Source organism: Peromyscus californicus, unplaced genomic scaffold (assembly GCF_007827085.1).
Source record: "Peromyscus californicus insignis strain IS unplaced genomic scaffold, ASM782708v3 Scaffold_8__1_contigs__length_139910024, whole genome shotgun sequence".
In the NCBI taxonomy this organism is placed as follows: domain Eukaryota; kingdom Metazoa; phylum Chordata; class Mammalia; order Rodentia; family Cricetidae; genus Peromyscus; species Peromyscus californicus.
In genome coordinates this window covers 8,860,375-9,382,470 of record NW_026294606.1, presented here as the reverse complement: position 1 = coordinate 9,382,470, position 522,096 = coordinate 8,860,375, and the positions used below count along the sequence as shown (strand labels likewise).

The 522,096-nt window shown below is 46.7% G+C and overlaps 18 protein-coding genes and 1 long non-coding RNA gene across 51 annotated transcripts; 8 read left to right on the top strand and 11 right to left on the bottom strand.

Annotated features, from left to right (window-relative positions):
• Positions 1-2,626: 2,626 nt before the first annotated feature.
• On the bottom strand, positions 2,627-88,078 carry Uimc1 (ubiquitin interaction motif containing 1). Of its 7 annotated transcripts, XM_052727455.1 has the most exons (16): positions 87,948-88,027; positions 84,132-84,237; positions 77,850-78,004; positions 69,371-69,455; positions 63,843-63,967; positions 62,708-62,813; positions 61,667-62,403; positions 56,235-56,320; positions 48,661-48,737; positions 42,780-42,883; positions 36,166-36,325; positions 18,050-18,125; positions 14,410-14,587; positions 10,134-10,197; positions 9,133-9,175; positions 2,627-8,090 (listed from the first exon to the last, which is right to left on the bottom strand). In XM_052727455.1, exons 2-16 carry the CDS (start codon positions 84,220-84,222, stop codon positions 7,892-7,894), a joined length of 2,286 nt encoding a protein of 761 aa, XP_052583415.1. In that variant the 5' UTR covers positions 84,223-84,237; positions 87,948-88,027; the 3' UTR covers positions 2,627-7,891. The 7 variants fall into 7 exon arrangements, with proteins under 7 accessions (XP_052583415.1, XP_052583417.1, XP_052583416.1 ...); XM_052727457.1 differs by lacking the exon at positions 84,132-84,237 and having other exon boundaries at positions 87,948-88,078; XM_052727456.1 differs by lacking the exons at positions 84,132-84,237; positions 87,948-88,027 and adding an exon at positions 81,122-81,233.
• A 95-nt stretch (positions 88,079-88,173) lies between these two features.
• Positions 88,174-118,001, top strand: Znf346 (zinc finger protein 346). Of its 3 annotated transcripts, none has more exons than XM_052727767.1 (7): positions 88,174-88,391; positions 96,266-96,369; positions 97,104-97,196; positions 98,872-99,013; positions 105,836-106,069; positions 112,852-112,945; positions 115,304-118,001. In XM_052727767.1, the coding sequence occupies exons 1-7, from the start codon at positions 88,181-88,183 to the stop codon at positions 115,389-115,391; spliced, it is 966 nt and encodes a 321-aa protein (XP_052583727.1). In that variant the 5' UTR covers positions 88,174-88,180; the 3' UTR covers positions 115,392-118,001. The 3 variants fall into 3 exon arrangements, with proteins under 3 accessions (XP_052583727.1, XP_052583726.1, XP_052583728.1); XM_052727766.1 differs by having other exon boundaries at positions 88,176-88,391; positions 98,869-99,013; XM_052727768.1 differs by having other exon boundaries at positions 88,177-88,391; positions 98,869-99,013; positions 105,884-106,069.
• A 2,647-nt stretch (positions 118,002-120,648) lies between these two features.
• Fgfr4 (fibroblast growth factor receptor 4) lies at positions 120,649-149,909 on the top strand. Of its 4 annotated transcripts, XM_052727763.1 has the most exons (20): positions 120,649-120,964; positions 133,284-133,348; positions 133,442-135,511; positions 138,308-138,441; positions 139,066-139,329; positions 139,419-139,499; positions 139,611-139,777; positions 141,390-141,513; positions 141,997-142,187; positions 142,306-142,444; positions 142,805-142,998; positions 143,087-143,232; positions 143,316-143,437; positions 147,244-147,354; positions 147,449-147,639; positions 148,062-148,184; positions 148,291-148,361; positions 148,613-148,750; positions 148,986-149,091; positions 149,214-149,909. In XM_052727763.1, the coding sequence occupies exons 4-20, from the start codon at positions 138,360-138,362 to the stop codon at positions 149,358-149,360; spliced, it is 2,397 nt and encodes a 798-aa protein (XP_052583723.1). In that variant the 5' UTR covers positions 120,649-120,964; positions 133,284-133,348; positions 133,442-135,511; positions 138,308-138,359; the 3' UTR covers positions 149,361-149,909. The 4 variants fall into 4 exon arrangements, with proteins under 4 accessions (XP_052583723.1, XP_052583722.1, XP_052583725.1 ...); XM_052727762.1 differs by having other exon boundaries at positions 133,284-138,441; XM_052727765.1 differs by lacking the exons at positions 120,649-120,964; positions 133,284-133,348 and having other exon boundaries at positions 135,416-138,441; positions 142,805-142,841; positions 143,084-143,182.
• A 12,898-nt stretch (positions 149,910-162,807) lies between these two features.
• LOC128102894 (uncharacterized) lies at positions 162,808-163,880 on the bottom strand. The gene is made up of 2 exons (XR_008215589.1): positions 163,802-163,880; positions 162,808-163,198 (listed from the first exon to the last, which is right to left on the bottom strand). It is a non-coding gene; the product is annotated as an uncharacterized LOC128102894 (long non-coding RNA).
• A 23,658-nt stretch (positions 163,881-187,538) lies between these two features.
• On the top strand, positions 187,539-299,729 carry Nsd1 (nuclear receptor binding SET domain protein 1). 13 transcript variants are annotated; one of them, XM_052729473.1, is made up of 24 exons: positions 187,540-187,665; positions 190,195-190,308; positions 191,049-191,138; positions 208,428-208,563; positions 215,115-215,287; positions 218,536-221,095; positions 236,998-237,122; positions 238,494-238,764; positions 241,148-241,257; positions 246,205-246,280; positions 254,434-254,561; positions 255,460-255,603; positions 260,527-260,650; positions 270,854-271,054; positions 272,426-272,605; positions 274,838-274,994; positions 276,379-276,584; positions 279,742-279,854; positions 280,564-280,833; positions 282,747-282,863; positions 284,395-284,536; positions 289,915-290,021; positions 291,740-291,944; positions 293,571-299,729. In XM_052729473.1, exons 2-24 carry the CDS (start codon positions 190,279-190,281, stop codon positions 295,178-295,180), a joined length of 7,275 nt encoding a protein of 2,424 aa, XP_052585433.1. In that variant the 5' UTR covers positions 187,540-187,665; positions 190,195-190,278; the 3' UTR covers positions 295,181-299,729. The 13 variants fall into 13 exon arrangements, with proteins under 13 accessions (XP_052585427.1, XP_052585433.1, XP_052585425.1 ...); XM_052729471.1 differs by lacking the exon at positions 187,540-187,665 and adding an exon at positions 188,092-188,211; XM_052729468.1 differs by lacking the exon at positions 187,540-187,665 and adding an exon at positions 188,924-189,065.
• Positions 299,730-301,362: 1,633 nt separating this feature from the next.
• Rab24 (RAB24, member RAS oncogene family) lies at positions 301,363-303,452 on the bottom strand. Of its 2 annotated transcripts, none has more exons than XM_052729480.1 (8): positions 303,052-303,452; positions 302,946-302,972; positions 302,621-302,699; positions 302,444-302,511; positions 302,263-302,362; positions 302,022-302,072; positions 301,832-301,894; positions 301,363-301,715 (listed from the first exon to the last, which is right to left on the bottom strand). In XM_052729480.1, exons 1-8 carry the CDS (start codon positions 303,166-303,168, stop codon positions 301,651-301,653), a joined length of 570 nt encoding a protein of 189 aa, XP_052585440.1. In that variant the 5' UTR covers positions 303,169-303,452; the 3' UTR covers positions 301,363-301,650. The 2 variants fall into 2 exon arrangements, with proteins under 2 accessions (XP_052585440.1, XP_052585439.1); XM_052729479.1 differs by having other exon boundaries at positions 302,904-302,972; positions 303,052-303,447.
• A 126-nt stretch (positions 303,453-303,578) lies between these two features.
• Prelid1 (PRELI domain containing 1) lies at positions 303,579-306,504 on the top strand. Its single transcript, XM_052729476.1, has 5 exons — positions 303,579-303,796; positions 304,350-304,575; positions 305,513-305,626; positions 305,705-305,783; positions 306,062-306,504. Exons 1-5 carry the CDS (start codon positions 303,705-303,707, stop codon positions 306,202-306,204), a joined length of 654 nt encoding a protein of 217 aa, XP_052585436.1. The 5' UTR covers positions 303,579-303,704; the 3' UTR covers positions 306,205-306,504.
• Mxd3 (MAX dimerization protein 3) lies at positions 306,425-310,578 on the bottom strand. Its single transcript, XM_052729478.1, has 6 exons — positions 310,409-310,578; positions 310,086-310,191; positions 309,438-309,467; positions 309,195-309,309; positions 307,225-307,408; positions 306,425-307,152 (listed from the first exon to the last, which is right to left on the bottom strand). The coding sequence occupies exons 1-6, from the start codon at positions 310,476-310,478 to the stop codon at positions 307,037-307,039; spliced, it is 621 nt and encodes a 206-aa protein (XP_052585438.1). The 5' UTR covers positions 310,479-310,578; the 3' UTR covers positions 306,425-307,036.
• Positions 310,579-323,594: 13,016 nt separating this feature from the next.
• Positions 323,595-343,317, bottom strand: Lman2 (lectin, mannose binding 2). Its single transcript, XM_052728467.1, has 8 exons — positions 342,996-343,317; positions 342,728-342,846; positions 330,294-330,411; positions 329,181-329,260; positions 328,928-329,089; positions 328,695-328,809; positions 325,756-325,875; positions 323,595-324,266 (listed from the first exon to the last, which is right to left on the bottom strand). Exons 1-8 carry the CDS (start codon positions 343,201-343,203, stop codon positions 324,106-324,108), a joined length of 1,083 nt encoding a protein of 360 aa, XP_052584427.1. The 5' UTR covers positions 343,204-343,317; the 3' UTR covers positions 323,595-324,105.
• Positions 343,318-353,745: 10,428 nt separating this feature from the next.
• Rgs14 (regulator of G protein signaling 14) lies at positions 353,746-368,134 on the top strand. The gene is made up of 15 exons (XM_052728826.1): positions 353,746-353,957; positions 361,103-361,124; positions 361,309-361,487; positions 361,863-361,955; positions 362,037-362,180; positions 362,566-362,709; positions 362,806-362,917; positions 363,239-363,351; positions 363,941-364,144; positions 366,222-366,298; positions 366,512-366,638; positions 366,729-366,810; positions 366,931-366,977; positions 367,056-367,170; positions 367,412-368,134. The coding sequence occupies exons 1-15, from the start codon at positions 353,913-353,915 to the stop codon at positions 367,549-367,551; spliced, it is 1,644 nt and encodes a 547-aa protein (XP_052584786.1). The 5' UTR covers positions 353,746-353,912; the 3' UTR covers positions 367,552-368,134.
• A 12,478-nt stretch (positions 368,135-380,612) lies between these two features.
• On the top strand, positions 380,613-400,519 carry Slc34a1 (solute carrier family 34 member 1). Its single transcript, XM_052729267.1, has 12 exons — positions 380,613-385,777; positions 385,909-386,058; positions 386,154-386,282; positions 386,356-386,499; positions 388,080-388,191; positions 388,312-388,507; positions 388,593-388,688; positions 394,839-394,902; positions 395,128-395,295; positions 398,512-398,628; positions 398,745-398,869; positions 399,616-400,519. Exons 1-12 carry the CDS (start codon positions 385,669-385,671, stop codon positions 400,117-400,119), a joined length of 1,914 nt encoding a protein of 637 aa, XP_052585227.1. The 5' UTR covers positions 380,613-385,668; the 3' UTR covers positions 400,120-400,519.
• Positions 400,520-402,151: 1,632 nt separating this feature from the next.
• On the bottom strand, positions 402,152-402,565 carry Pfn3 (profilin 3). Its single transcript, XM_052727789.1, has one exon. It carries the CDS (start codon positions 402,563-402,565, stop codon positions 402,152-402,154), a length of 414 nt encoding a protein of 137 aa, XP_052583749.1.
• Positions 402,566-405,007: 2,442 nt separating this feature from the next.
• On the bottom strand, positions 405,008-412,937 carry F12 (coagulation factor XII). Its single transcript, XM_052728373.1, is given in 14 exon segments — positions 405,008-405,292; positions 405,377-405,525; positions 407,281-407,424; positions 407,511-407,647; positions 407,807-408,029; positions 408,133-408,350; positions 408,445-408,610; positions 408,729-408,833; positions 408,942-408,990; positions 408,993-409,075; positions 409,157-409,267; positions 409,560-409,630; positions 409,800-409,936; positions 412,872-412,937. Coding segments are annotated over 14 exon segments (1,827 nt in total). The 3' UTR covers positions 405,008-405,124.
• Positions 412,938-433,733: 20,796 nt separating this feature from the next.
• Grk6 (G protein-coupled receptor kinase 6) lies at positions 433,734-448,852 on the top strand. Of its 3 annotated transcripts, none has more exons than XM_052729681.1 (16): positions 433,734-433,884; positions 437,916-438,011; positions 438,853-438,965; positions 439,085-439,162; positions 439,487-439,587; positions 439,882-439,974; positions 440,073-440,136; positions 440,269-440,409; positions 440,849-441,039; positions 441,828-441,865; positions 441,949-442,038; positions 443,080-443,291; positions 443,385-443,522; positions 446,728-446,865; positions 446,946-447,080; positions 447,697-448,852. In XM_052729681.1, the coding sequence occupies exons 1-16, from the start codon at positions 433,833-433,835 to the stop codon at positions 447,748-447,750; spliced, it is 1,734 nt and encodes a 577-aa protein (XP_052585641.1). In that variant the 5' UTR covers positions 433,734-433,832; the 3' UTR covers positions 447,751-448,852. The 3 variants fall into 3 exon arrangements, with proteins under 3 accessions (XP_052585641.1, XP_052585642.1, XP_052585643.1); XM_052729682.1 differs by having other exon boundaries at positions 447,252-448,852; XM_052729683.1 differs by lacking the exons at positions 433,734-433,884; positions 437,916-438,011; positions 438,853-438,965; ... (2 more) ...; positions 439,882-439,974; positions 440,073-440,136 and having other exon boundaries at positions 440,290-440,402; positions 447,695-448,852.
• A 3,533-nt stretch (positions 448,853-452,385) lies between these two features.
• Prr7 (proline rich 7, synaptic) lies at positions 452,386-462,288 on the top strand. Of its 2 annotated transcripts, none has more exons than XM_052729684.1 (3): positions 452,386-452,557; positions 459,825-460,473; positions 460,613-462,288. In XM_052729684.1, the coding sequence occupies exons 2-3, from the start codon at positions 460,062-460,064 to the stop codon at positions 461,008-461,010; spliced, it is 810 nt and encodes a 269-aa protein (XP_052585644.1). In that variant the 5' UTR covers positions 452,386-452,557; positions 459,825-460,061; the 3' UTR covers positions 461,011-462,288. The 2 variants fall into 2 exon arrangements, with proteins under 2 accessions (XP_052585644.1, XP_052585645.1); XM_052729685.1 differs by lacking the exon at positions 452,386-452,557 and adding an exon at positions 452,571-458,058.
• On the bottom strand, positions 461,787-475,837 carry Dbn1 (drebrin 1). Of its 4 annotated transcripts, none has more exons than XM_052729677.1 (15): positions 475,602-475,835; positions 471,197-471,252; positions 470,503-470,615; positions 470,257-470,331; positions 469,991-470,137; positions 469,781-469,858; positions 469,394-469,545; positions 469,245-469,308; positions 465,555-465,614; positions 465,340-465,463; positions 464,438-464,575; positions 463,958-464,128; positions 462,865-463,547; positions 462,511-462,613; positions 461,787-462,351 (listed from the first exon to the last, which is right to left on the bottom strand). In XM_052729677.1, the coding sequence occupies exons 1-15, from the start codon at positions 475,685-475,687 to the stop codon at positions 462,281-462,283; spliced, it is 2,121 nt and encodes a 706-aa protein (XP_052585637.1). In that variant the 5' UTR covers positions 475,688-475,835; the 3' UTR covers positions 461,787-462,280. The 4 variants fall into 4 exon arrangements, with proteins under 4 accessions (XP_052585637.1, XP_052585640.1, XP_052585638.1 ...); XM_052729680.1 differs by lacking the exon at positions 475,602-475,835 and adding an exon at positions 474,950-474,988; XM_052729678.1 differs by lacking the exon at positions 475,602-475,835 and adding an exon at positions 474,726-474,896.
• Positions 475,838-485,259: 9,422 nt separating this feature from the next.
• Pdlim7 (PDZ and LIM domain 7) lies at positions 485,260-499,813 on the bottom strand. Of its 3 annotated transcripts, XM_052728619.1 has the most exons (13): positions 499,527-499,813; positions 498,484-498,590; positions 494,727-494,878; positions 494,614-494,644; positions 494,043-494,161; positions 493,287-493,423; positions 493,129-493,165; positions 492,117-492,172; positions 491,737-491,971; positions 490,530-490,710; positions 486,000-486,120; positions 485,800-485,915; positions 485,260-485,604 (listed from the first exon to the last, which is right to left on the bottom strand). In XM_052728619.1, the coding sequence occupies exons 2-13, from the start codon at positions 498,577-498,579 to the stop codon at positions 485,518-485,520; spliced, it is 1,368 nt and encodes a 455-aa protein (XP_052584579.1). In that variant the 5' UTR covers positions 498,580-498,590; positions 499,527-499,813; the 3' UTR covers positions 485,260-485,517. The 3 variants fall into 3 exon arrangements, with proteins under 3 accessions (XP_052584579.1, XP_052584577.1, XP_052584578.1); XM_052728617.1 differs by lacking the exons at positions 485,260-485,604; positions 485,800-485,915; positions 486,000-486,120; ... (1 more) ...; positions 491,737-491,971; positions 492,117-492,172 and adding an exon at positions 492,583-492,933 and having other exon boundaries at positions 499,527-499,791; XM_052728618.1 differs by lacking the exons at positions 485,260-485,604; positions 485,800-485,915; positions 486,000-486,120; ... (2 more) ...; positions 492,117-492,172; positions 494,043-494,161 and adding exons at positions 492,583-492,933; positions 493,672-493,688 and having other exon boundaries at positions 499,527-499,788.
• An 8,180-nt stretch (positions 499,814-507,993) lies between these two features.
• Dok3 (docking protein 3) lies at positions 507,994-514,566 on the bottom strand. Its single transcript, XM_052728632.1, has 6 exons — positions 514,173-514,566; positions 512,686-512,759; positions 511,330-511,635; positions 509,247-509,343; positions 508,984-509,156; positions 507,994-508,879 (listed from the first exon to the last, which is right to left on the bottom strand). Exons 2-6 carry the CDS (start codon positions 512,749-512,751, stop codon positions 508,190-508,192), a joined length of 1,332 nt encoding a protein of 443 aa, XP_052584592.1. The 5' UTR covers positions 512,752-512,759; positions 514,173-514,566; the 3' UTR covers positions 507,994-508,189.
• Positions 514,567-514,680: 114 nt separating this feature from the next.
• Ddx41 (DEAD-box helicase 41) lies at positions 514,681-520,272 on the bottom strand. Its single transcript, XM_052728631.1, has 17 exons — positions 520,140-520,272; positions 519,954-520,064; positions 519,523-519,682; positions 519,367-519,441; positions 519,178-519,238; positions 518,933-519,069; positions 518,319-518,391; positions 518,049-518,202; positions 517,835-517,971; positions 516,865-517,027; positions 516,338-516,469; positions 516,024-516,095; positions 515,838-515,934; positions 515,560-515,709; positions 515,403-515,474; positions 515,179-515,289; positions 514,681-515,001 (listed from the first exon to the last, which is right to left on the bottom strand). Exons 1-17 carry the CDS (start codon positions 520,215-520,217, stop codon positions 514,865-514,867), a joined length of 1,920 nt encoding a protein of 639 aa, XP_052584591.1. The 5' UTR covers positions 520,218-520,272; the 3' UTR covers positions 514,681-514,864.
• Between the last annotated feature and the right edge of the window lie 1,824 nt (positions 520,273-522,096).

Genomic DNA, 522,096 nt, shown 5'->3' with positions numbered 1-522,096 from the left:
GAGAACCATTAGGTTAGAGAGATATATACTTGCTGTGGATATCGCTCTGTATAAATAAACACTGATTGGCCAGTAGCCAGACAGGAAGTATAGGCAGGACTAACAGAGAGGAGAATTGAGGGAACAGGAAGGCAGAGCAAGGGACGGGCTGGAGCCGCCGCCAGGACAAGCAAGATGTAAGGTACCAGTAAGCTTCAAGCCACATGGCAAAGTATAGATTAATAGAAATGGGCTAAATATAAGAGTAAGAGCTAGACAATGATAGGCCTAAGCTAATGGCCAAGCAGTTTAAATAATGTAAGAGTCTGTGTATTTATTTTATAAGTGGGCTCTGGGACTGGCGGGACTTGGTGGGAGCTGGAGAGAAATTCTCCAGCTACATATACTCCTTGAGTAATTAGCATGCCCATGCAGAGAAAGTGGGAGTTAGACACAATGCCTAACAAAAGCAGCTTCTAAGTGCCTGTTACAACTCAGGTAAACTGGTGGGCACACTAAAACTTAAGGCTACTACATTAGCAGTCACACTATTACCCAGTTAGTGAAGGCCTCCACAAAACATAGATGAGCAGAGGTGGCTTCTGTAGCAGCTTTGCTGGGATCAGACCTATAAACGTGGCAAGGCATAGCCCTGTAGTTTATAGAAGCTATGAAAGATAGTCAAGAATGGTGTTGGGGAAAGCAAACTGACCATCATCTACTACATAGCACCTTGCTGAGTCTGAGGCTCTGGTCCCTTAACTTTGTTTAGTTGAGGGAGAGTTTGGAACTGAATGTGAAAGGCCTAGCTGTGACTCATGACAGCTGCAGTCTCTTGAGTCGACATGGGGATATGCTCCTGGAGGTTATTTTCATGACATCTTGTCCATGATTCTTAAAGTCCCATTTTCATTTCACCAGGAAGTGGGTGTGCCATAGACCTCCTAAATCAAGGCCAGTGGAGAAGGCCGAAGGTCTTGAGATTTGAACATTTGGGCCAGTCTTGTCTGTAGCAGAGGCACAGCACTTGCCAGCAACACTCAAGCAGACACCAGATGGCCACTGACCAACAAGGGAAAGTCAAGTCCTGACAAGGTTCCCTCAACACCCCTTAGTGCAGTCTTCAGCCATCAGAAACAACTGTAGAATGGGGAGAGCCAAACACAGCATAACTAGAATATCACTACTGGGCTGGAAGGCCAGGCTCTCCCTGCTTTGAGCTTGCTCTTCTGAGCCTACAGTGCCCACAGCCAGGCAGGCAGGCCCCTAGACAATCATCCTCCACACCCCTTATGCTTTGGATATGCCCTGCAGCTCTCTCACAGGCACTACTTCTGTTGTGTCTCTGTTCATTGTCTACAGTGACCTACTGATAACCGCTGGCCTCTCTAACCTTTTCATCTATTTCCCCTTCAATTACAGTTATCAACAGTGGTGGGACTCCCTCTCATAACAAGTTAGGCCCAGCTCTGACCCCAGCTTGGGGCCAGACTACTGTATTTATTAAAATCATCTGTGTTTATCTTACCTGCTCAACTGTGGGCTCTCACGTTTCTTATACACCCTTAGAGCCTCAGGATCAGGTTCTAGATTTGATACGGAATAAGTACCCATTATTTTTTGCTAAACTGAAGAGCCCTCCCACAACAGTCCAGCGCTTTTGAAACGGCAAGCAACTTCTTCCCCACTTCTGGTGCATGTCTTCAGTACTCTTCCTGAGTGTCCACAATGTTCCATCTTCCCACTGGTAACCACCAACTTTCCATTCATTGACTACTTGCCCTTTCCTCTCCCCAGTTCACATAGGCTAAAATCAACCTAAGGCTAAAGTCGCCTTGACTTACAGGCAAGAAGACCATCCCAAGCTCAAATTTCCAGTTTTGTGACTCAATGGAAGATCAGAGACAATACAGACAGCATGAACTTGGATATCAGACAGACCTAGGTTCAAACTCAACCCGTTTTCCCAACTGATTCATGAAACTCTTTCACTTTTCTGAGTCTAAGGTTTGGGTGGGTTTTTTGTTGTTGTTTTTATTATTGGATGCTGTGGGATGTTCTGTATGGCAAATGTGTTGCTCTGATTGGTCAATAAATAAATCACTGATTGGCCAGTGGCTAGGCAGGAAGTGTAGGCGGGACATGGAGGAGAATAAAGCTGGGAAGTGGAAGGCTAAATCAGAGAGACACTGCCAGCCGCCAGGATGACAAACAGCATGTGAAGATGCCGGTAAGCCACGAGCCATGTGACAAGGTATAGATTAATGGAAATGGATTAATTTAAGCTGTAAGAACAGTTAGCAAGAAGCCTGCCATGGCCATACAGTTTGTAACCAATATAAGTCTCTGTGTTTACTTGGTTGGGTCTGAGCGACTGTGGGACTGGCGGGTGAGATTTATCCTGACTGTGAGCAAAGCAGGAAAACTCTAGCTACAATTGGATATATGATATGAGTGTGCAGGAGGAAGTACAAGCCACGGTGAACATACATGTGGAGGTCAGAGGACTTTGTGTTGAACCCAGGTCATTAGGCTTATGTAGTAAGCACTTCACCTGCTGAACCATCTTGCTGGCCCTGAGTTTGAATATTCCATGTATAAAACACGTAATTTCTCCACAGGATTTGCTTTAGACTTGTAAACATGGTAGATATCAGCCTTGTTATACATTTATTGGACACCAACCAGCCATACAGGCAGTAAAAGGGAGGTAAAAAGTGAAGCTGGGGAGGGCAAAATGGTAAATGGCCATCACCTGCAACACAGCGTCCTGTCTAGCCAGGGATTAGTCTCTCAACTTTGTTTCACTGAAGCAGAACATGGAACAGAATATGAAAGGCCCATCTATAAGTCATGCTTACAGTAAGTGCTGCCAGAACTCCTTGAGTCTACCTACTTCTGCGTGACAGGGTTTTTCTACATAGCCCTGGCTGTCTTTGAATTATGGAGATCTGCTGTGGAATAATCCTCTTGTACACCGTAAAGATTTGTCACTCAAACTGGTTTAATAAAAGCTTGGCCAGTAGCCAGGCAGAAAGTATAGGTGGGGTGACCAAACTAAGAATGATAGGAAGGAGAAGGGCAGAGTCAGGAGTCGCCAGCCAGACACAGGGAGCAGGAAATGAACATGCCAAAGGTACTGCCACATGGCAGAGCATAAATAAGGAATATGGGTTAACTTAAAATCTAACAGCTAGTTAGTAATAAGCCTGAGCTATTGGCTAAGCATTTATAATTCATATAAGCCTCTGTGTGTTTATTTGGGACTGGGCAATTGAGACAGGAAACATTTGTTTACAGAGACCAGACCAGCCTTGAACTTATGAGATCCACTTGCCTCTGCCTCCCCAGTGCAGGGATTAAAGGCATGTGCCACTACGACCAGATTTTTTTCTTTTTAAGTAGAGTCAAGAGGTCTACTTCCAGGTTTGGTTCCCGAGAATTAGACCTAATCATATATTGTATTTCAGAAGATTCCAAAATAGAGCTGAAATTAGGGTGATGAAAGTAAGCAAGATAGAATGCTGCATGTTCATGCAAGTGCTAACCCTGTACTTACATGAACCCAAAAGTAAGGGCCTCATACCTAGTTATGAGGGAATTTTAAAGTGAGATAGCAAGAAAAAGAAGCCAAGACACATTTAAGTTGTTATGGGTGCTATGATGGTCCAACTCTACAAGAGGATCCATGAGAAAACGGTAAATGTATCTCAGTTGTTCCACCTGAGACATGAAGAAAATGGGTTACTTATATACTCCAACTTCTATTTTTATTGGCCAAGAGCTGCACCAGAGCACTAGTTCTTGGCACTTACAGCTTGTGCCAACAGAAACTAAGGGACACCTGTGGATGTAACTGTCTTATTAAATAAGAAACACAGAGCCAAATGCAGAGTTAAAAGCCCAAGAGGTCAGAGCAGTAGCTAAGAGCTGATACTAAAAACCCTTTCTTACCCTTCACTGCCACTGCCATCCTTCCCCTTTGGAAAGATATGATAAGATAAAAAGGTCAATTATTGAATCTACTTTTAAAAAGGGACTACTTGTTTTAAATAGGATAAGTAATGAAAATTTTTTGTCTGAGTTTATCAAATGTTAATGGACTAGACATTGTTAATATAATTCTTGACTGTATATATTGTATATACTTACTGGATATATTTTTCTTGTATTAGTTATAAGCTTTTTTTTTTAATTTTAGACAAAAAAAGGGGGAAATGTGGTGATATTGTGTTCCCCAAAATATTGTGCACCCTAATAAACTTTTTTGGGGTCAGAGAACAGAACAGCCACTAGATAGAGGCTAGAAAATGGTGGCACGCACACCTTTAATCCTAGCCTTCTGGAGGCAGAGATCTGCCTGGATCTCTGTGAGTTCAAGGCCACACTGGAAACAGCCAGGCGTGGTGACTCACACCTTTAATCCCAGGAAGTGATGACAAAAAGCAGAAAGGTATAAAGGCATGAAAACCAGAAACTAGAGCTAGTTAAGCTTTTAGGCTTTTAGCAGTAGTTCAGCTGAGATTCATTCTGGATGAGGACTCAGACAGAGGCTTCCAGTGTGAGGAAACAGGATCAGCGAGGAATTGGCAAGGTGATGTGGCTGTGGCTTGTTCTGCTTCTCTGATCTTCCAGCATTCACCTCAATACCTGGCTTTGGGTTTGTTTTTATTAAAAAGACCATTTAAGATTCGTGCTATAGACACCTTCTTGTAACACACAGTTGTAAGTATTTTCAATAAAGCCCTGTGAGTATAGAGTCTATAGAAGGGTAAGTACCTGGGTAAAGTGGGTCAGGTACAGCCTCTGATAAGGACAAAATGATCACAACTATGATGTTGTTAGATACAAGTCTCCCCCAGTTTATAGCATTAGTTTGTTTAGTTCATGGAGCTTTGAAATTCCCCATGAGCTGGCAATCTTTCAGAAGAACTACCCAGAGGCCCCAGGAAAGTTAAGTGTCTAAGATCCAGGCTTCCTGTGGCTCACGGGTCTTGGGGAGTTGCCCAGTGTGCTCATTCCTCAGATAAATGTCTCCTCTTGCAGCTGCAGACCACCTCTCTGGCCCTCCACCTCTCACTGCAATACTATTGATGATATACAAAAGTAGAGTAACGTTAGCGACAGTTGCTGCCACTATACATTTGTAGCAAATGTGTTTAGCATCTTTACAAACATTTTGTTAATACTGAGAACACTTTAAGTATTTTTTCCCCTCATTTTACGGACAAGTAAACTAAGTCCAAGAAGGACTGAGTAACTTGTTTCAGAAGCAGGGTGCAGACTTGGGTTGATCTGACATAATTGTCACTTTTTGATTAAGGCACCTACCGTCAAAACTACAGTAAGGGACGACAGATTGGACAAATGAGCAGTCCCCACTGAAGGCAGTTGTGGGGGTTGGGGGGGTCTTCTCTTTCCTTGAGTCCCATTTAGGCTGAGAATTCCTGGTCTTGCTAATCTATACCCTTAGCCAATGGCCCACATTCTCTAGAGCCTGCTCAAATTTTAGCTAATCTCTTTCTAGAAGCAGCACTTTCCCTTGACTTCATATACAGAAATACAAACTACAGCATTTATAGAGATCTACCTCCTAAATGGCCAATTAATGAGAGATATAAAATGAGGGTTATACTAATGGGACATGTCTGGTACACTTTTCCTCAGGAGGAAAAACAAGAAAACCATCAGTACTGATGTCAAAAGCCAAGGTTTTCTTTAGAAATGAAGAGAGTCCATGACTAGTCTCACAGCCGTGGGTATACAGTCCTTTTACTTGTTCCTCTTCCAACTGTTTCCTCATCTCAGAGTTGGTTATATGAGGAGATATATATATATATATATATATATATATATATATATATATATATATATATATAAACATGTTGCTTTTTTTTTTTTTTTTTGGTTTTTCGAGACAGGGTTTCTCTGTGTAGCTTTGCGCCTTTCCTGGAATTCACTTTGGAGACCAGGCTGGCCTTGAACTCACAGAGATCCGCCTGCCTCTGCCCCCTGAGTGCTGGGATTAAAGGCGTGCGCCACCACCGCCCGGCTTAAAAACATGTTTCTATGAGGATAAAATGACAGTACATATATTGGCTGGACTGTGGTGATTGATCAAAAAATAAGAAATTGTATGTGTGATGCTGGTCGCAGTGTTGGCTCCAACCCAGAGCAAGACATTGCCTGTGGTGGGAACAGGTATTTTCCATCTTGACTACAACTCAAGGAGTTTGTGTGCAAAGGGCATGACTGTGGTGGTATTTTACTTGTACTGAAATGTGATTTTAATTGTATGTTAATAAATAAAGTTGCCTGGGGGTCAGAGCTATTAGAGCCATAGCAAGTGTGTGGCGGCAGTGGTGCACGCCTTTAAGGACCTGGAGGGCGGTACATACAGGCAGTGACGAGGCAGGCAATGAGAAGGCAGAACAGCTAGACTATATAAAGACATACACACAGGAAGTAGGTCCCTTTCGGAGAGCTCTCTTGGCTGAAGAGAATCGCTGAAGCAGGAAGGGTGAGGCTCTTAGCTCTGACCTCTTGGCTTTCTTCTCTGAATCGGCTCTGTGTTTCTTATTTAATAAGACGGTTGGTTACATCTACACATGACATAGTCCTTAATGTCTGTACTGGGTCTTCCAGTCCAGCTAAGAATTCCCCAGTGTGGCACACATCTCATTTTCATTTTAAAATAAAAAACAGCTTTAGATATGATGAATCACAAGTTAGGCATCTGAGCTGTATATTAGCTTACCCTGGTCTAAGATCCTGTACTGCTGATATCTACCTCTTACAGTCTCTTTCATTCAGCTGTCCACCAGCTGGCTCTTCTGCACCCTTGTCTGACTACCTCCTTTGGTTAGCTCCTTCTGCTATTGGAATCTCTCACTTTGGGTCCCCTGGGCACTAAGGATAAACCACACCTCTCTTCTGCACTGGAAGGGCTCAGGCAACACTGTGGAGAATATGTACTGCTCTAGTACTGCCACTGAAACAGAATTTGCTGCTGCCACATGATCTGTAGCAGCAAACGAAAAAAATCTGGTTTAAACAGATAACTGTGCCTGGTACTCCCACTGGTAAATCTACTTTGAAAAAAACTACATAGGAACTAATACAACAGTGTTCACTTAAAAATTCCAGGGGAAGCTGGGCGGTGGTAGCACACACCTTTAATCCCAACACTCAAAGGCAGAGGCAGGTGGATCTCAGTGAGTTCGAGGCCAGTCTGGTCTATAGAGTGAGTTCCAGAACAGCTAGGGCTACACAGAGAAACCCTGACTTGAAAAACAAAAACAAAACAAACAAAATTCCAGGGGAAGGATGGCAGGTCACATTTCTATTTTCCTGGCTTACAATTCTTAACTGGGTGAGTAGAGCAAGATGAACTTATAGGTGGTCACTGAATGAAAGAGATAACAGTAAGTAGTGGGATTCAACATCTTTGGTACATCCAAAATGATGCCAGGTTCAGTCAATGTTCAGAATTGTGCAGTGCAGTTGAAATGAATGTGGTTAGTATATCAAAGATTAACTATGAAATTCATTCAGGAACACACAGTTTATGAGTGAAAAACTACCTCTTCAATTAAAATATCCTCATCCAAAGCTCACAACAGAAATACAAAGAAAGAAAATCTCCATATATTGAAACAAGATTTCATATAAACATAGATAAATATATTTAAAATTTAACTATAAGCAAATTTAAATAGACTGTTGTAAAACAGAATGCTGTTCACAATTGTCTGAAAAGATCTTATAAAACATAAAAATCAGGATGCTGAGTGGGTGCTGGTGGTGAAAACGATAGGGTCGAAACTCTCACAACAAACTAGAGACCACTATAATTAATGAACATGACCAACCCAACAACAATGGTTCTGGTCAACTTCCAGTCCCAAGACAGTCAAGATTTTCTCCTCCTTCCTCTGCCTGATTTGGTTCGTGACCGGAAAGTAAATTGGTCTTTAAAGTCCACTAAGCAATTTGTGGCTTCTGAAACAGGAACAAAAGACTTGATGGGAGACTCATTTAAGTTGAGCTGTGGTAGGGAACTCTGCATCTCTCTGCTGCAGCTAGCCTCTTCCACCTCTGGTGAAGATATCCTAGACAGAGAGAAAAAACTCAAGTGAGACATATTACGTGTGTATGTGTGTCCAGCTCTTTAAAATTTTTTTCTTTATGTGTAAAGATGTCTGCGTGTATAGTTGTATACCACATACATGTATGCCTGGTGCCCCTCAAGGACAGAGGAGAGTGCTAGAGCTCCTGTGACTAGAGTTACAGATGGTTGTGAGCCACCACGAAGATGCTAGGAATTGAGCCTGGGTCCTCTGGAAGAGCAGCTAGTGCTCCTAAACCCTGAGCATCTCTCTAGTCTTTATTGGAAAAAAAAAGGGGGGGGGGGGTTCTCACTATGTAGACCCAGCTAGCCATGAACTCTATCAGTCTGCCTCTGTCTCCCATGTTGGGATTAAAGGCGTGTCCCACCATGCCTGGTTTCAAGTTCAACATGTAGCTGGTAAGCACCAATTATGAGCTATGCACTATAGTGGAGGCTTTAAATTATATTAGCACACATAATTTCTATAGTACTCTAGCCATGTAAGTTGTAAGCATTCTGCTTTTACAGATGAGAATACTGTGTAAATCACATAATCTAAAGCCATAGAGACATTGAAAGACTGTGGAGTTAGATCCAAATTCCCAAATCTGCTAGAATTTGGATGGGAACTGAAAAGAAGAAAAGAGTAACGCATAACCCTACTTACTTTACCGTCAATACAGCTATCCATCTAGTTCTTTTTTTTTTTTTTTTTTTTTTTTTGGTTTTTCGAGACAGGGTTTCTCTGTAGTTTTGCGCCTTTCCTGGAACTCACTTTGTAGACCAGGCTGGCCTTGAACTCACAGAGATCCACCTGCCTCTGCCTCCCAAGTGCTGGGATTAAAGGCGTGCGCCACCACCGCCCAGCTTCCATCCAGTTCTTAATCCAGATATAACAGGATCATCAGGTTAAAGAATTGTGTTAGTTCTACAGTGATTTTTATTTTAGCATTTTTAATTATCATTCCTACACAAAGAATCCAGCATTAGGCTCACACTTGCCAGAGCTGCTGACAATACACTTCGTGCATAACCCAACTTACCTGAAGGCTCTTGCTTCTGAAGACTTGGTTTTTTCCTCTACACCTGGAGAGATAAAAGTACTAACATTAGCAGTCATAGCTTCTCATTGTCTGGTGCTTTTCATCAGGCCTATTCAAGTAGCTCAGCTCTCCAATCCTTAGACCAATGGAATGTGAGCATTAGCATCCAACAGGCTCAGCTGCAGGTAAACACTTCTGAATGAATCATTTCTGAATAAATCTACTTCAGATCTAGACTCAGGCAATAAGGGCTGCCAGGGGAAACCTGCCACCTGAGAGATTCACAACCTGGTGATCTAGAAGCAAGATGTGAGACAGGCTCTTTTTACAGTCATCACAAAACAAAACAGATTTGCTTGGTGGTAATAAACTATTATAACTAGACAGTAAGCAAAAAGTTATTGTTCAATTTGTATTTGGCAAATTTTAACAATAGCAACTAACAGGAACAATAGCATCTAACATCCAGCAAAAGCCTACTAATGCCAGGGAATATATTTAGTGCTTTACTAGATACAATCCTTGCAATCGCTAAAGTTAGTATTACTATTGCTCCTGATGAATCTACTCTAATGCTCCCTAAATACTAGAGACACAAAGTTACTTCCTACAATTTCGTAGGAGTGTAAGTGACACTAAGCTAAAGGTAATGATTTACAAACATTGAGAAGAGGCAGTAATATCTGCATGTGTGGTTTTCTATGACTGTTCCTTTAGAAGATCTATTTTCTGGCATTTTGCAATTTGGAACCACTCCCCAGTTTAACAGGCAGTTCAGACTCTAGCTTTATAAAGCATTACATTAAAGCCATGATGGGTTAAGACAGGGTATCTCCTTATCCTTCCTTGGGAAGAGATGGCCTAGATTAAATTTCAAAGGCTAGCTGATTGGCTCCAAAACAATTTACTTATAATCCCAACAATCATCTGAAGGGTGAGATTTGCTATCTTCACTAGAAGGCCTAGACAGAAATCCAGATAAATGGTCTTGGGGTCTTCACCTGTGGTCTTGTGTTCAGACTGTTCCAAGAGGCTGAGCAGTCGGCCTTGACTGTGACCTTTTTCCTGTGATGGAGGAAAATAAGGCAGTAAGATTACTTCATGGCTAGACTTAAAACACAGTTGACTTAGTGTTGTGAAATAATCTTTTTGTACACTGTAAAGATGTGTCACTCTGACTGGTATAATAAAAAGCTGAATGGCCAATAGCTAGCCAGGATTTCTGGGCAGAGAGGACACTGGGAAGAAGGCAGAGATGCCAGGAGACACAGAGCAAGCAGTATGGGCAGTATAGAGATGAGGTAATAAAGCCATGAAGCAAAAAGTAAATTATTAAAAATGGATTAATTTAAGTTATAATAGTTAGAAACAAGCATAAGCTAAGGCTAAGCTTTCATAATTAATACAAGTCTCTGTGTATCTCTTATGAGCTGGTGGCTCAAAGAAAAGCCCAACTACAATTTAGCCCAGATCAAATCTTTCCCAGAAGAGAAATTTGGTGGCACAGCTGGCACTAGGTTAGTCTCTCACTTGATAACACATGAGAGTAAATGAGAAGAACAGAACACTGTAATGAAGGGGTTAATGCACCACATCAGGAACACAGCTGTGTTTCCAGGAGTGATGCACACCTTTAACCCCAGGACTCAGCTGCAGAAGTAGGTAGATCTCTGAGTTCAAGAGCAGCCTGGCCTACATAGCAAGTTCCAGACCAGTCAAGCTTACACAGGGAGACCCTATAAGAAAGAAGGAAAGAAAGAAGAGAAAGAGATAGAGAGAGAGAGGGAGGGAGGGAGGGAGGGAGGGAGGGAGGGAGGGAGGGAGGGAGGGAGAGAGAAAGAGAGAGAGACTCAAGGATGGCTTTAGCATCAAATCAAATCAGTTCACAAACTACATCAAAGAAGAGCCTTTGGGCTGGAGGGTTGGTTCAGTGGTTAAGAACATGCTGTTCTTTCACAGGACCAGAGGTCAATTCCCAGCGCTCACATAGTAGCTCATAACTGCCTGTAATTTCAGTTCCAAGGAATCCTAGGCCTCTGGCCTCTAGAGTCCTAGGGCACTGGACTCATGTGCACATATCCTCACACAGATACACACATATATACAACTAAAATGAATAAAAGTAAATCTTAAAAAAAAAAAAGAACAGCTTCTGCCCTATGTTAAATTTGAGATTTTTAAAAACTAAAACAACAAAAAAACAGTTTCAAGGCAACTTCTACAGGCAGTAATAACAAGATAAACTGGTGGCTTAATGATGAAGAGCACTGGCCACTCTTCCACAGGACCTAGGTTCAATTCCTAGCACCCACATTACAGCTCACAATTATAACTCCAGTTTCAAGGGACCTGATGTCCTCTTCTGAACTTCTCAGGCACCAGGTACACATGTGGTACACAGAGAGACATGTAAGTGTATATAATACTCATACACATAAAATAAAAAGTTTAAAATATAAAAAGAAACTTTTAAAAAAGAAAAATAAATTGGCTCTTTGGTATAAATAAGCACTCACCTATAAAACTCAACTCCCAAATCACCTGATTCAGGGGCCAGAGAGGTGGCTCAATGATTAAGAGCACTTGCTACTCCTCTAGAGGACCCAGGTTTGATTCCCTGCACTCACATGGCAGCTCACAACCTTCTGTAACCTAGTTCTAGGGATCCAACACTCTTTTCTGGCCTCTGTGATACTAGGCACACATATGGTACACAGACATACATGCAATCAAAACACCCATGTACATGAAATAAATATTTTAAAATCATCTGATTCATCGAGATGTCACTTACTTCTGACATGATGGAGATGGGTTTGGTCTCCCTGCCCAACTGTGTAAGTAGTTAGTATGCTAACAGTTCTTGAACACATGTTGCTGCTTTATCTCGGACCCTAAATTAAGACTTGCCCTTCCTGATCTCTCATCACAAGGCCCAGAAAGCCCTTAGATCCATTTTCCCACAGACCAGGACCATACCCTATAGTTTCTGAAGCCTAGACACAGAAGGGATTCAGAAGTTATTTCACATGTGTTCCTAGCAGTGTGGACATGAATTCCCTACATTTTCTGAAAAGCAATTTGATATAATATTTCAAAAGACATTGAAATGTTGACTTACACTTCAAGAAATAACTGGTAGTTCAAGGATGGGTTAATGGTATTTTTCCCCATTTTTAAATTGTCGTTATTCTATTTTGTTTTTATTGTTTTATTGGAGTTTTGCTGTAGTTTTTTTTTTTTTTAGATTAGGGTCTCACTACCTACCTCAAGTTGGTCTAAAACTTACTATGTATCCAGGACTGGCCTTAAACTCTCACACCTCCTGAGTGCTGGGATTACAGGAGCTTGCCTATGCCAGCCTTTAGACTGTTTTAAACAGTTATAAATACAGAAGGATTAGGGGAAAAAAAAAAACCTAAACTTCAGTAATAAGTTGATGGTTAAGTGACCATCTATATGATACAAACATTAATAATAATGGTTTTTGTGGGTTGGGAAGCAGGTGTTAGAGGTGGAGGTGGGGCTTAGAATTGCTATGTAGACCAGGAAGTCCTCAGACTTATCATGATCCTCCTCCTCCTCTGCTTCATTAGTGGTGAGATTATAGATATGCTCTGCCATACCCAGCTAACAGTAATGTTTTAGAAGTCTAAAACTAAACCCAGAGAAATGTTTACACTGTACAGTAGAGCTTCTTATCCCACTTGGGTCCCCTTCTCACCTGAGAAACTTATACATGATCTTGGGTATACAGGTAAATAAAATCAATAAAACAAATCAAACATTTATTGATAATAAATCATAATGAAAATTATCTAAGGATAATTCTTTGGACTATATATAATTTTACCATTTACTAAAGATAAAAGCAAATGTGCATACTAACAAATTGGATGTGCTTGTGGTATGGTTTTAGTTTTGATGTTTTAGCTTTTGAGACAAGGTCTCATGTTACCCAAGTTGGCCTTGAACTTGTTATACAGCTGATAATGACTTTGAACTTCTGATCCTCCTGTTTCTACCTCCCAAGTGCTAGAATTTTAAGTGTGCTTTTGTCATCATGCTCAGTATTATAGGGTACAGAGCTTCATTCATGCTAGGTGCAAACATTCTACCTCTAAGTCAAAACTCCAGCCCACACTTGTATATTTTTACATAAAAATTAAATCCTGGCCCAGCAGTGGTGGCGCACACCTTTAATCCCAGCACTCAGGAGACAGAGGCAAGTTGATCTCTGTGAGTTCAAGGCCAGTCTGGTCTATAGAGCAAGTTCCAGGATAGGCTCCAAATTTACACAGAGAAACCCTGTATCAGAAAAAAATTAAATCCTGCTGAATATCTAACACTGCAAAATGTAGAGCATGTTCAATGCATCTCAGAGTTGATTGATATTTTGATTTTATTATCATCAGTGCTGAGAACACTGCTTTACATAAACACATACTACAAATTGACAGGTATATGCTTAGGGCCATTTCAGAAACTGTTGGAAATTTCTGCCTTAATCCCAAGCCAAAATTCATTATGAATTTTTTAGGCAACCCACATTAGTAACTCAAATAGCAATTTTTAAAATCAAACCTTCTTACAAAATACAACCAAAAGATATACTAATTTGGGAATGGGGTGCCATAGAAATGACTGCTGTGAAAAATGAGGACCTGAGTTTGGGTCCCAACACAAATTTAAAAAACTGGCATGGTCCCAGGCAGCTATGGCCCTAGCATGAGGGTTGGAGTAGATAAAGGCAGATTCCCAGAGCTAACTGGCTAGACAGTCTAACCAATCAGTGAACACCAGGCTCAATGAGAGACCTGTCTCAAACGATAAGTTGGGCATCTGACATAAACATAGGTACCTGCATGGTAAAATTAAAATAAATAAATAAATAAGAGTTATGCTTTCCATAATTAAACCATTATGTTTTTATAAAAGTAGAAACTTTGTATGTACTGTAATTGCATAGCAATTAAAACTGCCATAGTCTTGGATCTGAGTGGAGGGGTTTCAGGCAGCACCCTTAATCTGTAAGCCCCAGGTCCAGTGAGAGATCCTGTCTCAAAATTGGTGGATGACTCCTGGGGAATAACACGCAAATCTCACCTCTGGCCTCCATACATAAATGCACATATATGCATGCACACATACACACAAACCCCCACCTATACAAGCATAAATCTTATATCAAGATAACTAGGAAAGAGAGGAGGAGGGACGGAGGGAAGAGAGGAAAGATAGGGAGAACAGAACTGTAGCTCTTCTTAAGGCACATACCTTTGATTTCCTCGGCTGCTGCTGCTGTTTGCCCTCCACAGCTGCATACACTCTTGTTCTCTTACTCCCTTTGGTTCCATCTCCACCGTCACTCTTTGCAAGCTGGAGACAGGCCTCTACATGACACTGATACTCTCCAAGCGGGACCAGGGACTTACATAGATAACACTTCTCCTTCCTGGGTAATCAGAAGAGGGGTGGGAGATGAGAGGGAAGGCAGTTTTAAGATCTGCTTTTGCCTCTGGGCTCTTGGAATGTTTCAAATTGTCTTTTTACATCTCAAAAATGTCTGCAAAGGAGACTTGTCAACCAATGCAGATTCACTCAGTGGGATCACCAATAAAATTAACCCTATGCCAATCATAAGGACTAAGTGATTAGCAGTTTTCCCTGGCTGTTTCTCTGTACCCTGCTGTTGCAGCAGTGGGATGGTAATGAAATCAGCTCTTCTAAATATCTCAAACAATGCTGATTGCTCCTAAGACATAAAACAGTCTGTCAAACGCTTCTGAAATTGAGTGTAATCATTTATTCAAAGAGAAGTTAAAATTTCGACAGAAAAGGGAGCACCAAAAAGCATTAAGTCAATAATGAGAGTTTTACCATAGTTGATGAATCTGTTTGGTTAGTAAATCAAGTCTGTCTATATGATAACTTCCTTGATTCTATAACCTGACACATCAACTAGGAAGTTACTAAAACATGCGGCTCTGCCACAAGTTTTTGCACATAACATAGTTACTGTCATCTTTTTATAACAAAATCGTTCAGAGAAAGGTGTGTTCTTGAGGTATCAATGAAGACAGAACTGTGGGAGTTAGTGAAGAATACTTGTTAACTACTTTCTCTGTGGTCAGTAGCTTTCAACATATTTCTCAATTAATTCTTCAGCCCCATTAGGAAATAACTATTCTCCCCAAGGTAGTTACAGTTAATAAATATCAGAACTCATAGCTGATTCATAAATTCATCTTAAACTTCCTTTTCTGACCATTACTGCTCAGTAACTATGGCAAGAAATTAGATCTATGGAAGATTTTCTCTAAAGAACAATAAAATAATAGAAATAACATCTCAAACTACTCAATTACTTGGAAGAATGCAAGTAAAACTCTACCTTGTGAGAAAAGTTAGATTAGTATCTTCAAAGTTTATCAATTAATGCAAAAAGCACTATTAATTCTTACTATTAAATTAGTACAAAAGTAATTTTGTTTTCTGCACTGTTGAATTTGTCATTTGATAATGAAATACTCATAAATAAATATAGTTATGATACACATCATTTTAATGCACATTTTTTACTTTATGGGTTTTTGGTAATGACATAATACTTGCTGTTTATATTTATTTTAAAATATGGAAATGGTGTGAAACAAAAATTTGAGCAGTTTTCTTATTTGGCTAAAATTAGGTGGTAAAACAGCTGAGGCAATTTGCAACATCAATAGGTCTTTGGCCCAGGAACTGATAGAGTATAGTTTTGGTGGTTCAAGAGCCTGGAAGGGAAGGAGCTTAGTGGTTGGCCACAGGAAGTTGATAATGAGCAACGAAGAGCACTCACTAAAGCTGATTCTTTTATTTGACTCAAGAAGTTGCCAAAGAGCTCAATGTGAACCATGCGAGTTGTTCAAGTATTTGAGGCAAATTGGAAAGGTGAAAAGGTTTGATAAGTGGGTGTCTCATGACTGAACCGAAAAAAAGAAAAGAAAATTTAAGTTGTTTTCAATTGTCATCCCTCTTATTCTACAGAATAACAAACCATTTCTTATTAAGATCATGACATGCAACAAAAAGTGAATTGTGCTTGACAACTAGTGATGATCAGTTCAGTGGCTGGACCAAGAAGCTCCAAAGCACTTCCCAAAGCCAAACTTATACCAAAACAAGGTCAGGGATAACTGTCTGGCAGTCTGCTGTTGGTCTGATACACTGAAGCTTCTGAATTCAGGGACACCATTATGTCTGTGATTTGTGACCAGCAAATTAATGAGATGCAGCACTGAGAACTGTGATGCCTGAAGCCAGCACTGGCCAACAGGAAGACCCCGAAATAAACAAACACTTTTCATTGGCAAAAATACACTGACTATAATGGTTCCTATTTTGATTAATAAAGTGTGGTTGAACCCAGTCATGATTTAAAATTTATGGTCTTAAAACCCCAGTTCCATTGGATTAACCTAATCTATGAGAGACAACAGCACTACAGAAAGACCTGGACATTTAAAATCAGGCAGACTTTGACTTTGTTACTGCTGGCCACATGACTTAGTTACATATTATTTATCTTTATTTGAAAAAATAAGAAAGAAAATGAAAAGGGGCTGAGGGCATAGTTCGGTGATTGACTGCTTGCTTAGCACATACAAGGTCCTGGATTCAATCCCTAGTACTTGAAGGGGTGGGAGGAAATACAGAGAATGACTGATTGTGGGAAGCACAGCCCTAAAGGATTTATCTACAATACAATTCCTGAACCTAAGGCTCAGGGAACATCGTGGAAGACAGAACAGAAAGATTTTAAGAGCCAGAGAAGGGCTGGAGAGATGACTAAGCAGTTAAGAGCACTGGCTGCTCTTCCAGAGGTACTAAGTTCAAGTTCCAGCAACCATATGGTGGCTCAAAACCATCTATAGTAGAATTTGATGCCCTCTTCTGGCATAAAGGCATACATGCAAATAGAGCTCTCATATACATAAAATAAATCTTTAAAAAAAAAAAAAAAAAGAGCCAGAGGAAAGAAGTCTGCTGTGCGACTGTTTCCTAAAAGCTATACCTATGATATCTCAACAATGACACCACCAACAGACATGTGAAAGTGGAAGGAGGGAACCTCACAAAGAACTACAGTCAATTAATGACTACTGAGAGATGGAGAATTAAGTCTCTCCCAGGGATGAGCCCCCTAACTGGTTATATAATACCAGTGGTCATATACATACAAGCAACACTAAACATACTCAACAGGTTGTATTTATGTGTCAACATATGTATGTATGTGTCTGTGTGCATGCATAACAATAATTGAAAAGAGGACATGAATTTGAGAGGGAGTGAGAGGGGGGAACATGGGGGAGGGGTTGGAAGATGGAAAAGAAGAGGGGAAATTATGTAACTATATCTTAATGGAAACAAAGTTTTAATGAAGAAAAAACCCTGGAAATGAAAGTTTCTGCCTAATAACTCACCATTCTAACATACTGTTGGAAATGGCTTTGCTTTCAAGAGGCAGCATCTATACCTGACCCCTTCCTCAGAATGTGCTCTCTTAGTCAAGCTACAACCCACATCCCAAGGAAGTCTTCTATATTGCTCAACCTCTTGTAACTCAACTTCTATACCACATTGCAAAATGTTCACCGCTTCCCCAAAACACTAAACACCAATATATAAATTCACAGAAAACAGAAACCTAAGAGCAATGCAGAAACAGAATCATCTTTAATATACTGAAAAGGAATAGAGGGGAGATGTACACTGAAATAAACTATTAATAAGAAAAAGAAATTTAGGCTTTCAAACAATAAAGGAAGGACAGGCAACCAAAGGAATACATGGTGACAGGAACTAGTCTCTTCCCTCAGTCCAAGTGACGGTGTGCTAGACAAGCATTCGATGAAAGCACTGCACTACTTACTTGGTGTCTAGGGCAGTCTGGGCAGCTGTTCTACTGTCACTTTTCTTCTTGGCCTCTCTCTGTCTCCGAGTCAACACTTTCCCATTTAAAAAAAAAAAAAAGTTAGCAGGCAGTAGATTCAAGGTATAAAAGAAAACGTAACATTTATAAGAAGCAGTTTAAAACTGTTCTGTGGGGAAGACTGGGAAACCACAACCTTTCTATATTGAAAATAATACTTGTGACCAAAACTGCCAGCCACAAGACATTCCTTGTTTGCCAAACCATGAGATCTAAAAATCTAGTTCAATCCAAGGAAGGTTTCTGTGTACTATCTGTACTTGCAGCAATCAAGGAAGGGAACATATACATTCCCCCACCAAAATTCTGTCTGATATGAAACATATTCCAATAAGGTACTCTATGAAATGCAGTAATGATAGCTATAGGTAAATATCAATTGACATAAGCTCCAATCTTTATAAATTCTTTCCTGTTCCATTTTCCAAGTGAGGAAGGTTAGAACAGTAAACACAACTGGTCTCTCCCACTACACTAGGACCACCTCAAACTTCTACTGGGTATAAATGAGTTGAGTACAGGCAATGTAAATATTTGTTTCACATCAAAAGATATCTGCTCATAAAATCATAGTCCTTCTTAATGATCTTGTAGGTTATTTAATCAAGTGTTTTCTAGTCTTTGCCATAATAAAAACTAAACATTTCTCTTCAAAACATGCCTTCCTTACACTTAACACATCATAGAGAATTTAGAAAACTTACTAGTTCATGAAATAACCTAGGCTGTGAATTACTTGAATCTTCAGCTTGTATAATCTAGGCTTTACCAGGTATTGGATAAATATCAATTAGGTTGCAGTTAAGTACTTGCCACACAAGCATAAGGACCTGAGTTTGATCCCTAGCACCCATGTAAAAAACAGAATGTGGTCATGAGTGATAGTGCACACCTTTAGTCCCAGCATTTGGGAAACAGAGGCAGGCAGATTTCTGTGAGTTCGAGGCCAGTTTCATCTATAGAGCAAGTTCCAGGACAGCCAGGGCTACACAGAGAAACCCTGATACCTGAGTTGGAGGCCCAAAATCTATCACAGGATCCGCACTGTGGAAGAAGAGAACTGATTTCCACTAGCTGTTCTCTGATCTCCACATGTGTGGTAGGATGCTCAAGCTTCCCCCAACCCCATTCAAACATGTGCGCATACTACTTATATATAAAATTAAATTGATTAAGTCCCAAAGTATATATTAACATGGTAAAACACATATAAAGGTCTTCTGAATTACTCAGGGGGGACCTCTAAGCTCATTAATCATGCAACTAATTCAACCAGAGATTTGTGTCAAGGCTGTCTTCTCTCACCTTGAGCTTCAGTCACAAAGTGATTTTTCTCATCAGAAGATTTTCACTTAATAAACTCTTGTTCTCTCAGGTGCCCCCTTCCCTCCCCCCAAAAGAAAAACCCAGACATCATTGGATCCATTTTTTTTTTTTTTAAGATTTATTTATTTTATTTTATGTGTATGGATATTTCACCTGCATGCAGATACGGGCACCACATGCATGCCTGGCGCGATGGATCCCTGGAACTGGATCCATGTGGACAGGTGTGGGCTGCCATGTGGGTGCTGGGAATTGAACCTGGGTCCCCTAGAGGAGCAGCCAGTGCTTTCAACCGCTGAGCCATCTCTCCAGCCCTGGATCCATTTTTTAAATGAGCACATTTTAAAAGCTTAGAGATCTCAAGCTTGTAAATTATTCCTCTGGAACATGATTTAAAGTCTGATAAACTCCAAAGCCAGGACTGCAATGCTAAAGACCCCCTGTCCCTGCTCAGGCTGCAGTAATTTCAAATTTAGAAATGAGTGGAACACTCTGCCCGAGGCCAACCCGGGGCCCAGCTGCCCATCCTGCAAAGCCCAACAACTTGGAGGTGTTGGTGAGATTGCTCTACTGATCAACCTGTTCAACTGAGATCCATTTGGGAGAGGTTTCAGAAGCCTACAGCCTGCAGTCTGAGGAAACAAGATCAGCTGAGGAGTTGGCAAGCAAGCAAAACGCAACCTGAGAATGCAAGAGAAGGCTGTCCAGCCACCAAACTAGATCACCAGAGTCATAAGCCTATCCTACACCAACTGGGAACAGGTAAGGCCCCATCTCCGGACCGGCAGACCAGGTCTCTAGCCCCTAGGCCCCAGCCATTTGAGCCCCAGGGACCAGGCAGCTAACTTACCCTGCTCTCTCACCAAAAAAACCCAGCCCCTGCGAACCCAACAACCACCGGACTCATAAGCCACCCTACACCAACGGGGAACAGCCACTGGAGCCTCAGGGACTGAACAGCGGCCTCTTTCCTTGCCCCAACACCAATAAAACCATCCCATGCAATACCAACAACCACCCTGAACCAATTAGGAACAACTGCTCCCTGAGACAGAACCCACTAACACTGATTGGATGAAGCTGTTACCAGAGAAACAGAGCCCAACAGCACCGATTCGACCAAGAACTCCTAGTGGACCAAGACTATTAATTAGAACGAGAGGCACCTTCAGACACAGACACAGCCTACACCAAGTGGAGGAAGAGATGAGTAGATGCCAGTGAAAAATACAGGCAACAACATAAAGACCTATATGACAACATCAGAACCTAGTGATTCTACACCTGCAAGACCTGAACATACCAACACAGAAGAAGCAGAAGAAATCAATCCTAAAAATGACTTTAAAGAGGAAATGAAAAACTTTCTTAAAGAGAAAATAAAAAAATCCCCTTAAAGAAATGGAAGAAAAAAAACAAAAAAAAAAATTGGAAGAAATCAAAGAAAGCCAAGAAAAAGTAATTAAACAGATGAAGGAAACAGTTCAAAATTTGAAAATTAAAATCGAGACAATAAAGAAGACATAAACTGAGGGAATGCTTGAAATAGAAAATCTGACTAAACGATCAGGAACTACAGTTGCAAGCATAACCAACCGAATGCAAGAGATGGAACAGAGAATCTCTGACACTGAAGACACAATAGAGAAAAACCTATGAAGATACAAGAAGCTTACAGAACACCAAATAGGCTGGATCTAAAAAAAAAAAAAGTTCCCTTGCCACATAATAATCAAAACACTAAACATACAGAACAAAGAAAAAATATTAAGAGCCGCAAAGGAAAAAGGCCAAGTAACATATAAAGGCAGACCCATCAGAATAACACTAGACTTCTCAATAGAGACTATGAAAGCTAGAAGGTCCTGGACAAACGTTATACAGACACTAAGAGACCACGGATACCAACCCAGACTACTTTACCCAGCAAAACTCTCAATCACCATAGATGGAGTAAACAAAATATTCCATGACAAAACCAGATTTAAACAATACCTATCCACAAATCCAGCCCTACAGAAAGCACTAGAAGGAAAAATCCAACCTAAGGAAATTAAACACACCCATGAAAAAACTCAGGCAACAGATAATCCCACACCAACAAATACCAAAGAAGGGAAACACAACACTACCACCAAAAAATATCAGGAATTAACAATCACTGGTCATTAATCTCCATCAATATCAATGGTCTCAACTCACCTATGACAAGACACAGGCTAACAGAAGGGATACGAAAACAGGATCCATTCTTCGGCTGCATACAAGAAACACACCTCAACTTCAAAGAAAGACACTACCTCAGAGTAAAGGGCTGGGAAAAGGCTTTCCAATCAAATGGACTTAAGAAGCAAGCTGGTGTAGCTATCCTAATATCTAATAAAATAGACTTCAAACTAAAATCAATCGAAAGAGGTTGGGAAGGACATTACATATTTATTACGGAGAAAATCCACCAAGATGAAGTCTCAATTCTGAACATTTATGCCCCAAATACAAAGGCACCCACATTTATAAAAGAAACAGTACTAAAGCTTAAATCGCACATCAAACCCCACACACTAGTGGGAGATTTCAACACACCACTCTCACCAAAGGACAGATCTACCAGACTGAAACTTAACACAGAAATAAAGGACCTAACAGATGTTATAACTCAAATGGACTTAATAGATATCTACACAACATTCCACCCTAACACAAAAGAATATACCTTCTTCTCAGCACCCCATAGAACCTTCTCAAAAATTGACCATATACTCGGCCACAAAGCAAATCTCAAGAGATACAAAAACATTGGAATAACCTCTTATATCTTATCAGACCACCATGCCTTAAAGTTAGATTTCAACAACAACAAAAACTATAGAAAGCCTACAATCTCATGGAAACTGAATAATGCCCAACTGAATCACTAATGGGTCAAGGAAGAAATAAAGAAATTGAAGATTTCCTAGAATTCAATGAAAATGAAAGTACAACATACCGAAACTTATGGGACACTATGAAAGCAGTACTAAGAGGAAAATTCATAGCACTAAATGCACACATAAAGAAGTTGGAGAAATCTCATACCAATGACTTAACAGCACACCTGAAAGCTCTAGAACAAAAAGAAACAAACTCACCCAGGAGGAATAGATGCCAGGAAATAATCAAATTGAGGGCTGAAATCAATGAAATAGAAACAAAGAAAACAATACAAAGAATCAATGAAACAAAGAGTTGGTTCTTTAAAAAAAAAAAAAAAATCAACAAGATAGACAAACCCCTATCTAAATTAACCAAAAGACAAAGAGAGAGCACCCAAATTAACAAAATCAGAAATAAAGGGAGACATAACAACAAACAACGAGGAAATCCAGAGAATCATCAGATCATACTTTAAAAACCTGTACTCCACAAAATTGGAAAATATGAAAGAAATGGACAATTTTCTGGATAGATACCATATACCAAAGTTAAATCAAGACCAGATAAACTATTTAAATAGATCAATAACCCCTAAGGAAATAAAAAGTCATTAAAAGTCTCCCAACCAAAAAAAAGCCCAGGACCAGATGGTTTCAGTGCAGAATTCTACCAGATTTTCAAGGAAGAGCTAATTCCAAAACTCTTCAAATTGTTCTACACAATAGAAACAGAAGGAACATTACCAAACTCTTTTTTATGAGGCTACAGTTACCCTGATACCCAAACCACACAAAGATGCAACAAAGAAAGAGACTTACAAACCAATCTCCCTCATGAACATTGATGCAAAAATACTCAACAAAATATTGGCAAACCGAATCCAAGAGCACATCAAAAAGATTACCCACCATGACCAAGTAGATTTCATCCCAGGGATACAAGGATGGTTCAACATATGAAAATCTGTCAATGTAATGCACCATCTAAACAAACTGAAAGAAAAAAAAAAACACATGATCATCTCATTAGATGCTGAAAAAGCCTTTGACGAAATCCAACACCCCTTCATGATAAAGGTCTTAGAGAGATCGGGAATACAAGGAACATTCCTAAACATAATAAAGGCAATTTACAGCAAGCCAACAGCCACCATCAAATTAAACAGAGAGAAACTCAAAGCGATTCCACTAAAATCAGGAGCAAGACATGGCTGTCCACTCTCCCCATATTTATTCAATACAGTACTTGAAGTTCTAGCTAGAGCAATAAGACAACAAAAGGAGATCAAGGGGATACAAATTGGAAAGGAAGAAGTCAAACTTTCACTATTTGCAGATGATATGATAGTATACACAAGTGACCCCAAAAATTCTACCAGGGAAGTCCTACAGCTAATAAACTCCTTCAGTAAAGTGGCAGGATACAAGATCAACTCAAAAAAGTCAGTAGCCCTCCTATACACAAATGATAAAAGGGCTGAGAAAGCTGGGCGGTGGTGGCACACACCTTTAATCCCAGCAATTGGGAGGCAGAGCCAGGCGGATCTCTGTGAGTTCGAGGCCAGTCTGGTCTACAGAGCGAGATCCAGGACAGGCACCAAAACTACACAGAGAAACCCTGTCTCGAAAAACCAAAAAAAAAAAAAAAAAAAAAAAAAAGGGGGTGAGAAAGAAATCAGAGAAACATCACCCTTTACAATAGCCACAAATAATACAAAATACCTTGGGATAACACTAACTAAACAAGTGAAGGACCTATATGATAAGAGCTTTAAGTCTCTAAAGAAAGAAATTGAAGAAGATATCAGAAAATGGAAAGATCTTCCAAGCTCATGGATAGGTAGGATTAACATAGTAAAAATGGCAATCTTACCAAAAGCAATCTACAGATTCAATGCAATCCCCATCAAAATCCCAACACAATTCTTCACAGACTTGGAAAGAACAATACCCAACTTCATATGGAAAAATAAAAAGCCCAGGATGGCTAAAAGAATCCTGTATAATAAAGCAACCTCTGGAGGCATCACCATCCCTGACCTCAAGCTCTACTATAGAGCTATAGTAATAAAAACAGCTTGGTACTGGCATAAAAACCAACATAGGGACCAATGGAATCGAATTGAAGACACTGACATTAATCCACACACATATGAACAGCTGATTTTTGACAAAGAAGCCAAAACTATACAATGGAAAAAAAGAAAGTATCTTCAACAAATGGTGCTGGCATAACTGGATGTTAATATGTAAGATTGCAAACAGATCCATATCTGTCACCGTGCACAAAACTCAAGTCCAAGTGGGTCAAAGACCTTAACATAAATCCAGTTACACTGAACTTGATAGAAGAGAAAGTAGGAAGTACTCTTGAACGCACTGGCGCAGGAGATCACTTCCTAAATATAACACCAGTAGCACAGACACTGAGAGCAACAATTAATAAATGGAACCTTTTGAAACTGAGAAGCTATTGAAGGGCAAAAGACATGGTCAGTAAGACAAAAAGAGAGCCTACAGAATGGGAAAAGATCGTCACTAACCCCACATCTGACAGAGGACTGATCTCCAAAGTATATAAAGAACTCAAGAAACTAGACATCAAAATACTGAACAATCCAATTAAAAAATGGGCTATAGAGCTAAAGAGAGGAGGATTCTTAAAAGAATCTCAAATGACTGAAAGACATTTAAGGAAATGCTCAACATCCTTATTCTTCAGAGAAATGCAAATCAAAATGACTCTGAGATACCACCTTACACCTGTCAGAATGGCTATGATCAAAAACACTAATGAGTCTATGTTGGAGAGGACACGGAGCAAGGGAACACTCCTCCACTGTTGCTGGGAGTGCAAACATGTACAACCACTGTGGAAATCAGTATGGTGGTTTCTCAGAAAATTGGGAATCGATCTACCTCAAGACCCAGCCATACCACGCTTGGGCATATACCCAAGGAATGCTCAATCATATCACAAAGATACATGCTCAACTATGTTCACAGCAGCATTATTTGTAATAGAACCTGGAAACAACCTAGATGCCCATCAACTGAAGAATGGAATAAGAAAATGTGTACATATACACAATGGAGTACTACTCAGCAAGGAAAAACAATGACAACATAAAATTTGCAGGCAAATGGATGGAACTAGAAAACATCATCCTGAGTGAGGTAACCCAGTTCAGAAGGACAAACATGGTATGTACTCACTCATAAGTGGATACTAGATATAAAGCAAAGGACAATCAGACTGCAACCCACAGATCCAGGGAGGCTACCTAGCAGGGGGAACACTAGGATGACTGAGGCTTAAAATAAGTCTATGGGGACCACACCTACTCAAACCATCACGTGCTAAAAGTAAAACTTTAAAATAACTTATTTGTTTTTGCAATAGTGGAAATTGAACTCAAGGTTTTATGCATGGTAAGTAAGTGCTCCTCCACTGAACTGTACTCCCAGATAGATTTTCCTTTTAACTTCCAGACAAGCTCTCACTAAGTTGTCGAGGGAGGCTGACTTTGAACTTAACTCTGTAGACCAGGCAGGCCTTGAACTTGTGATCTTGATCCCTCGGCCTCAAGTAGCTGAGGTTACATGCTAAGACCACCATTCCTGGCCAGAATTTTAAAGTAATATTTATCTTCTGATGAGTGAATTATAGCTTAGGAATCTACTCTAAGACAATCTCAACTTAGATCAGATTGTATGGACCAAGATGTTTTCTCAAAGCACTATTTATAACAATGAAACCTAAACAAGCCATTGTTCAAAAACAGGATTAAATCATGCAAGAATACAAAAGAAATAACAGAAGAAAATATGCCAAAATATTAAACATATATTGGAGCAGTGAAGTGGAGTTTGGAAAATTTTCCCCCCATTATACCATTCTATATTGTCAAAGAGTATATGCCACTTTCATAATTTAAAGAATTATGTACATTTAAAGTACCTTAATAAAGTACACAATGTAGTTGGAAGTTTCTCGGGTATCCCAGCTGGCTGGCGGTTGGGACAAATTTCTCCCACTTGTGTCCCCCAAGTAAACACACAGAGGCTTATATTAATTATAACTGCTTGGCCATTAGCTGAGGCTTATTACTGACTAGCTCTTACACTTAAATTAACCCATAGTTCTTATGTTGTTTAGCCACATGGCTTGGTACCTTTTCTCAGTTCTGCCTTGTTATCTTGCTTCCTCTGTGTCTGGCTGGTGACTCCTGACTCTGCTCTTCCTCTTCCCAGCATTCCTTTAGTCTGCTTGTCCCGCCTATACTTCCTGTCTGGCTACTGGACAATCAGCATTTTATTTATCAACCAATCAGCAACACACATTCACAGCATACAGAATGACATTCCACAGCAACACCAAGTCCATACTAATGGACAATGAATACAGCTGGAGTGGAGCTTTCTAAGAGATTGATTTTACTGGTTAATCCCAACCCCAATCCCCACCTCTGTGTAGCCCTGGCTGTCCTGGAACTCCCTCGGTAGATCAGGTTAGCCTCAAACTCATAGATATCTGCCTGCCTCTGCCTCCCAAGTGCTGGGATTAAAGGAGTGTGCTAACATCACTCAGCACTAGTTAATCTTAAAATCAGAAAAAGACAACTACACAGTGTGTGCCTCATAGCTTAATATGACATGAGATTTACAATATCTTCTAAGAAACACACTTGAAGGAAAACAAAAACACCTGAGGTGAATCTGACCAAGCCTCAAATCCAATTAGCAGTTTCCAGAAATTAAACTCTAGAATAGAGAAACATACTAAAATGCAATCAATAAAATACAGTAAGAAAAAAAATTGTGGTTTTTGTTTTTCTTGTTTTGTTTTGAATCAGGGTCTCATTTTTCCCAGGCTGGTCTCAAGTACACTGTATATGAGACTGACCTTACACTTCTGATTCCAGGGAGGAAATTCTTTACTTAACAAATGAAGTACAATTGGGGGGGGGGGGCGTTAATGAGACTTCAAAAAATCATTAAAAGAGGTATCAACCAAATCTAACATATGACCTCTGTTTGGGTCCTGGATGACTGGTATGATGATAATAACAATGATGTTGGTATCATAACAGCAAATTACAAATGTAGCTGGGTTTGTTTTTTTTTTTTTTTTTTTTTTTTTTTTTTTTTGAGATAAGCTTTTATTATGTTACCCTGGCTGGCCTGGAACTCTCTATCTACACCAGTCTGGATTTCTGCCCACTTCTGCATCTCAATTGCTGGATTAGAAGCGGGCACTTCCACACTGTGTCTGGAACTGTATTTTTATAAATACTCCTTATCTTTTAAACATGAACACCAAATTATTTGTATATGGAAAATATGCTGGAAAACTGCTTCAAAATGCTTTAGTGGAGAAGGGGGTGAGAGACCAGAGTACATATAAAAATAGATTGATTTTATGTTGATAATTACTGAAGTTGGGAGATGTGTTTATAAGAATTCATTATCACCCAGCACTCAAGAGGCAGAGGCAGGTATATCTCTGTGAGTTCGAGGCCAGGCTGGTCTACAAAGCAAATTGAAGGACAGCTAGAGCTGTTATACAGAGAAACCCTGTGTCAAAAAAAAAAACAAAAGAAAAAAGAAAAAGAAAAAGGCACACATCAAACCAGCACACATTAAACTGGATCACAGATAGGATTTTTTTCTGTTTCCTCAAATATTCTATAATAAAGATATACTAATTTAAAAAATGAAACATTAAGTCAAGAAAAAAATCCATAAGTCCATACTATATTAAAAATAAACAGTAAAGAGGGAGGAAAAAGTCTTCTTTACAGAAGAATGTCAGCTAATCAATGTAGAAGTGGCAGGATTACAAAAACCACCATTACCACAGTGATAAACAATCTAAGTAACATTATCAGTGGGTACTAAATCCTCTGCACTCACATTGGGAAAAAGGAACCAACTCCATAAGCTATTCTCTCACCTCCACACTTACACTTTGGAAGTTAGTGGCCCTTTCTCTCCCTAGTAAATAAATGTAACATAAAAAAATTTTAAACCATGAGTGAACAATATTTTGGAATAGGATATTTATACAGCCTCAACTGTTGTATGATATTTTGTTTGTGTTCTGACAAATAAAGCTTGCCTAGAGATCAGAGGGAGCCAGCCACTAGTCAACCATAGACGCCTTTAATGCCAGCATTCAGGAGGTGGAGACAGGAATATAAGGCGGGGAGAGACAGGATCTTCGGTAGAGGACTCATAGAGGTAAGAAGTCTCTCTAGTCGCTGCTGCTCTGCTTCTCTGATTTTTCAGGTTATTATCCCGATATCTGACTCCTGGTTTTAACTGATAAGACTAATTAGGATCATGATTCACTCAACAGCATGAAAAGTGTGACTAGATTCTAAAGTAAAACAGTTTTACCTGCTGATATTCCTTCTGTACACAATACTTCTGAGTATTAACTGTTAAAAGGGTGTTAAAAGGGATATTTTATTTTTTTTTTGGGGGGGGGGATAAGCACATCTGGCAGAAGAAAATTGCTAAAAGAAATCCAGAGACCTGGATGCTGTGCTGCTATTCTCACTTGGAGGGAGGAGGGAAGCTCATGAAGCTGAGGCACAGGATGTTCAAAACTATACAGGACTTACAAGGCTCTCCCAGGTTAGATAATCTGTAAACAAGGTGAAACTGCCAACAAGTTGAGTAGGGAGCTCCAGGGATGAGGGTTCTGTGAGTGGTCATCCATTTTTGTGTGGAATGTTCCATAATACAACTGCCTGAGAGTCACTCATGTTTCTATTTAAGTAACTCTCAAAACTCACTGGCTCACCAACTAGACTTGAGTGGGATCATTTCTTTGGTCTGTTGTTGGCGTCCTATCTGGGGTAAAAAGATGTCTGTTTACATCTCTCCAAGAAAAGTCACACAACACTGGCTCTTCAACATCCAAACCCAATGAGTAGGAATAACTACAACAAAAGTTAGCGTTAAAAACAAGATGAGAAGAACAAAGATGCTTGAGATCCTAAGTGGACATGCTGTAGTCAGACAACTACATATTTTCTAAGCAGGGTCTCATGAAGCCCAGCTTCAATCTCTCTATGTAGTCAAGGATGACTCTGAACTCTTGATCCTCTTGCTTCCACCTCCCAAGTACCAGTATTACAGGTGTGTACTAGCACACCAGGCCAGACAATCATTCCACATACCACATCAAACACCAACTTTAAACTAGGTAGTGGCACAAGCCTATAATCCTAGCACTCAGAAAGATGAGGCAGGAAGACTGCCGTAGGTTCAAGGCCAGCCAGGCTTCAAACTTGCAGTCTTCCTGCCTCGGGCTACACACTTGACTAAAATGTATCTTAACACTTGCACCTAGAAAGTACAATATAGCTAACAGAAATAAACATACAAATTTCAAAGCTGAAAAAGACCTTCTCCCATTCTGAGGTCATTAGCTCGAGTTACATGTGTCATTCTCCTACTGCCTTCCACAATGCACAAACTATCATCCTATTTAACTGCTGCTCTTTTCTGTACATGTTATATGTGTTTGTATTAAATGACAGATGTTATCTTATATTAGTGCCCTTTTAAGTCTTCAATCACATTTTCTTCTGAAACAACACAGGATCTTCTTTGCAATGACTCTGTGAGTAGGTTTAGCATTGCATTATAGCTATTCATGTGCACTTCTTACTTATGCAACTAAACCATGAGACCAGAGCCTATGTATGATCTGTGTATCTCCCCACATCACCTGGTCTCCTAAATTCACAGTTTTTCCTATTAAACCTATCCCATTTCACAACTGTTAATCCCTTAGAATAGGTAATAGCAATGTAAGTAATCTAATCATCCTGAGTACTACAAACACCATACTAATACAAGAAAGAAGATTGGAGAGCTTTACAAATTACATTCAGATCAGTAACTAACAGGTATCTAGGACAGAAAAGGTCCAACTTTGTCTAACTTGAGAAGTGAATCTTAGAGATGCTGAGGCCTTACTGATTTATGCTGACATTACCCAAGTCAAGCCTCTTCTAAGCCTCAGTCCTTTATTATCTCCAAAGCATATCACAGAAAAGATCTCCAACTCCTTCAATCCACCCCCATCTATTCATCATTGTTTTTCTGGAGACAGCCCTGAAAAGAAAATAACTCTAAGCAGTATCATGACTCTATGCTATAACCCTCTACCTAGGCAACAAGTAGATATTGTTAATGCCTATAGCTTCCTAAACCTTACTATTAAGTCCCTCTTACTAACTTACTCTTTTTTGTTAGTTTGTTTCATGAGATAGGGTCTCTCTATGTAGCTCTGGTTATCCTGGAACTCTCTACATAAACCAGGCTGGCCTTGAACTCATGAGATCTACCTGCCTTTGTCTCCCGAGTGCTGGGATTAAAGGCGTGTACCACTACTCCTAATTTAACTTATTCTTACCACTTTGACTCTTAGGCCTTGATGTCCATATTCCTCTTACTTATACCCAACTACAGCTTATCTACTTATTAGAAACACAGGCCCTAGAAATACTACATAGACTTAAAGAAGTAATTCATAATTGCAGCTAGCATTTATTAAATATCTAGGCATAATGCTTTATATATCTACCCAAATATATTATAAAGTGTCTCAGATTCTCATCACCCCACTGTTGGGCTAACTGTATAAATGAGGAGCCTGGTTCTAAAAAAGGTAAATATAGTCAACTGGCAAATATTACTGATAAAATTTAAATCCAGATCTGCCTACTTCCAAAGCCCACATTTTGTCCACGCTATCATACTGCCCCAAACAAAATGTTAACTCTGTTCTCCCAGCTCTACCCTTGTCCCCAATTCTAATAATCTATTCTCCTACAGCAACCTGAGTGACCCTTAAAATTGCCATCCTCTGCTTAAACATTCATTCTTTGCTCAAGCCTTTCCAATGATTACTCACAAGAGGAAAAGTTGAAGTCCTTTTTATAGCTAAGAGCTCTGGAATCTATCCACCTGCCCCTTCCAGTTATTCCTCTAGTCTCTTGTTTATCTCTCTCTCATTTGCTCCACTCCAGCTATACTCCAGCCTGTTCATATGCAAAGGTCTTTGAAGTACTGTTTTTTCCTCTGTCTTTAACCATCTAAGTTAGGGCTTCTATTGCTGTGATAAGACACCATGACCAAGAGCAACTTGGGGAAGAAAGGGTTCATTTCAGCTTCAGTTCCACATCACAGCCTATCACTAAAGAAAGTCAGGGCAGGAACTCATGCAAAGGTCATAGAGGAGTGCTGCTTACTGGCTTACTCTTCATGGCTTGCTCAGCCTGCTTTTTTATAGCATCCAGAACCACCAGCCAAAGGGTGGTACTGCCCACAGTAAGCTGGGCCCTCCCACATCAATCATCAATCAAGAAAATGTACCACAAACTTGCCCACAGGCCAGTCTGGTGGTGACATTTTCTCAAATGAGGTTCCTCCTTCTCAAATAACTCTAGCTTTTGTCAAGCTGACATAAAACTAGCTAGCACAGTAACATATTCTCTTCCTGTGATAGCTATTATCAGTTGTCAACTTGAATACATATGAAATGAACAACAATCCAGAAATGGAGGGCACATCTGTAAGAGATTTTTTTTTTGCTTGGTTTGAAGTGACCTTTGATCTGGATCTGAGGTGGGAAGATACACCTTTAACCGTGGGTCATACCTTCTGCTGGAAGCCTATATAGGACATAGAAGAAGGAAGCTTTTGCTGTTTGCTTGCTTGCCCTTGCCTTGCTAGTACATCCATTTCTTCACTGGCATTAGAGCCTACTTCTTTGGGATTCCAGCATATACTGAAGACCAGCTGAGTCATCCAGTTTTGTGGGATGAGTAAGTACTGGATCTTGGACTTTCCATTCACAGCCAGCCATTGTTGGATTAGCTGGACTTCAACCTGTAAGTCATCCCAATAAATCCCCTTTATATATAGAGAGAGATTCATTCTATAATTCTGTTACTCCAGAGAATTCTAATACACTTTCTCACCTTAAAACTCCCTCACTTCCTGTAGGTCTCTACTCAAATGCCACCTTCTTTTTTATATTATTTAGTTTATGTAAATGAATTATTGCCTGAATGTATGTTTGCATGTGACTTCAAAGGTCAGAAGACAGTGTTAGATACCCTAGAACTGGAATTATAGATTGTTAAAAGCCACCATGCGGGTGCTGGGAAATAAACACGGGTTCTCTGCAAGAGCAACAAGTGCTCTTAACTGCTGAGCTACCTCTCCAGCCCCAAATGCTACTATCTTAACTGGGACCTTTCTGACAACTATTTTAAATTGTTAGAGCCGGGCGGTGGTGGCGCATGCCTTTAATCCCAGCACTCAGGAGGCAGAGCCAGGCGGATCTCTGTGAGTTCGAGGCCAGCCTGGGCTACCAAGTGAGTTCCAGGAAAGGTGCAAAGCTACACAGAGAAACCCTGTCTCGGAAAAAAAAAAAAAAACAAAACTTAAATTGTTAGATCGGTATTTAAATTGTTAGATCTCTATTCCCTTCTTGTGCTTTGTACTTTTTTTTCCCCTAAAATATTTATCACCAGGCTAGAGAGACCATTTAGGCAGTTAAATGCCACACAAGGATAAGAACATGAGTTTAGTCCCCAGAACCCACAGAAAAAGTTGAGCATGATGGTGTATGCTTGTAATCCTAGCACTAGAGAGGTGGAGACAGGAGGATTCCTGGAGCTCACTGGCTAGCCAGCCTAGCCTGAACTGTCAAGCCCCAGGTCCCAGTGAGAACCTTGTCTCAAAAAACAAAGTGGATGGCTCCCAAGGAATAACACTGAGGTTGACCTATGGCTCCATACATATGCACACACATGTGCACATGCACACCCACACAAAATAAATTTTAAAATTTATCACCACTTGACATGTTGCTTCTTTACTTTTTTCTGGTTTATCTTCCATCACTAGAATGTACATGCCATGAAAGTAGTGACTTTTTATATTAATTCAATGTATGTGATATACAGTTGGTATTAATACATACTTGTTGATAAGTAAGTAGGGAGCTTTATTTTTCCTAAGTGTTTACATAAAAATGATCTCCAATGTATTTTCCAGATAATAAATACAAAAGCAGTTTGCTTTTGTTCTAGTCTGGATCAATATAGTGAATCTTATCTCCTGCAAACAATCCTTTTAAAGAACATTCTATTTTTTTATAGTTCTGATCAGATAGCTTTGTCACTAAAATAAACTGAGCACACAAGCCAGCTTAACCACAGTGTAGTAATCAAATAAAACTTACAGCAAAGTTAATCAGACACATCTTTAATGATATGCATAATTGTTATTGTGCTGCACGGTAACTAGGCATAAATGGTAGACATTCCATGTAAATGATGCTAATTGCTATTCCTGTTACACAGTCAAACCAAGCATGTCTAGGATCAGCTTCAGAGAGAAACAGAAAGGAGGGAGAAATCTTGGTACTTAACTCCGAGAGGTAAGAACTTTCTTACTCTACTCCCCAGGAATTAGGCAAATGGTCTCCTGGTTCTATTATGTGGCTTCTTCCCGTTCTCAAGACGGGGAAACTTTCCCACTACAGTATGAGAAGCCTGCTATCCAAGATTTAGAAATTATGTTGAGAGGAACAAGAAACAATCACTAATTTCTGTCTCTAATAAGGAAGATGTGGGCACAAGCAAGCTGATGGAAACTAAGAGATCAGATTTACTGAGGGTCAAGCAAAGGCCACACACACTAGTAAGTGTCTCACATAATTCCTCACTTCCCCAGCCTACCCAGATCCCCAAATTGTTCCCAAGAAAACACATGACTGAGCATACTATGGGATGGTTCCAATGAGGATTCCTGCTCCAAAATCTCCCTAAAAGGTCTATCTAAAATGCCAGTTTTCACAGTCCAGGCTAAAACCCAGCCTATCTAGGACATGATCCCAATTCACTGTTCTTTTCTCCCCCAATGTATTCATTTACAGGGATATTCACTTAGGCATAAACCATGCACTCTAAACAACTGTAATTACTTTCCTAAGTAAAAATTTACTTTCCCAATAATATCACAAACCTCTTGGTAGCAGAAACCTTGTTTTAAAACTTCTCTAGTAACCCACATAAAGGCTTACCACCATTTTTTAAAAAACATGTTCCACGAACTGGAGATGGCTTGGTGATTTTTAAAAGTGTTTGCTGAACAATCATGAAGGAAGAATTTAGATCCTAGTACCCATGGAACAAATTGGGCATCCCACACATGCCTGTAACTCTACCTCTGAGCAGAGCAAAGACAGGAGGATCACTGGAGCTTGCTGAAGTCTAGTCTAACTGGGAAAACATGAGCCCCTTGTTTAGAGACACCCTGCCCCAAAGGAACAGGTGGAGAGCACTAGAGAAGGACACTCAATGCCCTCTTCTAGCCTCTACCCATGTAGGATCCAGGGGTCAGAATTGGTCATCAGGTTTGGTGGCAGATGACCTTACCCACTGAGCCATTTCACCTGCTTGAGATCTCTGATAGATATGACATGGGTGGTAAGCAGAGAAATCCAGCGGAATACTAAGTCTACTCCAGTAATCTTTAGGGATGGGCACTCATGAACCTTTAGGGTCATGGATGGTTGGGCTGCCAACTCATGTACCACTGTTGTGGATGATCCAAGTGGTCCTTTCTGCAATTTTAACTTATAAAATACTTCACAAATATACAATTTTAGATTTAAATACATCTAAGTTATAAAAATCAACTGGCACCAAGAAGATTACAACACTTTCAATTACCTAAGACTTACATTTCATTTGTATGTTGGATCACGGAGAGCTAGCTATGCTGACACTAATTTACTTAAAGGTTAAAAATCATAGACAGAAAGGCAGAATCCAGATGGTAAATCAAGGGATATGATTTACAAGAATATTTTCTTGGTCAACATCTGACACTATATCAAAACTATGGCTTTGGTATACTCTTAGAAAGGTAACAAATAGTTTCAGCGTAACCCAGCAAAGATATACAGGACAGAAATATAAATTAGGAATAGTTTTAACAGCTGTCTCTAAGTGGAATGTCTATCGAAATAAACCATAAGACATTTCTTTTAAATAAAAAATGGACCATGCTAGAACTTAAGTTTCCTAAGTTCCTTAGGAGTCTCAATATTTAAATATATAAGCTGAAATGCAAGGTCTACTTACTTTTCAGATATTAGCTTTTCAGCTATTCACAGTAAAAAACAAATGGAACATTAAGAGGGAAGGCTTTTTCCCCTTTACCTTTTCCTGAGGAACTTAGTACAACATAATATGCCTATTAAGGACAAGGAGCACAATTGTACTCGAAACTAATTACATAGAAACAATGGCAACTTTGAAATTAAGAGCTATTTCTCCTGCACTGTATTCTACAGGATTACAAAAGTATCATGCAAAAAAATTAAGAGTTACACTGTCAGCTGGGTATGGTGGTGCACGCCTTTTTTAAAAAAAATTTTATTAAATTTTCTATTCATTTTACATACCAACCACAGATCCCCCTCTCCTCCCTCCTTCTGCCCCCCACAACCCACCTCCCCTTCCCACCTCCTCCAAGGCAAGGTCTCCCATGGGGAGTCAGCAGAGCCTAGTACACTCAGCTGAGGCAGGTCTAAGCCCCTCCTCCCTGGTGGACGCCTTTAACCCTAGCATCAGGAGGCAGAGGCAGAAGGGTTTCTATGAGTTTAAGACCATCCTGGTCTACATAATGAGTTCCAGACCAACCAAGATTATACATGGTGAAACCCTATCTCAAAAAAAAAACCCAATAAGTTAGGCCATCCTGTTGAGTTTTTACCTGTTTCCTGCTCCATCAGACCATTGCAGTACATGGCATGTTGTTCAATCTTTGCAGGAGGAAAGTCTTGGTCACACAGTGGGCAGGACACCCGGGTACTAGAGGAGAATGCAGGAGTGGGATTTGCTTTCTCACTATCTTCTCTCTCACCATTATCAACCTAAAGAGCATAGCAAAGAGCAATTTTAAAGTAACAGCTTTAACTTATATCTTTTCCCCCAAAGAACAAAATACATCCACATTTCATTTACTTGAAAAGAAAAAATACCTATCAGTTTATACCAGATTCAAAATCAAGGATTGAAGGCAAAGACTTAAGTATTTAAAGGCCTAAAGAAGTCATTAGTTAAGACAATCAATTTTACTAAAGCCTCTTAGGTCTTCTCTCTTGCTCCTATAGTTGCCAGTATCTTGCACTGGTAGTTTTTAAATTTTGCTTATTTGGTATTTATGTGGTTTGGTTGGTTTGTTTGTCTCGTGTGTGTGTGTGTGTGTGTGTGTGTGTGTGTGTGTGTGTGTGTGTGTGTGTGTGTGTCCGTCTGTCCATGCTACATAGTATATATGTGGAAGTTAGGGAGTTGGTTCTCTCCTTCTACCTAGTTAAGGTAAGGTCTCTTTTGTTTCTACCATACTTTGTATTCCAGGCAAGCTGGCTGTCTTAGGGTTTCTCTTGCTGTGATGAAACACCATAACCAAAAGCAACATGGGGCATGGTGGCAGTGGCACACACCTTTAATCCCAGCACTCAGGAAGGAGAACCAAGTGGATCTCTGTGAGTTCGAGGCCAGCCTGGTCTACAAGGCAACAACACAAGATCCAGGACAGACACCAAAACTACAAGGAGAAACCCTGTCTCAAAAAACCAAAAAAAAAAAAAAAAAAAGGAAGGAAAGAGTTTATTTTACTTATAAGTCCATATCACATTTTACCATCAAAGACAGGGCAGGAACTCTAACAGGTCAAGAACCTGGAGGCAGGAGCCAATGCAGAGGCCAGGGAGGAGAGCTGCTTACTGGCTTTCTCATCATGACTTGCTCAGTCTTCTTTCTTACAGAATCTAGGACCACCAGCCTAGGGCTGGAACCACCCATCATGGACTAGGCCCTCCCATATCAATTACTAATTAAGAAAATGCCCTACAGGCTTGCCTATAGCCCAGTCTTCTGGAGGCATTTTCTTAATTGAAGTTTCCTCCTTTTAGGTGACTGTAGCTGTGTCAGTTGACACGAAACTAGTCAGCTCTCAAGCTTCCAAGCAGTTCTCCTGTCTCTACCCCCAATCTTGATTTAGGAGTACTAGGATTGTGGATGTGCATCATCCAGTCTTTAATATGGATTTCAGGAATCAAACTCAGGTCATCAAGCCTGAACAGCAAGCACTTGTACCTGCTGAGCCATTTTGCTGGCCCAAACTGATTATTGTGTAGGAAGTCAAGAAATTAAAGTGGGTCTGAAAGTTTTAGATGATACTATTCCAAGGTTAGTCACTGAGCTTCTTACAAATCTAAGTTCTACTGTTCACAGATGTTCTAAGAAATTCCTATGTTGTACAAATCAAGCTATTTGAGCAAAAAGAGGAAGCAAATACACCCTCATTTGCAAGCAGTCTTGAGTTACTGAAGGTTAGTGATTACTGAGAAGCTGCTTGGCATTCTAAAGTTCACTAAGCACAAAGATGTGATACAAAAAGAGTATCACCAGTGCTCACAAAAAAACACTGTATTGACCCAGCAGTGGTACATGACTTTAATCCCAGCACTTGGGAGGCAGAAACAGGTGAACTTTTGTGAGTTCCAGGACAGCCAAGGCTACACAAAGAAACTGTGTGGAAAAAACAAAACAAAACACTACATTGCTTTGTACTCATCCACTGTTTTACAAAATATAATGAATATAACTACTAATGTATTTAAGAGAAAGGAGTCTATTATTGTCTCACTGTGATTGAAATGACTTCTAACTACATTCTACAAAACTCAGAATATTTCTGAAAATTCTTAAAAATAAGACATTTCCCCCCAATACCACTAAAAAAAGTCTATTTAAATATTAACTATTAGAAAGGAATTACAAGGCGTAAAACAACTTTTATTAGGACTATGTAGATGATCAGATTTGGTGTCTACAGAGCTGTTTCTTGTTTTAAAATATCATAGAGGCAAGATGGTTCAGTGAGTAAAGGTGTTTGACACCAACTCTGATGACTTGAGTTCAACCCCTAGAACCTACATGGATGGAGAGAACTACCTCCTGCAAGTTGTTGTCTGACCTTCACACACACACACACACACACACACACACACACACACACACACACACACACACACACACACACAGTGTAAAATAAATAAATAAGTAAAAATACTACCCAATGAGATATCAAAAGTAGTACTCAGACACAGAATTGTAATCCCTTGTAGGTATATCCAATCTGTAGCTCTAGGGTGTTGTGGAGTATTACTTTAACTAGGCAAAGATGTGTTATATTTGTTTATGTTGCAGAATATTACTTTAACTATGTAAAGGTATGTTACATTTGTTTATGCTGCATTTGTTTAATGATGTAAAGATGTGTTACTTTGTCTGCCTAAGGCACCTGATTGGTCTAATAAAAAGCTGAACAGGCAATAGCTAGGCAGAAGAGGGATAGGTGGGGCTGGTGGGCAGGGAGAATAAGCAGGAGGAGGAATCTAAGCTTGAGAAAACAAGAGAGAACAAAAGAGAAAGAGAGGGAGACACCCGGGATGAGCCAGTTAGGCAGCCGCCAGCCAGTCAGACATGGAGTAGGACATACAGAAAGAAAGGTAAAAAAAGCCCCAAGGCAAAAATGTAGATGAAGAGAAACAGGTTAATATAAATTATAAGAGCTAGTGAGACAAGTATAAGGTAAGGCTGAGCATTCATAAGTTGTCTCTGTGTCATGATTTGGGAGCTGGTTGGCAGCCCAAAAGAAAGCCTGATCCCAGGAGAGCTGTGAATGCCACTTAATACATTTATAGATGACAATATCATGTCACTATGTAAAAAAATTGGAAAACTCTTGTAGCCTAAACTTCTGACTTCAAAAGAAATGTCACCCAACAAATAAGCCCAGTGAAAATAAAGACATACCCTACAAATCACCAAGTCCTTCACCCTCTCCTACCTGGCTTATAAGCAGCTTAGAAAGCTGTTCATTTCGACCCTTCTTACCATATGACTTTTTTTGGGGGGTGGGTTGGTTTGGTTTGGTTTGGTTTGGTTTTTTGAAACAGGGCCTCCCTACATAGCACTGGCTATCTGGACCTCACTATGTAGATCACCTTGAACTCAAGAGATCTGCCTGCCTCCCAAAGGTGTGTGCCACCACACTGGGCTCTATATGACTCTTTATTCACATAAAAACTTACTAAACTATTTGTTTGGCTTGGAACAACTTCTCATATCTCACCTGAGAACAGAGTGACATATGATATACATATGACAATGCACCTCAAGAAAATTCTCAAGCACAATGAAGAACCAAAGCACCCCCATTTCAAGCAAGCCCCTCACACAGCTTGAAACAGGCCTGAGTTTCAAAATTCTCAGAGCTGCTGACATAGGTCCCAGGACAAAGTCAGGATGTTTGAAGAGCCATCTGGTAACAACTGATTAACCACAGAATGCCCCAATGCCGGAGATGGTCAAAGGTACAAAGTCACAATGTTTGAAGGACTATATAGTAGCAATTGATTAACCATAGAATGCCCCAATGCCGGAGGTAGTCTATAAAGTTTGACAAACAACAGGTTAAAACTACAAAGTAAGATAACACAGAAATTCTGAAAAGCCCCTGAAACTTGAGCCAATCAGAATTGTACCCATACTAGCGCCGCTAAATGATGTAACCTCATGGTTTTTGCCTTTGAAACCTGAGCTTGCAGAAGTGTGGGCACCTCCTCCAGCTTCTACTGTGTTGGATGGCTTGACAAGGTCCCTGCCGTAGCTTGAACTGCTTCAATAAACCTTGCTTTTGCAATTCAGTGAGTTCATGTCTCTGGTGGTCTCTTCGGGGGTCTCTCGCCCAGGGCACAACACACAATATTGAGAAAACATTATTCCACCATTTCCAGAGAAAAACTAACTAGTGTAAGAAATGATCAAGAGAGACTGCAGTTATAACAAGGTTGCTCTGCATAAATCAGTGCTACCAAACAATTACCCCCGTTAACAAGCTAATATCACTGAACAGTCATAAAACTTTCAAAGCAGAAAAACTATTTCTATATACATACTTCTACTTGTGCCAGATCAGCTATATGTTTTATAGTCTGTCTAATTTAATATTCTAAGAAACTCAGTTTTGAAAAATGTATTTGGGGAGCCAGACGGTGGTAGTACATACCCTTAATCCTAGCACTCAAGAGGCAGAGGCAGGCAGGATCTCTGAGTTCAAGGCGAGCCTGGTCTACACAGAGAGTTCCAGGACAGCTAGGATTCCCCAGAGAAACCCTGCCTCAAAAAATCAAAAGAATCCCTTGATCCCCAGCACCCAAGTAAAAAGCTGGGCATAGTGGCACATGCTTGTAATCTCAGCACTGGGGAGGCAGAGACAAGCAAATACTAAGGCTCAGTAACCAGCCAGCCAGCCTATCAAAATTGAAAAGCTCCACTGAACCTGTCTCAAAAAACAAGGTATGGTACATGGCTTTAATCCCAACACTCAGGAGGCAGAGACAGAGAGATCCCAGGAAACCTCTAAGATTACTTACAGGCATACACAGACATAATCAAACAGCAACAGTGAAAAGCACTCATTTGATATGCAGCAGTGCAGAATGCACATTATAAATTCTAAATCGGGTTTATGTTCTTTGGCCCCAAGAACAGTATCCTTTGTAGTGATGGATGATAAGAAAGCAGCCTTGATAACTAAAGGCTTGTAGGGCTTCTTCTGCATGTTAGGATAACTATATTACTAACATTGTTCCCTGATTCCCATTTAGAAGGTTCTGATCTTCTCTGAGGGAAAACAAAAAACAGAAAACAGAGGCCATTTTGATATTATCTATTAGGATCTATCCTCAGTAGATCTGCTACAGAGGCTAATTCTTCCTGCACTGGCACGAGGAAATCCCAGTCTTTCATTTGTGACACACCAGGTTCCAAGAAACCTGTGTATGATTCATGAAAGCAGAGTTTCTAGCCAATTACCTGCAGTGCAGAGACTAGGAAAGGATCTAACATCTACTGTGAAAATTGTTCCCAAAAAACCCTTCACAGTATAAAAAGGAATGAAAAAATTAAGTCTCTGTTAAAGTGTTCAGGACCATAAACATAAATATAAGCAAAATTTTTATTTCTATAAGAATTTATTCAATCCTCAAACTGCTTTTTACAGCAACAGAATTCCGAGAAATTACTTGGTTAAATCCAAAATGAAAAATACATACAGTAAAGGGGCTGGAGAGATGGCTCAGTGGTAAAGTTCCTTCTACTCAAGTCTGAGGACCTGAGTTTAGACACTGAGCAATCAAAGAAAAGCCAGTTGTGCACACCTGTAACTCCTTCAATAGAGGGACAGGGAGGGAAAAGAAACAGAGGTGCAGGAAGCAGGGATTTGAAGAACCCAGGGGCTTGCTGGCTAGCCAGATTAGCCAAAATGGGTGAGCTCCAGATTCAGTGAAAGACCTTATCTCAGAAAGTAAGGTAGAGATTGACTGAGGAAGATATCAACCTCTGGTCTCCATATGAGTACACACAGGTGTATGCATTCAAAAGAAAAAATATACTCTAAGAATTTTTTTTTTTTTTGAGTCACGATTTCTGTATAGCCCTGACTGTCCTGAAACTCACTGTGTAGACCAGGCTGCCTCAAATTCAGAGATAAACCTGCCTCTGTCTCTCTAGTGCTAGGATTAAAGGGCTGTGCCACCATGCCTGGGTTACTCTAAGAATTTCAACTTTATGGCTATGGCCATGTGTGGTCAGGGACAGTTAACGATGCAATTAAAGATTCACGTATTGTCTTCCCTTTGTATTTCCTATAACATTTATAAATTAAGGTTGAATAATAAGTTTGTTACACAGTGATTCCTGCCCCCCCCATTGTTCATTTCTTCTACTTATCTGTATGTAATGGAAAATGTCCCTATAGATTTAGAGACAAATCTATGTTCAGGTTCTAGTTCTATAATTAAAAGTAACATCAACTAGTGCAAATCATGTAAGCATTCTAAATCTTTCTTTCCCCATCTCTAACAGAGATAGTAAAAGTACTAAAGAAATGGTTAAGTGGCCAGGTGTGGTGATGCACACCTTTAATCCCAGCACTCAGGAGGCAGAGGCAAGTGGATGTCTATGAGTTTGAGGCCAGCCTAGTCTACAGAGTGAGTTCCAGAACAACCAGAGCTATGTAGAGAGACCCTGTCTCAAATATCAAAATTAAAATAAACAAACAAAAAATAGTGATATTTTTACAAACAGTGCTGAAATGATAATTTTAATTATAAAAATTTCTCTCTGAGATTAAGTGTCCCCAAAGCTAAAACTCTATACCACCAAAATCTTTCAGGCTGAGGTGAACATTGTATCACACAGAAGAGCAACAACATAAACAAATGAATGACAAAAATCATAGAGAAGAGTATTCACCTGCTTATCATTCACTGTCATTTTAACTTCAATGGGGATCTCGCTGCTATCTGGAGAGTCTTCTCTATTGAGGTCAAGGGGCTCAGGGGAACTTAACTGTGACTCTGTAATTTTTTAAAAAAAAGTAAATACCATTAATTTCCATTTCTCTAAAGTTTAGGGTATGATAATGCTAAACTGACAATATAGACCTAGTTTGTTTCTTCTTGAAGCTTTACTGTAACATAATTTACACACAACAGAATTCACCAATTTTTCAGTTTGTAATTTGATGGGTTTTGACTAATACATATCATGTAACTACCACAATAAAGAAAATATGTTTCCAGCATCCTATTAAAATCCTCCTATACCCTTCTGAAGTCAATTGTACAAATCTACTATATACTCCTACCATTTTGTCTTTCCTAGAATCACCTAAATGGAATCAGCCAGATGTCACAGCGGCACACACCTGTAATCCTAGCTATTCAGGAGGCTAAGAGAATTCAAGTTCAAACCTGGGACAACATAATGAGACCTGTCTTTAAAAAAGGTTTAAAAAAAAAAATCACACAGTGATTTGGTGTCATCTTTTACTTAGTATCATGTAACTGAGAGGCAGCCATGTTGTCAGACATATCAATGGTACATCCCTTTTTTCTGGTAAGTAGTACTCTACTAAATGAATACATCACAGTTTGCTTATCTACTTACCAGTTAATCCATTTGGCTCATTTCACTGTAGTCCTAGTCTCAAAATCTACTGATTTCAACAGAAACCAAAAACTGCCTATATTAGCTCTAAGGTTAAAAGGATGAATAGGGAAAACAGAAAGTAGGACAAAAAATAAGACTATGCATTCTACACAAAGATATGCCATTCTTTAATATGTTCTTTAAGCAATATCTATTAGGTGAACGTACTGATGGAATAACAAGTCCCAGGCATTGTACTACCACTATCTATTACTAACACAGAGATATAGTGTAAATCAGGAGCAGAAAACTATAGATACCTTCTGGGCCCAATCTGGCCAGCTGCCTGGTTTTGTAAATAAGGCCCTATTAGAACACAGCCATATTCATTCAGCTACATATTGTCTATGGCTGCTTTTGCAGTGAAACAGAGATGAATAATAGCTTTAACAAAATATCTAACCTAAAGAGCCTAAAATATTTACTAATCTTAAAAAAAAAGAAGTTTGGGAAAAGTTTGGTGGGGGGTCAGGGGGTGAACTAATAAAAAGATTTATTTGAAGTTGGCTAACTAGGAATTCTAGACACCTATCAATATAACAAGAGAACGACAACTGTATTTAAAATGACAACAAATCTGGTAAAGAAATGCTGTAAACTCAATGCCTATGTTCCATTCCAACTTTATGATGAAATTGTACTCCCAATGATGGTAAGAGGAAGTGGGAGGTCTTTGGGAAGTAGCCAGGTCATAAGAGTGGAGAAATAAAAAGGATGGGCTTAGTACCCTGTATCAGAACTCCAGAGAGGGCTCTCATTCTGTCTCCCATGTAAGGACATAGTAAGAGGGTACGTCCATGAACCAGAAAGTGGGTTCTCACTAGACACTGAGTCTGTCTGTGCTTTGATCTTGGACTCCCCAGCCTCCAGAAATAAATGTCTCAGAAATAAAACTTTGAGAAATAAATGTCTGTTGTTTAAAAGAAACAGTCTATGGCGTTTACTTTTCCTTTTTTTTTTTTTAATGTTTTAAATTTTATTTCCTTCTTTTATATTTGTCTGCATATATATCTGGGCACCACATGCATGTCTGCTGGCCATGGAGGCTGGAAGAGAGAAATGGACCCCCTAGAACTGTTGTTAGACATGATTGTAAGCCATGTGGGTACTTATGGTGAAGCCATGTGGGTACTTGTGGAGTACTTAAGAGGAACACTCAGTGCTCTTAACCTCTGAGCCATCTCTCTAGCCCCAATGTTTGCTTATTATAACCATAACTAAAATAAAAAATATATCTCAGAAGGTAAACCTTGTTAAGTTCTCGGTTGTTTTACTCTATACCTCTGACACTTTCATGCTTCACACATACAATGAATAGTCAACATTGGGCAAATAAACAATCTATAAGATTCTAAACTATCTTCAGAATGATTAAGGATTAAACACATTTATATTATAAACTATAGTGCAAAATTGGACAGACACACACACTTTATCCACTCTGGTAGTAAGAGGCTCACAATTCTTAAACTGCAAAATCTTCTGTGTTAAATTTCCCTGAAAGAGCTTATCACCAAATATATTGTTCAAAGATAAGAATCACTCCCCAAACAATGCTAGTACCATCCTGTGACAGACTTGATTGTCAATTTGATTGATTTAAGAAACCTAGATTAGTAAAGTACAGATGGGCATGTATGTGACTGCAGTTCCTAAGACAGTTAGATCCTGAGGGCTCTGACCCAGTTAATGGAGTCATCTCTTGGGGATTCACAATGATGGCTTTATTGAGAGACAGTAAAAGGGAAGAGGTGAGGCCTAGTTGAAAAGTATCGGCCACTGATAATTACATCCTTAGGACAATATCTTAAGTCTTTCTGTTTTTCTCTTTTCACAGGTTCTTATATAACAGCACAAGGTAAAGATGCTTCTCTGCCACACATTCCCACCATGTTTATGTTCTGCTCAAGTGCATGGAGATAAGCAATACTGACTACCCTGAAACCATGAGTCAAATTAATCTTGAGGCTCAGTGGTTAAGAGTACTGGTGCTCTTCTAGAGAACATGGACTTAACTCCCATATGGTGGCTCACAACTATCTGTAACAACAGTTCCTGGGAATCCAGTCCCCTCTTCTGGTCTCCATGGGAACTGCATGCATATGGTGCACACACTCCATACACATACAAACAGTGCTAGCTAATAAGAGAGGGGAACAGTAAGCTCTTCCTAAGTGAAGTTAGGTAGCTTTTATGATCATGACTCCCTACCATTAGCTTAGAGGTTAAATCCAATTGTTTGCTGACCTAAACCACTTCCATGTCGGTGCTAAGATTCAAACCTGGGTTCTCTGGAAGAGTAGACAGTACTGCTAACTGCCAAACCATGTCTTCAGCCCCTAGGACTTTCTGTTTATTTTTTTAATTAGTATACAAAACAATGGTTTTTACTATCACATTTTATATAAACTTTTTTTTTTTTTTTTTTTTTTTTTGGTTTTTCAAGACAGGGTTTCTCTGTATAGCTTTGTGCCTTTCCTGGAACTCAATACTTATTTTTATGACCCTCCTCCCTCACTCCTTCCCCATGCCCCCTCCACTACTCATACCCTTCCTATTTGCATTTTCATGTATATTCTATTACCTTAATTTTCCTTAAGAAATCTTTTTGCTCTCCCATGGTCCCCGTTTTAGTTTTATGACCTATCTCACACCCCTTTACATACATGTAAAAATTAAAATCTATTAGCTAAGACTTTGACAATCATTATATTTGCAGGTTTTTTCTGAAAGATGCCACAATGACATCATATGCCAGCATCTCAAACAGGTAGATTGAGTGACTTCCCAGAAGGATGGCAAAATTCAACAGTTCCAGACAGAAAAGGGGATAGTTTTCTTTTCACAAAGACAGCACCACATTCTTAAGTGCCCTTGCCAAAATCAGAGCACTTTGTTAATGGAGTCTCTTAGTAGGTATCATTAGGCAGTAATCCAAATACATTTCAAATGTATTAAGAAAACACTTTCATTAAAAACCAACACTACTTACATTCTTAAAACAATAAAAAACCTTTTTGATAGGCTGCCAAGTGTTTTAAAGTATTTATAGGATTTTTCCTAGAGTACATGTTAACTAAGTTTTAGTCTTTGTAGGGAAAAAAAATTGAAGAAATTAAAAGAAGAAAACTATGAATACTCTGACAGGCTACGTGTGTTCTAAAGGAACCCAAATATGACTCTGAGTAACATTTGTACACTACTTGTTTTCCAGTGAGTTTCAATATTAGTAGGTAGTTCCTTAATATCACATGAATGAGAGTCCTGAGTAATACAATGGGCTCCACTTTTAAGAAAAAGGAAGGAAGGAAGGAAGGAAGGAAGACCAGCAAAACAAATTCTTCAGAAAGTAAAAATGGTTCATTTAGCAAAATAATTATTCATATCATACAATGACTCATCAAAGAGTTCCCTTAGACAGTGGCTATTTTAGTTCATTTTATATCGTTTTACATATCTAAATCCATCCACATAAAACTCTGAATTAGTATGTCTTATGCCTAAGCAAAGTATATATCTCCATTTTTATAATTATAAACTAAAGCATTTAACCAGATCTTGTCTATAATTAAAACTATGCCAGCCACAAAACTGCACAAAAAAATTCAGTTCCTGAATTCATAAAACCTCAAACGGCAGTATCAAACTAACTACTAAAGGGCTTTGCTTAATAATGAAGGTGACTTGAGAACAGCCTAACTTGGCTCTGAATTCGCTAAGTAAGGATTATTCTTGATACTTGTTGCTTCTTCAGATCACATGGTAGGCAAGTGAGCAGACAAAAAAGCCAATTAATCTCAAAACCAAATTACCCCCAAGCAGAAAATAAGGGTGATAATCAGAACCTGTGTAACAAAGCTATTAGGGTCTTGCCCTAAAAGCTTTCTCTCAGGGTTGGAGAAACGCTCTACAAACCAACAAAGGAATCTAGCAGGGTATCGGAATAAATCTCACACCATGATTCCTCTGTCCATGTCTCTTTATTTTCTCCATCTTCTCTTCTCTCTCGTTCTACCCTGAGTCTCCAAAGTTTTTAGTTTTATACATATACAAAACAAGGGCAAGTCTCTGGAAATTGCAGTTAAAGAGATTGGATGTTTCTTTATCTCTGCAGGTTCCAAATGTGATCTATTTGAAAGACTCCTTTCCTAACTATGTGTCCTGCCAAATGGGAGATAATCGTAGGGAGCTAGCTTTTAACATCTGTCTCAGAGAAGGGGGTGGAGATTAGGCTGTGGGAACCAAGGTTATTGACTACATGACTGCCCTACGGAGTGTGTGTGGCGCGGGGGGTGTGGAGGCGGGTACTACCCAGCACATGGGAGAAATTATGCCCAGTAAATAATCAAAGAACTGCTATGCCATGGGAATAGATCCCAAAATTGTAATGATGGAAGAAAGCTTATGGCTTCACATGGGAGATCTATAGCAGGAAACAGTCAAATCATCCAAAAAGCAGTTAACGCTAAGAAGTCTTACGTTCCTTGGTTTAGACCTCCATCAGAGTCCTTGGTGCTGTGGGATATCTTTCTGTACACTGTGAATATGTGTGGCTACCACTGGATAATAAATAAAGCTGTTTTGGCCTATGACAAGAAAGCTTACAGCCAGGTGGGAAATCCAAGCAGATACAGAAAGAAGAGTGTAGTCAAGAGAGACTCAAGCCTGCTACTGAAGGAGCAACAAGATGTGTCAGCAGATCAGTAACACCACAGCCATGTGGCAACACATAGATTTATAGAAATGGGTTAATTTAAGATGAAAGAGCTAACTAGCAAGAAGCTGAAGCCATAGGCCATACAGTTTGCAGTTAATATAAGCCTCTGAGTGATTATTTTATAAGCAGCTGTGGGACCATGGGGCCGGGTGGAACTGGAGAAATTTCCAGCTACACCTTGTCTCTGGTGGGTTGGCACTTTTGTGAAGGCTGAGTTTCTCACTGCATATCCTGTGGCCCTCAGCACCTGTGTCCACTAGAAACATGTATGTGAGCATATATGTGTATATATACTAGCAATAAACACACACGCACATAAATCACACATAATCCTCCTGAGAATGGTTTGAATAGTCAAAAAATTTAGTAGGAATGAAAAGGTAGGTAAGTAATATCAGAAATTCAGTGAAGTCATGGTTTGCTTACCAGGACAAACAGTGATTTCCTCTGCAGAACCTTCTGGCATAAGGACTAAACTTCTCTTACTGGTCAAAGCTGCAATGCTGAAACAGAACCAAATGTAAGTGAACTCCTTCCTCATAGAAGAAAGTGGAGCACAGGTCCACAAGCAATAGTGGGGTCGTTTACAAAGCCACAAGTGAACTGACACATCCTGTACAACATCACAATCAGAAAGCAAGGAGTCTACAGTCCAAGTAGGCCAGAAATAGGGAAAATAAGCACGCTTACAACTTTGGTTCCAGTGAAACCACTGAATGAAAAGAAGCACCCTTTTGTAGTCTCCACAGAAGGTTTAAAGGGTAAGAACTACCAGTGACTATCAGAGAAGACAAAAATTATACTACAGTATAAAAATGTCAAAGGTATTTTGCAGTCTGGCTACCAGTTAAAGCTTCTGGAGGCAAGAGACATAAAAACTCAGAAAACATGGAGATTCTCCTGACAGCACAGCAGTTTTTCCTCACCTTACGTTAAAGTTCTCTTTATCTCAAGATATAGCTTTCCAAGCTACAAAAATAAAATAAAATCCCAAAGTGTCCTACAGCAAAAATCTGCCCACACAAGTTGACTACCTCTTCTGGGAAAAACTTAATTATGAATAGCTTCTCTTATCTAGCCTTCTGTTTTTTCCTGCCTGTTTTTTCATGGAGTGTGATCTCTTTCTGACATCAGAACACATGGCTGAGAGATCTGAGCATCTGAAACAGTCCCCTCATGCTTCACAGAGTTTTATGATTAGTTTGATCAAGTATGCAAGAAGACACTTAAAAACACAAATCCTCTCATCAACCAAGAGCCACAGAGAAGAGACAATAGCCACCACTGAGACTCATGATAAATAACTAAATCATGACAGGAAACCACAAGTGATTTCTCTCCCTAAATAAAACATTTTAGAGCATTTGTTATAAACCCAAGCCAGACACAGTTTTACTCTGCATGTAACATTAGGGCTCTATTCAAAAAGTCCATCACAAGACAATTTGCTGACATTTATAAAATGGGCTAATCAATTTGAAGTCAAACCACATTGTATGTGATTTCAACTCCCTCCTGGTGACAAAGCATACAATCATTTATTAAAACCTACATCTGCTCTACACAGGCTTACCACAATAAAACAGAGAGGCCTACAGAGAGCAGAACACCAACTCCAGTTTAAAACATTTCCAAAAGTGTCTTAACAGCAGAAGAATCAAACCAACTCCATATTCTTCAGCTTAGGGATAAACACCTAGTACTAGCCACCAAATGCTTAACAAAGACCACTACCTAAATTCTAGTAATGGCAACTGGGCCATATGAGAGATAACAGCCATTCAATACAAAGATCAACTCTTGAGAAATCCCCAAACAAACTGTCAGACAAAGGGGGAAAGTGGTTGGAAACCTGACCCAGTTAATAACCAATTAACCATTATCTATTATTAAAGAAAAAAAGATTGGGAAAGTAACCCCATCAACTAATCATCAAGAATAGAGGAAGCAGGGTAACAGCGATGGCTCAATGGTTAAAAGCACTCACTGACTGCTCTTCCAGAAGACTTGCGTTCAATTCCCAACACCCACAGGGCAGCTCACAATTCTCTGTAACTCCAAAATCTGACACTCTGACATAGATATATATTCAGGCAAAGTGCCAATGCACATAAAAATAAAAATAAATAAAATTTTTAAAAATGGAAGAGGTAATGCAAATACATAGATAGCTATAGTATCAAATAAGACACTAACTAGAGCTGGGCGGCGGTGATGCACACCTTTAATCCCCAGCACTTGGGAGACAGAGGCAGGCGGATCTCTGTGAGTTCAAGGCCAGCCTGATCTACATATTCTGTATTTATGTGTGTGATTTTTTTCTCCCTCCATGCTTAGGAGGATTTAAAATTGTTTAGTGTGTGTGTGTGTGTGTGTGTGTGTGTGTGTGTGTGTGTGTGTGTGTGTATACATGCACAGGCATGGGGATCAGAGGACAGTTTTTCTGAGTCTGTACTCTCCTTTGTAGCTGGAGTTTTCCTGCCTGGCCCACAGTCAGGACAAATCTCTCTCACCTGCCAGTCCCACAGCCACTCAAACCCGACCAAGTAAACACAGAGACTTATTTTGGTTACAAACTGTATGGCCGTGGCAGGCTTCTTGCTAACTGTTCTTACAGCTTAAATTAATCCATTTCTATTAATGTATACCTTGCCACGTGGCTTGTGGCTTACCGGTACTTTACATCTTCCTTGTCCTGACGGCAGCTGGCAGTGTCTCCCTGACTCAGCCTTCCACTTCCCAGCTCTATTCTCCTCCTTGTCCCACCTATACTTCCTGCCTGGCCACGGGCCAATCAGTGATTTATTTATTGACCAATCAGCAACACATTTGACATACAGACCATCCCACAGCACTCCTTCTACTACAATGTCTGGAAATCAAACTCAGGTTATCAGGCTAGTGCAGTAAGCACCCACTGAGCCACTGAGCCCTATTATCCAGGATTTTTTTTGTTTTGTTTTGCTTTTTGAGATAGGGTTTCTTCATGTAGGCCTACATGTCTAAAAATCTATGTAGACCAGGCTGGACTCAAACTCACAAAGATCCTCCAATTTCTGCCTCCCTAGTAAAGGTTCTTGTTTTGTTTTTGTATTGTATTAAATTTTTTTAATGTCTTTACTTGCTATTTCTCTTCAAATATATATCTAATTTTGTTTATCCATTCTTTTCCATTTAGGAAAAAACTTTTCCCTAGTTTCTTAAGATAGGATCTCAATGTGTAGCCTTAACTGGCCTAGAACTTATTATGCAGACTGGCCTGCCTCTGCCTGGGAAGAGCTAGATTAAAGGCATGCACCACCAGTGCCTAGCTTTCTTCTTCACTTTTTCTGTTGTTTTGTTTTGTTTTTTGCCCAGTGATTCCTTCTTTTCCTCCGGCTCTCTACATTTAATCTCTTGAGTTTACCTTATTGACTTTCTAATATTCTTATATTTTTATTTTTTTACTCCTCATTCTACATTTATTAAAATTTGCTTTTGAACTCTTCTATTCAGTGATGCTTTCTTTCTTACTCTCATGCTCTTGTCTCTCCCCACCCCCCAAAAACTACTGAGCTAAATCCCCAACCCTCTACTCCATTTCTTATTTTTCCTTCCATCTATTTAATTTTGTTCTCCCATTTTCTCCCCTTCTCCAGTCTCCTTATTCTCTTGCTATTTCCACACTTACTTTAAAGAATAATTAACTTTATACCACATTCTACAATATGGCATTTTCAGCTATATTGTCATTGGTGATTATACATTAGTGAACTGTAATTGATTTATCTGCATTTCTATGTCTCATATAGTTTGATGGTATTGCTGCTATAGCAGTGTGTTTCCTCCTGAGTATATACCTTCAAGAGCCTTGAGGCAGGGGGAGGGGCTTGGACTTGCCTCTACTGGATGTGCCTCCTCATGGGAGGCCTTGCCTTCTTATGGAGGGGAGTAGGGGGTGGATTGGGAGATGGAGGCTGTGGGGGCAGGAAGAGGAAAGAGGGGGATCTTTGATTGGTGTGTAAAACAAATGGAAAAATTTTCTTAATAAAAAAAAAAGATACAAAAAAAAAAAGAGTAGGCTGTTCAATAAGATCTACCTCTAAAATCCAGAAGAGCTAACCAATCCAACAGACACATAAATTGTAACAATGAAATGCAAAAAACATAGAAAGTCAGGACAACACAACTCCTCCAAAAGACTATAATCCTCAACTATGGAAATGTACAATGAAGCGCTCAAGTGTTTTCTGGTAAAAATGACCTATGATCTAACATAGCACACAAACAAAGCAGATTTAATCCAGGAATGGAAAGTCAGCAGCATGGAGGGGAAAAAACAGCAAAATCAATGAAAAAAATCATCAATATGGATACAAAAGCCACAAAGAGGAGAAATTCAGAGATTTTTGAAAGGAAGGGAGAGAGGAAGTAAAGGAAAGAGAAGGAGAGGAGGGAAGGAGAGAAACAAAAGAAAGAAGAGGAAGGGAGGGAGGAAGAAAGAGAGGGAGGAAGGAAGGAATTGAAAAGCTTATGAATAAAAAATGAAGTAGAGGTGCTGGAAAGATGGCTCAGTAGATAAGAGCACTTACTGCTCCTACAGAGGACCTGGGTTGGGTTCCCAGCACCCACAGGGCTTGCAACCATCATTTGAAACTCCAGTTCAGGGGATTCAATGTCTCTTCCTACCTCTGTAGGCTCCTGCACATATGCAGTGCACATACATATACCCAGGCACACACACATACAATAAAATAAGCATTTTTTTTAAGTAAAGTGGAAGGCATCACCAGTAGATTTGACTAGGCAGAAGAAAGAATATCAAGGGTAGAGGACAAAGTGAAACTAATTCTAGATTCAATTATTACTGAGGAAAAAAATAAATGAGCATTACCACAACATCTAAGAATTCTAGGATAGCAGGTATGGTGGCACAAATCTTTAGTCCCAACACTAGAGAGAGAGAGGCAGGTGGATCTCTGTGAGTAGAAGTCCAGCCTGATCTACATAGTGAGCTTCAGGACAGCCAGGCTACATAATGAAATGAGACCCTGTCTCGAAAAAACAATCAAAAAAGGATCCATATGATGGGCATATGATAGAAGACAGAGCTACTATGAACACTAAAAGCATAAACTATTCAATGACACTACAGCAGAACATTTCCCAAACCTACAGAAAGAAACGGACTCTCAAACACAAGAGGCATTTAGAACACCCACAGACATGACCAGAGAAGAACCCCTGTACAAGTTATAGTCAAGAGGTCAAACATATAATGTAGGGGCTAAGGAAATGACTCAAACATTTAAAGTGCTTGACACACCAGTCTAAGAACCAGAGTTCGGATCCACAGAAACCCACTTAAAGGTTTGGTGGGTATGGCAGTGACCTGCAATTCCAGTCTCAAAAGGCTAAGATGGGGATTCCCAGAGCTAGCTGGCTAGCAAGACAAGTTATACTGGCAGGCTATGGGTTGAACTGAGACAGTCTGCCTCAATGAATAAGGTAGAAGTGTGATCCAAGAGGGATACTATATGAGCTTCCACATGTGCATACCCACCCATATGCAAAAACATGAATACATACACATGAAAATAAAAAAAGAAAAAAATACAAAGCAAAGAAACAATATTAAAAGCTGTAAAGGAAAACCATCAACTCACCTACAAAGGCAAAAACATCACAATAGTATCAGGCTCTCATCAGCACTGCTCAAAGCCAGGGGAACATGGGAAGATGTGATTTTAAGCACTGAAAGTAAATCCCTGCCACCCAAGAATGTTAAATTTAGCAAAGCTATCTTTTAAAACTGACAGAAAAATAATAGCATTTCAAGACAAGCACAAACTAAGGCAGTTCATGACCACCAAGCTCGCACAGCAGAAGATATGTAGATGAATACTATACATAAAGAAAGAAGAAAAGTCAGTCTTAATTATAAGAGCACATGAAAGATTATATTTTAGGAGAGGGATGACCAAACAAATGAGATCTAGGAAGGAAACCATCATGTCCAACACTGTAAACCAGCAAACCCATGATACTAATAGGGAAGAAAGAACAAACAGTAATTCAACCAACCACAAGACAACCAACAAAACTACAGGAATTAATAAGTATCTCACTATAATAACTTTAAACATAAATGGCATTAATTCACCAATAAAGAGACACAACACAGACTGACTTATTCCAACCTCCTGTTGTCTCCAGGAAAAAGCCAAGAGATAGAAAATTCAAGCAGACACCCAAAGCAAGCTGGTAGAGTTATTCTGGTATTTGATAAAGTAGACTTCAAACCAGAATTAGTCAGGAGACATAAACGTCACTACATATTAAAAGGGAACAATTCACCAGGCATGGTGATGCATGCCTTTAATCCCAGCACTTAGAATACAAAGGCAGGTGGATCTCTTTGAGTTCAAGGCTAGCCTGGTCTACATAGTAAGTACCAGGACGGCCAGAGCTATGCAAAGAGACCCTGCCCCCCAAAAAAAGAAAGAAAAAAGGTCGGGAGGCAGAGCCAGGCGGATCTCTGTGAGTTCGAGGCCAGCCTGGACTATCAAGTGAGTTCCAGGAAAGGCGCAAATCTACACAGAGAAACCCTGTCTCGAAAAACCAAAAAAAAAGAAAAAACAAAATAAAACAAAAAAACAGAAAAAAGCCTTTCAATTCTATCTCACTTGAGCCAGAATCAATAAAGCAAATAACAACAAATGTTGGTAAGGATGCAGGGAGATTTAAATTTTATAGCCAATACTATCAATATGGAGACTCCAAGAAAGACAAACAGAAAGAAGGATGAAAGGAAAGACAGGAGGGAGGGAAAGAAAGAGAGAGAGGTGGGGTGAGGGAAAGAGAGACAGCAAGAGCAAAAAAGAGAGAGAAAAAGAGATAGAGAACAGAATTACCATATGATCCAGCACATTATACCTATGCATCCGAAGAACTCTAAGTCAACATACCATAGAGATACTTGCATATCCATGTTTAAAGCCACACTATTCACAATAACCAAGAAATGGAATCAGCCTAGATTTCAACCAATGAATGACAAACAAGATACATATACACAATGGAAAAAAATGAAATCATGACATTTGCAGGAAAAAAATGGATGCAAAGTCACCATTAACCAAAATAAGCAGATTCAGAAAAACAAAGACCATATATCATGCTCTCTCATATGTAAAACCTAGATTATACACATAGTATAAATCTAATATGTAATAAATACATGATAATGTACATTTGTAGAGCATGAAACTAATAAGGGGATCATGAGAGAGGAGGAAGAGACTTTAAGAAAGGGGAGAAACAGAGAAAGTAATGGGCTAACCAGAAGAAAGGGTGTAACTAGCCAGGGGAGAGGACACAGAGAGGACAGAGAGAGAGGAAAGTGAATGAGAACAACTGTACAAATACATGAAGATGACATGAAACCTATTATCTGTATGCTAATCTAAAAGGAAAAAGTAACATAAGCAGAGAGAACCAAAGGAGAAAGAAGACAGGAAGATAAGCCATAAAGAAACAGTATAGGAAGCTAGAATTAGAGAACAGCAAGAAATAAACCAGGTAAAATATATACCAAGATGGCTAGAGTGGTTAAGAAAACCTTTATGATCTCTTTCAGGCTTAATATTTTAGGCTTCTAAGAGATGCAGATTTGTTCCAGGCAGTGGTGATGCTTACCTTTAATCTCAGCACTTGGAGGTAGAGGTAGACAGATCTTTGAGTTTGAGGCCAGCCTAGTCTACATAGAGAGTTCCAGGAGAGTCGGGGCTGTTATACAGAGAGATTCTGTCTTGAAAAACAAAAAACAAAAACAAAAACAAAAAAGGGAGAGAGAGATGCCTATTTGCATACTTAGAGCTAAAAAATGATTTCCAGTCTTGACGCATAAAGGAGATAAAAGTTCCCTGTCAAGTTTTCCATGTAGTCTCTTTCAAGCAGTTCATCTTCCTTATGCTATACCATAGGAAGAGACCTGAAACCCACAGAAAATACAAGCTCACCTTTGTGAGGGAGGCACAAAATTTCCTTCTTCAGAACTCTTCAGAACTTCTTCAGAAGTTTCTTCAACAAATAGACCTTGGGAAGACTGTAAAGAAACAGGAAACACCCTAAATACACAGACGAACCTATTCTTCCCTTGTTATTATTTATTTTGTGCATGTTTATATGTGCACGTGGAAGCCAGAGGTCAACCTTGGGTGTCATTCCTCAGAGGCTAGCCACCTTGGGTTAGTGTGTTCAATTTTGTTGTGGTTTGTTTGCAACAGAGTCTCACTATGTGTAGACTAGGCTGGCCTCCAGCTCAGAGAGATTCTCTTCTGGTATTAAAGGCACAAGCTACCACACCAGGCCATATCCACCTTGTTCTTTGCTATTTTTGTTTTGTTTTACATTTATCTTTGGGAGAAGGAGTGCACATGAGGAGTTCAAAGGGCAAGTTGCAAGAGTCAGTTTCCACTTTCCGCCATCTGGATTCTGAGAATCAAATTCAGGTCATCAGGTCCCTCTTTCCTGGTGATGACAAGCACCTTGTTTCTTAAGACAGCCTCTCTCATTGCCTGAAGCATCCCAAGTGAACTAGGTTAACTTGTTAGCCCCAGGTCTCCATCCATCTCCAACTCTCCAGTACTAGACATAAAAGTGAGTGCCAGCCACTACACCCAGCCATTTTTCATGGGTTCTGGAATGGAACTCAGATTCTCAAGTTTATATGGTAATCAGTTCCAAATGAGCATTCTCCTCAGTCCTAGTTTCTTCCTTTAAAAAAAAAAAAATCTAGACTGGGCGGTGGTGGCGCACGCCTTTAATCTCAGCACTAGGGACATAGAAGTAGGAATATCTCTGTGAGTTCAAGGCTAGGCTGGTCTATAGAGTGAGTTCCAGGACAGCTAAGGCTACACAGTGAAACCCTGTCTCAGAAACCAAAACAAAACAGAATAAAACAAAGGCCAGGCATGGGCTAGCACTTGGGAAGCAGAGGCAGGCAGATCACTGTGAGTTCAAGGCTAGCCTGGTATATTCAGTGAGTTCCATGAAGAAAGCAACTAATGCTACTTTAAGTTGGCTTTCTGAGAAAGTACCTTGGCTATGAAACTTCTTCCAGGAAAAGCTTCTTTAGCTACTCAATAAAGTTTTCAGGGTTTCTTACATCTTATCAATACCCCAAATAAGTAAGGGATCCCTCTATGATTCTTTTTTTTTTTTTTTTTTTTGGTTTTTCGAGACAGGGTTTCTCTGTGTGGCTTTGCGCCTTTCCTGGAATTCACTTGGTAGCCCAGGCTGGCCTCGAACTCACAGAGATCTGCCGGCCTCTGCCTCCCGAGTGCTGGGATTAAAGGCGTGCGCCACCACCGCCCGGCCCCTCTATGATTCTAATAAATGATGAAATTTAAAAGGAGAGGAGGAAGTGAGTGGGGGAAAGGGAAGGAAAGTTGTACACTGACTGGAAATGTGGTTACGCCATCAAACAATACTGTCTGAACTACAATGCAGCATCAATGGCCCAGCAAGAAAAGGGCACTTGCTACCAAGTCTGACAACCCGAGTCTGATCCATGGGACTCATACAGCAAAAGGAGAGTACTGGCTCCCCACAAGTTATCCTCTGACCTACAAACACACTCACATGCACACACACAAATAAAATGTAACTTTCTAAAAACTTTTTCATTAAAATATAGCAACAATAAATAATGCACCCAACTCTTTGAATTAAGCAATGAATTTTTTTTTTTTGGAGAAACAAAAGGATGCACTGACACCTAGTGTTCACATAACAGAATTTTGTTGATTTAGAGAACTAGAGAGATGGCTCAAAATTAAAAGCATGTACTGCTAGAGAAGCAGAAGTCGAGCAACTGAAAAAAGAACTGATTCCACAAGTTGTCCTCTGACCTTCACTGTTGATAAATACATAAATGTCTTTAAAGTGTGTTTCTTTAAGTAAAGTGAAAAATAATAAAGACAATGTCAATCTCTGACCTCCAACCTCTAACACATACAAACACACACACACACACACACACACACACACACACACACACACACACACACACACACAAAATCCCAAAAACCAGATAGGATTGTTAAAGAAGAATGTTCTCTATGGGCAGCCCCTAAGTGTTGCACAAGGCAATTTAATAAAATTCATTTTAATTACTGTAATTCCATAAAGATGCAGCTGAAGAGATGGCTCAACAATTAAGAACACTTGCTGCTCTTGCAGAGAACCCAGGTTCGGTTCTCAGCACCAACATGACAGCTCAAAACCATCCCTAAATTCCTTCTGAATACTATAAAAGCATCATATAACTGCAAACTCATTATCAACTATAATTTTCAGAGTATTCTGTTTTATAATTCAAGTGTTTTCTATTGCTATTTCTGTTATCAGAATTTTTGAGTTTCTCTTGTTTGGTTTTCCTTATAATAAAGATTTATGAAGTGCTAGCTTCATACTCCTAACAGTATAATTTTGATGTTTGTATTTTAGTAATTTTGTGTCTTTTAGCAAGTCATTTAATCTCAATTTTTACATCTAGAAAATGGGAATAACAATTCCTATCTTTAAGCAGTTTTAAAGGAAGAGAAACAAGATACAAGTTTTCATATATAACACTATCTAGCCATATTAGAAACAGACTAAGGCAAAAACCTAAATGTCCCAAAATGGAGATTGGTATCATTAGAGAAAGTCACCAGAAGCAAAATCTAAATATATCATGGTGAGAGGGAGAATAAACTGGGAAATTGTCTCAACTCATGTCAAAGACTATCTCCCCTAGGATTAACATGGTGGAAGAAGGAAACTGACCCCTGCAAGTTGTCTTCTGACCTTGTACATGCTATGGCATTTGTGCACCCAGGAAAGCGCACGCACACACAATAAACAAACAAACCATTTGTTTTGTCTTTCAAGACAGGGTTTCTTTGTGCAACAGCCCTGGCCTGGATTTTGTACACCAGGCTAGTCTCCAATTCAGAGATCCATCTGCCTCTGCCTCCCAAGTGCTGGGATTAAGCAATAAACTGTGTAGATGAAATTTTCTCTGTTCAGGGTAATAACACAGTACTACTTGTGATAGGAAAATGTTAGAGACAACCTACATGAATAAGCTACAGTTTATCTAATACAGTACATCCCCTATATCAAATAAACGGGTAAATTGAGTATAGTTAGGGAATGAACTCAGAATTGCAAAACAAAAAGGGCAGAGTAATGTGTATAGTAAACTACCATTTGTAGAAATACAAGGCAAGGAGCTAAGGATGTATCTCAGTTGGTAGTGCTTGTCTAGTATGCATGAAATCCTGGATGCCATCCCCTGCACTATATAAAGCATGACAATACTTGCCTATAACCCAACCCCAGTACTCTGGAGATGGAAGGAGGACCCCAAGTTCAAGGTCATCCTTCTACTTAACAAGTCTAAGGCCAGGCTGGGCTACATGAGAACCTATGTGAACTGAAGCTCCCAGAAAAAGAGCGACATCTACAGTGAACATTCTACAAGGCTGTTTAACTGATTATAACATCAATGACTGTGGAAAGACTGTAATGTTGCATGTCCAGGGCCAAATTATCTTAGCCCCAAAGTAGCTATTTATTGCTCACCTGTGTGTGTGACTTAGCATCCTCGTGACGATTAGGAAATGGAATGTATGAAGAGATTCCTAGCTTCCACCAACCCAAAAGCTAAAAATCAGAAAGTATCTAAGGCCTACATAGAGGTTTCTCCATTTTACTACAATCCACCTACCTGATGTTCCCACCAATGATTTGAAAAATAGGCTTTTTTCTTTAAAGACTTATTATTTTTTTTATTTATTTATTTATTTTTTTTTTTTGGTTTTTGGTTTTTGGTTTTTGGAGACAGGGTTTCTCTGTGTAGCTTTGCGCCTTTCCTGGAACTCGCTTTGGAGACCAGGCTGGCCTCGAACTCACAGAGATCCACCTGCCTCTGCCTCCTGAGTGCTGGGATTAAAGGCATGCGCCACCACCCGCCCGGCTTATTTTATTATTTTTATTGTGTAAAGGTATGTGTCTGCATGTGAGTATGTGTGCATTGAGTGCAGGTATCCTCAGAAGACAGAGGTGTCCAATCACCTGGATGAAGCTATGCTGGGAATTACATCCTGGTCCTCTGGAAGAGGAGAAAGTGCTCTTTTAACTGCTGAGCCATCTCTCCAGGCCCCTTGAAGGTGTTCTGATCTATAACTTTCTTTGTTCAATTACTATAAAATCTTCATAAAACTGATACCTTACTGGAATATGAAATATGGGATAACCTAATCTGTGTTCTGAAGCCATAGCAACTCATATTTGGCTGCAGAATAAACTAATTCTTATGCCTTCTGAAATAAGAGCTGTGTTTTTTGCATTGACACTTGTCTAAAAATATATGTATTTTTTTTTAATTCAAGAAAAAGTATTTTTTTTGTTTTGTTTTTCGAAACAGGGTTTCTCTGTGTAGCTTTGCACCTTTCCTGGAACTCGCTTTGGAGACCAGGCTGGCCTCGAACTCACAGAGATCCACCTGCCTCTGCCTCCCGAGTGCTGGGATTAAAGGTGTGCGCCACCAACGCCCGGCGTATTTTTTTTATATTACATAAAGTATCATGGAAGGTACACTAAAATTAGCAGCATGGATCGAGTCCAGTATGGGAAATGTCTGGCTATAAATTGTAGATGAAAGACAAATATATTTTTAATTTACATTTCCTAGAATTTTTTAAAATACTGCCTGTAGAAAAACATTTTAAAAATAGCAACTTTAAGCAAGGTGGTGGTGGTGGCAGCGGTGACAGTGGCAGTGGCGGTGGCGGTGCTCGCCTTTAGTCCCAGCACTCGAGAGGTAGAGGCAAGTGGATCTCAGTGAGTTCAAGGCCAGCCTGGTCTACAGCATGAGTTTCAGAAAAGCTAGGACTATACAGAGAAATCCTACCGTGAAAGAATAAAAAGTTTGAAAAGAAAATATGGTATATCCTAACAAGATGGAATAATGTTTTGATGTATATCTGATAAGTAAAGATTTTTGATAAATTATAAAATAAATGAACAAAGTTTATACATCTTGCTCAAAAATTTAAAAGAAAAATGAGTTTTATATGTTTAGAAATGATGATGATTGTCTTTTGGTGGGTGAACTGCAGGTAAGTATTATAATTTTTCCTTTTTTGAGACAAGGTCTCACAATGTAGCCTAGGCTGGCCAGGATGCCTCAGCCTTCTTAGTGATGAGATTATAGGTATGTTACCACCACACCTAAGCTCTTTTCTTCTTTTTTGCACTTTTCTCATTTTATATAGTAAGCATGGTAAGCATATATTGTTTTAATAAGCAGATAGCGGAAAGACCACAAAAAAATAGTTAAAATAACCCATATTTTATCTGTAAATAAATGATCCTTAGTTATAGCATCACTGACCCTTACCTGACCATGACTGGTTGTTGGTTCTTCCTCCAACAAAAGTTTCTGTTTCAAGCTTTTAATTGGACTTTTTTGTAAATCCTTGGTTTTTGAGTGCCAGACAGATGCCCTAGATTCCTGCCTTTCCTCTTTGGCTTCATCTCCCATATCTTCTGAGATGCCTTCATTGTTTTCACTAGTCTCATCTTCTTGGCCACATTCATTCTGGATCAGAAAAGGAGGTCTAGGTAACACTGGTTCCCCAAACCCTCTTTTTTTAATAAGCTGCCTCTGAGCCATTTTTAGGCTCTTCTGATAAACCTCCAACTGGCAGAGAATGACATTGGTATATTGGTTAGGATCTACTCCAGCAGGGCAGAATGGAATACCCCAGTAGTAGTGCACAGTGCCCCCAATGTCCTGGAGTCCTTTGGTGTCTGCTGGGGTAGAAAGACATTGCCTAGATGTGTCCCCCCTACCCTGGACAGCTTTGGAAAAAGCATAACCACTCCCAGTACTTTCCTGTGGCTTCCCACACTGTGTGTGCTCAGTCAAGTGGCCAGTACATCTGTCAAAACATTTAACGTTCTCATTCTCAAACACTGGCTGGCTTGACTGGTCCCAGCTTCCTGAGCTGCCCGAGACAGGCTCCTCTTCAGTGTTTTCATTGTGGTCCCAGGGCTCCTTTCTTTCCTCAGCCTCGTTTCCCTGACTGATATGTGAGCCTTTAAACAGTGATGGAGGTACCAGCTGCCATATGCCTGTAGGTATTTGAGAAAAAGTAAGGCTAAGGACAAATTTTTTTTTCAGTTAAGACAACTTGGTAAGCTATAACTTACCAAGAATTACAAAATGTGGTTACAAAAAGCCCTTCTTTGACTTTAGCCAAAGGGTGGTTTTTCCTTGAAAATAAAAGTATGTTGGATATTAATGAAATTTCAACTATTTATGTTTGAACCTCTTTAATATTATAATAAGGATTTGGGGCATCTCTACTCTCAGCAGACGATCCCAGTGATATAGTTATACTTGATGAGTGGAAGGAGTCAGAACAGGAAGACATGCCTTCAGTGGTTCCAGAATCTTTGGTGTTCTCTTGATGGGAATGTGAAGATGGTCCAGTAGCCAGAGGTCGAGATCTGGTAGCAGAAGCATCAGAAGACCAGCAACTCTGAAACAAGTGATCCCGTACCAGACCAGGTTTATTATTAAAATAGCTGTATATGAAGAGTCACAGGAAGAACAAAAACGGTAGGCACTGTCCCTAGGAGTTTCTCCTCTTCAAAATACAGCTGCTCAATTCAAACGAATTCCCCAATGTGAAGTGAATGCCTATATATATTTACTATACCGTTTCTAATATGAAGGGTATATAGTATAAAGAATGAATATATATGTCAAACTGGACATATATATTCACATGGTGATACACGCCTGTAGTCCTAAGCTTTTCAGAAGGCTGAAGTGGGGAACAGCTCGAACTTACAAGTTCAATGCCAGTCTTTCAACTCTAGGAGATTCCAGCTCAAACAAACAAGCTAACAAGTAAACAGAAATCAAGGATGGCTCAGAATCTGCCACTGGCAAGTATCCTTAACATTTAAAATCATTTCTATTGCATATATTCAAATCATAATTTAATATTATTTGTTGTTGTTGTTTTTAATGTGCATTAGTGTTTTGCCATGGGGAGTTTCAGGTCCCCTGGAACTGGAGTTACAAACAATTGTGAGCTGTCACGAGGGTGCTGAGAGTTGAACCCAGGTCCTTTGGAAGAGCAGCCAGTGCCCCTAACTGCTGAGCCATCTCTCCAGTTCCTTATTTGGTTATTTTTAAAACTGCCCATTCTTTCTCTCCTTTTCTTTGCTGTCCCCACAAATGAGGGAGGTAAACACCTGGCCTTTAGTATTCTTGGTATTCTGCAACTCTTCAGAAGCTGGCCACTTACTATGATCCTTTAAAGCCATTGACTGAAATAATCTGTGGAGTGGAAGCAAACTCATACAGCAACAAAACACTTCAAATTGGATTAACCAGCAATTCAACAATGCAGACTTAAAAAAAAAAAAGTTCTGAGATATAGTTAGTTGAAAATTCTATAAACTACCATATCTCGTTTCTAATACAACTATACCAAACACTAAGTAACTAAGAACATTATTAATAAATCCCATAAACTTTCAACACAGCATATATTTACATTCAGGCTTTCAGCAATGGCTTTCCTCAAGAGCTCCTCTTCTTTCTCCTCCTGGCTGTTCACCTCCCTAGCTTCCTGCTCACTCATTTTGAGAGCCAAAGCAAATTGTTCCTCTTCTGACATCTCTGTAAGAGTGTAAGGAAGAGAAGAATACCACAACAACAAATTAGCATGATGGCAAAAAAAAAAAACCAAAAAACCACCAGAATCATTAAACTGTCAACTGACAATACTGTAAACCATTTAGGATGATTTGTAATCTAATAAGGAAACTCATCTAAGGTGAGGTGTGGTCAAGATTATTAATAGCATTACAAGAACACTGTGTTAACTAGAGCATAAGCCCTCATGAAGGCAGTATCTGGTGAATGAACAAACAGGAACCACTATAGAGCTTTTTGCTAAATACTGCACTGCTTTATGCTCAACATTTAACCAGAACAATTTTACTCTTCAGAATCTTTGTTTATTTCAGATGGGGTCTGATGTAGCCCAGGACAGCATTGAGGTTGACCCTGAACTTCTGCCTCTAGTTACACTAGGATTACAGACACACCACCTACTTTATATAGTGATGGGGATTCAACCAGGACTTCATACACACTAATCAAACATTATTATCAACCAAACCACATGCATTCCCAGCTCTCAGAATCTTCTAATTTATTCACTTTAACAAATCCTTAGTTATCAAATTTTGATCATCAAATATTATTTTCCACTAACAGCAACTGTAGGACAGTAGAGAAATGGCTGATTCCAAGTTTAGATCACAAAATGTGCAAGATAAGTTAGAACACTTCTTATAACAGTTAGTAAAGAATCTATCATACGCTCGTAGGGCTGCATCAAAAGAAATTAGTAGCAAATTGGGGGGGGACTACTGGCTTAAAATTGAACTAGAATCCACTGAATTACCTTTATTGATGACTGCATTATCCTTATGGATTCAAACACAGCACATACATTCCATCACTGAATGCCTTCAACATAAGGAAACATGACCCATTCGGGATGAGTTGTTTTCAGTAGTGTAACCACCCCATGCTCCAGTGACTAGCTCTACACCCATCTTCATGAGGACACCCTAGTTAAACTCAGTAGGTCGCTGATGGCTGTTTTTGGTTGTCAACTTGACCACATCTGGAATTAATTAAAAATCAAGCAGCTAGGCATATCTGCGAGAGGTTTTAGTTAACGGGAATCATTTGAAGTAGGAAAACCCGCCTTAAATCCAGATCATTTGAGATCAGAAGCCCCTCCTTAAGTCTGGGCCACACCCTCTCATAGCAGCCCATATTAAGGACATGGAAGAAAGTAGCTTTTGCTTTCTGCCTCATTCTCCCTGGCAAGTTCATATACCCTGCTGCTGAGGCATTCCTTCACTGGCATTAGAGCCTCCTTCTTTGGGATTCTGATGTATACTGAAGACCAGCTGAGACATCCAGCCTCATGAACTGAACACCTACTAACTCTTGGACTTTCCATGGGAGACAGCCGTTGTTGGACTAGCTGGACCACAGCCTGTAAGCCACTCTAATAAATCCCATATACAAACATACACACATACTCACTCACTCACACTCATTCTTTAGTTCTGTTCCCCTAGAGAACCTTGACTAATATAGTCACAAAAAAAAAAATAAAAACAGACATGAAATGGCAGAGGGACTTGTAGAGAGGAAGCAGGACTGATGAGAGTCAGACAGGGTTAAAAGAAATAGGAATGGATATGATCCAAATGCATTATATACGTGTGTGAAACTGTCCAAAAAATTAATTTAATTTTAAAATGCTACAAAAAATTTGAATCTTCAAAGATGATCTTGACATGTTAAGTTGATGGTCTATACATCCCTACATAGGTGCACAAGGGTAGACAGTCAAAAATATACACATAGGTGCCTCCACAGATACGTTTCAAATCAGTCTTTAGATTTCCTTCTCTTCAATCTAAACAATCAAAAGACAATCTATCAGATATCAAAGGAAAATCTTTTATATGAAAGTCTAAATTCTGAAGTAAAATATGAAAAAGTAATAACAAAAAATATTAATAATTATTAATATCCTCGGAAAATAAGACATTGGACACTGGATCGCTGAACACACTCAGGATGCCATAAATAAACAAATGAACATTAGAGAACAATTAAGAAACTCTGAGATGAATGAAAATGAAGATACCTATTTTCAAAACTTACAAGGTAAAGCTAAAGGAATTTTTACAGCAAAATGTGTGGGTGTATAATGCTTGTATGAAAAATGATAAAAGATGTAGCTCAGTTGGTAGAGTGTTATTTAGCATGAAGCCTTGAGTTCAATTCCAAGCAATAATGAGATTGTTGTACCTAGATTCTAAAGAAACATCTGTCTTTAGTTTTCTTGTGGTATCTCCCCATGGATGTGGTATCAGACTTAGGAGTAAGTTGGGCAGTAGTCTCCAATCATCTAATATCTATAGGAGCTTATGAAGAACTGCTAATATTTCTTTATCCTTGACAAAGTTCACCTATGAAGCCATCAAATGCATCTTTTTGTTTATAGTTAGTTTTTTGTTAATTCATTTTTTATTATATTAGTTCTATTTAATTTTCTACTTCTTGAGTAAGTTTTGGTTTGTGTCTTCCTAAGAATTTATCCACAAAGTTCAAGTTCTCTATTTTCTTGGCATATACTTTTTTCATACTACTTTCTTATATACAACTTAGTTCTCTTTTCTAGTCTTGATTTTACTGTCAAGTATATTCAATTTTATATGGTTGTGCTGGCTGGTTCTTTTGTCAATTTGATACAAGCAAGAGTCATCTGGAAGAGAGACCCTCAACTGAGAAAATGTCTCCATCAGACTGGCCTATAAACAAGTCTATGGGCATTTTCTTGATTAATGATGGATGTGAGAGGGCCCAGCCTACTGTCAGTGGTACCACTCCTAGGCAGGCAGTCCAGAAACAGCAAGCTGAGCAAGCCATGGGGAGAAAGACAGTAAGCAGCACTCCTGCATGGTCTACTTCCAGTGCCTGCTTCCAGGTTCCTGCTTGAGTCCCTGCCCTGATTTCCCTCAATAATGGACTGTGATATGGAAGTATAAGCCAAATAAACCCTTTTTCTCCCCAAGTTATTTTTGGTCATGGTATTTTGCACAAAAATAGAAACCTAAGTAGAACAATGGTATAAGATATAACAAACATATACAATGGCAGAGATTATGCTCCAAATACAATACTGAAAAACTGTAACTTGAAAATAGAAATAGCTTCAGTTTCATCATGCATCACTCCTTAAGAGTTAAAATCTGACATTTCTTTCTTATGTCCAGAGGTATAAGAGATTTTAAGTCTTGTATAGCAATACACAGCAAAGAATTCTTCTTTGAACCCTTTAATCAGGACCACTAATAATTTACTTAGTTTCATAACAAAAACTAGCTGCTCACAAACATAAGTACTTCTAAACATGGGCAGAATCACACACAACAGTTTTATACTTCAGATAATCATTCCCAGGATATTTGTAGAATTCTGGGTTTCCAGTGCTGTCTTACTTGGTTCTCAGTGTAGTGTTCCCTTGAAGTTCCCTAACTTGCAACTGCAACTTTTACTCACACAATTAATATTTATTGAGAAAGGTGAACAATATTAGCTCATTTTCATCAAGTTTGAATCAGAAAACAATTACTGGAAGTCAATCTTCAGCTCTTTAACTGGGAGAATATAGTTTTTGTCATCATTTTTATTTTCAGAAAAAAATTTCAGCACAGAAAAATGGCCCAGACTTTTCCTTTTCAAATGAGTTTCCCAAAGATACAATTTTACTAGGATTAGTAATCTGAATCATACATTTGTGCAGCTATTTAAGGATGCCCTTGCCAAAAACTATCCAATATGTTTAGATGGGTCAACCAAAAGTCTAAACCTCTGGCCCCATTTCTGTTCATGAGTTGAAGCATAGAGTTCCCTGCAGAAGGCATGAACAAATCATTTTCTCCCAAAAGTTCAAAAAACTACTTAGCATCAATACCACATCTCGGCCACCCTACTGTATGCACACCTGTAGTGGGTAGCCATTCCAGCTTTGATCTGGAAGTTCCAACCCCCATTGAGGCTTCGGTAACTGTCACGAAGCGGGGTTCAGAGAGAACCCTGAAGACCCGAGATCAGGATGCGCTGGCTCTCTTGGTTCCTGGACCCTTCACACTTGAGGTAGACCGAGCAGAGTTCTCCAGAGAACACCCCGGACTGCACTACACCTTTCCCAGACCTTGTTATCTATCCCTTCACTTGTAAGTTACCCCACAAAATAAACCTCCCTTTTAACTACGTGGAGTGGCCTTAATAATTTCCCCAATGCACACCTAACCTTCTAATCAAAGCACAGAACTTTCTGTGGTCCAAGGTGGAGAAATATATGTGGATCATGTAGTGAAGCTGGGGGATGATTCTGAACTCTGATTCTTCTGCCTCCACTTCCATGACATGCTCCATTTGTATTGTTCCAACAAAGTCATTCCTAAGCAGTGACACCAGGCAGATTTAAGCTCTGAATCTTGACAATGCCCTGCCACTATGGATTTCAGCTTTGTAATTAAATTGCTCAACACCACCCATGGCAGAATTACCTATCTAAGCTAAGACTAATTTTTTTTTTTTTTTTTCGAGACAGGGTTTCTCTGTGTAGCTTTGCGCCTTTCCTGGAACTCACTCTGTAATCCAGGCTGGCCTCGAACTCACAGAGATCTGCCTGCCTCTGCCTCCCGAGTGCTGGGATTAAAGGTGTGCGCCACCACCGCCCGGCTGCTAAAACTAATTTTAAATAGTCCATATTAAAAAATTTTTTCTCAATACAAAAAAGTTAGTCATCTCCCAATGATGCCTTTTACTGATGAACAGAGGTCAACTGAAAGCTGCAATTTGTCTGAGATGTACATAGTAAAGAAAGAGAAAAGGGAGCTGAATTGCTTTCTCTTGGTGGTTCAATGGTTAAGAGCACACTTGCTGCTCTTGCAGAGCACCTGGATTCACTTCCCAACACTCATACAGTAGCTCAAATCATCTGTATCTCCAGTTCCAAGAGATCCAACCCCCTCTTCTAGTATCAGGCACATACAAGCATGCACTCAGACATATAAAATAAAATATTTAAGGGGTGGGTAGAGAATCAAGGGCCCTAGTAAGAGTACCTAGCCATGAAGATCACATTTACAGTTTCAACAGTCTTCCTCTAGCAAGTCAAATATGTAAGCAGAAATTAACTCTCTAAAAAACTTGCAAAAGTTAAAAAAAAAAAATTCAGAACAGGAAACATAGACACCTCTAGAGAATTCTCTTTTCCCAATGAAAAGAGACTTTTCATTGGGAAAATTATTTGAATTATCAGTGATTACTACGATGGTACACATAAGAAAGTCCCTTTTTCAACTTTAAAAAAGAGAACATGCAAGATCTAGAACCAATTAAACCACAAAAATGAAATTGTATAATATACTGACATGATTACTACATCAATTCAACTAAAAAATGAAAACATACGTGCAATTTTTCTTTTAGCCAAACACTTTGATCTGTTTGACTGTTTTGTCTTCATTTTCTGCAATCCATTCTCCTCTTTTGCTTCCTGTTGTAAACAAGAGATATGATCAAAGTAAATGACATTAAAAGTAGTAATTTCTCCATTTCTTCTGTATTTCCTTTTGGTTAGTAGAAGTCTTTGAATTATCAGTGATTACTAAGATGGTACACATAAGAAAGTCCTTTTTTCAATTTAAAAAAAGAGAACATGCAAGATCTAGAACCAATTAAACCACAAAAATGAAATTGTATAATATACTGACATGATTACTTATCACATATACAGAATTACACAAAAACTGGCCAATCTCCAAAATACTAGTAGACATCTACCCAAGATCAGAGACATTTCATTCAATAAGTGTTTGAATTCAGTATGTATCCATTTATTGTAAATCATTCTTTGGCCACTGGTTGGTGAAATAAAAAGAAAGTAAAGGAATTCTACAAAATCAAAAGAAAACCAAATATACCAATCCCACTCCACATCAAAACTTAGAAAGTAGCACTTGAGAGAGAGCAGGCACTATGAGTTTGAGGTCAGCCTGGTCTATATAGTGAGTTCCAGGACAGCCAGAGCCATGTAGAGACCCAGTCTTAAAATAGCAACAACAAAAAACAAAACAAAAACTTAGTAAGAAGCACTGAAAAACACCAATAATAATCAAGATAACCAAAAAAGAAATAGAGAAAGCAATAAAAAAAAAAATAGTTAGGAGAAAGCAGATGAAAAAGAATAGAGGCAAAGATAATATAATATATGATTAATTAGAGATCCTGAAGAAGAAAACAAAATATTAAATTGTAGCCCAAGAAAATTTTCAGGTGGGGAGAGGGATGAGGAATCATAAAAGTGTCCACCATTCTCTAAGAAAATGGCCTGAACAATTAATTTCCCAGACATATCCTACAGTAAATGCTAAGCAAATAAAAGAAAAATTCCTAAAACATTCAGATTGACAAACAGACATAATAACTGACCCTTAAAAAGGAAAGTTAGTAGATATCCTAAAATCAGCTTACAAAAGCAAAAATAAGTAAATAAACAACAACAACAAGAAAAACCCCTAAAGGCAGTAAACTAAAGAATTATAAGGCAAAAATGTTTAAACAAAGGATTTTGTATCTCATCAAGCAAACATGATAAAATATTTAAGAACTCAGGAAATGTTATACTTGTAACGGCTTTTTAACAAATCTAGTAAACAAGCATCATTCAACCAAAAGTGGTTAGAGAAACACTGGGAAAAGAACTGACAGTAAATATTTAATATACTTCATTTTACATCTAAGAATAAAACAAAATTAGGGGCAAATACAAAAGGGGTCAGTGAGGTGGCTCAGCATGTAAAGCACCTGCTATGCGAGCCTGATGACCTGTGTAAGATCTCTGCTGGAGAGATGGCTCAGAGGTTAAGAGCACTGGCAGTTCTTCCCAAGGCAAGTTCAGTTCCCAGCAACCACATGGTGACTCACAACCATCTATAATGAGATCTGGTGCCCTCTTCTGGCGTGCAGGCATACATGCAGGCAGAACACTATACCTAATAAGTAAATCTTTTTTAAAAATTTTTTTAAAAAATTAAAATTAAAAATAAATAAAAGCGGAAGGAAAGAACTGACTCCACAAAGCTGTCCTCAAACACACATAAACATTCTATGACATAAACACTAATATATGACATAAACACACTAATAAATAATATAAAAGTGTGAATGAGAATTCCTGGAAAGAAGTTGTCTGTAAAGGCTGATATACTGATTAAAATTTGCAATGTTTTGGGTTCTAATTACAATTTATCTTGGGTTATCTTTACTCCTTAAAGACCCATTCTTTGCCTACGTCTGTGTTGGACCTAACATCCTATGGCTAACAGATAAAAACCTTTGGAATGTATTAACAAAAACCCTAGTTTTCACCAACCAAAAGGCTAAGAGCCATCAGATAGCATTTAAGACCTACAATTGAGATTTTGATACTTTGTTATAACCACCTACTTATTGTGTTTATCAATATTTTTTAAAGTACCTTGATTTATGACTTTCTTTGTTCTCTTACCATAGAAATATTATGAAACTGCTACCACACTGGAACCTGGAATTTGGAGTAACCTCAATCTGTGTTCCCAGGCCATGGTCACACATAAATGGCTCCAGAATAAACTATCTCTTATCCTTTTTCAGGTGAGAGTTGTGTTTTTACATTGAAAAAAGAAAAATACATTAATGGTCTACTTTCTAATAATGTAGAAATTATGCTACTATTAAATAAAAAGCATAAAGTAAAATAAGTCCATCAACTACTACATAGATTGAAAGTAAAAGTCAAATAACACCAATCAAAACTGAAAAACCAGATAATAGCCAAAATAAGAAAAGATAAAAGGAATTATGAAAAGCACACTATAAAAGTAATCATTAGAACAATATATCAAACAAATTCTATCAGTATTCCCACTGCTACTACAAGCCGTGAGAACAAAAACAGTTGGAAAATGAGATGAAAAGACTTCAGGAAAAATCATTAAAACAATGAAGACAGCAGTTGGAAGGCATAGGCAGGCAGATTTCTGTGAGTTCAGGGCCAGCCTGATCTATACTGAAGTTCCAGGCCAGCCAAGTCTGCAAAGTAATAGACCCTGTCTCAAAAACACAAGCAACATATTAAAGAATATATATCATAGGCAAATCATCCTTAGAAAGCACAACATTAAGGCCAAACACTGAGCACAGGTGCAAGATTTAGTACTTCATATCATCAGGTACAGAAAAGTATCATAAGAGTGAAAGAAACCAGGCCGGGCGGTGGTGGCGCACGCCTTTAATCCCAGCACTCGGGAGGCAGAGCCAGGCGGATCTCTGTGAGTTCGAGGCCAGCCTGGGCTACCAAGTGAGTTCCAAGACAGGCGCAAAGCTACACAGAGAAACCCTGTCTCGAAAAACCAAAAAAAAAAAAAAAAAGAGTGAAAGAAACCAGAAGTAGAGATGTGGTTTGAACGTGAAATGTGTTCCCATAGGGTCATATGTTTGAATACTTGGTTCCCAGATGTGGCCTTGTTTGGGAGGATGGTAGAACCTTTAGGAGCTAGAGTATCACTGCAAGAAGTGGATCACTGGGGGAACGTCTTGAAGCTTTACAGCCTGCCCTACTTTCTTGTTCACATTCTGTTTCCTGAGTATAGATGTAATGTAAACAATAGCTTCCTGCTCCTGCTACCAAGCAACCTTTCTTGCCTGCTGTCATGTCTTCTGCCATGATGGGCTATATGACTTTGGAACTGCAAGACAAAATAAACTCTTTCTCCCTTAAGCTGCTTTTGTCTAGGACATTTTATCACAACAGTAAAGCAACTAAGACAGAACCTGGTACTAAGAAGTGAGGCCGTTGCTATAAGCCTGTCCATGTGGTTCTCATTCCTTTGGAACTAGTTTGGGGGTATAAATATGGAAGTGTTTGGAACTTTGGGTTAGAAAAGCCCTTGAGTGCTATAAAGAGAGCTTAATGGACCATTCTGATGGGAGCCTGTAAGATAAAAGTGCTGAGAAGGGCTGGAGAGATGGCGCAGAGGTCAAGAGCACTGGCTGTTCTTCCAGAGGTCCTGAGTTCAATTCCCAGCAACCACATGGTGGCTCACAACCATCTCTAATGAGATCTGATGCCATCTTCTGGTGTGGAGGCATACCTGCAGGCAGAATACTATTTACATAATAAATAAATAAATCTTAAAAAAATTTTAAAAAAATGCTGAGAAAAGCATGAACAGTGGGGCTCAGCTCATGAGTTTTCAAAGAAAAACAATGACTATCAGGAACTGGGGCACAGGTCATTTATGTCACATTTTGACCAGGAATCTTGCTTCATTCTGCCTGCGTCCTGAGAACCTGAGTAAAGCTGAATTTAAATAAATAAAGAAATAATAAACTAATTTGTTTGGCAGTAGGAACTTCAAGACAGGATTGTATCTATTACTGAAAATTGTGTTACAGTGGGACACTAGGAAACATGTCTTCAGGACAAAATCCATTGGAGGCTGTCTTGTGAAAATCAAATGCATTTAAAGGAAGAAAACCTAAACTGAAGAGATTCCCTGCTCCTCAAAGCAACTACTTAGGAAAGTTTCTTCCAGGTCAGCACTCAAAAGCTGACATAGCTATACTCCAATGGAGTCAAGCTACATCTTGAGTGGACAGCAGGACTTGGCAATGCCTTCCATTGGTACTCATTTTGCAAGCATGGAAGAAACAAGATTAAAGAGGTCACAAAGCCATGTATTCCATGTTTTCTGAGAGCAGCTGAAGCCAGACAATGTGTGACAGGGTCAGAGTCCATATAAGGAGACCCTGAGCCATGTATGAAGCTAAAAAAGTGAGGCCTAGGTTGAAGTGGAAACCCCAGGATACTGGAGGTGCCAGAACCATAGGATGAAGAGAGCTGAAAGAATGGATTGGAGCCGACCCAAGAGAGAATGTGTGCTGAAGGCAGGAGAACTGTAACCCAAATTACATCATGACTATGTTATCACCTTTACATGTTAAAAATGAGGGCATTCCCTGGCCTCTTTTACACCAGAGAACAGAACATTTTCTTGGTTTCTTGGGTACTTTTTGTTTTGAGTACATTAGTTCTTAGGTACTTGAGTTTTATGGAGGTTATTTGTTTTTTGTGTTTAGTTTTGTTTTGTTTTGTTTTGAGACAGGGTCTCTCTGTAGCCCTGGCTACATTCATTATGTATGTACTGGAACTCATTCATTATGTAGACCAGACTGGCACTGAACTCACAGATATATCTGCCTCTGCCTCCCAGTGCTAGGATTAAAGGCATGCATCACTACATCTGGTGGTTTTGTGTTTTAAAATGCTAGCAATCAAACCTGGGAGGCCATTACTCATGCTAGGCAAATGTTTGACCACTGAGCTATACCCCAGGCAAGACATTTTCTTCAAGAAATATTTAAATAAAGCTAAGTATAGTGGCTCATACCTTCAATCTCTGCACTTGGGAGGCATAACCAGGAAGATCTCTGTTAATTCAAGGCCAGCCTGGTCTACAAAGCAAGTTCTGGGCTGGTCAGGTCTACAGTGAGACTCTGTCTCAAAACACTGAGGAAAAAAAGAGGAGGAAAAACCATTAAAAATAAAAATAAAACCTGGAGGCTGAGTAACTCAGAAGTTAAGAACACTTATTGCTCTTACAAAGGACCAAAGATTGGTTCCCAGCGCCCATATCAGTAGATCCAGTTCCAGGGGATCTGACACCCTCTGCACTCCACAGGCACTTATATGCATGTGGTACACATACACTCATGCAAGAACACATACATACATAAAATAAATAATAAATTTTTTTAAAAAAGAGAAGAAAAATCTAATGCAGGTGTTTTCTAAGAATGCTAAAAGCTAAGCAACATTGACAGGTTTTGAGCATATAAAATTACTGCCCTTCGCCGGGCGCGGTGGTGGCGCACGCCTTTAATCCCAGCACTCGGGAGGCAGAGCCAGGCGGATCTCTGTGAGTTCGAGGCCAGCCTGGGCTACCAAGTGAGTTCCAGGAAAAGGCGCAAAGCTACACAGAGAAACCCTGTCTCGAAAAAAACCAAAAAAAAAAAAAAGAAAAAGAAAAAAAAATTACTGCCCTTCAAAAAAGCATAGTTCAATAACAGAGGTTAAAAAATATCATGGCAGGGGTCAGCAAGATGGCTCAGAGGTAAACATGCCTTCCACCAAGCCAGATGATCTGAGTTCAATCCCCATATCCACATGGTAGGAGAGAGGCAACTCCAAAAAATTGCTCTTTAGCCTCCACAAGCATGCACCCACACACACAAAATAATTAAAATGTAATTTTTTTAAATTTTAATATAATAGCAATTTCAAAGACTGACAAATAATACCATAGAAATAAGCACAAGTTCTATGGGATCGTGAGAGATCAGAAAACTGACCTAGCCTTAGGAGATCCACTATGGAAACCGAAAGAACTGACACCTAAGCGGAAAAACAGCTGAAAAGCACAGTAAGGAATACAAAGGTCAGAAGAAATATGGAATAATTCATACTGATTTTCAACTGACAAAGCCAAAAAGTTGTTTTTCCTAATACCAACTGCTTCTTAATATTCTAAAACAGTCGTTTAAAGTATTTTTTTGTAATGCAAAAAAAGCTAAATGGGGGTGGGGGGAGATGGCTCAGTGGCTGAAAGCACTTCCTGTTCTTCTCCAGTTCAGTTCTCAGCACCCACGGTGGCTCACAACAGCCAGCTCCAGGGATCTAACGCTCTCTTCTCTCCTGGCTTCCTCGGGTACCTTAACTCGCACGGTACACATTTACAGAAATACAAGGAAAAGGGCCACAGGAGCATGGAAATCAGATCAGTGTCTTGCTCAGCCATCAGAGAAGCTTCCTTCTACAGTAGATGGGAATGAAAACAGAGACTCACAACGGGACACTGAGCAAAAGACCTTGGAACACCTAGTCCTAAAGGGGTATTTCATCAAATCCCTCCCCTCAGAGTTCAAGGAACCCTGCCAAAGAAGAGGAGGAAAAATTGTAAGAGCCAGAGGGGGTGGAGGACACCAAGAAGACAAAACCTTTCAAACACAGCAGGACTGATGCACATATGAACTTACAAACTGTGACAGCACGCACAGGGCCTGCACAGGTCTAAGCCAGTTGGGGTCCCAGTGCCGAGAGGAGAAGTAGAAACAAGTGTTCATCCCTAATCCAGATGCCATCTCCAATTGATGACCACTCACAAAGGAAAGTTACTTTTCTCAGCCAAGTCTCATTGGGTGTACAAACCACTCTTAAGCACAGACTCCATGCCCAGCAGTAGAAAACTAACACAAAACAAACTCAAAGGCATTTTTGGAGGTTCTCTGTCTCATAATGCTTTGTCAGGAACTATTTTTCTTTTTTCCTTACAGGTCTTTTGGGTACATATTACGGTTTTCATGTTGTATTTTTATGGATTTCTATGTGTGAACTTGTGTGTCTCAGCATCTATACGAGTTTCTTGGGATTTTTCTTTGGTTCTTTTTCTTCTGTTTGTTTCGCCCTATTCCAGTTTGTTTGTTTTTATTTTATCTTATTATTTTTTAGATGCCAGCTTGTATTCTAATGAGAGACAGAAAGAGTATGGATTTGAGTGAGTGGGGAATTGAGGAGGATCCAGGAGGAGCTGGGAGAGGGAAAACCACAACAAATATATTGTATGAAAAAGATCTATTTTCAATAAAAAAATTAAAATTTAAGCCGGGCGGTGGTGGCGCACGCCTTTAATCCCAGCACTCGGGAGGCAGAGCCAGGTGAATCTCTGTGAGTTCGAGGCCAGCCTGGTCTCCAAAGCAAGTTCCAGGAAAGGCGCAAAGCTACACAGAGAAACCCTGTCTCGAAAAACAAAACAAAACAAAACAAAAAAAAAATTTTAAAAGAAAACTAAGGAAAAGCAAAGAAAAGTAAAACAAACACAGCAGTGAGTAAGAAGGGAAAACAACAGGAGAGGAACACACTAAAATAGGAAAGTTTCTGCAGTGATGAGTCTAAGATGTGCATGTTATGCCTCCCATGCGTGTGAATGGGCATACACACACATTCCATATTCCTCCCCATCCCACCCCCCCACCCCCGCACACAGACACAGACACACACCCAAATAAATAGTGGCAATAAGTAAAGAGAAATGTAGTGAGGGACAACAAGGCAGAAGAGATATTTTAGTCTATTACAAAAATCTCCGTAACAGGTGAACAGGCAAAAAAATGGAAATGGAAACAGATCTGAGTATCACTTAAGAGGTAAAACCTAAAGCATGTGGTGAACAATTAGGGGTAAAAGATGGAAAAATGACTCAAAGGTGAATGTGAAACCTATAGTCAGAGAAAAATGAAAGATGTAAGACACAATGACTTGGTTCCTCATGCACTGGATCTGACCTAACAGGCAGGTGAAAAAGAGAGAGAGAGAGAGAGAGAGAGAGAGAGAGAGAGAGAGAGAGAGAGAGAGAAATGGTAAACAAAGGAGAAGGTTTAAAATCCAAGAAAATCTCTCTCCTAGAAGCCTTTCCACAAGACTGTAAATTTCTTGGCTCAGTTGGTAGTGTGCTTCCCTAGCATGTAACAAAGCCTGAGTTCCATCCCAAGCAGCATTCACATTTTCTTTTACTTTCCAAACACACAAAAATTACACTTTATATTTCATTTAATTTACTCTAACAAGTCTAAAATATCATATTGGGTTAATATATTACAAAAAGGAAAACTATAATCCATCCCCAGCATGGCTACTTTCTTTTAAATAACCTATAATTCCACTTAGAAATCAAAAGAAAATCAAGTGAAAACTGCACGAAGTCAGTCAGCTAGTGTGAGGGTAGAGTCAAAACAAACCCTTGTGGGTAAAGAGGTCTAGCCTAAGACCTACATCCCCATGTCAAACACCAACCTCTCCATCACTATCAGAGATCACTATGAGTAGGTCCTCCAGTCTACGCTTCTTCTTTATACTGACACAACTGCTGGCTTCTGGATCCTTCTTCTCCAAGTTCTGGCTTTCAGAGGCTTCTTTAATTTTTTTCTTTCTTCGTGGCATCTTTTTGTCTGAAACACAAGTTCAATAATTTACTCAAAGTATATGTTTCTAATCTAGAGGCTATTCAATTTGGTCAAATAAAAGCAAATGACAGCCATTTTAGGGAAATAAATCTAGACTTTAGAACTTTTCTACTATTCATTAAATTTTTTTCTATAAAGGAATATATACATGTGTGCATATACATATGTAGCATGAATTCTAATTGGTCTTAATAATAACAACCCGGAGTCAGATATCAAGGGTGAAAGCTGAAAGATCTGAGTGAGAAGTAAAGCAGCCAGCCACTAGAAAGACTTCTTACCTCTAGGAATAATCAGACTGAAAAGGGGGTGAGCTCCTGTCTCCTCCTACCTTATATTCCTCTCCCCACCCAGCCATATCACTTCCTGTCTCCACCTCCCTAGTGCTGGGATTAAAGGCATGTGATCCCAAGTGCTGGGATTAAAGGCACTGAGCCTCCACTGCCTGGCTCTGTTTCTCTTTTAGACTGGGTCAATGCCAGGGTGGCCTTGAACTCATCTTCCTGCTTCTTCCTCCCAAGTGCTGGGGTTAAAGGCGTGCCACCACTGCCTGGCCTCTATGGTTAACTAATAGCTAGCTCCACACTCTGATCTCCAGGCAAGCTTTATTTGTTAGAGCACAAACAGAATATCACCACATAGCTATACAGGTGATGAGCATATGTATGTGTCCATATAAACACATACAAATAAATCTAATCTCTCTAGTGAAATGTTCATAGCATAAAAACAATTTATCTTGGTTCCTTACATATTAATTTACACAACTGATTTCCTCAAGTATACAGTAACAATTTACCCAAAAGATCTTTTTAAAAAATACTAATACTCTTAACCAGGTGCAGTGGCTCCCAGAACATCAGGAAGCAGAGACAGGAAGATCACAAGGAAGAAGCTAACCCAGACAATATTAGTACAGTCTCAAAAATTTAACAATAAAAACCTCAATACTGCAATCTGATAAGGGAATCCCCAAAAATCCCATAGCTAATATTTATATATTTATGTAATAATTTAGGTAGAAATATACTTAAAGGTAAAATATTGAATTATTTCTCAAGACAAAGAACAGGGCAAACATGACTGCTTTGGCTGTGTCATGTGCCTATAATACCAGCTTATTTGCAGGCTAAAGCAGGATTGTAAGGTGGAAATAATACAGAACAAAATAGTGAGATCATGCCTCAGAAAAAGAAGAAAAAAAAACTGTTTGCTTTCGTCACCAAAGATTATACTGGAGGTTCTAGGTAGGTTAATTAAAGTGCCTGGAAGACCAGAAGATGGCAGCCCTTGGAACTAGAGTTACAGGCAGTTCTAAGTCACCAGGTGGGTGCAGGGAATTTAACCAGTGTCCTCTGGAAGAGCAATCAATGCTCTTAACCACTGACAAATCTTTCCATCCCCAATTCTAATTTTTTTTAAAGATTTATTTAAGTTTATGTATTAGAGTGTTTTGCCTACATGTACTATGTGTACCACTTGTGTACCTGATGCCTTCAGAGGACAGAAGAGGGTGCTAGGTCCTCTGGAACTGGAGTTATGCACAGGTGTTGAAAACCAAACCTAAGTCCTCTATAAGAGCAGTAAGTGCTTTTAATTGCTGAGCCATCTCTCTATACCAGTGGTTCTCGACCTTCCTAATGCTGTGACCATTAGGTTCCTCATGTCGTAGTGGCCCCCAACCACAAAATTATTTTTGTTGCTACTTCGTACCTGTAATTTTGCTACTGTTGTGAATCACAATGTAAATAAATGCAGGATATAATATGTAACCCTGTGAAATGGTCAGTTGACCTCAAAGGGGTCAAGATCCACAGGTTGAAAACCAACACTGTACACCCTAAATTCTACTTCTAACAGCATAAAAAGTAATAAAATCCTAGCCAGTAGCGGTGGCACATGCCTTTACCAGTACTTGGGAGACAGAGACAGGTGGATCTCTGAGTTCAAGACCAACCTGGCCCAGCCTGGTCTACAGAGCAAGTTCCAGGACAGCCAGGACTACAAAGAAAAACCCTGTCTCGAAAAATCAAAATAATAATAACATCCTTATGAATAAAGTATATAAAGAAACAAAGAGGTACATAAAATTTAGAACTAAAAATTTTACAGTATTCCTTAAAAGGAGGTAGAGATTAAACCCAGTGTGTGGTGTGTGTGTGTTCATACCCACGTGTGTCCACACACAGGCAAAAATAAAAGATTTCAAACACACCTTGAACAATCATAGTTATCATTGACAGAATCAATAGACAAACTTCTAGGTATCTCATACCTATTACAGAGGTTATTCCTCCCAAGAACACTTACTGGTAGACATCACTGTCTAACACGTTAGGAAACAGTTTAAAAAAAAAAAGTAGCGGGCAAGTGGCTGTGCTGGGAAATGACAGACGATGCATCTGATTCCAAAACTAGACTTTCTCTGACTCAACTACAAAGCACTGTCTCTCATAACAAAACAAACAAAAACTCTAAACGTTGCGCTCACTTTTCCCTCGGCGTTGCCCGTGTTTGATACAGACTAAAGTGCCATTAGACAGGAGTCAAGCGGACCAGATTCACACCCAGCTCCATCACTGAGGCGGCGGCAATGCTCGGGTCTCACGGTTCTGATGCACAGCCTGTCATAGTCCACGGGAAACGCTCCAGCTGTACTGGCGACGTTAAGTGATAGATGACAGACTTCCTGGGAGACTACGGCAGGAGGATCGCGAGTTAGAGGCCATCTTGAACCTAGAGTTCAAAGCCAGGCAGGGCTACTACCCAGAGAGACCGGTGGGGACGGTGTCTCAGGCGAAGAACTAGTGAAGTCAACTGTCACTCGACAACCAAAGTAACGTGGGGGAGGCTGTGGCCCTAGACGCCTGTCCTCGGAGAGTCCGTTAGCCGGAAGGCAGAGAGGGCGCCCGGGAGGCCGTAGGCCGCCCTCAGGGGAGGGGGACACCAGGGGCTCGAGGCCGCGAGCGCGACCCCACGTCGGCTCCCGCCCGGCCGAGCGGCCTACTCGTTACGAGGCGCGCCTCAGACCGAGCGGCCGCCGCCGGGCAGAGTGAAAAGCAGGCGCGAGCCTGACGGCCGCAGCGTGCAATACATACTCACCGCAGCGCTGGAAGCTCCGCCGAGCGCCTCCTGAACGCTGGGGGTCGCGAGCGGCCGCGACTCCTCAAAGTGAAGAACGCGCCAGGCCGCGCGAACCGGCGGGGGCGGGGCGGGGGCGGGGCCGGGCCGGCGCGCGCAGGCGCAGGCGCGGGGCAGTGTGGGCCGCGCTAACCAGAGCTAACCATCGGGAACGGCCGGCCGCGGCCCTTCAAAGTGCTTTGGCTAGAACTTAGCCATGGTTTGAGGAAAACCACCAAAGTTAGTCCCCAAATACTTATAGTAAACCCTTCGAAATCAGCTTTTCTACATCGAGCCACTTCTGGTACTTTATTTTCATGAATTCTGACTTACATTGACATTAAATGTTCACATGACTACTTAGAAACTTTCAGATGGTAAATTAATGTCTGATCATCTCAGTGATCAACTCAGCTATGGCACGTAGCAATTAGATCGAGCCATTTCTGAGGATGATTTGATGTGATGAAATTTAAAATATGCACTTTGATGACAATATCATTTGTAGAAAAACACAGAGATGAGGCTGGAAAGATGGCATAGTGGTTAAGAGAATGAACTGCTCTTGCTGAGAACCTAAGTTTGGTTCCTAGAGCGCACATAGAGTGGCTCACAACTGCATATAACTCCAGCTCCCAGGGATCCAATGCCTTCTAACCTCTGTAAATCTGGCATACGTACATATACACAGATATAAAAATGAATCTTAAAACTACTGAAAGTTCTACAAGTAAGCATAAGGTATATTCCAGGTAACCCATTTCCTTGAAATAAAAATGGCAACAGCAGAAACATCTAATACAACAAAGATGAATAAAACATGAAATATTTATACAATAAAATTCTACAGTTAAAACTCAATGGGCCACGTGGTGGCACACGCCTTTAATCCCAGCACTCAGGAGGCAGAGGCAGGCGGATCTCTGTGAATTCGAGGCCAGCCTGGGATACAGAGCGAGATCCAGGACAGGCACCAAAACTACACAGAGAAACCCTGTCTCAAAAAAAAAAAAAAAAAAAAAAAAAACCTCAACTGGGTCCTATGTAACATTTGATAGCTCCTAACAAATCTTACTGAAGCCAGGCCTTTAATCTCAGAACTCAGAAGGCCTTGGCAGGTGAGTACCAGGCTAGCCAGGACCATATTTCTCCCCTAAAAAAGGGGTGAGGGGATGAGTAGTAGTCTTACTGAAATAACAGCGAGCCAATAAATAGGAACAAATCTTGAATGATCTGCATAAACTTACAGAAAACAGTATATACAGTATCTATGTATATGTGTGTGAATATATATATATATATATATATATATAAAACTGTATAAATAGCTCATAGTTTGTGGGAAACTATATTAAAATCATATTTTAATGGGTAGATGGGTACACATCGTGGTAATAATATGGAAACGAGGAAGAAATAAAGAGGAAGTGGTAATAAACAGGACCTCAGAGAGATGTCAAGACCAGGACTGATAACACACACCTACCATCCAAGCACTCAAGAAGCTGAGACAGGAGGACTGCCACAGGTTTGAAACTGGCCTGAGCTACACAGAAAGTAATAAGCCAACCAGGGCTGTATTCCAAGACCCTGTCTCAAAAACAGTAATGATAATAATAAACAAGTAACAAGTTGTCAACAGTTGGGTAGCAGAACACAGGTACATTATTCTTGGTACTTTTCTGTACCATTTAAATTCAAGAATATCTTTGCTCTATCCCCTAGATCACTGACTTCTAAACCATTCTTCAAAAGCCAGCTCAAGTGTTTATAACCTGTTCATTTCTCCTATTGCTTCCTCAGCTGCTGAGATACTGTGTCCATGACATGCTATAATTATTTACCACATGTGTCTATATCTTCCATAAGACTGTGAGCTATCAACAGCTTAGATGCAAGATTGTAAAACATCGGTAGCGAACTTCTGCCCTCTGGGGTTCTCCCATTGTGCTGTAAGCCTGTATTTAAGACCTCATTCCTCCTTCAATAAACAGCATTCGGCATTAAAAAAAATAAAAAATAAAAATAAACAAAAAAAAAAAAAGAATACGAATGGGGCTCAAAAAAAAAAAAAAAACACCACATTTCAGCACAAATAAAATATCCCCACAAGTAAAAAAAAAAGACTGTGAGCTATCTTACAACATTGCCCACAGAGGCAGCAAGATGGTTCATCAGATAAAGGCACTTGCCACCAAATCTGACGACCTGCAAGTAGTCCTCTCACCTCTGGATACATGGCATGGCATATATATATATATACACAAATACACAAAATAAATAAAGATACAAAAAGTTAAAAATATTGCCCATGTAACCTCAGCAAGCAGCAAAGGGGCCTGGCCAAAAGCAAACACTCAATAGCTGTGAACTGAATTCAGATGAATTAAACTGGGAGCAGGTATCACAGAAGGCCTCAAAACAGCGATTCATGGACAGTATAAACAGCAAGAGACCCTGCCTAAACAAGGTGGAAGATGAGGTCAGTTGTCATCTGACCTCCACCATGGCACAAACATGCCCCTACTCACACATCACACGTGAGCATCCAGTTTAAAGACTATGGTTTTCATGAGAGCACCAAGACTGCATTTCTCGGATAGGATGTCCCTGTGTAGCCCAGGATGGTCTGAATATACTTTGCAGCACCTAATTGCCAGAGGAAGTAAGGAAATGCAGTCCAGCCTCACTATCAGCAGCATGAGGATTTCCCACTCTCCCCTAGGGGCCTCCAGTCAGGAAATGTCAAGTCCTTGACCATGCATTGCAGAAAAGGATTTCAGGATGAAGCCCGGCATAAAGGCACACACGGAAGATAGAGGAAACAGGAGCTTAAGGCCATCCTCAGCTACAGCAAATTCAAAGGCAGCCTTCAGACTTTGAGACTGTCTCATAAATAAATAAGTAAACAAACAAACAATGAACTTCAGGAGCCAGAGAAAAGCAAGGTTTGTGAGCTTATAAAACAGTGACCAGGCACAGTGGCACACACCTTTAATGTCAGCACTCAGTGGGCAGAGGCAAGCGGATCTCTTTGAGTTTAAGGCCAGTTCAGTATGCATAGTGAGTTCCAGGACAGCCATGGCTCTAGAGAGACCCTGTCCAATGAAAACAAAAAAAGAGAAAGAAAGTATCATGGATAGAATTCTAGGGTCAACCCCAAGTCAGCCCTGCAAAACTCCAGACCTATGTTCACTTGCTTATCGAATGTTGCACTTAAAGTCTAATAAGCCTCTCCAGCATTAACTGTCAAGATCGATATAAAGTAAAACAAATACATCCAGAAATTTTTTTTTTTTTTTTTGGTTTTTCGAGACAGGGTTTCTCTGTGTAGCTTGGCGCCTTTCCTGGGACTCACTTGGTAGCCCAGGCTGGCCTCGAACTCATAGAGATCTGCCTGGCTCTGCCTCCGGAGTGCTGGGATTAAAGGTGTGCGCCACCACCGCCCGGACAGAAATATTTTTTAAAAATAAAATTTAAGTAAAGTGCATTTACTTAGATTTAGGTATGAGAAAGAGTTAAACTCAATGTCACAAATATTTTGGCCATAAGAAAACATAGACTGGTTTTTATTTTAATTACATATATTTAATTAAACATGTACGTGTGTGTGTGTGTGTGTGTGTGTGTGTGTGTGTGTGTGTGTACATGTTTGGGCCTGCATGTGAGATGATGGGCTTGGGGAGGTCAGAGGACAATTTGCAGGAATCAGTTCCATCTGTCTGAAGCAGGCATGGATAGGAGATGATTTAGCTTAGGACCCTATTTGAGTTTGGATTATAAATATAAATATAATACATCCTCTTGTAACAATACACTTGACACCCAGCTCCTTCACCTGTGTGTTCTATGCACACATGTCCCTCTCCAAACAATAGACCTAGCAAGCTAAAAACCTCAGCCCCAGCCTGCATCAGGCTACACATACTCCCATCTCTGAACAGGGGTTTCTCCACTCCTAGTAACAATCAAATTTAGACAGTTTCTATTTGTGTGCCCAATGTATTCAGATATGAAGAACAGAAGGGCCGACCTGGTCTGAACTGGTTTTGGATGATGTGCAGCAAAGCAAAATATCTAGAAAAGTTTTAAGGAGAATCCCCTATTTACCATCTTATGCCTATGCATAGCTGTGTGTGCATATTTCTAAAATCAAATACATTACAGGAAGAGACATGTGCACTAGGAAATGTCAATATATGACCTAATCTGTCAATCACAGTAGAGAAGCACCTGAACTACACCCCTTAGTAACCAGCCCCACCTTCCTAATTTAGACCCAATAAAAACAGACCTCAAGGTGCAACCTGAGCCTGTGAGTTCCCCTCATGTGACCTGCTGTCAATTGTAACCATTTTATAGAGAGACACTCCATAAAATGTATTGCTTTGCTCTAAATACAGTTATCTTGCTTCTTTTGCAAATCTTTCTGAGCCCTTACCTACTGGATTGAGTGAGAAATGTCTTCTAGGCTCATAATTGGTCCCGAGTTGGTGGTGCTCTTCGGGGAGGTAGTGGGTGGAGCCTTGCTGGAGGAAGTACACCACTCAGGGTGGGCTTTGAGAGTTACAGCCTTGCTGCACTTCCAGTTCCCACTCTCAGCTTCTGCATGTGGCTGTGATCTCTAAGTTTCCTGGTCTGGCTGGTCACTTGCGCCATGCCTCCTTCCCATTGTGCACTCTCCCTCCAGAACTGTAAGCCAAAATACACTCTTCCTTTTATAAGTCAATTTTAGTCTAATCTTGGTATTTTATCACAGCCATGGAAAAGTCCCATCTTATTCAATTATTTGAATAAGAGGTCATGAACATAGAAACACTCAACACTGACCCTGCCCACTCAACTCCAACTACTAGTAACACTTATACCACATGAGAGTCCCAGGGGTCGTCAGACTTGGTGGCAAGCACCTTTAACAGGCTAAGTCAGCCAGCCCTTTTCTGGTTTTATGAGTCAGAGACTCATGTATCTCAAATTGGCCTTGAACTCTATCTCCCAAACTGTGGGATTACAGGCCTGCCCCACCACAAACAGCTTAGTTTGTTCTTTCTTTCTTTCTTTCTTTTTTAAAGATTGATTTATTTATTTTGTATACAGTATTCTGCCTACATGCTTGCATGCCAGAAGAGGGCACCAGATCTCATTACGGATGGTCACCATGTGGTTGCTGGGAATTGAACTCAGGACCTCTGGAAGAACAGCCAGAGCTCTTATTAACCTCTAAGCCATCTCTCCAGCCCAGTTTGTTGTTTCTAACATCTTCCTTTGAGAGGTCTTTAGGAAGGAAGCACTATCTCTGTAAGCGACTTTGGCTCCTTTGGTTATGTTGAAATTTCAACTCTCAGCAGGAAAAGCAAACTAGATCCCTGATCAGGGGCAACTGTCACTTCAAGGTCTCCTTAATTCTCTGCCTTTTTATCATGCCTCAAAATGATACCTAAATAGAGGCACAGTAGTGCATACCTTTAGTCTCAGCACTCAGGAGGCAGAAGCAGATGGATCTTTGTGAGTTCAAGGCCACTCTGGTCTACAGAGCTCCAGGATAGTCAGGGCTACATAGAGGGACTTTGCCTCAAATAATAAGATACTAAATATTACAATAATATAATTCCAGTCTGTGCCCTACTTTACTCCATCATCATGTAAATCAGTGGTTTTTCAGATTTGGACTGTTTTCTTGCCTTGAGAAATTGCTTTACAAGCAGCTTTTGACTCTATTTTGAGGGTATATGATTGTACTCCTCAGTGGACCCAAAGCATTATCTATTCAGCATCACTCATCAGCACAGACTGATAAATGACTTAGTCCAGGGAATACAAAGAATGCTACCCTATAAATTTATTGGGGGTGAATTGAGACGAAGGATAGATGGTTGTATTAAAATATTTTTTTCTTTCTTTTTCTTTTTGGTTTTTTGAGACAGGGTTTCTCTGTGTATCCCTGGCCATGCTGGAACTCACTTTGTAGACTAGGCTGGCCTCAAACTCAGAGATTGCCCTGCCTCTGACTCCCGAGTGCTGGGACTAAAGGCGTGTGCCACCACTGCCCGGGAAAGGTGTATTAAAATCTTATCAGGAAAAACGAGCCCAAGAAATTTGATCAGACACGGCAGACCAAGGAAGAAGGTCTAACTCCCTCATCTGGACCCTATAAAGTGACTAACACTAAGATGGCAATGGCCTCCACACTGCCCTCAAATACGTCATGGCAATCCTCCTGCCTCAGCCTCCAGAATGATGGGATCACAGGTATGCACCACCCTACTTGTTTACTGTCTGGGTTTTTGTTTGTTTTGTTGAGGGACGATCCGTTGTAGGAGAGGCTGGCCTTGAACTCCTGACTTAACCACCTTTCCTCGAACAGTCTCTTTATGCAGCCCAGGATAGGCTCAATGCATTTCTCTAGCTTTAATCTCGAAATTTTAAGGATTACAAACATGAGCCATCTTGCTCAGCTACTGACAAGCTTTTTTTAGAAAGGGCCTCAGATTGCCCGGGCTGGCCTCAAACTCCCACGCGCTGAGATCAAGGGCCTGTACCATCATGTTGGCTTTTTTTGTTTGTTTTTTGAGACAGGGTTTCTCTGTGTAGCCCTGGCTGTTTTGGAACTCACAAACATCCGCCAGCCTCTGCTTCCCAAGTGCTGGCATGAAAGGCGTGCCCACCTCGCCGGGCTATCACGTCTGCTTTAACGAACTTCTAAGTAAAACACTTTTAGAATCTGGGCCTTAGGTTCCCTACCAAAGAAACGGGAGAAAATTTTCCACATATAACAAAAAGAAATGAGAAGTGTCAGTCAGTAGCTCACCGTGAGCAAAGACGAGAGCCCTGAGCTTAGAACTGCCTGGGTCGAAGAGGCCTTGACGTAGTAATCACCGCCCACCGTGTTTCCTACACACGGAACTCAACCAACGTTCCAGAGGTACCCAAACAAAATGAGCCTCGGGACTCCGCCCCAACGTGGCCTGCAGAGGCCGAACCTCGCGAGATTTGCTGGCCGGGTCAAGTCCCCGCCCACCCGCCGCTCGCGACCGCGGGCGCATGCGCAGCTCTTCAACGGCGAGGCTTGCGGGAAAGATGGAGTGTCCTACGCCTAGTGCTACGGAGGCTGCGGACCCTGGAGGGGCCGGACCGTACAACAGCTCCGAGGAGCAGGAGGGTCGGGAACCGGACGGAGTGCGCTTCGACCGCGAGAGGGCGCGCCGCCTGTTGGAAGCTGTGTCCGGGGCGCAGCCGGCGGGGAGGGAGGAAGGTGAGTCGGGGGCTCCGGGCATCGCGGCTGGACGGAGGCGGGACGGCCTGCCGCCTGTCACTGCCCTGGCGCGGGCCGGCCTCTGAACGACGTCCCGGAACTCCAAACTCGCTCTCGGGAAGAGTGCAGAACCTCGAAACTCGCCACCCTGCGGAATATTTCCGTCCTTTCCCATCCACCCGAGGGCAGGTTCCCCCAAATTCCAGGTCTTGTCCTCTTGGAGATCCACAGGACTTTCCCAGCCTGACCCGTAGCCGAGCCAACTACCATTCCTATCTGCCCTTAATTCCACATCTCCACATTGCTTCCCTTCCCTCTGAAAGTCCTACAGTTCTGACTGCTATGAATAGCTTTATTCAATTTACTTTATTTTTATTTATTTATTTTGCGACGCCTCTCAAACTCGTGGCGGGCCTCCTGCCCTATGGCAGATCTGAGCTTTGGAAGGTTTACCTGAATCCCAGCTTCCTCCTGAGCTTGATGACTATGTCCTGGATTGCCATATTGCTTTCTTGGTAGACCTGGCTAGCCTTGAACTTGTCTCAGCCTCCTTAGTGCTGGCATTACTGGCTTGCAATACTATACCCTGCAATACCGCATTCCATGCCTTCCAATACCATATTTCTATGTGCCTGTTGCCAAAGAGGATATCCAGCTGCTTGATCTCACACTTGATGCAAAGTTGTGGAGAACAGTGCAGCGGGGGTTCACTTCTGAGCTGAAGTTAACAGATGGCTTTGTTTGACCCAAACTGGGTGGGTAAGAAGGGAGACAGGAGAACAGGAAGAGTCCGCCTCTTTCACAGACCTTTCCAGAGCTAGCTACTTAATGCTAACCCAAATGTACAAGAACTGTATCTGGGTTTCTGTGCTAATCAGGTCTCTGTAGAGAAACTGGATTTCTGTGCAGTTGGTTTGCTTGCTGAGCTAAAAGATTTCTTTCTAATTTTATGTGATGAGCTTTTGCCTGATCGCTCGTGCGTGCGTGCGTGCGTGCGTGCGTGCGTGCGTGCGTGCGTGCGTGCGTGTGTGTGTGTGTGTGTGTGCGTGCGTGCCAGGTACCCAAGGAAGCCAGAAAAGGGCATCACATCCCTGAAACTGGAGTTGCAGACCATTATGAACTACCATTTGGGTGTTGGGAACTGAACCCTGGTTTTCTACAAAAGCAGTAACTGCTCCTAACTGCTGAGGTACGTTTCAGACTTGAGGATACACAAAAATGAAGTGGCCTTGGAGATGGGAAGAGCATGCCCTGGACTTTGATGCAGAGAACACAGCAGCTGCTTAATGAACTATTCGCTTACATATGCATGAGCTATATAATACATATAACCCAGTTCATTTCCCTGTCGTCACCTTTCTAGTCTCACTTACATACCTGCAGCATTTACATTCCACCCACTTTATTATAATTTATATATCATAAATTCAACCATTATAGCTGTACCACTCAATGATTTAAATATCTATTTTATTTTAATTATGTATAGGTGTGTATCCATGTCAGAGTACATACAGATGTATTGAATTCCTTGGAACTGGGGCTACAGACAGTTGTGAGCCAACATGGGTGCTATGAACCAAACTCAGGTCCTCTAGATAAGCAAAACATGCTCTTAATGGCTAGCCGTCTCTGCAGCCCCCAACTCAATGATTTATTTTTTTTTCTTACATTTATTTAGAGAGTGTGTGGTATGCATGCCCACACATGTACCATGGTGTGTGTGTGGAGGTCAAAGAACAACTTACAGGAGTTGGTTTTCTCCTTCCACCGTGTGGGTCCTGAGGATCAAACTCTGGCTCTTAGGCTTAGTGGCAAGTTCACTTACCCAGCAAACCTTCTCACCAGCCCCTAGTCAGAGATTCTCAGTAAAAGTAGAGACTTGTGTAGTCATAACCACAATCCAGTTTTAGAACATTTCCATCGTCACAGGTGGTGTCCGTCTCTGGTCTTTCCATTGAATCTCCTCTCACACCTGCCCCGGGTAACCACCAGTGTTCACTGTCACCACAGATTGACCTTCCTCAACCTCTCATACAAACAGAATCATTTAGTCTTTTGTGTTTAGCGTCTCTCTGCATGTTTTTGGGGCTCAGCCAAGTCACAGTGTGTGTTCCTTTTTGTTGCTAAATAGAACTCTGCTGGGACTGGAGAAACGGCTCAAAGATTAAGGTTAAGAGCACTAGCTGCTCTTCCAGAGGCCCTGGGTTCAATTCCCAGCACCCATATGGCAGCTCATAACTGTCGGTAACTCCAGTGCCAGGGCTTCTGATACCCTCACACATACATACATGCAGTCAGAACACCAATGAACATAAAATTTAAAAAATTAAATAAATTTTAAAAAAACTCTACTGTATGGGATATATTTGCTTGTACATTTGCTATTTGGAATATAAGTGTCTGGTTTGGACCTCTTCTGAAAAATTCTTTTGGAGGGGGCTCTCATTATCTAGCCTTGGCTGGCGTAGAGCTCACTGTGTAGATAGGATGACCTCAAAACTACAGTAATCCTCTGTGTAGTGGGTAGCCATTCCAGCTTTGATCTGGAAGTTCCAACCCCCATTGAGGCTTCGGTAACTGTCACGCCTACAAGGCGGGGCTGAGAGAGAGAGAGGACCCTGAAGACCCGAGATCAGGATGTGCTGCCTCTCTTGGTTCCTGGACCCTGGACACTGGAGGTAGAGCGAGCAGAGTTCTCCAGAGAACACCACCAGACTGCCCTGCATCTTTCCCAGACCCTGCAGCCTACCTATCCCTTCATTTGTAAGTTACGCCACTAAATAAACCTCCCTTTTAACTACGTGGAGTCGCCTTAATAATTTCACCAATACCTCTGACCTTGGCCTCCTGAATGCCAGGACTAATGGTGTACACTATCATGCCCAATGAGAAAAATCTTTACAATGTATGTGTGTGTGTGTACAGGCTCATGCATGCCATGGTGTTTGCTGGAGGTCTCTTCCTCCATGGTGGGAGCAGGGGATTGAACCAGGTGGGTTGTAAGGCATGTGAAGCAAGTACCTCTACCTGACTGTCCCTCTTATCAGTGATTCTGCTGAGGGATTATGCAGAGGTTTTGTTTGGACATCCATTTTCTTTCTCAGGGGTCTCTTCCAGAGTGGATTTGCTAAGCTAAATGGTAACTGTATCTTTAACATTTTGAGGAACTGTCAAATCTTTACAAAATGGCTTCTTCAATTTCCATTTCTTTCTTTGGCTTGAGCTTTAGTTCTTTCTGTTCTCCCCCTTGTTTATTGTTTTACCTTTTGTTTGGTTTTGTTTTTGAAACAGAGTCTCTATATTATGTAGCCCTGACTGTCCTGGAGCTCTCTGTGTAGTCCAGGTTGGCCTCAAACTCACAGAGATCCACCTGCCTCTACCTCTCCAGTGCTGGGATTCAAAGCATGTGCCACCACACCAGCTGTTTTCTGAGTGTGTAGTGATTTCTTGTTTTCTAAATACTGGTGACAGTGAGCACCATTTCACTTATTACTCATTTGTACATTGTAGTGAACTATCTAGTCACATTGTTGCTCACGTTGTAACTTGGTTATTTCTTTCATTACTGAATTATAAGCCATTTTATATTCTGGGTGCAAATCCTATAGTTCAGATATATCCACATATGTTTTCTTTGAGACTTGTCTTCATTTCTTGTTTCATTTTGTTTTGTTAAGATTGTCATTAATCCCAGGACTTGGGAGGTAGAGGTAGGCGGATCTCTGTGAGTTTGAGGTCAACCTGGTCTACAGAGTGAGATCCAGGACAGCCAAGGCTACACAGAGAAACTCTATCTCAAAAAAACCAAAAAAAAAAAAAAAAAAAAAAAAAAAAAAGATTGTCGTCTTTGGGGTATTTCACGATGTTGCACTGGCTGACCTGGAACTCTGTAGACCAGGCTCTGGCCTCAGACTCATAGAAATGCTAGGATTAAAGGCATGTACCACCCTGCCTGCCTATCTTCTTTATTTATTTATTTTTTTTTATCAGATTTATCTGTATGTGTGGGCTCTCTGGTGCCATAGCACTCATGTGGAGGTAGAGGACAATTTGTAGTAGTCAGCTCGTCCCTTCTACCGTGTGGAACCTGGGGATTGAACCCACGTTCAGATCAGCCTTGGCAACAAGCGTCTTAACCCACTGAACCATCTCCCTGTCTCCTGTGTTTGTCATATGAACAGTGCCTTTTGAAGCATAATTAGCTTCTGCCGTGTGAGCAAACACGTGGTGCTTGTTGTTCTTTGCCTGTCTTTTCTCACTTAGAATAATGCCCTGCTGCAGTGACAGACTTCATTGTACTTTGTGGCTGTATAATGTCCTGATGGGTCAATGTGCCATGTCTTCTATATTCCCTTTACTTTGTTTGTTTGTGAATGCACACAGGGTGTGGCAGTTAGAGGACACCTTGCAGGAGTTCTCTCCTTTTGTCAAGTGGATTCTAGGAATCAAAGTCAGGTAGTCATGTTCGGCAGTAAGTGCCTTTATTTCCTGAGCCATTTCATCAGTCCCACATTTTCTTTCTTTTTTTTTAAGTTTTATTTATGTCTTTTATGTATTTGGGTACTTTGTGTGCATGTACATCTGCACACCAGAAGAAGGCATCAGACAGTTGTGAGCTGCCATGTGGGTTCTGGGAATTGAACTCAGGACCTTCGGAAGAGCAGTGAGTGCCTTTAACCACTGAGCCATCTCTTAAGCCCCAGTCCCACATTTTCTATATTCATTCATTTAGCTAACTTCATAGCTTAGCTATGGCAAATTATGCCACCTTACATATGGCCGTGCAGGTATCTCGATAAGCTAGTCTATTTAATTTTTTAAGGAACTAAATCGTTGTTTCAAAAGATTTTTGTCAATATTTTGTATTAAAATAGTTGCACTTGGAGCTGGAGAGATGGCTCAGTAGTTAAGAGCTGTCTTGCTCTTCCAGAGGATGGGAATTTGGTTACCAACACCCACATCAAGTGGTTCTCGGCTGCTAAGGGTACCTGTACGCACATGAACATTCTCACAGACACACAATTAGAAATAGTAAAAATAAAGCTTAAAAAAATACCCAGAAAACAGCTGCACTTTCTCCTCCTCCCGCCTGGCCCCAAAGAGACCAGAAGAGAGAAAAATACAGAGAAGGCCAAAGGTCAGGATGTACACCTCACAGACTTAGAGAACCTCACCTGACAGTGGCAGTTGGGAGTAACTCTGAAAGAGCACCACACTGCCAGCCAACAGACTAAAGAATTCACACGGCCATATGAGGGTAGCCAGAGTAAAATCCCCCCAGAACAAAGTTTCGGAATACTGTAAAAATGTTGAAGTTTTACATAGAAGTCATGAATGATTTCTCAGCAGTGACTGATACAAAGTGCAGTGAGATGCCGCTTGCAGAGAGAGCAGCTACACGAAGAGTGGTGACTTTCCTGCAGCTAAATCAGCAACCAAAGCTCTTTCCTCCCCTCCCCCACTCTGTGTGTGTCTCTGTCTGTCTGTCTGTCTGACTCTCTCTGTCTCAGAAGGAGAGCACCGAGTGATGGCCTCAGCAGTAAGAGGCACACATCCTTTTTGTGAGCAGAGGGAAAGGGAGTAGAGATAAGACAAGTTCTGTCTCAGAGCTGGGACTGAATGGTAGAAAGCTTACCTAACATTCACAGGGCCCTAGGTGTTGAGAGGTAGGGATGTCAGCAGGTCCAACCATCTTGATTTGGTCACATCTGATTTAAAAACTTAAAAATAAAGATGAAGTTATTCAAAGATAGCTAAAACTGAAAACCTCCACATCCAAGTACTGGGTTTTGGCTGGGCCAGCTTCCTAGAAACCCTTTCTGTTCAGCTAGGACTTTGTACAGAGATCAAGGTTTCCTATATCAGGGTCTTTTCCTGGGCTCTGCTGGCTCTCAGTAATGCAGACCCATGCTTGTGTTCTTCCTCTGTGGAGACCAATTTACACTAGGCTGAAAAGTTACCTTCCAACAGTGAGAAGGAATTGGATTGCTGCTTTCACACTGAAATTACTTGGAATGGTTGCTAGAGCTAGGTGTGGTGCCTCATGCCTTTAATACCGCACTCAGGGGCATAAGCAGACTGATCTCTGTGAGTTCAAGGCCAACCTGATGTATATAGCAAGTTCCATGGCTGCTACATAATGGGCTGGAAAGTTGGCCCTGAAGTTTTTTTTGTTTTTTGTTTTTTAAGAAATTAATTTTGCATGTGTCTTTGCAGGCCAGAAGAGGGCACCAGATCTCATTACAGGTGGTTATGAGCCACCATGTGGTTGCTGGGAATTGAACTCAGGACCTCTGAAAGAACGGTCAGTGCTCTTAACCACTAAGCCATCTCTCCAGCCCCGGCCCTGAAGTTTAAAGCACTGACTTCTCTCGCAAAGTATCTAGGTTCAATTTCCAGAACCCACTTGGCAATTCACAACTATCTGTAACTCCCCATTTCCCTGGGTCCAGTGCCCTCTTCTGGCCTCCATGGTGTGCAAACATGCATGCAAGCAAAATACCCATACACATGAAATCATTTTTTAAACTCAATTTTAGAACTATCTAATAAGGAATGCACATCCATGTCTTGGGTGTGTGTCTTAGTTAGGGTTTCTATTGCTATGAAGAGATACCATGACAACTCTTACAAAGGAAAAATATTTAATTGGGGTGGCTTACATTTTCAGAGGTTTAGTCCATTATCATCGTGGTGCAACATGGCAGTGTCCAGATAGACATGGTGCTGGCTCCATTTTGATCAGAAGGCAACAGGAAGAGGACTGCCTCACTGGGCGTGGCTTGAGCATATATGAGACTTGTAGCATGAATCCTAATTGGTCTTAATAATAAAAACCCAGAGCCAGATATCAGGGTAAATGCTGAAAGATTAGTAAAGGAGCCAGCACTAGGGAGACTTCTTACCTCTACCAACTCCTCAGCCTGAAAGAGCTGAGGTCCTTTCTCCTCCCACCTTATATTCCTGTCTCAACTTCCCTAATGCTGGGATTAAATGTGTGTGTGCCTCCCAAGTACTGGGAGCAAAGGCATGAGACCCAAGTACGGTGATTAAAGGTGTGTGCCACCACTGCCTGGCCTCTATGGTTAACCTAGTGGCTGGCTCTGCCCTTTGATCTTCAGGCAAGCTTTATTTGTTAGAGCATACACAAAATATCACCACAGAGAATTCAAAGCCCGCCTCCACAGTGACACACTTCCTCTAACAATACCACACCTACTCCAACAAGGCCACACTTCCTAATAGTGCTATTTCTTCCGGGGGCCATTTTCTTTTAAACCACCACAGTGTGCATTGTCCTTTTCCTAAATAGCTGTCTCTCCTCTAATGCTTAAGTCTATGTTAGAACTGTTGTTTATGTTGCTGTTTGAGACAGGATCTTACGCTATAGCCCTGCACAGCCTGGACCTTACTATGTAGACTAGACTGGCCTTGTACTCAGAGATCCACCTGCCTCTACCACTTGAGTGCTGTCATTAAAGGTGTACGACTCTTCATCCTGCTTTTAACACTGCTTCATAAGAAGTCCTCAGCTGCACTTTTTAAAAGATTACAGTGCATGGTGGTAAGGGCCTATAGTCACATCTACTGAGGCTGAAGGGTCCCTTGAGGCAGGAATTCATGGGCAGTATGGGACAGCCTCACCTAACAGCAGTGTGTGACTAGGTAAAGAAGATTGGCCTATGTAAGATAAGTAGTAATGCAGTTGGTTTGCAAGCATGGCATGAGTTATGGCACAGTGGCAAGGAGGAGCAGAGGTCTGTGTATGTGTTGGTGTGGATTCCGTTACTCGGTGCCTAGGTTTGGGAGAGATCAGACAGTGCTGGTAAGGTCACATCTGTCAATTTGCCTGATTTCTCTTCCCTCTGTAGTGGAGCACATGATCCAGAAGAACCAGTGTCTCTTCACCAGCACCCAGTGTAAAGTCTGCTGCGCCATGCTGATTTCTGAGTCCCAGAAGCTGGCACATTACCAGGTAGGCCATTTCTGTTGGAGCCGTGTATTTAACTTCCAGGCCGAGTGCCAAGCCCTCTCCTCTCCTGTCTTGCACAGTGAAGGCTGCTTCTTCATGTATGTTTGCTTGGGACTTGAAGGTTGACTTAATTTCTGTGAATCTCATCTCTCCCATCCAAATCAGGATCATTGTATGTAGATTGTTCTGTACAGCTTGGTATAGCAGGAAGTAGGAGCTTTGGCTTTATGCATACCTGAGTTTGAATCCAACTCTGTTACATCATCTTTTTTTTCTTTTTTTTTTTTTCTTTTTTTTCTTTTTTTTTTTGGTTTTTCGAGACAGGGTTTCTCTGTGTAGCTTTGCGCCTTTCCTGGAACTCGCTTTGGAGACCAGGCTGGCCTCGAACTCACAGAGATCCGCCTGGCTCTGCCTCCCGAGTGCTGGGATTAAAGGCGTGCGCCACCACCGCCCGGCTGTTACATCATCTTATAGGCAAGAAATTCCACCATGCTTGGCCTCAGCTTCTACATGTGTAAGCTCACAGTATTCTCATAGCTTGTTGAAGGTTAAAGTAATAGCATGTAAAGGGCCTAGCACGTAATAGCAACTCAGGAAATGAGTCTTCTTCCCTCATCTTCTCGTCCTTGTAAGTTTCGTCAGGAGGAGTCAGGTGTGAGAGAATCTAGTGTGTCATGGCTGCATTCTCTGTGGAATAGCATTTGGCTATCTTTGATCTTTCTCCTGGGTTCTTGCAGAGCAAAAAACATGCCAACAAAGTGAAGAGATACCTAGCAATCCATGGAGTGGAGACACTAAAGGGGGACGTCAAGAGGCTAGACTCAGATCAGGTAATACTGCTGCCTTGCTGAGACTGCTCGCTTCCCAAGCAGGTTGGTGTGGTGTGAGCGCAGGCTTTGATTCAAACTGACTTGGCTGCAAATCTCAGCCCTGTTGTCTAACTTGGGCAAGTCTTACAATTCAGAGCCTTGATTTCTTCCTCTGTTAAAAACAAGAATACTTCCGAGCATGGTGGTGTGTACATGTGACCAAGCACTTGGATATGGAGGCAGGAAGATCAGTAGTTCAAGGTTATCTTCCACTACATAGCAAGTTTGAGGCCAGCCTAGGCTGCAAAGAGAGACTGTCTCAAAACAAACAAAAAAAGACTGTTATAGCTACCTTTCAGGATTTTTCCTAAGTTGAGAACAGACTTACAAAATAGCACCGAACCCCAAATCTGTCACACAGTAGTGGTTCGGCAAATGGAACCGTTCATTGTTGTACTCTACCACCCAGGTTACTGAAGAAGAACAAGAGAAGAAGTAGGGGGACGCCCAGGCTCTCATTTCCTGAGCTGTGGGGAAAACAAACAGACTGTCAGCATTTGGCCTCAACAATCAAAGAATATAAATACCTCCTCTCATGATGAAGCAATTAAATTTATTTTTTATCTCAGAATTACTATAAGAATTACACTGAAATGAGCCCTGATTCCTTGAGTGTACTGTGACGTTCAAAGTATGGAAGTTACACACGTCATGGGATAGAAGTTAGTGGGCAGGGCTCTTTCTCTTACTAGGTGGGTGACCTTGAGCAAGTCACTTAACCTCTCTGGAATTCACTTATAAAGTGGGCATGATCTCGCCTCTTTAGTGTTATGAGGTAAAGTTTCAGTCCCCAGTAAATGCTCAATAAATAAGAGGTTACTCTCCAGACCGCCTTCCTGTTCCAGTGGCCCCTCCAGTGGCCAGTGCTTTAGAGGGACCTTGCTTCCTTTCCAGAAATCATCTCCTCGTTGCCCCTATGGCTTAGACCCAGAGAGGAATGATCAGTTCATCTCTTTGCACTTCAGTTCTTCAGATGACTGAGTGGCTCAGATGAGATCACAGCACCTACCACCAGCTAGGAATTACTAACCCCAAAATGTCTGCAGTGAGAAGGTTAAGAAGTGCTGAAGAAACAGCTTATTTGGGAAGATTAGAATACACTTTCTAGTTGGAACCTGGTGATGTACTGTGTGCTCAACACAGCAGGGTACAAGGATAGGTAACAAAGATAAATCAAGCTGTTCACATCCAGCATTGCACTTGAAAGTCTCCTAAGCTGTCAGTTTAGAGTGACGAAGACTAGAAATCTGATAGACTCTAGGAATACAGATGAGGAGCAAGGCTAATTCTTTCTGCATATACGTAGGAGGGGGCTTGGTGATTGTTCAGTCTTTTTTTTTTTTTTAAGTAAAAGTCGTTGAATGGCTGATAGTAGACCTAAAGCCAGGCAGGAAGGAGGAGGAACATTCTAGACAGTAGGAATAACAAAGCAAAGCAAGGAAGTAACAGAATAAAATGGGAAGTTATGCACAGAACCTGATATGAAGCATCTGGAAAGGGCTCTGCTAAAGGTATGTTGGGGTTAACGTGTGCAGGGGTCTTAAATGTCCACCAGCCCACGGGCAGGGGAACCATTGGAGGTTTTCTGGATGCGCAATGGCATGATCAGACCTGTGTTCTCTCTCCCACCCAGAAGAGCAGCAGAAGCAAAGACAAGAACCACTGCTGCCCCGTCTGTAACATGACCTTTTCCTCCCCTGTTGTGGCACAGTCGCACTACCTGGGGAAGACCCACGCAAAGAACTTAAAGCTGAAGCAGCAGCCCACTAAGGGGGCAGGTACTGGTTTCCTGAGTAGTGCTTTTGAGACCCCTCCCGTCCTCGGGGACCAATGGCAGGTGCTTCCAGAATGCTCACTGGGGCCTCAGACATGGAGAGGTTGCTTTTAAGAGCACTGAAAACCCCACTTAAGAGTTGGGGATATAACTCAGTTGGTAGAATACTTCCCTAGTGTTCACAAAGGTTTGGCTTTCATCGTCAGCCTTGCATAAGCCAGATGTGGTACACACCTGTAATCTCAGCACTCAGGAGGTGGAGGTAGGAGAATTAGAAGTTCAAGGTCATCCTCAGCTGCCATAGGGATTTACATGAAACCCTGCTTCATTAAAATTGGCCTCATACTTGGGTTCACTTTATTTCCCTTTGTGTTCTATCAGATTTTCTATAGAAGCTTCTTAACCCAAGCTTTTGTCCTGACCAATGATTGTAACTCAGGAGTGCCAAAGGCCGACACATACTGTGAGCATTCTGTCACTTGCCTCTCCCACTGAGTCTCTTTCCTCCCACACCCACCTGCTCTCACTGCTAAGTGTTGCTAGTTGACAGCTAATTCCCCATCTTTCTCATGGGCTCAGGTTATGCCATGCTCACTTTGACCCACAAAGCTGCCTCTTATAAAGGTGGGGGGCTAACCTTCAGAGCAGCACACTCTAGTGTTACCCAGCAAATGTTTGCAGCTGCCCTGAACCCACTCCCCAGCACAGTTGACCTCCTTTATCCTGTCACCTCCAGCTGGCCTTCACTTTCTTCTTGAATTCCGAGGTTTTTAACTTAGGCTAACTGCAATTAGTCAAAAGTGGGAGGCATTCTCTCTCTCTCTCTCTCTCTCTCTCTCTCTGTGTGTGTGTGTGTGTGTGTGTGTGTGTGTGTGTGTGTGTGTGTGTGTATGTGTCTGTCTGTCTGTCTGTCGCAAGCGCTCTGTTTTGGACCAAGACCATACTATAGATAGAACTTCTGATCCTTTTTGTTTTACTGCACCATTGAAACAAGACAATGGTATTTTAGAAAAATCTACTCATAATTATACCCTTTAGTCATACCCAATCTAGTTATCCATGGTATGAAACAACAGAATATAGACTCTGAAGTCAGAACAGCACAGAACTAAGTCCTGGCACTTTTACTTACGATTTGGGCCTGAGTTTGTACACCCATAAAGTGTCATCGCCATCTGCTGTGGAGCATGTGACAGCCAGGTGTCATGGCAACACCTCAAATCCTAGCACTTGGGAAGTGGAGGCAGGAGGATCAGGAGTTGAGTGCACTCTTTGGCTACAAGTTTGAGACCAGCCTGGCCTATGTGGCACCCAAAAAAATAAATAAGAAGCAAACACTGCCCCTCCCCCCAAATCTAGGCTAGAACAGTTACTCACTAAACAACAGCTATTGTTGTTATCATTGTCAACAACAAAAGACGGTGAATGAAATCTCCTCATAAAATGCAACCGTTGACCAGGAAGCCACGATCTAGAGCAGCGGTTCTCAGCCTTCCTAATGCTATGACCCTTTAACACCTCATGTTGTGGTGATGCCCAGCCATAAAATTTTGTTGCTAATTCATAACTGTAATTTTGCTACTATTATTAATCATAACATAAATATCTGTGTTTTCCAATGGTCTTTGGTGACCCCTGTGAAAGGGTCGTTCGTGTCCCCTCCACATAAACACAAGGGGTCGAGACCTACAAGTTGAGAACCACTGTTCTAGAGCGTACCATTGACCTTGTTTATGGTTGATTTGTTAACTTAGATGAAGAGTGACTGATTTTTGTCTATAAAGTGAGAGCTGGTAACAACAATAGCACCACAATGTTTAAGCATTAGGCTAAGGAAAATTATCTTTTTTTTTTTTTTTTTTTTGGTTTTTCGAGACAGGGTTTCTCTGTGTAGCTTTGTGCCTTTCCTGGATCTCGCTCTGTAGACCAGGCTGGCCTCGAACTCACAAAGATCCGCCTGCCTCTGCCTCCCAAGTGCTGGGATTAAAGGCGTGCGCCACCACCGCCCGGCTTTTTTTTTTTTGGTTTTTTGAGACAGGGTTTCTCAGTGTAGTTTTGGTGCCTGTCCTGGATCTCGCTCAGTAGACCAGGCTGGCCTTGAACTCACAGAGATCTACTGTTACTTTTCACTTAGCCTAGTAGTTTAAGCATATGTTCATATTACTTATGAGTTTATTATAACGCTATTCCTGAAATTAAATATTTGTCTAATATAAAAGTGAAACATGCATGCTGTACAAAATAGAGATAAATTGAAAGGAATGTCCATAATTTTACCATTCAAAGTGCTGTTAACTATAGCTAGAGTTTTCCTGCCTGACCCATAGTCAGGACAAATCTCTCTCACCTGCCAGTCCCACGGCCGCTCAGACCCAACCAAGTAAACACAGAGACTTATATTGCGTACAAACTGTATGGCTGTACCAGGCTTCTTGCTAACTGTTCTTACAGCTTAAATTAATCCATTTCTATAAATCTATACCTTGCCACGTGGCTCGTGGCTTACCGGCATCTTCACATGCTGTTTGTCATCGTGGCGGCTGGCAGTGTCTCTGATTCAGCCTTCCACTTCCCAGCTTTATTCTCCTCCTTGTCCCGCCTATACTTCCTGCCTGGCCACTGGCCAATCAGTGATTTATTAATTGACCAATCAGCAACACACTTGACATACAGACCATCCCACAGCACTTAACCTTCTAGAGTACTGTTGCTCTTATAACCTTGTGCACTATGTGTATGCGTATATCTATTTGTGTAGGATGAAGTGCTAATTGGTCTTATTAATAAAAGCCCAGAGCCAGATATTGGGGTAAAAAGCTGAGAGATCAGAAAAGCAGAAAGAAGCCAGCCATGTTCTTACCACTTGGAGATCCTCCACCAAAGAGACCTACTTCTTGTATACCCACGCCTATATGCTTTTCTGTTCTGCATTTCACTCCCTCTCAGCCTAGCTACATCACTTCCTCTTTCTGCCCAGCTCTGTCATTTCCTGTCTGTCTGTACAGACCTCCAGACCTTTATGGTTAACTAGTGTTGGAATTCAAGGCGTGTGCCACCACTCCTGGCTCTGTTCCCAGTGTGGCCTTGAACGCACAGAGATCCAGATAGATCCTGCCTCCCTGGTGATAAGATTAAAGGCTTATGCTACCATTGCCTGACTTCTATATTTAATATAGTTGCTGACTTTTTCCTCTGATCCTCAGATAAACTTTATTAGAGTACACAATATTTTGGAGGACACAATACATCACCACATGTTTGTATTATATTTGTTTTATGTTCATCCAGGTTGACTCCATGTATATGTGCATAGAATACTTCATTTTCTGTTTCTCTTAAAATGATGCACATACATGATTAGTTCCAGTTCAACGTGCAAAACATTGAAAGAAGCAAGTAAAATGCCACCCAAGTCCTACTTCTAAGGAGAGCACTGTGAACAGTGGCTCATGCTTATCTTTGCCCTTGAGAGGCTGAGACAGGAGAATTGCTGAGTTTGAAGCCATTTTGGGCTACAAGCAAGTTCTAGGCCAACCTGGGTTACAGAGCGAAACCCTGACTCAAAAGAATAAGCAGACAGATATATCTATATGCTACATGACATGCTGTCATGTATACGTGTGTGTGTGTGTGTGTGTGTGTGTGTGTGTGTGTGTGTGTGTGTCTAGGTGACATTTTTAAATGCCAGTATATTTATGTAGATTACACAAATTTTGTTTTGGTTTTGTTGTTTTGTTTTTCAAGACAGAGTTTCTCTGTATAGCTTTGGAGCCTGTCCTGGAACTTGCTCTGTAGACCCAGCTGGCCTCAAACCCAGAGGTCTAGCTGCCTCTGCCTGCCAGGTACTGGGATTAAAGGCATGTGCCGCCACCACCCGGCCCACAAAAATCTTTCAACATTGACACGACCATATTGTATAATATATTCAGCTTCCTTATATATTGCTTCACGTAGTATAACATTTCCTTGTGTTGGGGGCTGGAGAGATGGCTCAGCAGTTAGAGTGTATTCTGCTCTTGCAGAGGTCCTGAGTTTGGTTCCCAGCAGCCATGTATGGTGGCTCAGAACTCCTGGTAACTCCAGCTCCAGAGAGCTCCATCACCTCTGGCGTCCATGGGCACTGCTCTCATGTGCACTCACCACACCTTGGCACACACAATTAAAAGAAAGTCTTCGATATAAAAAATGCCCCCAGGTTATTGCAAACTTCTTGTAGGTATCTTAGCAGTCATACAAACCACTTGGTGGTCCTTCTAATGTTGAGTCTTTACATTCCTCTCTCCCTTTTCTCTGTTATAAAAATATAGTAGATGTCCCTGGAGAGTACACTTTGCATATTTCAGGTATTTCTTGAGAGAAAACACTAGCTCTTGCTGCTTTGGATGTCCATTAAACAGCTCCTCCAGCTTTACAGCTCACTATACTACTTCCTTCCAGTATGTTTTGTAACAACATTTATTTATTTTTATGTATGTGCATGATTTGCCTGCCTGTATGTCTGTGCACCATGTGCGTGTAGTGCCCACAGAGGAGGGCATCAGATCTCTAAGACTGGAGTTGTAACTGGTTGAGAGCCACCATGTAGGTGCTGGTACCACCATGTGGGGGCCAGGTCCTTTGAAAGAGCAGTCAGTGCTCTTAACCACTGAGCCATCTCTCCAGCCCCACCCTCTAGTAGGTTTTAAAGAATAACCTTGGGCCATCAAGATGACTCAGTGGGTCCCAGTGCTTGCCACACAGCCCTGGGGGCCTGAGTCTGACTCTCAGAGCCCACATGGAGATGAAAGGAAAGAACGGAATCACAAAGTTGTCCTCTGACCTCCTCCACACATGCACTCTGACATTGACACACACACACACACATCTGTGACTGCACAAACACGTATACACACATCCATAGCATTTACTTTGAAAAGGCATCTACATGGCTGTTTGAGTCTGCTCTGACCTGTCCAAGGGTTCCTGCGGGAGAGGAAATAGAATGAGGAAATGATACAAAGAGACCATGAGAAAAGACAGAGACACAGGATAGCTTTGGGAGGGCCCTGGGTCAATACCCAGTCCCTAGAGGTTTATTCCAAAGGGCCTTTTAAACACTACCTCTTTCAAGATCAGAGCACACCGTACAGCCAAGTGTAACCCCTTCAATACACCTGGTAACCAGGCCCACAGCCAGATCATCCCATTATGCAGCCCTGCTGGGTAAAGCAAGTTCAGATTCTCTGACCTTGAGTGATCTGGGCTTCCACATATGGCCTGCTTTCAACATCCCATGTTGACTATGAGAGGTTCACATATACGTCCATACCAGACTCTGATTTGCTTTTTTTTTTTTTTTTTTTAGGTTTTTCGAGACAGGGTTTCTCTGTGTAGCTTTGCGCCTTTCCTGGAACTCACTCTGTAGCCCAGGCTGGCCTCGAACTCGCAGAGATCCGCCTGCCTCTGCCTCCCGAGTGCTGGGATTAAAGGCGTGCGCCACCACCGCCCGGCTGCTGGTTTCTTTTTTTAAGAAAAAATTCATTTCTTTTTTTTTTTTTTTTTTTTTGAGACAGGGTTTCTCTGTGTAGCTTTGCGCCTTTCCTGGAACTCGCTTTGGAGACCAGGCTGGCCTCGAACTCACAGAGATCCGCCTGGCTCTGCCTCCCGAGTGCTGGGATTAAAGGCGTGCGCCACCACGCCCGGCCATTTCTATTTTTTAAAGAGTGTGTGTGTGTGTGTGTGTGTGTGTGTGTGTGTGTGTGTGTCTACATGTGTGTACATTTAACTGCATAGGCCAGAACAATTGGATAAAGGCTTTGTGAGCCACCTGACAAGGGTGCTGTGAATTGAGCTCATATCCTCTGGAAGAACCGTAGACATTCTTAGCCTGAACCTACTCTTCAGCCCCTGACTAATTGAATTCTTTGAGCAGAGCAGGAATGTTTTCAGATGATGAAGGCATCAGTGGTAGCCTTCAAGTCTTCTTGCTGTACTCTTGAGCCTGGCATAGGATGATGGCTCCAGGGTCACACAGTTCAGGATTCTCTCACTGACTTGGTGATCTTGAGCAAGTCATTTTCACTGTCAAAGCTCAGTGTTCTCTGTAATATGACAAAATGATACCTACTTCATTAGAGTACTTCTGAGACCCCAAAGGGAAAGTGCAAAAATATATAAAATGGGTAGTTGTTACTGCCACTGTTCCCTTCCCTCACGTTGCCGAGACTTTAGTGTAGTCTAACAGGCATCTCTGCCAGGTGTGGTGGCTCACACTTCAATCCCAGCCTGGATTACATCCTGAATCTTAGGCCAGCCAAGAGCTACATAGCTACATAGTGAGACCCTTTCTCAAATAAATAAATAAAATACATACATACATAATAAAAGTAGTTATTAATCTGGTTGCCTGACTCTGTACTGACTCAGAGCTTGAATGTCTGCTTCAGCTCTGTAACTGCGGTATTTTAAGGATGGAAATGAAATGTTCACACTTCTTATCCAACTCACTTTGAAATTCCAAGAAATTCTGAGAGCTAGAGAGTCTGCAAGAATGTTTGCTTGATCTGTCCCAATTAGGCAACTGGACAGCACAAGTCAGAGCCTTGTGTACAAACACAAGGGCTCATGTCCCTAAAGCTGGCAAACAAATCAGTTGTTCATTGCGCTCGCTCAGATCTTGCCACCTTTCCCAATTAGAGAAGGCATTTATGGTATGACTCTCACGGGCAGTGCCCCATCTCCAGGTGTGATGGGTGACACCGCCTTTCTTTCACCTCAAGCATGCTCAAAAGCCTGGCACCTTCTGGGTTGTGTTTTCATTGTTTCTGTTTGAACTCTCTCACCACAGCTCTGTCGAAACACCTTACAAATCCTTTCCTTGTGGCCTCCACCTTAGCCTTGCACCAGAATAGAGAGATGCTAGACCCAGACAAGTTCTGCAGCCTCTGCCATTCAACTTTCAACGACCCTGCCATGGCTCAACAACATTATATGGGCAAGAGACACAGGAAGCAGGAGACTAAGCTCAAACTCATGGCGCACTACGGGCGGCTGGCGGACCCTGCTGTCTCTGACTTCCCAGGTGAGAGAGCCCGGCTCCCACGCAGAGCTGGACCAGGGACTGAGCACTGGGGCTCCCTGGACTACCCAATGTGTGCTGCGTCCTGCATCCTCTAAAGCAGGGCTTGCAAGCACGGAAGGCAGGTAGGAAGCCAGCGTGGTGTACACTCCAGCACTTAGGAGGTGACCCAGGATGATCACAGAGTCAAGGACAGTCTGGGATACATAGTGGGACCCTGTCTTGAGGGGATGCAGGGGAACAAGCAGGAAATTTAATTGTAAGATCCAAAGATGACCACAGTCAACTGAAGAGTGTGTACCACTCCAAGTGACACTGGTGTTGCTGTCTTTCAGTTTTAAAGTACTGTGGAAGTCAGGTATGGTGGTGGCTCACGCCTTTACTCTCAGTATTCAGGAGGCAGAGGCAGGTAGAGTTCTGTGAGTATGAGGCTAGCCTGGTCTACATAACCAGCTCCAGAACAGTCAGGACTTCACAGAGAGACCCTGTCTCCAGAAAAAAAACCAAAAATACTATGGAAAGCGAAATTTGTGTTTTTATTATCATTATTGTTAGCTTTATTTTACTGCTGGGCATGAAATACAGGACCTTGTGCATGTTCAAGAGCCACCAGTTTATAATCTCTGATTTAAATATATGTTTGTTTGTTGTTTGTCTTTGAGACAGAGTTTCTTTGTGTAGCTCTGGCTGTCTGGAGCTGATTATGTAGACCAGGCTAGCTTCAAATTCACAGAGATCCGCTTGCCTCTGCCTCCCGAGTGCTGGGATTAAAGGCATGCGCCACCCTTACACCAACCCCTGGATTAAAGAATTTTTTTTTGGGGGGGGGGTTTCCGAGACAGGGTTTCTCTGTGAAGCAGTCCTGGCTGTCCTGGAACTCACTCTGTAGACCAGGCTGGCCTTGAACTCACAGAGATCCACCTGCCTCTGCCTCCCGAGTGCTGGTATTAAAGGCACGTGCCACCAACGCCTGGCAAGATTTTTTTTTTTTTTAAGAAAATAAATGTGGGGGCCTGGAGAGATGGCTCAGAGGTTAAGAGCACCGACTGCTCTTCCAGAGGTCCTGAGTTCAATTCCCAGCACCCACATGGCTCACAGCCATCTGTAATGAGATCTGGCGCCCTCTTCTGTATACATAATAAATAAATAAATCTTTAAAAAAGAAAATAAATGTGGACAGTGCAACCCCTGGGCAGGTGGTCCTGGGCTGTATAAGAAAATAAGCTATCCCAGCACTCAGGAAGCAGAGGCAGGCAGATCTCTGAGTTCAAGGCCAGCCTGGTCTACAGAGTGAATTCCAGGATAGCCAAGGCTACACAGAGAAAAAAAGAAAACAGATTTATTTTTTTAATGATGTGTTTATGTATATCTGTGGGTGGGTAAGTGTGGATGCCCAAGAAGACCAGAGGAAGGGTTTGATTCCCTGGCGCTGAAGTTATAGGTGGTTGTGCCACCTAACATGAATGCTGGGAACTGAACTTGGGTCCTCTGGAAGAAGAGCAAGTGCTCTTAACTGCCACGCCATCTCCCCAGCCCTAACCTCTGATTTAAGCTCCCTAGGTAACATCTACATTGCTTGATTGAAGGCCTCAACAGCCTTTACCAAAGTTTGAATATCCTTAGGATATCTCTTTCCTCAGCATTTGAGATCTGCCTATATCCCTAGGGAATCATGGTGAAGGAGGAGACCATTCTAGCTTCCTTAACCTCAAAATGTCACCTAGCATCATGGGAGTGGGTGTTCACAAATAGAGGCCCATCCTACTAGTCTGTAGTATGTTTGGGGTTGGGAATGTTACTTAGTTGGTAGAATGTGTGTCTAACATGCACACAAAGCCCTAGCTTCAGTTCGCAGCACCACATCAACATGGCACAATAGTACATACCTGTAATCCCAGCACTTGTAAGTTAGAGACTGGAGGATCAGGAGTATGCATATGTATACTTATATACAGACACATATGCAATTAAATAAATAAATGGAAGCAAGGTCATTGTTCTTGCTGTGAATATAGCCTGCCAGTCTGTGAGCTCAGAGCAGGCCTGCTTTAGTTGGTTTAGGGGTTTAGGATTTGTTTTGTTTCCTGAGCTCATCCTGGCCTTAAGTTAACTGTGTGTGTCCAAGGATGACAAACTCCTGACTGTCCTGCCTCCACTCTCAGCTGCCAGGATTACAGGGCTGTGCCTCCATGCTTGGCATAAGCTCTGTCACAGCAGCATCCTAAGAAGCTGGGTGTGTGAGCGCTGGCTCTCTTCTCCCCCAGAAGAGCATTGTCTGAGGGAGGCTGCAGCAGCCAGAACAGACCAGTCTCCTTCCCTTAGCTTCCCACAGGAAACCATTCTCCAGAAGGCCCACTGCATCAGAGGCCACAGCACAGTGCCCAACACAGTCCTGTACCCAGCACGTGTATACATGTGTGCATCCAAAATAACTTCAACACATTTAACTAGAGTCTTTCCAGCCCTTTAAACATGTACAGTATGAGAAAACAATCCATGAAAAAAATCAGCCTGGACCAAAAGTGGCATTTCCACAGGTGGGTAAACAGATCCTCCTGTGATCTCTGTAACCAAGGCCTCAGGGCCGCTAAGCAAGTGCCTTTACCTACTGCGTCATCCCACTTCCCCTTAATGTTGTCATCAAATGAGTGTCCTTCACTGTCAAATGGGAAGATGGCCTTTCCTTTCTTTTCTCTAGTGCTCTCCCCCAAGTGTATACCCAGCCTTTCCTTATTTCTTAACATTTAACTTTAAACATATTGTAACTCATCTGGACATTTTTGTAACATGGTCTACTTGACAGAGGAAAAATTCAAATGTAGGACTATTTACAGTGTACCAAGGTAATTAATTGTAAGGCATCTGGAAGGAATCTGATCTCAATGAAAATTAGACTCTCAGTCGGGTGAGAAGATGATCTGCCTCAATCTAGTTGTCGTCTGCTCCTGCCCAGGGGTGTTTGCTGTGAATCAACTGGAACAGTGCTGTGTGTTTCAATTGTCCCCATGAAACACTCCTCAGCAGTGTGTTAGTTGTGGTAAGTGGCTGAGTGAGGTGGCCGCTGCCTAATCCCAGCACTCACAAGGCTAAGGCAGAAAAATAGTGAGTCCAAGCCTATCCTGAGTTGCATATTGAGTCTTGTCTCAAAATACACAGAGAGAGGGAGAGAGAGAGAGAGGAGAAAAAAGGAAAAATAGAGTAGTGGTGGCATTTGTAATTTGGGGCAGGGTGATAGTGAGTCCCAAGCCAGCCTGTGCTGTAGAAATAGTTCAAGGCCAACCTGAACTACATTAGCAAGATCCAGTCTCAGAGCCCTAACAGACACAGGTTCAGTAAGATTTCATGATACAATAAATATTAAAAATCAGCTTTTCATACACCAATAACAAAATTGCTAAGAAAGACATCAGAAAAGCAATCTCCTAATGACTATAAAATAATTAAGGAAGTAAACGTTGACTTCATGAAGATTATTAAACTAATCAAAAGATATTGAAAAGGGAGCTGGGAGACGGTTCAGTTGGTAAAGTGCCTGCACCATAAGCAGAAAGACTCCGGCACCCACATGAAAGCTGGGTGCACATCTATACCATAGTGCCAGCGGAGCAGACAGGTGGATCCCTGGAGCTAACTAACCAGCCATTCTAGCCAGTAAGTAATTTCTGAGTTCAATGAGAGGATCAGTCTCAATAAGAACAATAGAGAAAGACACCTCATGTCAACCTCTGAATTCCACAAGCGTGCATGCGCTCAAAGTACACACAAAAACTAAATAAATAAAATTGAAGAACTGAATAGGACAGTACACATGTGAGCCTGAGGCAGGAGAATTGCCTCAAGTTCAAGGCCCATCTAAGCTACAATCTTGCTGATCTTCATTCAGGTCAGCCTGGACTCCATGGCAAGACCCTCTCCTAAAAAACAAACAAGCAGCCGGGCGGTGGTGGCGCACGCCTTTAATCCCAGCACTCGGGAGGCAGAGCCAGGAGGATCTCTGTGAGTTCGAGGCCAGCCTGGGCTACCAAGCGAGTCCCAGGAAAGGCGCAAAGCTACACAGAGAAACCCTGTCTCAAAAAAACAAAAAAACAAAAACAAAAAAAAAACAAACAAACAAACAAGCAAACAGGCACCACCGTTGCTAAAATGGGGGTGTGTCCTGTGTTGGCAAAATCAATATAAAATATCCATACTATAAGTGATTTGTAGATTTGGGATAATTCCTATCCAGATGCCAATGACATTCTTCATAAGAGTAGAGAACTGTCCTAAGTGTGGATGATGTCGCATATGACCTCCAGCAACAAAGGCAGCCTTGAGAAAGAAAGAAAGCAAAACTTGAGGCATTGCAGATTTTCCAAACCTACAACAAAGCTACAGTGAACCAAGCACAGTAGCACTCCTCAGAATCCAGGACTTGAAAGGTGAAGGAGGGAGGTCAGGAGTCAAAGGTCATCCTTGACTGCATAGAGAATTGGAAGTCCGCTGAGTTACATGAGACCCAAAAATGACTTCCCCTGTAATCCCAGCATTTGGAAGATGTAAGCAGGATGATGAGGAATTCAAAGCCAGCTTTAGCTAGCCTGGACTATATAAGGCCCTATCTAAAAGGGTTTTGTTTTATTTCGTTTTGCCTACAAAGTAGTGGGTTTCATTATGACATTTTCATACAAATCATAACCATTTGTTACTATTAATCCTCCTTCCCCATACCAATACTTTTTAATCTATTCTTTGTTTTTTGTTTATTTGTTCATTGTTTTGTTTTGGAGGACAGGGTCTGATTATGCAGCTCTGGCTGTCCTGGAACTCACTTTATAGACGAGGCTGGCCTCGATCTCACAGAGATCTGCCTCTACCTCCCCAAGTGCTTGGATTAAAGGTGTGCGCCACTGTGCCCAACTCAAATACTTTTTAAAAAAGCATTTTAACTTTTTGAGGCTGATACTAACAGTAACCCTATTTTATATATCAGGAGCCCAAAATCTCAGAGAAGCTCCACTTTCACACACAAGAAACTCAGAGGCTAAACAGCTGACCTGTGGTCCCACAGGTTCATGGTAAAGGTGAGCTGTGTGCAAAGGCGATCACTGCAGAGCTGTGAGGTTTGAAGGTAACATGGTTCAAAGGCATCGGAGCTAGGAGGGGCTTTCCACTTGTATGTGTGCTGCTTGTCCTGCGACAGCTGGTACCTGGCCTGCAAAAATAAGTCCGCCCTTCACATATGGGCCATTGGTTTGCCCTTTCTAGCTCTGTGTCCCGAGACATGTGCTCTTCCTTATTTCCTCATGTATGTATTAGTTATGATTCTCATGAGAGCATTATAAGGTATGCAAAATAAGCAAGTGTGATAGATAGTACATGCTTGTAATCTTGGCACTTGGGAGGTGACGCTGGAGGAGCAAGTTGAAGCCCAGCCTACGATACTATCTCAGAAGAACTACATGACCTATGGTAGACATTGTAGCCTGGCATGGTGATGCATACCTATAATCCCAGCACGCAAGAGACTAAGACAGTGTAATCACCATGTCTTTAAGGCCAGCCAGAGCTACATAATGTAGTGAGACCTCATTTCAAAAATAAAATTGTAAAAAATAGCACTAGAGAGATGGCTCAGCAGTTCACACCACTTGCTGGTCTCAAAGCGGGTATATCAGATGGCTCACAACCACCTATAACTCCAGTTCCAGAGGAAATAACTCCCTCTTCTGGCATTTTAGGCACCTGCACACATGTACATACAAGCAAGCAAACATGCATAAATTAATTTGTTTTAAATCCCAAGACATAGCTATTTTATCCTAAGTATTATAAGTATAAAGTAGTATAATTAATTGGTTTATGGTTGTAAAAAGATAAGCATTGGAAGGAAAAGGATTTAGCGACATTATATGTAACAGAGCCAGCGTTCCAGTCTGACCTCTTAGACCTGATTCACTGCTGGAGCCATATGGCAAAAGGCCACTATGTCACTAGAGCAACCCTGGCTGTGAGGCAGGGTGTCTGAATCCCAATATAAAAAGACAGATTGACTTTTTTTTTTTTTTTTTTTTTTTTTTTTGGTTTTTCAAGACAGGGTTTCTCTGTGTAGCTTTGCGCCTTTCCTGGAACTCGCTTTGGAGACCAGGCTGGCCTCGAACTCACAGAGATTCGCCTGCCTCTGCCTCCCAAGTGCTAGGATTAAAGGCGTGCGCCACCACCGCCCGGCTCAGATTGACTTTTATAACAGCTGCACTCCTTAATTACTGTCACCGCAATCCTGAGGTGAGTGGGCCTTCCAAGAGATCTCTCGGTGAAGGGTGCCCTTAATGAGGCCACTAGGTAAAGCAAAGGTCACCTCTGTTCTGTGGTTCTTTATTGTTATAATATCTGCTTATTTTGTTGAGGGTGGGGCACACACATGCTGTGGTACTCATGTAGACGTCAAAGGAGAACTTGGAGGAGTCAGATCTGCCCTCCTACCTTGTGGGTCATTAGGATTGAACCCAGGTCATCAGGCTTGGATGCAAGCTTCTTTACCCACTAAGATATCTCAGCAGCCCATATTCTGTCCTTCTTTGTTTATTCAGTAACAGTCTAGTCTGGTGTTTGATGGAACTAGGAATTGGGATTGCTTGATGAGACTAAGGAGGTACTGTGTTACAGTCTGTGCCTCTAGAGCACCCAGGACCTCTCAGCTCCACCCATCTGTCTTCAGAAGATCTTTTGCATGCTCTGTGCAAAGCAGCATTCCTCCAGTTCCTTCCTACTGGATAACTAACTCTTCATTTTGATGTGTGTTTCAGCTGGGAAGGGCTACCCCTGCAAGACGTGTAAGATAGTGCTGAACTCCATAGAACAGTACCAAGCTCACGTCAGTGGCTTCAAACACAAGAACCAGTGAGTAACATCCTTTGAAGTTGAAGAGTCTTCAGCAGGAGTCTGGGGTTTCTCAGTCAGGTAGTTCCCTGCTTAAATGGAATACAAGAGCCTTTTCTCAGTCAACAGAAGGTAGATCAGTTAACAGGCAGTGTCCCCTGGGTTTCTTCTTCAGCTTTCCTCTAGCATGTGGATGGACTAGGCTGAAAGTTTCCATAGAGATGTACAGATCATTTCCGAAGAGTGCCTGGATTTCTTGGCCTGTAGCAGCCTAAGTAGGGAAACATGATTTTCCCCTACTGCTCTGAGGCCCCCTTTTCAATCAGCAATTTGTGCAGTAGCTCCCTCTACAGCTTACTGTCAAATGTGGTAAAACACCCAAGTTCTGGCCACAGCAGACCCAGTCCCTGCTCTCACAACTTTACAGTCTGATAGCAAGTACAAAGTAGATAAATCTGCCAATAAAAATGATGGTGTGGGTGTGGTAGTGCACATCTGTAACCCCAGCACTTAGGAGGTCAAGATTCTCCTCAAATACTAGTAAACTCAGCCTGAGATGCATGAGATCCTGTCGCAAAGGGGCTATGACAGCCCTCACAAGGGAATTAGTAAGTGCCAACCTTGTTCTCAGTGTTCCAACACACTTGAGCAGCTCAGTATTGGGCATTGTCCATAGACAGCCTGGAGCCAACCAGAACTTCGGAGCTACTCACACTTGAAATTGGTAGTGTATCCACACACAGTGACACGCCCCTACAGTCCCAGGATTTGGGAAGCTGAAGAGAAAGATTGAGAATGTGAAGCCAGCATGGGCTGGCTACCTAGCAAGATCCAGGCCAGCCTGGACAAACTGAAGTGCTGCAGCTCTGAAGGGAAAGGTATCCCCGGGGTGGGGAACGAAGGAGTACCACAGAGTCACACCACACAGCAAACCTCACTTGAGAGATTTATCGGGAGGGGAAAACCCAGGAGGGCGGCTGCCTCTGTTCAGGCGAGAAGCAGCAGAGGACTGAGCAGAAGTCAGGGTTTATGTAGTGTTTCTTGGGGGCAGGGTGGGGAGTTAGGGGGTGGTGCTTTCCAGGTGAGATTTCCAGAGTGGAGATTGGTGGGATTTCAAGTCCTGAGCTTGGGCTTTTTACTCTGTAGAGCGGGGCCTGGGTCCAGCATTAGGGCAGTTGGAGTGTTCTGTGGGTGGAGTCTGACATTTGGGGGTCCTCGGTGTGCTTGCCTCTAGGAGCTCACAGACTTGCTTCCCTGTGTAGCCCAGGCCATCCTGGAACTTGGTCTGGAGACCAGGAAGAAAGGGAAGATGGCTGGTACTGGTTTTGGTTTTTGCTTGTGTACTGCTGTGACCTTGGATAATTTCAGTCTCTACTATTTCTGTGAAACTGCAGCTCTTGACCAATTGAATTTCATTCAATCCTCAGGGAGGGCTCCAGTAGAGCACCTGCTTCCCCTAGCGTCAGTTAGGTGGAGTGACTGCCTGGGTCAGTTAAACATCCTGGTGGCTGCCAACCGTTCATTTTGCTCTCCTACCACCACAGGGAGCTCAGTAGCCTGCCTCACTTAACAAGGCTCGGTAAGGGTCAGAGGCGACATGCCAAGTGTCACTGTCAGTAAGTTTGCTGTGAAGATCAGTTTTCTTGCTGGGCGGTGGTGGCACACACCTTTAATTCCAGCAGTTGGGAGGCAGAGGCAGGTGGATTTCTGTGAACCCAAGGCCAGCCTGGTCTCCAGAACAAGTTCCAGGATGGCTGGGGATACACAGAGAAATCCTGTCTTGAAAAAAAAATTAAATTTTTTTTCTTTTTTTATTATATTTTCATTTGTGAGCACACTATAAGAAGGTATCCAGTCCCCTGGAATTTGAGTTACAGTCATTGATGAGCCCAATGTAAGAGCCCTTCTGTAAGAGCACAGTACATGTGCTTACACACACACACACACACACACACACACACACACACACACACACACACACACACACGGAAGGAATTATGTTTGTTGGAAAGTAAATGCAACTCAAGATCATCATATTAAGCAAATCAAGCCAAACTCGGGGACAAACATAAGAAATCATGTTTTCTATCCTTTGTGGATCCCAAATCTCACAAATTTCTAAAGGAACATTTTAAGCCAGCTGTTTAAGCTTTCTGAAGTTCAGCTTCATACATAAATTGAGGGTGCTGCTCTTTGCCATGCAGAATTGACATGAGGTTGAAATGGGATAATAGCCTAGCATTCAGTGGCCCTCAGTAAAAGGAAAGCCCCCCTGCTCATTGTCCCAACATGAGGAGAGCCACACTACCATTAGAGCAGCTACGGAGCATACTGTCACAGGCATGCCACACACTCACACCTGTTCTTCTCAAATTACAGGTCCCCCAGAACAGTGGTGTCACCCGTGAGCCGGATGCCAGTGCAAACGCAGCCCACTCCAAAGGACTCAAGTGTGGTGGAGGACTAGAGAAGATGTTTCTGCCTGCTTAGCCTTGTTGGGACAACCACAAGCCAGTTCCTGGTGACTGTGGTTAGCCCTTGGCTCCCTCTTCCTCCTTTCTAATAGCAGAAGAATATGGAGGCATGAGGCCAAATTGGGCTGCAGAAGCCTCTGACTGGGCCAGGACAAAGCACCTCCTGCCCTCCTTAGTGTGGTCCTACAGGTCATGGGAGAGGAGACGGGGCTCTTGAGAAGACCTGAGGTGGTGGTTTAAAGGTTAGCCTTCCTGGCCCCACTGGGCGGATGTCCTGCAGTCCCAGTGTCTGTCCTCTCAAGGTCAGTCTGGAGCAAGTTCCTGAAGATGAAGGAGAGCACCATCTCTGGGCTCCAGGAGCGCCTGGGAAACGGCCGCTTTCCTGAAGACTTTGCAGGGCAGCTGATACAGTAGACCGGAGTGGAGCTAATGTGTCGCTCCCCGCCCTCAGATGTGCAGACTTGCCTGGTGTAGACCCTGCCGACTGTGAAGTCTCCTGGAACACACACACACACACACACACACACACACACACACACACACCACACGTTGTCCTGACGGCACTGCCATCTCTGCTGCCATCTCTCCAGTTCCCAAATGGTGCTAGTGGGCATCTGCAGTAGCTAGGAGCTTGAGGAGACCTGAGTGCCCAGTGGGATCATGGGAAGCACCAAAGGAGGCCTTTGTCCTTTATCAGAGATGCTCTGACCCAGGGTCATGTGAGAAAGTCTCCCACCTGCTATATTCCTTGATAATTCTGTGCCCTTAAAGGCACACTGCCTCCCGCCAGCCTACTGAAAGGCTGCTTGGTATTAGTTCTGTGCCCTTGTGTATTAGACTGTCCCACCCAGGTTGCTGTGGTGCTATCCTTCCCCTGTCATCCTCGAGGAGATTTGGGGGGCCCAGGAAGGAGGACTGGAGAACTGGTATGAGGAAAGAGCCCCAAGCCCTGAACTGAGAGTTTCCTACTGCTCTTTTGTGACCTCAGAATCCACTAGGAGTGGATTTTTGTCACATAACTGTGGAGCAAGGATTCTAGAAAGTATCCCTAAGGCTCCTTGTCATGGAGATAAAAAAGCTTCACTTGTTAATGCAATTGGGTGCCGTATAAGAATGGGGGCTGGGCTTAAACTTAAACCTTTGGCCACTCAAACATCCAAATAATTTCTTCTGTGAACCAGGCTGTAACTTAAGATCTAGGGTTTATAGCCAGCCATGTTGAAACTGCTATAATGTCCCTTACACAATCAGAGCCCCCAGGGCCCTCAGTAATGATCTTACCCCAGGAAAAGTTCTCCCTGGTGCCTAAATCCAGCTGGGTTCATTGACCCAGCCACCTTCATCTTTCACATAGGCCTCTTAGAGGTCTTGAGAGAATCTAAGCTTTGGAATCTGATTTATTCTTGAAATAGTCATTCTAGCTACTGAGTGGAGGACTGCAGGGAGGCCAATATGAAAGCTGAATCTTTAAGGCTGTCTGTCTCCAGGGTCATCCCTACAGGGTAGGTCTCTACCAACCTCATGTCCAGGATGCTGTGTCTTAGATTCGGGACATATGAGTGGTTAAAGACAGGTGTCCTTTTCCCGTTCCGATTAAAGAGCTAGAGGAGTTTTCACAGAGCTGCTGCTCACAGGCTTTCTGGTCCTTGGGAGAGCCTTTTCTGTGATTTAGAAATGACGGGAAGGAGTGCTATGCCTTAGAAACTGATGTAGATGGGCCAGACCAAGCAGTCTCAGCCCCAGTCCCTGCAGCTTACAGTTCTGGGCACCTGCCCCTAGCCAGCTACGAGAAGCTCTTCTTGGCTCCTAGACTAGGTTCTCAGCTTTCCACTTCCCGACTATAGGCCACCTCAACAGTTTTCCTAGAATTCTGTGCAGCCCAGTGTGTCAGAATTAGTCAAGATTACTAGGTAAGAAAGTGAAGGGTAAGGTCACAAATGGGCCGACCAGCCATGAGCCCTCATTTTGTGAGACCTCTTTGTCTAGATGCAGGCAGGAGTCCCTACCAGCCACGTGTCCAGCACCGCTGGTGTGGATCCCTGGAAGGAGCCGGCTCTTGCCCTCTGGGGGTGCATGGGAATGCCCAGGGTACGAGCACTACAAGCCTGGAATGTGAACAGGCTGAGAAATGAATATCTGGTCTATATATTTTGAGGTTTTATTTTCTAGTTTGTTTCATTTATCCAAGCTGGTCTCAAACTTGTCATGTAGAAGACTAGCCTTTGAACTGCTGATCCTCCTGCCTCTACCTCCCTAGATCTGGAATGTGCCCCTACATCCAATTTCATCCATGTTATTGTGTATATGAGAAGTTTTTGTTTTGTTTTGTTTTTTGGAGAGGGGGACAGGGTGTCATTATGTAGTGCAGACTGTCCTGGAACTTGATCTGTAGACAAGGCTGGCCTCAATCTCAGAGATCCGCCTGTCTCTGCCTCTCTAGTGCTGGGATTAAAGGTGCATGCCACCACCGCCTGGTGAGAAGTTCGGGTTTTTTTTAATGCTGTCTAGTAATCCTTTATTTGAGTCGGTCACAGATGAGCCTTTCTACTGTTGAAGGTTGTTTCTCCCTGAGGATCATCCCAAATAAAGCTGCTGTCATTTGGTGTGCGCTCTTTCACTCACAAGGGGGATGATGGGATGCACAGTTTTTGGCCCCAGTGGTCCCATTTCTTGTCTGTGCTAATTGTTATCAGTCTTTAAAGTTGGATTTTCTGATGGCAACCAGAAAGGTGGGCTCAGGGCCCAGTCTTCTAGTATAGGGCACTCTACTTTCAACATTAAAAAAAAAAGTCTACGTAGCTCTAGCTGTTCTGGAACTTGTGTAGACGAGACTGGCCTCGAACTCACAGACATCCACCTGCCTCTGCTTCCTGAGTGCTGAGATTTAAAAGCCTGAGTCATCATGGACAGCCTGCTTTCAGCATTCTTTGTAAGACCATATGTGGGATTCAATAGCCTGGAATGATGTCAGGTATCAGTGCACAGGTCCACACACAGCAGGCAAGCATCAGAGAGGGCTTCCACATGGTTCTAGTGACCCAGGAAGGTCTCACATACGCATGGGCCCTGGAGAGGTAGTGTAGGGCAATTCAGAGAACTCAAGCTCTGGATTCAGGCAGCCAGGGCTCAGATGCCAGGTCTGCCCCCATAAAGCTCTGTGATCTTGGTTAGTTAGACCACATTCCACCCCCCAATATGAAACAGTACCTACCTCAAAGCCTCTGCCTGTGCCAAGCCTGAACTATAGAGCAAGCCCATACATCCCTTTTTAGCACTGTCCAGGTCACTGTCCATAAATGCTTTAAGTCTAGAAACATCAAAACCGTTATGAAAATGGGCCAGCTTTAGCATGCGGTGACCCATGCTGGCCACTAGGTGGAAGGCACTCCTTTTTTTGCTGTGCAGAGTACACCAACCCCAGGACTTTAGTGTTTGATTTAACGCCAAAGAGAATAGGACAGTCTTCTCTTTTTTTTTTTTTGTTTTGTTTTGTTTTGTTTTGTTTTTTCGAGACAGGGTTTCTCTGTATAGCTTTGCGCCTTTCCTGGTACTCGCTTTGGAGACCAGGCTGGCCTCGAACTCACAGAGATCCACCTGCCTCTGCCTCCCAAGTGCTGGGATTAAAGGCGTGCGCCACCACGGCCCAGCGACAGTCTTCTCTTAAGTTTCTGTGTTTGATATTTCACTTAACCCTCAATACAACTGAGAAAAGAAAGTTTCACAGGAAAAACATGAGCCATATCTCAGGCGATCTTACACAATCAAGCAGCCTTGGACAGACCTGACCCCATGCTCCCTATTTTCTTTTTAACATTTTTATTTATTACTATTTTTATGGTTGCTTGGGTACATATGGAGGCCAAAGGACAACTTGTAGGACTTCCCTCCTCCTCCCGTGAGATTCAGAGATCAAGCTCAGGTTAGTGGCCATCTCTGGCCAGCTCCCAATTCTTTCTTTACACAAGCTGCCATCTGCAGCTCCAAGGCTACCTTGCGTTCCACCATCACACTTCTCTTGAAAGGCTGCACAATTAGTCACCTGCCTAAGAGTCTCCTGGTGTTGACTGGCTTGGGATCCTTTCTTACTTTAGTTTATGACAGGGTCTCCTGTAACCTGGGCTGACCTCCAACCCTTTATGTAGCTAAGGATAGCATTAAATTCCCTGCTGTCACTACCTCCCAAATGCTGGGATAATGGACATGTGCCACCACACTCTTTATATTTTGTTTCGTTTGTTTTTATTTTTTTATTTGAGACGGTATCACTATGTAGCCCATGTTGACGTCAATCTCAACAGCAGTCCTCCTGCCTCAGCCTCCCAAGTACTGGAATTCCAGTACTGAGCCACCACACAGGTTTCCATATCCTTTTGTTCTTTTATCCAGGGTGCATTTCTGCTTCATTCTTACACCCTATAGTCCAGGGGAGGAGCTCCCACTCTATTCCAGAGAGTAAGCCTGTAATCCAGCCTAGACGATCAGAACATAAATTTGGAGCTGTTAAACCAACACAAAAGGAACCAGCTAAGAAATGAGAAGAAATATTTCTGATGAGTCCCCTATTTATCCATGCCCAAAACTAATAGCCCAGAATGTTCTAATTGTGACTTTTCCTTGAATCTATTTGCTGCATTTACTTCCTATTACTTTCAATGAAGAGTTCTACCTAGGGGTTAGGGACACACCTCAGAGATGTAGCACTTACCTGTTTTGTGGGAGATGCTCTGGCTTCACACCATGCAGCTGGGGACAGGAGTAAGGGGCAAGGTGGGGGAAGGAGAAGGAAAAGGAGGAAGAGAAGAAGGGTGCTTGGGAGAAGGCAGATGATGGCCTAATACAGCTGCTCTTGTCAGCCTGGAGACCTCTACTGTGCTTAAATATAAAAATAGCATTGGCCCCCAAGGCTAACTTGGCTGCTCTTCTGTGTGCCCAGATGCCTTGTGTTCCCTTTAAGTACTGCCCTTAATGCACTGTGTCAGGACGATCTGTTCAATGGCGGTTTTGGGTTTTGTTGTTTTGTGTTGTTTTGTGGTTTTTGAGACAGTTTCTCCCTATGTAACCCAGATGGTCTGGACCTCATGATCCTTTGGCCTCAGGCTCCCAAGTGCACACCACCACACTTGGCTCCTAGAAGCTGCTCCCTATGGGCAGAAATTGGGTCTTACCACACTGGATCCCTGGTACATAGCAGAGAACGTGATGTTTTCCTGGGTGAGGGTGGGAGGGGCAATTGTTAGGGTTTTTTGTTTGTTTGGGGGGTTTTGTTTGTTCAGCTTTTTGAGACAGTCACTATGTGACTAGACTGTCCTCGACCCCATAGAGATCCGCCTGCCTCTGCCTCCTGAGTGCTGGGATTAAAGGCGTGCACCTTGTTTTGTTTTGTTTTGTTTTGCAGTACTGGGAATTAAACCCAGGAACTCCAGCATACAAGGCAAGTGCTCCACCACTGAGCCACTTCCCCAGCCAGAGTCAAGACTTCTTAAAGGAAAGGAAGCACGAGTGGCGGCAAAGGTCAAAGGAGCCAGGCTTCAGGGGAGGGCAGAGTGGATGAAGGGACCTAAAAGAGGTGGGTGGTTTCAATGATGACTTCCCATGGTGCACTGCAGCTTTGTCAGCGGTCCTATATAGATGGGAAGACCTTTCCCCAATCCGAAGATGTTGGCTGGCCTTATGATTGGCTTTGATTGGAGGATATATTGTCATGACTGTTAGCATTACTAAGGACTGTACTGGCCTGTCCTTAGGGTCCTGACAGGATACATCCTCAGCTGCAGCCACTAAGAGCACCCCCTGTGCACATTCACTACGTTCCCTTATAAAGGTGGGCCTTGCCCACCTCCTGTCTCTTTCTCTTCCACCATTCTTGTCCCCAGGGACCCTTCTCTGCCCCTTTTCTTCCTCCTGTTCTCTCCTCAGCTCTTGTCTCCCCAATAAACACTCCACATGAGTTCTGTTGTGTGGCGTGACTTTCTGGGGCCCCTTGGCTCCAACCTGCCAAGGTCACCTTTCACCAGTTTTAAATAAATTATGACAATGACATTGTGTAACTTCCAAGGCTGGGATGTAAGAGTCCTTACAGCCTCCCTCCCTGCCACAGTGAAAGAGTCTGGGTTGAGCCGTAGGAGAGTGAGCAATCTCATGAGGAAGCCCCAGCCAGTTTCATACAATGGCATTCTATCTGTATTTGTGTTTTGTTTTTTTATGGTATTAGGGATTGAACCTGGGCCTTGTTGATGCTAGGCAAATGCTTTACCACTGAATTAATAACCCTAGCCCAAGGAGGTCATATTGGATTCTCAGCACAGACAATCTGCAGTATAAGCAACCCTGATACAATCCCAGAACTATCCAGCTGAGCCTAGCTAACCCATACAACTGCAAATGAAACAAAATTGTCTAAAGTCACTATCTCAGTCAGGGTTTCTTTTGTTGTGATAAAACACTGTGACCAAAAGCAACTTGAGGAGGAAAGGGTTTATTTTATCTTGCATTTCCAGGTAACACTGAAGGAGGTCAGGGCAGGAACTCAAGTAGGGCAAGAATCTGGAGGCAGGAACTAAAGCAGAAGCCATGGAGGAGTGCTGCTTACTGGCTTGCTCTCATGACTTACTCAGCCTGCTTTCTTATAGAACCCAGGACCACCAGCTCAGGAATGGCACCACCCACAAAGGGCTGGCCCTCCCCCATCAATCACTACAGCCCAATATTATGGAAGCATTTTTTAGGGGGGATGGAGTTCAAGACAGGATTTCTCTGTATAGTCCTAACTGTCCTAGAACTCACTCTGTAGACCAGGCTGGCCTCAAACTCAGAGATCTGCCTGCCTCTGCCTCCCAAGTGCTGGGATTAAAGGTGTGTGCCCCCACCACTTTGCTAGGAGCCAGCTTCTTAATTGAGGTTTCCTACTCTCAGATGACCTTGGCTTGTGTCAAGTTGACATAAAACTAGCCAGTGTAGTCACTAAGTTTGGGAATGGCTTATTATCAATGAGGGCTCAAGCATCCACAGGTAAAGCAAGCTTCAACTATTTCCCTTTCTTCCTACAGTAGGATTTTCCTTGAAGAGTGCCACCCTCAGCTTATGTGGTCTGTAGAAGGATGGCCATTGGGAAAGTATTTCTAAGTGAGAAGGTCTTGGGCCTAGAGCTGCTAGAGGCTCTTTGCCACCTTTCTGGAGTTCCTGCCTGGTGCCCAGTAGCAGAGCATAAGGAAGAAAACAGAACAGAAAATGAGTCTGTGCAGCGGCAGAAAGGGTAGGTTAAGACAGGGTCTCATTATTCAGGCCTGGTTGGCCTGGAACTCTTATGTAGACCTGCTTCAAACTTGTGATAATCCTCCTGCCTCTACTTCCTGAGTGTTGTGTGCACCACCACACCCAAGCAGAGAATGATCTGGAGCACACTGTTGGGTTCCTGGAATGCAGCCATTCTGGAAACCTGAGCCACAGCTGGACACTAAAACTCCTGGGCCAATGCTTTCACTGTTTGTTGGGGGCAGGTGTGAGTTGGAGCATCTGTTACTTGCAACTGAGAATTTGATAGGGATTTAGCAGCTTCAGGGATGGCATAAAGGAGGAAGGTGGAAGGAGTGTAGAAAGGAGAATTTCTTTTACCTCAGCCCCTACTGTATGCCAAGGTCCTGAAATAGGACCTCGAAGTCCCATGGCTACAACTGTGATAAAGTGCTGCAAATAAAAGTCCCAGTGTAGGGGCTGGAAAGATGGTTCGGTGGTTAAGAGCACTGACTGTTCTTCCAGAGGTCCTGAGTTCAATTCCCAGCAACCACATGGTGGCATACAACCACCCGTAATGAAATCTGGTGCCCTCTTCTGGTCTGCAAGGACACATGCAGGCAGAATACTATATACATAATAAATAAATATTTTAAAAAAAAAAAGTCCCAGTGTAACCAGAGTGTGTGACAGGAGGAGACAAGCTCACTCTGGGGTGGGACAGGCTAAGACTCCCTGAGGAATTAACTTCCTTTTTCTGAGGATGTGGATCAAATCCAAGGCCTTGTGCATGCAGGCCTCTGTTCTGACACTGAGCTATGTTCCAGCCCAGGAAGTGGCATTTAAGCTGGTGCTGGGATGTAGCACAGTTGGTAGACAGCTGACCGAGCACAAACAAGGCCCTGGGTTCAATCACCAGTATCACATAAACCAGGCATGGTGGCACAAACCTGTAATGCCAACATTTGGAAGGCAGAGGCAGAAAGATTGGAAAACCAAGGTTATCCTCAGACACATAGTGAATATGAGGCCAGGTTGGGCTTTATCCCTTGTCTCAAAATATAAAGCAAAATGAAACAAAGTAAAATAAGATACAACAAACTGGGCCATGCATGACTGTATATGCCTTTAATCCCAGCACGCAGGAGGCTGAGACAGGACGATCATGAGTTTAAGGCCAGCCTGAAGTAGTTAGTGAGACCCCTATCTCAAATTAATTAATTAAGCAGGGATACACTGGGGTCACTTTCCACACATAGGCCCTGGCTCCATTCTCAATACAGCAAACAGGGTTGAAGAGCTAAATTTAGGGACTAATCAGTACATGAGTGGTAAACAGGGAAAGAGGATGGGGAAATTCCAGACAGACGGAACAGCACTTGCCAAGGTCCCCAGGCTAGAAAGTGCTTGTCTCCTTGGGAAGCAGAACATGCTACCAGATAAAGAGAGGCTCCTGGGAACCAAGTCCCTCGGGACGCATCAGCCAAGACTCGGCATGTAAATGCTCTTGCTACATGAGCATGATGGCCTAAGTTTAGACTCTGGGGATCCATGTAAAAGCCTAAAGAAGTGGCCGAAGGCCTGACACCCAGAGCTGTCCTCAGACCTTCACACATGCCATCACACATGCACACAGCTCAACATAAATAAATACATTGTTAGAAGACAAAAGCAGCCGGGCGGTGGTGGCGCACATCTTTAATCCCAGCACTCGGGAGGCAGAGGCAGGCGGATCTCTGTGAGTTCAAGGCCAGCCTGGTCTACAGAGAGAGAGATCCAGAACAGGCACCAAAGCTACACAGAGAAACCTGTCTCGAAAAACCAAAAAAAAAAAAAAAAAAAAAAAAAAAAAAAGAATTGTCGCAGCTTGCCTTGTTGACTCTCACATCCCCTCATGGCAGGGTGGGAGGTGTCACAAGACCCTCGCCCGCCTGGTATCCATCCACTCCCTACTACCCATTGCTTGCAGCTCTGCTTTAACTGCATGTGGTCTAGAGTATCGGCAAGAAAACGAGGGGAGGGGTCCATCTATGCAGCTAGGGGACTGCCCTCATCCCTACTGCCTAGACTTCCTGCTGTGGCCATTTTGGGGAGAAGCACTCACAATTGTATGTAGTCCCTCACCAATGCTCAGTAAAGAAGTCCAACAAACTCATCTGTTCCCCAGAGTGAACTTTGGTTTATTGTGCCTCAGTTTGTCTTTGGGACTTTAGAAAGAAGGGGAGGTATTGTTTATATCTCCCTCTGCAAAGGAATTTTAGAAACACTTCACATCACCAGGCGGTGGTGGCACATGCCTTTAATCCCAGCACTCGAAAGGCAGAGGCAGATGGATCTCTGTGAGTTTGAGGCCAGCCTGGTCTATAGAGTAAGCTCCAGGACAGCCTGGGCTACACAGAGAAACCTTGTCTTGAAGAAGAAAAAGAAAAAGAAAGAAAGAAAGAAAGAAAGAAAGAAAGAAAGGAAGGAAGGAAGGAAGGAAGGAAGGAAGGAAGGAAGGAAGGAAGAAAGACAGGAAGGAAGGAAGGAAGGAAGGAAGGAAGGAAGGAAGGAAGGAAGGAAGGAAGGAAGGAAGAGAAAGAGATGTAACACAGAACAGCCCCAGGATGGACAGCTCCGCCCTTACCAATATGCTATGTATGCCCCCCCCACCCCTACCCCAGGCCAGACATTGGTTAAGATATGTGGCCTCACTTCCCTGTGCCCAGGAGTTCATTTTTGTTACCGTGGGATCCACCAGGGAATGTCCCTTCTAGGTCTTCCTAGCCCTCTCCCAGCATCACTGGCTTTCTGGATTGGATGCTGTCCACTGGCAGAACATTGAAAGGTGAGCTCTGCCACAAGGAGTGCTCTTCAAACCTCGAAGAGGGCTTAGACAACACATACCCCGCTATAGGTTGCTGTGAGCTTGGGAAAGAATGGGCCTTACGGAAGTTAAAGATGATGTCCACATATCTAGCCTTTCCTTCCTTCTCTCCTCTCTCCCTCCCTCCCTCCTTCCTCCCTCTTTTCTTCCCCCCTCCCTCCCTCCTTCCTTCCTTTTCTCTGAGATGGTAGCCCAGACTGGCAGATTAGCCTAATTCATGAGAAGCCCCCTTTCTCAGCCTCCCAGGTACTCACCTCTTGGGGAGTGAGCCATGGTGCCTAGTTGCTTGGCTCTTATTTTCTTTTGGGGGGATGCTGGGGCTCCAGCTCAGGGCTCAGCTACATCCCGGCTCTCACAATTTTTTTTATGTCCTTTTTAATGTCAGATTTAATCTCCACCTTGCAATGGTTGAGTCACTTCTTTTTTTTTTAATATTTTTTTTTATTTTCATTTTTTCGAGACAGGGTTTCTCTGTGTAGTTTTTTTGTTTGTTTGTTTGGTTTTTTGTTTTTTGTTTTTTGTTTTTTTTTTTTTTTTTTTTTTTTTTTTTTGCCCGTCCTGGATTTCACTCTGTAAACCAGGCTGGCCTCGAACTCACAGAGATCCATCTGGCTCTGCCTCCCAAGTGCTGGGATTAAAGGCGTGCGCCACCACCGCCCAGCGGTTGAGTCACTTCTAACAAATAGAATATGGCAGAATGACCAGACTGCTTGGGATGGACAGGACAAGGACCCAGAGATAAGAGTATCTGTTGTTCTTCTCGAGGACTTGAGTTTGGTTCCAGCACCCACATGGTGGCTCATAACCATCTGCAACTTCAAATCCCAAGTTCCCAGGGAACTGGCAACTTCTGACTTCCCCAGGCACACACATGATGCACATACAAACATATGGACCAAACACTCATATAGATAAAAATAAAATACTTATATTGAATAACTTATATTTTAAATGGCCAGAGTGATTCCTGAAGTGTGTCGTAGCAGATATTGCAGCAGCCACCTTCTCTCTCAGACTTCTGATTCAGCATAGTCAGAGCCAGAAGAGTGTAGTGAGGACCCTCAAGTGGCCAATGGAAAAGCTCTCAAGCCCAAAATAGGAGATCTCCTACCAATAACTAAGATTCTCGCCAGGTGGTGGTGGCACACGCCTTTAATTACAGCATTTGGGAGGCAGAGGCAGGCAGCTCTCCATGAGTTTGAGGCTAACCTGGTTTACAGAGCTAGTTCCAGGACAGCCAGGGCTCCACAGAGAGACCCTGTCTCAAAGAGAGGGATTCTTAGTGGAGTTAGGCTCCAGTCATCCTTCTACTAGCCCATCAGTTCATTTTCTTGTAAAAATCCAGTTTTAACAAAGAATACCAGAAGTCAGTTTGGCAAGAATACCCTATTCCCCAGGGTCTGATCACCCTTGACATCTGACTCGGCTCCCATGCTCCACCCACCCACTATGCACTCGCTCGCTACCCACCCAGCCCCAGGAGTCGTCCATGTGGTAGGAAGGGCACAGTCCATGTGGTAGGCAACATGGAGTGTCTGCTGCAAGAATCATGCTAGTTGGGCAGAATCCCCCTTATCCCTGATGTCTCCTCTTAGTCGTTTTCCGCCCACTGAGCCCACAGGCTCCTTGGTTCTAAGACCTCACTTGTCCATGCTGCATTTAGAGTTTCCCCATCTCTGTCCCCGACTAAAAGATCCAGGACAGTAGCAGCCCCTGTCCCTATTACAATTGTCCTAAATAAGCTCTTCCTCATTAATCTGTACCAAATATATCTGCCTTGGGTTTTATTTTGTTGATTGATTTGGTTGGGTTTTGTTTGTTTATTAGGTGTTATTTTGCTTTGTTTTGAGACACAGTCTCATGCAGCCTAGGCTGGTCCCAACTTCACATCTGGGAGATAGAGACAGAAGGATCAGAAATTCAAGGTCATCTTCCAGTACTGTGCTCAAGGCCAACCTGGGCTACATGAGACCCCTTCTAAAAAAGAAAAAGGTGCTGTGGGTAAAGTCGTTTCCTCTTCCTTTTCTTCTTCCTCCCGAACCCACGGCACCGTGAGCTCATCACTCTGGAGTGCACAGCCTTTCACTCTCTGCAGCTGTCTCCTGGCCAGTCTGCAGACATCCCAATGACACCTTGTTTCCCAGCTACAGGACACCCCAGCCAAGCCCTCCAGCATCCATCTGAGGGGCTCACACCCTAGAGCCTCGGCACCTGCTGCTCCTCTGCCCAGCAGTGTCCTTCCTCTGGTGTGCCTGCCTCTCTTCCCAGATGTCTCACCAGATACCTGCAGTTCAACATCCTAAACTTTCCTCAGATGTTCCCACTCCAGCCTCCTGACTACACATTCGTGCCCAAGTCTCTCTCTCAAAATGGTCCCTCAGTTCTTTGCTGGTACCCTAGTCCTCCTGTACTTCCAGTCCATGGGAGTCTGTGTGACTTCTCTTTGTCTGTTTCGGAGTACATGCACCCCAAACCAGCCAGGTGTGGAGGCTCCTACCTGTAATCCCAGCACTCAGGAGGCTAGCCTGGATTGCACAGTGAGTTCCAAGCCAGTCTGGACTATAGAGTGAGAACCTACCTTTTAAAAAAGGGAGGATGCCTGGAGAGATGGTTCTGCAGTTAAGAGCACTTGCTGGGTTCAATTCCTAGCACCCACATGACCATCAACCATCTGTAACTCTAGTTCCAGAGGATCCTATGCCCTCTCCTGGCCTCCCTGGCACTGGGCATGCATATGGTGCACATATGTACATGCAAGCAAAACACCCATAGACGTAAATAAATCTTGTTGGTGTTTGTTTTGTTTTTTGAGACAGTGTCTCACCATGGAACCCTGGCCTGGGGCTCATTTTATAGACCAATTTGGCCTGGAACTCACAGAGATCCTCCTGTCTCTGTCTCTCAAGTGCTGGGATTAAAGGCGTGCACCACCACATCTGGATAAAACTTTAAAAGAAGTAAATAAATAAATAAATAAATAAATAAATAAATAAGTAAATAAAGGGAGGCAGCAGGATGGCTCAGAGGATAAAGGCACCGGCTGCCGAGCCTGATGACCAACCTGTGTTCAATCCCCAGAACCCACATAAAGGTGGAAGGAGAGAATGGACTCCACAGAGGTGACCTCTGACCCCCACACACATGTTGTAGCACAAGTCCTCCAAAGATAATAAATTTAATATAACTTATAAAGGAATCTTCTATCTCTCGGGCTATTGTGATTTACTTAGAAATGAGCATAAGCCTAAATCCCAAGCATGGGAACCATCTGGGTTCTGCACTGGGACTAATTAAGACTCCCTGGGGAACTGCAAATGTGGACGCCTCGAGCTGCTTGAGAGAGTTGCCTATGAAGGAAGCCAGCACAGAAAACAGAAGGGCAAAGGGATGGTGTGTGCCTGGATTCAGCCATATCTGAAACAAAAAATTACTTCTCTCTCTCTCTCTCTCTCTCTCTCTCTCTCTCTCTCTCTCTCTCTCTCTCTCATTTGGGTTTTAGTTTCTCTCTTTTTTAAAATAGGCTTGGCTGACTGGAACTCACTCTGTATAGCAGGCTGGGCTCAAACATATGGGAGACCCTCCATCCCCATTCTGCCTCCTGAGGGCTGGGACGACAGACATTTACTACCACACCCAGCTTGGCAAGTAGACAAGGCTGACTGAGAATTTGCCGCAATCATCCTGCTTCTGCCTCTCAAGTTAAGGGACCACAGGCTCACCGGCATGTGCCACTTTGTTGCTTCCTTAAAGTCTTTTAAAGTCCCTCTTGGTCACAGAGCCTTGCCTACATTTCTGGCCAACTGTTGGGTCTAAAGTGGCTGTGTCAGCATTGACCATGCTTCGCTGAGCGTGTGTCAGCATCGATCTTGTGCCTCTCACATCAATCATTACATTGAATCATCAGGAAAGCACCACACTTCACAGGAAGTCAAACAGGCTTGGAATGATGTCTCCATGGTCCCAAAACCAGTTTGTTTTCAGATGCAACCGTAAACAACCACTCAATTGCTATCGCTGGCCGTGTGTTCTGACCATTGAACTGAACCTCCTGAAGCCAGCATGAACAGGAGAAAACAGGGTATAAAGAGAGGGTGGAAGGGCTGGAGAAATTACTCAGTAGTTAGGAGTGTGTACTGCTCTTGCAGAGGACCTGAGTTCAATTCCTAACACCATGTTCGGTGGCTCATAATTGCCTGTAGCTCCAGCTCCAAAGGATCCAAGAACATCTGCAAACATGCACATGCACACACAAAAATACTCAAAATAGTCTTAAAATAATAAAAGAGTCTGGAGGGGGCGAGAGAGGATGGCTTAGCAGTTAAGAACACACGTTGTTCTTGCAGAAGACCTGAGTTTAGTTCCCAGCACTCAAAACTGCCCGACTCCAGTTCCAGGGGATCTGACACCCTCTTCTAAACTCTGTGGACTCTTGCTCTCACACATGCACATTCCAACACACAGACACACACATATACACCTACTTTTAAAATAAAAAATAAATCTCAAAACAAAAGAGCTTGGAAACTAGGGTCAATGGTACATGTCTGCAATCTCAGTATTTGAGAGGCAGAGGCAGGAGGATTGCTGCAAGTTCCAGGCCATCCAGATTCACATAGCAAATTCTAGGATAACCAGGCCCTCATAGTGAGACCCTGTCCCCAAAGTAGACAAACAACAACAACAAAAAGAGACTGGAAAAAAATCATAAAGTAATAACAACCCATCAATTCTGAGCATTGGTTATATCTATGGTTACCATGTGTGCTTGTTTTTAATGTGTAAGGTAGGGGTGTTTTGCCTACATGTATGTCTGTGCACCACATGCCTGCAGTGCCCTTGGAATCCAGAAGAGAACTACTAGTCGCCGTGTGGGTGCTGGGGTCTGCTCCTGCTCCTCTTCAAGAGCAAGCAGTACTCTCAGCCCCCGAGCTATCTCCAGCCCTGCCCTGTGCAGTCTTTCTGTCGTGTATCAATTACTCACAGGGATGTGGTCTGAGAACATGACTTATTATTCATTATTGTGCAAACATCTTGAACGAATTATATATATCTCATAGCCTACTGCTCCTAGGCTACAACTCTTACAGCATATTACTGTACTGAATACTGTAGACAATTTTAACACAATGGTGTTTGTGTATCCAAACATATCAAAGCACAGTAAAGGTGCAGTAAAGTACTAGCTGTTGGAATTTTCTCTCCACTGTAATCTTATGGGACCACCATCGAATGTGTGGTCTGTGGTTGACTAAAACATCTTAATATAACATGTTGCTATATTTTAAAACTCTCTCAAAATAAAAATTGTTTTAAAAGAAAGAAATGAAGCAAAGAAGAAAGATGAGGCCTGGGTCAGAGGATGGGATCAGAACTAGGGCCAGGTTTGAGCTGGCGTGGGGCCTGGACAGGGGTTAGGCTGGCTCAGTGGCAGCCCCTCCACACACAGCTCAGTGTTTCCTGAGCCAGGCTGACTGCCAAGAGCAATATCACCGGCACCAGGCAGCCTCTGCCCTCTCCCCCAACAGCTCTACCCCCAGGCAGGTGGGGGTAGATGAGGACTGGCCTCCAGAGACCCTCCTTCCCCTGCCTGGCATTCCAGGAATACAGTATCTGTAAACTTCTACTTATAGCTTGGCATGCCATGGGTGCCTCATCAGTACTGGACTAAAAGGGAGGAAGAGGAGCACCTGCCCAGCCCCCACATCCCTGGTCTCCGTCCTGTCCATGCTCCTTCTAGTGAGTCTCTGCTTTCTAGGAAATACTGGGAGCCTAGAAGCCAGTGTAGTGGCCCCACCTATGATTGAAGTACTTGGGAGGATAAGGTAGGAAAATTGCTGAAAATTCAAGGCCAGCCTGATCCACATAGTGAAAGCTAGGGCTATATAGCCAGACTGTTATGCGCACGCGCGCGCACACGCACGCGCGCACGCACACACACTTTCACACACACAGTCACATTCACACACACAAAGGTAACAAAAACAAGAGAATGAAGCCCTCCTACCCTCTCTCTTGTCTCTTTCCTTTCCTCCAGTAATCTTACTTATCTGCCTAGAGGTGGAGTCTGCTTTACTGCCTTACCCATGGAATTTAAAATAGTTCATGAAATCAGGGTGTGGTGGTGCACACCTCCCAGCACAAAAAGGAAGGGAAGGGAGGGAAGGAGGGAGGGAAGGAGGGGAGAGGGAAGGAGGGCAGGAAGAACGTATTAAAAAACGAAAGAGAATAGTGCACGTGGGAAGTGAAGGATGTGGCAGAAGTGTGTTGGACCCTGTAGAACAGGGCACACCACACAGCAAACCCTTAATAAAATACTTACCAGTTGACTGTGTGAGTGAATGATGACCCTGTGGGAGTCAAGGTTGTGAACGCAGGAAAGAGTTCAGCCAAGAGACTTGAGATTTAGAGAATATATTCTTGGAAACGGGGTGGGGGTCAGGGGGAGCAATCTGAGGGTCTTGGGGATCTTGGGAGACAGTGGGGTTACAGGAACTGTCTATAGAAACTTCTAGTTAATTAGCACTGGGCTCAAGAGAACCTGGGAAACACCCCAGAACTGGAATGAAATCTGTGCTGTAGGATCTAGCTTCTGCTGTCAGCTCACCATGGACTGACCCCCAAGACTGTATTTAATAAGGAGAGTCCTCAGAGGGCCAGGGGAAGGAAGGACCTGAAGTTCCAAGGCCATCTCTCTTCAAGGCAGGCCCCAGGCTAGAAACCTCCTTCCTCCTGGGCAATGCTGAGGGGCTAGATTCTGGATGGGAATCCTCATAAACTTTTTCTTTTCTTTTTCTCCCTCAACCCCACCCCATATGTGTATGTATGTTTGAGTTTTTCTTGAGACAGGTTATCACTCCATAGGTCTAGCTGTTCTGGAACTCACTAAATAGCCAAGGTTGGCCCCTCAAACCCAGGATCCTCCTACCTCAGCCTCTGGAGAGCTGAGATTCCAGGCATGAGTCACCACTTCCTGGTTAGGATAAGCTGCTTTCAAAAACAATGGTAACTAGTGATTTTCTGATTTATCTTTGGGAAGAGACAATTCTTTTTGTTAGAGAATAGAAAGGGAAAAGTAAAGAAACAATGTTGTCAAAATGTTGCTCAGTGTGCTAGTATGAGTTCAAGGTTAGTCAGAACTGCGCAGTAAGACTGTCTCAAATACACACAACAGAGAGAGAGAGAGAGAGAGAGAGAGAGAGAGAGAGAGAGAGAGAGAGAGAGAGAGAGAGAGAGAGAGAAGCAAACAAACTTTTAGTTACACAAAGAAATACCACTCTTTTTGAGAGTGAAAGTGAAAAGAGATAGTCTGATCTGAATAACAATACGAAAAGGCTGGACTGGGAGCAGCTAGGTGGCTTCGGACATGCCAAGAACCCACAAGTTCCCGGGTATGATTCCCAAGATAAAATCAAATACGATTAAAATTTGAGGCTGGAGAGATGGCACAGTGGTTAAGGGCACTTGTTCATGCAGAAGACCCAGGTTCAATTCCCAGCACCCTATGGTGACTCACAACCATTCATAACTCCAGTTTTAAGGGATCCAACATCTTTTTCTGGCCTCCAGGGCATTGCACGCATGTGGTGCATAGCCATACATGCGCACAAAACACACACACACAAAGTAATTAAATTTAAAAATAAAATAACTCACATTGAATGGTTGATAATGACACACACACACACATACACACACACACACACACACACACACACACACACACACACACACACACCCCACAACAGCAAATCGATTTTTTTCTTTTCTTTTCTTTTCTTTTTAATTTAAGGAAAGGCAGCTGCTCCTTTACAGGCAGGATCTCACCCCTGGGGGCGCTAACCAGGAGCTGAGCAGGTGACCTGAGTTGTGTTTTCTTCCAAAGAGCTTTGGAGAAGCAGAATCCTGGGACTTCAGGTGAGACATGGTCTGGTTGGCTTCCTGGTTTAGCCACAGTCCACATGCTTGACAGAAGAACTGAAGATGGGACATACCTGGGCCAGGTGGGGATGAAGCTCTCTGAAGACACCTACTGTGTGCCAGACACTTGAGATACAAAGGTGAGGTCTGCAGTTTCAGTTCTTACTGCCCAGGAGTTTAACATTTCCCAAAAGCTTACACAATAACTATTCAGTTACAATCTAGAAAGTGTGCTGAAGAAATAATGATTCTAAGAGACCATAGGTCATATAGGAACATATGAATCCCCCTTTTGCAAGTCTCTTAAGGACCACACTATCATTTACTGATTTACTCAGGGGAAAATGAGGACCGGGCCAGGAGTAATAGTACTGAAACTTGAGGCCCATTTCTTTCTTCATTCTAAAAAAGGAAACTTGATAAGTTCACAAGGCTCTTCTGGGGCAGTGAACTGAGACCTAGGATCAACAAAAAAAAGTGAGTGAGGTCTGTACATGTGGACCAGACCACCATGCCATGCCAAAACTATCCGCATAAAAGATATGAGAAATTACTTGAAAATTCACTGGGGGCCTGGCTCTCATCCATAATCTCCCACCCAAGTACAAACCAGGCCTGGCCCCATGTAGTTTCTGCAATCAGATGAATTCAGAGTCCCAAAGTCATAGGCACACCTGTAATTGCAACGGTCTAGTAGCAAAGGCAGGAAGATCATTGCATGATGGAGGACAACCTGGTCTTCACAGAAGAGTGTCACACCAGCCAGGACTACATAACCAGATCCTGTTTCAAAAGACCAGACACAAATGGAACATTAAAGTTGAAGGGCCTGAGAAATAGTTCCCTGATTAAAACCCAGGCTACTCTTTCAGAGGGTCCAGTCTGTAACTCCGGTTCTAGGGAATCGAACCTCTTCTGTGTCTGCAGGCAGTTAGACATGCGTGCAGGCAAAATGGTCATACACATAATGTAACGTAAATAGTAAAACTTTTTAAAAATTAAAGTTTAAAATGAAAGTTCAAAAAAGGGAGAGGGGCTGGAGAGATGGCTCAACGGTTAAGAGCACTGGCCGCTCTTCCAGAGGACTGGGGTTCAGTTCCCAGCACCCACATGGCAGCTCACGACTGTCTGTAACTCCAGTTCCAGGGGGCCAGACACCTTCATACAGACATACATGCAGGTAACACATCGATGCACATAGAGTAAAGAACTAGATCATATTTTGAAGATAGTTCCACCATTTGTTTGTTTATCACGTTGGAGTTGGAACCTGGAGCCTCACTCACAGCAAATGCTCTGGCAGATGCTCGACCACTGCAATTCCAGCGCCCGGCTGTTTTTCATTTTATTTTCAAACAGGGTGTGGTTAAGTAGCCTAGGCAGTCATCCCGCCTCAACCTCTGAGTAGCTGAGATGACCAGGACTGGCCCCATATGTATTTTGTTTATTTTTTATTATTTATTTATTTATTTACTAACTGACTTACTTACTGAGGCAGGGTTTCTCTGTGTAGCCCTGACTGTCCTCTCTCTTGTAGACCAGGCTGGCCTCGAACTCAGAGATCCACCTGCCTCTGCCTTCCAAGTGCTGGGATAAAAGGTGCGTGCCACCATCGCCCGGCTTGGATACGTATTTTAAATACTCTCTGAAGGTCGCTCAGCCAATGAACAAGACATCGCTCTATCTGATGTACTGCGATTGCACGGAAAACAAGAGGAGCCTGGTGAGTTCCAGATTGATGAAGAGCAAAGGGTAGAGCAGGTGCACGTTAGACCTTGGAGGTTGAGCTAGGAGCCCTGGAGCAAAAGATGCCGAATCAGAGCAGAGCCGGGGCGATCCTGTCCCACCCGGAGCTCCTGGACTAGGGTGCAGGGTTGACATTCGCACGGTCTCGGACCACGCCCCTCAGGATAGAACTGGTCCAAGAGGGGCGGAGCCAGGGGTGGGCGTGGCAGGCGGTGGGCAGCCCCCCGCCACGCTGCAGTTGCCTGGACATTCCTGGCTCTTCGGCCGGGGCGGAGGAGCTCCCGGCGGCTGAGCGTGCCAACCCCGCCGGGATCGTGACCCGTGGGCGCGGGAAGCAGGCGGCGGAGGAGCCAGGTGAGCCGGGCCCCCTGCAATGGGAGCCGAGTCTAGCTCTGGGTGAGCCGGGCCCCACACTGCGCTCCCGGACGCCAGGGGGAGAGCGGCTGCAGAGCTCCGGAGCTGTCCCCTCCAGCCCCGGGGACCTTGGCGCCCGCCCGGCGGGAGTAGTTGGGTGGAGGGGGCGGTAAATCAGTAACCCGCAGCGCACACAGGGCCTTTTGTCCCCCTCCGTTCAAAGAGCACCCTGGTCACCGTTCTAGTTACTTATTGCCCACCGGGCGGGGGCGATGGGCCAGCTGTCTATGCAGCTAAATGAGGACCGATGACTTGCACCTCTGTCCGAGGGTGACGGAGTGGGGCCACTAAAGTCAGAGCGCTGTCATCCTTGGGCCGGTACCCGGCAGTGTGCTGGACATAAAGATGAGGAAACCAGCGTTGGGAGAGGAGCAGTCACTTGCCCAGAGCTCCCCATCGTGTGAGTGCGGGAGGGTGGAGAACTCAATGCTATCTGATGACAGTCTCTGGTCCCAATTGTTGGTGATCTTCAGCGGCCAGCCGCGGTGACCAGAACAAGGACTCTGTGGTTGTGAGTTCAAGGCAGCCTGGGAATGGGAATAAACCCTCCCTGGACCTGTCCACCCCTTGGGGCGCTAGAGAGACCCTCTCTGCTTCGCAGGGTGTGGTAGGAGTCTTTTGCAGATGGGCTGACCAAACTGAGGAGAGGGAAAGGTCAAGGTTCTAAGACAAGAGGGGCACGATGGTACAGGCAAGAAAACAAATGTGCTGGACTTTAGAATCTCCTAAAGAAACTAAAGGGACAGACAGTGGGACTAACAAGATTGACACCGGCATTTAAAATGAGGCCTAGAAAAGCTGGGCTTGGCACATGGGCTTTAACCGACACTAGCCGGGCTGAGGCAGGAAGGAGGCTCACAGTTTGAAGGCCTGTTTGGTTTACAGAGTTTCAAAGCCAGCCTGCCTGATCAACTTTGGTAAGACCTTGTCTCAGAATAAGAAAAAAGAAGAAGGAAGAAAAAAGAAAGCGATGGCCTGCAGTTAACCCTCAAGAGCCTGTAAACTGGGTCATAGTGTGAATGGCTCAAACAAACCCGCTGGAAGGTAGAAGGTTAAGGACTAACAGTTGTCAAGATTCCAAGCAAAACTTGACCAGGACCTGGCCTAAGTAAAGGCAGGGGAAGGGGATACATTGAAGAATGATTGAGGTGGTTAAATGGGCTGACTGTAGGGGGCAGCGGGCTGAGGAGAGAGGGTTTAATGGGCAGCGTTCCCAGTTTGTTAAAATATGGAATGCAACTTTTAAGAATCATGCTGTTTTCTTTGACCGTACATACACTAAAGTTGCACTGATACAAATTCACAAAGCAGCCAGGCGGTGGTGGCGCACGCCTTTAATCCCAGCACTTGAGGCAGAGGCAGGTGGATCTCTGAGTTTGAGTCCAGCCTGATCTACAAAATGAGTTCCAGGACAGCCAGGGTTATCCAGAGAAACCCTGTCTTGAAAAACCAAAACCAAAACCAACAAACAAAAAACCAAACTCACAAAGCTTTCCATACTTAAAAAGCATGCTCTGGGGTTAGGAATGTAGCTCTGTAGTGGAGCATTTGCCCAACATGAGCAAGGTCCTGGAGAAAAAGAATACTGATCCAAAGATGCCAGTGCCACCTGGACAGATAACAGACCTGCCACCAGGACTAGGTAGCAAGACTGTATGTCCCTGGGACTACAATGGTCCCCACTCAAGTTAAGGCTTAGCTCTGGGTCTTCCTTTTGGGAAACAGAGGTCCTCCACTTGGACAAGGGTTACTAGATGTGGTGAATGTGTGCATCATACTTAATGGCAACCGTTTGGAAGCAGAGAATGACTGGCGGCTAAGGCCGGCAAAGGGTGCCAAGTGAGCAGTCAGTGTGGGGCTGGGGAGCGTATCCCACCCTCACCCTGTGTGTGCCATCCCTCTGTGCTTGTCTCTTTTATCGCTGAAGCAACCCTTTGATGACAATGGTCCATAAAGGGACAAAGACAGGACTTGTCGAGAATCAGGATTTGGGTTTGTCACTACCAGACATGTAAAATCTGTGTTATTTACAAAACCAGCTAAACATGAATTCAGCTCAGTGGCAGTGTTTGCTTAGCAAGGAGGTCTTGGGTTTAATCCCCAACTCTGCAAAAACAATAAGCAAAACCAAACAAGCTCCTACATTGTCTAAGATGAAGTTGGGAGGGTACAAACCAACTGGTGTCCCCAGTATGCATTTCTGGCTCAGAACGAGGAAGAGTGTCCTTAATTTGGACAGTGCCTTGTTAAAGGAGAGCACCCAGCCGCTGGAAGGATTCCAAGCTGGACATGGAAATGTCAGTAATGCTAAAGAGTGGGGTCCTGTTAGACAGTGTCCAGATGCTGAAGGCTGGCCTTGGATTAGATTTCACTTTTCTTCTTTAACTCTTCAGCAATGAATCCATTTATTCAGCAAAAAATAAATAATGTGTACTGAGAGTGAGCAAAAGATATGTCACCATCTCTGCTTCCTTCCCAGAAAGGAATCTTAAAACTGCTCTTTCTGTGAAGACATGCCAGGGTCTCAGTAGGACCCAAGGCAAGCAGGAAGTCCAGCACCCCCCCCCCTGCAGAACCTCCTGTGGGGAGGCCTTGGGCACTGGCAGCAGCAGTCCTGGTTTCAGCCTTGGCTCTACTACCGTCTGACTGGGGTTTGGATGAGGCTGCCGACTGCTTTCCATCTGCATCCCCAGAAAAAAGAGCGAATGTAACAGGAACTCTTTCCCCCTGTTTCAGGAAGGTGGTCAGTGGAAAGTCTGGCCTGGGTCCTGAGAACAGCTGGGAGGAAATGTGGCCGCTGTTAGTCCTATTGAGCGTCCTTCTGGGGACACCAGCCTTGTTCCTTGAGGCCTCTGAGGAAATGGAGCTGGGTATGGCCTCTAAGGTGGGAGAGGGTGGCAGGGAAGGGGCTTCTGGCTGAGCAAAGCTGGAGGGATCCGAGCCCTGACCCCAAGAAGGTGGCGGCAGGGTGGGGCTCGAGCATTGAGATTCACTCTCTGGCTCTTAGCAGCACCCTCCTATCTGTATTTCTACAAGAAAGAATTAGCCTTGAGGGCACAGAGCCTGGGCTAGGCTGCAGAGCCAGCGGTGAGCCCCTTGGCTGTATGTATATGTGTGTGGTTCTGTGCACTGGGTGTGTTGGTTGGGAGGTCCAAGCAGCATGTGTGATGTGTGTACCCAGTATAGTGTGCCTCAGAAGTGTGGCATGTGTCCTGTATGGCACCTATAGCATGTACCTTGTGTGTGTATGTGTGTGTATTTGGGGCAGTAGCATGTTTAGCATGTGTGCCAAGTGTGTGTGTGTGACGACTCCCAGAAAAAGTGTGGCATTGGTCCTATGCAAAGCATTTGTAGCATGTAGTCATGTGTGTGGAAACAGCATGTGTCACAGGATCTTTGGTTCCACGTGTGTGGCATGTTCTCTGTATGTTTGTGGGGGGGGGGTTCCTCGGATGGAGCTATGAGTGTCACTGACTTCTCCCATCTGCCCTCAGAGCCCTGCCTAGCCCCGACCCTGGACCAGCAGGAGCAGGTGCTGACTGTGGCCCTGGGGCAGCCTGTTCGACAGTGCTGCAGGCGGAATGAGCGTGGTGGTCATTGGTACAAGGAGGGCAGACGTCTAGCATCTGCTGGACGAGTACGGGGCTGGAGGGGCCGCCTGGAGATCGCCGGCTTCCTCCCTGAGGATGCTGGCCAATACCTCTGCCTGGCACGCGGTTCCATGACCGTCTTACACAATCTTACCTTGATTATGAATGGTAAGAGGTTCTGAGAGGGAGTTTAAGGGTGCCTTGGGAAAGAAACCCTCTCTCTTGGACTTCAGATGCCTTCCTTTGTCCCTGAATAGATTCCTTAACCTCCATCAATAACGATGAGGACCCTAAGACCTTCAATGGCTCCTCAAGTGTGCATGTTTACCCCCAGCAAGGTTGGTATGTCTTCTCAAGGACTCCCCCCACTACTTATCTGACCACTGAGAAGAGACCTGTGTGGGAGCCAAAGTCACCTTAGGGCTCCTAATTAGGGGTTCTCCCTCTAGCACCCTACTGGACACACCCCCAACGCATGGAGAAGAAACTGCATGCAGTGCCTGCTGGGAACACTGTCAAATTCCGCTGTCCAGCTGCAGGCAACCCCATGCCCACTATCCACTGGCTCAAGGATGGACAGGTCTTCCACGGGGAGAATCGGATTGGAGGCATTCGGGTGAGTCTCCATTTCCAAGTCCATCTGCTCCTCCATTCTCATTTTTCCCATATAGCCCTCACATAGATCAATATATCTAATGAGGAAGGTAATCACAGAGCCCCCAGACAATGGACAGCTCTGACTCAGGTTCCCAATCTGCCACTCACAAATTTTTCCCTCTCAGCCTTAGCAGCAACTAAGTCCTTTTGTGTTCTGGTGGAGTTCTCATTGTCGATGATGATGTTTATGGGGAAGGGGCCTTAAAGATTGATTTTTATTATTTTTATTTATGTGTGAGTAAATACCATGTGCGTTGGTGCCCACAGAGACTACAAGAGGGCATCGGATGCCTGGGAGCTAGAATTATCTAGGCAACTGTGAGCTGCCTGGACCGGGTGCTGGGGACCAAACTCAGGTCCTCCAGAAGAGCAGCAAGTGCTCCTAACCACTGAGCCATCTCTCCAGCCCTGATGATGCTGGTTTTGTTTTTGTTTTGTTTTGAGACAGGGTCTCTCTATGTAGCCCTACCTGCCCTGGAACTCACTATGTAGACCAGGCTGGCGTCAAACTCACAAAGATCTGCTTGCCTCTGCCTTCCAGGTGCTGGGACTAACGGCATGCACCACCTCACCTGGGGTGATGATGCTGTTTTTGAGACAGGGTTTTACTGTAGAGTTCAGATTAGTCTCCAACCCCAGGCTCCTGAGTAGCATCTCCTGTAAAGTGGGAAGGAAGAGTGACTGAGGCGCCATAGGCTTTATACTTACAGGCTGTTCTCTATGCTGTAAAGAGGAGCCTCAGACTCAGAGTGAGCAAAGACTAGCATGATGGTTCTCAACTTGTGGGTCACGACCTTTTCACAGGGTTCGCATATCAGATACCCTGTATATCAGATATTTGCATTACAATTCATAACATTATCAAAATTACAGTTATGAAGTGCAATGACAATAATTTATGGCTGCGGGTCTTCACGACATGAGGAACTGTATTGGGGGTCACAGCATTGGGAAGGTTAAGAACCACTGGTCTAGCACAAGGAAGCACACCTAGGTAGGGTACAGCTAAAACCCAAGACTTTAACTAGGGTTCAAATGATGTTTTGTTGTTGTTGTTGTTGTTGTTGTTTGTTTGAGACGTGGTCTCACTGTGTAGTCTTGACTGGCTTGGAATTCACTTTGTAGACCAGACGGGCCTTGAACTCACATCCTCCTGCTTTTGCCTTCCAAGTACTGGGATTAAAGGTGTGAACCACCATGCCTGGCCTTCAGACACTTATTTTTTGGGGATTTATTTATTTTATGCATATGAATGTCCTGCAGAAGTTAGACAAGAGTGTCAGATCCCCTGGAACTGGACTTAGAGATGGTTGTGAGCCACCATGTGGGTGCTGGGAATCAAATCTGGGACCTCTGCAAGAGCAGCCAGTGTTCTTGACTACTGAACAATCCCTCCAGCCCCATTAAGGCACTTCTTACAGCCTTCTTCTCTGTCTAGGGATCTCTGGCCTTAGCCTGATCCTCTCAGGGTCTAGGGAGATTGAGAAGAGCCTCATGGGCAGATTCTATCCTCCCCCTGCTCTGGCTTTCCTGAGTTGGTGGTCTCCTGTGGACACTCCCTCTACTTCCAGCTGCGCCACCAACACTGGAGCCTGGTGATGGAAAGTGTGGTGCCCTCAGACCGTGGCACATACACGTGCCTTGTGGAGAACTCTCTGGGCAGCATTCGCTTCAACTATCTGTTGGACGTGCTGGGTGAGTGGATGGACTGCGGGGTAGGACAAACGATTTAACTTATCTTGGGCTCCATCTTGCCCCCAGGGTGGTTATCTTGTCTTGTCCTGGAGGCAAGATAGAGTTAATTTTAGATGAGTCAGATAGCTTCAAGGATCAGCAGGAAGCAAAGCAGCCTGTGGACTGAAGGAGCGGAAGTCTGCACAAGCCGAATTCAGTTCTTAAGAAAGTAATGCATTAATGGCAGGTATATGCCACGGGTGCAGCATTTATGGGGGTGAGGGGCAGGCTGTGGAAGTTTTGAATGTGAATCTGAGAAGCTGCCCTGGACCTAAAGGCAGTAGAGCCATAAAAAGTTGCAGGAGGGTAAACAGAAGATGGACAAGATCTGAGCTGCCTGTCCAGAGGTCCTTTCCTTGAACTGGGAGGGTGGCTGGGAGCAGGTAGACTGGATGGTTTCGTGGCTGCCACTGGTCAGGGTTGACGGCCTGGCCTGGCCCCCAGAGCGGTCCCCGCACCGGCCCATCCTGCAGGCGGGGCTCCCAGCCAACACCACAGCTGTGGTTGGCAGCAATGTGGAGCTGCTGTGCAAGGTGTATAGCGACGCCCAGCCCCACATCCAGTGGTTGAAGCACATCGTTATCAACGGCAGCAGCTTCGGCGCTGATGGCTTCCCCTACGTACAAGTCCTAAAGGTTCGGCTTCTGCCTGGGCCCCACCCTTTTCCCACTGGGGTGGGATGGTCCCCAACCACCCTCCCAGCTACAGTGTGGCCCCAGACCCTCCCGTGACCCAGTGTGTCCACTACTTCAGACAACAGACATCAATAGCTCAGAGGTAGAGGTCCTGTACCTGAGGAATGTGTCAGCTGAGGATGCAGGGGAGTACACCTGCCTGGCAGGCAACTCTATCGGCCTTTCCTACCAGTCAGCATGGCTCACGGTGCTACCAGGTGAGCCCCTGAGGGGCCTAGGACAAGTACAGGCATCCTCTCTGGTCTGTTGTGGGCTATAGCCTGTTGGGTAGGCAGTTTCCTTGGCCTGTGGGAGGTACAATATTTACTTGTTTGGGACATTGTGCATGTTAGACAAATGCTTTCTCACTGACTTCAGCAGGGATATGTGTTTGATTTTACGTGACTATCCATGTGACCCTCAGGGACATAAGACTTTGCGTAACTGTGACTCTTTCGGTGTATGTGTCCCTGTATGTGTTGGCAGCTGTGGGGGCCTAAGCTGGGGTGAGAGGGATGGTCATTCCAAACACCGACTACTCAGCTTCTCTGTCTGTGTTCTCCTAATGATGAGAGCAGAGGAGGACCCCACGTGGACAACAGCAACATCTGAGGCCAGATACACAGACATCATCCTGTACATATCGGGCTCCCTGGCTTTGGCTGTGCTCCTGCTGCTGGCCGGGGTGTATCACCGACAAGCAACTCACAGCCACCGCTCCCGCCAGCCTGTCACCGTACAAAAGTTGTCCCGTTTCCCTTTGGCCCGACAGGTAACGTGCCTGTGCCCCCGCCCCTGCCTCTGCCCTGAATGGCTCTCAGCCTGACTCCAGCAGGCAGAACGAATCTCCCACTTTGCAGTTCTCTTTGGAGTCGGGGTCCTCTGGCAAATCAAGCTTGTCCCTGGTGCGAGGTGTCCGGCTGTCCTCCAGCGGCCCTCCCTTGCTCACGGGCCTTGTGAGCCTAGACCTACCTCTGGACCCACTTTGGGAGTTCCCCCGGGACAGGTACACTGAACAGGGTAAGGATGGGGATGCCAGCTCAAAAGTGGTACCCACAGATCTGAGGCATGGGCCTTTTTGATCTTCAGGCTGGTGCTCGGAAAGCCCCTGGGTGAGGGCTGCTTCGGGCAAGTGGTTCGTGCAGAAGCCTTTGGCATGGACCCCTCCCAGCCTGACCAAACCAGCACCGTGGCAGTGAAGATGCTGAAAGGTACGTGGCAACCTGGGCAGGCCATGCTGGGACCAACTCCACTGCTGGCCCCGGCAAGTGACTTCTGAGCCTCAGTTTCTCCTTGTCTCTCTATAGGGATGAATAATAGTCCCTTGCCTCTCAGGCTGAAGTTCATAGGACATGTCTAGGACACAGGACTTAGTAAATTCTTGATGCAGGGTGTGGAATTGGTTCGCTTAACGCTGGGTCACACTCTAGCCTGGGCTGACCTGGAAGTCACTCTGCAATCTAGCCTAGCCTAGAGCTCATAGTGATCCTATCTCATCCTGGCTAGCTCGGTAAATTTTAACCACTGGGTAATGATCCTTACCACATTTGTGGTGACTGGGGCTCTGGCCTCATAGCTCTGTCATTCACCCATGCCTTCTGCCTCATCCTCATCTAAACCACTAAACTATACACCATCAGCACATAGTCCTCCCATTCCAAGTCTGTACCTTAGTATAGAATAGCTCTCTGTTTAAAAGTCCCAGTCTCAGGGCTGGAGAGAGGGCTTAACCATTCAGAGTGCTTGCTGCTCTTGCAGAGGGCTCAAGTTCAATTCCCAGCACCCACATCAGGCAACTCAAAACCACCTGTAACTCCAGCTCCAGGGATTCGGACATCCTCTCTGGCCTCTGAAGGCACCCCACACACATGGCACACACACACACACACACACACACACACACACACACACACACACGAGTAAAAATAAAATCTTGGCTGGGCGGTGGTGGCGCACGCCTTTAATCCCAGCACTCGGGAGGCAGAGCCAGGCGGATCTCTGTGAGTTCGAGGCCAGCCTGGGCTACTAAGTGAGTTCCAGGACAGGCGCAAAGCTACACAGAGAAACCCTGTCTCGAAAAACCAAAAAAAAAAAATAAAATAAAATAAAATAAAATCTTAAAAAAAATACAAGTCCTGCCAGGCGGTGGTGGCGCACGCCTTTAATCCCAGCACTCGGGAGGCAGAGCCAGGCGGATCTCTGTGAGTTCGAGGCCAGCCTGGTCTACAGAGCGAGATCCAGGAAAGGCGCAAAGCTACACAGAGAAACCCTGTCTCGAAAAACCAAAAAAAAAAAAAAAAAAAAAAAAAAAATACAAGTCCCAGGTTCAAGCTTGGTCTAGTGGCACAAGCTGTGATCACAGGTACTTGGGCAATTACGACAATAGGGTGGTAAAACCAAGGCCTGCCTAAGATACAGATTGGAGTTCAAGTCCAGCCTGGACAACTTACCCTTTCCCAAAATATGAAGAAGACTGGCTAAATGTCTTGTCTAACCTGCAACGATATGGAAAATAAAAAGCGCAGACCTCAAGCAACATCCCCAAAGTGTCCTGCAGTGGCTTAGCATTTGTCCACTGGAATCTCTTTTGCTTTTATTTTTTAATTTTTTTCCTGGTTTTTCAAGACAGGGTTTCTCTCTGTAGCTTTAGAGCCTGTCCTGGAACTCACTCTGTAGACCAGACTGACCTCGAACTCACAGAAATCCACCTGCCTCTGTCTCCCGAGTGCTGGGATTAAAGGCGTGCGCCACCACCGCCCAGTTGCTTTTATTTTTAGAAGTTTATTATTTTTTTTTTAGACAGGGTCATACTATACAGTCCTGGTTGGCCTGTATAGACCAGGCTGGACTTGAACTCACAGAGATCCACTTGCCTCTGCCTCCCAAGTGCTGGAATTTCAGGCAATTGTTGCTGCCTTCTGTGTGTAGTATGTGTGTAAGTGCGGGCATGTGTGAGCACATACCATCCTGTGCATGTGGCTGTCAGAAAACAGCTTAGGCGAGGGGTCACTTTCGGGGACCAAACTCTGCTACCAGGCTTGTGCTCGGGCCACCTTGTCAGCTTCCTTATGTTTTCTTTTGTGTGTTTATTATTTGTGTTTTGGTGGTTGTTTTTTGAGACAGTTTTCTGTTTGTTTGTTTTGTGTGTGTAGCCTTTGCTGTCCTGGAACTAGCTCTGTAGCCCAGGCTGGCCTTGAGTTCACAGAGATCCACCTGTCTCTACCTCTGGAGTGCTGGGATCAAAGGCGTGTGCCACTACCACCTGACTTATTGTTTTGTTCTGTGTAAATCCTATCATGCTTACTCAATCTCTTGCCGTTTAACATTATACCATTTGGTCCTAGCTGTCTTGCTGGCCCCCATTAGAACCTGTTGCTGCTGTTCCCAGTCACCTTCACAAGAACAGCCCAGCCACTGTAGCGCTCCCTCCCTCCCTCCTCCCCTCCCTCCACTCTGCACAGCTGGAGCCAGCTGGCACTTCTGGGAGGCAGTGGTTGTGAAACAGGCTTCTTTATATTGATGTGTGTCTGGGATAAGAATTATGTCTTTGTCCCAAGGCTTCTGGTCAGCCTTGGGGGCCTAGTCCCTGGTCCTTAGCCCTGTCTTCTCAAGGGAAGTCACGCAAGTCTCCTTCTCCTAAGATAACAAGACCTCGGGGCGCTTCTTAGGAACTGTTACCTCACCCAAGGACCAGTTAGCATGGCTTCCTTCCTGCTGGGAGCTTCTGCCTCTTTCCCACTCCATGGACCTGATCTTAGAAAGGTCAGCTTTTAGAGATCTTTCATATTTCATCCTTGCAACTTTGTGAGAGGTTCTGTGAAGTGTGTGTGTAGGTGTATGGGTGTGTGGGTACAGGTGTAGGTGTGCAGCACCAGGTGTCTTCCTCCATTACTCACCACCTTAGGTTTGGAGACACAGACTCTTGCTGAACCTGGAGCTTGCCGTTTCAGCTGCACGAGCTGGCCCTCTAGCTACCAGGGCCTCCACCCCCGTACCTCGAGTGTCAGCACGAGCTGGCCCTCTGAGCTGGCCCTCTAGCTACCAGGGCCTCCACCCCCGTACCTCGAGTGTCAGGGCCGAGGCTGCTGCGCTGCTGCACCCAGCTTTTATGTGGGTGCTGGAGATCTGACCCCCGGTTCACATGCCTGTGCAGCAAACACTTTATCCCCTGAGCATCTCCCCCGACCATTAAAGGAATGCTTTAGGCCAGGCATAGTGACACATGTCTTTAATCCCAGCAGTCAGGTGGTTGAGGCAGGCAATCTCTGAGTTCGAAGCCAGCCTAGTCTACAGAGCTAGTTCTGAGACAGCCAGGGCTACAAAGAGAAACACTGCCTTGAATAAATAAACAGGATTTCTTTTTCTTTTTTGAGATAGGGGCTCTATATATAGTCCTGGCTGTCCTAGAGCTCAATATGTAGATCAAGCTGGTCTCAAACTCATGGAAGATTAAAGGCGTGAACCACCAACCTGGCCTGGAATTATTTTTAAGCATTTTTTTTTTTGGAGAATTTCATACATGAGTACTGTGTTTACATCATTTTTACCCCACTCTATCCTCCTTCCAAATCTTCTCATGCTTCCCACTCCCTTTCAAATTCATGACCTCTTCTTTAAATACACACACACACACACACACACACACACACACACACACACACACACACTCACACGCTGTTTTGAGGTTGTTGGGGTTTTTTGTTTTTGTTTTTGTTTTGGTCTCATGTAGCTCAGGTTAGCCTCATATTTACCAAGTGCTACGATCCGAAGTGGGCTCTTCCATGCCTAGTTTTATGTTGTGGTGAGGACTGAATGCAGGACTTCTTGCTAGGCAAAGCACTCTACAAACTGAGCTACATCCCTAGCCCTAAAAGGCTTCTTTTGAGGCATACAGCCCAGCAGATTTCAGTTCAGATCCACCCAAGCCTTGGACCAGTGTTCCTTGACCTACCCCCACCGTCTGCTGTGCTTGTAGAGGTGAAGCGCAGCTTCCTCACTCCAGCTGTTGCCTTTGCAGACAACGCCTCCGACAAGGATCTGGCGGACCTGGTATCTGAGATGGGGGTGATGAAGCAAATTGGACGGCACAAGAACATCATCAACCTGCTGGGTGTCTGCACGCAGGAAGGTAGGGCAGGGCCCGGGCTGCAGACGCGCAGTTGGGATGCAAAGACACAGTCTTGTCAGCCTTCCCACCCCCTGGCCCATGCCTACCCCTGTAGGGCCCCTGTATGTGATTGTGGAATGTGCTGCCAAGGGAAACCTTCGGGAATTCCTCCGTGCCCGGCGCCCCCCAGGCCCTGACCTCAGCCCTGATGGGCCTCGGAGCAGTGATGGGCCACTCTCCTTCCCGGCCCTGGTCTCCTGTGCCTACCAGGTGGCCCGAGGCATGCAGTATCTGGAGTCTCGGAAGGTGTGCACAAGAGACAGTTGTAGTGTGCTCTGGACCACTCTAACTCCTCCTTCTCCACACTGCCATGCTGGGGGCACTCAGTGTCCTCAGCTGCTCCTTCTCTGCCTGTTCACTGCTCTAGCCTTTATCCACTCCCACACATATGCAGCTAACACTGCATGTCCCCGTGTGTAACACTGCATGGCCCCATTCTCTAACCCACGGGCAAGGCAAATGAAGCCTCGGTGCAGGTGTGGGCTCTGAACATATATATACATCTTTCTTTTGTTCCTGGTGCTGGGGATTCAGCCCAGGCCTTTGCCCATTCCAATTCTCCTCTGTTCAGGGGGTGAATGACTCTAGCCCCTGGGCTTACTGTGAAATGATGAGCAGAGCTCCCAGACACGTGTCCTGAGACACCCAAGTCTCTGCCCTCTTCTTAGTGCATCCACCGAGACCTGGCTGCCCGAAATGTGCTGGTGACAGAGGACGATGTGATGAAGATTGCTGACTTCGGGCTGGCCCGTGGTGTCCACCATATTGACTACTATAAGAAAACCAGCAATGTGAGGGACAGGGCAGAGATGCATGGGAGTGGTGTGGGGCTGGGCCTGGTATGGAAGGTCCAGTTCCTATGCAACTCAACACCATCATCCCCACCTCCTTCCTCAGGGCCGCCTGCCAGTCAAGTGGATGGCTCCTGAGGCCTTGTTTGACCGTGTATACACACACCAGAGTGATGTGTGAGTCTGGGAACTGGGGTCTCAGACATCAGCTGTCCTCGTCTCTCCCCTCAAAAAGGGCAAGGCACTTGCCAATGTCACAAGACCCTAGAAGTTCCTCTGACTAGGTCTGGGGCTTGGGTGGGACCAGACTCCAAAAGAAAAGAGTGCCCCTCCCTATCCCCAAGGGTGGATCATGACTGCAATAGCCCCGACCACAGCCTCAAAGAGGAAGGAAGCTGGGCCCTCCTGAGCCCCAATTCTGCCTCTAGGTGGTCCTTTGGGATCCTGCTGTGGGAAATCTTCACCCTTGGGGGCTCCCCATACCCTGGCATCCCAGTGGAAGAACTGTTCTCACTGCTGCGAGAGGGACACAGGATGGACCGGCCCCCGACCTGCCCCCCAGAATTGTAAGGACACCCTCCCTTGCCCCACTTTCCAGACCTCCTCCTCTGCCCTGGCTTTGGCCTCAAGCTTTAGCCCTGGCCATAGAGCAGCACCCGACTCACCGGCTCTCCTCTTCCTCTCCCTGGCTCTTGTTGCCCTGGGTCTGCTCTCTCACTGAATTGCCCTGCTTATCCCAGGCCCAGGGAGCCCACAGTGCTGGCTTTGCCCTAGACATAAACTTCTTTGACTCATTCCCAGGTACGGGCTGATGAGGGAGTGCTGGCATGCAGCGCCCTCTCAGAGGCCGACCTTTAAGCAGCTGGTGGAGGCACTAGACAAGGTCCTGCTGGCTGTCTCTGAAGAGGTACTGCCCACTCCTGCCCCAGGCCTTCTTCCCCACCCCCTCCCCGCTCCCTTGGCCCAGAGACATAAACCTGAAGCATCCTGTCCCAGAGACTGGAAGCTGACCAGCTTTGTTCTTTACAGTACCTTGACCTCCGCCTGACCTTTGGACCCTACTCTCCCTCCAGTGGGGATGCCAGCAGCACCTGCTCCTCCAGTGACTCTGTTTTCAGCCACGACCCTTTGCCACTGGAGCCAAGCCCCTTCCCTTTCCCTGGGGTGCAGACGTGAGCAGGGGCGCAATGTTGTACGGGCTGGTAGGTCAGTGGCCGCGGACCTCCTAGCTCAGCTGCAACCTGACCAAACATCTGACGTCGGCAGCACCAGGCCCCTGACTTGAGGCCACTGCTGTCCCAGATCTCCGGCCCTGCTTTGGGGAGGCCCACTCTTGGACCTACATTTCACAGTTCAGGCCTTCTGCCCTAGCTTCATGCTCCCAACCCAGAGTTCAACTCTAGTCTCTGGGTCCTGACCCTGTCTTGGACTTACCTTCAGAGAAGCTGAGAGTTAGGACTTCATGTCCTGAGCCTTGGCACTCAGCTTCCATCTCAGGGGCTTGCTAGGCCTGGCTGCAAAGCTTTCGTCCCAAACTTTTCTGCTTCTCCAAACTACCTAGAGGTTAGAGGCCGATGGACCTCCTTGACCCCAGCCCCCAAGCCTCACCCCCATTGCTTGTCCAGGATCTTGGTGGAAGGAGCATCAGCTCTGGTGTCCCTGAGAGACTAGAAGCCTATGGAAAACACGGAAGATGGCATTTTATAAATTATTTTTTGAAATAAATCTGTGTGCCTGGTGTCTCCCCTGAGGGGCAGGGCGTAGGGTGGGAAGACTCCCCATGCGGGGAGTTCTGTCTGGGTGACAGACTGAGGGCTGTGTGCCAGGCCTTCGGCTGGCCTCCACCTCCAGCTGTGCTACGGCAGACCCAGAAGCAGATATGCACCTCTGCCACTGTCCTTGTGTACGCAATGGTGTGAGTGTTCATGGGCAGATGACCCACACTGCACCATCTGTAAGGCAGGCCCTTGTATCCTCTACATGTGCATATATGCATGTTTGGCCCACAGCTGTCCTCTAGGGAGCTGGTGCCCCCTCCCCCATCTGCTCAGCATTAACCAAACTGACCGTTAACACAGCATGAAAACCTGAAATCAAGCCTCCAGCCACTGCCTGCTCCCACGATCTGGATCTGCCAGCTCAGGCTCAGGGCTTGTGGGGGCCGTGCCCACCCCGCCTTGCCCTGGCCTGTCTCCCAGGCAGCAGCTGCTGCTGCCTGACTGAGCCGCAGCTGTCCCCACTTGCACGATCCTCCCTGGAGGCTTCGCAACCCTGTTCTCAGGCCTTCCTCTCAGAGAGACTGTCTTCCCAGAGCTCTGAGCCTGGAAACCTACTGGACTCCCTAACCCTGAACTTTAGGGTGGGCCATGGAAAGGCCAGACATCCCAGGCCACGCCTGGTGCTCTGCTGCCTGGCTCCAGTGAGCTCTCTCAGAAGATGGCTGAAAATGTATTTAGGCTTCCGGGGACTAGTGTAAGAACTTAAGGATGGAGCTGAAGAGGTGGCTTGTCATTTTAGAGCATTTGTTGCTCTTCCTGAGGACCTAGGTTTGACTCCCAGCACCCACCACAACCTTTTGTAACTCCAGTTCTCGGCAGCCAATACCCTCTTCTGACTTCCATGGGCACTAGGTACACAGACACACACATGCAGGCGAAACACTCCTACACGTAAAAAGATTTAAGGATGGCTTGTTTGCTAAGAGCCACCCTGGAAGACAGCCATAGTTCATGAAGGGAACAGCTTCTCTTCGTTGTTCTGGGCTACATCCATGCCCTTTCTGGCTCACTACATCCCAAACTGCACCTCATCCAGAACACCTCATCCTAGAGGGGACACCAAACAGACAAACAGACAAACAGACAGACAAACAAAACACACAAATTCTCCCTGATTACTCCTTTCCCTCAAGAACCGCATTCCTTAGTGGGATGCAAAGAGCCCTGGACTCGGAGTGAGGGTTCAAATTCTGCTATTTGCAGCACCACACTGAGGGACCCAGGCCAGCACCGTCACTGCTCTGGTTGCCACTTTCTTCACCACGATAAGTGGAGTGCTCCTGTCCTGCCTTCCTGGACTGGGGGATGAACAAAGATGGAAATACTTAAGCTTGGTGAAAGGCTGGTCCGGACTCCACACAAGTCATGCCGTAATTTTCCTGGGAACTGGGCTCTTGCACGGTCTCCACACCCCCAAACCAGCCAAGGCCTCCAGTCCCACTTCTGTTCTCTATTCTTCTGCAGGTAGCTCCAGAGGCAGCAACCCAAAGCAGTTCTAGCTTTTATCCTTCCTATACGGTTCCGTGGGACCTCAGATTTTCTGTGTAAGCACCATACACGGTCATCAATGATGCCAAACTTTAGAACTGAGACCTGATTCCAAACTCAGTCTCCCATTAGAGACTACTAGTCAGAGTTGAGTCCATCACCAGTCCAGACAAGTCACTTTTGGAAGCAGATTCCTTGGATTTACCTGGGTCAAGAAAAGACTGGGAAGTTGGAATCAGGTATAAGGACCGAGAAGAGATGTCCATCAAAAGCCCCACTGTCCACAGTTCCACTCTTGTCCCATTGCTAGTCCTGGATCACCCAGCTGTCTGCTAAGTGCAGCTGTACCACACATGGACCATGCTTACTCTTCAAAGGTGGTAAAACAAGGGGTGTGTCTAGTGTAGTATTAACACCTCCTGTTCAAGCTACTAGGGAGATGGAAGCAAGGATAATCTCTCAAATTCAAGAGTTGGAAGGGTACCAGGCAGTGATGTCACACACCTTTAGTCCCAGCACTCAGGAGGCAGAGGCATGCAGATCTCTGAGTTCAAGACCAGCCTGTTCCTGGACAGCCAGGGCTATATGGAGAAACCCTGTCTGTCTCAAATACACACACACACACACACACACACATGTGCACACATGCATGCAAAGCAGACGAGTTGGAGGATCTGAAGACATGACTCAGCAGTCAAGATCACCCACAGCTCTTGCAGAAGACCTGAATTCAGTTCCCAGCATCCCCTATTCCCAGCTTACAGCCATCTCTAACTCTAGTTCTAGGGGCTCTGGTGCCCTCTTCTGGTCTCTGCTGGTACCTGCATGCAGGTGCACATACCCACACACAGACACATAACTAAAAATAAAATAAACCTTTTTTTAAAATTAGGAGTTTAAAATCAGCCTGATATACATATGGGGTTCCATGAAAGAGCTGTACTGACACCTCAGATTCTCAGCAGGCCCTGTGAATACTGGAGCCCAGAACCAGACTGCTCAGAGTCATAGGACCAGCTGCTTGGTAGCTTCTGGGGTCCAGGAGAGGACAGACATACTGAGACAGCCTCAGACATGAACAGGAAAGAAGTGATTCAGGAGCATCAGCTGGAGTCCAAGGCCAGACTGGGGTAAAAAGACAGACTGTGACTCAAAAAAGAATAAATAAAGTAAGGAATGGTGGGTTTATGACTGTAATCCAAGCACTCAGGATGGCTGAGGCAAGAAGATCACCTCAAATTTGAGGCCACCCTGGGATACAGAGTGAGTTACAGGCCAGCCTAAGCTACAAGAGGAGACCTAGTCTTTAAAAAGAAAAAGACTAAAAACAAAGCAGACCAAAAAGACTAAAACCAAAGATATGATAGCACATGCCTGTTCCCAACAACTGAGAGGCAGAGGTAGACAAATTTCTGTGAGTTTTGGGCCAGCTTGGTCTACATAATGAGACCCAGACAAACCAAGGTTAGAGTAAGGCCTTGTAGCAAAAACAAAAACAAAACAAGAAACAAAGAAAAAGGACTTGGATTTGATTACTAGTACCGAAAAGACAAAACAAAACAAAAAAAATGGGGTTCCATAAAATAGCTGGACTGATACCCCAGTTCTCAGAAGGCCCTGTGAATATTGGAGCCCAGAACCAGGTTGCTCGGAGTGATAGGAACAGCTGCTGCCTGGTGATTTCTGGGGTTCAGGAGGACTGGACTGCCTGCCCCGTGCCCCGTGCCCCTCCCTGCCAGTGTCCCTGGCAGGCACACAGTTGCTGGGACTGTTTCACATTCCTGATGTCCCGTGTCAGGAGACAGATGCTGCTAATTCCCCTGTGCAAGCTTTGCTGGTCCATCAAGCCTGCCCTCCCCAGCCGGCTCTGCGCAGCATGGCAACAGTTGGGGCCTGGCCCCTTAGTCTGTCCCGGTTCTGAGCAGCTTCCAAGTCTGTGAACAGCACTGGGTTTCTCTCCAGAAGGCCACTGGCAGACTCTGCTGAGAGGGACACACAGACATGGACATGAAGCTGACGGCGATGGAATGTACACCTGGGAGGAAGGTGTCCAGGGTAGGAGGGGTAGTACCACGGCCAGCTCCCCTCTCCGAGCCTCTGTTTCCCGGCCTGTGAAGCTCTAATGAATGATGACACCTGCCAAACAGTGCGTCAGTGCTGAGTAAACAGCAGCTGTTACTGCATGGCAATTAAGACGGGGCCTCCAGGGCAGGGTGCTGTGCTGGGTGGAGGGGGTGGGGCGCTGGTTCATTTCCTCCTCGGGGCAGCATTCCCTTCCAGGAAAGCATTCTCACTGGCAACATTTCCCCGAGGGGGGACAATGGGGCTCAGAAGGAGGAAGTAATTGGCCCCTATCACAAGGGGAAAATAGGAAAGTGGGACCTCAGACAAGGTGGTTTGTTCCTGTGGAGCTCACTCCCATGCCCTAGGGGGCCCAGTACTTCCTAGTGTTCAGAGGCTCTGGGAGGCCCAGACTAGGGAGGTCTGTTAGCCCAGTGAGGATGGGCAGATGCTATGTTCAAGCTCATCTGAGCCCCAGCTCCCTGTTTTGACAGCAGTCTTATGAACCAGTCCCTGGCACATCACAGCCTTCCCATGGGCTTTTCCTTCCCGGGGACATTTCTTCCACCTTTCACTTGGCCAAGCCCTGGTCACTCTCAAGAGCTCACACTGGGGCTGTAGCTGTTAGTAGATGCTTGTCCAGCATTCATGAATCTTGGGTTCAACCTGCAGCACTGCATAAACCGAATAGTGGGGCATGCCTGTAACACCTCTGGCATCCATAGACACATGCGTAGGTGTACACATGGGCATGAACACCCCCTCCGCCACACACACACACACAAAACCACAACGAAAGCCTGGGGTGGAGTAGAGTGCTTGCCCAGCCTACACAGGACCCTGTGACTGACCACCAGCACACCAAAACTTCAATGACAAGCAACCCCTCCCTCCTGTCCTCTCTCTCCCCAGAAAACACTGCTCCTATCATCTGAGTCCTTTGTGAGTCTCCACACCCCTGGCCCACGCGTGCATAGCCCTTGATCCAGCTAAGCGGTTAACCATTCTTGTTTCCACCCCTAAATCCCAACCCAGGGCACGCACGGCAGAACTGGGACACAGAGAAGTATTGCGAAGGAAGGAGCCAAGATGATCCATTCCCATGTCTAAGCCCCACTGAGTGTATGGGCAAGCCTGTGTGTACTCGGCTTCCCACTGCCTACTACTTCCCACACTACTGGGACCCTAACTGGGAGCCTCTCCTTCACCTGCTGTGGGATTTGGCCTAATCTGGGAGTATGTGTGCAAGGCAGCTGCAGCTCTCCCCCCACAGAGGAAATATCCTTTTTATTCTCTTACTACAGAAATTTGACCTTCATTGGCACCTGGGCTCCACAGCTGGAGCCTGTCCCCAAGAAGCAACCGAGGATGGGGCATGAAATCGCCAACAGCTGAACTCAACCAGCTCTCTCCACATCCTTTCCAGCTCCATCCACGTTCACATTCCATAGCACCAGCTCATTCCAGGTCCCCTGGTGCCAGACTGCGTTGTTCTTGGACTGGTACTCCAGGACCTGCCTAACCCGACCCTAGTGACCTCTCCACCTGATCCTGAGGCTGTGGCTTGAACGCTTTACAGTCACCGTTGCACACTTCAGGGTTCAACTCAGTGTCCCCTCCCCTCCTGACCTCACAGCCTAACCCAGGCATTCCACATCTGCACACATATGCACACAACTGCCTCCACTGATGGGCTACTTCACCTCTGTGATCTCAGGCCCAGTGAAGAGCAGACTATCCTGAGGCTTTTCAAATGACCTTGCAAAGGGGATCGTGAGGCTCCTGTCAGGGAGCTTCTTTGCGCAGGCCCTATCCTTCAACAGTGAAGGCCCCTGGGAAATCAAAGGTCTTCCCTCGTGGAGGCAGGATTGGAGGGTCAGCTAGGAGAGGCACAACCACACCTGTAATGAACAGCAAGGCTTTAGAGCCTCACACAGGGCGTGGAAACCAGGTGGGCTGGTGCCTGCCTGGAGCTGAGCATTTGAGACCTTGAGGGAGGAGCATCAGGAGTTTAGGGCCAGCCACAGCGACAGCAAGCTGTGCCTAGCCTGGGCTAAGATTTGAATTGAATTCCTGATCCTCCTTCCTCTGCCTCCTCAGTGCAGGAATTTCAGGCCTGTACCACCATGCCCATATCTTACTTGTTTCTAGATAGGGTCTCACACAGTTAGCCAAGCTAGCCTCCGGCTTCAGCCTCCCAAGTGCTAAGATAACAGGGACAGGAAACCACACCTGGCCCTTCTTATGTTTCACTGGCCTGGAATATACTTTGTAGCCTAGGCTGGCCTGGAACCCACAGAAATCTACCTTCTTCTGCCTCCTGAGTCCTGAGAGTACAGGAGTAAGGCTGAAATTGAACTTGATGTGTAGCCCAGGCTACTCAAACTTACAGCCCCCTGCTTCAGCCACCAGAACAGCTGAGATCACAAGTCAGCATTATCGTTTGATTATTTTGTTTTCATGACCTCAAATATCAGGGTGAAGAGCCATGTACTGAACAACATAGGCTCTGTCTAGAGCAGTGGTTCTCAACCTGTGGGTCACAACCCTGTGGGGTTGGCATATCGGCTATCCTGCATACTTACATTACGATTCATAACAATTGCAAAATTACAGTTATGAAGCAGCAACGAAATAATTTATGGTTGGGGGTCCCCACAGCATGAGGAGCTGTGTTAAAGGGTCGCAGCCTTAGGAAGGTTGAGAACCACTGGTGTGGAGCCTTCAACAAAGGGCTCCCCTGGTGTGGTGGTGCAGATGGTTAATCCTAGTGCTCAGGAGGAAGGTGCAGATGGATCTCTGTAAGTTCAAGTCCAGCCTGGTCTACAAAGAGAGTTCCAGGCCAGTCAGGGCTATAAACAAAACAAAAGCAAAAGGGGGGGCTGCTCTGAGAGTCCTGATGGAGGATGAAGTTCAGTGAGGCCCTTGGACTCAATCTACATCATAAAAGAAAGGAAGAAAGGGAGGGGAGGAAAACTCACTGGTGTACAGGGACCAGTAAGACTCAGCCTTACACCTAAGAGTGGAAAACTCTGATGGCTGGGGGCACAGTTCAGGTGGTGGAGTGCTTGCCCAGCACACCAAGTCTGGGGGTTGATCCCTACCCCAGCATAAACAAAAGGAGGTGAACTCCACGCTGGTGTTTGATGTTGCACTTTCTTTTGGGACCACCAGCCCCCAAATAATGACATGGAGACTTATTATTATGAAAGCTCAGTCTTTAGCTTAGGCTTGTCCCACTAGCTCTGATAACCTAAGTTAACCTGTTTCTATTTATCTACATTCTGCCACATGGCTTTTTAACCCCTGCTCCATTCTGTACATCCAACTCCCTCTTTGTCTTGATGGCGTCTGCCTTGTGTGCCTAGATTCATCCCTACTCCTCTCTGCCCAGAAGTCCCGCCTCACCTCTCCTGCTAGCTATTGGCCATTCTGCTCTTTATTAAACCGATCAGGTGCCTTATGCAGGCAAGATGAACCATCGACACACCTTTACACGGTTGGCACAAATATCCGGCAACAGGTGTTCCCAGGCCCCTTTAACTCGGGAATGGTGAGCAGGTTGTGACAGCAGCTGCTTCCTCCTAGGGGGAAGTGACTGACCTAATGTAGGGAATCTTCCATTGCAGTCTCTGTTCCTTCCTTCCTTCCCTTTTGTTTTGTTTTGAGACTGGGTTTTACTGTCTGAGGTTTACTGTCTGGGTTTTACTCTGAGGCCTGAACCTCAGAGAACCGCCTGCCTCTGCCTTCCAAGTATGGCATTAAAGTTGTGTAAGACCATGCCTAGCCCTCCTCTTTTCAATTTTGGTATCTGATGTGGTGTGTAACCTAGTTACAAGAACTCCAAGTATTTCTAAGACTGGGGATAGAACTCAGTGATACAGCGTTTGTTCACTATGTGCTAGACTACATCCCCAACCTGTGTCCTTAAACTCTCCCTGTAGCAGAGGCTAGGCCTGACTCAAAATTCTTCTGCCTCCCCCTTAGTACTGGGATCAAAGGCATGCATTACCATACCCAAGGGGTAAGGGTGAGGGGTGAGAATGAGGGGTGAGGAGTGAGGGTGAGCGTGAGGAAGAGGGGTGAAGGTGAGGGGTGAAGCTGAGGATTTTGGGGGGTGCTGAAGAGGAGGTAGATAGGGTGTGGTGATTTAAATGAGAAAGGTCCCTATAGGCTCATATGTTTGAATGCTTGGTCCTGAGTTAGTAGAACTGTTTAGGAAGGGTTAGGAGGTATGGCTTTGTTGGAGGAAGTATGTCACTGGGAGGGGGGGAAGCCTTGGAAATTTCAAAGCCCATGCCAGGCCCAGTGTCTGTCTGGCTGTCTGGCTGTCTGGACTGCTACCTGCAAATCAGGAAGTAAAGCTCCAGCTACTGCTGCAGCACCATGCCTGCCTGCCTGCCTGCCTGCCTGCCTGTCTGCCTGTCTGCCTGCCTGCCTGCCTGCCTGTCTGCCTGCCTGCCTGCCTGCCTGCCTGTCTGCCTGCCTGCCTGTCTGCCTGCCTGCCTGTCTGCCTGCCTGTCTGCCTGTCTGCCTGCCTGCCTGCCTGCCTGCCTGCCTGTCTGCCTGCCTGCCTGCCTGCCTGCCTGTCTGTCTGTCTGCCTGTCTGCCTGCCTGTCTGTCTGTCTGTCTGCCTGCCTGCCTGTCTGTCTGTCTGCCTGTCTGCCTGTCTGTCTGCCTGCCTGCCTGTCTGTCTGTCTGCCTGTCTGCCTGCCTGTCTGCCTGCCTGCCTGCCTGCCTGCCTGCCTGCCTGCCTGCCTGTCTGCCTGTCTGCCTGCCTGCCTGCCTGCCTGCCTGTCTGCCTGCCTGCCTGCCTGTCTGCCTGTCTGCCTGCCTGCCTGTCTGCCTGCCTGCCTGCCTGTCTGCCTGCCTGCCTGCCTGCCTGCCTGCCTGTCTGCCTGCCTGCCTGCCTGCCTGCCTGCCTGTCTGCCTGCCTGCCTGCCTGCCTGCCTGTCTGCCTGCCTGTCTGCCTGCCTGTCTGCCTGCCTGCCTGCCTGTCTGCCTGCCTGCCTGCCTGCCTGCCTGTCTGCCTGTCTGCCTGCCTGCCTGCCTGCCTGCCTGCCTGCCTGCCTGTCTGCCTGCCTGCCTGCCTGCCTGCCTGTCTGCCTGCCTGCCTGCCTGCCTGCCTGCCTGTCTGCCTGCCTGCCTGCCTGCCTGTCTGCCTGCCTGCCTGCCTGCCTGTCTGCCTGCCTGCCTGCTTCCCACCACAATGATCGTGGACTAACCCTCTGAAACTGTAAACCAGCCTCTTTCTTTTTTTATTGTTGTTGTTGTTTGTTTTGTTTGTTGGTTTTCCAAGACAGGGTTTATGGTGATATTTTATTCGTACTGAAATGTGATTTTATTTGTATGTTAATAAATAAAGTTGCCTGGGGGTCAGAGCTAATAGCAAGCCATAGCAGAGCTGGGCGTTCGTGGTGCACACCTTTAATCCCAGCACTTGGTAGGCAGAGCTAGGTAGATCTCTGTGTGTTCAAGGATACAGCCAACATTGGAGACACACGCTCCAATGTGTGTCTGGAGGTCTGTACAGACAGGCAGTGACGAGGCAGTCACGTGGTTGGGTTTACAACCAATGAGAAGGCAGAACAGAAAGTCTATATAAAGACAAACTCACAGAAAGTAGCTCTTTTCGGAGAGGTCTCTTGGCTTAAGAGGCTAGCTGTAGCAGGCAGGTAAGGCTCTTAGCTCTGATCTCTTGGCTTATTTCTTTGCATTGGTTCTGTGTTTCTTATTTAATAAGACGGTCGGTTACATCTACAAGGGTTTCTCCATGTAGCCCTGACTGTCCTGCAACTCACTCTGTAGTCCAGGCTGACCTCAAACTCAGAGATCTGCCTGCCTCTGCCTCCTGAGCGCTGGGATTAAAGGCGTGCGCCGCCGCCACCACCACTTGGTTGGTTGGTTGTTTTTTGAGACAGATTGTCTTTATATAGCCACAGTTGGCCTGGAACTTACTGTGTAAACACGGCTGGTCTCAAACTCACAGAATCTGCCTGCCTCTGCCTCCTGAGTGTTGGGATTAAAAGCCTGTGCCACCAACCTGTATCATTTTTTGCTTGTTTGTTCTTCCAGACAGGGTTTCTCTGTGTAGCCCTAGCTGTCATGGAACAGTAATTAAGACACAGGGTCTGCAGCTCAGGTGGCTTTAAACTCCCTATGTTGCAATTGAAAGAGCTTGTTGTTCTTCTGAAGGACTGAGTTTGGTTCCAAGCACTCATATCAGGCAGCTGACAGCCACCGGTAACTTTCGCTCCAAGGGGTCCAACCCCTCCTCTGGCCTTCTTGAGTACTCATCTGCACATGCACAAACACAGATCACACACAGACACACACACACACACACACACACACTAAAAAATAAATCCTTAGGGAGCCAGAGATGGCTCAGCAATTAAAAGTATTTGTTGCTCTTGCAAAGAACACAGATGGGTTCCCAGCACCCACATGGAAGCTCACAGCCATCTGTAATTCCTGTTCCAGGAATCTAACACCCTCTTCTGGCCTCCATGAGCACCAGACATACATGTGGTACACATACATACATGTAAATACATGCAGTCAAATAGTCACACACATGAAATAAAATTAAATCTTTAAAATTTTAAATAAAACAAATATATCTTTAAGAATATAATAAAAAAAATATTAAGGAAAACCAAACAGAGCTGGTGAGGTGGTTGGGAAGGCAAGGGTGCTTACTGTCGAGTTTGATGACCCGGGTACAAGTCCTGAAACAGGCACAGTGAAGGAGAGCTGATACTCATGAGTCGTCCTCTGATTCCCATAGGCAAATCCACACAGCCCCAAACCCAGCACATTCCAAAACCAGCCTCAGAAATTTTAGACCTAGCACACAACAGAGTAAGGCACATTCTAAGGCCCAGCTGCCTCCTATTGGCTCTGCATACCCACTAGAAAAGCAAAGCTCACTGGATGCAGCCTGCGCTGGTCCCTCGTCACTCACTGCTACCCTTCCCGCCTGGTCTCCAACCCCCACGGCCTCCTTCCTGTTTTTCCATCACTCTAAGCTCCTTTCACCTCGGGGCCTCCGCACGGGCAGGCCTCACTGCCTACCACACTATGCCTCAAGGTTTCGGGCTGGCTCCCGGAACAAAGGTCCCCTCCTAAGGCTGAAGTCCTCTCCAGTTAATCTCCAGTTAGTCCCAGTTTATTTGTTCTGTCTTTACTAGTGGCGACCTTGCTAGAAGGTGACCTCTGAGAAGCTGGAGGTTTGCCTTGTTCACAAGAACCTCAAACCTCTACAGTGGGAGGCTGGAGGTCTGACGGTGGTAGAGCTTGTGTTTAAGGGGGTTCTGACTCCCGTCCCCAGCCCCTAGCTTGGTGGTGCACACTTGTAAGGGCAGCACTTGGGAGGTGGGAGCAGAAGGGTCAGGAGTTCTGAATGCTCTACTCAGCAAACTCATTGCCCAACTAGACCACGAGACCCTGTCTCAAAAACCAGAAACAGCTGGAGAGATGGCTCAGCATTAAGAGCATGCCCTTGCTGAGGACCTGAGTTTAATTCCCACTACCACATCAGGTAGCTGGCAATTGCCTGTAACTCCAGCTCCAGGGGAGTCTGCCACTCTGACCTCTGTGGGCACCAACACTTGTGTGCACACAACCTCTGTCCCCCACATACACATATTTTTTTTTAATTTTACAAATCTTTAATAAAATAAAAAAGGTTGGAGATTTAGCTCAGTGGTAGAGCGCTTGCCTAGCAAGCACAAGGCCCTGGGTTCAATCCTCGGCTCCAAAAAAAAAAAAATATATATACATATATATCAAGGCTGGCCTTGAACTCATAGAGATCTGCCTGCCTGTGCCTCCTGAGTGCTGGGATTAAAGGCATGTACCACCTCACCCAGCCAGATATTATTGTTTTTAAAGCCAGGCATAGACAGGCAAGGTGGTGCATGCCTTTAATCCCAGTACTTGAGAAGTAGAAGCAAGTGGATTGTTGGGAGTTCGTAGATTGCTTGGTCTACATATTGTGTTCCAGGACATTCAGGAGTGAGACCTGCAAAGTGAGACCCTGTCTCAAAAACAAAACAAAAGTGCCTCATGCCCGTAACCCCCACACTCGGGAGGCAAAAGCAGACAGGTTGCTGTGAGTTCCAGAAGATGGAGGAAGACCCTATCCAAAAAACTAAAAACATGTTGGACAGTGGTGACTCACACACACCTTTGATCCCAGCACTGGGGAGGCAGGGGCAGGCAGATCTGAGTTCGAGGCCAGCCTGGTCTAACAGTGAGTTCCAGGATACACAGGGAAACCCTGTCTCAAAAAAACAAAACCCAAAACAAACAAACAAAAACCTAAAACAATCAAAACACACACACACACACACACACACACACACACACACACACACACACACACGATAACAACAAGTAAAAAGGTGGATGGGGGGGGCGGTTTGGGGATTTAGCTCAGTGGTAGAGCGCTTGCCTAGCAAGTGCAAGGCCCTGGGTTCGGTCCTCAGTTCCGACAACAAAAAAAAAAAAAAAAAAAAAATGGTGGATGGGGGAGCAGGACAGCGCGGTGGCTCATGCTTCTAAAGCTAACCCTTGAGAAGCTGAAGCCAGAGGAATCAGATCAGATTCCACTCCGTAAGGCCTGACGCAGGTCAGGGAGTCGATCTACCAGATAAAGGTATTGTGAGCTAGCCTTATAACCTGAGTTCAATTCTCAGACCCACGTGGTGGAAGGAGAGCACCAACTCCCGGAAAATGTCCTCTAGCTTCCATATACACAGACAGACATACACAAATACATATGTAAAGTGTAACGAAAAGTTTAAATAATAATTACAAAAATTAGGATCCTGTCTAAAAACACCAAAACAGAAAAACCTGGCGGCTGGGTATGGTGGCTTATGCCTATATTCCCAGTAGTTAGGAGGCTGAGACTGGATGATCACTGTGAGCTGGAGGGTAACCTAGACTACAAAGTGAGTTCCAGGTACATCTCTAAATCAAAACCAAACAAAAGGAAAGGAAAGGACGGGAAGAAACCAAAGCTCAGTCATGGATGCCTCTGGGAGGGGGTGACCTCAGTACACATCCGGAAGAGTGGAGAGCTGAACAGACAGAGGAAGGTGTGGGGTCTGGAGCAAGCGAACCAAATGCTCTGAGCACCTATCTGCCAGGTATCCTTTCAGTGACTCAACACCAAGGGAAGGTAGCCTGGCCCCGGCCCCACAGCACTGAAGACAGGTAGGCCTGGCCCCTGCCCTCCAGGAGTTTCCGGTTAAACAAACACCCAAGAAAATGCTGACTCGGATAACACAGGGAGCTCTGAAGGTCAACTGTTGACAATCCTGCCAGGGCTGATCCTGGTGAGGGTCAGGAAAGGGCTCCAGGAGAGAATCCTATCAGAGTGAGTGGGAGGGAGAACATTCCAAGGAGAGGGAACAGGCTCCAGAAAGGCCTGGAACGAGGCAGGCAGGCACAGGGGACCTCTAAGGAACTCCAGGCCACTTATGTGGACAGACACACGCAGAGTAAAGGAGAACATGGTGCCAGATGAATCCGACTGTGTAGAGCCTCGGAGATTCCTGTTTCATATCAGGCCAGTGAAGAGACCAGAGAGCCAGCGTCACAGGGATATGGAGAGTCAGGTAAGGTGGCTGTAGTGTTCGGTTAGAGACACAGCTGCGAACTGGAACACACCTTCCTCTGGGGACAAAAGAGTGTTTATACAGCCACAACTCACCCCCACTCCCATCCCCTGACCTCTCAGGACATCCCCCTCCCTGCATTCCAAGGCTCCAGCTAGGACCAGGGTTTCCAGGTCAAGCAGAAAGAAATTGCCAAAAGGGAGCTTTTACTCCCAGCACTCTTGAGGCAGAGGCAGGAGTATCTCTGTGAGTGTGAGGGAGGACAGCCTGGTCTACACAGTGAGTTCCAGGCCATCCAGGGCTACATAGACCCTGTCTCAAAGAAAAAGAAAGAGGAAGAGGAGAAAGAAGGAGGAAGAGGAGGAGGAGGAAGAGGAACTTGCTGATAGGGAGAGCGGTGGAGGGGAGTAGGAGAGGGTTAAAACTTTCATAGATGGGGCTGCAGGCAGCTCAGGGCTGCAGCACGTGCTCAGCACCCACAGACAGGGTGAGTGTTTCCGGGGCCTGTGGACAGATGGCAGGGCAGTCGACAGTGAAAACAGATGCCAACACACTTTGCTAGGCCCTCAAGAAAACAAAAGCAAAAGCTGATCCAGCGCCACTCTAGTCCCACCATCCTGTGCTCTGCACCGAAACCATCCCCAGCCTCTCTCCTACTCACGTTCTGGCCCTTTTCTTATCCCTTCTTTTTCTTCTCTGGTCTCTGGCGTATGAAGGCAATAAATCAGAGCAGAGTCCAGGGGGACATACTGAGATATTGGTGCCACCTCCTGGTGGTCACAGGGAGTGCAGCATCTTATTTTGGCCTGGTTCAGCAGAGGTTTGAGTTGAGAACCTATGAAGCAATTTCTTCTCCAGTTGGTGGCTATCAGGATATTCTTGGAAGGCAGATTTCTGTCTTTTTTTTTTAGACTTATTTATTTTATTTCATGTGTATGGAAGTTATGCTGCATGTATGTCTTCACACTCTGCAGAAGTCAGATAAGATCATCGGATCACCTAGTCACAGATGGTTGTGAGCCAACACATAGGTGCTGGGAATCAAACCCTGGTCCTCTGCAAGAGCAGCAAATGCTCTTAACCACTGAGCCCTCTCTCCTGCTCCCCTAGAGGACAGTTTTCTTTAGAAAGAAGTTGCTAATCCACGCTCAGGGGAATGGCTAAGTAATTGCTTCTATTCAAAGCCCTCCAATGACTTCAGGATTGGGTCTAGGCTCCCTAAGACAACCCAGGCCTGCAGGGTGTGCCTCCTGCACACAGATTTCAGTCTATCCCTCCACAGTCCCAATCCCCTGCATGGGCCCTCCAACCCAGCACAGGGTTGTTCCCTTTGTCTAGAATACTCTCTTCCTCTCTATGGCTTCTCCAAACGTACTCCTCCTTCAGTCCTTCAATTCCCCGACCTCAGAGACCTTCCTGTATCTCTGCCATCGCCATGGGTAGGGGAAAGCGTCTCCTCCAACAGTGGGAACAGTAAATACAAACGCTGAGACAGCTTCCAGGAGATGGAAGAACCAAAGGCTAGAGAGGAAACCAGGGCTGGCAGAGGGGTGCTGACAGCCCTCACGGGCCTTGGTGAGGGCTTGAGTCTCTGGTGAGGCACAGAGGGTTTTCAGGAGCAAACGTCATGATCACGGGTATGTTTGGAAAGATTCCCCTGAAGCTGCCCGGTACAAAGGGGAGAGTAGGTTTAAGTAGAGCAGGACTCCAAGAAGAACTCTAGAGTCCAGCTAGGCGATCCTGGATGGGACCTTCTCTATGTAATTCCCTTGCTAAGTCACATGGAGGGACAGTGCATCATGAAAACCACTCCCCTCTGTCTTTCAGCCAAAATGAAAGCTAAGTAGGACCTACAGAGCTGGCCTTGCAGGTAAAGGTGCTTGCCACCAAACCTGATGGCCTGAATTCAAACTCTGGAACCCATGGTAGAAGCACAGAAGAGAAAGCTGTCCTCTGACCGCCACATGCATACTGGTGCACGTGCCCCCACTCCCCAACTTAAATATATGTTTTGTTTTTAAAGCTGAGTAGTAGTGCCTTTGGGTGACTCAGATCTACTGAGAATCCTTACCACATCCCAGTGAGGGACAGTCCACTCACTGCCCAATGGGCATGTGGAAGTGATGGTTCAGAGAAGTCAGATAGCCTGCCCAAGATTACCCAACCAGAGTTCGAATCTCCTGATCTGGTGACAGCAGCTTCCGGGCCTGAGCTAACAGACCTGCTCCAGCCTCTGCTGACCACCTAGAGGCTGCACCGCTTAGCTGAGCTGGCACAGCAGAGTTCCACCTGGGCAACGAAATATTAGAGAAGACGAATCACTTTTGTGCTGTTTGCAAAAGGGGTGGGGTAATGGACAGTTTGTACCTCTGCCATAGAAAAGTTGGTCTGAGGGATGAAACCTTTCTCCCATATATGTGTACAGATATTCACATATATATATACATAGGCTCTAGAGACTGCATTCCCAGGCTCTTTTAGCATAAAAAAAAACAAAAAACAAAACAAAAACAGAAAAACAACCAGTCAGGCTGCAGTGGCGCACGCCTTTAATCCCAGCACTCGGGAGGCAGAGGCAGGCGGATCTCTGTGAGTTTGAGGCCAGCCTGGTCTACAGAGGGAGTTCCAGGAGCTGTTACACAGAGAAGCCTTGTCTCAAAAAACCATAAATTAATAAACAAACAAATAAACAACCAGAGGGAACTAACTAAACACTTTCAGCCAAACATTATGCTGATTTTATTTATTTATCTACATATTTATTTTTGGGTGTTAGGGACCAACCCAGAACCTTGTGTATGTTACACAAGTATTATACACTGGGTGCAACTCTAGCCGCAAGCATTCCTTTTGAGGCAGGGTCTTACTATACAACCCTGGTTGGCCTAGAATTCACTATGTAGAACAGGCTTGCCTTAAAACTCAGACATGTGACTGCCTCTGCCTCCCAGAGGCCACCACACCCAGCTCAGCTCCCAAGCATTCTTTATCATGTATTACTACCCACTGTGCTGGTTACAAGAGGCCAAAGCAACTAACATGCATCATAACTACGTTACTTAGATATATAATTATAAATAGAAACACAGCTTTAATTGTAAGCACTGAGGATGGAGCTCAGAGCCCAGAACATGCGAGGCAAGTGATATACTGCTGAACAACACCCCCAGTCCCCTATGCTTATTTACTAAATAAATGAGTTACATTGAACCTGTACCTGTGAAACTTCCAAGGCACTGAGTTTGGAACCCTGGGGCAAATCTGGGATAGAGATTGAGCTCAGGAATTGCTGGGGATAGGAGATGCAAGGGAAGATAGGCGAGACCCCTCCCTCAAGGAAAAGGACACGTTGTGTCTGGGAAGCGACAGAGAACTCTTCTGGTTGATGGGAGGTCAGGGTAGGAAAAAAAAAAACCACAAGCCCATCGCATGGAAACCTCATTTACGAGGGGATCAGAGGATGCTGGGATGCTCTGGAAACCCCACTGCTTTCAAAGTCAATGTGATATAAAGGTTGTCAACTGACAGCAGATTTACCAAGGCACACTATCAAAGATCTGAAGCCAGATTACAGCTGGGAAAAAGGTCGACTTGAGGGGAGGGCAGGAGAGGAGATAAGAGGCTGGGCCTGGAGACAGTTGTTTTTTCTCCTAAAAGGGAAAAGAAAAAAAACGGGAAGAGAAGACTGTCTGGGGAAAGAAGGAAGGTGTAAGGGGTGGTACTCTAGCGGAGCAAGAGGCACAAAAACTCAAGGAAGCACGAGTGCGGGTGGGAGGGACTCGGAGGCGAAGAGGATGCTTGGACGGACATCCCAGTCCCGCCCCTCCTGTCTGAGCGCTGACGTCGGAGCGTTGCAAATCCTGATAGATGGACACCGAGCAACAGCTGGATCTGGAGCATACTGGATAGGACAAGAATTGGCCGTCTTTTCCCGCTCCGCCCAGCTTGCAAAACTCACTTTTCTCCAAGGCTCCTCATTACGTGCCAACAACACGGCCTTGGCCCGGGCGGCCGCCGATTGGCCCGTGGAAGCCACGTGACAAAGGCGAGTCAGAGCCGCCCTCCCGGGAATGCGGTCCCACGTGCGTCCTTGGCGGCCGCGTGGTGGTGTTCGCAACGTTATCGTGGGTTTGCAGGGCTCGCCCCTGGGAGGCCCAGACTCCCACGGTCCTGTGCCGCGGGCTGGAAGAGGAAGTGTCCCCAAACCTGGTGCCAGGACATCGTGTCCTTTAGGCTAAGTCTCACGCTTCTCACATGTTTCTCAGGCAGTCAGCATGGGGCCTCTTCAGTGATCCAAGGCTGTGTTTTAATCTGGATGTGGTACCCCAGGCCTGTAATGCCACCGTTGGAAGGTGAGCTCAAGTTCAGCACTGAATACACAATATGGAGATAGCTCGAGGCCAGCGTTGACTACCCAATATGCAGACTCCTAAAAAAGAGAGGAGGAATAGGAAGCAAGGAGGAAAAGAAGTGATGCTTTAGGTTTGGGGGATTAGTTCAGCTGCTAAAGGCTTGCTGGGCGAGTATGAAGACCTAGGTTCGAGCTCCCCCCCCCCCCCCCCCGCCCCACCTCACCCCAAAAAAGCACGGCATGGTGGTGATTTTTTTGTTATACAGCGCAGGGAGGTGGAGACGGGAGGATCGCGGGAACTCACTGGCCCAGCCTAATTGTGATCACCAGGTCCCAGGTGAATGGCTCTTGAGTAGTGATGTGGGAGGTTAACCTCTGGCCTTCACTTGCAACTGCACACTCATTCACCTACACACATTATCATCATCATCATAAGTAAAATATTTTTTAAAGTAGTGTTTTGGTCTGGGGGTGTGGCTCAGCAGCCTACAAGTTATGAGTCCCAGCACCATAAAAAATAAATAACATTTTAGGGACTTGGAAGCAAGCACATCTAGTTGAAATAAGTTGCTCGTCATGTGACCTAGGGCAGATCTTTAGCTTGGTTGATCTTCACATTCCCTTTCTATAAAAGAGGACTCCCTGGAGCTGCCAAGATGGCGGCGCAGTGGGTAAAGGTACTTGCTGCCGATCCTTGACCCGAGTTCAGTCTCTGGAACCAGTATAGTAGAAAGAGGGATCAACTCCTGAAAGTTGTCTTCTGACTCTCACAAGAACACTGTGGCACAAGCCTGCCCACAGACCCACCCATATGCAAAATAAATTCATACATGTCTTTAAAAGCCAAGGGGACTGGAGTGCTGGCTCAGAGATTAAGAGCGCTTGTTCTATCACAAAGATCAGAGTTTGGATCCTAGCACCCAGGGGAGGTGGCTCACAAAACCTATGACCGCAGCTCCAAAGGATCTAATGCCTCTTCTGGCTCCCACAAGTATTGGCACACATGCATGAATTTACACTCATTCATACATAAATAGTAAAGATCTTAGCAGGGTGGTTGGTGATGCACACCTTTAATCCCAGCACTCAGGAGGCTGAGACAGGCAAATCTCTGTGAGTTTGAGGCCAGCCTGAGTTCAGGGCAGCCAGGGCTGTTACACAGAGAAACCTGGTCTCGAAAAACAAAAATAAACAAATATCTTTTAAACACACACACACACACACACACACACACACACACACACACACACCCAAAAAAAAAAACAGGACTCTTAGTTACCTTGTGTTGGAGATTTTGTGGGTGGGTATGGGTGTGGGTGTTACAGCTTTCTGAATCTTGTTTCATTAACTTCCTAAGACTTTTTTTTTTGGGGGGGGGGGAGGCAAGGCTCTCATTATGTAACCTTATTGGCCTTGTAACTAGATATAATCAAATTGGCCAGATAAGAGGGACAGAGTGCTTTGAGCCAGTGACAGCCTATGGCTGACTAGACAATTCGATTATACCTAATTACTAGTCTTCTTCCTCCTCTTCCTCAGTGCTTCACATGCTGAGGTTTTAACCCTTAGTTTGTGTGTGTGTGTGTGTGTGTGTGTGTGTGTGTGTGTGTGTGTGTGTGTGCACTCACCAGAGTGCACATGTGGAGGCCAGAGGTAGATGCCAGGTTTCTTCTGTCACTTGCCACCTTATTTTTTGAGCCAACGATTGATCAGTGAACCTGGATCTTGCTGTTTTGGCAAGGCTGATTGGTCATCGAGCCCAGAACCTGCTTGTCTCTGTCCTCGACTGGCTGGATTGACACAGGTGCTCTCAACTGCTGTCGTCTCTCTAGCTCTCCTTTGGTTTCTGCAGATTGTTTGTTTGAGACAGGGTCTCTCTGTGCAGCCCTGGCTGTCCTGGAACTCGCTCTGTAGCCCAGGCTGGCCTCAAACTCAGAGATCCGCCTGCCTCTGCCTCCCAGTGCTGGGATTAAAAGTGTGCATCACCACCGCCACCTGGCTTGAATCTTTAATTTTCACTGGCATGCATCAACAAAGTTGGAGCCACAGTGTCAGTTTGATTCTGGGTGACTGTTGAATGTCTAGCACCTTAAGACCCCGAGTCAAACACAACTGGGCTGAGAAATGTCCCACTGTGGATCAACAAGATACCTTCGCAGGTAAAGGCATGTGCTGCCAAGCCTGAATAGTGATGTCTTAGCCACTGCTCTATTACTGTGAAGAAGAGACACCATGACCAAGGCAATTCTTTTTTTTTTTTTTTTTTTTTTTTGGTTTTGCGAGACAGGGTTTCTCTGTGTAGCTTTGCGCCTTTCCTGGAACTCACTTGGTAGCACAGGCTGGCCTCGAACTCACAGAGATCCGCCTGGCTCTGCCTCCCGAGTGCTGGGATTAAAGGCGTGCGCCACCACCGCCCGGCATCAAGGCAATTCTTATAAAAGAAAGTATTAGCCGGACGGTGGTGGTGCATGCCTTTAATCCCAGCACTCAGGAGGCAGAGGCAGGAGGATCTCTGTGAGTTCGAGGCCAGCCTGGTCTACAGAGTGAGTTCTAGGATAGCCAGGACTGTTTCACAGAGAAACCCTGTCTTGGCAAAAAAAAAAGAAAGAAAGAAAGAAAGAAAGGGAGAGAGAGAGAGAGAGAGAGAGAGAGAGAGAGAGAGAGAGAGAGAGAGAGAAAGGAAGGAAGGAAGGAAGGAAGGAAGGAAGGAAGGAAGGAAGGAAGGAAGAAAGAAAGAAAGAAATAAGGAAAGAAAGAAAGAAAATATTTTATTGAAAGCTTGCTTATAGTTTCAGAGGATTAGTCCATTATCATCATGGCAGGAAGCATGAGGGCACGAAGGCATGGAGCTTGGAGCTTACTTCCTGGTCTATAGGTAGGCAAGCAGAGAGAGAGAGAGACACTGAGCTTGATATAGTTTTTTGAAACCTCAAAGTCCACTGCCAGTGACGCACCTACTCCAACAAGGCCATATCCCCTAATCCTTTCCAAACAGTTGCACTAACTGATGACTAGGCATGCCAAAATCTTATGGAGGCCATTCTCAAACCACCATGCCTGACAATCTGAGTTAGATACCTGGATGCCACATGGTGAAAGGAGAGAACCAATTTGTCCATGTTATACTCTGGACTTTATGCTTGTATGCCTACACACACACAGAGACAGACAGACAGACAGACAGACACACACACACACACACACACACACACACACACACACACACACACACACAGAGTCAGTGTACTTTAAAACAGAAAGAAAGGTTCCATTGTACTTAAAACTTCTGCATTAGCAAGATTTATGTCCAACCAGGGTTCCCGGGGAAAACTTCTAGAAGCCTTGAGATACTGGCAACAGTTCTCAGAAGACATACACAATTAAACACTGTGGGTGAAGAAGACCAGCTTGTCCTTGGATCGGACAGTTCTCTCTCGAGGCTGCAATGTACATTTCTCCCCAGCAAGAAAACATAGGGGAAATGGAGATTGTCCACCCAGCCAGGGGACCTTTCAGCAATCAGGAGTGGCTGATGGAAATGCAGGAGCCACAAAGCTATCCCAGAGCCTGTCAGAACCAGATTGGGCTCCAGTGGCAGCCATGACAGGTCAGAACATGGCCACGTTCCCTTTTGGGCCTGAGGGGACCTGAGTCCATGCAGGCTAGCCCTGAGACCATGGGGAATGTGGGAATGTACCATGATGCCACAGCAGCTGCAACACACCAGAGTGAAAAGGCTGGATGGCATGAACAATGATTGGATTATGGAGAGCTAAATGAGATGAATCTGTCACTGTACCTGGTGAATGACTTTCCCTTTGGAGAAGATGTGCCCGGATGTGGTTGCAAAAACAAACAAAAAACCAACTTCACAGAGGTCTAGCTTACTAAACCAGTAAGTTTACTGAGATCTTACAGGAGTTCAGGTAAAAGGTCACTAGAAGAGCCCGGGTGACCTGAGAGGCAGCGGCCTCCTCTGAGCTCCTGTAGAACCCGCAGGCAGGCGGCTGGCTGGAGACGGCCCCCTTCCTGGCAGTTGTTTTGGGCTTCTAGCACCTTGGGCAAATGCCTTGTGAAACTTGCAACTTACTAACTTTGCGAGCCTGGAGAGCTTCATTAGCTTCCCAGATCTTCTATTTTTTTTTTTTTTTCATTTTAAAGACAGGCTCTGACTAGGTAGTGGTAGCACACATCTTTAATCCCAGCACTCAGGAGGCAGAGTCAGGTGGATCTCTATGAGTTGGAGGCAAGCCTGGTCTACAGAGTGAGTTTAGGACAACAAGGGTCATACAGAGAAGCCCTATCTCAAAGCAAAACAAAACAAACAAAAAAATCCAAGTTCCCACGATGCAACCCTGGCTGGCCTCAGATTCACAGAGAGCGACCCACCTCTGCCTCCCCAATTCTGGGAGTACAAAGGCTTGCGCTGCCAAGCCAGGAAGCTCTCTCTCTGTCCCTCCAGCCCTTCTCTTCCCTCCAGTGAGGAAGGAGGTACTCAAAGGTGCTGAGCATCACTGTTTGTTTGTTTGTTTGTATGTTTGTTTTGAGACAGGGTTTCTCTGTGTAGCCCTGGCTGTCCTGGAACTTGCTCTGTAGACCAGGCTGGCCTCAAACTCAGAACTCAGAGATCTGTCTGCCTCTGCCTCCCAAGTGCTGGGATTAAAGGCAAGCACCACCACCCAGCCAGCCAAACATTACTCTTTTGACAAACAGTTGACACAAGTGAGGAGATTTTTTTTTTGAGATATATCTGATGTTGTTGTTCATGGTATATTGGTCTTTTAGTATGCTCTTAAGCGATAGGATACCAAATGGCACTTGCTTGGAATGAATAACTATGGGCCTCTAGACATCTTACTCCCTCTTGAGCAACTTACAGATTTGGAAAAGCATCTAGAAAAAAAAATTAAAATAACTGTTAGAGAAGATTTGTCTTTTTTTAATTAAAAAAGATTGGTTTATTTTATTTTATGTATATGTTTTGCTCACATGTATGTCTGTGTACCACATCTGTGTCTGATGCCCTCAGAAGTCAGAAAAAGCAGTGGGATCCCCAGGAACTGAAGTTATGGACCATTGTGAACTGACATGTGGGTGCTGGAAATCAAACCCTGTCCTCTAAAAGAACAATTGTTCTTAGCCACAGAGCCCTCTCTCCAGCTCCCTGTTAAGGAGTTTAAACAAAGTCACTCTGTCTGGTGGGAAAGGGTACACTTAGGATACCTAAAATTGTGTGAAAATCCCAGTTCCAGTGGTGAGTTACATTCCTATGGGGAGGTCATAAAACCTGAGGCCTCACACACCATGAAGACTATTGCCATTGCTGTTGGTTGTATGTCTACTGTGATGGCTGTTCTTGGTTATCAACTTGACTACATCTGGAATTAACTAAGACACAAAAATGGAGTGGCACACTTATGAGGGATTTTTGCTTAATTTGAAGTGGGCAGATCCATGTCTATTCTGGATCTTTGAGGCAGGAAGACACATCTTTAATCCAGATATTTTGATCTGGGAAAACCCACCTCTAATCCAGGCCACACCTTCTGCTGGAAGACTATATAAGGACACCTTTGAAGAAGGAAGCTTTCTTGTTCTTTGCCTGCTTAGCCTTGCCTCACTAGCAAGTCCATTCCTTCCCTGGTGTTAGAACATACTACTTTGGGATTCCAGCATCTACTGAAGACCAGCTGAGACACCTAGCCTTAAGGACTGAGCAACTACTGGATTCTTGGACCTTCCATTCATAGGCAGCCATTGTTGGATTAGATGGACCACAGTCTGTAAGTCATTCTAATAAATCACCCCCCCCCCTCTCTCTCTCTCTCTGATATAATGGATTATTGTTTAGCCACAAGTGGAAGAAAATAGATACTCTCTTCAAGGTTCAGGAAATGTCACAGAAGAAGATCTAGAAAAACTGTGAGAGTCAGATGTGAGGCATGATGGCGCACGCCTTTAATCCCAGCACTCAGGAGGCAGAGGCAGGCAGATCTCTGAGTTCCAGGCCAGTCTGGTCTACAGAGTGAGATCCAGGACAATAAGGGCTACACAGAGAAACCCTGGTTGTTTGGGGGGTTTTTTGGTTTTTTTTGGGGGGGTTGTCTGTTTATTTTTGGGGAGTTGTGGTTTTGGTTTGGTTTGGTTTGGTTTTTGTTTTTTTGAGACAGGGTTTCTCTGTGTAGCTTTGGAGCCTGTCCTGGAACTCACTGTGTGGACCAGACTAGCATCGAACTCACAGAGATCCACCTGGCTCTGCCTCCCAAGTGCTGGGATTAAAGGTGTGCACCACCACTGCCCGGCCATTACAAGATTTTCAAAAGCATACTTCCAGGTTATAAAAGCAGTAACAGTGGCTAAGAACAGTACAATCTCTGAGCTTCTAAGATGTATAGGGAGCTCTGGAGATACAGCTTTCCTGTGTCTTCATCCATGCTAGGATGAACTTTTGGATTATGCAGCTGCCTTTGAGTTATTCATGCTTCTGTAAAGTAATCACTCACCCATACTCCTGTAAGTAATCAACTCATTGGTTCATTAAACAAGACGTGGGTGGAATTGTCTCTTGGGTTCGTCTGTCCTTGGTACTCTCTGGAGTGAATAGTTGTTCCTTAACATCTATGTGGGGAAGCTCAAACAACTTCTGGACAACTTAACTCTGACTCAAAATAAAAAGTAAAAAGAGAGATGTGGATAAAGCTCAGTGGTGGAGTGCTTGCCTAGCATTCGTGAGGCTCTAGGTTTAATCCATGATATTCTAGAACCAGAAAAAAACCAAAAAACAAAAAAAAACCAACAGTGATCACCTTCATGATCCTCCAGTACTTCCTTTCTGTCCCACCCTCTGCCCGAGGCTCACTGATACAACACAGTAGCCAGGCCTCTAACCCGTCAGTATCCAATCCCAAGGCTTCCAGGTCTGATTATGGAGACGCTCTGGAACTTCAGGCCTCTGTAGCTTTCTCTAGGCTGAGTTACCAACTCTAGATCCACCAACTGAACCTATGTGAGGGGTGCCGAGACAGAAGGAGCCAGGGCTCTTTTCAACTGTCAGAACTCAGGTGGTCATTCCACTGTGCATGGAGTTTCTCACTGCCTCTCTTACCCCTACAATGACTTCCAGTCCCAAGACCTACTCCCTCCATGATGACTGTCCCAGGACCAACACAGTGCTCACTCTCTCCCCTGACCCGTTTCCATATTTTCATATTTTCTGTGTCTTCAACCACAAGCATAGTATCTTTCCTCCATTCTCAAAGCCTCTCCAAAACGGAAATGGCAAAACAAAACAAAACAAAACAAAAACCCAAGAAACAGATACCAGCCTTGTGAAAGAAGCACTTTTTATAAATTATTTTTTATTTTGTGTGTATGTTTGTGCACTGCATGCATGCTTAATGCCCAAGAAGGCCAGAAGAGGGCATCAGGACCCTTAGAACCCCAGTTACAGGCAGTTTTGAGCAGTCATGTAGGTTCTGAGACTCCAACGTAGGTCCTCTGGAAGAATAGCAAATGCTCTTAACCTCTGAGTTGTCTCTCTGCTCTTTTGTTGTTGTTGTTTTTAATTTGTTTGAGACAGGAACTCCTTGTAAAGATCCTGCTGACTTTGACCTCCTGGTGCTTCTGCTCAGCCTCATAAGTGTGGGGGATTATAGGAGTGCCCCCTTCACAGAAAAAGCATTTTTGTGTCCATGTGAAGATACTGAAATTAAATACAAAGCTTCACACATGTTAGGCAACTGCTCTTTATTGTTGTTGCTATTTATTATTATTGTTATTGTTATTATATTTACTTTTATTTTATATATTGCTTATATAAAGTAATTAACTTTTTTTTTTTTTTTTTTTTTTTTTTTTTTTCGAGACAGGGTTTCTCTGTGTAGCTTTGCGCCTTTCCTGGAACTCACTTGGTAGTCCAGGCTGGCCTCGAACTCACAGAGATCCGCCTGGCTCTGCCTCCTGAGTGCTGGGATTAAAGGCGTGCGCCACCACCGCCCGGCGTAATTAACTTTTAGTTTGAGAAAGAAACTAAGTTACTATTATTATTTAGTAATTAAGTTTGAGTTGGAGAAAGAAACTAAGTTGTTGTTGTTGTTACTATTATCATTTAGTAATTAAGTTTTAGTTGGAGAAAGAAACTAAGTTGTTGTTGTTACTATTATTATTTAGTAATTAACTTTAAGTTTGAGAAAGAAACTAAGTTGCCCAGCTGGCCTTGAATTTCTAATCCTCCTGTACAGCCTCTAGAGTGACTGAGATCACAGACCTGCAGCAGTGGCCTGGGGAAAGGATTCTTGCCAGAAGTTCTAACCCAAGCTGCCCCAGTCCCCGACTCTGTGTCCATTTTTCAGAAGAGAAGGGGACGTGGGAGAGGTTAGATGACACACCATAAGGAAATACCTGCCCACTTCAGAACATGGGCCTGCTCAGAGTAACTGGCCCAGTCACATCAAAAGTCCAGCACTAGCTGGGTGTGATGGCGCACACTGCAATCATCCCGCCCCTAAGGGGAAGGCAGGAAGATTGCCATCAGTTTAAGACTCGCTCAAACTACACAGCAAGACTCCGTCACAAAGAAAGCTAGACAAGGGACAGGTGTGGTGGCTCATCATACCTCTGATACCAGAGCTTAGGAGGCAGAGGGAAGTAGATCTCTGGGTTTTAGACCAGCCTAGTGCAGATAGTGAGTTCCAGGCCAGTTGGAGATACATACCTGTCTCAAGAAAGGGGAAAAAAAAAAAAGCCAACTTCTAGTATGCTTGTAATTCTAGGAGTCATGAGGTGGAGGCAGAAGGGTCATGAGTTCAAGGAATTAAAGGCTAACCTGGTCTGATGAGACTCCGTAAGGAAATAAATAAGAGAATGTGTGTAGTTGGATGGCATGGTGCATATGTTTATAGTCCCACCTCTTGGGGGACAGAGGCAGGAAAATTGACCTGAGTTCAAGGCCAGCCTGGGCTACAAAGTGAGCCCCTATGGGCACAGTAGCATATGTATATTCTCAGCACTCGGGAGACTGAGGCAGGAGCCTAGATATCTGAATATGTGAACAACTTTCACAATTCAACAATAAGACAAATTTCCTTTTCTTCTCCTTTTTTTAAAATTTTTATTTTGAGACAGGGTCTCACTAAATATCCCTGGCTGGTCTAAAACACATTCTGTAGAATAGGCTGTCCTAAACTCAGAGTGGTCTACCTACCTCTACCCCTGGGGCCTTAGATTAAAGGTGTGTGCCACCACATTTGGATCAAGTTCCCCTCCCCTTTTTTTGAGACAAGATTTCTCTGTGTAATCCTGGCTGTCCTGGAACTTGCTCTGTAGACCAGTCTGGCCTCAAACTCTGAGATCCACCTGTCTCTGCCTCCTACATGCTGAGAAAAAAGGTGTGTGCCACCACTTCCCCAATTTTTAACAAAAAGCAAAGAATCTAAACAGAGATTTCTTCAAAGAAGAAATATAAATGTAAAAAGCCAGTAAGAAATCAAGTGTGGCGGCACAGTGCTTGCAATAGCAAATCCTGTAATCACAGCATTTAGTAGGCAGCAGCAGCAGGAGAATCAGGAGTTCAAGGAGGCCAGCCTGGGCTACATGAGACTGGATCTGAAAAACAAAAAAGCCAACAAACATCGAAAAGATGCTCAACACCATTAGTCACTAAACAAATGCAAATTTAAACCATAATGAGTTGCCACTTTATAGGGAAAAAAGGCTGTTGAACTCAGAATCCTCATGCACAGCTCCTGGGAAAGAGAACTGGCATGCATCTCTGGTGACTGCTAAGTAGAGAGTTTTCACACAGCCCAGCAGTTCTACTCTTGGGTACACACTCAAGAGAACTGAAGGTATATATACCCCTGTAAGAACCCATCCATGGGGAGCGGAGATATGCTTCAGTGGTTTAAGAGTGTGGACTGTGCTTACAGGAGACTCAGGTCTGATTCCCAGTCCTGGACGCAGGCAGCTCACAACAGCATGTAATTCTAGTTCCAGGGAGATCTGATACCTTTTGTTGGTCTCCAGGGGCACTGCACTCAAGTGCACAACCCTCCACTGAGACACACATATTAACATAAAGGTTATGCTGTACTATGGCTGATTTTGTTTAAAATATATTTAGCCAACTGATACACTTTGTGATACTTAAACTTTTTTTGTGCCAAGTTTAAAAAAAAAAGCAAGCCAGGCGGTGGTGGCGCATGCCTTTAACACCACCACTCGGAAGGCAGGGGCAGGCAGATCTCTGAGTTTGGTTCCAGTCTAGTCTACAGAGCAAGATCCAGGATAGCCAATGCTACACAGAGAAACCCTATCTTGAAAAAAACAAAACAAATAAAAACGAAAAACCCAAAAGCAAAAAGTATGTACATGAATGTTCATGGCAACATTTTATATAGTCCTAAAGTGAAAGCCATTGTTCATCAATGGGAAAACAAAATGTGATGTAGTTATGCAATGGAATATTAGTCATAAAAGGGAAGGAGGAATGAACACACAGTGCATAGGTGGACTTGAAAACACGCTAAGTCTCACCTGGCTTAATGACTCCTGTTTGCAGTCTCGGCACCTGGGAGGCTGAGGCAGGACGAACTGTGCTGCATAATGATTAGTTGGAAGCTGGTGGGATTTTTGTCTGGAGGGAGCAGGGAGGAAGAAGACAAAGAAGGAGAGAGAGAAAGGCTGAGTTAAAGAAGTTAGGTATAAAAACCTTACACTGCTGGGCGATGGCGTGGCAGGGAGCCGCCCAGCACTTGGAAGACAGAGACAGGCAGATCTCTGTGAGTTCAAGAACAGCCTGATCCACAGAGTGAGTTCCAGGTCTGCCAGGGCTGTTATGCAGAGAAATCCTGTCTTGAAAAACCAGAAACAAACAAAAAACAAAACAAAGAAAAACCCCCCAAACCCAAGCCATACATACACACACAAAAGTCTTATATTTTTTGTAATTTTTTTTGGTTTGGTTGTTTTGTTGTTGTTGTTTGTTTGTTTGTTTGTTTTTGAGACAGGGTCTCTATGTAGTCCTGGCTGTTCTGGAGGTTGCTACATAGACTAGGTTGGTCTCAAACTGACAGAGATTCTCCTACCTCTGCCTCTCGAGTGCTGGAATTAAAGGCATGTCCCAACACGCTCAACTTAGCTTTCTTTCTTCAGGTAGGATCTCACGACACAGCCGAGGCTGGCCTCTAGCTTTTACGGCAACCCTTCTGCCTAGCTTCCTGAGGGCCTGAGAACCCTGAGCCTCCACTCCTTGTTTTGTGTCTCTTCATTGTGTGTGAGTGCCTGTGTGTTCAGAAGACAGTATTGGATGTCTTTCCTTAGACACCGCCCACCTCTCTCTCTTTCTCTCTCTCTTCCTTCCTTTAGGGTCTCTCACTGGCCTGGAACTTGCCAAGCAGGCTGTAACTGGGGCCAGTGAGTCCCAAGGCCCTGCGAGGCTCTGCCTTCCCAATACTCAAGGGCAAGCACCACACCCAACTTTTTTTTTTTTAAACATGGCTCTCGGAAATTAAACTTAACATTCTTGTGCTTGCAAGGGAAGCAATTTACTGAGTTGTCTTCCTAGCTTATAAATCTCCATTTCTCTGTGTGTGTATGGTGTGTGTGTGTGTGTGTGTGTGTATGTATATATATGTATGTTTCTCTGTGTGTATGTATATGTGTGTGAGAGTGTATGTGTGTGTGTATGTCTCTGTGTGTGGTGTATACATATGTCTGTGTGTATATTTGTATGTATGTATGTATGTATGTATGTATTTGTGTATGTTTCTGTGTGTATGTATATGTGTGTGTGAGTGTAGTGTGTATATGTGTATGTGTGTGTGTATATGTCTCTCTCTGTATGTGGTGTGTTTGTATGTATGTGTACATATTTGTATGTGTGAGTGTATGTGTGGTGTGTGTATGTGTGTGCCATGTGGAAGTCAAAGGCTGACGTCAGGCATCTTCAATTGCTCTTCAACTTCTTTAATTAAAAATAAATATATATTGCCAATTGTGGTGGCACACACTTAATTCTGGCATTTGGGAGGCAGAGGTGGGCCAATCTCTGTGAGTTCAAAGCCAGCCTGATCTAATGAACAGAAACACCCCTTACTCACTGGCTAGATCCCATATAAAAAAAGAAAAACTAGACAATAAATCAAATAGACTGGCCAAAGACTTGGGGAAAGGCTGAGGAAAAGCAGGAATGAGTCTAGTAAATGCTCGAACAGCTACTGGGCTGCTCAGAAAAAACAGAGAAGCATGGGGAAGGCCAAGGGAGCCTGACATACCATGGGCTGGGCGACATGCTCAAGGGCACAAACCTGGGGTAGAGGCATGCCTTCATCTTTGACTATGCGTTTCTAAAAGAAAACAAGTTCAAGGATAGTGCAGAGACAGAACAAAACTCTTATCCCAGGAGATTTAAGGTTGTTTTCCACCTTTATGTGGCTTCCAGAGCTGAGGCCAGGTCACCAGGCTTTCGGAGCAAACACTACCTGCTAACCCATTTTCATTTCATTTCATTTTAGTTTATTTGCTTATTATTATTGAGATAGAGTCTTACTGTGGAGTCCTGGCTAGCCCAGAACTCATTAAGTAGGCCAGGCTTGCCTCCTCAGTGCTGAGGTTAAAGATATGCACCACCACACCTGGCCCCATCTCATTTTAATTAATATATTTACTTTTGGTTTTCTGAGACAGGGTTTCTCTGTGTAGCCCTGGTTGTCCTGGAGCTCGCTCTGTAGACCAGGCTGGCATCAAACTCAGAGATCGGCCTGTTTCTGCCTCCTGAGTGCTAGAATTAAAGGCATGCACCACCACCCCTGCCTATTTTTTTAATGATTTATTTATTTATATTTTATGTGCATTGCTGTTTGCCTGCATGTATGTCTGTGTGAGGGTGCTAGATCCCCTAGAACTGGAGTTACAGACAGTTGTGAGTTTCCATGTGAGTGCTGGGATTTGAAATCAGGTCCTCTTGAAGAGCAGCCAGTGCTCTTAAATGTTGAGCCATCTCTCCAGCCAAAGGTGGACTTGTTTTTAAGAGTGTTGTGAATACGCTGAAAACCACTGGCTTAAATTTTTTATTACATATTTAATTTTATGTGTATATGTGTCCCTGTATAAGTGTGTCACACTGTACATGTGGAGGCCAGAGGACGACTTGTAAGAGTTGGCTCTCTCCTTCAACCTTGTGGGTCCCAGGGGTCAAACTCAGGTTGTAAGTCTTGGTAGCAAATGTCCTTATCCTCTGAGCCACTCACTGGGTTGTATATGTATTTAGAGAGGTGAATTTACAATATATTACTTATATCTCAATAAAAAGATATATATGCATGTTGACTCACCCTTCTAATCTCAGCACTCAGGATGGGGAAGCAGGAAGACCAGGAGTTCAAGGTTATCCTCAGCTACATAGCAAGGTTTGAAACTAGTGTGGGCTATCTGAGACCCGTCTCAAAACAAAAACAACTACAGAGCTCAAGGAAGCAGGTGGGGGTGGTTGGGGAACTGAGTTTCTTTTGTCCTTTTAAGGACATACCACATACCAGCCATACCACTCTTGGGCATATATCCAAGGAATGCTCAATCATACCACAAGGACACATGCTCAATTATGTTTATAGCAGCATTATATGTAATAACCAGAACCTGGAAACAACCTAGATGCCCGTCAACTGAAGAATGGGCTAAGAAAAATGTGGTACATATACACAATGGAGTACTACTCAGCAGAGAAAAACAATGACAGCATGAAATTTGCATGCAAATGGATAGAACTAGAAAATATCATCCTGAGTGAGGTAACCCAGACCCAGAAGGACAAACATGGTATGTACTCACTTATAAGTGGATACTATATATAAAGCAAAGGACAATCAGACTGCAACTCACAGATCCAGGGAGGCTACCTAGCAGGGGGGGACCCGAGGATGACTGTACTATGGCTTATAATAAGATTTGGTTTTACTCAATCACTGGGCAAGCATTAGTGAAACATTTCACTATTAGGATAAGAATGTGTACTGTATCAAGCTGATGATAGAAAAAAAAAGAGAATCTTTCTTTTCTTTGCTGGGTTGGACTTTAGGCCTCACAGACTAGGCAAGAACTCTACCCCTGGGGTATACCCCAACCTTCTCTAGTCTCTTCAGAAAGCCCACCTCTGCCAGGATGCTGTCCTTGCTCTGCCTAATCCTGGGTTCACCCAGGGTGTGTAAAGAGTCTTCTGAGCATGGCTGATACTAGTAGAATAAATTTCCAGAACTTTGTCTTCCAAAATCCCCTGTTGAAGATGGAACTCAGGGCCTCATGTGTGCTAGGCAGTCTCTCCACCACTGAGTAACACCCCAAAGCCAGTACACTGGTTTTAATTGAGAAACAGAGTCCACTCTTTTCTGACTGAAAGTCAGTATGACTGGGCCGAGGGAGTTGACGATGGAGCCTAGTTTTGCCATCTGGAGCCTTTTGTGTCAATTTGATAGAGATGCCTGGTCCAGCACCCTGGAGGCTGTAGCAAGATGACTGAGAATTTGAAATCAGCTTGGGCTTCAGTGTGAGACCTTGTATCAAAAATAAATAGATTAATAAATAAGTAAAATAAGAAAATAAATGCCATTTCAAATCTGTGAGTTATGTGGAACTCAGGGCCTGGTATACTGACAAGTACCCTATCACCGACCTACCTCATCCAGCCACTCTAGATCTTTATTTTATTTTATTTATTTTTTAAGATTTATTTATTTATCATGTATACAGTGTTCTGTTTGCATGTATCCCTGTAAGCCAGAAGAGGGAGCCAGATCTCATTACAAATGGTTGTGAGCCACCATATGGGTGCTGGGATTTGAACTCAGGACTTCTGGAAGAACAGCCAGTGTTCTTAACCTCTGAGCCACCTCTCCAGCCCCACTCTGGATCTTTAAAGGGGTCCAGGGTCAATGAGGTACAGCATAGCTGCTGAACAGGAGCTTTGCTAAGCAGGAGCAAAGTGGTTCTCAAACAATGGGTCTCAACCCCCTTGGGGTCAAACGACCCTTTTACAGGGGTCCCCTAAGACCATCGGAAAACACAGATATTTACATTACAATTCATAACAGTAGCACAATTACAGTTATGAAGTAGCAACAAAAATAACTTTATGGTTGAGGTCACCACAACATGGGGAGCTGTATTAAAGGGCCACAGCACTAGGAAGGTCGAGATCCACTGGTCTAGATCTAGTCTCTAGTACCACTATCACCACCACAGAAAGGAAGATCACCTACTATCCTTACCTCTAGACTTGTTGTTTTTTCAGACAGGGTCTCAAACAGTCCAGGCTGGCCTCAAACTGATTATTTAGCTCAGGCTGGCTTTGAACTCCTGATTCTCCTGCCTGTGCCTCTCACTCGCCATCATTACAGGCGTGTTCTGCCATTTCTGGTGCTTCTTGTTTTTTCCCCTCTTTTTCCATTTACTCTCCAATCTACCTGAAGCAGGTTCCTGTCGGTTCACCAAGCCTTCATCCAGAGTCTCATCACCTTCATCTTTCCTGGCCTTCTTAGTGGAAACAGCGCCATCCCATCGCTTACAGAGTCGGCCACAGGCAGGCCATACCTCTGTCTGCTCTGTCCAGCAAATGTGATCTCCTCCTGTTAAAGGGAGGTGATGGCTGGGTGAGCTGTAAAAGTCAACTCTTAGGCTGAAGGCACACCATTTCCTGGCTGCAGGAATTTGCTGATGCCAGTCCCTCAGGCTGCTCAAGCCCTGCACTCTCCCACCTTCCCCTCCCCAATGGAATCAGGGTAGAGATGCGCCCAACAAAATCAGATGTCCATGGAAGGAGCTGGATGGGTGGGGGAACGTACTTAGTGGAAAGCCACAGCTGTTCTGCTAAGGCCCAGGCCAGGCTGGTCCACTTCCCATAGTCTGTCTTCTCATACGTTTGGTGGGTGTTTGTCTTTGACTCAGTGTCTCATATCTTGACAAGGTTGTCTTTGAACTTGCTATATATTGCAGGATGGCCTTGAACTTCCCATCGTCCTGTTTCTGACACAAAGTGCTAATGTTGCAGGTGTGTGCCACCAAGCACGGCCTACTTTTGTTACTGTCAACTTCTCTTCTGTTGTTTCTTTGTTTATATACAACGGGGGTTGACCCTAGAAAACCTTCAAAACAGGTCAGATGCAGGCTGGGGGTGAGGGAGGGATAGAGCAGAGTTAGGATTGTTTTCTGGTGACGTTCTTTGAGTCTCAATGCTTTAAGCTTAGTCTTAGAGGCTAGGGAACTGTGTGCCCTATGTCTTGTTGTAGGGGCTCTCCCACTGGCTGAGACCAGATTGAGAAGCAATAGTACCACAAAGGATCATGTTTTTAGCTGATGGGCAACACCTTTAAGAGAAGGCTTCTTCTTCTTCTTCTCCTTCTCCTTCTCCTTCTTCTTCTTTTTCAAAACAAGGTTTCTCTCTGTAGCCCTGGCTGTCCTGGAACTCACTCTGTAGACCAGACTGTCCTGGAACTCACAGAGATCCACCTGCCTCTGCCAGACTTGAGGAGGCATCTTCTACACCGATATGAACATTTGTTTGCCAGGCAGAGGGACCAGCACAAGTATTCACATGAGGGAATGTGGCCTGTCTTGGCACCAGGCCACTTGGGTAAGTGAGGATGTAGTAGCCACCATACACAGGATTTTTCAAAGTGATATTTGAAGGGAAGAAAACTTGACAGTGGCAGCTGGAGTCCTTGCGGTTAGAGCTATAGATATGGGACAGTTTAGTGACAGACACCTGGTATTTGGGACAGGAAGATAACTTTTCTTTGACAGAGCTGTCTGAGCTCTGATGTGGCCAGCCTGGCCTTGGTCTCAAGTGGAGCGCAATTTAGCTCTGGAGAACCTCCTGGGTGGAGACATGAAGGAAGCGACTCATGGATTCACCAGAAGGGATGGTCACAGTGTCCACTATCTGCATTTGGGATGAATTATCAGAGGCTTCCATGTCTGTGCCAAACCCTGATTGAGAACAAAGAGTATGAACTGGGCAGAGGATGGAAGTTTGGCTGTGTGCATATCATGCTTCATGCCTGAAAGATGGAAATAATACGAGTGCCCATCCCAGTGGATTAAATGAGAGTGTCTTGGATAAGCATAAGATACTGCTGTTTGTGGAATATGACAATGATAGCACATGCCAGAGGCAGGATCCTTTCCGGGACTGTGGTGTGTTTCTAGTGCATTCAGATAATAGTGGACTGTTTTTAGTCTACAGGCAAAACTCATGCCGTTATCCTTCCGTGGCACCCCAGCTCCTTCCAAGGCCCTTCACGATCAGGCCTGTGGTCTTTCCTATCTTCATTTCAGCCTCCTCTTACACCTACAGCTTCCTGGCCCGTGCTCTAGATCCTGGTCATGGTCAGCTCACCCCAGATGGTTTCTCTGGGTTCTTCTGCTGGAATCTCTGTTGTGCCCTCCCTCCCTCCCTGACTATTCCTTTCATCCTTCAGAATTCCCCCTCGAAGTCCTCTCTAGATCTTCTGCTGGGTGCTCTTCTAGCATTGCTGGTTTGTTTCTCCACAAGGCTCTGATCATCCTTAACAAGTGTTTGCTGAATTAACGAATCAAAAGGAACAGTTTTAAAAGAGATTGCTGCTTGGCCCAAAAATCCCAGCAGGTACCTCTCATCAGGGTAGGAGTCATGATAAAATAACCATGGATTACAGAGGAGGAAATGGAGGCTAAGGTAACCTCACTGCCTAACATTCAAATCCCTGCACATCTGTGTGCCCAACATGCCTGGCTTCTCACGGCATCTGTTGGGTGTGCAGGCTAGAACAAGGATGGCAGCTCACCACACCGGTGAAAGCATGGTTCTGAGATCCTGCACAAAGGGCTTGACCTCCGAGTCCTTCATTCTTCACAGACTAGCAAAGAGTTAACGGAACAGGTGTGTGCCAAGTGCTCGGTGGGGTCTAATGCATAACACACATCCAGCAAGCATTTATTCTCATCTGTTTCTAGATGAGACATCCAGGCCCAGAATAGGTTCTTGAGTTGTGACCAGCCAGAGAAGAGCTGGGTGTACACTCCAGAACCCATCCTATAGGAAAACAGTCCTGCCTCACTTAAGGATTCAGTATCCTTGTGAGAATATAAGCCCGAGAAGATACTCAGCTTAGCTCCAGTAAGCATGCTGGTTGGGTCACTGTGGTAGACAATCTGATTGTAAGAGGCAGGGAGGGCCCTTAGGTGTTACCCAGGGAAGTCTGATTTTCCCTGAGGTTCCAGTCTTACCCATGTCAGTTATTAGGTCATCCTGAATGTAGGGATGGTCGGAAGGCAGGAAGAGGGGTTCCTGCAGGGCAGTAGTGTGCAGAGATCAGCTAATCTCTCTCCATACCTCAGTATTTTTATTTAACCATTATTCCCCCCTGAGGCCAACAGGATTGCTGGTATAACATCTCATATTTTGCTTCCCCAGAGCCTAGTCCATTGCCTAGAATGCAGGAAATGGTTGCCGAAGGAAGCAATGAATTACATTTCAGCATTCACCAGGCGCTGTCTGTAATTGCTAAGGGTGGATAGTTAGCCTGTCATGGGGTGTCCCAGTTGCCTGTGACTTGGAGGTCACAGGTGAGGACACTGAGGCTGGGGGCTGAAAAATGACTTCTTCAAGGCCATCCAGTGGCTGTTCCAAGTACATCAAAATGGCTATGCACTGGGAAGAACTTTGATTGGAGTCATTAGCATTGGGGGGTAACCGTCAGTTAGAAATGACCGGCTCAAACTATTGGTTGTGAAAAAGAAACCAGTTAGAGCTTTCCTATTGAATTGCCTGATGGAGCTAGCAAGAGCAACTCCTCAGTAGAACAAAACGTGGTCCCCATGGGATAGGGCCCCGAATTATGCCCCAACTTCTCTCAGGCTAGTTCTAGCACAGGGAAAACTGCCAGTCACCTTTGCATCTGGAAACTTGAGTACCTCGATCTTCAACCGAAGGAACCTCTGAGGTCACAATACCCTCATTGCTCTTGGTTCCACGGCGTGCTTTCTTTAAGGAAACTCACTTGCTCTCTTGGCAGGGGCAGAGTTCCAGCACTTGCTAAAGCTATACTAAAAGCTTATTTTTGAGCCTTTTTTAATGGATTGTGGGTCTTGGACAGCAAACAGCTAGAAGCATCCTGAGCTGCTGCTTGCTGGATCCAGTCACCAGGTGAAGGCCAGGGAAGGATGGAGTTTGGCTCACCCATTACAGACACCCCACCGGCAGAGGACACAAGGCAGGAGAATGCCAAAAGTGGCTGTTCTCCCCGGTGGGGTCTAGTTACCAGAGGGCCCCCAGTAAACACTCTACTGGGGCAATAACTAAGCACATTTACTAAGCCTCTGGAGGAATGGTGGTCACGTGGCCATCGAGGGCGGCGCCCTCAGCTTTAAAATGAACTCCAAATCACAGAAGGCTTTCTGGAAGAGGCGGAAATTCTTTGGCGGTCCAGTATGGCTTTCTCTCAACAACAAGGATGCGCTTAACGCTCTAGGGACCAAGTAATGCCTGAGGTGAGCTTCTCGCTGTGAAGCAAGCCCAGGAAGCAGCCGGGCGGGAAGGGAGAAGAGCCTCAGGGGACTGGAGTTGCGGGATCAGGCCTGGCTCGGGTTCCCTGACCTGCCCTTCCACTGTCTTTGAGGAATGGACGCGCTACAGCCCTACTGGATCGGTGCTGCGGGGCCCCGGTGCCGAGTGCACGCTCGGAGGTTCCCATCATCCCAATGTAGAGTGTCCCTAGGCCGGGGGCTCGTGTCTTCCAGGCTTGGCCGGACCTGCGAGAGCGTCCGCCGTGCCCGTGCAGTCCCGCAGGGGTGCCGATGCCTGGGCCTCAGGGGTGAGGCGCGCTCGAGAGGGCCATCTGCCTGGGTGCGGAGAACTGCAGCGTCCGCTGTGCGAGGCGCTGCCCCTCCCGGCCCCTAGCCCCGCGCGCCCGCACCTCCCCAAGCCCGCCAGCGCCCGCAGCCCGGGCCGCTGTGCCAGGCCCAGACCCAGACGAGGCGCGGGAGGCGGTGCAGGGATTAGTGGACCCCTCCCCCAGAGCTCCCCTCGCCCCGCCCGGGGCAGCGAAGACCCCTGGGCCCGAGGGTGACGAAGGAGCTTCGTCCCCGCGGTGTCTGGACTAGGGACTCGGCCTCACTGGGCGGGGGCTGCAGAGCGGCAGGCCGAGGTGCGGGCGCGCTCGCAGGCTGCATCCCGGTCGGGGTGCGGGGCGTGGGCTCAGGGCTGGGGGGTCTCACGGCCTCATCCCTGGGCTTAGGCCACGGTGCTACCTACGGCCAGTGCCCGGGCGGGTAACCCGACCCAGCTCCCCGGAGCCGCTCACCCCGCACGGCCCGGCGGCTCGGGGAGGGAGAGGAGTGAGGGAAGGGGGAAGGGAAGGGGTGGTGGGTGAGGGGCCGTGGGGACCGCAGGGCCGAGTCCCGGGCCCGCCTGCGCTGCTCTAGGGCGGCTGCCCGAGGCTCCCGGGAGGAGCCAGCCCCCTGCCTCGCGGGCGTCGAGCCTGCGGCAGAAGGGAGCCCCAGGGCCGTGCAGCCTTGGCTCGGGGAGGCAGACCCGAGCTGCTGCCTCCATTTTGTTTCCTGTTCAGCTGGGTCTGTCGTGGTGGTGGTGGTGGTGGTGGTGTGGGTTTGGGGTGCGGCTGGGCAAGGGGGTTCACCTGCGGCCACGTCTGCCCGGGGCCTGAGGCCTCGAAGACCCTATCGCAGGCCCCCAGGTGAGCCCTACAGCGAGAGGGGGGTTGCCCTGGCCTCGGGTCGAAAGCAGCGGGCCGAGGGCAGGTGCCCAGTGGATGGGGAGCCCGGGCTGTAACCTAAGATGGAGGCCGGGGCTGACGCGGGCCTGAGCAGGGCCGGCAGGCCAGGCCCGGGCCAGGCCAGGTGTCTCGCGGGGTTGGGGTTCAGGAGGAGTAGGGTGCGGTGGCCGTGTGCAACCAGGGGCCGGCGCCGAGCCCCGAGGTAGGTGAAGGGCTGGCGATGCCACCCACGACGCCCGCGGGCCCCGACGCTCCCCGGAGGCGCGCGAGGCCCCCAGGGAGCCTGCCTCAGGCCCCGCCCGGGCGGCAGGGCCAGCCCGCAGGCCCCGGCCCTGAGCGGGCGCACCGGGGGAGGGGAGGGGGCGGCAGCCGCAGCGCCGCTGATTGGGCCGCCCGCTCGCTCGCCAGCCCGACTTCACCCGCCCTGAACCCCGAAGAGTGAGGCCCGGGAGCGCGCGCGCGCGGGGGGTGGGGGGGTGGGAGGGGGGGGGAGGAGGGCGCGCGCGCGCGCACCCGGGGCTCCCGTCGCACGCGGGCCGGCGCGAGGCGCTCCCCTGGAGCACGCGCCGCCGCCGCCGCCGCCGCGGGGGCGCGCGCGCGGTGGGGGTGTGAGGAGGAGGAGGAGGAGGAGGCGGCGGCGGCGGAATAGGCCGGGGCAGGTCGCGTTCGCTGCCTTCTTGCCTGAAGAGAGACGCGGGGGGGGGGAGGGGGGTGCGGCGAGCGGCTCCTCTCTCTGCCCTCCGCTCTGCTCGCGCCCCAGTGTAATGAGGGTCACCCCCTCCCCCCAGCTGGCCCGGGAGGGGGCGCGGGGCACGGTAACTAGTGCGCAGGGGTGGGCGACGGGCGGGAGCGGGAGGGAGGAGACAGCCGGGCCGGGAAGATGGTGGTGGCCGTGAGGTGAGGGAGTCGGTGGAGGCCCGGTGGCCGAGCAGGGCTGGTGGCCGGGGGCGCTGCAGCCGCGGCCCCCTCCCCGTCCTCCATCACCACCAGCCGGCCTCAGGCCTAGCCGGCCGGGCCGCGGCGGCGAACTTCCTCCCAGCCAGCGCGGCCCGTGCATCGCCGGCCGTCCCCGGCGCGCGCACCTCGGCCTCGGCTTCCCCTCAGGTAGCTGGCTGGGGGGGGCGCGGGGGCGGCCGCCCTCCCGCAGCAAACTTTGCTTGCCGCCGGGTGTTGAGGAGTGCCACCCGCGCTGCCGGGAGGCGCTGCCGCGGCTGCGGGAAGGAGCGCGGCCCGGGCAGGCGGCGTCGGCGTCGGCAGCAGCCATGTTTGTCAAGCTTGTAGCAGCTGCTGCTCCCCTGCCTCGGCTTCGCCGGCCGCCTCGGTTTCTCTCCCGGCCGTGTGCCGGTCTCTAGGCCCTTGCAGCTGCGAACCCAGTATGTTTGCAGTCAGGAGGGCGAGCTCCGGGGCACACCCGCCTCGGCCAACTTGCTTGAGGCCTGCGCACGGTAGCTGCAAAGGCTCTGGCGCCGGCTGGGCGCGGGGTGCAGCGCTATTGTGACCGCTGCGCCCAGCTTGCTGAGGAGGAGGAGGGGGATCCCTTTTTGTGCAGAAGCTGTCCCCCAAACCTGCAGCCCCTTTTCTTTCAAGAGATTTGGCTGCCAGACCTTGGGCGTGGGGAGGAGGAGGAGGAGGGCTCTCGTTTGAGATTTGGGGATTTTGACTGCCAAGGCGTTTTAATTTTAGTTCAGCCCCAGTGTCCACCAGCCTGCAGTGCAGGGAAGAGGAACGGGCTGTTTCCATGTGGCAGGATTTGCCCAGCTCCAGGAAGATGTAGTTCGCGGAGACTCACTGAGGCCATTTTCCTGTCGTCAGCCTGGAGAACTTTTTCCGTCCTTGGAAGTGCAGCCGAAAGGCCACTAGGCCTTCAGAAGTGGCTGCCATTTTGAAGAGCGGAGTCAGATGGTCTGTTAACTTAGATTAATTGCTGTGTCTTTTGGATTCCAGGTTGATGCGGGCCCAGTATGGATCAGACTTGTGAACTATCTAGAAGGGATTGTCTGCTGTCCTTTTCTAATCCAGTGAACTTAGATGCCCCTGAAGACAAGGACAGCCCTTTCGGTAATGGTCAATCCAATTTTTCTGAGCCACTTAAAGGGTGTACTATGCAGTTACCGACTGCCAGTGGAACATCCCAAAATGCTTATGGACAAGATTCTCCATCTTGTTACATTCCACTGCGGAGACTACAGGATTTGGCCTCCATGATCAATGTAGAGTATTTAAGTGGGTCTGCTGATGGATCAGAATCCTTTCAAGACCCTGCAAAAAGTGAATCAAGAGCTCAGTCGCCAGTTGTTTGCACTTCCTTGAGTCCTGGTGGTCCGGCAGCACTTGCTATGGAGCAGGATCCCTCTTGTCGTAACTCCCCTGAACTCCAGTTAAGAGTAACAGAGAAGACCGAGAATGGGTTTCTGCACTCTGAGAACTCTCCTGGTGTGGACGATGCAGATGTAGATTCTGAAGTGGACTCAGAACAGCCAGTCACAGAGGATGAGAGTATAGAGGAGAGCTTTGAGGAAACTCAGACCAATGCCACCTGCAATACTGAGCCTAAATCAGAAACCGGTGTAGAGATGGCCATGGGAAGTGAACGAGACAGCACACCAGAGAGTAGACCTGGTGCAGTCAAACGGCCATTCTTGCCATTAGCTCCTGAAACTGAAAACCAGAAAAATAAACAAAGAAGTGAAGTGGACGGAAGAAATGAAAAAACAGCCCTCCTCTCAGCCCCCAGTTCACTAGGAGATACAGACATTACCATAGAAGAGCAATTTAACTCAATAAATTTATCTTTTCAGGATGATCCAGACTCCAGTACCAGTACATTAGGAAACATGCTAGAATTACCTGGAACGTCATCATCATCTACTTCACAGGAATTGCCATTTGTAAGCAGCTTTTGGTACAACTTAAATATATACTTGAATGTATATATACAGGCCACTTAAAGGGAAGCTTAAACTAATTTGTTTTTGTTGCCAGTTCATAGCTGGAAGCTAACAATGAGCGTTTTTGGGGAAATTTTACCTTAATTTTTAAGCCTTACCTCTGTTGTGCGAGTTGGTTCTTTGTAGTTTATCCAGATTGCTCCACTGAGGTCTGGCTGAGTGTTAACAGCTCTTAGGGTGTCTGACCGGGTCAGGTTTGTACTCTGGAGATCCAGGTGGGTATACAGTTGATGAGCTCTAAAGACACAGACAAACAAAACAACAACAAAAAACCCAGAAAGCTTTGGTCTGCCGATGCCATCAGATCAGGGCAACCTTGAGTGACTTGGAGTCCTGTTGCTGCATAAAGCATGGGTTGTTTTCTCATGGGCCAGACTTGCTGCAAGTTGAAGTGCATTTTGGGCACAGATTTAACTTGGCTAAGATGAGAAGCTTTCTTGGCCAGCACTCAAAATTTAAATTAGGTTAATTTTTTCTGAACTACTTGTAATGTTACAGCCTTTGATAACTGCCACCACCAAGTTGGGCTTGATAAGCTTTTCTAGTTTTAAAATTTGAAGTGTATTTATAGATCAGTCCTGTGTGCAAGCATGTACATGCATATAGAAATGGAGAGGAATACATGAGTCTCTTAGTGTCATGTATTGCTGGAGGGTGATGGGAGATAAAGTTATCTTTTAGAGCTTAGAATTTCCTGACTAGTTTATGACCAGCTGACCTCTCTTAGCCCCAGTTTCAGCACTTCTGAAATGAAGAGTACTTGCTTTCTGAAAGATCACTTTTAGCTTTACATATTTGATGCTGGTTTTGTTTCTGCTCTAACCCTGTATTGTCATGGTCACTGATAATGTCACCAACGAGTAGTCAACAGATGCCTGAAAATACAACAGATTTCATAAGAATTTTTCTGTAGTGTGTAGATGATTGTTTTCAGGGCATTAAAAGTTGATTTAACCCTTCCTCTGTGGATCTCTAAAGTTGCAGAGAGAGAGAGAGAGAGAGAGAGAGAGAGAGAGAGAGAGAGAGAGAGAGAGGTGTGTGTGTGTGTGTCAGTCACCTTTGTTTCTGTTGATTGATATCAGCTGTGGTTAATACTCTGGTTTCTTAGCTTAAAAATGGCTGTGGTGGATGTCTTGAATTTCTGTTGTCCTGGATGTATATTAGAGTATATAGTTTATTTTGAAAACCTACTGGCAGCTCAAACAGCTTTTCTTGGGTTCATGTTGATATTTATTATACGTGTGTATAGTTTTGTCTTTATTTTCACAAATGCGTTAATTAGATTTGAGTGTAGAGATAGATTGAGTAGAGGCATAGAAATGTAAACCTGTAGTTCTCATCAACTATCTGGAGTCTAGTGCTGTTAAAACTGCAACAGAGCTGGCATAGTGGCTCACATCTACAATCTTAACACTCTGGAGGATGAGTTCTAAGTCAACCTGCTCTAAAGTGTGAGGCTTTGTCTCAAAAAACCACTCCCTTCCCCCCCCATTTAACCTTTTGAGAATATTATGCATCTAACGTGGTAGTTGACAAACTTGTATAGACGTAGAAATTTTTTTTACTTTTTCTTAGTAGAAACCTGTATACATTGTACATACTAGGTGACATATTGAAAAAAGATTAATCTCAACAGTTTGAACAGGCAGTGACTTATTACTTTGGTCTATACTGTCTCACTGGGTGGGTCTTCATAGCCTCGTGGTAAAAAGAGATGTCATAAAAGAGAAAGTAAGCCAGATGTGTGGCTCATGCCTATTTCTTAGCACTCGAGAAACAGAGGCAGGAGGAATGCCTTGAGTTTGAAGCCAGCCTGAGCTACAGTATCCAAAACAAAAAAAGATGTGGGTCTTTATGATACATGAACATTTTAGTCAGGATTGAGCACAGCTAGCTTTTCTTAGTGATTTACAAGTCTCCTAATTTTCTCTTAACAGATCTGTTTGTATTTTAAACTTTTTTTTATTAATATTCATTATTTGGCATGTAGTTTTGACACCATTCTCATACACGTGGCGCGGCACACCTGTGGTCATAGGACAGCTTGTGGAGTTGGCTCTGGCCTTCCGCTCTGTGGGTCCTGGGGATTGAGCTCAGGTCATCAGGCCTGGTGGCCAGTTCCTGTATCTGCTGTGTCACCTTACCTGTGCATGTAGTTTCCAGACAATGTCATGTCACTTAGACTGCTCTTGAACTCTATGTATAGCAAACAATGACCTTGAACTTCTGCTCCTCCTGCTTCCACTTCTCAAAAGGTGGAGTTCCAGATGCTTTACCACACTTGACTTTTCTTTTTTCCTTTTTTTTTTTTTCTGTGTAGCCCTGGCTTCCTGGAGCCAGATTGGCCTGGAACTCACAGAGATCCGCCTGCCTCTGCCTCCCAGGTGCTGGGGTTAAAGGCGTGTGTCACCACCACCTCTGCTCCTGTTTTTTCTTTCCGAGCAGCCTAGGCTAGCCTCAAACTCAAACTTCCCCTGTCGCCATTATAGTCACGTGCCACAACGACTGCTCATCTACTGCAGTGACTTAGCTACAACTTCACTGTGTGAAAACTGTCTCTAGATGACTTTGGAACTTTAAGAAAATCTGATTGTAAACTGATCTTTTCACCTTATATCATAGTCGTATATTAAAATGTAGTATTAAACTGGATACCATGACATATGTCAGTAATCCCAGCACTTGGGAGGCTGAAGGCAGGATTTGATTTTGAAGCCAGTCTGGGTTACAGAATGAGATTTATATGCTGTGTGTTGTTGCACACACTTGATCCTGGCGATCAACGGCACAGATTGGTGGGTCTCTGAGTTCCAGGCTAGTCTGGTCTGCATAGAGAGTTCAGGGTCAGTCAGGGCTATACAATAAAATGTTTAAAAAAGGTTTGTGTGCTAGATTGACAACTCAGCATTTAAGTGTGCCCACTCCTCATCTAGAGGACCCAGGTTTGATTCCCAGCATCTGTATCAGGCAGCTTACAATTAATTGCCTGTTAACTCCAGATCCAAGGAGGTCTGATGTCTCTGGTCTCCATGGTCTTACACACCTACATAATTAAAAAGTTCAATCTTGAGAGATGGCTCAGTGGTTAAAGAGCATTAGCTGCTCTTTCAGAGGATTTAGGTTTGGTTCTTAGCACCCACATAGTGACCCTCTGTAACTTCAGTCCCAGGAGATCTGACTCCCTCTTTTCCTGAGGCACTGCATGCATACGATGGACAGATACATATGCAGACAAAATGCCTGTACACAAAATAGAATGAAGAAAAGTAAATAAACATAAAAATCTTAAAAAAAAATTAATAAAAAACAAAGTGGAATGACTCATACCTGTAAATCCCAGCACTCTGAAGGATCAAGTATGGTGAGATCTAGGTCAGATTGGGTTACATAGTACATTCAAAAGCAGCCTGGGATACATAGCAAGAATGTCTGTCTGTCTGTCCTCTCTCTCTCTCTCTCTCTCTCTCTCTCTCTCTCTCTTTCTCTCTCTCTCTCTCTCTCTCTCTCATACACACACACACACACACACACACACACACACACCCCAAAAATAAAAAACATAACACCAAGTCCCAAGCAAATAACAGCAACTGGAGTTATAGTTCAGTAGCTGTGTATCCCATACATGGGGCCCTAGGTTCCACATAAAAACAAAACTAGGGAGTATTTGTGATTTGAACTTTCCTCTTTTATTACCAAGCATGCTTAAGGAGGTTAGAGGATAATTTGTGAGAGTCAGATCTCATTACTAAGTGGGTCCTGGAGATTGAACTCGGGTTATTTACTTGATAGCCCCATTGTGTTCCTAAAACCATTTAATTTAGTTATTTGTGGATGTGCATGCGTATGCTCACATGTGGGTATGCCACAGTGCTCACATGCAGGTCAGAGGATAACTTGCTGGATTTTGTTATCTCCTTGCACTTTGTTAACGCAGGGTTTCTTGTTTGTTCTCTGTACTCCAGGCTCTCTGGCCCATGAGTTTCTAGGCAGTTCTTCTGTCTCTGCCTCCTATTTTGCCTTAGGAGTGCTGGGATTACAAGTATATACTACTACATCTTCTTGGCTCCTTCATTGTGGTTGTTTTTAACTTATATTTTTGCTGATAGGTTTATGCGTGCTTTTTTAAAAAATGATATATGTGTATGGGTGTTTTACCTTCATGAATATCTATATACCACTTGTGTACACTGTCCTTGGAGGCTAGAAGTGGGTATCTGACCTTTTGCAACTTAGGTTACCGAGGGTTGTGATATGGATGCTGGGAATTGAATCCAAGTTCTATGGAAGAACAACCAGTACTCTCAAACTCTGAGCCATCTGTCCAGTCCCATGCTTATTTGCTATTTTTTTAAGGTTTATTTATTTATCTTATGTATATGAATGCTCTATTGACTTTATGCCCGGGGAGTGGGGAGGTGGGGGGGCATCAGATCCTAATACAGATGGTTGTGAGCCACCATGTGGTTCCTGGGGATTGAATTCAGGTCCTCTGGAAGAGCAGCCAGTGCTCTTGACCACTGAGTCATCTCTCAAGCCCCTGCTATTTGTATTTTGTCTTTGCTAAATATATTAATATATTTTGTTTGTTTTCAAACTAAACTATCTAGTGGTAGCTGCACTGGCGGTGACGATAATGATACCCGTTTTACTAGTACAACCCAGGTGTCTTGTACTCCTGAACCCTCCTGCCTTGCCCACCACCTGTTGAGACATTCATCTTCAGAGATTTCGTTTGGGGGGGTGTCTAATGTTGGGAATTGTGTTTAGGTTTCCATACATGGTAGGCTGGTGCTTTGCATAAGCTCCTTTTTTACATTTTATTTTGAGACAGGGTTCTTGCTAAATTGCCTGGCTTGGCCTTGAATTCACTGTCCTCCCGTCTCTGCCTCCTGAGTATCAGGAGTAGTTTATACTATAAGACTCAGTCAGCTGACCTCAAACTCACTGAGTAAGTGAGGATGACCTTGAATTTCTAATGTTCCTTTTCACCTCTTGGATACTGAGATTATAGGCATGTGCTGCAATGCCTATCTACTTACATTTTGTGATCCCATAGTTTACAAATAGTTTCTATTTTTAGAAATTTTGTTGCAGAACCAATAAGTTGGTGCATACTCATGTATCCTTAATATATTAATTTTATATATATAATAATATATGTATAACTAATCTAGCTGCTGCTAGATGAAATTATAAAGGCTTTTTTTTTTTTAAGGTTTATTTATTTATTAGGTATACAGTATTCTGTCTGCATGTGTCCTTGCAGGCCAGAAGAGGGCGCCAGATCTCATTACAGGTGGTTGGGAGCCACCATGTGGGTGCTGGGAATTGAACTCAGGACCTCTGGAAGAACAGCAGTCAGTGCTCTTAACCTCTGAGCCATCTCTCCAGCCCCTTATAAAGGCTTTTAAAGTTCTTTTCATACTTTGGGCTGGTAAGATATAGTTGTCAGTGAAAAGCACTTGCCCCCAAGCCTGATAACTTCAATTCCTGGGACCCACATGGTGGAAGGAGAGGCCTGACCGTTAGAAGTTGTTCCCTGACTTCTTTTTTTTTCTTTTTCTCTTTTTTTTTTTGTTTGTTTTTTGAGACAGGGTTTCTCTGTGTAGTTTTGCACCTTTCCTGGCTTTCACGCTGTAGACCAGGCTGGCCTCGAACTCAGAGATCCGCCTGGCTGTGCCTCCCAAGTGCTGGGATTAAAGGTATGTGCCGCCCGGTGTTCCCTGATTTCTGTATACATAGACACACACACACACACACACACACACACACACACACACACACACACACACTTCATTCATTCATTCATTCATTCAGGCAGGGTCTCTGTGTAGCCCTGACTGGCCTGGAACTCACTATTCAGACCAGATTGGCCTCAAACTCAGAAATCCATTTGTCTCTGCCTCCCAAGTGCTGGGATTAAAAGCATGCACTATCATACCTGACCATAAATGTAGTTTTAAAACAGCTTTTTGTTTGTTTGTTTTTGTTTTTGTTTTCGAGACAGGGTTTCTCTGTGTAGCCTTGGCGCCTTTCCTGGAACTTAAAATAGCTTTTTACATGTCAATGACCTTGTATAAAATAACCATAGTACCCTCTTTTTTTTTTTTTCCCTTTTTAAAAAATAGTATCCTGGGCTGGGGGCGGGTGGTGGTGGTGGTGGTGGTGGTGGTGGTGGTGGTGGTGGTGGTGGTGGTGGTGGTGGTGCACGCCTTTAATCCCAGCACCCGGGAGGCAGAGGCAGGCAGATTTCTGTTTGAGGCCAGCCTGGTCTACAGAGCTAGTTCCAAGACAGCTAGGGCTACACAGAAATTGAAAAAAGAAGAATCAAGTGTGGTAAAGCATCTGTAACTCCACCTTTTGAGAGGTGGAAGCAGGAGGAGCAGAAGTTCAAGGTCATTGCTATACAGAAAGTTCAAGAGCAGTCTAAGTGACATGACACTGTCTCGAAAAACCAAAAACAAAAAAAACCACAGTATCCCAGGGTATTTTTTAATTCCTTTTCTAGTGGAAGATGGCTGTGAACTTCATATATAGTCTTCCATCCACCTCCCCAATGCTGGAATTAAACTTGTACCACCATACGTGGTATATGCATGTTGGGAAGCACAGACTTGCAGATCAACGTAAGTTCCAGGCCAGTTAAAGCTGCATAATGAGACCATGTTTAAAAAGCAATAAAAGACCATCTATACTTCTGTACAAAATGTATTAAAGACCTGTGTTTTGTAAGATGTGTGTGTAACATTAGTGTTTGGGAGGCTGGGGCAGAAAGACGGATATAAAAGATCTTGTCTCAGAAAACCAGAACAAAAACTGGGCCCATGATAGCTTAAACTTACAATCCTAGTATTCAGGAGGCTTAGGCAGGTGGGATTTTTGAGTTTAAGTTATAGGATAGCCTGTATTAGAGTGAGAATCTGCTTCAAGGTTCCTCCCTGTTAAAAAATTGTATTTTCTTGTCAGTACTAGAGATTGAACCCAGGACCTTGTTCATAATAGGGAATCCCTCTATACTCGTAGCCTTACCTATGGTTTTTTTTTGTTTGTTTGTTTGTTTGTTTTGTTTTTTTGAGAAAGGGTTTCTATGTGTAGCCCTGGCTGTTCTGGAATTCATTCTGTAGACCAGGCTGTCCTTGAACTCAGAGATGGGCCTGCCTCTGCCTCCCCAGTGCTGGGATTAAAAGTGTGTACCACCACCGCCTGGTTTAAATCATTAACAAAGGGCAGCATTTTTGCAAATGACTTCTGCTTGCATTTTACTACAAAATATAACATGAGCATGAGAAAATTCTACCTTTAAGTTTAGTATTTGAAATGTGAAGATTAATTGATTTTTTTTTAATGATTTATTATTTTATGTGCATTGGTATTTTGCCTTTATGTATGTCTGTGTGAGGGTGTCGGGTCCCCTGGAGGTAGAGTTACAGGCAGTTGTAAACTGCCATGTGGGTGCTGGGAATTGAACCCAGGTCCTCTGGAAGAACAGTAAGTGCTCTTAACAACCGAGCCATCTCTCCAGCCCCAAGGTTATTATTTTTAATAATTATATCCAGTATAGAGTATATTTACCGGAAATGTTAAAATTGGCTTTTGTCATTACTTTCCCTGGTAGTGCAGTTAAAATCTAGAAAGACCCATTTTTATAAAGTCTCTATTGTTTTGGAGGCTCTTATAGTAACTTGATTTGCATTTATAGTCTTATAGTAATCTAAGGATACTTCTTTTCTTTTTAGGACAGGATTTTGTTATGCAGGATTTTGTTTTAACTTGCCATGACTTCAGCTTTTTTCTCATCCTCTCAGTTTATATTGGGAACCTCTCAGTAACTGTTAACAGTTCTTTTCTCAAGGGCTCTTCTGTACCTGTTTCTCCCTGCAGTCCTCCCTTCCCCAATCGCATTAGACTTCAGATGCTTTGTGAGTGTTAAAGGTTTCCATTTATAAACGTTCCATTTACGTTTCATGTTGTTTTACTTCCTTCAGTAATTGAAAGTTGCTTTATGTTTCAAGGAGCAAAGTGTAAAAGTTTTCATATGGGGGCCAGAGAGATGACTCAGTGTGAATAAGAGCTGCTCCTCCAGAAGACTGGGGTTTTATTCCCAGCACCCACATGGTGGCTCACAACTGTTTGTAACTCTAGTTCTAGGGGATCTGATGTCCTGCTTTTGAACTCCATGGGCTTCAGGCATGCTTGTGGTACACAGATATGCATACAAAACGCCCATATAAATAATACTTTAAAGAATTTTTTTCATGCAAAATACTTAGTCTTTTTTCTTCAGGGTCTTCCTGTGTTGCTTCGGTTCACCCCTATACCTTTGGGATCAGGCAATTCTTCTGTCTTACCCTCCTGAGGAGCTGAGACTAAGAAGCGTATCATTTGGCCTATATACCCACCTACACAATTGAAAACAAAAGCAAAAAAAAAAAAAAAACCTTGGTAGCTCTTCTATACTGTCTGTACCTTAATATGTTTTATCTGTGATAGATGGTCGACTATATTCTGTGTCTACATAAAGAACTGCCAGTTAGATGTGGTGGTGCATACCAGTAATTCCAGTCATTGGTGGTTAGAGGCCAAACCAGATCTCAACGCTGTCTTGGTTTACACTATGAGTTGGAGGCCAGCCTGGGCTACATAAGACCCTGTCTCAAAATAAAGGGGGTCCCAGCAAGATGGTTTACCAGGTAAATGCACTTGCCACTAAGCCTGATTACCTGATCTTGGAGCCCATGAAGAGGTAGAAAACCAATTTTTACAAATTATCCTTTTTTTTTTTTTTCCATATCTACTTTTGCTTGAACACATATGTGCTCATGCATAAATATAATATAAACACACAAAAGAATCGCCTCATCCTTTTTTTTTTTTCCCCATTGGGTTTTCAAGACAGGGTTTCTCTGTGTAGCTTTGTAGACCAGTCTGGCCTTGAACTCACAGAGATCCACCTGGCTCTGCCTCTCGAGTGCTGTGATTAAAGGCGTGTGCCACCACCACCTGGCTTTCTTCCTTTTCTTAAAACAGATTTTATTTATATATCATGTGTATGAATGTTTGCCTGATATGTATGTGTACCTTGTGTGTGCCCTGGAAGGCCAGAGAGGGCATTAAATTTCCCCTGGAACTGGAATTACAGACTCCTGTGAGCTGTCATGTGGGTGCTGGGAACTGCACCATTAAGGGCTCTCAACTGCTGAGCCATCTCTTCAGCCCTGAATTGCTTCATTTTTATGCCCTCAGGTCATTGTTTGGATGTACCACAATTAATAACGAATCATTGTTTATGAATAGTCCTGACTGTCCTGGAACTTGCTTTGTAGACTAGGTTGGCCTCGAACTCAGAAATCCCCCAGCATCTGCTGGGATTAAAGGTGTGCGCCACCACTGCCTGGCTTGTTTTCAGTATTTTTCTAATGTACCTAAGTTCTTCAATAATTAGCCTTGTATGTATCTCATTGCATGAGTAAAGGTGTGTAGCTAAGGATAACGTATTCTGGATGTTATAACACAAGCCTATAATTGCAGCCCTCAGAAGGCTAAAGCAAGAGGATTGAGAATTTGAGGGCAGCCTGAACTTCATAGTGAGATCCTGTCTCAACCAAGCCAGTAGCATATGGCTGGAGGACCTTGAGTTTGAAACTAGCCCATGTTACATATGGTGAGTTTCAGGTCGCCTTGGGTTATCCATGGGAGACCCTATGTCAAAAAACAAACAGAAAAAGAACTGGAGCAGCGGCTCCGCAGTTAAGAGGAAAAGAGTGTGCACCGCTCTTCTCGAGTGCCTTGTTTAGTTCTCAGCACCTTGTAACTCCAGCTTCACGAAGATCTAACCTTCTCAGGCACCTGTACCTACACATTTTCATATCCATTTATTCTCTTCTCACACACACACACACACACACACACACACACACACAAATGATAAAATTTTTTTTTTTTTTTTTTGGTTTTTCAAGATAGGGTTTCTCTGTGTAGCTTTGCGCCTTTCCTGGAACTCACTTGGTTAGCCCAGGCTGGCCTCAAACTCACAGAGATCCGACTGGCTCTGCCTCCCGAGTGCTGGGATTAAAGGCGTGCGCCACCACCGCCCGGCTGATAAAAATCTTAAAAAAAAAAACATAAAAAATGGCTAACTAGTTGGCTGAGTGAGTAGAAGACCTTGCCACTAACCAAGCCTGATGATGTGGGATCCCTGGATCCTACATGGTGAAAGGATAGAACAGACCTCCACATGTGTACTTGCTGATTCATGCACACATAACAAGCACGCAACATAAAAACACATCTATCAACTCCAATAACAGTAGCCAAAAAATTACTTTTTTAAAAAAAGAAACACTGAGGTTGTGTGTGTGTGTTTCTGTGTGTCTGTGCGTGCATGTGCACGCTTGTGGTACCAGTGATTTAACCCAGGACTTTGAGCATGTCAGGTAGAGTTACTACTCTATACTCAAGCACTTGAATTACCTTTCAGTTACATATGATAGTGTTTGGCCAGCAGATGGATTTTTGACTTTGTAGTAAGTGCTTATGTTTTAAGAGTACAGTGTTAAGGTTAGTAGTTAAGAGTCATGACTGGGCAATGCATAGCCTTAGAGTGAGTAAGGTAGAATTAGAGGCTTCTTGGAGCTGAATCTTCTGTAGACTAGGCTGGCCCTGAATTGAATGATTCTCCTGCCTCAGCCTTCTAAGTCACTGAGATAAGTGTGAGCCATCATTTGTGGCTTATATTGGTCTTTTAAACAAAAAATTATCTGTGTGCACGTGTGTGACATGGAAGCATAAATGGAGATCCCAGGACAGTTTTTTGGAGTTGGTTCTCTCCTACCAAAGTTCCAGGTAGTGAACTCAGGTTGTCAGGTTGATATTGTTATCAGCTGAACTGTCTTCTGGCCCTTAATGTCGGTCTTGTTATATTTTGTAATTTCTGTTTGTTGTCATTGCTGAGGATCAACTAGGGCCTTGAATGTACAGATAAAGCCCTTTCTGCCTCACCAGAAAGAGGACATTGGATACCCTGTAACTGGAGTTACAGATAGTTGTGAGACACCAGGTGGGTGCTGGGAATCAAAGCTGGGTCCTTGGGAAGAGCAACCAGTTCTCTTTAAAACTATTGAGCCGGGGCTGGAGAGAAGGCTCAGAGGTTAAGAGCACTGACTGCTCTTCCAGAGGTCCTGAGTTCAATTCCCAGCAACCACATGGTGACTCACAACCACCCGCAAGTAGATCTGGTGCCCTCTTCTGGTCTGCAAAGACACATGCAGGCAGAACACTGTAAACATAATAAAAATAAAATAAATCTTTAAAAAAAAACAGAACTATTGAGCCATCTCTCTAGTCTTTAACTTAGTTTAAAAAAATTAACTTAGTGTGCTCATCTGTTTATGTCATGGTACTCATCTGTAGGTCAGAGAACAACTTCTGAGAGTTGGTTTTCTCATTTCCCCATGTGAGTTCTAGAGATCAAACTGAGTTTGTCAGCCTGGCATCTTTACCAGCTGAGCCATCTTGCTTTTCTTTGACTTGGTTATTTGAGAGAGAGATTGTATCTCAAATGTGTTTATAGCTCAAGGCCTAGACTAGCATGCTAAGTGTTGAATGAGTGAAAGAAAGTAGTATTTTACAGGCTTATGTTAGTTAGGTTCATAAAAGAATTCCCTAAAAAGCAAATGGCCTAGGGATATAGCTCAATTGGTGTAGTGCTTGTCTAGCTTGCGCTAAGCCCTGGGTTTCATCCCAGCACTGCATAAACCAGGTGTGATGGTGCCTACCTGTAATCCCAATACTTTGAAGGTAGAAGTAGGGTCATAAAAAGTTCATCCTTGGCTATGTGGTAAGTTTGAATTTAAACTTAGCTTGTGGTGCCTAAGATCCTATCTCAGTCAGGCAGCCCATCAAACAAAATGAGACCATAACATATCCTTTTTGTGAATTGTGTGCTTTCACTGTTTTCTTTCTGCTGAGGCTGTAACAATTTAGAACAGCCCAAAAGAGTCTTTATTTCTTTATTTTTTGACTTTTTTTTTTTTTTGAGACTAAAAAGTTTCTCTTTGTAACAGCCCTGCTCTGAGGACCAAGCTGGCCCCGACATCCCAGAGATGCGTCTGCCTCTGCCTCCGAGTGCTGGGATTAAAGGCGTGCGCGCCGCCGCCACCGCCCTGCTGGTGTAACTTTTACACTAATTCGTAGACTTTTTTTGTGTTGTTCCCCTCACCCCCAACCCTTGCTCTCTCTTTGGTTTTTCAAGACAGGGTTTCTCTGTGTATCCCTAATTGTCCTGGAACTTGCTCTGTAGGCCAGGCTGGCCTTGAACTCACAGAGATCCTCCTGCCTCTGCCTCCCGAGTGCTGGGATTAAAAGCGTGCACCACCACTGCCTGGTGCTGAATTGTTCTTAATCATTGAGTTTCAGTATAACAGATAATTTTATTAGTTTCTTTTGCTGTGTTAGGGCCATGGGATATAGCTGTTAGCATCTTTTTTTTTTTTTTTTTTTTTTTTTTTGGTTTTTCGAGACAGGGTTTCTCTGTGTAGCTTTGCGCCTTTTCCTGGAACTCACTTGGTAGCCCAGGCTGGCCTCGAACTCACAGAGATCCGCCTGGCTCTGCCTCCCGAGTGCTGGGATTAAAGGCGTGCGCCACCACCGCCCGGCAGCTGTTAGCATCTTTTATAGTATTTTGGATTTATTTTTTGAGACATAGTCTTTCTATAAGCCTGGCTGTACTGGAACTGACTATATAGACCAGGCTGGCTTCTAACTCAGAGCTCTTCCTGCCTCTGCCTCCTAAGTGCTGGAGGATTAAAGGCATGCACCTTTAGTCTGGTTTTAATCCATTTATACATCTAGCCATTCATGTATCTGTTTTTTTCTCCAGTCCTGGAGGTTAAAGCCAGGGCCTTGCATGTGGTGGACAAGCACTCAGCTGCCGGACTCCCTCCTGAAACCCCACTCATTTGCTTGCTGCTTGATGCTGGGGACTCAGTGTGGGGTCTCTGGCATGCTAGGCAGAAGTACTCTGCCAACTGAGCTCTATCTTCAGCTTTGGTTTTTGTTTGTTTCTTTTGTTTTTGATTGTTTTTATTTTACTTTATCTGACTGTTTGTTTATTTTGAGGCAGATAGGGTTTCACTTTGTAGCACTGGCTAACCTGGTATTCACTATGTAGATTTGGATGGCTTTAAGCTCAGAGATCCTGCCTCTGTCTTCAGTTGTCTCCAAGTGCTGGGAAAGAAGGAAAATGTCACCCCTGACTCTCCACCTTATTTTTTAAAACAGGATCTTTCATTGAATCTGGATGTCACTGGTTGGGTTAGGCTTGCTGACCAATGAATTCTAGAGATCCACAGATACTTTCCTGACCAAGTCAAGAGTCTCATACTTAATAGTAGCCCAAGCTGGCCTTCAGTTTGCTATATGGCTGAGGCTGGTGTTGAACTATCCTGACTACCTCCCAAGTGCTGGGATTATAGGCATGCATGATCCAGCCCTGATTTTTAGTATAATAGAAATAATGTATAGTTACAAATGCAAGGAATGAAATTATAGCAGCTATTTTTAAGGTGTTACCATATGCATTCAGTATATAGGTGCTCTGTAGAATGAAATATTAAAACTGCTGAAGGTTGTAATTTTGTTGACTTTTGTTTTTATGGATTTGTCTATGAAAGAGCTCGGGTTCCTGCCTAGAATGATTTTAATTATTTATCACATGCTTAATTAATGCTCACATTAAAAGTAGCTTCATATTAGGTCTGGGAGTGCAAGCCTATAGTCTTAACACTGAGGAGCTTCAGGCTGGAACTAACCTGGATTATATAGAAAGTTCTGTGGGAGCCTGGATTACACAGACCCTCTCTCAAAAACAACCAACCAAGGACAAGCATGGTGGTGTACATCTCCCAGAACCTGGGAGGCAGAGACAGGAGGACCCCTGTGAGTGAGGCCAGCCTGGTCTACATATCGAGTTCCAGGACAGCCAAGGCTACATAGTAAGACTCTGACTCAAAAAAACAAAATAATGCTGGGAGGCGGCGCACACTTATAATCCCAGCATTCGAGAGACAGAGCCAGGCGGATCTCTGTGAGTTTGAGGCCAGCCTGCTCTACAGAGCGAGATCAGGACAGGCACCAAAATTATATAGAGAAACCCTGTCTTGAAAAAGCAAAAAACCAAACCAAAACAAAAAAAACTACTCAGAAACCCCCCCACTCCCCAAGGTGTTTGGGATTGGAGAGATGGTTCAATGTTTTAGAACATTTGGGTTTTTTGTTTCTTTTTGTTTTTTAGACAAGATTTTTCTGTGTAACAGCCCTGGCTGTCCTGGAACTCGATTTGTAGACCACATTGGCCTTGAACTCACTGAGATCTGGCTGCCTCTACATCCCTAGTACCTGGACTAAAGGCGTACACTACCACGCCTGGCAAGAGTACTTGCTCTTGAAGAGTACCTGGGTTCAATTGCCAGCACCCAGGTGGCAGCTCACAATTGTCTGTTACTGTAGTTCTAGGGTATCCTATGTTCTCTTCTGGCCTCAGGGTGCGGGTACTAGGCATGCATACAAGTAAAATACACATATATGTTAAAAAAACAAACCACCCACCCACCCAAAGTAAAGTTCAGATTTTCTTCCTAAAACCTATATCTGTTTACTTAAAAATTTTATTCATGTGTCCGTGGGTATATGCCACATGTGGATGCCTAAGGAGGCCAGAAGATGGCATTGGATTTTCTGGAACTGAAGTTGTAAGCAGTTAGTTGTAAGCTGCCTTATATGGGTGCTGGGGATCCAAACTCGGGTCCTCTGGGAGTTTGGGAGAGCAGCAAGTGCTCTTAACCGCTGAGCCATCTCTCCATCTCCTTAGTTATCTTTTTTATTAATTGTTTAAAGATTTATTTTATGTATATGATTGTGTACCTGGGATGCCTGGGAGTTATGGATGTTCGTGAGCTAATATGGGTGCCTGGGAAATCAATGATCTTAACTTGCTGAGCCTTCTGAACAGTTGTCCCTCCCTGGTTTTTGTCAGGGTTTCAGGCAGTCTAGGATTGCCTCCAAATTGATTATACATTAAAGCTGGGGCTGACTTTGATCCTCCTGCCTTCATCTCCTAAGTGCTGGGATCGTAGACATGTGCCACCACACTCAACAATTTATCTTTTTATTTTGTGTGTTAGAAGGCAGTGGTGTGTGTACATGGGTGCACCTGTGTTTGGAGGCCAAAAGTGTCTTTCTCAGTTGCTCTTCACCTCATTTATTTTATTTTTTAGAATTTTAGTCTTGTGGTTTGTGTGTTCATATGTGAGTGCGGTACGTTCATGGAGGTCAGAGTACAACCTTGGATCTTGCGTCACTGATTGGCTAGACTGGCTGGCCAGCAAGCTCTGGAGATCTGCCTTGCTTGTCTGTGTCTCACCCACGCTAGGACCTGGAACTCATAGAGCTTGCTCTGACTTCAAATCTTGGACCTTCTTTCCTCAGCTTCCTAAGCACTAGGATTATAGATTCGTACCTCTGTGCCCTGCTCCTCTCAATTAGAGTTTTGATCTACAGTTAGTAAATCTGCAGAAGTAGACTCCTTAAATAGGGAGGGCCAACTATATTCCATTGTATGCACAAATCACATGTTTCCATTCTTCAGTTAATGGCCATTTAATTTTTTTTTTGACTATGATACATAATCCTGTGAACATTTGTATACATTTTTGTGTGTGTCTGTATTTTTCCCTGGTGCTGGGGATGGCATATGGGGCTCTTGTAGATGATAGGCAAGTACTCTACCACTGAACTTATATCCCCAAGCCCTGGCTATGTATCTGTTAGTCTTGAGTATATCTATGAGTGGAATTACTGGGTCATGTGATTATTACTCTGTCTGGCCATTTTTAAGAAATGGCCCTTAGGGCAAAATGATACTGTTTTATGTCCTCTTGAATACAAGATGGAAAGCGCAGGCCTGTGGAACAGTTTTTTTTCCGAAGGCAGGAAGTTTGTGCTGTTTAGAGACATGGACGTGGGAGCTGAGATGGAGACAATTAGATATCAGATTAAACAGGCATATTATTTTTGGAGAAAGGATGTGGCCTGGGCTTCTATGTTGAACAATTGCTAAGAGCTTCATTTATATTTATACCGCATTCTATTTCAGTTGTTCAGAGTTGTGCTATGTAGTATTTTGTATATCTTCCTAGTATATCATGGGGAAAATTTAGGGTTGGGTGCATTGGCATGAGTAGAGTATGGCCTATACTTCTAGGATTTGATTTTGTTTTGTTTGAGACAAGGTCTCCCTATGGAGTTCTAGCTAGATGGGACTATATAGGCCAGGTTGGCCTTGAACTCCCAGAGATCTATGCTTGCCTCTGACTCTCAAGTACTGGAGTGAAAGGCTTGTACCACCATATCCTGTGTGCTTTGAGGTTTATTTTCGTTATGACCATTAATGAAAATGTAAAACAAATATAAATTGAAAATTACTCTAAGCCAGGCAGTAGTGGCGCACGCCTTTAGTCCCGGCTCTTGGAAGGCAGAGTCAGGCAGATCCGTGTGAGTTTGAGGCCAGCCTGGTCTACAAAGTGAGATCCAGGACAGGCACCAAAACTACACAGAGAAACCCTGTCTCGAAAAACCAAAAAGAAAGAAAGAAAGAAGGAAAGAAAGGAAGAAAAATTATCCTGAAAGGGTATGCTATGAACAGTTAAGTCAAGATAATTAGTGCTTATTTTATCATCCATGACTAGCAGGGTTTTTATCCATTTATTTATGTATTTATTTGTATTTTTCAAGACAGGGTTTCTCTGTGTAGCTTTTTTTTTTTTTTAACTTATTTATTACATATACAGTGTTCTGTCTGCATGTATCCCCGCAGGCCAGATGAGGGCACCAATTGTCATTACAGATGGTTGTGAGCCACCATGTGGGTGCTGGGAATTGAACTCAGGACCTCCGGAAGAGCAGCCAGTGCTCTTAACCCCTGAGCCATCTCTCCAGCCCTCTCTGTGTAGCTTTGTAGCCTGTCCTGGAACTCACTCGATAGCTCGGGCTGGCCTCGAACTCACAGAGATCTGCCTGCCTCTGCTTCCCAAATCCTGGGATTAAAGGCGTGCACCACCATTGCCCAGCTCATTTTGTATTTTTTAGGCATTGGCTTTTCAGAATTCTAGTTGGAGGATAATACTGCAAAGGTTTATTCTCACTGGTTCCCCATGTTTTGTCTGTCTAAAGTGTCAACCGAAGAAAAAGTCTGCACCACTGAAGTATGAAGTTGGCGATCTTATTTGGGCGAAATTCAAGAGACGCCCATGGTGGCCCTGCAGGATTTGTGCTGATCCATTGATTAATACGCACTCAAAAATGAAAGGTAATAACTTAGAGTTGATTATTTGTGATAAAACAGTATGTGGAATCATAGGCTTGCAGCTGCTTTTAGTATAATTCAGGATTTTTGTTACTTTAGCAGTAAGTCATTGTTTTCTTTGAAATTTTATGAATTTTTAAGAAATTCCTTCTTTTTAGTTTTTTTTTTTTGTTTTGTTTTTTAGTTTGTCTACTCTGAGATTTAAAAGTTGTTAATTTAGGCTTGTTGGTACTTGCCTGTAATCTCATGATTTGAAAGATTGAGGCAGGAATCATGAATTTGAAGGCAGCAACATAGTGAGACTGTTTTAAATAAAAATTCTCAGCTATTCTGTATATATAGAATGGAAAATGGAAATGGCTATTTAGCTTTACCAATTAATATATAATCCCAGCCCCTGTACCCCCATGTTATTTGCTGGAGATGGGGTTTCCTGTACCCCAGGCTGGCTTTGAGCTGTCGGACCATCTGTCCTTCTGTTTCCATGTGTCTGATCGGGGTGTGCCACCCAGTGTATGTGGTGTTATGACCCTGTGAAAGGGTCATTCAATCCCAAAAGGAGTCATAAACCCCAGGTTGAGAATGGCTGATTTAGGGGATTGGGAGCAGGAGAATTAAGGATTTCTACGTCATTCTTGCCTACACAGTGAGTTTGAGGCCAATATGGGATACATGAAACTGCCTTAACAAGAAAGAATGACAGAATCTTGATTTGGAATATTTTTCTTTGGTTATTGTAATTTGTTTTTCTCACTTGGTGTTTCAGGGTTTCTATTTCTGTGAAGAGACACAGTGACCATGGCAATTCTTATAAAGGAAAACATTATTGGGTGGCTTACAGTTTTAGAGATAAAGTCCATTATCATCATGGTGGGACATGGCCACATGCAGGCAGACATGGTGCTGGAAAAGGAGCTGAGAATTCTAAATCTTGGTCTTCAGGCAACAGGAATTGAACTGAACTAGGTGTAGCTTGAGCATAGGGGACCTCAAAGCCCACCTCTACAGTGACAAACTTCCTCCAACAAGGCCACACACACCTATTTCAACAAAGCCACACCTCCTAATAGTGCTACTCCCTATGAACTTATAAGGGCCAGTTACATTCAAACTACCACACTTGGTTTAATATGTTTGAATCTAAGATATTTTAAATGTCTTAAAGCTAAAGTCTAAAACTTGATTTACTTATTTTTATAGTTTGCAATAATGTATGTATGTGTGTCTGATTGAGAGTGTGAGTGAGTGCAAGTACTTAAGGCGGTCAGTGGTGTTCTGTCTCCTTAAGCTGGAGTTATAGGCAGGTGTGAGCCATGGGTGTTGGGAATTGAACTCTGGTACTAGAAGAGCAGTAAGTGTTCTTTATGGCTAAGCCATCTCTGCAGATGCCTATTTTTATTATTTGAAAAGACTAGGGTTTTATTATTTGTCTTGGTCTGGAACTTGCTGTGTAGACTAGTTTGGCTTCAAACTAGTGACTATCCTGCTTCTATTGCAGAATTATACTGTCCCCCCCAACCAGTAAATACTCCCCCTGACCCACTCTCACCCTCAAAAAGGAAAAGTGAGATTGCTGAAATTGATTTTATAGTTTGAATTTTTTATTTAATTTTTTTTTTTTCTTTTTTGAGACAGGGTCTCTACATAGCCTTGGTTGGCCTGGGGCTCACTCTGTAGACCAGGCTGGCCTTGCACTCAGAAATTTACCTGCCTTTGCCTCTGAGTGCTGAGATTAAAGATTTACTTATTTTTATTTTATGTGGTTGGGTGGTTTGCCTACCTGTATGCAAGAGTTTGGATTCCCTGGAATTGGTGTTATAGACAGTTGTGAACCCGTGTGGGTCCTGGGAATTGAACCTCTGTTTTCTTGAAGATCAGCCAGTGCTCTTAACTACTGAGCAATCTCTGCAGCCCCTACAGGATTTTTTGTTTGTTTGTTTTTATTTGTTTTTTTGTTTTGTTTTGTTTTGTTTTTGTTTTTGTTTTCGAGACAGGGTTTCTCTGTAGCTTTGCGTCTTTCCTGGAACTCACTTGGTAGCCCAGGCTGGCCTCGAACTCACAGAGATCCGCCTGGCTCTGCCTCCCGAGTGCTGGGATTAAAGGTGTGCGCCACCACCGCCCGGCCTTTTATTTGTTTTTTAAAGGATTTCTTTTTCTTTTTCTTTTATGTGTTTTGCCTTCATGCATGTATGTGCACTTTATGCCCAGTGCCTGTAGAGGCCATAAGAGTGCACTGGATCCTTGGGTACTGGAGTTATGACTGTTGTAAGCTACCATGTGGTGCTGGGAATCAAACTCGGGTCTTGTATGAGAACAGCCAGTGCTCCTAATGGCTGAGCTACCTTGCCAGCACTGGAGTTGTTTTTTCTGTTACTCTACTTGTGTTGTAGAGTTTTGGTTTCTTTCCTTTTGGTTTTTCTAGACAGGGCTTCTGTGTGTAATAGCCCTGTCCTTGCTTTGTAGACTAGGCTGGCCTCAAGTTCACAGAGATCCATCTGCCTCTTCCTCCTGAGTGCTAGGATTAAATGGGATTAAAGGCACACACCACCATGCCCAACATGCTATCTAGTCTAGATTGGCCTCTGACTCAGAGAGATCTGTCTGTGTCTGACTTCCTGTCTTAAGACTTTTTAGTCTGTGATTAAACACCATGACTAAAAGCAGCTTGGGGATGGGTGGATATTTCTTTTTTTTTTCTCTCTCTCTTTTCTTTTTTTTTTGACTGGATGGGTGGATATTTCATCTTATATTTCCATATATATATTTATTATATAAATATATATAATATATGTATTTCCACAAATATCTATCACTGAGGAATTCAGGGCAAACCTGAATTCAGGAACAAGCAGAAACCATGGAGGAGTGTTCTTACTGGCTTGCTTAGCCAGTTTTCTCCTATCACCCAGGACCATCTGCCAGGGATGGCACCATGCACAGTGAGCTGATCCCTCTCACATTGATGATCACCACAGGTTTGCTAAGGCATTTTCTCAATTGAGATTTTCTTTTCCCAAATGACCCTATCCTATGTCAGGTTGACATAAAACTAGTTATCACATTCCCTGAGTGCTGAGATTAAGTTTTGGTTTCTTACTTACTGTAGTTGTTTATTTTTCAAATACTATTTACATCATGTAGGTTGAGTCCTATGCCAGTACAGTTGACAAAATAATCACCTTGCTTATCTTAGTGGGAAATTAGAGTCCAGTAAAAGAGAGAAGCCACCAGCTAATAATTAAATAGGTAATTTCCTGAGAAGTGTACCAAACAATGTTGGCTTCTAATCAGTGTTAGGAACAGGGCCATCAACAGAAGTATTCTGGGCAGTTTTGCTTATAGTGCTTGCTTTTTTTTTTTTTTTTAAATGATTTATTTGTTTATATTTTATATTCATTGGTCGTTTGTCAAATATATGTCTGTGTGAGAGTGTTAGATCCCCTGAAATTGGAATCATAGTTGTGAGCTGCCATGTGGTTGCTGGGAATTGAACCTGAGTCCTCTGGAAGAGCAGCCAGTGCTCTTAACCACTGAACCATCTCTCCAGTCCTCTAGTGATTGCTTTTTAAAAAATTTTTTTTGAAAGATTTTATTATTTTTATTTCTTCATTTTATGTATATGAGCATTTTTCTTGTATGTATGTATGAATACACACCACATGTGGGCCTAATGCTCACGGATGTAGATGTAACCAACTGTCTTATTAAATAAGAAACACAGAACCAATGCAAAGAAGAAAGCCAAGATGTCAGAGCTAAGAGCTAAAACCTTACCCTTCCTCCTGCGGTGGTCTACCTCTCCGAAAGAGAGCTACCCCTGTGTTAAAGTCTTTATAAAGACTTTTGGTTCTGCCTTCTCATTGGTTGTAAACCCAACCACATGACCACCTCGTCACTGCCTGTCTGTATAGACCTCCAGGTCTTCTATGGTTGGTATTGAGATTAAAGGCGTGTGTCTCCAATGCTGGCTGTATCCCTGAACACACAGAGATCTACCTAGCTCTGCCTACCAAGTGCTGGGATTAAAGGCATGCGCCACCACCGCCCAGCTTTCCTATGGCTTGCTAATAGCTCTGACCCCCAGGCAACTTTATTTATTAACATACAAATAACATTTTAGTACAAAATAAAATATCACCATACACGGAGGTCAGAATCTCTGTGAGTTTGAGGCCAGACTGACCTATAAAGCAAGTTCCAGGACAGCCAGAGCTGTTACATAGAGTAACCCTGTCTCAAACCTCCTTCCCCCTCAAACACTCCCTCCCCCCAAAATAAACAAAAACCTTCCTTTCTGGGAGCTCTGTTGCATTTAGAGAAATGAGCTCATTGCTATTTCGTTCATGTTTCTTTCTCCAGCTTTCCCTTTAAATATTTTCTGTTTTGTTTTCTTGTTTATGACAACCTGTAATCAGCTGAGTTTAAAAAACCTTACTGAACATTTGTAGTAATGACTCTATTTTTCCTGAGTGTGCTTGCTGTTATTTCTTTTGTTGTTGCCATTGTCCAGTAGCCTGTGAGAGATGTTGCAGCACTTACTTTAAAAAGTATGTGTGTTCATGTATATGCACATATTAAGTACCCGTGCCGTAGGGCACGTGTGGAGGTCGAGGACTGGGGGTGTTTCTTAGTGGTTGAGTTCAGGCTGCCAGGCTTGGCCCCAGCACCCTACCTGCTTGAGCCCTCTCCCCAGCCCTGCTCATAGCAGTGCGGGCTTTCCTCCAGCTTCTTTGAAAATTTCAAGCCTGCAGAAAATTTTAAGTATAATGGAATGGACAACTATACATTGATTTAGATTTAGCAGTTATAGAGTTGTGCCAATTCTTAGTTGATACGAATATTAAAATTACAATGTAGTATAAGTACAGTATATAAAAATAAAGTGATTTTTCTTTTTGTTCCCCTTAGGTTAAATATTTCAAATGATGTTAGAAAACACAAATTTTGGGGGCTGGGGATGGAAAGTAAAGTGCTTTCCTTTCAAAGCAGGAGGACTGAATTTCAGTCCTCAGTGACAGAAAAGTCCAGGCACTGTGGGAACATCTATAACGCCAGCACTGGTGGAGCCCAGAGGGCAAGAAAGGCAGAGTTCTGCAACTAGAATTACATGTGGCTGTTGGGCTTGTAAAATGGGTGCTGGGAACTGAACTTGGGTCCCCTGCAGGAGCAATATGTGCTCTTAACCTCTGAGCCATCGCTTGTTTGTTTTAATTTATTTAATTTTATGTGCATTGGTGTGAGGGTGTCAGATCCCCTAGAACTGAGTTACAACAGGTGTGAGCTGCCATGTGGGTGCTGGGAATTGAACCTGGGACCTCTGGAAGGACAGCCAATGCTCTTAACCACTGAGCCATCTCTCTAGTACATGTCTGGCCTACCTATATATTTTATTTTTATTTTATTTATTTATTTATTTATTTATTTTTGTTTTTTCGAGACAGGGTTTCTCTGTGTAGCTTTGCGCCTTTCCTGGAACTTACTTGGTAGCCCAGGCTGGCCTCGAACTCACAGAGATCCGCCTGGCTCTGCCTCCCGAGTGCTGGGATTAAAGGCGTGTGCCACCACCGCCCGGCTCCTACCTATATTTTTAAGATGTATTTTTTATTGTTTTTATGTGTGGAGGTGTTTTACCTGCATGTGTGTCTGTACACCACATGTATGCAGTGCCTATGGAGGCCAGAACAGGGTATCAGATCTCTGGGACTAGAGAGAGAGAGAGATGATTGTGAGCAACCAACTGACTAACCGTGTCTCCAGCCCTGTAATCAACATGGGTTTTCTTTTTTATTTTGAAATTTATTTTAATTACTTGTATGTGTGGGTAATGAGTGCACAGGCCTGTGGATGTTAGAGCATTGGGTTCCTCAGAGATGAAGTTATAGGCAATTGGGAGTCACCAGATGTGACTGCTGGGAACCCAACTCAGATCCTCCTCAAGAGCTATGCATGCTTTTTTTTTTTTTTTCTTCTAGGAGCTGAGGACCGAACCCAGGGCCTTGTGCTTGCCAGGCAAGCGCTCTACCACTGAGCTAAATCCCCAACCCCGCTATGCATGCTTTTAACTGCTGAGCTATCTCTAGCCTCTTCAAAAATACTTCTATTTGTTTTTATGTGTATTTGAGGGTGCTCACAGAGGGCAGAAGAGGGTGTTGGATTCCCTGAACCTGGAGTTACAGGAGATTGTGAGCTGCCTGATCTGGGTGCTAGGAATTGAACTTAAGTCCTCCAGAACACCAAGAATCACTCTTAACAGCTGAGCCATCTCTCCAGCCATTCAGCATGGTTTTGAATATATATGTATATATTTGGGGCCTCTAACATACTCAAGTGCTCTAACACCTGCAGGACTCAGTGCTCTCCTTTCATCATGTGTTTCTGAAGACCAAACTCAGGCTGAACTCAGGTTGTCAGGTTTGGGGCCAAGTGTTTTTACCTGCTGAGCAGTCTGTCTGAGTGGCCCAGAGAGCTCCTGTGGCTATAGGAGATTTGGCTATGATCATGATGTTGAGTACTCATCCTTTTGAAATAATGACACCTTTTTTATCCTTATCTAGTCGCCAATAGGAGGCCCTATCGAGAATACTACGTGGAGGCTTTTGGAGATCCTTCTGAAAAAGCCTGGGTGGCTGGAAAAGCAATCGTCATGTTTGAAGGCAGGCATCAATTTGAAGAACTCCCTGTCCTTAGGAGAAGAGGGAAACAGAAAGAAAAAGGATATAGGCATAAGGTAAAGACAATCTATAAACAAAAGGACCTCTCAAAAATTATCTTCTTATGGGTTGGCTTGTGGAAGAAGTAGAAGAAGCAGCATTATAGGTTTGAAATATACTATTACCTTTGGTTAGTAGGATATCTGAAGAAGTAATCACTAGAAAGTGGAATATTTTGTAGGGATTAACTGAGGCTAGTTTCCATACAACTTTGTGCTGAGGGTTTTTTGGTTTTTTTATTTGTTTGTTTGGTTGGTTTTTTGAGACAGGGTTTCTCTGTGTAGTTTTGGTGTCTGTCCTGGATCTTGCTCTGTAACCTAGGCTGGCCTTGAACTCATAGAGATCCACCTGGCTCTGCCTCCCGAGTGCTGGAATCAAAGGCATGCACCAATGCCACCTGGCTTATGCTGAGTTTTTTGAAAAGTGATTCTCCCTACCTCTGACTTGCCAAAAAGAAGGGGATAATACAGTCTTCTTTGGTTATCTTCTTTGCAAGAAGAAATGGTCAGAATGAGGGCTAAGGATCTAACTCATTGGAAGAGCTCTTGCCTACTAAGCATAAATCCCTTGTTTTAGTCCTTAGGACCTAACAGGAAAGTAAAGTAAAAACAAAAGATTCTGCTTACCTTGAATACTAATTATTTCTCTTAAAAATGCAAAATGGGTTTATTCATTTATTTTGAGATAGGGTCTTGCTCTTCACCTTAGACTGTTCTGGCCTTCTTGCCTCAGCTTTCCAGGTGCTAGAATTGTAGAAATGTTCCCATAACATCCAACTTTGATAAGGCTTTTTAGTTTTATTCTTTGCCAGTTTTTAACTTTGTAGTTTCATGCCTAGTTATATTTTAATCATGAGCATTTCTCTTTGTGTGTATGTGTGAGTTTCGTTCCTGGTTTTTTTTTTTTGTTTTTTGTTTTTTGTTTTTTTTGCTTTTAGACAGGGTCTCACTGTTGCCCAGGTAGGCCTCAGACTTGGCAGTTCTTTTGCCACAGTCTTCAAGAATGCTCAGAACACAGGCATGTGCCTGCACACTAGGTTTATGAACATTTGTTGCTTTTTATTCAATTCTTTTGCTTGTTTTTGAAACAAAGTCTCTATATACCCCTGACTGTCCTGAAAATTGTTAAGTCAATATGTAGATCAGGTTGGCTTTGTACTCAGATCTACCTGCCTCTGTCTTGGAGTGCTGGGATTAAAGGCTGTGCTACTAAGCCCAGCTCAAAAGGTGGTGGTTTTATTTGTTATTGTTTTTATAGATGTGGGTGACCTTGAATTCCAGACCCTCCTACCCCCACCTCCCAAGTGCTGGGATTGCAGGTATGCACCATCACCTTTAATTTATATGGTGCTGGGAATTAAACATTTGTATTTTTTGCTTGATGCTTTGTTACAGTTTGCTTATCAGAAAAGTTTGATTTCTTTTGTTAAAAACTGTGTGCACATGTACATAATTTGAGACAGGGTCTTGCTATATAGCCCAGGCTGACATTGATTTTTGTTAAAATACACATAAAACGCAGAGAGTGGGGGACTTTAATCCCAGCACTGGAAGGCAGAGGCAGGCAAATCTCTGTGAGTTTGAGGCTAGTCTGGTCTACAGAACGAGTTCCAGGATAGCCAGGGTTACACAGAGAACCCTGTCTCAAACCCCCCCCCCCCAAAAAAAAAAATAAAAGTGACATAAACTTGTCATTGAGTCTCTTTTCTCTGTCTCTGGTATCAGTCCATCCATGTCCCCCACCCCATGTTGGGCACTGAATCCATGGCCTTTGACATATCAGGAAAGTGTCCTATTGATGAGCTTGTTGTTTATCAGCCCTTGTTATTTTCATTTTATAAAGCTGAAGCTACAGCCTTAAACCCTAACTCCTTGTTTCCCTTTTCTTGGTAGTTCTTGGTAATTGTCATTCTCTGTCCCTGTGATTTCACATTCAGTGTAGTACCTTACAGGAGGAGGCTACCTGTCTTGTGACATTATATTTTATATGCATTGGGGAGCATTCTAGTTATTTGTGACTATTTGTGACTAGTAGGTAGAATCTTGCAAATAACATTACAGAGATCCAAGGATGGAAGGGTCTGAAAAAGTAGGTGTGCTTCAGAGTCTGGATATCCTCCTTCATGAAGAATTTAGAGATGACCACATGGATTTTGTGTACCTGCTTTGTTTTTGTATCTCTGCATTAAGTAATTATGTTCCGAAGATAATTTGGTTATACTCCAAGTCATTCATAGCACATATAGAAGAGCCTTGGTTAATTAAGTACCCTGGTGATAGCTAGCACTTCAAATTTCAGGTCCTGTAGGGGCACCTGACCCACTCATTCCTCTTATATGTTTTTTCATGCTTTTCTTCTTTGAAGCTTCTTTCTTTTTGTGAAGCTGAGTGTGTGTATGCTTGTGTCCTTTATTACATGTCAGGAAGAAAATACTATTTTGTTCTACAGTGTAAATATGGAGGGTATGAGTCTTTAGAAATGGGTCTTCCTTTAGAAATCTACTGTTACTACTTTTAGTTGAAGTTAATAGTCCACTTGGTTTTGCTGATAAATAATAAGAGGGCATTTATTTTTATGGTACTAGTTATTGCAGTTATGATAGGTAACTTATTTATTTGTTTTTGATTTTTCAAGACAGAGTTTTTCTGTGTAGCCCTGGCTCTCCTAGAACTTGCTCTGTAAACCAGGCTGGTCTCGAACTAAGGAATCCACCTTCCACTACCTCCCAAGTGCTGGATGGAATTAAAGATGTCTGCCATCACCACCCAGCTTCAGAGAGGAGAACAGCAAGATTAGCCAGGCATACTTGTGGACACCTTTGATCCCAGTACTTGGGAGGCAGAGGCAGGGGGATCTGTGAATTTGAGGCCAGCCTGGTCTACACAGTGAGTTCCAGGACAGCCAGAGCTGCATAGTGAGACACTGTCTTGAAAAAGAAACAAGCCGGGCAGTGGAGGCACACGCCTTTAATCCCAGCACTCGGGAGGCAGAGCCAGGTGGATCTCTGTGAGTTCGAGGCCAGCCTGGTCTACAAAGTGAGTTCCAGGAAAGGCACACAAACTACACAGGGAAACCCTGTCTCAAAAAACCAAAAAAAAAAAAAAAAGAAAAAAAAAAGAAAGAAAGAAAAAAGAAAAAGGAACAACAAAAACAAACCCTTGAACGACAGGATGTTAGATTATTTCTGATTTGAGATGCTTATTATCTCCTTGTTTTCCCCTTTTTTTTGGAATAATTGATAATCTTATTTTCCTTTTAATTTAAGGTTCCTCAGAAAATTTTGAGTAAATGGGAAGCCAGTGTTGGTCTTGCTGAGAAATATGATGTTCCCAAGGGATCTAAAAACCAAAAATGTGTCACCAGTTCAATCAAGTTGGACAGTGAAGAAGATATGCTATTTGAGGACTGTACAAATGATCCTGAGTCAGAACACGACCTGTTGCTTAATGGCTGCCTGAAGTCTCTGGCTTTTGATTCTGAACATTCTGCAGATGAAAAGGAAAAGCCCTGTGACAAGTCTCGAGCTAGAAAAAGCTCTGATAGTATAAAAAGGACTAGTGTGAAAAAGGGCCTCCTGCCATTTGAAGCACAGAAAGAGGACCGGAGGGGGAAAATTCCAGAGAGCCTTGGCCTAGACTTTATCTCTGGGAGTGTATCTGATAAACAGGCTTCTAATGAACTTTCCAGGATAGCAAACAGCCTCACAGGATCTAAAACTGCACCAGGAAGTTTCCTCTTTTCTTCATGTATGCAGAGCACTACTAAGGCAGATTTTGAGACTTCAAATTGTGATTCTTTATCAGGTTTGTCTGAGAGTGCTTTGATCTCTAAACATTCTATAGAGAAAAAGAAACTCCAGTCAGGCCTGGTGTGCAGCTCAAAAGTACAACTCTGCTATATTGGAGGTGGCGATGAGGAAAAGCGAAGTGATTCTGTTAGTGTGTGTACCACTTCTGATGATGGGAGCAGTGATCTGGATCCTATAGAACATAACGCAGAATTTGATAACAGTGTCCTTGAAATTACAGATGCTTTTGATAGGACAGAGAATACTTTATCCATGCACAAAAATGAAACAAAGTATTCTAGATATCCTGCCACAAACAGAGTAAAAGAAAAACAGAAGTCCGTCATTACTAATTCACATACAGACCACTTAATGGATTCTACCAAGACAGTGGAGTCTGGAACTACTGAGATATCTCAGGTTAATCTTTCTGATATTAAAGTCCGTACTCCTGTTCCCAAAACCCAACCAGAATTTAGAAACGACAGTCTCGCTCCAAAATTCAGTGCACCACCAAGCATTTGTAGTGAAAACTCATTGATAAAGGGTGGAGCTGCAAATCAAACTCTGTTACCTTTGAAAAGCAGACAGCCCAAGTTCCGTAGTATAAAATGCAAGCATAAAGAAAACCCAGCTGATGCAGAACCCTCAGCTACAAGTGAGGACCTCAGCTTAAAATGCTGTTCTTCTGATACCAAAGGCTCTCCTTTGGCCAGCATATCCAAAAGTGGGAAAGCAGAGGGCCTAAAACTACTGAACAATATGCATGAGAAAACCAGAGATTCAAGTGACATAGAAACAGCGGTGGTGAAGCATGTTCTGTCAGAATTGAAGGAACTCTCATATAGATCATTAAATGAGGATGTCAGTGACTCTGGAACATCCAAGTCATCAAAGCCATTACTGTTTTCTTCTGCTTCTAGTCAGAATCATATACCTATTGAACCAGATTACAAATTTAGTACATTGTTAATGATGCTAAAAGATATGCATGATAGTAAGACGAAGGAGCAGCGGTTGATGACTGCTCAAAATCTGGCTTCTTACCGCACTCCAGATCGTGGGGACTGTTCTACTAGTAGCCCTGTAGGGACATCAAAGGTTTTGGTGTTAGGAGGCTCCACACACAATTCTGAAAAAACTGGAGATGGCACTCAGGACACAATCCGGCTGAGTTCTAGTGGGGGTGACTCTTCATTGTCTGGAGAATTATCTTCTTCCCTGTCTGGCTTAGCTTCAGACAAAACAGACCCTGCTTGTGGTAAAAGTCGCTCAAACTGTATTCCAAGGCGCAACTGTGGCCGAGCAAAGCCATCATCCAAATTGAGAGAAGCAGTTTCAGCCCAGATGGCAAAACCCCCAGTAAACCCCAAAGCCTTAAAGACAGAGCGCAAAAGAAAGTTGAACCGACTTCCAGCTGTGCCCATTGGCGCTAACCAGCTGGGAGACAAAGAAAGTGGAAGCTCCTTGAATGGCCCATCAAGGGGTGGGGCTGAAGATCTTGGGAAAGAAGAGCCTCTTCAGCAAATGGGCCATTTAAGAAATGAAGACACCCATTTTTCTGATGTACATTTTGATAGCAAGGTTAAACAATCCGACCCTGATAAAATTCTTGAAAAAGAACCTTTTGAGAACAGAAAAGACCCAGAGCTAGGCTCTGAAGTTAACAGTGAGAATGATGAACACCATGGTGTTAATCAAGTGGTGCCTAAAAAGCGGTGGCAGCGATTAAACCAAAGGCGCCCTAAGCCTGGAAAACGCACTAACAGATTTAGGGAGAAAGAAAACTCTGAGGGTGCCCTTGGAGTCTTGCTTCCTGGTGACCCTGTGCAGAAGGGGCGGGATGATTACTTAGAACACAGAGCTCCTCCTACGAGCATACTTGAGGACTCAGCAGCAGATCCTAATCATGTCGGCCACTCGGATTCAGTTGGGCCACGGCTGAACGTTTGTGATAAATCCAGTGTTTGCATGGGTGATGTGGAGAAGGAGACAGGAATTCCCAGTTTGACACCACAGACCAAACTCCCTGAACCAGGTAAGGTTACATCTGGTAGAAAGTGATTAGAGAATTTGTTGATAATGTTGCTTTCATGACAGAGTTGCTGTTTGCTGTTCTGAAGTCCTGGGTCTGTCTGTTGTAATGGAAAAAAATGTCTTACAAACTGGGTGGGCAGAATTGTTACTCGATTAAGAAGCAGTTTTATTTAGAAGACTGAAATCTAAAGCTGGGGTTTCTGTATTTTCAGACTTTTTTTGTTGTATTTTATTTTGCTGCTATTGAGGATTGAATTTAAGACCTATTGTCAGTACTCTACTCTGAGTTGCATGCCCCACAGTTCATTTTTATCAAAAGCCTTTCTTCCTTTCTTTTTGTAAGTCCCAACAATTTTTTTCTCCATTTCCGGTTTCTTACCTTATAAAGTTGACTGACATTTTGGGACCCAGGCGGTAATTGAGAGGCTCTACTTTAAGAGACGTGCTAAGAAATCCTATCGTATGAGCTACTTTTTTCTCTGCTGGGTCTTAAGTTTTTGTTTTAAGATGGGGTGTCTGTGTAGTCCTGGCTGTCTTGGAACTTGGTTTGTAGCCCAGGCTGCCTCAAACTCAAGATCCTGGTGCCGGGATTAAAGGAGCACCACTGTGCCCAGCTAACTTTTTTTTTTTTTTTGAGAAGTTTAAAGTCTTATGTAATGTTTTCACTGTTTTTGCTCTTGATATTTTTTGTTAGGTGTCATAGCCAAGAAGCTACTGTCCATCCCAATGTGATAACATTCTTCCCTGTATTTCAGTTTAATTGTCTTAAGTCCTATACCTATTTGTTTTGTTGTTAATTTTTTTGTGTGGTGGAAGGCATCAGCCCTGAATTCTTTTGATGTGGATATTCAGTGCTCCCATAATCATTTGTTAAAGAAACTGTACTTTTTCCATTGAGATCATCTTGCTTTTTAGCTTCCTGAGTGCTGGGATTGTAGATGCTCAGCTTTGAAAGAGTTTGAGAACACTGAACTGCTTGGAGGAATGCTCCAGTGAACTGTGGGCTTCCTGGGCTTTGCTGTTGTTCTTAAATTTTATTTTTATTTTTTTTAAGAGAGAGAGAGACAGACAGAGAGAATGCACATGAGTTCAGGTCTCAACAAGCCAAAGATGTTGGACCCCCAGGAACTAGAGTTCTATAGGTCAGTGTGAGCCACTTGATGGGAGTATTGGGAATCTTGGGTCCTCTGGAAGAGCTGTACATGCTCTTAACTGCTGAGTCATCTCTCCAGCCCTGTTGGAAATTTGTTTTGTTTTGTTTTTAATTTATTTTATGTGTATGGGTTTTGCTTACAAGTATGGTGCTCACAGAGGTTAGAAGAGGGTGTCAGGTCCCCTGGAACTGGAGTTTGGTGGTTATAAGCTGCCATGTGGATGCTTGGCTTCTCAGAAAAAACAGCCACTGCTCAGAACAGCTGAGCCATCTCTCCAGCCCTGGGAAGTGTTTTGATTATTCAGTCTTATTATGTCTGTTTAGATTTTTTTCCCCTTTCTTTTTCAAGACAGTTTCTCTGTGTATCTTCAGCTCTCCTAGAGCTAGCTCTGTAGACCAGGCTGCCTCTGCCTCCAAAGTGCAGGAATCAAAGACATTAGCTCTGCTTTGTTTAGATTTTTTTTTTGTTTTTGTTTTTGTTTTTGTTTTTCGAGACAGAGTTTCTCTGTGTAGCTTTGCGCCTTTCCCGGAACTCACTTTGGAGACCAGGCTGGCCTCGAACTCACAGAGATCCGCCTGGCTCTGCCTCCCCAGTGCTGGGATTAAAGGCGTGCGCTACCACCGCCCGGCCTTATTTAGATTTTTTAAAAATGATTCATTTCGTTCATTCAGTCTTGTTGGGTTGACTATTTCAAGGAATTTATTCAATTCTTCTGGATTGTCCAGTTTGTTGGTGTATAGTCCTTAATGATTTCAGTTGTAATGTCTCTTTATGATTTAAGTCCCTTTTTCCCCTTAATGTTGTCAAGAGCTTGTAATATTTATATATTTTTTTTTTTTTAAAACTCCAGTCTGAGGACCTGGAGGCTCAGCAGTAAGAACACATACTGTTCTTGCAGAGGACCTGAGTTACGATCCCGGCACACATGTGGAACGAGTCTTAACTGCCTGGTACTTCAGCTCCAGGCACTATAAAGCTCTCTTCTGGCTTCTGCAGGCACTTGCGTTCACATGCACATAACTTGTGTGCTCTCCCTCGTTAATTCAGTTAAAAAATTAAATATATGTATATAACAACAGTTAGTGAAAAAAGAGGCCTGGGAAGTGATGTAATTATATTATCTCAAAAAATAAATAATTTTTAAAAATTGAATAAAATTTTCAAAACACTTTCACTTGGTACTTAAAAGTATTTTTCCAGCCAGGTGGATCTCTGTGAGTTGGAGGCCAGCCTGGTCTACCGAGCGAGATCCAAGACAGGCACCAAAACTACACAGAGAATCCCTGTCTCGAAAAACCCAAAGAAAAAAAAGTATTTTTTCTTTTTTATATTAGGGATGTAGCCTAAGGCCCTGCGATATACTTGGCAAGCCTTAGCTGATGTACGTTCCTGGCTTCTGATTTTTGTTGTTTCTTGTATTCTCTACACTCAGTTTTATTTATTTATTTATTTATTTATTTATTTATTTATTTATTTATTTATTTATTTCTGCTGTACTTTTTTCCTTCTAACTTTGGATTAAATTTTTGTATGTTTCTCATATCTTAGGCTATCCTGGAACTTGCTATACTGGCCTTCAGCTTGTAGATAGATCTTTCTTCCTACCTCTACCTTCTCAATTCTGGGATTATGGAACATGAATGTAACTAAACCTGATTCCCCCTCCCCTTTATTTTAAAGATTGAAAAATTTTAATGTGTGTGTGTGTGTGTGTGTGTGTGTACAGTATATCTGTTAACTGCTGAGCCATCTCTAGCCCCAGGGCCTGGCTTAAAACAAACAAAAACTATAGGTAGTTACTAATACAATTATCCTTCTTAGTACTACTTTTGCTGAATATCATGTTTCAGTCTCTAGTATTTTCACTTGTCTCAACTTTTTTTTTTTTTTTTTTTTTTTTTTTTTGAGACAAGGTTTCTCTGTGTAACTTTGTACCTTTCCTGGAACTCACTCTGTAGCCCAGGCTGGCCTCGAACTCACAGAGATCCACCCGCCTCTGCCTCCTGCATAAATTTCTTACAACATATTTTGTGAGCATAATGTATTTTGGGGACTGTTCTGTGTACACTTGAGAGAAATGTAGATTCTTCTACTCTTCAGTGGGATTTTCAGTGTATATGTGTTCAGTCTAGTAACCTGCGGTGTTCAAGTCTAATTACCATCTTTCAATTTTTGGGTGGTTGTCCTATTTTATTTATTTGTGTGTGGTAGCCCTAGCACATGTGTGTAAGCCCAAGGATAGTGTTTTCAAGTTGATTCTTGCCTTCTATTATGTCGGGTTTGGTGGCAAGAGCCTTTACCCACTGAGGCATCTCTCTGACCCCACCTGCCCCACCCCCACTCCTCTTTTGAGGCAGCCTCACTCTGTAGTTCAACATGGCCTGGGACTTGCTTGCCTCACAGCCTAGGCTGGTCTCCACCTGTTTCAAACACAGTGTTAGGATTATAGGTATTAGCCAGCATGCCTGGCTTGTTTTTTGATACAGGGTCTAATGCTCTAGTCATGTTGGCTTGAAACTCAGTATGTAACCCAGGCTGGCCTTTAAGTCCAGGTGATCTTATTGTCTGAGCTTCCCCAGTGCTGGGATTACAGGAATGAGCCACCATGCCTGATTGTCGTCTCCATTGTTATAAAGTGGCAGTGAAATTGCTTTGTCTAACTGTGATCTGTTTCTTCAATTTGGTCAATGCTTGTTTCATATATTTGAGCACTGTGATGTTAACTTTCTCTTAAGCTTATTTTGTCATTCTATAGTGTCATTCCTTTTTTTGTGACCGTTTTTGACAAGCATAGTTTGTTTGATATCAGTGTTGTCATCTCTGCTATCTTTTGTTTACTGTTTGTGTTGACTTAGGATATGATTGTTTTTATTTTAATTAATTAATTTATTGAGAACATAGGTCTCATTATGTAGCCCTGGCTGTCCTGGAACTCCCTGTAAAGACAGACCAAGCTGGCCTTGAATGTGCAGAGGGCCTCCTGTCTGTTTCCCTAGGCTAGGAACCACATGTGGCTGGTACAGTTATTTTTTATACTTTTGTCTTCTAAATTATTTACCAGAATTATACACTATTTTTTATAACCTTATAGAATTCAGTATATAAATATTGATCTTGCCCAGCAAACCCAATTTTTATATGTTTTCTTATTGCTGTCTGATGTGTATTTAGTTCTGCTTTCAGGTGATGAACTACCTCAACTTTTGTCGGTCTGAAAAGTCTTTCTCCTTCACTTTTGTTTGTTTGGGTTTTTTTGTTTTGTTTGTTTTTTTCAAGACAAGATTTCTCTTTGTAACAGTTCTGGCTGTCCTGGAACTCACTCTGTAGACCAGACTGGCCTCTGAACTCACAGACATCTGCCTGCCTCTGTTTCCAAGTGGTGGGATAAAAGGCGTGTACCACCACCACCCAGGTTCTCCTTCAGTTTTGAAGGGCAGTTTTGCTGGATATAATTTTGGCTTGCAGTTTTTCTCTTCAGCACTTTGAATGTACTCTTTTAGTTCCTTCTGATATATAAGATTTAAGAAATCTGTGGAAAAATATAACATGATCCCTTATATGTGATGAGTTGCTTTCTTGGTGGCTTTAATATCCTCTGTGTTCTTTTCAACAATTGTGATGTATCACAGTATGGACTTCTCTCCCTTGTATTTCTAGGTGTCATACTCAGGACCTTTATAGGTGCTAGGCAACTTCCAGCATTTTTTGGAGTCCTTTGAATTTTAATTTCTATGTCCTCTTCTTCCTCAGATTTTGGAAGTTTATTCAAGCAAGTTTCTGGTCCTTTTTTTCTTTTTTCTTTCTTTCTTTTTTTTCATTTATTTATTTATTCATTCACTTTTGTTTTTTGAGACAGGCCTTCTCTGTGTAGTAGCTCTGGCTGTTAATATCCTGACCTACCCCTTGGCGACACCCTATGTCCTGACATAAAAGCCTCATTTTAAGGAAATTCTTCTCTGCCATGAAGTGTGCACCCTCCACTCCCCCATCTTTCTCTTCCTCTCCTTTCTGTCTTTCTGTCTCTTTATCTCTCTATTATAATAAACACTTTCTTCAAGGATGCAGTGCCTGGGTTGTGAATGAATGGTCACCACCAATGCCATGCCCCCATGACGTGTCTCGTGGCCCCCCACCCCCTGCATCTGCCCAGCATGCCAGCATGTTTCCCTGCACTCGAGGGATACCCTCGGGGTCTCCCAAACAATGTATCATAACACTGGCTGTCCTAGAACACACTTTGTAGACTAGGCTGGCTTTGATCTCACAGAGATCTGAATGCCTCTGGAGTGCTGGGATTAAAGGCGTGTGCCACTATGCCCGGCAAGATTTTATTTTATTTTATTATTTATTTATTTATTTATTTATTTATTTATTTATTTATTTATTTATTTATTTTTGCTGAATGCCGTTTATTGAGGGAGGGAGGAGGTCTTAAATACAGGCTTACAGCACAATGGGAGAACCCCGGAGGGCAGAAGTTCACTACTATGTTTTACAATCTTGCATCTAAGCTGTTAACGCCCATTATGCAGGATACACAGATAAGGAACTTCCCTTAAGCATTCGGGAGGGTGGAACCCGGCAGGGAATTAGCATAGGGAGGATATCAAGGTCAAGGTCAGCAAGCAAGGCAACAGTTACCCAAAACGGGGGCCTGGGATCTACAGGTCCTCCTTTTACTAAAAAATGAGCTTCTGACTTAGGTTGCATGGGACATCAGCAGGTCACCTTACCCATCATGGAGACGCCTGCCCAGGCCACACAGGCACTCTGTCTTAGGTTGGTGAGCGCCCCCAGGCATTACCCATCTCTGAATACTCACTATCATACAGGCTCAATCATGTGTGAGCTGCAGAGTTCACTGCTGCCAAAGATCTCAAAGTGGCGCTGGGCTTGCAATGTGTGTGTTCGACACAGAAAAGACCAACAGAAGCCCTAACCCATAGCCAGTAGACTAAAGGCAACTGAGCCATTCCCTTCCTTAATGAGCCTTACTGCAAATTGGAGTCCTTGTAAGATGGTATCCCAAAAGCAAATGGAACTTGAGTTTATAAATTTACAATTTTCAAAGCAAATCAAAATGTATATAACTATTGAATTAATTTTATCATGCCCAATAGAAAGAAAACAGATTTTTTTGTTGTTGTTGGTTTTTTGAGACAGGGTTTCTCTGTGTACTTTTGGTACCTGTCCTGGATCTTTCTCTGTAGACGAGGCTGGCCTCGAACTCACAGAGATCCATCTGGCTCTGCCTCCCAAGTGCTGGTATTAAAGGCGTGAGCCACCACCGCCTGTCTGGTCCTTTTTTTCTTGAAACATTATGTAGTCTATTGGTGCACTTGCTGGTTTCTTGTCTTTATATTTTTTTTCACCCTTTTTCTTTTTTCTATTCCTTTGATTGCATAGTTTTTAATTACCTGTTATATATTTATTTATTTTTAGAAGGGTGCAATGGTTAGTGTTGTAAATTTGACAAGATCTAAAATCACCTGGGAGATGGGCTTCTGAACATGCCTGTGAGTGATTTTCTTGATTACTTTAATTAGTGTGGGAAGACTGTGGGGCCTGGGTTGTAAAAGTGAAGAAAGCAAGCTCAGCCCTGTCCTGTATAAGTTCATTCACCTCTCTCTTCTGTCGGGATGTAATGTAGCTAACTGCTTCTACTCCTGCTGCCTTGAACTGTAAGCTAAAGTATTTTGAAGCTCTTTCTCCCTTAAATTTTTGTTGTTGTTGTGTTTTCTTACAGCAAAAAGAAAAGAAACTAAGGCACAGGATGTGGTAAGGTGCTGGGATTGGACCTGGGCCTTGCATATGTGCTAAGTAAACACTCTGGTCAGAGCTGGACACCCAGCCCTTGGAATTCTGTCTGGAGTTTGCTGGTTTTCTCTTTCTCCTACTTGATCACATTTTCTGTTTTGTTGAATTCCTCTAGTAAATTTCATTTCAGGCCGAGCAGTGGTGGTGCATGCTTTTAAATCCCAGTATTCCGGAGGCAGAGACAGGCAGATATCTGAGTTTGAGGCCAGCCTGGTCTACAAAGTGAGTTCCAGGACAGCCAGAGCTTTTCCTGTCGGGAAAAACCGTACCAAAACAAAACAAAAACCTTCCGTTTCAGTTCTATTCTTTAATATCAGGATTTTGTTGTTTTGAATTTTCCCTGTGGTGATATTTTAATTTTGCTCATGCATTGATTGAAATTTATTTTTAATTGTTATCTTGTAGATAATTGAGTTTCTTAGACAATATTTTTGAATTCTTTATGGACTGTATGTGTTTTCTTAGAGTTCGTCTGTGGAGTCATTTTCCCCTTCTTTGTTTTATATTGAGTCCTATCCTAGCCCTCCTTTCCCGACCTAACAAACTGAAGCTGCCATTGTATCAGAGCTGTACTGGTTTGGTGAGAAACAATTTCTGAGAAAGTGAAAAGTTCTTCTTACCCTTTTATATTATAACTGTTCTGGGATTGCAATGTCTTAACTGAGTTTGGAGTTACCATAAGTGTCAGCATCTCTGGTAGTAACAAGGACTAGGGCTGCTTATTCTGCTTTTTAAGAACCTCTCACTTTGTCTTTTTAGTGCTGACAGTATTACATTGTATGGATGTGTTAATTTTATTTCCATCAGTTGGTGGATTTGGGAGTGTTTATTTACACTTGGTATTTTATGAATAATGCTGTTACAAATGTACAGTATTTTGCATGGTTACATGTTTTTCTATATACCTAGGAATGGAATTGCTAAATGATTTAGTAATTTTGTGTTTAGACCTTTGAGAAACTGTTGGAAAAGTTGCTTTATCTAATTTTATATTCTTAGTAGCACTATGAGAGTTTCTGTTTCTCCCGATGCCCATCAACACTTATTTTATTGTAGCCATTCTAGTGAGTGTGGAGTGGTCTGAAATTGTTAAAAAAAAAAAAATCATTTTCATTTCTCTGACTAGTGATTTGGATATCTTTTCATGTACCTAATTGGCTATTTGTATACTTTTGTCTGAAAAATGTCTTTTTTTTTTATTATATTATTGTTATGGGGTATTTGTGTGTGTGTGTGATTTTGGGGATAAACCAGGGGCCTAATGTATGCTGGATGAGCATTCTACCCATGAGCCTTCTTGTGATTATAATTGAGCTCTTTGTCTCTAAATCATAAGCGTTCTTCTTTCTAGATATTAGTAGTAGATGTGATACACAAGTATTCTAAACTGATCTTTGGGTTGTATTTCTGCTTTCTTGATCATAACCTTTTAAAGTGCAGAATTTTTAAAATTTTGAAAAAATCTTTTCTTGTATTTGATACTATATTTTGAAAACATTGTATAATCTGTGCTCATGAAGATTTAGACCTGCATTTTTTTCTAGAGCCTTTAATCCAGTTTCTTAAAGTAATGGTATGACTTAGGCTACCCAGCTCTACTCCTGTACAAGTTGGTATTCTTTTGACTCAGTTATAGTATTGAAAAAGACTGTTGTTACTAGCTGTGTGGTAGCTCATGCTTATAATCCTAGCACTTGTTACGATAAGTCAGGATGGTGGCTGAGTGTTTGGAGCCAGCCTGGGATACAGAGTGACCCTGTTTCTTTAGAAAAAGTGTTCTTTTTTTTATTGTGTGGTCTTGTTGACACACGTTGAAAATAAACTGGCAGCAAATATGTAAAGGTGACATCAGATGTCTTCAATTGCTCTCCACCTTATTTTTTGAGCTAGGATGTCGAAGTGAACCGGGAGCTCAGCAATTTAGCTAGACTGGTCAGCCAACAGGCCTCAGAAATACTTCTTCCCTACCTTCTAAGTGCTAGTATTACAGGCATGTAATGCTGTGCCCAACTACTTACATAAGCACTGGGAATCTGAACTCATCCCACACTTTGGCAGCAAGTACTTTACTGCCTGAACAATATCTTCAGCACCCAGTTCTTTTGTTTGGATTACAGAGAAGAGGCAGCCTTTGAATAGCCACAATTCTGAACTTTCCTCTGGAGCCTGTCTCTCCACTTCCAGTGTCCATTTCTGAAGGAGAAGCTATCCATATCACAGTTCTTAGAATGGTAGTTTTGCAGGGTTTAAGTGATTTATTTTTGAAATTAGAGTGTGAATGTTTGAAGTTTGTACTTTTCCAAGATGATTTCAACCTCTGAATCTGTGTTTCACATTAAATTTGTTAATTTCTTCAGTGCCCCCCATTGGGATTTTGATAGAGATTGTGCTGAAAGCTATTGGCTGCTTCATTCAGGTAGTGCTGCTGTTGTGGCTTTCAGTCCATCAATATGGGATGACATCTAAGTTGTACATGCCATTTCTTTCCATATTATTTTGTAATTTTCAGTTTATAAGTCTTATACTTTTGTTAAATGTATCCACAACTTAATTTTTAACATTTTTTTTTATTATTTTTTTATTTTGGTTTTTCGAGACAGGGTTTCTCTGTGTAGCTTTGCGCCTTTCCTGGAACTCACTCTGTAGACCAGGCTGGCCTCAAACTCACAGAGATACGCCTGGCTCTGCCTCCCGAAAAGAAGGGGTTTTCTTTGTTGTTGTGTTTTATTTTGTGTCCACACCCCCCCCCCCCCCCCAGCTGAGGACCAAACCCAGGGCCTTTCGATTGCTAGGCAAGCACTCCACCACTGAGCTAAATCCCCAACCCCTTTAACATTCATTTATTGACCTATTTATTTATATGTTGTGTTTGTAAGCATGTACATAGAACAATTTGTGGGAGTTGATTTTCTCTTTACACCATGGAGGTTCCAGGGTTTAACTCAGATCATCAGTCTTAAACAAGTACCTGTACACACTGAGCCATCTTGCTGACCCCTAAATAGTTCACTGTGCCTGCAGAGTTACAGATGCACCATGTGGGTGCTAGGAATCAAACTTAGTTCCTCTGGAAGACCTTAGCTGCTGAGCCAACTTCCCAGCCTAGCATATTGATATGAAAACTTGTTTAACTTGTTAATTAGCTCACTTAGATTCTCAGTGTAATGTCTGCTAACGTAGTTTTACTATGTCCTTTCTCCTCTGTATTTCACTTACTTTACTCCTTGCTTAACTATTCTTGCTAAAATCTCTCGTGCTGTGACACAGAGGTGGACAGAGCAGCAGACATTCTCAGTTTTAGGAGAAAAACCATGTAGTGTTTTTCATTATATCACTAGCTATTTTTGTGAGTGATTTTTGATGTTGAGGAATTTCCCTTTTATCCCTGTGTGTGTGAGTAAGTTTCTCGTTGTTTTGACTTAAGATTTCAGAGCTGTCAGTCCATCATGGTGAGAACAGCTGTTGTGCTTACAGAATAGAACATCTCACATCACAGCAGACAGGAAATAGAGAGCCATGTCTAAGCTAACTGATTTCCTCCTCCTTCTGGATCCCCAGCCTGTTGGGTCATGCCAGCCACATTCAGGGTTGGTCTCCTCCCTTCCCTCTGGATACTCTCTGGATCCCACCCCCACCCTCACCCCCATAAAGCCAGAGCTCTGCTTACCTAATCTCCAAGGTGCTTCTGTTTAGTCAAATTAACAATTAAGATTAGCCACCATACCGTACTTGGTTAATTTGTCAGATATAATGTGGAGCTGATTTGGCTCTAACCTCCCTGTATCTATCAGTGTGTATCAAACTTAGCTTGTCGTCCTAGGGTTCATATCATTTGCACTTGGTTGTGGTTTGCAGTATGATTTTTTTAATTGCTAGGTTTGGTTTGCTTGTGGGTGTTTTCATTTATATCTAAATTATGTTGACTTGTTTTCTTGTTTGTGATAGTCTTTGTCTAGTTTTAGTATTGTGGTAATAATGGCCTCGTGGAGTGAGTTATAGGGGCCTTGTTTTGTGGTATTGGACATTCAGTTTAGGGCCTCATATGTGGTAGGTGAGCTCTCTGTCAACTAGTCTATATCCTTAGCCATTTCTAACTTTTTATTTTGAGACAGGGTCTCACTAAGTTGTTTAGGCTGGAACTGAACTCACTGTACAGTAGCCTAGGCAGGCCTTGAACTCCGTGATCTTTCTGCCTTTGTCTCTGGAGTAACTGGGATTGAGTCTGTGCCATTATGGCTGGTTTTGTTTTGTTTTGTTGGTGCTGTTTGTGACTGAGCACAAAGCTTACATTCTACTGCTGAGCTCTACTCCCAGTTTCTTTGTAGTCGATGATGGGAAGTGTGCAACAGTGTTCACTTGCTATGTAGCTCAAGTCACCCTCCAACTCAGAATCCTCCCAAGTGTGGAAATAAGAGGCGTGTTTCTGGTGCCGCGCCCCACCTCCCCCCCACACCGTTTCTTTATAATTATTTTAAAGGCAAGGTCTAATTCTGTATCTTCTCAGCCTCTCATGGTAGATTTACTTCTGCTTCCAGATTATCACTTATGGTCCTTCCTTCCTTCCTTCCTTCTTTCCTTCCTTCCTTCCTTCCTTCCTTCCAAGTGTTTTTTGAGACAGGGTTTCTCCGTCCTAAAACTTACTCTGTAGACCAGGCTGGGCTTGAACTCAGAGATCTGCCTGCCTCTGCCTCCCCAGTGCTGGAATTAAAGGCATGCACCCATGCCTAGCTTACTTCTGGTTCTTGATCAAATACATTGCTGTTCAAAGAAATCACTGGTTTCCATTAGGGAAGGTAAACTCACGTGCTCAAGTGGATGCTTATTTTTGTGTATGTAACAAGAGTCAGGCTTGGCTTGTGTTTTTTATATTGTGTTCATTTCCTTTCACTTATACTTCAGCTCAAGCATAATTTAAAAAGGAATGGTTTATGCACGCCTTTAATCTCAGCACTTAGGAGGCAGAGCCAGGTGGATCTCTGTGAGTTGGAGGCCAGTTTGGTCTACAGAGCGAGATCCAGGACAGGCATCAAAACCCTGTCTCGAAAAACCAAAAAAAAAAAAAAAAAAAAAAAAAAAATACATTCTGTCATTACCAGAAAGCGCCCACTAGCCTGTGTATACTCACTCCTTGTTTCTTCTCAAAGGTTCAAACAACAATTAATCCAATTTTTGTTAAAAAAGATTTGCTTTTCTTGTCATTTCATATTAATGGAATATTTTTTCCCCCTAGACAGGGTTTCTCTGTGTAGCTTTGGAGCCTGTCCTGGAACTCAACTCTGTAGACCAGGCTGGCCTCGAACTCACAGAGATTCGCCTGGCTCTGCCTCCCGAGTGCAGCTAGAACATAGTCTCTTAGCTTTGCTTTTCTTTCACCATATGTATTTTGGCCGTATCACAGGCACACTGTATCTCCTCTGACTTGGATGGGATTATATATGGTAACACGTAGCAGTGACTTGTTTCCACTGCCAGTTAGTACTTAGCATAGCTATATATACACCCTATTTTATCTGTTCTTAAGTTGATTACCATTTGGCTTGTTTTGGCTTTGGGGCTGTTTTATTATTTTACCTGGTGTGTGTGCTCTATTGCTAGACCTACCAGTATAAGCAGTTTATGTCCATTTTCCACAATACAGTGTTTTCCTTTTTGAGAGTTTATACTTGTAGAATAGGAATATGAGCTTGTTTCTTTTCTGAGAATTTCAGTGGTGATGAGTTTTAGGTCCTGGTTTGTTCACTCTTGCTGCTCAGCCTGTATAAAAGCTTGCATGATTTACCATCTGTTCATTTGCTTGTCATTCACTCTTACTGTTGTCCTCCAGAGTTCAAAAGGTTGTGTTGTATTCATCCTTTTCTTGATTATCCTTTTTCTTAGTTTGCAAAATCATTTCCTTTTGTTCTAATGTTGCCCACCTGCATCAAGGACAGCCAGGGCTATTCAGAGAAGCCCTTTCTCATAAAACAAAATAAAAAATTAATTAATTAATTAAAAAGAGGGAGTGGATTAGGGAAATTCTTCCCACTCTTCCAGATTGTTTCCACTGTCTGAAGTGTTGTGACTGTTTGGGCAATCTATCTTAGGGGAGAATGTAGGTGGAGAGTTGTGGTATTGTGTATGTAGGTGGGAGGAAGAAAGAAAAAGAATATATCTTCTGGCTATTAAGTCAGTCAGTTCTTACTAGGTATTTTCACTTCATAGTTTGTTACACTATTTAAGGAAAGTGCTGGTATTTTTTTTTTTTTTCTAAAAGAAAATGTTTTAAGCATTAAGAACTGTATAGCCTCTCTTAACTACTAACCTTTGCCTTTGTGGCAAAAAAGCCATAGACCAAATAGAAATGAATAGTTTGACTCTATAATCCACTAAACTTTACTCAAAAAAGGTCTAAATTAATAGTTTTCAGACCCTAATTTTAGGGAGGAGGCATGGGGTGGGGGGCAGATTGCGACAGGATTCCTCTGCGTGTAGCCCTTGCTGTTGTGGAATTCACTTTGTAGACCAGACTGGCCTCCAGTGCCTGCCTCTGCTGGGACTAAAGGTGTGTACCACTACACCCAACTGAGACCCTAAAATTTTACTGTATTCTACATGATTTTGGTGAGGAGCAATGCATGTGATCATGCAGAAACCTAAAAGGTGTACTGAATACAGGTTTATCTCTCTCTAATGTCTACTCCTTTGCACTCTGCTGGCTTCTTTGTTTGCCTCCAAGAAGTAGACAGAAAACTGAAGCTTGGCCCGAGTATTTTCTGTGAGAAAGTCAAATTCCTACTGTGTAATGGGAACAGCAACCTCAAGAAGAAAGGGAACAAGACAGTCTTGAGACCTGGGATTGAGACTTTGTTTAGGAGTGAAGGACAAATACAGTGCTAACCCAGGAGCTTGCTTTAGTAAAAAACACCCAAGGATTTTAGAGTTGCCAGATTTTGATTGTTGTTGTGGCTGGCCTACCTCAGTAATTGAGTTATAAAAACATGGTAAGTTTGATAAGCCGCTTTCCCTGTTTGAGCTTTAGTTGCATTTTTTATAAAATGGAGATGCCATTTTCTGCCTGGTGTGTTGAACTGAGGATTGGAGATCTTTGAATGTTAAGTGGTTGGAAATAATGAACCTATAGGTTTCTTAACATTTGTTTGGTGTTCCTCCCCATTATAAATAAATGTTATTAGTATTGCAAAACTCAGATGTCTAATGGGGAAATTATTAAATTATAATCTATTATAGTTTTCCTCGGAGCATGAAGACATGGGTATAAATGTATATATTTAATCCAAGGTATGTTTTGGCCTTTTTTTTTTTTAAGATTTATTTATTTAATGTATGTCTGTATGAGGGTGTCAGATCCTCTGGAAGTGGAATTACAGATAGCTCTGAGCTGCCTTGTGGGTGCTGGGAATTGAACCCGGGTACTCTGGAAGAGCAGTCAGTGCTCTTAACCTCTGAGCCATCTCTCCAGCCCTTGTATTGGCCTTTTGTTTTTTTGTTTTTAACCAAGTGAAGGCTTCAAGGGTTAGAGGGTATGATCCCTTGTAGAAGGAACATCATCATGGCTGTAGGAACTTGAGGAAACTTGTCACATTGCTTGGGAAAAAAAAATCTCTACATTTGGTTTTTCATGCTTTGAGTAGCTGCCTAATTACATAGGTAGCAATGTAGGCGTACACTTTTAATAACTATTCCGACCTTTTAATATTTGACCTCAACATTTTCTTGTCCCCACTCCCCTTCCTCTTCATTGTTTGAGATAGGGTCTCCTGCTTGGTGGTGGTGGCGCATGCCTTTAATCCCAGCACTCGGGAGGCAGAGCCAGGTGGATCTCTGTGATTCGAGGCCAGCCTGGGCTACAGAGTGAGTTCCAGGAAAGGCGCAAAGCTACACAGAGAAACCCTGTCTCAAAAAAAAAAAAAAAAAAAAAAAAAAAAAGATAGGGTCTCCTTGTGGTCTCAGGATGGCTTTCTTGAATTAATACATTCATTTGTTGTTGGAGATGGTCTCACTGTACAGCCCTGGCTGGTCTGGAACTCTCTGTGTAGAGTTGGCTGGCCTCACACTCACAGAGACCCTCCTGCCGCTCCCTCCTGAGTGCTGGGATTAAAGGTGCACACCACACAACTAGCTTCTAATTGCTTTCCTTTTCATCAAAAGCAGCAATACCATATTCACTTGAGGCAGGAACAGCTTCCACATAGTTTGTCAAATAACCTCTTGCCTCCCAAACAGACCATGCCTTTATGTTATGTAGGTGTTAGCTCTAGTACTAAGGGGCTTCAGTGTGCTAAATTTTATCAAAGTAAATGTTTTAAAACTGAGACCAAGTAAGACCAAGTAGGAGAAATGGAGCAAATACCTTACCCTGTTAGGTTGTATATCCTTCTAGAAGTCATGAGCTTGACTCCCTAAGGTGTTTGTGTTTTTGTGTTTGCTGTTTTGTTTGTTTTTGAGACAAAGTTATTCTTAAGCCCAGGCTAGCATGAAACTTTGTGTAGCCTGTGCTCGCCTTGAACTTGCAGTAGTCTTCCTGCCTTAGACATCGTGCCCAGTTCCCAAGGTTTTCCTTATTCTGAAGACCTGGTCCTTGCTCCAGTTTACCCAGTTAGTACTCTGTGTTTTTATTTTTAGATAGATGCTAACTTTGTATTGCTATACGGAATGCTGGTTTCAGCTTAATCTTTTCCTTACTAAGGGAGAATTGTGTGTATGGGGAATTTAGTTTATATAAAGTGACACCCCCTCCCCAAGTTTTGTTTTTGATAAACTGTAGCAAATAATGTCAGACTTCTTAACCAGATCCATTTATATCTTTTAAAATCGTTTTGAGCCTCTTAGTAAGTAGGAATTTACTTTCAGGGGTATAGTAGTGGTTTCATGAAAGAGTAAGTTTAATTAATTAAATTCATTAATTAATAGTGAAATTATTTTCTCTTTTTAGCTATTCGGTCAGAGAAGAAACGCCTTAGGAAGCCAAGCAAGTGGCTTCTGGAATATACAGAAGAATATGATCAGATATTTGCTCCTAAGAAAAAACAAAAGAAGGTACAGGAACAAGTGCATAAGGTATGCTGCAACATTTCAGAAGATGGTAGTTTCACTTGTAGTATCATATTTTATATTCAGAAGACAATCCTTTCTTTCACTGGGATCTCGCCTTCTCTGGTGTTTTGGGTTTTTCTATTAGCTTGTAGTTCAGTGCCTGCCTGCCCTGTATTAGTCATTCAGAAAGTGTATAAGTGAATCTACTTACATTTCTGTTCATTTTCCCCTCTGCTTTTGAAGAGTATTTAAATATTTAGGAATATTGTTATGATGCAATATTAAGAACCTGGATAATGCTGGGCAGTGGTGGCGCACGCCTTTAGTCCCAGCACTAGGGAAGCAGAGCCAGGCGAATCTCTGTGAGTTCGAGGCCAGCCTGGTCTACAAAGTGAGATCAGGACAGGCTTCAAAGCTACACAGAGAAACCCTGCCTCAAAAACAAACAAACAAAAAACAACCTGGATAATGATGTCAAAATACATAGTTTTACCCTAACTTTTTTTTTAGTGAACTAAAGTTGTCATAGTGTTGACTAATCTCTTTAGCTTTATTTTATACCTTTGTGAATAAGCAGTATGTATGTAATTAGTAGCCAAGGAATGTCCTTTACTGTATTAGCCATTACTCTGTGGTTTAAAAAAAGTGTTGACGAAGCACCACACCTCAGGAGGCAGAGCCAGGTGGATCTCTGTGAGTTCGAGGCCAGCCTGGTCTACAGAGCGAGATCCAGGACAGGCACCAAAACTACGCAGAGAAACCCTGTCTCAACTTTCTCCCACCCACCCCTCAACCCCAAAAAAGTATTGACGAACCTTGTCTGTTCATTTTATTAGTGGTTATAAAATCAAAAGACTTTTAATATTTTTTTTTTACTGTACAGTTCTATAATAGTAAGCATAGTTATGCTATTATACAGCCATAAGTGTCAATCATCTCTAGAAATTTTTGTTTCCCTAAACTGAAAAATAATACTTAGTGGCCAAATAATTCCCCTTTCTATCATTTCTCGTATTATATTTTTCATCTCTATGAGTTTGATTCTTCTAGATTCAGATTAGTGGAGTTTTGTAATACTTGTTCTGTTTTCTTTAGCATAATATCCGTAAGCTAATCCATATCATCCTAGCAAGTGTCAGAGTCTCTTGTGTTTGTTTTGTTTTTCCAAGACAGGGTTTCTCTGTGTATCCTTGGCTGTCCAAGAACTGATATGTAGACCAGGCTGGCCTTGAACTCACAGAGATCCGCCTGAGTCTGCCTCTGTCTCCTGAGTGCTGGGATTAAAGGTGTGAGCCACCACTGCTCAGTCCAGAATCTCTTGTATTTTTTTAATGCCCTTTTTGTAAATTCTAATAATTTTGGCCTGGGTATTCTATTTGTACCTACTGATTTTAGGTAAGTTCCCGCTGTGAAGACGAAAACCTTCTTGCCCGATGTCGCTCTAGTGCTCAGAACAAGCAGGTGGATGAGAATTCTTTGATTTCAACTAAAGAAGAGCCTCCAGTTCTTGAAAGAGAGGCTCCGTTTTTGGAAGGGCCCTTGGCTCAGTCAGATCTTGGAGTTGGACATGCTGAGTTGCCACAGCTGACCTTATCTGTTCCTGTGGCTCCAGAAGTCTCTCCGCGGCCTGCCCTTGAGTCTGAGGAATTGCTTGTTAAGACACCAGGTAAGGTGGGGATGGGGTCTCAGTGTATAAGCAGATATGATTGGATGCAGCAGGAAATTTCTACTATGTGTTGTTGTGAAGCTGACACCTTTTACTGTATACAACAGTTTTATTCGAGGAAATCCCTAAAATGGTGGCTAATTTGATATGCTTCTGACCACAGATGAATTTGTGGAGCACTATGAAGGAAATGCTTTTAGAAGCTACCTTGTTTTATTGTCCTTTTATGATTATTGATCAGCTGCAGTGTGAACCAGCAAACAAGTAGGAGTGCTGCACACAGGGGAAATAAGAACTTGAAACCTGGGCTGGAGAGATGGTGCAGAAGTTAAGAGCTACTCTTCCAGAGGTCCTGAGTTCAATTCCCAGCAACCACATGGTGGCTCAGAACCATCTATAATGAGATCTGGTGCCCTCTTCTGGCTTACAGGCACACATGCAGACAGAACACTATACATAACAAACAAATAAAAATCTTGAAAGGAAAAAACAAGAACTTGAAACCTAAGCCTCCCCTGTCCCCATCATGGGGTCACTGTGTAGCCCTGGCTCTCCTGGAAATCACTCTGTAGACCAGGCTGTTCTTGAACTCAAAAAGATTCACCTGCTTTTGCCTCCCAAGTGCTGGGATTAAAGGTATGTGCCACCACACCTGGCGAAACCTAAGTTTCTTTCTTTCACCTACTAGCTCTACCAGTTCATGTGTTCCTTGGATATTTGTTTACTCTCTAAAGTTGTTTGATCATGTATAAACTGACCATAATCGGAGCTGGAATAATAGCTCAGTTAATGAGGTGATTGTTGCGGTTCATTCCCTAGGACCTATATTAAAATTCCAGGTGTAGGGGTGCACGTTTGTAATGCCAGACAGAGACAGCCTTGTGTAATTCGTGAGCCCTTGGCCCCAGTGAGAGACTAAATCTCAGAAAACAAGGTAGACGGCCTCTGAGGAACAACTTGTAAAGTTGACCTCTGGCCTCCACAGGTATACCCTAACATCAGCATAAAAAGAATTAATGTGTAGTATTTGAGTTTTGAAAACCCAGTAAGTATCTAGTAAGTTTCAGTATTCCCTTGAAGTTCATTTCCAACTGGTTTTCATTTCATTATTTCCTATGTCACCTGGGGAGAATGAAATCTAAACGTTTCTATCACCCCCTGGTTGTTGGTTACTGTAGTCAGCCAAGGAGTGGAGGGAACTCCTACATGTCCTCACATTTAGATAATAATAAGTTATTATCTATACATTCCCAACATTAGTTACTGGTATTTTTCCTTTAAAAAAAAGATTTTTGTTTTATGTTGTGCTATTTTAAATTTTGCCATGCCAAGAATCCCACCTAGGGCTTGACACAGGCTAAGCAAGTGCCTTACCACTGAGCTACATGTCCACTCCTAAAAGATTCTTAAAATTGCATTTATTTGTGGAGTTTAGAGGACAACTTTCAGGGAGACAGTTTTCTATCACATGTGTTCTGGAATCAAACTTAAGTTAACTTGTCAGGCTTGGCACCAAGTGATTTTATACACTATGCCATCTCGCCAAAATAAAGGATATGTTTTAAGGAACATGAATAAGTACTTACTGTGTCACACAAACGTGTGTATGTGCAGATGTGTGTGCTCAAGCATACACATTTATATTGTAGGATTATTTACTTGTTTTACCTATTTCCTTTTTTGAGAGAGTGTGTATGTCTCTATATCACTAGCTATCCTGGAACTCTATAGGTAGAACAGGCTGGTCTTGAACCCACAGAGATCTACTCACTTCTGTCTCTGCAGTGCTGGGATTAAAGGGGTGAACTACCACACCCAGCTTGTTTTCCTGTTTGTTTGGTTTTTTTTTTGTCTTTGGGAGGGGGCATTGGCTTTCAAGACAGGCTTTCTCCATAGCCCTGACTGTCTTGGAACTCACTCCGTAAACAAATCCTCTTGCCTCTGCCTTCAGATTGTTAGGATTAAAGGCATGTGCTGCCACCACCGCCTAGCTTTGTTTTACTTTATTTTGAAGACCTTGAACTATGTAGTTCTAGTCCATTTGTGCCCAGAATCCTGCTCTACTTTCTTTATCCTCACTCTCGGTTGATGGCTATGAATGCACTTTAGTCTTAAAACTTTAGTTTTGATTTTGGCCTTATTCTGTGGTTCACACATGCACACAGTCATTATACACTAATTAATGTGTGTCTTCATTGAGTAATATTTAATGTGTTTTAGTAAGCACTATTTTAGAATAATACATTCTTACTGTACCCTTCCTTATAACATGATGAAAAATGCAAACAAGAATTTGACTCATATTAATACAGATTTTTCATTTTTCAAAATTAGCGTGTGCTCAGTTTCTAAAACATCTAAGGAAAAATTATGTGCATTTCAGGAAATTATGAAAGTAAGCGTCAAAGAAAACCAACTAAGAAACTTCTTGAATCCAATGATTTAGACCCTGGATTTATGCCCAAGAAGGGTGATCTTGGCCTTTCTAGAAAGGTACGTTATTTTTGTCCAGTCTAAAATATGCTTAAAACCAGGAAATACATGATTTAAAAAATTGCATTTTTAGTAATATTTTTAACACTGATATGCATAGTCATCGTTCCCTAATTGTGGCTTCGCTTTCTGCAGTTCCAGGTAACTAATAACTGTACTCTGAAAGTATTAAATGGCAGAGTCAAGAAATACACAATTCATATTTAAAATGCATGTGTAGAGTGTGATAAGATAACCATGCTACAGTATCTTATGTTCTGGATATGACTTATCCTTTTGTCCAGGCTTTCCATCTGTGTCATTGTGTGGGTTACTGTGTTAATTCATGTTATCACAATGTCTGCTTTCAAGTAATCCTTTTGACCTATTGTGATTACAAAGTGCAAGTGGCAGTTTAGATATGCTAAAGAGCCTAGTAAGTGCTTTCTTTAAGGGGAAAGGTAAATGTTCTTGAGTTAATGAAGAAAGAAAACTGTATATTGAGCTTGCTGAGAAATATATTAAGAATGAACCATCCACCCATGAAATTATGAAGAAAAAGAAATTTGTGAAACTTTTGATACTATTCCTCAGACTACAGAAGTGCCCAGTAAAAATGGAAAAGGCATTGCATTTGTGGGTGGAACACATAAACCAGAAAGTATGTTCCAATTGATGGCATAGAGGTGTGTTACAAGAATTGAGACATTATAAAAAAAATCGGAAAAAAAATAACAGATTTAGGAATAAGTTTGAACTGAAATATCTAAAAATTACTATAGAAACATTGTCTGCTGGTACAAAAGTGGATACGCCACCTTTGCAACAGAGTTGGAGAAGTTGATTAATGGGAAATACTATGTAAAGCAAATCTACTTTGTGATAAAAATGAGCCTTTTTAGAAGAGGAGGGACTGGCTTATGCATAAAATAGATATGAAGAAGACACGAACTCTGGTATATAGTACAAATAAGATATTTTAAGAAAGAGAAGGAAAGAAATCACATTCACATAATTTATTATAGTATAATATTATAGTTTTGCATGTGCCTAATTAAAAATTCAGATCTATTATATATTATGCTATATGTAGGAGAAAACAGTGCATGTAGTATTTGTATTTTCAATAATCCAAAGGGAAGTTCTCAAAACTTCCCTTGTGGCAGGGTAGAGGTGGGGGCAATGCAGATTAATTTATATAGAAACTACAGAGTTTCATTTATGCGGACTTGATCTCTCTGTTTTGTAATATATACCCTTGACATGAGCTGGCTTCAGGTGGTTGTTGGTTTTGTCTTTTTCTTTCCTTTTGGCAGTATCAGAAATTAAGCCTAGAGTTCACACATGTTCAGCATGCATTCTGTGGTATATTTCTGTGTTGTCCCCCCACCTCCAAACTCGAATTGCTAAATAGTCTTACTAATAAAAAAAACCTGGAGCCAGAAATTGGAGTAAATACTGAAAGATTAGAGACATAAAAGAATAAGCCACCTCTTACCTCTAGGACTCCTCAGCCTAAAAGGCTTTCCTCAGCTGAAACACTTTAGTTCCTGTCTCCTAACTCCTTATATACCTTTCTCTGCCCACCATATCACTTCCTTCTTAATGCTGGGATTAAAGGCATGTGTCTTTCCCAAGCAAAGGCATGAGATCTCAAGTGCTTGGATTAAAGGTGTGTGACTCCCAAGTACTGGGATTAATGTCTTTCATAAACAAATAATTTTGGAGGTAAAGAACAAAAAATCATGGAGTCCGGTTTGTGTTGACTAGCTATTCCTGGCATTGGTGCTTACCCTGGAGTGTGGTTGATATACCAAGTGTACTACACTAACTTTCTCTTATCCATTAACAGTCAAATGCAATAGCTCCTCAACTAGTGGTAAGACTTCATGTCCACCTCCCTCCTCTGTCCTGGGGTTTTGTCTTGTTTGAATATGTGCATGCTGTCAGAATCTGAGTTTCAATGTGCATCCTAATCTGTTGTGTCTGGAAAACACTTTCATGACTTATCTAGCCGTGGGTTTTTGGCCTCATTGACAGCGTCAGGTATGGATTCTGTCTCATGAATCAGGCCTTAAATCCAATTCAAAAAGTGGTTGGTTATTCCCCTAACATTCATGCCACTGTTTCACCAGCCCTTCTTTCTTTGTTCTATGGGCGGGGCCTCATTAAATTGCCTTGGCGGGCAGTTTACTTGGGCATACTGGCAGACCTGGCACTTGAGAACCTCCTGCCTCACTCAGCCTCCCCAGCAACCTTCATTTTAGTCTGTATCACCAAACTGAGATTTTCTTTACAAGTGAAAATAATTTAAGAAACTTTATAATGACGATAAAGTTGGTGCTAATATTTATTTACTTAAAGCCAGGTTTTTGCTCTATTGTAGTCTGTACTGGCAATTACTGTATATAATAGGCTGGCCTCGTTTGTTTATGATCCTTTTTCAGCCTCCCAACTATTAGAGTTACTGGCATGAGAAGCCATGGCCGGCTTGCACCCCACTCCACCCCCAAGCTGAAAACATTTTACCTGACTTGTGTTATTTCTTTTATGCTACTGATCTACTTTGATACTGTTTCTGTGTAACACCTCAGAAATGAGTTAGCTGTATTAAAATTTCTTTAAGTTCAAATGTTTGATGTCATGATTTTGCAGTTACAGAATTACTTTTCAGTAACAGTGAAAAATCCAGTATTAATGGTACACAGAAGTAGAAAATTAATTCTGTTATCAAAAATGACTGGTATTGGTTCTTTAGAAGTTTGGCTTGAGAGATGGCTTAGAGAGTAAAGGACTTACTACCAAGCCTGATGACCTGAATTTGATTTAGAACCACATGATGGGGGGAAAGAACCAACTCTAAGTTGTCCTCTGACCACCTCAGTCCCTTATAGTTGCATGCACACATTGCTCCCCAAGAACACAAAATAATTGAACCATAAAAAAAATATTTTTTAATGAATTTCAAAAAGAAAAACCAGAATATTATAAAATCATAGTTTTTGGACTTTTGTCCTTACCTAGCTGGAGCAAGCTTAGGTCTTATAATCCTGTTCTGAGGGCCTAATTTTTGCTGCATACTAACTTATTTGATTTGTATTTGTGCTTTATATTTCATTTTAAGTTTTTTTATTTTTATTTTGAGACGTGGTAGCTGCGAGTTTCTCCAGTCCCACCCAGCCCCATGGTCCCACAGCAGCTTATAAAATAATCACTCAGAGACTTATATTAACTACAAACTGTATGGCCCATGGCTTCTTGCTTCTTACTATCTAGCTCGTATAACTTAACTTGACCCACAGCTACTAATCTGTGTATCGCCACATGTCCCGTGGCTTTACCTGTGTCCCATTACATGTTGCTCCTTAGATGGTGGTTTGGTGTCTCCCCTTACTCTCCTTTTTCCTTTTACTATCTCTTTTGGATTTTCTCACCTGGATCCATTCTGCCCTGCCATAGGCCAAGCTTTATTTATTAGCCAATGGGAGTAACACGTATTCACAGCATACAGAAAGACATCCCACAGCAAGACATGGTCTTTGTATACAACAACCTATATGCCCCCCCCCCCCCCCCCCCCCCCCCGCAATGCAACATTATGTCTTAATTTCTTTAACAAAAATAATTATTTAGGACAGGGTCTTACTATATATCCCAGGATGACTTCAAACTATCAATCCTCCTGCCCTAACCTGCTAAGTGCTGGAATTTTAGGCATGGTTACAGGCATGTGCCATAATACTTGGAGGTTTTGCATTTGGTTGTTAGGGAGTGGGGAGCTGAGGACTGCACCCAGGTCTTTATACATTCTAGGCAAATACTCTTGCCACTCAGCTACAACTGCCATGTGAGTTTATGAGTGTAACAGCAATGTCATGTCTAGAAGGCAGCCTCATTTTGAGTATTTTCTTCTCTTTGGTTTTTCGAGACAGGGTTTCTCAGTATAACCCTGGCTGTCCTGGAACTCTCTCTGTAGACCAGGCTGGCCTCTTGAGATCCACTTGCCTCTGCCTACCGAGTGCTGGAATTAAAGGCATGCACCACATTGTCCTGCAAGTGTTTATTTTCATATTAATAGAATATCATTTATTTAAGGACTATAGCCAGATATAGTTTTCTCTCCTTTTTCTAGAGTTTTAGGTTTAGTGTACAAAGCAGTGGGTTTCATTATGGCCTTTTTGAACCCGTGTTCCATTGTCCATTGCTCTCAGCCCTTACCTTCTCCTACTCTGCTTCCAGTACCCCTTATCCCCTGTAACTGGTCTCCGTTCTCCTTGTAAATGGAGTCCCCCACTTCATTTTTGGGTTTGATAAAAACTTTAATCTGTAGTGGTAAGCTGTCATGCTATTCCATGATTTAGAGTTGTTTTTCTCTTCTATGTTCATTATTCACTGAGTTAGTTTGTCAGTTCTGTTTGATGTAGTACTTATTTAAACAGAGCATTCACTAAAATCGAACATACAGAGAATTGGGTCCTTGCATAATGATGACATGGATATCGATCAAGTATTTCACATTTGTTTCTCGACTTAAGAAACTTAAGTTGTGTGTGTATGTGTGTGTGTGTGTGTGTGTCTTTGTGTGTGTCTGTGTGTCTATATTACATAAAAACACAGAATTAAGACAGGGTCTCATGTAGCCAGGTTGGCTTAAAATTCCCTATGTAGCAGAGGATGACCTTGAACTCCTGATGCACCACCACAGCCAGTATGGTCCTTGTTTTTTTGCTCTTTTGTTTTTTTTCTTCTGTTTTAAGGCAAGATCTTGTTATCTAATCTCTACCTACAACTTGTGGTCCTCCTGCTTCAGCTTTCTGAGTACTTAAATTATTGTGCTGATAGTAGATATTGCCACAATAACCCAGGATTTGTTGTTATGACAGTAGCTATCCTTAATTTTGGCAATAAGGTGCTAAAGAATGGTTTTCTGTACCTAAGTAAATCCTATTGCTTTTTGCTTATTTACAGTGCTTTGAAGTGGGTCGCTTGGAGAACGGCATTGGTGACTCCCGTGCCTCATCTCATTTGAAAGAGTTCGGTGGAGGTGAGTATTTTTGATATTGAGAAAATGTAAAGCAGGCAAATTTAAAGCACTTTTTTGCCTAGAAAGGTAATATCGTGTATAAAATTATGTACTAGTACAATTATAGTTTTGAGACTTTCTGACCACAGTGTGCTTTCTGAAATCATAGGGATTTATAGCTATTTTTAAGTTTTATGCTGTTACTAGTTAAATGAAGTTTTAATTATTACTATTTTTTTTAAGTAAGGAAATATTTGGACCAATTGTGAAATATCAGTTCCTCCTTAATTTTCTTAAGTACTCTAACTCTCCAGATTGTACTATTAATTTCATAGCATTGATTCAGTTTTGATTTCTTTGTTAGAAAATGTCCAGTGCAGTTTGAGAAGGAAATCATAAATCATCTGAGTTGTCCTTCACAAATTGTTTTAGTTTGCTGGGCGGTGGTGGCACACGCCTTTAATTCCAGCACTTGGGAGGCAGAGACAGGCGGATCTCTGTGAGTTCGAGGCCAGCCTGGTCTCCAAATCGAGTTCCAGGAAAGGCGCAAAGCTACACAGAGAAACCCTGTCTCGAAAAACCAAAAAAAAAAAAAAAAAAAAAAGTTTTAGTTTACTTTTTATCATATCTAAATTGTGTTTAGTTTCTTCTCGTACATCTGTGACCATTGGTCAGCTAGCATATGCTTGAAAAAGAGAACATATGTTTGATCCTGTTCTATTTCAGTTGTCTCTTTTAAGAAAAATTTATTTCTACTTCCTTTTTTTTTCTGTTCCCACTATAATGCTTCCCCTATAGATCCCCAGCTGCATCCATCTTTTTGTTGCTTTGTTTTACCGTGACATACTGATTTCAGTTAGCTTCTTGCATGAACATAGGTGGGGTGTTATTGACTGGAAATGGGCAAGTTCCTAGTGACTGTACCACTGAAGAAAACTGCTCTCCCTTTCCCTCAGCTGTTACTGGCTTTCACTGATTCCTTAGAAGACAGGGTTCAACAGCATTCCTCCTTTCCCTGGCTCTTACAGTCATTCTGTTCCTTATTTCACAGTATTCCCTCATCTTTAGTGGGTTGATGTAGATGTACTGTTTAGTTCTGAGTACTCTACAGCCACTTACTTTCTGCACTTTGACCTGTTATAAATGTCTATATTAACTACTGCCCACTGCAAGAAAGTCTCTGCTCAAGACTGAAAGCAGCATTGATCTATGGGTATAGACATAGTAGCTTGGCCACATGTCGTACAGCAAAAACAACAAACCAGGTGTTCCCCTCCTCCCTTCCTAGACCTGTGGCCTTCCTAGTCAAGGGCTTTTGATTGCTTTATAGTACCAATTATGAATTCCAGCCAATGGAGCAGGCCTCAGATTCATTAAAACAGTGGTTGATTACTCCACTATTAGACCAGTCATGCCACCAGTGGGCACAGCTTGTTTGGCAGGTTTTGTAGCTTCCCTAACACTATAATGGGACCGTCTAGACTATGAAAGCTGGCTAACATGGAGGAAACTTACTACCTACTTCCAGCTTGACTTCTCCTTTTCTGACCCTGTAGTTGAATTGGTTTTTGTTTTTTTTTAAGGCAGAATCTCACTTTGTAGCCCTGACTGGCCTTGAACTCATTCTGTAGACCGGGCTCTAGTAGTTTCTTTATGTAAAAGATGTGGCTGTCACCATCCTGTTTGTTTTTTGAGACAGGGTTTCTTTATATAGCCCTGGCTGTACTGAAACTGAATGTAGACTAGCTGACTTCTTACTTCGCAGAGGTCTGCCTGCATCTGCCTCCCAAATGCTGGAATTCAAGGCATGTGCCACCAAGCCTATCCCCCGTAGTGACTTTTCAGGGCTTGTTTTTCTATTACTTGAAATTTCACAAACTGTGTTCTGGCTTTAGAGTCATTGAAATAACACTTCAAATTTTAGCACATGGCACTAGATGTGCTCTGCTGGCAAAATCTTAGATGTACATTTCTGATAACATGATCCATGATTGTTAAGTATGTTAGCAGATACACTGGTTGGTTTTAGTCATGGCGATCACTTGTCCATTAGTTTGCTTGCTTTTAAAATAAATGGCTTGCAGATAATGTCAGCTCTTTTCTGGAACTTCAATGGTTTGTTCATTTATTTTTAAAAAACCTTTGTAAGTTGGGGACTGGAGAGATGGCTCAGTGGTTAAGAGTACTGACTACTCTTCCAGGGGACCCGGGTTCAATACCCAGCACCCACATGGCAGCTCATAGCTGTCTGTAACTCTAGTTCCAGGGGACCCGACACCCTCACACAGACATATGCACAGGCAAAACACCAATGCACATAAAATAATAAGTAAAAACCTTTATAAGCTTTGTCCTTTGAAAATTTTACCTACATGGTTCAGCACGTAAGAATTTTGTATGTATAGCCGGGCAAGGTAGTACACACCTGTAATCTCACTACTGATAAAATGAAGAAGCAAGTGGATCTCTGTGAGTTAAAGGTCAGCCTGGTTTCTATAATGCATTCCAGGCCAGCCAGAGCTACATAATAAAACAAAAAAAATTTTTTTCTTTTTTCTTGAATACAGGTTCCAGAAACTCTTAACTCACGATAGAGCACTTGCCCAGCATTCATGAGACATGAGTTCCCTTCTTAGCACCTCCAAGTAAAAAGAAAAACTAATCTTAACTCTTCTCTTGATCTTGGACTATTGCCTACTCTAGTAACTTCTCATCTCCATAGAGTAGTCAGAAACAGTGGTATTAATTAATTAATTCATTCATTCATTAACTAGCATGAATGTCCTGGAACTGTTTTTTTTTTTTAAAGTTTCCTCCCACTCCAGCTTTTAGTACTTTAAAGTAGATACAGATTTGTTCGCAATAAATCTGATTTTAAGAGCACATAAAGGTTAAGCATAAAGGCCTAGTGTGGCAGCTCACGCCTTTAATCCCAGCACTTGGGAGGCAGAGGCAAGCAGATCTCTGAGTTTTAACTGAATTAAGTTTAATTGAGTTTTAACTGAATTAAAAGTGTTTTAACTGATTAAGTTTGCAGATCAGGGCCAGGAAAGATGTCTTTAGTGGCTAAAGGCACTTTCTGCATGTCTTGATAATCTGACTTTAATCGCCAGGACCCACCTCCATTCTCCTCTGCGTGCTATAGCATCTCTGTGCTTACACACACACACCATTTGTGACCAGATGATAGAGTGTTTTTGAAGATGCAGATCATTTTTAAATACTGCATACATCATTGCTATTGTGTTAAAATTATATCTGGTATCCAGACAAATTTCACCATCAAATGCTAAAGTAGATATCAGTCTAAAATGCTTACTAAATTACCCATAAGTATAAGTATAGGTCATGATTTTCAAATCCATTCTTTCTCCTACTAAATCAGGAATGCCACAGTTATAGAATATACCAGAGAGCATGAGGTGAATAATCCCAACAAAAACCTCCATTGTCTCCTGGGATCATTGTCCAAGGACCTCCCTAAATAGGCACGCTGAGGCTACCTCTTAAGTCCCATTACATAATCCTTGGCATGTTACCCCTTTTAAGGACAGACCTATGCTTTGTAAAGCCTGGACAGTGTTAAGACACTAGACTTAGGGACGATAGTTAGAGTCACTTGGTAGAGGGCTTGCCTAACATGCACAAAGCACTGTATGTCCATCCTCAGCACCACAAGGTGTAAGGGCACATGCCTATGCTCTCAGCACAAGGGCTGCTGTTTATTAGTTTGATGTCAGCCTGAGGCTCAGAGTAAGACCCTGTTCTAGAACATCAGAAGAAAATTGTTCTAATGACAGGAGGATAAAAATTGCAACTGAAATCTGGGTGGTGGTGGCGCACACCTTTAATCCCAGCGCTCAGGAAGCAGATGCAGGTGGATCTCTGAGTTCGAGGACAGCCTGGTCTTCACAGAGAAACCCTGTCTCACAAAACAAAACTAAACAAAATTTATAATAATATATTCGTTCAGTGAATTTTAAAGTAAAAGATGATGGGAATTTTTTATATTTGCATTTTATAATTCTGGGCCTGAGTACTTTAAAATTAGGGGAAAGTTATTTAAAATGGTGGAAACAAGGGATGGAGAAGTAGTAATTTAGCAATTAAGAGCATTTACTACTCTATGAGATCCTGTACCCACTTAGGGCAGCTTAACAACACTTTTACCTCCAGCTCCAAGAGATCTAGTACCTCTCTCTGTCTTCAGTGAACATCTGTACATAAAAATAGAAAGGGTGGTTATGGTGGTGCATATTTTTAAGCATAGCCCTCAAAAGGCAGGGGCAGGTGGATTTCTGTTAGTTTAAGGCCAGCCTGGTCTACATACGGAGTTCTAGGCCTGCCAAGGACATGTGAGACCCTGTGTCAAAAAATACACGTAAATAAGAAAATAGTGGATATACTCCAGAATGAAAATGCACCAAAGCTGGGCATGGCTCTCAAATGTCTGGAATAAGCTACGTGCCCAGAGTATCTCCGTAGCCGAGACTTAGAGCATTTCAGAATTCTTTTGTCTGTTTGTTTTTTTGTTTTTTGAGACAGGGTTTCTCTGTGAAACAGTCCTGGCAGTTCTGGAACTCACTCTGTAGGCCAGGCTGGCCTTGAATTCACTGAGATCCACCTGCCTCTACCTCCCAAGTGCTGGGATTAAAGGCATGTGCCACCACTGCTCAAGTTTTTTCAGAATTCTTGATGAACCCTCAGAAGCTTTTGGAATCTAGTCTGAGGCCAGGGAAATGTCTCTGAGAAAGAGACACTTTCCCCAGTGAGGTAGGCTTCAGGATTAGCATGGGAAGTGAAAAAAGTTTACTAAGTTCTAACACCTTGCTTCCTTAAGACAGCTAGTTACAGGAAAAATTTCTAGTGTTAATATATCACCTTATTTAATATTAAAACATTTAGTGTATATCAAACATGGACGAGGTTTATTTAGCACTGCTAGAAATAACTGAACATCATACCACTACCTCAAAATCATGTGCAGAAATGGTATAGAAAAGGATGGTAGTAAACTCAGGCAGTAATCCCAGCTTACTTGAAGCCCTTAGGTTTTGTGACCTTGCAACAATCTTAAGGGCTCTATATTTTAAGACTCAGCAAGTACTTGTTGAGTTCATGTTAGAAAAGTGATCTCACATATTGAAGATTTAGCTCATTTGGTAATTATCATAGAACATCTTATGAAATGCCTGTTTATATTTCCCTTGGTGTTTCTATAACAAAAATTTAGCCGGGCGGTGGTGGCGCACGCCTTTAATCCCAGCACTCGGGAGGCAGAGACAGGTGGATCTCTGTGAGTTCAAGGCCAGCCTGGACTACCAAGTGAGTTCCAGGAAAGGCGCAAAGCTACACAGAGAAACCCTGTCTCGAAAAACCAAAAAAAAAAAAAAAAATTTAAATAAAAACTAGGGGATGGAGAGATGGCTCAGGGGTTAAGAGCACTGGCTGCTCCTCAGAAGGACCCAGTTTCAATTCCCAGCACCCACATAATAGCTTACAACTGTCTGGAACTCCAGAGAATACAGACATACATGTAGGCAAAACACCAATGTACATAAAATAAAAATAAATAAATCTTAAAAAAAAAAAAATAGCCGGGCAGTGGTGGTGCATGCCTTTAATCCCAGCACTCGGGAGGCAGAGCTAGGCCAATGTCTGTGAGTTTGAGGCCAGCCTGGGCTACAGATTGAGTTCCAGGAAAGGCGCAAAGCTACACAGAGAGGGCTGGAGAGATGGCTGTCTTGAAAAAACCCTGTCTTGAAAAACCAAAAAAAAAGAAAAGAAAAGAAACGAAACTAGAATTTCTTTTTCTAGTTTTGCCAGATGAGATTATATATTCATTGTAATTGTTGAATGCTAAAAGATATACTACAACTAAATGATAATCCTAATTTGTCACAAAATGTAGGGAGATCTCTTCCTACCTCCTTGAGACAAATCTTACTTGTTTCCATCTTAATTCTTTTTTGACTTATCTTATGCTTTCTTTATGACAAGGTCTTAAAAGTCTGTGCCTGTCTGAAACTTACTATGTAGCTGAGCCTGGCTACAAACACATACAAATCTTTAGCCTCCTTGAGTGCTTGAGTTCCATGTATAAACCCCCATTCCTGCCTCCCACCTTAATTTGCTGGGATTACAAATGCATGCCACCATACCCAGCATCTTTTACAGGAATTCTGAGGATTGAACTCAGATCCTCATGTATGCAAGGCAAGCATTACTGAGTTACTTCCCCAGCCCCCATCTTAGTTCTTACCATGTAGTGATATAAGTTGTTTTCTCAAATCTAGAACCTAGGGACTAGAATTTTTTTCCGCATGGTAAATGCCTTTCCTCTACATCTTGTCATAAAATGCAGCTACTTTAAATGAAAGATTTACTTCTATGTATGGGTGTTTTGCCTGCATCTTTATATGTGCATGAAGTCCCATCCTCCATTGCCATCCCCCATCCCATCCCCGTGTGAGTGCATAGTTTTTCAGTCAGGATTTCTCTGTGTAGACCAGGCTGTCCTTGAACTCAGAGATTTGCTTGCTTATGCTCCCAGAGTGCTGGATTAAAGGTGTGCACCATCATTCATGGCACACACACACACACACACACACACACACACACACACACACACACACACTTTCTCTTAGAGATAGCCTTATGTAACCCAGGCTACGAGTAAGGATGACCTCTACACTCCTGATCCTCCTTCTATTTCCCAAGTGATGGGTTTTTAGAAATGTGTCGGCACACCTTGCTTGAATCGCTTTAATTTTGTGCACATACATTTACTTGTTTGTGTACACATATATGTGTGCACCTCAGGGGTAACTTGTGGAGTTGGTTCTGTCCCCGCACCATGTTGACTTAAAGGCTAGTGTCTTTATCAGTAGGTCATCTCTCTGGCCCTTAGTCTCTTTTATGACCTTGCTGTTTGTGTGAGGCCCCTGCCACGGTCCCCTACTAGTTATGTAAAATTAAATGAGTTTTATTTTATATTTATTTATTTACTTTTGGTTTTTCAAGGGCAGGGTTTCTCTGTGTAGCCCTGTCTGTCCTGGAACTCACTATGTAGATCAGGCTGGTCTCAAACTCACAGAGATCCACCTGTCTCTGCCTCCCGAGTGCTGGGATCAAAGGTGTGTGCTACTACTGCCTGGCTGTATTTTTTCCACCTTACAGAAAACCTTTTTTAAATTCATTTATTTTTATTTTATGTGCATTGGTATTTTGCATATGCATCTGTGTGAGGATGTCAGATCATCTGGAACTGGAGTTAGAGACAATTATGAACTGCCATGTGGATGCTGGGAATTGAACCTGGGTCCTCCGGAAGAACAGCCAGTGGTCCTAACCACTGATCCATCTCTCCAAACCCCGCCCCCCCCAAACATTATAACTTAAACTAACCTGTTTATATTAATCTAGATACAGAAAACCTTTTAAGTAGGATAGTTTATTGAAAAACAATTTTAATTGAAGTATCTGTAACATGAAAATTGATTCAAAATACAGCAGCAACATTTTACAGACTTCAAGAAAGTCCTTCTAGGCAAGAGAAATGGCTCAGTGGTTGAGTTCTTGTTGCTCTTACAAGATGATCTGGGATAGGTTCCTAGCACCCATTTAAGACCATTCATAACTACCTATAATTCCAGCTCCAGGGAAATTCAACATCCTTTTCTGGCCTCCCTAGGTACTGCATGCACAAGCATTCAGGCACAGATATAAACACATTAAATAAGTACAATGTTTTTGAAAGTTACTGTGTTTTATTGCTGTTTCTTACTTTCTCAGACTTTCTGTTAAGTGATTAAGTTAGGATAAAACCATAGCTATAGGATTGCTGAAAAAAAAATGCTAGCTTTTAGCTTTGTCTTAAGTAATAGTTTTCTAGTAAGATAAAACCTATTACTGCTGGGGTTGGTGGTGTACAACTTAATCCCACTAGAGGCAAGTGGATCTCAGTAAATTCAAGGCAAGCCTGGTCTACAGCAAGGAGAGAGACTGTCTCCCAAAAATAAATAAATAATAAGTAAACACTATGTCTATTTAAATATGTTAGGTTTTACTGTAATTTACCATAATTTTTTAAGGATCCTTAATTTAACGATAAAAGTTGTTGGACATGTATTTGAGTAGCTAGCTATTAGGTAACATTTGTTTTCCCGTCGTAGGCACTACCAAGATATTTGATAAACCAAGGAAACGAAAACGACAAAGGCATGTTACAGCCAAAGTCGCCAGAGTGCACTATAAAAAAGTGAGAAAGGACGGCTCCTCAAAAGAGACTCCACGCTCAGAGGTATTACTCAGTTCCTCACCTTTTTACCTTCCAAAGAGAATCACCTTTCACACTAGAAGTCCCATCCCCTCCCTTGAATCTAAGAATAGTGTTCTACTGAGATGATTAATTAGGTTTAAAGAATCTTGACTTATGGAGAGCCCAGTCCCAGCGAAATAGATATTGCAACTATGGATAATGGCCCCTTAAAAAGATAATATCCTGTGCTCAAGATAGCAGATACAATATATGTAACTGTTGCCTTAATAAGTAGAGTTGTTCTAAAACCAGAGTACAGCTTAAGTAACCAAATAATATGAATGAACCTAATTAGTTCCCTATAAAAGTTAAGAATGCTGCAGTTAGGGGGAATTTCCATATGCTTATTTCTTGACCATCAGTTGCTTAATTTGGGATGTTTATAAACATCAGCTTTTGAAAAGCATTTTAAACAGAGCATCAGTGTAGTCACTGATGCTACCTCTAGCTTTTGAATCCAAGTTAAAAATAGAATTAGATCCAGTGAGTGAGCATCACAGATGCTGCTGCCGAGTGTTTTCTAATTTGAATAGAATGCCCAAGGGGGGCATTGCCTAGGAAACACGGATCTTGGAAGGACAAATAAGTAATCAAATAAACTTAAGAATGTTTTCTCTCCCTTAGTGAAACCTTTAAATGGAACAGCTCAAAAAGTTCCAGTGGAACAGCCTCAGAGCAGTTAGTGGCAGGGCATGAGGCGCCCACTACCCGTCCAATCACAGCAGGGTTAGAACTAACATTGCATGCAGTCCGCCCGCGTGATTGGCTGAACATCTGTAAGTGCTTAATGGCTAGACAAATAGCAGCCCAGAGGGAGGAGGGGGTCAGATGGAGGAGACATCAATAATACAGATGTGGGACATTATTTTTTCTCTGCAAGGGAGAACTGATGATTCACAGAACTGCTGCCAGCCCCAAAGAGATTCTTGAAGACGGTATAGAACACGATCCTGGGATGTCTGCATCCAAAAAATTGCAGGGTGAACGAGGTGGAGGAGCAGCACTCAAGGAGAACGTTTGTCAGGTAGGTGCTTGTCTTATTTTTGTTGCATGTGTCCTTTTTGAGAAACCCCCTCTTTCTCTTAAAGACCTTATCTCAGTTAGAAAAATGGCTATGGATGATCCCTCTTTAAGGCTATAATTCTTTTGTCTCCTTTGAAAAAGAGAAGGAATTAATTGAATATTGGTTACAGTTTGTCCTTGTGGCCCATGAGTATATGCCCCCAGAAACACCGAAATCTGTTTTTACTCAGTGAAAAATAATTTTCTTGTCCTCTGCCTGTCATAGTGTGTGTGTCCCCTCTTCCTCTTCTTCTCCCTCTTCCTTCTCTTTGGGATTTTTGTTTTTGTTTGTTTGGTTGGTTTTTAGTTTTTGAGAGAGTCCCACATAGCCCAGGCTAGCCCTAAACTCTATATCCTTCTGCTTACTCCTCCCAGATACTGGGGTTTTAGGTGTGTACCCCCTTAACGCCATTGATTCTTTAATTAAGGATGTTTCAAGGGTTGTTATTCTTTTCAAAATTTTTCTTTTATTTGGTGAATATTGGTACAATATTCACTGTCTAGTCTTTAATTTATAAACATTACATCATTTATTCATCCTGACAATCTTTTAAGGTAGAGTTTTTGTTGTTATTCCCATTCTGCATATGAGAAATGGAACTACACAAGAGATTGCATCGGTTGCATGTGGTCATGGTGCATCCTGGATTCAAACCTAGTTGTTTTGAGTTTTAACTGTTGTGCTGTTTGTTTGTGAGGTGTTTATGTGGCTTTGTGAGTTATCAGTTCCTTGATTTACCTTTGTAAATTCTTAAAATCATTATGAAAACCTGATATACTTGGCGTATGTCTGTGTGTGCGCGCGTGCGTGGGTGGATGTGCAGGTACATGTGGGCATAACGTGTGGAGGTCTGAGGACAATTTTGAGTGGAGATCCCCAGGTGACCAACACTTTTTGTTTGAAACTGGGCCTGCCATTTGGCCTGGAACTTAGATACATTGACCATGAGCATCCAGGGGTCTGCTTGTCATTTCCTCACATCTCATAGCTGCTGGGATTGTACGCACACTGGAGGCTTGGCTTTCTATGTGGGGTGTATGAATTTGAACTCAGGTCCCATGCTTACAAGGCAAGCGCATTATTCATTGATCCACTTTATCTGCCGCTGTATTTATTGATTTATTGGTGGTTTTTGTTTTTTGAGATGGGATCTTACTTAGTAGCCCTGACTGGCCTGGAACTTGCTGTGTTGACCAGGCTGGCTTCAAACTCACAGAGGTCTGCCTGCGTTGACCTCCACCCTCCCTGCACCCTGCTTGGACCCTATTGTTTTTTATTGAAACACTAAAAAGTAATCCCAGGCCCAGGCTCTGTTACTGTGACAGATACAATTTTTATCCCATTGCTTTGCGTTGTCATTTTCTCTGTTACATTAAGAACGTTTACCTGAGCCAGGCAGAGTGTTGCACATCTTTAATCCCATCCCTGTGGAAGCAGGGGCAGGCAGATCTCTGAGTTCAAGGCCAGCCTGGTCTACAGAGTGAGTTCCAAGACAGCCTGTAATACATAGTGAGACCCTGTCTTTTTGGAGTGGAGGTGGGATGTTTTCCATATTTGGACTAATTTCCAAATACAGTGTTGATCCTGAAAAGCAGTTATGCTCATTAATTATTGATAAAACAAGTCAGAGTGTAAACACATTTTACACAGATCATTTTTTAAAAGAATATTTGCCAGTCAAGGTGGTACTCACATTTAGTCCTAGCACTCAAAAGACAGAGCCAGGTGAATCTCTGAGTTTGAGATTAGGCTAGTAGTCTATGTATCAGTTCCAAGCCATTGAGGGGCATATAGTGAGACCCTATCTTTAAAAAAAAAAAAAAAAATTCAAACTTGGTATGGTTACACACTGTAATTCGAGCACTTGGGAGGGAGATACAGGCAGAATGAAGTTCATGGCCGTTTTAAGCTACGTGTGGGACAGGAGGAATAGGTAGAAAGGGGGTAACCCTGTGGTCCAGGCTTGCTGGATTGATGTGACGTGCATATATTTGTTGCACTTCCTTTCTCAAGTGTCCAGTTCAAAGGTAAATGATATGGTTATCCCAACTAAGGGGTTATGGTAAACCATGTAGTTAATTTGAAAAATGTATTCAGTTTGTACTGTAATTGAAATTTTCATATTTTAAATTGAATGTGAATTGGCTTACTGTATGAAAACTGTCACTGGCTCTCTAAATATGTAAATATATAAAACAGGATTTCTTTTTCTTTTCATTATTTTTAGTTTTGATTTGGGAGTAATAGATAATAGGAAAGTCAAATATTTGAGAATAAGTAATTTCTACTACATTAAGGCCCTAAGCTTAACTTTCTCCCTAACATTTTCCTACTTGTTTATTTAGGTGACAAAGACCTTTTGTCACCTAAACGGGTTTCTCTTTTTATAGCCCTGCCTGTCCTGGAACTCACTCTGTAGACTAGGCTGACCTTGAACTCAGAGATCCATCTGCCTGCCTTTGCCTCCCTTGTACTGGGATTAAAGGCTTGGCCACCATCCTAGCTGTTTCTTTTGCTTTGTTACAAATAGTAGATTTTGGTTTCTATGGATTCAACCAATTGTATAGATGGAAAAATACTTTGGGAAAGTTTATTTTGTTTGTGATGTATACTGTAATAGTTGATGGCTGGGTCTGTACTGAACATGTACAGATTTATTTGGAGGGGTAGCCATATGTATATGTACAGCTGTTTGTATTTTGTGACTCTGTGTGGTGTGTGTGTGTGTGTGTGTGTGTCTGTCTGTCTGTCTGTCTGTCTGTGTGCATGTGTATGCATGTGTGCTTATGCACGGTGGAAGCCAGAAGTCAAAAGTAGGATGTCATTCCTCTGGAGCTGTTCGTTTTTTGTTTTGTTTTGTTTTTCCTTCTTTGAGACAGAGTCTCACTATGTAGTCCTGCTGTCCTGGAACTCATAGAGATCCTCCTACCTCTGGGATTAAAGCTGTACTGCCATGCTCAACCCTGTCCATTTTGATTTTGAGGCAAGGTCTCTCACTGGACTGCCTCTTTAGGTAGGCTGGCTAGCCAGCAAGATCCAGGAATCTGTCTGTCTGTTTCTCCAGCACGGGTTTACAAGTGTGCACCACCATGCCCAGCTTTTTGCATGGGTTGGGATTGTACCTAGTTCCTCAGGCTTGTCCAGAAAGCTCTTTACTGACTGAGCCATCTCTTCAGCCTTATATAGACCCTTGGTTGTTGTGAGGCTTTTTCAAGGAACAACTATGTACATAGCATGCACGCTATAAACGGTGTTATAATTTTAGTGTTTTGAAGTACACAAGAGCATTGTGTATATACTATGCAGTTTTCTGTGTCATTTTGTACAAAGGACTTGCATTTTCACAGATTTTGGTATGGGGTGTCCTAGTTGATAGTATAAGGCCTATTTTTGTACTAGAATTTGTTTGTGAATCAGTGTGTAGATACAAATGGGATAAAAAGTAACATATTGGGAATTTCCAAGGTTTTCATAATGAGAGATAATACCTTTATTTCATAAGCTCTTCTCTTTAGTGACACCATGTCTTCATGAGACTGTCTCAGTCCATGATGTGATGTCTTTCTTTCTTGATGGGCCCAAAACTTGGTTTGGTTCCCAGTGAGAGGGACAGAGAGAGAAGGGGTGTGAGGGATCTGTGTTTTTGAAGTAATCTGAGGGACATCTCGAAGGGCTCTTACTTGGTGCTGACACTGCCTCCTGCACAGTCTTCTGGTTTGTCTCCTCTGAACTTTGTTCTTGAGTTCCTCTTCCAGGAACCAGCTGCAGGGTCTTTTTAAAATGAACACCGGAGTTCAGCCTTCATTTGGCAAAGCTCTCCAATAGGACATCTTTGTACAGAATAAAATCTGAAATTATGGACTTTTTTTTTTTATGTCATTTCCTGCCAGTTATGACCTGTCTTCACTTTAGGAAAGTAACAGTGGCTTTCTTTGTTGTTTCAGTCACGTTTTTCTGCCCGTGGGCCTTGTGCTTGCTCCCTTCCTTTGTCTCTTCACAGCCTAACTTGAACTTTCAGACCCTGGCCTAGAGACGTCATCCTCATAACCAAAGCCAAGTTAGCTATTTGAATTCTCTGCCTAATACTGATTGATCATTATCTGAGCTCTTTTCCTGTGTTATTATTAGTGTTAATTATCAACTTGACAGGATTTGGAATCACCTCCAGGTACACTTGTGAGGGTTTATTTATTCTCTGTTCTTGCCTGTAAGGGATTATCTTGAGTAAGTTAATTGATTAAAGTGGGGAATTTGCCCACTGTGAATGGTGCCATTCCCTTGGCTGAGATTCCAGACTGAGCCAAGCTAAAGCCGTTCATTGCTGTCTGATTGCTGATTATAGTTGATGTGTGACCAGCTAGATAAGCTCTTGCTACCTTGACCTCCCCACCACAGTAGACTGGTTTTTTTGTTTTGTTTTGTTTTGTTTTTTGTTTTTGAGACAGGGTTTCTCCGTGTAGTTATGGAGCCTGTCCTGGATCTTGCACCATAGACCAGACTGGCCTCGAACTCAGAGATCTGCCTGCCTCTGCCTCCTGAGTGCTGGGATTAAAGGTGTTCGCTACCACTACCCAGCCTGACTGTATCTTGAATTTTGAGCCAGAATAATCCTGTCTCCCTTAAATTGCTTTTCTTGGGGTATTTATTTATCACAGCATCAAGAAAAGTGAGACAACTTTTTTTTTATTTGTTTGTGTCATCTCTTCCCATAAAAACCAGAGATCTTATACCTGACACATAGGAGATAATTATTAAATATTAGTTGAATAAATAAGGGGATTTCACAGAGAAAAGATATTTCTTAACCTCTGATCTCATGAGAGCTCTTCATTTGGGACTTTTATAAAGTCTTTTATAGACCCATCTATTTCTTTTCCTTTACAGAACTGTGAGAAACTGGGTGAGCTCTTGTTATGTGAGGCTCAGTGCTGTGGGGCTTTCCACCTGGAGTGCCTTGGCCTAACTGAGATGCCTCGAGGAAAATTTATCTGCAATGAGTGTCGCACAGGTAAAGTGGATAAAGTCTGCCATCTAATACAATCGGGATTTTCAGTTTTTTAGGAAAAGGGTATATTGAAAATGCCACTTTCTGACAACAGTGAACTTGTTGTTGCACATGTAGATGTAGGTACTATAAGGTCCTAACCCTCAGAAAATCTTACATGATAATAGAATTGCCTTATTGTCTTTATCATTCTGAAATGATCTCTGAATAAACTGATCCCAAGGTAAAGCTGTTTCTGCATATAAATAAAATAGTATGCAGTCATTTCTGTGTGACTCAAGTGTAGTAATGTCTTTGAGATTCATCTGTGTTAAAGGATGTATCAGAAGATCATCTTTCTTCCCATCCTTTCCACTCTCCTCTCCCTCTTCCTCACACCATAGTCTAGGCTTGCTTTGAACTCCTGGCACTCTTTCTGCCTTGGCCTTCTGAATGTTGGGATTGTAGGTGTAAGCCAACATTTCTGTGTAGCTCATTCTTTCTTAAAACACCTCTATTGAGGCCGGGCGGTGGTGGCGCACGCCTTTAATCCCATCACTCTGGGAGGCAGAGGCAGACGGACCTCCATGAGTTTGAGGCCAGCCTGGGCTACAGAGTGAGTTCCAGAAAAAGCTCCAAAGCTACACGGAGAAACCCTGTTTCAAAAAAAAACAAAAAACAAACAAACAAAAACAACTCTATTGAGGTATTGGCACATGTATTGAGGCAGATTAGGAACTTAAGGCCTGTATGGGCCTACATCATTAGATCCTTTTCCCCCCTTTTCCTTGAGACAGGGTTTCTCTATAACCCTGGAGTAGACTAGGCTGGCCTCAAACACAAAAAGAGCTGCCTGCCTCTACCTTCTAAATGCTGGGATTAAAGGCATGTGCCACCATATCCAGCAATATCCTTTTATTTTTAATGTGTTTATATCTGTGTGTGTGATTTTCTTTTGTTACTCTTAAAATTTATGAGTTTTGCATGCATGTATAGCTATGAATCATTTAAATACCTGATACATGAGTAGGCTAGAAAAAGGTATGAGATCCCCTGGAATTGGAATTTACAGATAGTTGTGAGCTACCATGTGGATGCTGAGAATTAAAATTATATGCTCTGGAAGAGCAACTGGTGCTCTTAACGGCTGAGTCATCTCTCTAATCCCATGAGATGCTATCTTTAAAAAAAAAAAAAAAAGGTATGTGTGGGGGGGTGGCAAGATGGCACAAGCTCTCTGTCACAGAGCCTGAAGACATGAGTTGTTGGTGATGATTGATGATGATGTGTGTGTGCTGGGTGAGGTGGTACACTCATGAGGCAGGTAGATATCTGAGTTTGAGGCTAGCCTGGTCTACATAGCTGGTTCCTGGCCAGTCAGAACCGCACAGTGAGACCCTGTATCAAAACAATAAAGTGTACAGTTTGATTTGTTGTAACGTTTGTATTCGTAAATATCTGAAAATGCCTGAGAAATCATAATTCAGTATAATTACTAATTACCAACATTGTTGCTTATATCATAGTTCATTATCCTAATCTTAGGAAAGACTTTTCATTGTTGAATAGTATTTAATTGTAGGTATTTACTACTTTATGGTTTAGGCCTTTAAAAATAAAGTTTATTTTCTTTACTCTTGGATGAATAAGTACCTTAGTAGAATGTATAAATTATGTGGTAGTATAGCTTGAATTACATCATTTTACATTCTCTGCTGTGGTTTCTTAGGGTCTGTTTATCCTTCATTGTCAGTACCTTTCATTTGATTGTGTTGGTAGCTGGATGGTAGAATCTCCTGTTTTAGTTTACTGATTTGCATTTACTAACTAGCAATGCTGAACACCTTTTTCATGTGCCTGTTTGCCACCTTCTATTCAAACCATCAGGACAGTGGAGACTATCTCTCTATGCCTCCCTAGCTGGCCTGGAACTCACTATATAGACTAGACTGGCCTCAAACTTAGAAATCCACCTGCCTCCTCTTCCTTGGAAGTGCTAGGAGTAAAGGGATGTTCCACTATGCCCTGCTTTTTTTTTTTTTTTTTTTTTTTTTTTTTTTTTTTTTTTTAATCTTCTGAATATAAGAGCTTTCTCAGATAGGCTTTTCAAAATATTCTCCCAGTCTGTATCTTAAATTTTGTTTTGGTTGTGATTTTAGATAGTTTCCTGTAGTGTTAACCCCACTGTGTATATATTTGAGGATGACCTTGAACCTACTGTACTCCTTTTTCTACTTCCTAAGTGCCAGGATTATATACCTAAGATATGACTTAGGATTTGTCTTTTAAATCAAAAAATACAATTTTTTTAAATCTTTTTTTTTAAGATTCATGTTTTATGTGTTTATGATTACATGTCAGGTATATGTGGATGCCCTCAGAGACCAGTAGAGGATTGTCAATCCCTAAGCTGGTGGTATAGGCCATTGTGAGCTACTCAATATGGGTGCTGGGAAAGAAACTCAGGTACTTTGGAGAGTAGCAAGTGCATTTAACTGCTGAACCATCTTTGCAACTCCATGTTAACAATTTTAAGAATTGTTAACTGACACATAGTTATTGTACATTATATGGGGTGCAGTGTGCTGATTCCACGTTATGGTTAGTTTAGGGTAATGAGCATACCTATCCCTTTAAACATCCATCATTTCTTTGTTGTGAAACCATTTGAATTCCCCTCATTTGGATCTTTTTTTTTTTTTTGAGACAGGGTTTTTCTCTGTGTTGTTTCGGTGCCTGTCCTGGAACTCACTCTGTACACCAGGCTGGCCTCAAACTCACAGAGATCTGCCTAACTCTGCCTCTGGAGTGCTGAGACTAAAGGCATGTGCCACCACCGCCCGGCAGGATCTTTTAAAAGTACAAATTAAAAATAACTTACTGTTACCCCCATTTTGTAGAAGAGTATTTTTTTTTCCTAATTATACCTTTATATTTTGTTGACTAACTTCAACCCAGTTCTCTGAGTCTCTGTAACTGCTATTAAATTCTCTACATTTGTAAGGGTATTGTTTTAATTTTTATTTTCCATATTATTGTGTATATGTATATATGATGTATGTGAGAGAACTCATACATGCTCTGGTAGGTGTATGTAGGTCTGAAGACAATTGATGCTATAACATTTTGTGCATTCTGGGGATCAAACTCAGGTCATTAGACTTACATAACAAGCAGTGTTACCCACTGAACCACCAATACATACCATTAAATATTAGGTAACAGAGAGAGAACTAAACCATGTTGTGTATTACAGATAAGGTTCACATATTCAGAGCCAGTTGGTGGTGATGCCTTCTTACAATCCCAAAACCTGGGAGACAGGCAGAGGTTTTACTAGCCTGGGATAGATACAGAGTGAAACCCTGACTCAAACAATTAAATACCAATCTAGACAAAAATACTTGATCATTCAAATTCCTGTATAATGTTCAGTCTTTCTGCTTTTTTGATTTTTGATTTGTTGAAGTATTGTTGCTTTGATATAGGTAGGATCTCACTATGTAGCCTTGAACTCTGTTGACCAGACTGTCCTGGAACTCCTACTGCTTCTGCCTCTCTAGTGCTAGGATTAAAGGTGTGGTCTTTGTCTTGAGTTTTGAAATGGGTTTCTGTAGCCCAGGCTGGCTTTGATTTACAAATAGCTCAGGGTAACCTTGAACTCCATGGTATCCTCTCACTCAGCTCCAGTGCTGGGGTTATAGGTATGAATTGTCATGCCTAGCTTTTCTTACCTGTTCCAGGTCAGGTTTAAAACCTCAGTCCATTGTGGGGACACACTCAGCACTCAGGAGTAAGAGAGAAGACTCTGTGGAATTCGTGGTCAATCCTTAAATATATAGTAAGCTTGAGTCCTGACAGGACTGTATAAAACCCTGCCTCAAAGAACACAAAACAATGAAAACTTAAGAAATAAGATCTCAAAAACCATCTACCCAGACAAAACAGTCGGAGACATTAGATTAGCTTTTTCCATTGCCTTAACCCCACTAACAGTAAACTCAAGGTTAAAACATGGACTTCAAGCACTGCGTCTCAATGATGAATGCCACATCCCATTTCTTTAGAGTCCTTGTTGTTATTGCATAATTGCTAGAACGCAGGCATGCAGACTAGCATCAGTCCTCCAAACAAAAGCTGTCTGTTGTAGCTAGAGTTTTCCTGCCTGGCCCACAGTCAGGACAAATCTCTCTCACCTGCCAGCCCCACAGCCACTCAGACCCAACCAAGTAAACACAGAGACTTATATTGGTTACAAACTGTATGGCCGTGGCAGGCTTCTTGCTAACTGTTCTTACAGCTTAAATTAATCCATTTCCATAAATCTATACCTTGCCACATGGCTCGTGGCTTACCGGCATCTTCACATGCTGTTTGTCATCATGGCGGCTGGCAGTGTCTCTCTGACTCAGCCTTCCACTTCCCAGCTTTATTCTCCTCCTTGTCCCGCCTACACTTTCTGCCTAGCCAATGGCCAATCAGTGTTTTATTTATTGACTAATTAGCAACACATTTGCCATACAGAACATCCCACAGCAGTCTGTCACTGTATGTGGTATATATATATATATTGTACATCAGTAGGTCTGAGCTTCCATCTGCTTCCACTCCCTTTCTCACTTAGTTTCAACCTTGTCTCTACAGTTATTTACAAGTCATTACAATAAATATACAAGTCCCTTGATATGACTGAACCTCCAGAGAAGACAATGTTGTAGAGAGGATGTGACTTGAGTACAACAATTCTGAATTAATTACTGTGCATTTTCTTAGATAGGTTGAATAAAGTCTAAATTAGCAAACTCTGAATTAATGAGTTTCAGGTCCCAAGAATCTCTGAGAAACAACCTCAGTGGAAAATTATTTCTCTTCAATCTTGTTGATCCCTGAACTGTGTTAATCCACTTTGATCTATCTATATCATACCTGCTCAGACTTTAACTAAGTTTAGGCGAGACAAAACTATGGTTGACCGTCCTTTATTGCATTAGCAGGTTCCAGGAGGAATTCCTCATCTCCTATCTCTCCGTGGTTGCCAAACAAAATACTGTGTCTTGTCCTGTTTTGTTCTGTGTTTAATACAGCTTCAGAATACATACCTTTAGCTACAGAAATTACATGAATGACATGGACTCCATTATCTCACTACCTTAACAATCAGTGTCCAGCTTGTCTTGAGGTCCGTGACACAGATGAGGCAGAAATAACCCGCACAATAATAAAGACCTGGAACGTGGAAGGATTCAAATATTATTTTAATCAACTATTTTTTTCTTGAATATTCAGTGGAGGTTCAGTCAAAAGAAAATAATGGTCATTAGGTTGTCCTACAAGATGAGTTCCTTCCACCTTTGCTTGTTGGAGTTTGGGAGTTTGATTTCCTCTAGGACTAAACAGTTTTGTTTGGAGGTAGCTTTTGAGGCTTTTGCCCATTTCCATGGGCAAAATGTTCAACACAATTGTGTAACCTAACCATGAACCCAACATCTCTTCAGACATCCTACAAATAAAATTCCTCTGATTCAGAAGGCCTGTAGTCAGAAATATGAACAGAGGACCTTTGAAAGCTGGCCTTCAACCTTAGGACCAAGCTTTCTTCCCCTCCACCAGAACATCGGCTCTAGGCCCATGACAGGAGTGAAAGAATCCTGCATGAGGTTGAGTTTTTCCCAGGTTACTGTCAGTGTAGAGAGATCCTGTAGCAAAGTTGGAAAGATTTATTCGGATAGGGTGGGGCGCCAAGAAGCCCTGGTTGTAATAGGTGAGGATGAAGAAAAGCGTGTTGTTTACCTGCACCTTTGCTTTCTGCCTGATTATGGATGGGATCTTTCTGAGAATGCTAAAATAGGGGAAACTAGAACAATAGAGTTAGGCCTGAATCTTGCACTGCCTTTTCTGATGATATTTCTGTACAGCAAGTGTAGAAAGCTGTTCTTGGAGATAAACAGTACAGCAATCATTTTTAATGAAAAACATTTAGAAATTACATTGGGCCATAATCTTTCCATCAAGCCCATGGAGTTGGTCATTTTGTTGTGTATGTAAGCATTTCTGGTCCTTCATCACCTCCTCTGAGCTTGATCACATGCTTTTGCTGACTCCTTAATAGCAATACAGAATGAGATGATAAACTGTTCTGTGGGTTTCTTTTTCCTGCCATGTCTTAGTTTTGTGTGTCTCACGCCAGTCTCCCGTGGTCAGGTGGTCACTCCACCATCCTCTTCTTTGCCTGCTGTTTCTGCTACTCTCCACTGCTGTGGTCTGCTCTTGCTGCTTGATAGACTATCCATAACTAGGGATGGGGGAGGGGGAAGGAGGGATAGTATAACAAAAAAGCAGCAGATGTCTGACTGCTGCCGTTCCTGAGGCACAGTCCTTCCTGTGCTCTGTGGACGGTCTCCCTTCCCGCTTTGTCCTCCTAGTCCTGCCCTTTCCTTACAGTCCCTCCTCTCACTCTGCCTTTCCCGGGAAGCCATTATAGCCGCCAGTGCTGACACTTAGTTCTTTATGTATATTTTATTTTTAATTCTTTTTATGTATATTTTAAATAATTTATTGAACTTTTATTTTATGTGCATTGGTGTGAAAGTATCAGGTTCTCTGGAACTGGAGTTACAGACAGTTGTGAGCTGCCATGTGGATGCTGGACATTGAACCCAGGTCCCCAGGAAGAACAGCCAGTGCTCTTGACCACTGAGCCATCTCTCCAGCCCCTCTTTATATGTATTTTGTATGTTATTCCTTTGCTAATGTACAGTTTACAAACCATTTCTCCTGTTGGTTAGGTTGTCTCTTCCCTATGTTCACTGTTTCTTCTTAGGTATTTGGGGTTTTTGTTTTTGTCCTTTTTGTTTGTTTTGTTTCTGAGACAGTCATTTTGTAGCCCAACCTGTTCCTACCTACAATCTTTCCTCAGCCTTCCAAATGCTAAGATTATAGGTATAAGCCACTATGACTAGCTTTTTTTACTGTGTTCAAATCTGATTTGCTTATGTTTTGTCTTTTCTCTGGTGTTAGGGTCACATCTAAAATGTCCTTACCCTGACCAATCAGTATACGGTATTTCCTATTGTGGTGGTCTCTTCACCCTTATCATCTTGTTTCTCCTCTGTTTTTTTTTTTGTTTTTTTGTTTTCTCTTGCTTTCTTGTTGTTCTTGAGTTGGCAATTTACTGTGGAGTCCAGGCTGATCTTGAACTCATGCCTTCCTCATCTTCTGTGTGCTGCTCTCTATCAATTATATTAGTTGTCACCGTCTTTTGGCAGAGTCTTTTAGAGTGTTGGTTTGTTTGTGGTCCTGGGGGTAAACTCTTTGTGCATAATAGACCAGCTCTACCACTGAGCTATGTCCATCTGTCTTAGGAGATATGATCTCAGGCTGGCTGTAAAATTCTCAAAGACCCTCATCATTGTTGGTATTACAAGCATACACCATTATTTCTGGCTCAGAATTTGATGAAGTCTAGTTTGTCAACTTCTAAAAGATTTTTATTTTATGTGTATGAGCATTTTGCCTGCCTGTATGTATGTATGTACACCACCTGCATGCCTGGTGACCTCAAAAGCTAGAAGAGGATATTGGTTCCCCTGGAATTGGAGTTACAGATGGTTGTGAGATGCCATATGGGTGCTGGCATCTGTCTTCTGAAAGAGAAACCAGTATGCTCTTAACCACTGAGGCGTCTCTGGGTCCCTAGTTTATCAACTTTTATTTGTATTATTTTGTTGTATTTAAGAAATACAGAGCCGGGCGGTGGTGGCGCACGCCTTTAATCCCAGCACTCGGGAGGCAGAGCCAGGCGGATCTCTGTGAGTTCAAGGCCAGCCTGGTCTCCAAAGCGAGTTCCAGGAAAGGCGCAAAGCTACACAGAGAAACCCTGTCTCGAAAAACCAAAAAAAAAAAAAGAAATACAGCTTAACTCGGTGGCACTTTTTTCCCACTAGTATATCTTCTGTGGTTTTAATAGTTTCTGTCTGCATATTTATATGTATAATCTATTTTAAAGTAACTTGTGTGTGTGATTTGAAGTATAGTGAAACTTCTATTTTTATTTTTTCCAGGCCTCTAAGTTAGATTCAGAGTGAGTTAGACTCAGAGTCTTATGCAGGCTAGGCAAACAGTATATCACAGAACTGTCATGTAAACCTATCTTTTTTTTTTTAGAGATATTTTACCTGCTCTTAGACAACAAAATAAGATGTTATTTCTTTACCTGGTTGCTCTCCCTGTTTTACTGTAACAGGGTGATCATCTCATTGCTTAGATTGCTCTAGTTGAACAATAGCAGGTCTGTAGTATCCACTTGTTTCTTTACAAATACATAGTTTACATTTTTTCTTAGATTTTATTATGATCTCCGTATTTATAGATGGGTATTTTAGTTAAATGAGCTTCTATTTTATGGCAGATGTCAAGGTTCATGCTCAAGTTTGCTTTTCAGTACTGGCCTTTTCCCTTCCTCTTCATTTTATGGTACTGTATCTCCAAAGCAGTGTCTCTCTTTCTCCCCCTTCCCACTTCTCTTTCTTTCCTTAAGTTTTCATTTAAATAATGGTAGAACAAAAAGTAAAGGGTTTGCGTGTGTTCTGTTCAGAAGGTGGCGCAGTCAGTAAAATGATTATCATACCAACATAAGGACCTGCGTTTGGATCCCCAGGGTCCATGTAAAAAGTCAGGTATGGCTGTGTGTGTCTGTAATCCCAGCCACTGGGAGGCAGAGACAGGCAGCTTCCTGGAGCTCACTATCTAGCCACATCGTTTCAAAAAGTAAGGGGGGTAGGGCTAGGCCTTGGTGCTCTTTCATAGAACCCGAGTTCATTGCCCTGCAACCAAATTGGGTAGAACACAACTGCCTGTAACTCAGGTTCCAGGGGATCCAACATCCTCTTGTGCCTCATGCCAAATAAATACATCTTTTAAAAAATAAAAGGTAGAGGCTGGGCAGTGTTAGCTCACGCCTTTAACCCCAGCACTTGAAAGGCAGAGGCAGGGATAGCTCTGTGAGTTTGAGGCCAGCCTGGTCTACAAAGCAAGTTCCAGAGCTGTTACACAGAGAAACCCTGTATCAAAAATAGACAAATAAATATAAAAGGTAGAGAGTGACTGAGGAAGACATTCCGTGTCAACCTTAACCTCCTCTTACAAACATGTACACACACAAAGAATCTGTAAGTGCTCATTGAAGTCTTCTAACAGAACTTTCAAAAGAGAATCCAATAGATTTTCAAGAGTTATAGTAACTCCTGGGTTCATTTTCAGATTTTTTCCATTTGTCTCAAAGGTATTTAAAAGAAGTGGGGGGGGGGGGGCATAGAGATGGCTCAGACTGCTCTGCTCTTCCCAGAGGTCCTGAGTTCAATTCCCAGCCATCTGCAATGAGATCTGGTGCCCTCTTCTGGCATGCAGGCAGAATACATAATAAATAAAATTTTTTTAAAAAAAGATCAAAACTGACTGATAGTTATAATTGTTAGCTTGACACAACACAATGTAGAATTATCTGAGAAGGGGTAAGAAGTGTGCTGAACGCAGTGGTACAAGCCTTTAATCCTAGTACTTGAGAGGTAGAGAGAAATACGCAGATCTCTTGAGTTCGAGTCTCAGAATTCCCCAGAAAGCTTCACAAAAATTGTCTAAATCTGCTTGGCCTGTGGGCATGTCTATAGGAAACTGCCTTAAGGAAATTGACTTGGCAAAACCTAGTCTAAAAGTGCATCCCATACATTCATTCTCTCTACTCCTGACTGGGTAGCACTAGCTGCTTCAAGTTGCTGCCACCTTGACATCGTGAAGTGATAGACCATAATCTGAAATTGTAAGCAAAAATAAATTCTTGCTTTGTCAGGAGATTTTATCACACAAACCAGGAATAAGACTTGAGAGCAAACACTTACACCCACTGGGATGTCCGGCCAACCCCTTGTTCCTGTGTTTTCTGTATCACCTACAATGTAGTTAGATCTAAAGGCTGGATTTGATCACAATTGAGTTTCTCCTTTGACAGGAATGCTTTGTAGACAATATAATACACACCCTGTTACATCATACAATAAGCACATATCAGATCAGATTCCCCCCTTTAAAGGTACTAAAGTTGTTCATTTATTAGGGTCAGATTTTGTCAGTTTGGTTCAGTAAAGTTCTTCACTAACTTAGACCTAATGGCTTAGATAGATTAGCTTAGGTAGATTCCTGTAATACTAACTTGTTTCCTCTTTCCTTTCCCAGGAATCCATACCTGTTTTGTATGTAAGCAGAGTGGGGAAGATGTAAAAAGGTGCCTTCTGCCCTTATGTGGAAAGTTTTACCATGAAGAATGTGTCCAGAAGTACCCACCAACTGTCATGCAGAACAAGGGCTTCAGGTGCCCCCTCCACATCTGTATAACTTGCCATGCTGCTAATCCAGCCAATGTATCCGCTTCTAAAGGTAGTTTTTGTTGTTGTGGTTTTGGTTTTGTTGTTGTTGCTGCTATTTTTTGTTTTTTTGAGACAGGGTTTCTCTGTTTAGCTTTGGTGCCTGTCCTAGAACTCACTCTGTAGACCAGACTGGCCTCGAACTCACAGAGATCCACCTGCCTCTTCCTCATGAGTGCTGGGATTAAAGGTGTGCACCACCACCGCCTGGATGTTGTTGTTTTTTAATATAAACCAATCTAATTATAAGACTTCGGTTGCTTTGGAAATATTTATTTTCAAGTGCAATCTGAAGCATCTCTTCATAGACTCCTGCTTGTCAATTTGGTAAAGTAACATCATTGTAGCCTAATAGAGTAATGAATTTCACTGATAGCATGTTGTGTTCTGTGGGATTTCTAGCTGGTAGTTTAAAATATTTAGATATCTCGGGAGATTTTGTTTGAAAACATCTTCTCTTCAGTGCATTTTATATCCCCTTTTAATTGTTGCTGCTATATAGATTGATTTCAGTAGTTTGATACTGGTTTTTAGTTGCTGAGGTATATTAGGAGAGCCATGTGGGAAACAAGCAAGCATCGTAGAATACTAGGCAAACATTAATACCACTGTTCCATTCCTTTTTTTTTTTTTAATCTTTTGGTTTTTATGACAAGGTTTCTCTGTGTAGCTTGACTGTCCTGGAACGCCCTCTGTAGACCAGGCTGGCCTCTGAGCTCACCTGCCTCTGCCTCATGAATCTATTCCTTTCCATTTTGACTTATTTGAGGCATTAGAGGACTCAAGGCAGTTATCTGGATGGTGGTCTCCTTGCTGAGGCAGGTGTATTTACAATTGTGCAGTCCTACTCCCACTGTGGACTAGCACAGAGCTTCCCTCTTTTTTTTTTTTTTAAAGATTTATTTATTTATTTATTATGTACACAGAAGAGGGTGCCAGATCTCATTACAGATGGTTGTGAGCCACCATGTGGGTGCTGGGAATTGAACTCAGGACTTCTGGAAGAACAGTCGGTGCTCTTAACCTCTGAGCCATCTCTCCAGCCCTTTTTTTGTTTGTTTGTTTTGTTTTTGTTTGTTTGTTTGTTTTTGGAGACAGGGTTTCTCTGTGTAGTTTTGGTACCTGTCCTGGATATCACTCTGTAGCCCAGGCTGGCCTCAAACTCACACATCCGCCTGGCTCTGCCACCCAGTGCTGGAATTAAAGGCGTGCGCCACCAACCGCCCGGCTCCTCTTACTCTTAATAGTGGAATACATGTATAAGAGCCATGTTTTTAGGTAGTCATTCTCTCTGCTGACAAATAACTTACATAATGCACTTTGTTTCCATATGTAACCTTTTTCTCTTGCTCCTCCCCCGTTTCTCTGCTGTCCATATATGTAGGTCGTCTGATGCGCTGTGTCCGCTGTCCTGTGGCATACCATGCTAATGACTTTTGTCTTGCTGCTGGGTCAAAAATCCTTGCATCTAATAGTATCATCTGCCCTAATCACTTCACCCCTAGGCGGGGTTGCCGAAATCATGAGCATGTTAATGTTAGCTGGTGTTTTGTGTGCTCAGAAGGTAAGATATGACTTCTGATTTTATGAGGGGTTTCAAAGGAATTGTCCAATGTTTTATATTTTATGTGTTTTGGGGTGAATATGTGGACAATTTATAGGAGATGGTTCTCTCCTTCTACCATATGGGTCCTGGATATCAAGCTCAGGTCTTCAAACTTGGCCCATCTCTCTGACTCTGAAAATAAGATCTCTTCAGTCAACCTTTCTTGGCTACACTGATGTACTATAGAATCCCTAGGATCTGCTTGTCTCAGCTACCCAGTGCTGGGTGTACAGCCTGGCTTTCCTTGGGTACTGGGAATCCTTACTTAGGGTCCTCATACTTAAATAGCAAGCCCATTATGACCACTGAGACATCTATCCAGTCCCTTATGTATCCTCTTTAATTTATAATACATGAGGCTGGACTATAACTCAGTTGGCATAGTACTTGCCTAGCCTAGCATGCCCAAAGCATTAGATTTTATATACATTGATGTGGTATGCACCTTTAATCTTTTCAGTGTATGTCTGTATATCACATGAATGCAGTGCCAGAGAAGGCCAGAAGATGGTGTCAGATCCCCTAGAATTAGAGTTACAGAAGGTTGTTAGTAACCATGTGGTTGCTGGGGGTTCAAACCCTGGTCCTCTGCTAGAGCAGCCCATGCTTTGAATCCCAACTGAGCCGTCTTTCCAACTCCTGAAGAAAGTTCTTATTTTATTTTATATATGTATATTTATTTTTATGACAGGGTCTGTGTATAGGCTTGGCTGTCCTGGAACTTGCTTTGTAGACCAAACTAACCTCAAACTCACAGAGATCCACATGCTTCTGCCTCCAATGTGCCTCTATTAAAGGCAGTTAATACCATGCCCACCCTGAAAAAAAAGTTTCTAGAACAATATAGAAAACAGTACAGGCTAGGAAAGAAGTTCATTCATATATGTTAAGAAACAAGTCCAAATATCACCTAAAATTCTCTCATTGTGCTAAGTCTCTAACCACACTTTATTTAAAAACAATTTTAATAAGAGTGTGGTGACAAATGGAAACTAAGTTATGAACCAGGAAACTCAGGTAACTATTCAGTAGGGATGCCAAGCACCCTGCTTAGAAGTGCTTCATCTGTGACTCCCCTCTGGCAACAAAGCAAATAATATAACTATGTGACTGAAACTGCGAAGTTCTGAAGAGTTAGTGTTAAGAGGGGAAAAAGAGTGGAAAGACCCAACCATGTGGAGGTGCTATTTATGTGTCAGGCACTCTGCGTGATGTGTTGACTGTGCTCTAAAGAGTGACTATTCATTATAAAATGTTGCTATTAGGAAAATTAGATCTCAGTAAGGATAGTGAATTCCTGAAGTGGTATGGTCTTAGAGCTTAAAGCCCCTTCCTGTCACCAGCTGAATCCAGTTTTAGTGTTGCAGGGATGGTTGAGTTGGTAAAGTCCCAGCCACACAAGCATGACAACCAGAGTTCAGATTCCCTTGCTCTTGTAAAACAAGAGGTACATTGCTATAACATGACATACTGTTAGGGCAGAGACAGAGAGATAACTTGAGTTCATTGGCTAGCCAACCAGCCTAGCAGAATGGATGAGCTCCAGGTTCAGTAAGAGATCTTGTAACAAAAAATAAGGTAGAAGATGATCAAGGAAGACATCTAACACCAACCTCTGACCTCCACATGCGTGCAAACACACAAACATGTACCATACACAAGACTTAATTGTGCTTTTTTTATACTGTGGTTTCTATTTGCTATAAATAGTCTTAGGAGAAAATGTTTATATTGATATTTATGCACATAAATTTTGTTTACTTTTCACCTCATTGCCATAACTAATTTTGCTAGTAAAATGTACTATTATCTGAATATGAAAAATTTTGATATGAGCTGGGAGCTCAGGAATATTAGAACGGGCATATTAGCCGGGCGGTGGTGGCGCACGCCTTTAATCCCAGCACTCGGGAGGCAGAGCCAGGCGGATCTCTGTGAGTTCGAGGCCAGCCTGGGCTACCAAGTGAGTTCCAGGAAAGGCGCAAAGCTACACAGAGAAACCCTGTCTCGAAAAACCAAAAAAAAAAAAAAAAAGAACGGGCATATTGTTACAGAAAGTCTTTCTGCATGTGTTTCACTAAGCCCTTGACTAGAGTTACAAATAATTGACTAGGAGCTGAGCAAAAGCTATTTCTGCTGGGACTTTATATATAACCTTGTGGTCTAAATGCCAGTTTTTTATTCCTGTAGGAGGCAGCCTTCTGTGCTGTGATTCCTGCCCTGCTGCTTTTCATCGTGAGTGCCTAAACATTGATATTCCTGAAGGAAATTGGTATTGCAATGACTGCAAGGCAGGCAAAAAACCACACTACAGGGAGATTGTCTGGGTAAAGGTTGGTCGATACAGGTGAGTGAGCATGACAGAGAACGGCAGTCTGTTCTTTATCATGCTCTGTTTCTTGGGTTATGGTAGATAGACATCCTGCCTCTGGTTCCAGTCACTTAACCCAGCTAAAATGAACGATTTCAATATATAACAGGGCACACTATGGTTATATATTTTATGAATTACTAGCTGTATGTGGTATTATACCCTGTGTTCCCAGCAATTTGGAGCCTGAGGAAGGACGATCACAAGGTCATGACCAGTTCTGGCTATATAGCAAGACTCTGTATCAAAACAAGTTAAAAAAAAAAAAAAAAAAGGACTTCTAGAGAAAAGTTTGAAGGTTATTAACCCAAAGAAATGATAGATATTAAAAGATGGAAATACTAATTATCTTGGTTAGATAATTACTGGGACTTTCTTTTTTAGTTTTTGCTTTGAGTTAAGGTATTAACTATGTAGCCCTGGCTGACCTCAACTTGATCTCCAACTTGATATGTAAACCAGGCTGGCCTGAAACTGCCTCTGCTTCCTGAGTTTAAATCTCTCCTGGGATTAAAAATGTGCCACCTAGTCCAGCGGAAGTTTCTTCTTTAAAGTCCTAATTGTCTGGTATACTACTACTGTTGATACCCTTAATGATGAGCATTAGTTTCCCATTTTTCATTGTCACGTTTTCATTTCTCCTGTTATAATTAATTTTAATAAATTTAATTGTGTATATGTCTAAATGTGGATATGTGTATATGAGTACAAGTGCCCTTTGAGACCAGAAGCATGGAATTCTATGGAACCTAATATACAGATGGTTGTGAGCCGCCTGACATGGGTGCTGGGAATGGAACAAAGTCCTGTAGAATAGCAGCATGGGCTCTTAGTCTGATTTTCATTTCATTGTTGAAAATTCTTCAGTGAACATTATAAATATTCATGTATCATAAATATTTTCTCACAGTAAAATAACTGATTCTAAGAAATTATTTATATGTTTGTGAGTGAGCTTCTGGGACATTCTGCTTGATGTGAATTAGTGAAAAAAGTACTTGATCTGCAAGGAGGAGGAGGACTAGTGTTCTGAACCTAGCACTTCGATAAATGTGAGGCAGGTCTGGTAGCCGGTCTGTAGTCTCAGAGCTTGGGAGGCAAAGGTAAGGATCCCGGGGTAAACTGGCTAGCTAGACTAGAGAGAACTAGTGAACTGCAGCTTCAGCTTGAGAACCTGCCTCAGTACACAGAGTGGACAGTAGTAACTCGGGAGGACGTTTGGTGTTCCCTTCGTGCATGTATACAGTGCGTGCACTCCGTATCAACACACATGCAGAGGGAAAGGGAAACGGAAGTAGGTTGTTTCCCCAGTGCCTTTGCGGCCTCATAGAGGTTCCTTCTCTTATGTGTACCTTTCCAGGTGGTGGCCAGCTGAGATCTGCCATCCTCGAGCTGTTCCCTCTAACATTGATAAAATGAGACATGACGTGGGAGAGTTCCCTGTTCTCTTCTTTGGATCTAATGACTATCTATGGACTCATCAGGCCCGAGTCTTTCCTTACATGGAAGGAGATGTAAGCAGCAAGGATAAGATGGGGAAAGGAGTTGATGGAACATATAAAAAAGGTAATTTTACCCTTACTATTCCTCAGGCAGGCAGAGACTTCTATAGCTGAGTGTCTGCTCTGTGTTCAAGTTCATATGATGGTTCAGAGTGTCTGAAGTATTGTGATGCCTGCTTGTAATCCCAGGTCTTGAGGCTAAGGCAGAAGAATTGCAGGGTCAAGGTACCCTGCATTACATAGTGAGTTCCAGGATGATGTTTTCACAAGTTATAAAGGCAATTAAAATTGCAGAGAAGTAAAGATTTTTAATAAACTGGTTTAGCATTGAAGACAATAATGTCTGCTGAGGCTAAGATATATCCCCTGGTATTAGCACAACTAAGTCAATTTTGAGCCTTGTCTTTCCCTTAAGATATAATTGGGGGTGGGGGGGAGGGGGTAATCTTTGAATAGCTTTCTGGATAAAGTAAATCTGCAAGGCACGTGGTGTTCCCTCAGTGAAAAACACCTTCTTCCTGTAGTTATCCTTTGAAAGGCAGTATATTTATTGTTAAAGGGATATTGAAGCTTAAGAATTGCCTGCATGGTGAGGAGGAAAGGGATTTTAAAACTGATGCCTAGCTAGGTGGTGATAGTGCACACCTTTAATCTCAGTGCTCAGGAGGCAGAGGCAGACAGATCTCTTGAGTTCCAGGATAGCCTGGGCTACACAGAGAAACAGTTTTGAAAAATAAATCTGATGCTTTCTAGCAATATAATTCTAGAGACCTATGTTCTTTAAATTAGAACAGAATATTAGCTTATCAAATGTTTGTTTACCCTGCATTCTTAGATCTGTGAGTATATCCCTTTTTGCCGTATGGTTTCTGTGAAAAAAACCTGGACTTCTGGTACTAATACTACAGGGGCTTGAATATTGAGTCTTGTCGTCTCAGATAGTGACTACACCACCACCTTTGTCGGCGCTAAACTGGCTGTCATTGAGGCCAGAAGACAAGACAAAGTATAGGAAAGGCCCTGTGTCTGAGCCTGTTAAAGTTTTGGTATATTCGTCATTATATCTATCTAGACCAAGGGCTGGCTAAATACTTTGCCCTCTAGGAATATGTCTTTTGTGGGAGAGTCTAACATAGGTATTGACAATCAAAATGTCATCCTGTGATTGTTGAAGGAGACGTGCATCGAATGCTAAACAAAAAGCCTAGGTAGTCTGGGATTTGAAGTTTTGAAGTCAGGTATTTTTACCAAGGGATGCTTTGAAGAGAGAACCATAGTAATAGTTAACATTTATTATTGTCCAGGCCTATGCAATGTTTCCTGTTTTAAGTTTTTTGTTTTTTGTTTTTTGTTTTTTTCAAGACAGGGTATCTCTGTGTAGCTTTGCACCTTTCCTGGATCTCGCTCTGTAGACCAGGCTGGCCTCGAACTCACAGAGATCCGCCTGCCTCTGCCTCCCGAGTGCTGGGATTAAAGGCGTATGCCACCACCGCCCGGCTCCTGTTTTAAGTTTTACAGCAACCCTATGAGTAGATAGCATCCTGATTTTGCAGGTAAAGAATTGGCCATCTAAAAGTTAAATTATTTGAAACTGGATTTGGTGACTCACGCTTTTATCCCAGCACTGGGGAGGCAGAGGCAGGCGGATCTCTGAGTTGGAAGCCAGCCAGGGCAGTTACACAGAGAAAGCTTGTCTCAAAAAACTGGGGGTGGGGTGGGGGGGTGGACGAGTTACATTATTGGCCTAAGGTCTCTGTGCTGCTCAGTGAGTTGTGCAGGAGGGTTTTGGCTGTGGTGATTAGACTGAAATTCCAATTTTTTTCTTTTTTCTTCCTTGCTTTTGAGACAGGCTCTCAATGTAGGTTATACGATGAGAGCCTATATCTGGAATGATGAATGAAAATAGTTTGGGTAGTTCTAAGAAGAGAAGATTAACCCGGGTGGTGGTGGCACACACCTTTAATCCCAGCACTTGGGAGGCAGAGCCAGGAGGATCTCCGTGAGTTCAAGGCCTGCCTGGTCTACAGAGTGAGATCCAGGACAGGCTCCAAAACTACACAGAGAAACCCTGTCTTTAAAAATAAAAAATAAAAAGGAAGAAGAAAAGATTAAACTATAATAGGGAATTGTGAGCGGAACAGGATAAACACTGAAGACAAGGCAGGAGATGCATAAGAATCACAAGGTATTCAATATTGGTCAGAGGAGAGAATTTCTTCCTTTTTTGGGGATGGGGGTGGATTGAGACAGGGTTTCTCTGTGTAGCTTTGGAGCCTGTCCTGGAACTCACTCTGTAGACCAGGCTGGCCTCGAACTCACAGAGATATGCCTGGCTCTGCCTCCCGAGTGTTGGGATTAAAGATGTGCGTCACCGCTGCTACCACCACCACCACCACCACCTAGAGGAGAGAATTTCTTTAAAGAAGTAACAGAAAAGCTACAAAAAGGAGCTTTGAGGGGGAAAGATTAAAATTCTCAGTTTTATCCTGGTTGAAGAACAATGAATTAAAAGTTTATGTTGAGAAAACTTGGGGGTCAGATTTGTTGGATTTTTTAGGTATTGCAATCTAAGGATTATGAAAGCCCTGGGTAAATTTAGATTAGCTAGAAAGATCTGCTTGTTGTTGGAACCCATGGTGAAATTTACAGAATGAGTATTAAGAGAGTAGACCCTACAAGGAAAGGAGAACTTCATCTTTGAAATTCTTCAGAAGTGTAGCAGGCACATTGCCCATGGCACCTAGGAAATTGTGCTTCAGGAAGCAGCACAATTGTTTTATTTTGCTCTGACTGTAGCAGTGTGTATTTTATATTTGTTGATGGGTTGTTATTTTATCTTAATGTTATATCTGAATACTTTGGAGACTTACATGACCATTTAAAATTGATGATAATGGTTTTGGTTTTTCATGTAATTGTAATGTTGATCTATTGTTGCTAGGACATGGATTTTCTTCTTTCCTTTTTTTGTGGGGACGGGGTGTCTCGAGACAGAGTTTCTCAGTGTAGCCCTGGCTGTCCTAAAACTCACTTTTTAGACCAGGCTAACCTCAAACTCACAGAGATCCGCCTGCCTCTGCCTTCTGAATGCTGGGATTAAAGGTGTACACCACACTGCCTGGCAAGACATGGGTTTTTCTTTAGCTTAAAAGGGGAGATAGAGTAAAATAAGTGTACCCAGTTTTTGTTTTTTGTTAAGTGATTTTGTTTTGTCTCCTCAGCTCTTCAGGAAGCTGCAGCAAGGTTTGAAGAGTTAAAGGCCCAAAAAGAGCTGAGACAGCTGCAGGAAGATCGAAAGAATGACAAGAAGCCACCACCTTATAAACATATAAAGGTGAGGGGACCCGTCTTGGGAGGCTATGTAGTAGAGTGACACTGTATGGCTCCTTTCTTTTCCTTGCTCATGGTAAACATTTAAAAATTGCTTTGAGAGTTGAGAGCATAAAAATAGAAAAATTAATTCATTGTCATTTCCAGCACAATCGTGGGAGTTCTCTCCTTGTCAGACTTGGCAATAAGCTTCCATGCCCGCTCAACCATCTCACTGTCCCTCTTCAGGATTACTACTAGCATTTTGTGGTTTTTTTTAAATGTTATAAATAATTGATTCCTCCGCCTCCAAAAAAAGGTGATTATTTGTATATATTAGTTTTTATAACATCTTATGTCAGACCCTGGTTTTAAATTCTTTTGGCCTAGCAACTTTGACATTGATTTTTTTTCCCTAGCGCTGGAGGTTATAGGGAAGCACTCTACCACCAAGCTACAGGCTCCCAACCCCACCCCTTTTTAATTGGAGATGGGGTTCCAGTTGTCCGGGCTTGCCTTTACTTTGTGATCTCCTGTCTTAGTCTCCCAAATAGATGGGATTAAAGGTATATACCAGCATACTTGGCTTGAAACTTACATTTCATGTATCAACTATGGCTTTATTATTATATGAGCTGCTTCAGTCTTGAGTTCTTCAAACCATGTAAAATGTCATAACTTGAAGGAAGTGGATTGTTCTGCGTTGACTTCCATGATGCTGTGTACTTCTCCAGGTGAACCGTCCTATTGGCAGGGTACAGATCTTCACTGCAGACTTGTCAGAAATTCCCCGTTGCAACTGCAAAGCTACCGATGAGAACCCCTGTGGGATAGACTCGGAGTGCATCAACCGGATGCTGCTCTATGAGTGCCATCCCACAGTGTGTCCTGCTGGAGGGCGCTGTCAGAACCAGTGCTTCAGCAAGCGCCAGTATCCAGAGGTCGAAATTTTTCGCACGTTACAGAGGGGCTGGGGTCTCCGGACAAAAACAGATATTAAGAAGGTAAAGAAAAACTTAAATTATAAGGTTTTTGTTGTCTTTGTTGTTGTTTTCTTGAAGTAAGTGGTACTTCTTGATGAACATGAAAATATTACATAGAGGACACAGAGTTAGGCATTATAATAAGCTCCAAAGTGTAGAGAGGCTTGAGAGTGGATGATCTTGTCATCAAAGTCCTTACACTGGTCGTGTTCACTATGTAGAATAAAATAGGGAGAAATACTTGGAGATGTTATGAGATTATTTATACTTTTGTGAAAATTCTAGAGCCATTAGTGAAGATGAGGGGAAAAAGATGGTTATAATATTTTAATAAAATATTTTAATTGGGAGAAACAGTTTGGGGTTATTAAGTGTGATAAGCAGTGTTGAGCTTTCACAGTGAAAATGCAGGGAATCTTCAACATGAAATGTGGAGGGCCTCTGCCACCTCCGTCTTCATTTAAGGCAAATCAATAGTTTATTAAGAGGGGTGTGTGTGGGGGGTGTGTATTATTATTTAATTTTATTTATTTATTTATTTTGCTTACTTATGTCTGTATGAGAGTGTCAGATCCCCTGGAACTGGAGTTACAGGCAGTTTTAAACTACCATGTGATTACTAGGAATTGAACCCAGGTCCTCTGGATGAACAGCCAATGCTTTTAACTGTTGAGCCATCTCTCCAGCCCCTTTAATTTTGAGAAAGGTAGATGAGAAGGAAGCCCAAGAATGTAGGTGTGTGCTTTTCAAAGAGGAGTTGCCAGGGTCTTCAAGCGTTTTTTTTTTGTTTTGTTTTTGTTTGTTTGTTTGTTTTTTGGTGGTTGGGTTTTTTTTGTTTGTTTGTTTTGATTCTTCAAGACAGGGTTTCTCTCTGTTGCCCTGGCTGTCCTGATATTAAACTCACAGAGATCCACCTGCCTCTGCCTCCTGAGTGCTGGGAATAAAGGGGTACACTACCACACCTGGATGTTCAAGTTTTTAACAGATAATATTATACATTCTGGATAGAAAAATAAGTCTTATTTGACAATTTAGTAAAATAAACCTTATTTTCATAATTTCTAAAGAATTTTGTTGGGGGCTGGATAGATGTCTCAGTGGTTAAGAGCACTGGCTGTTCTTCCAGAGAACCCAGGTTCAATTCCCTGCACCATATGGCAGCTCACAACTGTTTATAACTCTAGTTTCAGGGGGGTCCAGAATCTTCACACAGACATACATGCAGGCAAAACACCAATGCACATAAGATAAAAATAAAAAATTTTTTTTTAAAGAATTTTGTTGAGGTTTCTAGGAAGCACAATGAAGCCATTTACCAAATATTTATCTTTTTTGCCAGCCAGGGTAAGGATTAAAGTTTGGAATGGTATAGTTGTGTTATCCAGAGTAGGGTGGAAAATAGTATGAAATGTAGAAGGAAAGTAAGCAGGGCGAGCTCCAAGAAAGATGAAATAGTTGAAACTGGCTTCAGTCCCTCAGACTGGTAACAGAATGACTTTTTTTTTTTTTTTTTTTTTTTTTATTTTTTTTTTTTTTTTGGTTTTTCGAGACAGGGTTTCTCTGTGTAGCTTTGCGCCTTTCCTGGGACTCACTTGGTAGCCCAGGCTGGCCTCGAACTCACAGAGATCCGCCTGGCTCTGCCTCCCGAGTGCTGGGATTAAAGGCGTGCGCCACCACCGCCCGGCGACTTTTTTTTTTTTAATTGCTTCTCAGTTTCTAATTCTGGTGGTTCTTGAGTGGGCCTTGTACCCTGGGGCTTTTCTGCTGGTGGGAATGAGGAAGTGATTTTCTTCCTGAAGTGATTAAGGCACCATAGATAATAAAGTACACATAGTCTACTGTGGAGAATCATCCATATTATTTTTTAAATAAAAGTTGCACATGTAAACACCAGTGTACTTTACCATTAAGTTATGAACTGTTTCTTATTCTAGGGTGAATTTGTGAATGAATATGTGGGTGAGCTAATAGATGAAGAGGAATGCAGAGCTCGAATCCGTTATGCACAAGAACATGATATCACTAATTTCTATATGCTTACTCTAGATAAAGTAAGTATTTGTCCCAGACCCAAGTTCTAGACTCTGTCCATATACATGAGAATTTTCTTGATCTTGATTCTGGAGAGGGTTAAATTTCTCATTTTTAACAGTAAAGCTGTTTTTAGTACTCTTTTTGAATGGTCTAATATAATTTGGGGTTTTTTAATGCCATAAAAGTATATGAAAAGGCCACAAGAGTTAATAATCCTTTACCCTTTTATTTTACAAACTGGAGGACTAGTATATTGTGATGATCGTCAGTGGTCCTCACCCTTCCTAAAGCTACAACCCTTTACAGTTCCTTGTGTTCATTGCTACTTTATAACTATAATTTTGCTACTGTTATGAATCGTAATGTAGATATCTATATTTTCTGATGATCTTTTTGGGGTCGTGACCCACAGGTGTATGTAAATTGTAAAACTTAAGAAATCAAGTAAGTATCTGGTTTTTTTTTTGTTTGTTTGGTTTGGTTTTTCGAGACAGGGTTTCTCTGTGTAGCTTTGCGCCTTTCCTGGCACTCACTTAGTAGTCCAGGCTGGCCTCAAACTCACAGAGATCCGCTGGCGCTGCCTCCCGAGTGCTGGGATTAAAGGCGTGCACCACCACCGCCCGGCTGGTTTTTTTTTTTTTTTTTTTTTTTTTTTTAAATGTTTTATTTTAGGGTTATTGGAGTTATATTTTAGAAGAAATTTTCAAGTGTGCCTATTTCTTATATATCTATAGTTCTTTGTGCTTGAATATTAGATTCCAGTGAATTTTTTTCCTATACAATGATTTTGGAGTTCTCCCTTTGCTAGTATGAGAACTGAACTTAGAAACCTATGCACCCTAGTCAAACATTGTACAACTGAACTACATCTTCAGCCTATTTTACTTCTGTTTATTTATGTTATGACATTTTGTTTGTTATTTTATGCTTTGTTATTTCATGTTAGTTACTTTAGGTTAGATTGTTATAGTTGAATTTGGATCAGAAACTTAGTAGGTTACCTCAGCTGGCCTAGAAGTTGCTCTTGTTCTGCCTCTGCATTCTCAGTACCTGGGATTACATTGGTGCCCCGTCATGCTTAGACTAACAACTTTTCCTGGCATTTACCTTTGTAAATATTTTTTAAGTTGTACTCTTGTGTTTATGAGTCTTTACTGCAAGACATTCTCAATTATACTTTGGTGTAGGGTGTCTGATTAAGTACTTAAATTTCATTAAATGATTTTTAATGTACCCCTGGTCTATAAACTTTCTAATTTAGAAAACGGAATAAGCTGCTGCTTCTCTGAGGCAGTGGTTCTTAAACTTCAGTATAGATCAGAGTCCCCTAGGTGGGCTTGTCATAACAACACATTGTTAAACCCACATAGACTTTCCTCTTTAGTATATCTGAAGCATAACCTTCAAGTGGAGTTGGTGGTAGAACCACCACTCTGAGAAATCTTGATTTTTAAAAGGATCCACTTCATCTTATTATACAAAGTAGTTAGTTTTCTACATAGCAGAGGTTTCAGGAAATCTAACAGGTAGCTTTTCTTGAAATTCTAGGATCGAATTATTGATGCTGGTCCGAAAGGAAACTACGCTCGGTTCATGAACCACTGCTGCCAGCCTAACTGCGAAACACAGAAGTGGTCTGTGAATGGAGACACCCGAGTTGGTCTTTTTGCTTTGAGTGACATTAAAGCAGGTAAGGTCATTAAAGACCCTGGAGCTCAGGCCTGGGTTTCAAGTTCTTCATTTACATCTAAAAATCGGACAGTAAATCTTTACTTGGACAGTAAATCTCCCAATTGCCAAGGATATGTAGACATGTAAAGACGTTCTAGGTGATGCAGGGCATATGGTGGCACACACTTTCAGTCCCAGCACTCGAGCACTCGGGAGGCAGGGGCAGGTGGATCTCTGAGTTCGAGGACAGCCTAGTCTACAGAGTGAGTTCCAGTACCAGGGGCTACATAGTGATACTTACAGGTAGTACTTTAGCATGCTTTTCTATTTTGTATATTGTTTTCCAGGGTTTTTCTCTTTTTAATCTGATAACATGGAGATATAATTTATAATTTTAACCATCTTAGCTGTGCAGTTCCCAGGTATACCTATTTGTATCACTCTTAACTTCTGCCCCCGAAGACTTCCATCTTCCCACCTGAAGCTCTTCCTGCTTTCCTGTCTTCAGTAACCCTCCTGCTTAACAAATTCTGCCTCTGAATTTGACTGGGATTTTTCCCCCCTTTTCTTAGTGGAGGAGAGGGTTGGGGTCGTTTGTTTGGTTGGTTGGTTGGTTTTGGAGACAGGGTTTCTCTGTGTAGCCCTGGCTATCCTGAAACTCACTCTGTAGACCAGGCTGGCCTCAAACTCAACAGATCCGCCTGCCTCTGCCTCCCGAGTGCCCCAAGTGCTGGGATTAAAGGTGTGCGCCACCACCGCCCAGTTCCTGTTTGTTTGTTTGTTTATGTACTGGTGATTTGCCAGCAAACTGGAGTTACAGACAGAGCTGCCATTTGGGTGTGGGGAATGGAACCTGGGTCCTCTGGAAGAGCAGTCAGTGCTCTTCTTAACCATCTCTCCAGGGCCAGTTTGTTTTTTTTTGTTTTCTCATTGTGTACACCAGACTAGCCTTGAACTCTCCCTGCTTCTGTTGGAATTAAAAGCAAGGTCCACTATGCCTGGCTTGGCAGGAACTTTGTATAAAGAGAATCATATAATAGTCCTTTTGTGACCAGTTTCTTTTATTTATCATAGTGACTTTAAGGTTGAACATAAGTAGGTTTAAGGTTAAAAAAACAAACAAACAAACAATCTAGGCCTTTAACTTTTAATTTGAGACAGGGTCTCACTGTATATAGCCTTGGCTGGCCTATAAATCGCTATGTAGACCAGGCTCCCCTTGAACTCATAGCCTCTGCTTCTTGAAGTCCCCCAAAACTGGCCTGCCTTAGAGACTTGTAGCTTCTCCAGTCTCCTTTTTCACTTTGCCGTCCACATTTGCCACAATATCACCACGTACATCAAAGAGTCTTCTGCCACCCATCTCCATGTCTTCAGGGAGTGAGAGGCTCAAGTCATGGGGTTGGGAACCTGTATACTCACCAAACATCTTACCACTGAACTTCTCACCAACCCCCAGGATTATGTTATGAAACCACGGATTTCTAATATAACCCGAGAAGTGGTAGTTTGGACATACTATTATTACTCTGTTCTATCATGGTCATGTAGAATGTAGGAGTGAGATGATTTAACCCCAAGCACGTCTTGAGATACTCGTGAGTAATCTGATACGAGTGACTCATTTGATGGTGTATTTATATGGTGGATATTTTCCCTTGTGTGACAGTAACTGAGGATCAACTTACGGTATATGGAAAAGGGTATTTATTTGGACCTAATGTTTGAACAGTCTCTCTATGGGAGTTTTTTGTTGTTTGTTGAGACAGTTTCTCTGTAGTTTCGGTGCCTGCCCTGGATCTTGCTGTGTAGAGCAGGCTGGCCTTGAACTCACAGAGATCTCCCTGCCTCTGCCTCCAGAGCGCTGGGATTAAAGGCGTGCATCACCGCTGCCCAGCTGTATGGTGGTGTGTGTTTGTTTGTTTGTTTGTTTGTTTGAGACAGGATTTCTCTGTATAGTTTTGGTGCCTGTCCTGGATCTCGCTCTGTAGACCAGGCTGGCCTCGAACTCACAGAGATCCGCCTGCCTCTGCCTCCCAAGTGCTGAGATTAAAGGCATGCACCACCACCGCCCGGCGGTAGTTTTTAAATGTACAGAAAATACCTGATTTTTCAAAGTTAATTTTTCTAGGGCTGTGATAGCAGACTAGCTTAGACAGTTTTTTGTTGTATTTTTAAGATTTTTTTTTTTTAATTTACGTATATGTGTGTATGTGTCTCTAAGTGTGTGTGGTTGCCGATGGAGTCCAGAAGCGGGGGGGTGGGGTGTGGTGGGGGGGCACCAGAGTTAGAAGAGCTAGAGTTAGAGGTGGCTGTGATCTGCTAGATGTAGGTGCTGGGAACTGAACTCAGGACCTCTGAAAGAGCATTAACCACTCTTAACCACCATCTCTCCAGTCCTCTATTGTATTTTGGGTTGGTTTGTTAGTGTTGTGTTTTGGTTTTAAGACAATCTCACTGTGTAGTTCTGGTTGGCCTGAAACTTACTATGTAGACCAGCTACCCTTGAATTTGGAGTTCTGCCTCTGTCTTCCAGTGCTGGGATTAAAGATGTAGGCCACCATGCCCTGCTTTGTAGCTCATTTATGCTAGGCATTTGCTCCTGCACTGTGGCACACCACTGCCCCTCTCATATGAACTGTTAAAATGAGAATAGGGCCGGGCGGTGGTGGCGCACGCCTTTAATCCCAGCACTCGGGAGGCAGAGCCAGGTGGATCTCTGTGAGTTCGAGGCCAGCCTGGTCTCCAAAGCAAGTTCCAGGACAGGCGCAAAGCTACACAGAGATACCCTGTCTCGGGGGAAAAAAAAAAAAAATGAGAATAGGATAAGTAGCATCACCCACATCTGGACCAGTAATCCTACAGGCAGTGTGAGGTGGGGCCACAGCCTTGCTGGTAACCCTGGTTGGTCTTGGTTTTTGTGGCGTTTTGTTTGTTTGTTTGTTTGGGGTTTTTTTTCCAGCCTCTCAGTGATCTAACTACATATGATTCTTAATTCTGCAATATGAGTCTAAGTATAAGTCACTTGATTTTATATTTTGTTCAGCTAAAGAAATAATGATTTCTAGCATCTGTTGAAAACCCTCTTTCTTGGTGTCACTGTTGGAATGTATATATCAGGGCTGCCAAAATGGTTAAGTAGGTAAAGGCTTACTGGCCAACCCTGGTGACCTGAGTTGGATTTCCAGAACCACATAGTGTGAAAACCAAGTCACAAGTTGTCCACTGACCTCCACACATGTACCCCCATATACATACATACACATACAGACTCGCTCATATGCACACAGACAAAACAAATGTTCTAAAATTTTAAATAAAAAATAGAATATTGGGGCTGGAGAGTTGGCTCATTGGTTAAAAGCACTGACTGCTCTTCTAGAGGACCTGGGTTCAATTCCCAGCACCTACATGGCAGCTCACAACCATCTGTAATTTCAAGATCTGACACCCTTATACAGACATATATGCAAGCAAAACACAAATGCACATAAAATAAAAAAATGGAAAAAAATAGAATATCGGTCTGCAATTACTAATATTCCTGAAACTTGATGATTTTGAGTATGAATGATTAACCTTGCATGTTAGCTGTGAAGTTATAAAAAATACATGTATTCGTATTCATATAACATTCTCATATCTGTTAGGCCTACCTACTTTTGAGTTTGAGTGTTTAATATGTTTTATTTCCTTTCAGTTCTGATTCACTAAAGTCAGGTCTGATTCATTCTTTGCTTTATTGGGATTTGTTATTGTTTAAGACAGGGGCTAATTCAGCCTTTGAACATCTGGGATTATAGGTGTAAACTACCTTTCCCAGCTCAAAGAGTACATTTTTGTGCCTTAATTTACTACAATTTTGGTTTTGTTGTTGTTTGTTTGTTTTTTAGTTGTGGGGAGGCTTTGTTTGCTAGGGATAAACCCAGGGTTTCTCACATACTAGGCAAGCAAGCTATGCTCCTAGTCCTGTATACCAGTCTTTAAACTTTACATACTGCTGTGGATATTGTGTTGTATTCTCTGAATAGATGTATGATATTATTTCTCCATTTATAACATGGGATATTTGGCCTGCTGTGGTAGCACATATTTATAATCTCAGTACTCCAGAAGTGGACACAGGAAGACTACACTGTTGGTTTAAGATTTGCCTGGTCTACACGAGATACTGTCTCTCTATGAATGAATAAAGCTATTCCAAGTTCAGATCCCCTAACCAGGTTATGTCATAACTAGCATGTATCACCCATCTGTGATCTTACTCTCCTTATAGTATTACTTTGCAGTGAAATGCCTCTTCCCCTGAATGCTGCCAGATAAGGTATATATATTCACAGGTTCACAGGGACACACAACTGGCAGGGGCTCTTCCAGTTTGCATTCCCCATGCCTGGATACTGACAGTGAGTGAGTGAGTGAGTGAGTGAGTGAGTGAGTGAGTGAGTGAGTGAGTGAGTGAGTGTGTGTGTGTGTGTGTGTGTGTGTGTGTGTGTGTGTGTGTAGATCAGAAGACATCAGATGATGGTCCCTGCCTTTACCTTGCTTTGAGACAGGATTTCTTTGTTGGTTCTCTGTTGTTTGAGCTCATGGCAATTCTCCAGTCTCCACTCAGATATTCAGCTTTCATGTGGATGGATTCTTAGAATTCAAACTCAGGCTCTCATGCTTACATTGCAAGTGCTTTTAACCACTGAGCCGCCTCCTCAGACCTGTTTGTTAAGATGTAGTCCCACTCTATTGAGTGCTAGTGTGATACTCACTATACACTGACCTTCCTGCCTCTGTTTTGAGTGCTGGGATTACAGTGTGTACCAACATCCTACCATCAAGTTACATGTTTACTTTTATTAGTGAGTTAGTGTATTTTGAATCTAAATAGTTGAAAAACGATGGAAAAGTGAGAGAAATATTACTTTAAAGATAAAGCTTATTTTAAATATCACTTGCTGCTTAAATTTCTGTTATATACCAGGCGTGGTGACGCTCGCCTTTAATCCTGGCACTTGGTAGGTAGAGGCAGGCAGATCTCAGTTAGTTCAAGGCCACCTGATCTACAGAGCTAGTTCCAGGACAGCCAGGGCTGTTACACAGGGGATCCCTGTATGGGGGGGCGGGGGGGGGTGTTAAAATCTGTTACATTAGGTAATTAATAACACGTTTAAAATTTTGTTTTCTTAAAGTTATTCTCACCCAGATGTGGTAGTGCATGTCTTTAATGCTAGCACTCAGGAGGCAGAGGCAGGAGGATATCTGATTTCCGGGACAGCCAGGACTACAAAGAGAGCCCCTGTTTCAAACAAAAAATAAAAGTAAAATTATTCAATTAGAAGTTATTGTCATTTATAATTAAGTAATATAACCATATATGTTAATATTTTTGTGGTCTTTATGCAGGCACTGAACTTACCTTCAATTACAACCTAGAGTGTCTTGGGAATGGAAAAACTGTCTGCAAATGTGGAGCCCCGAACTGCAGTGGCTTCTTGGGTGTGAGGCCAAAGGTACCACTTTCTAAACTTTTATATTAGCAACAATGGTATGTCTTCCCTGTACCATTCTTAGAGATAGTGCTAGGGATGAGTCTTTATTGTAAGAAGCTAGTCTTTGGAATAATGGAATTGATTATCAGTAGTACCACTGACAGTTTACTGAGCAGTCCCGTGATCTAGTTGGTATTGCTGTAGTGTTTTGAGCAATTTTGACTTAATAGTACTTTTCTAGCAAAAAAAAAAAAAAAAAGCTACAAAATAAAAACTGTAGGTTTTTGTGGTCTCAGCTCACCTCATACCTTCTACTAAGCTACTTAGATTCCTTAGGTGTGTGGTAGTCTTTTTTCTTTCTAGAGGCATCAGTAGAGTTTATTATACTATAGTACCATAGATAGATATAGATTATTGGACTGATGATGTAGCTCTGTGGTAGGATGCTTTCCTGGCCCATGCTAAGCCATAGGTTCACCACCAAAAAATATATAGAGAGAAAAAACTTAATCTCACTATTATAACAAAGTATAATCATTATTGTATCTCCCTGTGTTTATGTACGTTTAACTGAGTTACAGTGCTGTAACTGTTAAGGAGATTTGTCTTTGATGTTATGTGTGTGCGTGTTTTGCCTGTGTAGATGTCTGTATCACATGCATGCAGTATCCTGAGAGACCACCAAGGGCATTGGAGCCCCTAGAACTGGAATTAGAAACAGTTGTGAATCTCCTTGTGGAATCAAACCCAAGTCCTCTGGAAGACTAGTCAGTGCAGCTCTCCAGTGCCTCCTACCCCTTTTTCTTTTTTAAAAGAGACTCTCACTGTCTTGTCCAGCATAGCCTTCAACTTGAGTCTGTCCTCCTGGCTCTGCCCCTTACGTGCTGGGATTACAAGTATGCAACCCCATCCCTGGCTGCTGTTTTTCGTTGAAGGGTTTTTTTTGTTTTGTTTTTTGTTTGTTCATTTGTTTTTCTCTTAGATTTATTTATTTTGTATGTGTACATACAAAACATACATAACAAAATGTGTGAGTGTTATAGGGTGGTTAGAAGACAACCTACAGGAATCATGTGAGCGCTGCCTTGAAGACCACGGCCTTTATCTATTGAGCCATCTCTCAGACCCCTAATGGCTTCTTTTTCTTTTTTGTTTTGGTTTGTTTGTTTGTTTGTTTGAGACATCTCAGTATGTAGGTCTGGCTGTCCTGGAACTCACTATGTAGAGTAGGCTAGCCTCAAACTCATAAAGATCCACCTGCATTTGCCTCCCAAATGGCATGCACTACCCTGCCTGGCTGCCAAGCCTAATGACCTGAATTCAGTCTCCAAAGACTTAAAGGTGGAAGGAAGTAGGGAACCGAGTCCTTCACGTTGTCCCCTGATCTTCACACACACACACACACACACACACACACACACACACACACACACACACACACACCATGGCACATTTGTGCCATACACAGACACATACACACACACAATAAGTGGATGGAGTCAAATTTTTTCTTAAAACAAGCTGGGCGGTAGTGGCACATGCCTTTAATACCAGCACTCAGGAGGCAGAGCCAGGTGGATCTCTGTGAGTTCGAGGCCAGCCTGGGCTACAGATTGAGATCCAGGACAGGAACCAAAACTACATGGAGAAACCTTGTCTCGAAACTCCCCCACCCCAAAATAAAATTTGCATACCTGAGTTGTTGACAGGTTGTTGACTGATCAATATCTGGCCTCCAGAATCAACCCATTGTCACGGAAGAAAAGTCAAGGAAATTCAAGAAGAAGCAACATGGGAAGCGCAGGAGCCAGGGTGAAGTCACAAAGGAAAGAGAGGATGAGTGTTTCAGCTGTGGGGATGCTGGTCAGCTCGTCTCCTGCAAGAAGCCAGGCTGCCCAAAAGTTTATCATGCCGACTGTCTCAATCTGACCAAGCGACCAGCAGGTTGGTGCCAAAGTCCATTCAGAGCACTCCTTGTTCTCTGTCAGAGTTTTCCGGATCTGATGCAACTTGCTTCAGTCTGAAAGAGAATGCTATTTGTGAGCACATGTCAACTGTTGAGGGATCTGAGATCTGGTCCGTGTTTTTATTTTGGCAATAAAGATTTGTGTTCTGTCCATATGTGCATGAGGAAAAGGCAAATGAAGATTGATGCGATTGCTTGTTGCAGATAGTTGAAAGAGTTGCATGGAAAGACAGACAGGTATTCTGACCCTAAGGCCATTAAGTCATGTTTCCTTTCCAGAGGAAGAGTAAGGCATAGTAGAGACTTTAGATGTGCAAGTCACTGAAAGCTGGGTCAACAACCTTTTACCCACAGTTTCTCTCAACCCTGCAGGAGTCTCCTACCCTGCAGTGTAGACTTTTTCTTGGTAGATGAAGTAGTTGTGTCAGTTTACACATAAGACAGCTGCTCAGGTAGATGAGGGAACCAGGAATTTGTCTTGGGAAAAGTTGATATCCTTTGGGCAGTGATGTGGGTCTTAGGATTTTAGCCATTTGGACAGGCTAACTATTGTAAAATACAAACAACAGATACATATGGAGCTATTTTAGAGGGATGTTAATAAATATACATCACTAATGCCTGTTTCCAAAATGTAGACAAAGTGGAGAACTTAAGGAGTCAGTGGAGTGTGTTTCTGAATTGATTTTCTTTCATTTTGTATAGTCCAGGGTCATGATAGAACAGAAGGTCAAGTAGAAGAAGGTCAAAGCCATTGTGTTGAAATGTCAGTACCAGGAAGTAGAAATGGGATTTTTTTAGAATCACTTTGTTTCATGGCACAGGATAGGACTGGCATGATCTTGCTTGAGTTCCATCAGTGAGTTCTAGCCTAGTTTATTTGGAAGTGGGAACACTCACATGCTTCATGGGGAAATAGATACAAGTTTAGGTTAGTTTTAGGTCTTCCCCTATTTCTGCATGGACAATCCAGATAAAACTTTGTGCTGGTTTCAAGACTTAAAATTCAGCAAAGGTGAGTAGTCGGCTTCCCTTATTATTTTTGCAACTGTGTATATTTATCCTATTTCTGTTGAAAACAAAATAAGCAAGAATGTTAAAAGGCTGGAATGTTCCTCTTTGAGTGGATGTTTAAAAGCCGTCTAGATCTGGGCACGGTGGTGTACCTAGAACTGTAAGTCAAGGCAACCCTGGGCCACATAGTGAGACCCTGCCTCACATAACACGAAACAAACTAAATAATAAAAGCTCCTTTAGGACAAACATGCAGAAGTAGTAATAATTTTTTCATCTAAGAGGAACTTTGGGGTTTATTTGGTTGGTTTCCTACTGTTACAGCCCTTGCTAGAAATAGTCTCTTGCTTGTGTTTAGTTGATACTTAGTTACTCAACCTTGATTCTTTGCTGTTATTTTATATATTGTTTTGTGCAGAAGAGGAAGCTGAAATTCTGGGGAAGGAGTAATGGCAGGTGAGTGGCACAAACTCTGAAGAATGTGGCAGTTTGAAGGAGGCTTTGCAGCCACTCCTGTGGACCAGTCTCAGAGCATGGCTCATCTCACATGCATCTATTTTCCCTAAGCCTTTGTTCACTCTTGTTTTCAGGGAAATGGGAGTGTCCTTGGCACCAGTGTGACGTATGTGGGAAGGAAGCAGCCTCCTTTTGTGAGATGTGCCCCAGCTCCTTTTGCAAGCAGCATCGAGAAGGGATGCTTTTCATTTCCAAGCTCGATGGGCGTCTGTCTTGTACTGAACATGACCCCTGTGGGCCCAACCCTCTGGAACCAGGGGAGATCCGTGAGTATGTGCCTCCCCCAGTGCCACTGCCTCCAAGTCCCAGCACTCAACTGACAGAGCAGTCATCAGGGATGGCTACTCAGGGGCCCAAGATGTCTGATCAGCCACCTGCTGATGCTACCCAGATGCTGCCAGTCTCCAAAAAAGCTCTGACAGGGACTTGTCAGAGGCCACTGCTACCTGAAAGACCTGAGAGAACTGAGTCTAGTTCCCACCTTTTAGATAGGGTCAGAGACCTTGCTGGGTCAGGGACCAAATCCAAGTCCTTGGTATCCAGCCAGAGGCCACAGGACAGGCCACCTGCTAAAGAAGGACCAAGACCTCAGCCATCTGACAAAGCCTCTCCAATGACCAAGTCAAGCTCCTCACCCTTAGTCAGGTCCCTGCCACTGGAAAGACCTCTGGGAATGATTGACCCAAGGCTGGATAAATCCATAGGTGCTGCCAGCCCAAAGTCCCAGTCAGTGGAGAAAACTCCAGCCCCCACTGGCCTGAGACTTTCACCACCAGACAGACTGCTGACCACCAGCAGTCCCAAACCCCAGATTTCTGACAGGCCACCAGACAAATCCCATGCCTCTTTGACCCAGAGACTTCCACCTCCTGAGAAAGTACTATCAGCTGTGGTCCAGTCTCTGGTAGCTAAAGAAAAGGCACTGAGGCCTGTGGACCAGAACACTCAGTCAAAGCACAGAGCTGCTTTAGTGATGGATCTCATAGACCTAACTCCTCGCCAGAAGGAGCGGGCTGGTTCTCCTCATGAAGTCACACCACAGGCAGATGAAAAGATGCCTGTGCTGGAGTCAAGTTCAAGGCCATCTAGCAAAGGTCTGGGGCATATGCCACGAGCTGTGGAAAAAGGCAGCATGTCAGATTCCCTTCAGCCCGCTGGAAAAGCAGCAGCTCCTTCAGAACACCCTTGGCAGGCTGTTAAATCATTCACCCAGGCCAGACTTCTTTCTCCACCTTCTGCCAAGGCTTTTTTATATGAATCAGCAACTCAAGCCTCAGGAAGAGCTTCTGTGGGAGCTGAGCAGACCCCAGGACCTCCCAGCCCAGCACCGGGCCTGGTTAAACAGGTGAAGCAGCTATCTAGAGGATTTACAACCAAGAGTGGGCAGTCCTTCAGGTCTCTTGGGAAGATCCCAGCTTCTCTCCCCAGTGAAGAGAAGAAGTTGGCAACCACAGAACAAAGTCCCTGGGGTCTGGGAAAAGCCTCACCAGGGGCAGGGCTTTGGCCCATAGTGGCTGGACAAACACTAGCCCAGGCTTGCTGGTCTGCTGGGGGAACACAGACATTGTCACAAACTTGCTGGTCCCTTGGAAGAGGGCAAGACCCCAAACCAGAGCAAAATACAATTCAAGCTCTTAACCAGGCTCCTTCTAGTCGCAAATGTGCAGAGTCAGAACAGAAATAATACAGTAAATATCACATAACCAGGCAAGCTGTCCCCAGGGTACCATTTGGGGCGGGAAATCTTCCTTTCTTTTTCCTTTTTGGAAAACAGACATATTCCCACACTTCCACTGTTCTTCTTTCCTTATATCCCAACACTCAGAACTCTCGTGACATTAGCCCATGGGGACTTTTGGTTGTGTGAACCGTGTATGGAAATTCGTCGGGCCCCAGTCAAGAGACAGACAGACTTGAGTCTCTTTGCCCTGACTTTTACATATGGTCAACTTAAAATAAAAAGTCCACTCTGGAATCAAGCATGGAATTCAATTCCACTGGTCAAGTTGGAAAGTATAGGGGCTCTCAAGGCTATTTCCCTGGCCCAGCCGAGCCCCATTGAGAACACCTGATAAACCTTTAGGCGGATCTGATGTTCATTCAAATCATTGGCAGTTTCTTAAGTATTGATGTGTGCTAGGTCAGGAGGCTAGTCATTTGTGTAAGACAGGATTAATAAGGCCTGATCCCAATGAGCCTAACTTGACTGCTTGGGTCCCCAGGCAGATTTCAAGGACCTCTGGCCAGGAAACAACAGAAAGTACTGCTAGGTCATGGGTTTCCAGGTTCGTTCTCGTGTGTGTGTGTGTGTGTGTGTGTGTGTGTGTGTGTGTGTGTGTGTGTGTGTGTGTCCCTGTCCCAGAATGTGTCTGTATTGAACATGTTTCCTGGTTGGAACATGTATACATATGTGTAGCTCTTCTCTATAAATGGAAAGGTGCTACATCAAGGCCAAGGTGAGCTATTGGCTGGGGCAGCTGCTGCAGTCTCTGTGTATTGCAGTCTGAAGATTTGTCCTTGGAGGAGCGTCTGGTTAGAGGGAGCTGGTCTCTGAGAATGTAGTGTCCCAGAAGTGGACAAGGACAGTTGGCAAGCTTACCTTTCTTTTCTACCAGTAATCTTTGTGTGAGAACCTACCCCATCCACATTTCCTCAGACACTCAGGTGCTTTCAGACTTCAGTCTCGGGCAGTGGACAGAGGGAATTTCTGGCAAGCTCCTAGCAAGACACACACCTTCAAGAAGAGTGTCAGATCCCAATCTCACGCCCTCCTACCTGAAGAGAGGGAACCCTCTCCACCTCCCTGTGAATTGCTGTGCTTTCTGTTACAGAGAGCATGTGCCTGGTAACTTTGCTCAGTGGCAAGCCAGAACCCTTCCCCAAGACTGGACAGACATGGTGTTTGGAGCAATGTCCAACCTAAGAGATGACTCCTCATAACTGCTGATTATCTGTTACTGCTGCCCTGAGCTGGGGCCCAAGGGCTGGGAATCTGTTGGTGCTACCCTGCCCTACCATTTCCCCAGCTCACAAACTCCCAACAGGAAGTGCTGTTTGGCTAGTTCTATCAAACCCACCTGCTCTTTGTCCTCAGACCATGTGTTTACCTGTCTGCTTTGCCAACAAATGGCATCTCCTGGCCAAACCATCTGGCCCTTGTGTCTCAGTTACGGCTTTTACATCCTCAGCAGGATTCTGTTGTGTACCAGTCTCCTCAGGTTCCTGTTGAGGTTAGCTCCCACCACTTCTCAAGAGGAAAGGACAGTGGTGGTTATAGAAGCATTTGTGCTTTATAGAAAAATCAAGAGAGTTTCCGCTTTTAGTTCCCCAAGTCTGTCTCTGGGGTGGAGACACTTGAACTCAGGCAGAGGATGAGGCTAGGACAGGGCTGTCCCGAGTTTGGGGCTGATCCCTGCACTTCACTAAGACATCAGAATCTCCTCGGAATTACACCTGCCTAGTTCTCCCCTTTCATCCTCTTTCCACATCATCAGAGTGAAAAAGCTCTTGTGTTCAAAAGGAAGAGAAAACATAAAGTATCTTATTTTCTTTTAAAAGAAATTTTAAACCATGAAGAAAATATTTTTAAAGAAATTCACCCAGGACATTAAAGTTCACTATATTACGTATTTATCATGTGTGAGAATATAAGTATATAATTGCAGCTAGTCGGCCCCTCCCTGATTTCTTAGGTTGTGTGAGTAGGTTTGCTTGGTGCCAGTCCTGTGCCCTTTGCTCTCCTGTCATCTGTAGTTGTGATCAGAAGATAACTGCACTGCACTGTCAGTCTCCTTTCACTGTTGTGTATTGATTACCGTAGCTCTGTTTCATGAAATAAACTGTGAACTGGGGGGTGGGGGGTGCAGGCTATGTAAAAATTTTAAGTGGAGAAGTTTGGTCTTGACATAGCTTCTCTAAAATAGGTTTCAGTAGGTAATTGGCTTTGACAGCTGTCCAGAAATGTCTCACAGGACAGGAAGGGAGGGTTGGGGGTCACAGCTGGCCACTTGTGTTTTGTTTTGATATTTCCATTCACCACCATTCTTTGGAGCCTTCCTTCCAGACCTGCTAGGAAAACATCCTCTGAGCTGTGTACTTGTGGGGTGGAGGATTTCGGGTGAGGAACAGTCTTTCTAATGACAGGCACGTTCTATCCAGGGCCACTGAAAGACTCTAGGTTGTTGAGTGGAAACTAGACGTTTGAGCAGAGACCCACAGATAACAGCATGAGAGCAGTGTTAAAAGTGGGCATTGGTTACTATATCCTTTAGTAACACAAGTGCTGGGGGGCAGGGTTGAGTGTGACAGTGGGAAGAGGGTGACTTTGCAGTTCTTAGGGACTTCTTTTGAATCTTATATAACCCTTTCTTTGAGGGTGTGAATTGGCAGCAGAGAAAATCTTATTAGAAACTTATGATCTGTGAACAAGGTGGTATTTTGGCATTGGCATTTGGCTGAGTGCTTGAAATTTGGATGGCCAGAGACTCTGCCTGTGAGACAGCACCCAGGAAGTACTTTCCAGGGACAAGCCAAAGGCAGAAATGCTCCTAGGTAGTGACTAAAACTTCTTGTTTAGTTAGGGAAAAAATAAGGGAATTGTTGAAATTTGCATCCTTCATTTGTTCTTCCTGTTGGAGCCAACCCACTTTAATAGAAGATAGCCATCATTTAGACCTCCTACCCCTCAAAAAAGTATTTTAGACGTCCGCTTCCCTAAAATTACTGAGTTTGAAATTATTTAAGTCACTGTGTCAATTTTTTTTTTTTTAAACCAATTCTGTATCTTTGGTATTCATACCCTCTACCCCACACACTACACTCTGGGCTTGAAGTGCAGTAGTGAGCCTTCGTGGCTCTGCACTGTCAGTTCACTGAAGCTGGACTTCCAGGTTGTATTCCAGTGTTCCAGAACTGACAGGAAGGATGTCTAGGTTGTCCATGTAAGGCAATCAGGAGAGCATTGAATTAGATGGGTCTTGCCCCTGGCTCCAAAAAATTAAGTTTTCTCAAACTTGTTATTATCATCCTCTTGGGGATGTTGTCATTGGATAAAAAGAGGCACAGTGTCCTCACCTCCTAGATCAGAGGACAGGAGCAGCAGCAGGAATTTCCTGTTGTTAAAATTGAGCTATTCATGTTAAATACCCCAAGTCAGTTAGACCTAGGTAGCTACTGAGGAGCTTTGATTGGCTGTGACCAGTTTGCTCTCAGCTGAGCTTCCTAGGTCACTGCAAAGTTCTATAGTGTAAATTGAAATACAAATAATTGCTTTGTACACAAAACAATGTAATGATGGTGCTAATCTCATGGTATAAATAAGCACTGCCAAGGGTTGAGGGAGTGGTGACGTGAGAAACCTGGGTTCCCCTCTGGGAAGGTAATTTATATAGGTTCCTTTCAGCTCTTTGAGAGAGAGGTGGCAGGCAGAGCATCATTGATGCCTGCCAACCCGACCCTGGAATGTTCAGTACAATCTGGAGGTGGAAGAGATGTTCCCATATCCAGATGATGGCCACTGAGTTTCTCAGGGCTAGAGGTCACCTTGTCCATAGCCTTTGTCCCACCCTGCCTAGGACAGGTTAAAAGAGAACTATGGGTATGGGGTGTCCATTACCTTCTGCTTCTCTACCTCTTCCCCTCGTGGCAGCATCTCAGTTGCTTGTGAATAAGGGCAATGTTTCTTAAGAAAGTTGGAAGAGCTTATTTTATTTAGACAACTACAACCTCAAAAGAGATGTTTCCTTACCAACATAAGCAACATATTAAACTCTTTTGTGGTCCTTCCCCTAGAGCAGCCTTCCTGTGACTTTAAGAACACCTAACTATAAGGGGCTCCAGTTGTAAGTAGCTTGTGGGAGCTTTTAGCACAGCTACACAGAGGCAGAGTAGGGACCAAGGGTCCTGGTGTTGTGGTCTCCAGGGTGTGGTGGTCCGCCTTGTGTATGTAGGTGAGTGTGGAGGTTGGGTGGGTACAGCACCTAGGAGCTCATGGAAAAGCAGCTTTTTAGGTCTTGGCGAAGAAAGCTGACCAGAAAGCTCTATTTTTTAAATGGGGAAAAGGGTTCAGCCAAGGTCCATCACTGTGTTCTCACCCCCCAACAGATTGTCAGCTGAAAGTGAACCTCCTAGTAAAAAAGAAGGGAACCCTGTCTAGGAGTCCCCATAAACATGTACTGTAATTCTTTGTATATAGAAAAAAAATTACTGTAAAGTAAAGTTTAACTTTACTCTTATGGCCCTTTGCCCTGTGTTTTTATTGTCTCTGGGGAGATGTAGCTTAAGACAGAGGACTGTGGTTTGGGATAAGAGCAGGAAGCCAACATGAGCCCTTCAAGCACGTGAAGACTTTGTGGCTGGTGTTAGTTTCAGTCTCCTCCTCAGAAATCCTCTCCCTGTCAAGGGTTTGTTTTTGTTCTGTTTTGTTTTTCAGCGTAGCCCTTGGCTGTCTTGGAACTCAATCTGCAGACAAGGCTGGCCTCAAACTCAGGCCTCTGCCTCCCAATTGCTGGGATTAAAGGCGTATGCCAACACCACACTCAAGGGTATTTTGAGGAATTATTTTAAAGAGAAATGAAACCAACGCGTTGGGGTTTGTTTTTGAGACAAAGTTTCACTATGCAGTCCAGGCTAACCTCAAACTAGTCTTCCTCCTGCCTCAGCTGCCCAGTTGCTTGGATGACAAGAATGTACTATTACACCTGGTGCCAAAATGCCTTCTGGGCAGGAATGGGACCAGGTTGGTCATTCTGAAATCTTCAAAGGCAAGTTCTTTGACTGAGGCCTAAATAGGAAAGCAGAGGGAAAGGGGCCCCTAGCTGGGGCCACACCCTCATAGTAACAACTGGAAAGGACTGAAATACACTTCCTTCTGTTTAAACAGGAAGTGTTAGACCTTTTTACATTTAACATCTAGGTTTTCAGTGTATTTCTGATCCTGAACAAATTAGCAGTTGTCTCAATTTTCTTTTTATTTACTTAGAGGTTTTTTGTTGTTTTTTGTGGGATGGGGGTACACTATGTAGCTGTGTTGGCCTAGAACTCAGAGGCCCACCTCCTGCCTTCTGAGTGCTGGGATTAAAGACAGGCCACCACTCTGTCTTCAAGTCCTTTTGGTTTGGTTTGGTTTTTTTAAATGGCGTGTGTGGGGGGGTTTTTTTGTTTGTTTTTCAAAACAAGGTTTCTCTATGTAGCGCTGGCCGTCCTGGGAATCAATTTGTAGACCAGGCTGGCCTCAAACTCAAAGATTCACCTGACTGCCTCGGCAGTGCTGGGATTAAAGGCGAGCATCACCACGTCCCAGTTTCAAGTCCTTTTTCTAAATTAGAAGCTAAATTGGATCCATAAGGCCTTTTTGACTTGCGGAACTATAGATTGCCTCTTGTTAAGTTCATTACAGGGTGTTCCTGGGAAGCTTAGGACTGAGTCACAGCCCTGAGCCACAGGTCTAGACATGCTGCCCGAAGTAGAGCTGGCCAAACCACTTGTCTTGAGGTTGGTAATGGCTGAGCCTTTCATCTGTGAATACAACTTAGGTGCTTTCCTTGCTCTTCTCATGAGCTTTGTACTCCTCCATCCCAGCCTCTAAACCTATCTTCATCCCCATAAAAGAAAAAGTAACTGCGGTATCATTCAGTGGTAAAGTTCTTGCTGGTATTAGAAGCCTTGGGGGTTTGCTCTACATGCACATATATGTGCAAGCGCACATGGACGTGGGGGCATGAGAGCCCATTGCTTCTCCAAGATTTCAGTGACTAGTTACTTGGTTTCCATATGGTAAGTCTTCTAGAAAGTTAGGCCAGGCAAGTGGCCCCAGGAACAACTAGGTGTTCTGACAGCCAGTGCACACCGCAGGGAAGGGGCTGTGAGTCACAGTGCATCAATTTTATTTACAGTTCAGAAGCTACTTAAATAATCTGTGGACAGAAGTTCTGTCCAGGACAGAAGCCTGGGATTAAAATCAGCCCTTATCCCTCTTCATGCCCACAGTCTGCCCAACACTGCCTCCGTTCCATGGGCCAGCACAGGCAGGTGCCAACTCTGCTGCCATGGGCACCTGGAGTAGCTCAGACACTTGACCACGCCAGCCCAGACAAGGATTGGGTCCAGCCCCTCTGGGGAATTCATTTAATTCTCCCAGGCCAGATGAATCGTGACTCAGTGATGACAACAGCTGTAGAAGTAAGGGTTTGCCTTCTGGCTCAGATCCACACCTTTGTCCTCTGTCAAAGAGAGAGGTGACTGCTTAGCACCACTATGCTGGGTGATCAGGTAAGTCACCAACAGGGCTAGAGACCATGAGCCTAGAGGAAATTTTAGAGGGTAGGGAAGTACACACCTGTCATCACCTGGAAAGCAGCCACACTGACGTAATCCTCTGCCACTTTCTGGAAGAGCTCGTCTGGCAAGCAAAGATCAGTGAGGTCCTGGAGCCAGAAGCCCCAGGACTCCCAGTGACCCAGCCCTCTGAACCTTTCTTCCTTCAGTGTCCTGCCTGCTCCTTTGACAGGCCCCAAGACAACACTCACCCACACTCTGGCCTGTCTTGCTGGATGTTTCAAAGAGCTGGGCTTTGATATCTGCAAAGAGAAGTGACTGAATCAGACTTAAATATAGCTAATAGTTCAGCTTCCAGGATCCCACAGGTTCAAGAAGGCCAGAAAGCAGCCAAGGCTGTCGGTCTTCTGTCCTTGTAATCCACTCGAGCGGGTATTACCCGCCCCCTGACACACACACACCCCCCATCCTCAAAGGCTTTAGAATAGCTACTATCTGCATAGTCTTGGACATCATGGAAGTCTACACGACGGCGCCGCCTGTCTTCCTCCAGCAGGTCACTCTTAGTGCCACACAGGTAGATTTGACAGCCCTACAGCAGAGGACAAGGCTGAGGTTATTTTCACAGAATGACCGCGTCCCTGTCACTGATCTGTGAGATCTGGCCACTTACCTCTTCTAAACTGCGTAGCTCCTTCACCCAGAACTTGGCTCTCTCAAAGCTGCTGCTGTCTGTGAGGTCTTGGTAGGGTCAGACAGGAGAGACAACCAAGGATCAGTGGATTGATTCCCTCTGATGCTAGCCTGTAACCCAACCCTTACTTGAACAGGACAGAATCCAACCCCTTACCATAACAGACAATGGCAGCTTTGGCACCCCGGTAATAGATTCTGCTCATGGCTTCGTAGCGCTCAGATCCTGCAGTGTCCTGTGGGGTGAAGGGAGTTAATGAGCTCCTTCATAAGACTACGAATTAAGCCCGCGTCTTCCAGACCCCCATTTTTTTAGGTAAGTGAATGGGTGTGGGGAAGGAAAAACGACCTCTATGAGGCTCCAGCAGGCTAGTTTTAAGAGGCAAGACATTAAATCTCGGGGATGGTTTTGCTCAAGACTATATCCCGCAGGGACCTACCCAAATACCCAGAGTCACCGTCCGGTCTCCAACGCACATCACCTTGGCCACGAAGGCAGCCCCGATGGTCTGCAACCAGGGAAGAGATAAGAGTCGAATGCAGGCCAGCCCCCTTCTTCCCATGCCTGGTCCGGAGGGGTACACTCACGTTCTGATAGGGGCCCACTAAGAAGCGGTCGTGCACGTATCGCTCCACTAGGCTCGTCTTGCCCACGTATTCCTTGCCGAGCATAACCACCTTGACGTCCACGCGCTGCCCGCTCATGCTCCCGGAGCCGCCTCACCCACGTCAGGGTCTGCGCGGCCCAGGCAGAGTCCAAGCCTCAGACACTAACCCCAAGGGCCTCGCACCTCGCAGGCCCCCGGCGCCTCGGCCCGGGGCGCTCCGTCCCTTGCAAAGCCGCGGCGTGGGGACGCGGACAGCGCCCTCCACCGCGCCGCCGGGCCCTACGCCGCTCACCCGCGCGACTGCTACTGCAAGTGCGGCTCCGCTGCGCCGGGGTTACCGACAGGAACCGGGGTCCCCGCAGCTAACTTCAACCCGCACCTCAGGGACTGGACGACAAGAGGCGGGACGTCCGGTCACGTGACGCGAGCGCCGGAAGCGGCCGATCCTCCGCGGCCGGCGCCGGAAGCGTCGCGCAGTCTTATAGTCCCTCATGGCGGCGGTAGGGACCTGGGCGCGGCGCGGCGGTGACTGAACTGCGAGCCTGGCGGGCGTGCACCGACATACGTGCCCCCCCACCCCCGGGCTCTTCACCCTGATGCTGCACGGGTGCTGAGCCCGCCCGGGTCGGGACGATGGTGAAGTATTTCCTGGGCCAGAGCGTGCTCCGAAGTTCCTGGGACCAAGTGTTCGCTGCCTTCTGGCAACGGTACCCGAATCCCTATAGGTACGTGGCGGTGGGTAGAGCGAACTGCCCTCCTCTCTCCGTTTGGAGATCGGAGTGTAGGCTGTCCTTGACAGCCAATCCGACGTGGGGTATCTCTGAAACTGTGGCCACAGTTAGGGCACAAAGTCCTTACTAAGATTAGGACCAGGCCAAGCCTGCGAGGTCCTCGAAGAAGACTGGCCAGTTTATGATTTATGTGAGGCTCTAGATTTCTAATTTGTGATCTCAAGGGGGTAAGACAGGAAGAGGCGGCGGTATGGGAGTTATCTTGGGGTTGGAAATCCTGGCGATGGCCTGCTCACCTGCCCGTAGCGCTCTCTAGTGGTACAAATCTTGAGAGATTGGAAAGCCTCAGAAACCAGGTCAGGGAGGGGGAGGGAACTGGAATTTGCCCCCGGGGATAGGTTCAGTATACTCTTCACTCTGAACCCGAGAACAGAGCGCTCTGCCAGATTACAGGAAGCCACGAACTGGAGGCTCCAAATGGAAACCTGTAGTAGACAGCTTCTCAGGAGTAGACTTCTGATAATCATCTTTATTTTAACACCTGCAGCAAACATGTCTTAACGGAAGACATAGTGCATCGGGAGGTGACCCCCGACCAGAAGCTGCTGTCCCGGAGACTCCTGACCAAGACCAATAGGATGCCACGTTGGGCAGAGCGACTGTTTCCTGCCAACGTTGCTCACTCGGTGTACATCCTGGAGGACTCTATCGTGGACCCACAGAATCAGACCATGACCACCTTCACCTGGAACATCAACCACGCCCGGCTGATGGTGAGACCACCTTTGGTCCCTCAAAATAGTTGCCCTTCAGATCTCAGAGTTGTGGAAACTACTGTGGTCTGAAGCAAGTTTAGAATATTAATGAGCAAAGTCTTAGAGTTATACCCTCAGATTGTCCCCTTTTCGGTTGGTCAGCCTTTCTGTGCCTGTCCCTTGGATCTCAGATGGTGGGGGAAATCACCTCTTTTCAGAGCTTGTTTTAAGTGCTGTGCACAAAACACTTGGTTGGTGTGTGACATGCATACATATAGGGTGGGCTTTCAGGAATGATGGGGGAGGGGAGGAGGCAGTGACTTGACAGGTAACCAGCACAGTGGTATGTTTGTGACTACTATCTCTGCTCTTCAGGAAGTTGCCACTCACTTTGATAATAAAAGCTGTGATTATGATCAGATGGTTTTGTGTGTGTGTAGAATATCAGGAAGCAGAAGGCCTAGAAACACTGCACATGTCTAAATCTATAGGCCCTAAGCAAAACCCAGGATCAGGCTGGAATACTGGCTGATCCCAAGAGACTGTGTTCTACTTTTAAGGGTCAACAGAGAAGTTGTAGAGGCAGAATGCCTTTTTTTTTTCTTTGTTTTGTTTTTTTTTTTTTCCAAGGCAGGGTTTCTCTGTGTAGCTTTGTGCCTTTCCTGGATCTCGCTCTGTAGACCAGGCTGGCCTCAAACTCACAGAGATCCACCTGGCTCTGCCTCCCCGAGTGCTGGGATTAAAGGCGTGCGCCACCACCGCCCGGCTGAATGGCTTTTCTTTGGGTCTAGGAATACATAATAGAAAGAACTTTCTTTTCATTGCTTTCCCCTTGTGAACGAGGCAAGGATCACCCAGTGTCATGTGCAGGAATGTGGTACTGGCTGGGGTGGCACCGTAGAGACGGGTCTGAGTCTGTGGAAGTGGGCAAAACAAAGGCTGATTTCCTGTGCAGGTGGTGGAGGAGCGCTGTGTTTACTGTGTGAACCCCGACAACAGCGGCTGGACCGAAATCCGTCGGGAAGCCTGGGTCTCCTCTAGCTTATTTGGCGTCTCTAGAGCTGTCCAGGTAAGAGATTTAGGGGTTGGGCCAGGCTGGGATCTGGGTCATTGAGCAGCTCTCCCATGTTCTTCCTTCTCCTGCCAGGAGTTTGGTCTTGCCCGGTTCAAAAGCAATGTGACCAAGACAATGAAGGGCTTTGAGTACATCTTGGCCAAGCTACAAGGTGAGAGCCCTGGACACTTCGTGGGGGGCTAAGGGACCCTCACTGGCAGTGGCTAGGATGATCCTACCTCAATTTGACCAGTGAGGTATTGTGCCAGTCACTGCCCAGATCTGAGCCCGAGGCTCTTGTATGTGCCTGGAAGGGTGGGGGATCAAGAAACAGGACACTACTCCATTCCTAAGAAGCCTGGCCCATAAACAGTGACTGCCATGGTTGAGGAGGGATTGAGTGGGTCTTCTAGCCGTCATCTGAAGCCAGCCTCCTGTCATTTGCCACAGGTGAGGCCCCTTCCAAAACACTTGTTGAGACAGCCAAAGAAGCCAAAGAGAAAGCCAAGGAGACAGCACTGGCAGCTACAGAGAAGGCCAAGGACCTGGCCAACAAGGCCGCCACCAAGCAGCAGCAGCAGCAGCTGGTGTAGCTCCCTCTCCTTCTCCTCAGTGTACTTGATTATTAAAAATCCACCTCCAGCCCTCTCTGCTGTCTGGGTGGTGGGGTAGGGCGGTGTCCTCGTCCGCATCTGCGGTACACCTGGCTCAGTGTCTCCTGAGTCCAGCCTCCTTTTACCCCGTTGGGCAGAAAGGGTCAAAGCAGTGTGCAGGTGAAGTGGTCATACATGATAGACTGTACGCTCCACGAGGGCAGGGCTCCTTGTTTTACTCTCTGAACAATATTTAGCACATAACAGGCACTCAATAAACACTTGATTTGATTGGCCCCAGTTCCGGAGTCAGATAGCTTTGGTTTGGATCTGGACCTCCCGCAAGTCACATCGCTGCCTCGGCTCCACAAACAGCAGCCGCTGCACTGTGTTGGAGGTTCACTGCCCAGCACAGGACCATGTTTGGCAGCTACTGATCTTATTTCCTCTTTTCCAGTGGTGGCTGGGACTTCCTCCATCTCATCAGGCAAAACCATGGACGGGAACTTACGAAAGAGGATTTTAATGAAAATACTTTGCAGTATATGTGGGGCAGAGGCCTGGGGCTTTGCCCAGGAACAAGAGGTCTACAGGCTTCCTGTCCCATGGTGGACAGCAAAGCAGAGCCAAGGGCTACCTAAAATGCCCTGGGGAATGGGGAGGGTGGCCGGGGCTCAAGCTATGCAGCTGAGTCCAGAGAGCCCTGTGCCCACACAAGGATCTCTGTAGCCTCCTCCAACAAGTGACTCTAAGCAGACCTTGGGACTTGTGTGGGGCCACTGCCTGGCAGGCTCAGTCCAGAGGGAGTAAAGGGTACTCTGGGCAGCCAGCGTCATAGCCAGGTACTGGTGCTGTGTGAGTAGCTGAGGCCCTGGCCAGGGCTGAAGCTCTGAAGCAGCTCATTCTCAGTCCCGAACACCAGGCTCTCCACGTCCACCTCCACATCCTCTGCAGAGAGAAACACATCAGGAGCCCCGCCCACGGCCCCCCACCCAGCCCTGCCCCCTGTGTGGCACTCACCTTGGTCCGAGTCCGAGCGCTCAGAGGACAGAACAGAAGAGTCCAGGCTGTCTGCTCGCAGCCGTTCCCGCTCTGCAGCCCCCGGCAGCCCCTGGAGCTGTTCCAACTGCTGCTGCAGACTCTGCTGTTTGCTGCGAAGCTTCTCCTTGAGCCGCTGGGCCTGCTGCTCCTGCTCTTCCAGTTTCTGCAGAACCCCCAGAGCAGGGACTGGGTCAGCTGCCTGGGGCCTGGCCTTTCTGTGGCCACCAGGGCCTTTGTCTATGCTAGACAGGCAGCCACATAAACGGACCCAAGATGGTTCACATCCTCCAGGAGGCCGCTACCTCCTGCCTTTCTATCTACATAGATCTGTGTGGATGGCAGGGTACCCCAATTTCAAATGCCTCTCGGCATAGTCACAGAACAAGGTGGAATACAATGTCAGTACAGACTCGTAGACTGGTATCCTAACCGGCAAATCTGGTAACAGAGCCACCTAACTGCAGCCCCGATGCTGCACGTGGTCACGGCACTGTCTGACCGACCCCTCCATTTACATGGTGGAAAACCAGACTTCTCATGTCAAGTGTACTTGGAAGCACTGCCACCTAATTAAATTTTGGACTACAGGCTAGAGGCTACTGGTTTACCAGGTGAGCAGCTCCATGGTAAAGTGTTTGCCTAGCACGTGCAAGGCCCTGGGTTTGATCCTTCTCCCACACAGATAATTTTGTTTTTTTAAAAAGAAGAGAATAAGCCAGAACATTCAAGACAAGGTACTGAAGGATGTGTCCTCACTTAGACTAAGATGTGGGGTTCGGTTACTACCAAGGCAGAGGACCCTGGGAAGCTTGCAGAGTCCCGATTTGTCTGTGGTAGGCAGAGAGAGAACCCTAAAAAGATGTTATGGGGCTGTGTGGAGCCCAAAAACTCAAGGCCTGCATTAGGGAGAGGCTTGAGTTCCCTAGGTGCTGAGGCTGCCCTGTCAGAGTTTCCAGCTGGAGATGGACCTCACTAGATCTACATGCAGAGTAGAAAGCAGCCTGGTAGACACCAGGCCAGAAGGGAAGCCTAGGAGCTGCTGCCCAGGTCTTGCCATGTGGCATCTGACACCTGAGTAGCACATTTCATCTACCTGAAAATGAGGTCAAAGGAGTTCCATGGGAGAAACCAGAGCCTATGTGACAACCAGAACCATGAAAGTGACAGCGTGCACCTCTGTGACAGTGCAAATACATCCCACAGCCACGATTTATTTGCTGATGGCACTGATTGTCGTGGCCCTTGACTAGAGACTGACAGCAGTGCTTATAAAGGTCTGTTGATAAGCAGGTCCGGCATTATCTTGGTTCTGAGTCTGCCTCTCACCTGTTGTACCTCCAGTCTGACTGTGTCTGTTTCCTCTCATCAAATGGGCCCAGAAGGCAGGATAAATTCTCTTTTGTTTCCAAGGCAGCTTCTAAAATGCCCACATGGCTGGCACAGCCTGGGCCTTGGCATCTGCATACCCACTCCTGTCCGCCAGGGGGCCTGCAATCCTACCCAAGCAGTGACAGGGCCAGGTGGGACCAGTTAGCGGTTCACCTCGGTCCTTTGCTTCCGGGCCTCCAGCCACCTTCATGGTACCAGCAGAACCCAAACCCAGTAAGCCCGGAAGGTGGGGGGAGAGGGCACCAGCCCTCTCCAGTCCACCAAACGGTTTACAACAGACTATTTTCAACAGCCATATACTCTCGGCGGAACTGAAGAGGAAACACTTTTGGAAGATCTAACAGCTAGGACCTAAATAGTACCATAACAAAAGGAATGTTTACAAGGCCTCAGAACAGCCCAGTTTCTGCCTTCTTCCCATTTGATAGATTTGGAAACTAAAAGCATGGAGGATTGTCTCAAGTCACATAGGATGGGGGCAGGTCTCCAAGCTCCAGCCAGGCCCTCCACACCACATTATCCCACAATCTAAGAAGGATACTGGGGAGACAGCACCTTACCTGGATATGCATCCTGGCCCGGCGCAGCAGGCTCAGTGTGGTATATCGGGTACAGTCAACCCCCAGGGGCATCTGCTGCCTCAGCTGCTCCAGGCACCGCTTAAGCTGGGCCCTCCTGCAGGTAAAGGGGTCTGGAGGGCAGTGCCAGCCCCACCTCACCAGGCAGAGGGATAGCAAGGGAGGAAAGGTCTGAGAGAAACCGTCTTTGGGACCTGGTCCTGTCAGGGCCAGGTTGGCACTCACCTGCGTTTCTCCAACTCATTGTGCACAGACCTGCCAATGCCAAAAGGAGATGAAGTGAGGGGCAGTTGGCACCGACCTAATCCTCAGTCCCAGGCTATTGGGTGGCTCCAAGTTCACTACGGATATCTGTGCCAAGTAAGCCTTTTGTGAGGGCTCATCTAGGTACCAAAACCCCAGGCAGTGACAAGACACATACACCAGAGGATACAGGACACCTGCCCAGGTAGTTGTAGGGTCTCCCCTGACAGCCAAGCAAGACGGGGTCCCTGGACAGATGTGACACCTGATCCAAAAACAAGTCTGCCAGAGAAGTCAGCCAAGGGGAAAACATTTAACAGGAACTGCACATGCAAAAGGACAAAATCGCAGAAGTCTGTAGGAGTGTGAGTGGAAGGGGGACTCAGAACTATCTTGTTACAGTTTCTGGTACATCAAAGATGCTCTGGGAGTCTGTGAGTAGACACCACACACACACACACACACACACACACACACACACACACACACACACACACACACACGTCTGGAGAGAGAGCAGATGGAATAGGGTACCTGGCCCAGAAGGGCAAACAGAAGGAAGTGAGAAGAGGATTAAATGGGCAGGCTGAGGACTAGCGCCCCTCCTCACACTGCCCCATCCCTGCTCACCGCCCACTGTTCAGCGCGCCAGGAGTTTGCAGGGGTCGCTTCCTCCTCCTGTAGACAGCCCGGGAGCTGTAGTGCGGACACAAGGATGCGTAGCCGTGCTCCGCCTCTGCCAGAGAGAGGACGCAGCTCGTCAGCCAGAGCCCCTGGCACGGCGTGATCAAGGAAAGGCTTTTGGCGCCAGAACCCTTTCTTCAATCACTCCCTGCTCTGCCGCCCGCGTACTCCTGTGGATGTGCGGGCGGCAGCGCGCCAGCTGCCCTCAAGCCGTGCTCTGTCCAAGTTGGGAGCCAAATCCTGCCCGCGCGCGCCGGGTCTGTCCTCACCTCTCTCGCGCCTCTCCAGGAACTCCGCCGCCTGCAGCAGGACCTGGATGTTGCTGGCCACGGGTTCCATGTCGGCGACAGCCAGCGTCGAGCGGGCCGGGGATGCTGGCCCTGGCAGCCGCGGAACAACTTTTGTTTCAATGTAACTGACACGGTGCCACAAACATAGGGCCCGCCCCGCCCCCGGCCGCCCCGCCCCGGCCCCGCCCCTGGGAACCGCGGCCGCCCCGCCCTGCCCCGCCCGTCCCGCCTCTTCCCGCCCAGTCTATCTCAGTCCGCAGCTCCTGCCCCTGGTGACAAGCGCTCAGCCGGGCCGGACAGCCTGGACACCGGGCGCTGCGAGCTGCCCACGCTGCTGCCACCCGCAGTCGCGCGGGCCTGGGCTGCACGTGCGCGCGGGCGCGGCCACATCCTCGGGGCGGGCCGCGAGCCTCCGAGACAGGGTTGGCTGGCGCGCGGCCCCGCCCTCTCCCGCCGCGGGGCCCCGGCTCGGGCGGGAAAAGCCGCAGGTTTCAAATTTGAAAACCCGGACGATGAGGGCGGGGGCGAGCGGAGAAGGATGGCGATGCGCACGCGCCTGCGGAGGGGCGCGGGCGCAGGACACGGTGCTGTCTGTCCCGCATCTGCCCCTCGTGAGTCCTCGCGGGGCTTCAGCTTCCACCGTTGACTCGAATGAGAATCTCTCCTGTCTCTCCCGTCATTTGCTGGGACGCTAATGTCATCGTGAGTACGTCGGTAGGTAACAGCTTCCCAAGCCAGGGCACGAAACACAGCATCTGGATTCTGGAGTGACGGAATCGGGTTCTTCTCCCGTCACTGCTAAGTGTGACAACTCGGGGACCCTGAGACAGCGTTGCGGAGGGGTCAGACCTATGCCTGTGTAGTGCTCAGAAAGCAAGCAGCCCTCTCTCATTAGGGCCATTGCAACCCAACAGCCCGCTCCTGGGAGGCCCATCGAGAACAAGACTGCCAGCCTCGCGGAGAAGGCTGCTGGAACAATACCACCAGCGGTAGCCACACCTAGTCAGGAAGGGTGGGGCATTCTGAGAGTCCCCTAGAGCAGAGAGGGGAGACTATGAAAAGGTGGCCTAGGCAAAGACAGGCACGTGCCAATCAGGCCCCTTCCGAAGAGGCTTTCTGAAGGGTCACTGCCAGAGAAACCAACTGTTAGCTAAGAATTGCTGCTGCTATGTAACAGTTTGTAGATTGAAACAAAACCTTTGTAGCTATGGAGAAGAGCTGCCCAGACACAGGACAGGTGGATGGCCCCTAAAACTCCCCTCAGCAATCAACCTCATACAGCTTGAGGATGAATTCCTTTTGGAAGAGAGTGACGCCGGGTGTCATGTCCAACAATCAAGCTTCAGACTCACTATGTAGCCAGAGATGACGACATCCTGATATTCCTTCCACCTCCAAAACACTGGGGTTACAGGTGAGCACCATATAACCAATCAGTGTCTAATTTTACTTGTCTAAGACAGCACACACACAGTGCAGGCACAAACCTCATCATACATCTGGCACCCAGGTGGACTCAGAGCAGACTGGACACAGAAAGGCTCTCCAAGAAAAGGTCCAGCAGAGGGAAGGTCTGGTGATGTAAGTAGGGCCCACACTGAATAGGAACTGAGCGGCCACTTCATCCTCTGAGCTGTGCGGAACACTTCTGGGAAAGGGCAAGGTGCTTGGAGGCCCCTGTGAGAAAATGCTCCAGCAAACGCTTTGCAGGCCCAGGCCCAACAGAAGCCCCAGTATTGTGCTCCATCAGCAGAAAGAGTACTGTCCCTAGATCCCCTGGGTGCTGTGCTGCCTGGGGGGATCCACAGCCCTGTCAGTTACAGAAATTGGGGTGGGTTTACCTTGTTGCAATTTGTCAGGTACTAGAGTCCAAGATGGACTTGTGCCTTGGATGAGAAGTAAGACAGGGATTCCCAAGGAAGGCAGCCTTCCATCTCACCCTACAGATAGTTCAGGGGATGGTCCTGCCTCAAACCCTGCACAGTCCTCTCTGCAGGTGGGAAGAGTTAGAGACCAGGGTGTGGGGACCTGGCTCAGACTCTGGACTCCCTCCCTCTCAGCCTTCCCTTGCTGCAGAGCAGCCTTCCTTAGCAGAAGTGATGCCCTGCTAAAGCCTGTGATAGGTCCAACAACCCTCAGGTCCAAGCTGGAGCTGGGCAGTGCCCCTTCCACTGCCGCCTCAGCAGGTCCCGCCCTTGCCCACTCCCTGCCTCCACCAGCTGCACTCAAATGCCACCTCCTCCAGGAAGTCTCCAGGCTTTTTCTACCAGACCGTGGCCCAGGAGCAGTGGAAAACAGTACTGAGAAACTCAAACGGGGCTGGTGAGACAGACAGTGGCAGTCAGTTCAGAGGCCACCTGGGAATGTCACCCAGGCCGTCCGAGCACAGTGGCACCTTATGTGGCTTCTTGCCTCTTTCAAGTGGATTTTTATTAGTATTTTTTCATGTGGATGAGCATTTTGCCTGCACGTGTGTGTGTGCCTGGTGCCCTGGATGCCAAAAGAGTGAGTCCAGATTCTTGGAACTAGAGACACAGATGGTTGTGAACCACCATATGGGTGCTGGGAAGCCAACCGAGATCAGATTCTGGAAGCGCATCCAGAACTCTTAACTGCTGCTCCGTCTCTCCAGCCCCCTCAGGTGATCTTTTAAATGATTACTTTAGGAAATATGTATCTTTGGATGATCACAGTCTACCTTGGATTAATGTGCCACGATGTGTGTGTGTGTGTGTGTGTGTGTGTGTGTGTGTGTGTGTGTGTGTGTGTGTGGTTGGTAGAAAGATAAGGCAGAAAACCATGCTTCCATTTGCTTCCTAATAGCCTTCTTCCCAGTAGTATTATATTTTATTTCTACATGTTATACTTCCTAAGTCATACTGTAACACTGTGTGGGTGTGGGTGTGTGTGTGTGTGTGTGTGTGTGTGTGTGTGTGCGCGCGCGCGCGTGCGTGCGTGCGCAGGTGAATGTGCTGGGGACTGAACCTGGGACCTCACATGTTCTTAGCAATGAGCTGACCCAATGAGCTACACCAGTAGTTTTAAATATCAAGAGTAGCTGGTGCGGTGGGGGTGGAGGGGGCATGTATGCCTTTAATCCCAGCACTTGGGAGGCAGAGGCCAGCCCGGGCTAGGAACTTTGTTGTTGAACACTGGCACAGCATGTGTGAGGTGGGGAGTTCCACCTGCAGCACAGCCAAAGCAGCAGTGAAGACTGCTGTTCCTTCCCGCAGTTACCACTTCCAGCCTTCAGCCCTTCCTGCCCACATCACTGCCCCCGGCCTAGGATGCTTTCCTTGGCATTTAGTGCCTCCATCAGATTGGCCTGTGGCCATGGCTATGAGGTGTTTTCTTGGTTGCTAATTGCTGTAGGAGGGTCCAGCCCACTGTGGGCGGTACCATCCCTAAGCAGGTGTGCCTGGGCTGTGTAAAATTAAAAAAAAAAAAAAAAAAAAAGGTAGCCGAGAAAGCCGTGGAGAACAAGCCAGTAAGTGCTGTTCCTTGATGGTCCTGCCCTGTCTTCCCTCAATCATGGACTGTAACCAATAAGGTGAAATAAGCCCTTTCACCGTCCCCAAGTTGCTTTAGTCAGAATGTTTATCACAGCAACAGGAAGGCAAACTAGGACATCGCTATGTACTGTACTGTTTAGGGAAAAAGAGGGAGGGAAAGTCCATGTGCCTGGTGCAGATGCAGCCTCAGTAGGCCTAATTACCTACAGAGCCATCATAGTACGCGGGATGCAGAGATACGAAATCCAAAGGTATGCATGGAGAACCAGCGCTACCAACATTTCCTGTTTCAAAGCAGAGCAGAAAAACCATCTGTTGGGTTGTCTTAGTACTGTGGTTATTGGATGTGTTTGTTTTATGTGTATGAGTGTTTACCTGCATGTGTACCATGTGCGTGTCTGCAGAGGTCAGAAGAGGGGGTCTCACCTCCTGGATCTGGAGTTACACGTGGCTGGGAGCCACCATGTGGGCGCTAGGCGCTGAACCCAGGTCCTCTGCAAGAGCAGTGAGTTCTTCCCTTTCTCCACCGTCTTCCCCGGCCCCTTCAGGAGATCTTTTCTCTAATCACTAATCAAGTTCAAGTGTTTCCCGAAAATACATACTGCAGTCCTACCTCCTAACAACAGCTGTTGCTCTCTTTGGAAATGAGGCCTGTGTAGAATTAATCATTGTAGCATGGTTGAATATGATTGGTGTCTTCATCAAAACAGGAAGCCTGGAGACAAACACGTATGCAGGAAGATGGCTGTGTGACCACAGCATCAGAGACTGCAGCGGTGTGTCTGCAAGCCAAGGAACTGCGAAGACTGGAAATCAGCATTAGCTAGAAGGGAAAGTCACGCTCTAGACAAAGGGTGGGGTGTGGCCCTGCCTCCCAGCCTTCTTGTGGGACAGTAATAGTCTGTTGTTTGGGCCATGAAGCTTCAGGTGCTACTGCAGTCCTAAACCGATGCAGGTAACTGCCAACATTTATTTCACCTGATTTTCCCATTAGGCTGTCCGTCCCATAGTGAAACAGCTTTGCCCTTGTTTTAAAAAGCGTGTGTGTGTGTGTGTGTGTGTGTGTACGTGTACGTGTACGTGTGTGTACACAGGCATGTGGGTGCCACCGCCACATCTGGAGGTTAAAGGACACCTTTTGGGGTGATATCCCCCTCCCTCGTGGGATCTGCGTGAAAGAGTTAGGACCCAGGTAGAACAGTGAAAACGGGCTTCCTGAGGTGCTGGCTTCTTGTTTCAGGAAGACACTGCAAAGAGAAACATCAAGGAGGCAGGGAGGGCTGGGTCTCTAAACAGGACCAGCAGTGGAAGGGGGGAACACAGAAGTCCTCCAAACACCCGTCCGTTTAGTGGACTCCTGGCCTTAGGCACTTTCCATTCCAAAGGGGTAAAGTTGCTTTCATGGCTCAGTCTCCAGCATGTTTGTGCATGAGCTCAGTGACCCCCTAGACGACTAGCAGCACCCAGTTACATTTCTTGGGGTCTCTCATCTGAAACTCGAGAAGACCCCTACTCAAGGTCATCGCTCTGACTACAGATTGTGCAAAAGGCTTGGAAGTGGACATGACCACCCAGCACACCGAGGGCTCCTTTGGAGCAAGGAGCCTTTCCCAACCCCTACCACAAAACCTCAGTCAGCCCCTGTCTCCACTGGGAGTGAAAAGAGTAGGGATTGGGCTCTGGCAGAACCAGGTGTTTTGATGGATTATGGCTGGACAGAGTTCTCCAGAACCAGGGCAGGCTGAGGCCACTAGTGAGTTCTAAGCTTGAGACAGGGCAAACTGGACCCCACAAGACGAGCATCTTCCTGGCAGAGGGCAGAAGTCTCACTGCAGACACCTGGAAAGGTCGGTGGGAAGGTCATTCTGCCCTGTAGCTGCCTCACCCTGCAGCCAACTTTAGGCCCTTGAATCACCGAGTGTGGGCACCTGGGGTGGGCTGTGTGGGAAGGAAAGACTTGCTCAGCTTTCTTAACCTTTTCTTGAGCTGCTCTAGAATGTAGGCAAAACCTGAAAAAAAAAATAGTGACTCCCAGCTTGCTTTGAGTTTGAGGGAGCGGCTGCCAGAAATTCAAGAGGAGACAGTGTGGTGGTCTGAATGAGAACGGCCCCATAGGCTCATACATTTGAAAGCTTGGTGGTGGAACTGTTTAGGGAAGATTTGGAGGCGTGGCCTTGGAGGACATGTATCACTGGGGGCGGTTTTGAGTTTTCAGATTCCCCAGCCAGCTAGCTCTGCCTCATGTTTGTGGATCAAGAAAAAAGCTCTCAGCTGCTGCTCCAGCACCATGCCTGCCTGCTGCCATGCTTCCCGCCGTGGTGGTCATGGACTTTAGATTTCTGAAACTGTAATCCCCAAATAAGTGCTTTTTTCTTAGTGAGACAGTGTCTCACCATATCATAGTCTTAGCTGGTCTGGAATTCACTATGTAGACTAGGCTGACCTTGAACTTACAGAGATCCTCCTACCTCTGGCTCCCGAGTGCTGATTAAAGGTATGTGCCACCACACCTGGCAGTACACTTGCATCTGTAAGTTGCCTTGGTCATGGTATCCTGTCACAGTTGGAAGGTAACCAAGACAGGCAGCTCAGGGGAAAGGCCTGTCTCTGCAGGAAGGCATCCTTGGGTGTGGTGCCCTGATGGGCTTTGGCGCTTGTCTGGAACCCACATGGTCCTTGCTCTTCCTTAGCGCTTTCAAGAGTATCTGTGGATGGTCTGTCTCAAGGCATTGTCACTGTATGTCACCTTGGAGGGAGGGGGCAGGAGTGGCAGACAGCGTCTCCCTTAGCTGGATTGTCTGATGGATGACCACTCTGACTTTACAAGTGCCCCCTCCACAGACATGTCCCTTTTCCAACACAGGCTCCCCCATGTCCCTGTCACATGTGCAGATGTTTCTGCTGGCCTTGCAGCGGACACTGGGCTCTGGAGGTCCCCGAGCTGACGGGGAGAAGGGAAGAAAATGCCAAGAGCGTTTGCTCAGGGTAGGAGGCTTGCTTAAGTTCAGGGCACTGCTTTTTGTTTGTTTGTTTTTGAGACAAGATCTCACTCTATAACCCTGGCTGCCTGGAACTTAAGAGAAACCTGCCTGTCGGCCTCTGCGTCTACATGGACTACCAACCTGATTGGTCTAGTTACTGGTTTCTAAAGGAAACTTGTTTTCCCAGCCTTGTGCCTCTCTCACAGAGGTTCTCAACCTTTCTAATGCTGCAGCCCCTTAGTGTAGTTCCTCATGGTGTGGTGGCCACAACCGTAAAATTATTTCATTGCTGCCTCATAACTGTAATTTTGCTACTGTTACTTTTTTTGGTTTTTTTTGTTTTTGTTTTTGTTTTTTCCGAGACAGGGTTTCTCTTGTAGTTTTGGTTCCTGTCCTGGAACTCACTCTCTAGACCAGGCTGTCTTGTCCACCTGCCTCTGCCTCCCAAGTGCTGGGACTAAAGGCGTGTGCCACCACCGCCCGGCTTTGCTACTGTTATGAATTATAACGTAAATATCTGTTTTCTAATGGTCTTAGGCGTCCCCTGTGAAAGGGTCGTTCAAACCCAAAGAGGTCGTGACCCACTGCTCTAGCGTGAAGATAACGAGGGCTAGGGAACACATCAGTTTCCAGTAGCCCGGGCCCTCCCTGTGTTAGACAAGCTTCTGCCATTAACAGCTGCGGAGAGCCAGCCTGCTTGGGTGGGAGGCTGGACTTGCCCACCCCCCCCCCAACTCCCCACCCCACCCCCGCTGTCTTAATGCCTCTTCTTTCTGCCTGGCATCTCCAGCCCCGTTTTTCTCTGTTCTTTGCTCCCTGCTGCCGGCTTTTGCTTCTGCCCCATCCTGCCCTGGGCATCCCCCCCCCCCCCGGCTTTTGCTTCTGCCCCATCCTGCCCTGGGCATCCCCCCCCCCCCCAGCTTTTGCTTCTGCCCCATCCTGCCCTGGGCATCCCCCCCCCGGCTTTTGCTTCTGCCCCCATCCTGCCCTGGGCATCCCCCCCCCAGCTTTTGCTTCTGCCCCATCCTGCCCTGGGCATCCCCCCCCAGCTTTTGCTTCTGCCCCATCCTGCCCTGGGCATCCCCCCCCCCCCCGGCTTTTGCTTCTGCCCCATCCTGCCCTGGGCATCCCCCCCCCCAGCTTTTGCTTCTGCCCCATCCTGCCCTGGGCATCCCCCCCCCCCCCCCCCCCGGCTTTTGCTTCACGCTCTAGTTTCTATGATGAGGAAAAAGCATTCCGTTCTCTGTGGATTTATGGGTGCATGTGGTAAATTACCCAGCACACTTATCCTTCTTCCTTACAGATTATGAATTCGGGGGGGGGGAAAAGGGTCAAAAGGAAAGAACATTTACTCCAAAGGTTTTGGTTTTGGTTTTGATTTTTCAAGACAGCGTTTCTCTGTGTAGCCTGTAGCCCAGGCTGGCCTTGAACTCACAGAGATCCGCCTGCCTCTGCCTTCCGAGTGCTGGGATTAAAGGCGTGCGCCACCACTGCCCAGCAGTTTTTGTTTTGTTTTGTTTTTTGTATGTTGAATTAGGAATTCATTAAGGCCACAGGGTATTAAAGAGCCCCATGGAGCAAATCTACCAAACAGGCCCATCCTCTTTCGTGGTCACTGAGGAGGGAGAGAATACAGGTACCCATGCCCATGTTGGCAAAAAGATCTGGAAGATGTCCAGTAAATTGTTTTTAAGTTTTATTATTTGGTGTATATGGTGTTTGCCTGCATGTGTGTCCATGCACCATGTGCATACCTGGTGTCCAAGGAGGCCAGAGAGGGTGTTGGGTCCCCTAAAACTGTAGTTACAGGTGTTGTGAGCTATCATGTAGGTGAAAGGCACCCAGGTCTTTTGGAAGAGCGGTCTATACTGTTAGCAGCCCCCCACCCCATGTCTTACAGTTGAGTAGTCATTTACAAAGGTTTCCCTAGACCGTGTCCTTAACTGTGGAGATCTTCTGGATCATTCTCTGCACGTGGGCCTGGCCTAACCAGAGTATGAAAAAGTGGCCTCTAGTGGGAGACAGCAATCAGACTATGTAACTCCTTAATGAGTGACAGACAGGGTAGACCATCTCCACATCTCCACACTTGGGAGCAGATGCTCCTGTGGGCTGAGAGCTAGACGGGAAGGTTTCCTGCTGGGTGAGGCTTGATAGGCTCTTACAGGGTCCCGTGTTTCTGCCAAGTGTTGTCAATAAAGGAAGCGCTTTCAGAGCAGCCCCCAGAAGCAATGGAGGGGCACGTCAGATGCGGGAGAAGCCACTCTCTACTGTAAGGGCAGGAGAACAGGAAAGGCTTGCGTGCCAGGGCCCTGGTATCAGACTGTTCTGAGCACAGGGACACATACACACACACGGACTCTCCTCGGTGCGCACTTCCCACGGTTGTGGCGGTTGTGGCTGGCATGGCGTCTAGTTCTTCTGCCTGCCTTGTCCCCAACGCTGCTTCACCACCTGACCCACCCCTTTAACCTGCCGCTGGCCTGGTCACTGTGGCCAGGGCTTCTCCAGGAGTGGGAGGGTGTTGTTATCCTGTGACAAAGGGTGTTGTTACAGATGGGACAGACTGGCTCCAAGGTTCCCAGTGTCACCACTCAGCTGACTTCTCCAACACTGAGCAAACCCACACCCTTAGAATCTTAAACAAAAAAAGCCTGGATTTTCTTTTGTCAGGAGATTCAGCCCCAGTACCCTGGATGCTTTCTTACAGGAGGGTAAGGGAATTCAGACCCACCTATGTTCACAACCTTCTCATTAGAGGAGCCTAAAGAAAATACAGGGCATCTAGTTTTCCAAATTGTCTGCTTCCAATTGCACACACACAAACTTATTGTGGGTACAGGCTTCCAAGTAGTACTTGGAAGTAGTCTAGGCAGGGAGGGTCTCCAGTAAGCAGGGTAAAGGCAGATACTTCTGTTGGCCGGACCCTCCTCAATCATGGGTACCCACTGTCAGAGACTGAGAGTGTCAGACTGGTAAGGCTGGAAAGATCACAGCCAGTCTTGGCCCAGGACCTTGTGGAAGGAGGTCTCTTGATGAAAGGCCCCACCATGGCAATGTCCAGTCGCGTGCTTGGGGTAATACTGAAAGGCACAAGCTGAGCTCTGGACAGACCCAATGGAGGACCCCAGGTTCAAGAAACAGCCCTTTGGGACCTAGATGAGTAGCGTCCTTACCGCCATCTTACAGCATCTCCCTACCGTCTCATGGGACTCCATTTCGTCCTGCCGATTGACTGGTGGGAGAGGCCACTACACGGGACTATATTGTAGTGGCCTCTAGCATTCTCCCCGCCCCTCTGCTCCTACAGGTAAGAGCCACAGTGTATACTGCTCACTGGATTTTTACCACAGCTGTGTGAACCAGCCTCAGGACCATGTCAGAAGCATCCCTTCTCTCCTGGACTGGCACCCCTTCTCAGCAGGAAGCAGCTAGAGTGTTCATCAACAAGAGACAAGCCCACTATTACTTAGTAATTACATTTCTTCTCTCCCTCTCTAGAAGCCATCCAGGAAAGACCTCACAGCACGCCTGTAGTGGGTAAGCCATTCCAGCTGTGATGGTGGCTTCCTATTCTTGGAAGACATTGTGAGAAGAGCCAGGAAGGCACTGGGATATAAGTCTAAACTGGATCAGTGCAGGCGGGGGAGGACTCAGGGGCCTATGGAATACCTTAGCCAGAGTCACCCATTCCAAAGGCATAAAGCTGTTGCCTGGACTCTCGCTTTCTCCACAGACGGGTCTTCTGTCTCCCCTCGGTGTTCAGGTTCGTGTGTGCCGGACTACGTTCTGCAGCTAGATGACTCTCTTACATGTGGACTGGATTTAGGTCATGAGGCTTGCCTAGGAAGTGCCTTTAACCGAAATGTGTGTACTTATCAGATGCAGGCCAGGGTGGACAGGGGACAGGGGGAGGCTGCTTTCAGCCGTAACAGAACACACAACTCACACTTGTTTGAACAAATAGGTATTTATTTCTTTCACACAACCCCACCCCCAGCAGTTGACAGTCTAAGGCTTGAGGCCGCTCGCTCTTCAGTCCTTGAGGCCCCCCCATCTAACAGGTGAATGCTCTTTCCAGCCCTCAGTCACGGGTATTTCTGCAGCCTCAGGGTCCTACCACAATCCAGGCAGATGAGAGGACCCTTGAGTCCTCCAGCTCTGCTGAACCCCAGGGTTCACATGACCTCCCTTGGAAGGACGCTGGGAAAAGAAGCATCCCAACCGATGAGCAGGGTAAGTGACAGTACCAAGAGTGGGTGTCTGGAGCCAGCTATGGGTGCTGGAGGATGAGTGAGTCAGAAAAGCTCTGCTACAATGGGTGGAGACGGCAGGGATGGTGACGTCAGCACTGCGCCCGTCCCGCTTCAGGAAAGTGCAAAATTTTAAAGGCAAAAGTTAAAAACCTTTAGGAAAATCATCTTTGGAAAAGATTAATAAATGCCATGTAAATGTAGAGTACACATCAATGACATCATTAGCAAATCAGGAAGTCTAGCCTGTGGGAAAGAACCAGGAAACTGAAGATAAGGATCCCTGAACATCAGCAAGAGAAAAGGGGTCAGTACTAAAGCATCTAGCAAGCACAGGATCAAGTGGAGACCCACAGCCTGCCGCAGAAAAGCACACAGCAAAGCTTTTGCACCCAAGCTGAACTCTGATGCCAGGTGCTAAGGAGCGGGCAGAAGGGAAAAACACAATCCACTTTGGAAAGCAATGTGGCCCTGGCTTGCAAAACTGAAACTGTATATAAGCTACAGGCCCCCACTTCTCATGATGTGTGGGAACACAGTTCAAGAACATGTCCTAATAGTCCTGGGTAGGGTGATAAGTGCGGCCACACCCCCAGCATGACAGCCAGGAAGCACCTTGGGCTCCAAGTCCAGAGGCACCACAGCAGCGTGGAGCTGGATAGCTAAGGAATACATCCAAATACTACTTAAAATAAGTTTTAAAATACAGCACAATCTGAAGAAAATTTAACAACCCTCATCTCTGGGGGAAGGGAAATGGGGCCACATGTACTGGCTGGCTTGTATTTCTCACATTGTACAGCAGATACCAGGATATACATTTACACTTCAATGTCAAATGAAGTAACTCCATTTTTAGGAACATGTGCCAAAAAACTAACTGTGGAACCTTATTCCTGTCCTGTGTGAAAATACAGACAACTCTGGGTATGAACTTAGAAACAATCTTCCACAACTATGTGGATGGAGAGCCCACCTGGACCAGCCCAGCAAGGCTATGCAGTGACAGATGGAGAGCCCACCTGGAAGGTAACAGACCTACAAGATCACTTACATGCTGGCACCAAGTCTGGGATCCATTACAGAGCCTGGCCTGGTCCTACCCCATAAGACTTACTAGGCCAGGTGTGGAAAGAACAGAGGTTCTTTTGTTTGTTTTTGTAAATGCATGTGTGTGGAGACCAGAGGACAGCTTTGGGTGTGATCTTCAGGAATGCCATGTGCCTCCTTTGGCATAGGGCCTCTTTGGCATGAAAGTCACCAGTTGGACCAGTGAACCCCAGAGACCATCAGCCTCCAGTACTGTGGTTACAAGAATACATCACCACCCAGCAATTTTCTGAGGGTAGTAGGGATCAAACTCATGCTCGCAAAGCAAGTGTTTTATCGACTGAGTCTCCCCCAACTCTGCAGTGGGCTCTTTAGAAAGGTCGTGGGTGGCTCTAATATGCAGAGGTAAATCTTCTTGATTCTAATGTGCCTAAGTAACCTCAGCATCTCATGTTAAACCAAGAACTAAGGTCAGATTCCAGGCCTCAGATGTCCCTGGACAGACGGAGACAGACACACACACCATCAAACCTACTGCTTTTCCAGTCCCCACATGCTAAGTGTCACAGAGGAAACGAGCTAATGTATACTTGGAGATGGTACATAGAAAGCACTTTCTCCATAAACCCACTGCTTCCAAAGGACAGTGGTTCCTGACAGGCTCATGAACCTGTGAAGGAGATACAAGCTGGAAACTGGCAGTCACAGTTAAGAACCTGGGACATCTAACCATGGCAATTTCTGACATGGACAGATAGCTCCCAGTAACCCAGTGAACAGCTCTAAGTGACTGAGGATGCTGGGCAGCGGTCACCTCTGCAGTGATACAGAAAGCCACGCTGCAGCACATGGGCAGCTGTTGCTTGTGGGTGACAGACCAAACGTTACTTGACTGTGTTCCAAGATGAGGACGAGAGACTGATTGGTAAAGTCCCCAAAGAGGGGCAGGGTAGTGACAGAGTTTGACTGGCGGTGACACCCCTCTGCGGTGGGAGATCTGGACAGCCACAGGCTACAACCCAGGTGGAGAAGACTGGAAGCTGGCCATGCTAACGCCTGCTTTACCCTCAGCCTTGTCCCCTCAAGGCACCCAAAGGAACACCACTGCCGATCCCAGCTGTCTTCTGCTCCAGGCTCACCGGCTCCTTCCAGATCATCCCAGAGTCTCAAGATCTCTGTCACTGTCCCTCTCCATCCCCAGTGTAGCCTACCAGCCTTGGGCTGAGGTTACATCCTGTGTACAGGTGAGTTTTGCTTGACCTGAAAGTCATGTTTCCCCAACTGGGCAGTGTGACAATCACCACCCTCCTCTCTGGGGCTGTTGCAGGCCAGAGAATGGACTGGAAAATGGAAATGAAAAAGCCCTTAGGACAGTCACGAGGCCGAGACTGGCTACTTTATTTAGGAAATGGTCACACCCTGGGCCCTAGTGAACTGTCCTCCAGCCATAGCTGAGGTTTGCCTTCGTAAGCTATAGGGATGCAAGAGGGCCCAGAATCCCAAACCCTGTCTGCACACAGACCGCAGAACAAAACCTCTCCTAGGACCCTAAGGAGCCGGCTGTGAGTGCATGGAACCTCTTGTGTCTTGAAGCCACCGCAGGGCCTCAGCTGCCCCCAGGTGCAGACTCCCCTGCTCCCAACAGTATGGCTTGGGATGGGGCAAGAACCTCTAGCTGCAGGGTTGCTAAATCCCGAGGCCCAGCCCTGCCAGCTGTCTCAGCTGGGCCAGAAGCAAGATGTATGAAAATACTTTAATTATTTCTTTGAAACAGTTAAGAAATAAGGTTGGTTGCTTGGTTGTTTTTACAATCCCAGTAGAAAAAGAGTTCACATAAGAGCCCTGGCCCAAGGTCAGGCCCTTCCAGCCAGACTGGCCACTCAGTAGAAACGTTTGTTCCGCTCCTGGCGCTTCTGAAACACCACAGCGCCCACCACAGCACAGACAATGATGCCCAGGAGAGCACAGAGCAACAGCAGGAACACTTTCCACCCCGTCAGAGGACCACTTCGGAAATTCCCAGTGGGGTCATCCACGTTGTCTGTGGAAGAGAAAGAGGGAGGTTAACGTACAAAGCATGAAGGGGCTGCCTCATAACTGGCTTATTCCAAGAACTGGACTGACAGGAACCAGCAGAGGCACAAAGCCTTAGGGAGCCATCCGACCTGACTCACACCTAGCAGAGCAGCCCCAGGCCTGTGTCCCGTGTTTACAGTGGCAAGGGGGCAGAGTTTGGATGAAATCTATTCAGCAGAACTCTTGAGGCAGCATGTGGAAGGGCACAGGACTCCCCCACAGCTATTTAGCCTTGTGGTTCCCACGAGCCTATGGCTCAGTCTCTCCACTGAACCACAGAGGTAGAGCCAGGCATGGAGCGGAAGCTCTGGAGAAGTCACCTTCAAGTGAATGTCCCCGGCTTGCCTGCCCCTGGGGATGCAGGTGGGTCAAAGCAGATGGCATCTCTGGGAGCAGCAACCAGAGCCGACCAAATGGTGCTATGTGGAGGGATTAACTTAGCCCTACAACACTAAGACCAACCAGAATCTTTAAGATGTGCCAGAAGGATGGCTCAGGAGTTGAGAGTACATATTCATGTTCTGCTCTTCCACAGGACCGGAGTTTGAGTTCCAGCATCTATGCTGAATGGCTCACAACTGTGTAACTCCAGCTCCAGAGGACCTGATGCCTCTAGCCTTGTGGGCACCCACACTCACATGCAGAGACACACAGGAGTAGAATTAAACATAATACAAGTACAATTTTAAAAATGTGAGATGTCAAACACCAGGCCCAGGGGCCACAACTGTAATTCCTACACCCAGGGTAGAGGCAGGAGACTGAAAAGGTTAATAACATCACCCTCAGCTACACACAGTGAGTTCAGTTCAAGGCCAGCCCAGGCTTCACGAGATAGAATTCTTATTTTTAAAGAGAGATGTCATATCACATAGGACAGTGGATCCTGGCTTTTCCTAAAAAGGCAGAAAAAGAGGACATGCGCCTGGGCGGGGACAAGCCTCTTCAGGCCTGTAATTTTCAGTAGACCCAAGTGGCAGTCTATGGTTTTTAGGGGCTAGAAGGAAAGGGGCCTCTTTACTCTACCCAGAACACTCACTGTGAGGCAGAATCATGCTAATGAAGGGCCCCAGGCTAGGGTTGATAGATGAGGTGACCATCGCCTCTCTGTCTGAGCAGACCTAAGCCTCCAGTGGCTCTGACAGGTTACGAGTGACCAGGAGTGCTGGGCATGCCACACAGGGTTAGACAGCCAACTGGCTTTAGCTCAGCACAGGAAGAAGTGGACACTAGGCTCACTCACTTGCTGTGAGCCTCAAGAGTCCACACAGTGGGTCGGCATCTCATTCTTTTACTCACAAACTCACTAAAGCCAACCTGACCCAAGCTCCTGCCTCAGAGGTCAGAGCCCAGAGCACAGCCAGAGCTGTGCCCCACAGCCAGCCACAGCAGAGCAGGACAGGACCATAGGGTTCTCCCGGAGCCCAGGAGGGCAGGGCTGTACGCACACATACCTTTAGGGGACTTGAGGAAGTTGACCCCAGGTTCGATCTTGGTCCAGTCAATACTTTCCTCCTCAGGGGTACGTTCTACCATGAGCTGGAACAGCTTGATGGAGATGATGTCATGGTTGTCTACAGGGCAGAGAATGAGCCTACCTCAAGATGTGGCCCACTGCCCTACCCAAAGAAAAGCTGCTTTCTCAGCCAGAGAAGGGTCAAGTCCCCTGGGAAAGCACAGTTTTCTTCCCCGGCAGGCAGCATTTCAGGGGCCGAAATGACTCCAGAGAGAGGAGCTGGCGTGCGGTTCAATGCTAAGCATATGCTTAGCACGGATAAAGGTCTGAGTTCAAGCCCCACTTGGGGAAGTTGGGGAGAGCCCAAGAGAAGCGAGAATGGAGAGAAAAGCATGAGCTTAGATGTTCAAAGTGATCTGGCTTCGTTTCTTTGCAGAATGGAAGCAATAATGTCTACATTGAGCCATCACAACAGCCAGTCCTGAGAATGCCCACGGAGTGCGAGGGACAATGCTGAGCAGAGGATATGAACTAAAAACAGGAACCAGATAAGGGCCAGCGTGATCATTCTAGGGCTGCCTGAGAAGCCCGATACTTCCAAGAATAGGAAGCAGCCAGACGGTCTTGTCAGAGACCCACGTGCAGGCCGCAGATACACAAAGCGGCAGCCAGCAACTAAGCCTGAGACCTGAGAAGGGTGTGGTCCCACACCACTAGAGGCACAAACGGTGCTCCGACTACTCGGAGGTGAGGTGCTGGAGTCCAGCGATGACGCGGCTCCCCGCCAGCCAACTCCACATGTAAACTCAGTGAACCGATTCATCTAAAGCAAGGCTCTTTAAAGGCTGGGCTGGGGCGGGGATGACCTGGAGTGAAGAGAAGAAAGGAAGAAGCCACACAGCGGCTAGCAGCCAGGTCAGGCAGGGCCACATGACATCTGGGCATAGAGCCCCTTGAAGCCGAGGGCTGAGCCTTGAGAACCAGCTCTGGAGTTAGACTCCATTTCTTACTTATCTTGGAGAAATCCAACTCTCACATTCCCTTGATTTTAGTTATGTTAAAATGGGAAGAAACCATTACCAATCTAAGGAAATATCTGGTAGCTGGGGTATGGTGGCACATGCTTTTGATCCCAGTACTTGGAGGCAGAAGCAAGCGAGGACAGCCTGGTCTACATAGAGAATTTATGAACAGCCAAAGCTACATAGAGATCCTGTCTTAAAAACAAAACAAAACCTGGTGTGCCTGTTTGCTGCCTGGCGCTGACAACCCTCTGAATGTCATAGACACTGGTATTCTTGGGGATCCTCTCCACCCTCGAGGGGCCACTCCAAACAGCACCACCAAGAAACATCTACCTGCCACAGAGTGGCATCTGTTCCTATCAAGAACCCTCTGCAAACTAGATCAGCAGAGGCTGAGGCAGGAGAATTACCATTAGTATAAGGCCAGCATAAGCTACATAGTGAGTTGCATACCAGCCTGGGCTATGGAGTTAGAAGCTGTTTCAAAAAACCCAAACCAAACAAGACACCCTCTACAGACACGGGAATACTGTCAGATGACATTCCAGGTAACCCAGGGGACAGGAAGGAAGAAGATGGGCTGCTAATTACTGAAGGTGGGTGATGGGAACTTTAAAGGGACACCACAAAACAACAGAACTTCTGGATTACATAGCCCTGTGCTCTTCCCTGGGTAGAAAGAAGGCCTCTGGTAGAGGGACATTACAACTAAAAGAGTTCATTTACCCTGGAGTAAGAAAGCTCTGCCAGGTCGTGCACATCATAGCCCAGTTTTGGTCAGCAGGAGCTGGGCCCAGGGCTAGGACCTTTCTAAGCATCCCTAGTAGACTGAGTCACACAGACAAGGGACCATTAAGCACCATCAAGGCCTGGTGCCCCAGCTAGGACCACAGAGACTTGCAATTTGGGGAGTGGAGGGACAGGAATACAAAAACAGAAACAGTAAATTACATGGCTAATACAAGCTATGGAGCAAATAAAGCTGGGAAAAGTGATGGAGATGAGCGTGGACTAGAGAAGGGGATGGAGATGAGCGTGGACTAGAGAAGGGGATGGAGATGAGCGTGGACTAGAGAAGGGGATGGAGATGAGCGTGGACTAGAGAAGGGGACGGAGATGAGCGTGGACTAGAGAAGGGGATGGAGATGAGCGTGGACTAGAGAAGGGGATGGAGATGAGCATGGACTAGAGAAGGGGGCACAGTGTTAAAGGAGGGGACTAAGGAAGTTAACACGCAACAAGACACTAAGGAGAGATGATCAGGTCCCTAGCAGAAAGGACAGGACAGCTGAAGGTCACCCTCTGCAGAGGGAGAAGTAAGCCACATCAGTGAGGAGGTATAGGGAGTGGCCTGGCATATCAAATGGGATGGGAGCCATTACAGTTCTGAGCACAGGAGCCAGGGACAGACCATCAGGGGACCTTGCATGAAAGGAAGGGGTGGCATGTGGACGTGTCAGTGAGAGATGGTGGCTTGAATGCAGCCAGGAAAAAGAGACGGGGAGTGGGATTCGCCAAGGTGTAAGTGGTGGCATAAGACAAGGTCCAGGATGATACCAAGTGATTTCATCCCAGGCAACCAGAAAGACAGAGGTACCATTTACACCTTGATGGGCAAGGTTCAGCTGGGCAGCCGAGTGGAGACTGAGTACCTGTGTCTCTATACCGCTGGGGCTAGAAATCCATAAAACCACAACCTTATATCCAAAGTCTCCTATCACTACAGATACATGAAGAGGCCAGCTGTGCTCCAGGCCTGAGCCTTAGGCCTGTCAACATTTACCACTGAAGGTGAAATGAGGAAGACTTGGGAAAAGCGAAGGAAGGCAGGCAGGCAGGCAGGCGATTAGCTGCTGAGAACTGTGACCACCCAGGGAAGCCAGGCTGAGAACAGATCCTCTCACACACTCACCGGACAGGTCACCAGTGCCAGCAGAGGCTCCAAAGTAGTAACCAGTGGGCAGGCGCACTCCCGTGATATCGATGCAATTCTTCCACTCATTCTTGTCCTCCAAGTCAGTCATCACCTGTAGTCAGTGGGGGCAGGTCAAGCACACACTCATGCTCAAGGTGTAACCAGAGGCTCCTGGAGCCTCTCTGTGGAAGCAGCACAGGCCCAGAGGCCTCCCCACCATGCCTACTTACCGTGAGGCGGCCTCGGGAATAGCGGACCGCCAGGAAGGTATCATGGTCCCGGTTGCGGAAGTCTGCTGTGCAGCCTGCCAGCTCGGTCCAGCGTCCATCTTTGCTATGATCGTATGACAGAGAGCCATTGTTCACCATCACCGAGATGTACGGGAACACACGCTGGAACCAAGACACTGGTTACTCCATGCCTAGCTAGCCTGTGGGCACACAGCATCCCACCCCGTTCTGGTCCACAGAGGAGCAGTCCTACCTCAGTGGTCTCATCATTGGGATATGTGTCCAGGAAGATGGCTAACCCATGGAAGTTGTCTCTGCTTCCAAACACAGGCCCTGGAATAGGAGATACTTTCAGAACAGAGTCAACGTGAAGAGGACCAAAGGCAGCGTGTATAAAAGCAAGAGAGCCCAACCATGTACCTCACCCAGGAGGGAAGGAACCTTGAAGGACGAAGCGGTGAGGAAGGGGCCCAGGCCTCTCTTAGTACAGAGGACTGAAGACTGAAACCCAGCCACACCTGAGGCCAAAGCTGGAGTCGCCATGAGTTCAAGGACAGCTTTGCCTACAGAGTACCAGGTCAGCCAGGGCCATCCGAACAACAAAAGTTGAGGCCTTAACTATCAGGGGCAGCCACCAAGGCAAGTGTTAGGGTACCACCAGTGCCAGGTCTAGGACACATGGGTGGAGCTACAGGAAGAACCTTCTTAAGCTGCGAGCAGCCCATTTTCCTGGAAGGACCCCAGAGGCTGCAGTCTTGGCAGTGTTTGTGTTTCCGAATGGCCCATGAGGTTGGCTCAGCAGGTAAAGGCCTTGCTGTGCAGGCCTGATGACTTGAACTCCATCTCCAGAAAAAAACACACAAAGGTGGAAGGACAAAACTGACTTCATAGCACTGTCCTCTGATCTCCACGGGTGGTGTGGCATGTATGTGTGCACACATGCACTCACACACACGCATAAGAATATTTAAAAATATATAGCAGGCTGGCCAGGTGTGGTGGTGTATGTCTGTAGCCCTACTTGAGAGGCAGGTAGAAGAACTGCTTTCATGTTTAGGGTATCCTGGGCTAATAATGAATCTAAAAGCAGACTGGGATACATATTCAAAGTCTCTAAAACCTGAAACTAATAATAAGTTTAGGCAGAAGAATAACAAGTAGGCAGACTGGTCAACAGCATGTCAGAAGGGTGGGGTGGTACTGCAATGTAGGACTACCTGGCCCTCCTCAAGGCTCTCCTCCAGAGCTAGCACAGCAGCCTCCCAAGAGAACCTGCAGAGTGGCCACAGGCCAGCTACTTGCCATGCCCATCCCCACCCCACTCTTTGGGGCCCAGCCAGGTCCACCTCAGTGTGCACCTCCCCACCTGGTACAAGGCGGTCCCGGGTGTACCACAAGGCGATGCCATCTCCATGGAGATTCTTCTTCCCTGTGCCATGGACTTTGAAGTGGACATGCATTTCCCAGTCCTTGAGGAAACATGGCTGGAAAAGGAATAGAAAGGGCCCCTCAGCGTTACCAAGGCTTTGGAGCAAGCTGGAGGGGGACCTGGCATGCTCTACTCCACAGGCTTACTCCGTACCCCACCAAAACCAGGCATTCACTCGGGTACAGGGACCAGACAACAGTCCCTTAAGTGCTATTGGCCCCTAAATGAGGCAGGGAAGCCAAATGGTGCCTCAAGGCTCTCTGAGGCTTAGCCTCTGCCAACCAGGGCCTTTTAAGCACGCTTTCCTCAGTGCATAACCTATCCTCACCACAAGTGCCTGTGCTGGGTCTAGAGGATTGTCAGCTCCATTTAAGTCACATTTTTTTTTCATTTGTTTGGTTTTTCGAGACAGGGTTTCTCTGTGTAGCTTTGCACCTTTCCTGGATCTCACTCTATAGACCAGGCTGGCCTCCAACTCACAGAGATCTGCCTGGCTCTGCCCCCTGAGTGCTGGGATTAAAGATGCACGCCACCACCACCTGGCTTAAGTCACATATTTTAAATGAAAAAACAAAACAAAACAAAAAACATTGAGGTAAAAAAACTTGTTCATAGCAGATGAAAAAGTGGTCTTGATTCATAACCAAGTTTGACTGAAACTTTGGCAGGCATTTAATGTAAATGAAACCTAATCCTTTCTACAGCCCTCAGCTTCTCTTGTAAAAACCTTCTAAAACAGCTGGACCATTGCTTCCAGAACTCACACCCAGGTCTGGCTAAAAAAAAAGCCCAATTCCTGGCCAGAAAGCCTCAGACAAACCCAGCCCTGACTGAATGAGGTAGCAGTGCTATGGCTGGGCATCAGAGGAAGCAGGTGCTCCCAGCAGCAGAGCTCACCAAGTGTACAGCCAGTCCTACCCACCCTGGGGGAAACTTCCTGGCCTTGCTAACCTCTGGGGCTCCTTGGGGAAAACTGAGGTGTCAGCACACACTTTGACAGAGACAGGTGAGTGAGCAGTGACTGAGGACTCAATCGGAAGCTGGGCCTGGTAACAAGCATGCCCACAATCCCAGAAACATTCCAGTTTTAGGCTAGCCTGAGCTATATAGCTTGCCTCGTCACAAAGTGACTCATTTAGAAAAATAAACTGAAACGACATTGCCCCATCATGATGGCAGCACACAAGAGGTCGTTAACATCCAGTGCAGATGAAGAGAGACTCGGTTAGTGGCGGGTTTCAAGCTGCCCCCCCCCTTTCTTTTTAACGATTTATTTTAACTATACTTTTTTCCTGTTCATTGTGGGGTGTGTGTGTGTGTGTGTGTGTTTGAGACAGGGCCTTGTTAAGTATCCATGGCTGGCCTCAATCTCAAAGCAATCCTCCTGCCACAGCCACCTGAGTGCTGGGATTGCAGGCATGTGCCACCACACCCCACTCAATCTGACGCAGCTCTTTTAACAATGCCAATCTCAAGCGTACTCAGACTTGGATACCACAGACACTGGTAGCTAAGGCCTGGTGTGCTGGCAAGACAGACAAGCAGGCAAACAGCAGAGGAGGAAGGCCCAATGACGGGCAACTCTGAGGGTGACCCCTTCACAATGACCCCAGGTCACTGTTCTGGCTAGTGTTACGTCAACTTGACGCAAGCTAGAATGATTTGGGAAGAAGAAATCTCAATTGAGAAAATGCCCTGCCCCCACACTGACCTATGAGCAAGCCTTGGTGTATTTTCTTGATTGATGACTGATGTGGGAGAGCCCCTCCATGGCCTCTGCATCAGCTCCTGGCCTCCCTCAGGGATGGATTTACAAGCTGTACGGTGAAATAAAGCCTTTGCTCTGCTTGGAGCTCTCAGTCATGGTGTTCATCACATCAATGGTAGCCCTGACCGAGACAGCAACCTCCCTCTACTTCTAACTCAGCCTGAGCTTACTTATCAGGTGGGCTGGCTGAAAGGAGACGGTGCCAGAACCAGCACAAGCACCTCTAACATCGTCACAATCCTGTCCATGTCAGGTGCATAACAACTCAAATGCCATGATGGCGGACAGCAGCCATGTCAACTTCCAAAAGGAACCACAAGGAGTGAAAAGGGGTTGTGTGTCTGACGTCCAGAAGATATTCACTCCCACAACATGACTATCTTTCCCTTCCAACTCTTCCACCCATCCCAACTTAGATCTTTTACCCTGTATTCATAATCTCCTGATCTTCAAGGTTGAGAAGTTGATTTTCAAGTTTATCTCCCACTTCTATTCTTGGTCATGAATAAAAATCTGTCCAACTATTCAATTAGAGGTGATCCTGTTACTCTTTGCACAGTTCCCAAAGGGAAAAAGGACTCGGTTTGGGAACAACAACAACAAAAAAGACCAAAGAACTTGATAGCAGAATGAAACATACTACTCCTGTAACCAGGCAAATGTCTATTCAAAAATCAGAATACACTATGTCCCAACACAGGCAATGTGGCTAGTGCATTGATTCATCAGCTTCATATATCAGAAGGCACTGGGGACTCAGCTTGGCCCTAGAGCATGGAACTAGCAAGGACCTGCATCACAGTGCACAGCAGCATGGGCTTCCCCAACTCTGGAATTTCTCTGGTCTGGGCACAGTCATGAATTCTGGAAGAGGCAGCTAAGAGATAACAGCCAGCTCTGAAAGACAGAAGGACAAGGAACTCAATCCAAGGCCTGCTGCGGGAGATGGAGGCCTTGTCCCAGTTGGGTCTGAAGTCTAGAAGTACACTAGAAGGGCCCACCCAGGGAGGGACTCGGCTCTACATGAGTCCTCTTCATCCCTGTAATTGGAGCTAAGCAACTCTGCCAGTCCTCAACTTCCTTCTACAAACGTTTTTGTCAGCAGAGATGACAGGTAACTAGGCACCAAAGAGACAGGACAAATGAAGACTCAGGAAGCAGAGAACTCCAGACTGCTCCCAGTGACTACGTCCAAGGCGCTAAGAGACAGACACGGGAACTCAGCAGGTTAGTGCTGTTCTTAAACTCACACTAAGAAACAAAGTTCAGAACATATGATAACATAATGGACAAACTTAACAACAGGGGAAGAGATAATTAATATATACAAGGTTACTCGGAAGAAATAACCAAGAATGGGGGTGGTGGTGGTTAAGAATTGAGTAAGTTCCCAGAGGAAAGGGCACAAATAATTCAATTTCCAAATGAGACACAAGAGACTGGAGCAAAGCAGCAGAGATTTGTGACTGCCACAAACTTAACAGTCCCACAACCAAAGGAGACTGACAGACAGTAACGAGACGAGGCTCTCTTCTGGATACAAATGAGTGTACTTCCCAATGCAAGCGTGGTCTGATGAGAGCTAGGGTAGCTTACTGGTGGAGTGCTTGCCTAGAACCCATCTCAAAACTATGAACCCACACAGAAAGTTGAGCTCTCCAAGGACTCCTGGGAGTGGGTACTGGCCATTCCTAGTTTTGCTGTGAGCTCTCCCACACACCCCAACGTGACGCCATTTGTTGCTGCGAGCCGCAAAAATATGAAGTAGGAATTCGACTGACAATGGCAAAAACTAATACCCAGAAGAGCAGGGCTCTTCCAGAGGATAAAGCCAAGCCTCAAAGAGTCTTGGTGATATTGGCTGTTGAATGTATCAGCTGTTGCCTGCAGTGAATTTCCTGTGTGCTATTGTAGCTTTCCCATTTGATTCTTTTCCCAAGAACTTCCAACAGTGTGGTTGATCATTCATTGGGCACAACTTCCCCTACACAATTGGAATAGTTGGATAACATCCCCCAACTGTGCTGACAGCAGGCACACAGGCAAGACCCCTAATTTCAGGCCTTTCTGAAATTGTTGTCATTAGCAACATCTGACCAGGACCTTCTCTGGACAAAAGTATTTTATCTGAGTTACTTCCCAGACCTCCTAGGACAGACTTCAGGTAGATAAACATTCAGGTTATCTGTTAGCTCCTGAGAGAAGGTAAAAATTTACACTGAGACAACTGCCCAGGCCAGGTGGATATGTTAATTAAGCTTAACCCTCCTTTATCCAGTGTTATCTCTAGCTCTAAAGAACTCCCTTTACCTGTTATGAATCATCTTTTTTGGAGATTTGTCTACACTGGTCTCATAACTTCGTGTAAGTTCTAGAAGTCAAAGTGAGCCCTTGAGGCATGCATTAACAATTGTGGCCAGCATCCGGCTGGAATTCATTAGCATGGAAAAGTGCAGCGCTAAGGATGAGGTGAGCAGACTGGGCAAATGACCCAACATAACTCAATATCCAGAAACGACTGGGAGAAGGGGTTGAAACGCTATAAAGAAAAGCATCAATTTTATTAAATCTCTTATGTATACTGACCACCCCCAATGGCGAACTGCCAGGAACAGGGGCCTGAGCACTGGGTGCTCAGACTCCACTCACATGGGCCTCAGGCCGTTTCCCAGTCTGGAGGCCACCATCTACTCAAGTTAACTTTTATTAAACGCTTTCTGTGTGCAGAAAAAAAAAAGAACAACAACAACAAGAACAACAACAACAACAACTCTCTTTAACAATTAACTCAGAACAAAAGGGCTTTTACACACCAGGTACATCAAGCTGTGATGCAGGTTGTCTAGCTACCAAGTACACTTGCCCCACTCTGCCAGAAAAGCCGAGATAAGCTTGGACAGATATGGTGCCAAAGGAAAACAAAGGCAGTTTTATTTTCACTCACAACTTAGTGACTTATAGAATCCTAACATTTTACCTAACCACTTCTAAGAATACAGTTTGAGCACATAAATTCCCTTTTCGATCTATTAACTGAATTTAGCCCTTAGTTAATTCATTCCCCATTAGCCACTTCCCTTTTGGGTTGCAGATGACAGCTGACAATTACTGCTCTTTGTGTGGATCTTATCACCTCCCTGTTTGACCCTGAGGGAATTTAAGCCATGTGACCTTGCTTTGGCCAGAGTATTGCTGCTTGCACGGGTATATAACTGTAGACCTCAGAGTTGGAAAGAACTAAGGTGGAGAACTGAGCCGGGGCAGGACTAAGATGGGAGAACCAAGATAGAACATAAAGAGAACAGCAAAGAAGTGTCGAGAGAATCGGGCAAGAAAGGAGCTGAGGATGAGAACAGAATAGAAGCTATGTAGAGAGAACTGCCTCAGAAGAATAACGTGAATGGACTAAAGAGGTTCGTGTATGCAGATTCATCCAACATCCCTCAGATAAAATTCGCCACTGGTAGCATCTCTTCTGGAGCTCTGGGAAAAGACTGTAAGGGGCTAGACCTCAATAGTCTTTGTTAATTTGTGTTGTTTCTGTTTGTTTATTTTTTTAAGGTGTACTTCATTATTCTTAATTATTGTATGTGCATAGGTAAGTGCATGCACAAGTGAGTGCAGGTGCCTGTGGAGGTCAGAGGCTTTAGACCACCTTGGCAGCTGTGTTCTGCCCAATGTCACTGGGAATCTAACTCAGACCTTCTGCAAGAGCAAAGCATGCTCTTAACCACTAAGCCATCTCTCCAGCCTGTTTTCTGTTAGTTTTAAGACAACACAAAGTCACACAAAGCTCAGGAGGCCCTGAAGTCCTGATCTCCCTACCTCCAACTCCCAAGTCCTATTACAGCATGCCCACTTCATAATGCCTTCTGCCTTGAGGTAATGTACCCGGGGAAGCCCTCACCAGAGCCAGTACCACGCTATCTGGGTTTTGACTCCAAACTGTAACTCTTTCTTTCTGAAAGGTATCCCTCCTTGGATACTTCATTACAGTAGCATAAAAGAGAACAGATTAACCCACCTGCAGGGGAGGGGCAGCAATTTTAACACAAGCAGGGGTTTAAAAACCAGTAACAGACCACCTTCAAAGGAGCTAACAATTAGCAAAAGACAATCCGCACTCAAGAAATGAAACAAAAAGGCAGCCGGCCGAAGAGCCTACATTCAGCAAATGTACTCAGAAAAAAGGTGAAATTAAGACAATTTCAGACAAACAAACAAACAATTAAAATAATCAATTACCAGCAGCCCTCTCTCACACTTTCATTCTTCGTGGGGAAGGAAAATGATCCGGATCCACGTGGGAGTCAGAGGTTCAGGAAGGAAGAACGGCGGCAAACCCAGTCAGTTCGGAGACTGAACACATAGCAGTACCTGACTGCTTAGTGTCGCACGGCTCACACCACCAGGGACTGAAATAAAGGCTGGGAAGAGGACAAAGTGTCCTAAGGTCCTGGCACTGTCCAGGAAGAAAGGGGAAGTATAAAACTACACAATCTCCTTAAGACTCTGGTAAACGTGGATGTGGCATGCGCGCGTGCGTGCGTGCGTGCGTGCGTGCGTGCGTGTGTGTGTGTGTGTGTGTGTGTTTGGTAAAGGCTGTTTTTGGAGTGTCACAGACAAAAGCCAGGTTGTGTGCACCTCCAGCCTTGTCATTATAAAACAGGGTCTTGCTCTTAGCTCAGGCGGGCCTTGAGCTGGCAGACTTCCCACTTCTGCCTCAGAGGTGCTCAGACATCGGCACACTTGTCATCTCGTATAACCATGCAAGTGATGAAAGAGCAGTGGTCGCTCCTCCAAGGACCTCGGCTCAGGTCCCAGCACTCAGGTTCACAACTGCCTCTAACTCTAGTTCCAGGGGATCCGAGAGGACCTTCTAGCCTTCACAGGCACCCGCACACACTTGCACACACACAGAAGCACAAATGTAAACATAAATAATAAGAATAAAAACCCTGAGAAACAAGCAAATGACTTCCAGACTAATAAAAGAGGAAGAATGAGTAAGAAATGCTCAACTCAAGCTGTCAAGACCAGAGAGAAGAGGACAGGAAGAGACAGAAGGAAAACAGTAAGAGAGAAGGCTAACCCTAACATGTCAGCCATCATATCTCATGTAAATGGAAGAGATATGAGGCGAAACCCCAATCTAAGCTCTGTGCTGCTTCATTCCTTCCAGCATGTACTGTTGCAGTGCGGGATTGACCCCGGGTGTCAGACGCCCTTTTCGTCCCTAAACTCTTAGCAGAACTCACTAGCCCTGCCGTTCTCGTCTCTAACCTTTATTTACTATTATTTGTGGAGAAAACACAACCTGAGTGTGTAGGCTGGAGGACAACTTGTGGGAGTCGGTTCCTCCTTCCTCTGTGGGTTCTGGGGTCCAACCCGGGGTGTCAGGTCTGAGCAGCAGGCACCTTCATCTGCTGAGCCATCTCCTCAGTCCTTTGTTTTATTTCGGAGATGAGGGCTTACTAATTGCTCTGGCTGGCCTTGAACTCACTCTGTAGCTCAGGTAAGCCTTGAACTTGTGATCCTCCTGCCTCAGCCTAAATAGCTGGGATTATAGGGTTAGGATGTGCCACCAGACTCAGCTTTTTAATTTATTTATTTTCCAATTGCATGTGAATCTACAATATCTCAAAATAAAAATCTTGGCTGGGAATGGCAAGTCACACTTGTAATCCTAATACTCAGAAGTCAAAGGCAGAAAGATTTAGCAAACTGGCTTCAAGCTTGCTATAGATGGAAAAAAAAAAAAAAAGGAAGAAATTAAATGAAAACCTTTTGGGTATCAAAAAACAATAACATTAGAATTAAAAAAAAAAAAAAAAAAAAGTCCAGGGATAGAAATCCTTGACCATGGCACAATCAAAACTAGATATCAATAATTTAAATGTATCAAACTACCAAAATAGCACACATGCATTTGAAAAATTTTTTTTTTAATTTTCTCATGTAGAAGAGGCAGCTCAGAATCTCTCTCAATGGTTTCTTTGCTGCTTGTGGTGGTTTGAATAAGAACAGCCCGCATAAGCTCATATAGTTAAATAGGTGGTCACCAAGGGAGTGGCACTACTTGAGGGATTAGGAGGTGTGGCTTTGTTGGAGCAGGTGTGGCCTTACTGGAGGAAGTGTGTCACTGGAGGTGGGCTCTGGCGTTTCAAAAACCCAAGCTAGTCCCAGTCTCTCTCTTCCTGCTGCCTGCAGATCCAGATGTAGAACTCGAAGCTACTCTCCAGCACCATGCCTGGATCTCCCTCTGTAGACCAGGCTGGCCTTGAACTCACAGAGCTCCACCTGGCTCTCCCTCCCAAGTGCTGGAATTAAAGGCGTGTGCCACCACCACCCGGCAAGGGCACAGTTCTTATCCCATGAGTTCACAGAAGTCCTAATGCTTGTTACCACACCAGAACAAGGAAACCAGAATAACCTTGAAGAAACAAATCATTTTTAAGTTAGAAAGCTTCTACAGCTCTGCTTGAACAAAACAGAAAGCAGATGCAACTGATCAGCTTAGAAATCATTACAGTGATGTTTGCCTGTAGTCCTAGATACATGGAAGGCTGAGACAAGAGAATCACTTGAGACCGAAGAGTTCAAGGCCAACCAGGGAAAAAGAGCAAGACTCCATTTCACAAAATAACAAAGTAAAAAGCCAGGTGTGGGGGGCTGGAGAGATGGCTCAGAGGTTAAGAGCACTGGCTGCTCTTCCAGAGGTCCTGAGTTCAATTCCCAGCAACCACATGGTGGCTCACAACCATCTGTAATGAGATCTGGTGCCCTCTTCTGGCCTGCAGACATACATGCAGGCAGAACAATGTATACATAATAAATAAATAAAATCTTTAAAAAAAAAAAAAAAAAAAAAAAAAAGCCAGGTGTGGTGTGTCACCCTGCCATACTACAATTCCCACTGGTCTAGAAAGTAAACATTTTCTCAGAATTTGTACACAGGAATTTCTATTTTATAAGAGCTATTTTAGAGTTCTATGAAGTTGAGGTAAGAGGTGGCTCAGTGCATAAAGTGCTGTGCTGCTGCACCAGCATGAGGACCTGAGTGGGTCCCCCATGCCCACATAAAAGGCAGATACAGGGGCATCCAGAGCTGTGGAGACTGTAATAGGCAGTTCTGGGGTCTGGCTGGCCAGTCAGTCTGGCTGAAATGGCAAGTTCCAGGTTCAGTTAGAGACCCCTGTCTCAAAAAGTAAGGTGATAGGCAGGGCATGGTGGCACATGCCTTTAATCCCAGCACTTGGGAGGTAGAGACAGAGACAGATAGATCTCTGAGTTTGAGGCCAGCCTAGTCTACATAGTGAGTTCCAGGACAGCCTGGCTACACAGAGAGACCCTGTCCAGTCTGACATGGTGGCATGCACGTATACTGCCAGTGCTGGGAAGGAGACGGATCCATTAGGCTCACCAGCCAGATAGCAAGCTCCAAGACCACAGTGAGAGACTGGCCCCTGAGAAACAGCCGAGTTGCCCTCTGGCCTCCTCATGCATACACACGCACACAGCTGCACCAACACACACCCCTGATGTGCTCTAGCGCATCATGTTTTTGAGAGAGGGTCTGGCCATGTAATTGTGGCTAGCAGGGAACTTCCTAAGTAGATTAGGCTGGTCTTGAACTCAGTCAGACATCCATCTGCCTGCCTCTGCCTCCCGGGTTCTGGGATTAAAGGTGCACACTACCACACCCGTCAACTTTTTTTAATCTATGTGCATGTACAGATGCCTAAAAATGCCAGAAGAGGGTGTTGAACACGCTGGAGCTAGAGATTCAGGCAGTTTTGAGCCACTTGATGTGGGTACGGACATTCAGACACACAGACACAAACTCTCTGTCCTCTGCCAGGGCAGTAAGTGCTCTTAACTGCTAAGCCATCTCTCTAGCCCGTTCACTTTATTTTTAAAGAAAGTCCCTCTAAACCTGGAGCCCACAGATCTGGTTAAACTGGCTGGCCAGCAAGTTCCAGAATCCTCTTGTCTCTGCCCCCATAGAGCTAAATTACAGCCAGCCAGGCACCAGGCTTTTTACATAAGTGCTGCGGACCTGAACTTGGGTCTTCAGGCTTGTTCTGCAAACACTATGCCCACTCACCGACCTCCCCAGCCTCAGTATCAACTTTTAAAAAGAGGAAGGGGATATAGAATTTTGGCCTGGCACACTGACAACAAAAAGCAAGCTTAAAGGCCACTGCGGCCTTCACACAAGACCCTCTAGTGCAAGCCAAGTGGCCCCCTCAGCCTCCCATGTTCTGTGCTCAGACATCAGGCACTTGGAAGTTCTATTCTCCTCCGAGCCACATGACAGCTCAGAGGCAGAGAGTACTGGGTCAGTGTTGCTCATCCAGTGCCTCTCCCACATGGAATACAAGTGAAAGAGATTCAAAACAAAACAGAACTGCAGTTCTGTGAGGAGACATTAAATAGGAACTTCTAAGAGTTCCAAACAATGTCTTTCCAGAAGTATAAATGAGCTGCAAACATTTAAAAACAGTCAGCAGGGTCCAGCAGCAAAAGTCCTGGAGCTGAACAAGGGAAGGCTGCAATGTACCCAAAGGAAGCGCAGGATGTTCTTGGTCCTCTGACATAACCACTGACTACGCTAACCATCAGCCACTTACAAGCTCCTTACAAGATCACTACCTTGGATGTGTCTGCTCCTTGTGGATAAACCTAATTCCTAAGAGTTCTACTAATATGTTTACCTTGCTTTTTACAAAACAAGACTTAATGATATATTAAACCGATTTCTATGAAAAAGACAAGGCTACATTACCACCTAAAGAAGTAGTATCCAAGCTATACATGTACTTCAGTGGTGACATGCTTGCCTTGCCTGGCATACATAAGAACCAGGGTTCAGGGGGCTGGAGAGATGGCTCAGAGGTTAAGAACACCGACTGCTCTTCCAGAGGTCCTGAGTTCAATTCCCAGCACCCACATGGTGGCTCACAACCATCTGTAACGAGATCTGGTGCCCTCTTCTGTATAAATAAATAAATCTTAAAAAAAAAGAACCAGGGTTCAATCTACAGCACCACAAAATAAAAAAGAACAAAAAAAGTATTTGAAAAGCCTTAGACAGAATAATGATGTGACGACTGTGATTTGGGGTGACGGGGATGGTGGTTTGAGATAATTAATCAACTACTCCGAGTATGTGGCATTTGAACCCGGACTTAACAGATGAGAAGTAACCAAGGAGCAGTCACGAATAACCAGGAGGCATTGTCCCAGACAGAGTGAACAAGTGCAAAGGTCCTGAGGGGAAGAAGGCAGCCAGATAGGCCGGAACAAACTGACAGAACGACTGGAGATGCCAGTCCCCAGGGGACAGACTGTGCGGGCATAATGTAGTTTTCCATTCAAGAAAGGCCTCAGGCTCTGAAGATCGCAGCCAAAGCTGAATGGAGAAAAGTATCCACAGATGCCCCTAGCAGCAGTGTGGAGGCACAAGGCAGAAAGAGGGGAGGTGCTGACGGAACCAGCAAATGAGGCCACACAAGGACAGTGGAGTCTTCCGGAACTAAATGACAAAATCAGCCAGAAGGGCTAAGAGCACAGAGATGGGAAAACTAGGACACTGGCCAATAGTGTGGGTGGAGAGAAGGTTAGATCAGGCAGGCTGGGGAGAAGCAGGTTTCTTTTCAAGCCATGCCTATCCCCAAATTATTCCCTTTCTCAACCTATCCTTCCTCCGTGTAGACACCGCACAGCTTTGCTCCCACACCACAAGACAATAGCATCTCAGGCTCCTGACCTCCAAGGCAAAGGCCACGGTAAGTCGGTGGAGATATAACTGCTGACAAGCCTCAGCCAAGCACAGGAATTAGCCTAAGTATGTCAAAGGGGTTCTCCCACTGCCAGAGGCATCAGGTGTATCCAATGAATTGCTGAGGGTGGAGATCAGAAAGGTCAGCTGAAACACTATTTATGCCGTTCACTGGCTATACTGCCTCTCTACATAAAAGGCATCAAATCCATCTATTCCAAAAGCCTTGTTGGAGAATTAAATCTAACAAGGTGTGGCAAGGTCAGTACCCAACACACAGCAAAATACTCAATAAGGATACAGTTTTATCCTTCCCACGATTAAGTGGGTTCAATTGAGTCTTAACAACTCCACTCATTTCTTGTTAAGTGACTTAAGTCATTAAAATGGGGACATCATTACTTACCTTGCATGGCTTCTGAAGAAATTAAGGGTGAAAAGTGTTCAGTGTCACGCACAGCTTCCGACACACAGTAACTACACGATATGGGTTCTCTCTTACTACTTGTGCGACCAGGACAGAAAATTGGCAGGACAAAAAAGGCGCATGTGCCGGGCGGTGGTGGCGCACGCCTTTAATCCCAGCACTTGGGAGGCAGAGCCAGGCGGATCTCTGTGAGTTCGAGGCCAGCCTGGGCTACCAAGTGAGTCCCAGGAAAGGCGCAAAGCTACACAGAGAAACCCTGTCTCGAAAAACAAAAAAAACAAAAAAAAAAAAAAAAAAAAAAAAAAAAAAAGGCGCATGTGTATAAACTAAGCTTGGCTGCTGAGGCAGAAATTACTGGATCACTGGTGTCTAGCCTCTTGGGAAATACTCACCTGGTGGTTCCAAATCGAGCCCTCTTTGCTGCGCTCGTCAGGGGTCAGACGCACATATTGGCTGGTAAGCATGGTGCTGCCTTGGAAGTCCCAGAGCGGCATGGAACTGGAACCGACCCCTGTGGACAGAGACTGACATCGACAGGTGCCCAAAATGCCATGCCAGAAATCTACAGAGCTGCTCTGCTCAACAAAAATGGCATGCCCTCCTCCAACCAACTCCAGGGCCGCGTCCTCAGCCTTCACTTATCCCTGCTGCGGGCCTCACCTTGGTAGGGCTTGATGAGCGAGTGCTCCCGCTTAAGGTGTTCACTGTTGCCGTCGGTTATATCCGCAGCCACCGGCCCCAGCAACAGAAGAAAATGTAGAAGTGTAGCGGGGCCTGGGCCGGGGCCAGGAAGCCCAGGCCTCCCTGGGCACCGCTGACCCCAGCCCCAGCCCCGGCCCCAGCGCCAAAGCCAGTCCTCGGCCGCCATTCTCCTTTTCTCTCGGCCACTTCCGCCCTAAGACTTCCGCCTTCCGGGTGTCTTTGCTAATGGTCTCCGGCCGGAAGCCCTCCAAACGAGTATCACCGGAGACTTAAGAAGGAAAGCCTCGCAGTCAGCGGGATGGCAGCCTTATTGGCTGAGCAACCTCCTATCCTAGTAGAGCGCGGTTCTGCAACTTTAGAGGTTCCTGGTCGCCTATCAGTCGGCCACTATAAAGGGTTCTTACGAGCGACAAGGGATCCAACCAATCATGGGGCAGCACGTTAGGCTTGAGGGCCAACAGGACGCAGAGGGCATATTTGAGCTGGAACGGCGCCTTCGAAGTAAAGCATGATGGAACTTGTAGTTTTCGCGGGCTGCTTGCGCAAACTGGGCACACGGAGACTACTCAATCTTAAGCCTCTGGCCATAGATCCTGTCTTTGAAATGACCTTTCTCAGTACAGTGGGAAAAGCCGCAATGGAGTGAAGTAGAAAGCCTGGAGTCCAATCCTAGCGCCACCTTGGACTGGTGGGTGGGGCAAACCTTTAAACCGCCTCTAACACTCCTCTGGAGACTTAAAAGGGACCCAGTTATTTTACTACCCCCAATTACTCAGGCACAGTCAGACTGAAGCAGGAGGAACAGACCAGATCCTGGCCTGGGACCTCAGTGAAGGTGGGAAGTCATCTAGCTCCAAAAGTGTCAGTTCCTGTTGCCACAAAAAGTGCCTGTGAAAGGTCCAGGACAGCTGGCTCTGGATAGTTGGACAATGGTGGTGTGTAGCCAAACACAGTTCTATTTTACCTATTAATCTATTTAGTAAAAGATTTAACTGCCAGTATTTTTTGTCAAGATACTTAAATTTACATTAGAAATCCTGATTTCGGGCTGCAGAGATGGCTCAGGAGTTAGGAGTACTTGCTGCTTTTTCAGAGAACCAGGGTTCAGTTTCCAGCACTCACTTGGGATATTTTTAGATTAACCATATATAACTTCATTTCCAGAGGAGACAATGCCCACCTCTGGCCTCCATGGACACCCATACTTACATATACACATACACACAAACACACACATGAATTGATTCTTTTTAATCTTTAAAAAGAAATCCCAATTTCCACTTTTTCATGAAAAACTGCAACTCTAGCCCATATTCTCACAAGAAGACTAGCTACTAGAGCTGATTAGAACTGCCCCTGTACAAACGACCTTGTCTTCCAGCTGAATCTGACCAGGAATTTACAATAATGGTCCAAAGTAATGTGAATTTACTGTTCTCGTTATAAATACAGGTTGCCAGGTTGGTTGGCTGCACTTTTATTTCAGTTTTGTTTTTTGAGACGGGGTCACTGTAGTTTGCAGTGACTTGAATTCACTATGTTGACCCAGACTAGCCCTAAACTCACAGCAGTTTTCTGGTCTCAGTTGTCCCAGTGCGGGACTATATGCCTACCATCATGCTTGGCTAGTAATACACTCTGGTAGCGTGTTTTCTAATACAAATTTTGTTTTGGTGTGTGCAGGAGATTGGTTCCCGGGTGCCCTCCCCCAAACAAAATCCACAGATACTCAAATTCCTTATTATAAAATGGCTACAGTATTTGCATATAACCTATGTACATCTTCCAATATACTTTTATTGTTTGTTTGTTTGGTTTTTTAAAAAAATATTTATTTATTTATTATGTATACAGAAGAGGGTGCCAGATCTTATTACAGATGGTTGTGAGTCACCATGTGGTTACTGGGAACTGAACTCAGGACCTCTGGAAGAGCAGTCGGTGCTCTTAACCTCTAAGCCATCTCTCCAGCCCTGGTTGGTTGTTTTTTTGAGACAAGATTTCTCTGTGTATCCCTGGTTGTCCTGGAACTCACTCTGAAAACCAGGCTGCCCTTGAACTCACAGAGATCCACCTGATGCCTCCCAAGTGCTGGGATTAAAGGCATATGTGTTGTTTGGTTTTTGTTTGGGGTGTTTTTGGTTTGGTTTGGTTTAGGTTTTTTTGTCTTGTTTTGTTTTGTTTTTTGGGACAAGGTCTCATTAAGTAGCCCTGGCTGGCCTGGAAATTCACTATGTAGAACAGACTGGCCTTGAACTCACAAAGACCCATCTGTCTCTTCTTTATGAGTACTGGAATTAAAGGCATGTGCCACTATGAATGGCCTCTAATCATTTCTAGATTACATATAATACATAATACAATATTAATTGTATGTAAAAGTGGTGTCAATAGAGAATAACAAGAAAAGTTGGTATGTTTCAGTAAGAAGTGTGCTGGCTAGTTCTATGTCAATTTGACACAAACTAGAGTCTTTTGAAAAGAGGGAACCTCAGTTGAGAACATGCCTCTATAAGATCCAGCTATAGGGAATTTTCTTCATTAGTGATTGATATGGGAGGGCCCAGCCCGTGGTGGGTAGTGCCATCTCTGGGCTGGTGGTCCTGCGTTCTATTAGAAAACAAGCTGAGCAAACCATATGGAGCAAGCCAGTGAGCAGAGCCCTTCCATGGCCTCTGCATCAGCTCCTGCCTCCAGGAACCTGCCCTGTTTGAGTTCCTGTCCTGACTTCCTTCAGTGATGAACAGTGATATGGAAGTATAAGCCAAATAAACCCTTTCCTCCCCACGTTGCTTTTGGTCATGGTGTTTCATCACAGCAATAGTAACCCTGACTAAGACAAAAAACAATTTTGTCTGAATATATTCCATCTATAGTTAGTTGAACCACAGGTAGATCCTGCTGATAAGGGGCCTATGTTTATAAATATGTGTGTGTGTGTGTGTGTGTGTGTGTGTGTGTGTGTGTGTGTGTGGACATGCACATAGATACAGTGAAAGCAAACATACATGTAAAACAAAAGCCCTCTGTTCTCATCTCCTAATGAGCCCCTCTCCCAGAGACTTGCCCACATCTGTACAAACTAGGGTGTTTGCATCCCACTGGGCTGAGTTGTTGGGTACAGTCACAACTGAGTGCCAGGAATTTAGAAAAGTACACATGGGAAGTAATTAACTAATGAAAGAATATTTTTTCTAGAACCTGGAATTGGCTCATGAAGAATGAGTACAAGTTTACCAGGAATTCACCTGAGAAGTCTCTCAGCAGAGGGAACTGGAACTAGATGTCCAAACTTAAGAAGGAACACAATGGTTTGGCACAGATAAGGAGTATGTAGTATTTGGGCATGGTAGCACAGTCCTGTAATCCCAGCACTTGGGAAGTAGAGGCAGGAGGATAAAAAATTCAAGATCATCATCAGATACATAAGGAGGCTGAGTCCAGCTGAGGGGTACTTGAGATCCTGTCTCAATCAAATAAGCAAAGATGTGTATTGAAATCCATGGTGGAGAGATAGTGTAACAGTTGACCTTCACTGTCAACTTGATCAAATTTAGAATCATCTTTGAGACATCTCTCTGGGTATGTCTATGAAGGTATTTCCAGAAAGATTTAACTGAACAGGCAAGACCTACTCCATGTGCTGAGGTTCTGGACCGAAGAAAAAGGACAAAGCAAGCTACACAACAGCACTCACCCTCCCTCTGATTCCTGTCCACAGAAGAAATATGGGCAGGGCACCATGTGACCAGACAGCTCATTGTCCTCTGATCCATCAAACAGGAGTAAGGAGCACCATTCATAAAATGCTCCCGAGGAATGTCTTAGTTAGTGTGTGTGAAGAGACACCATCCATGACCATGGCAATTCTTATAAATGAAAACATTTAATTGGGAGCTCGCTTACAATTTCAGAGGTTCAGTCCATTATTGTTATGGGGAGCATGATGGCATGCAGACAGATGTAGCTGAGAGTCCTACATCTTGCAGGCAACAGGAAGTTGACTGACACACTGGGTGGTAACCTGAGCATAGGAAACTTCAAAGCCTGCCCCCACAGTGACACACTTCCTCCAACAAGGCCATATCCACTCCAACAAAGCCACACTTCCTAATGGTGTTACTCCCTGTGAGATTATGGGGGCCATTACATTCAAACAATCAAATTCTACTCCCTGACCCCCATAAGCTTGTAACAATATCGTAATGGAAAATGCATTTAGTCCAACTTCAAAAGTCTCCACAGTCTATCACAGTCTCAACAATGTTTAAAAGTCCAAAGTTCAAAGTTTCTTCTGAAATTCATGCAATCTCTTAACTGTAAGCACCTGTAAAAATCAAAATAAAAAACCAGATCGCACACTTCCAACATATAATGGCATGGGATATACATTACATTCCAAAATGCAGGGAAAGGAAGATAGTAAGGAAATACTGGACCAAAGCAAGACCAAAACCCAGCTGGGCAAACTCCAAACTCTCCATCTTCATGTCTGATATCAAAATGCTCTTCAGATCTCCAACTCCATTCAGCTTTGTTGACTTCAATACACTTCTTTCTCTTTAGCTGTTTCTACTCCCTGTTAGCAGCTCTCCTCAGCAGGTATCCCACGGCTCTGGCACTTCCAACATCCTGGGGTCTCCAAGGCTTCAACTTCACAGCTTCATGCAATGGCCTTTCTAGGCCTCCATTCAGGGACACCCTTGACACATCTGGCCTTAGTGGTTTCCTTTAGTCTCAGCGACAGGGGTGGGGGTGGCAAATTCCATAACTTGTATCTTCTGTCCTTAATTCTAAAGCCAGAACTAAGTGCCAAAGCAGCTGCCTACTGGGGCTGGAACATGGTCCTCTTATTCAATTACATCTTTACCAGCTTTCTGTCCTTCACTGCCTAAGCTTGACTTTCCTGAAACCTGCTCTGTAGACCAAGCTGGCCTCTAACTCAGAGATCTGCCAGCTTCTGCCTTCTCAGTGCTGGGATTAAAGATGTGCACCACCACACCTGGCTCTAAGCTTGTTTTAGTTCCTTTTCACAAGTAGGAAACTTAGCTGGGTGGGATCTTGCCCTGAGGTCACCACTCCCTTTATTTCATTTCTAAATTTGTTTATCTCCTTGAATACAGAATTTATCTCCATTACACTTTCTGGTGCTCTCATTTTCCTCAAACATTTTTCCTTGCTCAGCCTGCTCCTTTTCATTATGTGTCTTCTTTAAAGTTAACTCTGGTAACCACAGAACAGAGTCTATACTAGGCTGTTTTGAGATTTCCTCTGCCAACTGAATTAATCAAAAAACTCTTCACTTTAGTCTCAGGCAGACTCTTTGGACAAGGGCAAAAAGCAGACACTTTCCTTGTCAAAATATCACAAGAACCATCTAACATATTAAAATTCTTCTCTAAAACCTCTTGAGCCTGTCCCACCCCACAGTTCACATCACTCTTTGTGCCTCTGTCTTTCATGCTCCTGTTAGCATGCCCCATTAAGCAGTGCTTAAAGCATTCCACTGCTTTTCCGATCCACAGTCCTGTGGTCCATAGTCCTTCAAACAAAAATATGGTCAGGCCTTTCACAGCAATACCCCATTCCTGGTACCAACTTCTGTGTTTTTTTAAATTAATTTTTATTTTACATGCATTGGTGTTTTGCTTGCATGTATGTCTGTGTGAGGGTGTCAAGTCCCCTAGAACTGAAGTTACAGACAGTTGTAAGCTGCCATGTATGTGGTTGATGGGAACTGAACTCAGGACCTCTGGAAGAGCAGTCAGTACTCTTAACCACTGAGCCATCTCTCCAGCCCCCCAACTTCTGTCTTAGTTAGGGTTTCTATTGCTGTGAAGAGACACCATGACCATGACCATGGCAGCTCACATAAATGAACATATTTAACTGGGGTGGCTCGCTTACAGTTTTAGAAGTTCAGTCCATTACCATCATGATGGGGAGCATGGTGGCATGCAGGCAGATGTAGCTGAGAGTCCTAAATCTTACAGACAACAGGAAGTTGACTGACACACTGGGCAGAATCCTGGGCATAGGAAACCTCAGAGCCTGCCCCCACAGTGACACACATCTTCCAACAAGGCCATACCTGTTGCTAGGCCCTAATGTCTCCCTCAGGAGAGGTGGTAAGAAGGCACAGAGTCAATGACAAAGACACTGGGAGTCAGGTGAAAGGCAAACAGCAGACGCTTTTATTCAGTAATGGGGAAGGGCGTATATACCCTCCTCCCAACACTCAGGCTGTGTCCTGATCTGGTGGCATTGTGAGGTCATCTCTCATTGGCTGGGCATGATCAGGAACTCTGGCAGCACCTTTTGCTAGGCCCTCAGGCAGACTCCAGGTTGGCTCATAAGGAAATATGTTATGTGCATGCCTTGGCAACTGGTTTGAGCCAATTTCCTCACCTCATGAGCCTGTCCTACTACACATACCCACTCCAACAAAGCCACACCTCCTAATAGTGCTACTCCCTATGAGATTATGGGTGGCAGTTACATTCAAACTACCACAAGGACCAAATGAAGTCCTGTTAGGAGACCTTGCAAGCTATAAAGCACCCTAAGAAACCTGAATGAATCCTGGGTGCATGATGCAGGAGACAGACATATTTCAGTCATGTCACATAAGCTCCCTCACAGGTACGTTATTCACTTATTTGTTTATTCTAATGCTGGGTATCAAATCCAGGGCTTTGCAAATGCCTACATAAGCACTGTATTAATGAGCAACCTCTCTAGCTTCATAAGCACTTTAGTAGCCCAGATTGGCAATTCATGGCAATCCTACTGCCTCGGGCTCCTGAGTGCTGGGATTATAGAAATGAGCTGCTGCATAAGCACTTGTCTGTCTGTTTATTTGTTTGAGACAAGCTAACTTGTAGCCTAGCTGGCCTCTGGTTATGAAACAGGGGATGACTTTGGACTCCCTGGCCCTCCTGCCTCTATTACTGGGATTACAGATGTGTACCATCAGACCTAGTTTTATGCAGTGCTGGGATATAGCTGGAAGTTTCTCTGTGTCCCACCCAGCCCTGAGGTCCTGCAGCTGCTTATAAAATAATCACTCAGAGGCTTGTATTAATTACCAACTTACGGCCTATGGCAAGCTTCTTGTTAGCTAGATCTTTCATCTTAAATTAACCCATTCTATTAATCTATGTTTTGCCACGTGGCTGTGGCATTATTGGTCTGCTGGCATCTTGTTGCTCCTTGGGCGGCTCGCATCTCCCCTTACTCTCCTTTCTCCTTTCACTCTCTCTCTTGAATTTTCCCACCTGGCTCCATCCTACCCTGCTACAGGCCAATGCAGCTTTATTTATCAGCCAATCAGAGCAACACATATTCACCGCATACAGAAAGTCATCTCATAGCACTGTGGGTCTGATGTGTTAGGCAAGAACTCTACCAAATGAACTACATCTTCAGCCCATAAGTGTTGTTGGCTTTTTTTAAATACACTTTACTCTTTGGGGGGCCCACCACCCAGCTCCCAAATAATCACAGAGTGGCTTATTATTACTTTAAATGCCCAGCCTTAGTTTGTCTTATTTTTAGCCAGCTTCTCTTAGCTTAAATTATCTCATTTACTTTTTGCCTCTGGGCTTCTACCTTTTTCTGTTATTGTATTTCTTCCTTTCTTACTCCATTGAGGGCTGTGTAGCTGGATGGCTGGTCCCTGGAGTCCTCCTCCGTCTCTCACTCCTAGATTTCCTCTCTTCCCTGATTTCCCCTTCTAGTTATCCTCTCTGCCTGCCAGCCCCACCTATCCTCTCTCCTGCCTCACTATTGGCCGTTCAGTTCTTTATTAGACCAATCAGGTGTTTTAGACAGGCAAAGTAACACAGACTCACAGAGTTAAACAAATGCAACATGAAAGAATGAAGCATATCTTTGAATCATTAAATGAGTGTTCCTCAGAATAAACAAATGTAACACATCATTAACTAATATTCCACCACACAAAAGTATCATAACAAGATCATCTTTGCCACTGCTCCAGCCCATAAAGCAACCCCAACCTCACACACTTCAAATTCCTGCCTGCATGGCCAGAAGCAAGGCATCCAGAAAGAGGTAAATTAACTAGGGTTGTGCTAGCTGCTATAACAAATAGACTATAATATGTACAATGGCACCAAGTTTGTTTCTGAGGGCTTCAGAATTATCCAAAGCTGGTGTTCCAGGTTGATGGACGACATGCTTCCATGCACCGATGCATAGACCCTGCTTCTTTGTTCTTGTGGCTCCTATAGCTTCTAGGGCAGAAGTTCTCAACCTGTGGGTCAAGACCCCTTCAGGTTTGCACATCAGATATTCTGCATATCAGATATTTACATAACAATTCATAATAGTAGCAAAATTACAGTTGTGAAGTAGCAATGAAATAATGTTATGGTTGGGGGCCACCACAACATGAGCAACTGTATTAAGGGCTGCAGCATTAGGAAAGTTGAGAAACACTGCTCTAGGGTCTTACCTTCTTCTGTATCCAGCCAGAAAAGACAGACAGAGGCAGAAGAATTCCTTGAACCCAGAAGTTCAGGGTCCATTTAGGAGACACAGTGAGACCTTTGGGCTGGAGATGGTCCAGCAGTTAAGAGTGTATACTGAAAAAAAAAAAGAGTGTATACTGCTCTGAAAGATGATCTGAGTTCAGTTCCCAGCACCCACATCAGTCAGCTCACAACTGCCTGTTACTCCAGCTCCAGGGTATCAGATACATCTGGCCTTCTCATGCATTGGCACACACATTCACATACCTACGCACAGACACACACACACATCATCATCATCATCATCATCATCATCATCATCATCATCATCATAATAGAAATCTCTAAAACAAAACACATACTTCTCACTTGTCTCAAAAAGTTGGGGTGAGGCCGATGAGATGCCTCAGCAGTTAAGGGTGCTACTTGCTTCCAGGCCTGATCGTCTGAGTCTTATCCCCGAACCCAGTTGGTGAGAGAAGAGAACCTCCTCCTGACAGTTACTCTCTGACCTCTATGCCACAGCATGAACATGCACCCACACATACAATAAATAATAAAATAGTGAAATAAAGCTTTTTCAAAGAATGCTTTCCTTTGCACATGTTGGAAGGCTAGCCACTCATTTTATAGTATTTGGAAATATTGGAGATGGGGCCTTTGGACAGAAAGTACATCATACTGAGGATGGATCCGTTGTGATGAGAAGAGTGTCCTTTATAGGACAAGACAGGAAAGAGCATGCTTCCTTTCTCTCTGCTTTCTGCCACATCTGAGCACAGGAGCAAGATGGCCATCTGCCAGTCAGGACTCATCAGACCACAGAGTTTTAGTGCTTGATCTTGGACACACCAGCCCCCAGAATGGTGAGAAAAGGAAACTTGTTCAAGCCACCCAGTCTATGGAATTTTTTTCTTTATAATTTTTAAGATTTTTTTTACGTGTGTGACTGTATTGCCTGCATGTGTGCCTGTGTACTACCTGCATGCCTGGTACCCCTGGAGGCCAGAAGAGGGCATCATATTCTCTGAACTGGAGTCACAAGCAGTTGTGAGCTATCACATTGTTGCTGTGAATGGAACCCAGGTCTTCTGGAAGAGAAGCCAGTGTTCTTAACCACTTAGCCATCCCTCCAGCCCTGTTTGTTGTTTGTTTCAGGAAGGGTGTCATTATGCAGTCCTGGTTGATCCGGAACCATGTAGCCAAGGCTGGCCTTGAACTCATAGAGCTTCACCTGTCTCAGCCTCTCTAGTGCTGGGCATGGTATTTTTCTTATAGAGTCTGAACTAAGACAGTTCTGCACCAAGGTGAGATTTCTCCATGAGTATGGATTAACTTACCTCTTTGGTATGGATGTACATGATCCATTTTCCTATCCATTGGTGCATATGTGCATACCTGATCCCTGGGGTGTCTGAGTACACATAGACCTACATATGGTTGTGCCTGTCATATGCACCTACCCAAGGCACTATGCATGTACACACACACACACACACACACACACACACACACACACACACAGATTGAGTCTATGTAGCTATGTCTGACCTCAACTTACTGTGTAGCTGAAGCTCCTGATTCTCCTGCCTCTACCTCCAAAGGGCTGGCATTACAGGCATGTGCCACCACATCCAGCTTCACTTGTGTATGACTGAAGCTTTGGGTACTCTTGTGGAAGAAAGCCTATAAGTTCATGACATGCATGCCCACATGCATGGTCACACATGCAATATGTTTACCCCTTTACTCATGTGGCCATCAGATGACGGCCTAAGGATAGTACAGTCTCCACATGCAAACTGCCTGGGGTAAGGGTGCTAAGCATGCATAAGCTGGGCACATAGTAGGTATGGAGTAAACGTGTGCTGAGTAAAGCACACATATGGATAGCCAGGACCCAGTGCACATGTCCCTATGTCCACAGGAACCCCTGCCAGACTACCTGGTACAAAAGTGCCTAGTTGTATGACCATGCACTTCTGTGTGCTAACACATAAACTTGGAGCTCCCAGGCTGAGCCAGAACATTCCAGGCTGCTCACTGGGCACAAGGAGGCTCCTGCTGTGTGTTGGTGCTTGCATGGGGTGCAACCAAGGGTGCGTTGGCGGCATGTGTGTGTGCGTGAACGTGTGTGTATGTGAGTAGGAAGAGGCGTTCGCTCTCTTAGACCTTGCTTCTTTCTGTGGTTTGGTTTCTATAGAGACACTTCCTGTGGCAGAGAAAAGAGGTAGTGAGCTGGTGTTTCAGGATGTGAGGGCCCGCAGGAGCAGAGAGCTCTCTCCACTGCCTGCCTGCCACCCCGAGAGCTCTGATCAGTGCTTCCACAATCCCTGTGGTGGGTGGCCCCCCGTGGAGGGGACCTGAGATCAGCGGCGGTATGCCAGGGAAGCCCAAGCACTTGGGTGTCCCCAACGGGCGCATGGTGAGTGCGGGCTCTGAGCCAGAGCCACAAGGAGGGGGTGGGCACACCCAGGGTGGAGTCCAGGAGGCATAACCAGCAGGTGTGAGGAGAAGCCCAGGGGGCTGTCAGCAGGCTGGAGAAGTTGGGTACAGATGGCTGCTGAGAGTGGGACCTGGTGCTGTCACCCCAGGACCCTTCCAGATGCCCTGCTAGGAGTCTGGTGCAGCCCTACGGCTGAGCCCAGAGCACAGTGGACACAGGCTCTGGTTCCCCTTGCAGGCTGGACTCACTGCTCCCTCATCTACTCCAGGAATTAGCCCGATGTGAAGCTGCTTAGAGAGAGACGTGGAGACAGTCCCAGTGGTCCCCTTGCTCCCTGATCACTCTTACAACTGCTCAAGCCCCTCCACCTCATGCTCTAGGTGCCTAAGAGAAGGTTAAGAGTGGCCTTGCTGGGTCACTACATCAACCTGCTCCAGAGGCATCCTGCCAGAACTGGCGTTCTTTGGGCAGCCCAGGATGGGTCAGTAAGGATGGGACGGGATGAACAGCTCTGCCTGTTCTATTCCTAGCTTCCAGGAAGGAGGGTTGTGTAGCTGAGAAAAGGAACCCTGGGCTGCAGCTATCCCCTTACACCCTCTCCAGGCCATTTAACTCCAGATTAGAGCTGCCTCAGAGTTTCTGGCTCAGCAAACAGGGCAGGCTGTGTTGAGCCGCCATCAGGGACCTGGCTCACCTGGCAGAGTCACTGAACAACTGCAGGAAACCAGTTTCCTGATAGTCCCTGTTCTAAGGCCCCAGCCCAGTACCACAGGACAAAGCCGGTAGGTCCAAAGTGACCTGAGATCCCAGTTCTAGCACCGTTGTCCTTTCCTATTTCGTTATCTGTGAAATGAAATTGGAGTGGATCAAAGTCCTGTTGACTAAGTGGCATAATGAATTGGAGACCCTTGAAGCACTGTGAAGGTTATGGAGATGTTACCCCGAAGTCCCTGTATTTTCAGCCCCTCTTTCAGAATCGTATGCCTCACTGAACAGCTGAGCCACCCCAGTCCCCATCCCCACTTTCCAGTGCCCAAGATTAGTTTCCATCTCATGTGCAGCAGCCCTTTCCTGCCAGCACCAAGCTGTTTGGGTAGAAGGGAGACCCCATTCCAAGAACTGGCTCGGCCCCATCCCACTTCCTCTACCACCACTTAGAAAGTCCAAGGAGAGCCCATTTGCCTTGCACTCCCACCCTGGGTGGTCATGGCCCTTGGCTTGCTCTTCCTTAGGTATCCTGGCCACAGAGCCCAGGAGGAATAGCCCAAGCCCACCCCAGAAGTATAGCTGGACTGATGCTTCTGGGACAGAACTCAGAGCTACAGACCAGCTGAGAGGGCTGGAGACAGACCCAGGCTGTCCCTCATGTGCCAGCCATGGCTTCTCTATCCCAAAGTCATTCAGAGTAAAGAGGATGGTACAAGCTCTGCCCCAGATCCTCTCAGTAACTGTCACACATGTTTATCTCTGTCCTTTCTGGATCAGTTCTGAACTCTCAGTATGACTCTAGAGACCTCATGGTTCACGAATGTCTACTGCTGGACCACGGGCAGCTTTAGGAGGTCATACTTGGCTGGAGCAGGCACGGAAGGGCAGGCTTAGTGACTATGGTGTAGATGTGAATGGAGAGGGGTCAGTTGTTACCTCATAGGGGAGGCTCAGAGGAACACAAGTGATATGTTGTTGAGTAGAAGGGTCCCCATTTGCACATACCCCTGAGTCCCCCAGCACTGTCTGGCTCTGGTCCCTTCCCATCCTCCAGCATTCCCTGATGAGGCAAAGCCACCAGCCATACCCTTCTGGCACTCAGCTTGTCAAGCAGCTGAAATGAGACTTGTCACTTAGAGGGTGTTCTTAGCCCCCTCCTGGAGAAATCGTCACACAGTACCAGCTGTCACTTCATTTATGCTCTCACTAAGGGGCTGCTCTAGGCTGTCCCACCCTAAGTACTTAAGACCCAAATCCCAGTCCTGCAAGCAGCCCACAGTTAGCCACAGTTTGCAACAATGTAGTGAGGCACAAAAAACACGAGTGAAGATTACTGGAATAAAGTTCCTGTTTGGGGAAGAGCTTAGGTCAGGAGTTGAGGAAGCCTGAGAGGAGCCTGGCAAGGAAAAGCATCTTCTCCATTAATGTCTAACGCTGTAGAAGATGGTCCTTAAAGCTCGAGGGGGAGTGGCCCAGGGGGAGACTGCAGACAGGAAAACGTACCGTTACTGTGGAGGGTACACCCGAGGGTTTCTACCAGTTTAACTTCGAGTAAGTCATAGTTAACTTTCTGGAAACTTAGTTAGTGCTGGTCCCGCCAGCAAACACTGGCAAAGAGACCGACAAGAAACTCGTGTGTCTCTATGTCCAACTCAGGGTCAGGGATGGCAGTGCAGGGGGTTATTACAGAAGGGTCAAGTCTTGGGGACAGCCCTATGGAGCTGGTTCAAGCTGAGGGGATCAGGCACCTAGGGTTGTGTAAATGTCCACAAGACTGAAACAAGATCACAGTTCAGGTACTTGACTCTGGAAGGCACAAAGCACAGAGTGGGTGAGAATACTGGAAAAAAGTTCTGGTTTGAGTAAGAGCTGCGGCCAGGGCTAAAGAAAGTCTGAGGGGTCCATCAGTCGATTGCTCCCTCTTTGAGATCTGAGTCCTCTAGGGGCCCCATTCAAGAGGACTCACTGGGCCTCAGCTCTCTTGGCCCTGCCCACCTATGCCCAAGGGCTACCAGCCCTGGTCCTCCAATCTCCCCTATTTATAATGGAAGTGGCAAGGCTGGGTGCAGCGACATATTCCTTTAATCCCAGTGCTCAGAAGGCAGAGGCAGGTGGATCTCTGGAAGTTAGAGGCCAGCCAGGGCTACACAGTGAAATCCTGTTTCAAATATATGTATATGTGGAAGCGGCATGGAGCGGCACGTTGGAGTCTTCAGATTCCGTAGTTGACAGGCAAACTTGGCTTTTAACACCGTCTCTGCCACTTTCCAGCTCTATAACTTCTCTGGGCCTTGGGTTCCTCCCCTGTAAAACAGGGGCAATAACATTTGATGCAGGGGACAGAGAGGCTGAGGGTAGAGTAAGAATATGGGTTGCCTGTAAGACAGCTGGATCAGGAACTTGAGGTGGCTTCCTCAGTGTCCTCAGGCTCCCTTAGAGCCACTTCTAAGCGTGACAGACTAAAGCCAGACCCATCTTGGTTGGGAGCGTCACTGGGCACCACGCCCTTCCTCATCCTTTCTTCCCCTTTTCCTCCTTTCACTCAACATGGCACCTCAAGCAGAGGTGAGAACTGGGGTTACTGTTGAACCCAACTTCCCCATGCCTTGGAGCCTGTGCAAACCATAGCTGTGGCTCTGGATCCCACTTTGCCATAGTTGGATCTCTAACCAAGATGTGCCCTATTCAGACTCACAGCAGCCCCCCAGAGGCTGGGAATGCCAAGCCCGGGCTCCCCAGGGGAAGACGGTCTCAAGGAAAACCAGGTATTCCCGATGAGCAAATGACTGAGCAGGAGTTGGACTCCATTCCTCTTCCCTCCCAGCTCTAAATTTCTGTCTCTCATCCACCTTTGTCCCCATTCCGCTTTCGACAGCCAATGGGGCAAGGGAGGCTGGAACAAAGAACTGCAGGAGGCAGCCTGGGAGCAGACATTGGTGAACAGCTGTGCTCAAGCATGGAGTGGGTACCTGGGCCAGCATCTCAGTCTTAAGGCTGCTTGAGCACAGGGTCAAAGAGGATGCCCCTGGATCAGGGATTTCAGATAGACTCCCCAACAAGACCTGCCCTCTGGGAGCTACCAGGCTTCAGGGATGAGAGGCCCCGACATGAGTGGGCTTAGTGTGGTGGGAAGGGATAACTGGTGATGGACAGGGATCCAGTACTGCCATCCCTGACCCTGAGTTGGACATAGAGACACACGAGTTTCTTGTCGGTCTCTTTGCCAGTGTTTGCTGGCGGGACCAGCACTAACTAAGTTTCCAGAAAGTTAACTATGACTTACTCGAAGTTAAACTGGTAGAAACCCTCGGGTGTACCCTCCACAGTAACGGTACGTTTTCCTGTCTGCAGTCTCCCCCTGGGCCACTCCCCCTCGAGCTTTAAGGACCATCTTCTACAGCGTTAGACATGAATGGAGAAGATGCTTTTCCTTGCCAGGCTCCTCTCAGGCTTCCTCCTGACCTAAGCTCTTCCCCAAACAGGAACTTTATTCCTCAGCAGTGCCAGGGGGCTACAGAAGTAGGTACTCTGGCAGAGGAAACAGCAAAACAGGAAGCAGGGGTGTGGGGAAAATAGAAGTTTGATAAAGTGTGGGGTGGAGGTGAGGAGGAGGGAAATGATGTCGGAGGGGCTCATTAGCCAGGCACAGGTAGGCCTTTAACTGTAACTTGGCAACAGCAACCCTACTAAGGTGTGCAAGGAGTTGAGTCCAGGGTGAACAGTGGGGAGGGAAAGACCTGGAGAAACCTGGGAGTAAGGACCCAGACATTTAATTAAAGATAATATGGAAATAAAACCTCTGAGAGCCAAACGAAGTCCTCGTGCATCTGGCTTCAGTTCCCCTTTGGTTATGTCAAGGACTCTTGCCCAGAGAAAGCCTCCTGCAAGGGACGGGCTGATTTGGGATTGGAGGGCAGCTCAAAGGCTGAGGATACTTGAAGAGGTAAGGCCATGCGCTGAGAGGGGACTCACCAGAGCTAAGAGGAGGAGGGCACAGGCTTGAAGTCAGCAGCACAGCTGCAGCTGTGGAGCAGCTGGGGGAGGGAGGCAGCAGTGGGTGCAGGCAGGTGCTGGGGGAGAAAATAGCAGGGCTGTCTGGGGACTCCAGCATCCTGAAGGATCTCCCAGCCCTAGGCATCAGGGCTTTCTCCCCCTTAGCTGAGAGATGTGAGGACCTTGGTTGGGAGAGATGACTCTAATGATGAGGGTCATCTTGGGGAGTGTGAGGCAGAGTGTGGAGGACAGGGGTGGGCTCAGAGTGTGGTGTGCTGGGGGAGTGGGTCCCACACCCAGCTCAGGCAATTGCAATTTTCTCTCTTGCTCAACCCCCACACAAGGTTGTAAAACAAGAAAAAAAACAGCTAGAATTTGAATCCTTGTCTTGAGAGCCCACACAATTGTGCTCTTTGCTGTCCTGCAGAGTGGCAAATCAAACACCTGGCAACATCAGCCATGGATATTGATGAAACTGCAGTAGCTGTAATGTTCTAGAACATTCATTACACACCACAAACTGTTCTGAGTTTCTTCTGTGTGTTTAACTTATTCAACTGAAGCAATCCTTTGAAGGCAGGATCATCATTTGCCCAATTTTTTTTTTTTTTTAGGTTTTTCGAGACAGGGTTTCTCTGTGTAGCTTTGCGCCTTTCCTGGAACTCACTTGGTAGCCCAGGCTGGCCTCGAACTCGCAGAGATCCGCCTGCCTCTGCCTCCCAAGTGCTGGGATTAAAGGCGTGCGCCACCACCGCCCGGCTATTTGCCCAATTTTTAGAGAGGACAAACTAAGGTCAAGAGACAGCTGAGTATTCTTCCCAAGGTCACACAGCATGGAATCTGAATTCAAGTCTAGGTGGTGCTCGCTTCCCGTTGCCTCCAAACATAACACAGATGTATCAGACTGGCCCTAGAGTCCTTCGAGAGGAAGGGGAATCCCCTATACGGAAGGCCACTGGCTGCTCAGGGCCAGCCAAGCTTGCTACTCAGAGATGATGCTCACAATACCTTGGGCATCACTCTTAAAGAGGAGATAGGAAAATGGAACCAATGGGGAAAATCTTTCAATTTTTAAACACAGGAAACCCCTTTAAACTTAATTCCCCCCCCCCCCCGGAGGCCAAATAATGTCTTATAGTGTCCTGCAGGCTAATCCTGACTTCCACATGACCGAGGTGCTCCAAGGGTAGGAGTGGAGAGGAGAGAACAGGACAGGAGGCTTCCCTGGGCTTGTTTTCAGTGGAGATGGGAAGAAGGGACATGATGGACGTTTCTTTGACAGGGCCTGGTGAGATGTAGGAAATAATGGGGGTTGGAGGCGCTGGGAGTCTATGTGATGGGAAAAGGACAGGATCCAGGGAAGCTTTTTCAGGACTTTTACGGTGGGGACAGAAAGGCGTCCATCTGAGAATGACTGAGTTTGAATGCCTTATGGGGCATCTGGAGACAGATGTTAGCAGGAAACTGGGTGTGTGCGGTTGGAGCTAGATGTTGGGGTGGGGTACAAAGGACCCAGAACAAAATCAAGAAAGGGGAGAGTCCACCCTGCATGGGCAGGGGTCCGTGGGAGAGCTGGGGGGCTTCTGGGAAGGTGGGAAAGACACCAAAAGAAACCTCTGCAAGAACAACTCCAAGGTGTGTGTGGGGTTCTGTTTCACCAGTGACTGGGGTTCCCAGAGAAGTCAGAGTTAGTGCACATTGTAGGAAAGAGTGCAGTTGGCCTGAATGACACTGCTACTCACATTGTGGCCCCTGGACCAGCACCAGAACTAGCCTGTTAGAAACGGAGCGCTTTGAGCCCTATCCTGGATCTACTGAACCTGAGAGGGGGTTCTCTTGGCCACTCTCAGCTAAAGTTTGATGGACACAGCTCTGTGCTACAAAAATAGCATTCCGTGCCATGCCCAAGGTAGGGTGGGATGAGTCCCCCAAAGAGAAACAAGTGAAATTAGGCACAGACACACCTCTCCTCCCTCAAAGACGAGATTGGCATAGCCCTTACCACACCATAGGCAGTGTTATAAATACAGTGTACGAAGTTTCCGAGGGACAGTTATCATTTGTAGCCCCGCCCCTCATTTACAGATAGGAGCCAATAAGTGAGCTAAAATTCACACAAACAGTACCTGCCAGAGGCAAGATTGAAGTCTCTGCACACCCAGAAGGGGCTGAGAGAGAGAAGGGAGCCAGGGGCCACTAGAAAGTACCCTGAGGAAGCCCCAGCACACAGTGGTCGGCTTATGATGGGAAAGGGGTCAGGACAGGCAGAAGGAAACCCTAGCCAGTAATGACTATCTGGAGAATTCAGCCTGACTCTGTAGACAGAAAACACAGTTCCAGCTCACTGGAGCCTGGGCCCAGTGCGGCTCCTTGGAATTCCTTACAGAGCTCTACTCTGATTGTCTACCTTGGGTCTCTCCTAGGTTCTGGCTGTCTCCGATGGAGGTAAGTGACAGACTGTGTGGATGAGGCATGACTGGGAGGGAGAGAGGGATAGGGAGGTGGAAGTGAGAGGGGACACTCCCCACTGGTCTTTCAGGTAATGCCCCTGCAGCCTGTCTGCAACAGGGATTGGGCCAAAGCCTGAGGAAGGAAAAAGGCTCACTCCTACTTGTCCATCTCTCTGCAGAACTGACCAGCACAGGGGGTTCCCAGGGCCAGAGTGAGGGCCGAGGCAGCTCCCTCAGCATCCACAGCCTCCCCAGTGGCCCCAGCAGCCCCTTCTCCACTGACGATCAGCCTGTGGCCAGCTGGGCCCTGTCCTTTGAGCGTCTGCTGCAAGACCCACTGGGCCTGGCTTACTTCACGGTAAGCCCTGGGGTGGAGTGGAGTAGAATTGGGGGGTGGGACGTGGGGGGTAGGCAGGTGCCACTGCAGGGATGGGGGATTCTGGAGAGGGCGCAGACAGGGCTTCGGGTTGGTTAGAGCGCTGCTTCTCTTCGTGGTTTCTCAACTAGCCTGTCTTTGGCATCCTTTCCCTCAAGGATGGGAACTCTTCCTTCTTCTTGTTCTTATCTCTGCTTCTCAGGTTTGTTTGGTTTTTTTTTTTTTTTTTTTTTTTGTACCCCAGATCTGGCACCATCTGTCTGTCTGTCTGGTCTCTTGGCCCATGTCTGTCTCAGTCTTTGAACACGTCCCTGTTTCAGCCTGTGTCTGAAGCCTTCGTTCCCCTTCTCATGCCAGGAGTTCCTGAAGAAGGAATTCAGCGCAGAAAACGTAACTTTCTGGAAAGCCTGCGAGCGTTTCCAGCAGATCCCAGCCAGTGACACCAAGCAGGTAGAGAGAAAGATGGGACACAGGGGTGGGGACCAGACCTGGGGCACGCCCCCTGATCTCTTCCGGTCCCTCATTCCCCAGCTATCTCAGGAGGCCCACAGTATCTACCATGAGTTCCTGTCCAGCCAGGCGCTGAGCCCGGTGAACATAGACCGACAGGCCTGGCTTAGTGAGGAGGTGCTGGCCCAGCCCCGGCCGGATATGTTTCGAGCGCAGCAGCTTCAGGTGAGGTGGCCAAGGGGCAAGGCCTGGCTGAGGAGGGAGACCAATGATACGCCCAACAGTACCAGATACAGGGGTGGAGTCCGAGCTGGAGGGAAGGGGCAAATTGGATGCAGAACCAGAGCCAATGCAAGGTCAGGACGGGAGTAAGAGGGTGAAGGCTGAGGATGACTTGAAGGATGGGCTGGGGTGGGGTCAAGGGGAGGGGCTGGTCTCAGACTCCAGGTATATGACAGGAACTGGGGAGGCAGGGCTTGGGGCTCCCCTACTTGGGCTGGCGAGGGCAGGACCTGGGACGCAAGAGGTGCAGGTGCAGGCGCCCCACCCACCCAGCCCTCCACTGTCCTCTCCTGGTACCAATCGCCACCCACACCGGCTGACCGTGCAGATCTTCAATCTGATGAAGTTCGACAGCTATGCGCGCTTCGTCAAATCCCCGCTGTACCAAGAGTGCCTGCTGGCCGAGGCCGAGGGACGCCCCTTGCGGGAGCCTGGCTCCTCGCGCCTCAGGAGCCCCGACACCTCGAGGAAGGTGCGGACCGGGGTGGCAGGAGGCTGGGCGGGGACAGTCTCAGGAAGGGTCTTCCCCAGCCGTAGATCCGCACTAGAGTCTTCCCTCTACCCTCAGAAGCCGAAGCTGAAGCCCGGGAAATCGCTGCCAGTGGGTGTGGAGGAGTTGGGGCAGCTGCCACTTGCTGAGGGCCCTTGTGGCCGTCCTCTCCGCAAGTCCTTTCGCAGAGGTGAGGCCGGCCCTAGAAATGGTGTGGCAGGGAAGTTTGGGCCAATTTTGGGAACGCCCCCTTCTCCCTACTTGACCACAGTCTGCAATAAGGCAAACCCCAAACCCCAAAATGTAGGTTCTTGAGATCACCCGGTTTCTCCAGGAGGCTGTGCTCCCAGGCTACACCCCAGAAGTTTGTTAGGGCTACTCAGCGACAAGTCCAGGGACCCACACATTTAAGTCCCTGCGGGATGGCTCCAAACAAGACCCACCAAATGGGAGGGCCTTACAGAGGGATGGTGAGAGGAAGAAGGTCTCCTCATTGCTGGCTTTCCCTTAGAGATGACGGGTGGAGCCACGAACTCTGCCCTGCGACGAGAGTCTCAGGGGTCCCTGAATTCTTCCGCCAGTCTGGACCTGGGCTTCCTTGCCTTTGTGAGCAGCAAATCTGAGGTGAGCAGCACTGGAAGGGAACAAGGTGCCTCTCTGGTTAGGACCACTGCCAGTTCCTTTCATGGGTTCCCAGCATTCACAGTGGGTAGCTACACATCCACTCCTAGCTGATTCCACAAAGCTATCACCTCACCCTTCCTCTCTTTCATGTTCCATACAGTGATCTCTGTACATATCGTGGACGCACATCCTCAGCTGGCAGATGGGTGTGCATGTGTGGGTGCCTAGGTGTACCCTGTATGAGGTGTGTGTGATTAGTTAGTGGAGCTGTCCCTGAGTGTCCACATTTATTTTATTTTGTTTTTGTTTTGAGACAGGGTTTCTATATGTAGCCCTGGCTGTTGTGGAACTCAGAGGTCTGCCTGCCTCTGCCTGCCTCTGCCTGCCTCTGCCTCCGAGTACTAGAACCAAAGGTGCCACCATGCCTGGCTGAGTGTACACATGTTTGAGTGTGCATACCTGTGTTCTTGGAGCAAGACACATCTGTGCCTGCCTCCAAGTGTGCCCTCGCACGTGTGTGTATGTGTCCTAGGGAGCTTACAGCATCCCTGTGTACATACAGCCTCTGTCTGCTCTCGCCCACATCCAGTGTCACCGAAAGAGCCTTGGAAGTGGAGAGGGTGAGAGTGAAAGCCGGCCGGGGAAGTACTGCTGCGTGTATCTGCCTGATGGCACCGCCTCCTTGGCCTTGGCCCGACCAGGCCTCACCATCCGAGACATGCTGGCAGGCATCTGTGAGAAGAGAGGCCTCTCTCTACCTGACATTAAGGTCTACCTGGTGGGCAATGAACAGGTGTGAGCATGCCCTGGCCCCCAACTCTTGCCTCCTTTCTGATCTCGACCCAGCTCCTTTCCTAATCTTCCGGGCACCCTTATTTCAGCTCATTCTCTATCATCACCCCCTCCCTACCTTATCCCAACCCCTGTGTCCAAGCCCACATGGATCCCAGTGCTAACTCCTCATTCATTCTCAGATACTCACTCGTATCCCACAAAAAACCTACTCACACACAACCCCACCCCAGGCCCTGGTTCCCGGCTTTACCTATCAACCTGCTCTCGTGGTTTCAGGAGGTAAAGCTGGAGAGAGGGTACTGCTGGAACTTGGAATTTCCTCCATTTCCACAGTTGACACTGTCATCCCCACAGGCCCACCCCTAAAGTTGCCACTGAGGGACTCACCTCTGCTATCAGAAGTATTGGATGAACCTAATCCCTGAATGCCTCCTTTAAGTGCAAATGAGCATTAAGCTTTAAGATCTATGGAAATTCATTTTTTTTTTTTTTTTTGGTTTTTCGAGACAGGGTTTCTCTGTGTAGTTTTGCGCCTTTCCTGGAACTCACTCTGTAGCCCAGGCTGGCCTCGAACTCACAGAGATCCGCCTGGCTCTGCCTCCCAAGTGCTGGGATTAAAGGCGTGCGCCACCACCGCCCGGCGGAAATTCATTTTTAAAAAATAATTTATTTAAATTTATTTTATGTACATTGGTGTGAAGGTATCAGATCCCCTGGCACTGGAGTTATAGACAGTTGTGAGCTGCCATGTAGGTGCTGGGAATTGAACCCAGGTCCTCTGGAAAAGCAGTCAGTGCTCTTAACTACTGAGCCATCTCTCCAGGCCCAGGGAAACTCATTTTTAAACCATCCTAAGGGGTCCCAGGGGAGCAATGCTTCATTCCGGGGGAAGTGACAGGAATTTATGCAAGCCCTAAGAGGTAGCCAAGGTGTGTGATCAGAACTGGAACTGAGGCTTTCTAGTAGGTCTAGGCTGGAGGTAAGCCAGGCAAGAGGTGATTAAGGGTCATACCTCCAGACTGAGTCTCTCCCGGGGAAGGTAGGCGTGTCTAGTCAGAAGGCTTCATGAAAGAGGCAGCGCTAAAGAGGACGGAGCAGAGTTTGTCTGGGAGAACTGTGGAGAGAGGACATTCCAGGCAGAGGGAGGGAAGGGAGGTGTTTGTGGGACCTGGGGTGTGGGAGTGTGAGGGCAACTATGGGAGCACTCTGCCCACCTTCTTAGGCCACCAGAACAGCTGCCAACAGCCCAGATGGGCTTTTGTGCCTGCTAAATATAACTTCACCACCCACGTTCCACCTGTCCCTGTGGCACAGCTCAGGCCTACTGTCTGGGAGAGAATCCCCCTCCGTTTTAAGCCCTCCCCCTACAAGTCTTAGGCTGGTACAGACAGTAGTCTTGACTGTGTACCTACTGTGGTGTGCTGGGACTGTACCATTTCTGATCAGATTTGTGGGGGGAGGGGGGCTGGGGGAGGGGGCTGACCTAGGCATTAAGGAGGCAAGAAACAAGGTCCGAGTGGCTATCAATAGGTGGGTGGTGAGGGGAAATATATCCCATGCCTGAAGGAACCAAGAACCAGGACCTAAGCTTTGCCCTTAGCAAGAAGAATCCCCATTAACAAGCAAACCTCACATCCTTCTGTTTCCCCAAACTGGATCCTTTCCCAAGCTTCCCCTCACATTCCCAAGCATCTTCCATTCTTTCTTTCTTTTCTTTTTTCGACGGGGGTGTGGGGGTGGGGATGGCAGCAGTCTTACTGTGTAGCCCAGGCTGGCCTTGAACTCTACCAGTCTCTGAGTAGAGTACTGGGAATAAAGACATGCACCACCGAGCCACCATGCCCAGGGCATCTTCCACTCTTATGGTCGCTTGGCCTTGGTCTTCTCAGGCTCCAACTCTGCTGGTCCTTACCCTACCTGCCTCTCTAGCCTTCTTTTGCCGATGGGCTGGTCCTTCTGATCTTTAAGGTACCACACTAGAAGCCAGAGGAGGAAGTGAAGGTGATTTCCAAGTATTCCCAGGGGATGGCTTGGGGTGGAGGGAGGGATTCTTAGACCCTGCCTGGCATCCACAGAAGGCCCTGGTCCTGGATCAGGATTGCACAGTGCTGGCAGACCAGGAAGTGCGACTGGAAAACAGGATCACCTTCCAGTGAGTGCCCTACCCCAAAGCTTGATCTGGCTTCTAGCTGTCTACTTGTCCCAAATCTCAGACCTTATTCATTGAAGTGGGAGCCCTACCCCCTAGGCTAAAGTCCCACCCCAAACTGCCCCACCCTCCCCATTCAGCTCTGTCCCCTCCTGGCTTGTTTGGGAAAAGGGGCCCTGGGTCTCCAACGCTCTGCAGCTGTAGGGTCCTACACAGGCTGGAGTTAGCTAACCTGGAACGCGTGGTGAGGATCTCGGCTAAGCCTACCAAGCGCCTGCAGGAGGCGCTGCTGCCCATCCTGGCAAAGCATGGCCTGAACCTGGAACAGGTGGTCCTGCATCGGGTGAGCAACGGAGCTGGGGGGTGGGGGGGAGGCAAGCCAGCAGGAAAGGTCTTGTGGTCTAGCCCATAGGCTGCTCACCTCTTTCTGTAGCCAGGGGAGACGCAGCAGCTGGATTTGGAGAAGCTAGTGAGCTCAGTGGCCGCGCAGACACTGGTTTTGGACATTCTTCCAGGTAAGCGATGTTTTTACCCTGGGACTCGATTTCCCAGTGTGGCTCTGCACAGGAGGAGGGGCTCGTGAGAGGGGCTCGTGGGAGGAAGGCCAAACCCAACAGTCGCGCTCTCCATCGTAGATGCAAAGATGAATGAAGCCAGCAGCACGTCCCCCTGCCACAGCCAGGTAACAGAGAACCTCAGGGGCTCTTTCCACTTTGCGCTTCCCCCTCCTGGTTATGACCTTCACCCCACTTTCTTGCAGGGAGGCCTGCCTAGAACCCAGGACAAGGACACTCATCTCCCCCCAGTGCCCCCCAGTTTGATGGTGGAAGATGCCAGTAGCTCTTCTGGGAAACGGCAGACCTGTGACATTGAAGGTACACTATGGGGATAGTGGGGGCTGTGGGATCAGAGGGATGAGGGAAGTGGGATTGGGGTTGAGGATCACTGAGGGTGGCATCAGAGGCCTGAGCTAAGGCTGGGGCTAAGGGCCATTGGAGCTGGAATATACTGATGGTCTGGGGTCAGGCTGTGGTCACAGCAGCAGGCAGCAGATGGTGAAGCATCAGCATAGGTGCTCTGACCATATGGGGCTCCTGACTCTATGGCTGCCCCCAGGCCTGGTGGAGCTGCTGAACCGGGTGCAGAGCAGTGGGGCCCACGACCAGAGGGGACTTCTTCGCAAAGAGGACCTGGTACTTCCAGAATTTCTGCAGCTTCCCTCCCAAAGGCCGGGCTCTCAAGAGGCTCCACCGTAGACTGGATCAACCACGCAGCCTAGGGAGGGCCCTTCAGACTCCGCTGCCCACCCAGCCCTCTGACACCCGTGTAACAGTCCAGGCTGGCTGCATGGTGCCTGGGAGGACCAAGCATGCCATGGGTCCGCTCTGCATGCCCTGTCTGCACCCTGAGTGTCCCTGGCCTCTTTTTGCTATGGGCAGGCCCACAGAAGGAGCCAGGAAGGGGTGGAGGGGGAACTCAGGGGAGCCACACTCCCAAACTGTGGCTACCTGTTCTTATAGGTTCACCTACCCATTCTTTGCAGCTAGGCCATCAGGGAGAGGCCCGCCTAGGCTCTTGTCATGAGCATACTGAACACAAAGGGGTAACTTTGGCAGTGCCAGCCTCCTCAGCTTATTCCAAGCTTTAGCAGGGGGCAGGAGGAGGGGCTGGCCCCTCCTTAAAGAGTTGATCTGAGTAAATCCTGGGCGTGCTGGTGGGCAACCCCTCCCTCCCTCCACACAGACTCCACTGTACATATGGATTTTATGGTTGGCTTGGGGCAGCTGGGTTTGTCCTGAATGTATATTGTTATATTATAATAATAATTATTATTATTCAGCCATGAGGTATGTTTCTTGTGTGCCACTCTGCCCTGTGCGGTCCCATCACCCCATTGTCTCTGTCACCAAGACCAGGAAGTTCTTGAGGACCTCAGTGTATACCTCCCAGAATCTCTTCCTGAGACATGGAATATGGGAGGCATAGAGCAGGAAGAGGGAGGGGGAAGGGGAGGGAGAGAGAAATGGAGAGAGAGAGAGAGAGAGAGAGAGAGAGAGAGAGAGAGAGAGAGAGAGAGAGAGCTGTGCCTTTGCCATCACTCAGCTGCTCCACAGTGTCCGTAGACATGAATGCATAATTTTTGTTCATCCCTGTTCCTATCAGGGATTCAATGTATCTCTACACACATTACTGAGAGCTCCTTAGGATGCACCAAAAGCTTGTATGTGGGACTGGGCTAGGCAAGGTATTCTTTTCCTCTTCTGTTTTCGCTGGGTGGTACCCCACCTCTAAGCAGCTGGGAAAGGCAGGGAGGGAAGGAGGGGAGGACTTCTCAGAAGAAAGGCCTGCAGGGAGAGAAGCCAGCGTGGTCCCACCTAGGGAGGCCAGTGCCGAGAGGAGGCCACGTGACTTGAGTGGCCGGACAGAGCCCGCACACAGGTGAGGCCGCACTGAGTGGTCCCTTCACCAGGACCTCCTCCTGCTCTCCCTTCTCATCTGACTGGCTCCTTGTCATCCTTGAAATCTGTGGGATAGCTCAACGGAGTATGCTGACCCACCCTGCCTTCCTCTGGGGGTTTCAGGTTTCTGCCACCTGGTAACCGCCTCACTTTATTTGACTGTTTAATGGGCTCCCAGGCTTCTGGGGTGAGCTGACAACACAGGAACATATAGAGTCCACATGGACAGAGTTTGGCTCAGAGCTGGTTGTCTGAAGCTGCTCTAATAAGAATCGTAATCCTCAGACTGGAGAGGTGGCTTAGTGGTTCCGAGCACTGGCTGCTCTTACAGAGGACCTGGTATTGATTCTCAGCATCTACATGTCAGCTCACAATTATCTGTAACTCCAGTTCCCAGGGATGCAACATCCTCTTCTGGCCTTCATGAACACTGTACCCACAGTGTCCAGACAGACATGCAGACAAAAACATCCATATGCATACAAATAAAAATAAATAAATCTTTTTATTTTAATCCCAATTATGTTGGTTTATTTTCTACCGCCTTCTGAACATTTGTACAAAGGCCTTGCGCACAGAAGAAACCCACACAGGAGAGGCCTCAAGTGGCCAACAACCCACCACACTTCACACATACCTGAAAGAGCCGCCCCTTGACTTTCACCCTAGGAAATCAGTAAATTCTTCCTGGGAGTGTGGCCTTGCTACTGTGAGGTGGGTTCCTAAGACCCATAACTACGAGAACCCTGCGTCACCTTGGCAGTCTGGAGTAGCGAACCATGAAGAGACAGCAGGAGTTGGGGGTACTAGGTGTGTGTGATGATGGAGTGGGAGGGAGTAGGGGAGGCAAATCCCCTTTGCTAAAATAGCTTTCCTGGGAGAAATGTAAACAACGTCTACCCTCCTCCTAAGGTCCCAACAAGAACTAAGAACAATTCCCCCAAAGTTCCCCCAGGAGCACAGGTATTTAATCGGACACACTGGATGGAGCCCCCACCCTTTCATTCTTCAAGAATCTATAGTCTGTAGCTTCTCCCCCAAGACCCACACCGCTAGGGAAGAATTGCACACAGCTGTCTGGGAAGGGTGACTGTGTGGTGATAGACTGTGCACCCTAATAAAATGTGCCTGAGGATCAGAGGACGGAACAAGCCACTAGATTAACATAGAGGCCAGGCAGGGGTGGCACACACCTTTAATCCCAGCACTTGAGATCTCATGCCTTTGCTTGGGAAGCACACACCCCTTTAATCCTAGGAAGTAATATGGCAGGGCAGAGCAAGGCATATAAGGCCTGAGGAGACAGGAACTACAGGCTTATAGGCAGAAGTGTTCCTTTCAGCTAGAAGCCCTTTCGGCTAGAAGCCCTTTCGGCTGAGGCCCTTTCAGGCTGAGGAGTTGGCGAGGTCAGAGGTGGTGGCTGTGGCTTACTCTGCTTCTTTGACCTTTCAGCTTTCATCCCGATATCAGGCTCCGGGTTTTTTTTTTTTTTTTACTAAAAGACCATTTATAACTTGTGTTACAGGACTGGAAACTCAGGCGAGGGCCCCATGACCCTCTCTGCTCCCTCCTTCTATGAGGAAAGTAAACAGTTAATAGGCCTGGCTGCCATTATCTTCACCAGCTGACTTGGCAGAACTCCTGAAGATGGGGTCTGTTTGGCTCACAGGACAGCTCTGCACAACAACCTCAGCTCTTCCCTCGTCACCCACAGAACTCCTCTCTCATTTTCTTGACATGTGGAAAGACGCTCTGCTATGAGCTCTAGAGAGAGAGAGGAGGGGATACCATGTGAGAAATGGACTGTCTCCCCAAAACTGGGGGACCCTACAGGCCAAGCTTACCTCTCCCTCAACCCTGAACATCGGCAGAGCCAACAATGATACATGTTACCCTTATGGCTGTGAAAGCTGAAAGAGTCATCATAAAGTTCATCTCCGGCTAGAGAGAAACACATTTATGGAGGTCCGAGCTTGGATACATTCTAACCTTTTTGTCGTTTTTGTTTTTGCAACAGTCTGATGGGGACAAAGGCTAAGCTGCATGGGGAAAGTGACAAGGAACTGTCACTGGGGCTTCGCTAACACTCAGACTGCTGGATGCAGGAGCATGGTCCCAGGAGGCCTGTGTGATGTAGAGGGCTGATGAGGGCATATTGATGTTGCTGTTCAGTTCTGGAGGTAGGTCAGGAGTTTCTGTTAAAAATCAGAGGCAGGGCTGGAAAGATGGCTCAGCAGTTAAGAACCCTCACTGCAATCCTGAAAATCAGAGATGAGATCTCAGCAGCCGTCCCAACCTGGGCAGCCTGCACATGCCTGTAACCCCAGCTCCAATCAAGGTAGAGACAAGAGGAACACTGGGACTTCTTGGCTTCCAGGATAGCTGAGAGAATGTGAGTCCTGGATTCAGAGAGAGAGACCCTGCCTCAAAGGAATAGGCAGAGAGAGTGATAAAGGACACCCTGCTATGGCCTCCATATTTGTGCACAGATGCACACACACACACACACACACACACACACAAATATTCCTTTTAATTTTAAACATTTTAAAGTTTTAATAAGTTCATGTGGAGGTCAGAGGATAACTTGCAGGAGTTGGTTCTCTCCTTCTACCAGGTCATTGGACTTGGAGGCAAGAGCCTTTACCTGCTCAGTCATCTTGCTAGTCCAATAAATACATCCTTAAAAAATAAAACAAGCCAGGTGGTGGTGGCACATGCCTTTAATCCTAGCACTCGGGAGGCAGAGGCAGGTAGATCTCTGTGAGTTTGAGGCCAACCTGGACTACAGAGTGAGTTCCAGGATAGCCAGGGCTACACAGAGAAACCTTGTCTCAAAAAACAGACAAACAAATAATAACAGCAACAAAAGAATGAAGGTTTACTGGCAAAGGGTGCAAACCCAGTGGTCAAACATATGCTTAGCATACCTGAGGCCCTTCAATCTCCTGCACCAGAAATAAAATAAAATAGAAGTTCATTTAACTCACAGTTCAGGAATCTGGGAAGTCCAAGAGCATGGTTCTGGTACCTGGTGAGGCCCTTCTTGCCAAACTGAAACATGGTAAAGAGCATCACATGGCGAGACAGCAATCTAGCTAGAGAGCTGCTTAATAACAAAGCCACTCTCAAAACAATAAATACATCAGTCTACACATTGATCAATCCATTCATGACAGCAGATCCAACCACTCCTCTCTCAATCCTGCCTCTCAGATGTGGCGCATACCTGTAATTCCAGCACTGGGAGACAGGCTAAGACAGGAGAGACTGAGTTCAGGTGGCCTGGGTTACAGAGTAAGCCCGTCTCAATAAAATAACAGAGCAAGGGGAGGGGAGGGGGAAGAGGAGAGGAGAGGGGAGGGGAGGGGAGGGGAGGGGAGGGGAGGGGAGGGGAGGGGAGGGGAGGGGAGAAGAGAAGAGAAGAAGCTGGACGGTGGTGGCGCACACCTTTAATCCCAGCACTTGGGAGGCAGAGGCAGGAGGATCTCTGTGAGTTTGAGGCCAGCCTGGTCTACAGAGTGAGTTCCAGGACAGCCAGGGCTACACAGAGAAACCCTGTGTCAAAAAACAAACAAAGATAGAAAAAGAATAAAAACTTTAAAATCCACCATTCACCGGGCGGTGGTGGTGGTGGTGGCACACGCCTTTAATCCCAGCACTCGGGAGGCAGAGCCAAGCGGATCTCTGTGAGTTCGAGGCCAGCCTGGACTACCAAGTGAGTTCCAGGAAAGGCGCAAAGCTACACAGAGAAACCCTGTCTCGAAAAACCAAAAAAAAAAAAAAAAAAAAAAAATCCACCATTCAACACTGCTTCACTGAGGACCAAATTCCCGATATAAACATTTAGTAGACACATTCAAGACATACTGTATCTTTATGTAAAACACAAACACACAGACACTTACAAATGTACAGGAGAGAATTTTCTATAAGTATAAAATTGATCAAGGAGATTGAGAAAGGTACCAGGATTTTACCAGGATTAGGAACAGTGGTCAAAGAGGATTTTCAGTTTGGCTTTAATTTTCTCACAAATGCAGTTTTAAATAATTTCATTACTATAAAGAACTCCCAAGAGTCCCTCTTTATTTCCGTTAGAGAGTCATCCTTGGTAGAGTCTAATACTTCTTTAGGGACTTGAGACCATCATCCTTCTTGGCCAATTTGGCTGGCTGATAAACCCTACCATAATCTCCTCTGCTCTCTCCTTGTCAAATAACCTTGGTGAGTTTTCTTGGGGAGAAATGAGCAAGCACATATTCATCTCAGATAGGGTGCCAATAACAGGCCAATAAAATGATTCCACCCAAGTCTAACTTCATGCCTGGTGAGTTTAACTCTTTCTTACAGGAGCATGGGTAACTCAAGCTAAAACAGACCTTCACACCATTTTTTTTTTCTTTTTTCAGAGCTGAGGACCGAACCCAGGGCCTTGCGCTTGCTAGGCAAGCGCTCTACCACTGAGCTAAATCCCCAACACATACACACACACACACACACACACACACACACACACACACACACACACCCGCACCAACCATCTAATACCCTGGTGAGAGGAGGGGCCTCGTGGGCTACCTGGGGAACTCCCTGTGGGCTGCCACATAAGCTGCCTTGTGTGAGTAAGCACAGTTGTTCTGATATCAAGACGGCAGTGGTATGCCATGCCCGGAGGGGAGTTCCGCAATAGCTGGAATGAGGTGTCCCTTTCTCCCAGTTCCACTCTGAATCCCTCAGGGTCTCGGGCCTTCACCAGCCTCGCCAGGCCTCATCTTCAGGAAGAGGAACCCAGACCCAGAGCTTCCACTCCCACCAGCTCATTGACCCATGGGCTATATTTGACAGCCACTGAGCCACACTGATTCAAGGGTGCTCAGGCAAGGTTGTAAGAGCTGTTCACCTCCCCAGAAGGGACGCCATGAAGGGCGTTGGCCTCATCCACCCAGTATACAGTATGAAGGGAGAGAACACACACTTTTTGTTTTTTACTAGTTTTGCATCCCAACAATACCTTCCCTACAGAGAACTTGGACTAAGCAAACAGCCATGACTTTCTTGAGGATGCTCAGGGAACCAAGCCTGTACTCCAAGCCTCTGCCAGACAACCTTGATGTTTCTCTCTTGCCCTTCTCCATCTGCAACAGTCTGAGGGCTGGGGGAAGGAATGCTGTCACTCAGCAACCTTCAGTCTGGGCCTGTGCAGAGGCAGGTGGAGATCTGCAGACACAGCAGTGAACCATGCTCCCCAGGTCAGCCACCCTTACCCCAGGAATGGGCACAAGGTGCACCCTGTGGGGGGCCTGGGCTAGTACTCAGGTGACTGGCATCTGAGGGTTGGAGAAGCTGGAGTTCATTTGCACAGGGAGACAAAGGGCCCAGTGAGGGGGCAAACGTGGTTGGTGCCATGGAATCAGATGCAGAATGTGATAAGCACACTGCACAACCCTGGGGAAGAGGTCAGGAAGAGTTAGGACCATGAATGTACGGAAAAGGCCCATGGAAACTGTAGGGTGGGCAAGGGCTGCTCAGTGGCCATTTTAGCATGTTTGGCTAGCGGGCAAAGAAGAGCCAAAGGGTGAAAGGAAGAACGGTTTAGAACCAGTGCCCACCTGCAGGCCTAGAACCAGTGCCCACCTGCAGGCCTAGAACCAGTGCCCACCTGCAGGCTTAGAACCAGTGCCCACCTGCAGGCTTAGAACCAGTGCCCACCTGCAGGCCGGCTAGAATGCTGACTATTAGCCCAAGTCCCCCAGCAAAGATGAGTGGACAGGGATAACCTCATATGAGTCAGGGGCCACCACACCCCTTCTCTATTGCTGAAGGAACTAGAGCCTGTGGAACAGAATAGAATTGGGCGACCAGAACCCAGAATGTGGAGACCAGCACCTAGTGTCAGAATCTGAAGTCTAAACAAAGCCTGACACTAGAGCTGAGAGACAGGAACTCAGAGCCAAGGCTAGAACCCAGAGCTGGTACTCAGGAGTTCAAACTTTGAGGCCCAGACACAGTGAGAAGCAGGATTAAAAGTGTGGGTTCAAGCTGGGTGGAGGTGGCGCATACCTTTAATCCCAGCACTTGAGAGGCAGAGGCAGGCGGATCTCTGTGAGTTCGAGGCCAGCCTGGTCTACAGAGCGAGATCCAGGAAAGGCACCAAAACTACACGAGAAACCCTGTCTCAGAAAACAAAACAACAACAACAACAACAAAAGTGTGGGTTCAAGGGCCCGAGGCGGAGCTCCAGACCAAGAGCATAGAGCTCAGGACTTAATCTGTAGCTCGAACTCAAAGTTCAGGGGAACAAGACGCCTGGGAATGCGTCAGAAAGCAAAGTGCTCGCAGCCTCACTCTCTAGCCTGAACCCTGTGACCAGCGATGGTCACGGCTGGAGCCACAGGAGGAGGGACGTGGATGGAGGAGGTGATTTCTGAAGAAAACAACCAGCACAAAAAAATAAAAGAATTAAATAAATAAATAAATAAACCCCAACAACTCAAAGCAGCCTCAGCTCTTTTGGCCAGACTTTGGCCTTGCCCATAAATGAGTGACCAGAGCTTGGGCTCACAAGACTAATAATTACATAGAGCAAACTGGGCTGGGGCCTCATCAGGTCAGCCTCTACCCACGGAAGAGCTTTTGTTCTTCATCTGGACAATGTCTCAGGCCCTCCTGCTCTAGGCTGGGGCTGGCAACTCAGATTGAAGTCTAGGCTTTCCAAACTGGGAGTAGTGACCAATGCCTTTAATCCCAGAATTTGAGAGACAGAGACAAGCTGGTCTCTGTGAGTTTGAGGCTAGCCTGGTCTACATGGTAAGTTCTAGGCCAAAGGCTATAATAGTGAGACCTTGTCTCAAAAATAAACAAACAAATACATACATACATACATACATACATACATACATACATACATACATACATACAAAGTCAGGAGACCAGGAGAAGGACCGCTTTGTCTCCATGGCAGGACACGCCCCTACCACACCCCTATCACATCAGCCCATCCACTGGTGAGACCATGGCAACAGATACGACAAGTATCACTGTGGAGTGCATACTGTGCCCTCAGGACCATGTCCCTCATGGTTGAAATGGTCTGATGCTGGGAAGGAATAGTCACTGCTGTCTCCTACATCCAGCACTGTGCTGACCCACAGTGAGGCTTGTGAGTTTATTCAATTATAGTAACATGCTCGTGAGAGGAGCCCGAGTGGATAATATTGATAGGAAACAGTTCTGTGGGATCACAGGGCCGGTCAATCCAGATTGACTGGATCCAAGTTTGTGATCCTGGTACTCAGGAAGTTGAGCAGAAGGACCATGGTTCAAGGCTAGCCTGTGCCATGTGGTCAGGCCTTATCTGAAGAAAACAAATCCAGGTTATGGAAAAGTGGTCTTGAATTCTGGTTTGTCTTTCCTGATTTTTCTTAGACCTTAGGTTCCACTGACAAACTTTACTTATAGTAAACGTGTATTTAAACAGCAAATGGGCCAGGTGTGGTGGCACATGCCTTTTATCCCAGCACCCAGGCAGATCTACACACGTCATACATAGCAAATGGGAGTTCTGTAAGTTCAAGGCCAGCCTGATCTACACAGCAAGTTTCAGGACAGCTGGCTTCATATGGAGACTTTGTCTCAAAACAAACAAACAAACATGAGAATTGATCTTAGGAACTAAGGAGTCAGGCTGGAGAGACAGCTCCGCAGTTAAGAGCACAGGTTGAGCTGGCTATGGTGGCGCACACCTTTGATCCCAGCATTTGTGAGGCAGACAGATCTCTGTGAGTTCAAGGCCAGCCTGATCTACAGAGTGAGTTCCAGATCAGCCAGGACTGCTGCACAGAGAAACCCTGTCTTGAAAAACAAAAACAAAAACAAAAAAACCAAACAAACAAAGGAGCCCTGGCTGCCCTTCCAGAGGAAGAAGATTCAATTCTCAGCACCCACATGGTAGCTCACAACTGCTTGTAACTCCAGTTCCAAGGGATCCAACACCCCCTTCTGGTTTTCTTGGGCACTGCACACATGTGGTGCACAGATACATGCAGGCGAGATGCCCATGTGAATTAATTTTCTATTTAATTAATGTAAAAAGGACTGAGGAGTCAGCTGGTTGCTTCACCTCCCACAGCCTGCCCTATTCCTGGAGGTATTTCCCTCCATTCAGCTGTTAGGCTGCACTGGGGGAATCGTTTGGTTGATCTGCTGAAATTCAATATATGTTAGCCTCTCACATTGACCCTGGCCATGCTGGAGCCACTTCCTCACCCAGGGCAGCTGACTCGTCCCTCAACCTGGCTCTCCACGGTCAACGTGTCTCCTGGTTGCTAAATCTGGTGTGTTCTTGAGTGACATCTCAGCAGCATTTGGCCCAGCTGACCAACGTAGCTCTCAAACTTGGTCGATCCTGGTATCTGGGGCAGCTGTTCTCCTGTTCTTCCTCTTCATCTCCCTCTCTGGTCTCTCCGCTCTGCCCTCCTTAAATGTGGGCCCAACCATGTCTCTTCTGGACCCCTGTTCTCTTTGTTATGCATACTTTCTCAAGGGCCTTTCCCTCAGTAGCTTGAGGTCAGCAAGCTGGGACATGGAGCCTTGTGGTACTGGCCCTCTCAAGCTGGGACATGGAGCCCTGTTGTACTGGCCCTCTCAAGCTGGGACAGGGCACTGGTCAAGAGGCTAAGTGGAAAGCAGAGGCCGGTTTTTTTTTTTTTTTTTTTTTTTTTTTTTTTGTTGGTTTTTCGAGACAGGGTTTCTCTGTGTAGCTTTGCGCCTTTCCTGGAACTCACTTGGTAGTCCAGGCTGGCCTTGAACTCACAGAGATCCGCCTGGCTCTGCCTCCCGAGTGCTGGGATTAAAGGCGTGCGCCACCACCGCCCGGCTCAGAGGCCGGTTTTTAAAGGGAGTGGGACATACACAATTTGCAAGTTGCCTGTCTAGTTGTATCTGCTGGCCTAGTCTTCACTGTAGGCCAAGCTGGCATCCCTCTTCCTTCAACCTTCTAAGAGACAGGAGTATGGTCTTGTATAATATTAGAGGGACCAGCCTTAATATTATACATCCCAGGGGCTCAGGAGAGAGAACTACTAACGGCGAGGACTATTTTCAGGAAATAGAATCTCAGCACACTGAACTCTATAGTTCACTTGCTTTAATTCTTCTGGGATAACATCCTATTTACACAGCTTCAGTTCTGTTCTCATGCCTCGCTCCCTTCTTGCCTGATTTCTCTCTATATTTATTCACTGCTCCCTCTAAGTTCTATCTTAATTCTCTCATCTTAATTCTGCCTCATCTAGGTCCTTTACATCTTGTTCTTACCCAGCTAGTACTTCCCCATCTGACTCTTCCTCATCTTCCATCTCGTCCACCCGTTCTCTCTGGTCAAAAATCCTCCTTATCACCTCTCTGTTCTCCGTCTCTAAATTCTCCATGTTCCTCCTAAGTCTCCCAAGAATCCAGTTATAAACCCAAGCAATAGCAAGTCCAAGGTCACCAGGCTTGAATTCTACAGGGTCATAAAGGCAGGTAAGAATTTTCCTCAGGCAGTGACCACCAGGCTTTCTTTTACAATCCAAAATGGGAGTGGTAAAAGAGAAGGTGATATGAGTGCTAATGACCGGTTAGTATATCAAAAAGGGATCTATGTGCTCAGTCTACATTCCTAGAAGTGGTTAGGTAAGAAGTTAGGGGACTATTAGTAAGGTTGTATAAGAAAGGAGGGTCTCACCCTAAACTGCACAAGAAATAAAGCTATCGCCTGACCTAGGAGACAGGTGTTGTTTCATATGGCCTTGGATGCTTCATAGGCATTTTAGATAAATACACTGTTAGGAGTTCTTGGAAGCACATAAGAAAATCATTTTAGGAACCAGCTAATACATATACAAAAGCTAAAATATCCCCAAGACTCCTTAAGCCATGGCTTGACCTTTGGAGAAGTTCTTGACTTTTCCAAGTAGTAGCTTTTGTGATAGTAGCTGGAAACTACTATCCAATTATATCCAATAAACATATTCCATTATGCTGTCCTGTGGCCTGCAGCAATATGGGTGAACCACCATGTCCACCAGGCCACACTTTGGCTTGGGTTTTCAAAAGATCACTTGCTGTGGACCCCTTAGATGGTTCAGCAGGTCAAGGCACCTGTTACCAACCTTGAGGATCTTAGATAATTCTCCAGGATCCACATGGTAGAAAGAACAGACCCCCTCAGGTTGTCGCGACCTCCACACATGTGCCATGACACACAGAAACCCACCCGCTAAAATAAAAATGTACTGAATGATCACTGCCTGCTTTCTTTAGAGACTGGACTGGGAATAATGAGGGCCCATGCAGACATAGTACCTGGGAGGCCTTTGCACCCTCTGCAGGAGACAACAGCGGCTTGACAAGGATGCAGCTGCAGAGATGTCAGCCCCTGGAAAGTTGGAGAAAGGGGGGTGGTGCTGAGGAGGAGAGCTGGAGGAAGGGATGGAGGAGAGGCAAGAGGCTGGGATGCCTTCGTGGTGTCTGGCTGGGATCCAGGCTGCGGGTGCTGTTTGCAAAGACTGAACGTGAAGGAGCTGAGGGTCATGTGAGGAGCTCTGGGGACTCGCCAACCGGCACAGCCAACCGGCACAGCCACGTGATCCTGTCCGAGATCCGGCTGACAGACCGCAGGCTCCTCTGGGCCTCTCCCCCACAAATGGCTGGTCCTCCTGGGGGCTCTCCCCAACATAAGAGACCCCTAACTACTTAGGAAGGCCTGGGGCGACTATCACCGGAGGTTGATTACACAAACAGGATGCGAAGCACCATCAGGGGACATGCAGACCCAGTCACCAGCTAGGCAGGAGGCAGGCAGACTAGCAGGTACATGAGATGAAAAGGGGCTGAGAGAAGATAAAATGTTTTTAGCAGTGGTTGGGTATGAAATCCGCAGCATTTGGGAATCATATCTTTTAGGATGCATTTGCCAGTAATGAACTGTTTATTCTAATGTCAATCCTCCCCAGGAAGGAAGGTAGATTTTTGTTTGTTTGTTTTTCTTTTTCTTTTTTTTTTTTAAGATTTATTTATTATGTATACAGTGTTCCGTCTGCATGCCAGATGAGGGCACCAGATCTCATTACAGATGGTTGGAGCCACCATGTGGTTGCTGGGAATTGAACTCAGGACCTCTGGAAGAGCAGCCAGTGCTCTTAACCACTGAGCCATCTCTCCAGTCCTTGTTTGTTTTTCAAGATAGGGTCTCTCTGTGCCCTGGCTGTCCTGGAACTCACTCTGTAGACCAGGCTGGTCTGGAACTCAGAGATCCACCTGCCTCTGCCTCCTGAGTGCTGGGATTAAAGTTGTGTGCCCCCCCCCCACAATCGGCCGAAAGGTAGATTTCAAATATCAAAACAACTGTGCTGTGGGATGTTCTGTATGGCAAATGTGTTGCTAATTAGTCAATAAATAAAACACTGATTGGCCATTGGCTAGGCAGGAAGTGTAGGCGGGACAAGGAGGAGAATAAAGCTGGGAAGTGGAAGGCTGAGTCAGAGAGACACTGCCAGCCGCCACAATGAGAAACAGCATGTGAAGATGCCGGTAAGCCACAAGCCATGTGGCAAGGTATAAATTAATGGAAATGGATTAATTTAATCTGTAAGAACAGTTAGCAAGAAGCCTGCCACGGCCATACAGTTTGTAACCAATATAAGTCTCTGTGTTTACTTGGTCGGGTCTGAGCGGTTGTGGGACTGGCAGGTGACAAAGATTTGTCCTGACTGTGGGCCAGGCAGGAAAACTCTACCTACAAATGGCACCCCACGTTGGGCGCCAAATGTAGATGTATCCAACCTTCTTATTAAATAATAAACACAGAACCAATGCAAAGAAGAAAGCCAAGAGGTCAGAGCTAAGAGCTAAAACCTTACCCTTCCTCCTGCGGTGGTCCTACCTCTCCGAACCAGAGCTACCCCTGTGTTAAAGTCTTTATATAGAGTTCCTGTCCTGCCTTCTCATTGGTTGTAAACCCAACCACATGACCGCCTCCTCACAGCCTGTCTGTATAGGCCTCCAGGTTTTCCATGATTGGTATTAAGATTAAAGGCATGTGTATCCAATAATGGCTGTATCCCTGAACACACAGAGACTTACCCAGCTCTGCCTACCAAGTGCTGGAATTACAAGCGTACGCTACCACTGCCCTGCTTTCCTATGGCTTGCTAATAGCTCTGACCCCCGGGCAACTTTATTTATTAACATACAAATAATATTTTAATACAAATAAAATATCACCATACAACTGTTTTTTTTGAAGACAGGATCTGTCTATGGTCTTGGCTGTCCTCAGAGATCCATCTGCCTCTGCCTCCCAAGTCCTGACACTAAGGGCATGTGCCATCATGCCTATTTTTTTTTAAAAAACAACAACAACATTGTTGCCTGGTTGTGGCGGCACACACCTTTAATACCAGCACTCCAGAGGCAGAGGCAGGAGGGTCTCTGAGTTTGAGGCCAGCCTGGTCTACAAAGCAAGTTCCAGGGCTACATAGAGTAATCCTGTTGCAAAACAAAGAAAACCACCCCAAACAAACAAATCAAAACCCATTATTGAAAAGGAAAGAACCCAAGCTCATCAGGAGTGCTTTGGATGTGGCGAGTTCTGCCTAGAGTCTGATCCAGTCAGGAGGGCAGAGAACTAGGTCGAATGGACCAGGGCCTGCCCCTGCTCTCAGGGGATGTTCAGGTATCCACGCTCTCTCCAGACAACCTCCAAATACATCCCTAATGTGGCTGAGCACAAGGACTAGGAGATTTTTGAGCCACACATTTGACTGTATCTGACTCAGTGATGCATTCCTACCTACGTGTGACTCCAGCCTTTCTGAAATCACTCCTCCCAAACTGAACAGGTTCTGAGCACCAAAGCCTCACTAAGTAAATCAGGATTCATGACAGAATGTGATGTGGCACAGTGGCACACACCTGTGGCCCCAACTATTTGAGTCCTGAGAAAGGAAGATGACTCGAACTCTGAAGCTTAGGGCTAGCCTGAGCTACAAAGTGAGACCTAATCTCAAAAAAAAAAAAAGCAACTGCCGCGCAGTGGCGGCGCACACCTTCGATCTCAGTACTGGGGGGCGGGGGCAGAGCCAGGGGGATCTCTGTGAGTTCGAGGCCAGCCTGGTCTATAGAACGAGCTCCAGTACAGGCTCCAAAACTGAGAAACCCTGTTTGGGAAAAAAACAATAAAACAACACTTAAAAGGTCCCACAATCTTTACAAATTTAAACACTTTAAAATTCAGTTGTTTCCTTAATTCAGTCTTTTTTTAAGCCTAAAATCTCTAAAAAATTAGTCTCTCACCTGTGGGGTTCTATCAAAAATAAAATACATCCTTACTTCAAGAGGGAAGAACCAGGGCACAGTCACGACCAAATCAAAGCAAAACCAAACTCCAGCTGTGTACACAACACAATGTCCAGTGTCTGGGATCCGCTCGAGGTCTTCTGGGTTCCTCCAAAGGACAAGGGTCACTCTCTGACTCTGCCCTCTGCAGCACACACAACTTGTCTTCTAGGCTCCAGCTGGCTCCACCCCACTGCTGCTGCTGTTCTTGGTGTTATCCATGGTGCTGGCATCTCCAACATGCTGGGTCTTCTGCTGACCCCGGGCTGCACTTTCACCAATAGCCTCTTTCGGATTCTCCTCGTAGTGCCAAACCTTAGCTTCTCTACATGACCCCTTCAGTCCTGGGGCTTCAACGGCCACTGAAGCCGCACCTTCACCAATGGCCTCTCCTGGCCTCTCCCAGTGCCAAGCCTCAGCTGCTCTCCATGACACCCTCATTCCTTCAAAACCAGTACCACCTGGGTGACTCTTACACTACCAAGTTTGGGGTACAATCTTGGCTGCCTCTGGAACATAGCTTCTGTGTGCTCTCAGAAACACTTCCCAGAAGATTTCACCCCCAATGACGCTGGTCCCATCTTAATCATTGCTAATTTCTTAGCTTCAGCTGACCAGCATCAAGTGTCTCAGCAAAGCAAAGGTTTCACTTTATTGGTCTCGGTATCTTGTTAATCACAGCTGATTCTTCAGCCCCAGGTAACCAGAACCACAGAATCTTAACTCAAAGTAACAAACGGCCCTGATAGTCTCTTAACTTCCTTCTGAAACATTACAAGCCAGGCCTCCATCTTCTGTATTGCTCTCAACATTCCTACCTTTTGTTTTGTTTGGTTTTGTTTTTGGTTTTTGGAGACAGGGTTTCTCTGTGTAGCCCTGGCTGTCCTGGATCTCACTGTGTAGACCAGGCTGACTTCGAACTCACAGAGATCTGCCTGCCTCTGCCTCCCGAGTGCTGGGATTAAAGGCATGCGCCACCACTGCCCAGCTGTCCTCGGCATTCTTGTCTTCCAAGCTCCTACAGAACAGCCCAATCAAGCACTGAACCTTCAATGACTTTTCTTGGACAAAATCCAAAGTCCTTCCACAATCCTCCCCCAAACATGGTCAGGTCTGTCACAGCAATACCCCACTATCCTGGTACCAATGTACCTTAATTGGGGTTCCTATTGCTGTGATGAAACACCATGACCAAAGCAACTTTTAGAGGAAACTGTTTACAGGGCTTACACTTCCACATTGTAGTCCATCACTGAAGGAAGTCAGGACAGGAACTCAAGCAGGGCAGGAACCTGGAGGCAGGAGCTGATGCAGAGGCCATGGAGGAGTGCTGCTTACTGGCTTGCTCCTCACGGCTTGCTCAGCCTGCTTTCTTATAGAACCCAGGACCACCAGCCAGAGATGGCACCATCTAGTGCAGTGGTTCTCAACCTGTGGGTCAAGACCCATTTGGAGTTAAAGGACCCTTCCACAGGGGTTTCATATCAGATATCCTGCATATCAGATATTTATATTACAATTCATAACAGTAGCAAAATTACAGCTATGAAGTAGCAAAGAAATATTTTATGGTTGTGGTCACCATAATATGGGGAACTGTATTAAAGGGCTGCAGCACCAGGAAGGTTGAGAACCACAGCTCTGGTGCTTCCCGTATTCGTCCTAACAGCTGGTTGTCATTTCTATTCACTGAGGGATTACGTCATATTTGGCTGTCTCCCTGCTGACTAGGGCAGTGGCAATGTGTGTTTTCAGTTACCACTGTACCCCAGCATCTAGCTCAGAATTTACGAAATACTACATATTCAAGAAATGCTGCCGGGCGGTGGTGGCGCACGCCTTTAATCCCAGCACTCGGGAGGCAGAACCAGGCGGATCTCTGAGTTCGAGGCCAGCCTGGTCTACACAGTGAGATCCAGGACAGGCACCAAAACTACACAGAGAAGCTCTGTCTTGAAAAACAAAAACAAAAAACAAAAAACAGAACAGAGAGAGAGAGAGAGAGAGAGAGAGAGAGAGAGAGAGAGAGAGAGAGAGGTGCTTGTCGGGCCTGGGGCTGTGGCTCCTGTGAACGGAAAGCAGGCTTCCCAACGTTTCCCACACTGCCTCCTGTGCCTCATGAATTTCCTGATCACAATGTCCCTCTGGAATGTACCCTGTCCTCTATCCCTCACGAGCCCACCTTAGTTAAGCCTTATCATCTTTCCCCTGGACCTCTCCTCAGCATCTCAGCTGGTCTCTCTCTCCAATGGTCTTATGATGCATCCCATACCAGCATTTTAAGGAGTATTCTAAGTCGCAGAGCAATCTCTTCTTGGTCTGGCCAGGGGCTCCATATTCTCTCACATCCTAGATCCGTCATCAAGCCCTGTAGATCCACCACGGTTCAAATATGCAGCCTCACTGGGCGTCTCTCCTAGGGCTCTCCCTCTTTTGAACCATACCCCTCAAGACACACAGAGCTGCACAGACATCCAGATGGATGGCAAGGTCACGATATATTCGGATCACAGTCTGGGGAGTCTTGTCAGGCCATAAATGCAGGAAAGTGGCAGGAACTACAGAATCACTTTCAAGTCCCTACGAACAAGCTGACAGAGTGGTGACAGGGTCTCTGTCCAGCGTAGCGACGGGCCTGTGCCCAGCCGGGTTGTAATTCATGCTGGCGCTGTGAGAGAGGGCAGCCTGACCACAGACTCCCCAGCAGAGCTGAGGATTAGCAATTAACTGGAAGGAATCTTGGGGGTAAAGTTAATTTAGTGGGGGACCAGAGGGAGGGCAGCTAAAGTTCTAGAGACTTTGCCCTTGACCCGAGGGTATAAAGAGGAGGGCCTCCATTCCTCCTTAGACTTCCCCAAGCCGCTGAGCAGGAGCTGAGACTTAGAACTTCAAGGTAAGCCCAGGGCCCACGTCCTTGAACCAGCCCATCACCCCTGCTCTATGTGTTCTCTCCTCCTGCTCCCTGTGACATCCCAATCCCAGCCCAGCCTGCTTTGCCCGACTCCACCCTGAGCCCCTGCCCTGCTGTGGGACACTCTAGTCATAGCGGTACCTGTATTTGTCACAGCACCTGGTGGCCTTTTCTATTCTCTGAGAGATTACGTCATCTGCAGCTGTCTCCCTGCTAGACTTTCAACATCCCAAGGGCAGTGGCTTTTTTTAGTTAGTTTGTGCGTGTTTTCTGTTACCACTGTACCCCAGCATCTAACTCAGAACTTAGAAAATACTAAGCATTCAAGAAATGCTCGTTGGGACTGGGGATGTGGCTCGACATTGGAGTGCTTGCCTACTATGCTGAGGCCCTAGGTTCCATTTCCAGCACTGCAAGACAAAACAGCTATAAAACCGTGCTGAATGGATGAGATGACACTCGGATCTGTGACGAGCACCTCGGTGTGCATCTCTAGGTGTGTCCGAGGATAGACTCACACACCCTAGGCTGACTGTCATGTGGGTGTGGATGTGTACCAGACACAGCAATTGTCAGCTTCCTTCTAACCGCTTGACACCTAGGACTCACTGTGGGTGCCCAGCATGATGTCCTATGGAGAGAGAGTGGGGGGACCGGCTGTCTCCCCACTTCCAGTCCGCGGGAGACACGTGGTGCATGGGGCGGCCTTTGCTTATGTGCCCAGCCCACAAGGTAAGTACTATTCCCATACCGAGTCCTACTGGCCCACAGTTTCCCGCTTCCTGGTGAGGCGACTGTCCCTCTCCCTGTCTCTCCTGGGCTCCTGAGAACTTTAGGAACTTCTAATCAGCCTCCTTCCTCAGTCCTGCACAGGATTCCAGGGACATCCACCTATGCATTCTCCAGTCTGAGCCCGGTGACCCTCACAGAGCACAGCTGTCCCTATGGGGAGGTCCTGGAATGTCATGACCCACTACCTGCCAAGCTGGCCCAGGAAGAGGAGCAAAAGCCAGGTGGGCCAGGTTGGGGGGCAGCAGGGGCATGGTGGTCACTACCCTCCTACCCTGCCCACTGTCCCCCACTGTCCTCACACCTGCTCCACCTCCAGAGCCCAGGCTGCCCCAGAAGCTGCGCCAGGTTGGCACAAAGCTCCTCAAGGTACCGCTGATGCTGAGCTTCCTGTATCTCTTCGTCTGCTCCCTGGACGTGCTCAGCTCTGCCTTCCAGCTAGCCGGAGGTAGGGCCCAGGTGGAGGAGGTCAGGGGAGGGGTTCAAAAGGTCCTCAGGTGATGCTGGCTTGTGTTCTGCAGGGAAGGTGGCTGGTGATATCTTCAAGGACAATGCCATCCTGTCCAACCCAGTGGCAGGGCTGGTAGTGGGAATCCTGGTGACAGTACTGGTTCAGAGCTCCAGCACCTCAACATCCATCATTGTCAGCATGGTCTCCTCTGGCTGTGAGTTGGCCCAGCATGGCCAGGGATGGAGCCCAGGGGACTAGAGCTTCAGCACGAGGGCAGGAGTGTGGATGGGAGGTTGAGGGAAGGGAGGGGGGAATGACATGCTCCAGCATTTCCTGCTTTGTCCTCAAAAGCAGGCTAAGAGTTGAGCCAGGGTGTTCCAGGAACTGGGGAGAGTGGAAAGGAAGCGCACAGCTCCGTTCAGCCATGTAGTCACTCAGGAAAGCTAGAGAAAACCAGCCTGAAGAAAAAAAAAAAAGATCACAAAGCGGTGGTGGCGCACGCCTTTAACCCCAGCACTCAGGAGACAGAGCCAGGTGGATCTCTGTGAGTTCGAGGCCAGCCTGGGCTACAGAGTGAGAGCCAGGACAGGCACCAAAAGCTACACAGAGAAACCTTGTCTCAAAAAACAAAAACCAACAAAAAACCCCCAAAAAACAAATAAAATAAAATAAAAACAATCACAGGAGGCAGAGGCAGGGGGATCTCTGAGTTCGAGGCCAGCCTGGTCTACAGAGTGAGTTCCAGAACAGCCAGAGCTACACAGAGAAATCCTATCTTGGATTTCTAACTAACTAACTAACTAAATACTCACACACATGTGATTTATCACAAAGATTGACCTTCATGATCATGTGTCTGGGTGCTCAAGTCTGACATTGACAGGGTGTGAGCAGTTTGGAAGGGCAGGCTAGGATGCGATCAGAAACAGATCCTGTAGGCCACAGGTGAACCTTCCTCCTCCAGGAAGCTTCTGCCCCACATTGAGGCTCTTCTATCCCATTGGATGAGGCCTGCCCAGACCATCAAGAACAATCTTCTTTACCTGGGGCTAGGGAGTCTCTGGGTAAGAGTGCTTGCTACAGGTGTGAAGGCCTGGCTTTGAATTTCCAGAGCTCACACAAGAGGCTGGGCATGGCTGCATACACCCCAGTGCTGGGGGCAGGGGCAGAATTGCTGGGGCTTCCAGCTGCCACCTAGCTCCAGGTTCAGCAAGAGATGCTGTCGTGTGGTAATACAGTAGAGGGTGGTAGAGCAGGATGCCTGAGTTCTTCTGGCCTCCACCTTTTCGTACACACACACACACACACACACACACACACACACACACACACACACAGAGAGAGAGAGAGAGAGAGAGAGAGAGAGAGAGAGAGAGAGAGAGAGAATAATCTCTTTTACTTAAAGTCAGTTGGGTGCCACAGGCTAGCCAAGTTAACACATAAAACCAACCACCACGCTTGTGTGAGGTACACCCACCCGCACAAGCACAAAATGTGGATTGCACAAGGTGTGAGTTCTTATAGTACACTCCCATGCACGTGTTCAACCTGAATAGTGAGTAGGTACACCCTGTATGGTGTGTGTTCATCATGTCACATGTGGATATGCTCACACACGTGTAAATACACAGCTCATGTACACATGGACCTGTGAGGCTGAATCTAGGAAATCACGAGTGTACTTGGAAAAGGCTGACTGGTGCTAGGACCCAAGTCATGGGCCTGGTAGGAGTTACTGTAGGGCAGAGCCTTATGGCCACAACCCAACCATTTGAGAGGTCCCTCTTCTACCAGTGTTGGAGGTGAGCTCTGCCATTCCGATCATCATGGGCTCCAACATTGGAACCTCGGTCACCAACACCATCGTGGCCCTAATGCAGGCAGGGGACAGGACTGACTTCCGGCGGTGAGCTGGGGAAGGGGGTGGGGGCTCGCGCTTTTTGGGGAGAAGGCAGAACTGGGTGCCAGGACCCAGCGTGGGCATACCTTGAGTCCAGCTGTCCTGCAATATGGCGTCCCTGCTCAGGGCTTTTGCAGGGGCCACAGTGCACGACTGCTTTAACTGGCTGTCTGTTCTGGTCCTGCTGCCCCTGGAGGTTGCCACGGGCTACCTGCATCACGTCACCGGACTCGTGGTTGCCTCCTTCAACATTCATGGTGGCCAAGATGCTCCTGACCTTCTCAAGGTCATCACAGAACCCTTCACAAAGCTCATCATCCAGGTGAGGGCAGGACCTGCCGTGGGCTGGACAGATGCAGGATAGTAAGTGGCCCTACCTTCACCTCTCTGTGTCATCTTGCTCACAGCTGGACAAGTCTGTCATCACCAGCATTGCCGTGGGGGATGAGTCCCTGAGGAATCATAGTCTCATCCGGATTTGGTGCCACCCAGACCCACCAAAGGTGAGTTCCAGAGCCAAGCCTAGGTAAGATGACACTCTCTTTGACAATTAACTGTTCGTTCCATAGACCTTGGAAATTGTTTAGCTCAGGAAGAGCAGATAACATGGAATTTTCTGTGTCAGTATACCCAGGGCAAACATTGGTAATCCCTCCTAACTGCACACACTGCTTTAGGCAAATATCATCTGTACATTAATATTGGCATGTAATTGATCTGGCCCAGTGGTCTTCTTTCCCTCTTCTCTGCCTTTCTTTCTTTCTTTCTTTTTTCTTATTTTCTCTCTTTTCTTTTCTTGTTGTTTTGTTTTCTTTTCAAGACAGGGTTTCTCTGTGTAGCCCTGGCTGTCCTGGAACTCACTCTGTAGACTAGGCTGGCCTTGAACTCACAGAGATCTGCCTGTCTCTGCCTCCTGAGTACTGGGATTAAAGGCATGTGCCATCACTAGCCCCAGCTTGGCCCAGTGGTTTTCAAAGAGCTGTTGTTCCCCAGATTAACAGCATCAATACTACCTGGGAACCTATTAAAAATGTAAACAATACAGTCTAGAAGAAAATCCACTGCATAATATATATACATCCTTCCTAGACCAATTGAATCAGAAAAAAATCTCTGGGCATGGGCCCAGGTGCCTAGTCTCCAATTTGCCATCCAACTTTGTTCCTTGCTCAAGTTTGGAAACCATGGATTAAGCTCAACTCTCTGGTTTCACAGATACACAGGCTCAAAGAGGCTCAGAAACTTGCCTGGGACTCCCAGGCCACAGGGACACTCGGGGCTAGTCACTCAGCTCTGCCATGCTTGGGGCTTGAGCAACTTAGAGAGGGACAGGGAGAGAATGTTGCAAGGATGTTGAGAAACTTAGACCCCAGAATTCCGGCTGTCGTCACGCTGGGTGGCTGTCACGCTGGGTGGCTGTCACTCATGCTGGCAGGGATCTCTTTCACGAGGAGCCATGCGTCCCTTGTCCTTCTCCACTGTTTCTGCTCCTTTTACTGCCCAGAATGAAAAGCTGCTCGGATTGGTTGGACATTCGTGGATCAGCCATTATGCCTATGGTACAAGGCATAATAGCAAGGCGATCAGGAACAAAGGAGTAGGCAATTAGCATACTTTCTTATTCAGCCATAAAAGGGAAAATGCTCCATCCAAACTGTAATCTTCCAAATTTGCTTCTCCTTAATTATTACATACAAGAAATAACTCCACTTTAAAAAGCTACAGGGAAATCCAAAGTGTACAGCAGAGGCACGAGCCCACCCCCCACCTCCCCTCCTCTCGCTGATGGCTGTTCCTGTACCAGCACCCATAGAAAACACTCCATCAACTCGCCCTGTGATGTTCCCTTGCATTCCAAGTGGCACACAGCTCCAGCCATGCTCTTCTGGGAGTTCAAGGCAGCTTGAAAACAAAAAGCCCACGTGGACCGCTTTGATGCTGGCTTTGTGACCTGCCTAACACGTCAGCCACCTTCTCATGAGCTCCCTGGCACTTTCAGGGAAGCTCTGTGAGTCATTGCAGCCTCAGAAAGCACACTGTGGGTAGAAGACAAATCACATACTGATCTAAAAAAAAAAAAAAAAAAAAAAAAAGCCATGGAGAGATTTCCGGCCTGACGTCTGGCTTGGGCAAGTCTCTACCTGTACCCTGAACCTCCTCACCTACTGTAGTCCTGGGGCAAGACCCGCCAGGTGGACCGTTTTACACAAATGGAAACTGAAGCTCGGCGATGTGAAGTAACTGCCATGTTCCCTCAGCCGGGCCTGTCTTCCGGCTCTTTGCTGTTCCAGCTGCCACTTGCCAGAGCACCGTTTCAGTCCCCACGCTAGCAGGAAATCTCTTTCTGTAACAGCAGGTCATATTTCTTGGCTTGGAATGTAAAGTCGGATCTGAGCCCCCTGCTCTCTGCCTCCCTCTAGACCTGACCCTGCAGGAATGTGGCTCACACAGCTGCTTCGTGGGCTCTTGGCTGTGCTTTGGCGGCTCTTCCTTTACTAGCCTCCTCGACCCTGGCCTCAAAGTTTCTGATTTTTGTTTTTTATTACCCATGGCCTCCAGCCTTCACCATACTGGGACCGAGCATTGGTTAAACCAGTCTCCAGGGGACCCGTGCCACCCAGGACAGGATGGGAGCTTTCCTGATGGGGAAAGGACAGGCCATTTTGGTGTTTGAGACTTCTGGATGGTCAGGGACCTGGCATTGTCCTTGAAATTCCCTTCCCGTGAGTCACATTTGTGAACTGACAACTGTACCTGCCTGATTTAAACAGCATCTTTGGAGGACAGGCGACTGGGGACGCTGTTACTACACCCCCGTTCTGCAGACGGGAAACAGCCTCACTCAGAGAGGCACACAGGCTTCCTGTGTTATTGGTTCCTATAATGGAGGAAGGTCTCCAACCTCATGGAATCCTCACTCCTCAGTCGGAGCATCTCCCGGATGCTGCTCTAAAGTACCCCCATCTGCATCTGTTTTGCTTTCTGTCCGTGGTGCCACCCTGGACCCCTTCAGGGCCGATGGACTGGAGATGCCTGAGAAGTTCTCCTTTTAGCCACCAGATGGTGCTGCTGGCCCAGGGTGCTTCTGTTTCCAGAAGAACAAAGGCCCCACAGCTACCATACCCCAGAGGGGAAGCTATTGTGCAAGCCCACATCCTCCGTGGTTCTTTCTCTCCTGAGGAAGGACTCTTGAAGTACCGCAGTCCTCCGTGAACTTAATCATGCCCTTCAGTTCCCAGAAGTGTCTCAATCCAGGGTGTCCCTGCAGACTTGTAAACACCAACTCTCTTCCAAGACGCTTCCAACCAGCCTGTGGGGAGAAGGCAGCATAGGGACTGCACGTTATGGAGCCGACAGAAGCCCAGAGAGCTTCAATGTGTGACTCCAGCCACATAGTTGAGAATAACTCAGCTACAGTGTGAGCCCAGGACTACCGAACTCACGTTTGTTGTTTTCCTTTAACATTTCCCCAGTCCCTTTCTATCCCTCCACTCCACCCCAGAGAAGGTGGACACGTCTTGGGAACACGGCCAGATCTGGGCCTCTGAGCTCTACTAACTAGGCCATGGTTCCGACCCTGTCCTTTGCCCTGAAGATCTCCTCGGAGGGTTTTCTCTCCCTCCATTCCTTCCTGGCCTGCTTTACAGTGGGCACTCTCTGTCACTCCTGCTCTCTCTAATTCCCTTCTGCACAGTCCCTGGCTTCCCTTCTGTGCTCAGTTAAGGCCACACAACCCCAGGCAGAAAAAGTCAAGGTTCCAGACCCCCATAGAAGGGTGGAGAGCGCAGCTCAGTAATGGAAGCATGTGATTAGCATGTGTGAGGTCTGGGTTCAAGGTTCAGTCCCCAGCACCAAACATACAAATAACACTCCAGATATCTCAGCTCTCAGCCTTGTCCTGCCCCTGACTCAGTCTATCCTAAGGTGGGAATTATGCCAGGCTCCTCATCCTCTTCTGGCCTCTATATGACCCACAAATCCCCTCCCTAGGAGGCGCCAGGATGCAGCTCAGAAAAAGCCAGGGAGGCACACACGTATCTGAGGAGGTCATCTGCTTCCTAGAGCTTCCGACTGGGGACCTCCCAGAAAGTCCACCAAATTCCTCCCCCAAAGTGCCAGTATCCACAGGCATGTCTGCAGGACTCACTGCTCATGACCTAGGAGGTTAGTCATGTACCATGTGGGATGCCCAGTAAGACAGGGAGAGAGATGATCTGTCCCTTATCTGGAGGCTATGGTAAGGCAGACCCTGAGGTGAGGAGTTGATGCATATTTTCTTCTTTGACCTTTATGTTTTTATTATTCCAATTTTTTCCCAAATATTTATTTTTATTTTATGTGCATTGGTGTTTTGCCTGCATGCATGTCTGTGTGAGGTACCAGATCCCCTGGAGCTGGAGTCACAGATATGTGTGAGCTATCTGAGTGCCGGGAATTGAACTTGGGTCCTCTGGAAGAGCACCTTGTGCATCATAACCATTGAGCCATCTCTCCAACCCCCTATGATGCCGCTGTAAACAGGCTCAGAGAGGTGACTTGACTAGCCCCAGATACATATGGTATAAAAAGCAGGATTTGAACTCAACAAATACCTGACTCCCTCAACTAAACCCCGTTCTCTCCTTTACCAGATCAAAAGTCACCCTCACTTCATTAACCTGGTTTTGTTTCTTTTCTTTTTTAAAATTTATTTATTTTTATTATATGTGCATTGGTGTTTTGCCTGCATGTACGTCTGTGTGAGGTGTCAGATCTTGGAGTTACAGACAGTCGTGAGCTGCTATGTGGGTGCTGAGAATTGAACCCGAGTCCTCTGCAAGAGTTTTTGTTTCTTGTTAATTTGTTTTATTCTTGAGACAATATTTCACCCTAGTACATGCTGGCCTTAAATTCACGGTAATCCCCCTGCCTCAGCTTCCCAAGTGTCCATCTGGATTTCTGCCCTATCAGATGATTCTATCCTAATTTCCCGCCTAGAGTCCAGGCCTCCAGGCTTGATGGCACCCCAGGCCTAGATTTAGTGACCTGGGAATAACAGCTGAGCACATTGCCCTGCTCAAGGGAGCACATCTCACCAGCACGCATCCTGATGTTAAAACCAGCTTCCTGAAACAGACGCTATCAGCATCACACTCTGGGTTTGGTTTTGCTTGTTTGGGGTGCTGCTCATGTGGACAAGGGGCTGTACCACTGGCCTGAGCCCCAGCCTGACATACATTCTCTAAACGACACATGGTTGAGGACAGAACCTAAAGCCATCACACTGTCAGCACCCCGCCTGAACCCACCCTCAGCTTCTCCACAGCCACGCCCACTCTGCTTCCTCCCGTGGTTCCCCTGCACCAGCCCAAAGAGTAAGGAATCTGGGTTTCCTTTTCAGCAACTCCTAGTCCAATGAAGCTACAGATTGATAATCTACAGACCAAAGGAATGTTTCTGCTGGCCTGGGAACCAAGTTCCTAGAACTTGAAAATGTGTCTCTTTAGGCCTAGAGACACAGGCCTGTGAATTCCAAGTACTTGGGAGGCTGAGGCAGGAGGATGGCAAGTCCAAGGCTTACCCAGACAATTTAGTGAGACCCCGTCTCAAAATGAAATGAGCACTTGGAATGTAGTTCAGTGGTGGATTTTTGCATAATATTCGTGAGTGTCTAAGATCAATCAATATGAAAAAAAAATTCTCCGAGTATAGCTACAACATGCACAGGGATTGGAGATTTTTACCTAAAACCCCAGAATTGTGGTTTCTCCTATAGAACTGGGCAGCTGGGCCGCACTGGGATGTATGACAGGGTTGTCACTGGTTGGTGACAGGGGTCTGGAGCTAGATAACTGCCATCTCTACAGATTCTCCATCTGTGCATGCAGCTTGGCTCATAAGTCATGTCACCTGCCTGACCTCTCACCCCCTTGATCTGGGAGCTTGACCAGAAACACTCCCCTCCCCCCGCTGCTTTACTCACAGTAGGTCCAGAAAGAAGAAATGGTGAGGGATAGACTCTGCCGTCACCCCCTCTCCTTCCACTTGGATCCCCCCAAGGGCAAGGAATTGAGTCAAGGCGGAGTGGAGCTTGGGCTAAGTGAGCTTTGGGGGGATCATGGGGCAGGTACTGAGGAACTGGTAAGAACAGATGGGGATAGATGCCACTGAGAGGTGGGGAGCCAAGACCAGGAGCTACTACTACTCTGGTGATTGGGGGTCCCCACTGGTCCCAGGGGCTGCCAGGTCAGGGGAGTGATGGGGTAGAATATATACAAGGTCGCCGGGCGGTGGTGGCGCACGCCTTTAATCTCAGCACTCGGGAGGCAGAGCCAGGCGGATCTCTGTGAGTTCGAGGCCAGCCTGGTCTCCAAAGCGAGTTCCAGGAAAGGCGCAAAGCTACACAGAGAAACCCTGTCTCGAAAAACCAAAAAAAAAAAAAAAAAAAAAAAAAGAATATATATACAAGGTCACATTCTTACCACATTCCAGAGTGGTGAGGATTTCAACATCATCTTTTCTCCAGAGGAGATGAGCTCAGAGCGGGCATGCAGCACGCTCCTGATCTCAGAGTCCAAGTGCATTTCCAGTCCCCCATCGCTCCCAACCTCCCTCTTAGCTCCACCCCAGGCTGTGCTTTCAAGATTCTCTAAGTCACTTTATTCTGAATTTAGGCTCCCACTTCTATGTCCAGGACAGAGGCCAACATCAGCCTTTCAAATACCACCATGGAGAAATGTACGTATCTACACGGGAGGTGTCCCACGTGGCAGGGGCACAGGGAGCTATCCCCCGGCTGTCTACTGTGTCCAGTCCCGGGAAAGAAGCTGACTTCAGGGCTTAGTCGCTGCTGTGGAGGCTAAAGGAACTTGATGTGGAGTCAAGCTCGAAGCCCGGCGGGGTGGCAAAGGTGGGAAGCGGGTGTAGCGGTGAACACTCAACAGCCTGACGCCACCCTTTCAGGCAACCATATCTTCGTGGACACGGGGCTGCCTGACTTGGCTGTGGGGCTCATCCTGCTGGCTGGCTCCCTGGCGGTCCTGTGCAGCTGTCTCATTCTCCTCGTCAAGATGCTCAACTCTCTGCTCAAGGGCCAAGTGGCCAATGTCATCCAGAAGGTCATCAATACGGGTGAGCTGGGGGAAGGCTGCAGACTAAGGTGGGGCCCAGATGAGGTCTTTCAGGTGTTGTTAAATCCACCGCTATTGTCTTTGAGCCTCAGTTTCCCCGAGGTGAATCAAGAAGGGGTGGGACCAGGTCATCTTGGAGGCTCCTGAGATGCTGACAGCCAGAAACTGGGACTGTTTCTAGCAGATGGGTATCCTTAGAAGCCACTGTTTTGTTTGTTCTGGATTTTTGTTTTGTTTTGTTTTTTAGACAGGGTTTCTCTGTGTAGTTTTGGTGCCTGTCCTGGAACTCGCTCTGTAGACAAGGCTGGCCTCAAACTCACAGACATCCGCCTGGCTCTGCCTCCCAAGTGTTGGGATTAAAGGTGTGCGCCAGCATTGCCCGGCTGTTCTGGATTTTTTGTTTTGTTTTGTTTGTTTTTTGACTGGATTTTTTCTTTAAGACATGGTCTCATGTAGCCCATGATGCCCTAGACCTTGCCATGTGACCTAGGCTGTCCAAGGACTTATGATGTTCTTGCTTTGACTTCTCAAGTGCTGGGATTACAGCTATGCATGACCAAGTCTAGCTAAAAGCCTGTGTTTAACCGACAAATGGACATTAAGCCCTTACTGTGTACCATGGGGTACAGGAGTAAGGCAAGCAGAGATGGATCCTGGTCCCAGGATCTCAGAATTGTGATTTCCTCATAGAACCAGGCAACTGGGCCATGCTGGGCTGTGTCCCAAATGGTGACAGTGCTGTAGAGCTAAGTAACTATTATCCCATAGGCCTACCACTTCCTCATGCAACCTGAGTGGGCCCATCATTTCAGTCCCCAAACAAACCTGTGTCTGTCTGAGCCTTCCTCAGGGAGCCCCTTACTTTATTCCCAGTAGATGAGAAAGGAAGGAATAAATTTGAAGATAGGGCAAGGTAACTGCCAAGGAGACAGAAAAACAGCAATAGGACAGAATACAGAAGAGACTGTTTCTATGGGTGGTCAGAGGTCTCTCTGAGGAGGAGGCACCTGAGCAAGCAGAGACCTGTATAAGGAGCCAAATTCGGAAAAGGGACTGGATGTGGTGGCACCTGCCTGTCATCCCAGAAGTACAGGCAGAAGGATTTTGAGACTAGCTTAGGCTCTACAGAGATGAGGTTTCTTTGTGTAGCCCTGGCTGTCTTGAACTCACTCTGTAGATCATGCTGGACTTGAACTCACAGAGATCTGCCAGCCTCTGCCTCCCACATACTGGGATTAAAGGTATGAGCCACCACTACCCAGCAACTTATTTTGAGGGGAGTTGTCTCATTATGTACTCTTAGCTAGCCTGGAACTTGCTATGTAGATCAGCCTGGCCTTGAACTCAGAAATTCGCTTGTCTCTGCCTCTGAGTGCTGGGATTAAAATCATGCGTCATCAAGCTCTATCAAAATAAACTTAGAGGAGGGCTGGAGAATGACTCAGTTGGTTCTGTGTTTGTCCTGCAAGCCTGAGAACCTGAGTTGTATCTCCACAACCTACGTAAAAAGCCAGAGGTGGGATGCATGCCTGTACCACCAGTGCCGTGAGGCAGAGACAGGGGATCCCCGTATGGCCAGCCAGCCAGCCAAGCACTTGATAAGCGCTAGTGAGAGACCTTGTCTCAAAAGAAAGACAGAGATAAAGACACCCCAAATCGAGCTCTGGCTTCCACACAGAGAAACAATAAACGCTGATGAAAGCCGATGTGATGGCTCATAACTGTAACCCCTGTACTTTGAAGGCTGAGGCAGGAGCATTAATGGGAGCTTGAGGAAAACCTGGACTATATACAGAGTGAGACTTTCTCACTGCTACCCTCCCCACAAAGTCCTCCACATTAAAACAAGCAGTACATGGATAGAATGTTGCTCAATGGTGAAGCATTTGCCCAGCATACTTGAGGCTCAGGGGTCTATCACCAACACTGATCATAAGAGAAACTTATGCAGATGAAGGGCATTCTGGGTGAGAGGACCAGCAAGTTCAAAGCCAGGAGACCGTAGCAATCACAGCAGGTTTGGGATGGAGAGGGGTCGCTGGCAGCACCTTGAGAGGGCCAGACCAAGGCTAGTACTGCAGAGATACAGCAGCTTTAGGGGCCTCTGGACTCCGCTCAGAGCCTCTGCTTTACTGATGGACGCATCTGCAGGATTTGGGGCAGAGGGATGGCATCATTTAACTTTCATTTTAAACTACAGTTTGGGCTTTTGAGTTACTGCACCGGCACTGTGGAGTCCCACATGACAGATGTGGGGATTAGGGAGGCCCATGAGTCTCAGGAGTAGGAAAAGCCAGGGAGGTCAGGAAGGGCTTTCTAGCAAGGAGGTGACTCCTGGGGGCGGGGGAGTGGATACAGTTGACACCCTCCATCTGTGGGATCCTGATCTGCAGATTCAGTCAGTCATGGATCAAAAACATCTCAGAAAAATAATTGCATCCGTCTTGAAACAGAATTTTGTATTTTTTCTTGAATACAGCATAACAAATATTTACAATTTTACAATGGTTTTGTTTGTTTGCTTGTTTTGTTGTTTTGAGACAGAGTCTCACAATTCAGCCCTGGCTGGTATGGAACTCACTATGTAGAGCAGGCTGGCCTCAAACTCATAGAGATCCACCTATGATTGTTTTATATACAAAACAATCACTTTTTTCTGTGTGTTTGGGTGTGTGCACATGTGCACACCAGGGCACATGGAGGGTCAGATGACAATTTGCATGAGTTGTCTCTCCTTCTACCACGTATATCCCAAGGACTGACCTCAGGTCGTGAGGCTTAGAGACAAGAGCCTTTTTCCACTCGGCCATCTCGGCAGTCATGGCCTTTACTTATATTCGGTATGATAAATCATCTTAGATGTGACAAAGCATGCCGCAGCGTGAGGACTGGCCCTAGGCAGATGCTTGACGATATTGTAGGAGCACACTTAGATGTTGGTGTCCATGGCCTCCTTGACCGAATCCCCATGGATTTAGATACTACTGTATTATGGGCAGAACCTAGGGTAAAGGCACAGCAGAGTGCAATAGCCTGAGTAAGAAAGTGTTTTGGTCACAAGAGCAAGCCAGGCAAATGGAAGCTGTTAAGGGCAAGCAGGGGACCAGCTAGCTTCTCACAGGGCAACTACCACCTAAGGACCTCCTCGAAGAGCAAGTGCCTGCTCTCCCAAGGCCTCTCACTGACGTGGCTTACTGTGGACTTGGGTTCTTTTCAGACTTCCCAGCGCCCTTCACCTGGGTCACGGGCTACTTTGCCATGGTCGTGGGTGCCAGCATGACCTTTGTGGTCCAGAGCAGCTCTGTGTTCACCTCAGCCATCACCCCACTCATTGGTGAGTGCCCGCGTCCAGCAATGGGCAGCGGTGTGTGTGTGTGTGTGTGTGTGTGTGTGTGTGTGTGTGTGCTCAGGAGGGAGCTAGAAAAGAATGACATATTCCCTGCCCACCAGGCCTGGGTGTGATCAGCATTGAGCGTGCCTACCCTCTCACACTGGGCTCCAACATTGGCACTACCACAACAGCCATCCTGGCAGCACTGGCCAGCCCCAAGGAGAAGCTATCAAGCTCCTTTCAGGTACATGGGGGAGAACGGGCTGTCCGTAGTAGAAGGCTGGGGTATAGGTCCAATGAGGGATGTGGCAGCATATAACCAACGTCAATCGCCTGCGAAGGTCACCTACTCCTCCCACTGGAAGGCACTATGGACAGAGTAGACTTAACTCCACTCTCCAGACCTTGGTGTCTAGTGGTGAGCCACTGCTGTGCTGTATCAGTAAACAGGAGCAAGTCAGGGTCACACTGTGACAGGCAATGTGCTGTCGGAGAGGCCTGGCCCAGTCTGGGGGCATCAAGGACGCATGGAATTGGGGGTGGTAAGCAGATGGCAAAGGGGGGATTGGTCTAGAAGCAGAACAGCCGACAAGATGCCGACCAGTTAAAAGCCCAGACTTTTTAAATGGCTGCTGGTCAGGCACGGTAGTAGATGCCTGGAATCCCCAGCGCTTGGCAGGAAAACCACCAAAGACTCAAGGTCAGCCTGGTCCGCATAGTCAGAAAACCAGATCGTTGCTGCTGGGCTGTAGCTGAGGAACTCATGAGAGAGCGGTCAGAAGGCCACAGGTGGAGCATTCAGGGCCGTTGTCATTTAGCAAGTAGTCCAGCAACACAGTATTTTAATAGTCAGTCTGGAGTGATCTGGAGTCACATCATCCTGAGGAGGTTTTTCTTGCTACCCTGAGCATATGGGGCCTCTGTTATAGCCCTGCCAGGTTCACGTGGGAGAGTGTCCTCACCTCGGCCCCTCTGCATTCTCCTCTGCAGATCGCCCTCTGCCACTTCTTCTTCAACATCTCGGGCATCTTGCTGTGGTACCCGCTGCCCTGCACACGCCTGCCCATCCGCATGGCCAAGGCACTGGGCAAACGCACCGCCAAGTACCGCTGGTTTGCCGTCCTCTACCTCCTCGTGTGCTTCCTGCTTTTGCCTTCCCTGGTGTTTGGCATTTCCATGGCAGGCTGGCAGGCCATGGTCGGTGTGGGCGCACCCTTCGGGGCCCTGCTGGCCTTTGTGGTGCTTGTGAATGTCCTGCAGAGCCGAAGTCCTGGGCACCTACCCAAGTGGCTGCAGACATGGGACTTCCTGCCCCGATGGATGCACTCTTTGCAGCCCCTGGACGGCCTTATCACACGAGCCACCTTGTGCTACGCCAGGCCTGAGCCCCGCTCACCCCAACTTCCCCCTAGAGTCTTCCTGGAGGAGCTTCCCCCTGCCACGCCCTCTCCTCGCCTTGCCCTGCCTGCTCACCACAATGCCACCCGTCTCTAGGCTGCAGGCCTGGACTACTGCCTGGACCAGGGAACAGTGCTTTTATGGAGCCCACAGTCAAAGGACAGAGGAGTGTGTGTGCACGTGTGTAGAGGCACATCAGTTGAGATTCATGATTTTGTGCCCCCTTTGGGTCTCCATCCGTATACAGGGCCATAGTGATGTGGGCTTTTGTAAGTAAGAGGCAGTGTGCACAAGCACACATGTTAGATGGTGAGTCTGTGTGACCATCAGTATAGGTATAGTCCACATGTGTGCATTGTGTGTCAACCCATGCACATGTACAGACAAACCTACATACAAAGTGTGTGTATATATACATACACACAGGAGGCTGTGCACAAGGTGCAGACTATCTGGTCATGAGTTTGGTTGTTTGGAGATACAAGACCTGAGCTTGTGTCCTTGTGTACACAAGATTGTTACAAGTAAAGGTGGCCCTGGAGCAATGACTCTGTAGTTGTTTGCTTGTGCTCAGATGTGAGTGTCTGAGTCACTGACTGAATTCTACCCGCTCTCTGCCACCTTCTTCCCCATGCCACCGTCCTCATCCTCACCAAGGCTTCAGCACCACCGCTATGATCTCTTTTCCCAGCCCTTCTTGATGGAAACCAGAAAGGGATTAAGCTCTCATTATTTGGGAATACTTTTGTTTTGTATCTATAAGCAAAGAGAAGATCAAGACAGGAATCAGCTAAAACATCTTCCCTCAAACGCTCCTGGACTAACAGACTTCAATCCACATGCTTAGAGTCCGCCTGGCCCTGCCTGCATGAGCCTAATCCATAATTAAAGCTCCCACAGGTCTCTCCTAGAGTCTGGAGGCATCTGAATCTGCACCTCCACATCCTGGTATCCCTTGTTCTGTAAACCCACCCATCTCAACCCTATATTCATTCTCCTGAAGATTAGTGCTCCAGAATGAGTGACCAGTGGAGACCACTGGTAAAGGGGCCAGGATGGTAACTGTGGGCAAGAGAGGCCTTGCCCTGGTCACAGAGGGCAGAGAACAGATCCTCCCTCCCACCTCTGCCCTGTGCCTTTGGGGAATAAGCCAGGCTTTGCAGTTCTGCCTCCTCCACAGAGCGCCCCGGAGCTGAGGCTTGCAGAGTGAGGGTCAATGGGGGAGGCTTCCACATTTCTTCCCTGTAGTCTAAGGATTTCTGTGTGGGCTTTGGGTCTCAAAGGAAAAGGAAGACTGGAGAGTCAGACCCACTTGCGATGGTAATTCACATGTCCTTTCTGTGGACCCACCTTGGAGGTCTCTGTGTGTGATGGGGATGCAGACACCTGGGGCCTTGGGCTTTTCCAGGAGCAGTCAGCCTCTTCCTGTCACCTATTCACAAAACATGCACCAAGTGGAGGGGCCGAAATACAGCTAGCCCCCCAACACACGTGGTTTACCTCTGCCGATTCTGCCAACTGCTGACAGAAAACTGATCATCAGCATTCCTTACCCATACCGCATAGTAACTATTTATGTGGCTTTTACACACTGTATTGGGTATATAAGTCACCAGGGGCTGCAGGTAGATTCTTGGCAAACACTGTCATTTTATACAAGAGACTGAGTAGCCACAGGAGGCTGGAGCCAATCTTCAACATACTGAGGGCCACTCACCTCCATCCTGAAACCCCACAGACCTTGGCTGATGTGTGCTGGGGAGGGAGGTGGGTGGGAATGAGGTAGCTCACTTTTTTGCCTACATGTGTGGAAAATGCTAAAGCCTGAGGTAAAACTGGAGAGTCTGCTACCCCAGTACTCTTTCTCAGCTATGGTGTGTCTAGGGCCCTGGGAAAGTACCAGAGCTCTCAGACCAAAGGCCTCCACAAGGCATCCACCACAAGAGGAGTGGGCAGGTCACAGGAGGCCTGGAAGCCCAGCAGGATTATTCTGTTCTCCAAGAATCTCCCCATAGACTAGTGTCCTTGTTCGGAACTCCTCGAACATGCACAAAGAGGATAAGCCCGCAGCGCTCCATTCGCGGTTTATTCTGGTCCCCCTACCACCGAGGGTGGCCTGGCTGTTCTGCTAGGAGCACTGTGCCCGCAGCCCACCAATCAGGTCGTGCACTGTCTTGTTAAGGATGCCTCCATGCACGCCTCGTCTGCCCATGAGCACCAGGAGCGCCCGTGGCGTGTGGCCCACGCAAATTGCACGCCCATCCAGCCCCTTGGTGCGTGCATCCAGTACGCCTTCGCCCTCGGCCAGCAAGTAGTCACGTATAACGCAGCAGCGGCGGCCGGCCACGCTCAGACCGGTCTGCAGAAAGGTGTGCCGGTCTGGCCCGGTGAGCACACCCACCTCCTGCGGGGAGATGGCCGCCAGCAGACCCCCGGGCCGTGATGCCCATACACAGCGGTTGTCTGAGTGGCCCACGATGGCCACATCGTCGATGCGCTGGTCCCGCAGCACCGCACTAATGTAGCCCTTCCAGTCACCCATCTCTGCTCAGAGTCCGCACCTATACCCTTAGCTTGCGCTAGAGGGGGTGGCCCGCAGCGCCAAGAGCTATGAACCCTGCTCTACTCCGTGGAAGTTCGCAGGGTGGGCTGTGACGTGAGGCGAACGTCACAGAACATCTTTCTAGGTGGAGAATGTGAGGGCGTTGGGGAGGGCAATTCTAAAAGTAGCATGTAGGAGGAAATGGAAGAAGGTGGTGGGTGAGGGGTTGGAGAGATGGCTCAGCGATAAGAAAGAGCACTTACTGCTCTTACAGAGGACCCAAGTTCAGTTCCCAACACCTCTGTTGGCATGCAAGGCCTGCAACTCCCACTCGAGAGATCTAACAACTCTGGCCTCCCTGGGCAAGCTCAAACACACAGACACAAATTGAACTTAAAAAATGAGCTGGGCGGGGTAGTGCACGCCTTTAATCCCAGCACTTTAATTCCGGGCTGAGGCAGGCAAATCTCTGTGAGTTTGAAGCCAGCCTGGTCTACAAAGCGAGTTCCAGGACGGCTAGCGCTACACAGAGGAACTCTGTTTCGAAAAACCAACAGAAAAGGACTGGTAGAAGAGCACGAACTGTTTTCCACAGAGGACAGAGTACAGTTCCCAGCACCGAGGGAAAGCAGCTCACTGCTGCCCCTGCTGGTGTCCTTGGGCACCTGCACTCATAGCCACAGAAAAACACAACTAAAAATCTTGGAGGCAGAGGCAGGTGATTCTGTGAGTTTGAGTCCAGCTTGGTCTACAAAGCAAGTTTTAGGGCAGCCAAGGCTGTTACACAGAAAAAGCCTATCTCAAAAACCACACACACACACACACACACACACACACACACACACAAATCTTGAAATTATACCTTTTTTTTTTTTTTTTTTTTTTTTTTTTGGTTTTTTGAGACAGGGTTTCTCTGTGTAGCTTTGCGCCTTTCCTGGAACTGACTTGGTAGCCCAGGCTGGCCTCGAACTCACAGATCCTCCTGGCTCTGCCTCCCGAGTGCTGGGATTAAAGGCGTGCACCACCACCGCCCAGAAACTTTTTTAATTATTACAAAAATGGTTCACAAGGTAAAGGTGCTTTGCTCTGTAATCCTGGTAGCCTGAGCTTCATCCCTGGGACCCATATAAAGGCAGAAGGAGAAACCTACTCCACAAAGTTGTCCCCGACCTCCACACAGCACTGTGACACATTCACCCACACAAACACATTGCACTTACACAAACCACGAATTGCTTCCTTAATTTTAAAAAGCCAGAAGACATGGTGGCACACACTTAATCCCAGGATTCAGGAGGCAGAGGCAAATGGATCTCTGTAAGTTCAAGCCAGCCTACTCTACATAGCACGTCCCAGGCCAGCTAAGAGCTAGATAGTAAGATCCTGTACCCAAAAAAGGGGGGTGCGGAACAGCCCCCACATAAAAAAGATTGGTGTGAGGGCTGGGACTGTAGCTCAGTCAGTTAAATGAAGTTGACAGAGTGCCTGCCTATTATGCATAAAATTTTGGGGTTGCTCCCCCAGCGCCCCATAAACTGGGTATGATGGTGCAGGCCTACAATCTCAGCATTAGGAAGACATGTGTCTCAATAAGTCAATGACTTTTTTTTTTTTTTTTTTTTGGCTTTTTGAGACAGGGTTTCTTTGTGTAGTTTTAGTGCCTGTCCTGGATCTTGCTCTGTAGACAGGTTGGCCTCGAACTCACAGAGATCACCCTGGCTCTGCCTCCCGAGTGCTGGGATTAAAGGCGTGCGCCACCACGGCCCGGCAATAAATGACTTTTTTAAGAGCAAAAAAGGTGCTAGTCTGGACAGCCAGACCTATTCTGAAAGGGAACCATCCGGCCACACCTAAAGAGTCACAGTGTCCCAGAAGGCTTGTGGATCGCAGACCCCCACCCCAGCTTTCACTTTGATAGCGTGGAATGCAGCCTCAGACGTTCCTTGCTGCCTGCTTGCACCACTATGCCAGGCTCAAAGTTCAAAAGACAGAGCAAGCAAACAAACCCCAAACACCCTTTTAATGGAATCTAAGCCAGGACCTCACACATGTTCAGCTACCAGTCTTCACACCCCAAGTCCAATCTGGAACATTCCTAACTGTGTATCACCTGCCGTTTCAAAAAAACACATCACTACTGCCTTCTTCCTAGAGATTCCAGTTAACTGATCTCAGGTGGACTTGACACTGATTCCAAAATCTCCCCCAGGTGACCCCGAAGTATAGTCCAGGCTGAGAACCTGTTTCTGTGTAAACATAGAGTGGGTGAATTCTGGGGAGCAACCTGCAAGGGCCTCCTTGCACAGGGATTGGCATGAAGTGAGGCCAAGGAAGCATGGTGGCCTGGAAAGAGACCTGAGGTCTGCCAACTGCCTTGTCCAGGCAGTGAGGGAGTTGGTGTACCTTCATTCTCACTTGGCATTTCAAGAGGGAATTCTGAGGGACGTTTTCAAAGCACTTTATTGAGTTTCTGTACCTGGGCACTGTCTTCACTGAGGCCACAGACCCTGCACGCTCCAGGCAACAAACACACAAGAGGAAAGAACTGGTCCTGGTGAGTTATGAGTTTGTATGCTCCCGGATCCAAGCCAGGTAGTTGGCTACGTCCGTGTAGACTCCGGGCTTGTTGCGGTCACCACAGCCAGAACCCCAGCTGATGACACCTCGCAGGGTGAGCTGGTGCTCTGCATCCCCTTCTTCACATACCAGAGGACCCCCGGAGTCACCCTGGGTGGGGGACAAGCAGCTTGTCACTCCTGTCCTGTGGTTGACAGGCAGGAGCAGAGTACCAGCCAGGACCCCAGGACTGACCTGGCAGGCGTCGGTGCCTCCCTCCATGAAGCCAGCGCAGAGCATTCCAGGCAGGATGGCGTCCCCATGCATGTCAGAGCTGGAGCAGCGCTCCTGGGAGATGAACGGCACCTGTGCCTCCTGCAGGAAGTTGGCATATTCATCGGCCCCTGCAATTCCAGGGACCTGAGCTTGCTGCATGGGCCAGGCTGCCAGGCAGTTCCACACCTACCCCGCCGTCACTCCCTCACAGCAAGCCTGAGTGGTAGGGACCTGCCAACAACAATTTCACAGGCAAGGAAACTGAGGCCCAGAGAGAAGCTGGGATTAGAATGAGGAGGAAAACACCCCCTTGCCCTCTCCCATGAAATGTCTCAGAACCTGGCTCCCAAAATAGTTGTCCCCATTGCTCCAACATGGGGACAATGTCCTAGTTAAGTCTTTGTAACTTGGAGCCCAGAGAGAACCAAGAGAAAGTTCGAGTCTCTCTGTAATCCTGTGGTGGGTCACTTTTTGTCAGCTCGATATCTGGGAAGCTCACTTGAGAAGATGTCTGTTTAAGATTGGCCTATGGAAATGTCTGGGGGCATTTCCTTGATTAATGGCTGATGTGACTCCCCTGAACAGGCGGGTCTGGACTGGATAAGAAAGTAAGCTGAGCTGGGCGATGGCGGCGCACGCCTTTAATCCCAACACTCGGGAAGCAGAGGCAGGCGGACCTACAGTGAGTTCTGGAACAGCCAGGGCAACACAGAGAAACCCTGTCTTGAAAAACTGAAAACAAAACAAAAAAAGAAGAAAGGTGAAGTTTTGGAGATGGCTCAAGAAGTTAGGAGCCCTGGCTGCTCTTGCAGAGGACCTTGGTTCAATTCCCAGCCCCACATGGTGACTCACAACCTATACTCCAGATCTGGCCTTCCCTATACCAGGCACACACATGATGCACATGTATAGATGTAGGCAGTTACACACGTGTATAAAATTAAAATAAATAAAATTTTTTAAAAAGAAAGCTGAGCATCCCGGAGGTGGTGGTTCATGCCTGTAATCCCAGCACTCGGGAGGCAGAGGCAGGTGGAGCTCTGTGAGTTCGAGCCCAGCCTAGTCTACATCACTAATTCTAGGGCAGTCAGGGATACACAAAGAAACTCTGTCTCGAAAAACAAAACAAACAAACAAGAAAGAAAGAAAGAAAGAAAGAAAGAAAGAAAGAAAGAAAGAAAGAAAGAAAGAAAGGCCGGGCGGTGGTGGCGCACGCCTTTAATCCCAACACTCGGGAGGCAGAGCCAGGCGGATCTCTGTGAGTTCGAGGCCAGCCTGGGCTACCAAGTGAGTCCCAGGAAAGGCGCAAAGCTACACAGAGAAACCCTGTCTCGAAAAACAAAACAAAACAAAACAAAAAAGAAAGAAAGAAAGAAAGAAAGAAAGAAAGAAAGAAAGAAAGAAAGAAAGAAAGAAAGAAAGAAAGAAAGAAAGAAAGAAAGAAAGAAAGAGAAAGAAAGAGAAAGAAAGAAAGAAAGAAAGCAAGCCGAGCAAGCCCCGGAGAGGAAGGCAGCAAGGACTGATTGTTCCTTCCAGCTTTCTACCTCCGTTCTGGCCTCCAAATTCCTGCCTTGCCCTCCCACTCCCCCATGGTGGACTGCAACCTTGAAAGCAACAAAGCCTTTCCTGCCCAAGCTGATTTTGGTCATGGTGTTTCTCGTCACAATAGAAAAGGAGAAACCCAAAGGGATGTGGGAACCTCGACAGCGAATTCTAGATTCTGGGAATGTCGTGTTACAGAGACAAGGCAAGGGCCCTGCACGGTTTTTTTTACAAAACTATCAGGTCGGCGAAACTTGTTCCCCAGGCTCATCGGAGGCTACCAAAAGTGCGCGCTTCAGATAGCCAAAAGTCTCTAGCCAGCTCCCAACAGTTGTGCCTACCCTCGAACTGGTGACCCCAGCCGGCCACCTCGCAGAGCACTGTCTCCGAGGGTGGGGCCGCGCCGATGGGCAAGCACACGGGCTGGATGTGAGGCGACATGATTGCGCAGCTGTTGTTTTCGTTTTCCTGCAGGCGCAGCAGAGCTACCAGGGGAGGGAAGGGTTAGGCGTCGACCTGGGGCCCCAGGCCTCCCCGTCCTTTCTCTTTATCCCTGCGGGGGCCACCTCACCCAAGTCATGCTGGTAGGTGATGGAGGAGAAGCCCTCGTGAAGGCGGTAGGAGCGCACAGCCAGCGTCTGGCACCACTCGCAGCTCTGGTTATGGCGATCTTGACCAAGCACCACCGTCAGCTCCTCGGGCGCCGGCCTGCGGTCGGGTGGGGGACAGTGTGCTCAGGCTGGCTACAGACGTTCTTGGGGGGGTGGTGCCTGTTTTCAACCCCCCGGGGGAGCTCGAGTAGGCTTGGGAGAGGGTAGGGTGCAGATACAGTAGAGCGGTCTAGGGGTCCCCGAGGGCGGTGCTTGCCGGTTCTGCAGGCAGTGAGCGGCGGTCAGCACCCAGCAGGGGGCGATGAGGCTGCCGGCGCAGAAGTTGTTGCCCCAGTACAGCGCAGCGATGTATGGGTGAGACCCCGGCAGAGCCACGAGTCCTCCCACCACGCGGCTGAGCGGGGACAGTCGCTTGCGGAACCGCTGTCCGCAGCCCACCGGGCTGGTCCTGCCCAGAGGAGTCTGATGCTCAGGGGAGGCTGTGGAAGGAGAGATTAGCTGAGGCCAGGGACGCCCTCGACGGGCTGCCTGGAATAAGCAGAGCCCACGTCTTCTGTGCCGGGACCCCCTCCTCTGCCTCACCATCTAGCGCATGGGACAGAGATGGCTCCTGGGACGTGGGTTGAGGCTTCTGCAGTGTGGAAGGCCGGGGCACCGGCAGCTCCTGACGCTCAAGGGGAACTCGAGGTGTTAGCGTTGCCTGGGTTGGGGTCTGGCACTGCTGCAGGTCGCAATAGTCCCAGCTCAGCCTGTCGCCACTCCAGACGTAGCACCATGGACGCATGTCATTACCCGGGTTCCTGCATTCTCAAGAGGGAGTACTGTTAGAGCAAGGGGAGCCCCTGAGGGCCCTAAGGGGCACCAAATCAACCTGCCCAGTCCCTTCCCGCGAACCGGCAAAATGCATGGTGGCCCAGGCCCCAGCTTAACGCTTGCTTCTTAGTCATGTTCCAGTAGGTGGCCTCCGAGGTCCACCGCTGACATGGCGCACCCGATAAAGTGGTTCCAGCCTTGCCCCGGTAGCTGAGACCATTGCCCTCATAGCAGGTCGCCTTAATGTCTAGGAAGACAGAGGACTCCCTGCAATCAGGGGCTGGCTCTGTTGGTGCCCTCTGGTTCACTTTTCCATTCTCCCTTACCCACCTCCCCAAGCCTTTTCCATATGGGGCCCCACTCACCTAAGTCGCAAAAAGGTCCGGTGTAGCCCTCAGGGCAATGGCACAGTTGGTGGCGCTCCACCTGGAGGCAGCTGCCCCCATTGAGGCACATATTAGTGCTGCAGGCTGGGGGAAGATGCAAATTGAGCCATCGGGTGTACCATGCCACCCAGCCCCTACCAGGGGCTCCTGACTTTCGGCCTCCCTCCCCACAGTCGCTGTACACCCACTTACCCTGACCGGCCAGCGGCTTGCAGTGAGGCCCAGAACCCTTGCATTGGCACACCTGGCCAAACCTTCCGAGCCAGCTCTAAACCATACCTCATCCTCGTGGAAGAACTGGAGAAGCTGAGGCTCAAAGCACTTCTCTGGGGACAAAAGGAGGCCTGTGGGGCCATGCCAAATTTCCAGGGTTTCAGGGACTCTTATGGGCAGGCAGCTCCCCTTACCTCTCTGGCAATGCTTCCCAGTAAGGTGTTCTGGGCAGAGACAGTGTGGGCCGTTGGGGGTGTTCACACATGTCCCTCCTTTGTGGCAGGGGCTGTGTTTGCTGCAGTGGTCTGAGAGATAGACACCAGAAGGAAGCACAGGGAGGCTGAGTGACACTCGAAGGGATCAACGCCCTACCTGAACCTGCTTGTCATAGGACCACGGAACCCCAAGCTTCCAGTCCTTAAGCTCATCTGTAAAACAGCGGTCACTTTTCCCAGAATCCTTCCTCTGACCGTTGAAAGGATGCTGCAGGAAAAGGGAAGGGGCTGGGCCCAGAATCCCCAGTGTGCAGGGTCTGATGATACCTAGTAGACGGGTGGGAGCAGGAGGCGGCCTTGAGCCATGGGTTGCATACAGTACCTTTCACTTTCCTGGGCTCCGAGCAGTATCCCCACTGCTGGTCCTGGTCAAAGTTGGGAGTGAGAGAGCACCTGGGGAGACAAATGAGGCTTCCCAGCACTGCCTGAAGACTGGCTAGCCCTCCTTACCCCCCCCCCCCCCACACACACACCCTTTTGCCCAAACACAATTCTTAGATGACAGATAGGCAACATCTGTTTTATCTAGGCCCCTCCTCTAACCCCTCTTAGAAAGTCTCACCAGGGCCGGGAGCCTGGCAGGCCTTTGTGGTTGTGGATACATCTGTGGTGCAGGCGGCGGAGGTACAGGAAGGGGAAGTGACAGAGCTTCCCATCGGCAGTGAGAACTGTGGGAATAACACACCTCTGAGGCCTCCCCTATGCCCAGGGGCCTCATGGGGCCTGGCTAGGGAAAGGAGAGTCCTTCAAAAGAGCACTCTGCATTCAAGACTGCATCCTGCTTAGGGAACTGTCTTCCAGAGTCAGACAGCTGGAACAGATTTCTGACTACAACACTTACAAGCTCTGTGGCCTTGGCCAAGTCTGAAACCCAAGTGCTTGTCACAAGGTTGGCACTTAATAAATACTTAGGTCACTTAACTATTTTTGGCTCATTAGTAAAAGGGCAACAGTAATAGGACTGTCGATCCTCATTACGCACAGGCTTTGGATTTGCAGATCTGCCTGCTTTGTATGAACGTATTTGTAACCCCTAAACCAATATTTGTGATTCAGGTTGAGGGTATAGGTCAGCAGTGGAGTGTTTGCCTAACGTGTGCAAGACATCACAAGGAAAAACAAAAACCAAACAAACTACCAAACACTTGCAGCGCCTTCCTGGTCTTAATGGAATTGTATGGATCAGTAAAAAATGCACGCACACGCGCACACACACACACACACACACACACACACACACAGAGCTGAGGTCTGATCCGGTAGTGCTGCCCTCTGTCAGCTCTTACACTGGACGCATGTATTCTTCCCAATATCCATTTAGTACAGTATTTTTCTTTTCTTCTTTCTTCCTTTTCTCTTCTGTCTTTTTGAAACAGGGTTTCTCTGTGTCAGCTGGCTGTCCTGGAACTCACTCTGTAGCCCAGGCTGGCCTCAGACTCACAGAGATCCTCCTGCCTCTGCCTCCTGAGCACTGGGATTAAAGGCGTGCGCCACCACCGCCATGCAGTTTTTGTTTTGTTTTTTAATGTGCACCAGGGCCAGCCCACTTTCCTTTTCTCTTAAAAAGAGCACTGGGGCTTTAGCTCAGTGGTCAAGCATTTGCCCAGCACCAGTGCCCAGTGCTTCAAGGAGAAAGAAGGGAAGAGTGGTTCTCTGCGCATGCTGAAGCGTTCCCTAGGGCTCCTACTGCAAGAACACAAGAAGCTGCTGTGTGCCTTATGGAGAGAGTGCATCAGAGATGCCTTGTTCAGGCAGCTGAGATGGTCCTATTGGCCATGTGGTCAGTGTTAAGGGGTCAACAACGTGCACTCTGAATAAGACCTCTTCAAACAGGATCACATGTGAAACAAGGTTACATGTTAATAATGGATGAAAATGTCACAGCCAGAGGTCCACGGGAACCTAATAGGATTTATGAAATTGATGTTCATGTAGCTGTATAGAATATAATTAATTGTAAGAAATAAGTGTATGGGGGGATATGCGGGGTTTGGAGGGAGGAAAGGGAAAGGGGAAATTTGATTACATTATGATCTCAAAAAGAAGAAGAAATGTGTACTTCAGAGAGTGCTGTGACTCTTAGTGACAGTGCCTGGAACACTGAGCCCAGTGCCTCGGATGTGCTCAACAAACATTTGCTGCGATTTTGTTTTCCGTGGCATTGAGCAACAAGGTGATAAAAGAGAAGGCGCCTAGACCTTTAGGACAGGGGACCGCTGTTGGGTCAGGTTGAAAGGGACAGCAGCTGTGTGGCTTAGTGTGAGGTCAGGAGGAAAGGCTGGAGGGTCACACTGTGTTGGGCCTCACTGTGAGGCATCACACTACAAGCCTCAGCTTGGCCTCGCCATGGTAGGGTTCCCTGTTCACAAGCCCTATTGCAGGGTTTGGGGGGTAGGGTGGGTACCCTTCACTGAAGTGGAATGTACTAAGAGTTAAGAATTTTTTCTTTAATCCCAGCACTTGGCAGAGCCAGGCGGATCTCTGTGAGTTCAAGGATAGTCTGGTCTACCTTTCCAGGAAAGGTGCAAAGCTACACAGAGAAACCCTGTCTCAAAAAAAACAAAAAAAAAAAAAGAATTTTTTCTTTCCATTACGCTATCGATCAAACCCAGAGCTGTGTGCATATTGGGAAAATGCTCCACTGGTGAGCAACAGCCCTAGGCTAAGAGCTAAGATTTTAAAGGCATTTTTCAGACAGCAGCCGCTGGGCAGACCGCTTTACAAGCATCAACAACTCATTTCTCCTTCCCAACAACCCCGAGCGGCTCACTACTACCAGTCTAGTGTTACAGACAGGGAAAATGAAGACAGTAAAGTCACAAGTGAGAACGTGAGGGTTTGGAGACACCGGGGTGTTTGTGATCTGGGGCGAGTCTGAAGCCCTGGGGCCTATGGCCCACTGAGGGTCTGAGCTCCATCAGTTATAACGGACATCCTCCAGATGTGTTGAAAGGGACGGAGGTGGGGCGGGGGGACTAAGGAAGACCAGTGAGCGTCCAGGTGTGTGATGGCACCAGTGGCACCCCTCCCCATGCCGCTGAGCACCTGCTCAGCCCAAGCCCTGCCTTGAGCACAGCCCAAGCCCTGCCTTCTGGGCACACATCTGGATCTGTAGGCACTCGGGTCTGTGTGTCATCTGAACAGGATCCCTCCTCTGTCCCAGAGGCCTGAGGCTGCATGGAGACCACACCGGCTGGAGCACACTCAACCCCACCAGAGGGTAGATTAGGAAGAAGAGCAAGTCACTTACCCACAGTGGGCTCATCTGCTCCGTGCTTGAACTCCTTGGGGCCTTTCCATGGTGGAGCCTCCGCGGGAGAGAAGGCAGGAACATCAGACTTCCCTTGATCCCATGCTAGGCCCCAGCCTCCTTCCACCTCCCGAAATACAGGATTTCCTCACAAGACTTGGCCTCCTCCCTCTTAACCATTGTCTCCCTCACAAGTGTAGTCCTTGTCCTCACATCCACCAGTGTGGGTTGCTATCTCCTTTGTTTCAGCCTCCTGGGCTGCCTGTGCCTTCCCCACACAAGTCTCCCAGTCACCTGAACTAGCAGGTGACAATCAGAGGCCAAAGCTGGCACAGGGACCCCCCAGTGCCATCCTGGTCTAATCAGAGTGTCCACAGTCCTCACCAAAAGTGTCAAATCCAGGCTCATCAGCAGGGACCCCAGGAGCAACAGAGCCCTCATGGCGTCCATCGATGGTCCCGCTGCCTGCCCAGAAGCACAGATCAATAGGTCTGGGCAAAGTTCGCTGAAGCCTGTGAGGTGAAGATTGGTCAAGCTTCCTCCTGGGCCTGAGGGGCACAGGCTTCATGGAGAGCCCAGCAGAACAGTGACGTAGCATCCTTGTGACCGGTGAGTTGGCTGCGGGGAGTAGAGTAACGAAGATCTGGGTTCTTGGCCTCCCCTCTCCTGAACTGCAGGGCGTTGATCTTACTACGATGGTGCTCCAGGTCCTGTTGAGCGAGGGGGTAAGGTTGACTGAAGAGAAGCCTCCTACTGCAGAATCAATCGTACAGTCTATCAGGAAGCATGCTTATTTTCTTCTGCTGTTTAACCAACTGCCACATGCTGAGCACCCTAAAACAATGTCCCCCTAAAAAACCACGTTCACAACCGCACAGACCTACAGGCTAACACACCTGGTTGCAGGGTTAGAGTTGCCCAGACTGTCAAAAACCTGAGAGGTTCAGCCAGGTGGTGGTGGCGCATGCCTTTAATCCCAGCACTCGGGAGGCAGAACCAGGTGGATCTCTGTGAGTTCGAGGCCAGCCTGGTCTACAGAGCGAGTTCCAGGACAGGCTCCAAAGCTATACAGAGAAACCCTGTCTTGAAAAACCAAGAGAGAGAGAGAGAGAGAGAGAGAGAGAGAGAGAGAGAGAGAGAGAGAGAGAGAGAGAGAGAGAGAAAGTGGCCAGAAATGTAGGAATCATATGTGGCCTGTGGTTGAGGGCCAAGAAAGAAGCAGGGATGTCCGTCCTGCAGCCACATGGAAGCGATCTCCAAGCAGATTTGGGAGGGAATGGACCCCCCTTTAGAGGGAGAACTCAACCTGAACCTCAGGTTTGTTTGTTGTTGTTGTTCTCTTTGTTTGTTTGTTTTGTTTTTTCAAGACAGGGTTTCTCTGTGTTGTTTTGGTGCCTGTCCTGGATCTCACTCTGTAGACCAGGCTGGCCTCGAACTCAGAGATCGGCCTGCCTCTGCCTCCTGAGTGCTGGGATTAAAGGCATGCGCCACCACCACCTGACTGCTTTCTCTATCTTTAAAGCCAGTGTCAGGGCTGGAGGACTGGCTCAGCAGTTAAGGGCACTTGCTGTTCTTCCAAAGGATCCAGGTTCTATTTCCACACCTACATGACAGCTCAGAACTATCTGTGACTCCAATTCCAAGAGATCTAACTGCCTCTTCTGGCCTCTGCAGGCATCAGGCATGCACATGGTATACAGGCATACATGCAGGCAAAACACTGTACATAGGATAAATTAATTTTTTTTATTTTTCGAGACAGAGTTTCGCTGTGTAGCTTTGGAGCCTGTCCTGGAACTCACTCTATAGACCAGGCTGGCCTCGAACTCACAGAGATCCGCCTGCCTCTGTCTACTGAGTGCTAGGATCAAAGGCATGCGCCACCACCGCGCGGCAAGATAAATTAATGTAAAAAATACAAATAATAGACTAGAGTCAGTATCAGAGAATACCGTGTGTTGAGGTGCTTCATGCTTGGTGCCTGCTTTGCCAGGAAAACTCTGGTTCCTTCTCAGGGTTCATCTGATGAGGCTGGTCCCATCGAGGACACTCTTACAGAGCCAGGCATGGCGCTACAAGCCTTTTGTCCCAGGAAGCAGAGCCAGGTGGTTCTCTGTAAGTTCGAGGCCAGCCTGGTCTACATAGTGAGTTCCAAGACAGTCAGGGCTATGGAGAGACCCTGCCTCAAAAGAAATATATATATATATATATATATATATATATATATATATATATACACACACACACACATATATTTGTATGCACTTACTATCATGATGTCAACCAATATGGCTCTTAATTACATTTGCAAATTTGTTTCCTTTTGAGACTATGTTTCCCATGTTTCCCAGGTTGGTCTTAAAGTTGTAATCCTCCTGCCTCAGCTTCCCTAATATCATGTGCCACAATGCCCAACTACATTGGCAAAATTCTCTTACAAAAGGACTGGGGATGTGGCTCGGCATGTAGAAGGCTACGGGGCTCCTCAAGAAATTATTTCTTTTACAAAATAACCTCAGTCACGGTTTACTTGGGAGTGGGCAGAAATGCGTGGGAACGGAGATCTTGGTGCTGTCTCAGAACTGTGTTCATTCCCAGCTGCAGCACAGGGAAGAGGAGGGGGAGGTGGGCATTGTGGCTTTTTCTACCCAGCATTCATTCTGCTGAATAGGAGCCCTCCCTCTTCCCCTCCCTCCTGGGCTTCCAGAGTTGCCAGCTCTAACCTCAGTTCAAGAGCCAATCAGAGCATGGCACCTCTAGACCACAACTCGGAAATAGGCTTGCCTCTGCCTACCAAGTGCCAGGATTAAAGGCATGATTCCCAGGCCCTGCCCTGCACCAGGGTCTGGGAGTGTTGATGGGCATCTGTCCCGGAATAGTGACCGTCCGAGAAGGAAAAGCCAAGCAAACAGGAGGGCAGAAAATCCTCACAGGTGACTTCATTTCACAGACAAGGAAGGGAGAAGGCAACAGGTTCCTGATTCCCGCCCCCTCAGGAGGGGAGGGCTGTGGTGGAGGGACTGGGCACTTAATCAACTCTTGATTTCAAAAGGAACTCCTTGAGGTGAAGACCTAGGACTATAATAAAAGTGTTGTGTATCTGGGGTCATTTGGAGACTCAGCAGTCTGACCATTAATACATTTTAACAGAGAAGAGGCTTTCATTCAGACTCGGTCACCAGGTCTACACCTGACTCGGGATTCTGGAATGCAGCGCCCAGCCACCTCAGTCAGGGGTTTACAAAGGCAAACAATACCAAGTCACAATCTGTTCTGTGCAAACAGCAGGTTCTCTAGTGCTATACAAGCTTGTTTACAGAACTCTGCAGAAATAGTAGTAAAAAAATTTAACCCATATCACCCAACATTTGGAGGTCTAATTTTGCTTTACAGTTCTCTTAAGCACAGAGATGTAAGATCTTTTTTTTTTTTTTTTTTTTTTTTTTTTTTTTTTTGGTTTTTCGAGACAGGGTTTCTCTGTGTAGCTTTGCGCCTTTCCTGGAACTCACTTGGTAGTCCAGGCTGGCCTCGAACTCACAGAAATCCACCTGGCTCTGCCTCCCGAGTGCTGGGATTAAAGGCGTGCGCCGCCACCACCCGGCCATGAGATGTAAAATCTTAAGCACAGAGTTGTAAAACATTTTTTTTTGTTTGTTTTTTTGTTTTTGTTTTTTTTGAAACAGGGTTTCTCTGTGTAGTTTTGGTGCCTGACCTGGATCTCACTCTGTAGACCAGGCTGGCCTCAAACTCACAGAGATCCACCTGGCTCTGCCTCCCAAGTGCTGGGATTAAAGGTGTGTGCCACCACTGCCCGGAAAGATGTAAAACTTTTAAATGGAAAGTTATCCATCAATATAATATTAGCCATCACAAAAGCAAGACTGCGCCCACACAGTGGAAATGACCAGAGTGAAAGTTTGTTGGTCCGGGTTGCCTGAGCACATATGGACCTTGACCCCAGGACCAGACCCCAAGGACCAGAACCATATGACCTACTCCTCCTGGGGGAGGGTCAGTTCTCAAGGGAAGAGGAACAGGTTTGTACCATAGAGGGCGTGGTTTGTTAATTTTGTTCTTTTTTAATTTTATTTTTATTTGTTCTTTTAAAGATTTTTTTATTAAAGATTTATTTATTCATTATGTATACAGTATTCTGTTTGCATGCATCCCTGCAGGCCAGAAGAAGGAGCCAGATCTCATTACAAATGGTTATGAGCCACCATGTGTGCGCTGGGAATTAAACTCAGGACTTCTGGCCGGGCGGTGGTGGCGCACGCCTTTAATCCCAGCACTCGGGAGGCAGAGCCAGGCGGATCTCTGTGAGTTCGAGGCCAGCCTGGGCTACCAAGTGAGTTCCAGGACAGGCGCAAAGCTACACAGAGAAACCCTGTCTCGAAAAACCAAAAAAAAAAAAAAAAAAAAAAAAAAAAAAAAAAAAAAAAACTCAGGACTTCTGGAAGAACAGCCAGTGCTCTTAACCTCTGAGCCATCTCTCCAGCCCCTGTTCTCTCTCTTTTTTTTAAATGTATTTGTTTTTATTTCATAAGCATGGTGTTCTACCTGCATGTATGTCTGTATGAAGGTATTGGACTCCCTGAAGTTACAGATAGTTGTGCCATGTGGGTGCTGGGAATTGAACCCAGATCCTCTGGAAGAGTAGCCAGTGCTCTTAACCACTGAACCATCTCTCCAGCCTATGATGATATTTTATTTGTACTGAAATGTGATTTTATTTTTATGTTAATAAATAAAGTTGCCTGAGGGTCAGAGCTAATAGCAAGCCATAGCAGAAGTCTGGCAGTGGTAGCACATACCCTTAATCCAGATCACATGACAGGCAGATCTCTGTGTGTTCAAGGATATCACCAGCATGGAGACACATGCCTTTAATCTCAATACCAACCATAGAAGACCTGGAGGTCTGTATAGCTGGGCAGTGAAGAGGAGGTCATGTGGTTGGGTTTACAACCAATGAGAAGGCAGAATAGAAAGTCAATAAAAAGGACAAATACACAGGAAGTAGGTCTCTTGCAGAGAGGTAGGACAACAGCGGCAGTGAAGGGTAAGGTTTTTAATCTCAGCTCTTAGCTATTGCTCTGACCTCTTGGCTTTTAACTCTGTATTTGGCTTTGTGTTTCTTATTTAACAAGACGGTTACATCTATATCTGGTGCCCAACATTCGTGGTACGAATTCACAAAAAAGCCTCTTGTCTGTGGCCTTGCGGGCCCCAGCTCAGACTCAAGCTACACTTGGCCGGTTGTGGTGGCGCACGTGGTTGGATTTACTGAAGAAGGCAGAGGCAGGAGGATCCCGAGTTTGAGGTCAACCTAGGAGAAGCTTGGGCCGGGGCCGAGCCACAAACAGTGGTGGGACCATGGAGGCAGTGGCTGCTGCTCTGAGTTGCTGGCTCCTTCTCATCGTGTTGGTGACTGCGGTGATGCTGCTACCTGGGATGAAGAGTCTACCGCTGCTGGTTCAGAGAAGAACTACCAGGACCATCGTGTTACCAGAAAGCATCGGCAAAGGTCAGTTTGGAAAAGTTTGGCAAGACAAATGGTGGGGAGAAATTGCTGTGAAGATATCCTCTTCTAGGGAAGAACGTTCAAGATTCCAAGAGACAGACATTTATCAGACTGTGATTGCTCCAAACCACAGAAGAGGCACAAAAAAAAAAAAAAAAAAAAAGTCTACAGTGAACCATGACCACGCCTAACAGTGACTTTGAAATCTTCAAAAAGATGACAGGACTCCACAATGATGATTCCACAAAGACCATGGTAAAGCCATTAAGTTGATTAACACCACCAAAAGATCGACTTTGGACTACAAACTACTCAGGACAATTTTTAGATGGCTAGCTGAAATGATCCACTGACAGACTACTTGAACAGGGACTTGAAACAAGCCCTGCACTTTCTCATTATGCAGAGACTGGACAAATGATACAGGACTTGACAATTAACCCCAAAATTTTCTTTTCAGGATCCCCTAAAGATGCCTTCACCCCCAGAAAGCAGGAAGTAATTTTAAGAAAACAACACCCACATTCCCAAGAGGTGGGATGGGAGGTTTTGGGTCATTTAATGAGTTTTGGATATTGTCATTGTTTATGATGGTTGGTTACAAGTTGTTAATTGTTAATGGTCAGGAAAAAAGCTGAACAAGAAGATTAGATTCGCCGGGCGGTGGTGGCGCACGCCTTTAATCCCAGCACTCGGGAGGCAGAGGCCGGCGGATCTCTGTGAGTTCGAGGCCAGCCTGGGCTACCAAGTGAGTTCCAGGAAAGGCGCAAAGCTACACAGAGAAACCCTGTCTCGAAAAAACCAAAAAAAAAAAAAAAAAAAAAGAAGATTAGATTCAGAGTTTTTGTTTTAAAAAAAGGAAAAAGAAAGAAGAGAATATAGATACGAGGTAGAACACTGACTCTACTCTGAGAAAAAAGATAAAGAAATAATAGGAGCCGGGCAGTGGTGGCGCATGCCTTTAATCCCAGCACTCGGGAGGCAGAGCCAGGTGGATCTCTGTGAGTTCGAGGCCAGCCTAGGCTACCGAGTGAGTTTCAGGAAAGGCGCAAAGCTACACAGAGAAACCCTGTCTCGAAAAACCAAAAAAAAAAAAAAAAAAAAAAAAGAAATAATAGGATAAATGGGTAGATATCAAATTTACTCTAAAAAGAAAAAGGGGAAGATATAAAAATGACAAAAGGTAGATTATTGAATCTATTATGAAAAGAAAAAGGAAAGAATATGGATATGATACAATAAAAAGGGAGATTATGGAATCTACTTTTAAAAAGGAACTACTTGTTTTAAATAAGATAAGTAATGAAATTTTTTTGAGCTTATCAAATGTTACTGGACTGGACATTGTTATATATTAATGGAGTTTTTTGTCTGAATCTGTCGAATGTTAATGGACTAGACATCGTTAATGTAATCTTGACTGTGTATATTGTATATATTTATTGGATATAATTTTTCTTGTATTAGTTATAAGCTTTTTTAAATTTTAGACAAAAAAGGGGAAATGTGGTGGTGTTGTGTTCCCTAAAATATTGTGCACGCTAATAAGCTTATCTGGGGTCAGAGAACAGGACAGCCACAATATTAAACATAGAGGATAGGCAGTGGTAGCACACGCCTTTAATCCTAGCATTCCAGAGGCAGAAACCCCTCTGTGAGTTCAAGGCCACATTGGAAACAGCCAGGCATGGTGACACACGCCTTTAATCCCAGGGAGTGATGGCAGAAAGCAAAAAGATATATAAGGCGTGAGGACCAGAAACTAGAAGCTTTTGGCTGGTTAAGCTCTTGGCTGGTTAAGCTATTAGGCTTTGAGCAGCACAGTTTAGCTGAGATCCATTTGGATGAGGACTCAGAGGCTTCCAGTCTGAGGAAGCAGGACCAGCTGAGGAACTGGTGAGGTGAAGTAGCTGTGGCTTGTTCTGCTTCTCTGATCTTCCGGCATTCACCCCAATACCTGGCTCAGGTTTGATTTTATTAATAAGACTCTGTAAGATTCATGCTACACCAGCCCCCTTTGTTTTATTCTTCAGAGAGGTACTTGATGTGAATCCTAGGCTGGCCTGACCTTGCAACTACCCTGCCTCCACCTCCCAAGTGTGGGAATTACAGAAGTGTACCACCACACCCAGCTAAGAGGGTTTTACTAGGAGGAAAGGGAAGGAAGGGCTTCAAGGATGTGCAGAAGCCTAAGTTCGGTCAGTCAAAGGAGGACTGCAGTGAGTACGGGGCTCCATGTGAGAGGTAGGTGTTGATCATGAGGTCCATTTGTAGGGTAAAAGATCAGAGTCCACTTCCAGGTTTGAAAACCCACCAAACCCCAGCAATCCCTCTCTGAATTCAAAAACTCACCAATCCCCTCCCTGAGTTTGCCTTGAAATCTTACCAATGCCCACCCTGGAAGTCTCCACCCTGGAAAACTCTGTCCCCAAGAAACCTTATCTCAGCCTGCCTCCTGCTCAGTTCCCTGCTGATTCTCACCCAAGCAGAGACAGCCAACCCTTGTGTGTTTCCCAACAAATCTTGTGTGAGGTTTGTTGTGCACTGTAACTCCATTGTATTCCTGGGCTCTTGACTGCTGGGATACCTTTCCCCTCAGAGCTACAAAACTTCCACAGGGAAACCTTTCCCTTCAGAGCTCTAATACTTACACCATGGACCAGCAGTGGATGCTTTTGTGCACTTGGCCTACCACCTGTTGCTGTCCACAACCCTCACCACCACCACAGAAAGTACAAATCAGTCATCTGTTAACACAAGAGGCCTAGCATGAGCCAAAGTTACATTTTAAGTTTTAATTATTATACCTAAGTGTAATATGAATCTTAAAAGATCTTAGTAATAAAAACAAAACCGGAGCCAGGTATTGGGGTGAATGCTGAAAGATCAGAGAAACAGAACCAGCCATAGCTAACCTCACCTTGCCGATTTCTCAGCTGATCCTGTTTCTTCAAATGGGAAGCCTCTGAGGCCTCACCCAAATGGATCTCCGCTGAACTGCTGCTAAAAGTCTAAAAGCTTAAAGAGCCTAAAAAGCCTCTAGTTCCTGGTTTTCACACCTTATATACCTTTCTGCTTCCTGCCAACACTTCCTGGGATTAAAGGCGTGTGTCACCATGCCTGGCTGTTTCCAGTGTGGCTTTGAACTGACAGAGATCTGGATGGATCTCTGCCTCCGGAATGCTAGGATTAAAGGCGTGTGTGCCTCCATTTTCTAGCCGCTATGTCTATCTAGTGGCTGTTCTGTTCTCTGACGCCAGATAAGTTATTAGGGTGCACAATATATTGGGGGACACAATATCACCACACCTAAGAGATCCATGACACAAAAATGTCTCTGATCTGCAAGCCTCTTGCTCAAAGAAGATAGTTCCTGAAATGCTGGGGGCTGTTGTTATGGGAGACAACAAGCCACGTGTTTTCACTCCCCTACACAAGTTTGTGTGACCCATCTGCACCAGATGTGCTTGATCCCATGTGGGCAGGAGGCACATAGGAAGGAAATATGAGGATATATGCTTGCCCCTGATTGGACCTGATGGGAAATACAATAAATTATGGGTTTTCCTTTCTAAGCCCTTGCCATACTTGATTCTGGGCCATTTCTTGGGAACCTGGGTATGGACCTGGCCAGAGCCCATCCACCTGGCCAGTATTTAATTAAAACTTGTTTCAAATTTGGCTTTAAACTGTGATAGTGGTCTTATTCTCAAACAGTAGGATTAACATTTTCTGGAGGCCCCAGCGAGATTCAGACCACCCACTCAAATTTCAAAGCTGGACCTTCACTCCAAAACTCAGGGGCTGAGGGACCACTTCAGGAGGCATGTGCCTTGAGATATTCCAAGGCTCCGACATTGCCTTCAGTTTGTGGACTATCGGAGTGAACTTTCACGCTGAGAAATACAGCAAGCATCTACAGAGGCCTCCTGGTGAGTCATAGTCTGGTTCTGTTTTATGGGATCTCTATCTGGGATGTGGAGGGGTTTCAACAGGACCCCAATATTCTCCCGTCCAGGGCATATAATGAGACATCACCCGCCCATCTGGTTCTGATTCTGGTTGGAAAGTTTTGTTTGTCTTGTTGGAAAGTTTTGTTTGTCTACATCTAGAGAAAGTTGTATCTACTTATTTTGTTGGTAAGTTTGCTGCATCGTTTGTCTTGGAAACTTGGAAAGTTTCCTCATCTGTTTCTCTCCAAAGTTATATCTCCGTTTTGTTGGAAAGTTTTGTCTGTTTTCTGGTATGTTCGTAAGCTTTATTACAAGCATGGAGCTGAGATAGAAATGGGTCAGATATTTTTGCCATTTCTGTGTGCCAGCCGCCAGTGCCCACATGGCTACACTTATGGCCGGGGCTCAGAATTTATCTCTGAGCTCTCTGGTCAAGGGATTCAGGTTGACAGGAGTTTGGATGTCTTTCTGGTATAGATAACTTTACAATTGTTTTATGCTATTCTATTTTATTTGAAAGCTGGCTCTAGAGTTGGTTTATGGCTCTCCCTTCATTAGACCCAAGTATATTCAAAAATTTCCTCTACGTCCTGTGTCAGTCTGAGCCGCCTGACACAATGACAGGGAAAAGACAGAAAAGCAGAACAGACAAAATAGATAAACTTGGTTTGTGTGAACATCTGTACCTCAAGATTTATAAGTTTATTTTGTTGGATATGGTTAAAAATCTGTAAATTCTGAAAAAAATTAAAACTAATAGCACTGTGAGTTGATAGGTAAAAATCTATGCATGGGTAATTTTAGAGGAACTATGTGGCATGATTCCATTTTGGCTTGCCACCATCTTTAGGCATCTACATGGCTGGCAACCATCTTTGCTAGGGTTGGAGAGGGCAGATGTCATGTGACTTCACCATCTTTGGCAGCCACATGGCTGACAACCATCTTTTGCTGAGTTGGAGAAGACAGATGTCATGTGACTTCACTGACATCTTAATTAAAGGTGGCCACATGGAGTGGGCCCACCAAGAAGGCAACAACAAGTCTCCATGTTATTATGGATTAGGGTGGATTTTTATATGATAATTCCTGTCCTGTCCTGAAAACAAGGTTTATAAAAGATAGCATTTAAAAACAATGCTGTTTAATAAGTTATTAAAGCTGCACCTCCATGCTTTTCTATGCAAGATTGTACCTTGCTCTGGCAGCTAAATGTTGTAATTTAAGAGTTACCCAGGTGATAATGGTTTTAAAGACATGAAGGGGTCATGGGGAACAGCTGAGGTTTGCAAAGGTGTGGCAGGACTAGGATTCCTAAAGAGAACCCAGTTGTAATGGTGGATCCTAGCAATTTTGGAAATGCTGGGGCCATGTGATAGTCACCAGAAACAGCAGCCACAATGAAGTGGAACAGGCTGAGATCTAGAAGGCAGGCTGTGTATATGTTGCGAGGGTGGGGCCAGAGAGGTGATCCAAACCCCTCAGGAAAACCCAGAGGATTGTGAGTGAATCTGAGATACTGAGCTTTAGGTTGTTTGCACTAGTGAGCTTGGTTTTGTCTTATGCAGATGGTGGTTATGCCCTGTTTTCTTCCTCTTGAAGTTAAAAAAAAAGGGGGGTACTTTATTTTTGATAAAGCAGGAACACACAGCTGAGAGATTTTAAACTTTAAGAGGAAATTTTAGAGTTTTACAGAAAATTTAAAAACAGGATTTTTTTAAGGAATAGTTCTAAAAATATTTAAATTTATAAGGCTATGGGATATTTTAAGCTTATAAAATGTTTGATATTATTAATATTTGAACTTAAAAAGAAATAAAAGGCTAAAAATTAAGGCCACAGCTGTGAGCACCAAATATTAAATACTCGAACCTGGGATGTTTCTATCTTATGATGCAGCAAGACAATGACCTAAGCAGTCTTGCAAAGAGCTTGGAGCAGTTTCTCAGCCTGTAAGTCTTGACCTTTTGGGGTTGAAAGACCTTTTTACAGGGGTAGCCTAGGACCACCTGCATGTTGGACGTTTGCAATGAAGTTGGTAACAATGGCAAAATTGCATTGTGAAATAGCAATGGGAATGATTTTGTCATTGTGTGTGTGGAGGGGGGAGTCACCACAACATGGGAACTATATTAAAGGGTCAAAGCATTGGGAAAGTTGAGAACCACTGGCTTAGAGAATGTCTCTTCTTACCCAAGGTCTATTATACTTAAGAATGTATGCCTAGCATCCTTGTTTTTGCTAACTTTGTTAAGCTTAAGCTATTTTGATAAACTGAGTCATTTAAGAAACTGTTATATTCTGTAAAGGTGTGTGTTTTCCCATATAGTTATTGGCCATTTACACTTTCTTCTGAAAATTGTTGAGTTCATCCACTCACTGGCTAGCTGGCTTGTTTCCCTCGTGTGTGGTCTCTGCAGTTCTGTATGGATTTTGGATGTTATTCCCTCTGAAGTGGAGCTGGTGCTGTTGTTTGGTGGCTGTCTCTTCGCTCGGCGATGGTCTCCTTTGGTATGCAGAAACTTTGTTTTGAGACAGGGTTTCTCTGTATAGCCCCGGCTGTCTTGAAACCCACTCTGTAGCCCAGGCTGGCCTTGAACTTACAGAGATCTGCCTGCCTCTGCCTCCTGAGTGCTGGGATTAAAGGTGTGTGTCTCTACACCCCACTTTCAGAAATTTAATTTCACTTAATCTCATTTGTCAATTCTTGGGATATTTCCTGTGCTATTTGGAGTTCCTTTTAGAAAGTCTTTGCCTGTGCCCACATCTTAGTTTAATCTATATTTTCCTTTAACAATATCAAAATTTTAGGTCTTATCTTACATTCTTTGATCCATTTTGAATTGATTCTTTTCTGTTTTTTTCTGGCCCTCAGTGTGAAAATCTTAGGCTGACTTCCTTCATGGTCACATGATAGCGCCCACAGTTCTAAGAATGACATCTAAGCTCACTGCTGCTCAGGTGAAGAAGGACTGTCCCTTCCACTAGCTGCTTCTGAGAAATGAGGAAGACTCTGCCACAGGGCTAAGCAGAAGCTGGACATGGAGGAGCCCTCGGGAAGCAGAGACGAGAGGATCAAGATCCTCTTGGAAAGCTGAGGCAAGAGCTCACAAAGCAGCTCAGCAGGGGAGGGCGGTCGCCACCAGCCCTAATGACCTGAGTTTATCTCCAGATCCTCACAAGTTCGATGGTGGAGACCATAGCATGTGTGCACATGCGCACGCATACACACACACACACACACACACACACACACACACACACACACACACACACACACACACGAAAAAGAAAGGAAGAGAGAGAAAGAGGGAGGGAGGGAGGGAGACCTGCAAGCAGACCTCTCTTCATGAGTCATTGGCCATACCTGGGCCACATAGCACCCTTTAACCATCTTTATCAAGACTAAGGGGAATTCCCATAGCTGCTTGAGAGCAGTGACCTCAGAGCTAGACTGGAGAGGTGTGAGGAACAGCAGCCACAGCAGACAAGGGTGGAGAGGCCTGGGTCTGACAGGACAACCACAGGCAACGGCTTCTCCAATGCCCCTGTGCTGCCTGCTTCCCAGTCCTCCCGAGCCCTACCTACTCCCATTTCCAAATGTATTCCCTCTAGTTGACTCTGGGAATCCTGAGAGCTTTCTAGTGAATTCCCTTTTGTTTACAGAGTGTCTGTTTGCAGAGTGAAACTCTCTTCATTTTGTGTGGGCCTGACCAGCACCGAGTTCTGTTTACTTTGCTGCCTGACTACAGTTACGTGTCACTTGATGACAGGGCCACATCCCGAGAGAAATGAAGTGTCAGATGACAGTATTTATGTGAATGCCACAGACTGTACTTTTTCAAACTAAGACAGCCACTAAGTCACTAGCTCACAGAATCTAAAGAGGTCCCAACTATACTGGACATGTCGTTCCTTTTCATTGTCAACTAAAACACTGCTGTACAGTACATGACTGTGCCCCACCCACCCCGGGCCTGTACGTGCGTGCGTGTGTGTGTGTGTGTGTGTGTGTGTGTGTGTGTGTGTGTGTGTGTTGTACATATTCCTGTGTGTAGAGGCCAGAGGTTGATGTCAAGTATCTTCCTCAATTACTCTCCATTTTCCTTGTTATTTTTTTGTTTGGTTTTGTTTGTTTGAGACAGGGTATCTCTATAAAGGCTGTTCTGGAACTCACTCTGTAGCACAAGCTGGCCTCAAACTCACAGAGATCCTCCTGCCTCTGCTCCTAAATGCTAAGATTAAAGGTATGTACCACCACTGCCCAGCTTGCCCAGCTTGCCCAGCTTGCCACCTTTGTTTTTTGTGTTTTAGTTTTTTCTTGCCTTTTTTTTTTTTTTTTTTTCCGAGACAGGGTTTCTCTGTGTAGCCCTGACTGTCCAGGAACTCACTCTGTAGACCAGGCTGGCCTCCAACTCACAGAGATTTGCGTGCCTCTGCCTCCAAAGTGTTGGGATTAAAGGCATGTGCTACCATTGCCCAGCTGCCACCTTGTTTTTTAATGTGTGTGTGTGTGTGTGTGTGTGTGTGTGTGTGTGTGTGTGTGTGTGCCTGCCTGTGTGTTGGTGTCTGCAGAGACCAGAAGAAGCTCCTCTGTAGCTAGAGTCACAGTTGGTTGTGAGCTGCCTGACATGGGTGCTGAGAACCGACTCAGCAAGTGTTTTTAACTGAGGAAAGTTCTCTCCAGGCCTTTCAAGTACTCTCTGAGACATGGTCTCTCAGTGACGCTGGAGTTCATTGACTCAGCTAGACTCGTGAGCCAGGGAGCTCCAGAGACCCTGCTCTCTCTGCCGCCTCAGTGCTGCGGCTACACAGGTGCTGCTGTACCTGGCTATTTGCATGGATGTTGGAGATCTGAACTCAGGCCCTCATGCTTCAGCAGCAGGCACTTGACCAACTGAGTCAGCTCCCCAGCCTATGACTGCATTTTCAAACTTCTCCATCTCCATTTCCACAGCCCTTTCTTTGACTTCCTGGAAATTAAAGGTGGTCCCAGGTGCTGGAGCTATCAAGCTAGGGATCTGTCTATCTGTCTGTCTGTCTTGGAGGGCTGTACATTTGTCTGTCTATGGAAGCTTGTACATACATTTGTGTACCTGGAGATGTTGGTATCCTCTTTAACATCTCAGACAGAGAATGTGCTTGAAAATAAGCATAACAGACTAAAAATAAATGTAGCTGGCTTTCTTTTGGGCCACCAACCAGCTCCCAAATCATGACACAGTGACTTCTTATTAGTTATGAATGCTCGGCCTTAGCATAGGCTCATTTCTTGCTACTTTTATAACTTAATTTAACCTGTTTCTCTTCATCTATGTTTTGCCTCGGGGCTTTTTACCTTTCTTTCATTCTGTATGTCCTACTCTGGGTCTGGCTGGCTGGTGGCTGCCTGGCCCACCCCAGAGTCTTCCTCTTTCTCCCTCATTCTCTGTCTTCTCCCTCCCTCCTCTCTCTTTCACCTAGATTCCTTCTCCTACTTGTTCTCTCTGCCCAGCCCCGCCTATCCCTCTACTGCCTAGCTATTGGCTGTTCAGCTTTTTATTAGACCAATCAGGTGCCTTAGGCAGGTAAAGCAACATATCTTTACATCGTTAAACAAATGCAGCATAAACAATTGTAACACATCTTTACAGTTAAAGTACTATTCTGCAACATAAACAAACCTAACACATACTTACATAGTTAAAGTAATATTCCACAACAAGCAGAGGCAGAAGGTTGTGGGGTATAGCTCAGTGGCAGAGCATTCACCTAATAGCTTTGAGACCCTGGGCTTTTTCCCAGAACTACCAAACCAAAACCAAACAAAAACCCCTAAAACTGGAGTCATATATGGGATAGAGATTTTTAGTGACAACATTTGGAACCAAGGCTTCAGAGATACCTGAGTTCAGAACTACTACCTGTGTCTTGCAGTTGCTTTGAAAGGTAGATGCCTTTTTTGTTTGTTTTGTTTTGAGATAGGGTTTTTCTGTGTAGCACTGGCTGTCCTGGAACTCACTTGTAGACCAGGCTGGCCTTGAACTCACGGAGATCCACCTGCCTCTGCCTGCCAAGTGCTGGGATTAAAGGCATGTGCCACCGCCACCTGGCGGTAGGTGCTCTTTTTGACTATGCCAATTTGATTTCAAATCAAAAGTTTTAGTTCATGCCAAGAGTTTTGAAGCAAGGAAGTTTCTGAAACAGAATCAAAGCAACCTCTTTATGATCCACTGTGTAAATAAGTAGCTAGAAGATAAGAGAACAATGACCTGGGAGCATGGTGAGAGCCACAGGAGTTGAGGGAGGTGGCCTGGGGTCCTGGTGAGGCCAATACCTGCCCATGCTGCTGGGTCAAGGGTCAGCCTCTCTGAACCTTGACCTTCAGGGCTCCTCAGGAAAGGGTGAGCACTGCTGTCAGTGGGCAGACTCACTGAGATGCTGAGGTGGGAACACACGGGAGGAGGAGTCTGGTCGTCATTCAACCCACTGGAGGAGCTAACAGAAAAGCTCTACCACATGGTCACACTCTCCTGCAACTGTTGTACACCTGTCCTCTGTTCTCCTGGACATTTGGTTCTCTTCCAGCACCTGCTGCGGACCAGGGCAGACAGACAACCTCTCTGTGTCTTGGCAAAGCTGGACTGGGGGCTCACAGAATGGAGAAAACACCAAGGTCTTATTCTGAATGTCTGATACTCATGAACACACAGATTCAGTACCTTTAAAAAATATTTTTTTTCTTCAAGAGAGGGTCTGTCTGTGTAACTTAGGCTGGCTTTGAACTTTTACCCCTCTTGCCCCAGCCTTCCAAGTAGGATTCCAGGCCTGTGCCATACCCAGCCCCATTCTTCTTCAGCAGGGACTTGGGGCATAGATTTCAAGAGGTTGCAGATCTACTTGTTTTTTTTTTTGTTTTTTTTTTTTTTTGTTTTGGATTTTTCGAGACAGGGTTTCTCTGTGTAGCTTTGCGCCTTTCCTGGAACTCACTTGGTAGTCCAGGCTGGCCTCGAACTCATAGAGATCCTCCTGGCTCTGCCTCCCGAGTGCTGGGATTAAAGGCGTGCGCCACCACCGCCCAGCCAGATCTACTTGTTCAATGGCAATTGGGGGATCATAAAGCACCCACCCTACTATCCTCCACATCTTGGTAGCTGGCACTCCAGTCACACTGCTTGCCATAGTGAAGCCTTTGCCAAAACAGATGCAGTAGAAGCTATCCTCCAAACTGCCCAACCTGATGGAGCCTCCACGTGACTACCGAGCACATGAAATATGGCTTCTGGGGACTGAGGAACTGGATTCTGGTTTTTATTTGAATGTTGACAGCCACATGTGGCTGGTGGCTACAGTACTGAGAAGTGAGTTCCAGGATAGCAGGAAGGCCAGAATGTGTGGCCTGTTCATGTGCACCAAGCAAGGGCTATAGACAGTGGGAAAAACAGCGCCCAGATCAAACAGAACATTTGTTGGCCATCTGGAGGAATCTGGAGTTTCTTTTATTTATTGCATTTTACTTTATTGAGTATTTTGGGCACAGGACATGAAACCGAAAGCCTCATCAGTTAGCGACAAACTTTGCAATGACATGTCATGTTAGCTGTATTCTTTCCATTTGAACTCAGGCAATGCAGCTACATTCAGGGGTGGAGACATTAGGGTATGAATGCCAGAAGGCAGAGATGGCTGGGGCCAGGGACACCTTAGAGGTTGTCCACCACGGTTCACCACAGAAGGTTCTGAACAAGGGAGTGACAGGGACAGGTTGGTTATTTTTTGTTTTGATTTTTTGAGACAGGGTCTCTCTACATCACCCTAGTTGTCCTGGAACTCACTTTTTACACCAGGCTGGCCTTGAACTCACAGAGATCTGCCTGCCTTGGCCTCCCAAGTGCTGGGATTAAAGGTGTGCGCCACACACCTAGCACAGTTGGCAGTTTTAAAAAGAAGCAACCAAGTTGGAAGATGGTGCCGCGTGCCTTTAATCTCAGCACTCAGGAGGCAGAGGCAGGTGGATCTCTGAGTCTGAGGCCAGCCTGGTCTACACAATGGGTTCCAGGACAGCCAGGGCTACACAGAGAAACCATGTCTTGAAAAACCAATAAAATAAAATAAAATAAAAAAAAGAAGCAACCTGTTGGGTGCCATGGCACATATTTAAAATCCTTACTAGGGAGACTAAAGCAGGGCTGCTTGCAGTCAGAGTTCAAGTCCAGCCTGGGTGACAATATCGAAAGCTTGTTGGAAAAAGACAAAAAGGAAAGAAGGGAGGGAGAGAGGAAGGAGGGGGAGGGAGAAGCTGTATAGTACATTACTTTACAGGAAAGGACCAATTTTTACTTACTCACTTAGTGCATCTTTTTGAACAATGGTGCAATCAATAACCTTGAATGTTTATTTCTTTGGCCTGAGTGTAATGACTTCTGTAGGTCAGATTCCAGGAAATGCACCTCTCACATTGTCGTGTGGTTATTTCATCTAAATTAAAATGCTCTCTCCTGGAGATTGTTGTGTGTGTGTGTGCGCGCCTTAAAAGACCAGGGAAGCTAATGAGACCTCTTAATGAAACCTCTCAGGCTTAGGAAGCTCAGACAGTTTTAAGATTCACAGGGTCCTATAAACAGGAAACAACTCCAAGAGAAGGGACTCTTCAGTGGAGCGACCTGCACGTTGGGCAGGGAGCTCTCCCAAGTCCTCACCCATGCTGGTGGGCTTCTAGGTGATTCAGCTGCCTTTGAGTCACCTATGATGTAATTAGCCCAGATAGACCCATTGGTTCAGAACTGGGTAGAACTGTTTCTATGACCTGGTGTTGGTCTACTATCTGAGACGAATAGATGTTTGTTTATATCTTCCCAGGAAAAGTCACTCTACACATAAGGCTGGTAGTAAATTTCCCTTTTAAAAAAACATCTCTAAGGGTGGGAGAGATGACTCAGCGGTTAAGAGCACTGACTACAGCAGGGCAGTGGTGGTATACGCCTTTGAACCCAGCACTCAGGAGGCAGAGCCAGGTGGATCTCTATGAGTTCGAGGCCAGCCTGGTCTACAAAGCAAGATCCAGGACAGGCACCAAAACTACACGGAGAAACCCTGTCTCAAAAAAACCAAAAAACGGGGGCACTGACTGCTCTTCCAGAGGTCCTGGGTTCAATTCCCAGCACCTACGTGGCAGCTCACAATGCACTAAATAAATAAATAAATAAATGCCATCTCTAAAACCTGGAGTTGTGACTGGTATCTTCTATTCACCTCCTATTAATTCCAGCTCACTGATGGTCTCAAGTCACTTGTTTACATGCCTTGGCTGCTGCGACCCCAGTATGGTTTATCCCAAAAGGTCTACTTCTTGTCTTAGCCAAATATTTGTTTGCAAACAGCCAAACCAGACTCTGGGTAATTTAAGAAGACCAGAAAGAGATTGGACAGCTTTTGGGGGTGCTTGTTGAATTCCTCATGCCAGGGAAAGCTGGCTTAACACCTCTGTCCTTGCTCTCCTCCCAGCCTCCACCCCTGCCCTGCTCCCACAATGAATTTCAAGTGACCTCCAGCTGTCTTGTGTTGGTCCCTTCCTTGGCTTCAAAGATCTGGTTGGAAACATGCTATGCTACCATGGACCCAAGTGAGCAAAATCTCCTTTCTATGATCTTAGTGAGCATCAGGGCTTGCCCCTGCATCTCCTGGACTCCCCCCAGATGGAACCAACACAGAGTGCCTGCCTTTCACAGCCCACCTCCACAGTGCATCTTGGAGCCCTTTAGCAAAGCAAATCTACTCTCCCTACTTAAAATCTGCCTCCATGACTCCCCATTACCCTCAAAATGAAGCCCGAGGACCCTTGCTCACCGCAGTGCCCACCCATAAACTGCAGATGTTCTGCCCTTCGGTGCTTAATATATGTGCTACATATATTAGCCATCCTTCCCTCCTCTACAGATCCTTATTCATGTTGCACTTGCTTAAATGTATTTCTTTACTTACATTAACTAATTAATTTACTGTGTGTAGCTAGAGCACAAGTAGAGTTGATTGTCCTCTCCCACCATTTGAATCCCGGATCAAATTCCGGTCTTCCTATTTAGTCAGGCTTGGCCTCAGGTGCCTTTACCAGCTGAACTATCTCACCAGCCACCTTTACAGATCCTTGAAAATGCAGAAAGTCCTCTTTAGCCAGACGGTTCTTTCCATCCTCCACTCCATCAAAACTTCAAATGTGCACCTTCTCACTCAGTCCTCAGGTCTCACTCGGACACAACAGTCTTCATTTGGTACCTAACAGTCCACTAGTCAGAGCTATCATTTCTAAGTACAAATCATCCGTCTATGGGCTTCATATTTCACTGAACAGACCTCTCTCTGTACACCACAATGCCTTCTGTGATCTCGCTGACACTCTTGCTTCTTGTCTCACCCCAGACCACCGGACTCTGAAGCCGCCCATGCTTTTTCTCCTGGCCAAACTTACTTAGGATGCGCAATGCCTCCGCTGGATCTACGTCACATCCTGAGACCCATTCTGGTCTCTTTAATGAACTTGGGTGTTTGGCATGCTAAGCGCGCCAAACAAAGCTACATCCCTAGATCTTTTGTTTTAGTAGCATGCATCATTCTAAAACCACCCATTACTGTGCTCACTTACAGGATTATTACCACCTTTCTTCCCGCCTAGCACGTAAGCACTGAGAGTTTGGTTTTCTTGCTGACACCACTATATCCGGCACCTGGCTGGGTGCCTGGGACAATAGCAGTATTTTTGCAGGAATGAATGAATATGGATCAAAGACACTTAGTCGAATCCGGTTGTTTCTTAATCCCTGAGTTTGAGTAAGCCTCCGTTTCCTGCTGTGCGAAAAGGGGTGGGGAGGAGGAAGTGGGGAGCTGAACTATAGTGTGTTGATGAGCTGCAAAAATTCGGACTTGTTTTCCCCCAGTCTCGGCGTGCAGCCAGCCGCTCAACGTCCAGCGGCTCAGCTCCCCACCTGTATAATGGGTGTGAACTCAACCTCAACGATTTGGGATTGTAGCGCTGCCTAATAAGGCAGTAGAAGCCGAAGGCGGCCGGGCGGGTGGGAGGAGAGAAATCACAACATCCGGCTGCGGGGGCGGGGTGCGGCTGGGCTGGAGGCAGGCGCCGCTGGGGGGGTAGGAGCCTCCTTCCGTCCTCTGCTCGTTTCAGGACGTGCGCCCTTCAGAAGCAGCTGACCCAAGACACGACGGAAGGGGACACATGCTAACCAAGCTACCTGCTGGCCGGCAGGATTCACAGCGTGATCGCAACAAACCCTAGAAATCCCATCGGGGAGCCAAAGTCACTCGGTCACGCCTTCATCCGGTGACCCAATTAGATTGCACTGCTGCATGGTTGACGCTTCCTTAATCCAATCATACGTTTTGTCTCCTGGGCGTGGCCCCCCCCGAGCCCACCTCCGACTCCCCGGCGGAGGCTCGGCCCTAATTGGCAGCTCAGCATCCTACGAAGGCCTAGAAATTCGAACCTAGGGGCTGAATCCCGCCCGCAGTCCAACCAGGAAGAGGCGACGCAAGGGGGCCCGCCCCCTCCCCGCTCAGAGCGAGTTCCCGGCTCCGTGGGCGGGGCAGGACGAAGAGGCTGACCAATAGCAGTCTGGCGCGGGGAGCGTCCGCTCGCCTATTGACTGAGCCAAGTAAACAGAGGGCGGGGCGGGGCGGGGCTGCGCCGGTGGCCCGGGAGGGGCGCAGAGTGCGCGGCGGGCGGCGGCGGCGGCCGGGGAGGCCGGGGAGGCCCGGGAGGCCGCGGCGCGGTCAGTCGAGCCGAGCCGAGCCGAGCCGCGCCGGTCACCATCGGCTCCGGCTCTCGCGGGCGGTCCCGGCCGGCGGCGCGGCCTGGCGGGCCGGGCGGCGCTGCAGCCCATGGAGCTCGAGAACATCGTAGCGAACACGGTGCTACTCAAGGCCCGGGAAGGTGAGGCCAGGCAGGCGGGCGGCCAGGCCCGGATGCGGGGATCGCAGACGCGCGACCTCGGAGCTCCACGGGGCGCCCGGGCCCCAGCTACCCTCGTGCCCTGGAGTCTGCACCCGGACTCTTAGCGCGGATACGAACCCTTCCGGCCTGCCCCCTGCACCTGCCCCCGGAACCAGGGGCCCAAGAGGGGCGAGGGTCGCGCCGCGGGCGTCGAGTCGGGTGTGTGGTGGGGGGATAAAGGAGAAAGGGAAGGAAGATAAAAAGTGGGACGTGAGCTTCAGGAGAGTGTGTCTGAGACCCCTTCTAAGGTGAGAGGCAGGAAGGTGCCCCACGTGCCCCAGGCCCAGATGCTCTGAACAGCACAAAGTTGGTAATCTGTAAAGATTGAAGAATGAATGAACCAAGCCTTTGCACAGACAACCCAACCGACATGGGGAAACTTCTAGACGCATACATTACCAATAGAACCACCACTCACTAGGAGACTCTGGACACTGAAACCCAGTGAATGGGTAACGATTTTTGCTTTCAGCAAGCCTGTGACCTGTTAGGGCAGACGCACAAAGAAATAAATGGGACAGAGCAAACTGGCCTGTTCGGACTCTAAGGTTAAAACCCTGACTGGGAAACCAGTCTTGTGGAATTAGTGTGTGTGCACACGGATATGCTTCCGAGTAGCTCCTTATTAATTTACACCTGCTCTGTGAGGGTCCTAGGCGACACAGGACCAGATATTAAATTCACTGCCACATTACCTCAGAGACATAATCATCAGACGCCTATACTGCCCCACTCTGTCCAGGGTGCTGGGGGACCGACAAGGAACTCCAGAACATGGTGACAGTTTTCCACTTTTTGATGGGCTTCCAGGCTGAAGGAGTCGTTAGCTTCACTGCTCTGTATCAGGTTACAGGTGGGAAACTGAGGGTCAAACCAGCGACTAACCCCAGATTACCCAGCAAGATTGTAGTTGACAGGCTTAGGACAGAAGGTACCCAGTAGAGTCTATAGGAACCTCAGAGAAGCCACCAGTGTGGTGCAGCACCTGAGGTCCTCTGCCTACCCAGTGCACCCAGGGAGGTGTTGCCTGGAAATGGGATGGGCAGGCTGGGTCCCTAGTGCCCAAGAGAGGCTATCTTATCTCCTGCCCCTTATCAAGCTCAGGGGCTGGGCCTTCCTCTCAGCCTCTGGGGGCATCTGCTGATTCTGTTCTGCCTCGTCATCCAGCCAGCCAGGGAGGAGGGGTAAGGAGAGCTGGGGCCAGGCCTCATTTCCTAGGGCTAGCCATTTCGGGCCTCAGGCCCCCTGAGGGCATTGCCTTGTTGGACCAGTGGCTGTGGGTACTCTTGGATAGGCTTTGTTGGATCTTGGGTGAGGCGTAGGATAGCATGGCCATAGTGAGAACTAGTGCCTCCCCAGAGGACCTGTACCCCGAACTGGCTATGTTTCTGCCCACCCCCACCCCCCACCCCATATACACCTGCACGGCCTTTGACATGCCTCCTGACCCTCAACATCATTGTTCCTTTTTTATATATAAATTTTAAGGAAAGCCTCAGTGCCATGGAGTCTTCTGTTACCCATGAACTGGTTGTGTCAGAATCACGTCACAAAACAGCTGGCAGTTTGGGGCCAGCTTTCCAAGTGACCAGAGACTCAGCAGTTGGGAAGCCTGTGGTATATGTATACAGTTGGCTCTTTTTTGTTGATTCTGTTTTTGAGATGGTCTCTCTCTATAGTCTTGGCTTACTTGGAGTGTGCTATGTAGACTACAGGCTGGCCTCGAACTCTCAGAGTTCAACCTGCTTCTGCCTCCCAGGTGCTAGGATCAAAGGTCAGTTGGCTTTTAATAAACACTAGTCATGTTAGAGGTGGGTAAGGAGCTGGATTTGGTGGTTGGGCTGGAATCCCCTCACTGTCACATTGAGGCTCCGAACTCACCATCCAGAGACTCAGTTTTCTCATGAACTTGTGCATTATCTGGTTAGGTGGGAGAACCCTGGGGGTGTGCACCCTCACTTGGATTTTCTTCCTTTCCCAGGTGGCAGAGGCATGCCGAAGGAGGGCAGGGTCCGGTGGAGAGGAGCCCCACAGATTGGCAGCCAGTTCTAGGACAGGATATTTGCATGTGACTTTTTGCTCTTGCCTTGATAGAGCTAGGAGGAGGGAGAGGAGGAAGTGACTTCTGGGGGAGGCAGGCAAATGGAGGGTGGGTGAGGGCCCTGGGTGGAGGGAGAGGGAGGAGTTCCCCTTCTGGGGAGGCCTTGCCATCGGTTAAGGAGTGGAGATCTCTTGCTCACTTTCGGTGAAGCAATGGCTGTGGGGGCGCATGGGGTACAGGCTGTAGCAGGGCCACCGGAGAGTTTCTCAAGGGACACTGCAGCACTTCCTCCTCCTTCGGGGAGCCCAGTCAGGGGCCCAGCCCTGCCCCTTTCCCAGAAGGCAGCTTCTCCTCCTTTAGTCCTCACACTGGGTCAGGTGGAGACAGTACTGGGGAAACTGAGGCCAGGCAAGGGAGGTTAATTGCCTAAAGTTATCAGTGAATTGGAGCTGGGTCTTGCCTCTTTCCATAGCCCTACTGAGTGCTGGACACAGTCTCTCCCACTCACCCTCCAGTGCCTGTGGAGGTGCCACGACAGTTGGGTGGTGTGGGTGGTGCAGCGGTGGCCGAAAGTGTGCATTGGAGTTTCAGATCCAGGTCCTGGAGGTTGCAAGGCTCAGGCCTCTCCCACCATCCTTGGTGCGTTGTCTCAGAGACACATGTGGCTCCCTCTCTGACATGCTCTGTTTTCCTGCGGTGTGAGTTTTTTGTTTGGTTGGTTTTTTGAGACTTTGCCTATGTAGCCCTGACTGCCCTGGAACTCGCTCTGTAGACCAGGCTGGCCTTCCTCTTACAGAGACCCTGTCTCTGCTTCCCTAATGCTGGGGCTAAAGGTGTGGGCCACCATCCCCAGCCCATTTTGTGGTTTCATTTTTCAAATCTCTAGTCCAGTTTGCCTGTCTCTCACTGTTTTTCCAGGTTGGGGTGGGAACTGCCAAAGCACACATTTACCCTGCCTGTCGGGTTCTGGAGATGTCCCTGCTGCTGTGTGGCTACAGTGGCTACAGATAGGGGCTCACCTAGGCAGACAGGCGTCAAGGCAGGGGTAGGGGCATCCTGATGCCAGCCCTCCTGTCACCACCTTGTTGTGGGCAGGGAGATAGTTCTGGTGCAGCATTTGGTGTTAGGGGCCTGGGAGGTTGCCCAGGCTGCCCCTGGTATCTCAAGTATGTCCCATGCTACATATAATCTCTGACTGGCGTGCCTTGGCTTCTTAGGTGACCCCTCCGCCTTGTCTACTTTATTTTTTATTTGTTTGGTCTTTTTTTTTTTTGAGGCCAGGGTCTCCCTATGTAGCCTTGGCTTTCCTGGAACTGACATATAGGCTTCATTCACCTGCTTCTTGAATGCTGGGATTAAAGATGTTCTCCACCACTTCCTGGCTTCTTATCTACTTTCTTTTTTTTTTTTTTGATTTTTCAAGACAGAATTTCTGTGTAATAGCTCTAGCTCTCTGAGTCTTGGAACTCACAGAGATCTGCCTTCCTCTGCCTCCTGAGTGCTGGGACTACAGCTGGGCTCTCGGCTACTTTTTTCTTTTCTTTTTTTTTTTTTTTTTTTGGTTTTTTGAGACAGGGTTTCTCTCTGTAGCTTTGGAGCCTGTCCTGGATCTCTCTCTGTACACCAGGCTGGCCTCGAACTCACAGAGATCCGCCTGGCTCTGCCTCCTGAGTGCTGGGATTAAAGGCGTGCGCCACCACCGCCTGGCTCGTCTACTTTCTTAACCTGTAGAATTCCTGTTGAGTAGGGGGAGTGGATGAGGCAAACCTCTTGCTGAAATGTCCTCACTGCTCTTTCTGGTTCTCATCCTGGGAGCCCTCAGCATGGGTGTCCAGAAGGACCATGTGTATCCTGGAACTTGTGAAGGCATGCTGGAGTGTGGTGGTAGCTCAGGACTGCGGTGAGACCCACCTCCTGACTGCTCTTGCAGGTGGTGGCGGGAATCGCAAAGGCAAAAGCAAGAAATGGCGCCAGATGCTACAGTTCCCCCATATCAGCCAGTGTGAAGAGCTTCGCCTCAGCCTTGGTGAGGTCCTTTCCAGACCCTGCCCTGGGGCACAGGGGCACATGGGGCATAGGGTGTCCAGTGCTTAGGAAGATTGAGACTACATGATCCATCCCAGTTTCAGTTCCTGGGTTTGAAATGGGTGGAGGGCAGAGACTCAGTACTGACTGGTGTCAGTGGAGTGGGCATGAGGAAGAGGAGGGCTGGTCTGGACTGGAGGAAGGAAAGGCAGCCTGGGGCCAGCAGATTTGGAACATCAGTCCTGTGCTTACGAGCCTTATCCAGACCAGACCTGAGGGCACCCATCCAAGCTAGAGAAGTACGACCCGGTTGTTTCTAGAGGGGGCAGAAGGGCTCACCCCATTCTTAATGTCTTGGCTGAGGAAATGAACAGTACCTAAGCTGTCCCCGGCCCCTGCTATGGCTTGTATGTGGGTAGAATGTACCCTGCTTGGGAAGGAGGCCCAGCTGAGAGCAGCGGAAGCCACAGCTTCCTCTCGCACTTTCGCCAGGCAGGCAACAGGTGTAGACTTGGGCTGGGCTGGGCTGGGCCGGAACCTCACAGACCACACCCAACCCCAGAACTGTGACATGCAAGTCTGTGAACCGGGAAACCTGGACTCTGGAGTCCAGACTCCTGGCTGTGTGACACTGAGTTAATTAATCAACCTCTCTGGGTCCCATAGCCCCCAAGTTACATTGGGGTAACGGTGCCCGTCGAAGGATTGCAGTGAGGGTTCCAAAGAAGATAAACCACTCTTGGGGGGCTAGAAGTGATTGGATCCCAGATGTGGGGTAGATGCCAGAGTGCCTGCCATGAGTTCTAAGTCTGTGGCCCAGCAGCTCCCCTCTTGGCCTGCAGAGCGTGACTACCACAGCCTGTGCGAGCGTCAGCCCATTGGGCGTCTGTTATTCCGTGAGTTCTGCACCACGAGGCCTGAGCTGACCCGCTGTACTGCCTTCCTAGATGGGGTGGTGAGTACCCCGCCCCAGGGCCCAGCCCAGCACGGAGGCAGGCAGAGGTCCAGGCCACCGCCCTTTCCCAAATCTGTCACTCTTCTCAGCCCCAAGCTTCTTTGCCTCTCACCCTGCAGGCTGAATATGAAGTGACCCCTGATGAGAAGCGGAAGGCATGTGGGCGGCGACTAATGCAGAATTTTCTGAGCCCAACGGTGAGTGAGCCCTGATGAGGGAGCCGTGATGAGGGAATGACGCCAGCAGGCAGGGCCCAGTGACAACAGGCAGAGGAGTGACCACAGCCTGGGCAGTGAGTGCCTTGGAGCTATTCCAGGCAGCACCATGGGCAGCCTGCCAGTGGCTGTCTCACCCTGTCTCAAGTGGGAGGGGGCAGGAAAGGAGCTCAGCAAAGAGGCAGCTAGGGCGCTACCTACCCACAGCCACCCTTGGCACCCACAGACATCTGGCAGTGTTGCCTTGGGAGTAGGCAGCTGTCCAAGAGAGCCCTCTGCGGTGACCTGTCTGTGGCCTGTCCCTAGGGTCCTGACCTCATCCCTGAAGTTCCCCGGCAGCTGGTGAGTAACTGTGCCCAGCGGCTAGAGCAGGGACCCTGCAAAGACCTCTTCCAGGAGCTGACCCGGTAAGGCTCCATACCCACAAGTCTTGAATTGTGCTAAGGAAAGGGGCTTCTGTGGTCCCTGAAGTCCGTGGCAAGCTCAGCTCCTCCCTGTCCACGCTGCTTGAGTTTAGCAGCTGCCTCCCATTTGTGTTTCAGCACGGAATGCATGTCTCCTGCTCGGTGCAGTAGTGAGAAGATGCTCAAGGACAAGAGCTGCTTGTGGGCTGAGCAGTCATGCAGTGGGAGGCCTGGGCCTTCAGACTGAGGTTGCATTTGTTAGGGTCTTATACCTACGGGCTGATCCTGTCTCAACAGGCTGACCCATGAGTACCTGAGCATGGCCCCTTTTGCTGACTACCTCGACAGCATCTACTTCAACCGTTTTCTGCAGTGGAAGTGGCTGGAAAGGTGAGCTCCCAGCAGGCCGGTCTGGGATAGGCGAGCTTGTGGGGTTTCCTCCTAGGAATCCCTGCATAAATATTTGTTTCTTTTACTCTTGCCTATAGGCAGCCAGTGACCAAAAACACCTTTAGGCAGTACCGAGTCCTGGGCAAAGGTGGCTTTGGGGAGGTGAGTGGTGCCTGGCGCCCTCCGCCTGGTGCCCTTGCGGAGCACACTAGTTGGGTATGGTAGGCCTGGACCCTCCCACCTCCAGCAAGAGCAAGGCTGGCCCCCATTTGTCCCTGTCTACTCTGGCTACAGGTGTGTGCCTGCCAGGTGCGGGCAACAGGCAAGATGTATGCATGCAAGAAACTGGAAAAGAAACGAATCAAGAAGCGGAAAGGGGAGGCCATGGCGCTCAATGAGAAGCAGATCCTGGAAAAAGTGAACAGTAGGTTTGTAGTAAGTACACAGGAGCTCTCTCCCTTCCCTTTGGTCACACTGTCATCTACAATCCCCACCCACCAGGCTAAAGTCCCTCCCTGTTGCCAAAGGGACTGCCCTCTGCTCTGTCCCTTCCTGCCCTGGGCAGTACCTAAGAAGGGTGGGGTAGGAGTGCTATTCCAGGCTCAGGAAGCCTGCTGAGCCCTAGGGAGTGGCACACAGAAGATTGTTTGGGTGGCTGCCATTAGCTCGTGCTCGCTCGCTCCTACACACACACACACACACACACACACACACACACACACACACACACTCCCTCCCTCCCTCCCTCCCACACTCCCTCCCTCCCTCCCTGTCTCTGTCTCTGTCTCTCTCTCTCTCTCTGTCTCTCTCTCCTGCATGCGCCCTAGTCATCCCCCACAGCTCCTGCCTGAAGGTTTGTTTCTCCTGAGCACAGGTGAGCTTAGCCTACGCCTATGAGACAAAGGATGCACTGTGCCTGGTGCTGACGTTGATGAATGGAGGTGACCTCAAGTTCCACATCTACCACATGGGCCAGGCTGGCTTTCCTGAGGCACGTGCTGTCTTCTATGCTGCCGAGATCTGCTGCGGCCTGGAGGACCTGCACCGGGAACGCATTGTCTACAGGTGGGCTGAGCTTCTTGGACTGCTCTTCCAGGACTTGGATCCTTCCTGGACGGGGGCAGCAGTCAGGTGGGATTGTGGCCACTAAGGCTGTCTATCCAGCCAGACAGTGGAAGGATGGTGGCTGGGGTTTGTCTAACCACAAACCAACACTGGCTCCAGGCACAAACTCACCCACATTTGATAGATCTGAGTGCTTCAAACCTAGGTTTTGGGATCTAGGTCGCTGACCAATGTGTGAATTCTGATTTTTGTCACCCTTCTCTGTGTGACCTTGAGCTAGTCAGCTCCCTGCTTCCAACCTGAATTCTTTTTCTGGGAGACCCCAAGGTGGGCTCAGTAGTAGTGAGCTCTGCTTATGGTGGTTATGGATGACGTTTTCATTTGAGCCTTACAGCGGCCCTTTGAGTAGCCTCATGTGACAGAGAAGGTGGAGTCAGCCCCCAGGGGGAAGGGAGCTTCATTGTCAAGGGTGAACAAGACCAAGGATGATGTCCAGGGATTCCCCTTCCCCCAGATGGGTCCCCTGCACTGGGTGGACTCCTCACTTCTTTGGATTGGAGCCACTTCTCACTACCCTAAAAAGCTCTGATTGCTGGCTCTGGCGGTGCTTGCCCTGTTCCCCTGAGTTGGCTGCAGCCTGGGGAGAGCAGGGCTCTTTTACCCCGGCAGCAAATGAGCCCTTCACCTTGCTCCCTGCCTGATCTCAGCAGGCACTTGAGCTACAAGAGGCTGGATGTCTGGCTTCCTGGAAAACAGTAGCATCTGACCCTGTCTTTTTCTCTCCATAGGGACCTAAAGCCAGAGAATATCCTGCTGGATGACCATGGTGGGTGAGGAGGCCCAAGTGGGAGGGATGAGATGGGAAGGCCTGGCCTATCAATGGACCCACCTGCTTCAACCCCTACCCAGGCCACATCCGTATCTCTGACCTTGGACTAGCTGTGCATGTGCCTGAAGGCCAGACCATCAAAGGCCGTGTGGGCACTGTGGGCTACATGGGTAAGTCCCTTTGATCTAATATACCAGTCTCCTGGGTCCCCTTGCTGTCCTAGGCCTGGCCTACCCACTGCTGTATTGAAGGGGGCGCATGTCTCCACCTCAGAGAGTAGATATCCCATACCAACACTGCTACTGCTATTTTTTTGTGGATTAGGAGACCAAGACGTAGCCAGGTCCCACCATTATGAACCTCTGCTAGTCACTTGCTGGATGCTTATTGAATACCTAGGATTGGATGGGTTAAGGGAACCAAATGCATTCCCATGGCCCATCATTACCCTGCATGGCCCGTGCTTGGAATAAGATGCCCATCTGAGATAGGGGCAGTGGAGACCTAGCATGTGGGCTGTGTGCCACAGTACAGTCCAGGTTTTCCAGGCTCTATCTTGGTCCAGGCATTCCACTTTTAGCCTCTCTTTCCTCTACTGTAAAACCTCATCCGAGCTGCCTCCTGGAGGCTTTGAGGTGAAAGTTGTTGGGAGGAGGACTCTCCGGGAGCCTGCCCGGGCAGGTGGGAAGTGTCAGCAAGTGGGTGTTTTCATCCCCTTGTCAATCCAGAAGTGACAAATTAGTGACTACATGGTCCTGATTTGGCTTACATTTATTCAGAAGTTGAATTGTTTTTAAAATAATTGAATTGATTGCCAACTTTTAATAAAACCAAACAACTTCATGTTAAAAAAAAAAAGGAGTGATGAATTTGGGGCTGGGTGTATATGATGTAGCTCATAGAGTACTGATGTGTGTGGCCCTGTGTTAAACAGACTCCAGCACTGGGATCACCACACACACATACACACACACAAATTAACAGTTGGTTCTCAAAAAACAAAACAAAACAAAAAACGGAAGAGTTGGACATGGGGACCCTTGGTGTGACACCCACCCCCGTGCAGGGCCACATCAGCTCTCATTGATGAGATGAGGTCCCCACCAGGCCGGTGGGTGTTTGAACTGATCCCCTAGTTTCTGTTTCTGGCCCCCCCTCCAAGGGCTCTCTGTTCCTCACCCCTCCCTGCCCTGACTCCTGTCCCCGCCCAGCTCCGGAGGTGGTGAAGAATGAGAGGTACACGTTCAGCCCTGACTGGTGGGCGCTAGGCTGCCTCCTGTACGAGATGATTGCAGGCCAGTCACCCTTCCAGCAGAGGAAGAAGAAGATCAAGCGGGAGGAAGTAGAGAGACTGGTCAGGGAGGTGCCCGAGGACTACCCGGAGGAGCACTTCTCCCCGCAGGCCCGCTCACTCTGTTCTCAGGTACTACAGGCTATGGGCTTGACTGCCTGTGCTGGGCTGGAGCTGGGTGCCTCAGCTGCCCAAAGGTACCCTAACCACCCTGCCCTGCTGCAGCTTCTCAGCAAGGACCCTGCTGAGCGCCTGGGGTGTCGTGGAGGTGGTGCCTGTGAGGTAAAGGAGCATCCCCTTTTCAAGAAACTGAATTTCAAGAGGCTGGGAGCTGGAATGCTGGAACCGCCTTTTAAGCCTGATGTAAGTCCTACCTACCCTTGCTAATGGTCAGGCAAGGCCTGGATGCAGGGGGCCTTGGAGCAATGGCCAGGTCACTTTCAGTACAGATGTTGGAAAACCCCATCTAATGGTTTGGGCTGCCCTCCCAAAAGTGTATGTGTGAGCATTTATGTGTGTGTGCATGTGCATGTATGAAGTCCAACATAGTGTGAGTTTTAGTGTACTAGGTTAGGACGAGGGGTGGACATGGCGATGCTCCAGGAGCACTACAGGAACCTGATTCCTCCCTCACTGTGATTGGTTAGTCTTCAGTGGCAGGCATCTTTTCCCAGGGAGTGTCATTTGTGGCTTAGTAGCTCAGGCTCACATCTTCACTAGCCAGCTACCCAGGGAACAGAGAGCAGCTCTTGTGAAGAGCCTCACTGGACAACTGGATCACATGCCTTCTGGCCCTTGCCTCCCTCCCAATAGTTTGTGGAGATTGGGTCCTGTGTTGACAGTTGGCCAGGAGTACTTGGGAAAGCCTTCAGGAGATGGACTGAGCAGCTTGGTGGCTGTCAACCACATGTGTTTATGCATTTAACACCTGAATTCCACATGTGTCGGCCTTGGAGATAATGAGGTCCATGGAGTCAGGCCTGTCCTTATGCTCTAATGGAGAGAAGCACCAAAACAAACAAGTAAGCAAGGAAGGCTTTCCGACAGTCCTGAGTGACGGGAAAGAGAGTGGGCTAGGAAGGCAGCTGTGGGGGTAGTCGCTTTAGACAGGGCAATCTCCAAGAAGGTGACGCCTAAGTAGAACTGAAGAGAGAATCGTGCCAAGATTTGAGGACATGGGCATTACAGGCAGAAGGAACAGGCAGACACTGAAGCCCTGGGGCAGGATCAGCCCAGGGACATGGAACAGCAACTGTGTGGCCAATATGATTGGAACAAGTGTGTGCAGAGCAGGAACTATGTCACGCTCTAAGTGTGACAGGATACATTGGGGAGTTTCAGCCCGAATGTGAGGTGTGGGAGTGGGTCACAGAGGATATGAGTGTAAGTGGGGGAAAGCCAGTGAGGGAGCCTGAGGGATGGCTCACGTAGACATCACCCACTCCGAGAGGATGAGTGTTGTCAGTGAGCTGGCACTTGAACCAAGCAGGTCTGACTTCATCGTGCTGCCTCAGGCTGGGGCTGCTGCACAGGTTGATTCCCACTCTCTGAAACAGTCACACTGCCTGTGGGTCATTTGTTCAAACTGAGAAATAAAATCAGTGTCTTGGAACTTAACAGAAGCAGTAGATGAAAAAACAAGCTTGACAGTGCTTTCTTATTTTTTATTTTATGATTGATTTATTTATGATTTATTATGATTTACTTATTTATTATGTATACACTGTTCTGTCTGCATGTATGCCTGCACACCAGAAAAGGGCATCAGATCTCATTACAGATGGTTGTGAGCTGCCATGTGGTTGGTTGCTGGGAATTGAACTCAGGACCTCCGGAAGAGCAGTCAGTGCTCTTAACCTCTGAGCCATCTCTCCAGCCCTGCTTTTTTGTTTTTGTTCTTATTTTTATTAAAAATAAAATGTCTGTGTGTGTATCTGTGTATGGGTATATGCATGTGACTTCCGGAGTCTGGAGACCAGAGGTGTCAGACTCCCTGGAAGAGCAGTGCAGGATTTAACCTCTGAGCCAGCACTTGACAGTTTTGTTGTTGCTGTTTGTTTTTATTTTTAGGAACAAGGTTTCTCTGTGTAGCCCTGGCTGTCCTGGAACTCACTCTGTAGACCAGGCTAGCCTTGAACTCAGAGATCCACCTGCCTCTGCCCCCTGAGTGCTAGAACTAAAGGCGTGTGCTCCCATGCGCAGCTGACAATACATTTTTAACAACTCTATTGAGATGAATTCACAGTTAACACATATAAAGTGTGCAGTTCAATTGAAAGAGTCACATGACTGTCACCACATAAGATTAGAATGTGCCGGGCGGTGGCGGCGCACGCCTTTAATCCCAGCACTCGGGAGGCAGAGCCAGGCGGATCTCTGTGAGTTCGAGGCCAGCCTGGGCTACCAAGTGAGTTCCAGGAAAGGCGCAAAGCTGCACAGAGAAACCCTGTCTCGAAAAACCAAAAGAAAAAAGATCAGAATGTTTTCACCAGCTTCTTCAGAACCTAAACAAGCCCTGTGTCCACTGGGTTCAAAATTCTTCCCTCCTGTCCCAGGAAACAGCTTGTTCTCCTATGTCCATCTACTTTGGATGCTTCCGGTGTGTGGGTAGATGGAGTCTTGCTGAGCTTGGTCCTCTGTGATTGGCTTCTTTTGCCAAGAAGGCTTTTAAGGTTCCTCCATGTTGTAGCATATACCAATACTTCATTCTTTTCCAAAGCTGAATAATATTCTATTATATGGATATAAATTTTATTCATACTTAACATGAGGGTACCCTTTGGGGGGGGCTATCAGGAATAATACTTTCTACTTTATTTTTTGAGATGAGGTCCCATTGTGTTGCCTTGTGCGCTTTTGAACTCACAGGCTCAAGCCTTCTTTATGCCTCAGTACATCCGTTGGTATAAAATTACAGTCACATGTGGTAAATCTTGTAGAGAGCGTCAGACTTTTCAGGTCAGACACACCATTTTACACGATGGTCATGATAATGCGTCTATCAGTACGTAGGTTTGTAGATGGTGTGTGTGTGCTAGGGATGGAGCAAATGTTCTACACCACTGAACTATACCTGTAGCCCCATGATAATATTTTAATTGACTTCCTTTGTGGTAAGAAAAAGGAAGTGTAGAGATAGAAAAGAAAGTGGCCTTTGAATGCAGAGGCCAGCTCCCAGCAGGAACTGGAAAAGTGCTGGGAAAACTATTCCAGTACTGGGCATTCTAGAGTGCAGACCCCCTCCGGCCCCTCCCTAGGGAGCCAGTACTCCCTTCCCACCGCAGCACTAGCCACATACCCAGGCAGTCCTGTGCAAGCAGAAGACCAGCCCAGCCTAGCACCAGGCCTGTGCACAGCCTTCTTCAGTCACTGCACAGCAAAGGGTCATTGTCATGACCCTAGTCTGCAGAGTTGAAAACTGCTTCAGAGACAAGGGAGTACTGGGCTGAGGGACTCATGAGGCGGTTGCTGCTCTCTCCAAACCAGGGAGCTGCAGGTGTCAGGGCAGATCCAGGCCCAGGGTGACTGAGATCAAGGCCTCTTGACTCTTCTATCTGTCCACCCCCAGCCCCAGGCTATTTACTGCAAGGACGTTCTGGACATTGAACAGTTCTCTACAGTAAAGGGCGTGGATCTGGAGCCCACGGACCAAGACTTCTACCACAAGTTTGCCACGGGTAGTGTGTCCATCCCCTGGCAGAATGAGGTAGGGACTGCCCTGCAAGTGGGGTGGTCTCTGGGTGGGGTATCCCTGGGGCCCCTCTCACAGCTGCCTGTTCTTGATAGATGGTGGAGACTGAATGCTTCCAGGAACTAAATGTCTTTGGACAGGATGGATCAGTTCCCCCAGACCTGGACTGGAAGGGCCAGCCACCTGCACCCCCCAAGAAGGGATTGCTGCAGAGGCTCTTCAGTCGCCAAGTAAGTCCCTCAGTGTCTGACCTGTGCCCCCAGCCTGCTGCACGGGGATAGTGGGTGGGAGGCAGAGCCCGTCGACACTGGGAGTGAGCCTCTTCCAGCCCTTCCAGTGGTGCCTCCTTCCTGCCTGTGCCCCACGCCTGGCTGGTCTCATGGCCTCTTTTCTCTTTCCAGAGGTGAGCAGTGTGGGCTCCTCGGGGGTTGGCCTTGCTGCCTGACCGTGGGGAGCCCCAGGCAGCCCTTCCATGACAGAGGCGAGATGTAGGAGAAAGAAGTCTGGTGCCCACCTCCCCGCTCCCTCCCTGCTGCTTGCTTCCCTGCACCCTGACCCCTTCAAGCTGCTAACCTTCCTTAGCATCTGTCTCCCTGTCCTGAGTCTGTCCAGGGGATGGACAGAGGTCTTGCTCGGGCAGATCCTGGGAGCTTCCCAGTCTGACTTCAGTCTGTTGCTAGAAAGCGATCCCCTGACACCACCCGTGTTTGGCCCAAGCTGCTTCTCTAAGTCTTGTGGGAACCCCATGGCCCCTTTCTGGACATGCCACTGGCCTTGGTCAGCCTCAGTGGTGACTAATGGCACCTGCTGTGCCTCTCTCCCTCCATGTCTTCCCTGTCCCTCCAGGATTGCTGTGGAAACTGCAGCGACAGTGAGGAAGAGCTCCCCACCCGCCTCTAGCCCCCAGGCCGAGGCCCCCACCGATGGCTGGCGGTAGCAGCTACTCTCAGTGACGTTTACAGTTTTACACAGTGGTGTTCCCCCTTGTCCACTCAAGTCGTGGCCTGGGGAACACAGCCGGAACTGTCCCCAGTGTCCTCCGTCCCTCAGCCCCTGGCCCAGCTGAGTTTGACAAGGCCTGGGCCATCTTGGGACAAAGGTGCGTCCCTTCAGCTCTTCTCTGCGGAGCTCGGGGCTTTATGTATTTATGTATTTGTACGAATGTATATAGCTACCAGAGCGTTCTTAATTCCACCCTGGACCTGGCGCTCCAGGGCAACTAGCCCTGACTGGGAGAGCCAGGAGCTGGCAGAGGAGCCAATGCCAAACTCTATGCTTCTTGGGCCCAGTCCAGATGAGCAGAGTATGGGCCAGGTCAGTCTCTGACCCCAGCATTGCACTGGTCACCACCAACCTCCAAGTGAGACTTGTGCCTACCTGTTGTGGACTTAGGCCACCACCTTCTGGTTGCCCAATGCTGTCACTTTTTCTCAGCATTTGTTAGAGCTGGAAATGGGGGCTTTGTATCCTCTAGGCCTGGGCCATAGTGTAACCATAGACTGAACTGACTGGGACCCATCAGACCACAAGATAGGTCACCTGCCTTCCAGCTCTCAGAGCACATATCCCTTATTCTAGGTCATGTCCTGAAGATACATTTTTCAGAAGTGCCCCAGCCCAGGCCATAGGAGGGGTTAGATTTACCCCTCCAACATTCCAGAATTCCTCATAAAAGTAGACATGTGCCCAGCAATAATCTACCCTTCCCTGTGTGTGCCTGTTGGGGGTGGGGGGGGCTGAGTGTATATCAGTGTGTGAAGAGGGTAGGGTAAGGCTGTGCCTAAGCCCAGACCCTAACCCTGGCCTGTCCCAGACTGTGATGGCCGTCCTGATGCTAATGTTAGGACAACATGGGACCATAAGGCCCTGGCTTTCCCATATTTAAAGCCAATGTGAGCTGCCACATGTCTCTGTGTGACCAATGTGAGCTGCCACGTGTCTCTGTGTGACCAATGTGAGCTGCCATGTGTCTCTGTGCGAATACAGTCTGAGCACAAGCCTGGCCAGCCACCCCTGCCTGCCTCTTTTTAAAAAAATATTTCTGGTGTTTCAAGGATTCTTCCTGTTCTTGACACAGTCAAAAGGGATTGGAGATGGACCTGGAGTGAGACTAGGGTCTGCCCTTAAAAAGCCCAAGAATCCTCAGGACTTTACAGGCAATCAGACCTTGGTGTGGGGACTCAATCTCGGTTTTTCCACTCCTAGGTGGGACACAGCCTTGGATACCAGCTAGGGTGTATGTCCGACTACAGAGGTAGATATATTTGGCTGGTCTGTAAACTTTCTGAGGCCAAAGTGGCCTTGTAAACTTGGCAGTGGCCTGGAGAGGCAGGTGGGAGCTGTTGTGAGAAACACCAGCCCTGAGTTAACCTGGCCTTCTGCTGTGTGTCCACCCTGATCCGGCACACATGCATGTGATCCAGCTCTCTCTGTTTTCTCCTGTGGGTGGCCAAAGAGATGATCTGAGTGACTTAGTTTGAGGAAGAACGAGTGTGGCAAGGGTAGCAGGGACCAGCCACCTGAGTTTCAGAGAAGAGAGTTTTCTGAAGTTAGTGACTACCAGGTCCTGAAGTAGTCACCTGAAGACAGAAATTAGCAAGATCATTGGGGGAGCGAGGACGGGGGAGACTACTGGTACAAATTTGGGGGGGGGGCGGGAGTAAGCTGTTTAAACAAGGAACTTCTCCCAGGCTTTGCAAACTCCTCCCAGGGTCCTTAGTTTCCCAAGAGTCCCTGGAACCATCCTGCCTGTGAGCTGGGCACCAAATGCTGTGAACATGACAGCCATGGGTGCATGTCATAGTCTGCAGTTTTGGGAGCTGACTGCATAGGCCCCTCCTTGTCTGAGGATTCCAGTTTCCTTGCATGTCAGCTGAGAGACTCTGATACAACCAGGGAGTCCTCTGGTTCTCCTCTAGGTGGCCTGGAATTCACTGTGTAGGTAGGCTAGACTGGCCTCAGACCTCTGACTCTACTGGCCTTCCTGTGTAGTGTTGGGATTATATATGTGTGCCATCACACCAGTAGTTGCCAACAGGTGTCTTCAGAGGGGCCTCCTAGCATATAGAACGTTTGCTGATGCTCCCATCCACGTGAAGGAAATAATTGCCTGCTACTCAATCCAGATCCTTCAACCTCCTTTGAGCTAGGAGGCATCTAGGGAACACCTTGTCTAAGGTTAGGTTCACATTAAATCCTTCATGAAGTTTCCCAACAAGACTATCAAACTCCACTCCTCCCTACCCAGCCCTGTAGTGAGAACTAGGGACCCAGATGGAGATGAGGTCCCTGCCGGCTTGGAGCTAATTGGTAGGCAAGGAGATGTGGAAACAGTCGTATTCGATGTGATCAGCGTTGTGGCAAAGGATTCTAGAGGGCTGAGTCTTGGGGATAACATTCAACTGGTCCCTTGGCCCCAAAAGTGTTGGAGTTGATACTCTCCAGGACAAGGCCAGCTGTGCCCATCAAAAGGATGGTGAACATGGGTTGGGAAAGGAGTGGCTGCAGTTGAAGTTGGTAAGATGCAGATGTCTTTTAAAGCTGTACTCTGTGGACTCTACTGGAGATCGGGAGGATCCCTGAAGGGTTTTGACTGGCTGTGTGTTAAGGGCCTGTCCCACCATGTAGAAAAGCACCCTAATATAACTTTGGCAAACCATTCTGTTATCCCCATCCATGTGGAATAGATAGTGCTGGACTTTATCTCATTGTATACACACTGCACACAAACACATGTGACCTACGGAGGAGTGCTGGAGGTGGTGTGGGAAGGGGAGGGTCTCTGAGTTTGAGGTCAGCCTGGTCTACAAAGTGAGTTCCAGCATGGCCATAGGTACACAAAGAAACCCTGTCTTGAAAAAAACAAAAACCATGGGAGGCTTGTGGGTGGAGCACAGTGTAGAAGTGCTTTTGTAGCATGTCTGAGATGCCTGGGTCTGATCCCCCGAACTGTGAGAAAAAGACAAGACATCTCAGACAGAAGGGGCCCCTGCTCGTTGCTAACTCCTCACACGAGAGTATGACGATCAGAAGTCAGTTCTCCAGTTGATTGTCTTGGCATCAGTGAGTCTTACTCTAGTGGCCAGATTAGAAACGTGTCCAGTGTTCCTTGGAACAGAATTTTTGTTAGCGGCTAACCCTTGATGGCACCCATGAGTAGGTCTGGGCAATGATTATCCCCTTGAAACCTGGGTATTGGTGTTCAAAGGAAGGGACCGAACACTGGGTGGCTGCCTGGAGTACAGATCCTTTCCATCCTAAGACATGGTGGACATGAGTCCTAAATGTCACTTGTGATTTTTCTTTTCTTGCTCACTTGTTTTAATGGAACTACTGGGAGAGACGTGGAGTTCTCTTTTCACTGGTGATGGGTAGCACACCTTAAATTGAGCTGTGCGGGCCATCCATACCATCATTCTGGGGCAATTTGCTCGATGCCAAATCCCCCCACACACACACTCCCAACAGGGTTTCTCTGTGTAGCCTTGGAGCCTGGCCTGGAACTTGCTGTGTAGACCAGGCTGGCCTGGAACTCACAAAGATCCACCTGCCTCTGCCTCCCCAGTGCTGGGATCAAAGGTGTGCACCATCACCGCCCAGTATCTTTTTTTTTTTTTTTTTTTTTTTGGTTTTTCGAGACAGGGTTTCTCTGTGTAGCTTTGCGCCTTTCCTGGGACTCACTTGGTAGCCCAGGCTGGCCTCGAACTCACAGAGATCCGCCTGGCTCTGCCTCCCGAGTGCTGGGATTAAAGGTGTGCGCCACCACCGCCTGGCACCGCCCAGTATCTTAATCCCAACTTTGAAACGCCTGGAACCAACTGTGACCAAAGCTATTTTAGTTTTGGGTTCACTGGTATTATGAGCCCTTTTCCTGTGGGGTAAGCTTATTTAAGATCCTGGCTCTCAAAGCCCTGACTGTCCCCTATTGATGAGATGGGAAGTACTTCAGAAGATCATTCTTAATGCCGTAGAGAAGTTGAAGTAGAAAGGCCAGTACAGCCGGGGTCAAGCTTAAGATGGGGCCTGCTCTACACAATATTTGTTCCCTTGGGGTCAGCATAACCCTTGGAGCCTTGGGAGATTCAGCACTCAGGTGAGGTCTGTGTTGCTTCTCAGTAGGTATGTTGTCATGTATGCCTTCTTGAACAGAGTGGGCGGGGTCCTGAGTTCAGAGAAGGCCACACTGGGGTGCTGACTTACATTAGCCCCTACCCCACTACATGTCTGGACATATACAGGTTGAGCTGTGTGAGTATCTGGGTTCGTGAACTCGGCTGCTCCGCTAAGGATCCTGCGTGTATGGCTGCTTTGTGCCACGAAGCTGCCGGTGTGTGCCCCCTTTGGGTAGCCTGTTGCCTGGAGCTGTGCAGAGTGTACTTTCTCTGTGCTAGGATGCCCGTGGTAGTACGAGCCCACACCCTCGTGTGCCGTGTCTGGGTGCGGCAGGTGGGCACCCCTTCCCTCTCGCAGCAGCCTCGGCGGCGTGTGGCAGGGGGTGGGGGGGTGCCTCTGTTGGCTGCGCGCGCGCGCACGCCAAACTCAGCACGCGCCCGTGCGCGCGCCCCGCGCCTCCAGCCCAGCGCTCGGAGCGGCTTTCGCTGCCACTGTCTGCTCCCCCGGGCCGCCGCCTGCTCCAAGCTGGGGCTTCTGTCCGCTGGGCCGCTCGCCCCGAGGCAGGAAGACGAGTTCGAAGAGGATGCCTGGGCCCGTGAGTACCGCGACGGCTGCGGGCCGGGCGGGAACAGGGCGCGGGCAAAAGATGGTCTTCAGGCTGATGACCCTCCCTGCGGGTGGCTCAGAGCCTCATCCTGGTCTCGCCACCCGGACCCCGACCGAGACAGCGGGCAGCCCCTCCCCCAGCCCACACCGGAGGGAAGGAAGGAGGGGAAGGAGAGCGCCAGTGAGCTAGGGAGCCCGAGCCGGGCGCGAGCCGCCACCAGTTCGCTTGGAAACCGTTGCCACAGCAACGGGGTTGCGCTCCCCAGCAACGCGACTGCGGGGTGGCGACGCCCCCTCCCCCACCACGGCCGGGGGCGCGCGGGGGGGGGTAGCGAAGGGGGTGCACTGTGGAGACAGCATCGCTCCTCTGGCCGGTCTGGGTGTGCCTGCCTGAGCACGTCGAGGGTGGGGGTGAGGGCGAGCGGTTCTGTGGGCACGAGCCGGCTCCCACGTGGCTGCAGTCGTCGCAACAGGACTCCCAGGGTGGCTGCAAACGTGGAGGCGGCCCAGACCCTGGGCCTGCCCAGGGAGGAGGAGGCCTGGAGGTTGGGTCTGGGGTCGTTGCCGGGTGACTACCATTGTTAGTACTACCTCTAGAGTGGTCTCTTGCGACATGGCCTGGCCCAAAATTGCATTCTTTAGAGGTGATTTTTCTTACTAGGGAAGAGAAAATAAGCTAGCCAGCATCTCCCCTCATGGCTAGGGTATGCGCCAAACCATGGGCCTGCAATGGGCCTCCACTTCATGTTCCTGGCCACCATTCTCCAGGGAGGGATAGAAGCAGAGCAAAGGACATTGCTGACCCGGGGAAGCTGAGTCTCAGGCCAGAAGGGAGCGACCCAGCTCATTGTCTGGACCACAGTGCCCCTTTCTTGTCTGTGCACAATGCCTTGACTGTGGTGTGGCATGGAGGCTGGCCTGCAAAGAGGCAGTGCCACATGGAGGTGCCCTGCCCAAGGGAGCCCCTCGAATGGCTGCTGAGTCAGAGGAAATGACCTCTGGCTTCCCTCCCAACCTCCTTTCAGCAGGAGAGAGAAATGGCCCCCTTGCCAGTAGGGCCTGACTCAGCAGATGCCAGCCCTGACCACAGGCTTCAGATACAGCACCCTTGAGACCACAGCCACCCTACGTTTCTTTTACTATCCAGTGAACTATCTGGTGCCCAGGATCTGGGGCATTTGAGGCCTTGGCATAAGACGCCCTTAAATGGGTGCTACCTGGGAAGTCAGGCTTGAGCCTCCCAAAGGCAGGGACCTGGGGAATTAGTCACAGGTTGCTTTCATTTTTTGCCCACTCTGTGTGCAATCTGAGTGCTCTACATTCATAATCCCTAATCCTTTGAGCACTTGTGCAAGGTAAGTTTATTATCCCTGTTTTAGAGATGGAAGTCTCAGGGGCTCAGGAGGTAGAGACTTGTCCAAGGTCAAACAACCAGTAAGCCCCAGAGCTGGGTTTCTATTGCAGGTTCCTCTGCTGACACAGCCCCTCTTAGCCATGTGATCCAGGCAGGAAAGGATCCTAGAGCTTGCCAGAGGAACATTCTCAGCCTTCCTTCATGTTCCTCCAGCGAGGAAGTTCTCTGTTTCAAGCCTTGGTGCACCTTTCCTTGTGCCGACTGAATCAACCAGCTTCTTTCCTCTCCATTCAGTATAGGGTGTGCTATTGATAGGCTGCCTTCCTCTCTTCCTCCTCCATTTTCTCTCTAGCTGAGCCCAAGCTCAGTCTGGCTGCCGTAGCCCCCTGGGAAACCCTAGCCCCTAGTCTCTAAGTGCATAAGCTCTCTGGCTTTCACAGCTTGTAGTTCTGATTAGGAGAAAATCTGGCAAACACAGGCCTCAGTCAAGCTCAGAGGCAGGAAACCCAAATGCCTCCAGGGGTCACCGGAACAATGGGATGAGTGAGTGATGTAGCCAGATACCTGCTCATCAATGTGTGGACTTTGTGTATCTAGATCATCCAGTTTTTTAGATCAAGCATAAAAACTGGCCTTAATGCAAATGTTGGGAATGAAATGAATACTGAAAAAAAAATTGTTAGTCATTGGCCAACAAAACACATCCATGAGTTGTGTTAAAGTTGAAAGTCTTAACTCTAGACTACACGCAGTCCATGGTAAAATGGGAGTGATTTCTGCAGGACTACCTCCACGATGCCGGGTGCTGGCCTTCAGTTGACCACATGCAGGTGTGTACATTGGGCTTAAAGTGATTTTACATCAAGTTGTGCCCCCCACCCCCGCCCACCTTAGGCCTTACTAGACAAGTCTTTTTTTTTTTTTAATTTTTTCACTTTATGTGTGAGTTTTGCCTATATGTATTTCTGTGTACCGTGTGTGTGCTTGGTGCCTGTGGAGGTCAGAAGAGGGTGTTGTATCTCCTGGAACTGGAGTTTTGGATCATTGTGAACCACTGTGTGGGTGCTGGGAACTTAACCCAGGTCCTCTGCAAGAGCAAGTGCTCTTAACTGCTGAGCCATCTCTCCAGCCCTGAAGGCATGTCTTATCATTCCTGTTGTACATGTAAAGAAGCCACCTTAGTTATGGGGATAGGATGTGATCACATGGTTCAGCTAGGGCAGAGACAGGATTTGAATTCATGCCTCCTTTTAGTGCTTGATCTGTGACAACAGGCTGCTCCTTATGAGACATGAGCATTAGCTTTCCATGTCACATGGCTTCCTCCCTTGCAAGAACAAATTATGTCCATGCTGAATGAGGGATAGAAACACAGGGGACCCTAGGAATAAGGTTTTCATGAGTATGGGCTTTTCTGTTTGGTAGGTTGGTTTTGTTTTGATTTTTCTAGACAGAGTTCTCCTATATAGTTCTGACTGTCCTGGATCTCACTCTGTAGACCAGGCTGGCCTTGAACTCACAGAGATCCGGCTGAGTATGGGCTTTCGGTGTCCTGCCCCATCCTTCTCACACTGCCCTTGACAGGGCCAGACCAGAGAAATGAGCGCATAAGGACATCCTTTGTGTCCGCAAATCCCTTGGGGCTCCATGTCCTGTTGCGGTTTCTTTGTGCCTTAGGTCACAGACCTAGGTCGGGACCCTAAAGGCTAGGGCCCCAGCCAATACTGAGCCCTACTGGAAGTGAAGTTATGGCCAGCTCCATGCCAGGCTGACTATGGGAGCTGCTCTCTCTGGCCTCAGTACATCCGGTTTGGTGTAAGAAGGAGGTGTAGAAATGTCATCTGTGTCCTCCAATATTCCTTTCCTGCCAGGACTGGGCTTCGTAGTCTTCAAGGCTTTCCAATCATTAAGTCCATGGGCTCCATCTGCCTCTTGAGTATTGCTGAGATCACAGCTATAGAGGCTAGTGACACCAGCAAGGATAGGATGACAGCTGCTGTCCTCCATCCATCCCCACTTCAGGACCACGCTACACTGCCACCCTGTCTCCTGGCCTGGTCTCTTCTTCTTGGGCTTATGCCCAGGGATTCATCTTGTCACTCAGAGTCCCTATGACTTGGACTTCTCTCCACTCCATGCCTCCATGTCATTCTCTCCTTTTATTCATAGATGATCAGAGTTTTTGATTTGGTTATAACCCCCTCCAAGGGCCAGGTGTAGTGGTGCACACCTTCAATCCCAGTACTTGGGAGGCAGAGGCAGGCAGATTCTTTGAGTTTGAGGCCAGCCTGGTCTACATTGGGAGGTCCAGGATAGCTGGAGCTAAATAGTGAGATCCTATCTTGAAAAAAAAAAAACAAAACCCACGAGGGCTAAGAGCTGGGCAATGGCTTCTTCAGTAATATTTCCCAAGAATGAACCATAAGCTGACCCAGCTCCTGAAGTGTTCCCCTCTCCTACAGCTAAAATATCGAACAGGTACCTAGACACCTCAGTCACTTCAACAAGTGGCTGTTGTGTGCCAGTTGATCAAGCCTTCAGTAATACTGGGTAGCATTCCAGAGTCCTCATCCTGGGCTTCATCCTCATCCAGGGAGGTGAGGTAGCTCAGGGTAGACTTGTCCGGGGAATGGTGGAGGAGGCCAAGAGGCCCTGGCAGGAACTCATTCTGGAGGCCATTATCTAGGTCACAGAGTCTCTCTGGCTTCACATCTGGGAAATTGTTAGAAATTTGAACTTTGAAGCCAGGTGTGGTGGCTTTTGCCTGTAATCCCACTTTTAGGAAGTGGAAGCAAATGGATTGTCATGAGTTTCAGGCCGCCCTGGGCTACGTAGTGAGACAGACTAGGAAACGTGGACTGGAGTCCCACCCAGACCTCCTGAATCAAGTGATGGTGGAACTAGCCTTCTGGGTCTGGACAAGCCCCCCTCTGTGTATTCCAGACACTGTAGACGTTTCAGAGGTACCAGTCCAAAACATTCACCCTCCGCCCAGAAAAAAACAATTCTGCCCTTTGCAGAGGCTAACTCAATCCTTCCCGTGGTGATCCATAAGGAAGCAGGCAGCAAGGTGGATAGGAAACACCTGGGGGGTCTTGCTTTCATCCCTGGGTGTAATCCCAGGATGGTCTAAGAAAACCCAGCAAAGCCATATGCCCAGAATGCTATACAAACCAAGATGGAGTCCTGAGCAATGTTTAGTAATCTGCAAGAATAGAGAGAACGAGGAATACAGAAAATGAGTAACATGGCAGATGGAAAGATGAGTCCATCTGGAGGGCATGGTTCCCAACAGGGGAGGTGGGCAAGTGGCAGATGTGTGCTAATCAACAGTGTTTGCTATCAGCAGTAAGACTGAGTCTGCAGGTTCCCCCAGCTAGGGCCAAAGCATGCCCAGAGGCAGGGAAGAGCCTTGGGGCAGGGGGTTTTGGAAAGTTTGGCCTGTTCAGTAGAACAGTTCAAAAGATGTGAATGGCCCTCTTGATGCTGAACAACTGTTGTGGATTAGATAATATGCAGGAGGGAGACTTCAGCGTGACTGGCCGGCCCTCTGTAGCCCCAGCAAGAGTGTGTTTAGCATTAGTTGGACACTAGAGCCAGACTATTACCAGAGGCTGGCCCAGTGGTGTGTTCTCAAGGAAGAGCTTTCTTTCTGACCCTAGCTGGCACACAGTGCAGTGAATGATGGTTCTTGGTCCTTGCAGATGACTTGGTGACAGCAGCACACAGATTTGGGGTTTAGTCTTCTGAGTCTGGCCTAATGCCCAGGCTGTCGAGCTAGATACCCTCAGGGCATAGTTTCTGTGCTTTGTTTCCTGTTGAGCTGTGAGCTGCCAATCTCTCTCCATCTTGTAGTACTTCCCCTGAGCTACACCATGACAGGTGGTCCAAGGGCGACAGGAAGGAACAGGAACGCACATTCTGGCTACTAGTTAACCTGACTACCAAGTTCTCATGCACCGAGCGCTAACCAACACTGGAGTTTTCTTTCACAGCTCACCACGTGGAAAGTGGACAGCGACTGTCTCAGATACAGACTAAACACCTCCTATTTATCAGCTGTGTGGCACGGAACGAGTTTCTTCTAAAGCTTGTCACTTCATCTTTCAGATGGTGGTGTGACCAGAAGTGACAAGGTGATGTTAATATTCTGCATGGAACCAGATGTGGTGCATGCCTTTAGTCCCAGCAATGGGGAGGCAGAGGCAGGTGGATTGCTCTTGAGCTTGGGGCTAGCTTGTACTGTATAGTGACACCTATTGAAAAACAAAAACAAAAATGTAGATGGAAAGAGGGGACAAGTTCTGATGACCTTGACAGACATTTTAAAGCTTCCTTTTATTTTTATGCTCAGAACCATGATGCCATGTTGTCCATGGTGGCCAGTCTTTCGGGCTCAAGCCGTCTTCGTAGTTGCAGTCCCCTCCCCCCCACCCCCCCAGGCTCTTGACAAAGACTTCTAATTTAGCAACCACCATTACCTCCAACCACGGAAATACCTTTTCTGACCCGGGACTGTTTCTGCCCTTTTGACTGAAACCTCCAGCTAGTGTCTGTTTCCTCAGAACATTCCTGTTCCTGAGGGCTCAAGGAAAGGAGAACAACGGATTTAATTAACTCCCGGTGACTGGCAGCATCGTGTTTTTATCTGGGCTGCGTCACCATGGCAGCCTCATGGTGGGGTTGTCGAGGGGGCGGGCAGTGCTATTGTTCGTACCCTTGTCTGCTCTGGAACGCAGGCCCAGGAGGATAGGACTGGCATGGGCACCGAGTGACACATGGCTGAAGGCAGCCAGAGTCAGACAGAAGCCATCTGGGGAAGATGGGGTGGCCAAGGCCTGGCATCCTTTCAGCCTGGGTCTTAAGCTGAGTGTGGGCACCAAAGCTGAGTGAATGTTGGTGTGCCAAGGGCAAGCAGTTCCTTAGCGCTCCTGGAAAACCATACTTCCCACGAGCTCAGGCCAGGGCTTTGCTGCTAGGCCTAGGTTCAAATTAGCACTGCCATCTGTGCAGTTAACTGCTCTTCCAGTTCTCAGCTGTGAGTTAGAAATAATTCGTTACCCGCTCCTGGTAGAAGGCATTGGAAAAGGGCCCTGGGGATGGTGACCCGTCTGTTGCTTGCTGGCCTTAACTAAGCAGTCGGGGCTCCTGAATTCTCTCCCGATGCAGAGATGTCCTCAGCCCCCTGCTGCGATAGGAGGTGGATCCGAAAGATAAATCTCATCTAATTTTCCACCCCTCTGCAAAGAGGGAAAGGAATTGGTGGAAGGGCTGGAAGTAAGAAAGATGCAGCCACGTGGGGTTTGCGCATGAGTAGGTGGTGAGGGAAGTCAAGTTGGGGCTGGAATCCGGCTGGCAGAGGCGCCTAGAGGAAGGAAAGAGCGCCTGGCCCACGCCCAGCACACCGCATCGGGAGCAGACAAAGCCGGGGCCGGTGGCATGCAGTGGCAGCCGCTCGCCAGTCTCTTACAGGCGTGGCTAATATTTGGAAGCAGTGCAGGGCAGAAGCTGGGTGCCAAGCGAGCTGCTAGTGGACCTCCAGTTGGTGGACGGTCCTTTTCTCCACCCCAAATAACCGCGCCGAGACTACCCTAGTGCCCTAGTGTTCACAGCCTCGGAAACCACCTCGAAGCTGGACCCTGGGGTTGCGGGCGGACTCCGCGCGCCCCCTGCTGGCCGGTCTTGGGTCGCGTCGGCACGCGGTGGCCGGGTCTCGATTCGGGGAAACCCTATCAGGGGAACCTCGGGCGTGACGTCATCCATCGGTGACGTCACCCGGCCCCCGGGGAGTGCGGGGGTTCCCACCGAGGAGGCATCCCCGGCCCTGCGCGGGACGCGGGTGCAGTCCGGGAGTCACCCAGGATCCCGGCGAGCCTCGCTGAGCCCTGTGTCTGCCCCACAGGTCGCTCGCGGCCCCGGGTGAAGCAGGCCCGCGCCGGCCGGCGCCATGGAAAGGAGCGGGAACCAAAGTTGCCCTCCGCCGGCATGCGCGCCCATTGAGCCCCGCCGCAGGCAGCCCCCGGCCGCAGGTCCCCAAGTGACGCTGGCGGCACCTGGGAGCGTGGCGCGGCCCCGGGGCCACGCCGAGGAACCCAGCGTCCAGTAAAGCTGCCGAGGACCTGCCTCTTGCGCCGCAGCCATGGTGATGTCCCAGGGCACCTACACGTTCCTCACGTGCTTCGCCGGCTTCTGGCTCATCTGGGGTCTCATCGTCCTGCTCTGCTGCTTCTGCAGCTTCCTGCGTCGCCGCCTCAAACGGCGCCAGGAGGAGCGACTGAGGGAGCAGAACCTGCGTGCCCTGGAGCTGGAGCCCCTCGAGCTTGAGGGCAGCCTGGCTGGAAGTCCTCCCGGCCTGGCGCCGCCGCCACCACTACACCGCAGCCGTCTGGAGGCGCCTGTGCACGCGCACTCGCACGTGCACGTGCACCCGCTACTGCACCACGGGCCCGCGCAGCCGCACGCGCACCCGCACCCACACCATCACGCACTGCCGCACCCACCGCCACCGCACCTCTCCGTGCCGCCTCGGCCCTGGAGCTACCCGCGCCAAGGTAAGGCTGCGCTTAGGCAGGCGAGCGCTCCCTGCCGATGCACCGGGAGAAGCGGGCTGGGGTGGTGGTGGCTGGGCGAGGCTTCTGCGGGAGGCTGGGCCGGCGGCTTCATCCTCACAGCCCGCTTCCCGTTCCGCAGCGGAATCGGACATGTCTAAGCCGCCGTGCTACGAGGAGGCGGTGCTGATGGCCGAGCCGCCGCCGCCCTACAGCGAGGTGCTCACGGACACTCGCGGCCTCTACCGCAAGATCGTCACGCCCTTTCTGAGCCGCCGCGACAGCGCGGAGAAGCAGGAGCAGCCGCCTCCGAGTTACAAGCCTCTCTTCCTGGACCGGGGCTATACTTCGGCGCTGCATCTTCCCAGCGCCCCGCGGCCCGCCGCCCCCTGCCCTGCCCTCTGTCTGCAGGCTGATCGCAGCCGCCGGGTCTTCCCCAGCTGGACCGACTCAGAGCTCAGCAGCCGGGAGCCCCTGGAGCACGGAGCTTGGCGCCTGCCCGTCTCCATCCCCTTGTTCGGGAGGACTACAGCCGTATAAAGGGGCGCCCGGCGTCCCGGGCCCCACGGGCGAACTCCTAGCCTGACTGCGGGGCTTTTTAAACGCTTCCCTTGGACTGCAGGGAGGGGTGGGGGGAGGGTGGGATTTCTTACCCCGTTTGTTACATTTTGAGGATAATAAAGGTGTGTGATCTGCTTTGGTACAAGCGGAGGGGAACACTAGCTGCTTTAAGCCCAAGGTGCTAGTGACCAGGCATGTCGGACCTTAGGGAAGGAGCCTGAGTGCTGGCCTAGTGTGTGTACAGATAAATTGGCCTTCGGAAACCAAAGGTGGTTTTTCAGGGGCGGGATGTTCATTTTCCATCTAGCCTGCTTTTGATATCTCAGGGTAATAGAGAGGTGCGCCCCCTGTAGCCTCGGAGGTGACAGGAGTTGGGAAGCGGGTCATGAGGGCCGGCGCCCACGCCAGATCAACCCCTGGAGGCCCAGAGCAGCAGGCCCGAAGGGATCTGGATTTCTTTATTAACAGACATGAGCACGACCCATTACATAAGTTTGTGCTTTTAAAAAAAGAAGAAGAAAAGGGGGGAAAAGTTAATGTGAAAAAGAACCCAAGCAGAGAGGAAGGGATTGGGGAGGGGCCACCCAAACCCCTGGGTCCCATCTACAAGCCCTGACTTGAGTCACGCCTAGGACCTCCAGCCTGGGACCTGCCCGGCAGGAGAGGGCGGGAAGCCAAGGGGCCCCAGGTGGGCCTGCTAATTCCTTTCGACCTAGCAGCGGCGAGGGTGAAGAGAAGGGGGAGGGTCCCGGGGAGCCAGAGCCCACAGCCATTTATTGCCATGTTTTAAAATTCGTGCAAAATATCTGAAGCCCTGGATAGAGAATACAAAGTGATATTTTTCCAAGAAACATAAAACTAGGAAAAGTGATGGGGGAACACTTTCCCACCAGAACCCCCAACCCACCAGGTCCCAAGCAGGGTGAGGCCTCCACCCTGGTCGGCCGAGCAGAGAGACTAAGCTACAATCTGGTCTGGGCAGGAAGGGGGTATAATCTGCAACATCATCTCAACTACCAACGGGAGGAAAACCAGTCAACTGTACAAGTCTATCAACTTTAAAAAAAAGAGAAAAGCTGTAAAAGTCGGGCCCTGTGGGTAGGGGAGCAGACAAATCCCCGGCCGGTGCCGGAGTCCAGAGTGGGTGCCAGGCGGGCCGCTGCCAATGCAGGAGCTGCAAGCCGTCTGGCCAGAGGCTACCGCAGGTGGTGGAGCCTTGGCGAAGGCAGCCAGGGGACAGTCGCCACTACTAATCACCACCCTCGAAGCCCTCTTCCTCTTCAGGTACTGGGTCTGCATCCCAGCAGGTGATGTCGATTTCTAGGATATATTAGGAGAGGAGAGGAGATGACTGGGCAGATCTATCAGCTGTGTCTCCCCAACTTCTAAGGGCTGTGCCAACTGTCTTGAGTGGCACTGCTGGCCCTCACATCCCATTCTGTGGCCAGAATTCCCATCAGTCACCCAGGGAAGTACTACCTGGAGGCTTGTTGTAGAATACAGGAGGTGGAGCCTTTGCACACAGCTCTTCTGATTGGGCGAACTCTTCCTCTTGTGATTGACTGAAGTATCCTTCACTGGCCTGTTGGATTAAAAAAAAAAAAGCATAGGTTACTAGGACCCACCTGCCAGGACTACAGCTGATCTATCAGGCATGAGCCTGTTTCCCTGGCAACCAAGGATTCCAAGAGCGGTTGCTGGGGAAACACAGCCTGCCAGGGAACAAATGCAGAGATGGAAAGGGGAGTGGACTAGAGCTGCTCCTCAGTGCGGATCTACAAGCCATCAGCCCTCCCCTCAGCCCTGACCACTGGTCCCCCACCCCCGTCCCACCTGGGTCCCCTCCTTTTGAGTGGTCTCTCCATTGGTCAGCAGGTGAGGTTCTGGCTCCAGCTCCTGCTCCAGGACCTGGTCTACCTCCTCTAGAGCTGAGGGCATAGTTAGGACCTGGGAGGCAGCCAGCGGCTCCCCTTCTACTTCCTCCTCTGGGTCACAGAAGGTGGCTGGAGGCTCTGGCAGCTCATCAAAATTCAGAAGGTTGGCACAGCCTTCGCCCCCTGGTGGCAGCGTCTCCTGAGCTGCCTCATCCAGCAGAGGTACCTCTGCCAGGGAGGCCTCAGCACCTGAGGGTGGTGTGGGCACCCTGGGCTCATCCTGGGGTGCTGAGGCCTCTTCCCCATTGCCAGGCCATAGATCGACAAGGCCGGCGGTGGCAGGGGTGACATCGTTGGCAATAGTGGTGTCGGTAGTGGCAGTGGTGGTCTCAATGGTGTCAGCTGCATGGGCATCAGCTACTGAGGGGACGGAGGCAGCAGGCTCTGCGGGGGCAGCCAGGACAGCCTGCTCCGGGGATTCTGTGCACATCAAGTCCTCCATGGTGCTGCTTTGCACCTGGGGAGGTTCCTGTGCCTGAGGGGGCTCCTCCGCACACCCAGCCCAGGCCCGAGGGGCTGCTGCTGCTTTGGCCTCCTTGCTGGTCTCTTCACCATCCAGTCTGGGGGTAGACTCCTGGGCCTCTGTCACAGTGCACACGAAGGATACAATGCAGTCAGCCCCCTTGGAGAAGGACAGATGCCCTGGGCCAATCTATAGTGCCCTGCCCACCCACTGAAAAGTAAGGGAGTTAGGGACGTCTGAGGAAGAACTACCACGAGGGCATCTTTCGGCATCACCTGCACCCCACTATCCCTTCATCAATTCTTTTTAAACCACTGGGTAGCCCAGGGAGGAAGGCTACATGACCAGTGATGAGCCAGTGACGTCTAGAGAAGGCAGGTCCGACGGCAACACCACAGCTCTTCTCTGCTACAGCCACTTCCTTAGCAGTGTGGTGCTGGTGATGAGGAGTCCAGTTCCCCTTGAGCTATGTTACTGTGGCAACCAGAGACTGGGGGAAGGATGGATGCAGGTGGAACCCTTCTCTCACCTTGAGCTGGTGGGGGTGGTGGAGGTGGGGGTGGAGGCTGCGAGGATGTAACCTCATCCAGGGCCCTCTCAATCTGCTCAGTGACAGGGGTGGAGGCTGTGCTGGAATCAGATGGGCTCCGGGTTGGAATGGGAGTAGGCGCCATCCTCCGGTGGCTGTCCAGGTGGCTGCCTGTGGAACAAAGGCCCAGGCTAGTCAGTGAAGGGTGGGGAGCCAGGTGGGATCAGGACTGTCCACCTTGTCTTGAGTATGGGTGGGGGCTGTGAGCTCCCCAGGCCCCCCCAGGGGCCAGATTACTGCTCCAGACCCTGTAAACCAGGCCCCTGGGGGCCAGTGCCCTGCAGGGCCAGGGACAGGTGGCAGGTAGTACCTGCTCTGGGGACAAACACCAGCAGTCAGCAGTCAGGCTGGGGGAGAGGGGCTGCTGGGAAGCGGGGCCCTCCTTACCCCACCCTGCCGAGGCCTGGGACTGCTACCTACATGGGAGGGAGGAAGAGAGGTTTGGGGTGCGGTGACAGGTGATATAGGGAAAGGGAGTCCGTGGAGGGGAAGAGGAGGAAGAGGAGGAGGAGGAAGGCCCACTGTCCGATGCCTTTATGAAAGGGCAGTACGGACGACCTGCCAAGAGAGACAGACAGAGAAAGAGACAGAGGACAAGAGAGGGTCAGTCTCCCCCACCCCTGCCCCAAGGCCTCACCCACCCCCAGGGCCAGCCCTAGATGTCCAAGCCACCTTCAGCCAGGGTCTACATTCAGCCAAGCTGGGCCACAGCCTCAAGCCATCTGATGCCTCCCACCAGCCAGCACCAGATACGCACATGGGCACACACAGCCAGCCTCAGAGTAGCAGCACAAATGAGTACAGTCCGCCATGCTCCGGGGACCCCAGCACATGACCAAGCACACAGTGGATGCAAACACTCAGACCAGCAGACAAGAAATAGAAGGGTACTTCAAGGGGAGGCAGAAGCTACACAGGAGAAGCCAAACAGGGACCCTAAAGACAGCTGCTCCAGGATGCTCAAACTAAAAGCCAGGGCAAGATCCCACCCTACATGCATCCACAGCCTTTAGGTCAGACTAGTCCAACCCTTCACGGAGGCACCCAACACCAGCAGTGTGTCTGCATCTACACCAAAGCTGCCCAACCGGCCTTGCGAATCAGCCATTGCTCAGCCAATGCCCAACAGTGACATGGCCCCCCAACCCAGCCCCTCTGTGGGTGCTACCACCTGGAGAGCTGTGGGTGGAAGCACACGGAAGGGGTCTTGCCTTCTCCAAGAAGTCCTTGGGCAAGGCTTGTTTTCCAAGAAGTCATCCCAAAGGGACTTAGGGCCATAGTCTGAGGAGTATGGGTTGGGCAAGGACAGGGCCAAGGACTACCTGGTCGGTGGTTGAAGGGTGAGGGCACATCACAGCTGCCAGCAGAGGCGGACGCAACGCGTTCCTGCTGTCTAAAGAACTCCCGTGGGTTATCAGGTCGCTGGGCGATAATGGCAGCTGCCTCCTGAGGGCACAAGGACAGAGTTAGAGTGCTGGGCAGGGCCAGCTGGCGAGGCGGCCCTTGCCCACCTCACTTGTTATTCCCCAGCTCTCACCTCCACCTCAGATTCTGACTTCTTCATCTGGGACTCTTCCTCTTCATCTCGCTGGTCACCCTGGAAACCAAAGGGACAATGTCCTGAGCATCTCTTCTACAACCCAGAAGGATCTCGAAGGTGGCGCTTTGCTCCCCTCAGTACCCAGCCTTCTCTTCTCCTTCAGTGCCTTCAGCCACCTCATCCCCAGACTGGCCAGGCCTTGGGAACCTGCTTCACTTACTTCCACAGCTAACCAGGCACCCGGGACCGTCTGGAGCACCCCTTGTCCTTTAGCCAGCTTAAGCCACAGCAAGCACTGGCTGAATATGGATTGTGGACTGGATATGGTTCTGATGCCATGTTTTAAATCTGGTTGTGTGTCTGTTCACCACATGCATGCAGTGTCCTCAGAGGCCAGAAGAGGGCGTCAGATCCCTAGAACTGGAGCCACAGATGGCTGGCTCCCAAAATGTGGGTCGTGGGAATTGAACCCAAGTCCTCTAGAAGAGAAGCTGGTATTCTTTACTTGCTGAGCCATCTCTTCAGCCCCTGATGGCAAGTTTTTAAACCCACATAAATTAAGTTGCTGCCACTTAAAAGTTCAATTTTGAGCAGGGTGTGGTGGCACACACCTTTGATCCTAGCACTCCAGACACAGAGGTAGGCAGATCTCTGTGAGTTCAAGGCCAGCCTGGTCTACAGATTGAGTTCAGGGCTGTTACACAGAGAAACCCTGTCTTGAAAAATCAAAAAAAAAAAAAAAAGGCTCAGTTTCATATTGACTGAAAATAAAATCTGGTTTTTGTCACTAGAGACTGCACCTAGGTCCTCACAGAAGGCAAGCAAGTGCTTTACCAGTGACTACACCTGCAGCCCTTTACGTTTTTATTTTGAAATAGGATCTCATTAAACTGTTAGGCTGACCTTGAACTTACGATTCTCCTGCCTCACCTGGCTTTTGTGTTTTGAGATGGAGTCTCTCACAGGCCCCTGAGTATCTAGTCTGTATTCTCCTTATCTCTCTGTTTCTGTGTGTCCCCCACCCCGACCCCCGACACACACACCAAATCCAGGGCCTTGTAAATGCTGGGCATCTGCTCTATCACTGAGCTGCATACTCGGGTCCCTCAACACCATGGTAGCCAGAGTTAAACAGAAGCTGCCTTGCCCTGAAGTGTGCCACTATGCTCACTGTAGTCCCCCACTCTCTAATTCCCATTTGGCTATTTCATGACTTATGTTTTAAGACTGAAACCAGGGGGCTGTAGGTGAGCAGGCCCCTGCTTGGCTACATTCCCCTCCCCCAATCTGATGAAGACTACTTCATCCTCCTCCAACCCCACCATCTATCCCAGCTCCAGCTCGCCCACATACTCTGCTGGATGTGGACATAAAGTCCTCTGCATGCTACAGTCACAGCGCCTAGAATAGTCATACCATTTCCCAGTTCCATGCTTTGGCACGGAAGATCAGCCCATCCCTCCCAAATACCTGACCTATGATCACCCGAGTTCAGCCTTTCCAGTTTAAGGTTGCTTCTGCTTGGGCACTACTTCCAGAGCAAGAAGTCCCTGGCTCACTCAGGTCATTTCCTTCTCTGGGTCCCCAAGGGAACTCCCAGCAGATACCACAGATTGCACTACACTGTGTTTCCTGTTTCTGGGGTCACTTCCCTCATCCTCTGTGAGCAACACAGGATGAAGACCCAAGTCTATGTGAGTGGCCAGCACAAGGTCAGTATGTGTTTGTTCAATGGAACTCACTATACCAAAAGCCTCTTAATTCTCATCTCCTGCTGTTCATGGGGCAAACTGGGCAGAAGGGGCTGCTGGGGAAGGGAAAAAAGCAAGATGAAGAACAGAACTTTTTTTTTATATTTTGAAATAGCGTCTTACTTTGCAGCACTGGCTGGCCTGGAACTCATAATGTAGACCAGTCAAAGTCACAGAGAGGTATGTCTGCCTCTGCTTTCCTAGTGTTAGGATTACAGGCTCCAGCCACCATTCCAGGCTTTTAAGGATATAACCTAGAACATAAAACTTGCCTGGTATAGTTTCACCAGGTTCCTTTACTCTTTCAATCAAAGAAAGGAGCAGAGGCAGGCTGGAGAGATGGCCCAGTGGGTAAAGCAGGACCATCTAAGTCCGGATTCTCAGCAGACACATATTAAGTAAGCCCAGTAGAGCAGCACACATCTCTAACACCAGCACTAGAAGGATAGAGGCACACCTCTGGGGCTCGCTGGCCAGACAGTCTATCCAAAATGGTAAGTACCAGGTTCAACAAACAAGGTGGGCAGCAATAGAGGAATACACCAGAGGTTAACCTCTGGCCTCTCTCCACAAGTGCATGCATGGGTGAATGCACTGTCCATACCAGATACACACACACACACACACACACACACACACACAATAAATAAATAAATAAATGAATGAATGAATGAATGAATGAATGAATGAATAATAAAGGAACAGAATAGCTTATTGCAGAGGCTTTCACTGTGAACAATGTGAACACCACTGAAACAAGTTAGAGCTGTGGGTAGGAGAGAGGGCAAGACTCTAGCACTGTGGTGCCTAAGCGTTTTTGACACGAGAACTCCCTAGACCCCAAGGCAAAAAGAGAACCAAGGGGCTGCAGAAGTGGCTCAGAGTATTTGCTGCTCTTGCAGAGGCCCCAAGTTTGGTTCCCAGCTCCCACATGGTAGCTCACAGCCATCTGCAACTCTAGTTCCAGGGGATCCAATGTCTCTGGAACTCATAATGTAGACCAGTCAAAGTCATAGAGGTATGGTACATGGTACACAGGCATCCATGCAGGCTCAAAACACTCATACACATAAAGTAAAATAAGTAAATCTAGACAAATAAACTCTTATTAGCAGGAGAGAAGGAAGAACAGCTCCCAAGAATCCCTAGGTTAAAAGAAAACACTACAAGGTGATACATTCCAATTTCTACAGTGATACATTCCAATTTCACCTTCCTTAAAGAAACTGAGATTAAAAGACCACCCTAACAGCTGGTTACAGTGTTGCTACACTGTACTTTCCCATGAGGTAACAAAGCAGTGGATGGACTAGACTCTGCAGCCACTGCTTAAGATGTTGACAACCGGCAGAGATACTAACTTGTTCAAAAGTCGCTAAAGTAGTCTACCTTTGGGTGTGCATGCACACCTTTGCATTTCTATAACACTAAGCTTTTTCAAAAGACCTTGTTATGAAAGGGTAAACACTATAGATTAGGACAGCATCAATGAAAGGGGGCTGCTCTAGAGACCCTGCGTATGTGAGTAGTCCCCAGAAGCACTGGTCTATATCCATTCAGGACCTCTGAGTTACTTCATTACAGAACCCAACTGCAGAGCTCTTGACTAGTACATCCCCAGTCCCCCAGACCCCGAGGGGGAAGGGATGGAGGAACCAGGTCAGTGAGGGGCTGGGTCAAGGTGGATTTTCTCTTCCAATTTGGAGATAAGCATCTAAAAGAAGTCACCAGCCCCTCACACACAAACACCAGGTTCCCCCCCCCCCCCCCATGACAAGTGCTGGGTTTAACACACTCATGACGCTGATGTCCATGCATCCCAAAATACCCAGCACTAGTACTGTCAGAGGGTTGCTGATGTCCCCAGAGGCCCCCGGAACACATGGACCATCCTCACTTCCCTGACCAGGCCCAAGAGCCCTGGGAAGTAACTTACAAAGATGGACTGTTCCTTTAGCCTCCTCTTGGCCTCTTCAGCCTCGAGCGTCTGCTGTTTCCTCCTGGAATGAGAGGCACAAGCACACCCTTCGGGGTGGGCCGGGGTGGGGGTGGGGTGGGCAGCCCCCGGCCTGGGCCACACCTCACCTGTGCTCCTCAATCTGCTGCTCCCGTTCCCGGTAGCGCCGCTCGCGCTCCTCCTGCTCCTGCCGCTCCTGCTCCATTCGCTCCTGTTCAAACCTGAGCCTGGCGTCCAAGGCCTTCTTCCGCTCCTCCTCCTTCCTCAGCTCTTCCTCCTTCTGCACCCCACACCCAAGAAGTACAAGCCCTGAGCCCAGGCTAGCCTTGGCTAGCCTTGGCCCTTCCACTCTGCTCCCACCCAGGCTGGGGAGATGGCCTTCTGGGAATTGGGGGAATGAGCCCTGTGTGCAGGAGACCAAAAGGGTTTGCACTTTCGGCTGAGAGAGGTCAGAGCGACCCTGAAGGCTCAGGTAGGGACACGAGGCCTGAAGCCTTGGGGTCAGCACTGCACACCTTGGCCTGCTCCCAAAACTGCTCCCGGTTAATCCGCTTCATTTCCACGGCTGCATCTGTCTTCTGGTAGGTAGTGCCCTGCAGAGTCAAGTGCCGGACATGAGCACCAGGAGCAGACACACTCCAGAGAGACTGGGGAGGCCCACCTCAGGGACCATGTCACACAGGTGACATCTGGGCAAGACCAGCCTGTCCCAGGAGTACACTGACCACCGGCTCAGCATTCTCATCCTCTCGAAGCCGCAGTCGATGCAATACTGGGCTGGAGAGCCGCGCCAGTCCATTGGAGAGCCGCTGCCCGATGGCACCAGCATCAATGTCTTCCACGCTGCTGGCATTCACAATTACGTCAACACCCTTCCATTAAAAAAAAAAAAAGTGTTTAGGTGGCATCCAAACTCCCATCACCACCCCCAGCGTACAAACCTGGCCCTGGATGACTGGCCCTGCCCCCTTTGGACCCAGTCCCCACATACCTGGAAGAATTCAGCCACCTTTGCCACATGGCTGGCGCAAGCACACTTGCGGGCATCAGGCACATCTTCACCAACCTGCAATGTATCCAGTGAGGGGCTCAACGATGGACAAGAGGAAGCCCAAGAGCCTGCAGGCCCAGGCTGTCTCCCCAGGAACCAGTGTGGGGTTTCCCCCCGGCAGTGGCTCTGGGTGGAATGTGACCACTCTGGGCCTGCAGCTCCCAGCCCCATCCCACAACTGCATACCCAGTTGATGAGCACATATTTTGGCAGGGCCGCCTGGGAGTCCTTGACGCTGCAGAAGCCGTACATCACTTTCTGGTTCTCGAAGTGGCCGGAAAGTTCCTGCAAACCCCCTTCTACGGGGAACCGGGAAGGCGTCAGGGCTCCCCATCTCCTACACCTTGACCCTAAGAAGGGCCTAAAACCCCCAGGGGATTTCTGTCTGCAAGCTAGAGGCCCAGATCTCTGTGTAATGAGGTGAAGGGGCAGACAGGATTCTAGCTTTGCCTCTGAACCCTCCTGGGCCAGATTTGAGTTGGGACTGAAGAGTTGTCTGTTCATACATCTTCATTTCTCAGTGATCACACCTCTCATGTCTTACCAGGAGCCAATGCCCAGCAAAGCAAAGGAAGCTTTCCTGAGGAAGTCTTCCAGCCCTAGAGAAAGCAGTGCTCAGCCAGACCCCCCACTAGGCCCTTCCCTAGCTGTGTGACGTTGGGCAAGTTGCTTTTCCTCACTGTGCCTTCCCAGAAGTCAAACAGGAAACAAGGCTCCCTCCCTCTCCTCTCAGAGGAATGCAGGGATGAGAAGAGGAAGGACACCATCAGACAAGTGTGGGTCTGCTGGACGGAGGCAGGAAAGTGGATTGTAGCCAGGGAGGGGAACAAAACAACCAGAGTAGGTGGTGAGAAGGAAGAAGAATGGCTGGAATTCTTACCTCCTGATGCTGCAAGCTTGAGGTCATCTGAGCCATCCTCATATGTGTACAGAGCCCTGGGGAGAGGGAGGGGTGGCTCACAGAATTGTCAGGTCCTAGACAGCCAGTTTTGGGTGGAGAAGGCATGAGGGAGGAAGAGTGATGGGGGGGAGGGCGGGGCAGAAAGGACAAGGAGGGGGGAGCTTCGGTTGTTGGTTGGCTGAGACAACAGGCCAGGCATCATTTCCGCTGAGCCAGAGACCTGGGTCAGATGAGAATCAGGGAATGGTGGGGGAGAAATCTCTGCCTAGTCAGCTCAGCGTCCGGCCCTAGCCCTGGCAGCCCACAGCCCAGTGGAGCGGGTGTGCAATGGAGATTCCACGGCAACGGTTCCTTGGTTACCGTTCCCTGGCGACCATGATTCTCATCCCTCATTGGCCAGAGCCAGGAATCTACCTGGTGCATGCCTTGGTACCCGCTGCCCCTCCCCCTATTGGGAGGGAGGAGGAGAAGAATCTGGTGCTCAATGCTGGGCATCCCCTGGTAACCATGGCAACCCAGCAATTGGCACAGAAACCAGCCCACCAGAGCTGTATTCTCCTCGAACACAAAGGACCCCGGGGACATCCTCAGACTCAATCTCTCCCTCTCTGAGATGGGGATGAGGTCACTGTGATCACTCCCAGACTCTAACCCTAAGATCTCCTGGTCTTCTAACCAAGAGTCTGTCTCTGCCCTAGCTGAAGCCTCCCAGAACTGCCATGTAGACTGAGGCTGCTCAGAAAGCTAAACTAGCGGCTTCCTTCCCTCCTAGCCTTTTCTGCTCTGTATTTGTTCTAGGCAGGTATACTACAGCATCCATTTCATGGAAGGTAACGTAGAGATTCTCCCCACAACCCGTCCCGACACAGGCACAGGCTGGAGACGCGTGGAGAAGAGAAGCTTGGCCTCTGAGATTGAGAAGGGCTCCGACCCTTTCTCAACTCCCATTTTCCCGTCTGCTAAGTCAGGAGGCTGGGGTGTGTGAGACAAGGAAAAAAGGGTGATGGAGGAAAGGGAGGAACAGGGAGGAGGGCGAAGAGAAGAGGAGGAAGAGGACAGACGAGAGAAAGAAGGGAAGTAGAGAAGCAAGAAAATAAAAAATGGAGGAAGAGGGAGGGAGGGGAAGGGAGAGAGAAGGGGAGGAGGGAGGGTCTGACCCACCCCAGAGGCTGTTAGCCCTAGCTGCTTAGTGGGCCCCCGCAGCCCCTCCCTTTCCCGGACCCTCCCTGCTTTTCTCCACAAAGAGACACAGGTGGGCTGTAGGTCCTGGAGCCCTTAGTGCAACTGCCGCCCCAGCCGCTGCCCGGCCAGCTGCTCCTCAGCACAGCTGTCCCTCCACCTGTCAGGCTGCCCTAACCCACGGCCAGGAACAAAGAGCCCTCAAAGAAATAGGGTGTAGCCCTCTCTAGTCACAGATGAAACACGGAGACAGCACCAGGATCCTGGCTGCTTCCAAGACATGCTCTGGACATCACACCTCTCTGTGACAGGCTGCTTGTCTCAGCCTCAAGACTCGCCGAGGCCCCTTGCATCCTGCCCACCCACCTCCAAACAGCCCCTCTCCCCTGCTAGGGCCACAAGCCTTCCTTCTTCAGACACTAAGTCCCAACCCTTCCATCTCTCAGCTCTGCCCAGCCCACCTTCCCCAAATGACTGTTCTAGTCACCCCACACTGGGGCCACACTGGCCCCCAAGTTCAGTTCTGAAGAATACTTTCTACCCTAGGGCTGCACTGTGCTTTTCTATACACAAAGACAACCCAGGAGGCCACTGCCAGCTCCAAGGGCAGCTCAGCCTGAGCTTCATGCCTAGAGCATGAAAACAGACATCTGCCCCAGCCCCAGCCCCAGCCCCTGTTGGACAGTGTTTCTCTGGCACACCATAAGACCCCAGTGACTGGCTGGTGGGAGCTGGGAAACAAGCAGGGAAGTAGATGAGGACAAGGGGCCTCAGCAGCACCAAACCCTGTAGACAGTGACTGCCACAGACTGAGGCCAGCCTGCTCGACAGACTCGGCTAACACACACTGTTGGGTCCAGCACAAAGTAGCCCCTTAGGGATTTGTAATGTTGACACAAACTCTTATCAACCATCTAAGCCACAGAAACAAGACTAGAGCAAAGTGAGAGTGTGCCTTCAGTGCCTCCAGGCCTGCTAGGGGGGAAGATGGGGACCGTCATGCTCTCAGGGTACCAGAACTGGAAAGACCCTGGAAATCCTGGCGGGACTGTGCCCAGCCCCCTCTTTTCTCAGAATACTTAAGAAGAGCAGGAACTTCTTACACAATGAATCATATCATAACCAGGGTGCTGCTGGCCTTTCCAACTACACAAGCTGACTTCCCCAGGACTTCCAGTACAAGGGCAGTGGTCCATTTAAGAGACCCTGCCACCTAGAGGTCGGCTACCCCAAGCTCCACCACACCCACATTCAAAGTCAAGGCAGAGGAGGAAGGCACCAAATACTCAAGCCCCAACATTTGAACCCAAGACACCCTCCCACTGGACTATTGAACGCAGGATCTGCACTGAACCCTGGGATCTCACCCAACTCCTGGTTGTGTGATAAGAGCTGGGAAGAATCGTGTCATCTTCTGTAAGATGCGATCCTCACACCCTTTTTACAACATGCTGTTTAGGCCCTTGGGAGTAAGCAAACATATATGCAGGGTGCATATGTGCATCAGTGTGTGTCCCACACACCACCCAGATGGGGCTGACGCATGCCAGGGACGCATAACTAACTCCCTTTGGCCACATGGATGTTGCTGGTGGTGAAAGCCCAGGCCTCTGCTGAGCAGGAGGTGGAGCAGAGGTAATTGGGTAGTCCCAGCATTGGACCACCAGTGTTCTGCTTTTGAAGGGTTAAGAGCTGTGAGGTGCTGTCTACACTCCCTGGACTAGAGAAGAAGGCAGCGTTCTAGCCAGTGTTTCTCAGGCAGGGCCATATCCTCAAACCGGCTCTTCCACCAGGCCAAGCAGGCCATTTGCCCAGATTGCCTCCCATGATCTCAGCCCCCCAGGGACAGGGCTGGGACAACAATGTGGGAATTGCCTGTTTGGCCTGTGCAGCCTCTTCTATAACTGACCTGCAAGACACAAGAACTTGTCTCCCGAGTCCATCCCTCTGGGCCTGGCTGCCAGCCAGTGCTGCAGTACCATGGCATGGAGGCCTGGCTATTTTGTTCCCTCCTCCAGTCCCCCTACCTGGCTGCCCTCCCGGGGTGAGAGTGAGGCCAGCCCAACTGGGGTCCATCAGACCAGCCTCAACTCTGCCTCAGCAGTCTCAAGAAGAGCCTACTTCCTGCCTGACAGGCGAAAAGAGACCTAAATATGAAATGGGGATTTGCCCCCTGAGAAGAACACTTGGGGGCTGTGTTGAGAATGGGGCATCGAACCCCTGGGTCTGCCTGACACCCTGGGGCTTCAGTCCAGAGCAGGTGGTGCACACCCTCCTCCACCTCAGGGAAGGTAACAGCTGGGGACGGGGAGAGAAGCCGTCTACTCACACCACCCCAAGGAGAGGCTGACGGCCCCGTGCTGCTGAGCGAAGAGGCTGGGGTCCCAGAGATCTGCTCATCCCGGAATCCCTCAGCGGGGGCTCCCACCATGCTTCCTCCTAGCTGACCATCTAGACAAGCTACTTGAGTCCATCTCCTGGGGCTCTTCCTGCCCAGCTGCCTAGTCCTAGCGATCTCCTCCTTCAGAACGGGAGAGAAGGGCTCAGCCCTACCTCTCTTCCACTGCGACCCGTGAGGGATAAAGGAGTCACTTCGTGGTTGCTATGTGGCAGAGAACCTCCTTCTATCACACCCCAACCTAGATGGAGGGGGAGACAACCCTGGGAAGCCCCCGGTGGGCGGGGCACGCTGGCCCCCAGCCCTCTGCGCTCCTCCCCCGCCCTAGCTTTCCTTTGTGCTGTGGCCGGGCAGGCTGCTCTATCCGCTAGCTCGGTCCCCGCCCCGTCCCCACCCGGTCCTCGCCCGCTCGAAGGTGGCGAAGGTGCCCTTGGCTGGCCCGTGCACACCTGTCCCCCGGGCCCGCAGAGGGAGGCTGGGGGTGGGGGGGGTGGGAGGAGGATGGGCTCCGGCAGGACCGTGGGACCCCGGGCCCCACGTCTGAGCTCCACATCCGCGTGGCCGGCGTCCGGCTCCCGCGCCCCCAGTGCGCCTAGGTTGGCCTCAGAGCTCCCCAGCTCGCGCGCCCCGCCTGGCCCGACCGGCCCCTCCCCCGGCTCGCACAAAGGCAGCCCCTCCCCGGCCCTCCCGGGCCGTAGCACCATTTCAGGGGATCCCCCTCCCTTCCCGGTGGCAGAGCCTCCGAGAAACAAAGGCGCGGTGGCGGCCTGGGGACAAAGGGGCCGGGGGCGGGGGCGGGGGGCTCACCAGTCGGCCGCGCTTTCCTCCCGGATCACCTCCTCGTACGCCGCCAGCAGCTCCAGGCGGTGGCCGCTGAAGCTGACTCCGGCCATGCTGCGGGCCGGACCGAGGCCGAACGGACAGACGCACGCACGGACTGACCGACCGACACCGGAGGGAGGGGATGAGGGAGTCGCCGCCACCGCCTCAGAGCCTCTGCAGCGTTGAGAGCGAGCTAGCCAGCGGCCGGGGGAGGGGAGCCGGCCGGCGGGGGGCGGGGGGCGCTGGCTCCGCCCGGCTCACTCCCTGGGCTCGCTCGGTCCTAGCGCCGCCCCGGCCGGGCCCAGGGGGAGGTCGGCCCCCCCTTCTCAGCTTGCCCCGGGGCGCCCCCATGCCCCTCGCCCTGCTAGCCTATACCCGGACTCTAAGCCTCCACTCTGCTCCCAGGGCCAGTCCCATGCACATGTCTTGTCCTGGTCCCCAACCTAGTAGCACACCCTCTAACCCCAGCCCTAAACCCACCAAGATCTCAGGCCCTCCCCAGGCCCAGGTTCATCCCTCTGCCTCCCCAGAATAATTGGTCCATTGGACCCCTTGATTCATTTAACTCTATCTTAGCCTCACCCCATTCCCAGCTCCATCCCACCCTACATGAAGTCCGGTTTTGGTCCTTACCCTATCCCTGTCCCAGTTCAGCTCCCCATGAAGCCAGGCCTGGGTTGTCAATAGCCCATTTCTTCTGCAAGGACCCTTCCTGATCTACCACCATCACTTCCAGGGCCATCCAGGGCCAACTGCACATCCTGTCCCAGCTACACACCCATGCTTAGCAGGGCACACCTCCACTTAGCTATCCATCACCCCCTCTAGCTATACCAGCCTGCCTGAGTCCCACTGGAGTCCCTCTCCCTAACCATACCCCTCCCTCATCCCTGCCATTATGACCTTGTCTCAGCCATTCCCACCCCACCGCAGCTCATCACCTTGCCATTCCAATCATTTTCTTCCTGGATGGGGTATCCAGGAAATCACGTCTGCTTTTCCAAACACCATACCTCCTAAGGAACACCAAGGCCTCCAAGTGGTCTCCAAGGCCACTCCAGGCACCTTTTGGTTATTGAACCTTCTGGCACCTTTTATTTCCCAAAGCTCTGAGCACAGAAGTGCCTGGGCCTCAGAAAGATTCCTAAGGGGAAGTGCCTCCAGGCATTCTTTCCTGTGGAATGGGGGACGCTCCAGAAAACCTTTCCATCACCATCAAGCCTCCCAACCCACTTCCTAGGGAGATGACAGAACCCAGAGCCTCACCAAGCTTTACCGGGGCTAATCTGTGAAGAGGTGGTGGTTTTCAGTGGGTCTCCTGGTTCTGATTTGGTCAATCATCGATGCCAAGAAGCCAGTATGTACATTCACTGCAATGCTTTGGAATGGGATGAGGGTGAGGGGAGGCATTGAAAACTCTGTGTTTCACAGGCCCCTGCCTCAAGAGCTCTGGGTGCCCACTGTAGCCATGGACCCCTATCCCTGGCAGTTTCTCCACCACTCATACCTAGAGTGGGCCCCAGGAATGGACAGTCCTGGAGCCTGGGCCCTAGATGCAGGTGGAATGCAAGGGTGATGGCAGAGGAGAACAGTGATGTCTCAAGAGCGGAAGGGAGGAGTGAGAAGCCAGGGTGAGGACAGAGCAGTGTGCTGTATCACCAGACATGGGAAGAGTGCCCTCCTGGCGAGGGAGGAGGCTTGGAGGTTCAGGCACAGGACTAGGCATGGGCATCTCTGGCCCCAGCTCCTTCCTGCTTCTTCCTACTTCCCATCCTTCCTGTCTCCCCATCCTCCCGCTTAGCCCATTTCAGATCCCAAAAGCAGACCCACAGGCACTGTGGAAGGCTCCTCCTCAGATCCCCACCTCCCCACCAGACTACCAACTGTCTCTAGCCACACCCACTTCACCTCCCATCTGTATCCTTTTTTGTTCTGTTTAGTTTTAAAAAATATTTTATTTGGCTGGGTATGATGACACATGTCTTTAATGCCAGCACTGGGGAGGCAGAGGCAGGCAGATCTCTGCGAGTTCAGGGCAGTCAGGCCTATGTTATGAGACTCTGATTCACAATAAATAACAAAAATCCAAGTTCTTTCTCCTTTTTGTCTTTAATTTTTAGGTTAGCATACAGAGTAACGAGCCCCATCACAACATGGGCCATTGTTTTCCTTGTCACTTGTTCCCCTCCCCCACCCCTCTTTCCTTCTGGCTGGCTCCCCCCAACTTTTTGTTGTTGTTTTTTGTTGGTTTTGGTTTTGGTCTTTGGTTTTTAAGACAGGGTTTCTCTGTGTTGCTCTGGCTGTCCTGGAACTCACTAGCAGATTGGGCCGGCCTCGAACTCACAGAGATCCACCTGCCTCTGCCTCCCGAGTGCTGGGATCAAAGGCATGCACCACCACCATCCAGCTGCTTTCCCCAGTGTTTTAAAAAAATTTATCATTGCTGGGGTGGAGGTGGCACATGCCTTTAGTCCCATGCCTCCCTCTTTTTTTTTTTTTTTTAAGATTTATTTATTAATTATGTATACAATGTTCTGTCTGCATGTACGCCTGCAGGCCAGAAGAGGGCGCCAGATCTCATTACAGATTGTTGTGAGCCATCATGTGGTTGCTGGGAATTGAACTCAGGACCTCTGGAAGAACAGCCAGTGCTCTTAACCGCGGAGCCATCTCTCCAGCCCCCCCCCCCATGCCTCCCTCTTGGGAGGCAGAGGCAGGCTGATCTCTGTGAGTTCCAGGCCAGCCAGGGCTACACAGAGAAACCCCGTCTCGAAAAACAAGCAAAATTAACTTTGTGTATGCATGTGAGTACAGGCATACACATGTGCCACAGCCTTCCTGTGGAGGTCAGAAGACATCTTTCAGGAGTCCGTTCCAAGGATGTAACTCAGATCATCTGGCTGGTGGCACTTGTACCTGCTGGGCCATCATCCCCCTGGGCTTGTTTAGTTTTTGTTGTTATTTGAGACAGAGCTTACACTAACCCAAGCTGGCCTCCAGCTCCCTGTAAGAATGCTGGGAGCACAGCATGAGCCACATACTGGGTTTGTCATCTCAGGCCTGGTGGGCATGAGGTGACTGTAATCCCAGCATGGGGCGGCGAGGGGCAAGAAGAGCATTCTCCACTGCACAGGGAGCCCAAAGGCTACAAGAGCCCCTGTTTCAAAAACAAAAACAAAAAAATGAACAGCTGTCAGTGGTGGTGCAGGCCTTTAATCCCCACACTTGGGGTTCTGTGTGAGGCAGCCTGGTGTATATCTCAAGCTCCAGGACTGCCAGACTACACAGAGAGACCTTGTCTCAAAAACAAGCAAACAAACAAACAAAAACCCAGAAATGAAACAGTTTTAGGACTGGAAAAACGGCTGAGCAAGCTGAAGAGTTCATTTCTAGCCAGTGTTAGATCCTTAGTATTGAAGGGGAAAAAGAAAAAAAACTATGCATAAATAGTGCATAAATCCCACAGCCCTACATGGGGTTTCTCTTACTTTCAAATGATGGAGCGTTCCACTGCTTGTAAGTCATGGAGTTTACTCCTTACCCCCAGCTACCAAGTTTCTTGGCGTTTTTCTAGCCAAGGTCATCATCTTTAAATTACTAAATCCAGTTGCTCTATTGCAGCTGTTTCCTTGACTGTCTCTGAGGAGAGGGTGGCTACTGCTCACCCCTCAGAGACCCTGCCTCCTTGCAGCCTCTTCTTCGTTGCCCCTGAAAACCACACCCAGTTTTGGTGGGTGGCTCCTTGGAGGCCCTCCCACTATGTTTCTCTCTAGTCTACCACCCCTGGCACTGATCACCCTTCACATCACTGACATGTCGGCTTCTCCCACCCCCAGAGCTCCCCCCACACACTGTGGGGCTGGTCTCATGGCTTTTGGGTCCCTAGAATAGAAAAGATGAAAAGAGACAGGGTTCCGATTCAGAAACCAGCTCCTTGCTGTGTGCCTTTGGCTAAAACACTTCTCCCTTCTGAGACTCCTTTTGAGAACCTGTTAGAAGGATAAGATGGGCCTAGATGGCAACTTAGAACATGGGAACCCCCTTGCCCTCCTCTGGCAGCCCTATCCTCCTCCCCCACCTTCTAGCTCTCCCACACCTTGTGCTCCCCCACACCTTTCAAGGTTTCAACACCAACACAGAGGGGAGCATGTGGGCTGCAGGACTTCTCAGCATCAGCTGGCAGAGCCTTCCCTGGCCTCATCCTGCCCCTTCAGATCCTACCTAGCACACCTTCAAAAGTGCCCCCTCATCATTACCAAGCTCAGCGCTTCCCAGGCATCCGCCTTGGCACTGGGTCAAGCACATTAGCTCTACTTCTCACAACACCAGTGTCCTTACCAACTGTGCCCTGCCATTGGTGTGACCACAGGCAGATGTGAAGTGCCTGTGTGCGGTTGGTTTTGCTTTGTTTTGAGGCAGGGTCTGTATCTCAAATTCCCATCTATCAGGGATTACCATGGTACCTGGCTTCAGTGTGATGACCCCACCCCACCCCCGCTCCCCACCTCCGCCCCCAAACACTGGAGATGTCACAGTTTGCTTCCTGTTACTGTGCTAAACCACCACGACCCAAAGCAACTTGGGGAGGAAAGGGTTGATTTCATCTCACAGGTTATAGTCCATCAAGGAGGGAAGTCAGAGCAGAAACCTAGAGGCTGGAACTGAAGGAGAGGCCATGGAGGGGTGCTGCTTACCAGTTTTCTCTCCCTGACTCTCTCTGCTTGCTTTCTTATTCAACCCAGGACTACCTACCAAGGGGTAGCACCCCTTTAGTGGGCAGGGTCCTCCCACATCAATTATTAATCAAGAAAATGCCCTACAGATTTGCCTGTTGGTAATCTGATGCATCTGAGCTATATTTTTAGGACCCTTTTTATTTCAAGACAAGGTCTCCCTATGTTGTCCAAACTGGCCTGAAACCCACTCTGTAGCCCAGGTAAGCTTTGAATTTGTGATTCTCCTGCCTCAGTCTCTCATGCAGCTAGGATTAGAGGGCCTGGGACATCTGGTGTAGTTGATTTTTTTTTTTTTTAAGTATCTAGGAAGTGCTTGAAGTGCAAAAACACACAAGTAGGTGCTCTGGGCGTGTGCAGGTGCTCTGGGCGTGTGTGTAGGTGCTCTGGGCGTGTTGGCTGCTGGGGCAATGACTTGCCTAGAGGCACACAGCTGAGTGGCTAAATCCACATCACTTCAGCAAAGCATACCCACACACACACACACACACACACACACACACACACACACACACACACACACACACACACACCCCAGCACAGGAATTTCCTTGACCATGGACTAAGCATCCTAAAATTTGCTTAGTCAGCAGTTCCAGAAGCTAGCCGGAGGGGTCTGGGGATGGAGTCAAGGAGCAGAGGGCCCTGCTATGGAGGGGCTGCAGTGCCCTGGACATCTGTGCTCCAATCTCCTCACCTGCTTTTATTTTTTGATTCTTCCTGTACCCTGTAATCCAGGCCTTGTGGACCAGATCTGTGACCCAAGTCAATCCAATGGAGCCTCTGAGGGCCGTAACAGGGTGTGTTCCAGTGATGGACCTCATGAAGAAGCAGAGCCAAGGGAAAGAGGGCAAGCCACCATCAGCTGTATCCAGCATGTCATGGCTGAAGCCACCAACTAGTTCTGGAAAATTATCTTCATTTTTTTTTCTTAAATGAGTTTGAATTTCAGCAATAATTCTTCCTCATCTACATGGTCCCTAAATTCTGGTCATTTTTGTCAGCGGCCAGGGATATGACTGAAAGCTGAGTTGACCTAATGGCCCCAGGGCGGAGCCAAAGGTCCTGGACCTCCACTTCAATCTCCCCAGCACTGGGTCTCCCGAGTTCTCTCCTGGCTCTGCGTTGGCATGCATTTCTTCCTGCTGTGATGGCCCTGGAATCTAGCTTAAGCCTCTCTCCTCCCATTGGAAAGGGGCCCCTTCCAATATTCTCAAGGATGGCTGTGGATCTCTGTGTACCTGCTGCTCCCTGGGTGGGCAGCCACCAGGCCCCTTTAGCCTACCACCTCCATTCCTTTCCTGTAGCAAGGCTTGGAGAGGCGGATGTGTGCCTTCTGTGTGTACCCAGGCCATGTGGGGCTGAGCCCAGAAGAGGCAGCACAGAAGCGTCAGTTCTGGAGAAACAGTCCTCACCCTCCACCACCCCTCCCTGCTGACTGCAAATGAGTTCAAGTTTCTCAAAGCAGGAAAAAGCCCCTCTCTCACTGGCTGCCCACGCAGACCCCTACTATGGACTCTGCCCTTTTGGCTGGGGACACTGTACTCTCTCCAAGGGAGCTAATGGGCTCTCCTGCCAGGCATCAAGGCATTCATTTCCAAGGGTAGGCTCTAGCTGCACAGCCTCACACTCCAGCTTGGGAACAGGGTGATCTTAGCAGCCCTGGGGGGCGGCCGCGGGGGCGGTGGTGCTTGTTAGACTGAAAGGGTGGGGAGAGGACAGGTCAGTAGGAAGTCCCTACACCTCTACTCCATGGGATGGTAATTTCTGGTCATTCTGGCTGGGTGGCTCTGGCCATGTCACCTTTGCCTCTCTGAGCCTAGATTCCTGTGTCTTAGTTTTTAAAGATGGTCTTAATGTGCAGCTCTGGCCTAGCTCCCTCTGTGTAGCAGTCTGCCATTGAATTCCCACTCTCCCCCTGCCTCGGCTCCCAGAGTGCTGGGATTACAGGCCTATGCCACCATGCCTGGCTTGAACCACCACTCTTAACAGGTGATGGAGTAGCCAGGTCCTAAGCACTTGCCTTACAGTCCCTAGGATCCAGACAGGTATGTGGTATTTCTCTCCCCTCCTCTAGCTTCCCTCCGATGCTGCCATGCGGCTCCCAGTGCTTCTCCTCACGCCCCTCTTGGGCCCTCTAGCTCCCTATCTTCAATCACACTCCTGCGGCCACTACCGGCTCCCTACCCGTATCCTGTTCTTAGCTGACTGTGGGCCTCTGTCTCCCCACCCCCGCCACAGGCAAGCCTCTTAAGAGCTGTCTGCAAGCTCTCCACACATACACCTGTTCCTCTTTAATCCTGGCAGTGGCCCAGCTCTTTGCTAAACTGATCTGGCAAATGTCACCTTGTTTTGAAATACCATGGGGACTCCTTGGCCTTATCTGCCTGGTTGACATTGTTGGCAACTTCTGGAAATGCTCTTGGCCTGTGTGGAGGTCCTGCTGGAGTGCCTGCAGGCCGTCATGCTGTCCGTGGCGGCTCCCTCCGCTCGCTGTGCCCAGCTCTGTTTCTGTTCTGCGTCCCTTGTCAGTTTTCTGTACTGAGTCCCTAGCTATCCTCACACTGGATTTGGCCTGCATTTATTATTTTTTAAAACAGGATTAAAACAATAAAATGCAGCTGCCAATACTAAAAATCTAGCTCTCACACAAAGCACGTGAACCTGCACACATGGTTGCTGAACTGGCAAATCTGGCTTCACTGCCTGGAGGACACAGCAGTCCTGTGTTCAGGACAAGGGGTGGCTACCCCCAGAAGGGTGCCTGGCAGCAATTTCCACCCACCCGGTGCTCTTGCTCTTTGGTATCCATGGAAACTGAGGATGGACGGAGAGGGCTTCACAGTTCAAGGGAAGCAGGAGCATACTTTTCCCTGTGAACTAAAAGATGCTGCGTTTAATATGCTCAGCATGTCTATGTTGAAAGACAGACACATCCTACCTGATCCACTCCCGGTGCTACCTGCTGGGGCCTGTGCCTCGGCTCTCCCCAGGCGCTAATTACAAGCATTTATGTTGAGTGCCCTGCCCCTGGCCCAAGTTCACTCTTGAATTGAAGCTAAGGTGAAGCTAGACTTGAATCTTCAGCTGCTTCCTAGAACTGTCTCCTAAACATCCGTGACACTTCATTCATTAAACAAACATTTACTCTTTCTGTGTACCAGATGTTCTAGGCTCTGCAGGATAGCAAAGACTAGCCCTGAGACCTTTTTTTTTTTTTTTTTTTCCATAAAAGGGATCAGCCTGACGGTACTTAAGACAGGGTCACCCCAAGAACACGTGGCCGTGAGCACACCAGGCTGTTCTGACCCGAGTCCCCTCTTCAGTCCCTCTAGGATGGTAGAGGGCATCAGTGGGAAGGAGGAACCCTGGGAAATGAAGTGCCTCTACTAAATCCACCAAAACCTATCAAATACAGCAAGAAGGATGGCTCAGTGGTTAAGAGCACTTGCTACTCTTCCAGAGGACTGGGGTTCGATTCCCAGCACTCAAAGTGCTCACAACCATCTATAACCCCAGTTCCAGGGGACCCAATGCTCTCTTCTGGTCTCCATAGACACCAGGCATGAAAGTGATGTATACACATCCATGTAAGTAAAGCCCCCATACACATAAATTAAAAAACCATAAATGGCACAAGGCAGAAGCAGGCTTCTTGGAGGGGTACTGGCTTACAAACACAACACAGTACCAGCCAGTCTTAGGGCAATACACGCAGCTTCACGCCTGGCTCAGAGGCTATACTGGTTACCTTGGTTACATGTCTCGACATTTCTGAGCCTCATCTAGAAAATGAATAACCAAGGTTGGGAGTATAGCTCAGTTGGCAGAGTCCTTGCCTACAATGTACAAAGCCCTGGGTTCGATTCCCAGCACTGCATAAAGCCAGGTGTCATCCTAGCACTCAAGAGGTAGAGACAGGAATTTGAAGTTCAAGGTCTTCCCTGGGCTACATAGTGAGTTCAAGGCCTGCCTTGGGATACATATAAACTTTGTTTCAAAAACAAAAACCAAACAAACAAAAGCAAGAGTCCCAAGATGTGACAGGCACCTCATGCTGCAGCCTCTGCAGTGGCGAGGCTAAGACAGGAGAGAGGCAAGTCGGCCGGGTGACAGCGAGTTCCAGGCCAGCCTGGGGCGCAGAGCGAGGACTGGGCCAGTCAGGGATACACAGAGAAACCCTGCCTCAAAAAAAAAAAAAGAAGAATTGCAGTCTAGAGAGACGGCTCAGTGAAGAGCACTGGCTGTTCTCCAGAGGACCCGGGTTCAACTCCCAGCACACCCACAGCAGCTCACACCAGGCTGTGACTCCAGTTCCGGGGGACCCGACACCCTCACACAGACATACGTGCAGGCAGAACACCAATGCACATAAAATAAAAATAAATTACAAAAAAAAAAAAAAATTGCAGGCACCTGGCAAGGTGGGTGGGGAGATCACATGACGAGTGGGCAGGCTCTGGTACATATTAGATACTTAGCAACATCGTCCATGGATTCCTGGGGCTTGTCACTGGGTCTCCAACACTGCCTTTCCCTGGAACCTGTGTCTCCTCTGCCCTCAGACATTTCATATCCCCATCTAGGGCTTGAGCCTGGCACTCCGGCTCCCGTCTCCAGCAGATGACAGGTGGGCTCACCTGGCGGTCACTGTCCATGTCTCACATCTGCATACCCACCCCCAACTCCTACCTACTCTAACCTCCAAGGCAGGCCTGACCAGTGGCTTCCTTCACAACTGTGAGCACTGGGCCCAGCACATGGGGTCCGCACTGTACTTCCCAGTGATCATGAAGCTTCCACATCCCCATGAGGACCACTAAGAGGTTCCACTCCAAGAACGGTCTTAAACACCCCCCTCCTTCTGCCTCAAGTCCCACCATTCCAGATGCAAAGTGGGAGACACAGCACACAGCTCGCACAGGTTTATTGTGGCACTGGAACGAACTGGGCCTAGCATGGCCAGCACCAGTGAGCGATGGTGGCGGAGGAGTGCAGCTAAGGGGATGGTGAAGGAGGTGAAAGAGGATTCAGGGAACCCCAGGATCCCGCCAGGAGCTGGGGGTGGGGACAACCACTGCCAGCCCTACCCAGAAATGTTGAGGGTGATCACTCTAGACTTTTCACCCTTTAGGCGGGGTGGGGCGGCCATGGTGTATGGAAGGTGCTCATACGTGGGAGAAGGCATGGCTCTTGCAGAGGGGCTTGTCCTTCTTGGAGTAGAAGGTCTTTCCTTCCAGGTTGATTTGACATATCTGAGGACAAGGAGGGTCCAGTCCCATGAGGCTGGGGGAGTGGGAGAGGCCCGTTCCCAACCTCTCCAACATCCATCAGGCAGGAGATGGGCGTGGGGTGGTGGGGAACAGAAGACAGACAGACACACACACACATGCACACATGCACGCACGCACACACAGACACACATGCACACAGGGTGGGGGTGTGCTTACTGCGCAAACAAAGCATGTGTCATGCCAGCTGAAGCCCAGCGCTTCCAGGAAGCGGTCTCCAGCGTCAATCTTGAAGTCACAACCTCGACATTTTGTGCCAAACATCTTCTCGTAGTCTGGTAATGGGGCCAGAAAAGTGGGTCTGTATTTACCCTGTCCCTTACCCAGCCCCACCTTGCCTTCTCCAGGCTACCAGATACCTCGCTCGCAGTAGGGCGCCCCTTCTTCCATATAGAAGGCTCTGTTGCGGATCGGCGTTTTGCAGGCGGCACAGGTGAAGCAATGCACATGCCAGGTCATCTTCAGGGCATGCATGATCTCCTGGAAGAAGCCATGGGCACGGTCAGGTCCAGCCCATCCCCCAGAACACAGGAAGGCTGGCACAAGCCCTCCCACTGCTATAAAATATTACATTTACATATGTACAGCTCCCAGAGCACCACTGCCAACTCTCCAAGTCCGTATGTATTAGGTCTCAGTTGCATGTCTCAAACAGCTCCCAGACTCTCTATCCCAAACCTGCTCCTCCCACAGTAAATCCCTCCATCTGTTCAGGCCAAATTCCACCTCCTCTTTTTTTTTTTTTTTTTTTTTTTTTAAAGTAGTCTCATATAACCCTGGCTGGCTTTGAACTCCTGATCCTCTGTCTCCACCTTCTGAGGGCTGGGTTTTCAGGTGTGTGCCACCATGCCTGACTCAAAATTCCCCTTTCTCACCCCCGTCCCCCATCAGTGAGTACTGATGGATCCACCTCCAAGACACACCCAGCCTGGTAAAAGTTAAAAGGCCTGCTGGGTACAGAATTCAAATGGCCTGCACAACTTATTAAGATCCTGTCTTTAAAAAAAGCCAAGTCCTGTGCAGAATCCAGCAGTCAGGCCTGTCCTGTTCCCTCCCCTCACTCACACGTTGATCCTACCACACCAGCCTTTGACCACCACTGAAACGCCAAGCACACCAGGCTGGGGCTACATCCCAGCTACCTTCTGCCCAGACAGGTCCTCTCAAGTCTCCCCACCTCTGACTTTCACTTTCTGTACAACTGTCACTCACTACACAGGGCCCACTCTGACACCAGTGAGCACTCCAAGCCACCTCTGCTACGCCACGCTGGCAGGGCTTCTCGCTCTACTATCCTGCACCACTGACCTCACTACCATCCTCCCAGACAGCGGGCTTGCTGCTTATGTCTCTTCTCCCGTCCTTAGATGTGGGAGACATAAAGCATCAACTGCACTAGGAACGGATCTATTCCGACAGAGCCTAACCCACTGTGGGTCCTCAGTGTCCCCAGAGATAGCCTGGCCATCCTGAACTGTTAAGCCCACCACGGCCAGAGGCTGGGTAGGGGTGCCTGGCCGCTTTATCCTCCTGTAAAGCATGGCTACCTATCTTGGGAACTGAGTACCTGAACCCAGTCTTGTTGGAGTGTTTAGAAAACAGTCCCAGGTTTGCAGCCAGTGACTCCTTGTAAGGGCCAGATGGGGTATTCAGTGGGCCCAAGTGGAGCCTGAATCACTTGGGGGTCACTTGGACTGAAGCAAACAGTGGCTCTGACACGGTCACGCAGAACGACTTGAAACCTTTTGTTTGTCTTGGTGCCGCAGACACAATCGAGGAGCTCACGCACTAGGCAAACACTCTACCAGTGCACTATACCTAGCCCAGATTTCTAAATGATGCTTCCTGACTCAGAAATACAAGGGTGCCAGATGTAACTTTGGGGGACATCCTAGCTCTGGGAAGACTCTACATCTGTACTTTATCAAAACTACACTGACTAGGAATCTCTTTGTCTGGCACCCTACTACCCTGGTACAGACCCAGGTCCACTTCCTCCTCACCATCTGACCTGCCTTCAGTTCCAAACTCCTCCCGTTATCCCTTACCTTTTTCAAGTGCTGCCTGTGACACAAACTACTCTTCTGCTTGTGCCTTCTCTGGGAATGCCGACTTGTGCTCCCTTCCTCTTTTTTTTTTTTTTTTTTTCCGAGACAGGGTTTCTCTGTGTGGCTTTTGGTGCTTTTTCCTGGAACTCGCTTTGTAGATCAGGCTGGCCTCGAACTCATGGAGATCCGCCTGTCTCTGCCTCCCGAGTGCTGGGATTAAAGGCGTGCGCCACCACCACCCGGCTTGTTCAAGTGTTTACTGACCACCTTCTACAATGGGGCCCAGTACTTAAGTCAAATGGCTCTGCTCTTGGCTCCCAGAGTGCACAGCCAGGAAAACAAGATGGGACAAAGGACACGTACAGTGAGGCAACTGTGGGGAGGGAGGCCTCATGGGAAAAGTGGGCATTAAGTAGGGGAAGGGGCAGTGGTGGCACACACCTTTTAATCCCAGCACTGGGGAAGCAGAAACAGGTGGATCTCTGAGTTGGAGGCCAACCTGGTCCACAGTGGGGTAGAGTGTGCTGCCTAGGGCCTTGCATGGAAGGTTTTGCATTTGAATCCAGAAGATACAAACTGGCTTCCATTATTGACTAGAAATGCTCTACCCCACTGAAAGAATGCTGTTTGCCTATTCTCTCTCCTGCCCGGGCCTTAGCAGCCATCTAACAGGCACTCTGTGATATCAGGCCCCCTGAGTACCATTCTAGCCCAGGAATTCTTTTGACTGAAATAAATAACCCCGTTTCTAGCAGTGCAATGGTCTTTTCTGTTACTGCAGCCAAATGCAGTCCCAGTTGGTACAACAGCTGTCTCACCATTTCCCTTCTTAGGGCACATGAGCCTGACTTTATTTCAGGGTACCACCCTTCCCTCCTTAGTCACCACGGCTCAGATGGAGCGCCAAGCTACCTGTCGACGTTGACAGGATGCAGATTCACCTGACAGCTCCAGGGGTGGGTATATTCCAGTCCCTTCCAATCAGACACGTGGAACTTTACAAAAATGACTCCGTGACTCAAGCTGAGCCAAGGAGCGTCAGCATGGGAAGCTCCAGGCACCAGTGGGACTGAGGTGTTTTCTCTACGGGGCCTAATCTGGGGAAATGGAACCATGGAGGCACTATCACACTGTTCTTGTCTTTCTCCAGAGAAAAGCATGCTGGGAATGAATGAAGCCAACAAAAGTAGAAACAGAGGCAAACTCAAGAGACCATGGTGCTCGGCTGTGCCTGAAGTCAGCGCCTCCAGCTACTGGAGCAGACTCAATTCATTTTTTCTCTTTTGCTTTTGGTTCTTTGACACAAGTTTCTCTGTTACAGCTCTGGCTGTCCTGGAACTCACTCTGTAGACCAGGACGGTCTGAACTCACAGAGAGATCTGCCTGCCTCTGCCTCCTGAGCGCTGGGATTAAAGGCGTACACCACCACCCGGCTCTTCTGCTTTTTTTTTTAACGGAGTTTGGTCTTTCAGGTTGGAGAGGTTGCTTAGTGGTTATGAGTACTTATTGCTCTTGTAGAGGACCCTGGTTTCTTTTCCAGCACTCACATGGTAGGTCACAACCATTTGTAACTCCAACTCCAGAGGACACTGTCTTTCTGATCTCTGAGAGCACCAGGTGTAAATGTGGTGCACATACATTCATGCAGGCAAAATACTCAATACATATAAAATAAATACACCAGCCGGGGGGGGGGGGGGGGGGGGGGGGTGGTAGCGGCGGCGGTGCACGCCTTTAATCCCAGCACTCGGGAGATAGAGCCAGGAGGATCTCTGTGAGTTCAAGGCCAGCCTGGTCTACAGAGTGAGATCCAGGTCAGGTACCAAAACTACACAGAGAAACCCAGTCTCGAAAAACAAAAACAACAACAACAACAAAATACACCAAAAGAAATTTTTTTGTTTGTTTGTTTGTTTTTGTTTTTCGAGACAGGGTTTCTCTGTGTAGCTTTGCGCCTTTCCTGGAACTCACTTGGTAGCCCAGGCTGGCCTCGAACTCACAGAGATCCGCCTGGCTCTGCCTCCCGAGTGCTGGGATTAAAGGCGTGCGCCACCACCGCCCGGCTGAAACTTTTTTTAAAGGCTGATCTTTTAAGAGTATCTTGGGGCTGGAGAGATGGCTCAGAGGTTAAGAGCACTGACTGCTCTTCCAGAGGTCCTGAGTTCAATTCCCAGCAACCACATGGTGGCTCACAACCATCTGTAACGAGATCTGGTGCCCTCTTCTGGCCTGCAGGCACACATGCTGTATACATAATAAATAAATCTTAAAAAAAAATAAAAATAAAAATAAAAATAAAAAAAAAAAAAAAAAAAAAAGAGTATCTTGGCTAGCTGAGTGGTGGTGGCGCACACTTTTAATCCCAGCACTCGGGAGGCAGAGGTGGGTGAATCTATGAGTCTGAGGTCAGCCTAGTCTATGGAGCAAGTTCCAGGACAGCCAGGGGTGTTACACAGAGGAACCCCCATTTCAAACAAACAGAGTGTCCTGGCTGTTATAAACCGAAGCCATTATTAGAATGTTTTTATTTTCTTCAGGGAGCGTCTCACTGTGTAACCCAGGCTGGCCTGTCACTCACAATCCTCTTGCCTCTGTTTCCCCAGTGCTGAGATTAGAAGCAAATGCCACCATGCCTAATGAGGCTTGTTTGTACATGGAATGGAACCAGGGCCTTGTACATGCTATGTATTCTCTACCACTAACAATTCATGCTGAGAGCTCCACATCTGGCAGTTTCTAAACACTACTGAACACTGTCGACAGGCTCAACATTTACTTCCTTGCCTGCCCTCCAGCCCGCCAGCCCGCAGGACCGCCAGCCCGCCTGCCCACCCCACTCACTCCAGTGATCTTCTTCTTGCATTTGGCACAGCTGGGTGCATAGCGCACATCATAGCAAGAAGGGCAAAAGATAGCCCCCTTCTCCTCGAAGAAGCCGCCCTCATCCAGGACCTTTCCACACTGGCTGCACACAAACTCTTCAGGGTGGTATGCGTGGCCCAGTGCTACCAGGTAGCGGCCCCTGCAGGGAGAGGGAATGTATGCAAATGAGGTAGACACTCTAGGAGGAAGACAGGAGTGGTTTCTCCAAGATCATACAGCCAGAGGGACCGAATGTCAAGGGAACCCTTATATACTCTCTTGATGATGGAGCAGTTTTGGTGCCCTGGTTTGGGAGAGAGTTGACGGCTTGAGACAACCAAGGCACTCCTGGGGGACTACTGCCCGGTGTGAGGATGAAACCTCAACAGACCCCAGTGAACACCCTGTCCTGCTTGCCTGTTCCATTTGGCCTGCAGGCCCTGGATAAACAGGGGTGTCAGGAGGGGATGTTTTACAAATCCTCTACCTAAGAGCTGATGGGAGAAAGGAGCAGCCTGCCAGGGTCAAGAATCTAGGAAGGTTCTAGAATCTGGATCTGAGGGGCTATGTGACTTGGCTAGGCTCCAGGGAGCAGTGTACAGAGGGAGGTACCTGTGGCCTATCGGCTCTGAGAGCAGCCACTTAGCAGAGACCAAGCATGAGGGGAAGCAGCAGACAGGGAGGCCTTCTTTATCCAGAGAGTGGCAATGTGAGAGGCACAGCTTCAGAGTGCTGCTGGCACCTCCCAGCTCTCACTGCTACAGATTAGTGTGTGTATGGTAGGAAGTGTAGGATTAAGAACCTGAGGATCGGGGGCTGCAGAGATGGCTTGGCAGTTAAGAGCACTTGCTGCTCTTCCACAGGACCCAGGTTTGAGTCCCAGCACCCACAGGAAAGCTCACAGCCATCTACAACTCCATCCAGTTCCAGGGAAACACAACACCCTTTCCTAAAGGTTTCTGTGGGCACCAGGCATGCCAGGGGTGCCCAGACACACACACAAGCTAACTACCCGTATACAAAAGGTAAAATAAATTTAAAAACATCTGAGGTTCCAGGCTAGATCCCTCTCTGCTTCAACCAAATCCTTAATTCTCTCTGAGTAGCAGCTGAGGCAGGACAAGCGGATGAAACAGGCCAGGGTCAGGCGGCAGGACAGAAAGACCAGGTTGGAAGGGACACTCACCGGATGATCTTGTGGCACTGGTGGCATATGGGGGTCTTGCCATTACTGCCACCCGCTCCTGTGCCTCCTCCAGCTGCGGCCTGCACTATGGAGGTGCGGTTCTGTAGAGGTGTGGGTGTGGCTGGCTGGCTATGCTGGGTCAACACCGTGCTGGTTTTGTCTGGGGCATAGCGCTCAGCAAATGCAGGGTCCACGGCCCAGGGTGGGCGGCTGGTGGGGCTGGGGGTGGTGGGGCCTGACAGCCAAGGAAAGGAGATCCGAGGGGTATTCAGGGAGCCCAAAGTGCAGAGGGTAGAGCCCAGGGTAGCCTACAAAAGCCCACCACCCCTATGGCCATGGAGGTTACCCACCCTTCTTCAGACCCAAGCCCACTCTCTTACCAGGCCAGGGTTCCTGGGGTATAGTTGAGGCTGGGGCTTCTGTCCTGGGCACCTGGCTGCAAGATCTGCCATTCAAGGCCCTGCCTGGCTGAGGCTCTGGGCATGGTCCCACCCCCTAACTTCAGCTGTGCTGGCCCCATGGGGAAGCTCAAGGGTATGAGAGCTGCTGGGATGAGTTCCAGGTCCCTCTGGGGTACAGGTAGGAAGGGGTGCTTCCCCTGAGTAGGTTAGAGCTACCTGGTCTGCTGTGGAGTGTGGAAGCAGGGCGGGGCTCCTGCTCCTATGGCAGCCTTTGGGTCTCCTCTGATACAGGAGAGCCACAGTAAGGCACATCCATCTTTGTTAGGTACGTCCTCCCACTGAGAAGCAGACTGCAGGACCCACACCAAGTCTAAAGCATTTAACACCCCGTACCGTACCCCAAACACAACCAGACCCAAGAAGACAGAAGACAGAGGCGAAGGAAGCAGGGCTGAGAACGTTTATTTCCATGCTCAAGGCAGTGCAGACCTGGCAGACAGCAGTACCACAGGGCCAAGAGGGAAGGCAGTGTCAGACGAAGCCAGACCCTGTGCCAGGCGGGCTGCCAGGACCAGGCCAGGAGGAGGTTCAGGCCAGGGACGTGAAAGCAGGAGGCAGAAGCTGGGGGCACCGATGGGGTGCCCAGGAGGGAGTAACAGAGAAAGGAAAGCAGAGGGCAGCAGGCTGGAAAGGGCCAGGCTATGACTGCACGTTGAGCACGTGGGCAGAGCGCTGGTGGTGCCAGTCCCGGAGGCGTGTATAGCGTGGGCTCTGTAGCTCCAGGACATACTTTTCCCTGAGGGGCAGAGAGAGAGAGGAGGAGGAAGTGAAAGGAAGGAGAGATGGAAGGGAGGCAGGGAGGACGGAGGGAAGGAGAAGAGGAAGGGAGAGAAGAGCGCCCCGGCAGGGGAGGGCCAGGAGCAGATGCGGGGCAGTGGCTGGAAAGGAAGAGCGGGAGGTTAGGAAGAGGGGCCAGTGCCCAAGCCTTTACCTTGACTTCTTCATGTACTCCTCATCCGGGTCTTGCACTGAGAGGACAGAGGCAGGCATTGACCAAGAGAAACAAGGGTCACCCCAGCCTTGAGTCCTGGCAAAGTCAGGCCTAGGCTAAGGCCCAGAGAGTCCGCCCTGACCTGGGCCAGCACTTACTGAACTCTGTGCCCGTGAGGTGGGCAAGGATGCGGAAGGAGCGGGACTGGCCCGTCCCCGGCCGTGGCCGCCAGTCTTCGGTATTCTCCATCAGCCGCTGCTTGCTGGCATCGGGGACCAGTTGTCTGAGCAACTGTCTGTGGGAAGGGTGTGGCTCAGAACCTCTGGTTCTGGGGAGCACCAGGGGCAGCCCCTCCCAGGACCTGATATGTATGGGTTACGGTGACAGGTGAGAGGGGAGGGGGAGGGGGGTGAGCAAAGGGCCCCGCTGGGTAAGTGGGCCGGTAGGTAAGAGATGGGAGGGGGGCAGCCAGGGTCGGGAGGGGCTACCACCCAGAGTGTCAAGAGGGAGGAAGAAAGTGACAGGAAGAGGGGGCTCACTGACTTGTCAGGGGTCTGCACCTGCGAAGGAAATGAGACAGAAGGACAAATAAAGGGACAGACTCGGGAGAAGGAAGATGGGGGAAATCGGAGCAGTGGAGAGGGAGGCAGGGTGGCGATGAGGGTCTGAGACTCAGCTGGCCCAATACCACACCCCAACCCCAGGCTGCCAGGAGGGCAGAGCCCGTGCAAGAGCAACAGCCTTAGGTGGGGCCCTATGCCCACAGCCCTACCCAGCCGCCAGGGATTGCTGCCACACGGTTAAGGGGCTGGGGTACAGCACAGACTGAGCAGCAGCGGGCAGCTTGTGTGTGCTTGTGAACAGACCAGACAGTGTGGACAACAGACAGGAGAGGGTGGGCAGGGCTGACATACCCATTCTGCTGCGGGGTGCTGTCAGTAGGTGGGGGTGCCCCAAAGGGCCGGGCCGTCTTGTTGAGGGAGGCGCTTGGTGCAAAAGTATACCTCGGGGGATCGGCAGGAGGGGTCAGGGCCTGGGCAGAGACAGAGCCGGGCAGGGTGGGTGGGAGTGGGGGCTGAGGTAGGAGCAGAGTCACCACCACCAAGGACAGTGACAAGTCCAGCTCCACTTACACATTTGGCCAGAGGTTAAGGGTGAAGGGGTAACTATGATTTCAAGGGGCCAATTTGGAAGTGATGAACTTAACCCACTCTGAGCCAAGGGAGACCAAGGATGGGCAAGGCACACACAGCACAGGCTCGTGGGAAGAAGCAGACGGACGGACAGACAGGCAGGCACGTGTGGCGCCCAGACCGTGCGGCAGCTCCTAGCTCCACTCTCAGTTCCCCAGAGACTGCCCATTCTGGCATCTGCCCTCTGCTCTTAGCCAGGAAGAGGGGTACCGGGCTGGGCCAGGGAGGGCAGGGCAGCCCAAAAGCCCCAGGCCCTCCCTTTCTCGGCCTAGATATCTCCTGGACAACCTACCTTCTGTGGTTTGCTCTGAACAGGCTGGGCTCTGGAGAGAGAGAGAAAGCAGTGACGGCAGGTGGGTCAGACCAGAGACTGTCTTCACCCCCTCATCCTGTCGGCCCCTATACCTGCTAAGACCCAGGCTGAGGCGCTCCCCACAGGCACGGATCTTGTTCTGGGCCTCGATGTGCGTGAGGTTTCCTGTGTTCTCGCCATCGATGCTCAGTACCCAGTCTCCGACGGCCACACCAGCCTGTGCAGCTTTGCCTCCAGGAGTGAGCTGTGGAGAGGAATGGTCAGAGGCCCATGGGTGCACACCCAAGCTGCACAATTTACCACCCCACCGCTGAGGTGTCCATTCTTCTCTATGGCCCTCCCTCACAGTCCAGACACTGCGGGCCAACAGCCACCTTCAGGCTAATGCCCACACTTGCAAGTCAGGACCACAGCCCTTGAGGTCGCTGCTGGTCTGCTCTAAAGGCTATTTTCACCCACCAGATTGCCCTCCACCGATGTTATCTACCTGTGTTGCTAACTAAGACTGGGCTACAAAGGCCCAATAGGGTTGATCAGCATTACCCACCTCAGGGTCCTGACAAGTGTCCCATCTCATATCTAAGAACTGCTACTTGGGCCCCCATCCCCCGGTCCCTTCCCCAGGCACTGAATGCCTTCATAAATGTACTCTTGGTCCACTGTTGCATACTCTTTTGTTTGCTTGTTTGTTTATTGGTGACCAAAGCCCACCACTTCCCAGGAATCAGCCAGTGCTGGTGACCACCATTCTACCAGACCTACTATATTCCCTTATTTGCCTGCCAAACAAACTAGAAATTCCCAACTCAAAGTCAAAAGGATTAGAGACATGGTGGTCATCCACAGGTCTGAAATCACAGGGCCACTCACTCAACCATCGGACAAAGGGCCTGGCCCACGCAAAGCAGGCTTAATTTACACTTTACAGGTAGTAAGAAAAGTTGAGTACAGGCTGCCAAAGGCCCCAGCAGGCTCCCTAGGTGAGCTGATGCAGTGTGTACGGAAGCAGAGGGAAGGCTGAGATTCTGGAGATGTTAGGGACAGAGGAGCCTGACTCAGAGACTCCCAACAGTAGGACAGAAAGGGGAGCTAGACTTGACAGCTCTATTTTGTGCCTCAAGGGGAGGTTAGCAGAGGAGAGAGCAGCTGAGTCCGAGTCCTTTCTTTACCTGCTAACGAACAGAACTCACTGAACACCTAGTACCGACACCGCATCTCCCAACATGCTTACAGGAGTCTGGGCTGCACCTTGCTCACACTCAGAAAACACTGCCAACACCTGAGCTCCTATCATCCAGTCAGCAAGAGGTGCAGCCAGGGTCTGGTCCTGGCTGGAAGGCTCCACCACAACAGGGCGCCTATGCTGCACAGGAGGTCACAAGTGAGGGTTCAATAAAGACTACCTCACACATGTGAGAGCTCCCCATAGACTCTGGGGAGCTGGGCGGTGGTGGTGCACGCCTTTAATCCCAGCAGCGGCAAGTGGATTTTTGTGAGTTGGAGGCTAGCTTGGTTTACATAGTGATTCCAGAACAGTTATGATTATAGAGAGACTCTGTCTCAAAATAAATTAAATTTTTAAGAAATTTGAAAAAGAGCCAGGCAGTGGAGACACACGCCTTTAATCCCATCGTTCAGGAGGCAGAGGCAGGAGCAGGTAGATCTCTGTGAGTTCGAGGCTACAGAGTGAGATCTAAGACAGCACCAAAGCTACACAAGAGAAACCCTGTCTTGAAAAACAGACAAACAAAAAGACTGGGTACCAGGGATAGCACAGCAGACCTGCAATGCCAACACTCGGGCGTGCGAGCAGGAGGGCTGACAGTTCAATTCCAGACCTTATCTGAAAAGAGACTCCTCCTCCTCCGTGCCTTGGCTAAGTCTGGGGTCTCCATGCCCCCTCACCTTTATTTCACTCCAATCAGTCCCTTATCACGGGGACGGGGAAGTGACACCCTAAAGGGGAAGTGACTTACTCTTGGTCATGATGAGTCAATAGAGGGAAACCTGGTTTAGCCACTCCTTCCTATACAGGCTGCTTCCTGAGAGGTGTGGGGTGAGGGGGGGTCTTGTGAGGAGCAGCAACTGGCTTCTTGAAAGGAGTGGAGAAGTGAGGAACTACTTCTTTATGGAGTGAGGAGGGCAGGAAGCATGTGAGAGGTAAGACAGGGCCGGAGTGGGAGAAGCGGCATCGGGGGGGGGGGGGGGGGGGGGCCCTTTGGGAAAGGTGGCTAGCGAGATGAAGGAGGGAAGGGCCAGGGGGCTGGACAGTGTTATGGATGTGGGTGAGTCAGCCTGGGAGCTCCACTGAGCAGCCCAACCCCCAAATCCCAGACATTACCTCATTTTCCAGGCCTGGGCCCACAGCCAGCCCTAGCCCCTCCTTCCTCCCTCCACTCTGGGGTCAGGGGAGGGATAGTGAGCGAGCGGGCTGGCCTAACTTAAAAAAGACCACCCCACCCATCAGGGCCCCATTCCAGGGCAGGGCTCAGCTGGTGGCCCCACCCACATGTTAGGGCTGCTGACAAAGGAGCCCAGGGGCCAGAGTGCCCCCAAACAGGCAACATCTGAGAGGCCACCATTACCAATGAAGAAACCAGGACCTACACCACACTGGCCAGCACTTTCCCAGAGGGGAGGAGGAAGATGAGATGTATGGGTGGGGGAAGGGTCCACGGCTCTTAGTCACCCTGCTGGTTGGGGCAGATTCCAAGACAGCCCCAGGGAAGGATCCTGGGAAGAGTTCAGTCTGTATGCCTGCCTGCTCTGGCCACCATGTCCAGCTCCCACAGAGATGGAGCCTTGACACCCCCTCTCTGGCTGAGCAGTGCTGGGAAATTCTCAGGCCCCTTTGGGCTAGGCTTGCCCTGGGCTTCCTGCCAACAGCTGCCTGCCTACACCACTGGCTGGGTGGGCCTCTCTAGGCAGGCGGATATCAGGGCAGGAAGTCCCTGCCCCTTTTTGACCCCCTAGGCCAGTCAGATATACCAAGCTGGTGTGCTGGCCTCACCCACGCTGGCATCAAGTTTGCCGAGTCCCTACTGACACAAATGACTGATGACCAGGTGAGGGGTCCACCGATGTGGCTGAGGGGCCTAGGCCTAGGCCAACCCTTTTGGGTTCTGTTGACTGGCCACTGTTGGCCATCGCAGCTGGGGCTGCATTCTTGGGCTTATAAGGCAATCCCCTGCCACAGGGAGGAGTCAGCTTCCAGCCCCACCCCCCCATCGGGGCAGACTGAGGAATGGGAACAAGAATCCTAGAGGCTAGCCTCACTACACCTCTGCTTAGGGTCAAAGGCCACTCCAGCCTGACTAGAACCAGCAGACGGAGACTCAGGTCCTCACTCAGCTTGGGAAGATATCCCCTTCCTTAAACTTACAGACAGAACAAGCCATTTTGTGCCTCAGTTCATATCCTTGCTCTGGCAGGGGCTTGCTGAATGAGCTCCTCCATCCCTCCAAGTTCTGTCACTTGGCAAAGCAGGACAACAATTGCTATTCCTTGGATAGCAGTGAAATTAAAGTTAGGTCCTGCCTGGCACCTGGCTCCACACACGGCTCTTCAAGCTAAGACACTTCCTGGAGCCATCACCATCCCAGACTGCAGAATAGGCTTCCCCTTGGCACTCACAGATGGCCAAGGGGGCTTGGTGGGAGAGCATCAAGTCCCATGTCAAAGTCGGGAAGCTGGGGTGGGGGGTTCGCCCCCTCTATCCATCTAGTTGGGAGTCCTTGCAGCATGTGTCCGTTTGGACCTGGATACTCCTGTCCTGTTGGCTCCCATCATTTGCCGGAAACATGAGCACCCAAGGAGGCTTGGGGAGTGCATTCCCCAACCTAGGCTCACCCGAGAGATGGAGAGGGGCACGTTGAAGTCCTTGCCCCCTTGCAGCCGGAAGCCCCAAGGTGCTGGCCCCTCCAGCACTACCTTGAAGGAATCCATGGTGCCTACTCCTGTAAGGAAAGAAGAGAAAGAGAGTGGCCACACTGCAAACTGGCAGGCAGGTCCTGATCTGGTCACTAGCGTTGGCCAGGTACCAGGAAGCACAGCAGACGCTCAGCACACACTGGGAGGCAGGTATCTTGTCGGGTTTGGCGGGGCTCCTGGCAGGCAGACCTCACAGGCAACACACAAGTCAGTTCCCCACCCTGCCCCCTGCCACTGGGAGGGTGAGGAAAGTCCTCATCAGGCTGAACTGCTTTTCTCTTCCAGGGGTGGGCTGTGGGGCCAACTGGCACTGCTTCGCCCATGCTAACCTGGAATCTCAGGAGGGCGGCAGGGTGAGTCAGGGGCCAGCTCCCCCTCCTTCCCCGGGTCCCAGCAGGCCGCTGGAGCCTGCTCGGACTATATAAGGCGTGTAAGCTGACACTGTGGAGAGCCCGTGGAGCGAGCACTTTAGGGGCTCGGGATGTGAGGGGGAGGGGTGGGAAGGAGGCCGCTAGAGCGGGTCCTAGCCATTTTGGGACAGGTCGAGGCAGCTGGCAGCCAGGGCGGGACCCCTGGGCACTGCAAGGGAGGAAGAAACGGGGTACTGGCCCCGTGGAGAGTGACGGGGGCCATGTCCCTAACGCGTGGCCAGGGAGGGGATCCTTTCTGGAAGCCAGAGAAAGTGGTGCCACCCACGTACGAAGCTCCCTTTCCAACGTGACTCTGTTTCCCCTCGTCTCCCGCCCCAGCCAGCCCTGCGCTTGGCCGCGTCCTCACCGCACACGGCGGCGCAGGCGCCAATCAGCGCCACTTCGCCGCAGGAAGGCGGGGGCGGAGGCTGCGGCCGAAGCCAACCGAGGGAATCTGGCACAGGCCACGACCACCCACGCCCTCACCAGCGCCTCAGCAGGCCACAGGACCCACGGGTTGCAGCCCATGAACCCCCTCGCGGTCGCCCGTACCTGTGTGCCCGGCTGGGCCGCTGCTCGGCGGCCTCCGGGAGCCGCGCTGGGATCCGCCGCTGCGCTCTGACCCCGCCTCCGCGGACGCCACGCAATTTGAGCCCGCGGAAGGGGGCGGAGTCCTAGGCCACGCCCTCCCCAGGCCACGCGAGTGGACATCCCGGGGTCGGTGGGAGGCCCCACCCAGCCCCAAAACCCTGAGTCTCCCGGAGAGGGAAGGAGAAGTCGGGCATTTACCCGGGCACTTCCTCTCCCGAGCTTGATCGCTGCCCAGCCTGCGCCCTGCTCCAGGCTTTCACCCGAGTCCCTTGCGCCTCCCACTGGCGAACTGGAAGAAAAAGCAGCCTTTTAAAACACCCAGGATTTAGTGGTCTTCTCTCACCTTATTCTCCCCTTGTGGGGGTAAATGGCATCATAACAGCCTTCTGTCAGGGACACTGAAGAGGTCAATATGGTCGGCACCATCAGAGATTTCAGATTTTCTGAATTCCAGGAGATGGAGAAGCGAGACAGGGTACTTTCAAGTTTGCTTTCCGGGGGTTAGGGATGTAGCTCAGTGGTAGAGCGCCTGCTTAATTCGTTGGAGACCCTTGGTTCAGTGCCCAAAACCAAAACTAACCAACCAAAGTTAGGCTTGTAGGACAATCTGGAAACCAATAAATAAGTAAATAAACAATAGATAAACAAATAAATACTGAGAGCCAACAGAGTTGGAGGGGGCCGTTAGCGCCACTTGGGGCCTGACAGTGTGAGTGCCGGCTAGACACAGCCAGCTGTCCACAGCTCCAAGACTTATACCCAAGCTCCCAGGACCACTACTGGGATGGATTTTACCCCCTTCACACCCCCACCAGAGTACACAGTCCCTCCTATGGAGTTGGGGTGGAAGGGGCTGCCATGGCGTATTCTCAGAGTCCCTACTTTACCCTCAGCTCTAGACACGACACGGTGGCTATGACAGGCAGAAGGGCAAGCTGCGTTCTCCCGTGTTTGAGTAAGTGGTGAGGTGAACATCTCCCCCCCTGCCCCACCCTCCTGCCATCATTACACCCCTGCTTCCCCATCACTGTCGTGAGTGGCAAAACACTCATACACATAAAGTAAAAGTAAAATAAAATAAGGTCTCCCGATGTAGACTGGCTGGCCCTGAACGTGCATGGATTCCAGATTCTTCTAGCCTCTACCTCCTGAGTGCTGAGATCACATCACCAAGCCCAGCTGCTTCCTCATCTAAAATCACCTTTCTCCCAGGCTTCTAAGGCTTTCTTCCCTCAATAGCTCCTCATCTGCCTCCTGTCTGGGCCATCTGATCACTACACTCACATCTTAAGAGCCCATATTGCCTTTGGCTTTCAGGAACACCGAAAATGGCCAACCCGTACTTCTCCCTCAGGAACTGCAGACGTCAATAATTGATACCTTGTCTGGATGTCTGCTAGGCAACTATCCTAAACCCTATGTCCCAATCCAAATCCGTGCTTTCTTCTGGCTCCTTCCTGGTCCCAGTTGATGACGTCATTCACCCAATTGGCTCAGCAGAGCCTATGAAGTTATGTCTTTTCTCATCTCTATCCTCTCCCCAATTCTGCAGATTCCACCTTTAAGATGTTTTCACAGTTAATCATCGCTGAGGTTCCACTACCATCTAATGCTTCAACACCTAGCAGTCTCCTACTGGCCGCCCCGATTTCACCCTTGCCTCCTCCCATCTTCAGGCAGTCGCCTATGTGATATTCTTAAAGCAGAGATCACACCTCATCTTTTAGCATTCCAGTGGGCTCACGCTACATTTAAAATAAAACCAAAATCCTTAAGACCTACGCAAGACTAAGAAACTGGGTCAAGTGTTAGGCCTGGCGGCACAGGCCTGTGTAATCCCACCTACTGGGGAAGCTGAGGGGGCGGGAGGGTTACATGTTCAAGGCCAGCCTGAGCAATTTAGGGAGACCCTGTCTCTAAATAAATAAATAAAATACAAACAAAGGAGGAAGGAAGTTGTGCTTAGCTTCCTTGGCAAGGGGCTAGGTCTAAACCTCTAGTGCCGGGAAAGGAAGAGAAATGAACGGGGTCAACCCCCTTCCGTTCCTGCACACGGCACTTCCACCTCCCTGGCCTTCTCTCTACACCTCCAAGCACATTCTTGCCTTAGGGCCCCTTTGCATTTCGCAACTCCTTTTGCTTAAAACACCTTTTTTTTTTTCTGGAGACTTAAAAAGATTTTTTTTTTCTGTGTTTGAACACTGCCTTCTCCAGGGGGTCTCCTCTGACCATCCCATCTAAAACACTGGTCCCAGCTGGAGAGATGGCTCAGTGGTTAGCAGCACTGACTGCTCTTTCAAAGAACCCAGGTTTGCTTCCCGGCACCCACACGATGGTTCATAAACATCTGTAACTCCAGTTCTAGGGGATTTGGGCACCCTGTTCAGTCCTTCATGTGTACCAGGCATGTACATGGTGTGCAGATATACAAGCAGACACTTATACACACAAAAAATAATAAAAATAAATTTTAAAAAATTTAGCCAGGTGGTAGTGTCGAATGCCTTTAGTCCCAGCACTTGTGAGGCAGAGGCAGGAGGATAGCTGAGTTCCAGACCAGCCTGGTTCAGGCCATCCAGGGCTACAAAGAGAAAACCTGTGAGGTTGGGGGGGGACGACACATGACATAAAAAAATTAAAACAGCAGTCTCAATACCCCACCTGTATCACAGCCTAGTCCCTTAACCTACTTTATTTCCCCCACAGCACTTTCCACCCTCTGACGTACTGTGTCTTTATTGTCCCATGAGATCTGGGACTTCTCTGTCCTGTCCACAGTGCCTGCACGGAGTTGATGTGAATGAACAGAAAGAAGAAAGGTTTGCAAAAAGTGAAATAAGAAATGAGCAAAAAAGGAACTGGCAGTCTGGTGGCTCCTGTCTATGTTCCAGCAACAGGGAAGACCTCCAGGCCCCTTTCCAGCTCCACACAAAGGCATGGGACTGGGTGCTATGTCGGGATCTTCCCAAGAACATACAGCTTTAGGAGTGGAACAGGCACTGGACTAGAAAGGATACAGCGCCCCCTGGTGATGGGTGACCTGAATCCCTGCAGCTCCGTGGCCAGGGCCCCTCCCTGCCCCCAACCTCCTTATTTATTTATTTTCCTGACAGGGTTTCTCTATGTAGTCGACTGTTCTGGAATTCCCTCTGTAGACCAGGCTTGGCCTAGAACTCACAAAGATCCGCCTGCCTCTGCCTTCCCAGTGCTGGGATTAAAGGCCTAGCTGTCCTTCCTGCTTTCCTGCTTGGCCAGGTCTCTTAGTCCTAAAAGGCCCAAAGACTATCTCTTCTAACCTGGTTGGAACATGATGGAAATATCCATGGAACAGAGGCCTTAATCTAGCCTTTACTATCTGAACTACTACTTTGTAGCCCTGGCTGGCCCAGAACTCCTTAACATGCCTCAGCCTTTAGAGCTGAAATTACAATGGGCCACGACCCCTAGCTAAGGCTTAGATTTTTGACTCTTGCAGTGTTGGGGATCAGTGTAGGGTCTTGTCCATTCTGAAACAACTCTCTACCACTGAGCCATATCCCTGGCCCTGAGGCTTAGGTTTTCAATTAAGGAAAAGTTACCAGACTGAGGATTCAAGAGTTCTGGATTCTAGTTTTGGTCATGACCCTGGCTCCAGTGTGTCCCAGTATTTAATGAACTAGCAAGTGCTCTAGCCACTGTGGGAGATGGTGTCCCTGCCACAGCAGTTCACACAGCAGCTTCCTGGACTCGTCTGCTCTGCGACATTGTGATCAGTTGTGGAAGATGTTATTTGTCAGTGCTTGGTGAGTGGTGTGCAAACTTGCCTCTCACAGTTCTAACTTCCTTTTGGATTTTCCTCTCTGCTCTCAAACATACCTGGAAACAGTACTGCACAGAGGCCCGATCTTCCAACTTCTCCTCACACATTGAGCTTGGAGATACTCTTTCTTTTGGCAGTGTTAGGGATCAAGGGCTTCAAGAATATTAGAGAAGAAGTGTTGTACCCCTGAGCTACAGCCCTAGACCTAGAAATGCCTTTTAGATATCCAGATGTGCATTGTGCAGTTGGATTCTTAAATCTGGAGTGTTGTGGCGTAGACTACTTATTTAACTAGGTAAAGGTGTGTTGTTGTCTCACCTGGCCTGCCTAGGGCACCTAAATGGCCAATAGCTAGGTAGAAGAGGGATAGGTGGGGCTGACAAGCAGAGGGAAAAGGGGAGACAGCCTGTGGCCAGACAGACAGACGCAGAGGAAGCAGGAAAGCAGGAAGGACATTATATAGATGAGGTAAACAAGCCTCGGGGAAGCACGTAAATTAATAGAAATGTGTTGTGGGATATTTGTGCACTGTGTGAAGATATATTGCTGTGATTGGTTTAATAAAGAGCTGAATGGCCAATAGCTGGGCAGGAGAGATAAGCAGGACTTGTGGGCAGAGAGGAAGTGGAAGACACCACCGAGAAGCAGAACAAGTTGGGCCCACAAAATGGGAGAGAGGTAAAAGCCACCTAGAACAAAGATTAATAAAAATATGGATTAATTTAAGTTATAAGTGGGACAAGCCTAAGCTAAGGGCAAACTTTCATAATTAATAAGTCTCCATGTTGTTATTTGGGGCTGGCAGCCCAAAGGTAAATCCAATTATAGAAATGAGTTATTTTAAGTTAAAAAAAAAAAAGGCTAGCTAGAAACTAAGCTAAGGCCACCGAGTCTTTATGTCATGATTTGGGGGCTGGCAGTCCAAGAAAGCCTGCTGTACTGGAGTGAGTGGAAAGCATGTGTGTGTGTGTGTGTGTGTGTGTGTGTGTGTGTGGTGTGGTGTGTGGTGTGTGTGTGTGGGTGATGTGTGTGTGGTGTGTGTGTGGGTGGATAGGGGTGATGTGTGTGGTGTGGGGGTGGATAATGTGTGGTGTGTGTCTGTGTGTGTGGTGTGTGTGTGTGTGTGTGGTGTGTGTGTGTGTGTGGTGTGTGGTGTGTGTGTGTGTGGGGGGTGATGTGTGTGTGGTGTGTGTGTGGGTGGATAGGGGTGATGTGTGTGGTGTGTGTGTGTGGGGGGGTAATGTGTGGTGTGTGTCTGTGTGTGTGTGTGTGTGGTGTGTGTGTGTGGAGGGTGATGTGTGGTGTGTGTGTGTGTGTGTGTGTGTGTGTGTGTGTGTGTGGTGTGTGTGGGTAGATGGGGTGATGCGTGTGGTGGGGGGGGTGAAGGGGGAATGTGTGTTGTGTGTGTGTGTGTGTGTGTAGAGATTCGTTAGAGATAGAGACCAGAGGAGAGTTTTATTATTCCATGGCGTTGCAGGCATCTGTGAGACACCTCATGTGGGTGCTGACATACAGACACTGGTCCTCTGCTAGAGCAGTAAGCACTCTTAACCATTAAGCCATCTCTCCAACCCCAGAAAGTCTACGTTGAAGATGGACATGCCTTTGGAAGTTATCAGCATTTACATGGCCTTTAAATTTTAGTGATGTGTGGGGTTGGAATGATGACTCAGCAGTTAAGAACACTTTTTGGTCTTGTGGAGGACCCAGGTTTGGTTCCTGGCACCCACAGGGTGACTAACATAAGTGGAGTCTGTAACACCAGTTCCAGAGTATCCAAGCCCCTCACCCTCTTCTGGCTGTCATGGGCACTGCATATCTTTGGTGCACACATACACAAAGGCAAAACACACATGCACATGAAAGAAATATAAATCTTAAGAAAACGAACCTAGTGATTAACTCGCTTATACCAGTGGTTCAGCTCAGGATGCATGTTAGAATCATCCCAGAATTTTAGAGACCAAACACTGATGCCAAAGTTCCATGTATCCAATCGATAAAAATCAGAGCTCTGTGTGTGAGCCTAGGCATGGGTATCCTTCAAAGGTCTCCAAGTGATTCCGCACAGAGCCAGACTGAACTACACTTTTAGCTGAAGAACTCTAAGAAGAACGGTAACAGAGAGGAGAGGAAAAGAGCTGTTTCTGCAGCTCAGTGGAACAACATGGGCAGCGTGGACAAAAGGCAGTGGCTTCAATCCTGAGCACTGAAAAATGACTCACTATGAAGGAGACACAGTACGGGAGCAGGAAAGCTCCGAGAAGCATCGGGAAGGGGCAAGGAATACCAAGAAGCAGAGGGCTCCAGGGTCTCAATGTGCAGCCTGGTCTGGTAGGTAGCTGTTGACTTTGAAAGGTTATGTAGGGCTGGAGAGATGGCTCAGAGGTTAAGAGCACTGACTGCTCTTCCAGAGGTCCTGAGTTCAACTCCCAGCAACCACATGGTGGCTTACAACCATCTGTAATGAGATCTGGTGCCCTCTTCTGGTCATACATGCTGAATACAAAATAAATAAATAAATCTTTAAAAAAAAAAAAAAAAAAAAAAGAAAGGTTATGTAATGGAACAGTAGACAAAGAGGAAACTGAAGTCAGGGAGAGAGTGGGGGGTGGGAAACTGGAAATGAGAGTAATTCAACTCTTGAGGAGTTTCGCTGTGGAGAAGAACAGAGAAATGGGGGAAGTTGCAGATGGAGAGTGTGGGGTAAAGGCAGGTTTCTTTTCAGATGTGGAACCAGAGAGCATCCTTCAGTTTCTGTACGGCTGGAGATGGTGATGGCAGGATGCTGATGCTGGGGACTGAATGAATGCATGAGGAAAGTCCAAGAGAAACTCACCTTCTTTGCATATGGATGTGTGTAATATGTGTACATGTGTGCTTTGCATATGCATGTGTGTAGTATGTGTACATGTGTGGGTTTCACATACATAGGTCTCTCTGTGTGTATGTTGTGTGTAAGCCAGAAGGTGACACTGAGTGTCTTTCTCCACTGCCTCCCACTTTGTTGAGAGCCTCTCACTGAAGCTGGATCTCACTGACTCTGTCCGGTCTACCTAGCCTGTTTGCCATGGTGATCTTGTCTCTGCCTCCCAGGAGCTGGGATGACAGGTAGCAACACACCTCGGCTTTTACGTGGATTCTGGGAATCCCAACTCCAGGGACACATTCTTTAGCCACTGAGCTATCTCCCCACCCACATTCTCAATAAAACGCTTTTAAAAAATATTTGTGTGTACTGGATGTTTTAACTGCATGCGTGCATTGTCCGGGGAAGCCAGAAGAGGGCATTGGGTTCCCTACAACTGGAGTTACAGATGGTTATGAGCTCAGATCCTCTGGAAGAGCAAGCAGCCAGTGCTCTTAACTGCTGAGTCACCTCTCTAGCGCCCCGCCCACCCCAAGTAAAAATTTTAATGATTAAGTCTAATTTATACTTTAATCTTTGATGCTGTTGGTGGGCTTTTTGTTTGTTTGTTTTGGTTGTATGTGTGTGTGTGTGTGTTTGTGTGTGTGTGTTTGGTTTTTTTTTTTTTTATTTTGAGGTATGCTCTCATTTGGCTGTCTTGGAACTCACTATGGAAATGAGGCTGGCCTCAAGTTCACAGAGATCCACCTGTCTCTGCTCCTGGATATTGTAGTCTTTTTGTTTTACGTGTGTGTGTGTGTGTGTGCGTGTGTGTGTGTGTGTGTGTGTGTGTGTGTGTGTGTGTGTGTGTGTAAGATTGAACCCAGGGTCTACCTCATACTAGGTAGGTCTTGCACCACTGAGCTCTGCCTCCGGTCCCACAGGACTTTATTTTTTTATTTATTTATTTTTTTTGGTTTTTCGAGACAGGGTTTCTCTGTGTAGCTTTGCGCCTTTCCTGGAACTCACTTGGTAGTCCAGGCTGGCCTCGAACTCACAGAGATCCGCCTGGCTCTGCCTCCCGAGTGCTGGGATTAAAGGCGTGCGCCACCACCGCCCGGCAGGACTTTATTTTTTAATTTTCATTGCTTCTTTATAGTTGATAAAGCAGGCCAGAGGTTCTGCAGGTGTGTCTGCACACTGGTTGAGTTCCATTAGGCCCGAGTGTTTTGAATGTGTGCCCTCTAGAGCCCTTCTTCCTGTCCTTCCCCACCACACCGCTCCCACCTCCGCCTGTCACCTCCTCCACAGCTTCACTGCCTTGCTTTCCTCTATCCCCCCAGATCCAGCCTTCCTATCGTTCCCTGACAAGTCTGTTATCTCTTCAAGGATGACACCCAGTTTACTGCAGGGCAACAAGCAAGCACCTACTCTACCCCATGAATGGCCCTCCGGAGCCTGGAAATGCCAGGCTCACAGCCTGCCTTGTTGTGCTTGCCCTTCTAACTCAGTGTAGGGGCACTTCTGTCAGCAGATCTCGTGTCTCGGTCTGCCTGCCACTCCTGCTGCACAGAACCGCGTAGAGCCCAAACTAGCTGTCTCCTGTCTGTCGGCTCAAGTGGATTTTAGCCCAGTGGCAACTGAAGTCAGGCTCAGAACACTGGGTCTCCGGGGCCCAGCACAAAGGCCTGGAGTTTGCTACAATGAACACAAGGGTCCTGCGTGCCAGTGGAGACCCAGGAGAAAGAGAGGTAGTGTGGACTGTGGGCCATAGGCAGAACCAAAGGGGGCTGGTAGGCAAGCTTTATTATTGGTCAATCTGTACACTGTCCGCTGGGAGGGGGTAGGGCAGCGTGCGGCTTCTCCCCAGGCTACCTGGCTTGTCCCTGTAGGTCACAGTAGACAGGGGATATGTCTGAAGTTGCTCCCTCCAGTTCCCGAGAGATCACCTCTGTCCTGCTGCCACTGCACAGGCCTTCAGGGCCGGTCACAGGGAGCAGGGCCCTTCTTCCGTTCCCGAGTCAGCAGGGTCACCAGCTTGGCCTTAATGCCTGTCTGTGCACCAGAGCGGACAGTTCCTCCAGCCTCATCTAGCTCCAGCTCTAGCAGCCTCCGGTACTGGGCTTCCAGGTTGCTGTCCTGGGCCGAGCCAGGCCAACTCAGGTCATCGCTGCTGTGATAGATGGGGCTGGCCAGGGGGCTGTGGCCACCAGGAGGGCCCTCTTGGGACTCAGGACCCCCATTGGACAGCCCAGGACTGGCCTCCAGCACGCACAGGTTCTCATAGAGGTGCTCCACAGTGGCCGTGGGCCTGCTGGTCTGCTTGCACACGGACGCATAGAGACTGGATACTGTTCCTTCTTGTGTGGGACTGAGCAGCAGCGGCAGGCTTTGGGGCCCAGGGTCAGTCATAGGCAGCTTTCTGGAAGCGGCCAGCTCAAATCCTGGGGCCACCTCCCGAAGCTCTCCAGGGGGCTCTAGGGAGGGCAGGGAGAGGGCCCGAGGCAATGGGCAGGGTGGGGACGTGGCCAGCTCTGGAAGCCGTTCCCGCTGGCGGGCAATGGCAGCAGCCACAGCTCCACATATGTCTGGGGCACGGGGACTACTGAAGGCAAAAAGGCCCTCACCCGAGTCACAACGGCGGCCAGCCTCAAAAGAGAACACGCCCTGCACGCAAGTGACACAGGCAGGGGTCAGTGGCTGAGGAGCCAGGACACTGACCACCTACCACCTTTCCCGACAGGGACCCGTCCCGTGGGTCAGCACCTCACCTTGTCAGAGCCGAACTTGCGCAGGAAACGGTAGGGCCAGCTGTAGCAGGCTTGGGGGCTGGAAGTCTCCCGAAGCTGAATGTCATCTCGGCCCAGCACCAGGAGGTAGGGTCCTTTCAGCTGGCAGCGGGTGGTGGCCTCTGTCCGCTGCACCACCACTGGGAACTCACTCACTGTACTCATGAAGCAAGGACATTGCATCAGTTCTCAGAGACCACTGCTGGGGTGGGTGGGAGGCCGCCCGAGGGTGTCCCCTGAGTCACCTTCCTGCCAGGAGGAGTAGATAGAGTTTTCCTCCATGGGAACAAAGCCCCTTTTTGGAGTCTCAGCCTGTCCTGATCCGGAACATTCTCCGGTGCCCTGAGGAATAGATTTTAGTCAGCAGTTAGAGCCTGCCCGGTTCCTTCTCCCCACTCCTCCTATGGGGTCAGCGGGCAATAGCTTCCATGCACCGGTCCCACTCTGCCCCCCACTCTGCAGGGGCGGCGAGCCCCACTGGGTTCCCCGAGTGCTGGTCTTGGAGCAAAGCCATCTCTGGAGTGCTGGCTATTCCTAGAGCACCAAAGCACCAAGGGGTGCTTCTGAAGCCCATGTGTGCGGCCCGGGGCTGGGCTGGCTTCCACAGGGCTCTGACAGCGTGGAGCAGTGATCCCACAGCCAGTCCCGAGGTTCTTTCCATTTCTGATTGCCCACCATAACTACCTTGACCCGTGAGCACGGCCAAAGCCAAACCCTACTTCCTTTCAACCTGTACATTTCTTAATTTAAAAACAAGTGGTACAAATCAACTTTACTGTTTTTTTTAAGTGGTTTATTTATTTTTATTTTATATGCATTGGTGTTTTGCCTGTGTGAGGGTGTCAGATCCCCTGGAACTGGAGTTACAGACAGTTGTGAGCTGCCACGTGGGTGCTGGGAATTGAACTCAGGTCCTCTGGAAGAACAGCCAGTGCTCTTAACTGCTGAACCATCTCTCCAGTCCCCAACTTTACTATTTTAAGGTACCCAATTCAGTGGTTTTTAGTATATTCACAAGGTTGTGTAGTCATAGCAGCACCTAATTCCAGAACTTGTCATCACCACAAATGGCAGTCCAGCACCCATCAGCCGTCGCTGCCCACTCCCCTCCCACGGCCCCGGCAACCATGCACCTGCATTCTGTCTGTATGGATTTGTTTGTTCTGGATAGATCACATGAATTTAAAAGCCCACATGTGCTACCTTTTGTGTTTAGCTTCTTTCACATTGTATTTCTTCAAGGCTCCTTGTTTTTTTATTGCTTGTTTTTGAGACAGGGTCTCAAGTAGCCCAGGCTGGCCTGGAGCTGGCCATGTAGCTAAGGATGACCTTGAATTGCTGAACCTTCTTCCTCCACCTTCCAAATGCTGGGGTTACAGGCCTGGGCCACTCTGTCCAACTTAAGGTTTTACTTACGTCTTCATCAGGGGATGGTCCTATGTTGTTTCATCTCTTGGCAATGGTGGCTGCCATGAGAATTGGTCTTTTCATTCTCTTGGTTATACATGAATCAGGAGAATTACAGCCATATTGTAACTCCATGATTGGTTTTAAAAAATGTTTATTACCTATTGCTATGTGTATGGGGGTTTTGCCTATACGTGTTTGTGTACTACATGTGTATAGTTCTCAGGGAGGCCAGAAGAGGGTGTCTGATCCCCTGGGACTTACAATTGTGAGCTGCCAAGTGGGAATTGAACCTGGGTCCTCTGCAAGAAGAACCAGTGCTCTAACCACTGAGCCATCTCACCAGCTGCTCCATGATTAACTTTGTGAGGATCTACCAGGCTTGTTTGTTTTTCTATCATGAACTCTGCATCTTCATAACCATTATCCTCTGGCTTTACTACTACTCCAGGGCCATCCTTTCTGATCAGTCTAAAACCTCCAACCCACACATGGCCCAAGGTGGTTTCAATAGGCTCTCACTGAACTTCCCAAATGTACTGACTCGTATGCCTCGGTGGCTGGCTGGCCCACTTTCTGCTCTTTAAACCACCGTGCTTCCCTGCCCCAGGACCTTTGCCCGTGATACCAGTGTTATCAGTATTTGTCAGTGTGTCTTAGACACCTTTCTCAAACCTATGCCTGATGAGTCCTCACTTGTCATTTCAGGGCTCAGGCCCACTGTCTCCTTAGAGAGATCTACTGATCTACTGTTTGATTTTCTAGCATGCATGGGGATCTGGAATTCATGCTGTGGGTTCTGAGCTGTTGCCCCGATTTGCCAGGTTTTGGCATGCTTACCAAGTGGCAGGGTCTAACTAAGCAAGGACATGAGGAAGAGGGTTGAGGTGGTCCCCCCAGGCCAGTTCACTTTACACTCACCGGGAAGGCCAGCTGGCAGATGGGGCCCATCCATGATTGGCGGTGCTGGGCGGCCAGCAGGTGGCTTCGGTCAGTGGTGGTAATCAGAAAGGCACCAGTGTCCCTGGGACAACTCTCACAGTCCGCAGGCAGAACAGACACACAGTCAGCCAAGCGTATGACCCGACGTTCGCCTCGCCGGCCAGGTCCTGTGGCTCTGTCGCTTGCTGGCCCCAGGCCACCATCACGAACATCCCAGCTTTCCAGCCTAGCTACGCCTGATGGGCCTCCTGCATACAGCAGAGCCCACACTTTGCGCCAGTATTTCTGTAAAGAAGAAGACCCTTGGGAAGAAGGCTCCCCCTGCCACTTGGCTCTCTACAAGCTGCTGAGCAACTGGCCGCCTGGCTTCTGCCTGCCTAAGACTGTGGAAGGAGGAGGCCTTACTCGGGAAAAGGTAAGCAGGAAGAAGTCTGTATTTAGGGTTGGTCAGCTCTGAGTTCAAATCCCACCCTGCCCTTTTCTGAATGACCTCCATAGCAATAGTATGCTTCTCTCTCAAGGCCATGAGAATATGAGCCTGGGATTTCTTCTGGATTGTCTGTAAATCTAGTGGTTGGAGCAGGCCGACTGACACGGCTGTTATGCTATCTACTGCCATCTCCCAACCAAAAAGGGCACTTAGGCCAGGGCTGGGTGGGGTGGGAAGGAGGCCTCAGCTTCATGCTGGTAAGGAAGGAAACATGCAAATGATATCTAGCAAAGGAAACAGTTTTTCTACTCAGGGAGCAGCTGCAGCTGAACTGTGGGTGTACAGTCTGATGCTCAAGAAGTAAAATGGACTCCAGCCCCTTTCCTCCCCAGCATCTGAATGGAGACCCAGTCTTTGCCTGCAGGCTGCCGCTCCATCCTTGGAAGGCTCCTGCCACTCAGGCCTTGACCTTCTCCAGGAGCTTTGGAGCCATCACAAAGACCCTTAAGATTCTTGAGACCCGCCGGGCGGTGGTGGCGCACGCCTTTAATCCCAGCACTCGGGAGGCAGAGCCAGGCGGATCTCTGTGAGTTCGAGGCCAGCCTGGACTACCAAGTGAGTTCCAGGAAAGGCGCAAAGCTACACAGAGAAACCCTGTCTCGAAAAACCAAAAAAAAAAAAAAAAAGATTCTTGAGACCCTTCCATGGTCTTGGCATCTCTACCGCTCTATGGGGCAGTCTTAAGGGATGCTTCAGCTCTAATCTCAGGTCAAGAACCTCCACTCCCAAATCCCCAGGTTTCAGCCCACCCAGACTCCTTTCCCAGTTCTCTTAGGTCTAGACAGGCTATCTAGCTGAGCAGAGGTTTCTCTCTCTGCCCATGGCTGGCAGCCTGAGGTCCCCACCTTGCCAAACTTCACGTGCTGCTGGTATAGGATGCCGTCCTTGACAGGGGTCTCCAGAGACTCCATGGCCACGACTGTTGAGGAGACTGGTGACAGGCTGGACAGGAACTCCTCTCACTTCCCCTTCTGGCCACTTCCCCCTCCCTCTGTCCAGAGACAGCTGCAGGGCCAGGGGGAGGGGAGCCTGGTCTTCACTGAAGGGACAGTAGTCAGGACCAATCTCTCCCTTAGGGTTCTGGCTGTTCCAGGACCACACCTGCCTACTGGGAGCTTGAGGCCACTGGGGGGCCACTGCCTCTTGCGCATGCACCTGGATCAGCTGGTCGTGAGTGTCTGACCACAGGATGGATGCCCTGAGTCACGAGCTCTGAACCCTCCCCCATCCCCAGGCGGCTGTGCACCCCGAGGATGAGAACTGTACAGCCCGGGCCCTATCCTTGGACCCTCCCCTCCTCTCTCCAGATTGCTAAACTCCTGGCTGCCATTCTGAGGCCTACACGCCTCTCTAGCAAAGTACTGGATCAATCCAGGGCCTTGGGTATGCTAAGGCAATTGCTCTGCCACTGAGCTACACTCCCAGCCCAACCAGAAGTATTTCTAAAGTTCACGTTCTCCTCTCTATCCTTACCCGACCTGGGCCCATCCTGACTGTCCACCAACCCCATTATTCCCTTTCAGTCTAGTCTGGGCCATCCCACCCTGTGTGTTCTTGCCTTTACCTCCTGAGTTGTGTTTCTTCAGATCAGTCCCTTCTGGGTACCCTTACCACTGCTCTTCCTGCCACAGGTGGCTGCTTCTTCCTGGAGGCCTTTCCTGACCACTCTTCAAGGTTAGAGACTGAAGCAGCCCCACAGCACGTCCATCAGGCAGCAGTCCACGAGGGCTCCAGCCAGGTTTACTGCTTGTCACATTGAGTGTGGGTGGCAGGCCCCCAGTGTGCTCCCCAGGGAGGTCACATGCTCCTTAAAGCTTTGCTTCCTGCCCGGTGTCTTCCCCCCACCCCACCTGCCTTGCTGGAGCCCTCTATTGGGGCTGTGCATGAGTATGAATTATGGGAAGTATCTTGTCACTCATGTAATGTCACGTTGGGAAAGAATGCTGTAACTGAGAAATGCTCTCTAGGGGTCACACCATAGACATGGAAATACTTTCAAGGGGCCTTTTGGCTCCTGGCCCCTTGCCCACTCTAGTCCAGGCGGCTCCAAGCTTACACAGCCTGATCCTATACTTTGCATTCTCACTGACATTTCAACAATGAGGAAATTAAGGCTCAGATACGTTAAGTAACTTGCTAAAGGCCACACACTAAGTGACAAACATGGGTTGAGCAACTGTCTGCTGAATCAGCATATGTCTTACAATGTCCTGGCGCAGAGAAGCCGAGATGCCTGGTGACTGCTGTGTACTTCTTTGCCCCCTCTTGCTGCAGGGTCAAGTTCTGGTTGGTGGGCTAGGCTACAACAGGCATCTGCATGTAAGACTCTTACCTGTGGCTCCCAGTCAGGGCAGCATCTGCCTGGCTCATTTCTCTCCTTACAGCCCACAAGAGAGTGGGGAGGGGCAAGGCAGAGGTAGAGGGTGTCTGTGGCCGGAATGGCAGTTCTGTGGCATGTACCACTTCCTCAGCAGATGGAGCCAAGGATTTCTGACTGGGCGCCTGCACAGGCAGGGAGGGGTAGCCAAAGAGGCTTCAGAGCCCTGGCGCAATCACGGGAAGAGGGAGACGAGCAGCAGGGTCAGACGGCAGGGAGACCAGGGACCCAGCCATTTCCCCGTGACCCCAACTGTGGCTCCTCTGAGCTATTGGGGCGTTCCTGACCAGATGCCCTGAGCCCCCAGATGGGCACACTGGTCAGTCAGTCAGTCCCTTTTTTGCAGGTTGGCAACTCTGGGAGACGTTGATGTCTTGCCTCAGGGTGGTACTGGAGCAGAGGGTGAGGCTTGTCCAGGAACCAGGGGACAGGTGGGTGAGAAAGCGGAAGAACTGGTCTGAGATAGAGGGGATTGTGCTTTAATGGCAGCTGGGGAAGGAGAACAAAAATAGTAATTCTGGGGGGCACTGGGATGGCCCAGGCCAGCTGGGCCAACGGGGCTGGCTTCTTGTCTTGAGGGCTGGTGTATGCATGGCTGGAGTCTTGCGACTGATGCTGCCTCTTGAGGAGAAGAGGGAAGACATGGCTCAGAAGTCCATGGAGCTGTGGGCCAGGTAGTCCTTGCGGCCAATATTGCTGACCTGCTTGGTCTGCATAGCTTCGAGTTTGGGGCAGTCAGTGATCCGATGGCCAAGGCCTCCACAGAAGGCACAGCCACGTTCTCCTGGGAGTGGAGAGAAGGGTCAGCAAGGTCATAGGACCAAGGTTCAGGCCCTAGATCTTGACCCCAGGCTGGCCCGACCAGCCTGGGCTGGTTTCCTGGTATTCCAGTCTACCTGTCTTACCAGCCCCAAGCCACGCAGCTGTACACTGGAGAGCGGGGCTCCTGCTCAACACTTACCTCCGATGTCCAGCATGGACTCGTCCCCACAGTGCAGCACTTGTAGGACAGGCGGGACCTTCTGCTTGGCCTCCAGCAACAAGGCTTTGAGGTCCATGAGCACTGACTCATCTAAGGCAGAGGGATAACGGGGCACCGTCAGGCTCTCTCCTGGAGCTAGAACCTGGATAGCGACATGTGGGGGACCCAGGGTAGAGCCAAGGTAGCTACGGTGAAAGACTCACCACAGGCCTTGTTGATGAAGGTGGTAGCAATGCCCGTGTTTCCTGAACGCCCAGTGCGGCCAATGCGGTGCACTGCAATGAAAGGAACCGCTTCTAGCCCACTACCTGGACACCTGGTCCCCTCCTGTCCAGCCCATCAACATCACAAGCTTCCTACCATAGTTCTCGATTTCTTCAGGCATGTCATAATTGATGACGTGCTGGATGGCAGGGAAGTCCAGGCCTTTGGAGGCCACATCTGTGGCCACTAAGACATCCTTTTTGCCTTCCCGGAATGCCTCAATGGCCTTGGTTCGCTCTTCCTGGTCTAGGGTGGATGACGTATGTGTCAGAACTATAGTAGGAGTGTTGGGAGTAGCACAGGCTGGCCAGGCAATGGGAAGGCAGGGAGCTGTCACAGCAGCAGGTCTATGCCAATGCAGTAACTATCCTGACCTTTGCCCCCATGAATGGCCACAGCCTCGACCCCCTTGAGCAAGAGGTATTCATGAATGGCATCCACATCTGCTTTCTTCTCAGCAAAGATGAGCACCTGCCCAAAAAGGTCACCTCTAGTTAGAGGGCATCATACCATCACCTCATCCCGAGAACCCCGGGACCAGCTAGTCCAGCTGCACTCACAGGTGGGGGCGTCTTCTGCAAGCACTCGAGCAGGTACACCATTTTGGCTTCCTCCTTCACATATTCCACCTCCTGCCAACACAGGGGTCAAGTCAGGTGATCTCAAGGTTAGGCTGACCAGTCACAGCCCTGACGCTGCAGCTGGGCTCCCAGTGTGGGGCAGCTGACCTGGTAGCCTCTTGCCACTGAGGGCTGGGCAGCCTGAGAATGGCCTTGGCTAAAGGTCACAAGGTGGACTCTTCAGTTAGCATCAGGGGAGCATGGCTAGCTTCAGCCTGTACTGGTAAGACTGCCCATTAGGAGTACCCGCCTACCTGGATGACATCCAGGCTGGCTGCTCCAGCACGTCCCACATTGATGGTGACAGGCTTTACCAGGGCACTCTTAGCAAAGTTCTGAATCTTCTTCGGCATGGTGGCACTGAAGAGCAGAGTCTGTCGCTGGCCCTGAGAAAGGGTGAGGACTGGGGCTAAGGCAGGTGGTTCTCAACCTGTGGGCCGTGATCCCTACATATCAGATATTTACATTATAAATTTGTAACAGTAGCAAACTTAGAGTTATGAAGTAGCAACAAAAATAACTTTTTGGTTGGGGGTCACCACAACACGAGGAACTGTATTAAGGGGTTGCAGAATTAGGAAGGTTGAGAACCACTGAGCTAAGGGCATGCAGGGCTAGATGGAGGGTAAAGGGGGATGGGGTCTGAGGATGTTGAGTAGCTGAGACACAGACCCTGAAAAGCAGAGGACACGACAGTGCAGAGACCCTCTGCAGGTCAAGATGGAGTATGCGAGTATGTACACATCTGTGCAGGAGTGCCTGAGGGAGGCAGGGTCGGCACCTTGAAGTAGGAGAAGATGGTACGGATGTCACCCTCAAAGCCCATGTCGATCATGCGGTCAGCCTCATCCAGGGCCAGGTAACGACAGATGTCCAAACTGACCATTTTCTTCTGCAGCAGATCCATGAGGCGTCCAGGTGTGGCCACCATCATGTGCACACCACTGAGAACAAAGAGAAATCCTGAGGTCTGGGCTACCTGGCTCTCCCTATCACCTCCAAGAGGCTAGCCCTCGCCTTCTGCTTTTGCCATTTCCTTCCCTGCCTCTCAGCACTTCCCCGTGCTACCCTGTATACAGCACATGCTGCTTGTCTGGGAGGGACTGCACCTTTCTGGCCTGCACTTATCCTGACACACCTTCCTCAAGAGGGCTGTCCTGAGCCTCTCAAGAGAGCCCTGGTTCCTGTATCCCTTTGTTGGCCTTGCTGGGCTCCCTTTCCTGATAAGGTGACTTTATCTTCCCTGTGCCTGTATCTTCCGAGCCTGTGGACACCTCAGACACAGGGATGGGTTCTAGTATGACTATGATCTCAGGGCCTGGTCCAGAATGCTGAGGATTGCACTGGTCCAGAGAGGTTGGCTGGGGACTGCACTACTACCACAGAGGTGCTGTTGGGGTCTGGCCCCAGATCAGTACCTTAGTCTCCTGGTTAATCAAAGTGAATAGCTCTGATTTTTCTGGACACCCTAGGTTTCCATCTGTGAGCTTTCTGCCTGAACTGCCCCGCTGCAAAACTCAAATGGCCCCTTCCCTGCAAAGTCTTGACTTCTTACATCCCAGAGAATGGGACATCCCATCTACCACATTCCCACAATACCCAGCCACATCCTTCCATCCCACCCCAACCTGTCTTCCCTCAAAGGCTGGATTCACAGAGCTCTCTGAGGATTATGCAGAGGGTAAACTAAGGGTTCTTTTGCTTCTCGGGGAACTTTGGGAATGCCTGTGGGACGGGGTGTTTGTACATACTGTCGGATGGTCTCCATCTGTTCTTTCACTGACATTCCCCCAATGCAGAGAGCACAGCGCAGTAGGGGTGAGCTGTCCTCCTGCAGCAGACGGCAGTAATACTCCAGGATGCCATGGGTCTGCCGGGCCAGCTCTCGCTACAGGCACAGAGACAAGGCTGGTACCAGAAGTTAGCCCCAGTCCTTATCCTGACCCCCAGGCTAGCCTATCTTACTGAGGGGCAGATGATGAGTCCATAAGGCCCTTCACGCTTGGAGAAAGGCAACCGCTTCTCTTGTTCCAGGCAGAACATGATGACGGGCAGTGTGAACACCAGTGTCTTGCCTGACCCCGTGAAGGCAATGCCAATCATGTCCCGACCGGATAGACTGTTGGGAGACAAGAGCTTCAGGACTGGGCCCAGCAGAAGACAGTTGGACCAATGGGCACTGCTTCTCTGCTCTTCCCTTCCCTCAAGGACCCCATGCCCACAGCCCATACTCACATGGTAGGGATGCCCTGGATCTGAATAGGTGTTGGGTGGAGGATGCCCTTTTTTTTTAGGCCTCGAAGGATGGCTGTAAAAAATAATGGGTGTTTTATTAGAGTCCTGGATCCTGTAAAATTAGCTCTTCCCTGTAAGTTGCAAGTCATGAAACAGGCTTGAAGACATCAAACCCTTTCTCTAGCCAGGACTGGTATACACACCTGTAACCCTGAAGCTAGGAGGCACAGCTAGGTAAATCTCTGAGTCTGAGGAAAGCCTGCCCTTATCAAGTTCTGGGACAACTACGACTCCATAATGACACCTGGTTTCACACCTACCCACCTTCTCACCTCCACACAGGGCATGGGAGGTCATGCCTACAATGTTAGCACTAGCATTCAGTAGGGATAAAGTAGGACTGCTTTGAATCTGAGGTCAGCCTGGGCTGCAGAGTGAGATCCTGTCTCAAAAGAACTTCCCCCCCAAAACTAACCACCACCACCACCAACAACAGAGGGAAATCCCATCTCAAACCTTCCATGCCCACTGCTGAGCTCAGCTGGGGCTGGGACACAATCTCACAGAGGCATGATTATAAAAGCATGGCATCTCCCCTCTCCTCACATGCGTACCGGCAGGAAACTTCATTTCCTTGAAACTCTTGATGGGTGGTGGGATACCATCTCCTTCTACCAGGATGTGGTACTTCTTTCGAACTCGGTCATGACGCTCTTCAGACATGCTCAGGACATAACGTGGGGGTGTCCAACTATGGGCAGGCAGCGTACAGGAGAGGTCAGCACAGGCTCTTAGCATGGCTGGGCATCAGGGTGTCACTGCCAGTCTTCAGCCACATACGCCGACTGGCAAGACATACCTGGTTTTGATTGGATCATCATACGTGATGCCTTTGGCCATTTCCTTCACGGACATCAAGGCTGAGGAGACAGACATAGCTCAATGGGGCTCCTGCTTCCCAAAAGCCAGACCCCTTGGGACACGATCTCCTTGAGGTTGGGAGGAGGTGGCTCAGTCCACATCCTCTTTGCACCAGATATAATCATACCTCGGCCTTCAGCCACACTCTCCAGAATCTTTTCTTCTTCCTTCAGTTGCTTTTCCTTGGCCGACTCCTTGCGCGCTGACAAAAGAAGCCAAAGATGTCAGAGAGAGAGGAGCACTGCGCCCCAGGCTCAGCCTCTCTCCTTCCTGCTCGGCCCACCTTCAGCCTTCTCTTTGAGGTGCTGGTGCTGATCCAGGAGGCTGACATTGGACTGAGGGCCCAGTGGGATGTCGTCCTCATCTCCTCGGGGCTCACTGCCACTGTCCTGCTGCTCTTCCTCCGCAGCTCCCTTGCGTCTTCGCTGCAGCAGCTTCTGGAGCTGAGGTCCCACCAGTGTTCCTCAGAGTCAAGCCCAAGACTCGGTAGGTGGGGGGCATAGCACCGGGATGGTCGGCGCCAGGACCCTGGCTTTTTCCGGGGAGGGGGTCGTGTGCACTGAAGCGCACGTCTGTCCGGAGCTCAGCTAGGTCACCAGTCCCTCATCTGCCTCAGAACCACGCCCCAAGGTACTACTCCGGCTCCCCAGATCGCCCCCTCCCGCTGACGGCCGGGGACACGCCCCCGTTGCCTCCTGGAATGCCGCCCCTCACCAGTAGCTGCCGGCGCTGCCGCAACGGCACATAGGGTACGTAGTCCTCGTCGTCTTCATCCTCGTCCTCGGAGCGGCTCCCTCCCGCGGCCGCCTCGTCCGCGCGAGCCCGCTGCAGAGACCCAAGTCAGCCCGCGGGCCCTCCCCCTTCGCGCTCCCCCTCGCGTGGACCCAGCCTCACTCCCACCTTTCGCTCGGGTTCCGACTCCTCCATCTTTGGTCGCGCACATGCGCAATGCCAGGGCAAAAAAACCCCACGCCTCATCTGAGCTCCAATCAGACGGGGAAAAACTGTAGTCGTCGCCTAGCAACGCGGGAGCGCCGGATCGCGTATTGGGACAAACTTTCTTCAGCGCTTTTGTGGGCGGGCACCAGAGCTTATTGACAGTGTCTGGCAAAGCTTTGTGGGTAACGGAGGACTTGAAGCATGCGCAGAAGACTCAACTCGTGTGGTGAAAGGACGAACTCGTTGAGCCACGCCAACAGCAAGGCGTTCTTCCCCGCACCCTGGGGGGGGGGGGATGCTGCGCCCTCTGGTGGCCAAAAGCCTTGCAAGAGGGTTTCCCGGGGCTGCCTAGGCCAGGAGTCGCTGCGAGTGGGAGACTCCTCATCTGCATGAGGTAACACCTCTGCCCCAAGGGTCAGAAGTCAAGTCATGGTCACGGTGGGTTTTTGGGTTTTTTGTTTGTTTGTTTCTCTGTGTAGCTTTGGCGCCTCTCCTGGAACTCACTCTGTAGTCCAGGCTGGCCTCGAACTCACAGAGATCTGCCTGCCTCTGCCTCCTGAGCGCAGGGGTTAAAGGTGTGTGCCACCACCGCCATGCAGAGTTTTTAACCAAGGCCCTCCCTGTATGTGTAAATGACATAAATCTGAGTGACCGCCTGGGAAACTAGAGATAGCTGAGAGGAGACGCCGCTCTGGGCTTCTGCGGAAGTGAAGGAATCACCAGGAGAACAGGAAGGAGGCTGAGAGTGTACAGCAAGTACAAATTCTTCAGGGCACAGAGATCTCCGTGGCTGGAGGGAGGGAGGGAGGGTGAAAAGAAGACTGGGCTTAGGTTGTCAGAGTCCAGATTCACTTTACGGAGGAATGATGGCAGTGGTGTGGGCCGCCCCTTTGTAAGCCTGTATCTGTAAGAGCAGCATTGATCACCATGCAGAAGTGCCAAAGAGGGAGCGGAGGACAGGACACAGTGAAGACAGAACCTATTTATTTGTTTTGAGTAACTTGTGATCTTCCTGCCTCAACCCCAAGAGTGCTGGGATGGTGTGTGCCACAATACCTAGCATGGAATCATCACAAGGGCAATGCAAATCGATTTTCATGATATTCATAGCAAATGGCTTCTCTTGTAGGATGCAAAGGATGAGCAGGAATTGAAAGAAAAAACCAAAGCCAAGTATGGCAGCACACACCTTTTTTTTCCCCCTTTTTCTTTTTTGGCTTTTTCGAGACAGGGTTTCTCTGTGTAGTTTTGGTGCCTGTCCTGGATCTCGCTTTGTAGACCAGGCTGGCCTCGAACTCACAGAGATCCGCCTGCCTCTGCCTCCCAAGTGCTGGGATTAAAGGCATGTGCCACCACCACCCGGCAAAATATGTAGCCCAGGCTGGCCTCAAACTCGTGATCCTCCTGCCTCCGCCTACTGACGTGGGCCACCACAACCGGCATGCAGCAGCACACACCTTTAATCTCAACACTTAGCAAGGCAGAGCAGGAAGACCTCTAAGTTTGACTACATAGTGAGAACTTATCTTAGGGAAAACAAAACAAAACCAAACAACCTCCCCCACCCCAGAATTCATAAAGGAAGAGTAATTGTGGAAGAGGGGAATGTGAGCGAAAGCTAGAACTAAGGCCACAAACTTCACTAGTGACTGCATATGCTTGGAGCTAGTGCCGAATGCCAGAGACAGACATCTTTGTAGGTACTTGACCAGACCTTCACTTACGGCACAACTGGAATTTTAGATAGCTGTTCAAAGTGTGAGAAACACAGCTAACAAATACAGAGAAGGGCTTCACCTGTTGTCCGTATTCTGCTCCCTTTAGAAGGAAACCGACGACGATGACGACACCTAGTCCTCTGGTGGAGAGAGCCAGGGTCCGTCTGTGGAGGGCTCTTTGCCTACACATACACCTGTGC

Bases quoted from the DNA above. Each gene is read 5' to 3' on its own strand.
- Uimc1 (XM_052727455.1), bottom strand. From the start codon at position 84,222: ATGGCTGTCCTGGAACTCACTATGCATACTGAACTGGCCTTAAACTCA. The intron at 18,126-36,165 runs GTAAAAACTCAA...TAAATGGGAAAG, and splicing joins TCTGATGGAGCAGGAAACAG to TGTTGACTCGGAGACAGAGA. The intron at 14,588-18,049 runs GTAAGTAGTGCA...CTGATTACCCAG, and splicing joins CAGACTGCCCTAGACACCAA to GAAGGAGAAGTGTTATCTAT.
- Znf346 (XM_052727766.1), top strand. From the start codon at position 88,181: ATGCGCAGCTCTTCAACGGCGAGGCTTGCGGGAAAGATGGAGTGTCCT. The intron at 106,070-112,851 runs GTGAGAGAGCCC...TGTGTGTTTCAG, and splicing joins TGCTGTCTCTGACTTCCCAG to CTGGGAAGGGCTACCCCTGC. The intron at 112,946-115,303 runs GTGAGTAACATC...CTCAAATTACAG, and splicing joins GGCTTCAAACACAAGAACCA to GTCCCCCAGAACAGTGGTGT.
- Fgfr4 (XM_052727763.1), top strand. From the start codon at position 138,360: ATGTGGCCGCTGTTAGTCCTATTGAGCGTCCTTCTGGGGACACCAGCC. The intron at 139,330-139,418 runs GTAAGAGGTTCT...GTCCCTGAATAG, and splicing joins TCTTACCTTGATTATGAATG to ATTCCTTAACCTCCATCAAT. The intron at 148,362-148,612 runs GTGAGTCTGGGA...TTCTGCCTCTAG, and splicing joins TACACACACCAGAGTGATGT to GTGGTCCTTTGGGATCCTGC.
- Nsd1 (XM_052729467.1), top strand. From the start codon at position 190,212: ATGGATCAGACTTGTGAACTATCTAGAAGGGATTGTCTGCTGTCCTTT. The intron at 276,585-279,741 runs GTAATTTTACCC...TTGTCTCCTCAG, and splicing joins TGATGGAACATATAAAAAAG to CTCTTCAGGAAGCTGCAGCA. The intron at 282,864-284,394 runs GTAAGTATTTGT...TTGAAATTCTAG, and splicing joins ATATGCTTACTCTAGATAAA to GATCGAATTATTGATGCTGG.
- Rab24 (XM_052729479.1), bottom strand. From the start codon at position 303,168: ATGAGCGGGCAGCGCGTGGACGTCAAGGTGGTTATGCTCGGCAAGGAA. The intron at 302,512-302,620 runs GTAAGGGGTTGG...GACCCTACCAAG, and splicing joins AGCTGCCATTGTCTGTTATG to ACCTCACAGACAGCAGCAGC. The intron at 301,895-302,021 runs GTGAGTGTTGTC...TTTGCTTGCCAG, and splicing joins CAAGACAGGCCAGAGTGTGG to ACGAGCTCTTCCAGAAAGTG.
- Prelid1 (XM_052729476.1), top strand. From the start codon at position 303,705: ATGGTGAAGTATTTCCTGGGCCAGAGCGTGCTCCGAAGTTCCTGGGAC. The intron at 305,627-305,704 runs GTAAGAGATTTA...TTCTCCTGCCAG, and splicing joins GCGTCTCTAGAGCTGTCCAG to GAGTTTGGTCTTGCCCGGTT. The intron at 305,784-306,061 runs GTGAGAGCCCTG...CATTTGCCACAG, and splicing joins CATCTTGGCCAAGCTACAAG to GTGAGGCCCCTTCCAAAACA.
- Mxd3 (XM_052729478.1), bottom strand. From the start codon at position 310,478: ATGGAACCCGTGGCCAGCAACATCCAGGTCCTGCTGCAGGCGGCGGAG. The intron at 307,409-309,194 runs GTAAGGTGCTGT...GGGGTTCTGCAG, and splicing joins GGGCCAGGATGCATATCCAG to AAACTGGAAGAGCAGGAGCA. The intron at 307,153-307,224 runs GTGAGTGCCACA...TTCTCTCTGCAG, and splicing joins GCGCTCGGACTCGGACCAAG to AGGATGTGGAGGTGGACGTG.
- Lman2 (XM_052728467.1), bottom strand. From the start codon at position 343,203: ATGGCGGCCGAGGACTGGCTTTGGCGCTGGGGCCGGGGCTGGGGCTGG. The intron at 342,847-342,995 runs GTGAGGCCCGCA...CTCTGTCCACAG, and splicing joins GCTCATCAAGCCCTACCAAG to GGGTCGGTTCCAGTTCCATG. The intron at 325,876-328,694 runs GTGAGTGTGTGA...TCTGCCCTGTAG, and splicing joins TGGCACTGGTGACCTGTCCG to ACAACCATGACATCATCTCC.
- Rgs14 (XM_052728826.1), top strand. From the start codon at position 353,913: ATGCCAGGGAAGCCCAAGCACTTGGGTGTCCCCAACGGGCGCATG. The intron at 366,299-366,511 runs GTGAGTGCCCTA...GGTCCTACACAG, and splicing joins GAAAACAGGATCACCTTCCA to GCTGGAGTTAGCTAACCTGG. The intron at 366,978-367,055 runs GTAACAGAGAAC...ACTTTCTTGCAG, and splicing joins CGTCCCCCTGCCACAGCCAG to GGAGGCCTGCCTAGAACCCA.
- Slc34a1 (XM_052729267.1), top strand. From the start codon at position 385,669: ATGATGTCCTATGGAGAGAGAGTGGGGGGACCGGCTGTCTCCCCACTT. The intron at 386,059-386,153 runs GTGGGCCAGGTT...CTCCACCTCCAG, and splicing joins GGAAGAGGAGCAAAAGCCAG to AGCCCAGGCTGCCCCAGAAG. The intron at 388,192-388,311 runs GTGAGCTGGGGA...GTCCCTGCTCAG, and splicing joins GACAGGACTGACTTCCGGCG to GGCTTTTGCAGGGGCCACAG.
- Pfn3 (XM_052727789.1), bottom strand. From the start codon at position 402,565: ATGGGTGACTGGAAGGGCTACATTAGTGCGGTGCTGCGGGACCAGCGC.
- Grk6 (XM_052729681.1), top strand. From the start codon at position 433,833: ATGGAGCTCGAGAACATCGTAGCGAACACGGTGCTACTCAAGGCCCGG. The intron at 443,292-443,384 runs GTACTACAGGCT...GCCCTGCTGCAG, and splicing joins CCCGCTCACTCTGTTCTCAG to CTTCTCAGCAAGGACCCTGC. The intron at 443,523-446,727 runs GTAAGTCCTACC...GTCCACCCCCAG, and splicing joins AACCGCCTTTTAAGCCTGAT to CCCCAGGCTATTTACTGCAA.
- Prr7 (XM_052729684.1), top strand. From the start codon at position 460,062: ATGGTGATGTCCCAGGGCACCTACACGTTCCTCACGTGCTTCGCCGGC. The intron at 460,474-460,612 runs GTAAGGCTGCGC...CCCGTTCCGCAG, and splicing joins CTGGAGCTACCCGCGCCAAG to CGGAATCGGACATGTCTAAG.
- Dbn1 (XM_052729677.1), bottom strand. From the start codon at position 475,687: ATGGCCGGAGTCAGCTTCAGCGGCCACCGCCTGGAGCTGCTGGCGGCG. The intron at 465,464-465,554 runs GTGAGAGCTGGG...TTGTGCCCTCAG, and splicing joins AGTCAGAATCTGAGGTGGAG to GAGGCAGCTGCCATTATCGC. The intron at 462,352-462,510 runs GTAGTACTTCCC...AATATATCCTAG, and splicing joins ATTCTACAACAAGCCTCCAG to AAATCGACATCACCTGCTGG.
- Pdlim7 (XM_052728619.1), bottom strand. From the start codon at position 498,579: ATGGATTCCTTCAAGGTAGTGCTGGAGGGGCCAGCACCTTGGGGCTTC. The intron at 494,879-498,483 runs GTGAGCCTAGGT...TCCTCTCCACAG, and splicing joins TGCCCCTCTCCATCTCTCGG to CTCACTCCTGGAGGCAAAGC. The intron at 486,121-490,529 runs GTGAGTGGGGTG...GGCTTCTTCCAG, and splicing joins GCAAGAAGAAGATCACTGGA to GAGATCATGCATGCCCTGAA.
- Dok3 (XM_052728632.1), bottom strand. From the start codon at position 512,751: ATGGAGTCTCTGGAGACCCCTGTCAAGGACGGCATCCTATACCAGCAG. The intron at 509,344-511,329 runs GTGAGTGTAAAG...TCTATTCCTCAG, and splicing joins TCTGCCAGCTGGCCTTCCCG to GGCACCGGAGAATGTTCCGG. The intron at 508,880-508,983 runs GTGAGGTGCTGA...ACTTGCGTGCAG, and splicing joins GCAAGTTCGGCTCTGACAAG to GGCGTGTTCTCTTTTGAGGC.
- Ddx41 (XM_052728631.1), bottom strand. From the start codon at position 520,217: ATGAGGCGTGGGGTTTTTTTGCCCTGGCATTGCGCATGTGCGCGACCA. The intron at 517,972-518,048 runs GTAAGATAGGCT...CTGTGCCTGTAG, and splicing joins GACTCATCATCTGCCCCTCA to CGAGAGCTGGCCCGGCAGAC. The intron at 516,470-516,864 runs GTGCCGACCCTG...ACCCTTTCTCAG, and splicing joins CCATCTTCTCCTACTTCAAG to GGCCAGCGACAGACTCTGCT.